The sequence below is a fragment of the Sebastes fasciatus genome, chromosome 22 (assembly GCF_043250625.1).
Source record: "Sebastes fasciatus isolate fSebFas1 chromosome 22, fSebFas1.pri, whole genome shotgun sequence".
NCBI classification, from domain to species: domain Eukaryota; kingdom Metazoa; phylum Chordata; class Actinopteri; order Perciformes; family Sebastidae; genus Sebastes; species Sebastes fasciatus.
Window position 1 is genome coordinate 9,714,955 of NC_133816.1, and position 576,716 is coordinate 10,291,670.

The 576,716-nt window shown below is 41.0% G+C and overlaps 10 protein-coding genes and 1 long non-coding RNA gene across 19 annotated transcripts; 6 read left to right on the forward strand and 5 right to left on the reverse strand.

The window, feature by feature from the left end:
• Nucleotides 1-2,251: 2,251 nt before the first annotated feature.
• Nucleotides 2,252-5,389, forward strand: LOC141760715 (transmembrane protein 272-like). The gene is made up of 4 exons (XM_074623764.1): nucleotides 2,252-2,466; nucleotides 2,578-2,628; nucleotides 2,774-2,980; nucleotides 5,052-5,389. The coding sequence occupies exons 1-4, from the start codon at nucleotides 2,403-2,405 to the stop codon at nucleotides 5,264-5,266; spliced, it is 537 nt and encodes a 178-aa protein (XP_074479865.1). The 5' UTR covers nucleotides 2,252-2,402; the 3' UTR covers nucleotides 5,267-5,389.
• A 4,570-nt stretch (nucleotides 5,390-9,959) lies between these two features.
• Nucleotides 9,960-16,917, forward strand: LOC141760716 (transmembrane protein 272-like). The gene is made up of 5 exons (XM_074623765.1): nucleotides 9,960-10,076; nucleotides 14,018-14,103; nucleotides 14,211-14,261; nucleotides 14,371-14,577; nucleotides 15,991-16,917. Exons 2-5 carry the CDS (start codon nucleotides 14,040-14,042, stop codon nucleotides 16,197-16,199), a joined length of 531 nt encoding a protein of 176 aa, XP_074479866.1. The 5' UTR covers nucleotides 9,960-10,076; nucleotides 14,018-14,039; the 3' UTR covers nucleotides 16,200-16,917.
• Nucleotides 16,086-21,195, forward strand: LOC141760714 (transmembrane protein 272-like). Of its 4 annotated transcripts, XM_074623759.1 has the most exons (6): nucleotides 16,090-16,218; nucleotides 18,957-19,021; nucleotides 19,323-19,400; nucleotides 19,498-19,548; nucleotides 19,635-19,817; nucleotides 20,697-21,195. In XM_074623759.1, exons 1-6 carry the CDS (start codon nucleotides 16,214-16,216, stop codon nucleotides 20,873-20,875), a joined length of 561 nt encoding a protein of 186 aa, XP_074479860.1. In that variant the 5' UTR covers nucleotides 16,090-16,213; the 3' UTR covers nucleotides 20,876-21,195. The 4 variants fall into 4 exon arrangements, with proteins under 4 accessions (XP_074479862.1, XP_074479860.1, XP_074479861.1 ...); XM_074623761.1 differs by lacking the exon at nucleotides 18,957-19,021 and having other exon boundaries at nucleotides 16,086-16,218; XM_074623760.1 differs by lacking the exon at nucleotides 19,498-19,548.
• Nucleotides 21,196-24,796: 3,601 nt separating this feature from the next.
• pcolceb (procollagen C-endopeptidase enhancer b) lies at nucleotides 24,797-34,244 on the reverse strand. The gene is made up of 9 exons (XM_074623908.1): nucleotides 34,095-34,244; nucleotides 32,836-32,944; nucleotides 29,886-30,144; nucleotides 29,346-29,470; nucleotides 27,813-27,949; nucleotides 27,057-27,706; nucleotides 26,857-26,937; nucleotides 26,542-26,712; nucleotides 24,797-25,783 (listed from the first exon to the last, which is right to left on the reverse strand). Exons 1-9 carry the CDS (start codon nucleotides 34,178-34,180, stop codon nucleotides 25,653-25,655), a joined length of 1,749 nt encoding a protein of 582 aa, XP_074480009.1. The 5' UTR covers nucleotides 34,181-34,244; the 3' UTR covers nucleotides 24,797-25,652.
• A 2,589-nt stretch (nucleotides 34,245-36,833) lies between these two features.
• On the reverse strand, nucleotides 36,834-50,913 carry per1b (period circadian clock 1b). Of its 3 annotated transcripts, XM_074622948.1 has the most exons (19): nucleotides 50,774-50,913; nucleotides 45,231-46,112; nucleotides 44,861-45,114; nucleotides 44,631-44,752; nucleotides 44,282-44,483; nucleotides 43,977-44,171; nucleotides 43,786-43,864; nucleotides 43,533-43,639; nucleotides 43,153-43,306; nucleotides 42,746-43,025; nucleotides 42,446-42,554; nucleotides 42,066-42,225; nucleotides 41,875-41,972; nucleotides 41,416-41,565; nucleotides 40,027-40,353; nucleotides 38,919-39,917; nucleotides 38,481-38,694; nucleotides 38,208-38,358; nucleotides 36,834-37,855 (listed from the first exon to the last, which is right to left on the reverse strand). In XM_074622948.1, exons 2-19 carry the CDS (start codon nucleotides 45,632-45,634, stop codon nucleotides 37,601-37,603), a joined length of 4,260 nt encoding a protein of 1,419 aa, XP_074479049.1. In that variant the 5' UTR covers nucleotides 45,635-46,112; nucleotides 50,774-50,913; the 3' UTR covers nucleotides 36,834-37,600. The 3 variants fall into 3 exon arrangements, with proteins under 3 accessions (XP_074479049.1, XP_074479048.1, XP_074479050.1); XM_074622947.1 differs by lacking the exon at nucleotides 50,774-50,913 and having other exon boundaries at nucleotides 41,416-41,562; nucleotides 45,231-45,776; XM_074622949.1 differs by lacking the exons at nucleotides 41,416-41,565; nucleotides 50,774-50,913 and having other exon boundaries at nucleotides 45,231-45,776.
• Nucleotides 50,914-67,431: 16,518 nt separating this feature from the next.
• On the forward strand, nucleotides 67,432-96,829 carry rell1 (RELT like 1). 2 transcript variants are annotated; one of them, XR_012592495.1, is made up of 7 exons: nucleotides 67,432-67,591; nucleotides 76,668-76,886; nucleotides 81,814-81,885; nucleotides 84,907-84,961; nucleotides 89,477-89,733; nucleotides 92,409-92,541; nucleotides 94,962-94,978. XR_012592495.1 is itself a non-coding variant. In XM_074624125.1 (7 exons), exons 1-7 carry the CDS (start codon nucleotides 67,567-67,569, stop codon nucleotides 94,995-94,997), a joined length of 789 nt encoding a protein of 262 aa, XP_074480226.1. In that variant the 5' UTR covers nucleotides 67,432-67,566; the 3' UTR covers nucleotides 94,998-96,829. The 2 variants fall into 2 exon arrangements, 1 of the variants encoding a protein (XP_074480226.1); XM_074624125.1 differs by having other exon boundaries at nucleotides 89,477-89,725; nucleotides 94,962-96,829.
• Nucleotides 96,830-105,105: 8,276 nt separating this feature from the next.
• On the reverse strand, nucleotides 105,106-128,439 carry LOC141760978 (uncharacterized). The gene is made up of 3 exons (XM_074624124.1): nucleotides 128,182-128,439; nucleotides 113,098-113,150; nucleotides 105,106-107,026 (listed from the first exon to the last, which is right to left on the reverse strand). Exons 2-3 carry the CDS (start codon nucleotides 113,127-113,129, stop codon nucleotides 106,258-106,260), a joined length of 801 nt encoding a protein of 266 aa, XP_074480225.1. The 5' UTR covers nucleotides 113,130-113,150; nucleotides 128,182-128,439; the 3' UTR covers nucleotides 105,106-106,257.
• Nucleotides 128,440-134,634: 6,195 nt separating this feature from the next.
• On the reverse strand, nucleotides 134,635-190,840 carry nwd2 (NACHT and WD repeat domain containing 2). Of its 2 annotated transcripts, none has more exons than XM_074624117.1 (8): nucleotides 190,658-190,840; nucleotides 189,444-189,612; nucleotides 176,474-176,562; nucleotides 163,903-164,019; nucleotides 151,152-151,355; nucleotides 149,618-149,768; nucleotides 146,188-146,777; nucleotides 134,635-141,316 (listed from the first exon to the last, which is right to left on the reverse strand). In XM_074624117.1, exons 1-8 carry the CDS (start codon nucleotides 190,724-190,726, stop codon nucleotides 137,417-137,419), a joined length of 5,289 nt encoding a protein of 1,762 aa, XP_074480218.1. In that variant the 5' UTR covers nucleotides 190,727-190,840; the 3' UTR covers nucleotides 134,635-137,416. The 2 variants fall into 2 exon arrangements, with proteins under 2 accessions (XP_074480218.1, XP_074480219.1); XM_074624118.1 differs by having other exon boundaries at nucleotides 190,393-190,840.
• On the forward strand, nucleotides 161,698-291,438 carry LOC141760981 (uncharacterized). The gene is made up of 3 exons (XR_012592496.1): nucleotides 161,698-161,748; nucleotides 278,517-278,618; nucleotides 290,489-291,438. It is a non-coding gene; the product is annotated as an uncharacterized LOC141760981 (long non-coding RNA).
• On the reverse strand, nucleotides 290,371-304,552 carry dthd1 (death domain containing 1). The gene is made up of 10 exons (XM_074624126.1): nucleotides 303,949-304,552; nucleotides 302,262-302,781; nucleotides 300,674-301,004; nucleotides 299,301-299,480; nucleotides 298,504-298,766; nucleotides 297,307-297,462; nucleotides 292,733-293,022; nucleotides 291,415-291,665; nucleotides 291,253-291,310; nucleotides 290,371-290,792 (listed from the first exon to the last, which is right to left on the reverse strand). The coding sequence occupies exons 1-10, from the start codon at nucleotides 304,328-304,330 to the stop codon at nucleotides 290,458-290,460; spliced, it is 2,766 nt and encodes a 921-aa protein (XP_074480227.1). The 5' UTR covers nucleotides 304,331-304,552; the 3' UTR covers nucleotides 290,371-290,457.
• A 2,737-nt stretch (nucleotides 304,553-307,289) lies between these two features.
• On the forward strand, nucleotides 307,290-447,000 carry arap2 (ArfGAP with RhoGAP domain, ankyrin repeat and PH domain 2). 2 transcript variants are annotated; one of them, XM_074624119.1, is made up of 33 exons: nucleotides 307,290-307,696; nucleotides 313,455-314,350; nucleotides 314,862-314,944; nucleotides 318,089-318,165; nucleotides 318,477-318,541; nucleotides 319,650-320,003; nucleotides 323,641-323,710; nucleotides 335,683-335,803; nucleotides 346,902-347,095; nucleotides 357,769-357,875; nucleotides 367,472-367,671; nucleotides 372,530-372,615; nucleotides 373,382-373,564; nucleotides 380,816-380,990; nucleotides 393,786-393,911; nucleotides 404,309-404,453; nucleotides 410,610-410,712; nucleotides 411,293-411,491; nucleotides 419,599-419,662; nucleotides 420,137-420,300; nucleotides 421,980-422,192; nucleotides 422,520-422,625; nucleotides 424,866-425,013; nucleotides 427,903-427,980; nucleotides 432,400-432,474; nucleotides 433,202-433,319; nucleotides 436,186-436,314; nucleotides 437,663-437,799; nucleotides 438,806-438,888; nucleotides 442,398-442,433; nucleotides 442,937-443,000; nucleotides 444,852-444,977; nucleotides 445,944-447,000. In XM_074624119.1, exons 2-33 carry the CDS (start codon nucleotides 313,518-313,520, stop codon nucleotides 446,298-446,300), a joined length of 5,019 nt encoding a protein of 1,672 aa, XP_074480220.1. In that variant the 5' UTR covers nucleotides 307,290-307,696; nucleotides 313,455-313,517; the 3' UTR covers nucleotides 446,301-447,000. The 2 variants fall into 2 exon arrangements, with proteins under 2 accessions (XP_074480220.1, XP_074480221.1); XM_074624120.1 differs by lacking the exon at nucleotides 307,290-307,696 and adding an exon at nucleotides 311,640-311,967.
• The last annotated feature ends 129,716 nt before the right edge of the window (nucleotides 447,001-576,716 follow it).

Sequence of the window (576,716 nt, forward strand, 5' to 3'; positions counted from 1 at the left end):
TAATAGTTTTTTATACTGCAGGTATACTTGTATATACTTGTTATAACACATCAGTTAATTTTACTATCAGCTGACTGTGTGAACGCCGCTCTGGGCATGGGCGCTCCCGAGAGGTGGAGGTTTGGCATGTCACAAGGAGTCTGTCAAAGTCACAGCAGCACACAGCGGGAAGGTAAACTGACTCCACTACAGGTGAGTGTCTGAGAGCTAAACAACTACTTTTCACGCTGTTATCTTTTCTGGTTTGACAATATTTGTTTTCCGTCTGTTTTAATGTTGGATTTAGGATTTGGGAATGCAGTCAAACCTCTTGGCTGTTATTTCCAGAGTGCCTAGAACACATTGCAAAACACACTGGTCTATAATCCTGCGGGCTTAAATTCTTATTCTGATTTCTGCCTAAAACTTTGCCGCGCTACTCGTCCCGCAGCGCTGCCAACACCTGTAAAAAAAAAATACATCAAATCGTGCGGAATAAACGGGAATCGTGTGCCATGACTTTTCTAAGAGATTCGCGCAGTGGTTCCCAAAAAAAAACGCGTGAAAGCAAAGAGTGTGAAGAGTGCTCAAAAACACTCCTCTTTGGGGCCATACAGAGTCGCCATACTTTAATGTAGTATCATGATTAAAAGTTTAAACGGGTCACGGGACTTGGGACTTTATTTGGCCAAATGGGCATTTTGATAACTGGCGCGGTTTTCACGAAATCGCAGTTTACGTTTTGTGAAATTTTCAGACCGTTTCAGATTTTATAATGGGTGTGTATTGCGTGGGTCGTTAAAGGCTAGAGTTCATGACATCACAGCTAGAGAGTGGGAAAGCTTTAAAATCTTTTGAAAATGTTCCGAACAAATTGCTCCCCAGCCCAGAATTTTCACTCTTCATAGATAATTTTTTCATCAAATTGTAGGAAATTTTGTGCCGGTCGAGGTCATGTAGCTATGGAATCAGTCGGACTTAAACATTTGTCTCTAGGGTCCCAAAAGTGAGAGTAAGTCCAACAAGCCGCTCCGTAGAGAGCAATGTTAAATCAGACGGGAAATGTCTGACAGAAAGTTGACAATGGCACTTTTTTAACCTGCTCCCATGATCCCATTTTTGACTCCACACACAAAAAATGACATCAATGCGTTCGGCAGAGTCTCTTCTCCTTGATGATGACATTATTTTGCCGATTGGACTATTTTATGACATGTATGTCTCTGATTAACTCCTATTATAAACTGTCTCACTGAGGGTGCTTAGCAGTGGCCATCACCACGGCAACGTTTGATTGCTGCTAGACAGTCAGGTGATTCACATTAGCCGATCAGAGCAGGCTGACTAACACACTCAGAGACACAAACACACACACACACACACACACACACACACACACACACACACACACACACACACAAACACACATTTTAACTATGTAACTCTTATCAGCGTAGTTGATAAGAGTTAGAGCAAAGCTCCTCCTATAACTGTAGGCATTTAAACATGCTCCATAAGAATGAATGGCTAATCGACGTGAAGAGAGCTCAAAAACACTCAAATACACTCCTCTTTACGGTTTAGATGGGTCACGAGTCTTGGGACTTTATTTGGCCCATCATCCCCCTTCTTATAACCTCACTATGGTCCTCAGACCCCCCCGCCCCTGCACCAGGCACACTGGTCAAAATTTCTTGTGAAATTTTTTAGTTGAAAGGTTATTCTTTCTATACACATGTATTGTATTTGTGTAAACATAAACTTTGTCTTGAATGCACACTGTGTGCCATTCATGTCCAGGGGCGGAGCAAGATGTTGAAAGCAGTCAGGGCTCAGCCCAAACCTACAGTAGGGGTTTCTTTTTTCCCCATGTACGGCAGCTAGCAGGACTGGGACGATACACCTATCTCCCGATTCAATACTATCACGATACTTTGGTGCTGATTCGATATGTATTGCAATTTTTAAGTATTACAAGTCTACGAGAATTGCTATTCAATATTTATAGATAGATTTATTGCGATTTTTGTTAACCTTTTTAACACTAGACCATGGGAAAAAGTTAAATCATACACTTTTGGAATTTGGAATGCAGCGTGAGCATTCAAGAGGCATCAGGGGTCTAATGACAGATGATTTCCAGTTGCATTGTGGGAAATGAAGTGTAATCCAAAAAGGAGTCTTTGACTGTTTACAAATGGGTGAAGTCAACTTAGATTTAATTAATTTAATGCAAAATCTTGTCATCTTATGTTTACATTCATCTTAAAAACTTTGTTTGCACTTTGTTTTCTTCTTGTTTTTTGGCTGATGAAGACGTCAGCTTTCAGCGTGCAGACTTTTAACAACGTGGACAACTTCAGTCTATACTTGTGTCTCAGTTCTTAATCTTCCTCTGTAGGTCAGAGTCCTCATTACTGATAATGTCAAACGGTGGCCTTCTTGGAAGCATCCCCGACCCTCTTAAACCTTCAAAACCGGTACTAGGTGAGATCAACTGAATCATTCATGTCATAGTTTGCTTTTGCTTAGATGAAGAACAGAAAAGAGGCTGTACGTGTCTGTGCTTTCATCTAAATTCATGCTTTCTTCTTGCAGGATGGTCGCTGTTCTTGTTCTGTGCCATGAACATCGCTCATATTGCAATCGGTGAGTGAGCGATTCACATTTTATTCATGTTGTTTGTTTCACTTAAATGTTATGGTATTTTAAATTCAGTATTTTTCTGCACTTTTGGATAGATTAAATAGATTAAATAGGAGATATCTCCTGTTGTCCCCCATGTGTCCAACAGGTGCGATATATCTGGATAAATGTACCCGGCAGCCCAAAATCCCCATCTATCTGATAGTGTTGGGAGTCTTTGGCCTGGTGCAGTCGATACTCTTCTGCCTGTGTATCCTCAAAACGCCCGATGACGACACCTCCAACCCGATCATTCGTCTCTTCACGGCCATGAACTCGTTGATAGCTTGCTTCCTCTTCTGCTGGTTTATTACTGGTGAGTTTAAACGGTGGTGGGCTGATGAATGAACTCACAGGAGGGATACATGACCAAAGATCAGCCTCTTTGACATTATACCATGACCAGGGGAAATACTTGTTTTCGGTTGTTTCTGGTTGCAGATGTCTGTTTAAATTGTGTGTTTGGATGCTTAAAACCACTGTTCTACATTTATATCAATGAGGGTAACAACTCTCAATATAAGAACAACAACCGCCAAAAATTACAGCCTCCAAAATGACTATAAAACTAAAACAGTTTCAACAAAAATTGAAGGTAGGATTCATTACATTTAGACTGCATTAGTTTTAGCTAGGTGTGCCTAATAAACACTGAGATAACCATAGCAGCGACACTCAGATATAGGCAGCCATGTGATGTTATATTAGTCTTCCTTTTTCTCTGATAAATTGCTAAGGTGTACGTGTCATTACTCACGACAAGGTGTCCTAGTGTAAGAAAATAGTGGACTCAATTGAAGAAATATAATTCTTTGCCTCCATTTTTTTATTATTTTTGTTACAGCAGGTGTTATGTCTTACATACCTTCCTCCCACCTGGATGTTCTCCAGACTGCAATTTGCCTCATGAAGTTGTAGTAACATGTGTTGGCCTTTAGATGTCCATCTATGTCTGCTAGAGATCCCCTCCCTTTTTAAATTGACACAGCTGAACACCAGGGTTATTATAGTAAACTAAAAATGAAACTAAAACGAAAATATTTTAGTAAACTGACTAAACTAAATAAGAATTATATCCTTTAAGAAAAACTAAACTCAAACGATATAAAATAAAATAAAATAGAAACTAATTGAAAAACTATTATATCCTTGCAGTGCACACAAAACCCTTAGGTGTACATGAAAAATTATTTTTTTTAAATTGTACAGCCTCAGTGATGCTATGGAAAGGAAACACAGGGCTCAGCCTGTTATCCTTCAGTCCTCTAAACATCACAGCTGAAGTAGCCAGTCCAATTAAGCTCATTATACATATTTTATTTTGATGGATATTTTGGGCTGAATTTCACTTGTATTTCTTCCTAAATAAATAACACTGCCGTGGCACTTTTCATGTCATGTCCCCCCAAAAAAAAAAATATTGAAAAAATGTATTCATATGATACTGCTGAAAACAGTTGTCTTGAAAAAGATCAACGTTGGTTGAAACATCGTCGATAAAATATAATCATTGGGGCGTAGCCAGTGGGCAACCTCCGGGTCTGAAAAGTGAAGCCAATGCTGAAGTGCCTTAAACCTGCATTCTTTCTAACAGCCAGCAGGGGGCGACTCCTCTGGTTGCAAAAAGAAGATTGTATAGAAGTCTATGAGAAAATGAGCCTACTTCTCACTTGATTTATTACCTCAGTAAACATTGTAAACATGAGTTTATGGTCTCAATCACTAGTTTCAAGTCTTCTTCAATAGAGCATGATGTTCATTTAGTAAATTATGGTTCCATTTAGAGTCAAATAGACCATAAAGCAGGGTATGCTTTAGGGCGTGGCTACCTTGTGAATGACAGGTCATTGTCCGGTCTGGGAGTTGTCCTTGTTTTAGTCTTTCATCCTGAACCCTTTCACAGTGTGTTTTCAGTTCATGAAAGTTTCTGCCCTCTCGTATCACTTCTGGTTGCAAAAAAAACAAGATGGCGACGGCCAAAATGCCAAACTCAAGTCTTCAAACCATAGTCCACAAACCAATGGGTGACGTTACAGTGACTACAACCACTTCTTATATACAGTATACAGTAGGCGTAGCGGGCTGACATCCTCTCTTCAAAAACTGTTCAAAACAAGAAATGGCTGCTGATTTCTGAAAGTTGAAAATATACAGTTATACAGACATTTTAACAGTAATAACCAAAACAGGAGTCAAACTGTATGCACTGAAGATGTCACATGAAAACACATACGTTTTTTTTTTTTTTAACAACAGACCAAATTGCACAATATTTTATTAAGTTAGAATACATATATATACTGTATAGGCTATAGGGTAAATCATGTCTGTGAATTGAATTAAATAGTTACACAATGTATTTATTCTCTTGTTTCTTTTTTGTCTAGGTAATGTGTGGATATTCTCTATTTACCAGCCCAACTACAACAAGAACACAACAAACGTGGATCCGTACTGCAACAAGACACTCTACCTGTTTGCCTTATGGACCACCATCTTCTTCTACATCCTGCTGGCTGAGTTCCTGGTCTACTTAATATTACTTGTGTGGCATACTCCGCGGAATCTGGGCAACGATATCGAGAGACCAACGAACCAATGAGGTGATGTGACGCATCTCATGAGGTTGCACACCATGAGCTGTTAACATTAATTGAAGCTAACAGCATAATTTCAGGAGCAGGACCACGCCTCAACGCACCACTTCCCGTATTTCCTATAAATACCCACCCGCCTAATAAATATTCCGCACCATAACAGAGTGCAGCGCTGGCAGCACACAAAAAGTGCTATTTAACTTAACAATGTACGAGCAAAATCATCCGTCCACTCACCTCATCTTGAGTATGGACTTCATCTCACCATCCCATCTCGAGGGAGATTCAATCAGTCCTCACTCATTCAGTGCCATCATGGCACTACGTAACGCCATCAATGTGTCGTCCAAATGCTCCGAGCAGCAAAATACAACACAAATGCACCAACCGCCGGCCAAGCTCTCCATCCAAACTCTAGTCAGATTCAATCGATACTCACCCTTTCACTCAGTGCCATTGCCACACTATGTCACGCCATCAACCAAATGCTCTGAGCAGCAAGATACAACGCAAATTCATCATCAACCTACTATGCTGTCAGTATTAACTCAAGTCTGATTCAATCGGTCCTCGCTAATTTATACAGTGCCATCACGGCACCACGTAAAGCCATCAACGTATTGTTCGAAGCTCCCCAAACCGCACCCGACTAAGTGGACAAACCACAAGCATCATGTGTGTTTTTGTTCAATACAATCGTTAAATCCTACCTTGTTGATGGTGTGGTCCTTGCTAGTGAACGGTTCAGACACTGCAACGCAAGACTAATATGCCTCATCTAAACACCTATCATGTCTCGTACTGGCACTTCTAGTTGCACAGCCTTTGTTTTGATACATGCTTAACTCCAAGATGCTGTAGATTTTAACACTGTAAGTCTTTCCTCAATGCTGAGCCTTTTCTACCTCCTGTTTTTAGGAATTTTCCATCACTTCCTTTCGAAAAGATACATGATATATGAGACACATGTTGAACCGGATTACAGGATAACGTGATAAAATGTCTGTTCTTTATGAGTTCATTTGGCATTGTTGTTACTTTTTGTTTTTACTTTAATGCTCAGGTTTGTTGATAATTTGTTTCAGGAAACACGGTCAAGTTTAACCAATCATACTCCACATCTTTTCCATCATGCACTTTAATAGACAATGATTTTTTAAAAATCATAAACATGTATAAAGTACTTTATGATACCTAATGCAGTGGTGTGTTTCCAGGGGGAACCAACATTATTGACGTTTCCCTTTTTGATCTCCACTATGTAACATTTAATCACAACACTAAACTTTGATGACTACCAACTATTAAGATTACATACAGCATGTTAACCGTGATTCAATCAAAGATTTGTCGTATTTTGTCACCTGAAAAATCAATTAAAAGAGAAAGTAATGTGGAAATGTGTGATATGGGAACTCTAAGAAACAGGAAATGTATTTCTGTTAAGAAAAGCTCAAACCGACCACAAGACGTGCTTTACCTCATGTAGAACACTCAACACTTGTATCGCTGTTCTCACCAAGTAATCAAAAGGGGAAATCATGATGTCGTCTATCAGCTTGAACTATAGGAACCATGATGAAGGAAATGCAACATCTACATAAGAGTGAAAGCTGCTGATGTTAAAACCTGGAAACTTCAGAGCAGGTGATTCCACTCAGTAGGTGATGAGTGCAAAAGGACATCCACCCAAACAGGCCTCATTTTATATTTGTCAGTTACAAAGCAGCAGATTAAAAACAAGAAAATAGTTTCAGGCAACATAGAGCAAATAAATAAATATTGCTATTCCAATTTTCTTTTTCCCAACTTGTATTTAGGACTTTTTTAACACTCAGTCCCTTCCTCATGCTCAGCTGTGATTTACCTCCAACACCCACCTGCTTCTCATTCCCTCAATAGTCACCCAGTAGGTTATATACCTACCTCGTTTCCCTCTGGATAATTTCATCCATACATGATGGATTTCATCTTACTGCATATTATCTACCTGAGCAGCTCTGACCCAACTCATTTTAGTGTGATGCATTCCCTGCAAGCAGCAAAAAAATGTTAAAGATTTCCATTTTAAATATAATACTTTAATGGATAAAGGAGATAGTTAAAGAAAGTGGAAAGTTGAATTATGTTGAGGTACATATCATGGACATATCATGAAACACTTTCTTTTTCAGTGCTTGTGCACATACATTTGGGTATCTGGAGATCCTATCAACCCACAAACCTGTGAAATAAGACAACCCAGTCAGTTTATTATAAGCTGCCTAGATCATTTAAACATGTGATTCAACAAACCATTCAGATTTGGATCCCCTTCCTATGTCACATGCAGGCTCATCTTAAAGAGACAGGCGCTAAAAACAGACAGAGGGTGAAATACAGGTATATTCAGACAGACACTATGAGAAAAATGTGTTTTGTTGAAAAATTAAAGCATGTAAACGTGTTCTAGTAGAAACCCAAAATACAAGTAAGGACCTGAAAATTAGCATGATATGTCCCTTTAAAATTATTCTTATAGAGGACTGCACATTTTAAAGACGTATTTAACGAACGCTTTAACTTTAGCATTCAGCTCAGAGAGATTGTTGCAACACAGCAGGTTTGCATTCCTGCACAATCAATTTTTCTAAATTCAGATGGCTTCATGTCTTCACCTGATTAGACTAAAAGGCTCAAATCAGTAGTCGGACAATGTGCACTATTGAAGTGCACCCTAATAGTGAATGTTTGAGCGTAGATGGAAATGTTTTCGGTTTGAAGTATTCATTGCAAGCAGCCCAAGAATCAATAGATATTGTGTTTGTCTAACCTTAAAATCACACTCACAGTACAAAGAGAAAAATAAGACAATAAAAGAGCATGAACATTAACAAAATATTTTTCGATATTTTCTACCTATTTGATTATATGGAGATTAGTGAGAACATTACAGCAGCTGATACCACTCAGGAAAGTGATCCTGCATAGCCACTACTGCATGTGGCCACACCTCTGTTCCAATGCAAACTACACAAAGTTTAGATAAAAGGCTCTTTCAGCCTTTATCTCTCCTCATTTGACAGTATTTGCTTATCCTGCGCCTGCTATATTTGAGTGCTGCTTCTGAAAGTGGTGTTAAAGCACCATGTTTGGCCTCAGTTGTTGGTATTTCCCAACCTTTCCCAAGCTTGTGACCGCTCCCTTGTGACAACCTCATCACATGGCCTTAGTGTGGACATGAGGTTGAGCAGTTAAATAAAAATAATAATAACAAAAAAGCCCTCTCAGATTGTTTCATTTAAATATGCTTTTTAAATACACTTTTATATTCTTTATATTGTAAGTAATTGTAATTGAATTGTAAGTGTACTAATTCAATACTTCTTCGGACTAAATTGGGCCCGCTTTTTAGTTTATAAAAGTATAATTTTAAGTGTACTTTTTAAGTGTAAAAACAGTAAACTTTGAGTACACAACTTGTTTAAATCTAAGTTGTATTTTGTACTGCAACTATAATATGATATATACTACAAGTAAATAGGTATACTGTTAGTTTAATAGACTTGTAGCCCACTTTTTAGTTTATGAAAGTACACTTTAAAGAACTCTGTTTAATCGTTTTTTATACTGAAAGTACACTTGTATATACGTGTAGCCCACTTTTTAGTTTATGAAAGTACACTTTGTATACTTTAACTTATAGTACTTAGCCAACGATTTATGTATTAAATAAAGAGACTTGCTCCTTTTGCTATTTGACTTGATGTTTTGTGATTTCTCACATGCCAATTCTTGCTGAATTGAAGTAAATTCATATCAAAATATTAGCTCACAAACTCTCACACACTTTAATAGGCTACTCTATCAAAAAGTAAACATAACTACAAGCCAAGTAAACCTTTACTTAGGCCTATAAGGCAAGAATACTTAATTATACTTTTCTTAAGTATATCTCGATCAAAAGATTAAGTACAAGTCTAAGCCAGGTATGCTTTACTATATACTTGACTGTATAAGCTAAATATACTTAAGTATGTCTCTCACAAGTACATATAAAAACTAAGCTTACTCAACCCGTCAGTCTCTAGATCTTCATCCTCCTAAATTCCTCACTAGTAGAGGTCAATTTTCCATAAGATTTAGGGGAACCAAATTATGGAGTAGCTTTTCACATCTATCAAAAAACTGTTCATCTGTTAAATGTTTCAAAAGTCGCTTAAAGGGTCATTTAATTTAATTGCTGTTTTTATGTTTTTAATTTTTTCCGACTCACAATGTTGTGTGGTTACGATTACCCAGAACTCTTTATAGATATTTAATCAATATCCTCCTCACAAACACTAACCATACATTTCCACGCAACACACACACTTGTCTTTTTTTTAATATATTTACTGTATTGTTATTGTTGTTATTATATATCTTTTCCTAATTGTTTGTTATCACTATTATGTAGTCATATTATTTCTTTATATTAATCTTGTCTCTAGGTGGAGGCTTCAGATTTGCCCAGTGTTTTTTTTGTGCCTCTTCCTGCACTGTATATTATTCATTTATTTATTTTGTTAGGTTGTATAGTCTTAAATTGTGCAAAATATATAAACACTAAACAAATAAACAATAAGCTGAAAGTATACTCTCTTATTTTAAGTTTAAAATAAGTATACTAATAGCACATTTGAATAAACTTCTCTTTGGTAAAGGTGATCAGCTGACCGCGTGACCGCCGCTCTGGGAATGCGCGCTCCCGAGAGGTGGAGGTTTGGCATCTCACGAGGAGTCTGTCAGTGTCACAGCAGCACACAGCTGGAAGGTAAACTGACTCCACTACAGGTGAGTGAGAGCTAAACTACTACTTTTCACGCATTAAACCACTACTTCCACACTCTGCGCGGTTCTAGTTGTAGTTTAAAGCCGTGATCAGACACCAGAAATCGGCTTTATGTCGGTGTGTTAGCAGGACGAGGCGAGGCGCACAACATTCATCTTAAAATCCAGCATAAGGCGAGGCCGCTGCTATCTGTTCTGGTTTGACAACATTTGTTTTGCATGTGCCAAAGTCTCATACATGTGTTGCAACTTGCTTTTTGGAACTGAAGTGGAGCTTTTTTTGGGTCTAATTCTTCTCCTAAATGTGCCTCATTTCCGTCTGTTTTAATGTTGCATTTAGTGAGTTGTCTCCTGTTGCTGCTGTTGCTATTATTATAGGCTATTATTGGTCAGACTGGCTTTCTTGGGAATGCAGTCTCTTGGCTGTTAATTGAAAGGCTAGTCTTTCTTCACACATGTATTGTGTGTGTGCAAACTGTGTCTTGAATGCACACTGTGCGCCATTCATGTCCAGGGGCAGAGCAAGATGTTGTAAAGCTGTCAGGGCTCAGCCCAAACCTGGGGGGGAATTTTTTTTCTTCTTCCCATTTCTGGCAGCTAGCAGGGTCGGGACAATACACCTATCTCCTGATTCAATACTATCACGATACTCGGGTGCCGATTCGATATGTATTCTACAAGAAATTGCGATTCAATATTACAATTTATTTAGATTTTTGTTAACTTTTTTTTTTATTTTGTTTTTCCTTTATTTGATTTTACTCAGACATTTACATAAACATACTTAATTAGATACAAATATGAAGTGAACCAACTTTTCCACTTTTTACAATGAAATTATAGAACACACAAATAGAACATGGGGTGCTTTTCATGTGAAATAAGATAAAATAAATCATAATAATAATTAAAAAGAGTTACATTTAGAAAAAAAGAAAAATTAAACAAAAGAAGGGCGTTTTGGGGGAAATATACTCTTTCCACTCCTTCCAAATTTCCCCAAATTTAGTTTCTTGAAGCCTCGTTGAGAAAGTAATTCTTTCCATTACAAATATTTCATAAATTACATCATACCAGTTCTCCAATGATGGTGTATCTGATTAAAGCCATTTCTTAGTAATTGCTTTTCTAGCAGCTACACTCAATATTCCAAATAGGTATTTTGTTTTAATATTTGTAGATGTTGAAAGTAGAACACCAAACAGGAGTTCGTCCCACTTAAAAACTTTTGTTCCTACCAAATATAGTAACTAATTTTGTGTAAAGATTTTTGTTAACTATTTTAACACTAGATCATACACTTCTAGGGACTTCTACTTTAAAATGACTTTAAAATACTTTAAAAATATCAAAATTGATACAGTAAAAATGTTTGATTTTAAGCATGTATGTAGTCAGAGATGTTCTGAAGTCAAATATATCATTCATTGTCAGGCATTATTAATTTTTTTCCAGCAACCCAAAAATCAAAGGATAAAGACATTTCTACGGAGCCCATTCATAGTGCACTTCTTCCAATCATTCCTGACAGTCCACGCATTGCTGATGTACGATGCCCCCCTAGATGATGTACTTTGGCAAAGTTGGAAAGATGTTGACAGATTCAAACTTCCTGGATCAATAACTCAGAACCAAAATATTGTTAAAACACAAACGACGGCTCGTTCTAACCGTAGTGAGGTAGACAACGAGCTACAGCCTAATTTTAATCACAAGGAGCCGTCCTCCGAGCTGGACACATAACAATGGTCTCTATGTGCAGCCGGCTGTGAGACGAGTGGTCGGGGACCGTCTACAAAATGCAACGCCGAAAAGAGATGCTATTAAAATGTTCAATAACGTCACTATTATACAGTGTAGTACTATCAACATTACTTCACACATCAATGATCTCCTCATGGTTGTACTACAACACTTAGTTTGGAAAAATATGCTTTTGCATAATTTTGGTGAATTTTTAATGGGAAAATATTCAATAACTTCACTTTTATAAAGTGTAGCGCCACCAAAATGTCTTAATTAGTTTAATAAGTATAATAGGGAAGAGACCATTGATGTGTGAAGTGATTTTGGTGGTACTACACTGCAAAATACTGAAGTTATTGAATATTTCCAACTTTACCGAAGTACATCAGCAATGCATGGACTGTCAGGAATGATTGGAAGAAGTGCGCTATGAAGTAACTCGTTCCTTTGAAACGAGTTACTAACTTGAGGGAACGACTTAGTAATAATTTATATTTGACTTCAGGACATCTCGGATTACATACATGCTGAAAATCAAACATTTTTACTGCATCAATTTAGATATTTTCCAAAGTAAAAGTCCCTAGAAGTGTATGATTCAACTTTTTCCCATGGTCTAGTATTAAAAAAGTTAACAAAAATCTCAATAAATTGTAATGTTGAATCGCAATTCTTGTAGAGTACATATCGAATCGGCACCCAAGTATCGTGATAGTATTGAATCGGGAGATATAAGTGTATCGTCCCAGCCCCTAATAGCTGCCAGAAATGGGGGAAAAAAAAACTCCCCCCCAGGTTTGGCTGAGCCCTGACTGCTTACAACATCTTGCTTTGCCCCAGGACATGAATGGCGCACAGTGTGCATTCAAAATAAAGTTTATGTTCACACACATACAATGCATGTGTGAAGAAAGATAAGCCTTTCAATTAACAGCCAAGAGGTTTGACTGCATTCCCAAGAAAGCCAGTCTGACCAACAGCCTATAATAGCAACAGCAACAACAGGAAACAACAGCCTGTGCACTAAATACTACATTAAAACAGAAGAAGTGCACCATGAAGTTCCCTCAGGTTACTAACTCGAGGGAACGACTTATACAAATGTTCTCCTAGGGTTCTGGGGGCGGGGGGCTCAGTACATTTCCCTCACAAATTAATGGTATTTTCTTTTTAAATTATAAGGGACATGTAATGTTTCATACTTCTGGTGAATATAATCCAATGAATCTTATTTCCCTAGATGTATTTTGTATATACTGTACAGTTCCCTTTGTTAACACCTTATTTTGTAAACTGGACGTAGTCACACGTGTATCCTTCCGCTAACTTCTCCAAGTCCGTCGCTAACTCCGAGCTCCCCCCGTTAGCTCTGTTCTCTTTAAACATCCATGGTCAGCTCCATCGGGGCTGTTTGAATGCATTTAACATAAATGTCAATATATGAGATACGGAGGGGAAATGACACAACATAGAAGTTTTTTTAAAAACCTGAAAGATTCGGGGCTTTTGAGAAAACATTTGCGGCTGGAGCCCCAGAAACCACCATCCTGCTCCGCCCCTGTTCATGTCACTACATCCAATGTAATCATATTTTCAGTCTGTGCTGGACACTTAGGAGTTGCATGAAAACTAAATTGAATTTAGGCTGGGACTGACCCTTGATTAAATTACTGTAATGAGCAGCCACATGCATGTATGAGGTGTCTGTGCTTTGTTCCCGGTCCTTAAAAACTCACTATGTCTTCAACTTGTGTTTAACACAAATAAGGAGTACCACTCTAACTGTGCAAACATATAACATCTTAGTGACTCAGAGGGGAAGTATTGTGTCACAATCGTATGCATACCGCGTGCAACAGTACGTACTTTGTAAGGGCAAAAAGTATGTGATTTGGAATGCAGCCTAGGTGTGGCGTTTGAAAGCAGCGTGAGCATTCAAAAGGCATCAGGGGTCTAATGACAGATGATTTCCAGTTGCATTATGAGAAATGAAGTGCAATCCAAAAAGGAGTCTTTGACTGTTTACAAATGGGTGAAGTCAACTTAGATTAATTCATTAAAAGCAAAATCTCGTCATCTTATGTTTACATTCCTCTTAAAACCTTTGTTTGCACTTTGTTTTCTTCTTGTCGTCTGGCTGATGAAGACGTCAGCTTTCAGCATGCAGACTTTTAACAGTTCTTAATCTTCCTCCGTAGGTCAGAGTTCTCATTACTGATAATGTCAAACAGTGGCCTTATCCGACACATCCGCAACCCTCCTACACCGCCAACACCGGTTCTAGGTGAGCTCAACTGATTCATTCCTGTCATAGTTTGATTTTGCTTAGATTAAGAACAGAAAAGAGGCTGTGTCGTTGCTTTCATCTAAATTCATGCTTTCTTCTTACAGGATGTTCAAAGATTTTTTTTTGTGTCATGCCCATCGCTCAGATTGCAATCGGTGAGTGAGCGATTAACATTAACATTTTATTCATGTTTGTTTCACTTAAATGTTATAATATTTTAAATTCAGTATTCAGTATTTCAGTATCTCCTGTTGTGCCCAACAGGTGCGGTACATCTGGATGACTGTCCGCGGCAGCACTACATCCCCGTCTATCTGATAGTGGTGGGAATCTTTGGCCTGATGCTGGGGGTGCTCTCCTGCCTGCCCTGCACCAAAACTCCCGAAGACGGCACCTCCAGCCCGATCAGTCGACTCTGCACGGCCTGGAACTCGTTGATAACTTTCTTCCTCTTCTGCTGGTTTATTGCTGGTGAGTTTAAACGGCGGAGGGCTGACGAATGAGCTCACAGGAGGGACACACGACCAAAGATAGTGCAAGTGACATCGAGCCTATTTGATGTTTTACCATGGCAAAGGGAAATACTTGTTTGCGATTGTTTCTGGTTGGCAGGTGCATGTTTCAATTGTCTGTTAGGATGCTTAGATGTACTAATAAACACTGAGGTAACCATAGCAGCAAAACTCAGATATCCAGCCATGTGATGTTATGTTAGTCTCCCTGGTGAAGCTTATCTAACTTTTAAACAATAGACAGGGATTTTCACACAGCCTACTTTTTTCTCTGATAAATGGCTGAGGTGTACGTGTCATTACTCACTACAAGGTGACCTGATGTAAGAAAATAATGGACTCAATTGAGGAAATATAATTCTTTGCCTCCATTTTGTTAATATTTTTATTATAGCAGGCGTTATGTCTTACATACCTTCCTCCCACCTGGATGTTCTCCAGACTGTATTTTGTCTCATGAAGTTGTAGTAACATGTGTTGGCCACTAGATGTCATCTATGTTTGCTAGAGATCTCCTCCCTTTTTAAATTGACGTAGCTGCACACCAGGGTTATTATAGTAAACTAAATCTGAAACTAAAACGAAAATAAGCAATGAAAAATATTTTAGTAAACTGACTAAACTAAATAAGAACTATATCCTTTAAGAAAAACTAAACAAACGATATTGCCTGGGTAAAAAAACAAATAAAACTAAAGTAAAAATGAACGTAAATTCATTTCAGTTTGAGTTTTTTTTAGCTATGATATCACTCCTGAAAAATGGACTAAACTACTACTACTACTACTACTAAACTAAATATATAAAAACTATAACTAACGCTTTCTGAAAAACTGAAACTAAACTAAAACCAGCAAACACACTCTGAAAACCATTTAAAACAAAACTAAAATTAAATTGAAAAGTCAAAACTAAAATAAAATAGAAACTAATTGAAAAACTATTATAACCTTGCAGTGCACACAAACCCCTTAGGTGTACATGAAAAATTATTTTTTTTAAATTGCACAGCCTGTTATCCTTCAGTCCTCTAAACATCACAGCTGAAGTAGCCAGACCAATGAAGCTCATTATACATATTTTATTTTGATGCATATTTTGGGCTGAATTTCATTTGGATTTCTTCTTAAATAACTGACACTGTTGTGGCACTTTTCATGTCATGTCATCTCTCTATCAGCTCTAAAAACACCCCCAAAATATTGAAAAAAGGAAAGAAAAAATTTATTCATCCCTCCGGGTCTGAAAAGTGAAGCCAATGCGGAAGTGTCTTAAACTTGCATTCTTTCTAATAGCCAGCAGGGGGCGACTCCTCTGGTTGCAAAAAGAAGTCGGATTGTTTGTGATTGATTGTGTTTCTTTTTTTGTCTAGGTAATGTGTGGATATACTCTATTTACCAGCCCAACTACAACAAGAACACAACAAATACGGACCCGTACTGCGACAGGACACTCTACCTGTTTGCCTTCTGGACCACCACGTTAGTCTACATCCTGCTGGGTCTGTTCCTGGTCGGCGGCTGCTGCGTCCTCGTCTGCTTCTTCCTGTGTGGCCGAGCCGACGCAGACGACGACATCTAGAGACAAACGAACCAATGAGGTGACAGGACGCATCTCATGAGGCTGCAAACCATGGGCTGTTAATATTAATGGTTCATACACTGCAACGCAAGACTAATATGCCTCATCTAAACACCTATCATGTCTCGTAGTGGTACTTCTAGTTGCACAGCCTTCGTTTTGATACATGCTTAACTCCACGATGCTGTAGGTTTTAACACTAAGTTTTCTCCTCAATGCTGAGCCTTTTCTACCTCCTGTTTGTAGGAATTTTCAGTCACTTTCTGTCCAAAAGATACATGAGATACATGTTGAACCAGGAGTTGGGCTTAAACGTGATACAGAGTACAGGGTAATATGATAAAATGTCTGTTCTTTATGAGTTCATTTGGCATTGTTCTTACTTTATTTTTTTACTTTAATGCTCACGTTTGTTGATAATTTGTTTCAGGAAACACAGTCAAGTTTAACCAATCATATCTTCCCCATCATGCACTTCAATAGACAATGATTTCTTAAACATCTTTAGCATGTATAAAGTACTTTATGATACCTAATGCAGTGGTGTGTTTCCAGGGGGAACCAACATTTTTGATGTTTCCCTTTTTGATCTCCACTATGTAACATTTAATCACAACACTAAACTTTGATGACTACCAACTATTAAGATTACATACAGCATGATAACTGTGATTCAATCAAAGATATCGTATTTTGTCACCTGAAAAATCAATTAAAAGAGAAAGTAATGTGGAAATGTGTGATATAGGAACTCTAAGAAACAGGAAATGTATTTCCCGTAAGAAAAGCTAAAATCGACCACAAGCGGTGCTTTACCTCATGTAGGACAACACTCAAGTTAATAAGATATAGAGAAATAAGAGGAAGTTGTCTCTTCATAAAACTAAAATAGCTCTATTATATAGCATTTCTCACCAACTAATCAAAAGGGGAAATCATGATGTTGTCTATTAGCTGGAACTATAGGAACCACGATGAAGGAAATGCAACATCTACATAAAAGTGAAAGCTGCTGATGTTAAAACCTGGAAACGTCAGAGCAGGTGATTCCACTCAGTAGATGATGAGTGCAAAAGGACATCCACCCAAACATGCCTCATAATATATTTATCAGTTACAAAGCAGCAGATCCAACACAAGAAAATAGTTTCAGGCAACATAGAGCAAATACATAAATATTGCTATTCCAATTTTCTTTTTCCCAACTTGTATTTAGGTCTTTTTAAACACTCAGTCCCTTCCTCATGCTCAGCTGTGATTTACCTCCAACACCCACCTGCCTCTCATTCCCTCATTAGTCACCCAGTATGTTATATATCTACCTCGTTTCCCTCTTTCTTTGCCACATTGTCTGTTGTGGAGCACACACCTTAGCCCCTCTTTGTTTTTACCTGTCTGGTTTTGTTTATTTTGCACTGATTTGAAAAACTGCCCCAGTAAACTCATTCTTATCTCAGACTGCTCTGTTTTGAGTCTTGCAGTTGAGCAAACAGATCTGAATTCACACAGAGATAAGAAGACTATATTTGGATAATGCTTCGGAATGCTTCGGATAACCCCTTTGTGTCACTTTCCAGTCTTAATAAACACATGCTTAACGTTGTGAATGAAACAAAAACACTTGCTTAAGTCCAGGCAACAGAAGAACCTAGTTAGGTTAAAGAAAAAACATAATGGTTGGGTTTAAAATCACTACTTTTGTAAAGTCAAAATGTGACTTGGTGTGAACACGAGACACAAACAAACAGATGACTAAAAGTGAAACTTGATGCACGGGACTCGAACAGCGGTTTCCTGGATGAAAGCCCTGTGTTGTTGACGAAACTCATTTTAGTGTGATGCATTTCCTTGCAAGCAATAAAGATATGTCATCAGTTAAGCTTATTTAAGTCAAATTTCCCTTTTATACATAGTACTTTTATGGATAAAGGAGAGCATTAAAGAAAGTGGGAAGTTGAATTCTGTTGAGCTACCTTCCCCAAAAAGATTTAAAGGGGACATATCATGGAAAACTCCCTTTCTCAGTGCTTGTGCACATACATTTAGGTATCTGGAGTGCTTACCAACCCACAGACTGTGAAATAAGACAACCCAATCAGTTTTTTGTGGGCCAGATCAGAAAACGTATTTCAACAGGCCATTCAGATTTGGCTCCCCTTTCTATGTCACATGCAGGCTCATTAGAACATACCGCCCACAGCTTGAGAACTACGTTTGCAAAGTAGTGATGTGACGTTCGCAAACGATCTGAATCTATGAGCGGCTCTGTGGTACGAACGAAGGAAACCGAGTCGTACTTGCAAGTGCACTTCCGTTTCTCTTCTCGTGCCAGAACAGCCAATCAGAGCGACTTTTCAAACCGACGGGCTCCGCTGCAGATTCAACATGCTGAATCGGCCAAAAAGCCTCCGACACGGGCAGACTAGTGCCGACGGTGCGGGACGCAAGGCACAATATGAGTAATTGTGCTGCTAAAGCATGTAAACATGTTCTAGTAGAAACCCAAAATACAAGTATGAACCTGAAAATGAGCATATTTCCCCTTTTAAGTTGTAAGAAGACCAAAAACAATGGGATTGATTAGTAAAAACAGGATATAGAGTCTATGAAAACTATAAAAAGATAAATGCGGAATCATGGGAGTTTACATAAGACAGAAACTGAAAACAAGCATCAAGAAAAAAACAGGAAGTTGAGACCCAGACACGTCGCATGAACTCTTTATCACGCCTCAAGTGAACTGTCTCTACTCTTCAGATGTCAATACATCCATAGCCGTCAGGGAGGAGATACACCGAGGAGACACTCTCACACACAGAAAGGTAGAACATGACTTATGGTTGTGATTTTTTTACATGTGCAGATTTTTCTTTAAATTTAAATAATATTTATTTTGGTGTATTTGTGTCTTTGATTTTCAGCTGAAAAAAACAGCTTTTTTTTTTTTAGCTTTTTTAGTCATATTAGATCCATGCTAACTATTCTTGCTGATAGAGGAAGAAGGCTACAGTACGTATGTTAGTGGAGCAATTTCACCACTATAGTTTGAATGAAGAGCACTTCTTGTGAAATGTCCTGTCAGATTTGAGCATACAGACAGCTGACATGTCTCTCTTCTCCTAGATTTATCATACACAATGGCAGAGAGTGACGTATATCAACGCATCCGCACCCCTCCTAAACCTCCAGGAGTAATAATAGGTGAGAGATAGTGATGTGGGAAGGTCATGCACACTTTTATTTATATTAAATCAAACTCACCACATATATATAAAACATCCTGTCTGTCTTCCCTCAGTATGTACCCAGGTGATTATGGGTTTAATGCCCCTTGCTCAGCTAGTAGTAGGTAAGTGAAGCTGTTTCAATTGTGGATTGCTGTCAATAAAATGAAGTACATAAAGCAGGTGAAGTGATACACCTCGTGTCCTACAGGAGCAATGTACCAACATGACTGCCCGAGGCAGCCCTACATCCCCATCTATCTGCTGGTGATGGGAATCGTCTCCCTGGTGCTGAATGTGCTCTCCATCCTGCCCTGCTGCGCCAACTTTGGGAATCAGAGCAAGGCCTGGGGCTGCTTAGTGTCTCTCTTCTTCTTCTGCTGGTTCATCGCTGGTAAGCTAAAAAAACTGGAACTGTAGTCGAATGACCCACTGGTTCCCAACCTGGGGGTCCCAATCCCCCACTAGGGGTCACTAAAGCGTCACAAGGGGGTCACAAGGCCTTCTTGATTTTAAGGGGTGTGAGACAACATTTAAAAAAAATATATATGTACAGTTGGTCTATTACAGTAGCAGTTATTGCATTCACCATTTGGGTTAATTGTACAGTTTATCAGTTGTACTTTTATTGTTATACATTGAATATAATGTTAAATATCCATGAAATATGTCACTTAGTGAGGGTTCGTCAGTTTACTCCATGATAGAAAAGGGGTCCCTTAAGATCCCACAGATCATTGCACTAACACAGGCAGTTAAAGCTCCACTAATCAATACTACTCAGTCAAAGGACACTGTGTGACGTGAAAGATGTTGCTTACAGCTTTTTAGCTTCTTTTAGCTTTTCGTTTTATGGCTTTGTCCGCAAAACCAAACTGTATAACTATTTACTATAAATGGCCATTTCCTTGACACAAGTGTCTCTGACTGACATAGCTGTTGTTTAAAGCTGTTGTAATTTGTATTTTTTTTTATCTAAACAATGTAGCAATGGTGTTTTTAGCATCTTTTAGCCCATTATTTTGGTTTTGTGATATGCAACTTTAATTGTTCACTCTCTCAACTTTGATAAACCCACTGCATTCTACCTGCAACCAAACAGCAAGGTTAGCGACTAACTGGTGAACACGGTCGAGCATTTAGCAACTAAAGAGCCAAATATTTCCCTCTGGAGTTGGTGGAGACCAAAGCAGAGCTAGAAGAAGAGTTACCATTGGACAGAAAATGGGTTCACTTCCATGAAAAGTAATTATTCTCTTTGGCTTCTTTTTAGGTAATGTGTGGATTTACTCCATCTATGAACCCAACTACAACAACACAATATCCAGCATGGATACCTACTGCAACAAGACCCTCTACCTGTTTGCCTTCTGGACCACCAACCTCTTCTACATCCTACTCGGTTTCGTCCTTTTCTCTAGCTGCTGCTCTGCTATGTGCTGCAATGAATAAAAGAAAAACACCCCAACACATGTATAGAGTGGTTGGCGGATGTAATTACAATATTAATCTGTGATTTCATGAGTGTTTGATGCACATTTTGACATCAGATTTTTTTTATGTAAAACACTGGAAAGAAATCCTTAAATCACCTCACGCACCAGCCTCACATCTTTTTTTTGTTATGCATCTTTTATCACAGAAATATTATAATTTACATACAAATTTCTATATAATATTGTATGTTTACTTCATGAAATTTTATAACTTTTCACAACAGTAAATGTTTGAGTACTAGTAATAAAATCTTTGTCTTTTGTGTAAAGGTACAAGTTCTCAGAAAATCTGTCAGACAACAAAATACTATGAGTACCGTAGTAGCTCGAGGGGTATTAAGCATGTTATGTCATGTTCCTATGCCTAAATAAAACACAATCTGAAGATTGGGCTAATTTAAGTTACTTTATATACTGCTGGGTAGCTTAACCTTTGATAATATATCATAATTTATTAGTTGATTTATATTTTGTTGTAATTTGAATCTGCTATCAAACAAATGTAGTGGAGTAAAAAGCAAAATATTTGCCTCCAAATTGTAGAGAAATATAGGTATAAAGTAGCATAAAATTAACACTCAAGTAAAATACAAGTATCTCAAAATCGTACTTAAGTACAGTACATGATGTACTGAGTTACATTACATCACTGAAGACCAGAGGTCAGAGATGTAACCTTACTCATAATTACAGATTTAGAGCAAATTATACGCAAGAAGAAATTAGTGATTTGATTATTTTTTTAAAGTTATCGAGTAATTTATTAACCACAAGTTTTAGTTTCGGCTCAGAAATTTTCATTCAATGAATGACAATTTTAATAGTAAATGGTTGCCTTTTTTTGTTAAAAGGCAACCATTTTACCAGAGTAGGGCTAGGTATTAAAAAATGACAATGCCAGTACCTTTAAAGTGATACCGATAGCAATAGAGTACTTTATTCGATGCACATCATGGAGAAGTTTTGATACTACTTGGTTGTTTAAGTCGATACCTTAAAGGTATCGAGAACTGATACCTAGCTCTAATATTCAGAGAGACAGTATGAGAAAAATAATGTGTTTTTAACATGAAAGCATTTAAACATGTTCTAGTAGAACCCCAAAATACAAGTATGAACCTGAAAATGATCATATTTCCCCTTGAAGTTGTGAGAAGACCAACAACAATGGGATTGATTAGTAAAAACATGACATAGAGTCTCTGAAAACTACTAAAAGATAAACTCTGGATCATTTACGGGAGGTGCATGTGTGTGTGTCTCAACTTCCTGGTTCATTGTCCTCCAGATGCTTAATTTAGATTCCTTCTAAATTACTATGGTGAGAATGAGTAAGTCTGTCTTTGTCTTGGATGGGATCAATGCCAACTATTATATAACTGTCTTCAAGTGACGTGTCTCTACCCTTCAAATGTCAATTCATTCATAGCCGTCAGGGAGGAAATACACCGGGGAGACACTCTCACACACAGAAAGGTAGAACATGACCTATCTCACCTGATTAGGTTGTGATTTTTTATATGTGCAGATTTTTCTTTAAACTTAAATAACTAACTTAAATTTCCAAATTACAGTATAATATTGTATGTTTACAGTTGAAATTCATAACTTTTCACAACAATATTTTATCATGTAAAAATGTTTGAATCCTTGTAATAAAATATTTGCTCTTCGTGTAAAGTTACAAGTTCTCAGAAAATCTGTCAGACAACAAAACACAATGAGTACCGTAGTAGCTCGAGGGGTATTATGCATGTTATGTCATGTTACTATGTCTAAATACAACACAATCTGAAGATGGGGCTAATTTCAATTACTTTATATACCAGCTTCACAATATGTCTTCATTTATTAGTTGATTTATATTTTGTATTAATATTTTAAATCTGCTATCAAACAAATGTAGTGGAGCAAAAAGTACAATATTTGTCTCCAAATTGTAGAGAAATATAAGTATAAAGTAGCAAAAAATTTACACTCAAGTAAAGTACAAGTACCTCAAAATCGTACTTAAGTGCAGTACTTGAGTAAATATACTTAGTGACATTATATCACTGAAGACCAGAGGTCAGAGATGTAACCTTACCCAAAAATAGAGCAAAATATATGCGAGAAGAAATTAATGATTTGATTCTTTTAAAAGTTATAGAGTAATTTATTAATTTAATTTATTAATTTACCACAACTTTTAGTTTAGGCTCAGAAAGATTCAATGAATGAACATTTTAATTGTAAGAAGAGAAACAGAGGAAACTGGGTTTTTTTTGTTAAAAGGCAACCATTTTACCTCAAGATAAATGCTACATCACATAGAAAACTATTTTTTTAAGCATATCTATCTATCACCAAAAAACAGAGCAAATTCAGTTCTTTTACTTCTCATTTACTGATGATCAATACCTCACGTACAGACACCTAGGTCCATGCTGAGGTGGAGAAAAATAAGACAAAACGGAGGATGACAGCGTCTCAACAGTTATATAATAGTTGGCATTGATTCCATCCAAGACAAAGACAGACTTACGCATTCTCACCATGGTAATTTAGAAGGAATCTAAATTACGCATCTAGAGGACAATGAACCAGGAAGTTGAGACACACACAAATGCACTTCACGTAAACAATACAGTGTCTGTGACCTACAGACATACAAGTTTATGTCTGAAAGCCTTTTACTTTCCTTTCCAGCCATCAGGGAAATACAGCCAACAGAATGTGATAACATATCTGCTTAATTTATTACTTTCTTTTACTTCAGTTACTAATCAATTTCAAGCATATGGCAGGATGTCTACTACTTTTATCAAATAATATTTTGCTTGAATTTATTTGATTAATTGATGTATTTTTATTTATTTATACTTAATAATAATAATAATAATAATAATAATAATAATAATAATAATAGTAATAAGTATTATTACTATTATTACTATTACTTTATTTTATTTCATTTAAAATATTTTCTATATTTTAAATTTTATTTATGTTTTCTATTTTTTTATTATTATTATTATTATTATTATCATTTTTCTCCTCCCTTGTTTTTTAATTCTTCAATTTACAGTTACTGTTATTATGTACATATTATTTTATTTGTTATGGTTAAGGCTGTTGTTGTCCTTTTACTTTAGGAAACAAAAAGCATGATTGATAAATTGTTATGCTATTGTTCATAAGTTTAAATAGTAAAGTTATTTAGGGAGAACCCACAGAATCAAAGCTCTCTTCATGCACTGCAATAATATTAACAAGCCACTAGGTGTCCTTCTAACGCCACTACATGAAGAAATCCTCACAACACGACACACGTTTAAGCTTTTGTTAACACGATGGTGTCCAACCTTCTTCTAGTGGGTGACTCCTCAAAAAGAGGCCTGGAGAGGGCACATTATTGTTCAAAAGAAAAATGCAAAGGTTGGAAAAAAGAACATGAAAAAATACTTAATTGTCAGCCTGTGAGACCTTTTCTATACACAGGTGTGCCCAATCATGTCCAATCATCTGAATTTACCACAGGTGGACTCTGATCATGATGAGACGCACCTGGGCTAAATTTCAAGTGTCTTCGCAAAGGGTCTGAATACGTATGTTATATTTCAGTTTTAATAAATATTCTAAAATCCTGTTTTCGCTTTGTCATTTTGGGTGTATTGAGTGTAGACTGATGAGGGAAAAAATAATTTAAATGATTTTAGCATGAGGCTGCAATATAACAAAATGTGAGAGCTTCTTAGGTAACGTGTGGATCTACTTAATCTAGCCCGACTACAATAAAACGATAAAGGATGTGGATCCTTACTGCAACAAGACACTTTACCCGATTGCCTGTAAAATCAAATGTCATTTATATGATATTAAAAAAATACCTCAGCACCGCAATCATATGGTTTATTTGAGATCCATCTTTTATCCCAGACATATTAACATACAAAATATTTTTTTGCATTCAAAATTATTACAACAGGTTTGGATATTATAATTTTTTGTATCATAAAGTAAAAAGTGGACCAGACTGAACTATTGCTACTACATTTTGTACAGATATTCACGGTCCCAAGAGGATGAATCCTAATGACTTTTATGATCCTCTTTTATGACTTTTAAAACGTGACAGAGACAAACCGTATTTGGGTTTTATGTCATGATCATTGGAAAGTCGGCATGGCACCCCTTATAAAGGCGATTCAGTTACCAACCAACTCTCTGAAGATGCTAATAATTTCACTGTAACTGCGTGTGGCTGTTAGCGCTGATATTTGTGAATTGGACTGTTTTTGCAATGAGGCTCATTTGAATAGAAATGGACCAATTTTGTGCCAAATGTATACATATTACCTCATTTAAATACGTGCAAATAGCACAGGACCACGGAGCATTTCACCCTTTGTCTTCAATGTGTTCATACCAACTCCAGCCACATGATTTCCACACCCGCCTGATCATCATTCCCTCATTAGTCACCCAGTACAATTATCAGCACCAGAATCACATGGTTTATTGATGTGCATTTTTTATCACAGAAATAATTATCATAATTTACATACAAAATACAAAATATAATACTTAATGATGTATGTTTACTCTTAAAATAACTTTTCATGACAGTATTGCATTGTGTAAAAAATTAGGTTTGGATATTACTCATAATATTTTCACGCTTTATGTAAAGTTACATGTTTTCAGAGAGATAATCAGGGCTGTCCATCTGAGTGTGATGTCAGGCTGTGATGTCAGCACTGTTTGCGCGCGAGACCAACCAGTGCTTTGGCGTGGATGGGCTTATAGAGGAGAGTGAAGCTGGACGGGTTGAGGAGGCCGTTGCCCTGTTCGTCGACTTTTCCCATCAACACGTAGTTCCGGCCTGAACAAGAGAAAAAATGTGGCACAATATGTCAAATACCAGCTCATGCTCACCCATACCATACCAGGAGCTGGGTTGCTTAAATTAACAGACAAATATTGTTTGGAATGTACGGTACTGTACCAATTTAATAGACAAGTGATATTAGACTTTTGTACACTTTATTTAATAGTCATTATTTATGACAATAATTACTTTCAAAAGGAACCAAACAAAGTCACATTGCATCCCATGTTCAATTTGTAATCGGACACTTCACTGTATTATTTTAATTCTGCCTTTAATTACAGGGATATATTGGTTAAATAAAGAATCACATCATCTGCATACAATGCGAGTTTATGCTCTTTTGTAGTCTATTTGCCAAAAGAACAGGAAATAAATTTGATATTTGATATTGCTATTTGATATAGCACCATTTACTTATATTCTTACCTTTGATACACTATAATTTGTAACCAGCCTTTTCTTTTTTTCATTGAATTTGACATTTCTAACATGAACATTTGTTGTGTTGCCATAACACAGTTCACCCGAATTCTATTAGAAATCTGAGTTTATAATGCCAAATATTTTTTTGTTAATTTGCAAGAATCAATGTAATAGTAGGAGCTAGTAAGATAGTGCATGTATGAAGGCAGGTATGGCAACTATCAATATTTCACAGTTGATGCTATGGACGCATTTCAGTCGGTATAACATGTTGCATGCGTGTCAAGGATGCAGAGACAGACAATGGCTGCAAATTTGTACTGTACCTTTGATTATCCCGGGGCATCTCTTGCAGGTGGAGGTCAGTGTGACCGACATCATGGGCCCTGATTTGGTGATGTTCAGTCGTCCTGCCTTATAGGCCTTGATTAGGAACACCTCAACTGTCGCTGAGCCCCCTGGACCAGTGGTCACATCTGTAACCTTACCAGTAATCACTGAAAAAGAAAAATAAGAGGGGTTGCATGCCATTTCTTCTACAAATTATACACCAATGATGGTCAAACTAAAGAATTAAATTTAAATATTTAAGTTATGGTTATGCTGTTGGGAAACATAAGTTTTGCTAGTGGGCAGCTCACCAAAGTCATGAGGGCAGAAGCTGGATTGGAGAGTTCCTGTCCTCTTACAGGCTTGTGTGCACAGTGGGTTCAGTGGTAAAGCTGAAGAAAACACACAACATACAAACACGTGATAAGCCCATTAACTTCTCGATACAGGTGTGTACATATTCATACATGAAAGCAAAGTGTTAGCTTAGAAATCAATTACTTCCACTCACGTGTCTTGCTCACAAAAGGCTTCTTCGGCACTGTCTTGGTAACTCCAGGTTTAGGTGTCACTTTAGGCTTAATCTTGGGTTTGGCTGTTGGTTTAACTCCGCTCTTAGGGGTTGGCTTTACTGGTTTGACACCAGGTTTTAAGGTGGGCTTGGTCTTCAGTGCAGGCTTCCGTGTGGGTTTGACTTTGATGCTTGGTTTGAGCATTGGCTTAATAATCTTCGGTTTGGAAGTAGGTTTAGTTCTAGGTTTAGGTGTGGGCTTTTTCATGGGTGCTTTAGGTGTGAGCTTTTTCACAGGTGCTTTAGGTGTGGGTTTTGCTGGTTTGGGTTTAGCCGTGGGCTTGACGATAGGTTTGCGCGGTGGAGGCTTCAGCGGTATCTTCACTAGTGGTCTTTTGGCTGGTTTTGGGGTGGGTTTAGGCTTTAGGCCAGGTCTAGGTTTGGGGGTTGGTTTTGTGGGTTTGCTTGGCTTCACGACTGTTCTTTGTGGTGTTGAGGTCGTCTGAGGTCGAAAGATGAAATCTCCCCCGGGGGTGGGCGTCCGAGACCCGCGGGGCACGCTGGAGTAGTGGGCCATGAAGCCATCTGAGGTCACACTGAGGTCGGAGATAAACTGGACAAGGAGCTCGTTCCCATTTGTCACTATTGTTCTATGAAGAAAATAGAGAGGAAAAAATATGTAGGAAAGGACAGGAGGAGGATTAGCAAAGGGGAAATGTTGGCAGAGCTCAACTGCTTAATAATAAGTAATCTCACCCCGGTGACTTGTCTCCGCAGAAAATCCCAATCCGCCGGGAGTTATCCCTCTCGCCCCCGTTAAACAATGCCACATAGTCGTAGCGACAGTACGTGTCAGGCTCCAAGTCCAGCTTGATAAACTTCACCTCGATCACCTGGGGATGAGGTGGCAATGAACACACAAAACATGCCAGCGCAAACTATGAAATTTATGGCTGGGAATGTGAACTGTTTATTCCTGACTAGTTTTCCTGAATCCAGCACAGTGCAGACATACAGTACAGTAGGTAGTGGTGGTGGAGGAAAAGGGCCAGACTTGTGAAATACAGAAGGGCATTTACTCTCTCCCTCGCTCTCGCTTCCTTCCTTCTTTCCTTACGTTCAATCTCTTGGCACACATGAACACACCTCCCAGGCACTCAATGAAGTCTTTCACTTGAACTTCGTCACAGGGCCGCTGTCACACACACTCACTCACACACGCACACACACATAGCCTACACTACATCAGGAAACTTGAGGTTGAACATTTCCTTGTGACGGGCCCCTTCACCACTATTTTCACTTCTCCTGCATCAACTAGCCTTATTCAACACACCTAGCTCCTCACTTTTTGTGTACGGAAATCTAAAATATAATAATATTGTGGATATTTTTTCTACCTGTCTAATGAGAATGAAACTGTTTTACAAGGTATTTTGTACCATTTTCCAACGAGCCTGTACAGCATTTGGGTACAAATATGCATGTATACAAATATGGCTACATTAATATTATTAGTATTATACTATGTGTAGAATTAGATTCCAGCGGTGGCTGCGTACAGTAGTAGTGATGTCAACCTACAACCTCGGGTTCGGGCAGGCGGGTGACAAAGCAGCGTTCCGAGTAAGTTATTAATAACTTACAGAAACATTGTGTGCAATCGTCTACCTTCTCTTCCCTTTCTCTCTGTCACTCTCTCTTTCAGTCCTCAGTCCGCACCTACATGTTTTTATGTTTATAAAACTGACAACTTATACTTACTTACTACCACTGACTATTAATTAATTAAAGAAAGATGATTTAATAACAAAAAAAAGACTAATTTATTTAATCTGATGAATCACTTGTTATAGGATTTATTTTTAGGGTGATGATGTCATAAAATATGACAAAACTCACTCAGAGCTTCATTCAAAAACCTCAATAGAAGCTTTGAATGTAAGAAAATGACATTCGGTACAGCCCGACTAGCTAACCTAGCAAAGTAGTGATTTAAGAAGTTCTACTCGGAAAGTGGAGGCAAACATTAGCACAACACTAATGTAGGGGCATCACCGCAGAAAAATTTATATGATTTAAATGTATTCTTTTTGGTGAGTACAATTTTAACTAAGTAAAGTCACACAAGTCAAAACAAACACCAAGGATTCATAGACTGCAAAAAATGAATTGAAATTTCAGTTTGACTTTAACACAGGTTTGCTGATGATTTGACGCTTTATACTGGATAATATACTAATTTAAATTCATTTTAGGTACACACCTAGTAAGAAATACAATACTTACATTGCCTGGTTCTACAGAGATGTGCCAGGAGCAGCTGATGCCTGCTGGGTAATTAGAGTTGGGCCAGTTGGGCGTCTTGACGGAGCCCTGCGGTTTGATCAGACGTCCTCCACAAAACTGGTTCTCTGTGGGAATAAAAACAGAAAAGAACTGCTAATACACCAGACTTTAACCTCTTTCAAATAAGGGAAGGATGTTTTTTTTTTGTCTTGTGATACAGTATTTGAGGCAAAAATTAGCCTAAGCTATATGCTTTTAGCTTGATGATGTAATTTTTTATTTCTTTAGGGGGATCCTGCACCTCTCTATAGCTTTCATAAACCTGACAGATTGTACTGATTTATTTTTTACAGAGAGGATTGTGTTACTCTTTCTGAGCATAAACAAATCACCAAAAATGTAGTTTCACGGACAATAAAAATATATGAGATGACCACGATGCTGCCATCTATCACAAGAAAATCCCTAAAAACAGCTTCATCTTCAGTAGTTCATCCTGGTCTATGTGTTTCTACGGTTTATGGGATTATATGTCTACACCTTCCACATGTGGCTTCCCCGCGCTGAAGGCGGCGAGAAAGCCTCTTCCTCCGGTGGCCTCGTCCGATACCATCTCTAACATCATGGTGTTGGTGGTGGCGATGAGGGCGCCGGGCCGGAACGTCCCGCAGAAACGACCCAGCTTCTGCACCAAGCGGGTGTGACCGTTGTAGACGTCCAGGTAGTCGTACCGACAGGTGGGGTCGGCCTCCATGTCGAAGAGGCGGAAAGACAGCATGACCACGTGGCCCTCTGGGACCTGGAGGGGGGCGACAGGGGACGCTTTGAGGAAAGAATGCTAGAAAAAGGTTTTTTGAGCATGTGATATGTAAAAAGTGATGAGTCAATATTGAAAATTTCAAAGGTTTTCATCTTAATAAACCTTGCAGATTGCACATCAAGTGTTGTTGGACTTTTGTAAAGATGTTTTTCAGACTTACTAAGATCACAAAGCAGCAGAACTTTTAAATACTAGTGAATATCTCATAGTTTCCTAGAATACCACATATGTCAGACTGATTTTTTTGGGGGAAATATGTATAAAATGAAGAACAAAACAAAAAAAAATGCTGCTTCACCACACCCTATTTTCCAACATTAACATTATTTTGTGTGTTAAATAATTAATTTAAAGTCTAATGTTTTTACCAATCAGTCAGATTATACATGTAACCAAATAAAACACTTGTTTATGTGAAAAACATTAAAAGAGCATAGTTTTTGTTGTTGTCCAGCTTGTCATGTTGGTGCAGATCCTCGGCTTAATTAGTGAAAGTGAAAACAGGTGTGCATCATTAGGTACTCCAGCAGTGAGTGAGAGGGCACTACCAAGTTGCAGGAGACAGAGGGTAAAAATTTTCTGCATTAAATTACTTTCTGTTAAAGTTGGTGCACTCATGTGTGTATGTTTTGCCCAAAAAATAAAGTCTGATTATCAGCAGTTAAAAAAAGGAATCTTAAATGAATGTTTTGTGTGTTATTTGGTCATCTTTGAGAGCTTTGTATCAGTCTTGCTGACCCTATGTTCACCTGAGCAGATGGTATGGTCCAGTTCAGGCTGAGAGGGTAGCCTATAAAACGCCAGTCACTGTCAGTTTACTCTTCGTTTGTCAAGCTCATTCTTCCAACTCTATAACTACTTAAAGGGGAAAAGGGGGTTTTACGTCAACTAGAACTGAACAACGATTAGCTTTTTAATCACTGTCCACATTTCTGTCTGTTCAACATTAAGAACAAATGAAAGAAACCCTGAGAATTCAAACTGGATCTGAATCCAGCCCACAAAGGTCTCACAAGCCTTTTATCAGGCCATTGTAAATAAGAATTTGTTCTTAATTGACTTGCCTGGTAAAATAAAGGTTAAATAAAAAAATAAAATCACTGGATGCATGAATGAAAAAAAGACCACTTTAAAGCTATACTGTTATTTCTGAATGACAAAATAGGACCTTCATTCTTTTACAAATGAAGAAATTGATCTCATTAGCAATAAAATGCAACCTTGCTCAGCTCAATCCACTCAGGGGTTTTGTTGCTACAGCCTCACTTGGTCTGATATGACCAGCAGCTAATGGTGGCTAAAGTTAGCAAACATTTGGTGTATGGCAGTTGCTGTTAAAAGGCCTTTACACACTGGGGGTGTTATTTTCATGCAATTAATTCGCACGTAAATAACTGTTTTTGTCATGAATATTTTTTACCCAGAACGCATATAGAGCTGCAAAAAAGTGACTTTTTTCAGAACGAGGTCAATTTTTCTGTGCTTTCGCACTGCGAGTAAAGACATCAACCAAAACGGGTTGAGTTACAACACCTAGTCTCTGTAGTCCAAACCACGACAGCAAACTTTATTACTCCTTGACAAAGGTGCAAAAGACCTAATGATTTAAATAAGGGCTATTATAGTGTTCATACTGGGAAGTTAATTTACCTAAAAAAAAATTATCCGCTGGGTTACAGACGTCTCTTTCCCAATGTAAGTCTATGGGGCAAGTCTTTTTGGGCCCAATGGCATCACACGACAGACACAGAAGTTGTAGTAACACCGTTTGGCCACTACGAAAATTTGCTTCAAAGCCCGGCGCACTCCGTGGGGGCTTGGTTTACACACATGTTTTTTTTGTGAAATTATTTCATGTAGATATATTTTTTCAAACAGTTTTTTTTTATCATGAATTCTTTAACACGGAATGCAAATATTACGCAGCAAGAAAGTGACACTTTTTTATGTAACGAGGCCAAATTTTTTGGAGCTTTCGCTTTTGCACGAATAAAGGCATCAACCAAAAGTTGTGCAGAACGGGTAGAGTTCCAACATGGGGGCTCCGTAGTCCTAAACCTGACGGCAAACTTTATTACTCCTTTCAACCTTCACAAACTATACTTGAGGCACACCGGATCCACTTCTTCCGTTCTTACCTTTCTCCATAAAATCCCTAGACATATAATATTTGCATTTTCACGTTGTTTATTCATCACAGCCCTGGTGTGCAGGGGCCTTAACTTAGTTGCTGCTTGAGTAACTAACACTGTTGAGTTAGTTTGCTGACTCTGTGATTGTTCTCTTCTTGTGCTACTGTTTCACTATATTTCACCTTTATCCTGTAATTATTCCATTTTAGTAAATTGGTGGAAGGTGACCACAAAGTCTATACACTAATAAGGAGGATAAAGGTGTAATTTGTCCGCCTACCAGGTGCAACAAAGCTTGTCAATCAATCACGGTCTGTTCACGCCCACACAGTCCTGAGAGGAGGTCTAATCAGCCAATAATGATCACCTGTGCAGGTTTACCACAGTTGTGCAGGCCTTTTCACTCACTCTGTGAATGACTTGGATTTTCCTTTTGATGCATGATCTGACTCAAACTGGTCAGTCGACGATAGCAGCCACTCTGGGACACGTTGAGTTTGGTTTAATGGTGTGTGTAGTGATTTTAAAAATGACTCACAGTGATGTACCAGGTGCATTTAGTGTTGGGTTTGTAGGGACTGGGGAATCCCTCACTGGCTACGATGCCTGAGTCTGTGACCAGGTGGCCTCCGCAGTGGAAGATGGGCCTAGAAAGAGTATCACACAACCACCATTTAACTTGACATGCTGCACTGGAAGGAAAACGCAGCTTTAACTGAGAGTATTAAAGCACGTACACACATTTTTACACACAGTCTGTCTCTGTTCTCCGAGTCCGGGGAGGTTTCCCGATGAACTCTCCTGTTTTTATTTCTTAAAAAAGTTGGTGAAACCACGCCAGGAAGACTGTCAATATACAGAATATGTGCTGTGAGCTTTCTCCACACCTACTGTACCACAAGAAAGTTTGTCGGTAGACGTAACACGTATTTACTTTTATCAGACATGGCACTTTTCAACAGGCCACACACATATGGGAGTTTGGTGATCAAAGCAGGGCAAAGCCTCAACTTTTAATTTTGCAGCAGTTAATTTAGACGTTTGCTGCTCTTGTCAGCTTGAGTTTTCTCATCAAACTTGACTCTGTGGCTCAACTTTTGTTGTTTTTGTGCTTGTTTCTTGGAAGAAAAAAAGGCCAAAATGGTGAATTTACATTGTGGGGACGGTTTCTGGGATCCCAAACTGATTTATAGTCTCTTTTCTTTTCTGTCATGCTCTTCAGGCATACTGCTGAGGTTCTATAAGGCAACATTTGGCCCAAAAAAAAAAGAAAAACATTGGCGGTGGCGTCCCTCCCTTCTGACCCTCTGGGGCTGAACAGCCCACAGGCATTTGTTTGTCCCTCATGTTCAATTTACACCCTGTATGTGTGTGGAAGTAGCTATATGTACACACACCAAGCTCAATAAGCGTCTCTAAAAATGAAATTCAGCATTTTATTGAGTCAAAACTTTGGATTTAGAGCGTACAAAGTCATCCAGCGTTGACAAAAACATCAGCTACTGTACATTCGCCCAGTTGAATCACTACATCAATTACAGCATGCTGTCATTTTGTGTGTTTACGGTACGCTGACCACATCTTCCTAACACCGCAACCCTCTATTTCTACTGCGCTTTCTGTAATCATAAGAGGAAATAACACACGGTAGTTAATCTAGACAGATGTGGGCTTGAAAAGCGACATGCCACATGTGCACAGGCAGGAAAAACAGATCCACAAGAGGGACATTGATGGAGTTGATACACACATATACCTGAAGACATTTCTTTAAATATCTAAAATCTCTCAGCTTACCTGGTGTAGTTGTTCTGACCCTGAGCCTCGGTCCATCCCAGCGTCAGAATGACAAGAAGGCACACGGTCCACACACTGTCCTCCATCCTAGCTGTCCTCCGAGGTTAGGATAAAGACGGGAGAAGAAGAGGAGGAGGAAGGAGGGAGAATCGTAGCGGAGGCGTGGAGAGATGTGAAAGGGGGAGGGGAGAAAGGAAGAGGAAGGGAAGTGATGATGGGTGAGGAGAAGGTGGAGAAGAAAAGAAAATGTGAATGAATGTCATATTGAGAGGACAGAAGGCTGTTTGATACACTAATTACACTGACTCATGGCCAAAAGCAATGTATGTACAGTTCAGAGTACAGTGTGCTTGTTATGTTCCAGCTCTGTGTTGTTGTTGTTTAACAGGTAGCGTAATGGAATATATGGGAAATGTATGTTTTTCTGCAGGTGTGTGCGCGCTGATGGACAGAGTACCACTGTTGCATACGAGTGTATAATGACCTATTCACTGCACCACCAGCGAGCAGCAAGGCATCTGTGTTTGTTATGCCAGTCTGGTCATTTGGTTGGTTGGTTGGTTGGTCCACCACTTTGGTTCAGACAGAAATATCTCAACAACCACTGGATGGTTTGTCGTAGTGTTCACTTATCCGGTGAAATATCTACATCTGGCAGATGGATTGGCACCATAAACCGTAGGCTTAAATAAGAAGTGGACGTATAGTCACCGTAACGTCACCCATTGGTTTGCGGACTGCCGTTTTGAAGCCTTGGGTTCGGCATTTTGGCCGTCGCCATCTTGGTTTTTTGCAACCAGAAGTGACACGAGAGGGTCGAGCTAAGCACGGCCGAACGTTAGTTTCAATTCAATTTCCATTTATTTTTATATAGCGTCAAATCATAACAGAAGTTATCTCGAGACGCTTTATATATAGAGCAGGTCTTAGACCGTACACCATAACGTCGGGCGACCAAAAAGTTACAATTAACTTTCATGATCTGAAAACAAACTGTGAAAAGGGTTAAAGTTGTAAGACAATAAACACGGACAACTCCCAGACCGGACTATTCCGTGGTAGCGACCTGTCAATCACAAGGTAGCCACGCCCTAAAGCATACCCTGCTTTATGGTCTATTTGACTCTAAATGGGACCATAATTTACTAAATGAACATCATGCTGTATTGAAGACGACTTGAAACTAGTGATTGAGACCATAAACTCATGTTTACAATGTTTACTGAGGTAATAAATCTAAATTTTCCGTTGGCAGCTGTAAAGCGTCGAGGGAGCAACTTGGGGTTAAGTGTCTCGCTCAAGGAACACTTCAACATGTAGAGCGTAGGGATCGGGGATTGGACCGCCAACTTTGCAGTTGAAGGTCTTCCGCATGACAGACGGAGATACTGTCCACTATACTAACAAGGGAAGGACTAGTGAGACGTGAGGGTCATTTTCTTCATAGACTTCTATACAATCAGACTTCTTTTTGCAACCAGAGGAGTCACCTCCTGCTGGATATTAGGAAGAATGAAAGCTACCAGCCTCACAGACCTGCAAACTGTGGACTCTTGTTTTTGCGCAATTTACTCTGCATGTGAAGGGTATTATGTAGATTAAATTCCTTTCCACAGAATTCCCAGTGGTGGAATATAAGTAGATGGTAAAAAAAAAAAAGTTCAGCTTAAATGCAGGAAGGAATGAAAAAATACAGTAGATTCAACCAAAACACAAGTCTTTACTTATAAAAGTTAATATGGAAGACTTGAAATATGCAAAATGTATTTTGTTTTGGCAGGAAAAGACACATCAGTATTGTAAAAAAAGGTTTGTTTTAATACTCGAAATGTGACTTTAAATAACTAGTTTATTAACATCCGCTCTCTCCCAAAATGACCCACGTACATGACACTTATTGTCGTCATTGTTATAATGATAAAGTGCGTTGAAGTCAACTTTGTGTTTGTCTGAACGAGGGCATGCCTTTTGTCTTTTTTAAGCTGCGGTGACCACTCTGGGTGGAAACCACAGCTTGAATAGAAGGAGACTGTGGTTCGGTAGGAAAAGCAGCGGGCCCCGATCCGCTCGCTCTCTGCTTCCAGTTCATTCCGGTCACTTCTGCGTATCCACGCCAACTGCAGCACAAACACCCGCTGACAAAAATAGACTGCAAAGAGATGTAATCATAAAACTATCTGCAGAAGAAGAAAAAAATATCACATTTGAAATCATTTTAAAGTCATTTTATTGTCTTTTTTTGTACAAAGAATTTCACAAAAATATTTAGAAAGTGTTGCAGACACCACTGGACGCCATAAAGTAAAAGGATATCACATGACCAGAACGGTGCCACAGAGAGGAAGAGAGAGAAAGGGACAAAGAGAGAATCTCTCTCCAGACTTTTTAGAGTTGCATCCACCTCCTTTCAAATCCACTTAACCACCGTGAACAAGCACTGGCGACACGAGAGCTCTCCCTCCGAAGGTTTTACAGCTCCTCCGGGTCCTGGCAGTTTGGGTAATACTGTCCGTGAGAGAATCATTTCTCTGAGAGACATTGTTCATTCGTCTCACCAGTGCGCAAACTAATGCCCGGCCGAGGAGAAACCTTTAAGTCCGTGGTCGTCTCCTGGCGATTGTCACGCTGCTCCACCGTTAACTGTTCATTCCTCCAGTGAAGCAGCTAGGTCGCTGTGTCACGAAAAACTCCATCTTCATTCCAAAGTCTGTTTTTCCTTTCATACATTTCAATCCTGGATTTTCACATTTCTATCCCCTTCTCTATTCGCAGTGGATAAAAGTATAAAAATATACACATTGTTTACAAAATAACCCGGTTTCTCGCTGTACATATCGTCTATCGGGTGCTTTTTCCTTTAATCGGGGTGATCCTTTTCACATAAAACAGGTCAAGTCTTTGAGCAGGATCCCAGACGACCTGGGAAAACATTCAACCAGAAGAAGAAAACTCCCTTCTTTCCCTCGTGAGCTTGAACCCGAAAACGTGACGGGAGGACACTGTCGGTGAAGCACATCCATCTTTCGCGTAAAAAAACGCGTCTTTTCTTTTTGAAACACATTCACCTTAGACCTCTGCGATTCCTTTCTGTGATCTTACAACTTGAATAAATAAGCCGTGACCTACGAGAACAGGGAAAAGTGAGGTGCTAATTCCCTCTAAAACGGGAGTGTCCTGCGGTTTCCAAGGCATTCGATATGCCGTCCTGCAACATGCCTGTTGTGCCCCGTGGTTTCCAAGGCATTCGATATGCAGTCTTGCAACATGCCTGTTGTGCCGTCATCAAAGTCAGACTCCATTATGAATGAACTGCCTGAGCTGTTGCACAATGAATGGAAGTTGCCTCGAGCAATATGCACCTTTTTTTAAAGTCCCAGAACATTCCCACTTCAACACCTTGTGTAACGGTGTTTTAATGATAGACAGGAAGTCCTGACAGGTGCACATCTTCTGCACATCAGCGTAGAGAACGCCGTGATAGTGTTCTTTATCTTTGGCCGCCTCGCTTAGTGAGTCATGAGGGACTTTTCTTCGGAGGTCACTTGCTGCTCCTCTGCTGTCATGTCTTGGTTAGTGACTTCTGTTTTGGCTCCTTTCTCCTCTTCTTCTTCGTCATCCATGGCCGTCGCTAGCCGAATTTTCTTGCCCTTTGTGGCGCCCTCGTCCTGAGTTTTCAGCACGCTGCACAGCTCCATCTCGTGGATTTCCACGTCGAACGGAGCTGCGGGAACGGAGGGGGGAGACTTGCAGCCTGTGCAGCCCTGAAAGAAACCAGAGACGGAAACACATGAGTATCTTTCATCTCTTTAATGTATCTTAACAATAATTCATACTCTAAACCGGTGGACCAGGGGGTCCGGGGACTTCCAGGGGTCCCCAGAAAAACAGTGAATAGTTTATTTTCACTATTTATTCCACTATAGAAGTGAGCCCAATGTGAGTATGAGTCATAAGAGTGACTATCCTGATCAACTGTAGTTGACAACTATAGATCAAATGGTTATCCATGACCTAATGTGTATCAATTTAGGGGTCCTTGACACGAAAAAGATTGAGAACCACTGCTTGGAGATATGAGATTCATATCTCCGGGTTGAGTTTCAGTGTACTTACAGAGATATTGATGGCTCTGGGCAGGCGCACTGTGCGGATCCAGGGGTGCACCTGGCTCAGCTCCCTCTTCTGGACCTCGGTGAAGCGAGGCTGGTGTTTCTGCATGCTCCTCAAGGCCTCGCGGTCTTGTCGCAGCACGGTCTCCATGTCTCTGTTGTACGGGAGGAGGAAAAAAAGGGTCACTGAAGGTCCGACTTTGAGTCTGTTAAGTCACAGTAACCTGAGATAAACGGGCTGCTGTGTTGTGTGGTCACATTTCGGAAGGTGTCGTACCTGACGGGGAGCTGATAGGTCATCATGACCTTGTCGTCGGTGTTGGCCATCAGCAGCCAGATGGGGTCCTGCAGGACACACTTTATGAACTGCTCCTCGCCACTGTCTCCTCCGCCGCTACTGCTGCCCCCTGCTGGCTGTTTGCGGGAATGATCGTTCTCTGATGAGTCGATGCTGCCAAAGTACTTGCTGGTGTGGCTGCCCTGGCTGCTGCCTGAATGAACAAGGGAGTGGAAGATGAGAATTGTGAGTACAACAATAGAGGAAAATAGGAATAATTGCGGCATTATGTTTCATTTCCTATCAAGGAAAACTGCCTCTTGATATCTATTATCCTGGATTGACTCTGTCAGTAAGTCACTGTCAGGGTGACCCTCAACTCTTTCAAATTGGGATGCGATTTAAAATGATGGGGATGGTAAAATTAAGACTACTCACTCATGCCGCTGGTGCCAGAAGAGCTGCAGCCGTTGGAGCCGGAGCCTGAACCAGAGGACCTCGTTCCGGAGGACCCTGACCCAGAAGCAGCTGAGCCGGTGCCGGAGCGGGCGTCTTCCTGCAGCAGCATATCCAGCAGGTCGCTGGAGGTGGACATGGCGTCATTGTTGGACTCATTAGCGTTCTCATTCTCCTTGGAGGCATCATCAGAGCTCCTCTGATTGGCTGAGCTCTGTCCCCCGGCCGCACCGCCCTGCACGGACGGCGCGGCTTGCTGCGACGCCGCCAGGGCCGTGGCGACGTCCAACCGGGCGCTCGGTGACTCCTCCAGCTGCAGCAGGTTGAGAGGCGAGGAGCATCGGGACTGGAAGAGGGGGGACTCTGCGCCGTCGGCGGGCATCTGGTTGTAGGACTGCGGGGTGCAGCTGCGAGATAAGGCGCAGGTGGCCGGAATGGGTACGGTGTTGGAAAGGATGGTGGGGACGACCGCTGGGGTGACGGCGGGGTACGGGAAGTTAGGATTGTAGAAGTGTCCGGGGGTGGGCCCTGGCTGAGGGATGGGCGCCACCATCTGTGGCATGGGCGCCCCCATCTGGGGGAACATGTAGTTGGGCAGAACGAGGGCCATCATGGGGGGTACCATCTGGGTGGCGGGGAAACGTGATGGATCGGGTATGGGCAGTGCCATCGGTGGGTAAGCGGGGTAGAGTGGAAGCATACCGGGAGCGAAAGGGGCGGCGGGAATGCTGGCCTGGGAGCCTACAGACGGCCAGGAGGATGAGTTTGTCTGGGGTCCGATGGGCATGTTCAGGGGCATGTTCATGGGCATGTTCATGGGAATGGGTGCGGCGCTGGTTCTGGGGTCGCACCGGCTCCCGCTCAGGGCCAGAGAGCTGTGCTGGTCAGACGACTCCTGGTGCTTGAGCCTCTTACCGCCGCGACCGCGTCTGCGGCTGGTGCTGCTTCCAGCGGCTGGGTAATCCCGAGAACAACGTGCTCCTGGGAAAGAGAAGGAGACGCTGAATTAAGCAAACTGTTTGCGATTCATGTGTGTAATGTATATACAATACATGACAGTGTGTGTGTGTTCGTCTGGTGTTCCCCTTACCTCGTGACAGAGGGTTAGGAGCTGGGTTCTGACAGCGCAGAGCTGAAGACGCCGCCTGATCGAAAACACGCAGCTTGCTGAGGTCCTTGAACTGGTCAAGGAACGCCTGCTCCTCCTGCTGGGTGTGGGCAGACAGCACCTCCTTTGTGAGACCCATGCGGCCTCCTCCCACACTTCCATTTCTCCGGCTCTCCCTCTGTGGCAGAGTGGCCTGAGGGGGAGGAGGCGGCGAAGGGAGAGGAAGAACGGTCATTGCCACGTTAGCGGGAGGAGGTGTTCGACCGCTGGCTGGAAGAGTTGGTGTTGGAGCCTCCTCCATGATGATGTCTGTGATAGAGGGCAGAGCAAGGAGGTTTGTTAGAGCACTGAACTGAGACTGTGTGACTTTTGAAAGAAGAAACGGCACATTCTCCGTCTGACAAATGAAAAGTTAAATACATAAAATGCTTCAATACACTCATGGATTTTGTTGCTTTAGCCGTACTTGGTCCAATATGACCAGTAGCTTAAGGCGGCTAATGCTAGCAAACTTAAGAAAGATATAGATAGTACTGTGTTAGTTTGCTACTGTGTTGTGTTTAACAACAAAAGTTACTCAGTCTCACTTTAAAAAGACAAAAAAAAAGACAGTGGAAACAGTAAGAGGATTTCCAGGATGAACCAAGATGAGGAAAAAAACAAAATGCATAAAATCAGATTACCTGCAATCTGCAGTTTTATCATGCGGCTTACAGGCTTCTGCAAGATAATTCTTAAGACTTTTGAAAGTAATAAAAGCACTTTTTGGTCAGTTTCTTTGCAAAACAAGCAAGCAAGGATGGCAAAAATAAAAATACAGTATAAAAAAAAAAGAGGTCCAAAGAAAAAGAGGGATCTTAAAGGGGACATATCATGAAAAATGTGATTGTATGAATGTGATTTAAAAATTGAATAATACCAATAATGTATAAAAAATGTGGAATATTAAGTTTTATTTTGAAAAGCCAACACTACAGTGCATTTTTGGGTTTAAAGCTTGAATATTACCATTAATTTATGAAAGATGTGGAATATCTGAAGGTTTAAATGGACTATGAATCAGTAGATAGGAGTTGTGAATGCATGAACCTTCTGGGGTTTTTATTTTGAAAAATTAGGTGTTAGACAGAGGATGAATACAGGTATATTCAGAGAGACAGTATGAGAATAAAGCATGTTCTAGTAGAAACCCAAAATAAAAGTATGAACCTTAAAATGAGCATGATATGTCCCCTTTAAATTCAAACCTCAAATTATATTGAAGACCTTGACAGGAAATGCAACGACCTCATACCACGTCATTTCAAAGAAACAACCTGCTGAGTGAGAAACTAAATGGTTCAGAAGAGTGTGAGTGTTGAGGATTCCCACCTGACTCAGGAGGCTTCTTGTCTCCCACATGCACGATGGTGCTGCTGAAGCTACACTGCGACGTGACTGAGGCTACACTCTCTGCCTTTGTGGCCATGGTCAGGGGAGGCAGAGAAGGTGGTTCACTTACGAGGTTAACTGAACCACCTGCTGAAGAAAACAAGTCGAACAAGTTTCTGTCAGTGATTGTCTTACCGTCCAGAAGATGAGCACACATGAACAAGCAATGTAATCTATGCTGTCGAGAGACAAATGAAGGTTTGCTAAATAAAAAAAAAATTCCATATTCAACAACAAGAATAAGATTTTTTCTATCAGTATTTTTGTTGGTAAATACATACTGACCAAAAAATGGGAAACTTAAAATAAGTGCATCAGTAAAGGTAAACGTCTAAGACACACCTAGCTAATTACCTACATACAACATGAAACCAGTTCTGGTTAATTATCAAAAAGTACCTGTTTTGTTGCCGGCCTCCTTGTCGTCATCAGACGTGGAAGTGTAGGAGCCACACTTTCTTTTAACTGTGCTAGGAATGTTACAGCTGTCCAGGTACCTGCATAGAGTTAAGAGTGTTGTTGTTAGATGAATGAAGTAATAAACCACAAAAAAAACATGAGATGGAAAGGCTTTAGGCTTGTCCACACACCTTATGATGCTGTCCAGACAGTTGATCTGCTGGTAGGAGTAGCCAGCAGGGGACTCCTTGGGTACAAGCGGAGCAGGGATCAGAGCTTTGGGTGGTTTTGTCATATCGGCTATCAAACCTCGGATTGGGTCAGCGCTGATTGCTCTGAGGCTCGCTGCGCCTGGATGAAGAAAAGAGAGGAACAGGAAAATCCTGATCAGCCAAAGCCTTTTTGACATTGAGAAAACAACTCCCAACAACAACCTCAACATGCCCCATATTACTCATTTATTCTTTACTCCTGTAACAGGCATTGTTAATTACTGGCCCTTTTCAAGTTCAACAATCATCCACTGCTGTTTAATTTACCATCTATACTATTTAACTGTCTTTTATTTTACCTGCGCTGGTGTTTTTTCTTGGCAGCGGCCGGTTACGGGACTCAATGAAAACCTGCTGTCCACTAGTCTTGACCATGTGGACATCTTTACAGATCTGCTGGAATGTCATCTGGAAAACATGGAAGCGTCGAACTCGTTAAAAAACAATCTTTGTTTTTAAAGGGTTAAGACGACAGCATCTTTTTTTTTTTGAAACATCTGCTTTGTTTATCTACAAATCCTCTCTACAAATATGTTGATGACGCATGTTGAGACTAATCAGAAGTTTAGACATAAACCACACTGGTTGCTCAGACTCACAGGTTTGTGCAGAGCGACCGCGACGGCAGCTTTGTCCATGGCGGGGCCGTTGCTGTCGCTGGACGAGGTGGCCGAGGCGCTGGCGTGGTGCGGTTGGTGTGAATGCCGGGAGCCTCGTGAGCCGCTGGACCCGAGGGAGCTGTAGCCCTGAGAGCTGCCGCTGTGCACCGGCTGAACCAGGAGCCGGTGGATCTTCTCGCTCAGCTGGACGACGTCCGGCGTGGTGGCCCGGGTCTCGCATCCCAGGGGTGTCGTGAACACGTCTTCATTCAGAGGGCTCCTGGAGACGGGGAATAACGTTAGAGCACTGCTTACCACTTTCTTCCTTTTTGTTATGATTCCAAACATTTAATAATTAATGCTTTGGCAGCATTTGTTTTTTTGAGCGAGCAAATTAGTCAACTTACGTTCTGACTTTGTGGCGCCCTACGATGAATGCCACCTTCCGGCTCCAGGGGTTGACAAAGGAAGACCAGCTGGTGTCGATGGTCAGATATTCCCCGTTGCGGGCACACATCCTCAGGGGCGTATAGTCAAACGGCTGCCCTGCAAACTGAAAGACTGAAGAGAAACAAAAGTGCAGACGTTAATGAGAAAGTTGAGACGGAATAGAGACATTTATACAGAAGACATGAACAATTTTTATATTAAAATACTATAATTCCCATAAGAGTTCTGACACGATAAGTGCAAAAGAAATCAACACCGAAAAAAACATTTCCCAGTATATGACATGTGAGCAGCATTACAGTAGGTTCAGACAGAGTTCAGTGCTAAATATACTCACTCTTCTCATGTATAGCCACCATTAAGGGCCGGTCCTCGGGGTGGATGTAGAGGAGGGCGGAGGTTCCCACCAAGTCCTGAGGCAGGTAGCCCAACAACGGCACTGCCCTGCAAACACAATATATGTATTAACACACTGTTGGAAAGAAATAGTATGTTTGCTACTGTACTAGAGCAGCAAACAGATTCACTGGGACATGTTTTTGATTATTAATAGAGGCAGATAATGACCATAAAGATTTGAAATAACTGACCTTTCATCAACTTCCTGGAAGAGGCAGCTGGGAGTGTGACTGGTGGTGAAGATCCTCTTGTCTGCAGGGATACGAGGAGCTGAGAGGACAAAGATACAGCAGATGAATAAGCATGTTCTGAGGACAGACTATTCTCGATTCAATAAGTAGAAAAGGGGGGGACTATTGCTCCAGTGCAAAGTGTGAAATACCTTCATATCCAGAGTGGACCCTCTCTGCGATGAGCAAGCAGCAGGGCTGTGGCTCAGCGTCATCCGAATCTCTGATGGTGAGCTGGTAGGGTGTGAGGCGAAACGGGAAGTAGCGCATCTCGCCTCCCTGCGCCTGGTCGGCGCTGATTCGACAGAACATGGACTTCTCCTGAGTGCAATCGACTTGAGGAGACGCTGAGAGGAGAATAGAGTCAGACATAGAGTTAGATTTTCTGTCAGAAATCACAATCCCATCTCCCTTTTTTTTTCTAACCCTCCCCCTATTTCACTCGGCCTCGGCTCACCAGATCCGATGCAGGAGGCCCAGTTGGGCAGGCGGCAGGGTGCTGTGCCGCTGTAGAAAGTGCTGACGTCCTGCGGGGCCAAAAGTTCAGAAAACATCGTCCCCTGGAGACGCTCCGGCTTACAGCGCAGCAGGGACGAGCCCTGAGGTGAGACGTACACGACCTTCCCCGACAAAAATGACACGCCCATGGTGAAAGTGTCCTGAAGAAGAGAAAACAAAAAACTTGATTTATTCACTAATAGAGGGAGAAGAGGATGATGGCTTGGATTAAGTGTACTGTAGATTGATTCAAATGGTACAGTTCAATTCAAATAAATGATGAAGCAGGAATAACTGTATAAACGTACGGTGTTTTTGAGGGTGTATTCTGAGGTGATGTTGTCAAGCTCCTCAATAGTGAAGGCAGACAAGTCCAGACTGCAGTCGTGACACTCCTCTACGCTCCACTGGTGATAGTACTCCTTGTTGGCTGGAAACAATAAACATAAATCAGTCAGAGTGTGTGTGTGTATAGGTAAAGATACAGTTACATATCGCAGTGAGCATAATGTAAACAGAAACAAAACCATCCCCTTACCTCGGACTTGTTTGACACACTGCAGTGCGTATTTGAGCGCGTTTAGTGTGCTGGTGTGGCCCTTGGCCTTGCGCTCAGTCGGCAGGCGGACCTTCAGCTCCTTGATTGCCTTCATCAGATCTTTCTGGGTCTGGACCCTCGCCGATTGGTTGCTGCTGCAGCCGGAGGTAGAGGGGTGGCCGTGCTCCGAGCTGGTGGACAGCAGGCTGTAGGCCAGCGAGCTGCTTGGGGGTGAGAGACTCTGGGAGTTGGAGCTGGAGAAAAAAGGGACGGTTGAGATTACGGCAAATGGCCTGGTTCACAATAACGTGGATTACATACGATTTGATTTCGTAGGATATATACGAATTACAGCTTCTTCCTCTCTTACCTCTTGTTGCTCTCCGTGTGTCCCAGCATCATGCCGGAGTCCTTGCCGTTTGACGAGTTGTGGGAGCTGCGCACGGACTGGCGCCCGTGTGACCCGTTGTCTCTCTCCATCCCACCTTCGCTCTCCCTCTCCCCGGAGTCGTTCCCGCTGGAGAGTCCGTCCATGTCGTCAGAGTTGGGCTCCCTTCGGTCTCGGGATCCCGACCCCACGCTGGGAGACGAGCTGCCGACGGAGCCGCCTCCATTTACACTGGCCTGCTCCTGAGCGGCGACATTGGCACTGGGCTTACCGCCGCTGGCGTTTAACCCTGACTCTGCGTCCTGGTCATGGTCTTTCTCGTCGGCCCTCGCCGCCCGCCCCCGAGCACTGATGCTGGGCATTGATTTAGGGTTGTCATAACTCATACTAGAGTTGGATGAGGCTGGAACAGCTTTATTAAGATGTCAGCCGAGGTGAAAACAGGAAGAACTCTAATTTAAGTGGGACTACTATGAATACACGCGTGAATCATGGTTATTGGTTGGTAGTTTAAAGAACTGAGGAGAGAGTTCATTGCTTCTCCTGCAAAGTCAAAGGGTATTGGGTTGTGGGCCCTTCGTTGAGGGCTTTTAAAAAGTGCAGATTTTCAAATAAAAAATCGCCAAAAAGCGAAGGATGCCAGCCGTTATCTTGAGGAAAAAGTGACTCAAAGTAATGCAGACAAGAGATGAATTTCTGCTTATGAAACAACCTTGGCACAAGTGCTCCAACAGATGGGCTGAGAGATTGTGAAGGAGAGTGAGAAAAACAGCTCTTGGTGAGGGCGAAGAAAACCCACTTTTCACTCTGTATCTGGTCTTCTCGCCTATTCAGAGATGTGATGCTCCAGGTGCGAAAGGCCACCTGAAAAAATAGAGAGACAGAGAGAGACGAATATTAGCCGCAGGATTACAAAACGTCTGCCATGGTCTTGTAAGTATCTCCCAAGGACTACAGCAATGAAAAGACAAAAAAAAGGAACGCTCATCAGTTTATCGTGTCGCCTCCAAGGAGGCTTCAAATACGGCCTTGTGCCGCAGACTGAATGCTTGTTTTGATAGCGCCCAGCTGTTAGCCTTTTACCCAGATTGTCCAGAATAAACTAAAAATCCATCTTGAGCACGGAATGACAATAATCTGCTCCTACTATTTGCATGCAAGTGCGTATGCGTGCATCTGAATATAGGACAGGTGAACGTGCTAAAAGTAAAAGGGATATTTGTTGGTCGTCATAGCTTAGTCCACTTTTACCCAGAGGGCGGTCAGAACCAACAGGAGGACGCAGTACAAATTAAGGTTTGCTTGTTAACACTAACACTAAGTATATATCAATCCTCAACCTACGAAAGTAAAAGTCTAGTGCTATTTATTCCTTGGGCAAAGGGAGACGCCCCGTAATCCCTTAAGACCCACAGACGCAAACCGAAGAAGTCGGTCGTCAATCCTTTTAATTTTATACACCTGGCTGCCCCAGAACCCCCCTTTATCTGCCTCCCTTAAGCGTGCAGTGATGCTTTTGGTGCACAATTTGCTCCTGCAGTGACAGCTTAAGACTTCAGCTACCAGTCATGACGCACTAACCCAATACGGCTAAGAGTACAGGTTCGCCACCAGCTGGAGATTGCTATTTAGATCTGACAAGAGGATAACAGGTGCGCACAGCTAATGACAAATGTAAGTCATTACGCAGACATAACTAAAGCAAACGTTATGTAACTACTTGGAACGGATAGTAGGGTGAACATTGCAGGTATCTAGTTCAACAAGTTAATATGACGTGTACACTGTTTAAAGATTACAATCCCTCTGAACATATGTGCATAAATCATGACATGGCAAACTCACGCCCAACAGGCAACAGCAGCTGTCAGTGTGCTGACTTGACTATGACTTGTCCCCCAAACTGCATGTGATTATCATAAAGTGGGCATGTCTGTAAAAGGGAGACTCTTGGGTACCCATAGAACCCCTTTTCACTCACATATCTTGAGGTCAGAGGTCAAGGGACCCCATTAAAACCCCAGTTTTTTCTCACTGCATTGGTTAACAGAGAAAAGGAGGTGACTTCTTCAGCGCAATGACTGTAATTACAGTGTAATGTTAATTCTACCTATGCAGTGCCAGGGCATTTGAATAATGCGACCGGCAATCTGCATCTATAATTGCACCTGAAAGTGCGTCACACTTACAGGTGCTGTGTTATTGATTTTATCTCATAAGGACATTATGGTAGCATGGCATTTAAGATAAATAACAGCCAAAGTATATACTGCGTGTGCATATATGTATACAGTATATATATGTATATAAATATATTTAATTTTATTGTTTTTATTTTTACTTATTTATCTATTTTTTGTATATAATGTTTTTCCTGTATCTATACTGGCTTATTTTATATTAATATTAGGTTTGTGAAGTTTCTTTGTACCAAGAATGTTATTATCACCAAAAAAAAGACAAAAAACAACTTGTACAAAAACAAGAGTCACAGTTTCTATGCAACATGAGACTCTTCACTACTGCAATGAATAGACGGAGGCTGCATGAAGGTGTGGTGTCGCTCCGTGCGTGAACATGTGAGGATCTCTCCGCCCACTTTAACAGCTCTATCACACCAACAACACCCAGCTGCATCACGACATGCTTATATTAATATATTGAAAGAATATAGTACCGTTTAACGTCCTTCTGAGCATCCGTAGCATAAACGCACACTGAATAATCCAGTGTTAAACTCCACAGCAGCTCTGCTTTAGGTTGCTTTTACTGTGTATATACACTGCACGTGTACAAAGTCGTGCTTTCCTTGAGCCTTGCTGGCTGCTGATTGGTCGGCTGGGCGGACCAATCAGAGAGCGCACCGTGCAGAGGCTGCTGCTCCTATACACTTGACTGTTTGCCAAAAAGCTGCTCTCAGGTCTGCCTGAGTTTGCTTTTTTTGGGGATAGGCATATAGGAGAGCTGATTCACAATCAGTGAACAAGTACTGTACATTGTGTACATTTCTGAGACACATGGTGTACATTTCTGAGACGAGGAAACACGCGCTTTACAATGAGTTGGGTTGGCCACATGACGTCCTATAATACAAATTACAGCATACATACTGGTACATCACAAAATATTTCTACCTATTGGATTTTCTTTGTTGTACTTCCTTGAGATAAAACATATCATGTATACAACATTATTTAAAATAATAAATACTATAAAAAAATTAATAATTTAAACAATATAATTAATTTAAGCCTCACCTAATGTCATTATACACTGAATAAAATAACTTCCTTGTTGAAGGAGAGGATTGCTGGAAGCCTCAGGAAAAAAACCTCAATACAATCTCTGCAGTGGGTGGAGGTTCTGTTTTATGTCTTTTTGTAGAGATGAATCAATAAAATAATAAAGACTAATCAATTAATTGACTCATTGTCAGCTATTAACTTAAGTGCAACTTATTTTGATAATTGATTAATCGGTTTGAGTCATTTTTTTGCATATTCCAAATTGAATTAATCTGAAATTAAGTGGCAAATCTGGTTGTGGTATGTGAGTGAACATTCAAGCTGCAGAGCTTTCCACATAATCCTAGTTGTTAAAACCTAAATTACAATAACCCAGTTGGAAGATTATAAACACACAATGAAGTGGTTCAGCAACAGTGGAGCAAAGGAGAAGGTCAATGGAAAAAACTGCTCAAACAGTACAAGTTCTAGTTCTTATTCAATTACTTCTACTTTCTGGATTCCTGCATTTTTGCCAACATTTTGCAGATTTTTAATCTCATCATCCACTGAGGTATTATTCATGGATGTCAGACGGCTCATTTACTGATGCAAATATTCATCGTTTTGGCTTCGAAAACACATACAAGACTCAGCTGCAGATCAAGTTTCTGGTGTAAACAACATGATCCACTGAGCCAGCTTTTCTTCCTAACTGACAAGTTAGCTATTTCCTGGAAACCCGTGGTAAATTTGGTGGCCTTGATTTGTTTTATTGTCGTCTGAGAACATGGAGAACACACACTCCCTCTGCTACCAAACTATCTCCCTCTCTTAGCCTTAAGCTTTTTGTTTTTAAACTATTTTAAGATTCAATGGGATATGCTGTGTGACTTTTTGTGGCCTGTGAAAGTACAAACAATGTTCTTGTCGCAGAAAACAGGAGCCACATTGTGTTGATGCTGCTCTGCTTCACTCATTAAGCTGTTGGTGAATCCCTCATACTCATATTTAAGTATCACAGTGATGGAAACCTATAAGCTGTTTACTTGTCAGGTCTCATGAGATGAGTGTGATCATCTACTTTAAATGCGTATTGCACCACCTCTGCCACTGGGTGTCATCTCACCTTCTGTCATCCACATGCATATTAAATGCAGGTGGCAAAATAGTCTAGTTTTATGTGCTTATCCATATCATCTTTATGGTGCCCACCCATAATTTTCTTTATAAGGGGTCAATCATTAGGTGAAAGAAGGTGCTTTCTTTCTTTATTTTTGAATCTTCTGTTTACAACCTTGTCTGCTTTGCTGCACTAAATAGGGTGTGATACTTGCAACAACCTGCAGGATTGAATCCGTGCACATCCTCGTGCATCTCTCAAGCTGAAGTCTCATTTAGAGCTACATGTTTTTTAAGCTGATTTTGCTAGGGTTTGATTAGAGAAATGCTGAGATGTAGCCTGCATGTGTAGGTCATGTGTAGCAGCACAATGCATATGTGGATTCCAACAGTTGTCAATCACAGATCATCATTTGATTGATTTGAAGCATGCAATTTTGCACACATTTGCATTGAACAAGTACTTTAAATGCACATTGGCAGCATCTAGTGGATCAAAAATAAACGTAAGTAATTACAACAACCTTTAAGAAAAAATTGCTGAAATAGCTCAATCAAAGTTGTGTACAAAAAATCTTAAAAATAAATAATAATAAATTAAATAAATAATTCAACATATATATTTGTATATAATGGATGAATGCCAAAAACACTATTAACAGTAATAAGACAATGGTATGTTAATTGAATGGTAACAACAATGTGTACATGCCTCACGTGGTATGTGGCATGCATACATACTGAACAGTGTACAGTATGTTCCCATCAGTGGAGCAATTAGCAGATAGTACACTTTGTGCACAATGTACACATCCATACATACAATGTACATGACACAGGAAACTAAAAAAATGACACTTAAAGTTAAAGAAAAAATAGGTCTTTAACATTAACAGATGGATGAATTCAGATAAGTTCTCATTGTGTTGACTTCTTCTGCCATAAAGGATTAATAAATGTCGTGATGGTGTCGTTTACATTGAAGCAACACTTAAAGGGTTAAACGAGAGCATTAAACGACAGATAATAATGCACAAAGCTGTTTTTGAACAGTATGAATAGCTTAAAGATGTAAATATGTTATGACTTTGTTATAAAGGGATGTTAGCCCAAGTGACAGCCGGCATGTTAGCTACAAATCAACAGCGACTATTTACAACTAAAACACTACAATCTTACCTTCAAGATGCTTCAAAACGATACCAACAACGTTGATAATCCAAGATAGGTGCTTTAAAAGTCGAAAACAAACGCCACAAATCCCGAGTGAAGCGACTGTGACTGTCTGTGTTGCTATGAAATCTGCATTTGCTCTCTACGTTTTTCTCTCGCCCTCCCAAACACAGTTTACACGCATGGACACACGTGTGGCTGCGTGGTCAACAGCCAGTAATGTTGAATCCGCCTCTGTGATTGGTCGAGAGGAGTCCGTAGCCCCGCCCACACTCCGCCCAGAGCGTTTTGATTGGCTGATAGGGGCGCGGCCAGCCTCACGGGGCTCTGTAGTCACGTTGGAGTGAGTATGGTCCTCAGTGCGCTGCCAAACATACATGAGAGGGCGTAGCCGCGCGCCCACACTTGATGTGGCCTATTTGGTTGGTCGTAGTACGGATAATAGCATCGCAATGAGATTTAGTGTTGGGGTGGTATGATGATTTAGTAGCTGTTATAAAGTGGCTGTTACAGTTTCAGTGATCTATACCTAGTCATAATTATGAAAATACTTTTTATAAGATATTCCTTTATTAGTCCTGCAGTGGGGACATTTGCATTGTACAGCAGCAAAGGGGATAGTGCAAAAAACAAGATGCATCAGCTAACACAGTAAATTAAGAGCTAAACAAAGTGTAACAAAATATGAACCATTTAAATAGAAGGAAGTATAAAAATAAGAGCAGTATATAAAGTATTGACAATAAACAGACTATTAATAAAATTGCACAAGTGGAAAATGATATTGCACAAAATGAATTTCACCTGAGTAGTACTGATAGACAGTTGGTGTACAGTAAAGTGAAGTTCTTGTGAGTTTTTTTGGTGTGTAAGTGTAAGTGGTCTACTGGGAGCAGTGCTAGTTGTTGAGTCTGACAGCTGCAAGAAGGAAGGACCTGCGATAGCGCTCCTTCACACAGTGAGGTATCATCATCATCATCATCATCAAAAAATCAACCCAGATGACTAATAAATAGTTACTAGTTGTTGTTAAATTATTAGTTAAAGGTCCTACACTGTAAAAAACGAGATTTGCATGTCTTTTTTTAATTATTATTATTATAATTTTTTAATTATTATTATTTATTTTTTTATTTGCACATATATAAAATTGCACAAAATCCAGTCAATGAAAAAAACAAAACAAGAAATGTGTCCGGAGAGGTCAAGAATCCACAGGCTTATACAAAGGACCTCCCCCCCAACTCCAGGAGAAAAAAAACAATAACAAAAAAGGAAGAAAGATCTAAACTAACATAATTTAAAAAATACAACAAAAGTTAAACAACAACAAGAAGTACACAAAATGTGCAGAAAAACCTAAACAAACAGTGGGAAAAAATCCAATAAAAACAATGAAATACATACAAAAAAACAGTACAGAAGAAAAGACAATATATCTAAACATACATAAGATAATTAGACATCATTAATTAAATGAGGGAGTACTGGCCATGTTTTGTTTTGTAAAAAGGCAGGTGAAGATGATTAACCTGTCTAGTATTATGTGAATGAATTTGAGAATTAGATTTAAAGAAGTTGCTAAACGATGATGGTAAAGAAGAAGGCAAGAACATATATTTATATATAAACACACATATATTCTGATGAATATTTATATCATAAACTGAAAGAATGTTCAGGCCTCCTCAGAGTTTGACAAAGTTGCCAATCTTACAAATCGTTTTTGCAACAAATAAAGCGGGATCAAGTGCGATATAAATACTGGGAAAGTATCCAAACGCTCAATCCATGGACACACAAAGGCCGTATTCAGAAACAGTGCCTTTGAAACAAGCTGTCAGGATTTCTGTAATTGTGTGATGTCACAAATGTACAACATGTGGTGCCTTCAAATGAAGCTCGTGAACTTGTGTTTACAACACGGGAAGTCATGTAAACAATATGCTTGGCGTTTTAGTGGTTAAGTCGTGAGAATACTGCTGCTAAGCAATGGCAATATTAAAGTTACTGTTGGCGTCTAGAAGCCACAGAGGCTAACAATTTATCAAGCTAGCAAGTGGGTAACATAATGCAGGAAATGCAAAGGCATTATGACAGAGGAAAAAGATGATGCCGAAACCTTAGTATGAAACCAGTAGTACATGAATTGCATACTATTTCTGGTGAAATATTACGGTATGCAACGCTGGACACTACGGCAGCATAAATATCCCACAATGCAATGCGGTAGTGATGACAACGTTAATAACGGACGTTAACGGACAGCTCAGTAACATCAATAACGCTTCAGTTTATAAGATTTCACTTTGCTAGGTGTAATATATATTTTAAATCAATTCAGACTTTGATTCTCACAAACTGTCATTTTGGTCACATGAGGTTGGCACGGGTTACCATGGTTACACGTCTCTAACCTGCAAGGAGGCTCTCAGGAAGTGACGACGTAAATTACTGCTCAGTGCGTCCGAAGAGATACATACTACCGTTTATTCACACAAAAGTATGTTGAACAGTAGTACACCTGTTAAGTATGTAGTACATAGTATGTGATTTCAGACGAAGCCAAAGTGAACGACATCATCTGACAGGAGGTAAACATAGACCCAAGCTGTTGCCTAGCGATGCAATTCTGTTGCAATTCCATTGAAATGCGCTAAAACGGAGCGTTTCAGACAGATGGTAAATACAGGCATATTCAAGCAGACAGTACGAGGAAAATAGAGTTGTTTTTTTTACATTAAAGCATGTAAACATGTTTTAGTAGAAAACAAAATACAAGTATGAACCTGAAAATGACCACGGTATGGGACCTTTAAATATGCTGTTGTTGATGCTGATAATTATGATAGGACTAATAATAATAATCATCATCAGTAATAATAATAGTAGTAATTTTATACTGCTATAATTAAAGGTAATTCTTGACCTTGGAAATGATTTGTCAAAAAAAACAACTCAAGGTCCACTTACCAGCTTATTCTGAGTAAAATGAGCAAAGATAAGGTGCATATAGTGCATATCAACAGTAAACTGGACTGGACTGATAACACCGAGGCCATCTACAGGAAGGGACAGAGCAAACTGTTCTTCCTTAGGAGGCTCAGGTCTTTTAATGTGTGTAATAGGCTGCTGCAGATGTTTTACCAGTCTGTAGTAGCCAGTGTACTCTTTTTTGCTGTGGTATGTTGGGGGGAGTAATACGAACACAAGATGCCAACAAACTGAACAGGCTGGTGAAAAAGGCTAGCTCTGTGGTTGGATCTGAGCTGGACGATCTGGAGGTTGAGGAGGAAGCTGGACGCTATCCTGGATAACCCCTCCCACCCCCTCCATGATGAGCTAGTCAAGATGAGGAGCACCTTCAGCGACAGACTCATCCCCCCTTGGCACAACACAAAGCGCCTGGGTCAGTCCTTCCTGCTGGTAGCCATCAGGCTCCACAACCAAGGCTGACCCCCATATGAGAACTATTAGGACTTTAAGAACTTTAAACACTCACTATCTACCTTTTAACATGCATTATATGCAACCATCTCTACACTATACATCCTATTTACCACTTTATTGCTGCACATATGTACATATTACATTTATTTATTGCACATTCCACATTTATTTATTGACGGACTGTACACACTATGTTCACCCATTCACTCTGTATCTTTTATATCTCTATTATTGTTTTTATAATTTTTGTTTACCTTTACCTCTCCTGTGATTCACTCTGTTTGCTGATGTTGCTGCTTTGACTTTCCCTCCGGGGATTAATAAAGGTTCATCTTATCTTATCTTAGTGATGACTTTGAGATGCAGTTGAAAGCACCAGAAAAAGCTAGTAAGAGGTTCTTGAGTTGTGTTGTTTTTTAATGTTGGATCATTATTTATTTTTATATTATTATTATTATTATTTTTATTTTTATTTTTATTTTTATTTTTTATTTTTTATTTATTTATTATAAATTATTATTTGTATTATATTTCCTTCTTCCTCTTATAATTCCCTGAAAGGTATGCCCATCTTATTCTGAGTAAACTGAGCAAAGATAAGGTGGAAAGGACTTTAAGTTACATTTTTTGTCAAACTATTATCGTTATTTATTGCATTAATGTTATACTGATATACTGATATTTTAATGATCAACTAGTGAAGACTGTAAAAATGCATTTGAAAGCTCCAGAAAAAGCTAGTAGGAGGCTTTTAAGTTATATAGTTTTTTAATATTGGATCATTATTATTATTATTATTTATTTTATTTTATTTTATTATAAATTATTATTTTTATGATATTTCCTTCTTCCTCTTATAATTCCCTGAAAGGTATGCCCACAGCAGCAAGAAAGTTAAACTAGATGAACATAGCCAAGAAGAAAAGCATTGTGCCTGTGTCCTGTCTTTACACATGCACAAAACCACAAAGGGGGCTTTTCCCGCTGCGCGTTTGTCTCGTATTTACGGCTGCGGCAAAGCCTCAGCATGCACAGATCAACGTGCTGCTGGACGGCGACGTCATGTGGACTGCTTGCCCTCTCCGAAAAGCACGAGGCTGACGGTGTGGTCGGCGAAGGGCTGTAAACAGTGCAGATGTGGGTCACATGGTAGTGAGTAAATAACTATTACTACAATAATACACTCCAGTTTTTAATCGGAGCACATTAACTGTGTCACAATGCACACAAGCAACCAAAATAAATAAATAAAAATACAAAAATATTAGTATAAACAATGCATAAAGTACATTTTTTACATATTCACTAGATGGCAGTCAACTCTGATGTACAGTCAGTACATACTACTGTGTAAAAATACTGTTTAAAGTTAAAGCACTGCATGCAAAACTCAACTTTAGTAAAAGTACAAAAGTATTAGCATTACAATAATACTTTAAGTACAAAAAGAAAAAAGTACTCATCCGGCAGAATGGCCCATGCATTTCAGAATAACATTATTATATTATTTGATTATAATAAGCATCACAAATGTTGCAGCTGGTAAAGGTGGGGCTGGTTTTTACGTTATATACTTAATTCCTAAAGATGCATCATAATTTAGTAGTTGATTATACTTTGTTATAATAATCTCCGCAAAGTAACCAAAGTTGTCAAAATAAATGTAGTGGTGTGAAAACTACGATATTTGCCTCTAAAATGTAACATAAAACGTAAATACCAAAGTACGTATGTACTTCAAAATTGTACTTAAGTACAGCACTTGAGTAAATGTACTTGGTTACATTCCACCACTGTGTACAGTATATGGATTGAGTTTAAAATGTATCCTAATTACAAATTATGGTGGAGTTAAATATTCTAAATAAGACAATGTATGCACAACTCTCTCTCTCTCTCTATATATATATATATATATACATATATATATATATATATATGTATGTATATATATATATATATATATATGTATATATGTGTATATATATATGTATACATATATACATATATGTATATATGTATATATGTATATATATACATATATATGTATATGTATATATATATATACATATATATGTATATATATATGTATATATGTATGTATATATATATATATATATATATGTGAATATATATATATGTATATATATATGTATATATATATATATATATATGTATATATATATGTATATATATATGTATATATGTGTGTATATATATATATATATATATATATATATATATATATATATATATATATATATGTATATATATATATATATATATGTATATATATCCCATATATATATCCATATATATCCATATATATATATATATATATATCCATATATACCCATATCTATATACTATATAGATATGGATATAGTTATATATGGATATGGATATATATGGATATGGATATATATATCAATACCTGGTCCTTCACAGTGCCACCACTTGGGCCCCACATTTAAAATATTTAAATATTAAAATGTTTTGCCGCTGCCACACTACTGTACACATACCTCTACACACAACAAACAGCAATATCTGTCTGAGAATAACAATTCATGTTGAATATGAGTAATGAATAATGTTGGGGGATTATGCCTTATCGCCTGGGCTATTTTGGGATTTAACATTATTATTATAATAAAAAAAAGAAAAAAATGTAGCATTCGAATGCTGATTTGGAGGTGGATTACCACGGCAATGGTCGAAGCTTAATTTAAAGCATTCGGGTCAGCCCTAAAAATATTCTTGACAATCCCGTGTCTAAATATATCACTTAGTCAGTCATGTTTACCATAAGTTTCTAGGAAACGATCCAGTCAGGAAATACAAGGAATGATTGGTTTAATGAGGCAAAGTGTGGAATGATTTTACAAGTCTCCTTTTGTTTCCTCTACCAGATTTTTTATTTTTTATTTTATAGCATATAATGATTCATACAGCCACTAGGTTTTTGTGCAGTTGCTTAGAGCTGCAGAATTACTCACCAGCAGGACTGGCAAGAGTTCAGTGTTATAATATAATACTAAACCTACACTGATGAATATATGAACATGGAATCAAATACAGAAACTCTGATTCTGCTTGGTCTGCTTTTCTCATGATGTTTGAATCCCACAGACAGATTCACATCGCAGCTGCTTTAGAAATGTGCCTCCCTCTAAGGGGTTGGTTATTAATTTGGATTCACAGCATTTCATTGGTGGAGCTGTTTGGAGCCATCTGGCCAATAGTGTGGTGTTTGGCACCAGCTACTGGCAGCTGCATGTGTCGACTCCTCGTTGCAAACAGACCGGTTTACTGCACTGTCATGTATAACACTTTAAATGTAATCTAGAATATTAGGCAGGCTACAGAGGCGATTTTACATGCTGCAAGCAACATACAATAATAAATGTATGCCATGTTTCTGTAAAAACACCATCCATGTGTTGAAACTTGACTTGGACTTGCAAAAAATGACTTGTGAGCATCTCTGCTTTTTAGTTCATGATAGTATATATACTTTAACTTATAGTATTTAGCCAATGATTTATGTATTACATAGAGAGACTTGCTCCTTTTGCTATTTGACTTGATGATTTGTGATGAGATTAAAAAAAATAAATCATAAAATGTGTTGTTCTCGCTTGCCTGGTGAACTGATAATCCAAAACCTTGATGAGTTGAAGTAAATTCATATCAAAACATCCTTTTACAAACTCTCACACACTTTAATAGGCTACTCTATCAAAAAGACTACAAGCCAAGTATTCTTTTCTGTAGGCTTGTAGGTCAAGAATACTTAATTGAACATTTCTTAAGTATATCTTGATCAAAAGATTAAGTAAGTAGGCCTATAAGGCAAGTATACTTCAACTTGTATGTATACTTGTCAGTATGAGCCAAGTATACTTAGACTTTTCTGTATACTTGTCAGTATGAGCCAAGTATACTTGGACTTTTCTGTATAGTTGTCAGTATAAAACAAGTATACTGAGACTTTTAAGTATACTTGTCAGTATGAGCCAACTGAGACCTTTCTGTATACTTGTCAGTACAAGCCAAATATATTTAGACCTTTCTATATACTTATCAGTATAAGCCAACGATATTTAGACTTTTCTGTATACTTGTCAGTATGAGCCAAGTATACTTAGACTTTTCTGTATACTTGTCAGTATGAGCCAAGTATACTTAGATTTTTCTGTATACTTTTCAGTATGAGCCAAGTATACTTAGATTTTTCTGTATACTTGTCAGTATAAAACAAGTATACTGAGACTTTTAAGTATACTTGTCAGTATGAGCCAACTGAGACCTTTCTGTATACTTGTCAGTATAAGCCAACTATACTTAGACCTTTCTGTATACTTATCAGTATAAGCCAACTATATTTAGACTTTTCCGTATACTTGTCAGTATAAAAAAAGTATATAGTGAGAATTTTCTGTATACTTGTCAGTAAAAGCCAAGTATGCTTAGACTTTTAAGCATCTAAGTATACTTGTATACTTAGACTTTTAAATTTACTTGTCAGTATGAGCCAAGTATACGTAAGTATACTTTTGTTAAATATATCTCTGATAAGTACATAAAAAGTAAACTGAAAGTATACTCTCTTATTTTAAGTTCAAAAGAAGTATTGGTAAGGGTGTGCTTGACATCTGAATGCTTTGAACAAAAGATGACATGCATTTTTGGACATGGCACCACTGTGTTTTTGATATTAATATGCTAGTTATTAATATTCTGCACACTAATACAGATGGACATTTCATGTCAGAAATCAGAATGGGATATAATGAAATTTTTTTTTTGCAGTTGATTTGTTTTTTAGGCAAAGAAAGTCTTGCATGCGAAAACTTTGCACATACTAAAATGTACATACTGCAATGTGGTATGCTCAGCAGATCTAAATGTAAGCGTGGACGTGTCCACTAGAAGGCAGCATTGCATAGGATTGATGACACAGCAGGGGAAACACTGACATGCAGGACTGAACCAATATAGATCAATCACAACTGAAACTGCAATCAATTAAGATAACTTTAAATTACATGAGTAGTTGTTGATAATGATGTCCAGGGGTTCCCACGCTTGATTAATCTGTTTATAAGTACGTCGTTTTTTTTGTGTTTATCATCTGAAAACCTTTCAGAGGCTGTAGCAGGTTCAGTTTTAGGCTAAGTTTTGACCAGGAAAAACTGGCATGGCCATTTTCAAAGGGGTCCCTTGACATCTGACCTCAAGATATATGGATGAAAATGGGTTCTATGGGTACCCACGAGTCTTCAAATGGTTATTAACAAATGGTATCAACCCCAAAAATTGATGCAACAACTTATGAGACATAATAGAGCATGGGAATGACCATCATATACTTCTATCATAATGTTCTAAGCCCTTATACACTTCCACAGTTTATTTTAATTAATCAATTCTTGTTTATTTTTGATTTATGACTAGAACAACTTGTCACATAGTGCTGAGCTGCATCTCAAATTACTCTTCAGGTTCCCAGCTTTAAGAGGGTCAAATGACACCACAATGACACCACAGCAAGGATTAGCCCTACTGTAGTGTCATATCAGATCATCTGCTAATTATAGACAGTGGAAACATGTGCGCATCATTAGCTCCTCTAAGCAGTGAGTGACACACTGTGAAGTTGTGGAAGCAAGTAAATTACTTCCTGTTCAAGCTGGTGCATCATGGGGGTGCATCCAAAGACATATTGTAATTGTAAGCAGTAACAGAGAACTCTTGAATTAAAGGTGCAGTGTTTAGGATCTGGTGAAATTTTTTTACTTTATCTTTACTTGTTTAGCGGGGCTGGAATCAAGATTCACCAGCAGCTCCCTCGATAGATCGACAGGGCTGTACACCTTCTCCAGCTTGAATGACGGGCTGAATCTGAATCTCTTCAGCTGGAGGATCAGCACACTGTTGACAATGAAAGAGGTAGAGAAGGAAGAGATGGAGGGAAGAGGGTCAGATCACAGAAAGAGGACGACAGAAGGAGGTGAAACTTGCATAGCCTGACACCTGACTGTACTATGGCGATGGGTGATATTACTCACTTTGGCAGGGTCAAGAACGCCCCCTGCTGCGCCGACTCCTCGGCACCACACTCGCACCGATACTCCAGCTGGCTCTCCTGCAGCGGGGGAACAGGAGCAAGAAGCGGGTTTTCACTTTCATGGGAGTGTGAGGATGAGCGTTGGTTGGGGGGTTGAACGAGCAGATGTGCCACTTACTTTGAGGTACTCCTGCAGACACTGGCTAACTGAGCCACCGGGCACCAGGTCCAGGGACAGGTTGATGTGGTCCTCCTCCCTCATGGATCGCACACCACATCTGCAGAATAAAAGGATTGATTGAAAGGTTCTCTACCACAGCTGTACCACCAAAATCATAATCAATATGGGGGGAAAATCTTCACCCTAAGTATAAAACTGTCTGTGGCGGGGTATTCGTACCCTTTGCAGGTCCTCATGCTCAACATCTGGAAGGCGATGTGAGCATTGACAGGGCAGGTGTAACTGACGTCCCTGTCCAGCGCTGCCACCTGCAGGTCGACGGACAGAGACCTCAGCTGCTCTAGCACACTGATGAGGAACTCATGGGCGTCCTGCACAGAAACACACAGAAAATAAAGGTGGTTATTTTTACAAAAAAAAGTGTAAAAGTAGTAGCAGTGTGGTACTGTGCTGTGTGTGTTGTAATTAAAAAGCAAACTAACTTTCTGACTGTGGTCCTTAAACTCTGAGTTAAACTCAGCGACGGTCCTTTTAAAGGCAGTCAGGATCCTTCTTTTCTGTGCCTCGTTGTTGTGGATGCGGCCGACCTCCACAAACCGTCTGGAACGAGGAAAAGCAAAGAGATATATATGTTGCTTTTTGTTACTCCATGTTGACTTGCAAAGTTAGTGGAGACACCAAAGAGTGTGTGTGTGTGTGTGGAGGTGCTGTACCTGAGGAGCTTGGACTTGGGGTGAAAACGCCACACCTGCTGCTGCCTGCGGACCTCCTGAACAAAATGTTTCAGGGTCAGGAGGCCTTGCAGAGTGGAGTTCATGTAGCAGGTCTGCGACAGGTTGGGGAACCTTAAACACAACAACACACATGGCTTTAGTTTTTTATACACAGCTAAACCTGAAATAACTTTATATATATATATATATATATATATATTTATTCAAGTCATCCTCAAGGTCAACACAACCAGCGAAGACTCAGTGACCTTGGAGGGAACAGAACTTGAAGAAGTAGAAGCCTTTACATACCTTGGTAGTGTCATCGAAAAGCAGGGCGGGGGGGATGCAGATGTCAGAGCCAGAATCGGCAAGGCGAGGGCTCCATTCATACAACTTAAGAACATCTGGAGCTCCAAAGAAATCAGCCGGCGGACAAAGCTCAGACTCTTCCGACTCTAACATCAAAACCAATACTCCTCTATGGTTCAGAGACGTGGAGGACAACCAAGACCACAATAACAAAACTACAAACATTCATAAACAACTGAACTACCTGAGGCGGATCTTAAACATCCACTGGCCAGATACCATCAGCAACAATGATCTTTGGCAGAGAACAGGGGAAAAACCTGTTGAAGAAGAGATCAGGAGAAGCTTATCCGAGGCAGATGAGCTTGTCTTCGGGGCTGGCTGAGGTGAACGGTTTTGTCAGGTGTGCGTATATTTTCGTCCACAGAGGTTTGGCCAGTGGACTCCCCCCATGACCTGTTGGGGTGGGCTGCCTCTCAAGTTTATCAGTGGGGAGGTTGTCACTGATCACATAATGGGAGACTGTAGTGTCAGAGGTGGGTGAAGCCTCCTGGACAGTTTGACCACCCTCAGGCTCCCTGGTGGTGTCCACACTGGAGATGAAGCCAAAGGAGGTGAACAACATAAAAGGGAACAGCAGTATATAATGTGTTCAATCAACTAAAGCGGTAGCAAACAGTAAATATAATCTCAAACCTCTTTTGTGTGTCAGAAGATGTGAACAGCTTTGTGTTCTCAGCCACGTCTTCTTTAACAGGTTTGTTTTTCTGTTCGGTATATAAACATAAACCCAGTTAAATACAGCTGAGCGACACAAATGACGGTTTTGGTAATTGTTGTGATATTCAGCTCTGATAAACATATACCTTCTCCTCACGGCGGAACAACCGACGCCACCAGGAAGCTTTCTTTTTGGCCTTTTCCTTCGGAGCCTCTGTGGGGTCAGAGGTCGCCGGAGTGTCGTGGACCACAGGGTCATGTTTTGGGTCCTCCTGTACATTGACACTGGTAATAACGAGAAAATACAGACCATTTTTCAAATGTGTACTGCAAAGATGGACAAAATGTATCATTACATTATCCTGGTGGAGATTTTCAGAGAAGACACAATTCAAAAAAGACTTCTATAAGTGAAACAATTAGACAAATATTGAGATATTAATGGCAAAAACAGTATATAATAATAGTAAAAGTGAAACAAACATTTCAGAATAAAATTGATACGAGGCCTTACCTCTTCTGTGGGCCGGAGAACGCTGTGTCTCCAACTTCCACATCATCTTGACATTTTTTCTGTTTAAAATATAAAAAACCATATGCAATTAATATGACAGACACATAATCAGCTACTTCACAGACAAATATCAACAAAACAAGATATGGAGATCGTCAGCAATCCACTCAACAATTTAGACAACAGAAAAATCGGGTGTGTACCTTTTGTCGTCTGCGATGGTGGCAAAACATTGTTTTCTCTCAAATAACAAGTTTTCTTTAATAGGACGCTCTTCTCTATCTGGCTGATATCGACAGTCTGTGCGCAAATGTGAACATCTGCACAAAATAACATCCTTTAGAATGTGGCCCATTATGACATCATATGGATACGTATACGTCATACAAGCGGGAGGAAGTATTGTTACCCTCGTCCTACCGACTTTACTTTGTGTCATATCTCACAGATGCTTTATTCTACCGTTCCAATTTTTCATGACTTTGTAAATCAATTTTTATTCCTAATGACTTCATATCACTGTTTTCTGTTTCTCTGTTAATTAGTGCTTTATAAAAATACCAATGTATTGAATATTTTTGGCATCATTGGACAAAAAAATCCATAATAACCTTTCAGCATATTGCAATTCAAGTGTTCTGAGAGAAAACAAGACATCTGCACCTCCTCTTGGCTCTGTTTTCAGGCTTTAGAAAATCTAGCCCGTGACAGGAGACTTCGGCCAATCACAGGTCATTTCACAGAGAGCGTTCCTATTGGCTGTGCTCCGGCTGGTGGGCGGTGCTTGGTATTTCCTCAACTGATCTTAACATTGCTGTCGGGTCAAATAGGAGCTATAGTGATCGAACCGACAACCTTGTGGTTAAAGGACGACCCACTCTACCGACTGAGCTACAGCCGCTCCACTAAGACTTAAAACAATGAACAACAAAACATCTCTCGGTTTATTTTCCCCCACAGATCTTCTTTTCTGATGGTGTTTGACCAATATATCTCCAAGGTGCTTCTTAGGAACGTGTTGACAAAGGTCTGGACTTTTGTTCTCCATGTTTCTGAACCGAAGAGCAGCACTGATTTAACGTCGTTGTTGAATATCTGGAGTTTGGTGTTGTGCATATTTCCTTTGTGTGAGGGGCACTTGCAGTGGCTGGTTGGGCCTACAACTATTCTTGGTTTCCAGTGTTCAGATGGTGACTCATTGTCTCATTGTGAGAGCTTCATTCTGTCTCTTGGTCTAGCTGTGTAGAGGTCTGTGTATCTGCAGAAGTTACCACAACCTGAACCTCTCTGCATGATTTACTCACTGTTTTACCGGTTGCTCTTGGAGCTTAGTCTGTTAGAGTGGGTCTGTGTGGCCTCACTTCTCAGTTTTGACTGACCATACTGCTGACTGGTTCAGGAAGTGGTTCAGATCTTCACTGGTTGAATCAATGCCACTTTCCAGAAGTGACACAGAACACTAATATTACCCCTCCTGCCATTATTATATTATATTACACTACACTACAATACAATGATTGACCAAAGGATTGGTTTACACACATAAGATGCATTAGTCACAAAACAATTACAGTTTATTATACATGTATGTTATATACTCATAATATACTTACTAGAAAATAGACATTATATTATATATTATATAGATATAAATGGATTACATGGTAATATATATTGTTTTCACTGTTTCCAGTCATTCCCAACAGCCTTTACTGGTGCAAAATACAGTATATCACAGATCACATGGTTAAGATCATATCTGCCTGTTTTACACTCTTTGGCCATCAGGTGGTTTTGTGTGCACATGAAGCCTCCAGAAATGAACCCTTTTTCGAACCAATTTGCTGGAAAGCTTCAAAGCTTCATGAAGCTTCAGCTCGCCATCACTAGTGTTTAGCCTTCTGGGGCTAACTTTAAGATTCCCCCCCAGGTTCACAATTGCGTCCCACTCCCTGTTACCCTGACACTTTGAGTTCCAGGGGCCAGATAGGCCAATAGATGTAGGCCTGAATAAGAAGAGATGTACTAGACAGTGAAATAATCTCATATACCTCTTTTCTGTGGCCACATCTTCATCCTCAGTTGAGACTGGAGTATCAGGGGCGGGTGAAGCCTCCTGAACACCAGCCTCTTCCTCAGACTCCTTGGTGGTGTTGACACTGGTGATAAAGGTTATTTTATGGTCAGAGATGAAGCCAAGGGAGGTGAACAACATTCAATAACACCAATGTGTCAATGTGTTCAATCAACTAAAACAAGAAATAATCTCTTTTCTGTGGTAGAAGATTGCAGCTTTGTGTCTTCAGCCACTTCTTCTTTCACAGGAGTCTGCTGCTTGCTTTTCTGTTCGGTAGAAAAACACAACAGACATACAGTCACTAAAGGTATCAAATAAGGATGCACAGATACTGGATCTGATATGGGGCCGATACTGACTCAAATAGGTGGATCGGATATCGGTGGGGCTGATCAATTAAATTAAATTTTACCTTTATATACTATATACATTATGTACTGTAATCATATTTCCTGTTTTTTGACCAGTTGCTGGTGTACGATTTATTATTTTAATAATAAATAACAAATAAATGTATATCTATGTATTCATTGGTCACATTTTGTTTTTACAAAGTTTGGAAAGCAATGTTTAAGCCTGATGTTGCCGTAGACATAAAAGAATGATCCCAGTTACTTCCACACAGTGAGGCATACAGCTTATTAATCAAACACTGGTATCGGATCGGTACTCGGTATCGGCTGATACCCAAAGCCCAGGTATGGCTATCAGGACCGAAAAAATTGTATCGGTGCAACCCTAGTATGAAATATGTATTGTGGAGTAAAAAGTACAATATTTCCCTCTGAATTCTAGTGGAGAAGAAGTATAAAGTAGCATAAAATGGAATTACTCATGAAAAGTTTTAGTAAATCAAAACTGTAGTTATGTACAGTCAGGGTCTAAAATTAAGTTTTTTTCTCACGTGCCACTGTGGCAGGTCACTGAACATTTCTACTAGCCACACAATTGTTTTGTCTGCATTAGAATTCAATACAGATTTTTTGAGAATTTATAGATACAGTATCACAAAACATAATATTGCAATACTCGATATTTTCGTCCACCCCTAGTAAACACTGAGTCAGTGGTAATAGACAGTAGAAATATGGATCATGTAACCTTAATCACTGACTATTTTTAATTTAGGAATTGCTTTTTAAAAATAATATTTCTTAATATAAGGAATCTGCCATCGTGGCAGGTGGCCTGAAATTTTTTACCTGCCACAGCTAACATTTACCCTGTATTTGGCAGGTGGCAGGTAATAATTTCATTCCCTGTGTACAGTACTGAAACCGCCTTTTTAATCAACATCCAAACGAAGGCGGAAGTAGCAATAAGTGAATCCTCTTGCTCCCGTCCCCTGCGTACTGCACTTTGTTGAAAGGAGTGATGGGAATTACGGCTCTTTTTAGTGAGCCGTACCATTCGGCTCAGCTCACCAAGAAGAGCCGGCTCTTTCGGCTCTTTCGGCTCCCAACGGCTCTTCGTTTTACCACTTCTGCCTTTTATAATTCAGCCACATTTAGCGCTGTTTTGACCTATAAGTAGTATGTGAGCACATATATCACTTAAATTATTCAATATAATTATACTAAACCTTATAATTTCCAGAATACTGTAATTTTACATGCTGCTTCGTTTCCAACTGTCACTCATCTTGTCTGCTATTCGTGCACTGCAACGCAACGTAACGCACCTCAGCGCACCGCACCACAACACACCACACCGCACTGCACCACTGCAACGCACCACACCGCAACGCATCACAATCGCACCGCAATGCACCTGAGCGCAACGCTACACATCGCAACGCAAGGCTACGCAACGCAACACAACGCACCACACCGCAACGCATCACAATCGCACCGCAATGCACCTGAGCGCAACGCTACACATCGCAACGCAAGGCTACACAACGCAACGCACCTGAGCGCAACGCTACACATCGCAAAGCAAGGCAATGCAAGGCTACGCAATGCAAGGCTACGCAACGCAACACAACACAACACAACGCAACACAACACAACGCAACGCACCTGAGTGCAATGCTACACATCGCAACGCAAGGCAACGCAAGGCAACGCAAGGCTACACAACGCAACGCAACGCAACACAACACAACGCAAAGCACCTGAGCGCAACGCTACATATCGCAATGCAAGGCTACGCAATGCAACGCAACGCAACGCAACGCAATGCAATGCAACGCAACTCAACGCAACGCAACGCACCTGAACGCACCTGAACGCAACGCTACACATCGCAACGCAACACACCGCAACGCACTGGAAAGCACCGCACCACACCGCACTCCTCTCTCTCTTTCTCTCCTCCTCTCCCTCCTGCTCTGCACCTGTAGACCGTCAGCGCGCCGTGCACCCCCACCCCTCCCTGCTTGATGGTTTGATCCTTGTCTGTCATCACCTGATTGGTCGCACGGACGTCATTAACACAACATTCAGTGATAGTCAGTGCATGGAGTGCCCTTGGCGCAGAGAAGATCATCCTGACATTCTGCCTTGAATTAATTAAAGAGAGCCGGCTCTTATCGGTCACTAAATAGAGCCGGCTCAAAGAACCGGTTCGTTCGTGACCAACACATCACTAGTTGGAGGGAGTACCGCTTCAAACATCAGGGCGTATCTACTCTTTGAGAATCAGGAAACAACGTTGATGTTTGTAAGAAGAAGTCCCTCCTATAGTTTAGTTTGACCCACACGGTTAGTAGTGACCAAAACATCACCGACAGCCCTCCGGTTAGCTTCTGTCCATCAATGGCCAACTCAACCACCGTTAACCGTAAGTTTACCAGCTGTTTTGATGCAAACCTTGTTGAACTACTAACCTTAGCTAAGCTAGAATAACACCAAAATTTTAGGAGGATACTCCAGCTGACACAATGCATGCAGTGTGTAGAAAGGAAAACAACACTGAGCATTCATAACAGGACTATATACTACAAAAGAAACTAAAGCCTTAAAGGTCCCATATTATGCTCATTTATAGGTTCATACTTGTATTTTGTGTTTCTACTAGAACATGTTTACATGCTGTAGTGTTAAAAAAAACCTTTTACTTTCCTCATACTGTCTGCCTGAATATACCTGTATTCACCCTCTGTCTGAAACGCTCCGTTTTAGTGCATTTCAATGGAATTGCAACGGAATTGCGTAGCTAGGCAACAGTTTGGGTCCATGTTTACATCCTGTCAGCTGATGTTATTCACATACACTGCAACAAATACACCTGGACACATTTCGAATGTTTACATTTAAAACCGTGTAATGGTCTGAATATTGTACATTTGTGACATCACAAATGGACAGAAAACCTGAAACGGCTTGTTTCAAATGCACAATTTCGGTGTATTTCTCCGTATATTGAGCGTTTTGATACTTTCACATTATTTAAATATCACTTAAACCTGCTTTATAATATAAAATACATGAAAATCTCAGTTTTTACAATATGGGACCTTTAAAATGCTACTTTAAAGGTGTTTAATGACTTATAATATCCTCCCCTGACTAAAGCTATGTTGTTGTAGCTCCTGTGAGACATTAGCTACACGTTTTCTTTGGTATCCCTAATTCAGCTGTGTCGTAGTTTTTTGTTTTTGTCCCAACAAAGTTAAAGGCTACATCAAGTGTTGTCAAGGTTACACTGCACTTATATTGCACTTAATTAGTCCTTTTCCAAGATTTTTTAGTCTAATGGATTATCCAATTATCTTAGAGATGTTTCCTGCAGACTTTATGTCATCAGCCACCAGAGCTGACAGTGTACTTTTACTTCCCTAAAAACTGTTATTAAGATTCAAGAGTTTTATTTGCCATTTGCACCTTTAAGTACATTGGAATACTGACCAGTTTACACCGAGTCAGCTTTAAGAAAAGAAAAAAGGTAGAAAAGGCACAAGGTAATTACAGTACAAAATAAGTAGCACATTCGACTCAACACAATAAATAAATAAATTATTAAAATATAAAACGCCCTCAGGGTAGTCAATAAATAAACTAAACTTCCCTATGCATAGGAACGATACCCCCAGAATACAAATATACAGTATATATGCTCCATGACCATGTCAAAAGAACTTGTAGCTCTCATACAAATATTTAAAAAAAGAAATAATTAATATATTTCAGACAATGACACAGTGGAAGGCAGCATATTGCACAACATTACAGTCCATTCAGTTAAACCTAACTGGAAAACCTCATGACTAATTACTAACTTGTAACTAATTTCAGTATCTGCAAGGGTTATGTATGTATACACATAACTGTGAAGTTCTGTGATTTTTTTCAGTGCAGCAGCCAAAACTACAGAATATGACACTGACTGTAATATTTAGAAATATGTTATCTTTACATCTTAATCTGAAGTACATAAATAACTAACTGCCTTGGTGTAATAATATTGGAGTAGCACAAAAAAGTAAACAGCGCACTTTATCTTTGCTTGCCAGGATAAATGTCTCACAAGCGATGATTGATGTTTTATAGTACGCAACCTTTTAGAGCCCTCAGGAAGTGGATATTTTGCAATACTGGAAGGGCCGTTTATGTGTCAGAGAAGAGTATTGTACGTGTCTCTGCATCAAGAGATACTCAAGCCGGCGTTCTCTCTTTTAGTTCCACGTTCCGCTTTGGTTTTTCTCCATAACCTTTCAAATCCTGGATCTGTTTCAATTTTCCATGGAGAGTCCACAGGAGTCTGTGGCTTGCTAAAAAGGCCAATGCTGAATCCCTCAAGCTCATTCAATTAGACCTAGTCATCCAGTACGCTGGTTTGGTATTGATAATACACTCATGCAATGTGTGTGTGTGTGTGTGTGTAAATATACACAGTTCAAGCACATACTGTATGTATTGGATCGTTTCTTCGTGTAACGGTTGCAACAGCCTGAACGCGCTTCCAGACACTCATTTGCAGGCTGAAGGACTTATTGTGGTCTAGGTCAGTGGTTCCCAAACGGGGGGTGGGGACCCCCCAAGATGCCCTATAATAAATGCGATGATGATTAAAGGGATACAGAAGGAAATAAAAAAACAAACATTTCTCTTGCACCAAACTGTATATTTTTTAGAGTCTGATTGCACACGACCGACGGCTTGGTGCGTCAGGGCCTTAAGACTAATGGCGAACATTTGACATCTTCAAAGCCTACTGGTAGCGTCGTCGTTGTGTTTGATATTGCATTTAAGATTCAGTACGCTTATAAATGAAGATGAGTAGTTCAATGCCATCTGGGGGAGTGGGAGTTTGGCTGTAGCTGCATACACTTCCCTTGTCTTTTATCGTTAATTGCAGGTGAGCTTAAACGGATGTTACTCCAAACCACACAGGTTTGAATGAGGTTACATCACTGAGCTGTGCTATTACTCATATCAAGCTACATTTTGAAGGTTGCTGCCATGGTAAGAAGATCCTCTCCTGCTGTGTCTTCTTGGCAATTAAGGTGCTATTCTTGTCTCACATGTGGCGAGGGGCTGACTTATTATTATTAATTTATAGGCAACAAATGCTGATTTTGATTAATCATTCAAGTCATTTTCACAATCCCCTACTTCCAACTTCTCAATTGTGATGTTTTGCTGCTTTTCTTCATCTTGTAATTTCAGGACGTCACCTTGGGGTTTAGGAAATAGTTTTTCCACTCTATTCTGACATTTTATGAACCAAATTTTTAATCGATTTGTTGAGAAAAATAATCAACAAAGAAAGTACTTGCAGCCTTTCAAGTGACAGTCTTGTAATTTAGACATCACGGCCCGACATTATTCCTGGATTGTTTGTTTGAATACCTGCATGAAACTCTGCTCCCAAAAAGGATGCAGTAGTTATCTCATTCCTCAAGGGAAATTTGAATTTACTGCTCACTGATCAGCGAGCAATGAGGAGGCAGTTTAGCAACTTTTCGCACAACAAGTGCACACTTGTGTAATATACTGGGGGTGTATAAATAAATTTATGTGAAAGATATTGTGCGAAATGTCGCTGTTTTGTTGTGCCATTACCAGCAGGCACAAGGGGGAATATGTGGAGTAATGTTCTGTCTTTCACCATGGCATCTCTCACAGGGTCAGAGTCACGTCTGCCAGTTTAGAGAGGTTTCATCTGCACTTATGAATGAGCTCACTTAGTGAGTAAGTGGATAAAGGGCCAAGGGTTGGAATGACAGTGTTGTCTCGTGTCATCTGAAATGAAATGCGGTTAATTTAAGTCAGGGGGTCTTAGATTTGCTTTGCCAGCTGCACATAATTTCCTGAATGTGAGGAAATGGGTAAACCACGGAGCCGTTTCACCCGTTAATATTCAGGGCTGAGCTAAAGTGTTGTGGTGAAATGAAAACCTTTTACTGTCACTTTCTCAACAGTTCAGAAACATATTGTTGATCGATAGCTTTTCATAGGGCTGTTCCCAATGTCATTTTTTTACATTCAAAGTAGAGATGTTCCGATGCCATTATTCCTTACCGATTCCGATACTTGAACTTGCAGTATTGGCCGGTACTGAGTACCGATCCAATACCAGCATGACAAAAAATATAGTTATTATTATTATTATTATTATTATTATTATTTAACAGCTGTTTACTACTAGTTATATGATTACTATCTTTGTTTTATGGCCTGGCTCAGGTTAAACCCATTGTAAACATGAACAGTGTTGTTGTTTGCTATCGTCATGTGACAAACTACCTGCAACCAGTTCTTCTTCGTTGCTCTAAAACAGTAGTCGCAGTGGCAGCCATGATACATCCAGGGCGACAGCACAGTGAAAGCTACTGTTTTGGAGTGGCGAAGAATTTCCGGTTAAACAAGTCGATTTTTTTTCTGGGTTAATAAATTCTGTTATCGGATCGGACTATATAGACTGGCATACTTGCCGATACCCGATCCTGAATTTTGTGCCGCATCTGACGCATTTTTGTTACTGGTATCGGTATCGGAACAACTCTAATACAAAGCTTCTATTGAGGTTTTTTGAATGGATATTTGAATGGATATAGTTGTCATATTTTTTTAACATCATCACCCTAAAAAAAGAAAGATATTTTTGTTATTGTGATTATATAAATTTAATTAATAGCCTGCCTACCTTTGTGTGCTGCAAGCGGGAGCGCAAACAGTTTTTTAAACCGCAATGAAAATGTTGTTTTTGAAAGGCTAAACGCCAACAAACATTGATGAATTGAAGCAGAGTATTTCAGAGAATGAAGGTGCCATAAGACTCTGGTGTTTTGGGTATTGTTATCCCCAAAGTTTAATGTAGATATAGACGTTGTAAAATGGAGAAGGAGAGGTTATTAACTATAGACAAAAAGTGGTCAATAAGGAGACGTCGAACAGTTTCCATTTCCGTTCTCTGTCCTTCCCAAGATTAGTAAATGGAGGAGAATAATGCAGTTAACATCTAGTTGATGATCAGATTACTGACTGGATGTAGCCGAGAGGCCAGTCACTGGTGAGAAAAGGGTAAAAGTCTCGCAGCCATTTCTGATTTCCTAGTATTATTGAATGCAACATTTGCCAAAAAGTGACTCACGAAGTTGGAAATGATCTGAAACCTAAAATGAGGTTAGAAAACACACAAAATGCTTCTTTGTGTCGTGAGGTCTTCTGCTTATCTCAGCAGTGAGGAAAATTGACATCCTCATTTTCTGTTCAGATTGACTTTGCCTTTATTAATAGCAAAAATAGTTCCCCATTAGTGCATCTGATGTTCAAGAGAGAAAAGACACAGAAAGGGGAGAGAGAGGAGAAAGGCGAAGAATTCAATCACAAATCGTTCTCCCTTTTGTGTGTTTTTGCAGCGATTGATTTTACATCATTCGGCGAAAGAAGCTGCTGCGGCAGAGACGTCGATAACCTTTTAGGCAGATACAACTCCTCGCAGGGTAAATCCTCGTAAAACTGCAGGAAATGAAAGTAGCAGAACAGTAATGCTGACTTATTCAGGCTGCGCTCAGCTCCAAAGGATGGTTCAGCTGAAGGATTTGACAGTGTAGACAGGAATGCGTTTTGCTCCTCTAGAGTCAGAAAGGGGAATACCTCTCATCGGGGTGGATGTCAGGGATGTTGGCAGGGAACGTCTTTTGGAGGTGAAGTGGTGTAAGTGTCCAGTTGAATTTGATGTTTTTCCTTGTAGCCAGGGACGGTTTGACCCATATATCTCAAAATCCAGAGAATCACTGGACCTTGCAACCTTGTGTGTAACACTAACATGGTATGTTGTCACAAAATATTTTCTCACACCCAGTCGCTCCTCATATTCTCATCCCAAAGTCAAAATAGTTGCTTTTCTTCTCCAGTTTATTTTATTATATAGGCGTGAATATTAAATTTTTCAAATACCGGTGTCAATATGATACCTGAGTTTGTTCATTTAACAAAACAAACTAGGTCTATCAATATTATATCAATATTGTGATATGAGACTAGATATCATCTTTGATTTTGGATATCGTAATATGGCTAGAGTGTTTTCCTGGTTTTAAAGGCTGTATTACAGTAAAGTGATGTGTTATTCTGAACTGCTGTTCTATTATTTGCCTTTACCCACTTAGTCATTATATCCACATTACTGATGATTATTATCAAAAATCTCACTGTGTAAATATTTGGTGAAAGCACCAATGGTCCTCCCTACAATATTGTCGCAATATCGAGGTGTTTGGTCAAAAATATTGTGATATTTGATTTTGTTCATATTCTCCCAGCCCTAAAACAAGCTTTACTTCTGAAAGACGGCAGTTTTATCTACTTAACACAAGCAGGATTATCGAAGAATATGTGTCCAAAGTATTTTATTACTGCCAAAACTGTTAGATTAATCGATTTGTTGATAGACAGAGGAGATGATTTTGATAATCGATTGATCATTTCAGCAAATTATAAAGCAAAAATGTCAAACATTCTTGGGTCTTGCTTCTCAGATCTGAAGAGTTGCTGCTTTTCTTTGATTTATGTCATAATTTATATTGAATATTTGTATGTTTTTTTTTCTGACATTTAAACGACATTATGAGTAATTGAAATAAATAATAGACAGCTGAGTCTATAAAGAAAAGAATCCTTAGTTGCAGCCTAAAGGTCATTTTTTTTGTGCGATTATTTGGCACGTCAATATATTTTTTGTCATGAATACTTTCACACAGAAAGCGAATATTATGCGACTGAAAAGCAGCAAAAAGGTTGATTTTCTTAGCTTTCGCTCTGCGAATAAAGGCATCAACCAATCACGTTGTGCGGAACGAGTTGCCCCTATATTTATGAAACAACAACTCTGAGGCTCCGTAGTCCGAACCAGGACGGCAAACTTTATAACTCCTTTCAATCTTGACAAAGGCAGCGCAGACCAGATCCAGACCAGATCCATTCCTTCTGTTCTTACATTTCACAATAAAAGCCCTAGACATATGATATTCACAGGCGAGCATTTCGCATTTTCGTTTGTAAAGGCCTTGTATTTCGTCGGTTCTCGTTTCGGTCTATACCCAAAGCATTGAGGTTCTGTACTCAGCCTCATTTATATCCTTACAAAAAGGTGGCACAAAGTATCTAATCAAATGCCCAAAAGTGTCTTATGAATATCAGAATTTACTATATGAATCCACACCTGTGATGTGTCTAAGATATCTCTACTTTTTTGGCCATCCCTCTAAGGACTTTCAGCAGCTGTGGTTGCTAAGAGATTTTGATGACTCAAGTCTTAATCCTCCTCAAGGACTCTATTCAACCCATTTTTCAGTCTCTAGTCTTTTTTTTTCCGGTGTTTCTAATACAATCCTCTAATTGGCCTGTGAGTCATTTGGAGAGGCGTGGGAGCGTGCAAGGACAGCCTGCTAGTGTATAAGCACATGGCCACACAGCAGTCGGTCACAGGATGGTCAACGAGCAGACAATGGTCTTTATCAGTGGGTTCAGTCTGATGCCTCGGGGACAATGGGTGAGCACAATTGCCTACATACATCAGGAGGCACATGGTTAGGTATGCAGACACACGCCTATACGCCCAGAGCTGTCGCACATTTCAATACGGCGTGAACATGTGATTCGATGCTGGTAGGATTTGAGATTGTGTTCAAACTGTGACCTCCCATTTCTGTCTTTGTTGTCTCTCACACAAACACGCACACACACACACTGATGCGAACCGGAAAACAGACAAAAGCCCTCTTGTGTGTTGTGCTGGAATGCTTCAGGTCACGTTGTGCACCAGACGGGAGCCAGGGGAGCTTTCGCCTATAGCTGACCACTGGTCACTGTGTCTGCCGTTTGACCTTTTGACCTGATCAGTTTCAAGACATCAGGTCCATCATGTAAAATGTAGGCCTAATATAGTAGAGTGTTCATTCATGTAAATGCTGAAATGTCAATAAAATTGACTGACACACTAGAAACCCAACACATCCTTTGTTTTGCGACCATCCCCAGATTCAAAGCTATTCTGCAATCACCTACCACAATCTATCTTTAAATTCTGCATCTCTGTATTCTTTTATATCTTTATGATAAAGTGCTTTGTGCCGGGAGACGAAGTGAATGTTTATCAGATGCCATTTTGGATGATGACGTATGCACGGACGGTGGCTCTGAGTGGTCAAACGGCCCTCTTTTGACAGAGGCAAAAAAACGCAGAAGATCTAACCTGTTGTGAAAACCTTTAATGATGGGCGAAAGTTTCGGAGTCGGAGTGTAAACGTAATTGACACAACGTGAGGTCGTTTTTATTTTTAAGTGTGCGACAATTTCTAACGAAAAATACGGACTTAGTCGACTAATCTGACGTTTTGTTCTTAGTCGACTAAGATTTCTGTAGTCGATTAGTCATTTTATGCTTTTTTCATGCTGAATGACTTATTTCTAAGAAACTTATGAGCACGTCTCTGGTAAACACAAGATTGAAAGTCGTACTGTTGTGTGATTCTTTGGGGAGAAACTCTGTTTTACAAATCTGTCGATCAAATCGAAAACTAATCAATTAGTCAACAAAATCGTTAGTTTGTTTACTGAGAATTTCTTCGGTCGAGGACAGCCCTAGTAAATGCAAAGTCTGCAACAGAATACTGGGTTGAAATTCTCAATTTTTTTTACGTTGAGCTTCAACAATTAAATTAAATTGAATTAAAAGAAAATTAATCTGCAAGTATTTTGATAATTGATGAACGATTTCATTCATTTTTTTTTAAGCAAAAGAGCCAAACGTTTGGTGTTATAGCTTCTTAAAAGTGAGGATTTTCTACATTTTCTTTGCACTATATGATTGTAAACTGAATATCTTTGGAAATAATGGTTAGTTGTCTTGTTGAGCTCAGCCCTTTTCCAGTGTTGTGGTACCCTGATGGGTGTAAAGTCCGGTGTGTAGGTGGGTGGGCATATGGGAGTGGGAAGCTCTGGGTTGGACTGGTAAAGTTTATGGTCCTTGTGCTCTTTTTGCTGCAGTCAGCTCCGATAAAAACACTAACATATAACCAACCCGTCTACATGTAGACTGAGTGTTTATAGTTTTTAGTTTTGCCTTTCCACTCTCTACCTCTTTTCCTGTGAAAGCGGGGACAGCTTGCACCAGATCGAGCTGTTAGAGGGCAGAGACGGCAGCAGACTCGATTGATCCAGGAAGGGAACATGAAATCTCTGTCATGTCTCAGCTGATGACATTTAAATCCCCTCAGCTGCTCGACCCCAAATTCACCCCTACGAAGACTCACTGCGGATATCAGGTTGCCATCAAGGGCGCTGTAATGACAAATCCATTGTTTTGCTCTTCTGTGTGTCCTATTGCAACTATATTTAGAATAATTTCTACATAATAAATCATTTAATAATAAATAATAATTTCCCCTTCGTCCCTCTTCGTCCTCCAGGGGATCAGACTACTGCTGGAAAAGGTGACGGTGAAGCAGGAGGGCCGAGCAACTCGGACTACATTGCGTTCGTCCTGGTGCCTGTTTTCTTCCTTCTGGGCCTGTTGGGGGTGGTGATCTGCCACGTGTTGAAGAGGAAGGGCTACCGGTGCACCACTGAGGCCCACGATGGGGAGGAGGAGTGTGAGGAGGAAGAAAAGGATCCCGAGCTGGGCGGAGGTAGGGAGATCTAAATAAAAGAGGGAAGGAGTTGAAATAAGATGTTTGCATGTGCTCATTGTTTAAAGGCATCCATCATCTATACATGGCAGCACATACCCAAGATTATTGCTCAACCAGGTACATATTAATATAAGTAGAGAGAGAAGAGATTAGATAGGCCGGTCGGGAGGGATAGAAAAGAAGCTAGTGTCCTGAATTTTCAAGATACAATATCAGGTCAGATACAGGTCACCATATTGATGCGTATTTATGATCCCTTCCTAAGTGACTGATTTAAATATAACACTTTTCTGAAGAAACTTTAAAGATTTCAGTCCTGGTTCATATGGCGATACCACTGGTTACCGTGGTAACAGCAAGTGCGTTTTAAAAAGAACCAATTATGCTCATTTTCAGGTGCATTACTTGTATTTTGGGTTTCTACTAGAACATGTTTACATGCTTTAATGTTCAAAAAAACAACTTTACTTTTCACACTCCGGCTCTGCTGCAGCACCTCTTTTCACCCTCTGTCTGAAACGCTCCCTCACACCCCCGAAAAGCTGCTCTGATTGGTCAGCTGGCCCACTCTTTTGTCATTGGTCCAACCGACCCAAACTAGCCACTAGGCAGGTATTATGCAAAAGTGTTACTTGGTGACATCAGGCTTCAAGCGAGGCGTTTCAGACTGTTCAGGAGCAGTGTTTTTGTGGTTTCTACTAGGAAATGTTAACATGCTGTAATGTTCAAAAAACACTGCTTGAGTGCCTTTGTTTGAGGGTGTGCCAAACTAGCCTCTATGCAGGTATTATGCAAATATGTTACTTGGTGACATTACCACGTTATGCAATAAAAGGCAGGACTTCAAGCAAGGCCTTTCAGGCAGTTCAGGATCAGTTTCTGTGGGGGAGAGTAACTAAAGGAAAAGAAAAAGCACAAAAGCACAATAGGTCCTCCTTTAAATGTGAAGCAGTAGGATGTTCAGTTCGCATTAGCAGTAACGTAATGTGCTGTAGCTCTAATACAGCTGTGAAAGAGTGAACAGTAAACGGTGAGACTGATATCAACAAGATAAAATGAAGAACAAGCAACGCTTGATTACATGCTGCCTTGTTTCTTTCACCTCATGCGGCAGCTGCCACTAACAATGGAGACTTCTATAGAGAGAGACCGGGGAATTGCAGAATGTAGATACATCGAATGGCTATTGCAGGAAAAAAATGCTAACCATAAATCCATCAAAAATGGAATTTGATTTTATGAAACTTTTCTTTTCCACCTCGTCTCCCTCTTTGCTTCACAACAGCAGCACACGAACTGGAAAAAATTCCAATCAAGTCAAACATTAACTGATATTCAATATCGTGGCAGACTCTCAGACTCGGATGTCACACATCAATGAGCAGATGGAAAACTAAATGCTGAAAGGGCGATTTCTTTTAAGTTGTTTTTTTCCAAATTAGTCATTACTCTGCATGAGGTTTTCCATTTTCCCATCATGTGATGGTGAGATTCAAGGTCAGCGATGATGCAGTAAAATCACTCGATGCTCCCGCCTGTCCTCTAGTACTTACAGACTTGTACTACATTCCTGAATCTAATGAGTTTGCTTTGCGCCAGGTACTGACAGATGTCTTGTGTGATGTGAATGACTCCTTTCTTCAAAATGAGATACTAAAACAAGCTAAAATCCTACGTATAGCAGAGCTTATTTTAGGAAGAGTTATTTATTTAATGCACCGTCATTTAAGAAGGTGGTTTTCAATGTTTACGCTGAAGAACGAATCTTCAGAAAAACCTCTGTGAAAATCACAAACATAGGCTTTAGAAATCTGCTTATTTACAGGAAGTCATCATGTGATTATACTGACAGCTGACTTTACCATTGTCTTGGTTATAAGCCACAGCCTTATCTCAGCCATGCTCCTCTTACTGCGTCTGTCTTTTTTAAGGAGTGGAGGCCAATAGAAACCCAGGGGGAGACGTTTGGCATTCACACCGCTCATGTTCTGACTCAACTAAGGGGTGTGTTAAGTGAAGCGAAACAAAGAAAGTCTCGGCACTTTAATTTCCCCACGGCTCGTAATGATAACTATAGATAGATAATGTTTAATTGCTATGAGCGTTGTGTACGTGATGATGAGTTTTCCGGCCTGTCGGAGTTGAAATTCTGAACTTCAGCGTACTGAAAAGTGAAAAGAAGTTTACTCTCTTGGCTCGGTTTGCATCTGTCGTGTCACTTTTTGCTAGTATGGTATGTGGCAAGGAGGTTAGCGCTCTGCCTTTCCTGATTGTATATGTGCAGACATGAATCCTCTGACGTCGTTGTGTTGCCCTGGGGTAAATCACAGGCATGGGAAATGTTCTGGAAGGAGTGAACTGTTTACACCATGCTGCAAAGAGTCCGCGCTGCCTTTCTCACTTATCTGTTATCATACAACGGACCTCTCAGTTTTCCCCCCTGGCACATCACGTCTCCACTATTTTCCAATGTTGCCCTGATCCCTCCATTGAATTAAATATTACCTCATATGTTAAGTGGTATTGGAAAATGAAAGCTGGTTTGTCTTGTGGTGTTGATGTGAGCTCCCTGCCAGCAAGCACAATAGTCATAGATGCATCAGGGTTTTTCCCCTGCTGTCTCTGTGTGTCTTGCTGCATCGCGCCCAACCCTTTCTCTCTCTCTCTCACAAACGAAAGCGTAGGAACAAAAAAATTGCTTGTGTGTTCTCTCACTCATTCAGTTCATCCAGTCTCAGTATCAGGTTTCCTCTTTCTGCTTTTGTTTCTTTCACTGACTTTACTAGGAAGTTGTGAGCTGCTCCCTTTACATCGCACAGGTTTAAAACACACCAGAAGACGCCCATAAATTGCTTGGAGAGTATTGTGTTTATCAGAATTCGGAGGAAAAGCTCAGGAAGCAGTCAACAGGAAGCTCTAGGAAGTGCCTCGCAGGGGTGTGTGCTGGGTGGAAGGGTTCATACACAGGTTTCTATGTAGTCAATCAGAAGGAAGACCGTTTATGATTGCACCTTTTATAGGGATATGTGCATATGCATGTATTACGGTTGCCCTTTTAAACAGTTTAAATACGTGGTTAACATTGTAAATTAAAACAAAACAAAACAATTCGGGCTGTCAATTGATTTAAGATATTTAATTGTGATTAATCACATTTTTTATCTGTTCAAAATGTACCTTAAAGGGAGATTTGTCAAGTATTTAATACTCTTATCAACATGAGAGTGGGCAAATATGCTTGTTTTATGCAAACATATGTATATATTTATTATTGGAAATCAATTAACAACACAAAACAATGACACATATTGTCCAGAAACCCTCACAGATACTGCGTTTAGGATAAAAAAAATATGCTCAAATCATAACATGGCAAACTCAAGAACACATTTTCATTCACATATCTTGAGGTCAGAGGTCAAGGGACCCCTTTTAGAAATGGCAATGACAGTTTTTTCTCGCGAAAATTCAGCGCAAGTTTGGAGCGTTATTTAGCCTTGTTCGCAACAAGTTAGTATGATCTAGTTGGTACCAATGGATTCCTTAGGGTTTTCTAGTTTCATATGATACGATCTTCACTCTATGATCTTCACTCTAATTTTAAAACTGAGCCCGCAAGTTGCATTAATGCATTCAAAAATGTAGTGGTGTTAAAACAAATTTGTGTTAATGCATTATTATTGCATTAACAATGACAGCCCTAAAAAAATGCAACAAAACTACTTTGTTAGGTTTGGATAAAAAAAAAAATGCTACGAAATTGAAACAAAACACAACAAAAACGCAACAAAACTACTTGGTTACACCATCCCGACCTCCTCCTTACGTGGACTATCATTCTAAACATATTTGTGATACAGCAAAAATGAGTGTTATTTGCCACAAAATATGTTTCCCTCAAAACTTAATTCACAATGCCGTTTCAATGTATGGGAACATGATTTTTAAGAGACAGGTCTGGCATATGATGATCACATGAAGGCAGAGCTGAGCAATGCTAACAAAATAAATGATCACAATATTTGCCACATATTGATACAATACATCAATTGATACAATTTTCTATATGAAAATTGTTGAGTTTATAGCTTGTTGCACTGCCCCCAAATGGCCAAAAATTGCATGAATGCAAGTTTCTTTCGAAGGTCTTTTTTATTGATTTATCAATTTTTATTGATTTATTATTGATCATCAATAATGAATAAAACATTAACTGTACAGGGAAAGGAAACCTCCAACACATCCATCTGTTAAATCATGGATAAATAAAGTTAAATAGCCAACAATACAGAGATAATATCTACAATGCACCTTGAATAGAAACAGAAATAAAGTCCATAAATAAAGGAAATTGAAAATTAATAAATACACTAGAAAAAAGGAAAAAAAATAAGTAAAAAGATACAAAAAAATAATTTAAATAAATAATAATAATATAATAAATAAAAAATATAAATAGCCACTCAGAGATTACTGTCGTGGTTTTCTCATGGGGCGCCATATATTACATCAATATATTGCCAAGCTTGTATCTCTGTTAATAGGCAAACATAATGCTCCATGAGTCCATGTGTGGGTTTCCATTCTAAATAATTAATTGCATTGCTGCTCCAGTTAAACAGTGAAACCTATGGGAGTGCTGTCAAGCTGTAATATTAACAAAGCGCTCTTGAATCGTGATTTTATGGGCGATCATGTTTAGCGCTTACGATGTAAAAGGGAGCCCTGAGGCCACGCCTGAAGTATAACACATTTACAAACAAGCGTTATGGCTGTATAGTTTGCTTTACTGCGCTGCACACCGAAACATACAGTGTGACTTTCCTTTTAACGTGTTTGCTTGAGGATATTATAATTTTGAATGCTTATTACACACTTGATTATTTAAGTGTTTCTAATTGTATTTTTCTGCCTTATCTTCCAGACATGAATGACACCTTCAGTGACAACAACGACACAGTCGGGCAGATTGTCAACTACATCATGAAAAATGAAGGTATGTGTCAAACAAAAGACTAAATCATTGTCTTGCATTACACATTGTGCATGATGTCATCATTACAGCTGCAATCCATTCATGTTTGGTCAAGTTATTATCACACACTATTCCGGAAGGACGAGTGTGTCAGTTTCTCGGCAGTGGCATTAGTGTGTATGTGGGACTCTAGTTAGTCAGGAATGAGGATCTTTCTCGGAAGACAATCTAGCTATACTTCAGAGGAATTTCCAAGGACAATGTGTGTGCGCAGGAGTGTCTTAATAGCTTGTGTTATTCCTGTAAATTGAAATCATTTCCCTGAGCTGGAAGATGAAGTTCTTCTTTCTACCGCGTAATTGCAGTTTCTTTGTTCAGCTGAGTTTTGTAAGCGGCAACAAGATAGATAAGGATCAATGCATTGTGTCGGTTTGATTAGTGCGAACACACACACACGCCTCTCCTGACAGTGTAGGTTACAGTATTTCCCTCGGGGCTAATAAACCTCCCACAGCAGCGGAGTCCTATTGAACTATCTGCAAGTACGCAACTTTGGTTTTAAAGGTAGAAAAGGAAACAGAGGAACTCCTGTTTCATTTGAATTATTTAAAAACGGACACATGTCGAAGTAATATTATTGGCCTGAAAGTGTTTCTAAGTACAGGAACTAAACAGATACAGCTTATCCGTGATCATTGATCCCTAAACAGTGCAGTCTAAACCATCCTTCATATCGTATCCAGATGACTAACATACTGTCTAACCCCACGAAGGCAGCATTGTCCTGTTTTGGTGTCTGGCCATATTTGTCCTGTGTTGATTTTTCTGTCCAACCCTCAAGAGGCTCTAAGCTTTGAGCTGACTCATCACTGCCTTTTTTTTTTTTTTTTTAGGAACAATGTTTGTAGAGCCGGAGTCCGTTAGCTGTGACTCACCCTCACAATGTCACTCCGGAGACGTGGCGTATTTCAGGAGTCCTACTACCAAAATAGTCTGTATTATAAAACAGTAAATGTCTGTTTTATCCTTTCAACATCCAACCTAGAAAAGTGTAGGAAAGCGTCATTACTGGCTATTTTAAAAACCTATTTTCAGTTATTTTTCATGGAAATAATAATCTGGGACACGGTGGGGTGATTTTCCACCAGCTGCAGCAGCAGCAGTTTGTGTATAAATAGACATAATAGAACTGAGAAGTCGCTATGAGGAGCAGTAGTCAGCTTTATGGCTGGGCAAAGACTGCCATCTACAGATAATCTAAAAAATACAGTGCTGGCACAGTCATACTTGTTTTCATTGGATGTCCGTGTAGCATCACTACACTACAGACTTCAAAATAAAATCACCCGGAGCATAAAAATGACCCTTCACTTTTCTGTTTTCTCGTAATTCACTCAATAATTCAATATATTCTGAAAGATAGAAAGGAAGATATATTCTGTGTCTATACTTAAAATTCTGAATACTGGGTCCTTTGACCACTTTGCATTGTGTTTTAAAGGCTTAAGTCGCCCATTACTGCCGAGGAACCGACACCAAAGATTGAAAATGGTTTTGTGGTGAAAAGGTGTTTAAGGGGTATTTTTCCCCTTTTAAATCCCCTGAAAACTTAGTTTCAGATTGTTCTGTACATATTTATGACCAAATAAGCAGAAATAAAAGTCTTGAAAGCTATAGTTTAACACTATGTGACTGTGTGGGTGTGGTTTGATCAGATCTAACGGACAGTGGCCCTGGCAACAAAATCCCAACCCCAACAATCCCACAACTGTCATAAGATTTTGATTCAAATGTTGCTAAGCTCTGATTGGTGCACAGCAACATGTGACATCACATGTTTTCCAACTGAGCCCCACCCACTTCAAAGCAGTGAGTAAAGCAGGACAAAAACACAAAAACTTGTCATGTGAAATAACCAAAACTGTTATAACTTTAGCAGGAAATGAAATGGTGCGTTCATGTAAGACTCGAGTTTAGTAAACTGATTAGGAAAATATGTTTTCAGGGCCTTTTAATGACTCCAAACTGAAACCTAGTGTTACATTTATGCCTCGTTTCCCACATAGCTCCGTGTACGTATGCAAGTCAACTGGAAAAGCAAACATTCTTACTGTATTAATTTAGATATTTTTCAAAGTAAAAGTCCCTAGAAGTGTATAATTTAACTTTTTCCCATGATCTAGTGTTAAAAAAAGTTAACAAAAATCGCAATAAATCATAATATCGAATTGCAATTCTTGCAGAATTGCAATACATATCGAATCGGCACCCAAGTATTGTGATAGTATCGAATCAGGAGATAGGTGAATCGCCCCAGCCCTAGCAGCTACCGAGGGTGCACCCTGCGGTACTGGATGATATGAGGACGATACAGGGTGACGAGGAGGACAGCATTGAGTCAGACATCCATGCACCTTTAGATGAAATCATAACATTAAACCTCCACATTCACCTATACGTGACTCATCTCTGTGTCTCCGTACCGCTCGGTACATCTCCCCCCCTTTTTCTATGCACTAATTCCTTTATCTGTGCACGCACTGCAGCGTGCTCACGGGGAAGTCAGTGAATGCATCGCGGCCAGGCCTTAGGGAAATCTGTCTCTGGGAGCAAATTATGCAAATCTATACCTGAGCTGTTGTCTCTTGTGTGTTGATGCTACTTTGTCTGGGGGGCAGAAGTTGGCGGAATTGTTGTTCGTGTGTGTGTGTAAGAAAAAAACTTTGTCCCTTTGGCCAAATTCCTACAGAAGTTACACTTTACAGAGTCATATTCTTCTGCCGTTTGCTTGCTTCGATAAAGGTTTTTCCGGTCCGTCACATTCTCCTGAGGTTGTGCAGTAATTGTGCCGTTTTAATTGTGTTAAGGAGTTAATCTGTTGTAACCATCTTTCAATAAGCGCTCTGCTTTTGAAGTCACTGGAGCGTTCTCCTCGTTAATTCCCAACACTACTTTTTATCTCCCCCTCCTCTCTCTCTCCCCCTCCCCCCTTTCTCCTATCTGCATAAGTGTAACGTTTTTCCCCTCTCTCTCTCTTTTCAGCAAACACAGACGCTCTGAAAGCCATGGTTTGTGAAAACAGCATCGACTCAGATGGGTGAGTGTCCTCTCGTGCTGTTTCTCCCATCTGCGACCACCAGATGGCACCATAAGCCTCCTTGGAAGCCTGTTGGTTGTCACAGCTGAAGTGGCTGAAGTGACTGAAATGAGAGTAGCCAGGGCAGGAAATGAACACAACAAGGCAATCAGGCCACATTTCTCTTCTGATACTTTTCCAGATTGGCAGGGTTTGATTGAGGGCGAGCAGCTGGGGACTCTTCCCCGAAATGCTACCATGCCCCATATCACTAGACTGTGGGATTATTAAAGCATATTGAGCACAGTTGTTGGCTTGTTTCCTTATTGGATTCTCAGCCAGAACACAGTGACACTTAAAAAAGAGCGCATTGGGCAAAGAAGCTGTAGGTTTCCTTTGTCCTAGAGGCTTTACAAATAGGGCGGCCTGCATTAGTTAGAAACAATTGGTTAATTTATCGTATCGTTCCAGCCTCTCAAATGTAAGGATTTGATGCTTTTCCCGTGTTTTATATCACATTAGAGCTGCAACGATTAATCAGTTAGTTATTAGATTAATCACCAACTATTTTGATGATCGCTTTGAGTCATTTTTTTAAAGAAAAAAAGTCAAAATTCTCTGATTCCAGCTTCTTAAATGTGAATATTTTCTGGCTTCTTTACTCCTCAACGATATCTTTGAGTTGTTGACAAAACAAGACCTACGAGGACGTCATCTTGGGCTTTTGAAAACAACATTTTTCACCATTTTCTGACATTTTATAGACCAAACAACTAAGCGATTAATCGAGAAAATAATCAACAGATTAAAAGACAATGAAAATAATCATTAGTCGCAGCCCTAGATACAACAATACTTATCTAGCAAGCCACAGCTGATTAAAAACGGCTTGTTACAGTTGTCATTTCAGACATTTTCTAACTGTAACTATCCACCTTCATTGGCTAGAAGCTGTTTTTGTCTACATCTTTGTGAAATCAAAGAGGCATCGTTTAAAAACATTACTATGAATTTTGATGGTAAATCAGCCTGTTATCATTGTAAACTGCATATGTGTCGTGCGAGAATGGAAAAGCGTAGCGACAATGACAAAGCTAACAGTCAAAAAGCGAAGTTTCAATCGTTATTTGCAGCCTTAGCCTGCGTCTGATGTCCAGGATCTTATTAATAGTGGAAAAGCAATCAACCCTCGAAAAATTGATTTCATTCACATTTTGACATTCACATCTCAAATCAAAAGGCCGCCCACTTGAAACGACCCTGCATCATAAGGAACGGGAGCTGTACGGTACGAGCTGAGATTAGACGTCTTCACTCTGCTTCGCCGCCGAGATAAGCGGAGTCGTGGCTGATAGACAGATTGGAGGAGGAGAAGCCTGTGACAGTAGAGGAGTGTGAGTAAATCGAGTTAGTGGAGTATGTTTTCCCCCCTCTCTCTCTCTCCTCCTGTCATCTTTCCCGTCCCGCTACATATTGTTCTGGGAGGAAAAGGAGAGAGATAAAGAGAGAGCGGAGATGTTCTCCTTTGTTGTGAAGAAACAGCGTGGACAAATGGCAGGAGCGTATTAGGTATTGAAGCGTTCTGCTCAGTCACATCAGGCGTCCTGGAAGAATCAGCAGAAATCTGCAGTCGCACACATTTTTCCCCCGACGTCACTTTCATGTGTTTCGCCTCTTCATTCTTTCTCCAAATCTCTTTTCCCACATATTGTTTTTCTCTCCGTCACTTTTTTTTGTTTGTTCAAATGGCTTCTCTGTAGTACTCCCCTCTTTCTCTCGCTGTTACTCTTCATATCTTTTCTCCCAGCCAGGTTGGGCTGCCTGCCAGTGGATCACTTAGAGATGGAGGAATAGGGGGGAAGAGGGGTATCGGTGCTGGGGGTAATTTATGGGACACTTAAGGGTGGAAGGGGAGACGGACAGACAGGCAGAAAGAGAGGGAGGAAAAAGGAGAGAGACTACCAGAAGGAGAGTGACTGTAGTGTGGCCAGGCCTCGCTATCTGCCTCTCCAGATTTGGTGCTTAACTACCCTTCGCCTCGGTGCTGCTCTCTCCCCATCAGTACTCCAGCCTCCTCGTCACCGTCCCTCAGTCCCCTTCCCACTAGATGCTCTCTGTTCTTCACATCAGTCCATCTCCCCTTTGCTTTGCCATATCTTTTTTTTTTTTTTTCCTCCTGATGATTCATACCTCTGCTCGTCAGGAATCCTCACACTCGGCCGTACATGATCATAAATGCATATTTTTTGAGATGCACGTACTCACACATTGTTTACACCAACTTTTTTGGCTTGTGAAAACTTAAAGCAAAGCGACGTCGGCTCGTTTTTCCCCATCTCACTGGTTGCATATGTCTACCAGTATTTTACCAGTTCATCAAAAGACTGATTTTTACTTTTCAAAAAGGCCTGAAAATAGGTTTGGCGATTGGACGAATATATCGGCTATTGTCGGTTGTTTTTTTCTTGGCTGATTTATTTTTTTTAATTGTTTTTAACCAAGACAGCTTTGAGTTTTATTTTGTTTCTGTCAAGTTTGAATGAAGTGAGTTTTACGATGCTCCGCCGCTCCAACAGCTGATCTCTCAACTGAAACTACAGCAGTTGTAGTGCCACACACCTGCGCGAAAATATCGCCCAACCCTGCATGGAACGTCTATGATTATTGCAAGGGGGAAAAAATGCAAAGATTAGAGACATATCTCCAAAAAATTAACATCATTTTGTGTTGCACAAATATGTGTGTATGAAAGTTGACTTGCAATCTCTTGTGGGGTCCTGACCCCCAGGTAGGGAACCACCGGTTTACACTAACAAATATGACACCCCTTGTGTCAAGTCTGTGTATTTTTGGTTTGGACAAGGCTGTTATGCTGCAGGAACTTTCCCAGGGGACCAAGAACCTTTTAGAGAAACTCTGTAACTTGACCTTGAGTTTAGACCAAGCAGCAACCTCCGGCGTTGAGAAATGAAGCAAAGTGCCAAAATCTGCAGTTCCTCGAATGGCCGTGAGTGAATCCCCATAGACTCCCATGTTAAAATGTCCAACTTTACAGCAGAAATAAACCTGTTTACAGCCTGGTATAACAGACAGTTTTGGTCTCTATAGCTAATTTCTCCGTTCATGACAACTGTAGGGGGGGAATTTTTACTACGTTCATATTTTATACAGTCTATGGTTTCAACAGGAGGAACCAGGAACCAAATTTAGTGAATCATCAGGTGGCAAAAATAGTTCCTGCTCTCTGGGTAAAACCTTTCAATAGTTCGGGGACTGTCAAGTGGCGTTGTAGGACTGAACGTCGCTAATTGACTCCGCAGCAACTACAACTTGTGTACGACTTTTATCACAAAATAAAAAAGTACTGAATGTATGGGACCAGTATTGATATTAGGATGAGGCGTTTTATTTTTTTTTAACGAAGCCCTCTGTGTCGGCACCCCTGCTGCGAGTGGCCTCATTCAAACGAATCAGGGGGCTGACTTCCACGCAGAGCGCTAAAGCCGGTCTGAACGTGGCCTCCAAAGTGTCATGAAAAGCCTTACTAAAAGAGTGGAGGCTGCTACGGCAGCACATTAACGCCCACGTTTTTGGAACGAGGTGTTCAATAATCACATATGATGTTCAGCTGTCCACATACTTGTGGCCATACACTGTTTCGTAGCATCCCTCTTTACAATAAGAGTCCATTTCTACCTCCTCCTCCTGACACAGATCAAAGATATGTGACTCTTTATGCCGTCGGTCCCCCGACACACATGCACAGTTCTACATACGGTATATATTATACGAGCATGTCAGTGAGTAGGAACACTGTTTATTCTACCTTTTGTGTGTAAACAATGTGAAAGGAGCTGCTCTCCGGGGTCATAAAACATTCACACACACAGTTCCTCTCGTGAAAAACGACGCGAGTGCTCAAACAGACGGCCTCAATTAGTCCCTGTTAGCTCGCTTCTAAGATAAATATACTGTATGAAAGTGGAGAGAAGCAGCGTGCGGCGTATCACCTTCTTTTTTTACAGCTAATTCTCAACTGATCGGATGTCCAAACAATCCCTCTCCTTTATTACTGTTTAAACAGAATCGTCATTCAGAGCGATCGCTCTCAAAGAGCTCGTCGGTATTTGTTTGAAGATACGAGATAACCATGTGTCATTTCTGCAGCGATAAAGGAAGCGCTGCCGCCGAATTCATCTCTGTAAAATGAAAACTGCTTTTGAATGTAGGTCAGCTGTTAGTGTGTGAAAGGTCTCCCTCCTCTCAAAGCTGCACTTGTGACAGCTGATCTGAATAGACGACTACTTTTCGTTCAATTTAATGTTTAGATGTCGAAACGTTCTGCTGACCTATAAGATAGTTCTTGGTTAATTTCCCTCTTTGTTGCATGTTTATTGTTCAGGGGCTGCATTATTTGGCTTGTGCTCTCCAAGTAGGCCATCACTCTCATAACTAACGTGCTGTAATGTGTCATTTATTGATAACAATTGTGCCACCAAACTTGAACACTAATTTTCTGTCTCCTTTCGTCTTCAGGCCTCCGCTCACCCCGACCTCTCCCAACACCCCGACGCCTCCGATGACTCCCATATCGCCGGGCGCGCCCCCGTGGGCGGCCAAGCACACCTGCAGCCACCTGCACACCATCGGCGGCCTCGGCGGCCAGAAGAACATCTGCACCCGCTGCAGCCAGAAGAAGTGGCCGCTGATGAGGAGGCCGTCGGCCCGCAAGACGGAGCAGCGCCGCAGCCAACTCGGAGAGGTCACGGTCCTGGCTGTGGGCAGGTGGGCAGGTGTGTGTGTGTGTTTTGAGTCGAGGAGGCAGAAAACAAAAAGAGTTTTTACGACGATTTTCTTATAGAATCGTACCACATAAGGTGCTTTAATTATCAGATATACATTAAAGCAGTTTGCCCCCAGAGGCATATTAGGTATTAGTTCACACACAACATTAACAATTAAACATTAACCCTAAAAAAATCCACACTTAATTACACCGACTAAGATTGCCGTGCACTTTGACACCAGACCAGTGACCTGGAAAATGCACATGTGCACAGTCAGGGTGAAGCCTGGGAAAATAGATGCTGCTGTTGAGGTTTAGTGCGAAGCTTCAGTGGTTAACCTGTGTTGTCGTGGAGCCGCTGCTCCGTGGCAACAAGCCCTGTTAAAAACACATTAAACAGGAGAGGCCCACACCTCCCAGCCTGTCAGAATCGAGAGATATCAGTGGGTCCCTGTTGACCACATCTGTCCGTCCACCGTTTCAACAAAGTGTAGCCTTTTTCCAAACTCATTATGATGGATTTTCAAACAGATGCTGGCGCTCCCATCATACAAGACTTTCTTCATCAGGAGGCCTTAGGAAAGCTCAGTCCTTGGACACATTATATCTTTTATTGAAAGCTTGATTCCTGAATTTAATTGTATTTTAGGGCTCACAAAGGATCTGATTTTGCTTCTTTTGTACTCAACAATCACTACAAAGTTCTCCAGAAAGTCTTGCATCAAATCTTAAACTGTGAAAGAACAAAAGAACAGCTGTTATTGTGAGTCCAAGTGGTTGACAGTGTGTGGGTCTTTTTTTACACTACTTTTTGTACTAAAAATATTTTCCTTTTTTGATCAGAAACATGCAAGAGTTCTCCTGTTCTCACCAGAGTCTGGGCGTTAGCTAGTGTTGCATTTTGAATATGTTACCTGTATGTATTCCTGTGTGTTGTTCTCTGTAGCTCCCAGTCGTTCAATATGCACCTTTTTCCTTTTTCATGTGGCTGCTTCACAATAAAAGCCACCCTGTGTTTTGTCAGTTGAATGCTTTTAATGTGAAGCAGCAGAAAAAGGATATTCTGTTTGCATTAGCAGTAATTTAATACAGCTCTGATGCGGTGTAAAGAGCAGTGTTGTCGCGATACTGGAATTTATAACTTCGATACGATACCTTGAAAAATATTCGACACCACGGGGAAAAACATTGAGGGCATCAAATTTTCGATTTTTATTAAAAGATAAGTGTGTGTCAATTCGCTGTCGGATAGAAGAGAGAGCAGAAAGCGCAGCTGGTACCTGTGTATCAATACTGTGGAAAATGAGTATTGAAACTGTTTCAAATATTCAGTATTGATATATTTTTGACAACACTAGTAAAGCGAGTGAACAGTACAGTGCCAGTGAGGCTGATATCGATGAGATAAAACTGCTGGATTACATGCACGCATCTTTTTCCTGTGACTCCCTCATGCTCGTGAAGACAATCTAAATCCGTCACGGAAATGTTGTACTCCGCCACTAACAATGAAAGCTGCTATATAGAGAGATAATTACTGAATGTAAATACATTGAATTGCTATTGCTGAAAAAATATAGATCATATGGTATCAAAAAGGGGGTTTGGTTTTATGAAAACTCTTAAGGGTTATAAATTTAAGAAAACATCCTTGTTTGTGAGGTGACCAGAGGCTGGGTGCTACGCTTCCCGCCTTCTGGTTCCTCCCTGAAACCACCGTATGAGAGCAGTGCAGAGCAGCTTGCCAGTGGAGCACACTCACATGCATGAACATGCTCAAAAAGCGCGCGTGACCGGCCCGACTATGTCAACAAAGTAGAGAGAGAGAGAGAAGCTCGGATTACAACACATACACAGAGGGAGAATGACTTCATTCTCTGCTCAGGTAGACATTACTCCTCTATATCTTTACATAGCAAATAGTTGTTTGCTGCTGTATTAATGCTCTGGATATCATACCTTAAAAGATGGACCCTTTTCCATTGCTCTCCAGTATTTGAAAGTGGGTTTAAGACAAAAACTCCACATTAGGAATTACACCCTGGCAGTATGCTACCATTATTAAAACTGTGTCCAAGATGTTTAAAGTAAAGAGAATATTCCTCAGTCCACTAGTTAACCCAGGAAAGCGTTTCAGCCTCATCCCCGCCACGCAGCGAGCGCTCTCCTCATCCTTAATGTCCTGCTGCGAGCTGATTGGGATGCAGAGAGGTTGCTTTTCATTTGCACACCCAGATGAATGGCTGCGTACGCGGAGGGGTCAGCATGACCTGGATACGAATATTCATTTGCTGATTTAATTAAAGCTTTGGAGCGTGTGAGTGTGTGTGTGTGTGTGTGTGTGTGTGTGTGTGCGCACAGGTGCATTTGAGTGGCTGGGTGGATGAGAGCGAGGTGTAAAGTTAAGGTGTGTATTATCAGTGAGAAGAAGCAGAAGCAACAACAACAGCGGAGATGGGCAGCTAAGTTCTACTTTATTTCGACCTAGAATAATAACCCACCGGGATCGTTTTTAAAAACTTTCTTGAAAGGGTTCAACAGTATACGCTGCACATTTCGGCCAGTGGTTTCCCACATGCAGCAAGGAGCAGGAGTTTGTTTTAATGAGCCAACTCTGCAGCTCTCATTTCCCAGACTGCAAAAACAATCAAAACCTTGTTATTTTTTCTCTTCGCCTCGCAGGTTCCGGGTGACAAAGTGTGAAAAACCGACCCGGGAGAGGCGGACGCTGCTAATAACAGACTCCAATGGGAGCGTTCCTTCGTCTCCTACGGAGGCGGAGCCAAAGAGCCGGACGACGTCCGAGTCCCAGCAGGTCTGTATCCTGGAAACTTCTTCATCTGTGTCCTGCTTTGTCTTCGTCTCCCATCGGGCTCCTCCCAGCTCATACACACCCTGTGTATAAATACGTGTTGCTTATGTATTCAACATGTGCATACTTGCTTGTCTATGCTGTTTAATAATGAGCATGTTCACAGATCTTGGTGACATCCTGCCTTTTTATGCATTGTTTTGACAAATTGTTAAATATCACAAAAAATAGAGAATGTTACGGCTTTGATAAATAATAGCACAAAGCATTTAGGCACCTTTTTTGATATGTGTTGTAACTGTATAAGGGTTTCAACTAATGTCTATTTTTATCTATGAATTTGCTGATTATTGTCTTGATTCAAAGAGGACCTGTGATGCTTATTTTCAGGTGCATACTTGTATTTTGGGTTTCTACTAGAACATGTTTGCATGCTCTGTTTGGGCTCTGTTTGAGCTCTGATTGGTCACCCGGCCCTCTGTTGTGATTGGTCAACTGAACCAAACTCTTAGGACTCCGCTACAGCTCCGCTCTAACTAGCTTTGTTTGAGGGCGTGCCAAACTAGCCGTTAGGCAGGTATTATGCAAATGTATTACTTGGTGACATCACCATGTTATGGTTGTTTCAGGCAGTTCAGGAGCAGTGTAACTCCCTTTGGCCTGGACTTTGGGCTTTGTAACTTTGCAGACCTTTTACATGCACAACAAAAACTATATAACACACTAAAGGAAAGGGAAAAAGCACAAAAGCATAACAGGTCCTCTTTAAGCTTTCAATTGTTTGGTCTATAAAATAGTGAAAAATGCCTGATACTATATGCTAAAGCCAAATGTGACTTCTTTAAATGTCTTGTTTTGTCCGACCAACACTCCAAAACTAAACAATATTCAGTTTACTGTCGCCTAAGCAAAAGAGAAGCAGCAAATCCTCACATTTGAGTAGCTGGAGCTAGGAAATGTTTATTTTATTTTCCTGAAAAAATAGCTTATAAAACAGTATATAGTACATTTACACATGTTGAAAGCAGAAGTCAAGTCAACTTTATTGTATAGACTCCTAATATCAAATAAAGAGCCAGTATATAAATTACTACGAAAACACCAAAATCCCCAAAGAATGTATAACATTGAGAAAAAAGAAGATGCCTTGCGAGTCCATGATTTAGAATAACAATCATAAAACAAAACAAAAAAAAAAATAATTAAAAAATATTAACACTGAACAAAAAACAGCAGACATAGCCTACATGTCAATTATTGTATTAGGTAAAGTTAATGTGATTGTAGCTAAATAAAGTGTTTAAACATTCATGATAAAGAGCCACTGAAACATCCAACCGCAGCAATAATCATCCTCCAGCTCTGCTGTTTTCTGTTTACATCACAGGAAACTCTGGTTATGAAATTGCAATGCTCCAGGTGATCATGAACAGCCTCCGCTCGTCTCTCCTCTGTGTTTAATTTATTGTTTAGTATGCAGAGGAGTTGTGTCTTCCTGTTGACGCAGCACAGAAAATGTCCTCGTGGTTGATTTTCTTTTCAGATTCTTTTGTGACCAAAAAATTAGTCATCATTCGGATATATCCTGCAAAGTCAATGCGTATTTAATCCACATAATCGTGAATTAGAAAGTACAAAGAGCGACAAACGGTGCATAGGGTTTACCGGAGTTTCGCCCAGGAAACTAGAAGTCAATGTTGATTTATCTGTCACGTAACTACTGTACTTATGTAACGCCACTTAGGTAGGTATTTTAACCCAAACCACGATCTTTTCCTACACCTAACTAACTAGTTTTGTTGCCTAAACTTAACCAAGTTGTTTCCTGTGACGGTGAAAGTTTATTTTGAAAAGACTGTATGCATCAAACATGCGGAAATTGACACGTGTTGCTTGACATTCGTAGGAAAACGCACGAAAAATGAGAATAACTTTTCGTAGGGTATCATACGAACTGTTGTATGAGGATACGTTTGATAGTTGCATTCGATCATCTGCAAAATGTTCAACATTTTGGTGATTGGATTTGTTGAAAACTGACGATGATATTCGCAGTTGGCTAAAGTTACAAAAGACATAATTTATCATTTTGAAACCTCACATGCACAAAATATATTTGATTACATGTTTATCAGAATCAGAAAATTGGGACGTTACAATTGCTCTTATATAGACATAAATAAATGTAAGACAATAGAAATAAAGCAGTAAATCACATGTAAATTATGCACATAATGCTACAATATTGTACATAATGCTGCAGTATAAACACAACACATCACATATTGACTTTGAGCTTTCTCATATTGACTGTGTGAGAAAGAAAAATGCCTTCAACCCGAGAATTTAAACAAACCTGATGGCAGAATAATCTGGAGATTATTAATGATTCTGTATTAAATCAAGATTATTTCCTTCTGCAGGAGCAGACGGACGACGTGGACAAAGAGAAACGATAGCAATCCACAGGAGAAAAACAACATCTGGACAAAACCCAAACCCAAACAAGGACATTAAAACATCAGCGCTGGAGGGAGCCAAGTCGACCGGGGAGTTGTCCTTCCACATTCCCGCTCCGCGGGGAGCCAAAAGTGCTGCGGATGGCGAGGACGACGGTGGCGAGAGTGACATACAGAGTCACACCAGCCAGTTATTTTACAAGCAGAAAAGGGGGATTGTGTGTCTATTTGTGATGCACACCATTTCCTCTTCATATAGATTTACAATAGTGCCTTACTCAAGGGCGTTTATGCAGGGCGGCTGCTTCATGTCAAGGAAGCCTGAACCATGGACTTGTTACTCAATATGCCGACGATGTGTGTACATATGTCTGTGAATGTGGAGGTGAAGCTTTTGCATGTCATCGGTCATTTAATTGATAAAACTGCACCCCAGAAATAGAAACAGCAAGTCTGAGATTAAATTGTAGGTTGTCATTCCCAAACAGGAAGTAGGAACAGACTGATAATAGCGGTCACAGAACCGGGAAGTAGATTGGAGCATTAGCAGATGTGATAGGAGTTAAGCAACAAAGTGTGCCTTAGTGTTTATCTTCCAGCCTGTTCTCTAATAAAGAAGAGAGGGCAGTATTCTGGGTCGAACATTCAAACATGGCTGCTCACTCTTTGTTTTCTCTTAAAGTGTTATTTTACAGGCCAGTCTGCTCCAACCCTTCAAGGTCACTGGTGATCTGCCAGATTTCCCATGTGTCAGATAGGCATTACTAAATCTTTAAGCCCGCATTCATTGTTTCTTTTAGTTGTTTTTTTAAAAAACATTTTATCAACTCATAATGTTGTTTTGGCGAACGTATTAGCAAAGAGTTGCCTGTTTACACATTCAGCAGACTTTGAGCAACATTAGCAATCATGTCGCTCTTCTTTTAGCTTTGTTTTGGTCTCCACATAGAGTGCTACAGGAATGAGTCCTAAAACACGGAAATGAGTTAGCATGTTAGCACCTCCGGTTCCCTCGTCTGGAAGTCAATGGGTTTTTAGTTAGATGCCTGAAATAAGGTCTGCGGTTAACACAAGCTGAAGAGACTTTAACGTTTTGTTCTACGACATAAAATACATCCGTAAATACCCCACTTGTGAATATTGAAGCCTTTATGTGTCTTAAAAAAGGCGGTTGCTAACAAGTGGTGAAATGAGACTACTAAACGTCATCACGCCGAGTCGTCCGCCTTTACAGCCTCGTTGTGTTTACTCGCGTTCATGTAGTTCGTTTATAGCCTAACGTTAGCTTTTCACTTCTGGTGATTGCATTCACACTTCAAAAATCGTAAAAGTGGTGTTCATTCGTGAAGAATATCTTGCTGAACAAACGTGTATATTAAATGTGTGTTCGCCACACAGCTTATTTTACGCAATCATCCAAAACCCAATGGAAGAAATCCCATCGGCATTTTGTCGAGGGAACCCCAGGGCGATGCTGACTTTTCTGGTAAGACTACAAAAAATACGTCATCTCTGGAGCACTCAAATCATGAACCATGAAAAGATGCATTATGGGAAATGTAGGACTAAAAAGTCCTTTATTGAATTGCGATACTAAAGAGTAGCCCTTTATAGCCATCATGAGCTAATCATCCAAATATATAATTTCCCCAGATTTCTGGGATCAAAACATATCATTGTAGGCATGTTTCCTTCCAACTTGTGAATGTCATTTCATTGTGCCTCATATTTAAAAAAAACATACTTGTTATTCATATTTTGGGACAGTTTTGTTGTGTTTTTATCGTATAATGAAAGAAATAAAGACGACTAACACATATCAAACCACAATATTTAATTGACTTTATTGTTGTCATTTAATCATACACTGTATACCAGTTGAGATATTAAAAGTCCTCTGACCTGCAGGCTTAACTTCTCCCTCATCTCTGTGAACCATCCGTCTTCATATTCTATTCTTTCTCATCCCCTCTCTCATCTCGGCACCCCTCCTCGCTCCTTCTCTCTTCCATTTTCGCGGGCGTAATGAAAAGATGATTTGTCTTATTCATCTCGAGTAGGTAGTCCGACGACCTCGGGGCTCTCTATCATATTATTTCCAGATAATGGAGATGAGATGGGGATGGAGAGGTGTTTTGGAGCATTAGCAAATCCTTGACTCGTTTTTGTCTCCTCTTGACCTTCCGAGTCGGGTTCGCTCACGCAAAGAGACAATAAAAAATCTGCTAATTTCGGTTATTACTTCTGCTCAATTATGAACAGATGCCTAACTGCTCTGACCAGGACGCGCTTAAACAAGTTTTTGAGTGACACGCAGCTGCTGCTGGTGTCATTTGACAGCGCTTGAGGGAGGATCGACTTTCAAAGTGTTGACTGGGAGGAAGCAACATTTACATGCAGTGGAAAAGAAAACCCTGATAGCACACAAGGTGACGTCAACCCAACCATGGCTGTATGGGCTCAAAGCAAACCTGCCTTTTATAAAAACACACACACACACACACACACACACACACACACACAGAGAACAGCTTTGGGGTGTTAAACCTGTCAGACAGATGCGGTTGACAGTGCAGGACATGAATAAGCAGCACAAGAACCTGGTGCAAATATTGACTCCGGTGTGTTTACTTTAGCTCTCTGGGTGAGGGTGTCGCTGGCGTTAAAGAAAGGTTTCTCACACTACATTAAAGCAACTCTAAGAGGAAATTAGGTATGCACATAAAAACGGTATAGATAATAATAAAGCCCTGTTCTGTCTTTTTTTTGCCATGACTTCATAAGCAGTAAATTTATCTCGGGCGCTGAATTATTCAGGCCTCCAGGCGACAGGGTTCCCATGCCGATGCCAGGCTAAGTGCCCCACATCTTATCTTTGTCGCTGGATATCAGCCAAGAGGATGGAGCTCTGGCTCAGGAAGGGGGGTTTTTTTTTTTTTAGGGAAATATTTGGGACCAGAGGGAGGAAGTCTAGTCAATGTTTAACACCTTTTGAACTACATCAGGGCCCGTAAACGCAGTGACCTTCTGAAATGGCTCACTGCCCACCTTTCTTTAACTCAAATAGTGTGATGCCAGTCTGCTTTCACACTTGACTGCCATGACTGGAGAATGGCTTACACAGGAACTTAACCACAGTTAAAGCAGCACTATGTACCGTAAAGACCTTTCTCATACCACTTCCGTATTCATCCGAAATTGTCGCATGTTTACACAGCGATTCCGAAACTTCCGTTCGTCATTAAAGTTTTCGAAACAGGTTAGATTTTCTGTGTTTTATTTCCTGCAAAAGTTAAAATAGGGTTGTCCAGTCAGAGCCACCCTCCGTGTAAACGCCATCATCCAGAATGATGGAATTTAAAGTGGCAGGTGTTTGCAGAACAGTCTGGAGTCGGGGATGGTTGCAAAACAAAGGATTTCTGAAAGATTAGACGGTAGGGATTGTGCTTTCGGCAGCTAAACGGTAGCTTCTTGCTAATGTCATTTATTTGTTATAGCCCCGTTTGGGACTTGCGTTATGCATTGCACCCACGTAATTACTTCAGTTTGTCTTATATTGTGAATTTTTTGCAACAAAGTGAATAATAAAATGCATCGGACTCCGTGTGCAAGGTTTCTTTGCATAACGTTTTTTATTGGATGATGAAAAATACGGACTTGGTGTGCAAAGATCTTAACTTCTGAAAGTACATATTGGACTTTCATCTCGTATTCGTAGCAATAAAACTCGCCTTTGCTCAATTCAATACATTCTCATCCTCACTTGGTCTGATGTGACCAGTAGATTACAGTATGGCGCCTATTTTTATCTAATTATCTTCTCTACTTTAAAGCTATGTTATTTTAGCATTTACCACTGAATCACGGACTGTATAAAATATGGTTGTAGTCTCCGTGACGTCACCCTTAGGTTTCTGAAGAGCTGCTGTGAAGCTCAAAGTGGCTGTGGCTCCGGTCGTCGCCGAGAGTGTATAGAAGCAAAGAGACGAAACTCTGGTGTTTTTTGACAACAGCCACATTTTGGACCGAAAATGCTTATTATATTTATAATATTTGTATTGTTCAACACAGGCCATTTTAGTACAACATGACAATTGAATAGAAAACAATCTTGTTTTACGCTTGTACGGCACTTTGTAAGGTGACGTTTAATGGCGTCCGGTAGTCGCTTTCAGTCCAAAATGGCGGAAGTGTAGCTTTGAGGAACTGCAGTTTTTTTCAGCACTTCTGGCTTCATTTCCCAGCACTGGGGGTTTGCGGTTTGCACTGAATGATATTCAGTTTCAACAAGGTTTAATATTTGACCAGAGTGAAAACATTAGCCAATTTCCCAGGGCGAATTCCAAAACAAGGTGGGCTCTTTCCCAGACATTTTAGAGGGGAAAGATACCATTTCATGTTGACACTGATTAATAGGTTTTCAAGACAGTAAGAATCAGTAGAATAATCCTGTTTGAGGTGGATATTTCCTCTTTAAATACAGTCCTACCCATTCCTCTGAGACAAGGAAGTGTGTGTGTGTGCCACAATTAAGGGTGACATCATTAACTCCAACAAAGCCTTGAGAAAAACAAACATGTTAACCGAGCGCACACACACACCTCGGGGACTCTGCAGCCGGCTGCCTAATGGACCTAATAAAAACAACATGAAGGAATCTGACACACAAGTGCTTTTTATTTGCCTCCATCTACATTCAACGCACAGCAGGCTGTGGCACAAATTAGCTTGTTGCAAAAATACTTTTGTGTCCGTTATCTGGAGGCGCGGCGAGGTGAATTGATTACTGTGAGTCACTGGGATGACAGCAACAGTGAGAGGTAACTTCTATAATGGAAAACAAGATGGAAAGGTGAACTCCATTTCCTGCTTTCGTACGGGGATGTCAAGGTTCATTCACTCTGTTTTTTTTTTTGTCTCTCACACACAAATGATCAACATTGGACCATCTCTGATGGGACTTCTCTGGCACTTTTTGAGATTATTTGTGCTTTCAAATTGTCTGGTAATATATATTTCTATTATAAAGAAATCTCATGAAAATATACACATTGTATATAAAGTTAAAAGGAGAGAAATATAACATAAATAAATAGAAATATATATATTTAACTTTTCTATTTTTTTTATTTCATTCCATTTTTTATGTTTTTTAATAGTTTTTGGACACTCACAACTCAATGCTGATAATACCAAAAACTTAACTAAAATCGTAAATAAGGAGAAAAATATAACAATAAATAAATGGAAATATATATAAATTCACTTTTATATTTTTATATATATTTTTTTATTTAATTTAATTTAATTTAATTTAATTTATTTTATTTTTTATGTTTTTAATAGTTTTATGACACTCACAACTCAATGTTGATAATACCAAAAAAATTAAATCTTAAATAAGTGAGGCACTTTGATCCAACCCAGGTGTTTCATCAACAAGCCAAGGTGTCGGTGTGTTGACGAGAGGGAATGATCAAATAGAGCTCACCTGTGCTTGCCTGTGCAAGTATGCATGGGAAATGTAGTTCACAGTTGTTGTTCCTGAGTCTCAAATACATAGGAAGCTCTACAGATATATCACGCAAACTGAAGATGACTACTTCTGATATGTATTTCTATTCTTTTGATTTCTCCATTGCTTTCTGTATGGTTGTATTCTTAGTTTTTATGCCTTTGGGAGCTTCAATGGTGAACTACATTTCCCATGTGCACTTGCAAGATCAGGCAGCACAGGTGCACTCCATTTGACGTCATTATAAGCCTTGAGAGTCCCCTTTGTCAGACATTTGCCTTGATGAAGGTCTGAGGACAGGAAGCTTGGCTTTTTCACTCAATACCTGAATGACTGAAGGCTTTCTTTCTTTCTCAAGATTTGAGATTCTTGGTCAACTCTTGGTTCTTGCAAGTTGCACAAAAAAGAAAGTATTGAGAGACAGACACTTTTCTTGTTTTGTTCTTTTCATGGGATATGTTGACAGTAGAGAAATACAGACTAATGCCAGCCTTGTGCTTTAAATGCTTCTCCACGATGGGCTTAGACTCTTAAACTCTTTCAATGTGTTTCAGAGAACATTTTGCCAAAACAAGGCTGACTGTCAGCTTATCATTACGGGGATTTACAACTGAAGAGCTCATGAAAATATAATGAACAAACAAAAACAAACAAAAGCCTCTATTTTAAGTTATTTTTACTACAAGGGAATTCTACTTTGAAGAAGTTGCAGGCCAACATGGATTTACAGTTTTTCATTTCTGGCGTTCCTACAGGGATATCATGTGTAATTTATTCACAATTTGAATGCTTTCAAATAAGCTGAAGGATCTTCTGCTCCCACATTGGTTGATACCATTTTTCAAACCCCTATAGGTGCATACAACTCTCTAAAAACACATTATAAAGCAAAAAATGCATTGAAATCCTGCACAAACCCGGCTTATTTTCTGAGAAGTTACGTGTTTGGAGATGATGGATTTCCAAATGACAAGTGATCATGCACATTTATTATTTATAAGAAGTCGCAAAAAAACACCACATATGTTGAGTTTAATCTCTATCCCATCACTTTTTTATTTTTTCAAACTTGATACCTTTCTGAGTGTCAAAATAAATCCCCAGCTGTTACGTATCTATCTTATTTATCTTATCTATCTATAATCTACCTTTTCTGTGGATCCCTGAAAGGATCAAAGTAATCTGGTGACGCACAAGCCGAGCTCGGCTCTGTTGTTTTGTGAATTGATGAAAAGATGAGTCACTGGTTTGATTAGGAACTCAGATCCTGTTGTCATCACGTTCCGTGGATATATGGAAATGTTCTTTTCTCATTTTACGAAACAATCGCACACTCTCTCTCTCACACACACCCTTCGGTGCAGGTGTGACTTCTTTCTTAACACTGACTGCAAAGTATTAATCTGGCGCACCAGATGGTTTGTTATACAAAACCATCTGAGAAGTCGTCATTGGAAACTGTTTTGGAAAAGGGCAGGCACTTAAAAAGAAAAATACTTGGCAGGTGATTGGATGAACCAGCTGTCAATCAAACTCTTGCTGAAGCCAGTCAGGAGAAGAAATAAAAAACATCTTTTCTCTTCTTTCAATGAAGAAATACTCTCCAGTTCTGATATATGCTATTGCAGCGTCTACGCTATCCTCTTCAGGAGCCGATTGATTAGAACAACTTCTCCGTGTCGCCTCATACACACCTGAGCCACGCCCGTATAGCTGCCAGTAGATCCTGACAGGACGCTGATTGGTCCGTGATCTGGTTTGCCGGCCAGAAACGCATCACTTGAAGCCTGACAAGATGGATTTCGGTTTGATATGTTGGTAGTGTAAAGGAGATAACATGCAAACTGCGAAACTCTAGCAAGATGTTTAAGGTTAGGTATTGATTCTCGCCTGATCTGACATCGCAAGAATCCAGCTACTATGCAAGGTAATGCAAATATACAGCAGTCTCACGGCAGTTTGTGAAATAGTCACGAAAAGGAATCTATTTGATTCGTGTACATAGGCACGAATTTCCCTTTTTTTTCTCGTGACGCTCAGCACGACTTTCAACAACATATTTTTAGTACATTTTCCTATGAATGTCCAGCAACATGTGTAGCACCTGCCAATTTTTGTTCCAGTCTTTTCAAAATAAACTTAAGTACAGAAGTTATGTGACAAATAAATCAGCGTTGACTTCGGGTTTCACACGGGACACAAACTGGGCAAAAGTCAGGTGTTTTCGTGCTGACCATTACGAAAAAAAAAATGTCTATGTACACAAATCAATACATTTGATTTTGTAACTATTTCACAAACTGCTGTGCAATTGGTCTGAAACATAGGGTGTGCATTCAGATGCTCATAAAGATACCTCGTAAAAATACACATATTCTGAAAAGTGTTTTTGACCAGAGTGATTTGATTCCTAAAAAAATCTTGACAGATTTGTTCACTTCAGAGTGTTAAGACCGTAAACCCTAGTGTACATAAAATCACTTGTTAAATCAGCCATGTTTTCAATGCGGTTTTGCTCTTTTGAAAGACGTCAGTGCCGAAGAACGAGCTTGTTTGTTCTCCGGCTTGTGATTTGGCTGCTGACTAAACAGCCACACCACTGTCTCCACACGTTATCTCCTCCGAGTCATTTTGGATCAAATGTTCAGCTAAACTGTGAATATAATCACACACACACACACACACACAGGCCTCAGCATGGCCTGGAGGCTGGCAGTCGATCCCATTGTGTGACATCTTGCTGTATGTGACATGAAATTGGCTCGAGTTTCATGTGGTATCGCTGTGAAGTTTGAAACTAAAGGGGATTTAGTGAAAAATAGTGAAAATAAATGAAAAATATGATGTTTTTTGAAGTAAAAACAAGTCACAACACATGTCTTTTATAAATCAATAAATTAGAAAAAGAATCTTCAAAAAGCATTCGACCCCTGCCTGAAAAACAAAGTCCGACTACAGAGAGAAGCGAGTTTCAGGCTTAAAAAAGAGCACACTGTAATTGTGAGACCCGTGGTGAGCAATTACAGTGACGAGCGAAGAGCAAGAGGGATGAAGATAGAAGGGAGTGGGTGAGATGAATAGATAAATGTCCAAAGAAAGGGCTAATTCTGGTATCGTCGGGGCTCTATTCCACCTCCTGCACTGATGGAGACACGGAGACAGACACGCTAACAGCCTCTCCTGCAGCGACGAGTTAGTCAGACAATCAGGAGATTTTTTTTCCAGTCCCGCCTGTTGTGGATGTTTCCGAGGCGCTCAGTGTGAGTCTTCCCGGTTCAAGCGAAAAGCCCTAAGGTGTTCATTAGCCGAGGCACCGGGGCCCTGGACGCTGCCTGCCGAGGCTCTGTTTGCTGCTATTGCGAGAAGCTTAAACACCGAAGTCCCACAGCGATCGCACACGTTTATGAAGAGGGAGGTAGGGAAGCGCTCGTAAACAAGCATTTGATGCCACTCAGAATCACAGAAGCTCTAAGAGGGTCCATTTGCTTTTTGACATTTTAAAGATTTAATACAAGGAAGGCCATCTCAAAACACAAAATAAAGGTGTCATCCAGCGAATTTACAGTGAACTAAAGACGTGTGCGGGATCTCTTCTAGCTTTGAAGCAAGAGCAAATGGCACACGGCTAGTATGGCAATAAGAAAAGGCACAGGAATTTATAACAGGAAAAAGGAAACAAAAGAAAGCATTAAAAACTGTGAAATTTCCCAGCAAATCCAAATTCCAATTGAGCCTCTGCAGATTAATAGATCCGCTTGCAGGGGCGTAGTAAATGTGCTTGAATTTTTCTCCTCAAATTCAACTTTGGTGAGCTGTGACCTGCAATTTTGCACCATTGACCAATAGCAAGCCACCCTGGAAGCTGACCTTTGAGGGGGCGGAGAACCAGAGTCCAAAATTGAGGAAGCTATGATAGCTTTTTAGCCAAGCCCCTAGGAAGAGCTTTGGTTGTTGATGCCAATTTTCGTAGTGGCCAAACGGCGGCACTACAACTTCCGTGTTCGACGCGTGATGCCATTGGGCCCAAAAATACTTTTTCCCATAGACTTACATTGGGAAAGACGTCTGTAACTCAGCGGATAATTTCTTTTGAGGTGAATCAACTTCCCAGTACGAACACCTAAAATAGCCATTATTTAAATCGTTAGGTCCTAAAAGTTGTGAAGACAGCGTGACGGTTGTGACCCCGTGACCGAGCCTTGTGACTGAGCGGACGCTATGGCACCTGCTCTATTGGCCAAATGGATGCGGAAGATCGCAGGAAGATCCGGGTACTTTTCATAGGAATGAACGGAGCCCCGCCTCCAACGGTTCTCTTTATACAACCATAGTGTAGCAATGATTGATATTTACAGTCTGGCTTATCACTAGCTAACTATGTTAACATATAAACTCACTGGAAAATTCACTAATTAGACCCAAAGACAAGTTTAGAGGTTAGATGGATTAAAGTATTTCAACATATTAAAAGTAGCATGTCCTCCTCCAACGTTAACTAGCTAATAGCAGTCACTATTTTTTTTCTGTATACCCGTAAAATCGACCCTGAAACACATCAGAATAAATAATTACACACAGTGCCTCACAGCTCACATTTTTTTTAAAAGTACATTCCTTTATTTTACAATACAAATATAATAAGTAGAAATGATTTGGCAGGCAAACGGTGGGTTAAAAAGGGAGTCGCAGTGAAACAAATTCAGAACTTCATTCAGCAAATGAACACACTCTTAACACTCTTTCCTTTGCACCGTCTAGCCTCGATTAGTTCATTATTATAGGCACATAAGTGAGCGGTGGGTTGAACTAATGTCCTGGGCCAGACTAGAAACAAAAAGCCTGACCTATAAAATACAAAAAAAACAACTAGTAGGGTGAATCGGTTTATTCACCAATGACTTATAGCTGGTCTTAAGCTCAAAGCTGCAGAAACTAAGTTGATATCAGTGAAATGTATAGGCGGCTATTTTCTATTTTATCCTTTGGTAACCTGCTGAAGATTTCAAATGTGCATAGATGTGCCTCTAATGTTGTGCATTGTAAAAAGAAGTCAGCGTGCATGATGATGTAAGAACAGCGTGTAAACTAATTTTTCTAAATTTCAAAGTAGATACAATATTCATTCTGACGAAATCAACGATGACACAATAAGTTATAAATAAGTGCCGCCTCCGCGTCCTCCCTCCTGCTCCAAAACAATGTCCAGTTTCTTTTCACGATAAATCAAAAAATGAGTGAAGATATTATAAATAACAACAGAAGACAAAATAAGAGACAATTATACATGAGTATAAAAAAAAAAATATGCGATGACCTTTCCTCGAGATTCCTGAAGAGATGGCAAGCTATGGCAAGGACTGTATGTTCACATGCTAGCGATTAGCATAGCGCTATGCTCCAAAACGAGGCAAATGAGATAAACGCAACATGTTGTCAAGGGCAGTATGGACGTGGCAACGCAGTGAGTGAGCACATACAGTCTTTTTAGGACTGTGGAGTGTTAAATACACTTGATTCAGTATTCACAGTCTACACATCTTTTCATTAGTGGCATTGGAAAAGTTGCGTCCTTTCGTACGGCAGACGTCGTCTTCCGTCTGCGTGACCAAAATAAAAAAATATCCAAGATTTTGAGTTCAAAAATAAACTTTTTCATTCGTTATTCAGTTATTCAGAATAAAGTTTCATGGAAGTTTTGAACAAGTCACATTCATGAGTTTTTTTTGGTGATGAGCGAGAGGTCCGTCACTCAAAGTCCTCCCCGGCGGTGGCGGCCTCCAAAGCAGCAAGAGCCTCCGCCACCATCGAGTCCGTAACGCTCTGCACCTCGTCCCTCTCGTCCTCCTCCTCCTCGTCCTTCGTCACCGAGATCCCGCTCTCGCCGGCGGAAACGTCCGGCGTCTTCGGCAGTCTGAGCTCGTCCCTGGTGTCGGCCGAGGACAGACTTGTGGTGCTGGTGTGGATCTCCACAGACAGGACGCTACCCTCGTCGCCCGTGTCGCACGGGTACTCCGGCGTCCCTCCCACGCCCTCGTCCGTCTCGTCCGCCGACAGGCTCTCGGTGCCGATCGCGCACTCGGTGATCGAGCTGTCCCACTCGATCCTCGGCGCGCCGCGCCCCTGCTCGCCATAGCCCGTCTGGTTCTCGTACTCCTCCATGCCGGGGTAAACGGGCACCTGGCTCGGCCCTTTCTCCTGCATCACCCATCTCGGCCCCAGAGCTTCCGGCTGGATGATGTACAGACCGCCGTCTTCGGCCGGCGCGCTCCCCTGTCTGTGCGGCTCTTTCGTCACCGGAGGCGCGGCGTGCAGCCTGTGGTTGACGTGGTTGTTGTCCACCTCTAGTTTCAGCGTGCTGTCGTTGGACTTGCTGTAGCCCAGGTTGTTGAAGCCCTGCTTCTGCTTGTCGAGGCCGCCGAGCTGGTCGCCGCTGGGGAGGTGGTGGGGCTGGTAGAGCGAGCTGCCTACGGAGTCCGTCTTCCTCACGTCCACCACGGAGGGGTCGTAGATGTAGCTGCGGGAGAGACGGAGAGGGTGTTACAGAGATAGAGTTACACTTCACTATTTGATTTCCTGGATCAGTCTGACTGGGCTCCAGGAGTCAAGATGTTTGCCGTGATGATCGATGAAAGCACCCTCACATACTGTACACTAACGGCAACAAGGATACTTTGGTGGCGGTGCACCTTTTCCAAATGCCACTGTTCCGTCTAAGGCATGCGCGTACTTGATGTTTACACAGACTGCATCTAGCCTTGGCCGCCGTGATGTTTGCGCCGCTCATGTGAATGTCAGATATATTATGCAGACAGTTGTAAGAAAGAGGGGAGAAAAGAGGTGTACTCAGGCCCTCTGCCTGCACTCTTCTCTCACCAAAAAAATAGACTTCTCCCTCAGATGTCTTGCACATATATGAGGGTGGTATCAATCTTCTGATCTAGCCAACTCTCACAATTAACTGCTTTAAAAGGAGCCCGCTCGGATGTTATTCAGCATAATAATAGTATTTTTTTTCGTACGGAGGAAGCTAATGACACTAGATTGTCCCTTAGGCTCGTAGAATTTGACCTGGATTTTACGTCCCCCTGCTAAATTAGCTGGTTTCCTGCTGCGAGAAGACACTCATCAGCATAAATTACAGCGAAAAAGGTCTCAGAAAATACTTTTGATTATAGAAATCGAAGGGGGGAAAAAAAGGTGACAAAAACAAAGTTGATTATGTGCCGAGTCCAAAACAACAAATGCTAATAAACACAAATAAATTCCACATTTTGTTTTTCGAGAATAATGAGCCACCTAGTTCGGCTCATTAAGATGAGTGACAAAGGGAATGCCAAGGGGGGCATTTTCAGCATTAAAAAGAGATAAATGAAAGGCGGCGCCGATACATTATGTAGCGTTGACGAATCCCTGCTCTCGTCTGCTCACTCTTCTATTGTGTAAATTACAGACCGCCATACACCCTGCCAAAGATCTGTCCTCGTAGGATGGCCGATAAAGGTCTGAGACTAATTAATGCTCATTTAAGCTTGACACCTTAATAGCCCCTTGTAGGCTGTAATGACTGTCTGATACCCGAATTTTGGAGGATTTTCTTTAAAGCACAAGACCTCGACAGGTATTAGGAGTGTTGGCAGGCGGGCTTTATTTTGTGGCCGGTGTAACAGGCTGTCAGACATCGCCCGCTGCGAGAGCCCTCGTGTTTTTCTCACCTATCTTTTCGTCCTTTCATTTGTTTTCCTCTCCGTAACCCCAGCGGAGCTCCCTCCATCTCGCACCTCGCCAGCTGCCTCCGCACAGAACCTCGTCTCCCTTTTCAGCGTCACTATAATGTAGTTGCCGCTCGCTAATCTACTATCCCTCTTGCACTTGACTTCTCCTTGATCCGAGCGCCGTCCCTCGAGCTTTTCCCATCTATCGTCTCACTCAACGCCTCCTCTCCGTCTTCACTCACTCTTTTGTGTTCGCTCTGTTTTTATCTCACCCTTTACTCCACACTGTTCAGTATTCATGTACTCCACAAGAAGAAGTCCTAAGATTTAAAACTTTCAGATATATTGATTGATTCAAAAACTGTTTTTTATATCCACCCACCTACATATTTATAGTCGCAAACACACACACACTCAGATGCTCGCCCTCTGACTTAAGCACCTCTTTCTCTCTCACCCTGCATCCTTCCCTCTGTTTCCCTTCACAGAGGAAAGCTGAGAAAATGAATGTTTTCCATTTCTCTCGCTCCTGGGCAGCGCCGCCGCTGTGCCAAGGTGAAATTTGAGGCTCGCTTTCAGAAAAGCCAGACACACACGCACACAAGTTGTTATACAAAAATAAGACCAATGATTCATAAAGCCGGACAAAAGCGAGAAATTGAAACTATGTTTTCATCAACGCTGGGAGGCCACACTTTCTTTCTCCGAGCTATTACCGAAGAGTAAACTTGTTTCTGCAATTTTCTGTTTTTGTTTATGGTGGAGACAAAATACGACAACATTTTTGAGTACATTGCGTAATAAAAGACACATTTTACACATTTTTATGTTTAAAAAATGTTGTTTCAGAGAATTTGTTTCCTGCACTCTGGTGACTTTTAAAGAATGAAAACAACAAAATAATAAGTACACTACAACGACATTTTTGTTACTTTTAATCTGACTTTTAATTCTCAGGAAAGAAAACTAAATAATTTGCCCCTCTGGCGTGAACTTGTGTGAATCTCTGGTATAAACTGGGCTAATACTCATCAGTTTTCATTCATTTTTTGCTTCTTACTTTTACTTCTTTCTCTTAGTACTCTCCATTTCCCTCTATTTCTCTCACCCACTGAAGGCTCTTTCAGACACAATGCGACACCACTGCACTCTGAAACCCATTATTACCAACGGCTTGTGCCGCGCCACTGTGCTGTGATTCTGTGATGTGCGGCGAGCGCGGCTCAAAACGCGCCACGGTGCCGCGAGCAGCTCTCCTCTGCTGGGAAAAGACATTTAGTGTAGCTCTATTGTCGTCCGGGTGGAAACAGTAGGGCTTATGGCTTATACACGCTGTACAGTCAGCGCCAGGAACAGGTTGAGATAACGAAAAGAGAAAAAAAGTATGATAAATTCTCATAAATCGGGAGAAATACGGGAGAATTGTGACCCCGGGATGAAACCCGGAGAGAGGGCAATGAAAAACGGGAGTCTCCCGAGAAATTCGGTTGTTAATTCAAGTATGATTTATGTGGTTATCAGAACTAAATCAAATCACTCGGAGCACAAAATGTCACAAAGATATAGAGAAAAAGCAGCAGCTCCCTGGTGTTTTGAGTTTCAAGAGAGTATTTTTGCATACAAGTTGATGCAGTTAAATCTGGGGAGTTCTTGCTTTTACCCTCTCCGCCGGGATTCCCTCTCTGTGGTGTTTTGTTTATGTTAAAGAGGTTTTTTTTAGGAAGCACCTCCATCCTGGAAGAAGCCGCTATTTGCATTTGTTTTAACTGCGATGGTGAACCAGATGAGATGCAGTTTACTGCAGGTTAAGTCAAACAGTGATTCAAGTTGTAGAAGATTCCTTCGACCTAATACAGCGATTAGCCGCTACTGCAGTGTGTGTGACCACAATACCAACTCACTTCTTGTGCTCCACAGAATTAAGCGGATTATATTGGTTTAAAATATACTGCAGGGTGCAGTGGTGCCTATGGATTTTATGCCACCAACCAACACCATTAGACTTGTGATGATGCACCTTATAATCTCGAGCACATTGTCCTCTTAACTGAATGGAAACGTCCACCTTGGAGTGGCAATATTCAAAATAAGAATACAAATAATGTTATCTCAGAAAAAAAAATTTTTTTGCGGTACATCACACTTTTGTTAAAATGCTCAATATTTGAGTGGGACCTCTGCATTAGCTCAGTCGGGGGGACAGGCTCTTGGTGTGGCAGTCAACACTTTTGCATTTAGATGTGTTCAAACGACACATTTTGTACGAACTGCGTTATTTGAAGCATACTGAAACCCAAAGTGTCATCATTTTAGTTTTTATGGATTTTCAATTAAATATACCTGGAAAGTTGTTGTGTTTCCTGCTGCAAAAGAATGCTGATCATTGTAATGTACAGTGAATAATAGGAGTGTGACGATATTGATTTAATGATCAACGATCCAATATATCGCTGCAAAGTGAAAATATTGATACATATCATCAAGATGCGCCTTTATTTTGAAATTCCTGCTTTATATTTATTCTTTTTTATTAAAAAGAATAGATTGTTTTTCATTTAAATGTCTGGTAGAGCTCAGTAATAAAATTGTAAAATCATATTTTAGTTGCTTTTTTGTGAGTTGATATAAATGAAACTGATTGTGTTGAATGGGCATTTGATATTGTCTCGAACGCAGGCCCCTGAATCCAATCAAATCGAATCGTGGCAGACTTTGTGATATCAGCAAATATCGTATCGTCGTCCAAAGAATCAATATAATATCGTATTGTGACCCTACACCTCTAGTAATTAAGGCCCTTTTGTGACACAAAGAGCTCATAAAATGCTTCAAAATGCATAAGTAAGGAGAAAAAAAACACAGAAATGTGTGTGTAAATAAGTGTGTCAGCCTACTGAGACCGCACTGTTGACCCAGTAACCTACAGGCCCACCCTGCCAAACCCCAAACACCACTAAGCCCAGAAATGTGACACTCCAGACAATTAGGAAGGTATGTGTGTGTGTGTGTGTGTCACAAGCATTCACGTGTGTGTCTTTGACACGGGAAAGAAAAAAAGAAAAAGTGTTGAGGGAGGGGGGGATTACGACTCTGGTATGCGAATCACAGCTTGCCCTTTCATTAATCTGCAATCAAAATCTCGTTTCCCCCGGCCCCCGTTCCATCTCCTCGCTCACCTCAAAAAGCACAATGATGTCGAGCCCTGACAACGATGCCTTGTAGGCTTTTAATGAATAGACGGCCCTGCAAAGAAATACAGTAACCAAGGGTGATGGCTATTGGCATATTGACTCACAGTTTGTGCAAAGAGCCCACGTGAGGCTGAGAGTGCAGACGTATTATAAATGGACCTCTCACTATCTGCATGAAACAAGACAAGAAATCATTATGTTGGGCAAGGAGACTTTTTGAATTGGCACCTTGGACCCGGAGATAAGGAAATCTACGGTGAGAGGTTGTTACTGAGGAGGTGGACTGGAATTTATCGTCGGCTCCGATCCAGAGCAGCTAACAATGAATTAGTGCTTAGAATATTAGTTGATTGATCAGAACGATTGTTGACTGGCAGTCTGCAGCCATGCTAGTGGCTCTGTGAGCCCAGTTGCACAAACTGACGGTAGTTTTCAAGTCATTTAGCGTGCAATAAGAACGCCGTTCTTGCTTTTGGCGTGCCATTTTGTACGCCATGTAGTCTGTATCGACTGCAATGTAAACGCAACCACGTAAATATGCTTTTCTCAGAGCTAGTGACGTAGAATAATAAATAAAAAGAGAGAGAGAGACTGCTTATGGTGGGTGGTAGGGGAGGTGGATGGGTCCAACAAACACAGGATTTTCAACCCAGACACCGGTGATCAAGACCTGTGTTTGTGTCCCAGGGTGGTGTTGAGTTATTTTGAAGTTAGTGACATGTTTTTTAGTGATTGTGACGTGTTTTCTGTACTTCTTTTAAGTTGTTTCTGTACATATTTTACTTAGTTTACGTAATTATTTTAAGTTAACCTAACCCCAACCATAATGTTTTTCCTAAACCTAATTAATTTGCTTTGTTGCCAAAACCTAAGTGAGTGGTTTTGGGCCTAAACCATAAACTGCGGCCCTTACCGTAGTTCTGTTGCGTGCCGTACAAATGACACGCAGAATGTCCTTGTAATGTCTTGTTATTTATAAACCTTCCCATGATATTGGGTTGCTCAAGACGCTATTAGTCTTTAATTTGCCTTTAGTCAAAATGTAAGGCTTTTTTTTTTTATCTCATACACGGGTTTCCTGCAGTGTTTTAAAGTGGAGGAGGACCACATCGCCTGAAATAAAGATCATCTCCAATAACATCATAAAAAAAATGAATACCTTTCTACAAAATAACCTTCAAGAAAAGGAGCAGAGGAGCTGTTTCACACAGCAAATGGCATATTTAATGAGTGGCTGCTGTTCAGGGTGTCATCTATTGACTAAACTGTTCCCTGTTAAAAGTGTTTTTTGGGGGTGTTTTTCCTTATCGGAATCGAGGGTCTAAGGATTTGTTCTCATTTTCTGACAACATACAGACTAACAATCTTCCTTTTTTGTTTTGTTATCAGTTAATTGTTTAAAGGGTCAGTTCAAAAGGACATATTACTTGTTATTTCTTCAGTAAAAAAGAAATCGATCCAATCCTCGCAAATTAAATTGCATACACCTGCACGTCTTGGGATGAACAAAAACACTTAAAATGGCCAAAACTGACCAGATACCACTAGAGGAATGTAAAAAAAAGCCGTCATTTGAGTGAACCAACTCTTTAAACCACTGAAAACAAGTGATTGTGTCCTGACAGTATTCCCTAGAAGGACCCGGAAACAAACAAACAAACAAGTAGAGGTTAATGGCTCACCTTTTTATCATCCTGCAGCATTGGCACCCCATTTGGCCAGCTGTGTCGTGGAGCTGTGAAGGGGACATTAACAAAGACATTAAACTTTAATCACACAGGCGACACTCTTCGACCAAAACAGCACAGACGAAAATCTGAAGCGACTTTAAAACTTCTTTAAAAACACGCACGTATTGTTCTTTCACCGGGTGTCATTTTCCCATCAATGTCCGAGCTCGCTCATCAAGCAAAGGTCACAGTTAGCTCCACAGCCACGGGTACAACAACACACACACAGACACACACACACACACTTTGACAGAGTCTATTGATCGGACAGTTCACCACCTCTGACATGTGAGTGGTTTTTAAAGGAGCGCTCTCTCTCAAAGATCTCTCCTCATCAGTCAAGTTTTTGCTTTGCCCTTGGTCCCGACGGTGTTTGGACACGAGGATGAAAACTCTGTCTGCCTGAAGCGCCGATAAAGATGTTATTGCCATCCATCACTGTTGTGTGTGTGTCGTAGAGTGTGTGTATCTACGTGCAGGATGGGAGTGACCTTTTCTCTCCTGGTGGTGTGTTTCTCTAGGCTTTGGCATTTCATTGCCTGGGTAAATAATTAATCACCGAGTCTTGAATGGGTTTGTCTGCGAGCGAAGGGGAAAGAGAGAGCGACAAAGATAGAGGACACAGTATCTCTTTGTGGAATAAAAGGAGGGATGTGTGCCCACGAGACAAAACAGCTTCTATTCTTAACCTTAACTCTCTGACCCTGCAGGCCTCTCCTTTACCTTTGGGTCGAATCTTTGAACAGAGAGCGCAATAAGTTTGGGTGCAGCTTCATCTCATTACAAATGATGCTTAGAATAAAAGCAAATAAGGAACTTGATTTCATTAAGTGGATAAGTCTAAGTCAAGTCTTCTTGACCACAAACCCCATGAAAATAACAAGACGAACTGTGTGTCGTCAGTCTCTTAAAACTTTCTGAAACCGGGGGCGTGACGAATAAATGAAACAAAGATGCGAAATACTCGCCTGCGAATATTATATATAATATATTTCTAGGGCTTTAATTGTGAAAGTTAAGAATGGAAGGAGTCGATCTTCTTCCTGGAAATATCTTTCTGTTTTTGCCACACACTAAATAAAGTTTTAATAGAACCGCAGATAATTAATCATAAAAGGAAATTCTTTTCTAATTTTTCTGATGTTATTCTTGCACATTCATCAGATTATGTGATAATATTTTTTCTAAGAATTAACAACCTCCTAAAAGTATACTATCTGTGACATGATCATTTGATCCTCAGATTTTTCTTCAGCATTATATATATCCTTGTGTTATTTCTGCATTCAGGGAAAAAAATATCTATTGCTGGCGGCAAATTTGGCAAATGTTTTCCCTAGTTTGAAGAACAGGGGCATTATTCTTTGATATTTATTAGTAACTTTAGGGCCACTGTTGAATATCGATCTAAATCTGGCCTACAGCTCTGATTCGGTATGAGGTATGAGGTGAAGATATATCAGGCTTTGGCAACGCAGTCAATACTTGTTAGTACTAAGATAAATTCATTGTTGATTTTGGTCTTTTGGTAGGATTTGTTAACAATAAGAAAAAATTAGAGCTGTCGATCGATTCAAATATTTAATCGCAAATTAATCGCAATTTTTTTTTAGCAGTTCAAAATGCACCTTAAAGGGAGATTTGCAAAGCATTTAATACTCTTATCAACATGGGAGTGGGGAAAATACACTTTCTTTATGTAAATGTATTCAAATGAAATCAATTAACAACATAAAATAATGGGTACCCATAGAATCCGTTTTCAGGTCAAGGGACCCCTTTGAAAATGGCGATGCACGTTTTTCATCGCCAAAATGTAGCATAAGTTTGGAGCGTTATATAACCTAGTAACAAGCTAGTATGACACAGTTGGTACCAATGGATTCCTTAAGTTTTCTAGTTTCACATGATATCAGTATCTTCACTCTAGAGTTTAAAACTGAGCCCGCTACAACCTAGAAATAGCAAGTTGCGTTAATATGTCAAAGAAATTAGTGGCGTTAAAACAAATCTGCGTTATTATCGCGTTAACTTTGACAGCCCTAAGAAAAATATGATATACCTCCAGATGAAAACAATGTGCCACAGCTCCTGTAATCATTAGTTTTCTTCTGCATTTGTATCCATTAATCCTACAAATGTTCAAGATGCAGTATAAGGCCAGGCAACTATGATGTAACAGGCTTTAGTTACGCAGTGGGACTTCATACATCTTCATGCAATCTCCTGGAGGGAACGAGCTGAGAGGTCCAGGTGGGCTCTGCTCGGGGAACTGATAAGAAAAATGCATGTGGGACCAACAAATACCCCTTGATGTATAGTCTTCCTCATACTAAAGATGGCCTGTTGGGTTATATAATATCACCTTACAAGGCTATCAATCCAATACTGGAAACAGGAGGAACATCATGATCATGTCACATTTTTTTTACATGGCTGTATTATTTGTGCAAAAGCATCAAAGCATGACTTTGCAATCCCAAGGCGTCCAATTATCCCCCCTACAGGTCTGCTGCTGTGCACCGCGATATAAAAAGAGCCTGAGGTGGGTGTGTGCAGTCGCCGAGGATGCAGACAAAGTCAGCTCGGACACAGAACAACCCTCTCGTCTTGAGTGTCCTCTATTCTCCTTCACAGAAACTATCTCTTGTGATTTGAGGTGAACTAGACTGTAACGATCCCCAGCTCTCCATTTTTCACCGAGACCTCCAACACATTCACAGCTACTTCTGAAAAAAGCCAAGAGGGTGTACCACGACAAGTGCAATTCAGAGCGTGCGGTGGGTTCGACAGGCTGTGCTTTAAATAGAGGACCCTGTTTTTACACACTGTTGCACCGGCGAGCAACCGCCCCGGCTGAAGTGTCCCTTATCTTCCAGGAGGGGGCCGAGAGAGGAGGTAATTTCCCAGCGGGCATCGGGAACTATCGCATTAATGGAGCACCAGTATTAGTCCCGGAAGAAGTCACTATCAGCTGACTTTTACAATTACTAGTCACATTCAAGCAGGTCAAGCAGCCTCAACTCTCATCTTCTGATCGCTCATTCTGATTTCTTCCTCCACCGCCACCAGCGTCTTCCTCCTCCTCCTCCTGTTTTCTTGTTGAGCGGTGGCATTTCTTGCCTTGTGCATTATGTATATTCCATATATCCGTCATATTCTGCTCTCTATACCCTCGGGGGTGTTTTAATGTGCTTGCAGGCTGCTTGGATTTGTCTAGGGAGCATCCTTCTACTCTGCCAAATACAACAGCATTATCTATTTGTTGAAATGAATGGCCCTAAACTCTGTGACATAACTATCTCCGACTGCATTGTTGAATTAATTATGAGTATAAATAAGTTTGCTTCCTTCCCGGCACTGTGTTTTCACTACAGATAAAAAGCTCTGTGACAGTACATGGATTATTGTGTGTTGTGACAGGGAGGTAAGCAATTAAGCAACTTCAAGTGACTCACTCCACATTTTCTTAATCAAATTATATAGACACGTTTAAATCAAAATAAATTTAATTAGAATTTCATTACTGAACTATTGTCTACATTATGCACGGATAAAACCAGATTATCCTAACTGCCGACACATGGTGCATGGTGGTTGCTGTCTAAGTTTGTTTTCTTTTTTGACTGTAGCTGTAGAGGCTACGACAGCGTATTAGGGCCATTGTAGGTAAGATTGTAGGGGGTAATATTCTGAGAAAAAACATGGAAAATGAAAGATTAAAGTAGTAAAAATATTACAAATTTGCGAGATTATAAAGTCATAATTCCGAGAAAATAACATGGATATTTTCTGAGATTAAAGTGGCAAATTTACGAGGAAAAAAAAAAGAATTGTGGGATTATAAAGTCATACATTCACGAGAAAAAACTTGGATGTTCTCCGAGATTAAAGTGGTTGATTTACAAGAAAATAAATCAAAACTTTGCGAAATTATTAAATCTTAAATTTACGAGAAGAAAACACCGATATTCTCTGACATTAAAGTCATACATTTACGAGAATAAAATTTGGGATATTCTCTGAGAATAAAGTGGCAAATTTACAAGAAAAAAAAACTGTGAGATTATATAAAGTCATAAATGTGTGAGAAAAAAACCTCAGATATAAAACCACTTCAAAGAAATAACATTGAATAAACCAACAACAGTCAAAGAAAAACTGGCACAAGATGATCCTAGATTTCCAAGCATATTTACCCCTGAAGTCAATCTCATGTCTTTCCCTGAGGTTGCGTGTAATAAAACTGAACACAACAATGGATCAGTTAATTTTGTGGCAGCAATGTGATGAATAGACTAATTATACATGTAAAACATCCTCTTTCTTCCTCTTATGTAAGTCTGTCAACTCCCTGGAGTTCAAAGTTTATGTAACTTTTTATTCACTGCTGCATTTTTACTCGGCTTTTGGCTGCTGTACTGTTTTATCATTACGTAATTCAATGTTTTTGTTTCTTTCTTTCCACCGGAAATGTGTTCAGGCTGACTTCTACCATCTAGTGAGGACACGCCATCAGACAGGCTGACTGATGGTTGGCTGACCCGGTCGGAAAAAGCTGGTTTGCATCGGCGTGGAGTTGGGTTGCAAATTTGCAAGGCAAAAGCTTGTCTCTGCGTTGCCCGTGTGCTGACAATGTGATTGCAGTGTTATCTGCCTTGGGCTAACCATTCTGCTGCTGGTCAGCAGAAACAAGCTCACAGTCAGAGGGGAACTAGTCCCGCAGGGCACAGATGACATCTTAGCTAACAACTTCCAAGCAACGAGGGGCCCATGAGTAACTAGTTACATCACTATCCTGATAGAACTAAGTGGCATTAGCATTAAAAAGTCAAAGACAACTCCCAAGGAGTCTGCTTAAAGAGAAATGACAAGACAAACATGACTAACAAGGCGGGCTGATCCGGTTCCAGTGTGTCTACATGCAGCTGTCATCTTTGCCACACTGTGTGTGCAGAGCAAATAGCTATAGATACACAGAGAGAAGTGGAAAAACCAGTGAGGTGTGTTTTAGGATTAATCTGTGGTATTAAAGGAACAGGGTGTAGCATTTTCGGGGGATTTGTTGTCAGAAATGGAATATATTATTCATAACTATGTTTTCATTAGTGTATAATCACCTGAAAACAAGAATTGTTGTGTTTTCGTTAGCTTAGCCCTTCATATCTTCACAGAGTCCACCATGTTTCTACAGTAGCCCAGAACGGACAAACCAAACACTGGCTCTCGAAAGAGCCCTTCGTGTTTTTACGTTACCAGAAGGCCACCATAGTTCTCCGACACGCTTGTGAAACTGCGATAACGTGAGCCGCAGAGTGCAAAAACCATGGTACCGCCAGTTGCGTCTGACTTCCGCTGCTCCTAAAGTAGTGTTATTATGGTAACAGGACGGCCTCTGAGCGAGGCAAACGGCGTTACCACGGTTTTACACTCAGCGACTCACGTTACTGCAGTCTTGGAAAGGAAGGAGTGAGCGGAGGGGTACTCAGTTGGTTGCAATCTGCAACCACACCACTAGATGCCACCAAATCCTACACAATGTACCTTTAAAGATGCTATTAATAATATTGATAACATTCAGCCACTACATGGCTCATTCTCCCTCACCCGTTCCATTGCATTTACTTCACAACAAGTCGTTGCCAGCCATCAATCTCAGTCATTTATCTGTTTTTTCCACACTAACTGACAACCCAGAGATACCAGGTGATACCAACGTTGTTTTACTATTGGCTCACAAGCCTTGTTAGAATTAGAAACCCAACGTCAGATATCATCCACAGAGATAAACAAAACATTAATTTTGGACCCGCCAACATTTTTTAAATGATAAATTCACAATCATATAAAATATTTGTCTGCATAAAAATGTTATCAATAACACCTTTAAGACCCAACCCGACTGGATGCAACTGCTTCTGCCAAATTTGAGACTTGAACCTGACTCGAGATCCAAAGCTATGGTCTTGCTTCATTTCAGTAAAGAGCTGCAGCTAAAAAATGATTTTCATTATCAATTAATATGCTGATTATTTTCTTGATTAACCAATTCATTGTTTAGTCTAGTATTAACTAGATGAAATAGAGAAAGATACCCATAACAATTTCACAAAGCCCAAGATGACGTCTTTAAGTTGCTTTGCAGTCCTAATCTAAACATATTCAGCATAGTAAGACAAAGAAAAACAAGTAAATCCTCACAATTTAGGGTGTGGAACAAGAGAGTCTTTGACATTTCTGTTTGAAAAATTACATAATTAATAACAGTAATACATTTTATTTCTATAGTGCTTTAAAAGGTACTCAAAGCACTTTAAAAAAGACGAGTAAGAGAAACAGTAAAAGCAATAACAGTGGGGGGGCTAATGGATAAACCGATTAAAAGTGAATTTAAATAGGTGGGTTTTGATGTTTGAGGTGTCGGGGTATAGTAATGAGGCTTTACAGTAACCAACAGTATCTGACTCACATTCATTCCACAACATCCAAATGACCAATCATGTTGTTCCCCTGGAGACTTTCCAAAGTCATGATGAGATCAAGGATTCAATCTGTGCATCAAATGACTATAATCCATTCATATATTGGCCATTGTTGGCCGGCAATAACAGTCGCTCTATCTGCTCCCTGTGCCATTCAATATATTAGATATTGCTCCTGTTTTTTATGATAGGGAAGATCGGAGGACGATTACTGAAGGGGAGAGATATTTCAGCGCTGGCAGCTTGGCCGAGCTCCCGTCTTTTTTTTTTTCCAGAGATTTCTCCGGAGGAAATTGAAACGTTTCATCTTGGGGAAACAGGTGCAATAAAAGTGAGATTGCTGTAGTGTCCCCTAAAAGTGGACTGGATTGAAATCCGGGGAATACCCGAGGAACTGGCAGTCGGAGACAGTTTTGAACAATTGCTGCGGGTGGTAAATTTCATCAGGAAAGATAAGGCTTGAAATAATTCTTCCTCTGGAAAGTGTCCAGTTGAAATTACCTGTTAAGAGTTATTGTGTAGTGGAGGAGTAGTTATTTTCATAATAACACTAATAAGGGTTTCATATATTGTACAACAACTGACAATGTGACTCCTGGGCTGGGGTTCGATAGCATTTTAGCTCCCCACTTTAGTTTTTGTACAGATTAAACAAACAAGATATAAGGTGTTAGTTTGTGAGCTTCAGGAGAGCTTGTAGGAAGATGTTTTTACCTTTGGACAGAGCTAGGCTGAGCTAAATCCAGGCTGTAGCTTCATATTTAGCTGACAGATATGAACCAGGTATCAATCTTCCCATCGAACTCTTTGCAAATAAGCGTATTGATGTCAATCACATTCCTGCCAATGGTTTCACACCATCTACAGGTGGTGGTAATATGCCAAGAGACGCTGCAATGTGCCAACAAACATGGATGTAAACAAAAGGATATGATTTAGTAAAAAAACACTTAGGGGTCGGGAATCACCAGAGGCCCCACGATACGATATTATCACGATACTTAAGTCTTATGATATGATTGCGAACATGACATTCCTTAGGTTTTCTAGTTTCATATGATACCAGTAACTTCGCTCTAGCTTTAACCCTGAGCCCTACAACCCCTGAAAGTCTGAATAGCGGCCGTCGGATTAGTAAGTGGTTAATAGTTTATATAATATAAGATTGATACTTGACGACCCTGTATAGATACAATATTGCCTGGCAATACCGCAATACTATGCTTTATCGATTTTCTTCCCCCCACCCCTAGAAACACTGAACTTTTGTTTGCTTACAAGAAAAGACACTGCACCTTTAAACGTGGAAAAAATACAAATAAATAGGCGTTTAGTGATTTGATCTCCGGCCTCTCATACCAACCTCAAAACACAAAAACACACTATCGCTTCCTTGAGATATAGTCTTCCTTCAGTGTCGCATATCTGATACCAGTTGTTTTTGTCGTGCCCTTGGAAGACTGAAATCTATCCACAACCTTTTCTGTATAACTGTGGGTTTCAGTTGCTGGTCTAAACACTGCAAATACCAACACTATCAAACTACACACAGGTAGACGAGGTTCAGAGACAAAAACAGAGAGCTTGATAAACATTAGAGGCTTGCTAATAGATCAATTTTCTCTTATCTGCTGACAGTAATTGAATGCATGTTCGGAGAGCTGCTGCCTGAGGTGTAGATATGAATATTTCTCTGGAAGGTCTCTGGTGAACTTTTCAACAAAGGAGACGAGTCTTTCACGGACTAGACCACAGCTCGGTCACCTGATAGATCTGTTCTGCTTATGTAAGCTGTGTGTTACATTATAAAGTCATAATTTATAGCTCGACACTCGGTCAGAGTGTGCGTGTTGGTTGTTTGGTGTGTGCGAAGGGACAGTGAGAAGGGAGATCGTGTTCATGTGGGAGGGGTGTGGTGATGGAAAAGCAGGCTAACTGGTCCGATATCCATCTGACTGTCTGTTGTTTATTTGTTCTTTATCTTTTGCTATATCTACGGTGTGTTTCGTCACATCTGCCAGGACAATGTAGAAAGAAATATGGCAGGAATTTACAACAGATGTGAATGTCAAAGAAGAACTGGGAGGAATTTTTTGTTTTTTGCAGAAGATGAATCGATTAGTCATTCAAAAGAAATTAATGTGCAACTATTTGGATATTAAATATAATCACTTTAAGTTGTTTATTAGGCAAAAGTGCCAAATAGTCACTGGTTCCAGCTTCTCACTGTAAACTGAATATTTTTGTGTTTTGGATTGTAAACAAGCCATTTAAAGACATCGTTTTGTACTCTGGGAAATTGTAACAGGCCTTTTTTGAAATTTTATAGACAAAATGATTAGTCTATTAACGGGGAAAATAATCTGCAGATTAGTCAGTAGTGAAAATAATTATTAGTTGCAGCTCCAGACTGATCAACCACTGTGTTTTTTTAGTTTTGTTTGTCTACACGGCAAGGAAATGTGTCACAGTTTGTCTAAACTACACTGCATTTTTCAGTCGTCCGTCTCATGCTTGTCTGACAGAATGTATGCGCTCCTATTTCAATCAATACAGCCGTCTATACACTCAGACTGAGTTACGGCTTGTGCTTTACTCATGCTTTACACATGTAGCCGTGGCCCAAAGCAATTTCCTTATGTGTGTTGGCCTCCAGCGCTGTCAAAATACGGGTGACTTACAACAAGTAGTGCACCTGAACGCATCCTGTGTAGATATAGACACAAGACTAAAGCTGCTGTTCTAGCTAAACTGCTGCTTTTGCTACGCAGCATGTGCATACATTGTGTGTCACAACCCTAACTCCTTCTCAGCCAATCCGCAGCATGACGGGTCTCAGGATGAAATACATGAGGCCAGGCAGGACTCTCCTGTTTGGCAGTTTCAGGATGTGTGTGAAAAACAAGCAAACACTGTCATTTTATCACCTGATCCAATAAGCTGCTCAGAAAGACATGCAGAGGAGGAAGATATTTCTCGCAGCTGCTGATTGTAACATATTATAACAAGACTTAAAGTCATTTTTATGCAAAACTGGCAAAAAAAGTCACTGGTTCAAGCTTTTTAATGGGAATATTTGGTAGTTTTCTGTGACAAATAACTGAATGCTTTTGGGTTTTGGACTGTTGGTCGGAGAAAACGAGCAGTTTGATAATGTAACCATACTCTGGTGCATTGTGATGGTCAATTTTCTCACAATTTTTTCAACATTTTATTGATCAAACAATTAATTAAAGGTCCAGCGTGTAGGATCTGGCGGTATCTAGCGGTGAGGTGAGGAGATTGCAACCAACTGAAGCCTCTCCCGTGTGCCAAGCGTGTTGGAGAGCTACGGTTGCCGACGCAATAACGCGAATGTGCCTCTCTAGAGCCATTTGGAGCAGAGCCGGTGCGTAGAGTATTTGGGTGTGTACGTGGGAAGTGAGTGCTGAAGCAAGAGAGAGAAAGCGGCGACGGGAGCGAGCAATATTATCGACTCCGGCCCAAGCAGGAAAAGTTAACATTGATTGGTTTGTCCGTTCTGGGCTACTGTAGAAACATAGCGGTGCAACATGGCAGACTCCGTTGAAGAAGACGCGCTCCGTATGTAGTTATAAACGACTCATTCTAAGGTAACAAAGGTTATTTTCAGGTGATTATACACTAAAGAAAACATACCTATTAATATCATATTAAATTTCTGCCGATAGATCCCCCTAAATGTTACACACTGCTCCTTAAAGAGAATAATCAGCATATTAATGGATATTGAAAACAATCTTTTGTTGCATCCCTAATGACATACATTGAAAAGCAAATGGTACGGAGGAAAAAATAACATTTTGGAATAGTGATTCCAACCAATTAGTGATCAGGATCAGCCAATTCTAATGACAGTAAATCAGTAATCAATACCAGCTCTAAAACCCGTGATTATGGCATAAGTATTGCTAACAATCTGTATGAAATGCTGAATTACCTTTCAGTTTATCAATATCTAAAATGCACTTCCTTGGTTGGTTAAACAGATCTTTATTTACTGAGATGCATCAATTAATTCTTAATGTCATCTGAATTACAAATAATAATTCTTCATTTAATCTCAACATGCAGCCTTGTTCTTTCCTCCAGGTGCTAAATTAAACCTGATCAGCCACCAATTCCACTTTATCGAGCCGAAACTGGTTTTTATCTCACATATGTGCTCATGAACGTAAAGTAAAAATGGAAAACAAAGCATTCATTGACAGTATTTCCTTGTAGTCACCAGCGTGACCCGCTGCTGAATTTCTCTGCTGAAAGAGAAGTGCAGCATTCGATAAGGCGGTCAATTTAGGCCTCTTATCTGCTCCGAGGCTTTTAAAATCCAGCTGAAATGTCAATACACGATTTTAAAGTCTGTGTAATGACAAGAAAACGGCGCTGTCTCAACCGCTGCTTTATCCAGGCTTTTAATAACCTGCATGTACAGTAGATGAGATAACCTTCCACACCTGATAACGCTTCCCATAAAAGTGCTCGAGCTATTCATCAGAGTGACGTGTAACTTTTCTCAATCGCGGCTCGCACAAGGAAACGCCGTCAAGTATCTGTTATTAAACAGAAGGAAAGGAAATCAATTCAGAATAAGACTTTTTTGATTTGAGTGTTGGACACGTGCGCTTGACGAGCTGACCTTGAGCTGTCTGATTTGAATAAGCCGGGTGTGATTAGGCAAGTGTATCCAATGGGGAGTTGTCATGGCGACCAATTTATATAAAGTTAGCCATCCTTTTAGGATCGATCTACAGTTACTTCAAGTTTCTTCTTACACACGCAGTTGCTGTTTTTGGAGGTCAATCAAGTGACACGATATTGATCAGCCGGTCCAAAAATAATCTGAAAAATACCTCCTCTGATTTCAGATGATATCATGAAGCTACGTGTGTGATCGTGTGTGTAATATGATGGTTTCCAGACGGCCTTGGGCAGCAGTCTGATGAAAACAAGTCCTGTCTTCTCTCTATTACCCAGCAGCCCACACTTATCAATAGCACTCCCCTCCTCTCTCTCTCACACTGCAAACAGACCTGCTGCTGTTTTCCCCCCCGTGAATCCTCCTGACACAGGAGCTCTAAATTGTACTTTAAGCGAGTAAACAAGCCTGCGAAGAGCCGCAGAAGAGTGCACTTTTAAATGATATGGAGTCAGCAATTTAGTGGGAAATATAAAACGGAGGCTAAAACAACATCTTCAGGCTGATTCTTTAACATCCAAACAACCATTATGTAAACAAAAATCTGTTTTTTGGGGTTTTTTTTAAGGATGATTTACATATCTTATCCAGGTTTGTTACTTGTAATAATGACAGGTATTTACAAGCATAGACTGTAGATAAGAAATTGACAAAGTCACTGTGAGTCACAAATTGGTTTTTGGACTGTTGTTTTGAAGCCTCGAGTTTAGCATTTTGGCCGTCGCCATCTTGGTTCTTTTTTGCAACCAGATGTGACACAAGAGGGTGAAGCTAAGTACAACCGAATGCTGACATTTTTAAGCAACCAAAATATTACAATTAACTTTCATGAAAACACACTGCAAAAAGGGTTAAAGTCGTAAAAACGAAAATGTGGACAACACCATGGTAAAGACCTGTCAATCACAACGTAGCCACGCCCTAAAACATCCCCTGCTTTATGGTCTATTTGACTCTAAATGGGACCATAATTTACTAAATGAACATCATGCTGTATTGAAGACTTGAAATTAGCGATTGAGACCATAAACTCATGTTTACAATGTTTACTGAGGTAATAAATCAAGTGAGAAATAGGATAATTTTCTCATAGACTTCTATACAACCAGACTTCTTTTTTCAACCAGAGGAGTCGCCCCCTGCTGGCTGTTAGAAATAATGCAAGTTTAAGGCTCTTCAGCATCGGCTTCACTTTTCAGACCCGGAGTTGCCCACTGTTTACATGTCAAAAAAGTTAGATAGAATATAATAAATCATATAGTTTCCTTTCTATTACACAACAACACATCCTTCACTTTAAAAAAATAACACTATCTGTACAACAACAGCAGCACTGAGCTCTATACTCATGTTTACATCCTGTTTCAGGTCGAGTCATCCTGCAGGAGCAGCCCTGGTGCAAAGCAAACTAGCCATTCGGCAAATATTATTTGCATACACTTTTAATGGCTTGTTTTGTGTAATAGGCGGTCACATGGGTGGAGTCCGCGAATAAAGGCGAATTAAATGGGTTTAGCAAACCGCAGCTTAGCATGTTGTGTAAATCAATTGTCAGGATGTTGTAAATACAAACTGCCCGGAGCTAAAAAACACGTGAGACAAACATCATCATGAGTTTGAAGAGACTCTCGATGTATGATAGCTGCTCGTATGCAGCTGTTAACATTATGTTCAAGAGTGTTGTAAATGACAGACAGGGTATGTTTGGGCTCAGGCATAAGGTTTGTATGCCATTTTAAGTGACCCAGAGTTCAGCGTGGCTACATGTTAGATGTGCAAACAAAGCCCAAGGCCGTGCACATGAGCTCTGGCTAACTAGTTCAAGACCACTCCTCCACCTCCACCTCCACCTCTCCACTCCATCCCAACAAAGAACAAATGTCCCCAATAACAGCCCTCCATTCACTCATTAACTTCAGTGTGTTCAGGGTGGGATGGAAAGTTTCAGCTTCAGTATGTCACATTTACATTACTGTGTGCAACATACTGAAAGATAACGAGGGGCAGTCTTTAGTTTTGTTTTTACACAGGTATACATAGTATATTTGGCAACTATTCTGGTGATTGGTTATTCGTTTAAGCAAAAGCGGCTAAACATTTGCAAGTACCAGCTTTATACATGTGAGGATGTTTCTTTTTTTTAGTTTTATATTATTGTAATTTGAGTATCTTTGGGTTTCTCGAGTGTAAGTCGTACAAACGTTGGCTATGGGAAATTATAACAGGCATTTTTCACACTTTACAGACAAAACAATGAACTAACTGATCTATGAAGGAAGATTTTGATAAAGAAATTGATCAGAATTCATATTTTCTGATTGATTGATTTGTTTATTTGAGTGTCCTGCACCATTTTGTGCCCGTATGGGCTTACAAGACACTGGACAACAACAACAACCAAGATGGCCACATGACCAGCCATAACATACGGTTCAAAGAAAGAAAATGAGAAAATTACTGATTAATAACGTACACATGACGGGTATTTTACAGGCCCATTCTGTGACTCATTATTTTTTAAATTTCACTATTTAAAGGGCAATACATTTTAAAAAAAAAATAAATACCAGAATTTAATTTAAGGTAGTGAGGAAAATGTTTTAAAATAAAATTTACATAAAGTATTGGAACACTTAAATGAATGCATAAAATGTGAAAAATCCAAGTAATTAAAAACTTTACGATACCTTCTTTAGGTTTTTGATCACAATGTACTTGACAATTAAGAGGGGCGCATTGGGGGGAATCAATAATTTCTAAAAGCTGTTTATGGCCATGCCTACCTACATAAATGTATCTTTTAATTTGTTTGTGTTAATAGCCTAACTATACCCTCTTGTGCAACAGATGTACAGTCACATCTCCATTGCCAGAACAAAACCTACCATACATTAAGGCAGTTTTTTAGCTAGGCTACTCGAATATTGGCTTACAACGATCTTATCATACTTTTTGTATCTTTATTTACCGTGGCATCACTTAAACACACATACAGTGTCCTACCTTAATTTGTATTTTACAGGCCGATTCTGTGACTCATTATTTTTAAATTTCATTATTTATAGGATAACTAAAACATTTCAGGAGTTTTTATTTAAATTACTTTTTTTTTTTCTTCTTTTTCTGTAGCTGCTTGCCAATTTTGTATTGATTAGTACATTGACATTTGTGATTATATTCTTTTACTTTATTGGTGATCTATCCATTTGTAACCCCACCCTAGATAATTATGCTTAAATACCAATAAAAAATTGATCACAAAAAAAATGAAATAATTAAAAAACTTTGAGACACCTTCTTTATGCATTTGATCAAAATGTCTTTTAAAAAGGGAACTCAATATTTTCTAAATCCTGTTTGCAGCGATGCCTGCCTACACAACCTACATGTATCTATTATTAATTAGTTTGTGTTAATAGCATATGTCATTATGAGCAACAGGTGTTCAACAGGTGTACAGTCACATCTCCATTGCCAGTACTACCTTACATTAAAGGAGGTTTTGAAGCTAAACTCAAAAAATATTAAACTTTTGTTTCTTTATTTACTGTGACACTATTTCAACACACATAAAACACCCTTATAACTACCTTAACTTGTATAATATGGTACATTTATTGTAGTATTTCTTTGTTTTTCAATGCAGTCGCACCATATGGCATATGACATCACTCCTCACCTGTTCACCTGTTCACCTGTTGCTGTGCAACAACCGTCCAAGCTGTGCTAGTAAAGCTTTAATGACACATCAACAACACTTTTCACACTCTTTAAAGTTCATTTAGAGCATTAATTATCATAATAAGCGAGCCAGAAAGATAAAAGCTGTTTTCAACCTACCTGTTGCGCTTAAGCGAAGGTGTGGCACTCTGCCCTAAGGTGTCATAAATGCACGGATATAACTTCAGATGTCATTTAAGTTGTCCCTCTTCGGGTCCTTCACTGAGTAGAAATTATAAAAGTAGAGTCTCCATTGAACATGTTGATAAGACTTCCTTCTTTTGGTGTGAGTTGTTGTGGAGAAGCGTTTCCCCCCCTCGGTGACTCCACAGTCCCATGTCTCCTGTTTGAACAGTCTGATGGTTAGTTAGAGCTGGGAGACTAGTGGACCACTAACAAACTACACGCACACACAGGGAACTACAACTGCTTCCTGTCAGGACTTTCAAAATAAAAACTCATGAACCCTGACAAAATATTGATTATATGTATCCATTATAGGTTACTAAACTGAGCTTACTTAGTTGCAGTGGTGTGCGGTACATTTACTCAAGTACTGTACTTAAGTACTATTTTGAGGTACTTGTACTTTTCCATTTTATACAACTTTATACTTTTACTCCGCTATATTTCAGATGCAAATATTGTACTTTTTACTCCACTACATTTATATTAAAACTTAAATTACTAGTTACTTTGCAGATTTAGATTGTTAATAAAAAATTTAATCAGCTAATAAATGATTTTGTATTGTTATAGATAACTGTGAGATCAGTATTCAGATGAAATGAGCCCCATATTTACCAGCTGAAACATTAAAGGGACTGTTTGTAACTTCTTACACGTATAAATCAATCCGGGTTGGTGTCGCATGTGGCTACGCTGTTCAGACAAGACTCCAACACAAACTACACGGAAGCACCAAAACCGCAAAGTTATATCTGGTGAAGCTGCAGAAGAGTTAGTTTAGCTCTGAGAATATCTAGTGAAAACTGGACGTCTGTGCAGAAATAACTGCTGCAGCTCCTCCAGACCAACAGAGGTTTCCCGTGTCTTGTGAAGTGATGGGGCTCCGCAGCGAGAAACGTCATCGTCTCCGACCAAAACTCCGGTGTCTCCGTCGGTCGGGAGGATGAGGCCAACCATGTCATACTAGTTTAAATAATGTTAGAAACTTACGCAAAGTTTTGTCCAGGAAAAACTGACATGGCCATTTTCAAAGGGGTCCCTTGACCTCTGACCTCAAGATATGTGAATGAAAATGGGTTCTATGGGTATCCACGAGTCTCCCCTTTACAGACATGCCCACTTTATGATAATCACATGCAGTTTGGGGCAAGTCATAGTCAAGTCAGCACACTGACACACTGACAGCTGTTGTTGCCTGTTGGGCTTGAGATTGCCATGTTATGATTTGAGCATATTGTTTTATGCTAAATGCAGTACCTGTGAGGGTTTCTGGACAATATTTGTCATTGTTTTGTTTTAATTGATTTCCAATAATAAATATATACATACATTTGCATAAAACTGCATATTTGCCCGCTACCCTGCTGATAAGAGTATTAAATACTTGACAAATCTCCCTTTAAGGTACATTTTCAACAGATAAAAAATGTGCATTAATCGTGATTAATCATGGACAATCATGCGATCACTCACGATTTAATACTTTTGGTACTTTAAGCATTATACTTTTACTTAAATAACATTTTGAATGCAAGACACTTACTAGTAACAGAGTATTTTTACACAGTGGTATAATTGCTAGTCTCTGAGTAGGTTACTTAGTTATTATCATATAGTAAAATTTACAAATTGCTTTACAAAGGGCAAAAGAGGTTAAAAAAGTTAAAACAGGGGTCCCAAGATAAAACAAAAAGGACAAACAACTGTTCACAAATCCCATCCACACTAACACAACCATAACCTGAGAAGAGGAGCTGCTTCATTTTAAGAGATCACAAACAAAAAAGCAGCAAGCCTCAATTGATTTTAAGTTATATTAGTAAATGCCTGCCTAATAATAATTACCATCTGGGGGTCATAATTTACCCACATTAATATTTACAGAACACCATCAAGATGAGGTTTTAATATAATTGACTTCCTGTTTTGATGTGCTAAACTGTGTCTAGCTTGACTCAGCTTAACCTGACCAGCCTCCTCACAGTTGATCATATGACTTCGATGCGATTAGAGTGGAATCACCCCTTAACACTTGGTACTTACTTAACAAAACTTGGCTTCAACCCAGAACAGGAAAAAAAAAAGAAAAGTCTCTGAGTGTGAGTCTGATCCAACATTTACACTGAAAACATGTACAAAAGAGTTATTATTATTAATATTAAAAAGTGGAGGAAATAATGTAATGTAATGTAACCTGTTTTCAGGGACTATCCATCATAAGTGCTCTTGAACAATGTATTTTTTTGTTGCATCTTTACTGTCTTGTATGATTTGATAGACAAATTACTTCCCTGAGGATGATGCAAAACTGAAAAACCGGTTTGAGTGTTTACAGATGCAGAGACATTAAAGTTTTATTTGGTGCTGCCTCATGAAGATGTTACAAATGATAACATAGAGTATGGGTTAAAGGGGACTACAGGGAGGTAGTTTTTTGGCCTTATCTTACTCTGGGATGTGCTTTATAGTGAAAATGACATAAATGAATTGTTAAAAAAACAAGTGGAAACTGTTCTGAACAACTTCTCTGACTGCAATAAATGCTTTTCCATGACTGCAGAATGAATGTGTGACTATGAAGGTATGAAGCACTTTTGGAAACAGGCTCTTGGAAAAAGAAAATACTCTGAATATCTCTGAATGTTTTTCCTGCCGTGGCTGCGGTTGACAGGAATGGCGGCTAACATCCTGGCAAAGACACAAAACATGACAACAATGTGACACGTCAAATGCAAAATAGAGCCCTTCTATCTACACATTTTCAAAGACACGGCCAGCGGCACTGCATGTTCTCACTGCACTGCTTCCTCCTTTTTTTACATTTTTCTTTTTACAACAATGCTTTTTTGAAAGAGTGAAACACAGAGGAAAGAGAGTGTCCGAAAGTTATCATAAAAACATACAAATAAATAGTTTAACATTTAAGGAAAATACACTTATTTGCTTTGTTGCAAAGAGTGAGATAAACAGATACCACTCTCATATCTGTGTGTTGAATTTGAACAGCCAGGAGACATTGAGTGTTTTTACAAAGAGTGAAACAGCGCCCCCCTAACTGCTATGTGTGGTGAAAACATGGTACTGCACTCCTGTTGTGGAGTAATGTAATGTCCGTGGTGAGATTGTTTTAGGGATTAACCAATCAGATGAGGCTATGATGCCACCTGCCAACCCTCCACCAATCAAATTGCAGCAACGTCGTATTGATATCACCTTTAGCAGGTAGCAAACATTAGCAAGTGCAGTTATTGAGAGTGGAGTTGTTTGTAAGAAACTATTTTACTAAACTACAGCAGTCTAACGTTAGTTTAGCTGGTAGCTCTAAACTTCATTTTGCTTGCCGTGTCTCCTTCTTGACAAGGATTTGCTTCTTTTCCTGACTAAAAAGGATAAAAGCGTACCTGAGGCACACATGTGGATTTGACAGACTTGTCAACCTAGCCAAAATATCCACTGACTGTTGTTGTGGAAGACCTAAAGGCCAGTGGGAACTTATACGACATGGTTATTGACCACTTCGCCACCACGAAAAGGCAGGAGAATGGCCTTCCTCTTCGAATATGGTGAGTGAAATACACATCGCCTTCTTTCTCTGTGGCTTTACCGTTGGGACTGAACTGCTCATGTAACTATGTGTGCAATTATGCCTGGATTTAGCTGCATGTTAGTCAGTCCACTTAAAGCTGCACTAGGCAGTATATGTTTGACATCATTGGGCAAAAAATCCATAATAACCTTTCAGCATATTGTAATTCAAGCTCTCTGACAGAAACTAGACTTCTGCACCTCCTCATGTGATTTTTTTTTAGATGACCTGTCTCATGCACTACTGACAGGATATAGTGACCGTTTTATAAAATAACTTTTTTTAATCATATTTGCTCCATTTCTACTCGCTGCTGCTTTAAGTTCTGTTAAAGTTTAAGTTTAAGTTCTGTTCTGTTAGAAATTCAGCACCACGGACAGCACCCATTTATAAATTAATAAGAAAATGCAAAAATTAATGAGATGTTTAGGACCATGTGTGTGAATAGGGGGGGACAAGTCTTGTTGTCCCCCCACTTTCAGGTGTTATAGTAATAAAGTGGCAATGTCTAAGGTAGGTAGAACGTTGGCAATAATGTCTATATGGCGTCTAACATGTTGGACCTTTATCCAATCATAATCAACCATTTTCTAGCCTAGTTCAAATGAAATCAAAGTGTTCCGACATCTAGCCCGCTACAGTTTCATAATGTATCGAAAATATTGTTCCACTTCTCAACGTATGAACTCTAAGAAGGTTTTCGTCTATGTTGGCTTAAAAGTCGAGGCTCAAAGTTGGCCTCCATCTGACACTTGCTGACTGAAATCTCCAAAAGTTTTCAAGAATATACTTTGAAACTTGCTAAAAATAGGGTAAAAAAAACTTTGTTGTTTTGACTTTTTTCTGTAACTAAAATAACAAGAAGTAATTTGAATGTTTATTTTGGGTGCGCATGACCTCAGACTAAATCTTAATGTCACCTTTGACATTTTAATGATTCTTCATACTAAAAAAGCGATTACTGTGATTCGTTGTCAGACATTGTTGAATATCCTCATTGTTGGGCTTCGGCAGTGACGTGTCAGTTGGCAGAAAAACAAATGGACTTTGATATGTACTGAGTCATTCCTGGACTGGTGCCTTTAAATTAGTCTCATTGTTTAAAATCAAAAGAGAAAGAAAAGCCCTTCACTGTAATGATTAATTCCAATAAAACCTTAAGTTTAGTCAGTAAATTGGATTTTTGTGCAGGAGCTTTTTAACTGCCATTGTCTGTACCCCTCACCATGTTTAATTTCCTCCTCTGTCCTGAGCGTTCACATTAAAAAAAATCCCAACCGCAGCAGCACAGAGTGGACGCTATAATCTCTTCTAAACTATCACAGGCAAACAGCTCTTCTAACATCTCCCGTTTCCTCACCTGAAATCAAAATAGAGCAAGGAAGCTTTCACATATCGCCGTCTCTCCTCCCAGCATGCTTCGGAGGGAATTAGGTCAGGGCTTTCCAAACTGGTCGTCTAGCATTGACGCAAATGGGGGAAATGTGGGGGGAAAAAACAAGATAAAAGGGATGAAAATGATTGTGTCTCAGTGATTGGATTTGTTATAACTCACGCCTCACAGACAAGGAATGGTACTTTATAAAATGTAAGTTTTGACATTGAGCTGTCCAAAATTGGTGTGAATTCCCCATGCAAACATGCCATATTTGGTGAAAGACTTCTAGTTACTCAAACAAACAGAGGATTTGGAGTATTTTTTGAGCTTATACGGCGCAGGGTTTTGCTCCTACTTAAATTTCAGCTGCCAGTAAGGTAAAAGTGTTTAGTTGTGGCTGGTTTATCTGGCCTGCCAGAGAGTAGAAGGGGGATGGGGAGACATATGGGTGACTCATAGGTTTCTTATAGAGTCAATGCAGTTGACAATGAAGAGGCTATTTTAGGTTTGAGCAAATACGAAGCAATGTCATACTGTACGTACTGTAGAACACACACACACACATAGAAAAACACACACATTATGACCTGTGGAGACCTCCTGTTCAACAAACAAGAGGTGCAATTATATGCCTGTGTGGCGCTGCAGGTGGAATGTGCTAGCGATAGTCAAGCCCTTGTTGTCATAAGGACTGGAAGCAGCCCCAATAGCCAACAGACATGAGCTCACCATCATTACAATGAGAGGCGTGACCAAGCCCGTCACCGCTATGAACCTGATGTTGCTGTGGAGACAGGACACACACACACATACACACTCGCGCACACAAACACACATAGATTGGCTTAGAGTGACACCACTGGGAAATTAAAACGGTAGCCCAAAGCAACAGGCTTTTATTGGCCAATCACAGCTTGATCCTGGATGTGTTTGCCTTTGCAAGTTTGTGTGTGTGTGTGTGTGTTTGGCGCAGGGCACCGTACAGGTGCAACCACACATGCATCTGCTAATTATAATGACAATGTCAGCCAGTGTTGGAGAAATATTCACCACGCTTGTCTGGCATGTGGCATCAAGCGGAGAAGCGCAATTAGTGGCCTATCAAATCATTTTACAGCTCTAGTTGTGTGTGTGTGTGTGTGAGGCTTTCAGCGCTGTCAGTGTTTTCTGATTCTGGAAAACAAAACACAAAAAAACATGAATTACCTGTTTCACAGCGTGCTCTGCTTAACTTAACTTACAGCGACTGGTACGTCAAGACTGGGCTGATTGTAGCCAATTAGAAGACAGTTTGTTCACATCAGTCATCGTCTTCTCTGAACTCAAAGGCAGTAAATAAAAGGCTTTATGCAGAAACACGAACGCAGCATCCTGTAGCAACCTCTTATTACAGTGAAAAGCCAGAGGCAGTGCAGTGGAGGCAAAAAGTGAACCATTTTATTACATTAAAATGTTCCATACAAACGATGCATACACACTAGTTTCATATTGCTTCAGACATAAGTTTCTTTTCTGTTTGAATTCCAGTTAAACAACTCTGTAACAAAATGTAAGTACAACATTTATGAAAATATAAATCTCTAAACAGGTAAGTCAGTCCTGACAATACAAAGAATACAATAGAAACATTCATTATACCAGTATGTCAACTATGAGTTGCAAACATGTAAGTTATTAAAAGTCATTCAAGTTACTTAACATACAATAATACCGTTTACTGGCTTCCATATGGACACATTCAAATATACTCTTAAACTGGCATTCCAATATATTTTTAAACTTTTTAGCAAAGATAGCACATTGTCTCTATCATAAACGCAATCACAGTAGAACACTGAAACAATTTGGTAACGATATAATTACAGTACAAGCCTCAAAAAACAAATGAGACAGTCAACAAAATGAAACTATATCGGGACTTTGGCAATTACATAATATCTTTTTTTTCCAATTTAGAAACTCTTGGGAAATAAAGTATTTTAAAGCTTGATGCTGCTACCCAGTTTGTAATTATCCAAGGGCCATTATCTTAACAGTTCAAAACTAGTAAACATATAATGAGAGGAATAGCCCTTAAAAAGTATATGTCAAAGTGTAAGTGTGTATTCAATCATGCCTGGCAGACAATTGGTCTCATCGGAGCTCAAAATTGCGTTTTGGGTTATTACAGACATGCTTAAAAAAAGCGATCATGGCACCTGCAAGAAGGTACAACCTTATAGATGAACTCTTTGTCAGCAGATTGTCAGAAAACCAGATCTAAATAGCTTTTATTTCAGCCTGTCACAATGTTACCAGAGTCACATTTCTATGGGCTTGAGGGTCAAAAAGATTAAGAGCTACATCACCCTTGTAAACACTGTGAAGATGTAAGAAACAATTTGTATTGTAGAAACTATTTCAGAATGTCTAAATACAATTTGTGCACAAATAATATCAACAGTGAGATAACTCAAAGACTGGTTGTGTGATCTGGGTACAGATTCGAAGCAGAAAGTACAAGTAAAAGTAAAAAAAAGTGATTGAAAGTGTAAATTTTGGTCATGATTTTGGCTGTAAAAGTTTTATACTTGTAACTTAAATGTGAGTTCATCTAACAGTTTTCTGCTTTGAACCTGTACTCAGATGTTCACAATAGGCAGTTTTTTTTCAGTGTAATCTCCCAGTTGACACAATATCATTTAGCTTTTTTTAAAATTATATTATTATTTATATATTCATTTATTTTATTTTGACAGTCAAATGTTTTCTGCAACTACATTTCTTTTCCTACACATTCATAATCTTGAATTTCCATGCAAAGTTTTTTTTTCACAGGTTTACAAAAGCTGAAGCACAACCAAAGGTTTTTTAAATTATTTCTAAACATCATTTCACAAGCTCACAATCTTATTGACCCTTATTTGATCCCATATATTTCCAAGTTTCCTGTCTCAGGTGTTAAGATGACGGCATCTTAATTTTGTATTGATACCAGTCATACATATGGAGACTGTAACATTTCAAGTTAGCTGTAGCCTGCAAGTACCTGCATGGCCTTGTGTATTTTTGTAGGCAAATCCAATAACTATTTTAAGACAACTCTAGATCACTTTAAACAATTTACACAATGTTTCCTATGAATAAATCTAATAGTTTCTCACAAACCACTCATAAAGTGCTTCCACTGTCTAAACCTATAAATATATTCACATGGCCAAGTTGTTTCAGTGAAACATTGGGCTAATATCACTCTGTCCTTTTCTACTGGAACATTTGAAGAAAGTCCACTAAACCTAAAGCAAGTACACTGTTTAAGGCGTGAATGTGTATGGTGCTATGCTACACTGTATGCTCAATAGTGGTGTTTCCCTTAACACAAACAGCACACAAACTGATGGAACTGCAGGTAAATTCACACCAAATTTACGTAAACTGTTCCAAGAAATTTCTACAGCTATCATTACAAAGAGCAATGCCATCGATCTCTCGTGTTGTTGACTGGATCTCAATACACTGATTGTTTAGATTTAACATCAATGCAAGTATTATGTAACTGTGTGTATACTGTGTTTACAAATTCCCTGCATTTTCATAAATCTTGTAATCTGCACATAAAGAACATTTTAAATTCCAGGCACTCACTTTGATTGCATTAAGCACAACATAACATTTTTAAGGAGTTGCACAAATTGCAGCAGCCAAAAAGGGATATGTACATATGTTCATAGTTCTTCCTTTTTTTTGTACAGTATTGACTGATGTTGATACAAACATAAATCTATTCTTAAACATTATGGCTTAATGTGCACAATGTAAATAAAGATAGTGTACAATGAAAGTGGCTAAGATCACTGGAATGGCTTTGAAAATGTTTGACCAAGACATTTGAATAATAACTTTGTTCTTCAAATGCAAAAGGACACATAATGGCGAACTAATACTCACAGAATTTACATTTTTCTTCTTTTCAAAAAACATAGCATTTTTCTAACAGTCTTCGTGTGTAAATCAAAAAGAAACTGTATCATAAGTTGGAAGTAAGTAATACATAATTTGAGTGCAGCGTTAAAACGGTCGGCCCATTAACTACCCAGAGGGCTGACATCTGCAGCTGAATCACGTGGCTGTAAACAAGAATCAACTGCAACCCCAGAGATTCTAAACTTCCTCACCTATCTCCACCTGCCTGTCCTAACTCCCCCCGCTTCTCTGATCTCCACCTATGACTGCAGCAGTTCACTCTTTTTTGTAGGCGTGGTCGACTCACCCTCACCAGAGTCCGACACGTTGATAGGGCTGTCCCTGGAGAAGACCTCGGTTGACTCCCTCCAAGTGCAGTCGGCAACGGTCTTAAAGGAATGGTTGCCACATTTGGGCCGCACCTTCTGCGAGGCATTGTTGACAATCTGTCGGCTGTTGGAGGTGGCTATCTTTATCTTGAGTGCAGCATCCACACGATCCACTACTGTGTATGTGCCGATGCTGCCGTCCTCGAAGCCAATGATGATGTTTAGTGCTCGCTGGGAGAGAGACAGGAAGGTGGGTGTCTTGTATAGGGAGCATGTGCCGATGCTCTTGCCATCAGCAAGGCGCATCACGATCAGATTGGACACAACACCAGCTTCATCGTCTTCATCACAGTTCTGGAAACAGACATACACTAGATAACGTCCATCTCTTGATAATTTCTGACGCCAAATTATACCAGCAGCATGGACAAGCCTCAGCTTCCCGCTGTGAAGATCCAGGACATTAATATTCTCATCACCTTTGGAGACAATTCCTAGTTTCCCATTAGGCGAGATCTGGAAGTCCTCTAGATTTTTGAGGAAGTTGGTTGGCAGCTGGACTCGCCTGCAAACTGACTCATCTGCCACACTCCAGATGATGACGGTCTCTGTGGATGTGATGAACACCACGCAGTCAGGGCAGTCAGGAATGAGCTTGAAGTTGACGATGCTGATGCCATCATCACAGACAAACTTCTTGGATACGCTGCCCGACCACAGGCTGACAGCGAGGAGCTTGTTTTTGGAGGTTCCCACAAGGAAAGTGTTTGCTGTGGTGATCAGTGCATTCTGGAGGGTGACTAAAATGTTACACACTTTGTGCCCAGTCCCGAGCCTCCACACTCTGGAGGCGTTCTGCTCACAAAGGGACACCACAAACTGGTCGTTGTGGGTGATTAGCAGCTGTGATATTCTCTGTCCATTGATGCGGAAGATGTTTTCTCCAGTGTTGGTTTGCCAAATGTACTGACTGGATTTGTCATCTGAAGTCACCATGAGATCCCCTGAGGAAGTTAGTACACAGTTCTCCACTATGCTCTCGTGCTTGAAGACTGTCTCAATAAAGCCGGTGCTGAAGTTCCACTTGTGGACAGCTTCTGAACCGTCCATAGTAAACACATAATCCTCTCTGCCGGACAGCTGCAAGGTCTGGATCTTCTTGCCTGTTTTGTCGATATTGGACATGGCGGTGATGATATCAATGTCCCAGACAGACAGCACCCCACTGCTGGCAACAGAAAGGAGCAGGTTGTGGTGGGCTGATTTGATGAGTTTGACGATAGCACCTGAGATCTCAATCAGGCTAGCCATGCACTGTCCACTGTCCCTCCTCCAGACAAAGATGGAGGAGGTGTTCTCCATGGAGGCCACAATGCTTTGTCCATTCTTGGAGAGAACAGCAGCCACGAAGCGTTCAGTGCGTTTGGCTTTGAACTTCTCTACCATTTTCCATACTTTTGTGTCCAGAACCTCGATACTTCTGGCCTTGCAAATGAGAATGGAGCGCTGGTCTTCAGATAACTCAATGCCCACCACTTCACTGTCATCCCCTCTGCAATCGTAATCCTCCATCAGACGTGGGTTGGTGATCTCTTTGGTGTTCCATACTGACAAACTCCCTTCATTGTCAACCATCACCATTTGGTGAAGGGTGTCCAGAACTAGAATGGACTTTACGAATCCCCCAGAAAACTCAGAGGTGACAGTGGCCAACTTGTCCCCATTTCCCAGATGAAAGATGGTTGCAGTGTTGAGGTACTGGCCACAGAAGGCATACATTCCATCTGGAGAGCACTGGACACAAGTCACCTCGTACCAGCAATGGAACTGGTAGAGAGGCCAACCGTAGAGTAGGTCAATAACGTTGACGTCTTTACTAGCCTCAAGCCAAGCCAAAGCATGATGTGTGGACAAAGTAAAACCATTGATGAAGGCCACCCCACCAGTGACACCACCATGCTTGGATCCCTTGATTTCAACCTCAGATAAAAGGCAGGATTTGTGATTATCATAGATGAGCAACGTGTTTTTGGTTGTGGCCACGACCAGATACTTTTCATCAGTGGTTAGCCTGATTCCAAGCACAACGGATCTGGCTGTGTCGATCTGTCTTTGAAGTTGTCTGCTCTCTACATCCCAGGTGCTGACAGACCCATCTTCGAGGGCTACAAGGACTATGTTTGGGGCGAGAGTGGGCAAGATCTCCACAATCTGCATGTAGCTAGAGCACAGAGGAAGCCTCTCTGGACTGTATGTGACATCCATAGAGGAGTGGAGAGGCACAATGGAGCAGTACTTCGGGCCATCTTTGTCACACTCCAGGAGGAGGTGTCTGAGCTTGGGGAGGGAGGTGACAACAGGCAGAAGCCTTTGCTGCAGTTCTGCAGACAGAGACGCTGGGTTCTTTATTACTTTAACCTTGATGCTACGGAGAGTGGTGGCCAGGAACTTCAGTTCTTTTTCTTGGGTGTAGCTGTAAGCTAGGTCAATGTCTGTTAAAGCCTTTTCAAACTGGCCAATCTTGATCATTGTGTACAACCAGCTGAAGTTCATGATGACACCGAACATGAGGTCATCAGTGCGCCCACTCCTGGTAAGGTGGTACACCAGCTCTGTCATCTTCCTATGGTTGACAAAGAAAATGTCAGGCTCCAAAAGATTGCACTGGAACACCCAAGGCTGCTCTGGAGTCTGTCTGTCATAGGAGTACTTGTCAGAGGATGTTTTTTCATGGGACTGCTGAAGGTGGGGGTTTTTGTGGTGAGCTATATTCAGGGAAGTGAAATGGTTGTTATCGTAAGTGAAGATCTTCTTCCTGCCTCCTGCCCATGCCCCCAGGAAGTACTCAGCTAGGAGGCTGTGCATTTGATGGACGTCCTCCTCGTTGCTAAGATACAGCTTCTGGGCAATGAGATGCAGGTGTCTGTTGGCCCAAACCATCAAGGTGACATTACGTACCTGACGTTCCACCAGATAACCAGCCAGCTCCTCTTTGAGCCTTGCAACCAAATCATAGGAGATCCTCAAGGGGTTTTTGAGGTAAGTTGCCACAATGACATCGCCAAGAACTATATTATCAAGGGACAGAATATCTTCCAGCTCTACCTCAGTTAGCCCAGCCTTGGCCATGGTGATATACCCTAATGCTCGGAAGACAAATCGTTGGCCCAACTTGTTCTCCACTGAGTAGAAGAGCTGTTCTATGCTTTCATGCACTGTGGAGCACAGAGACCTGTCGTCCACATCTTTGTGAGACCTCCAATGAACTACTTCTCTGTAGATGAGGTTGACATACATTGGCAATGTACACTTGGCAAGCGCTTCATTGACATAGATCTGTTGGCCCGATGTGACCTTTCTCTTCACCTCCAGCAACTGCTGTTTTAACGTTTGGCTGCAGACCTTGCGGTCCCTCTGGATTAATTCCACATAATACCCCTCATCATGGATGAGCTGTCGAAGCTTCTGCAGGATGCCATGTTTGTTGGGCAACGTTGAGACTACAATGCGGACTGTCCGAGGCAGATGTATGGGGAGCCACCACAGCTTGCGAACTTCGTCGGAATCTGAAAGCTGCTCAAGGGCATCCAGGACGATGACCAAGGGCCGGTGGAATGTAGATTCCCCTAGAAGGTTGATCAGGAGCTCCCTCATCTCCTGGATCTTGTTAGGCAAAAAGTGAATCAGGCAGCGGTAGTTTATTGCAATCTGTTCACAAATGCTCTGGAGGAGGGTGCGTAGGTCTGTGGAGAGCAGGCTGGAGCCAATAAAACGGACAATAACCACTGGGTCGGTTTCAGGGCCCATCTCTTTCTGCAGCCATGTGTAGGCCTGAAAAACAGCATTGAGAGATGACTGTTAGAATATATAGAGTACATTTTTTCAATATATAATTGTTTTTATACATATTCCATATTTGAAAAGCACATGCGTTAGTTACATAAGGCTAAAACACAGGCATAGGCAAAAACAAATTAGTAAAATAAAAATCTTAAAATGGAAAACTTTAAGACATATTGTGAGTGAAATGTACTCTTGACTAACACAGTCAAACAACTAGAATAATCAAAGCTCTACAGTGAAGCCAGAGGGATTTAATTAATTGTTATTCCAACAGTATGAGGGCTCATTAGCACAGCAAGGAGAGTTTTCATACACTTTTACCTTATGACACCATATCTGTGCTACACCAAATTTCTATTTTTTATTAGACATAGATAAATGTGTAAATCTCAGTAATGTTAATTTTTACTGCCCTCAAGCATTCATACAGTAATTAATACATAGATTTAATTCATAAATGAATCATATTTTATCATCATTAGAAACATTCCATGAATGAGCTCTACTCCAACTTCTGAGGCTTCATTGATATTATAATTCCATTCATGAATTCATTAAATGGCCCAGCTGAGATTTCGGCAGACATTAAAATGTTATTTGACGCTTTTAGGGCAACAGTGATGATGCCTACTCCACATTTGGCTGTGTACATGTGTCGGAGACTGGGAGAGAAAGAGAGAGCGGAATCTGTCGGCAGATTATTTACAATTTTAAATAACAAATGCAACAATGTAATAATAAGTCACACATATGTTACACATGTTACATTGAATACAGCTACGATGTACCTGCAGAACAGGAAGGTAAGTTCATAGAGCTAGTTGCATTTTCTCTCAACATAGCTTTCGTGAATCTGTATGCCTAATATGCACAAGCCTAACACCCACTATTACAATCAGACATAAATGAAAGTCTACAGAACTTTAATTAACCTGATTCTTACGTGCAGTAAATGCCAACCATTATCATGGGCCTGAAATTCAGCAGAGTCCCTGAAGACTAATTTCTGCATTGGCAATATCAATATTAACTGTCAAAGCAGCAATTGCACTGTTAGGAACCAATTACAGAACATACCGCTGCATATTATGCTTTAATAGTCTATTTAACAACTAGTGTAATTTATCATCTGATATGTATAATTCTGTGTACGATTTAGCTGATAATATGAAAACCTGTTTTGCAACCTTACACACCTGTTATCATCACAAAACTCTTCTGACGCCTGAGGCTATGAGTTACCGAGAAGAATAAAGAATACAAAATATCTTCGCCACTTTGTTACATAAAGCAATTTTGAATTAAATTATCATTAAAGTGTGTGTACACGCAAAACAATCTGTCTTTTTAGTAGGGCTGACCGAAATGCTTCGAATCTTCGACTGTTGTCATGGTAATAGACCGTCAAATCAGCATTCGAATGCTTCGTTGTTTTTTTTTTTAATAGTTTGTAATAATAATGTATAAATCCCAAAATAGCCCATGAATAAGGAATAATCCCACAACATTATTCATTATTCGTATTCAAATTAATTATTATTAGTTATTCTCAGACGGATATCGCTGTTTGTTATGTGTAGAGGTGCGTGTGTGTACATTAGTGCGGCAGCGACACTGTCCCGAAGCTTCGAATAGCTTTGAATATTTTTCACTGAAGCCCAAAAATGGTATTCGGGACAGTTGTGAATGCATACTTTTTTTTACACATGCTTTTGTGTGTATTTGTAAATTTGAATCCAAGTTTTACAGCACATTGCAACCGTGCAACACAAAGCTTTGCCCCGAGTCCCACAAAATGTTTGATGACATTCTGACCTGGATTCCTCTCGTCTCGGTGGACTGGTTTGAATTATATATCAAAGACAAGATATAAATTCAGTGTGTTAACCTGTGAGCCACTATTATCTACTTTACTAACCACACTGAGGTTTGTGGTTAGTCAAGTAGATTAAAGTAATTTACAGGTCATTACTATGTGCACAAATTATAGTTATCTACATTTGCACACTCTATATTCATATTACCACTGGCTTTTCTTTGTCAGAGTTACTAGAAACAGAAACAGGACATAATATATCTTGAACTATTACATGACAAAAGATTATTAAGAATGCCTCTGTCCAATTTTAGCTTTTGGGTTTACACTTATCTGCATCACAGAAGCTGTGGTTGGTCTGTTTTGTGTTATAGTCCACTCAGAGGAGTTCAGGACCTCTGTTTTCCAGACCATCAGGTGGTATGAGCTCAAAAGTAACACCATCAGGGTTCAGATGAATTAAACCGAACAGGTTAGGTGTGTATTACACCCTGTGGACTCGAGCACAGAGTTGTGACACAGTTGTCCACTTCATCCTTTGAATTGTTTGGACAGCGCTGTACCTCTTTTAGTCAAATAGCATCCCTCTCTCCTTCAAAACACTAAGGCCACGTAGGATTTCAAACTATTTATGTTTTAGTTTTAACTTGCTGTAAGTACAAAATGGCTGGAGATTAATACACAGGACAATATGGTGCAGAAAATGACAATTATTACGCTAAAGCTTTGTGAGCAATATCCAACATCTGGGTTAAATAGAGCTACTGGTTCTGGGAGCAAGTATTTTATGATCTAGTGCTTTTTCAGCCTTCAACTAAATGATAATGTCTGCAGTTTCACATGTAAAACTGGACTAAATGTGAACTAGACTGCCCACTCACATACTGTATGTGTATTATTGCAATAAGGCTGTGTGATAAAACAGTAGGCTAATCTGTGTGGGCAGTAATAGTTTAAAAGTGCTGTATATTATTTGATAAGTCATATTATTGAATCATTTTCAGTCATTCATTCATTTGAATCATTTGATTAAATCGTTTCATTTACTTGAGCCAAAACAGTCTTTCTAATTCTGAGAACTAGTAGTCAATGGGTTAAATTGATATCTGGATCTTTGTGAATTTCTTAAAAGAAAGTTTCTGATGATTTAAGAAAGCAAATTTTTCCTTTTCAGTTTACAAAAACTTGAGGACACAGTGTGGCTGCCAGCATGTTACAAGGAAGTTTTTGAAAGATCCACCTGGTATTGAAAACAGGAAAGAACAAAGACATTCATGGCACAAAAATCAGGACAGGCTATAAGAAAACGGGTAAACTCCCCTGATGGAAACTGTAGACACACGGTCCTTAATCCTTATCCATATTGTTTTACACACCTCCTTTATCTCCTCTAATCTCTGCTTTATGAGAGTGTGTGTACATCTTTAACGCTGAAGTGTTAGACTTCAATCATTGTTTTATTGCGGTTATTGTACCTTGCAACATTTAAAGGTCCCATATTGTAAAAAGCGAGATTCTTTTAAATTGTAAAGCAAGTTTAAGTGATATATAAAGACTGTGAAAGTATCGAAACGCTCAATCTATGGAGGAATACACACAGCCCGTATTCAGAAACTGCCTTTGAAACAAGCCGTCACGATTTCTGTCCATTTGTGATGTCACAAATCAACGATATAAAGACCATTTCACAGTTTTAAACACACACATTCTGTCCCAGTTTATTTCTGGTTGCAGTGTATAGCTTTGTCTGTAATTGCATACTATGCACTACATACTCAATAGGTGTACTATCGTTCAATACACTTTTGTGTGAATAAACAATTGTATGTTTCTTTTTGGACGCACTGAGCAGTAATTTACGTCATCACTTCCTGAGAGCCGTGTAACCATGGTAACCCGTGCCAACTTCCTGTGACCAAAACAACGATTTGTGAGAATCAAAATCTGAATTAATTTAAAAACTATATTATGCCTAGCAAAGTGACATCTTATACTTACAGTTAAATTTAAGCATTATTGACGTTACAGAGCTGTCCGCCATTGTCTGTAATGAATGTTGTCGTCACTACCGCATTGCATTGTGGGATATTTATGCTGCTGTGGTGTCCAGTGTTGCATACTGTTAATATTTCACCGGAAATAGTATGCATTTTGCGTACTGTTGGTTCCATACTAAGGTTTCGGACATACTAAAAAACTCACTTACTGTTCTAGCGTACTAAATAGTATTGAATGTCGGAACGAAAATGCGCTAAAACAGCGTTTCAGACAGAGGGTAAATACAGGCATCTTCAGGCAGACAGTATGACGAAAATATGTTTTTTTTTAACATTGAAGCATGTAAACATGTTTTAGTAGAAACACAAAATACAAGTATGAACCTTGAAATGAGCATAATATGGGACCTTTAAAGAAATTGGATGATACGAATGGCACTCGCAATAAATTAGTGTATCAATGTGACGTTTATTACAAAGGTTGAACAGGAAGGGTAGATCTGTGGGTTTGTGCTGTGTGGTCTTGGCTGTGGTGTGATCCTAATGTAGCCGGGCAGCCAGATGGCACACACAAAGCCAGAGAGGGAACAGAGAATACGGTGCACAAACACACACTACGAGCACGCCATTTGAGAAACAAATGAACGCAGAAATCTCTACAGATGTTCACACACAAAACTAATAAAAAAAAAAGCAAACCTGTGAAGTCACATGCAGATGTACAGCACACACACACACACACACACACACACACACACACACACAAACACGCGCGTGGCTTCACAGGGAATTAGAGGCATGTGCATGGTAATGGACTGTCTTTTGGCAGACGCACAGATGGTCAAGCAAGCGTTTGATGAGAAGAGATGAACAGTTGCACGCCCCCTCATACTGTGCGGTACAAAGATGGACACATGCTCAGATCAGACAGACAGATGAGCGCAAGCGTGAACACAGTGCGAGAGCTGGCCAAAGAGAGAGAGAGAGGGGTGGGGATAACACAAAAAAAGGAGGAAGATAACTCCATCATTTTTAAATATTCTCACCTGTTTGGCCACCTCAGATAGCAGCAGCGTCTTCCCAGTGCAAGGCCCCCCGTACACCACCAGAGGGCTCTGCCTGCTCCCCTTGGACGGCATAAGGTACTCTTGTACGTAATCCAACGACTCGGTCTTGAACTCGTAGAGCTCCGCGTAGCTTTTACAGAGCGACGAGTGCTGCAGGATCTCGTCGTACAGCGGGTCGCTCTCCGTGCCAAAGTTCTGCTGGACCGTGGCTTGGATGATATCAACCATGTCCTCGTAGAACTGTTTACACAGACCCTCCACGTAGTGGCTCTCCACTTCCTGGGAGTAGCCCAGCTTCATGTCGCAGTGGGTGACCGAGGAATAGACGCGGAGGTTTGAGGCGGCGACGACCGTGGGGATGAACTCGTCCCGCACCTTCAGGAGGCGTTCGTAGGCTTCTTGGTTGCGCATGACGCGGTCGCCGCTCACCACGATGTCCATGTATCGGGTCATGTCTGGGATTTTGGCGAAGCGGTCGAAGTTGGCGATCTTGCGGATGTAGCAGACACATTTCCTGAGAAAGGCAGGAGTTTGTTTCCCAAGGGCGAAGTCTAATTCATCCTCCAAGGCTGAAATAAGAGAAAAAATACAACTTAGAAGTCTTCCTCAACTTCTCTATATGTACTAACGACCACCTCTGGATTATAATGTACAACTTGCAAAGATAAACGTCTAACAGATGTAGGATTTAGATTTCTTTCACGAGCAGATTTTAGAAGCTTTTAGCCTCCGATTAGACAGATTTCTCTCGAGTCTTATTTAAGAAGAAATAAAGATAAAATCGCAAAAGCCAGCACTACTGAACTGTATCACTGACGGAAATTTCTGCCAGCATCTCCTGTGTAGTTTAACTCACATGGTAGCCTGCTAATTAGGTGGGAGAGAGAAAAGTGTGAAAGGAAAGTTCCAGGAGACACAACTTCCTCTGTACGGTACAATTAAAGCCCAGTGTGCTCAATTAGACTGCGGTTTCCTGACACAAAAGAGTTGCTTCCTTTTTATGCGAAATTAGAAAACTTGCAATTACTTAATTAGCTTTGTATCATTCTTTATTTCCTCCACAACAAAAAGGCTACATGCCGCGCCTGCTCTATAAGAACAGGGCCTCTAAAACAAGGACTTGTCATTGGATCCTGATGGCATATTGCTTAGATCATCTCCTGCAGTGACAGTCGGAGAAAAGAACAAGAGATGTCTTGAAATATTAATTCAGTGCTGTCCAAACAATTTGGTAATAACTGTGTGATTCCCAAATGGAGTCTGTTACAGATGGAGCACGTTACATCAACCTTACTGGGTGAAAATAAACAGTGGGAGGAATTGTTGAAAATGTCAGAGTTGTATCTTTAGTTTTTATACCAGCAGAGGTATGAAAGTCTGAGAATAACTGTTTTTTTTTTATTTATTTGAGTCTCTGTTTTGATGTTTGATCTTAATAGGAGTGCTCAGATTGGCCCTTTTGATGGAAAATAATGAGTATATTTTCAAGAACCATGTTGAATTTTAAATTGTGGCTTTGTGATTAAAGAGGACCTATTATGCTTTTATGCTTTTTCCCTTTCCTTTAGTGTATTATATAGTTTTTTTGTGCATGCAAAATGTCTGCAAAGTTATATAGCCCATAATCCGCGCCAAAAGGAGTAACTCTCCCCCACAGAAACACTGCTCCTGAACTGACTCAAACGCCTTGATTGAAGTCCCACCTTTTCTTCCGTAACGTGGTGATGTCACCGAGTAACACATTTGCATAATATCTGACTAGCGGCTAGTTCGGCGCACCCTCAAACAAAGCTAGTTAGAGCGGAGCTGGAGTGGAGTTCGAAGAGTTTGGTTCTGTTGAACAATCACAACAGAGGGCCAGCTGACCAATTAGAGCAGACTGGGCTTTTCGGAGACTGAACGTTTCAGACAGAGGGTGAAAAGAGGTGCAGCAGCACAGCCGGTATATGAAAAATAAAGCGTTTTCTGAACATTAAAAGGATGTAAACATGTTCTAGTAGAAACCCAAAATACATATGCACCTGAAAATGAGCATAATATTGCCTCTTTAACACGACATACAGTAGAGTTCCTCAATAATTAGACTGATTATCACTGAAAATATTGGAAAATAACAAACAAAACATGAATAAATGGTTGAAAAGTGGTCATGAAAAGTCACTTTTCAGAAAAAAAAAATCTTTTCTGTTTTTACCTTTCATTGCAAAACACTGTTTGGATTCATTACAGAGAGGTGAACATACAATGTGATCGATCAATCAATGTCATCGGCCGAGCTGAGTCTGACAGATCCTGATTACATCTCATCTCCTGTTACCACTTTAGTGACAAGATGACGGCCTACACAGCAGCCTCACTCATTAAATATATGGCCTTTGCCATGTGATTTTTTTCCCCCCTGAAGGGTAATTTTTTCTTGTACATTATGTTAGAAGAGGCTTTTTTTTATTTCAGGTTAAATGGTTGTGCCTCATGCCTGGCATGTAAATATTTTTTTTTGGCCCAGATATAATGTTACACAATATTACAATTATCAGACATATTATTTGTGTAAAGTTTGTTTGGTTTTCTAGGAGAAATAAGCTGACTGTATATCAGCATCGCTTATTTTATGCACTATAGCAATCAGTGGGCAGTCTTCGGGTCTGAAAAGTGAGTGAAAAGTGCCTTAAACTTGCATTCTTTCTAATAGCCAGCAGGGGGCGACTCCTCTGGTTGCAAAAAGAAGTCTGATTGTATAGAAGTCTATGAGAAAATGACCCTACTTCTCACCTGATTTATTATTTTCCAGATTAATTGATTAAGTGTTTGGTCTATAAAATGTCAGAAACGTGTGAAAATTATTTAAAAAATGTCAATGATAATTTCAGAAAAGGCCAAGGTGACATTTAAATTGCTTGTTAAATTGAACAACGACCCATATAACACAAACATATTTAGTTAACTATAATAGAAGACTAAAATCCAGCAAATATTTACATTTGGGAAGCTAAAACCACTGACATTTTTGCATTTCTGACTAAAAAATTACTTAAACATTAACTGATTATAAAAATGTTTCAAAGTTTACGATTATTTTCTGTTGTTCGACTAATTGATTAATCAACTAATCGTATTGCTCAGAAATAATAGATACAATGCAGTATATGTGAACATGAACATTGTTACATGACAAAAACGTTGTCGTTTTTCATAGAATCATATTTGCATTTAGAGATTGACATTTGTGTCATCAACTTAAAGGTCACATTTTTTTTAATGTAAAAATAAATTAATAATTTTATAAACCAAATAAAAGCCCGGAGAGATAGAAGTGACCTTCCCGTCAGACAGTAAGGCTTGTTCCAAACTTGAAAAGAAGTGATCAAAAGATGTGACATGAAAAGAAGGAAGTCGACCTGAAACTAACCAGAGCAAAGGAATTTCTTGGCCTGAGCGATCTTCATGGTCCCCTTCTCCTGAAGCTGCAGCACCGCCGTTCGGAAGATCCTCTTGATCTCCTCCGACACATTCCTCCAGGCCTTGTCATTCTTGGTCTTGGCTGCGCTGCTTGACTCCATCTAGGCAAAAGACCGGAAGCAGGGAGACGACAGTCTGACATTAGACATGCACTGAGGGAATGTAGTCATTCATGTTTTCTTAAGTACTGTGCAGAAACATACTGTAACAAAGGGAATATTGTTCTGTGTTTCATGTGAGAAACATTCATTTAGAAAGAGTGCTTTATGTGAGCTGGATTGCTTGAGAAAATCTTGAGTGATTCTGCTATCTAGTATCTAGAGATTCTCCAAGTATGAAACTTTCTTATCTTAATGTTTTTAGCATCCTAAAGTGTGTTCAAGTGCTACACTGGCCAACAAGGTACAGCTTTTATTAGGGGGGGGGGGGGGGGGGGAATTGATACAGCGTGGCAATATTTTATTGATACACTGACGTCAAGTATTGATTTTAGATTATTAACCTCTTAACAATCCAGCCGCTATTCCGTCTTTCAGATGTTGTAGTGAACTCAGTCTTAAATCTAGAGTGAACACATCACATCATATGAAACTAGAAAAACCTGAGGAATCCATTGGTACCAACCACATCATGTTAACTTGTTGGGGAGAACGCTAAATAATGCTCCAAAACTATACTAAATTTTGGGCGAGGAAAAACTGTCATTGCCATATTTAAAGGGGTCTCCTGACCTCTGACATCAAGATATGCGAATGAAAACTCTTGAGATGAACAGAGTGAAAACTGTATTATTATGCAGGCCACTTATTAGATAAAACAGATGTTGACAAACTGCATAATTTGCAGTTGAAAAAAGTTAATAAATCGCAATATATCTTATCGCAATACTCAGCATATTGCAAAATGTTTAAAATCGCAATAAGATTGTGCATTAAATATCGTGATAATATCGTATTGTGATAATATCATATCGTGGGGCCTCTGGTGATTCCCACCTCTAATTTTTATGACTTAAGTGAAACTCAAACCAACATTCTCGTGCAGTTTTTTAACTAAACCCATCCAGATATTTTATAACCTCTATAAAGATAACAAGGTGAAACTCAGAAGCTAAAACTGTTTTTTATGAAATTAACTATGCTGACAGAATTGTTGTTAAATGACTTTTATGGGGTCATTTGCATGTAAACTAACTTTTAAAAAAAAGTTTTTTTTGGCAAACAGTAAAGCACAGGACTTCAAAGGGGCTCAGGAGCTGCCTGAGACCAAACCTACTTTGCTCACAAGCTCAAAACAAAGCTACTTTTCTTCTCTGTATGTGCATATAAAATATGTTCCTCGAGGATAATTTAATTCATGAACCGCGGATCTCAAGGACAAAAATCCATTATCAGCACTGTTAAAACCTCCATGTGGGTAAAATAACACATAAAAAAAAAATCCCTTTCCTGCCCCTGTAGTCGTAGCACTTTGGCTGTACTCACAGAGTTCTGGTAGTTCTTAAGCATTTGGGCTTTGGGTTTGAGGTAGTATGCGGGTGGCACAGAGTTTTCATCCCTGCAGTACCACTCTTCCAAGATGTGTGTGTCCAGCCCCGCCTCCACAGCTGCATCCAAGATCATCTCAAACTCCGCTGATTCCACCTCCCCCGGCACTCGGATGCTGCCGTACTTTTCTCCCACCAGACCCTGAAGGGAGGAAGGAAGGAAAGATAGATAGAGGGCAGGGGAGGTGAGAAAGAGAGAGACAGGAAATGCATATAATCATGATCCTTCAGACTGTTTTCGGGCTCTATTTTTTGGATCAGTGGCGCAGGGTGAGTACTAGAGTCAATGATGCACACAGTGCGACTTATTTAAGGCAGTTTCAGAGCCACAGGCGCTACTGTGGTGCAGTTGGGACATCCACCGGGCCATGAGGGATGTAAGCTGCCGCCACGATCCCCCGCTATGGTGCATACTTACAGCTCTATCTTGGGTTGAAATTGCTGTACACCACAGCCCCATATGTACAGTGTGCAGTTTAAAGAAGAAAATGTTGCACCCCTCTTCCCACGTAGAAACATTTATGTTTTCAATAAGTGTTGAAAACAACAATCGTGTGCGAGAAAAAGACTGTGGCTGTTCGATGAAAATGCCATCTGCCCGCCATACGTCACGCGCTATCACTTAAATATCACAACATAAAGATATGTAAAAGACAGAAAATAGAAATTAAAGCTGAGGGAAGATGAGTAATGCTACTGTATGTTGACACTAAGAGCGACAAAGCAGACGGCTAAGAGTCATTTTCAATGGAATCCGGTGACAAGAAGCTTCAAACTGAGTTTAAGGCACTTCACCACTGGCTTCAGTTTTCAGACCCAGAGGCTAACCACTGCGCACGGCACTTGTCGTTGCGTGCAGTGGCCGTGATGCACTACAAACCAAAGTTGAGCTGGCCTCAACCTTTTTCAGTGTTCCGATGATCCGGTGAAGTGACAATGGATCATATGTTTTTGTTTCACCATTTCCGCTCCCCTTCTCTCCCCCCACAATTCCTGTTCTATTCAATCTAAAAAAATGGAAGAAAAACACATTTTAGCCAATTCGCAGTAGTACATAACTACATTATGGCTTGGCGATATGAAGATATATATTGTCATAACAATATAAAAATATCTGTCGAATGTGTTTCTCTATATTGTTTCTATTGCAATGTCGAAAAACCAGTGGCCGAACTGCGTTACTGCAATATATTCAGTACGTAATTTGGACGATACTTTACATTCTGTGGTTATTTCATATAGAGTATTTATTTATCAAAATAACCAGATCTGAAGAATAAGAAAAATATTTAATTTACTGTTTTAGTTCTGTAACAAAAGAGAATGAAGTAGGACTCACTTTGTGCCCTGCTACTCTTTAGAGTGGCGATTCCTCAGAAACACTGAACAAACCCTTAATACTTAGGGCTCCGTATTGTTCAATACTAGTGTCGATATGTTCCTGAGCTACAGCACGGATACCAAAATGATAACTTTAAAATTGAATTATGATATAAATGAGGAAATATGTGATCAATTAATATGTAAACTAGATTACAAATCCGACCAAACATTCAATGCTAGCTTTCAGCACTTAACTGGTGTGCTATGGGGACATTTTAGTCGGTACCTCTAAAGCTCTGGGGTTCAATACCAATCCCGGCTCGTAATTCATTGTTTTCAGTAAGAAAAAGCAGATTTGTTTGAATGACACACTGGTTATGTAAAACACAGCGCCTTGGCCAAATTTCCTAATGTTCTGTAATCAGTGGTATTAAGGGAAATGAGCAGATTTGCTTTATATATAGAACAGATGGGAATGTTTTAAATGAAAGGAAATGAACGCGTTCATTAAAGGGAGGAATGTAGATTTGTGAGCATCTAAGACTGTGAAATTTGATTTATTATCGTCAGTCATCGTCAGTCTTGTACACCGAAGCCAATCGCTCTCCTCGATCTTTTTAGTCAGAAACTAGAACACTCAACACAGTGGCTGCATAATTAGGCATCATCAAATTAAATAGTGGCCTTTTCATCCCACTATTATCTCCCACTCCACATGGCATATCTACTGTAAGCTCCAATGAGTCTCCATTCTCCCCTTCGGCATCTACGCGCACGCCGCTGAGTGACAGCCGATTCAATACCGTCGGAAATGATCAGGGCCGTTTCCTGGCGCGATCCCTGATGTGCATTCGAGGACAATGAGAGCCAAAAAAAAAGAAAGAAGAATCAGTGGAAACCCCTCCGCTCCATGACCAGCTGATCTTTACTCCATGTGTCGTAATTCTCAAGCAGCCGAGGCCTCGGGGCGAAGACGCAGAGCGAGTGAGGGACAAGCCAAATGACTGTGAGCTCCGATGAGCAGGAAAACTACGTCGGTGCGCTCACGGCAATGACGCTTCAAAGCCATTCCATGTTGGACTCCTCGTTCCCTTGGCAGTCGCAGTGGGAACAGATGCAGCGAACAAGCGGAATCAGATGATGGCATGTGGCAGGGTCCGTAGGACGGCCTCCTCTCAACAAAAAAACCCCACAAATGCCCCGTGGTGCATTCATTTACATTTGTACAGTTTTGTGGCCGTGTTGCACAAAACATTTAATGGCAAAGGTTAATTTTGCAGCTTCTTTTTTGGATTTGGAAGATAGTTTCCATGTACAGTATCAGTTGTTTTGGAGGAGGTGTCATTTTCAAGGTTGGATATTGGATCCAAACCCATCATTCCCATTATATAAACATTTAGCTGACCCACTTATCCAGTGAAACAATACACTAAGTGTATGTATCCTGCACCAATGGTGACAAATAATGGTAAAAAAAGATAAAACAATTCCCTGAATATTAAAGAATTTGCAATAAAACAAGAGGGTAAAAAGGAAAATGGTGCTACATGGTAATAAATAAACCCCCCTGTGACAGAAATATTCAAGTACATCCACTAAAGCAAGAAGCCTCATAAGAAGATAGTGCTAATTTAAGTACAGAACATGAGCCAAGCATATCTGTAAGACGGACACATTCCAAATGGAGGAAGAAAGGAAAGGGATTCCCTCTAGTGTGTAGCTCTCTGTGCTCTCTTCCTTTCAAAACAAAGAGCTTAATAGATAATTAGGGCACAGGCTGCTCACTATCTTCAGTTGGGATTGACAGGAAAGGTCGTGAGCTACATTCAAGACCAAATTGTTTCAGGTGACGTGCACGTTTTTAGCTCAGAAAAAAAGACATGATTAACTGCATCCGTTTGCTCTCCAAAACACTGAAAGATCATTTTCAGCTCTTATACTTAAGACAGTATTAAACAGTATACAGTATTAACAGTATACTTCACTTTAAATGCTACAGGAGAGGAGGACTGGGTTAGGACGAGGGATAGCGATGTGTTTGGCAAAAATAACGCAACATCGGCTGGTGTTAGTGTAAACTTCCCCAAATCAAATAAAGAGCACACTAACGTTAGCCTACAGTCTGATACTGTAGCATCAGGACTGACTACCACAATGAGCTTTACTTAATGTAACCTGTAACCCCACAAATTAATTCAGTGTGAAACCATAGACTGTAGCCTATATAAAGATGGACGACATGACAGCTCCCCAAAAGTGAAGCCAAAACATCTCGGTTGCCCCCTGGTGGCTGGCTGCAGTATAGCTCATAAATCCCGGGTCAATCTCAAAAGTCAAAGTACACGTCAAATACATTTTTCCCAAAGATGGGTTCTGTGATTTTAGGCACTTATTATCACGCTGATGTATGTTCAAGTGTTCATATTTCTGATAAGTTTAGTTTTAATTTGTCATAGTTATTTGATGCTATCAAAAGAGGGTAAAACGTCATTATTGACAGCTGCGATTCTCTCTCGCTAACAAGCTGCGGCCGTGCTTGGCTCGCGATTGGTTTTCAGTGGGACCTCGATAATGCGGTTCCACCCACGCTAGTTAGCCAAACATGCCACCAACCTACTTCCGGTTGCTGTTTCGGGGAGAGATTTAGCAGTAAATTATTTGCTTTTGAGGCTTATATTTAATGTGCTGTATAGCGCTATGAGTTGATGGTGAGTTAAATCTACCAATATTATAAAATAATACAGGAAACACTTGACTGGTTAGACGCATCTTAGATTTTCTAAGGACCCATGACTGAACAGATTCTCGAACCACCGGGCTGCCCCGCAGGTCACCTCATCAGCCCTCTTTAGATTGGCCTTCTATGACTCACGGTGCTGCAGTGATGTGTCAGTAGAGGATGGAAGCTGAACCACAGTAATGCTGAGAGAGAGAGACATATAGTGTGAGAGAGTGAGAGGATGAGAGAGAAAACACTCTCCAAGTTTGCTGACAAAGTCTCTGTCAGGTTGCCTCGCGGTGATATAGCAGAATGAATGGAGTGGCTGAGTGTGTGTGTGTGTGTGGAGATGGAGATTAGGATAAAACCAACTGGTGTTTCCTATCAAAATGACAAAATAAGGTGTTCAAATGCGAACACACATTCACATCACTCCACCCTTCCGTGTAATCCACTGTCACTTCTGTCATCCAGGCCAATTTACCCAAGCCAAACTGTAAAAGATGTCCAAATATTTGCCGGGTGGTTTTTAACATCCCTGTCTTAGCCAGGGAGCAGGCCTGGAATGAGGCCATCTAAAGTGGATTACAGCGTGGCAGCTGACAAGCTAGAACCTTCACTCCTCTCTGTGTGTGTGCGTGTGTGTGTGTTTGTATTCATACGTGTCTCGTTTTTGCAGGGGGACCGAGGGGTTGCAGTAGTTCTTATTACACTTTAGCAGCCGCAGGTGTAAGAAACACAGGAGGCTAAAGTGACAATAGCAAAACAGATAGCGGCCAAATGCAATTCCAGTTTTAGCCGCACTCCCCTCCCTCCCTCCTCTTTTGGTTTTTCATCCCTGGAAGGGGTTTTATACTCCGGCTAAGTGCACTTTATCTGATGAGCCAGTTAGGAGAGGCGGCTAAGATATTGTACACAGCTACAGTATGAATCAACAAATCAAACACTCACGCGGTCAATCAATCAACGAAACACACAGTCGACTGTTCGGATATTTGCTGCGTAAGCTTTGGCACCGCGGAGGGAGAAACGGCTCTAAAAAAGAAACAGATGATCTGATCAAAGAAATAATAAAATTTCAGTGACGTGTCACTCACAGAGCAGTGAGCCAATTTCATACTGATATTATACAGTATGCTCTAATTGTCCAAGTATAATGTTTTTGCAGTTAGTATTAGGGATGTCACAATCGATGCCAAAATTCTGAAAATGTGAAGTTTTTCTACAGTATCGCAGGTGCCGTTACGGCTCGAGAGTAATGTCGTCCCAGAAACGATAGAAAATGTGTTAAGGACGCAGTAAGCTCACTATCAATGCATCCAGGGGACCCAATAACGCTGATAACGCTACATTGCAAACATCTAATCTGTGTTGAAATCGGCAGGACGAGAGCTAGTCAACATTAGCTGTTAGCTCCGTGCAGGACTGTGCTGCTAATGTTAACTAGCTCTCGTCCTGGCATTGATTTACATTATGATACGGTCAGGCTCTATTCAGTAAAAATGAGTATTAGAAGAAGGTTGTCATAATGTGTTCAAATGTAATCTTGTAAAATGTAGTTTTTGGTCGAGAATAAATACAGTTGTTTGAAGGAGATGTTTTCACAGCAATGTAAAATAGATAATACAAAACAACCAGTATGCAAATGGTAATAAAGAAGTGTATGTTGAAATACATGGGATTTATTGTTTTACTTTTTTTTTTTACCATGCTATCGAATTGGTATCAAAAATCGTGGACTTTCACTGGTATTGTTATCAACTACTATATTTCTGGTATCGTAACATCCCTAGTTAGTATACAAGAAATCAATGCAGTTAAAAGTTTTGTACCAACATGAAACAAAGACATATGTGCTCTGCCAATGTATCTTTTCTTATTGTTTCTTATTGTCAGCAAATTACATGAAAAGAGTATTATAATTTAGTTGTCACAGTCGTTGTCCTTTGTAGCATATTAGACCTATGTTGTCGTCCAAAAACTATTAAAAAATCAATGAGCCACACCGTTACACTAGTCAATCCAACATACACCGTCTCACAAGCAAATGTGTGTTAATCCACTGCTGAAACTAGTCCCTATCTACTCCTGTTTGAGTAATGTTTTCTAAAAACTACAGCGCCCAGCTGTTTCAGGAAATTAATGGACCCTTTTATATAAATGAAACTCTGTGCTCTTAAAGATTTACATCTTCAGCGGGAACAAATGGGATTGGGGCTGAAAGGGCTGTTGGGAAGTCAGACAAGTATTAGGTACGAAGAGATGTGCTGACACAATGTTGGTCCTTTTCATGGGATTTATTGACGAAGAATAACGTCCTTTAAATGAGCACCATATTTTTTCTCGCAAATCAATCAGAGCAGACTGGGCTTTGTCGGCAGGGCGGCTTTTTAAAGAGACAGGTGCTAAAACGGAGCTTTTCAGACAGAGGGTGAATACAGGTATATTCAGACAGACAGTATGAGAATGATAATGTGTTTTTTTTTAACAATAAAGCATGTAAACATGTTCTAGTAGAAACCCCAAATACAAGTATGAACCTATAAATGAGCATGATATGTCTTCTTTAAACATCAGCTATGTATATCAACTTCCACTGAAGATGTCTTGGCTATCACGTTAGCAGTTACATCATGTTGGCTGAATAGAGGAGAAGCAGAGAGAAAATAAAAGCTCCTCAGCTATCATCTTACATGCAGTAAACCTTCTACACGGCCACGCAAACAGAAAAAAAAGCAGAGGAACTGGATGAGCGGCTGCGTGCTGTTTGCCGATACGCATCCTTGAGGCATTTATCAAGTTTTAGTGTTTTTTACATGAGGGAATCTGAGACGGTTGGAGAGCGGAAAGGAAAGAAGAAGGGAAAAAAAAAACAGTCATGGCTCATTGTCATGCTTAATCTCCGGGTCAATGACACCATCACCATGCCAACCCCTGCGATCGCCATGGAAACCGGCTTTATTGCATCGACAGGTTAGAGAAAAGCCCCCCTCTCACCCAGGTGTGGTGTGGTGTGTGTGTGTTTCTCTCGCTCTGTGTGTGTGTTTAACAACGCTGCACTGCCACCTGTCTTGTGTTCAGCCGTGCCCTTTGAAAAACACTCGCTGCAATTGATTCCTGCTCATAAAGGAAGACTGACATGTCCAATAAAAAGCCGCTTACGTAACAGCTGACTCTCTGTCTTGTGAACTAAGCCAACTCTACATCTTGCCCACTAAATTAAAAGATTTTTTGTTGTTTTTCTAGAGCTGTAATTTCACTTTTAAATCTGAAATGGTGAGATTTAAATCCCTAATTCCCAGGTTGAGATGAGGAGTCTGCCTTTACGTAAGAAGTTCTAATACAGTGCTGACTGGTTCGTAGAGGTGAATGAGTTGAGATGTGCGTGCCAAACGGAGTATCAAGAGGTTTCTAGTTGTTGCACAGATCCTCTGTGGCAGCCAGAAACACACCTACACTACGCGTGTCAATCTCTGTTTCCTGTGTAGCGTTTCTAGGGAACCTGTTATTCCGACTTCAAGCTCCCGTCCTCCCCTTTTCCTCCTCTCCTCTCTTTATCTGTTTCTTTTTCTGCAATAGAAAACACACACATCCCACCTCCTTTACATCAATAATCAATGCAGCTTTTTCCTCTTTCTTATCTTTTCTTCTGTTCATCCCTTTTTTTCCTCCACTCTCATCCGTGCGTTGGGCTCTGTGACAGTCGCTGTGGGCTGCAGCCCCCCAGATCAGCTTCTCTGTGAAGTCTCCTCTTACTGCCATGTGGCTGTGCGTACAATATTAGAATGCGTGTTAGGGCTGTGCAATTAATTGAATTTCAATTTCAATTTAGACTTCCCTTAATCGTGATTATGATTTCCGAGCAGCCCGAGTGTGTGTGTGTTAGCTGGGGAATGACACTTGGGGCATTTGAGGTGGGCACCTGATGATAATGGTAGGTGTGTGTAGAAACTGTGAGCAGCTGCATCGGAGTAGAAAGCGAGCAAAATGAGAAAGCACAGAACACACAAACTCACACGCACGGTTTGAAAACCTACTGTATTATTGCAGAAACACCCTCCTAAATTCTGCTGACGTGTTCCCCGTCCTCGCGTATATATATATCTAGGTCTACCACCCTGTAAAAATAAACAACGGGACTCCGGAGATGTCCCAGACAACCCAGAACTGTCATAAACGGGGATCCAAGTCCCTGATCAAAGAACCCCGCGGCTGCCGCCTCGGAGCTCCCCGGTCCTGGAAACGGGGCAGCGACGGCGAGCCGGGCCGCGGGGACCGCAGCATCTGGCTCTCACAAGTCTGAATGGGACTGGAGCTATTGTGGGCTCATCTGCATAAAAACCCTTCATTCACTAGCGAGCAGAATACGCCATTAAAGATTTAAGCAGCCAGATGGGGAGGACATGCACTATAGAATGCATGTGTGTGTGCATCGGAGTACACTTCTCAATCTCATGACTTGTGAAAATGCCTCGGGTCAAGATGCTCTGTTTGTATGTGCATGTGTGGGTGTCGGTGTTTGAAGAAAAAACAAAGAGCTGTGCACCTGAGTTTACGTGCGCCCGCTTTTCCCTCGGCGCGTTGTGTGGTATCGCTCGGAGGTCAGACGGGGTTAAGACGGTGAAATTGCAGCAGGGGCAGAGGGTGGCGAAGGCCGACGGGGATGAATGAAATCAGCGCCTGCCGCGTGCAACACGGCAGCGAACACCACAAAAGCACAAAGTGCGTCGCTTCTTTTCAAACTCACATCTAGTAATTTCAGCTCCAGTTTAGTCTGATTGAGCTCACGTTGTACAGCCAAAATATCGCATTACACAACGTCTCTACGGGCTTTAGAGGCCGTGACATAAAATTTCACTTCAACACATTAGGACAAAAAAGTGCTCAAGAAAAATCTTCTAGGCTGCCAACATTATCAGCAAGCAACTTTTCTTAGTGCACGGGGTCAATGCCAAAGTACTCAGGCAATATCTGTAAGAAATACTCCTAAATGATTGTTGCAATATCAAGGCAGACTGGGAAAGTGTGGACATACAGTAGATTAGATAGAGGCTCAACTCCAATCTGTCCCTTACACCCTCTCTCTACCCACTTCCACTATCCACTATTTGCATGGAGGGTCCGCCATATTGAGTGCTATCCCATACCAATTAGCGGGGAGTGGAAGTGGGATATATAACCGTCCAGCAATTCTACATCAATTCCGACTTAACCAGCTGCGACTACCGGTACAAACATTTACTCATAAACTGCTCAAACTAAGACAGACATTTAATTTATTCTACTTTATTGTCATACAGACGTTATCAACTTGAAGTAAATCGATTGTATTTAGGATTAAATATACCCTTGTCTAGTCTAGAAAACGGTAGACATGTTTATTTGATTAAGTGTTGTATATTTATACAAACAACATATGTAATTCACAATTGGTGGCGATCCGGATCATGATTTTTTTTTAATAACTCCGCTCAGCCTGTGCAATAACACCACAGGCTTTAAGACATGCGCAGTGTAACTGATGATGCGTTCATGACGCGTCACCCAGCTCTCTCATACATGAAACCTGCCTTGGCGGAGGTCTGCGCTCCCCGAGTGCACTTCTAGTTTATTATATATTCAACTGCGCAATACTGACTTAACAGTAACCTACAATAATTTAGTGCAATAATTCAGCTGTGTAATAATCTGGTTTACTCTGGCATTAACACTGCATTCATTTATACAGTACATTTAAACAAATATTCACATTTATTTATATTACTACACACTTATTGATAGATTCTATTTTTCAGCATTATTATTTGCACTTTTGTTATTCATATTTTTTAATTTTTTTTTTTATAATTTCTTTATGTTTATATATATTTCTATTCTAGAACGGGAGCAAAACATAACTCAATTCCCCCCCGTGGATCAATAAAGTATTTCTGATTCTAATATTTATTTACAGTTTCCTTGCCAGAGTTTGTCCCAAAGCTTGCCGCTGTATTTATACCCTCCACCTTAAAGAAGAGTGTTTCATTCAGCTGTGAGTGTGACTATAAACCAAATTCACTCCATCACGGAGTGGGAGGGTGTAGGCACCAGAGAGAAGATGTTTTCTGCTACACTCACCTGACATATACTCTAGCTGCTGAGACACATATCAAACGCACCCTTTAGGTAGAGGGCGGTCTATTCAAGCTGTCAGTGCCATGCCCACCTTTTTCAAACTGCTACCACACTGATCACTCTGCTGCAAACATTTGCTGCTGCTGCTAATATAGCATTAAAAAACGCTTGCCTGTTAACACTTTGATTACGTGGCTTTTAAAGGAAATACCTGTGTGTTTTCACAGCACTGGTACCACGCTGCTACCGGCGGTCCCTGACTCTCCTGGTCGGCTGTTTGTTACATCTGCTCCGGGCACCATTTCAAGCCAGATGTGCTATTTTCCTCATCTGTGATGTCACTGCTTGGAGCTGCAACTGGCTGCCGTACATCACCAAGGTAAGCTCCTACATGTCCTGCTGCGTGTGCTTAACATATTGTGACCTGGTGTTTTGGCTCTGTTCAGGTGTGTGTTTGGTGATATCAGTAGTTGGCTGCTGTATTGCTTTTCTTGCAGTGTGGGTGATGTGATAGCTTTGCTGGCTACTAATTCCTGCTTCAATCTATATCGTGTGGAATTTTATTTATTGAGAATGATTTTCTTTTGGTGAATGGCTGTTATTTGGCAACGTGCGTTATGATGTTTCCTTGCTGTTGATTAATATAGTGGAGAAATAGTTTAACTCAAGGTTCATTTACTTGCTTTTTCTGGAGCTTTCTCATGCTCTTCATCAGCAGATGGAGTTTTCTTAGTTGTCAAGGAGATGGCATAAATTCTAATATTGCAATAATGCACTTTTGCAGCGCCCTAAATCACACACTATGCACTACATTCCCAATATGTGTACTATCGTTCAACATACTTTTGCGTGAATAATAAACAGCAGTATGTATCTTTTTTTTTATGCCGTCGTTGTGTCCAGCGTTTGCATACTGTAATATTTCGCCTGAAATAGTATGCAGTTCGCGTACTTTTCGTTTCATACTAAGGTTTCGGACATAATAAAAAATAAAATAACAAACAACAAAATAAAAAACATACTGTTTTTGTCTACTAAATAGCAGCAGTAGTTAGTTTTTGATGCAACTATAATAGTGGTTAATGTGGTAAAATTGAGGGATGAGTTTATTCTCATCAGTCCTCTGCTGTACTGAGTTTGATCTGTGCTTGTGAGGAGTTGGGAGCCAAATATCATATATAACTATACACACCCCTTGTTTCATGTGTATTCCAAAACTTTATTTTCAAAACTAAAAACTGTGCAGCAGCCAAACAAATCCACTTTTTTTTGTGAGATACTGTAATTCCTCTAGTTTGTGAAGCAGTTGAATACTGGCCTGATATAAGGAGCACCACTCCACTGGATAATAAGCCAGAATGAATCATTAAGCCGCGCATGTTTTGCAGTGAAAAGTGTGTTTATAGAAAGGGAACAACAACTTGTGAATGAGCTTGGAAGGAGAAGAAAACAGCAAACTCCGTCTGGGGGAAAGAGATTACGCTCCCCGCAGACCAGGGCTCCCGTCCTACCCATAATGCATTACGTCTCCCTGTGATCTTTTCACCTCAATTTCAACCTCTGGAAACGGATCTGTTCCATTTGAATAATTCACCATCAATTTCTCCTCCCGTCGTCTTCCTCTCTTCACTCCTCTTTCCTTCCTCGCGCCTGACTCTTCTTTTTTTTTTTCTTTTTTTTTATGTGACCTAAAATTATCTAAAAGAGATCATGGAGATGTCAGCCATAATTACGCGCCACGCCACTCTCTGTCTCTCTCTCTCTCTCCTTGCAAAGGTCTTCACATTACTCACTCATACAAGTGTAATTTTAGCTTTAGCGTGGATTTTCAGTGTTTCCAATATGATGGCCCAAGATGAGATACTTTCTTCTCGTTTGCACTTAACATGATGTCGTTTGTGAAGTTGTTTCACATTTGTTGCTGTTTTTTTTTTAAAGTGAAAATATCCCCCTAGTAGGCCCCACATCTATAGTGCTTATAGCGACCAATAATGCCTATTTAATGGCCGGATAACGGTGGAATGGGGTGAAATATCACCAACCAAACAGGTAGCATGAATGAAAATCTATTATTTACTGAAGTGATGAAGTTATTGCCATTTTCAGCACCCTAACAAACCTAATCAACTATTATCAAAGCACTGCACGTGCAAGATTCTACATCATATACTTCTTCATCTACTGTCAACAGAATAGACACAGACTTCAAAAGTTGCTGTGTTATTTTTCAAATGCGACCATGCAGCGACAAGTCTGTGAGAAAATCAGATTTCACTCTTATAAGGTACAGTTTCACGCAGCTATTAGATCCTCAAAAGCAAACAGCCTGGGAACAATCCAGCTTTAATGCCATATCAGAGCCATGTAATGAGATAGAGAGGGGATGGTGGGAAATACTGAAGCAGACAACTGATTTAACAGATTTTCTGGACACACAGAAGCGTGAACTTAGATAACGTCCACACAGACCATATCAAATCCATGACACTTTCTAAACTGTAACCTGTGTGCGGTGTGTGTGTGTGACACTTACGACAAAACACGGCCCTGCTGAGGTCTTTAGACATTCCTCCAGGAGCTTCATCCTGAGTCGTTGCAGCTCCGGACTGTCCCACTCCTCTGGGTCGGCGCCCCAGTACAGGTCCACCACCTGGAAACACACCAACATTTAGCCAAGAGTCACTGTACGTTCTAATGAGAGCAAAAAAATTTATTAAGTGTGGTGGAATCTTTCTCCTACACCTCTTAATAGATAAGGTTTTCTTGCTTTCCTTTTCTACTATGGACAAGAAATAGCCAAAGTGAAGCCAATGCGGAAGTGCCTTAAACTTGCATTCTTTCTAACAGCCAGCAGGGGGCGACTCCTCTGGTTAGAAAAAAAGATGTAATGACCGTACTTCTCACTTGTTTTATTACCTCAGTAAACATTGTAAACATCAGTTTATGGTCTCAATCTCTAGTTTCAAGTCTTCTTCAATACAGCATGATGTTCATTTAGTAAATGATGATCCCATTTAGAGTCAAATAGACCATAAAGCAGCGGATGCTTTAGGGCAGTGGTTCTCAACCTTCTTTGTGTGAAAGATCCCTAAATTGATACACATAGGTCACGGACCCCCATTTGATAAGATTTCGCTTCAGGAACCTCCATCTGAAAAGATTTTGGTTGTTAGATATGATTAAGACCAGAATTATAGTTGTCAGCTACAGCTGAGGAAGTGAAACCTGATCAGAATAGTCACTTTTATGACTTTTACTGACATTGGGCTCACTTTTATTAGTGAATTAAATAGTGAAAATAAACCATTCCCATTTTTCTGGGGACCCATGGGAACTAGTCCACTGCTTTAGGGCGTGGCTACCTTGTGATTGACAGGACGCTACCACAGCGTTGTCCAGTCAGGGAGTTGTCCGTGTTTTCGTCTTAAAACTTTAACCCTTTCACAGTGTGTTTTCAGTTCATGAAAGTTAATTGTAACATTTTGGTTGCCTAAAAAATGTCTTATCCAGCGTTCGGTTGTACTTCGCTCCACCCCTCTCGTGTCACTACGGCCAAAATGCTCGAACTCGAGGCTTCAAAAACAGCAGTCCACAAACCAGTGGGCGACGTCACGGTGACTACATCCACTTCTTATACACAGTCTATGCCCAACCGCCTTCCTCAACTCACAAAAGAGCAAGTAAATGATAGATTTTCCTTTTAGAAAAACAAGGTTATGCACTTGCTGTTTCACTGAGAGATGTTGCTGTTTTGCAGGAGAGCACTTCAAGATACATTTTGAGCTCTTGCAAAACAGCTCTTACTGTAATCGCAACGCTTGCAAAAACACATTGTTTAATTACAACTGCAAATGCAGGGTGGTCAGATTACATGCACACACTGAAATTGAACAAACTTAGTTGAGAAAAAAAACAAAAACAGTTGAGCAGAGAAGCGTATTGTATTTAAGGGAATTTAAAGGAAAAGAACCTGATGCCAAGTTTTGGGTTTTACTAACACAACAAAGTATAATTAATCAAAAGCTCAAATGGGGATCAGCAGGCTTATAGTACACTCTAAAATCAGTTGAACTAAAGCCATTACTGTTTTGGAGCCTGATGTTGGCTTACAATAAGATACACTATTCCTGATAGCCTCGGGTTTAAAATAAATGAATGTGCATGGTCACGTAATTTCCTCTTCTTCTCTCTTATAGCTATCGATTCCGCTAGTCCGTCTCCCTGATGACAGTGTTTGAGGAGTAAAAAGTAGCAGTGGGGATGAGGTGCAGTTATTCAGCTTCCCTCTTCCTTCATGCTCTGCTGCTCACCAGACTAGTGGGCTCAAATGAGTTTAGCCTGGCACAGTGACTGACACATCCGCAGTGTGGCAGAGAACAGCGTCGACTGGCAGCCCCCATATAACCGGATGGCGCTGAAATTGAGAGTGTGGGACTTGACGGTTGGGGAGATATTGGCCTCTCCCGCTATCGGTGGGAGCAGCAGGAGTGCCGGAGCTATGCCTCGGCTCATCTGCTTGATTGTTGTTGTGCACCTGTGAGCAGCTGTTTTACTGCTACGACAAACTGGCTGCATATTTCCCTCCACAGCCTCAGGCTACCACTAACACACATCTTCATTATCAATTATTCCAGTAGCTACCAAACGTTTTGCCTTTTAATACCTTAAAACAAAGCTATGTGTTGTCAGGCTGTTCTCATACACCGTTTATAGCTATAAATAATTCACAGTAATTCATATACTGTACATCCTATGAAGTAAATTTGTATTCAATCCATGTAATCGTAAATAAGGAAGTATAAAAGAGCGACAAATGCAGCGTAGGGAGGAGGTCGGGGTGGACGGATGGGTCAAAAAACACCGACCTTTTCGCCCAGGAGATCGGTGTTTGTACCCCATGCGAAACCAGAAGTCAATGTTGATTTATTTGTCATGTAATTTCCGTACTTAAGTTACGCCACTTCCGTAGTTTTTTAGCCCAAACCACGATCTTTTCCTAAACCTAACCAAGTTGTTTTCTGTGAAGACGGAAGTTTATTTTGAAAAAGACTGTATGCATGTAACGAACGAACACGTGATGCTGGACATTCGTAGGAAAACGCACGATAGATATCATACGAAGCGTTGCATGAGGATACACTGGTGTAGTTGCGAGTCCGCAGGTTGCGTACTGTACGTTTATCAACCGAAGGGTTATTATTACTCCCATTATGGAAAAACAAGCAAACACTAGAAAGCGAAAAAATACATATTTCTTTGATTTCCTATCCTGTAAACCATATCGCAACCATCCACGAACCAATCAGGGTCGTGTGAGGAACTACTGGCAGCTAAGGGGCGTGGCTTAGGCGTGTGTGAGGCAACACGGAAGAGCGACTGTTTGTTCTAAACAAAAGTGGCGTCTCCTTAAGAGGTTAGCGTAGATACTGGCATCAGTTATATCAGAACTGGAGAGTATTTCTTCATTGAAAGAAGAGAAAAGATGTTTTCGCTCTTCTCCCGACTGGCTTCGGCATGACTTTGATTGACAGATGGTTCACCCAATCACCTGCCAAGTATTTTTAAAGTGCCTTCCCTTTTCCAAAAAGTTTCCAGGGACGCCTTCTCAGATGGTTTATGTTTAAACAAACAATTGTTTTAGCTCTAAATGATGTAAAACGGAGAGGATCTTTGGCATTTCTTGCATTATAAATGACTAAAATGATTAATTGATTATCAAAGATGTATTTTCTGTAGATCTAAACTAGTTGTTTGGGCAGTACTACTGTACCAACAGAGAGATAAATGACACCAAGAGCGGTTGCGGGATAGAAACTGTACAACTGGGCTGATTGGGTGATAGTTATAAGCCTCTCTCCATCATTCTGAACCACCAAAAGGCTTTTACTTTGGAGACGAAAACTCTCCCACTCACACGATAAGCATCCCCTCACTGTTGTGGAAAACTCATTGCTTTAGCACATCAGTCATTGTGTATCAGTGTCACTAATCTACTTCCAACGCACAATGTGTGGGAGACTGCAATCGGCCCTGTGTTGACAAGGAGCGCAGGGAGGGGGGGGGGGAAGATGAGCGAAGTGAGATGAGCACCCCCAGATTACGATACTGGGTTTTCTACTGGGTTCCAGCAGGTGACTGGGAGGATGCACGGTAATTAAAAGACATCCATTCACCGCGTGCATGTGTGTGGGGAGGATACACTGATTAAATTTGCCCCCGCTGCGCTTCGCCGGAGTATGGAGGGATGGATGACGGGGAGAAAAGGGGAGAAACATACGAGGAGTGTTTATCCGAAATAGGCAAGGACACGTAAATGAGGTAAAGGGGAAAGTATTTGGACGAGGGATTATTTTTAACGAAGAAGATGAGGACTCCTGTGGGATTGTTTCCTTGCGTCTTTTCACCCTCCTCTCTTTTTCTCTCACGCCAACTTCTCCTTTGTCTTTGCTTCTCCTCTCTCTGATTACTCCCCCCCCCCCCTCCACACACACACACACTCTTTCTCTCTTTCTTCCACTAGTAGTGGGGGCGCCGTTGCTTACGTAAGAGCCGGAGCAGCTTTCTAATGCCCTTGGAAGGCTTTTGCCCATGGCGGGTCAAGTGCAGGAGAAGCCTTTTTTTATTTATTGAATGTTAGACTATTAGACTTTGGGATTATGCCCAAGATGCCCAGGAAGAAAGGGCATGAAATCAGGCGGGGGGAAAAAGGCGGAAAACCCCCCACCAACACCACCAGAGACTCTCAGGCAAAAACAACAACAGTAAAAATAGATACGGTGCCAACATAAATATATCTTAAGCTCTCTACTGCGGGCAATTTTTATCAAGAACATGTAGTAAATCTCTAAGAATGTTTGATGAATACGGCTTTCTCGGCGCTCAAGGAAAGTGCAGGTTTAAGCAGCAAATCCGTGGCCAAATAGGAAAATTCTGCAGTGATATGAAATACATTTAAAACCCGGCAAAGGCAAATCACAGGAAGGGAGGTTAAGCAGGGATTTAGACCTTAATGTTAGATCTCTTAATGCTATGTCTTACTTAACTTATTTCAATAGTCGGCCTGCTTTGATAAGAGGTCAAATTCCACTTTGCGAATCTAAAAAAAAGAGTTGATTCAGGTTGTCAATAACGAGCGCTGGAGAGAGGAAATTTCACATGCATGCCTTTCGAGAGAACCTGTCGAGCTCTGACACACGGGGGTAATTGCGGCGCGGTGTTTTCAGACGTTGCAGCTCAACCGTGGCACGTTAAGGTTAAGAGCCGGTCAAAGACATGAGGTAATGAGATCACGTGACTTGAGGTGGCTATAATGAGGCACCCAGCAGTGGAGGGAGCAGATCTCTTATTCATAGAGCTACTCAGGGAGATAACATTTTTCATAGTGGAAGATGCTTGAAAGTAATTCTACTGCTGATCGTGCCCTTAAAGGGATAGTTCAGGTGATTTGAAGTGGGGTTGTTTGAGGTTCTTATCCATAGTCAGTGTATTACCTACAGTAGATGACAGTCGGCACGCCTCCAGTTTGGAGAAACAGACAGGAGTACCGACACTGAAGCAAAGCAATGTACTGCTGTGGACGTGGCCGGCAGCAAAATGTATTTTAGCCGCCTAAAAAAATAAATAAATATCAGTTTAAACGTACGCTGTATTTAGAATATTTTCACCGGTTTACCTTGCCGTCAGACAGACCTTTCCGATGGGGAACTGAAGCCGTTGTATCCATCTATGCTCTCGCCAAAGACACCAGACTCCATTGGAAAAAACAGTAATTTTACCTCGCAGAACACGGTGGTCCACCGCTGCCTTGATCAGTTAGTTTGTTCGTGCTGCTGTGTGACTTTGGTGAAATCGAACTTACCAAAGTCACATAATAACACAAACAAACTAACCGATCGAGGCAGAAGTAGACCAGCAACTCCCGTGATCTGCAAGGTAAAATTACTGTTTTTTCAATTGAGTCTGGTGGTTGGTGGTTGCTTTAGCGAAAGCATAGATGAAGGCTTCAGTTCCCATCAGAAACATAGACTGTATAGCTGTCTCATGGCAAGGTAAAGCTGTGAAAATATTCTTAATATAGTATACACTTAAACTGATATTGATTTTTTTAGGTGGGCCTTTCTTTTAGCTGGCTAAAATATGTTCCGTGCGGTAACTCCTGTCTGCTTTTCCAAACTGGGGGCGAACCGACCGTCATCTACTGTAGGTAATACTCCGACTATGCATAAGAACCTCATACAACCTCACTTCAAAACAACTGAACTATCCCTTTAAATGAAAGCAAATTTTGTGATTTTTTTTTTTAGGGGATCACAGCTTTAGAACCAGCATTCTTAATGTGACTTGACATCTCCACACCAGATGGAGGTGCTTGAGAGTTAAATGGGAGCAGACATAACTTGGAAGCTCCACAAACTAATAAGAAAAACCAGCAAGAAAAAAACGAATTACAATGCAGTGTTGACCAATTCAGCAGCCGGTGCATACCGCAGACTGCAAATTGCCAACACTTCTAAAACTTCTTTGAGAATGCACTATGTACAGAAAGTTCAAGAAAAGACTTCAAATTCAATTGTTCCCATTTTCTCTGCAGCCAATGTCGACCGATCAATCTCTATGCTTTGATTGTGCTGTCAGGATACCTGCCAGACTTGATTAAAATGTTCTCTTAAAATTCATGGGAGCCATACGAGTAGAGTCAAAGAGTCAACACTACTTCTACATATTCTCATCTCTCAGCTGCCCTGTAGTTCAGCCAATGTGGAAGTTTCCGCTGTTATGCTAAAATGAAATGTATGCATTTTCAAATCAATGAAGAAACTGAATATCCTGGGGCGTACAGGCCTTTTTTTGCATTAAAACCGAGCACAAACCCGACAGCATATACTGTAATGGCGTAAACACACTGCTGGCACGCAGGGAACCAGTCGCTCTGAGGCCGTTCATTTCTTTAATCACATTGCCTGCAGTATATCATTTGGTGTATAGCATCGCTCTTTTTCACCCACACTTCTACCCCTTGAGCGGTCTTTGCTCACTTCAGCCTTCTTTTACCCGCCGGCCAGACTGACTAGGAGACACTTTGTTGCAATATTAAGTCACCGGTTGAAAAAGTGTAGGTGTTACTAAATCCCACCTGAAATGAATGTGAAATATACAGCATTGTACGATTACACTTAAAGTCCCGGTGAAACGGAATATTTGAGCGATGTGCAGTTACAAGAGGGATTTAAAGGTGCAGTGTGTAGGATCTGGTGGTATCTAGCGGTGAGGTGAGGAGATTGCAAGCCTGTCCCGTGTGCCAAGCGTGTTGGAGAGCTACGGTGGCCAACGCGAAAAACGCAAATGGCCCTCTCTAGAGCCATTTGGAGCAGAGCCAGTGCGTAGAGAGTGTGTGTGTGTACGTGGGAAGTGAGTGGTGAAGCGAGAGAGAGAGTGGCGTTATCGACTCCGGCCCAAGCAGGTAAAGTTAACAGCGTTTGTTTTTTCTCCGTTCTGGGCTATACTGTAGAAACATGGCGGCGCAACATGGCAGACTCGGTGAAGAGGACACGCTCCTTATGTTGACCTCAAGATATCCCACGAGTCTCCCCTTTACAGACATGCCCACTTTATGATAATCACGTGCAGTTTGGGGCAAGTTATGGTCAAGTCAGCACACTGACACACTGACAGCTGTTGTTGCCTGTTGGGCTGCAGTTTGCCATGTTATGATTTGAGTATATTTTTTTTATGCTAAATGCAGTACCTGTGAGGGTTTCTGGACAATATTTGTCATTGTTTTGTGTTGTTAATTGATTTCCAATAATAAATATATACATACATTTGCATAAAGCAAGCATATTTGCCCATGCCCATGTTGATAAGAGTATTAAATACTTGACAAATCTCCCTTTAAGTTAATTAATTTTCAATTTTCAATTAAATATTTTAATCGATTTACAGCCCTAATTTTGGTATATAAATACAAAGAATTTTTTTTTTAATATATTGTTAAATAGGTGCACAATATGACTGTGGCACTGATCTAAAGGGGTTAAAAAAGGGCATTTTTCCATTTCATTTCAACTTTAAAGATCTTTTTTTAAATTATTTTAAATTTTTTGAATATCTCTAAATATATTAACAATATTATTAAGTCTGTTTCTACAAGAAACAAGTCTCTATGTTTTATAGTTATGGATAAAAACACTGAAAGAAACATCACGTCATGATGTTGTGTTTTTTCCCCAGGCCTATCTGTCCATCAAATGTCACAGATGTTTTCTGAGGTATCCTGCTGAAAACACATAAACTGACGGGGGTGAAAATATAATCATCACAGTGACAGTAATACGAATGAGTATTTCTCCCAATTTGCAAAACACAGTGTAACGGAAACCTTAGAGGCATTTCATATTTGTTTTTTGATTATCTAAGCTGATTGTCAGCATCACTCCTGTGGAGGCAGTTGGCATGTTGATATGTTTCTGAATAGACTGAATAGAGGGAAAAAAAAAACACCCGTGTCAGAGCAGGGACAGCGAATGGAGACGATGGCCGACTGCCAAGGAGGGAAAGAAACAGACTGGGACAAGAATGAGAGACACAAATTGAGCAAAATGGCAGCCAGGTAAACAGATGGAAGAGTGATGAATACGTCACGCTGTGAACGGTTCTCCCTTTAAAGTTATTCATCTTAGAAATATATCAGTCTGAAAACACAACAAAAATAAATAGTTAGTTGAAATATCTCCTAAAAAAGCTATTCACAGGAAAATACATTTTCACCGAAATTATTAGCTATTATATTTTTAAGTGGGTGACATATTCTAAGAGCACTGCGTCTTTTTTGACAAATTGACAGACGTATTCCCGCCTTTTAAAAAGTGCAAGCATAATGGACTACATGAAAAGGCTTTTTTAAAAAATCTTCGTGAAATGTCATCTCCCCATCTTGTGTTTTGAGTCGCAAAAGACGTCGGAGTGACAGCCGCTGAACAGAATCTCACAGCTGTGGCCAAGGAAACTTTTATTATAATTGCACTGTCTGAGTGTGTGTGTGTGTGTGTGTGTGTGTGTGTGTGTGACGGTCAGTGAGTTTGGCAACCATAGAGAGGTCCGACCACATTATTAACAGAGCTGCTTCCAGTAACCCCCGAGATTCAGTTTAAATCCTGCATGTGGGAGGAGGTGATTGTATTGTAACAAGATGATTTATGAGTCTAAGAAATTCAAGATGGGTTAAGATAATAGGAAGTGGAAGTAAAGCAGCCGCCTCAACTGTGGTGCGGTGGTAGCATCTAGCCACTTTTGTACTGCTTTTTGCAAGAAATATATCCAGGAGACCTTTTACAACCTGCTACAAGTTAAAATATATAATTATCGAAATGCAATTGAAATAAAGTTTATATGTAATCTAGACAAAATTCTGCTTTTTAATTAAATTTCTTCCACTTTTAATATATGCTAAAGATGTATTTTCAGCTGCACATCACCAAAACCAGCTAAATGAGCTCTGCCGTTATCAGGTGCTCCAACAATAAACTTGCTCCATCTAAAACCAAACTCTCTTCATAGTAATGTGTCCTGGCTGAAAAAAAAAGGATAAATGGATGACTTTATTAACCCCTAAAGGGGACACTAGTTTGGTCGCCAATGCACAGTAACAAACAACTAGTGGGGCAACCTCCGGGTCTGAAAAGTGAAGCCAATGCTTTAAACGTGTATTCTTTCTAATAGCCAGCAGGGGGCGACTCCTCTGGTTGCAAAAAAGAAGTCTGATTGTATAGAAGTCTATGAGGAAATGAGCCTACTTCTCACTTGATTTATTACCTCAGTAAACATTGTAAACTTGAGTTTATGGTCTCAATCACTAGTTTCAAGTCTTCTTCAATACAGCATGATGTTCATTTAGTAAATTATGGTCCCATTTAGAGTCAAATAGACCATAAAGCAGGGTATGCTTTAGGGCGTGGCTACTTTGTGATTGACAGGTCGCTACCACGGCGTTATCCGGTATGGGAGTTGTCAGTCTTAGAACTTTAACTGTCTCACAGTGTGTTTTCAGTTCATAAAAGTTAATTGTAACACTTCGGTTGCCTATAAATGTCTTATTCAGCGTTCGGTTGTACTTAGTTCGACCCTCTCATGTCACTTCTGATTGCAAAAAACCAAGACGGTGACAGCCAAAAATCAAGATGGCGATGGCCAAAATGCCAAACTCGAGGCTTCAAAACGGCAGCCCACAAACCAATGGGTGACGCCATGGTGACTACGTCCACTTCTTATAAAAAATCTATGCTCAGATCCATTAATTATAAAAAAAAAGTGAAATATATACCCAAACCTGATAATAAATAAATCAATTAATATTCAAAGAAAGAGACCAGACCCAATCCAATTTAGGCCCAATGCAAAATATGGTCCAAAAAAAGAGAGGGAACACTGGCAGCAGCACGGTGCGCCACCAATTAACAAGCAGCCATGGTCGAAAGAGCAGTAATTCATATCATTTCACCTCGCAAAGCACAGTTCACACTCTCTGCCTCGCGTCACAAACACACTTTACTCCTGAGATGATTCTAATGCAGCATGCGTCTCACTATCGTCTCCGTTCAGGTGTTGGACCCAAGATAAGTGTCGATACAACAGGAGCCTACCTGATTCAATTAATTAGGACCCCTTGACTGGGTCCAATTTGAAACTAGTGTTCTGAGACTGAATAAAGAGGTGCTGACCAACCGAGCTTGAAACCTTGTCCGACCCCTGATCTTTACGTGTGTCTGTTTTGTGTAATTTACACGACGAAGTGAGCAGATGAGTGATGAAAGAGAAAGGAAACATGGGGATAGAAATGGTAAAAAAGGGATCACGGAGCCTGATCCCCCTCGCCATTGCTGTGCGCTGACTGAATGAGGACGCAGCCCTCGACCCCTGGGCCGGATTTCCGCGCCCTCCATCCCTCTCTCCGTCTCCCGCGATCCCCCTCGCCGTCCTCTTAAGCGAGCGTTCTGGATGGAAACTGAGTCAAGCGATGAGGGACCCGGTGAAAGAATTGGGTTTCATCAGCTTGGCATATGTGTGTCAGTGTGTGCCAGCGGATGTGTGTGTGTGTGTGAGAAGACGGAGTGTGTGTGTGTGAAAGGGGAAGCGGGGATCACGCATAAATTACAAATCCAAGCAAAAAAAATAATTAACCAGAAAAATAATCTACTCGGGCTACGACGACATGCCGTACGTAAGAAAAAAACGCTTTCAAGCTCCAGTAAACTGTCGTTTTAGCCAAGGTGCCAATTCTCACATTGCGTGGGTGGGTGCGGGATGAGGAGTGGGGGGGTTCGGATAGAGGAGGAAGAGGAGGAGGGGAGACTAAGTGAGTCATAGTATAAACTCCCAGGCCTTCTGCATAATCATTTCAGCTCACGCTTCGTCACAGAGAGCTGAATCACCAGACAGACACGTGGCCACGGATACCGGAGCCAAAACGTCTCTGCCCCGGCTCGTCCTGCATCATCTCGCACTTCTCTGTCACACGCAGACATTTGAGGGAATCGGCGAGATCTTTCTGTTTAGTTACCGCACCTTTCACCCTTTGACTTTATACAACTAATGCTTGTAATAATAGTATTTTAATTCTTGCAACTGGCAGTAGGTGCTTGTCATTAAACACTGTGGTTCACAAGTCTGTGGAGAATCTGCTTATATGGTGCTTTGGAGCTATATATTGAATGGTTAATTATTCCTCCCATTCATTGGTGAGTCTCCTCACGAAACCATTTCAACAGGATTTTGTGAAACAACAGCAACAACGCAACAAAAACGATTTAAACAATGACTTAGATTTGGTATCAATAATCTATTTTTATTAGCTTCTGTTTGTGCATCCGACTCAAGTGGGAAACATTCAACTTGTGCACAGCAAGCGAGAGAACATTTCCTTTATTTAACCTTTTAGACATGAAACAACCCTCATCACACGTCCTTCACAACTCATTCCAAGTCCTCCAATCAGGCCACTATTATAAGAACCCTCGGCCTACACACAAATGTATTCAAAAACTGATTCAATCCGACTGCCATTAGGTACTCAAACACATGTACATATTTTGCACATTGCTATTTCCTGTTGCAGCCATACGGGCTGAATGCAATGATTGGACGGGCTTATTACAGTCCTGCAGCGGCCACATATTCAGAATTTTTTTCATTATTTTGTCAGAGCATTTGATTTATTGATTGCTTTTGGAAATGTAATGAGAATTTCAACAAATAGAACCAATTTTTTTTGAAGAAGAAGAAGCATACAAACCATAGCTTTAAGTCTTCTGAAAATGAGTGTGGTTCTACTTTCTTCAAAGTTTAGTTTGTTTTCTTACTCGAATAATATGACGATAATTTAAAAAGTCGATAATCCAAGACCCTGTAAAGGTCTGGTCAAGCCCTGTGCATACATTAGAGGTATTCTAACTGTAAACACTATTGTATTTAGTCTTGTTATAACACCTTTTAGACGGTATGTGCTCGGAGCTGTTTATGATCCAAACATTCTTCGCGTGAAAGCGGAATTAGCTGCGGACACCCTGCTGACTGCAGCTTTGCGAAACAATTCAGGGGGTCACAAGTCTCCTCAAATCCTTTCCAGGAACAATCTACGGCAGAAAATCTCCCCCTGACTCGAGGGCTCTCCTGGATTTGTTAAACAAACAAACCCTCTGATAGCAATCTCTCTCCGCGTGCAGTGTTGCTGATATGCAATGCAAATGATCCCGATCGGTGGACACCGCGGGGAGAAACGCTTGCAATTCTCCGACAACAACAAAGGGAAGGCCCTCGCATCACGCTGCCTTATCCGCAGCTAGATTTGTGCCAGCCTTCACTCATTTGAAGCCTTATCTTTGCTGGCCTTCTGTCCGCTTAAAGGGACAGAGACCTCTGCGTGACGCCCTGGGGGCCCCTCCAGGCAATGTGTAAGCCGCGGTGTAGATTTGGAGGCACTTAAGAGTCAGTACTGGCAAACTACTGTTCTGGAAGTTATAGGCTCCTTGAGCTGGAGGGAGGTAGGAAAGGAAAGGAAAGAAAAAAAAAATCAGAGGAGAAATCGAGGTAGAAAGAAGGGGGAATGTTACCTGGAATTCAATCCCATAGTTCTCCCTGCAGAAGTCTCGTAGTTTGGGGTAGACGTGCTCTTTCAGTGCGTTCCTCTCCGCCTCTGTGTCTAGGGAGACAAAAAAAGAGGGCATCTTGAAGCGTTAAAAAAAAAAAAAAAAGCTAACTTTAAGCACTCATGTATACAGGAGCAGAAGATATGTGAAAATGATAGTAAAAGCCTTATTGACATGGCCAGTTCAGTTCAAATAGAGAAAATTAAAGACATTTGGGAAATATGCTTATTCATCTTCTTTCTGAGCGTTAGATAAGAAGATCGATTGGAGTGAGGTGGAGGGACTGTTAGACCCAGCGCTGCCGCTCGCCACCAGCCCGCTGTTCAGCTCATTTTTGTAACCAGCGTAGCATTAAAGCCAGGGGGGCAACCTTGCAAAAAGAAGTCTGATTGTATAGAAGTCTATGAGAAAATGACTCTACTTCTCACTTGATTTATTACCTCAGTAAACATTGTAAACATGAGTTTATGGTCTCAATCACTAGTTTCAAGTCTTCTTCAATACAGCATGATGTTCATTTAGTAAATTATGGTCCTATTTAGAGTCAAATAGACCATAAAGCAGGGGATGCTTTAGGACATGGCTACCTTGTGGTTGACAGGTCGCTACCGCTGCGTTCTCCGGTCTGGGAGTTGTCCGTGTTTTTGTCTTACAATTAACTTTCAAACACACTGTGAAAGGGTTAAAGTTGTAACATTTTGGTCGCCTAAAAATATTTCATTCAGCTTTCGGTTGTACTTAGCGCCACCCTTTTGTGTCACTTCTGGTTGCAAAAAAACAAGATGGCGACGGCCAAAAATGCTGAACTTGTGGCTTCAAAACGGCAGTCCACAAACCAAGGGGTGACGTCACGGTGATTACGTCCACTTCTTATATACAGTCGATGATTAAAGCATGGCGAAATGAGCAAGCTAGCTAGCTTTAATGCTACACTGGTTACAGAAAATGAGCCGAACAAAATTGTCACTCGTCTAGCGATAGCAATGTGCTTTTCTATGCTGTGACAAGAGTGTAAAGATGAAGCATTACGTTGTTAAATTTGACTCATTTACTCCGTCATGCTTTGTAACGGGACTTACTACTCCACTGCTTGTTTTAGTCGTTACTGCAAAACCTCACCTCAGTACGTCTGCGACTTTCAATGACAATAGCCGCCTCTCTGACCGTCCCGTTACGTTGATTTGAATGGGAATGTCCTATTCTATTCCTATGGGCTCTCTCTTAAATTAAAAATACACCCATTAATACTGATATTCTCATGTAGCTTCTCTGAAAGTTAGCGAATAATTGTACTTCTAAAAATGTTGAACTATTCCTTTAAAAAGCAGACCAGATTTGACCTTTGTGTGTCTGTGTCAGGGTCGAAAGCACAACAAATATCACAGTTCAACCCGGGGTTGTATCTTAACTGGACAGCTGGGACAACAGGTGAATAATCAGTCATTTGTAAAAGAAATTCTGCTCGATCAACTAATGGATTAATCAACTAATCACCTCTAATGTAATCCCTGCCAGGCCCATATCAATGTATCTAGATCATTTTTAAATGAGCAACCCCTTTTTACACCCATAAAGAAACGTGGTTACCTAGAAGAGCTGCAGTCAGCAGCAGCGCTGACACACACTGTTGAAGAATGTGGGATTATGCAGCATTACAAAGGCAGTGATCATATTGGACAGTCGGAGTGTCACGGAGTGAGTGCCCACGGCTTGTTGTTGTGTCCCACTTTCTTCCCTCCTGTCCTCTCTTTCCTACTGTCTTCCAAATGGTTACTGTAATGTATTCGGACAGGCCCAGTCTCTTTCTCCCTCTCTTTTTCTGAAGGGTGTGGACGGATAGTTAAAAACAGAACATGCCCGACAGAGAGGCCTCGTGTGACCAAGACTCGCACATGCGCGAAACAAAGAACACACACACACACACACACACGGCGGACGCGCGGACGGACGGACGGCGCACAAACATCCCCTCAGCCGCTAACCGTGTCATACGCAGCGTGAGCAGAAGAGCCCGCAAATTTAGTCTGACGAATCTTTCTCTCATCTATCTTTAGTAAGGCTTTGGGCCGTGACCGTACAAATATCCGCCCACAGCTACCCGAGCGAAATGTCAAATCGAAAACTGAACGGCTGTAATAGTATGCAAATGAAATAAATGGCAGTTGCTGCATCGGTGGAGCTCCCATCTAATTCCATCAGAGATGCACTACTGTAAATGTATAGTGTCTCACGGTGACATCATAACGGCAGAAATAGCAGCGTTTATGGAGATGTGTTGGGGAAAAGCTAACGCAATCTAAATCTGCATGTTGCCGTAACTCCGTCTCGATGTGACCTGACAGACTAAACTGTGTTGTTGTTTGTATTGTGCTGATAACTGCAAGACGCCTCTCTCTCTCTCTCTCTTTTTTTTGTGGGATGATGATGAGTTATGGCAGCCTGACGTATGTGTGTGTCTAGTGTGTGCACACCCACATGCAAAGGAACAAAGACTGGATGGTACATTCGCCCTCTCTCTCTCTCTCTCTCTCTCTCTCTCTCTCTCGCTGTGTGTGTCCCTCCCTCCAATTTTCCAATCTGTTTATTTCAATAGTGCCGACCAATCTATCTTTCCCTTTCAGATGTGTCCTGTCAGCTCTTTTCTTTCTTCTTCCCTCACTTCCCTTTCTTTTCTCTCTTCCTCCCTCGTCCTTTAGGGAACTCATGGGCGGTCAGTCGAACACAGAAACACATTCAAATGTTCCCTGGTTCTTTCTTTCACACTCGATGCAAGGGCTGCTGCTCACAATACGTTTTATTTTCCATCGATTGTTCAGTGTTGAATAGGTGGAAATAGTGAAAAGTGCCTTTTAGAATTTTCCACTGTCCAAGTTGACATCTTCATACTGTTTTTTTTTTGGTCCAACAAACAGTTCAAACTCAAATATATTCTATTTACGGTGACATGAATCCTCAAATACTCACATTCTTGAATGATTTAAACATCATCAAACCATCTCAGCAGAACTCAAAGTATCTATGGTAGAGGTGGGCGATATATTGAATGTACTCGATGTATTGCAGCTTACGTGGGATGTAGTGAATGACTATATCGCAAACATTGAGTACAATATTAATTGTCAAGTCATTTTTTTAATCCAACAGCCGTCAGAAATAGTGACCTCATGTTGCTGGCTCCTCTGCGGTCACAGATTTCGGTGTAACGCCTCGGTATGAGCATTGATGTGCGTATGGGGCGTGTTTTTGTATCTGGAGGTAAGCAGAGAACTGGGAAAAAGAGTCTGGAGAGAAAGAAGTGAAGCGCCGAAGCGAGTCAAAGACGTCAAGACGGTCAAACCAGCCCCCACGTTGTTTTGCGGTACGTGTATATACTAGGCATTACGGTAAGAGCATGTAAGAACCGGCTTCAAAATAAAAGCGACCAAGAACTGGCTTCAAAATAAAAAGTGATCTTCCGGTGAATGTGATGAATTTATGTGGCAATTTCACAAAAATTCAATAGGTCAGTCAGTCAATAATAAATAATGAAATCAAACAAAATGAATTAATATCAAATAATAAGTCAAATTAATGCTAATTAAAACTATCGCCTGCAAACTGTATTTCGGTGAAAAGTTGAATTTCTATTGTGTGAATAATTAGTCAAGCTTAATAAGAATACATCTCCAAATAATAATCTGACTTCAATATGACAATACACCACCTCAGTGTTCGGATTAATTTGCTAGAATGATCACGCTGGTATGATCATACGCATCAATATCGAATATATATATATCGCAATATAGCCTGAAAATACTAAGATATATATTGTACGACGCGATACAGCCTAAAATATCTAGATATATATCATATAGCCTATTGATATAGCCTAAAAATATCTAAATATATATCGTATATTGCGATATAGCCTAAAAATACTGAGATATTATTAATAAGCTATACCACCCAGCCCTAATCTATGGATAACGAGCTAAAAAGTTAAACCAAAATCCCTCCAACACTATGAAGTTAGTTCTCGTGACATAGCTTCAGCTGGCCCTTCATTCCTCCAGATAGCGGTCACTCTACAGCTGCCCTCTCCAAGTCTCATCAACAAGCCTCTGACAAAGCAATCACTCTGCTCTCATCAAGATACACCAACAGACACTCCAGAGGCACTTGGTATGCACAACTGCTTAGAGATCCCTGATTAGAAGAGAGGGAGAAGTCCACAAGACGAGTGTCTTAGCAAATAGAACAAAGCTGCGACACGGTGGTCATCCATATTGACATGGATCCTACAGAGTGTGTGTGTATGTGAGGTGCTTAAAGGGTCGGTATTGAATTAGAATTAGAATTTGAGTGAACTGACCGGTCTAAACAAGACACGTGCGTCACATTTAGAGACCAAAGCTCTTGTAATTTCCAATCTAACACAAGTATATAAAGTAATATCATGGATGATGGATGATGCACAGTAGCTATACAGCAGTTAAGTGGTTTAAGCCTAGCACAGTGGTCCCTAACCTAGGGGTTCGGGACGTCTCTAAGGGGTCACAAGCTAAATCTGAGGGGTCTGGAGATGATTTTGCTACTTTTTCTTTTTGCTTTTGTCGTAAAAAGCTGGACGTTATTACATGTTCTGGCCTGTAAAAATGATTCAAATATAGCAATTTGAGAAGTTGTGAAAGAAAAATCACTCTTTGGTGGAACTGTTTATATACAATCTGTGACAAGGGGTCATTTAACAAGCAAAATAAGCCATTTCCTGGTTCCAGCTTCTCAAATGTGAATATCTTTGGGTTTTGAACTGTTAGTCGGACAAAAAAAATACACTTGGAGGCATCACCTTGGGCCCTGTTTTCTGGCATTTTATAGACTGAACAATTATTTGACTCAACCAATAAAAAAAAAAAATCAACAGATCAAGCGATACTGAAAATAATCTTTTGTTGCAGCCCTAGTTCAAATTCAGCCCCTGACCCGCAGCATTTTATTCTCTGTCACTTGTCTTGACATCTCAACACTGCATATTTCACAATAAAGCATCTTAAAACTTAAGTCTACAGTACATCAGAATAGACCACACAAGTAGGGCTGTGTATTGGCAAGAATCTGACGATATGTTATGTATCACGATGCAGGGGTTACGATTCAATGTATATTATTCGTACACCCCTACCCACAAGACCAACAAATGTAAGCAAAACATTATCTTTCTCAGTCTACGCGGGGCTGTTGCTTAAAAAAAACTTCAAGTTCACTGTGTTCAGTGTACCACACAAACTCTCTAATGTGCAGATCTGAACCTGATGATGCAGACGCACAGTCAGTGAGCAAATCGATACCGAATGACCTGGAAGATGCTGAAGGCAAATTGTGTCTGTGTAAAGCAGCCATCCATAAAGGCCAGATGTTCCTGCATTTCCCTGAGCACAGCGAGACCCTACAGGTTATCTGAATACCACTGAATCAGGAAGGAAATCCACTGGAGGTTATTGCTCCACCATCCACACTATATGTTAAGCATCGAGGGAAAAACAACTATTTACAGTAAAACATTTATGTAACAGTGGTAGGGACTTCCCTGTTTGTCTGCCAGTAACCTCAACTGTGTATGATTAAATAACCACAACAGTGGTTGCACGAAGAACTAGTGTTAGTCTACCCAACATAAAAATGTGCTAGAACAAGTTCATTGGGTAACATCTGTGCTGGCAGCTGTTGCCTTAAAAGCCACTAGTGGGGCTTTTAGGGTCTCTGTCATATAATCACAGTTATGCTGGGAACACACTACACATTTTACAGCCCCAATTATAGCCAGTCATGATGACTGATGCTCGAGATCGCGGAGACTCGGTAACCATGGCCACCGCATGTTGTCTTGTAGATTTAAGATTCCAATCTCTTGCCTCCTGACAGAAGCTCAGACCAGTCAGAGGGTCCAATCAGACATGATTATATCCAGTGGCGGACTCGGGCTCTCTGAAGGGCAGGGGCGAAAAGATAAAAAGGGCACCGGCTGCATGCGATGGGGCACCAGTGTGCAGAAAGTTTTCCCTTGAGGGCATTTCATCACGTTGACTCCACTGGAAGGGCAACCTAGAGGGCACTTAATCACGTTTTATCTTCCATTGGGGGCACCCAAGAGGGCACTTAGTCCCATTTTCTCTACTCGAAGGGCATCCAAGGTGGCGCTTTCGCTGCGATTTGTTCAAACATGGGGGCACCAAGGGGGACAGTTTGATTATATATATATTTATATCAAGCGTGTTCGATTTTATGCTGAATCTGTTGGACAATGATGCCAAGGTGTGATGCGACACTTTTCAAAATATAAAACAGTGAACTCATCTGCTGCATCTTTAGTTTCCCGTCAGCTCTTCGGTTTGGGACATAAGCATAGATTTGGTTATGGACGGTAGGATGGACATGTCCCTACCAAAGCCAGGGCACTAGTTAGTTGTCCCGGATGTAATGTATACTACATTAGCAAGAATTTCTATGAGAGTATGAGACTAACTGCACATGCTCAAGTGCCCCACAATGCATTGCGAGATTTTGAGCCAGGCTGAAAGCTGTTAATATGTCACTATATTTAGTTTTAATATGTTTTCAGGTGAGAAAGTAACCATTTACATTCCCAATATGTGGTCAGTTTGTCCAAATAACGCCTGTTTGGAAATGTACCGTGACATTTTTGGAGATGTGACGGCCGCCAGTCATGATACGTCTCGCTTGAGCATACTTCAGTGTGAACGATCTGCTGGTAATATCATACTTAATTTAGTAGGCTTTAGTAAGCTTCATAAGATGATTTAAAAAGTAGCATAAAGTAGAGTGAAACTCTGTATCATATTTAAATTTTGAATACTAATTGAAGTCTCAAACTTACAGTAATAATATAAAATGTGAAATATTACTTTACCTAAATAAATCAACATAATACCAGCCCTGTTTCTATACACACCCCATGGTTAGACAGTTACTTGAGTTATTACGGGGCAACACAAACGCAAAGTAGGCGGCGAGCTTGTGAAGGTTTTTGCTTTCTTGTACCATAAGGAGCTCATTTGTTATAGTTGTGTAATCAAATGCAAAACTATCAGTTTTTGTAGAGAGAGATTTGGTCTTCCACTGTTTATCATATCTATTTTTATACCGCCTCACTAGGAACCCTCATAGCCAGATCATCACATTTTTATTTTCTAATCCTCAGTATTACTTTTTAATCTTGGAAAACTGTCCTTTTTAGGATCTTTGCATGCAATACTGTATATCTGTCAGCGTCCTTGATATGGTGGGATCTAGAGAACATGAAGAGAATTAGTGCTGTATTCTGAGGAGAATGACGGTGTATGTGAGGGCAACTGCTGAATTTGTCAGAACGACGTCCTGGGGGGTGCGGAATTGCTCCACAGCAACACTGGAAAAACTGAGAGAGAGAGAGGTCACTAAAAAGCTGCTGCCAAACCAGTCAGAGTGAGCTTTCTACTTCCCCTTCAGGAGACGAGCGGAGGCCAAAGACGACACAAGAGGATGAGGAATAAGCTAGCACGCGTCATAAACTTCACGCGCCGCAGAACGGATGCCGGGCTCGCCCAAAAAATCTGGCACTCGCCAGCCCCACTGAAAAGCAATTTATTAAACAAAAGCCACCCTTGACACAGCATTTCCACCTGTCATCCCTCCTCCTCTGTCCGCCTTGCCAACCCTCCCACTCTCCTCCTTTCTTCTCTTTCAACCAGACTCAAAAAAGTGGATGATTAGAGAGGGAGAGAGAGATATTCTTAAAGTAAAAGACACCGTTGAATGACAGAAAAACTGAGCTAAAACAACCTACAACATAAATGTAGTCAATCGGAACAGTGGGAATAATCGCGGGGCGAATTGTAACGTAATTAGTGGTCTCCGTGGTGACACGCTATAGCCTTGATGATGGCGCATTGGGAGGGGTGGATGATTTTATGCGTGGCATCCCTAAGGCCTCGCGCTTTTATCAACGTTAAACAGCTTAAGTGATAGCTCGCATACAAATAGCTGCCTACAAGCGATGCCAGAGCCCCTGAGGTGGCTACAGCAAGGTAATGGAGCTGTCTTGATATGCTTATATGGATCTCCACACAAACACACACGGAGGAGACGGGCTGCATAATGCACTGAGCGGTACGCAAAAATAAATCATGTTAGGCTTTTTCTCTGGGTTTGTTGCTGCCGTCTGGCTACTGGCAACAACAGATAGCAGCGGGGTTTTTAATTGATCGAGTGTGGCCACACACACGGATTCATCCACCTGAGCCAAGAACTTGAGTGATTCATTAACATCGTGGAAGGAGGATGTAAATCCACTCAAATTAGTTGTTTAGCTTTACACTCTGGAATACTTAAATACTGCATTGTGTCGTGAACCTTCTATTGTAGCATCTGCATGCTCTGCTCATTTCTCAAACCACTCTTCTATCAACCACGATTTCTAAATTATTGTTAAAACTGAGCATAATGCCCCTTTAACAGACAGCGCAAACACACACAAACAGAGGTCCCTGAGGGCGAATACAGCCGTGGGAGTGCACCGCAGTTGTCTATGGCTTTTGATTAAGGGCATTAGGGTTAGTATATTCAGCACAGCCAACTTGGCACTGTAGATCACAGCAGAGAGGTCCTCCAGTCACACAGACACAATACAAAAAGCGTTGTGATGGTGAGATTATCGCCGCCGATAGCATTGTTCATCTTTCTAGTGTGTGGTATTATGTGTGACATATATTTTTTTGAAGTGTTATAATGGGATGTTTTGTCAAAGCGAGGGAGATATCCTGCCCAGCTTTCAGCAACTATTTCACACTCATACTGCTTCATTCATTGCTTTTATGTCTAGTTTGGGGAGAAGTGCGAGGAAACATGCCCTTTATGTTTCTCCTCAACAAGAGTTAGAGTTACTGATTCTATTTCAAGGCCACAGCTTTCCAGTCACGAGCCTAAATAGACTGATACTCCACTATATGTACAGTAGGATGTTATCGATGTTATCGATATAGATATGATATAGTTATAGATATAGTTATAGATTGAAGTTGGAGTTGAGAGACGACGTTTACGACCAGATTATTTCACAAGTAACCACTTTAGAAAGCTAATTTTAAACCAATAAAAAGCTAAATCACCAGACGATAGCCGGTGGGTCCCTCGATTGCATTTCAGCCAATGAGTTCCACCTTTTTTTGCTCTCCACACGGACTGTTTACCTGCATTCAACCAAAGCCTGCTCGAACGTGATTGGTCAATACTACTCGGACTGCAAACGGAAACTAGGGATGCACCGATCTGACTTGTCCAGATAGCGATACCTGGGCTTTGGGTATACCGAGTACCGATCCGATACCAGTGTTTAATCAATAAGCTGTATGCCTCACTGTGTGGAAGTGACTGGGATCATTCTTTTATGTGTAAGGAAACATCAGGCTGGACTTACATTTTGCTTTACTAACTTTGTAAAACAAAATGTAACAAATAAATACATAGATATAAATGTATTTAATTGTTCCTCATTAGTAAAATAATAAATTGTACACCAGCAACTTAGTAAAAGAAATCTTCAAAATGAACAGGAATTACAAGTCAGGTGTAAACCTTTTTAATGCAGCAACAAATTGGTCAAAACTTAAACAGGAATTAAAATTCCAGTATATAATATATATAGTATATAAACATAAAATTAATTGAATAGATCGGCCCCATTGTCACCGATATCCGATCCAGCTGTTTGAGTCAGTATCGGCCCGATATCCAATCCAGTATCGGTGCATCCCTAACGGAAACCAGAACGCTTCCGATGCAATCTTTTTATAGAGATTAATTCAACAATAACCGTAATGGTGGCATAGAACTGGGCCGCAGAAAGAGTGTCGTGTCCTAACAGCAAGCGAGCATGTAAGTGCTTCTGTAACGTCACGTCAACGTACCTATCAGCTGTGTGTTCGAGATCAGACTGGAGACGTAACCACTTAAAAGATGGGTGAGTAGCACTTGCTATCTTCTGACGTTTGTACTTTTTAAAAGAGAAAACACACATTTTATATTGTGATATTTACTGCAAATAACTTTGGCCAACAGCAAGTAAGAAACCTTCAGCTCCCTGGTGGTCTCTCTGTAGGTTTTTGTGGTGAAATGAGGAGGTATCGTATAGATATTTCCTCATTTTAACTTCACGAATCAGCCTTTTCTCGTCCATTGCGGCGCTTTCAAAGCGAGTGACGGGAATAAATAGAAACAGGGCGTCTGACAAAAGTTCAGCTCAAAGCGGCGCATTGGCCAGTTATGTTGCGCTCACACTACGAGCAACAAAGCAACAGGCTACAAGTCGACATAACTACATCAGCGAGCACTTGAGCAACACTTCAACGGTGACTCGGCGGCAATGTAGCTGGCCACGCTTGGCTGTTTTGCCGCTTGTTGTGCGAACATAGCATTAGGACGCGATGTCACGGACATAATGTGCAAAAATAGATATTTGAATCATTTGAACCTCTGTCGTGTTTTAAGAAGAAATATGCAAATGTGATTTTTGCAGCCCAGCCCACACACACACACACACAGACAAAGCCACACGGGCATATGCAAAGAGCAGAGGAACTTAATCGCTTGTCGACTGGCGCAGAGAAATAGCTCAACAAAGCCCCCGTGATCTGTAATCGGATTGTCCGATGCTGCTTCGAGTGATCGGTGATCGGCCCCAAAAACATCATGATCGCAGCACCCTTAGTATGGTAACTATAGTGAAATATAATCAAAATGTTTGAGGGAAAAGCCAAAAGGGTGATGTTGAAGCAGAGAGGGGCTCTCTTATTGTTACTGGGTGCCATCAAAATGTGAACTGTATCCATTTGTATCCACGTTATTGATTGCTTTTGTCTGATCTGACCAACATTATACATGTACAGTAAGGTGAATGCTATTACATAAGTGCATGGACAGCCCCCTCTAGTGAACATGGAGGAACAGGCTCTGCAGCAGGACTGAGGGCAGACCTGGGTCACAGCAATTATGAGTAATTCCTCATGTGCATGTTGGCACAGACGGTACGGATTTGCCGCACCACAACAAGTCTGCAAAGTGTAGGGAGAGTTTCTGTTCGGTTCACAGCTACAACTTGAGTACCGTAATGGAGTGAACTCATCTGAAACAAATGCAAAGAATACCTTCCTGCAGGGGGAATCAAGACCTGAGTGTGTGCCTCTATGGCTTCATTACCAGGATATGGCACTGGATACCAGCACCCTCGCTTCACTGGGAACAGCAGCTCATAATTAGCTCGTTTCGCAGCTCGGGGATGGAGATGTGTGTCTTCCCGTTTGTGCCGACGGGTGTGAAAAGAACTACTCGGAATAGCCCCCACTCGTCGCTTTTTTCCCATCCACGTGCAGATCGGAAGCGTTAATTCCGTGCTGTGACGGGACGGTCTGAACGACTTGAGTCAGCTACAGGTGGCTACACTTTTCACCGTCTACCGCGGGCCATAACAGGGCAATAATCTGAGGTCAACTCATTCTTTTTTGCTCAGTGGGGGAAAGCAAATGACAGTGATGTATCGCCAAAAGCAACCTCCCTTTTTTAATTCTGGCATGCCCTCCTCCTTTCTCTCTCTCTCTCTCTCTCTCTCTCTCTCTCTCTCTACTTATCTCTCTCATAGCCTACCCTACTTCCCTTGCCTTGTTTACTCCAGTTTTACTGAGCCTATTTTTACCCCCTTGCCCAGAGGGCATATTCAAATACAGAGCTGCAACTGGGTGTCTCCCTCACGACCCGACCATCTCGCACTCTGCTCACACACACACATCGTGCGCTCTATATGTCGAGAGCAATCTGTTCTTTCATTGTGTTATTTTTGGAATAAATCACGCGGCAATTTGTTTTTAGTCAACTTGTCATACAGTATGGCTTAATGTAAACTAATTTAAGATATTTTTCCAGTTCTATTTGGTGAAGAGGATGTTTTTATATGTCGCAGCTCAATGCTGACAAGATATCACTTACTTTCCTCATTTTCATACGCATAAAGTATGTCTTTCTTTCTTAATAATGTTGTTCTAGCTTATTATTGTCATTTTATCTTATCTTATATGTTGTTTTTAGTGCTGAGCTGACCCTGTTCTCTCATCCTATATACATTACATTGTATTGTTGCACCCGTGTCAACCTGCACATGACAAATAAAACTGAAACTTGATGCCCTATAGCGAATATACTGCACCTTAATGGTAAACGGACTTGCATTTTTATAGCGCTTTTCTAGTCTTTTGAGCACTCAAAGCGCTTTACACTACATGTCAGCATTCACCCATTCACACACACATTCATACACTGATGGCAGAGGCTGCTAAGGTGCCAACTTTGCCCATCAGGATCTAATCTAAATACTCATTCACACACCGGGAGCAATTTGGGCTTAAGTGTCTTGCTCAAGGACACATCAACATGTGACCCGGAGCAGCCGGGGATCGAACTACCGACCTTCCGATTGGTGGACAACCTGCTCTACCCCTCTGAGCCACAGCCGCCCCTGACTTTTCCTTCAAAATGGGCCTAAATCAATACTGGATCACAAGATCACATGCTTGTAAAAGTGGCTGTATTTCATATTGCATTAACATAGCATAGTGCATTAACCTTCTACTTTACTGTGCTTTGAGTTTTTTTTACAGCCCTAATAGGTGATATAGCCTTACCATGTTAGTTTCCACTGCAGAAAGTAAAGGAAAAAGTAAAAACATCCTAAAAAAGCCTGGATCTGGATGCAAAATATGTGTAATTTCCATATTTGTAAAAATGAGTCTCAACATGAAAGCTTGTGTAATGTGAGGGTCTGCAGGCTGGAAGAGAGTGTGTATTGTGTGGGAGATGGATGGATGGATGGATGGAGGGGTGGGAGGGTGTGTGTCACGCTGCCTCTTACCGTCTGGGTTGGCACAGATGAAGACCCGGACGCTGCGGCCGGTGGGGACGTGGTGCGGCAGGGCGGTGATGTTGCCGCTGATGGCCGCCTTGCGCAGCGCCGACTCCCGCGGGCAGGGCTGCCTGCTCCCCACTCCCGACGGCCACATGGGGGGCGACTTCCAGCGTGGCTGCTCACACACACACCGTACACGCAGAAGGAGCACGTTATAGCACGGCCAGGGGGCGCGCACATGGACACATGGTGCATGCTTTTACGCACAGATTCCACTGATCCATCCACACACACATGGGGCGTTAATTATGGCATAATGGCTTTTTAATTTGCTGCTAACTTTGGACACATTTGCTTCATTTCTTGGGGACAAAACACACTTCAATATTTGGTCCAAAATGTTTTTTAAATATAAGACTTTTTAAGATTTTTTGGGACATTTGACTCCACTATGCCATACTCATAACGCCCATACCACACAAATACACATGAGGCGTTAATTATGGCACAATGGCTTTTTAATTTGCTGCTAACGTTGGACACATTTGCTTTATTTCTGGGGACAAAAACTAATTTCAATATTTGGTAAAACATTTTTTAATATAAGACTCAGTTTTTAAAGATTTTTTTAGCACATTTTACTCCACTATGCCACACTCACATAACACCCATGCCACACACACATAAACACACATACACACACCAGTTAAGTTAGGATGGATCTGCCAAAATCTCGTCCAAAAACACAAGAATGAAATTGTTGCATTCATGTGATTATAAGGATATAATAATAATAATAATAACAATAGGATATTACGCACAGCCTACTATACCGTCATGCGTAATTGTGTATACATTGTCCTTGGATTGCATTCATGAATTTTCATGCCACAGACAAGACAGTAACGAGACGATACACAACTCAAAGGAAGGCAAGCATCAGTCGTGTTCCCACCCCAGAGAAGATGCTTGTTTAAAGGCGAATAACCGCTTAACAATGAGGTTATTCCTGCCAGGGAGAAGATGTCAAAGTCGCTTGGTTTTCCTGGAGTTGGTCTATCCTGGAAAAACCTCGAGAAAGACAACAAAAAAGCGTGGGAAAAGTTGGGTAGTCCACTACAAAAAAGCACTACATTAAATCCTCTGGAGAGGACTTAGTGATGCTGGATGGAGACAGGCGCAACCACAACAGGACACTTCTTTCTTTCTTGGTTGCTCACATTCAAGCGCTTCATTTCGTGGCTTCCGAGAATATCCAAGGACGGTAAAAGGAAGGTAAAAACGCCCATTAGTGTGTCAATGTGGCCGAGAGACGACGACGCCGCCGGGAGACTGTGAAACGGACGCCGTGTGTCGGTGTCGGAGCTCTCCTCTTGGCATCCTGCTGTCTCTCTGCGAGCCGACCGAGCTCTGAGAGATGGAGAGCACAGTGAAGCGTCTAGCAACAATACAAGCGAGGCGTTTTTCAAAATAAAATAGTGCCAGCATACAGGTTGCTACAGCTTCACCCTAAAAGCTTTATAGTGAAAACGACAACGTTTTTTTTCCTTATTTTGAACACAAAGCTATGATGTTTTCATTTAAAGTGTGTTTTTACAGCGTATACTACTCACCTAAGCTTGTCCTAGGAATTTGCCCCTTTTATGTTGAAGGCTAAATATAAAGTTCCGGTTTCGCTCTTATCTCTGTCAGTTTGACTTGACAGAGAAGCTCTGGATTCTCTTTATGTCTTTCTCCCTGTCTCTCTCTCTCCTCTCCTGGTGGACAGACTGGTGCTCACCCAGTAGTCCCTATTAATGTTACTGGACCGCAGTGTCAGCAGTGTGGTGTCGTAGCCAAATGACGTTCCATTTTTTGAGTTTAGCCTACTTATCCATATAAAAGTTAAATTTTTTCACTCCCCTGTGTTGTTTTTTTTCTACTAAAAACTAATGTTAGCCTATAGCCTTTTTCCTTTTATGATAGGGGAGATCGGGGGCAATTGTAACACCTCAAATTGCACCAGTCAGAAACGAGACGTAACGATGACACAAATCGCATACTTTGCACTACGTACTCAATGGGTGCACTATCGTTCAACATACTTTTGTGTGAATAAACGGTAGTATGTATGTTTTCGGACCAAGCCCCCAGGAAGAGCGTCGGTCGACGATCCGGACATTCGTAGTGGCCAAACGGCGGTACTGCAACTTTCGTGTCAGTCACGTGATGCCATTGGGCCCAAAAATACTTTTTCCCACAGACACATGTCTGTAACTCAGCGGATAATCAAATAATCAGTTTGAGTAATTTTTTATCAAAATAGATGGCAATTAATTTAATAGATGACAACTTATCGATAAAGCGTTGCAGCTCTAATTACCTACTTAAACTTTTATCCAAATATTTCAAGAGGTTTTTGAGTAATGACATCAAAACCAAAAATTGTTACAATTGCCCCCGGTCTCCCCTACTGTGACCTGCTAAAATGAGGAAAAACAGAAATGCAGAGTTAGCTTAATGGTTTTATTCCTGCTTGGCAATTTCCCATCTGGCAATGCATAGCTCCATAGCTAATTTCTGATCCATGAGAGTTTATGAGAAGAGAAATTGCGTTACTTTTACATAAGTAACATGTAATGCGTTACTTTTTGGAGTAACGGTTACCTGAGTGACCTTTCCCGTGGATGGGGGAGAAGCAGCAGCAGTCCGGAGGAGGAGGAGGAGGTGGGGGGAGGAGTTTGAATTAATTGCTTTATCGATAAATGTACCTCTGCTCTGCAGCCTCTGGTTATTCGCGCTGGAAGTTTAAGTGCATTGGATTTGTACTAAACGGAATTGATTACTGTGCTGTTCTTGTGAGGGGGGGAAACGCTGAACCATATATTTCCCCTCACCTCTCAGTCTCAGTGTTGAGCGGGCAGCAGCAAGCATTTCTCTGAATCTGATGAAGAGTGAGTCTGTTGCCTGAACCCTAAGTACAGCCTCTGCACTAATGCTTTTAAGTTATGATCGTAGCCTATAAAAGAAGAAAAAAGAAGGTCCTTGGCTAATATTTTATGCAAGATTATGAGCATCTTACTGATGAAAATAAGCTTTTTGCATCCCTCTCAGATTTGCATATATTTTTTACAGCCACATCTCTCATCTTTCCACATATCCAGATCTTAGATAATGAATACATAGGAAAGAATAAATAAATAATGGAATATAGTATGATCGTAAAAAAGTAATTTATCTCATCGTCCCAAATCAATAAACACCATAAATGACCACTGATTATTGCAAGAAGCTACAAATCTTGCTGCTATTTCACTTTTCATTCAACACATTTAGGCAGCTCCTGCACCCAATGCACAAAAACATTCAAATATAACATTATTCCTGGCATATTTTAAAGTCTAGAGGACACATTACCATGACTGCAAATGCCAAATTTAACAAACTATTTACGTAAGATGAAAATTATTATGAAGTGCGAGATGACTTACTGTTGTGCTGCAGGTCTGGAGGTGGATTCTAGGACTCTGCAGGGCTCACACCGACCCATTTTAAGGCAGCCTGCAGGGTCACCGGCTCACACCAGAGCAAAATTCAAGACTCCGGAAAAGCTCAAGTGGAGCGCCGGAGACCGGAGCCTCGCCTCCCAACAGTGTTGTGACCTTTCTTTACTTGATTGTTCCGCTCCCTCTCATAATCCCCAGGCAGTTAATCATGAGTGCACCTGCACTGGATTAATGCACCGCCGTCTTACGAAAGGATGCACTTTACACAGCTTGTTGGCGTGATGTGATGTGGCAGGCGAAATGTGTGTTTTTGGATGTGCATGGCACTTATGCAAGAATTTCTGGCCCCTGTGAAAACAAGCTCAGGGGGCCTTAAAACAGTAAAAATGTATAATTTCTGGCATGTTCCAGGGTCCCTGTGCAGCCCCTTAAATCATTTAACATCCCCTTCTCAGTTTTAGTGTGAGTAAACACCTTTGGGCGAGTGTTTGAGCATGTGCGTGTGCATCCAAGCAGGTTTACAGTAATTGCAAGATGTCGGGTTTATTGGCATGTGTATATGGGCTCATGTTTTCGTCCCCCCAAAAAACCCTGGACCACTCCAAGCGAATGTGAGTCACCGTGGTGACAAGATGCGATGTGTCACCTGGGAGACATGCTCAGACGCAAAGGACAGACACTAGCTGTTCACTTGGCAAACGTCCACATGCACCACATACACACCGGCTTCACAAACGGCTGGTGATGGATGGTGGGTTTCTGCAAAACAGCTGGAAAGGAAAAGAGGGAGTGGGAGACAGTTGGGAATGTCTATTTCTGTGTGCTACCCATTGGCACCACTACATTAACTCCTTAATTGGAATGTCCGCTCTCAACTGGATTTTTCTAGTTAGGTGACTCAGAGAGCATCAAGGGCACATTGCCATGAGTTTGAAGTCATTGGTAGGAAATGTTAACATGGGAAAATTCCCAATAACATGATTCATGCTTTCAGTAAACAGCTGAGGCTGATGGGAATGTCACTAGTTTTGCAGGTATTTGGTCATAAACCAAACTATTGAACAAATTTGACCTGATGGTGGCGCTAGAGCAAAAGTCAGGGGATCGCCGACATCATTAGATTTCATCCTCTGGGGACCATGAATATCTGTTAAAAAAATCATCTCAATCCATCCAATAGTTGTTGAGATATTTCAGTCCAAAGCAGGCGACAACCTACGGTTCTGAAAAGTGAAGCCAATGTGGAAGTGCCTTATACTTCCGCAAAGTCTATGAGAAACTGACCCTACTTCTCACTTCATTTATTACCTCATTAAATATTGTAAACATGAGTTTATGGTCTCAATCGCTAGTTTCAAGTCTTCTTCAATACAGCATGATGTTCATGTCGTAAATTATGGTCCCATTTAGAGTCAAATAGACCGTAAAGTAAAGTAAGGTGTGGCTACTGTATGATTGACAGGTCGCTACCACGGCGTTGTCCGGTCTGGGAGTCCATGTTTTTGTCTTACAACTTTAACCCTTTCACAGTGTGTTTTCAGTTCATGCAAAGTTAATTGTAACATTTTGGTTTGCCTAAAATTGTCTTATTCAGCGTTCGGTTGTACTTAGCTCCACCCTCTCGTATCACTTCTGGTTGCAAAAAAAACAAGATGGCGAAGAAGCCGAACTCGAGGTTTCAAAAAGGCAGTCCACAAACCAATGGGCAACGTCACAGTGACTACGTCCACTTCTTATATACAGTCTATAGTCCAAAGTGGTGGATTGACTGACCGACAACAGCCAACATAATAACACGTTAAAGCAAATTCGTTCTAACGCCACTAATTTCTTTACCGCATTAATGCAATCGATCTTCCGGAGGTTATACCGGACTCAGTTTTAAAGCATATGAAACCTGAAAAACCTAACGAATCCACTGGTACCCACCGTGTCATATTAGCTTGTCACAAAGGAGGTTAAATAACGCTCCAAACTTATGCTAAATTTTGGTGAGGAAAATCTGTCATAGCCATTTTCAAAGGGGTCCCTTGACCTCTGACCTCAAGATATGTGAATGAAAATGGGTTCTATGGGTACCCACGAGTCTCCCCTTTACAGACATGCCCACTTTATGATAATCACATGCAGTTTGGGACAAGTCATAGTCAAGTCAGCACACTGACACACTGACAGCTGTTGTTGCCTGTTGGGCTGCAGTTTGTCATGTTATGATTTGAGATTATATTTTTCATGCTAAATGCAGTACCTGTGAGGGTTTCTGGACAATATTTGTCATTGTTTTGTGTTAATTTATTTCCAATAATAAATGTATGAATACATTTGTATAAAGCAATCATATACTGTATTTGCCCCCTACTATGTTGATAAGAGTATTAAATACTTGACAAATCTCCCTTTAAGGTACGTTTTGAACAGATACAAATTAATTTGTGATTGATCGCAATTGCATATTTTAATTGACAGCCCTACTAAAAACATCAGCGGGGTATACACAGTATATGTTATGCTCAAGCCATATTGGGTTTGCAGAATTTAATTTGAATGACTAAGTTCCAATTAATATCTTTAATTAACTGATTACAAAATAATTTTCCTCCTGGAGTGATCTTTCCTTATCCAATTATTTTCCAATATGCTTATTATTGCCTGTGTGTATTCTTAGGCTACAAAGTTCCATTACATAAGGAAGAAGAAAGGGAGGTAAATTAAATCTGGTACATCATTATATATGCTCACATGTGCTTTGAAATGTGCTGATTGCAGATCATTTGAATGCCATTTATTTATAGAAACTCTTATAGATATATACAGTGGAGGAAATAAGTATTTGATCCCTTGCCAATTTTGTAAGTTTGCCCACTTACAAAGAAAAGAACGGTCTATAATTTTAATGGTAGGTATATTTTAACAGTGAGAGACGGAATATAAAAAAAAAAATCCAGAAAATCAATTCATATAAAAGTTATAAATTGATTTGTATTTTATTGTGGGAAATAAGTATTTGATCCCCTAGCAACCAGCAAGAATTCTGGCCCCCACAGACTGGTATAATTAGTCCTCTCGCTTTAAGAAAGTACTCTGAATCTGAACTCGTGACCTGTATAAAAGACAACTGTCTCAACCCATTACCTGTATAAAAGACACCTGTCCACAATCAGATTCCAACCTCTCCACCATGGGCAAGACCAAAGGGCTGTCTAATGATGTCAGGGACAAGATTGTAGACCTGCACAAGACTGGAATGGGCTACAAGACCATTGGCAAGCAGCTTTGTGAGAAGGAGACAACTGTTGGTGCCATTATTCGGAAATGGAAGAAACACAAAATGACCATCAATCGCCCTCGGTCTGGGGCTCCACGCAAGATCTCGTCTCGTGGGGTATCGATGATCATGAGAAAGGTGAGGGATCAGCCCAGAAATACACGGGATGAGCTTCTTAATGATCGCAAGACAGCTGGGACCACAATCACCGAGAAAACCATTGGTAACACACTACGCCGTAATGGTTTAAAATCCTGCAGCGCCCGCAAGGTCCCCCTGCTCAAGAAGGAACATGTACAGGTCCGTCTGTTTGCCAATGAACACCTGAATGATTCAGAGAAGGCTTGGGAGAAGGTGATGTGGTCAGATGACACCAAAATCAAGCTCTTTGGCATCAACTCGACTCGCTGTGTTTGGAGGAAGAGAAATGCTGACTATAACCCCAAGAACACCATCCCCACCGTCAAGCATGGAGGTGGAAACATTATGTTTTGGGGATGTTTCTCTGCTAAGAGGACAGGACGACTTCACCACATCGAAGGGAGGATGGACGGGGCCATGTACCGTGAAATGTTGGGCGACAACCTCCTTCCCTCAGCTAGGACACTGAAAATGGGACGTGGATGGGTCTTCCAGCACGACAATGACCCAAAACATACGGCCAAGGCAACAAAGGAGTGGCTCAAGAAGAAGCACATTAAGGTCATGGAGTGGCCTAGCCAGTCTCCGGACCTTAATTCCATAGAAAATCTGTGGAGGGAGCTGAAGCTTCGAGTTGCCAAGCGACAGCCTCGAAACCTTAAGGATTTGGAGATGATCTGCAAAGAGGAGTGGACCAAAATCTCTCCTGAGATGTGCGCAAACCTGGTGACCATCTACAAGAAACGTCTGACCTCCGTGCTTGCCAACAACGTTTCTCCACCAAGTACTGAGTCATGTTTTGCTAGGGGATCAAATACTTATTTCCCACAATCAAATGCAATTCAATTTATAACTTTTATATGATGTGATTTTCTGGATTTTATTTTTATATTCTGTCTTTCACTGTTAAAATAAACCTACCATTAAAATTATAGACCGTTCTTTTCTTTGTAAGTGGGCAAACTTACAAAATTGGCAAGGGATCAAATACTTATTTCCTCCACTGTAACTGTGATCCTTTGATCTTGCTTCGGCACGTTCCAGCGACATCGCTCTAGTGTGACCATGCACTCTGACCCCACTTCATTTCCATCCTCTAGTGTTCATTTCCACAGAGCATTGAGTGAATTTGTATCAGCTATAACATCACTGATTGCCTGTTCAACCACTGATCCCTTCCTACTATCGCTACCTTCATCCTCATCTTATCTACCTTTGAAAGAAAGACACGTTTCAATAACTTCATTCACACGTTCAGGTTTATCAGTGGCGTACGAATAATTAGGTAATTTTCTGATTTCCTGACTTCCATTTCAAGCTTGTAGAAGGAACAGATGCTGCTTACCAATCTATTTATGCAAAGTAGATTAACTTTGGCACCTTGCAAATCACCGGGTTTATTCATGAGTGAAAAAGTCTACACAATCGATTAACAAGAGTAGCTCTCGCCGCTTTCATTGTGATGTGTAAAAATGACTCGGCCACTTTGAGCGTTAGGTATTTTTCTATGAACGCATCCGTCCTCCTCCACATTTCCTCCAGACAATGTTTACGCTCACACATCCGATAGCTCTACTCTCATAAGAAAACCCAGGAGATGCCCTGGCTATATAACTGAATAAAAAGCCAGCAGTGCAGGCTTAGGAGGACTCAGACATAATCCTGCTATTAGCCAAGACAGGATTCCAATCAGAGCTCTATAACAACAGTTTCCTTCTCTCTTCAACTCTTTCGCCAGCAAAACACGAGATTAAGAGGTGACAGACAACCTCCTAACCCCCATATGGGATCAGCGCAAACACAAACCTGGTTTAAAAAACAGGTGTCAGTGACAACATGAAGTCACTCGAAAGTCAAATGCCAAGTAAACACATATTTGTCTCGATACTTGTGGAGAAAGATATTGACATCATCGTTCCGGTGCAATACATTATATTGGTATAATGGTCATCTGAAAGTATGGACAGTATCACTTACTTAGCATATGCATGTACATACTTTCACAATTAATTTCTATTCAGAATAACACATAAGTTTGCATCCATCTGTTTAAAAAAACTGTGGAAATGCCAGAAATTTGAAAATCTAATATATTGCAAAAAAGTTTGTATTGAGTTTGTCTGATGTGGACTGGCAAATGGAGTTTAGAGTAGAGTTTACAACCAAGCTAACGGCAGCGCTTTGAACTAAATGCTATTGACAGCATGCTAACATGCTAATGATAGCTAGATGTCTCGCAGCTATGTTTACCATATTCACCGTCTTAAATTAGCATTGTTAATTAGCACTAAACACAAAGTAGCATGCAGCTGAGGCTGATGGAATTGTCATTATTTGTGCAGGTATTTGGTTGCAAACATAGTCTGTATATAAGAAGTGGACGTAGTCACCGTGACGTCACCCATTGGTTTGTGGACTGCCGTTTTGAAGCCTCGATATCGGCATTTGGTCGTCGCCATCTTGGTTTTTTGGAACCAGAAATGACACAAGAGGGTGGAGCTAAGTAGGGCCTACAAGAATACGCTAAATTAGACATTTTTAGGCGATCAAAATGTCACCCAATGGTTTGTTGACTGCCGCTTTAAAGTCTCAAGTTGGGAATTTTGGCCGTTGCCATCTTTTTTTTTGCAAACAGAAGTGATACGAGAGGGTAGAGCTAAGTCCAACCGAACACTGTTGCATTTTTAGGTGACAAAAATGTTACATTGAATTTTCATGAACTGAAAACACACTGTAAAAGGGTTACAGTTGTAAGACAAAAACACGGACAACTCCTAGACCGGACAACGCCGCGGTAGAGACCTGTCAATCACAAGGTAGCCACTCCCTAAAGCATACCCTGCTTTATGGTCTATTTGACTCTAAATGGGACATAATTTACTAAATGAACATCATGCTGTATTGAAGAAGATTTGAAACTAGCGATTGAAACCATAAGTAAATACCACAGTAAATACATTAAATATTGGACCTTTAAGGCAATTCCGCATTGGCTTCACTATAAATACCCGGAGGTTGCCAACTGGTTGTAAACCAAACTATTGGATAAATTAAAAATTTGACCCAATAATGTCGCTAAAGTTACAGATGCTTCATTTTTTTTTTACATTAATCACAACTCCTGATTGTTTTTAACAGCGGAACATTTAGTCTCAGTGTATGCTGTTGATGCAATCTTGACAAAGACACTAAATCCCAGCTGCTCACTCATCTGAAGTAACTCTGACAAGATTACCAGCCAAATATCTGAAGCCAAAATATGGAATATTCAAGAATTCAAGCCAGATTCAAACAGACTTTTACACAACATGTACAAATCTCCTCCTACTCTTCTTGCTAACTTCCCTCAGAGTGTGAATCCTCCACCACAACAAGCAGCAGCCAAGACACTGCAGCTATATTTGGTCACTCGGAGTGCAAGATGCATTTCAGCTATCCGTGCATTACCTTTTGTGCCAAACCATATAGGTGACGTCCGCAGCTATTCATGGCCACGTCACCCGTGGCTCTTTTCACCACTCCCCAATTAGCGGTTTTGTTTGTGCTCCCACTGTGACCTTTAGCGCGTAAGTGATTTGAATCTATGTTTTTTCCAAGTGGGTGAAAGTGTAATGACTGTGATATACAGACTTAACCACACGTACGCACACGGGCACGAAACACAAACATGCATGTGCTTGTTGTGTACACACGCATTTACGCAAGCATACAGGCATGCCAGTGTGCACACATCCACTCACACACTTTAAATACACACAAATGGGAAGTGTGGACGTGTGTGTGCGGATGGACAAACAGGAGCACCCACAGTGAGGAAAGTATTATTTTTAGCCTTTGTTGGACTATTTAAATGGAAAGCAACACTTGCCGCTTGTTGGTTCAACATGCAGTCGAAGTCGACTTCCTGTAGCATGTTTTGCTGTTAACGCTCAGCTCATAAGTGAGATGATTTGAATGTTCATTTCCGCTCAATCTGCTGGTATTGTAGTCATCATCGAGTACTGACTAATTTTATACCTCGTTCTGGATAAGATCGCTGCTTAAGTGTGCTAAATTATAGCCCATCAAAGCCAGTACACATGATAGCACATGTGCATTTACTTGAATTTAAAAGTGTGATTTTTTTTTATACATATATATCGCTTTGCATGCATACTGCATAAATCATATTACAACCCCTAAGTTGAATAGGTTTTTTTGACATGTCACAAGAGAAACATGTATATTGTAATTAATAAAATTAATAATGGCTGAATTCAGTACACCTATGTTTACCGTGTAATTACATGTCCAAATGGCTGCTGTGAAAAGGACCTATTGTGCATGCTCAGTGTCACACAGTCATGACTCTTGGGGACACTTTAAAGGAACAGTGTGTAATATTTATGGGGATCTATTGGCAGAATATAATGTTAATAAGTATGTTTTCTTTAGTGTGTAATCACCTGAAAATAAGAATCATTGTGTTTTTGTTACCTTAGAATGAACGTTTATATCTACATACGGAGCGGGTCCTCTTCACGGAGCCGGCCGCCATGTTTCTACAGTAGCCCAGAACGGACAAACCAAACACTGGCTGTAGATAGGGCCATTCACTTTTTCATGTCGGCCACCGTAGTTCTCCTACACACTTGGCACACGGCCAAATCCTACGCATTGCACCTTTAATTAGAACAGAGCCATGGTTAATGTTATTAGCTTCTTTTTTTTCATGCAATGAATTCGCATATCAATTTAGTTCTTTTAACTGTTGTTTTTGTCATAATTACTGTCACACAGAAGATGAATATTACATGGTGAAAAAGCACGTAATTTTTTTTTTTGGGAACAAAGTCGATTTTCTGAGCTTTCGCATTGTGAATAAGATCATCAACCAATCACGTCTATATTTATTAAACAACACCACTGAGGCTCCGTAGTCCGAACCAAGATGGCAAACTTTATTACTCCTTTCAACCTTGACAAAGGTAGCGCAGACCAGATCTACTCCTTCTGTTCTTACCTTTCACAATAAAAGCCCTAAACATATAATATTTGCAGGCGAGTATTTCCCATTTTGGTGTTGTTTATTCATCACGCCCCCAGTGTGTAAAGGCCTTTATACCTGTGCCTTTCCTGATTTTCCTGATTGATTCCAATTCAGTATTCCAAAAATACTGAATTTATTCTCATAACCTGACTACTTCATTTTCATACCATTATGTTTTCTTGCAACTTTTCTCAAAATTTGTAGCCCCAAAACTCTATCCTACACTAGTACACTCTCTACCATTACAACTCAATGCTGTCGGTTTCTAGTTAAAAGGATTTTAAAGCATTTTAAGCTGTTGGTGCTCGCATTTCAAGGAAATAGATTTTTATGCCTCCACGCCGGAGACAGCCGTGGCCGGAGGCATTGCGTTTTTGGCTTCTGGGTCTGTACGTCCGTCCATCCGTCCAGTCCATTCTTGTGAATGCGATATCTCAGGAAAGCCTGGAGGGAATTTCTTCAAATTTGGCACAAATGTCCACTTGGACTCAACAATGAACTGATTAGATTTTGGTGGTCAAAGGTCACTGTGACCTCACATCCATCCCATTCTCATGATATCTCACTAATGCCGGGAGCAAATTTCTTCAAATTTGGCACAAACGTCCACTTGAACTCAAGGATGAACTGATTAGATTATGGCTCACAAAATGCGTTTTTTGGCCATAACTGAAGGACCCATACACTAAATAAGACAATTTCACAAAAATATCTAACAGGAGAAAATGACAAAGTGATGACATTTTGGGACAGACATGGATGTAAACTGCTACTTGACTGGCATACAACCATGACGCAGTGATTCTGGTTTAAAGAAAGATTGAAAAATGCCAGTAATCGATGATACACAAGAAGATGAAATGAATGAATGTTGCCAAGATGGCCTTGGTGCTGAAAACTAAATGCGAAACCAGTACTTGGCATTCTTGCTGCTGTATATTTCTACATTGAGAGTTTGTGTACTGTGGTGAAAAAAACTGTTCCACCCGCTTGCGTGGAGCTTTAACTGCATGGGATCCATGACAACAGTACTAATTGGTCCTGGTTCTCTGTAGTTCTTCTTCTAGTTTGTACGCCAATGAGCGGATTGAAGCCTGTTTGTGTGTGTGAGAGTGTGACAGAGACAGAGAGAAGGAAAGGCTAGCTCTGACTCTATTTCCTCATTAGATCAAACTTCACCGAGATGTTATCCAGAGTGGACAGGCTGCCCATCTTCCCTCTGCTTCATACGCCCGGGATGAGTCTGAAAAAGCTTAGGTGTGTGTGTGTGGTTGTCTGCTCTTGTTCAAACCCAGTGAGGAAGTGGCAAACTGACTTAAACACAACTTAAGAGTATGTGAGGCAACCGCCAGGAAATGTAGCATAAATAATGTAAAATGTAGTCGCTGTTTCTCTCGCCGCAATTTAAACTGTCAGGCTGCCAAGTGTAGGGATGGCAGTAATGGCCAGATATCTGCTAGCGCATAAAAACAAAGCTCTCTGCTCAGCCTTTTATTAACCTTTTTTTTCTATAGCTGGCAGCAGAAAAATCCTGTACTGCTTATTTTTTTGTCCTGTCTATTAACCCCTAGTAGAAACATTTCATGTCTCCTGTCATGTCATCCTCTTCAGCAGCCGTCAACAGCAACTTACGACACAGTTTTGTCGTAAGTTGCATTATTTATGTGCTAAATAGCAGCAGAAATATGGCAGTTTTAACATGTCATATTCAATGAGGGCTCAGATGTGCATACATTCGCTTTAGGGAATGTATGCACCCAATAGCAATGTACTGCAAACTGGCCTTAATAATGAGACACTTGAAAGGATGTGGCCATAAAAAAAAAGGACGAGTAATTAGGAGAAGCACACGGGGGTTAAATTATACACTGAGAAAAGGGACAGATGGAGAGCGACAATTCAAACGGCGAAAGACAAATCATCCATAATATAGAAGGATCCATATCTTTACAAGTTTTTCTGCTATGTTCAGTGAACACACCCTGTCACACGCCTCATGGTTTCGAAGATTAATCTTGTGGAAGCGGATCCTCTGATGTTCCCGCCATCCTGCTGACAAAAACAAGAGAGAAAACAGCTTGTCGGACTTGAGAGGTGGAAGGAACAGTAGGGACTATGGGGATAACGTTAACTCTGCAGCACTTGGTTTGGGCTTAAATTCAGCTTACTGGAGACCTCACAGAGCAGAACTATGACAGCGGTGGCATGGCTGTAACCTATTGTCACATTAATCTAAAGATGATAGGTAGCCTGCTAATTCTCCATTCTTGTCTTGTGGGATTAATATGATGTCAGGACAGGAAATATGACCCTCCATCTGGTGATAATTAATCATGTCAGCTGCTGGAAGTATGACTTTAGAAAGAAAAGTGTGGTCTCCCGTTTGACCTTTTCACTGTGACATAAAATATCAACAAACAATATTCGTATCAGGAATGCCATAATGTAATATTTCAATACCAGGGGCTTCAAAGGTCTTTTCATTTCATCTTTTATCATTGGTTGACATGAGTTCCCAGATTCACGCAAATATCAAACGTGTGAAATTTAATTTGCGATAAAGAGCTATCGGTGGTTACGCAAATAGCCTCACTGTAGCTGTCTTTACCCACAGGTTAACACATTCATGTAGAACTGCAAACAAGCACCTGTGTAGGAGTCCTGTCTGGTTATACTGTTCAATCAGTAAAAGTTAATCTGCACCTTCCAGCCAATCAGAATAGAGAATGTTAAGTGACCATAGTACAAAATGAAATATGCGAGAATCAAACACAATCTGCATGTATAAAAAAAAAAATCGAATCAAAAATATGTAATGAGAAGGGATGTCCCGATACCAGAAATGTTGTAGTTGATACCAAAAACTACATTTTACAACATTACATTTGAACACATCGTGATAACGTTATAATTTATCTACGCTCAATACTCATGATTAATGAATAGAGCCTGAACACATCAAAATGTAAATTAATGGCACCTCCTGTGTTAAAATCAGCAGGACGAGAGCTAGTTAAAGCCTAATGTTAACTAGCTTTAGTAGTCGATACCAAAACTGCATTTTACAACATTACATTTGAACACATCACGATAACGTTATCATTTATTTTCGCTCAATACTCATGATTACTGAATAGAGCCTGAACACACCAAAATGTATGGCACCTCCCGTCTTAAAATTGGCAGGGCGAAAGCTAGTTAACGTTAGCTGTTAGTAGCCGGTAAGCAGCCCAGACCTGCACGGAGCTAACGGCTAACGTTAACTAGCTCTCGTCCTGCCAATTTCAATACGGAGTTGTTGTTCACAATGAAATCAGGGGGAAAAAAAGTGTGTGTCTCCTGGACGTCTTCCTGTGGGACGCAACAACTACTACTTGCCTCTGGACGCATCGATAGTGAGTGAACTGCGTCCCAAACACATTTTTTATCGTCCTTTATCGTTACTTTCGAGCCCTGACGGTACTGTAGAAAAACGAGTACCGTCACATTTTCAGAATTTTGACATCGACTTGGTACCGAAGTTTCGGTTCTCGTGACATCCCTAGTAACGATTGAAGGTCCTACAGTCACACAACTGCTAAATGCCTAACTATTTGCGCTAGTTAGCAGTGAAAAACAGCAGTCTGCAGCTGGAAACGAGATTGATGAGTGCAGTGAGAGTGTATCAAATTAGTTAAGTTTTAGTTTTTGGTGTAAAACCAAAACAATGAGCTGAAAGCCGCTAAAATGTTCCATAAAGCTGAGGGCAACTGCAGAGGTGGTGATAATTCTCTGCTGGTTTGTCGCCACGAGGAACCCCCTTTCACGTTACATTTAAGCCATTGTTGATGTAGAACTATTTCTGAGTGCAGCTTTAAAATGGGTCGCATCACCATCCTGCTCCTTACGAACACTCGTTCCTCTGTGTAACGCTGCGCTCGTGTGATTAAGTGTGTTGTGATTGATTCACGCCGATTCATGTTAATTGCATGTAGCATGCTATAATGCCATTAAACCGATTCTCTGTGATTTACAGTTGAATCCTCCATCATTGCCTGAGCTCAAAAGAACTAAATCTGTACTGAATCTTCTTTACTTAGTGTTGATGAAAGGCAGTAAGGTGTTTTTAAACTGTGATGTACAGCGTATCAAAGACATCTGGGGACGTATTTCTGCAGCAACGGGTCTCGTATCTCCGCCATATGTTTGTCATGCTAGCGTGACGGATGTGGCAACGGAAGCCTTCAACAATCATTGCAAATTTTCCTGTGTATGTGCTTTAAAACTGTGTGTACAGGTGGGTGTAGCATCTCACCAATAAACAGACGGAAGAACAGGAGAGGGGTTGAAAAAAAAGGGCATCATGCTTCATGTTTGTTTTGGTTTCTTTCTAGTCCCGCTGTTTAGTTAAAACCCAAAAGCAGTATTTATAGTTGTAGTATTTTCCTTTTTGGATCTCAACTTGGGAGTTGAGGCTAAATAAAATATGGCAGTTTTGTCAAAACATGAGATAAATCAACTTTAAAAAAAACAAACATGTTAGGTACAATGGAGGGTAGCTTTGAATTAATGTTTTATATGTTTTCTTAATTAAAAATCTCCCTTATTCTAATCTCCACAATTGTATTTATTACTTTTCCAGATAGTGGTGAAAGAGATCAACTTGGTTTATTATGAGAGGCGTTATGAATTCAACTCACGGCCAATCACATGGGGGAGATAGATGTGCTCATGTGTGTGGTTATCTCTGTGTGTGTGTGTGTGTGTGTGTGTGTGTGTGTGTGTGTGTGTGTGTGTTCATAATTTCCCTCTCCTCGTCCGTAAACATCTCTTCTCCACAATCCGCTGGTTGAAGAGCCTGGACGGATGAAGCGTCTGAATTATACGCAACCTGCAGGAATACAAATGAGTGTCAGAGGTCATAATAACAGGAATCACATTGTATATCATTTCCCGCTCCAGACATGCAAAGACCTTTGTAATAATTGCTGGCAAATTCTGAATAGGAATATATGGAGTTTTTTATTATGTATGATTCCCAGCTGTACCGGAACGAGAAGGCTCTTCTCTAAAATTCTTTCACATCTTTGGACAGGTGTCTGTTAAAGTTCGACCTTTTTTACTGACCACAATTCCCATCCCATGCATGTGTGAGACTCCCAACAGCAGCCACGGCCGACACTGAATGCTAATACATGTTATTTCCTCACACTCAATACTCCGATAATATGTAGATAGAGTATTTTTGAAGGTTATACACCATGTGCAATTTATTTTTGGTCACCAAAACACATTGCTTGTATCCACAAACTGAAAATATTTCCTACCTCAAAAAACTGTTGCAAAGTTAAAGGTGCCCATTGAGGACTTCTTGTAAACAAACAAAGTTCTGTTTGCATTCAGTTTTTCTCACCAAACAGGACTTCTAACCAGGAGACCGGTGTTTCGTTTTATAAAGTAGGTTAGTGACGTTTGTGACGTGTTTTCTGTACTTATATTACGTTGTTTCCGTACGTATTTTACTTAGTTTACGTACTTATTTTAAGCCCAACCATGACGTTTTTCCTTAACCTAACCAAGTGGTTTTGTTACCTAAACTTAACTGCGGACGTTACCGTAGTTTTGTTGCGTGGCGTACAAATGACATGCGAAAAATCCTGAAATGTGTCAGCATTACACGGACAACGGTGTGTCATGAATAAACCTAACTAAGTGGTTTTATTGCCTAAACCTAACTGCGGACATTACCGTAGTTTTGTTGCGTGGCGTACAAAGGACATGCGAAAAATGCTGAAATGTGTCCTCATGACACACCGTTGTCCGTGTAATGCTGTGTATACGCCTTCCATTGAGACCTGGTTGGGTCATCAGTGATATGGTTGAGTCCACAAGGTCCATAATAGTTTGCATATTTCAATCAAATAATAGTAATCCTTTTCCCTTTTTGCACAAAAAAGTACTATTCCAGCACGACCAGGCTCCATACCTACGCCTATATGGCCCTGGGCTGCAGTGTGTGAGTACCTGAAGCTTCAAACTGTGTAGTTTTCTGCTCGCCCCAGGTAGAGAAAGCCTTCAGTATGCATGTCAATCACTCTCTTCATTCACTGAGAGGGAGCAATAAACACAGGGAATGATGACTGGAGGGGGATAGAGAGAGATTAAAAATGAGTACGAAGGCGAATGTGCTTTGATGGAGCCGCACTTCAAAGATCTCCTTCGCCTCTAGGGTGCGTGTCCCTCCACTGTACCTCATCTCGTACTCAAAAACTGACAGGGAAGTGTTCGCCCCTCTATTTTTTCCTTTTCGCGTCTGCCTGTTCTGCCTTTTTCCCCCCCGCAAAGCTTCGACAAATTTTCCCTTCTTCTCAGCGTGTGCAACATCTGACAGTTTCAGCGGGAATGGCAGAAATGCATGTGAAGTATGTCGGAGAGGATTGGGCTCTGATCCCCGGTCCCCCCCCCCCCGCTGATCCCGACTGGTTCTGCTCATCGGATTTAGTTCCCTCTGTACTATTCTGTAATTCACACAACGATCTCTCCGGTTCAACACAAAAAACATAGGAAGGGGTTTTAACTGCACATTTAGTTATGACAGTCTTGTTATGTAATATACAGTACATGCAAGCAACTTATGAATGCATATTTGTGTTCCAATTTGGGCGCATTGGGAACAAATTGCTCAGGTGTTTCCCCAACGTTGCGTGAGTGAACTCACAAATCTCTTGATTAATAATCCATCTGCAGAATAATGCATGCTATCCTGTGATCGCAAAATGATCAAAAGCATTCTTTTTTTTTTGATGAGAGGGATGAAGTGACAACTTTCCTTTCCTGGAAAGCTAAAAATTCCCATCAGACGAGGAGGCGCGAGGGGCTTTTGATCGGTTACGCTCGCTGCTAAATAATGGAGGCGTGCATTCACAGAGCTCATAAAACCGATATTTCCGCGCGCTTAAATTTTTCACGTCTCTCTTGTGTCTTTTTCTTTTTCTCCCGTGGTGTCATCTCAATGACGGGTAATCAATCAGACAGAGAGAAAGAAAGCTGCTCCACGAATGCACATCAACATGAAATATTACTTTGAAGCCTGGTGGCCTCTTTAAAACGATCTATATGTCATAAAGAGCACTTCCTGTAACCAGATACGGGCTTTGATTTCCACAGAGGTTGCATGCTCATTACTTATCATTAAGGCAACGCAGGCAATCCCGTCTTAATAACCAGCCTCACAGTTGACATCTCTGTTTAAAAGCCTCTAATTAAAGTCCATATATCAGACTCCACAGGTGGGTTTGAGTCACTGCTGTCAAAGAGCACCGTCGAGACACCGAGAGGAAGCCGGCTTTCACATCCACACGTCTATTATAACGGGAATCCTCGACTGTTGGCTCACCTGTCTCTCGTATATAGCCGGGGAAGTGTAACTCCGCTGCTGATGCTGCAACGATGGAGATGTAAACTGGCTGTCAGTGCAGAGAGGGCTAATTGTACGGGAGAAGCAGATGGTGCACGAAAGCTTTGACAAAAAGGAGACAACCGATAAGCTTGGGAATTTTTTTTTTTTTTCTGTTTGAGTTGCAATTTTAAAGTGAGAGGAAGTTGAGTGAGGTAGCTTCAGTCGGAGGAGGATCTCTTTGGTGGAGGGCCAGGTTGGGAGCTTTTGAAAGGGGCTGTTTGGCTCAGTGATGGGCTCCTCTTGTGGGGGTGATTTTTAAAACGTCTGATGGATCTGAAAGTTTTTTGGAAAGTGATTTGAACATTTTGAGAGCGAAAAATGATGTAGAATGACGGATAGAAAAGAGAGAAACTGGGCAGAGGAATCATCCGTGGGAGGCATGCACTACGACGAGCACAAAGTTCTTGTCTTTGTGCTCCTATTCATTCAAGCGAGGACCACTGAGGCGGAATGCTAAGCTAATGAGCTCCCGCAGGATAGCGCCGGTTTTTGGCACGCTGACAGATTACTCTCTAACCAACTCTCTTATTACCAGCCGGCTTAGTGCGGCCCAGTCTAGCCCAAGCTTAGTTTAGTTTAGCTTTGCCAAATCCCCCAGCAGATCATAGGCCTTCAGAACTGTTAGCCCACCCCTGTTTTCTGAATTATATATAAACACCCCGTCCCCTCTTTTCATATTAGCTCAGAATGTTAAATATTGCATCATTTTCTCTGCCTCATTTCAATGAGCCTAATGTGCTTATATGGCCACATTTGTGTGTTTAAATCTGCCTCCGGTTGCCATTTGCAGAAGGGAAAAAAAAAAAAAAAAGCACAGGTACACATCTTTCTAATCTAATTTTGCTTCTCTGCTCTGTTGTCTGCCAAAGTATTAATCACGCTCCGCACACCTGCCCGTGTGTGACACACATACACAGTCAAACACACACACACACTCACACTAGGAGCTGTACTTTACAAAGACAGCCTATTTATAATTAACTGTACTTTGCTTCCAAAAAACTGGTGACAACCAGATGGGGGGATATTAATCAGAGAGCCTTTGCAGTCGTGGGTAAAAAGAGAAATCAAAGATAAGAATGATTTTGAGTTCATTTTGTGAGTTTTAGTTTAAAATGTGAATAGAGATGGTATAGATATATAACCTTCATACATAGAAATTAGGATTTTTACCCCTTTTATAGGGAGTTTCAGCTCATTGTTTAGCTGTTCTAGCCCACAACTTTCCTGTAATTTAGACCACTCTTACCGTCTCATTTTTTGGACTTGCAGGGAGCTGTTTGGAGAGAAAACGCTCTTAAAACCCACTGTACACTAGACCACCAAACAGACAACACAGTTGGCGACTAGCTGGTGAACATATTGGGAGTATTTTGCAGCTGAAGAACCATCAAGTGCATTCAGAGCCTCTAAAATTCACCCGCTGTTCTGTCTGAACACACATACTGTGTTGAAGATGTTTCGACTTGAGGAAAAAAATGTGCCCTTTACTGGGGGGCTGTGTGAATCTACTTCATAAATGTACAGAGACGAGAGGAAAAAGGCAAGAGACTGGAGGGAAATGACAAAAAGAAGAGGAGTGTCTGGTGAATTTGAAATTGGGCAAAAATTCCATAATAACCTTTCAGCATTTTGTAATTCAAGTGTTCTGAGAGATAACTAAACTTCTGCACCTCCTCGTTGCTCTGTTTTCAGGCTTTAGAAAATCTAGCCCTTGACGGGACTTTGACCAATCACAGGTCATTTTATCGAGAGAGCGTTCCTATTGGCTGTGCTCCGGTCATGTGACTGGAATTTGGCGTTCCTTCAACAGATTTTACAATGGTGGCCGCGCCACAAACTCTCATTTTACAGCTAAACCGTGCACTACAAGATGATTCTGAAAACATTTGAGGGGAGAAATAAGCATTAACGTAACATAATATTGATTCATATTTGATCAGCGCTGCCTAGTTTGACCGTGTGGTCGGAGTTCGCGAGTGATTGACAGCCGGCTCTCATAGACGGCAGCTGGACAGCAGACCTCAGATCAGCTCTTACTGCTTGTTTTCCTCCGGTCTGTGAAATCTTGCAGATGCCGTTAGGAGGACACAGAGGCACATGATTTTATAAAAATAACTTTTTTTCATCATATTTGCTCCAATCTTGCCTACTTCAGCTTTAACACAATAAAGTGTCCTCTAGGGTGCCGTTCCAGTAGAGACAACACGATGAACCCTACATGCTAGAAAACGTTCTGCACACTGGTGCCCCTTTTATTGATTTTTTGCCCCTGCCCCTCAGACAGCCTGAGTCCGCCACTGCCCACCAACCTCAGATAAGTCACGTTGCCGACTAGCTGTGTTGCCTCAGTAAGTAATCTTAGATCAGGCGATACTTTTTCTTCATCATTTGGCATTAAGAAAAAAGGTCATTTAATCTGCAGGGAAATGATTGAGAAATGGAGACGGTGTGCTCGCCTGTGCTTGTGGGAAATGTTGCTGCTCTGTTCAGACAGCAGAGAGGAGCATCTGGAGACACAAGGATGAGTTATGGAGGAGAACGGAGTTGAATCTCAGGGCTGCTCTCAAACACAGCAAATGAAGATAGATTCCGTGGGGACATGGCCGCGTGTGTGTGTGTGTCCAGCAAACATGGCGATGAAAGTGAAATCTCCTTATGAACCTGTCAACATGATGGAGTGTGTTTGTATGTGCGTACAAACACGCAGAGCATATATTTGAACAAGTTTACCCTTATTGTAGAGTGAAATTGTGGATTTTCTCAACTTTCATTTGGGTTTTGCATCGACTGTATGTGTGTGTGTGTGTGTGTGTGTGTGTTCACCACATTTGTGTAAACCTCAAGCAACAAGGCTTTGACGATTGAGCCACGTTTGCTTCTGCATGTGTAGCATGACAGGTTGAGGAGTCAGCTGCTGTTTTGCCTTTGAGCGTCATTTGAATTAAATTGATAAGAAGGCCATTAGCCGCCGCTTCAGCCCGTTGCCATGACAACGTGTCTTCCGTGGAGAAAGGCATGGCGCCTCAGGTATCTCTCTTAAGAGAAAACCATTGCTGTGTCTTTGCTGTGTGTGTTTTTATTGTGTGTCAGGATTATTTTTTTTGAAATCATAATTAATTACACAATAAAGCTCTCATCAAATGTCACCTTCCATCACATGTAATTAATAGAACTCCCCAGCTCCATGTGTGCGTTTACACAACAATCTGCAACAGCATGTGTGCAGTGTTTTCCAACATCTGTACCCGCCACTCAAAAAGCATCTCCTGGGCATAGGTAACATCTGTACATGCCACTAGTCATCTGATTGGCTGAATAAACATCTGTCTGTTGTAATGCGCCGTGTGATTGGCAGTTGGCTGGTGTGGAGGGGAGGTCGCGGCTTGCATTTTTTAAAGCTCGCGTTGCTTTTAAATGGCTGCAGTAGAAAAGCTTAAAGGTCAGCTTGTGACTAGAATGTTGCTCATTCTGCAAACGGAGAATATGTATGAAAACCTGCATGCGTGGGAGGAAGTGAATAACCAACATATCCTCCATGTGCCCTTGAGCAATGCAAAGGCAGCTGCTTTTTACATAGGCTGCTTATGAGTGTTGGTAACTGTATGGAAATTGCGAGGTGAGCTGTATTCAGCTTAACCTTGGAGATTAATGGTTAGCAAAAAAGCATTTTTTTCACTGTGAAAGGCCAAACTAGGTATATGTGCATATATGAAGACGTCGAAGCAACCCAAAGCAACGTTAAGGTCACAGTTATCCCACAATCCAGCTTTTATTAGCAGGCTTTTCAGGACCGCTACCGTAAAGGGTCTTTTACCTCCATCAGTAGTCAACCCTCCCCCCCCCCCCCCCTTGAGGAGGAATCCTCGCTTCATCAGAGAAGCGAGGATTCCTCAGTGAGGATTCCTCAGGGAGGAATTTAACGGAAAAATGGAGTCAGATTGTAGAGGTGCTAAATGACCGTGTACGTGTTTGGAATTTACCGTTGGCTGAACCCCTCTCCCAAACAAGAGATTGTCTCATCATAGCTTAGCAACCCGTAACTAGGCATAGCAGGCCAGTCAAGCTTTGGACTTTTCCACGTTAAGCTGCCTTCACATGATAAGAAATTTAATCCCCACTCACCGCAAGGTAGGGCACAGCGCAGGTAAAATATACCATCAAAAAGTGTGCAAGGTACGCCATTCACTGTTTCTAGGCAACTATTTTAAAATCAATACGATACTGATACTTTTTGTTATAATTTTACTAGGGCTGACCCGACCGTTGCCATGGTAATCAACCTCCAAATCAGTTTTCAAATGCTTCATTTTTTTTTTTTTATATATAAAAGTCTGTAATAATAATGTATAAATCCAAAAATAGCCCATGACATTAGGAATAATCCCTCAACATAATAATTATTAGTTATTTTCAGACGGATATCTCTGTTTGTTATGTTTTGTCCCGTTCCATTGCATTCACTTCACAACAAGTCGTTGCCAGGTACTTATACTGTCAATCTCAGCCATTTATTCGTTTTTTTCCAAACTAACTAACGACCCAGAGATACCACATGATACTATAACGTTGTTTTGCTATTGGCTCACAAGCCTTGTTAGAAGTGGGACCCAAAAGTTAGAAATCTTCCGCAAACATTATTTTGGACCCGCCAACATTTTCATAGTGATTAATTCACAATCATATTATTTATTTTCAGGAAAAGCCAAACATTTATTCAGCACCTTTCCAAATACTCTGTGGATGTATTATTAATACTTTTTTTTAAATATTCGCCTGCATAGAAATGTTATCAGTAAGGCCTTTAAAATATTCGGACTAACTAGCTCGACCCAGCAATACAAGAACAATGCTGCTTCTTTATTTTCATGTTAGGATGCAGATTTATTGCCTGTGACATGCAGCTCTAGTCTTTTAGCATAATATTATCATCAGCATCAACAGGGTTCCTGTTTTAAAATGAGTCAGCTGGAACCATCAGCCAGCGTATTAATAAGTATTAGTTTATCAAGCCCCTCGGAAGCCACAGCTGGTGCCTGCACCCTGGCGCAGATTAACACACAGGAAAGCCCCAAGGCCCAGATTGCCTGGATTTAAAATTTGGTGAATGGATTTGTGCAAATTGAAGTGTCCAGTATCTGATGATGCTCCATGGGAAATGCCCCCAGTCACGACTGTAACCCAAATCCATTTTTAAATTAAATTTATCTAAAAAAGTCTGCAGCCAAGAAATATTGCGTCCAAGGAAAAAATATAAATACATTATGGGAAGAGTCTTGCTTTTTTTTTTTTTATAAAATGAAAAATAAGATTCAGCCCGCCTCTCCAACCCCAATCATTTCACTACGGTCCCTAAAGGGTCAATTTAAGAGAAAAGCAATTATTTCTAATATCTTTAATTCACTGTTATAGTTTCTATCCACAGTTTAAATACTTTCATCAACATGTGTGCACACACAGGCGTCCAACACACACTCGCTCATTCTCTGCGTCATGCTCCGGCAACTTCTGGAGTGCCCTCAAATTAATCAGTGTTTTAATGGAAGCTGGTTAAATATTCAAATTCAATAGTGAGTTGCTTAACGCATCTTCAGCCGGCCTCTCTGTTCTCTGGGCCGAAAGCACACAATGAACACACTGGCTGCCACATCCCACTAATATAACATCTTAGCATGCATTTTAGTGTAGGAGGGTTCAGCCAATGGATTCATTAAACAAAGACATATATTGATATTTGCCTTTAGCATTTGCCTAATTAGATGATTTAAGAGGAAGTACACAATGCTTCTATATATGAACATCAAATGAGCGGCTGAGCCTTATTTCCCTCAGCTATATTGTGCACACTATAAACAAACTGCAGTGGGTCATGACTATATGTTGTGCGGCGCAGTATATACTAATTCATTTTGTCACGTTTGCCTCATTATAGTTGCAGTGTTCCTGAAAACATTTTAACTACACATCAGTACACATTTGTCATGTTAAATTTCTTTATTATAGTAGTTTTTTTTCTAAATAAGCAACACATACAGTATTTCCATTGTTTTTATAGCAAAGCAAAAGACCTCTTTAAGCTGCTAATAACATATTCAATGTCACAATGACAACAACCGATGCATAACTCGATTCACTATTTAGGGATGGAGATCTAATATAACACAATTTACAATGACATATGCTAAAAAAATGAAAATGTGGATTCAAACAACTCTTTTGTGCATGATGGTTGTGATTTGATATGCTCATGTATTCATTATTTGTTCATATTTTGATACTAACTAATTTTCATTTGTGATTTGTGACTAACTAACTCAGATATTTTAGACTAATAACCTTTTCTAAGGAACAAGAATGGAAACCATCAGCTGAGAGGGAACTCTATACGTGATAGCAGCAGTATATGCCAAAATTTCTAATACAGCCGCATGATTATGAGGAAAATCCGCAATGTGCGATATCATTGTTCAATATTGCGATGACGATATGACTTGCGATAAAACAACAAATATTCAAAGTGTGCATATTAGCTATACTGTATGTCAGCCTGGTTGTCTTTAAACTCAGAACCGGATTATAATTGAATATTTTTAATATAATTCGGTTAACTGTTGTTTCTAGAGCAGCAACAGTTATGTTTACAACAGCAAAATTACTGCGGACAGAGCAAATTAAAATATCGCTTTTCTACATGTTTACATCATATTCATTAACACTGAATGTAAACGTAACTGTTTCCAAGACGACTCCAAAGGGTACTTTTTAAAGGTCCCATATTATGCTAATTTTCAGGTTCATACTTGTATTTTGTGTTTCTAATAGAACATGTTTACATGCTGTAATGTTAAAAAAAAAACTTTATTTTCCTCATACTGTCAGCCTGAATATGCCTGTATTTACCCTCTGTCTGAAACGCCCCGTTTTAGTGCATTTTGACGGAATTGCAATAGAATTGCATTGCTAGGCAACAGCTTGGGTCCATGTGTACTTCCTGTCAGCTAATGACATTCACATACACTGCAACCAGGAAATAAATTGGGACACATTTAGAATGTTTACCTTTAAAATTGTGTCAAGGGTCTGAATATTGTATATTCGTGACATCACGAATGGGCAGAAATCCTGACAGCTTGTTTCAAATGCGGAGTTTCTGAATACGGGCTGTGTGTATTTCCCTGTGGATTGAGTGTTTCGATACTTTCACAGTATTTATATAGGACTTAAGCCTGCTTTATAATAAAAAAACATGAAAATCTCACTTTTTTATAATATGGGACCTTTAAGCTAAGTTCTGACATCTGTAAGTCATCAAATCCTCTGCACATTTTCTTACCGTATACAAGCATCAAGTAAAACAGCAATTCAATATTTTAGTCGCTTCTCAGCAAATCAATTTAAAAAGAAGCGTTATTTTTCACCATTTGACACACCTGCTATGGAGAGAATAGCGCAAATGGAACACATATCCTGGATGAGAATAGTATTTCCTGCACAAATGAGTAGGTTTCATACCTTTTGAGCAACGCGTGACCCACCAATCACTTTCTCAGCTGACCCTGCTGCTGCTGAAATCTCGTGAAATGGCAGGGGTGGCGTCGGTGCCACTAGTGATGGCAGCCCATCATTCCCAGCACCTAGTCTTTTGACGGGTTTGTGAGGGGAGCGCCTGTCAAATAAACCATGACCGCTGCAACCTGTCACGAGCCCCCCTCGCATTTCCCGTTAAACGTTGCGCCGCGTTGAGAACGCTGTCACTCTTAGAGACACACACGCAGAAAAACACACACACACACACACAGTGGAAGTGAAAGTACAGCCTCAGCTAACAGCAGTCTGTCTGTTCTGATTGATGGCACGATCACAAAATAGGGCCGGTTACAGAGTGTGGCTGCATTGTGTGTACTCTGTGGCTGTTAGCATCATGATGTATGAGCAATAATAATATCTATTTTCAAAACTGAGCACCACATGAATTCTATTTAAAGATGCATTTACGCTCATACCGTAAACACGGCATAGTAAATAAGCTGAAATTAGAAACGGATCCTTCTCATGTTACCACATTTATGCGTCGTAATTATTCATGTGGGTCTAAGAAATCAACTCTGCAAAAAGTGTCTCCTCCTTGAGACTCACGGCGTCTGATGCTAAATGAAGATCTGTGGGCTTCTTAAAATAGCTTTGCGATAAATCAGACGGTGTGGTATATGTGTGTAAGTGTGTGTGCAGTGAGGTTTCCGGTATCTGATGAAAGCCATTATCCAAAGCTCACGACCTGTGAAGTATAGATCTGCGGGGTGCATCTGTGCATGTGGCATAGTTTGTTATAATTTGGGGGTAATTTACTGTATTTTCAAATGCTGTATTTTTAAAATGTATTTACAGATTTAGCTCTTATACAATTAAAGGTATGGGTAAACATATTACTCATTATTACGCTACCTGCCACTGGTAAAATTATCTTTAATTCAAGCACTTATAGTTGGACAATGCAGTCCAAATTCATACACATTAATACAAATAAAACATTCAGTCTAAGAATCCTGATTTGTTTTTGGTGGTCTGAAGGTAAAATGTTAAGCTGGCCTTCTAATGAGGAGATTTTTACAAATTGCGTGGCAGTTAAGGCAATGTGTACTGTATCCCTTTATAAGAAATCAATTCTGTTATATAAACTTAATCTTTTTAACATCTTTCTTTTCAAATTTGTGGATCTGCTAGTGGTTCTGTGAGGCTGTATTTAGGCCATTGATTTGTGGACTACGGTTTTGAAGCCTTGAGTTCGGCATTTATGTCCGTCGCCATCTTCGTTTTTTGCAACCAGAAGAAACATGAAAGGGTGGAGCTATAAGTACAACAGAACGCTGAATTAGACATTTTTAGGCGACCAAAATGTTAACTTTCATGAACTGAAAACACACTGTGAAAGGGTTAAAGTTGTAAGGCGAAAACACGGACAACTCCCAGATCGGACAACGCCGTGGTAACGACCCGTCAATCACAAGGTAGCCACGCCCTAATAGCAGCATAGCAATACCTGCTTTATGGTCTATTTTACTCTATTTGGGACCGTAATTTACTAAATGAACATCATGCTGAGTCTTGAACAGACTTGAAACGAGAGACTTGGACCATAAACTCATGTTTACCGAGGTAATAAATCAATCTATACAATTGGACTTTGGATGTTATGCTAACATTTGCTAATTAGTATCATACACAAAGTACAGCTGAGACTGATGGGAATGTCATTAGTTGTGCAGATCATAAACCTAAACAATTGAGTAAACTGAAAATTTGACCTGATGATGGAGCAGAATGAATAGTCGTAGGTCATAACTCAAAGTCATTAGAATTCGTCCTCTGGGCACCACAAATGTCTCCTTTCATTGGAATCCATCCAATGTGGTCAAAATATTTGACTAATAAACACAAATGTCAACCTCATGGTGGCACTAGAGGAAAAGTTATGGGATCACCAAAGTCAGTAGGCCTTTTCCTTTGGAGACAATGAATGTCTGTACAAGATTTCATGTCAATCCATCGAAAAGTTGTTCAGTCTGGACCAAAGTGGTAGAAAGTGGTTATTGCTATCACCACACAAGACATATCACACCATAATGCAGAAGCAACAACGTGCACCAGCCTCTCAAAACAGACATTTGGGAATAGTCTCAATTACTACCTTTCAAGTTTAGACAGTTCGGCCTTTAATATGGCACCCCCCAATTTGTCCTCTTCTTGCATTGCTACAACAAGACCAAACATTCAGTTCAATGGTAATCAAATAACAAGATGGTGTAAAAAAAGCTGTTTCAGTTCAAACTAAGAGAAATTGCAGCCAACCCTGCAATCAGCTGTCCAAAAAGCATCCAAGTCCTGCTGGGACCAAGTAGAGTGCTTTGAGTGCAGACTTCAGGGCTCCAGGATTTAGGGATAATCAGTGGCAACATATTTTGTGTGGACAGGCACACACATATGATTTCTCTATGTCTCTTTGCAACCCGGTCTCATGGGAAGTTGTTTAAATAGCACGATATTACACTGACATTCTCCCTGTCATTTTAGGCAACAAAACTACGGTGATGTCCGCAGTTAGATTTAGGGAACAAAACCATTCACTTAGATTTAGGCAACAAGACCACTTAGTGAGGTTTAGGCAACAAGACCACTTAGATATGTTGAGGCAACAAGACCACTTAGTGAGGTTTAGGCAACAAGACCATTTAGTTATGTTGAGGCAACAAGACCATTTAGTTATGTTGAGGCAACAAGACCACTTAGTGAGGTTTAGGCAACAAGACCACTTAGTGAGGTTTAGGCAACAAGACCACTTAGTGAGGTTTAGGCAACAAAACCACTTAGTTATGTTTCGGCAACAGAACCACTTGAGTCTGTTTAGGCAACAAGACCACTTAGTGAGGTTTAGGCAACAAGACCACTTAGTGAGGTTTAGGCAACAAAACCACTTAGTTATGTTTAGGCAACAGAACCACTTGAGTCTGTTTAGGCAACAAACCCACTCAGTTAGGTTTAATCAACAAAACCACTTAATGAGGTTTAGGCAACAAAACCCCTTAGTAAGGTTCAGGCAACAAAACCACTTAGTTATGTTTAGGCAACAGAACCACTTAATTCTGTTTAGGCAACAAAACCACTCACTTAGGTTTAGGCAACAAAACCACTTAGTTAGATTTAGGCAAAAAAACACTTAGTTTAGGTTTAGGAAAAATGTCATGGTTGGGCTTAAAGTAAGTACGTAAGCTAAGTGAAATACGTATGGAAATAACGTAACATAAGTACGTAAAACACGTGACAAACATCACTAAAAAACTAACGTAACTTACAAAACAAAACACTGGTCTCCTGGTTTAAAGATGTGTGTTAGTTGGACCCATCCACCTCCCCTCCCGCCCACCACAAGCAGTCTTTCTCACTTTTTATTCTACATCACTAGCTCTGAGCATAGCATATTTATTTAATGCCTTGCGCATTATCGTGTCATTCATATGTATTTTTCTTGCAAACGGGCTGCTCTTTGGTCATGTTTGACGCAGAGTGGCCTCCTCTTCCCAGAGGAGTCTTTGTCTGAATGACCCGGCAATTACAGTATTTCTTCCATCACCTTTCGGAGAGGTGTTCCCACACAGTATGCCCTTGTCATCTCTAGGGGAAAGCCAGTTTCAGGGTGACCATGATTGAATAGCAATGTGTGTGAAAGGTTATAAAAAGGCATGAGTACTCAGACTGTGTGTCTGTAGAGGATCTACTTTATGTGGTACTTTGCTATTGTTGAAGACTAGGCATGGTCTTTCTAATAGCTGCTATGTTTCTTCCCATTCATTCCTATAATACCTCTGCTCCACCTGGGACAGAGTGAGCTTACCCTCAGAGGAGGCATGACAAATGATCAGGAGTGTAATATCCATTTGTTGTGCAAAAATAAATGAGGCATCATTAGAACATGGTTTTTTTATTGACCTCGGGGGTCATTAAAGACACATTTCCTTCCTCACTGTTGCTCCGCCAGGGGGATTGTTCACTCCTACCCTATTGCCACAACTACTTATTTCCTAATGATAACCTATTCCAAATGGCACCAAGCTGCCCTGATATTATTATCACACCTAGCAGCTGTCGGAGCTATTGATGTTTCCGTGGAATGGATCGCACTCATCCATTGTGTGTATGGGGATGATGGAAAGAGATTGAGCGGTGTGTGTCTTCTTTTCTTATCATGTGTGAACTTTTATTGTCAATGTAGTTGTATCGTTGTATATTTGTGAACAAAGTGTGTGTGAATGAATGGATTCCTGCTCTCGGTAAAGCGTCAGCTATCAAAAAATATGATTTTATAGTTCCTAATTATATAATAAAAATGATAATACAAGGCCAGCATCGCTCAAAGGGAAACAAACCTCTCCAGTTAATGGCTATTACATGATACAAACCAAGCTGAAAATTAATGGGAGGCAATCATGTTTGGCAATGGGCCTAACAACATCCGTGACAATAAAAAGCCTAATAATCCACGGCCTCTCAGTGATCATTACATAATTACATGATATTACATGCTACGATATGGATTTCCTTGTCGATTTCATTCTCAATTTGTCCAGCCAAATGGAAAACAGCAAAGCAGGAAATTGCAAGACACGTACGGGACGCATTTTTTTCCCTCCAGCCAGCTATACTCTCAGTCTCATATAAAATTTAAACCGGAGCTGCGTTAGGACTTTTGCTCTCGCATGTATTGTCAGCGGGTTTCCCAGCTGCTGGTCTTTTGAAAGCTTTGACGCTGTCAGCTGCGGTCTCGCTGGGAAATCAACCAGCAGCACCCAGTTGAAGGTGGACACATTTGTCCTTTCAGTATTTGGAGCAGTATTATGTTTCTCTCCTTCCATTCCAACCCTCCAGTATAGGATAGAGTAAACTAAGCCTTTGTTTTATTTCATCTGCTTATTTGTCAGGGACAATGCATTGATCAAAATGTCAATCAAAAATAAATAAAAATGAAATTAGCTGTGTAATATGTACTAATATTAGCTTACACATGTATTTTGTTAACGTTAAAAGCTTGGGGAAAATATTTTCTGCTCAGCCATACAGCATAGCATTTATTTCACTGTCACCGATTTTATATATTTCTGTTAAACGGGCCTAAAGTACTGCCTCAAGTTATTAAAAAAAAATAATACATTGCATCTTCTCTTTTCTCGGCAAGAAATAAATGAAACCTACTTTCCAACGTGCTAAATTATTCCTTAAAAAGTGTGAATGATTGACATGGATCTTGACAGGCTTATTCCATTTTTTAGGACATTTTTATGGCAATCTATACTATACTATTCTATGGCATTTTTATGACATACTGTGTTATTATTATTATTATTATTATTATTATTATTATTATTATTATTATTGTCACACTTATACACAGACAGAACTATTGTGCTTACATGGGAGATAGATAACTAAATAAATGAATAAAAAAAAGAATAAATATAAAAATAAAATAAAAAAACAGGCTCAAGCATGATTATTAATCATGCTAAGATATGCAAATAATCATAACAGTGCTGTTAAAGCATGTGAAAGTTATGTTGTTGTTTTTTTGTTACTGTTTTATACAATTTCTTTCCACCATTACAAGAGATTTTTGCAAAATATTGATTTCATACTGTATGTATGGTGCTATTAAAACATGGGATGAGGATAGAGACTCAAGGCCACACCAGGACTGAAAGTGTATGTGCTCACAATGTTTGTGTGTGTGTGTGTGTGTGTGTGTGGCACCCGACTCAATTTAAGTCGAGGGACCTCCCCAGGTAATCAACAATCTATGAACATCTCTCTCTGTCCCTCCCTATACACCAAATCCAATACCGAGGTGGTCCCCAGTTTCCCAAAATAGACCTTTTGACCATCACAGACACGCACGCACGCACGCACACACACACACACACACACACACACACACACACACACACACACACACACATGCAGGCACAAATGCATATAAACACTCACAAATGCACACAAAAAGTAATTTGTGTGCATGCCCCCCCCTATGCATACTCACTCACTCACACACATATCTCTACACACCGACATGCTCGCACTTAGTCAGCAGCGGGCGAGTGTCCAGCTGCGAGGTGCCCTGCAAATTGCCGGTGATTACAGCGGTTTCACAAAATTCTGCGGAGGAGAGGGGAGAATGGAAGAAAAGAGGGGGAGACAGAAAGGGGAAGGCAATCAATAAATTCTGAGGAGAGCGTTGAAGAAAACCGACTTTCAGATCCATTCCTCTTCATCCGTCTGTGGTTTGTGTTTTGATTAGGCAGGGCTGTGCTGCGCATGGCTGGAATCAAAGAATGATGGATGAGATTTTTTGAGATGCCTTTTCATGTTTTTCGGCCTGAGAATATTCCACAAAGGGAGGATGAAGGGGAATCCGATCGATAACCATTTAAGAGCCCATTTCCTGACAAATGAATGGGACCTGAGCAGAAAGATTGTTGAGGCGGTGTTGTGTGCATTATGTATGCGTCATTGACAATCCAAGACAAAAATTGCAGCAGGTTGATTCGTAAGCTTTATTGCATTTTACAGACAGTTGTGTTTCCTCATACAACGGTTTGTATGGTAACTTACAAGGTTATTCCTCATTTTTACTCCGAATTTCCAACACATAACGCAGTTGTCAATTTTCGCTCTTTACATGCTTTTAAACTTCCATCTTCACAGGAAACAACTTAGTTAGGTTTAGGCAAGAAAAACTACGTCATTAGGTTTAGGTAAAGATCAAAATGTCTCTGGTTTCACATAATAGACTGTATATAAGAAGTGGACGTAGTCACCGTGATGTCACCCATTGGTTTGTGGACTGCCGTTTTGAAGCCTTGAGTTCGGCATTTTGGCCATCGCCATCTTGGTTTCTTGCAACCAGAAGTGACACCCGAGGGGGAGCTAAGTATAACCGAAATCTGAATAAGACATTTTTAGGCGACTAAAAAGATTACAATTAACTTTCATGAACTGAAAACACTGTGAAAGGGTTAAAGTTGACAGATAAAAACATGGACAACTCCCAGACTGGACAACGCCGTGGTAGCGGCCTGTCAATCACAAGGTAGCCACGCCCTAAAGCAAACCCTGCTTTATGGTCTATTTGACTCTAAATGGGACCATAATTTACTAAATGAACATCATGCTGTATTGTAGAAGACTTGAAACTAGCGATTGAGACCATAAACTCATGTTTACAATGTTTACTGAGGTAATAAATCAAGTGAGAAGTAGGCTCATTTTCTCATAGACTTCTATACAATCAGACTTATTTTTGCAACCAGAGGAGTCGCCCCCTGCTGGCTATTAGAAAGAATGCAAGCTTAAGGAACTTCAGCATTGGCTTCACTTTTCAGACCCCGGACAAAAAGTGTAGAAGCAAAGAGACGAAACTCCGGTGTTTTTTGACAACAGCCACTGCTGCCATTTTGGACTAAAAACGCTTATTGTATTTATAATATTTTATTGTTCAACACAGGCCATTTTGGTAGAATATGACAATAGAATAGAAATAATTTTGTGTTACTTTTGTAAGGCACTTTTTTGCAAAACGTTTTACTGGCATCCGGTAGTCGCTTTCAGTCCAAAATGGCGGAATGCTCTTTGCCCAGGAGTTGCCCACTGGTTTCACACAGGGTACGAATAACGGTCTCCTGGGAGACAGTCTGGTGTTTATTGACACACCCATCCAACCTGACCTCCTCCCTATGCAGCGCTTGTCTCTCTTTATACTTCCTGGCACACGATTACGTGGATTACATTCAAATGGATTTTGTGGGACACAATGTGACACAACAGTGCCTTACTTTTAGGTATAGCTTATGAAAGGTGTATGAGGACAGCCCGTTGTGTTATGCAGGTCATTCTGATCACCTTCCCATAGTACACAACAAGTAGAGTGAGTGGCATCAATCTTCAAGTGAATTATCCCTTCAAAGCTTTCACAGAAAGAAGTACCAGGCTGTGATTTTCCCACCCCCAAGCTCTCTGTGGGAAAACTGAAGCTGAAGACGATGTGAAATATTGAAATGCAGACGTTTTTAATCAAAGTCAAATCACATTTTCATTGCAATTTACACCTTTGCCAAGACGTGTGGAGCACAGCCGACGCCTGAAGGAATCTCCTTCTCTCCTTCTCTTCCCCCACACTTCTTCCTCCCTCTCTCTATCTCTTGATCTCACACTAACGCTCCACACTTTTTCAGACAGTTACTAATAAAAGTCTTGTAAAAAAGGCACAAACGGAGGGAAGAGGGAAGTCCTACAGCACCTCCGCACGGTGCCACAACGTGAAGGGGATTGGGGCAAATCACAGCTGGGCTTGTACTGTATGCCATTTATACAAAGGCAGGAGAAAGGACAGCAAAATAAAAAAAAAATCAAAGGCCATCAATTCCCATTTTTCGCTGGGTCTTTATTTTTTCTGCACTCTGCACATTTTTTCTTTCTCTGTCTCTTTGTCCTTGTCGCTCTGATTCTTTATCTGTCATTTTTAATCTCTCGCTCTCTACTTTTTTCCTCCTTTCCCTCTGTTGTGTCACATGATTTAACTCGTTTCTCGTGGTCGTTTGCTGTCCGCCGCCTCCCTCCCTATCTTTGCTTTCTTTCTCTGTTTTCCCCTCTTTGCGCCAGAAGCACAGATAGACTCATATGGTGGTGGTTAAAAGCTCCGACTCTGTCAGACTTGTGTGATTTCTTTTTCCTGTGTGTGTGTGTGTGTAGGTGTGTGTGTGTGTGTGTGTTCCCTAGAGCCCAGAGCCTGAGGCAGGGTGGGGCTGCGTTGTCTGTAACTGGGTATTGATCTGACGCACGCACACACATAAAACGCACACACCGTGAGCTGTGCGTTTGCTGAAGGGAGGCCGGCTGACCCGAGAACAGATCAGACACTGATTCAGCCTCCTTCTGAGATGAACACGCCTTTGATTTTCTGTGCTGTGTGTGTGTGTGTGGAGGTGTGCGTCTACTGTGATGTGTGTGTGTGTGGGGGGGGGGGGTTACCAGGACAAAGATAATGATGGCTGTTGGCTCTGCTTCCCAGATGTGTGTGTGTGTGAATGCACAGCGTGGACAAATATCAATCCACTGACCTTTCATGCTTTGAAAATGGTAGCCTTTAGCAGTATTGGACAGATCACTCGCCAATCCGGCTACTGACCGTATGGTCGATAAACCGCCCCAATTTGATGTTGATGATAATATAGTCAGTGTTAATTACAGGTATTTGAGAAAAGGGCGGAAACTCAATAACAGTTTGTCCATTCAAAGTGACAACAGGGACATAGTTTCTCTGAAGGCATTTTTATATACAAACTAATTATCGACCAAATGAAACCCCCATGTCCTTCAAACTAAATGACATGGATTTTAAAAAATGATCCATATATGAACATGTCATGGTCAGCAGCTTATTTACACATCCAGCCATTACGGAGCAACATTATCGTCCATTTGGAGTTGGCGTTTCTGGCCACCTGGTAAATATATGTGAATGAAAGTCAAATATTCCAACCCGGTCTCACGGGAAGTCGTATAAATAGCATAACATTACAAGGATATTTCACATGTCACGAGGATGCCTTTTAGGCTTTTTTTGCATGCCATTTGTACGTCCCCCCAGCAACTTTACTGTTTTGGTTCACTCTCGCCCAGTAGGCGAAAAAGAGTCAGAAAAAGAGTCGCAATTACAAATCCATCTGCTACTTCAGCACCACGGACAGCGCCATGGATTTATCAATACTGTACACAGCGCAGTGAGAGTCGATTCTGGGACGCTTCTGAAACGTAATGCGGTGCGTCCGGTGGAATCACGAGCATAGTCTAGTCGCCTACTGCTCTCAACGCTCTCATAACATCGTTTTCAGCTGTGGCATGCAGCTGGTTTCAGTAAAAAAAAGCACTAAAAACACACTGTATACTACCTGCTCGGCACCAAGCGGCAAACAGACACCGTTAGCATCTAGCTGGTGAACATAGTAAAGCATTTACAAGCTAAAGAGCCAGATATTTCCCTCAGGAGTTGAGCTAAAAGAAATATAATATATAATATTCAGCTAGTTCGCACAAAAAGGTGTACAAATTACACGATAATCCCCAAGGCATTTAGCGCGCAATAAGAACGCCTTTCTTACTTTTGGTCATTTGTACGCCATGTAGTCTGTACTGGCTGCAATGGAAACGCAACCTGCGTCAGTATGCTACGCTCAGAGCTAGTAGAATTAAAAAGCGAGAAGGACTGCTTATGGTGAGTGGATGGGTCCAACAAACACAGGACTTTTTACCCAGAGACTGGTGTTTTGTTTCGTAAGTTACGTTAGTGTTTTGTGACGTGTTTCCCGTACTTATGTGACTTTGTTTCTGTGCATATTTTACTTTGTTTACGTACTGTTTTTAACTGTGACGTTTTTCCTAAACCTATCTAAGTGGTTTTGTTGCCTAAACCTAACTGCGGACGTTACCGTAGTTTTGTTGCGTGGCGTACCAACGACATGCGAAAAGTGGCATACAAATGACACATCAAAAGCCTGACATGCGTCCTTGTGACACGTTGAATGTCCTTGTATTCTTGTCATTTACACGCCTTCCCGTGAGATCGGGTTGAATTAAATATCGTGGACATGGTGAAAAGAAACCGCTACATTCACAACTTCAAGCTTGTTGCTCCTTCGCTCCTGACAGACGAGTCATAATTCACATATCCCCCTAGAGGCTCTAGTCATGCACAAGAAATCAAAAGTGCAATAAAAACACTGGTCAAAATCAAAACTTTTTGATTGCTGTGTATTGAGATGGCCTTTTTTTCATAATGGCTGGTATCCCTCGCTGCGGTTCGGGCTGCAATTACGCAACCTGACACATAACAGGATCTTATGGAGACCAGTGAGGATAATTATTACTTGTTTTGTTTCCTTGCGAGCAACAATATAATTATCTCTTGATCTCAACATAACAAGCTTTCACACAGCGATATTTCCGTGAGAAAATATATGTCTATAGAAAGCCTTTACAAAATATTTATTCTGTGATTTATCATCGTGACACGAGTTTGCTCATGATTGCAAAAATAATATCATTGAGACTTCAAGAAAACAAGCCAAATTATGACAATTTTCCCTCCTCAAAGATCTCTTCTAGGATCAGTTTTAACAGCTAATTATGTTGATTTCGCCATTTGCTAAATGTGACTTCTTTCCTTCCTTTCTTCCCTTCCTTCGGCCTGTCTTGACCTTGGACCGCACTCCACACCGCACACTTTCCACTCCGCTTGCAAAGCCATCATAAACAATCCTCAACTGCTAATTATGCGCTGACAACAGTGTTCCATAAATCAGCGGCCGGCTAATGAATTCCCACAGATTCCGTGTGTGTGCGTGTGTGTGTGAAAAGAGGGAGTGAGAGTGGTAGAAATAGAGAAAGCACTCTCAGGTTTTTTACTTAAGACTCCTTCTGTATTTTCATTTTATTGTGCTCACCCCCACATGGAGAATAGCAGGGAATGAATGAGCGATCATTAGAGTCTGGAAATAAGAATATGAACACGGAGCATACAGGGAGATATAGTCCATGAAATAGAGATCATTACACAATGAATGAACTTTATTTGGATTGCTACACTTTGAAGGAAGTGTTCAATATTTAATGTCTAACGGCGTCATTTAAACACAAGAACGAACATCTCGATGGACATTTACATGCACTGAACCAACAGTAGGCTACTCCTGAATTAACACTAGCAGTACAAAATATTAGAAAACTGGTATGAAGTTCAACATTACACGCTTGATCGTTTCATAATTTCCTTTGTTACGACCCCAATTTGGTCTCGGGGAGAGGGGAGTATAATAAAGCCAAATGAGGAGTCAAGTAGTGCAGTTTAACCTGTTATTGCCAGATATAGAAGCATGCAGGAGTCATCATGAGAGCCCTGGACAAAATAACAAACAAACTGGTCCTAAAATGGAATAGAAAAGCTGACTAAACTGCCCCAATACAAAAAGAAACAATCCTAAAACTAAATCAACACAGGAAAAACAGGAGAAAAGGTATGTAACAAAAAATGGCATCTCTCCCCCTACGAGGCTTCCTGGCAAGAAACTTAAAGGTTAAGATTTAAAAACAAAACAAACACAAGGTAAATCTAACAACAATATTGCTACCTCAATATGACAAGGTTCTCAAAGAGCTGTGGATTAAATCCTTACAGAACAGCTCACCAGTACACAAACACGACAGGCGGCATAAATAAAAAAAAACAGACCTAGAAGAGCAGCTCCTTGGCCTTAGGCTGCGGTCGAAAAGTCCAAAAAATTGTGTCTTTTCTTAACCATTTTTTCCTTGACCTTGATGGAAAATGTCATAAGGTCAAGGAAAGATAAGGAGAATCCATAAGGACGTAGGAAACGAACACCCGCGGTGCTCAGAGAATCCAACTGCACTCACACTAGGCTGGCGGATGTTATTGATGTGGGTCTGCCATCGCTTTAAATGTCGCTGCTGCAAGGAATTGTGGGAAGGCATTGTCTCCTTTCCTTTCTCAAAGGATGGCACCTATATGCTAAAGCATATGTTTTGACTAGCTCTTATATCATGGCTGCCACTTAGATACTGCCTGGTCATTTCACTCAGTTAGGAACCTTCTTAAGCAAAAAAGACTGTTTGACCTCCGCCGTTATATCCCCAGATGGCCTGATTGGCTGCAGGTACCCACATTCATTGACCACTGGCATAAGAGAAGAGGAGAGATTGTCTTTGGCTTTGTGAGGCTGTCCATTTTTCCTAAACCTAACTACGTAGTTTTGTTGCCTAAACCTAACTACGTAGTTTTGTTGTCTAAACCTAACCAAGTCCATTTTCCCTAAACCTAACTAAGTAGTTTTGTTGTGTAAACCTAACCGAGTCAATTTTTCCTAAACCTAACTAAGTAGTTTTGTTGCCTAGACCTAACCAAGTAGTTTTGTTGCCCAAAACTAAGTAGTTTTGTTGCCTAAACCTAACCCAGTTGTTTTCTGTGAAGACGAAAGTTTATTTTGAAAAGGCTGTATGCATGTAACGAGCGGTGATTGACACGTGTTGCTGGACATTTATAGAAAACATTTCGTAACATATCATACGAGCCGTTGTATTAGGATACGTTGAATCTGTACCATGATCACCATCTTAGCGTAGCGTTTTAACATGCTTACATTTACCAATTAGCACTACGACTGAGGCTAATGGGAGTGTCATTAGTTTTATAGGTGTTTAGTCATAAACCAAAGAATTGGACAAATCGAAAATTTGACCGATATTGCCATCCCTAACGCATGGCTAAAAAGATGTATCAAATATTTTGTACATTTAGCACCAATAAAAGTCCAGTTTATTAAACTTCTAACCTCCTGATATCCTCTGCTGAATGTTTTACATTAAATCCTATATGGTGACGTTCCACCTCAGATATTCATCATGCTTTCTGGTGCACAAACATTTTGGGTTGATGCATATTGCAGCGCGCAAAGGGGGGTAAATGGGTATTGTGTGTCTATGCTAATGGTAGAGAGACCACAAAAATAGAGCTGTTAAAGTGCAAAGGCTGTCTCATACGATGATTTATTCAGATTAGATACGAGTACATACACAGGAGCCATGTGCGGAGCTCGCAAGACGGAGCTAACATGCGACTGGTCTCAATTTATGCTGCCTTTACGGAGCTATGAGATATACTGTACTTATTTGTTTTCCTCAGACGGCGTGCAGGAGCTCCAGGACAGTATTCATCACAGGAGAGATGAGTCAAACGGTGCATTGCTGCATTGCCTCGCAAAGGGCAGTCGTTATTTTCAATTCTCTGGATTGTCAATTGCTTCCAGGACATCCCTGTCTTCTAAGCTACAATCCGGTGACATTTCTGCAAATGCCATTGATTGGATATAGTTGGTAGACCACCAATATTTTTGAAAATTTACATCTTAAAAGCAGAAAAAAATCCTTAATAAATGCAAACATCGCTGCCTGAGTGCTGCAGCTCATCTGCTCTCATTGTCTTCTCTCTGCTTGCGTCTTTGTCTGACTGGATTTGACTCCTAAGCTGTCTCCCTTTTTGCGCTATTACTCTATCTTTCTCTTCTTAATTCACCATCCTTTTTTGCTCTCCGACCAACAACCTTGCCTTTTTCTCTCTCTCTCTCTCTCTCTCTCTTCCTCCCTCTCCAGCTCTTGACATGAGTGAAGAGGCCCGCTGAGATAAAACACAATGTCAGAGCATGCCTCAGCTCTCTCTCCGCTGAGTGGGAAAATTGACTGGGATTGTCTGTGGCAGTCCCCATTCGCAGCAGTCTGTGGCCCGTGATGCTTAAAGTGCTGTGCTAATTAGTTTTCTCTCTGTCCCTGCCTTCATCCCAACACACTCTCTCACTCTCTCCCCAACACACACCACAATAGTCTCTCTCTTTCTTTTGTGCTGTCTTTGCCATAGCCTATCTATTATGTAACAGTGTGTGGAAAGTGCGGATGCACCTTCTCGGGGGTTTTCTGTGTGTGTGGCTTTGCATGTCACACGAGCGATGTCTCTTTCTATATTTGCCTAAGCAGCACATGAAGGCAGCAGCGGCGGGGGCAGAGGCTAGCACAGCAGAATGACACAACGAGATAGCATATGACAGGGCGCAGTGCTTGTTGGAAGGGGGGCTTACAGCGAAAGCAAGTGTGAACCTGCTGTTGGTTCCTATTTGGTGACCCAAATAGTGGCTGAGTTGCACGGTAATGATATTAGAATGAGTATCATTGAGAAGACGATTATGCTTCTTATTACACGACTTTGATGAATACTCAATTCCGGTCTGTTATTTCTTTATAGCAGATCGTTGCTATGTATAACAAACTTTTGCTTTGGGCACAGTCCTGATGTCGGACTCTGGCGAAACGTTTTTGTCTCAAATTATTGATTTCTAAGTAGCCGTGTAATAAGCAGAATAATGTACAGCTAGCGGGTCATTGTTGTGAAATAAACCCCTTCAGGGCGATGCTTCACTTGGGGTTTATTTCACAACAATGACTGGCTTGCTGTACATTATCATTACTCAACATATTCACACATGCCATCAATGATATTAAGTTTAAACATATTTTAAATGTAAAACATTTTTATATATTTCCATCTTTAAAGTTGAATTCATTTTGGTCATTTGGGACAGGCTGTTCTCATACATACCGTTGGTAAGTTATACCTACGAAAAAAATAATGCGGTGTATTTCGTATACATACCACGAAATCAATCGCATGTAATCCACGTAATTGTGAACCAGGAGGTATAAAAAGTGACAAAACGCATCGTAGGGAGGAGGTCGGGTTGGATGGCTGGGTCAAAAAACACCGGATTTTGTCCAAGAGACCGTGTTCCATGTGAGACCATGTGAAACCAGAAGTCAATGTTGATTTGTCACATAACTTCCGTATTTAAAGGACTGGTGTGTAACAATTAGGGGGATCTATTGGCAGAAATAGAATATAATAACACTGAGTATGTTTTATTTAGTGTAAAATCACCTGAAAATAAGAATCATTGTGTTTTTGTTACTTGCTCCCGTCGCCACCACTCTCTCTCTCTCTTGCTTCACCACTCACTTCCCTCGTACACACAAACTCTAAGCACTGTCTCTGCTCCAAATGACCTACGCTACTCTTATAACAACTGGCTCTAGAGTAGGGATGTGCATTCCAAGCAAAAATACTATTCGATAATCACTGGGAACTAGTCGATGATTTTTTGAAAATTGCCGCACACTGTAGTTATTTTAATCCAAACCACGATCTTTTCCTAAACCGAACTAAGTGGTTTTGTTGCCTAAACCTAACTAAGTTGTCAACTGTGAAGACAGAAGTTTATTTTGAAAAGACCGTATGCATGTAACGAGCGGAAAATGACACGTGTTGCAGGACATTTGAAGGTAAATGCACGAAAAATGAGGAATAACTTTTCGTAAGATATAATACAAACCGTTGTATGAGGATACGTTGTTTGGGGACAGTGCAAGCTGTAAACACAACACTGACATATCAATATTGTTTTATTTAGAGTTGTTTTTCTGGCCACCTTTTTTTCTGAAAAAAGCTGCCTGATGCATCTGGGGAAAAAACTGATGAGCGATGAGAGCGAACCAAAACATATTAAAGAAAATTATTATAATTTAGGTTTAGGGACAAACACCACATCTCATCCAATTTCCTGCCACCCCAATCGGTTCTTCCCAAACCGCCAAAGCCTCTGCCTCCTCGCTTCCTTCTTCTCATTACAAGAACTACATGGGGTGCGATCAAGATGTTGACCCCATCCCCGGGTTCCTCACCATGCCACTTTCCCATCTACAAGCATCAATCCCCAATTGACCCATATTGTTCATTATCTCAATCTCAACCTCATTTTATTTCTATAACCCTATAGTCATTCTAATAAACCAATTTGCATGCATACTCGCAAAGGTTCCCAACTGTATTCGGTTGCCCTGTCAGTACATAAGCATAGATAGTTTGGTCAAATTATCCATTGGTTAGTAAACTGAGCAGGACAGGTTAAGTCTTCAGTGACAGAAGGCATCGTTATAGTGAAATTCACAATTTAAATTCAAAGCGAACAAACACTGCAATGCAATCCTTAAACGGTAAGAATCTGAGTTCGATACCAGCTCACTGTTAAGTAAATAGCACTCTTACTGTGCTTGTATTGTGGCCCATTAGTTATTAGCAGCATTGTTAGCAATTACATGACACAACATGAACCCTCACAGTGAGAGTTTCAGTCTGAGCTGGCTGTCACTGACAGTGTGCCCTGTGAACCTTGTTAGCAGAGATGCTATTGGCTACAGTAGCTGTTGGAGAATTCAGAGCTGTTAATGAATATGTATGGCATCTGTTACAGATTTTATGAAGGAGGTTTTGCCATTTCGCTGGACTGCAGTGACCAAAAGGAATCAATGAAAGGCTGGCTGTTGAGCAGGTCTGGTTTTACTCTGAAAAGTGAATAATAATGTTGACAAAAAAAAATGGATTGGAATGGATTCATTTACTTTTAAAGTAAAAGTTAAGTATTTTGGGAAACATGCATATTTACTATCTTGCCAAGTGCTAGATGAGAAGATTGACAACATTCTCACATCTGTCTATTAAATATGAAGCCATAGCCTGGAGACAATTAGCTTAGCTTAGCGTAAAGACTGGAAACGTGGAAACAGTTAGCCTGGCTCTGTATGAAGGTAAAAGAAATCACTAAATATCATGTTATATCTTGTTTGTTTATTCCGTAACCAAACAAAGTCAAGCTATCTGTTTCCCCCTGTTTTTCGAAATGCTAAGCTAACCAGCTTCATATTAACGGACAGGTGAGAGTGGTATCAATCCCCTCGTATATTTCAAAAAAGCAAATTCCCAAAATGTCTAGTCCTGTAAACCACATGAAGGACTGATTTTAATATGTCAAGAAAGACAATTAGCTAAACTTTAAAGGTGCAACGTGTAGAATTTGGCAGCATCTAGCAATAAGGTTGCAGATTGCAACCAACTGACACCAACTGAACAGGATCCTCCAGATATAAATGGCTCATTCTAAGCTAACAAAAACACAACGATTCTTAGTTTCAGGTGATTATACACTAAAGAAAACATACTTATAAATTGCCAATAGATCCCCCTAAATATTACACACTGGCCCTTTAAATTTAATGAAGCTAAGAATGTAAGATCCCCACAGCATTCCCGGCACATTGTATTTAAAGCGTAGGGAGCAGCTCACCTAAATGAAATGAATTAATAATGAAATCGATAACATTACTCGTCATCATATCTTCCTCACCAGCGCAACAACTCAACACAGATTTCCTGCATCCTGCTGACTCCACATGTACCACTTTTCCCGGCTTTGACGTGAGACATCAAGCAGCTCTCTGGCAAAGTGTTGGCATTGATAAGGTGCTTAGATCCTCTAAGGGAAACAGTGACAAAGTGGATTTTATCAGTGTGGAAGTGTTGTTTTCACTGTGTGGCTTCAACTCACCGATCACTGGAGCTGATCGGATCACTAGAGGGAAAGCAGAGATAAAGAGAGGACTATATAAACACTCGAGAACACAAGTAACTAATGAATGTTACATCAAAACAACATAACGGGCAATATATATGCGTGAGTAATTAACAGGACAAAAATAGCAATATTATAACAGCCTTGTTTTAGTAGATTCAGTATCTATCACACTTAGTGGTCTAACACATTAAAATGCAAGTGTAGTGTTTGGGATCAATATAAGAATAATGCCTGTAAGCTCATTACGAGGCTATAATGTACTTAAAGTTCAATACCCCATGAACTCAACTGTTACACACTGCTGCTCCTCGCAGAATGGAAATATTAAAATAACTCTTGAGATAACCTGCCGACACGGTTTTGAATGCTTGAAAAAATAATTTGACTCACTGTGGCATTTAGCATGTACCCTGCCTTTGCCCAATGTCGGCTGGGATCGGCTCCAGCCCCCCCGCGACCCCTAACGGGATAAGCGGTTGCAGATGGATGGATGGATGGATGGTGGCATTTAGCAAAAACATAAATCAAATGTCACCTTGGTTGCACTGTAAATAGATTTTCAATTTGTGTCTGTTTGCTCAAGCTAAAAAAAACAGACTCAGTCATTAAATATGGGGAATTCAGACGGATTTGTGTCGTTCATGTAAAATCAAATGCAACTCAGACAGTATCCAGTTTAAAGGAGCACTGACTACACGCTTGCTGTCCTTCACTTGAGCTGAAACACTTTCACATTTTCAGTGTGCAACTTTGTCCTCATAAGCTTAGGGAAATTTTGGTAAATTCTTAGGAAGCTCAATAGACATAGATTTTATTTGCTGCTGATTTGCTTTACTCAGGAAAGGAAACCAGGAAGTGTAACAACCCTGTTTACAAAAAATGACAAAGCTTTAAAGGACCAGTGTGTAACATTTAGGGGGATCTATTGGCAGAAATGGAATATGATATTAATAAGTGTGTTTTCTTTAGTGTATTATCACCTGAAAATAAGAATTGTTGTGTTTTCGTTTCTTTAGAGTGAGCCTTTATATCTGCATAGGGAGCGGGTCTTCTTTGTGGAGCTGGTGGCCGTGTTTCCAGAATGGACAAACCAACCTAGATAGGGACGTTTTCACGTTTTCACGTTTTTGCGTCGGCCACTGTAGTTGTTCTACATGCTTGGCACATGGGAGAAGTTTAAGTTGGTTGCAATCTGCAACTTCACCGCTAGATGCCGCCAGATCTTACACACTACACCTTTAAGACTTTCTGTTGTGACCAGTGCTAATATGACTTACAGTATATGCTTTATTCTGTGCTTGACAATTGTAGCATATTTTACTGTAAAAACATGTCTTGTGGGAATACATTCAGAAGGCACAAACAATTATCAAATTGTTGTATTAATCGTGACTTTAGCTTTACTGAAGTGACATCGCCCATTTCAAATGTCATCAGCCTAATAAATGGCTGTTATCCGCGGTTATCAGTACAATTCGACCCATCCATCCATCCACCCGTCCGCCTCCCTATGCAGACTTTGTCGCTCTTTATACTTTGTCGCCTGACTTCTTCCTTTGCTTTCATCATAATTACTACCAGCACTAGTCGGCGTCATATTCTTGTCTTCCTATCGGTGATCAACCATGTGAGTGGATGATACCGACCTTCTGAAACCACTAGTAGGTGTAGCAGACCCTTCTAACCCATATCTATGAGGCTGATAACTGCTGATAATGACCATTCAATCAGCTGATAACATTTGACACGTATGTTTCAAACTGAGTTGTTACATAAGCTCTCCTGACAGCAACACCAGTTTGATAGGGGATAAAAGAATTCAATTCAATAATTCAATAATTGGCAAACACAGCCAGCAATGAGGTAACAGAACGGGCACTGCTGCAATTACCCACTGTTAACCCACTACACATGCTGCTCTGTCCTCTGAAAGCATTCCCCTGCTGTAATCACACCCAAACCTCCAAAGAGCAAGCTGACACATTTTTCCTAACACTCCCCCCCTCTCTGTCTTTTGCTGCACACACACTTGCCGCTGCGTCAAAGCACTCTGCGTGAACAGGCAGATTGCTGCGAGAGCTAATGAATTGTGCTGTCAGGGAAGTAACAGATTTATTTACATCTAGAAATGGATATCTCTTGCAGCCAATCCCGGGGAGCTGAGCAGGTGGGGGCTTTACGCTATAGGGCTGCTAATGGATCAGGCAGAAAAAAAATTAGACGAAACAAAACTAAACATGGACAAATATCCAGGAAACCGCATGGGGCCCGGACAGCGCGCTGGTACGCCGCAAAACACCGGAAATTGGAGAGAAAAATTAAATAACCTGAGGGTGGGGAGAAGTAAGTTGAAGGGTATTAGTTGACAAATCCACTTTAAGAGGTCTTGCACTGTAGAAACACACACACTCATGCACACGGAGAAACCGCCTCGGAGGCAGAACACATATCTGGTTTATCTGGCCTAATGGTGTTGATGGAGGAAACGCACACTACCTGTCTACTGTACCTACTGTATCTACGAGGTAACAGGCTGAGGTAACCCAATTTGACTGTTATCAGGCCATAAAATAGGCATTATCAGTCTACCATAAGCACCATAGATGTGGGTCAGTAGGGGCCTACTACAACTACTACGATGTAAAAGTGAAAGCGAAACTTAAAAGCAACACGTTCTAACACGTAAAACTGAATGAAACGTCACGTTTTGAACAAAAAAAGGCTGTTTAGGTTTAGGCAACAAAACTACAGCTTCTTTAGGTTTAGGCAACAAAATTGCAAACTATTTAGGTTTAAGCAATAAAACTACAACTTCTTTGGGTTTAGGCCACAAAACTACAACTTCTTTAGGTTTAGACAATAAAACTACAACTTCTTTAGGATTAGGCCACAAAACTACAACTTCTTAGGGTTTAGGCCACAAAACTACAACTTCTGTAGGTTTAGACAATAAAACTACAACTTCTTTAGGTTTAGGCAAAAATACACTTGGTTAAGTTTAGGGAAAAACATCATGTTAATATCCTGTGTTTTGTGTCTCATCCATCTTCCCCGACCTCCACCCCTTATGGAATGTCATGCTGTCTATACTACAGAGTCCGACTTCTGCTTCTGCTCCTGTCATAATTACTACAGTCGCTGTCATGTTCTTTTATACCTTCTTTCGGTGATCTACCATGTGAATAGATGATAAAACCTACTATTGGGTGTAGTAGGCTCCTACTGATCCACATCTATGGAGCTTATAGCGACTGATAACGCCTATTTACTGTTTCAGAGAGGGGGGAAATGATGAAAGTCGATATTCATTTAAAATACAGAATAATTACGCGACTCAGAAGGGAACGGGGGAGAGACAGGCGGTTGTGAATTGGTGTATGTTTGTGTGTAGCTAGCTGGTATCTATGCTCAGACCTGTCACAAGGGTTCGTGTCACGCAAACAAATGGTCGCAAACACACCCCCCTCGCAACACGACACACGAGCCAGCCAGCAGAGACAAACCGAGGAAGAAAGCCCAGATACTATCAGAGAGAACAGGTAAAAATGAAACACCAGTCGGAGGCGAGATAATCTGTTTTTCATCTCTCTCTCTGGAAATCTCAATCCATCTTTTGATCCGTTCCTTACATCCCCGCCTCTCTCTGCCTTTGTCTTGTGGAGTTCAAGTGTTTCCGTGATGTGTGTGTGGAAAATGAAAGAGCTAAAGCTGTGTGTGAGGCTGCAGTGTATTTTAGGTTATTTGTTATGTTGCAGTAGGTTATTTGAAGAAAAATGGAGCCCTACTGCACAAGCACAGTACTGGAACAGACAGTATGTACACGTTATTTAATCTGAGGAAGGTGCAGCTCACTGCTAATCAGGGTGCAATGTAGCATGGTGTAAAATTAAACCCTTACAACACAGCGAGAACAGTGTTGGAGAGGGCAGGAAAGGACGAGCCTCCGGTGGTGTTCGCGTCTGTGTGTGTGTGTTCTTGGATGTTATCAGTCATGTCGGCTGCTGGCCACAGATGAGGTCATTAGGCCCTTTAGCAAGGCAGATTTTTTCCCCCTCCTGTCCGCTTCTGTTAATAAATCTCCTCAGATGCTTGCATGTTGTGGTCAGTTGTGTGTGTGTATGCGACTTTGTGTAATGCGTCTGTGTATGTGTGTCTGGGGAATCCCTCTTTGTGCGTGTAGATGTGTGTACCGCATCGTGTTCGTGAGGCGAGGACTTTGTCTGCTTGCATTTCGGTGAAGCGGCCTGGGGATTCAGCGCAGCCAATTCTGTCTCACCATGGTGATTTGTGTCTGTGTGTGTGTATGTGTGTGTGCATTTGTGTAAACCAGCATGGAGTCTTGCATTGTTTGCAAATGGCATAAAACACTCAGTAGGCATCTACGGAGCGAACAAATTAGCATAGGTTATTTATTGCTAGCTGCGGCGTTTGCATTCATAATTCGGTGTATTTGCAAAGAGGGATTTGTTTGAAAACCAGACTGAGTGAGTGAGCGTTCTGCGTGTAGCTGTTCTGTGTCTTGTACTGTGTGCTAATATATTCATAACATAACTGCTGGGAACAAGAAATATCCATACACTGAATCTGAACATCTAAATATCATCATCTACATATTTATAGTCTTGTGGAAGCAAACTCCAAATGGAAAACATGCTGAATGTTTAATCAAACTGGAAACAACGGACTGAAAACAGCCTAGCACCCGCCGCCAAGCACCTCTAAAGCTCACTAATTAACATTTTGTTTAGTCATTTGTTTCATTCGTACAGAATCTATGAGTGTTTTTTACTTCTTAGAGTCTCTGCTGGTTGACTGGCAACATCAGTGTGGCCCTTGCCGCTATGTAAACGGCAGTACATCAGCATGACCAAATAGAGCGAAGCCAATAACAAGCAATTTCTCGCCTCATGATCGTTTGTGTTCATTCTAAGGCTGTCAAAGTTAACGCAACAATAACGCGTTAACATAAATTCATTTTAATGCCACTAAATACTAAATCTTTCAGACTCAGTTTTAAATCTAGAGTGAAGATAATGGCATCACATGAACCAAGAAAACCTAAGGAAACCATTACTACCGACCATGTCATACTAGCTCCAAATGCTAAATTTTGTAGAGGAAAAACTACCTTGGCCATTTTCAAAGGGGTCCCTTGACCTCTGACCTCAAGATATGTGAATGAAAATGGGACCTGCTTCCTACATAGGGAGCGGGTCCTCTCTCCACAGAGTCCGCCATGTTACACCACCATGTTTCAACAGTAGCCCAGATCAGACAAACCAAACTCTGTTAACTTTTCCTGCTTGGGCCGAAGTCGATAACGTTACTCGCTCCCGTCATCCTCTCTCTCTCATGCTTCACCACTCACTTCCCTTCGTACGCGCACTGGCTCTGCTTCAGATGGCTCTAGAGAGGGCCATTCGCGTTTTCGCGTCGGCCACCGTAGCTCTCCAACACACTTGGCACACGGGATAGACTTCAGTTGGTTGTAATCTCCTCACCTCACCACCAGATCCTACACACTGTTCCTTTAAAGCGGAGGTATTATGGAAACTAATGGAAACTTGAGTTGAACTTCTTTATATGATGAAACTGCACCAATGCATTCTGGATTTCATTGTGCAGAGATGGGTGGCTAAATCTGTAAAATAAGGTGACAGAGTGTGGATTTCAATATAAAACATGATACAGATTGTTGTCCAATTGTCTCTATATTTCTTACTTGTATTAAACGTGTGCTCCTGTGCGATTGTATTTCGCAGGACTAACTTGCAGCGGGTTGAAAGACTTGCAGAGTTTGGGAGAATTAAATATGAATAACCTCCTCAATAAGGACTAAGTGCTGTATCTACCAAAGCTGTCAGGCCAAATGAATGAACTCCAATGACTAGGCAGCAAAATGCTGAGGAAAGGGAGGGAGGGAGGGAAAGAAAGAAAGAAAGGGGGGAGATGGGAGGGACTGCTGATTAGAGGAAGAAGAATGAAATGAGAGAGTGTATAGAAAGCACACAATTCAGCCTAAAAATGCAGCGATGTTCTTTCACCCCTTGTTAATACGTCACCTCGTCTCTATTTTCTCCACTCTCACGTTTCTGGCTTTCATCTTTCACGCCGTCTCCACCCCCCCCCCCCGTCCCTCGGCTCATTGCTTCCATCAGCGCGTCGCTTTGCTCTCATTTGCTCTCTACAACTTGTTTAGAAGAGTGGCGGTGTGTGTTTCTGTGTGTGTGCATGTGTGTTTCCATTAGTCTTGGAGAGTGGTTGTATGATGCAGTGTTCCAACGCGCTTTTGGACCAAAAATGCTCCATTTCTTTGAAACTGCAGCAAGAATAGCCAGACATCAAAGAGTCAATAATAACTGTGGGTGTGAGAGAGAGAGAGAGAGAGAGAGAGAGAGGGAAACTGGAGAGTGGGAAATAGATTAGCACATTCAAGTTGACAGGAAAAGAAGGAAGAAAAGGAGGGTTTTTCTGTTGTTCGTGTGTTTGTGTGCAAACTGCAACTGTAGATAGAGCTGCACTGCCAGAAAATATCTCAGGTAAAAAAAAAGTAATTTTATAAATTTGTCTTGGGATATTTGTATAAAACGAGAGCTCAATTCACATTAAAGAGCGTCTGATATCTTATTGCGGCTAGTTTCAAGATTCACTTATTCATAAATTGACTCTTTAATTTAAAAAAATGTCCTGAAGCCGCATCTGAAAGAGAAGACGTTTAGAAAAAGAGAAGACATTTATCTCGCCCCCGTAGGAGAACATTTCACATATTAGAGCAGGAAAATGTTTTAAAAACTGAAAAGGAATAAAAACTTCTGTAGATTACCATTTTATTGTGGTAAGAAGCTCAGTCATCCGTGAGGAACTCGGAGTAGAGTCCTTGCTCCTTTGCGTCGAAAGGAGCCAGTTGAGGTGGTTCGGGCATCTAGCACGGATGCCTCCTGGGCGCCTCCCTTGGGAGGTGTTCCAGGCACGACCAGCTGGGAGGAGACCACGGGGAAGACCCAGGACTAGGTGGAGAGATTATATCTCTACTCTGGCCTGGGAACGCCTCGGGATCCCCCAGTCAGAGCTGGTTAATGTGGCCCGGGAAAGGGAAGTTTGGGGTCCCCTGCTGGAGCTGTTGCCCCCGCGACCCGATCCCGGATAAGCGGTTGAAGATGGATGGATGGATGAAAAGGAATAAAAACTTCTGTAGATTACCATTTTATTGTGGCGAGGCTTAGACAGTCAGTTCCCTGACGGAGGCACACAGGGGAAAAACGCTAACTCCAAATGAGACTGTAATCCTTTGACGCGCAAAGCGAGAGCGAGGAAATACATTAATGCTCTGAGAGAGAAATTGGCGACCAACTCGGGGTCTGGTTGCATGGTGGCTCATTAACTGTGTGCACTTTGTGTGCATGGGGTTGACACTTGTCTTGGATCACACATTTTAATTGGATTTAAAAAATCAAATGTATGAAACAGTGCGCGCTCATGTTTAAAACAAAACAATGCATTTTAAATGCATGCAGCAGATTCTGGTGTGCCGGCTGCCCACGTATACTAATAAAGCGTCGGAAATGCTGCGTGTCATGTCTCTCTCTGTCTGTCTAATGAGGTGTATAGGCCAATTTGTGTGTGTGTGAGGCTGAATCTGAGATCTGAGAGTTGTTGAGACAAGGAGAATGGGACTGGTCATTCTGGAAATCCCACTTCCAGCGTGCCGCTCTCCTGCTTGGACTCGCTTTACATGCGAAATGCTGCTCAGGCTCGCTCACAGGTTGGCATTAATCTACGTTGGGGTTGTCAGTTGTTTACCTAGCAGATGCTGACAGCGGTGCGAGTTCAGCACCAAGGCCAGCGCGAATAGAGAGAGAGAGAGAGAGAGAGGAGAACAGACGTGCAGTAAAGTCCATTTTATTATGTGTTTTTGTGCTTCCATTATGCATTAGACGCAATATGTAACAGCTCACGAGAGATCCTAAAACACAATGAATGATAGTGACAGAGCGGGAGCAGAGGGAGTTGACTTGCCAGTGACAATAAACGCTGAGTCCTATGATTCTCTGGCAATGTTTTGCACACAAAACCGGTTCACTATGTCCATTTTTTTTTAGCTTTTATTCAAATTTTTAAGGAGATTTACAAACATTATAATTAGGGCTGTCAATCGATTACAATATTTAATCGCGATTAATTGAATGCTTGTAATTAATCGCACATTGCGTATCTGGTCAAAATGTTCCTTAAAGGGAGATTTTATAAGTATTTAATACTCTTATCAACATGGGACCCGGCAAATATGCTTGTTTTATGCATATGTATGTATATATTTATTATTGGTAATCAATTAACAACACAAAACAATGACAGATATTGTCCAGAAACCCTCACAGGTACTGCATTTAGCATAAAACAATATGCTCAAATCATAACATGGCAAACTGCAGCCCAACAGGCAACAACAGCTGTCAGTGTGCTGACTTGACTATGACTTGCCCCAAAACTGCGTGTGATTATCATAAAGTGGGCATGTCTGTAAAGGGGAGACTCGTGGGTACCCATAGAACACATTTTCATTCACATATCTTGAGGTCAGAGGTCAAGGGACGCCTTTGAAAATGGCCATGTCAGTTTTTCCTCGCCAAAATTTTGCTTATGTTTGGAGCGATATTTAGCCTCCTTCATGGCAAGCTAGTATGACATGGTTGGTACCAATGGATTCCTTAGGTTTTTATAGTTTCATATGATACCAGTATTTTCACTCTAGCTTTAATTTGAGCCCGCTACAACCTAAAAATCGCAAGATGCAGCAATGTGTAAAGAAATTAGTGCCGTTAAAATGAGATTGCGTTAACTCGTTATTATCGCGTATTGAGAGTGGCCTGCCTGAGTGGAAGTCCTGTGCTTGTTTGACCCATCCATCCAGCCCGACCTCCTCTCTACGCAAACTTTGTCACTCTTTCTAACATCCTCTTTTGCTTCTGTCAAAATGACTACGGCCACTAGAGGTCCCCGCCTAACCACAAAAGTAAATATGGCCTGTAATATTCTGCTTGCACAGACGACCTATACGCCCAATTTTTCGGAGAGCACGGCTTTACAATTGTATCTAATCTTTGAATTATTTACATACTTGCGTACAACATAGAGTCCAGTTAGCGTCCAAGTGTCACAACGTCACCAAGCTTCCACCAATTTCCCCCGATCACTACTCATTTCACAAGGATTTAACGGCATTATAATCTGTACTAGTTGAATAAACCTGGAAAACAAAACCAGAGTGCCTTTAATCGATCACTTGTCCTCTAACACACAAGCTTATCTTAAATTGTAAAACACACTCTGTGCTCTTGACGAGTTTTTTGTCTCAAAGACACAATGCCACTAGTATTGAGTAGGAGGTCAGCGGTTTGATAATCACCTCTAATGACCCACATGCTGCTACTCATCAGCAATTGTCTTAGCAGCCTACAAAAAGGAGTAGAAGGACAGTCAAAGGTGAGCATCTGTGAAGCTGAGGCCGCTCCAGCTCGCACACTGTTTTTGTTTCTCCCCTGAGGAGGCATAAAGACCGCCAAGATGACTGCACTGCTGGCACATCTCCCCTAACTCCCAGCCATCGAGTTTTGGCCCCCGTCATCTCCCTCGCTTTGGTGCACTAGCGCTCCGAGGCACCGAAACCATTTCTCATGTTTCTTTAACTTATGCACTTTTGTTTGCATACAGTCAATAACACCCCACCAGCAGGGATTATAGTATACCCTGCTGGGGTTTTGCCTATGCCACAATGAGATAAAGTATTGATTGTGATCTTCAGTTTTGAATGGAGAAAACACAGATTAATGGCCTCTCCTGCAGTTCGTCTACGGACCAAAACAAAAGCCGCCTAAAGTTAATGCGATTGAAGATACAAAACCTGCACTTCACACAAGATGGATGAACTCTTGCAAACACTTCAGAAACTTCTGACGAGCTCTACGGGATCTTGATGTGGCGTTACAGCTCATGCTCTGTAAGCAGTTTTTTTCCTGGAACCTTGTCTATCCATCACACGGTTGTTGATAAAGGTTTAATTATGCTTCTTGCGATAAGAAGAAGCAGGTTTGATTAAATCAAATAATGACTCATGGGGCCAAGTAGGGATCTTCTACTTTGTCCTAATTCATACTGCAAAGTCACAGTGCCGATATACACATAACATAACACATTCTCATCCCAATTCATCACATACTGACACATTATCAGACCCCTTTACGTCACTTTTCGGTCGCAGTAAATATGTGCTTAACCTTGTAAATTTAAACAAAAACGCTTGATTAGGTTTAGGCAATTAACCCACTTAGTTAGGTTTAGGAAAAGAACATCACGGTTGGGCTTTAAATGACTACATTTGTAACGGAAAATGAAACTTGACATTGTGAACACGGGACACGTATGAACAGCTGATTGTAAAGTGAAAGTGAAACTTAACGCGCAGGACAGGAACAGCAGTCTCTTGGATGAAAGCTTTGTGTTTGTTGCCCTGTGTGTGTTTTTTCGCTCTTTAAACTACGTCAACGCCAACCACTTTTTTTTTACACCCTGGGAAAGGGAACAGGGTGGTATATACTACAATAATTGTTATGTTAATATTTTTTGGTCTCTCTTTGTCTCTATAGAGGTTTAACTTTCAAACAGTGCATGCTGCAAATATACTGATCATGTTTCTTTAGAAAAACTTATTTACGCGAAGTCAATGGGAAAAGATTCCTGTATGATGTTTTACACAGTGCCAATAAAGCTGATTCTGATAGACTGTAAATAAAACATATCAAAATATGCAAAATACCACACATAATTATAAAGAAAACAATAACCTAAAAACAAGTTACGTATTTCCTTCTGCTGGTAAAAAGCTCATGAACAGGATTGGTACAGGACTGTCAATGAATGACTGAAAGTCGATTGCCACTTTTTTGTCTATTATTTCCTGCCATGCACCTGAAAAATGGCCTTCCACAGACACCAAACTGCAAGGCACACAAACCATGCATCAGATTAGATTTACAATACACACCTAACAAGATAAATGGACACAATGATGCATGCTGCACAATGGAGAGCAACACTCCAATTTCTTCCATACAGCAACATCCTGAATCACAAACAGTCACACATATTCAAACTTCACTGTGGTTCATATAACAACTTACAAACTTCGACCACAATGTAAAGTGCAGACTCCAAGTTTCTGGACAGTGACAAATTTTCTATTGATTTGCCTTTGTACTCAAGAACAATTGGATTTAAAATGAAACAATGACTGAGGTTAAAGTGCTGAATTTCATCTTTAAGGGTGTTTGAGGTCGTTTAGATGGACTTTGTTCATGTCCAGTATAGGAATTGACCCTAAACCCCTATTCATAATAGCCTACAATATTATAACATTAGAGGTGACAAGTTTTAGTGAGTTTTAGCTTTAGCCATTGGCTGCGTATTTAGTTTGTTTACTTCTGTGACAAATTCAAAGACCTATTGTTTCAAAATTTACAAAGAATTTCAAGTGGTAAATCTGCCACTGTTATAAATGTAAATTGCACATGTGCCTGTAAGAACAGAAGGCTCGACAGGTGTAGCGACAAAGCTAAGGAGGGCAGGGCTTAGCGAACAGTCCATTGCAGTTGTGTCGGCAGCCGTAATCCTGTACGCACCGTGCGTACATTTGTTAATGATGTTGTTCTTTTGTTGTTGTTTTTTTACTTTCTATTTTGAAAATAAAATTGTGACAATAGCTTTCGCGCCTAATGCCGACTGTCATTGCGCATTTCTTTGGGCTATAGCCTATTCAATAGCGCCTTAATGCATGTTTTTGAAAGGCTAAACGCCTACAAATATTGTTTGAATCAGAATATTTTGTTTGATAAAAACATTGTGAATTTTGGAAATGATTACATCTATCTTTTTTTTCTCAATAAATTATGGCTTTTGGACTTAACAACGCCCTGGAGTTATTGGAAATGTTTGGATCACACGAGTCGGACACAATCCTTCACAGCCATCACTGGAATATAATTCTAGAAATAGTACAATACTTATAACATTAGTGTAGCTTGATCTTTATCTGCAATTGTGCACAAATGTCAGGTTCAAACAGAATGAATAGACATTATCAATTATTATTTATTTTTTTTAAAGTTGCGCAGCATTCAAATGTTGATTTAGAAATTGTTATGAATGAAGCTTCGAACTAATCGGTACAACCCTACTTCATATTGTGTTAACTGATTAGGAGGGCACTCCACTTTTTGTCGCTGTCCATTGATGGGGATGTTGAATTAATGTAGTCATGACATATTGTGATCACATAGCTATGTCCTGACTTATTGTTGACGTATTGCCTTATATTGAGGATTTTCATATTGTGTTTACTGATTAGGAGGGCCTCCAAAATGTCTGTCCTAAAGTAATATTAAGGCACTTCTGGCTATATTGTGTATAGTGCCTATTATTTAGCTGACTGTTTTTGATGTCTGGTCTTTGAGATGCATGCGGTAGGCTAATTAGAGTTTTATGTTGGTGTTGTATCGGTAATGTTTTTGGACATTGTAGTATAACAATCTAAAAAATCAGCATTTTAACCTCAGTCGTTGTAAAATCCAATGTGCTGGAGATCTTAAAGGCAGCACCAGCTCAGTCAGCTTCTTGAAAATTAGCCAGTATGGTCTCTCCCTACTGACTGCCGTCAAAGCAATGCTTAAAAGTGGAAACCAAGCCACACATCACCCCTTTCATTTCTTCACTCTCTGAGGTAAAGGTTATGCCCAGTGAGAAGCATTAGCGGTTAACGCGCTTGCATAAATCAAACCTCTTCAACTGCTCGCAGATTTATTTGAAATTGTGGCGAGTCCATACTGTATGAGGCTGGCACAGACAAAAACATGTCATACTCAATCCTGTTTCGTTGATGGACTTTTCTGGACTGTTGGAGAGGCTCTTGTCAAGATTATTTCCAATCATGGCGGAGCATTTATTATCGGCGACCTCTTATCTCTCCCTCACTGTCAGATAATGACAGTGCTAGAGAAACAACGGGTGACCTTCATCCAAACCCTCCACTGGGGAGGGTCTGACAAGCGTTCGTGGCATTTCTGATAGACGTTGGCTGTAATGTTGAGGGAATCAGTGTTTATTGCAAACGTAGCGATTCCCTTTCTGCTTTATTGCTTCTTTTCACTCCTTTTCTTTCCCCCCCTCTTTTCATCTCCTGATTTTCTTTAGACAATTCTCAGAATCAGGCTTTAGATTAACTGCTTCCATTCATTAACAAATCCAATATTTTAAGCTGAGTGGATTCCCATTATTTTTCTCCCGAAGACTGAACTCTGCCGTGCATTCATTTAATTCCCCCATGTATGAAATAATATCCTGCCTAGCACGGCCAAGCCATTACGGCTAGTTTTGCTGTGGCGTGATAAGTGGATGTATAAGGATTAAATGATTTCAGCAGCCTTCCTCCCACTCTCTCATTAAGGGTTTCCCCTCCCCCTCTCCAACACAATCACACCCAAAGACCTTTTGACTACAACATTTGATTGGGATTGTCTATGGATTTATAAATCAAAAGTGAAAAAGAAAAGGGCAGTGTTTTTCGACAAACAGCAAAGCCATTCAGTTGGCCAATAAAACCAGCTTTTGATCTCAGCTTAGCCTTCCACTATGACCATTGCTCATAATAACTCTCCATTTCCATTGGAGTGGCTCACATGCAAAACCTTACCTGCTGTATTCCTGCATGCAGGCTAGAGTCCCGCATCAGATACGCAATAAAGATGATTTGTGGGTGGTATTTCATCTTTTCCAGGTACAGTTTTGGGTGAAACAAAGAAAATTTGGGTTGGATTGTGGGTGATAGTAAATAGGCCTATAGGCTATTAAAAATAAAATAAAAATAATGATAATTTAATGTTTTAATTTTTCTATCCTCTGATTGATTTGTGTGTCGGCTCTGTCTTCTGCGTCACCTGGAATACGGGAGCAGCTTCATCATTAACTGTGGCGATGTGCAGCTCAATATTATGAAAACATTTTGCTTTTAATTGACGGTCAACACAGACAGATAGGAAATATGGGGGGGGAGAAGGAGAGGTAAGACGTGCAACAAAGGTCCCTGGCCCGAGTCGAATAATGGACGTTATAATGGCTACTGATCTGCCCCCAATACTGGATTTTTAAGGCTGACACTGATATAGATTTTGTTTAATTGTTTTTTTAGGCAAAAAGGACTCTCCAGTATTTGGGATTTAAAACATCTGATATAGATAATGTTCTTTTTTGTTTTAGAAAAGAGTTTTGATCCTTTGGTGGTGACCAAGACACGTAGCAATCGGGACATTTATAGCTGGAAAATAAACTTGTCAGAGCTTTCCGACGGACAAACTATGTAATGGTATCATTTTTTCTAAACTACCTCAAACATATCTTTGGTATTTCTGTATAGTGCAATTTCTTGTCACCTATTGCCAATAACACCCAGGTTGACTAAGAGTAAAATATCCCTTTAATTCTCAAGAAAAACCTACAAGCTTTCAATTTAGTAATGAGCAAACTGGCTTGGTGAGTCAGTGTCTGCTAATGATGGGATACGGTCGCCAACTGAAACTCTACACGTCCCCAAGTCCCTCTTCTTGCTTTCGGATTTGTTATTAACCTTTAGCACAATTAAAACGTTCAATCTTACGAGGCTGGAGGCAAAGCAGAGCGAAGCAAAACCCAGAAGACTGAGATCCGTCTCTCAGAGATGCTGATTCACTCCTCCAGGACTCAAAGCGTAGAAGTAGACGCTTTGTAACTCCCATTGATTTTTAAAGGGTCGTTTATTCCACTGACTGAGAATGATTTACATTATCTCCTCAATTAGCAAATGAGGGTGAAATCTGCTGCATTTTCCTCGTCACCCATCCTTTCCAGACATCTCTTCCCCTGAGTTAGCGTTTATGCAGTGTGTGTTTTGTTTTTTTCCCTCCGGTTTTATTTGTTTATAATCACTTTCGATTAGATTTTTGCCTATTAGTTTGGGTTTGGATTCAGAGGATCAGCAGAGTGGATTTTCCCTCAATGAGACGCTCATACATCAGTGTCAGACCGGCAGCCATTTTTATCTCTGGCCTCTGAATGGAAAGATAAATAATGAGCTGTCTGTTGAGGCCTATCGTGACCGAGTGGGAGAAATGCACCCATCAATAGGTCTTCTCCCAGCAGGCGATGAACTCCCTGTGGAGAGTTTTTGAAAAATGCTCTCCCAAATACAACTGCATCTCTTCTCTTAAACGTCTCCTTTTTCAGTTGTCAATTCTCCAATGTCAAATCACTGACTAATAACTGCAGCAATTTAACAAATGCACCAGCTTTTACACTGTGACCTTGTAAAGCACTTCAGTTTTGTGTGCACATTTTTGAGGCTTATCTAACACATACATAGAAAATATCAATCTTTTGTAACTTTCATTAGGTTCCAACTGCAGCGAATACAGACCTACTGTAGTGTTGGTTCAATCAGGTCACGTAAAGCGGAATGAAGTCTACCCAACAAACCTGATATACAAACCTATAATTCAATATTACAGTATTGAAATGCCCAACATGTTCTAATCCCAACTTGTTGCATACCGCCCCTTGGCGTCAGCATCAAAACCACTATAGTTATCCTTAGTGTCACTTTAGGATTAGGCACCAAAACCACTTTAGTTAGGTTTAGGAACAAACAACATTGTTGGACTTAAAACTACCACAATTGTACTGTGAAAAAGACAATGAACGTCGTGAACACGGGACACAAACGAACAGCTTATTGCAACGTGAAAGCCTTGTGCTCGGTATTTAATGCCCTGGGAATGAGAACGGGCTGAAATGCCTCTTTTTGATTGTTATATGACGAGTTAGTTTTATAGTAGAAATTTGTAATTATTTAAGGTTTTGGTTTGTAGTTTTTTTGGAGGTCACAACTTCTTAAAGCGGCTATAATCAATATTTTTGTGTCAACAATGGATCAAATTACTGTGTAAAACGAAAGGGATCGATCGCAGTGATGGACCCATAATGGATAATTGTGACATATTTTAGCGTCTTTTAGCTAGCTGTATTGGTCTTAAGGCCACTACTTTAATGTTTTGGTTCATTCTCACCGCGGTCGATGTTCTTAACCACAGCAGGCAACTGTTTTCGGTGGAAAAAGCTTTCATTGTACGCTACCTGTCCAGCACCAAACGGCAGACAGACGAACTTAGCAACTAGCTGGTGAACATAGAGAGACAGATATTTTCCCACAGGAGTTGGTGGAGACCAAAAACAGAGCTAAAACGGAGGGTGAATATTAGACTTACATTCAACAGGTAGCCAGAAACACGACAAAGAATGCGAATGTTGCTCCGTATCTGCAGGAAGTTTAAATAAGTAACATATTAACTTACATGTAAAAGGTGTTAAATTTCTCGGTATTGTGTTAACAGCTCATTCTCCGCTGCCCCCAAGTGGCCGCAAAAAATCGCTACGGTTTAAGGATCATTCAAAGTATTTTAGTTGCTGAGTTGGGGTACAACCCTCGAAATGCCGGTCTGAGATTGACATTCAATTCTCCAGTGTTTGTTGTTTTGTCCTGCTCCGTCTGTTCCACAGAATATAAATACAGTTTCCTATTATACTGATATTAACTGTCACTGTTTGGTCCTCAACCCGCAACAGTCACACCCTCGTCACACCTAATTCGGTGTAAGGGTGAGAGCTGTTTACCCGAATACCAGGCAGCTCCATTTTTTTTTTTTTTGCTTGTGTTGCAGTGGCCCTCTCACGTGTAACGGCATATCACTGTCAAAAGAGATGCGAGTTGACGGCTGGAGAGAATATGCGAGAGAGAGGGAGAGAGAAAGCAGGTGTGAGGATGCTGTGGGAGGACGGGGGGGACATCAACATGCGGTTGTTGACACCGAGGAGACAGTATATTTCGCTTTTTTTGGCTTTCGCAGATTCTGTTCTCCAAACCAATTTATGTTTCGCAGAACTCAAATTAAACCTTTTTTTGCTAACTGCTAAGCTTAGCAGTTAGCTGATTTCTAAAAACAGTGGGAAAAAATAGCTTCTGGAGAACGGAGCAAGAGCGATGCAATAGTCGCAGGGGATGTTTGTGTGAAATATTCATAGCTTTCAGTGGCTTCCCATGGCTGTCCTCGCTGTGCCTGACTGGTTGAGGAATGTCTAGAATTATGCCATGCTAGGGTAAGGTTAGACATCTCTGACTTGTCAGGATAACTGGACCTGTTTCACTAATGAGCAGCTGGGCCCAGCCGGCTACATTGTCTCCACCAACCGGCTGACTGGATGTCTTCACTCGCCTGCAGCCCGGGCTCTTATTATGCTCAGGTATTTATAAGAATAGCCCGACAATCAGAGGGAAGAGACGTCTAGCTCGGGCTCTAGAGAACATTGGACACCTTATTAGTGCTGTAAAAGTCGACCAGGCAGAATTCAACAAGAAATCGAAGGTGGCAAAGTTGGATAAGAATAAGAAAGCATGTGACTGTCTGTCAACCTCCTCTTAGATTTTTTTATGTGCGCGACCAGAAATGGCTTCATTATGTGAGCTGCCAGCAGAGCATTGACTTTTTAAGCATTCTCATAGATATCTATTGGCTTTTGTGTTCGAAAGAGGGGCTGATTGATTATGCTAATGTTATGAGTCATAGCAGGATCCGTGCCTCTTTTGGTCTGTGTTGTGACTGTCTATCCTTTGGGATGAATTTACCTGCATGCTTCCAGCCCGTCTGACCTGTCACTATCGATCTGTCTGTTGTATCTCTAGCTGAGGGACATTTATTGCAGTGCATGATTTCACATATATCTGAATGTTTATTCACAGAGGATGGAGCAATAATAGCATGTAAATATTGAAAGTCCTGTGTTTGACATAGCAAAACAAAACATAAATCCTTCTGCAGTGCATTACAAGTGTACTGTAATCTACAAAAATACGGTTTTCACATAGCAGCTTTCTGAATGCCCATGGCATTTTACACTGCATGAATTAGCCTGGCGGACTTTTTCTGAAGATGCCTTCACATGATAAGTGATACATTTTCTATAATATGTCATCAAAAAGTGCGCAAGCAACGCCATTTGTTGTTTCTATGCAACAACAACACTTACATGAGGTATCTCATTGGTGGCGCTTTGAAAGGTCAGCGGCAACGATGTCAAAGTTGAAAAAATTAGCATTTTGTGCGCAGCACTCCGTGGCGATATTGAGCGGCGCGAAGCTTCCATGTCGTCGGGCGGCACCGTTCTCCCCATAGGAAAACAATGGCACAGCCAGCGCAGAGTGATTTTATTGCTGATTATGTGTGGGAAGGTTTACTCATAGCTCTACTATTCTTAATTTGTCAATAGTCGCTGCATCTCCGGTTGAATTTCAGCCTTCTTTTCAACCTAACATTGTTGAAACAGAGCAGCTGATATTGGTAGCAAGAGCAACGTGTTAGCAGACTAAGCTTAGTTTAGCACAAGGACTGGAAAAGGGGAAACAGCTTGACAACAAAATCGAGTCCAAAAAAAAAATTCGCAGAAAAGAAAAAGTAATTAAATTTCAAAATAAAATAGATTTAATTGGTAGTGGCATTTTCCTGTCCTGTTGGTATAAAACAATATAGTTTATTGATTTATTGTATAAAAACTGTACGCTATTAAGATCTGTATATACTGAATACAATTAGTATTCATTGTGGAATTGGGACTTTGCTTTTGTCTTGTTAAAAGATATCTTTTTTAGTTTGTCTTGGATGTATTTAAGGGTGCAGTGTGTAGAATCTGGTGATATCTTGCAGTGAGGTTGCAGATTGCAACCAACTGAAGCTTCTCCCGCGAATTGTCCTATGTAGAGCCAGTTGTTATAAGAGTATTGTAGTCTGGAGCAGGGCTGGTGCTTAGAGTGTATGTGTACATCAGAGGTGAGTGGTGAAGCAAGAGAGAGAGAGCGGTAGCGTCAGGAGCATGTAACGTTATCGACTCCGGCCCAAGCAGGAAAAGTTAACCGCGTTTTGTTTGTCTGTTCTGGGCTACTGTAGAAACATGGAGGTGCAACATGGTGGACTCCGTGAAAAGGACCCGCTCTCTATGTAGATATACATTCTAAGCTAACGAAAAAAACAACGATTCTTATTATCAGGTGATTATACACTAAAGAAAACATACTGTACTTATTAATATTATACTCCATTTCTGCCAATAGATCCTCCTAAATGTCACACACTGGTCCTTTAAGTCACCATTCAGACGCCATTCAAAAAAAAAACACACATGCACACAAACAGGTAGGTGCATATATTTGTCCGCCCCACTGATCAAATGTCATATTAAATCACTCCATTTCCTCATTCACAACATCTCTTACTAAAAGGCAGGAAAAGGGTATCCAATATAGGCTCTATATACCTACACAAATATACTATGAACTGTGCTTATCTTTGACCTGTTAAAATCTATTATTGCTTGGTACTTTTTCCTCATTCGTCCACCATATACTACCAATGTCATCACCCATGTCTGTATGTAGCGAGTAGATATGTGCAAGTGAGTCATGGGTGCTGTCATGCGCCGTTCCTTTTTGTCCCACCCCCCTCCACATGTCTGGCAGGGATGACTAAGACCATCCAACTCTGTAGATGTCACCGAGCGTATGACGCACACACACACACACACGCACACACACACACACACACACACACACACACACACACACACACACACACACACATATACACGCTTCAGAGCTACGAGGAAAGCCCCATGACATCAAGGCAGGGTACGCTCTCGGCTCCGACAGTATAGAATATAAATAATACCTTTATATTTCTATTTTTAGATGTCATCCTGAATTTACTGAGCGTAATTGCTATATTAGAAAAAGGGGAAATTGGAATATGGGAAAAAGGTCTGCGCATTAAATTCTAAGATGAGCAATGATTAAAAATGCATTTAATTTGATCTAACCATCAGGCTACTTCCTGATCACATAATATTAATAGGGTGATCATAAATCCATAATAGGATCGTGGTTGAGTGTGTGTGCATGTCAGAGAGAGAAATAGCATTATGTTTATAGCAGGAAAATCCTAATTGTGTTTCAACAAGACTGATTCCATCTCCGTGACATAACATTTAAATGGAACATTTAACTCGCCCTCTTCACGCTCTCTCGTTTGAGCACTTGTGCACACGCGGTCGCACTCAGACATGCACGACGCAAGCAAACCCCAAGAGCAGCAGCTGGAAACCTGTTAATTGCGAGCGCTAAAATTCAAACGCTATTGTTATCTTGGTTGGCAAGGGGCATAAATATTAATATATCATAAAGAGCCATAAAAAGCTGGCCTGTAGCCTCATCTGGATCCATATATATGCAGTTGTTAGTGTCTGTCTGGGAGAAAGAAGCAACCATCATTTATTGAAGTGGGGAAGACAGGAAATGACTTGCTCGCGAAAAAAGAAAGAGTTGTGGAAAGAAGGAGGATGCTGGGAAATGGAAGCTAACGGCGTCGTCCAGGGGGGCAAAAAAAAAAAATCTAAATGTTTGATTCAGAGTGGAAAGACATCTGCTCTCCAGGAGAAGTTTGGACCCAATCGATCACACACTCCCTCTGACAGTAAAACCCTCACACACACTCTTGACCCGTCCTTGGTACTCGGCTGTCCAGGGCGCACCAGACGGTAGACATGCCGTCGCGCTGCACTGCTGTGCTTGCTGTTCCTCTCTCCGGCCCGGCTCCGGCGTCTGCCCGCGACTGCTGAGAGCAGAGCGGAGATGGCAGGTGTTGACAGAGTTCCACCTGAAGGGATTTTATCACTCGCGGACGCTGCCGCTCCCCAGCTGCTCGCCGTGCTGCTTAATCAACGCAGACGTCACAAAGTAAAGATAAAAAAAAGAGCTGGGGAAGGTAAAAACGATAGTTTTGTGTGCGTGCGTGTGCATGAAAAAGGGGGTTTTATTCGATGAAAGACGTCGCTGCCTCCTTCCCAAAATAAACACAAATGTTATTAGCCATCAGTAGGCTCATTAGTCGTAACGGGAGATTGTAAACAACATGTCAGGTGAATTCACAAACCAGTACATCACATTAAAACCACAAGACACACGAGGCATGAGATGAAGAGTTGTGTTAACTCTGGGAAAAACAAGTGAATTAGTGAACAACCTCACTCATCGCTGCCCGACAGTGGTAGCGTTTGCAGCAAGACTAATTGGCCTAGCAGCAGCAGCAGTCACTTGCTAAGTTAATTGGCGGCGGGGTGAGTGGGAGGGCTGGTGTATTTCAGACAGGAGCTCCGCTTCTTTGACATGCGAATAGGCTGGTGGGAAATGGAGACAAATTATTGCAGCATTATTGATTGACTGACCAAATGAGATGGAGAGGCCGACGGAGAGAGAAAGGGGAGAGTGGGAGGGAGACGCAGGTAAAAGAGGAGGAAAGAAAAGGAAAGGGAGAATGATTTTAGCTTGCTTTGTCAAGGTCTATTTAGTCAGGACAAATTACCCTAAAGCAAAATACAGTAAATGTGTACACTTTCCCCGTCTTCAAAATGTCACATTTGCTGAATCGATGTTCACATCTTCCACAGTTGACCCTTCGTAAGTCCCGCCCCTTTTTCGCTCTGTGTTCTAATAGCAATTGAGCAAGCATGGACATCCATTCTCACTCCCAACAGTGATCAGTGCCCCTCAGCATTGGAAAGCGATGCACGGAGGCACCCTTTAGCAACAGAATGTGTCAAACCAGGCTTTCAATTAACTCCAATGTAAACCCACTATTAATAGGCTGAGAGTCCGCTAAGGGCAGGTTGGAGGAGTGGTGGATGGGTCAAACAAACACAAGACATTCAACCAGGAGACTGATGTTCGTGTCCCGTGTGAAACTAAAAGTAACGTTGACTTATTTTGTCACGTCAGTCTTTAGTCATGTGACTCGTTAGTATCGTCAGTCCCGTGAGCCAACCACGGTCGTTTCCTAACCTAAGTGGTTGTGTTGCCTAAACCTAACTTCCTGTGAAAAGAGTCCCTTTAGAAAACCTAATTTTACTGCAGCAGGGTCTGCCAGTCTACCTGGACCCTTAAGTGTACCACACATTCATGCACGCGGACATGTATGCACTTATACACAAACCATATAGGCATTTTCATCAGGATGGGGGACAATTATTTCAGCACCATGGACAGCGCCTCAGCAGATGAAAAATTGTGTTTTGTCTCCCAAAATCCACCAAAACATAGTTTATTTGAAAACTATGTAATACCACTTGTAAACTAGTAAAGGATTGCATTGATGTAATGAAACATATTTATTGATTCTCAGATGAAAGATTATTGATCTCTTTAGTAAGAGTGCTCACCCTGTCAGGGTTCATTTTGCATCCAACTTCAGCTCATTGTTATCTTTTTACGAGCTGTAACTTTACTGTTTTGGTTCAGTTTCACTACTTTCATCAGTATCGTTTCCTGCTGTATTCAGCAAAAGACCTACAAAAACCCACTATGCGCTACCTGCAAAACCCCAAACAACAAAGTGAGCAACTAGCTAGTGAAGAAAGTGGACTATTTAGCAGCTAAAAAGTGGTTTATGCCTTTATTCACGGTGCAAAAGCTCTGAAAAATCAACCTCGTTCCAAAAAAAATAAATTTGCTTTTTTGCCACATAATATTTGTGTTCTGTGTGAAAGTATTCATGACAAAACAGTACAAAAAAATACATTAACATGCAAATTAAGCGCACAAAAAAAACACTAAAGGCCTTAACTGCTGCATGTGTAATTAAGCTAGCATGTTCGCTATATTAGCTTTTGTTAATTGGTTTAATGGTTGGTTTGCTCAAAAGTGACAGCACCTTTAACCTTTAGTTGATTTTAACTTGGATTTGTGTAACCATGGACGTGTAACCATGTAATACAGCTACTCTCTATGCAGATGTGTATATATAGCATGACGATGCAGCGTTTTATACTTTAAAGCAGTCTTTAATGTGTACAGCGCATTAGTCTAATTGATTTCTTTGGCAGTGTTGTTCCTCACAGCGAGACTTCTTTATCTTATTCTCCTGCTTCTCTTTCTCTTCGCCGCGGTGATTTATTTGTCCCTGGGTTAGAGGCGTCACTGCCTTCAGAGTCGCGTACACTCCCAATCAGTCACAGCGAGGTCCAAGGCTCTCAGCTGTCTGCCAAGCTTTCTCTTAAGAAAGGCCTTGCGAGGGCGTAGTAGTGTGTATGTGTAAATGAGAGGAGGAGATAAAATTTTATTACAAAGGTATAGCCAACATGAGAGTGTGTATGTGTGTGTGTGTGGCCATGCTTGTTTGAGCACTAATACCCAGAGTAGGAGCGTCGTCGATATGACTTGCTTTATTATTGAAGCCGTTTTTCTCTCCTTCCCTGCGCGGGCAGCTTGTTACGACTAATGTGTTTATCTCATAGCGCCGCTGCCAGAGAACCTACATCACGCAACCCCAAATGCACGCTGGGACACTATCCCAAGTAGCCTGCATGACAGCTAATTCCAAACACTGGCATAACACACACAAACACCTCACACATGCATATTTTACATAACAGTGAAAATGCATCAACACGGCGTTTATCTCTTAATTAAGCCTCGGTGTTTGTGCGCGCACGTGTGTGCGTTTTAGCCTGCTTCCCCTGCCAGCCACTCAAAAGGAATGAGCAATGAAAGAGGTGGCGAGGGATTTTGTAATTGACAAGCTGTCTAATTCACTCTGTCATTCATGTATATGCACACTGCCGTCATCGCACCGACGCATAATGTGAATATTCAAAACCTAATTGCCCTATACAGAATAGTGCTGGAATTCTGTTATAATATCTTTAGAAAGCCTAATGAGTGTGGCCCCGGCATTTGCTGGGCTCCAGCCTCTTTGTTCCCCTTTTTCTATGCTCAGAATAGCATTCAGAAATAATGACACGCATACACACACATGTGAGCGCACATGAACCGGAGACAAATAATCTGGGTGCAGGCGGAAAAGCACGGGGGCCGTTCTGTCGAGAGGTGTTTTGAAGCGCAAGAGACGGAAAAAAATGGGGCTAATTTGAATTGCCAGATGTGATTGGGCTCTATTGTGGGGTCTGGGTTGGCTATTGGGTGGCAGTCAAAGGGAAAAGCAGGAGGAAGGATAAGAGTGAGGGAGCGAGGCGGAGAGGAAAAGGGAGAAAAGCCTTGATGTGCAGAGCTTATTAGGGCAGGGCTGCTGAATTGGACTTGATCACTGGGGATTCTTCGGCAAAGCCAATATATCAGCAGACGCGCTCGCTGAAAGACCGCAATGTGACTTTCCTCTATATACAGTACACAAACACATTTACAAACATATTCTCACAAGGATATATATATATATATACAGTTCCCACACACATTTAATACAGATAATCACACACACATCCTCTCAGTATCCCCGAGTTAATAGTCTCACTGCCTTGAGTTCAAGTGGAAACCTTGCCCAGCAGAGCTCCGTACTCCATCTCTGCGTACTGAGCTGAGACGGAGTATATGCACAGCTTTCATTTGTCACAATATGTCACACCAATTGGCATCCAAATGAATTTTGACAATCTGCTTTGTTTTGGATGAACCCATGACCTTCCAAGCTCTTTTTAAGCTATTTCTATTGACAGTAAACTATGTAAAGATGCATTGCTTTGTTCAAAGAATTTCATGGTGTATTTGTAGTCAGTGAAAGCACAGGTAGTACTTGAGTGATCGTTTTTATATCTATGTTATGGGTGTAAGAGAATGTTGAAAAAAAAAATCAAATATCGCCATATTATGTTTTGTGATACCGTATTGATTCTCCAAAACACTTTTAATTAATAGCTTATAGTTTAGTCAATACTTTATTTCATTTTCAATTTCAGTGTATGTGCCCTCTCAAAGTAGTGCTATGATGTTGGATTTTACAGGGAAAAGATTTTATGCATATGGTGTTGTGTTCTTTAAACTATGACAATTATCCTTAAATTTGATTAAAACAAATCGCAATATATCGCCTTACTTACAATATTGCAATATATCGCAATATGTTGAATCGTAACCCCTGTATCGTGATGCTTATCGTATCGCCAGATTCTTGACAAAACACAGCCCTAATCTATGTAAATTATAACACTCCTTACTAAGGCTAAGGAGCCAGGCACAATTCCTCTGGTGCATCACAAAGTTTGCACCTCTGCATTCATTTATTAATTTATATTTTCATTCAAATATTCTGCTTCAATCCATATTTGTTGGCATTTAGCCTTTAAAAAAGCAGAAAATTGCTTGTTTCTCCAATTTTCCGAATCCACCTTTTAAATAGCAATGCGCCAGGTGCAGGCACACTTGGTTTTTAAAGGGAATGGGAGATGACACTCTGATTAGTTTGGTTTGTTACACCCAAAACATATCTATGATTAATTAAGAGACTAAATACAACCCCTTTGCCCCTTGTGCCTTACTTTGCGCCCAGATTTTGCATAGTTTAACTAGCAAAAGTGGCGTTGGATACGCCCTAAATGCACTTGCGTCATGCACTTTACATCATGCGCTATAGTTTGTTTAAATAGGGCCCAAAGAGTCTTCAGCAATACCATTTTAGTATGGTATGGTATGGTAGCATGGTAACATTTGCTACCGTTAGAGAGACAAAAGAAAACAGGGAAACTCACAAAGCCTTGTAACATAGCGAACATAAACAACAGTTTTCACTGTGACGTTTTAACAACCATTTGCGTCATCACCTTGGTGACTGTACTGTAATGAATCAGCAGTTAGCTGAGGGTGGAGGGTCAAACATGGATCCAAACAGTCTGCCGCCCAAATGAGGGAGCTCTGAAGACAGAGTGCTGTTGATGAGCAGGACATAGGGAGAAAATCTCTAACTCTTTCTCATTCTCTCTCACCCTCTCCCTCTCCCTTTTATGTTTTCAACAAAGCATCCTTTAATCACTTCGACTTTGAACACAAGCCCCTAATGGCTCCCTTGGGTTCGTTACGGCAGCCATCTTGACAAATTCCTCCTGTCCGGAATGGAAAGTGATACAGTTTTAATAGGAATCCTGTTGCTCAGATATATCGCATGAGCGGTGATGGAAGAATGATGAAAAGCTGCATCGTGGGAAAGAATCAAGAGGATGAGAGAGGCGAGAGTCTGATAGACAGAACATGACAGCCAATGTGTAAGCATGGCCAGTTATTTCAGCACACTTTTGATATTAACGTTGACTGGAGCTAAAGGATCTGCCAGATTGCCATAATTAATTGTATTAATGGCCACAGTTCTTTAAATCTGATTGAAGCTGCTTTAGCTTATTTCATTATTTAGTACTAAGAATTAAGGCTGCACGGTGGTGCAGTGGTTAGCACTGGCGCCTCACAGCTAGAGGGTTGCAGGTTCGAATCCAGCTTGGGACCCTTCTGTGTGGAGTTTGCATGTTCTCCCCGTGTTAGCGTGGGTTTTCTCCGGGTACTCCGGTTTCCTCCCACAGTCCAAAGACATGCAGGTTAGGTTAATTGTGGACTCTAAATTGCCCGTAGGTGTGAGTGTGAGCGTGAATGGTTGTCTGTCTCTATGTGTCAGCCCTGCGATGGACTGGCGACCTGTCCAGGGTGTACCCTGCCTTCGCCCAATGTCGGCTGGGATCGGCTCCAGCCCCCCCCGCGACCCCTAACGGGATAAGCGGTTGCAGATGGATGGATGGTACTAAGAATTACAAATGAGTTTTTCTTGTGGTGGGGACACAAACTGTGTCTGGTACTGAAGACTGCTTCTTTTAACCATGATAATAGCCTTACCCTAACCTCAGCCAAGTAGTTTTTTTAACCACTACCAAAATATTTTCCAAACCTTGACCAAGTAGTCTTAAATGCCTAATTTAACCTTAAACCTGCACTTGTTTTTTGGCCACTAGGGGACAGTGGGAAAAACTTTTAAACACAACAGCAGCATATTATCAGCTTTTAAGTTGCTTTTAATAGCAAACAGAGCAACATTAGCCATTCATTTGATGTGTGCGTCTCTGGCCACCCGGTGGATGTAATTCCAATATTTATTATTTTCTTGCTCTGTTTTTGGTCTCCACCAACTCCTGAGGGAAACGTTTGGCTCTTTAGCTGCTAAATGCTACACTATGTTCACCAACTAGTCGCTAACTTTGTGTTTTAGCTGGTTTGCAGCTGGGCAGGCAGTGTACACAGGGCCGACTTACGGCATAGGCCATACAGGTGGAGGGAGAAATACACTTTTCACCCCTGTACCTCTCTTTTTCACACTTCAAATCCGAATTTCGCCTAGGTCACCAAAAAGGCTAGAGTCAGCCCTGAGTGTACAGTGGCTTTTTAGTGTTGTCACTGAAAACAGCTGCCTGATGCAGCTGAAAACGAGGTGTAGCCTATGAGAACGGTGAGAGTGTACCAGAACAATTAGCCTTCAAACCAGAACAATTAGCTGAGAGAAGCCAAGGAAGCTTCTGCAGAGCTGGGCAGGACATCAGATAAGACTGCGAGTGACCCTTTTCACACACAAATAGTCATGTGATCCATTGTATGGAAAAAATAATTATGCAATCAAGCTGCTTTAAACGTAGAAGGGGCAGATCTGAAAACACTCACATCTTTAGTCCTCAGAATGTGTCTTCACATGGGTCCAACAAATACAGGACTTTCTTCCAGGAAACCACTGTTCATGTCCCAGAGTGACATATTTTAAGCCAAACCATGATCTTTGTCTACTAAACTTAACTAAGTAGTGTTGTTGCGTTTTTGGTTTCAATTCACAACGCTAATCACATGTGTAAAACTGTTTAAAACTGCGACCGTAATCTGCGACAAAACACGTTGCCTTCCAAACGTAATAAGTTTAGTTGTATGGGAATGTGATTTTGTGGGAGATAAGGTTGACATGTTGCATCATATTGCCAACTTTATGAATATTCATTGATGAATTGTAGGAATGGTGAAAATACCAAATGAATGTCTATTTTCATTTTTGTAATCTACATCTCAGCATTGGTTTCAAAGAGAAGATCTACCTTTAAACAGAATTTACATTGTGCTGTTCCAGTGACTTTGGACAGCTCAATCAATATGTACACACGCAGACAACTTGAGCTAGAAATCAGGATGTCAGGATTCAAATTGGTGAGCCCATCGACATGAAATTAGTGACTAATCCAGTTTTTGTTTCAGACATTCCGTCACCATTTAGCTGGCCCTCCTGCTGTGAACTAAAAAAACACAGATTTCATTTCAACCATTTCGTAGGAGGTGTCACTTGTACAATGTAAATATATGCACACATCTGTTTCAACACACCCTCGCTATGCCAGCGATTTCAGTCCCCCTGATACAGCTGCCACACTACAGGGTGCTGCCTCTGACATGTGCCAATCTGACTTGTTTACACATGTTAATTGCTTAAAGGCACTTCCTCCAGGCGCAGTGCACCCCATCATGGCAACAGAAGACTATGATTAGATGGTCCTTGTTTGTGCCGCTGGAGAAAACATGAGTTCAGACGGAGAACAAGGCACTGCAGAGCTCGCTAATTATGCCTGTTTGTGAATTCAAGCTATGGACGTTTGCCCATTAACCACAGGCTTGCATGTGAGAGACATGGGATGAATGCCCATACATGTCTGTCATGGCAAACAAAGGCTGAAAACATTGGCTCTGATGAGTAATAATTGGTAAAACTTCATTTTACAGGTCTGCAAATGTCATGGTAATGCTGATAATTAGCAAGTAACCTATTTGAAAAGTAATTAATGTAAATTTCGATACATTTTGAGGTGATTATTGGGTTAATTTGGCAGAAATTCCCCAAAAATTTCAATTACGGTTACTTGCTAATTATAACCTAATTACCATGAAATTTGCGAAACCTGTAAAATGAAGTGTTACCTAATAATTATATTGTTTTTTTCTACTTCATCATCATATTTTTTTATAATTATTTAAAGGAATTACCAAAAGTGAGAATCTGAACTGAGCAGAACATTTTGGGGAGAATCCATCACATGGCGCTTGCATGGCTTGTTAGCGTCCCCGTTTGCCAGAATCCTCTGGGGAAATACTTCCACTGTGAGCCTCGAGGCCAAACTGTCATCACAAATATAGTCTGAGAAGGCCCCTGGGTTTAGTTAAACTCACATCTTTTTCCCCAAATGATGCTCAGGCAGTATGAAATGCCATTCGCATCCCAGTGGAGGAAAGGTAATGCGTCATATGCAAAACATTTCAAATAATCAATAATTGGCTTAACTGTAGTGGCGTTTTGCTTTTCTACGCTGATGACATCAACCTATACTGCAGTGCATCATCATCTTGGGTGAATTGTAATCATGTATAAAGGAGACAAAAGGAGTGAATTGACCATTTGTGAACCAGGATAATCATGTGTGGATGCTAATGAAGGTTATTTTTGTCTGGCGGTAATATTTCACTGCACTGACTGTTATTGAATGTCTGACCAGCTCAGTTTCAATTCAGCTCAGTCGGAAATAAATTGCCGCCCAGTACAGTTGTGTTGAGATGTTTTCCAGGCAACTTAATGTTCTCCAATCACGCAACACGCAGCACATTGTTGTGACTAATAACGCAATGCATCATTGACGGTTTGTTAATCTGCTCGTATGAGAAACCACTAAACAAGCAATTGTTCAATTGGAGGGATTTAAGTCAGAGATTTAGCTCTGGGAAGTTGCTTTCCAACTGGGCTTTTTAAATCCACAGTGATAATTAGCATCCTGAGCTATTTATGCTAGAGGCTAAATGCTAAATTAGCCCGAGAATGTGAAACAATATTTGAATGCTTATTATTATTTCTGTAACACCAATAATACTCTGCTAGATTCCTGTAGATAGATATATTAAGAAGTGGTTGAATCACGAGCAAAAACCTTCCTGACAGACAATCCTGCCTGGCAACCACTTGCTGTGAAGTAAATGCAATGGGAAGGCAGAATGCGACATCTCGTGGCTGAATGTTATCAATATTATCAATAGCATCTTTAATTGAGCTTGGATGTCAAGCGAAACATGACAGAAATAGTAGAAAATGGCATACATTTTAAATTGGACAATTAGGACAATGTAAAGCAAACCCACATTTACAGCATTAAAGCAACCCTTATTTCACGTCTGCAGACTCTATATGGGCAGAAATAAAAAAAAATGTGTGCCTCGTCATCATAAAAATAAAGTATGTAGCGCCTTAGGGTGTCATTAAAAAAAAATCCGAAATGACGTGCTAATCTGAGGGGCGCTGTGTGTCGGGCGCGTCCACATTGAGATGCAAAGCTGCGATGGAAAGCGCCTATTCGCCTCTCCGGATGACGCCAGAGCTTTCCTGTTTGACACAGGATTAATAACAACAATACAGAGATTTATTTGCTTGCGTAAAGCTTGAGGTCTCTCTTGCTTCCTCTCTCTCTCTTGCTCTCTTTAGTGGCTTTAATATTTGACTAATTCCTGCACAGTGCCACAGTAGAAGCAGAAGATAGGAGCGCTATGAGAGTGAGTGCATGTTGTAACCTTTTTTTTGAAGTCATTCTTCGCCTTAAGGTCTTTGATGTTGTGTGTAAAATGGTTTGAATTGCATAGAAAAACCTGTCAGACATATGAAATAAACGTCTCCCCAACCCTGAGAGCGAATAAAATCTCAATGAGATGCATCCTTGTGGACTAATAAAGCAGCACTCGGTGAGGCGGCGCTGGCTTTCTTGGAGCTTTAAGAGCCGACCAACCATCTCTTCTGTTTTGCCTGCGCACGACTTAATCGAATTTGTCGAAGAAAAACAACAGATGAAAGCTCGTCTGAGGCATTTCCTCTCCGTGTGTGTGCGTATAGCTCTGCTTCTCTTTTCTGCGCGAGTGTGCATCCGTATCAATCCATCCAATCTCCGAGCCGACCGGCTCTCTTGTGAAGTGCTGTGGTAGCTCAATTAGTAAAGCAGCCAGCAAATTACGGAGCTTTTTTTTTTTCCCCTTTCCTTCTTCGCTTCCATTTGTTTTGTTTCCTCTAATACACACTTTCAGCATAGAAGCAAAAAGTGGAGTTAAATGAAAGAAAATCACACGTGCATGCACAGAAACACTCACATTCATATCCGCAGATATGAACAGGCACAGAGCACAGGGAGTACCACGTCACCTTTTGGCCTCAGCCATCCACACCGCTGTACTCTGTGTCTGCTCGCACTCCATGACCTGTGAAGGTGAAAGCCAGAGGAGCCAATTAAAGCACATAAAAACCATCCAGGGCCCACATATCCAGCCCTGAATGGTACCGAAAAACACGATCTTCTTTAAAAGGATATTTTGTCTATATTGTGGCCATGATTTTTGTTCAATTTGTCTTTCATAATAACAGTTCGGGGGGGTTTTGATTGGCTACAGTCCAGCAAGCTCGACAACCAGTGGTGGCTAATTGCGTCTGTGGAGACAATTTTCAGGTGTAATTAGTCTTGAGTGCTTGCTGGGGGAGCTCAGGTGGAACTGTTGACACCTATTGTGTAATACCGCTCTGTTGTCCAAAGCCATCAACAGGTGTTAAAAATGGACGTGTGTCTTGGTCTTTTTGCAATTACCTTTCAAGAGTGTTGAAGGTGATCCAGAGACTTCTACTTCTTTTTGCAACAGCTGGCGCACCACAGAAGTTCAACTCAGTGAGGTCAAAAACACTAAAGACGTTGACTACGGGATATGTGATACAACAACATATGCATGCTAATGTGACTTGGTTTACGTATTTATTTTAAGCCCACCCATGACGTTTTTTCCTAAACCTAACTAAGTGTTTTTAACTGCGGATGTTACTGTAGTTTTGTTCCCTGGCGTGAAAAGGCTGAAATTCATCCTCGTGACACGCGGATTGTCCTCGTAATGTCGTGCTATTTATACACCTTTCCGTGAGATCGGGTTGTGTGAACATATAATTCCCTACACAATATAAGTTATAGGTGTGATTTGCTGAGTTAAACCAAAAACAAAATAGAGTTTCTTGAAAACCTAAAGCCCAACATTTTGGGAATTTTATTCACTTTGTTGACGAAAGTTAGATGAGAAGATCAATATCGTATCGATCTTCTCAGCTAACTCTTGCCGTGTTTCCCAAAATGTTGAATTTTTGCTTTAAGAGACTTGGTATGGCAAATTGGTTTTCCTGTAAACTTGAGCACTTTGGCAATCAACTAGCAGTAGTTGTAGTCAGAAAAATCACATTTAAGAGAGGAAGATTTGAAATTATAGCTTCCACAGCATACCATTTGCACTTGAATTACTACTATTTTCAACTGTCAGGTGTTGAAAAGAAAAAAAAAGTCTATTCAGCTTTAAAAGTTATTCTATTTTGACCTGTTTTGACACAACAGTTGAAGAATACACAAACATTACATATTCATTTTGGCCAATATGTAAATAATTCCCTTTTGTCCTTGTTTATTTTTTTGTTTGTCTGTTTAATGAATGCATGAATTCTAACTATTCAAACTGTAACTTTATGCAACAGTGGAGACATCTGACAGCCTTTTTTATTCCAAGTCCCAAAGAATAATTAAGACAAATTAAAACAAATCAAAAAGTCAAATCAAGTCAACAACATCATCTGCATAAAATAGTAGTTGCCTATATGTGCAAAAATGGAACGCCATGCTTGAGTGACACAAAAGTCAAGTATTTCCTGTTTGCGTTTTACAACGATGATCGTGGCCTTGCACTTTTCTTTTTTATTATGTCACCTCATCATTTAGCACTATGTGTCAGAACATATCTTTGAAGTTGAGTTGGAGTTTACTCACCTTGTTTGAAGATGTAAAGTTCATTGTTTAACGTCTTTGACTTTAGGAACTAAATCATTATTTTGCACACTAAGGGACAGGAAGAAATGTTTTAAACATTTTTACAATAGCTTTCTTGCTCCAACATCTTGTTCATCAAATTATATTGTCTTATTTTTAGATTCTTTAAATGAACACGATTATCAAAGTAACTTTAAGTTTTGCATAGCTACCTGTTTATCTTGTATCCAGGCAATTTTTGCAACTTTTGCTCCTATAGCTTGTTACGAACACTGTTTATTTATTGTTATTGTTTATTATGAGTATCCTGTGAGAAGCCTATTTTTTACTTAGTTGACTCGTTATTTTCAATTTTTTAAATGATTACTTTGAGTTTTCAGTCGCAGTTCAATTCAGGTTTAGGCAACAAAACTACTTGGTTAGGTTTAGGTAGCTGTAAATAGCCACATTGGCTATTCCGACCCGGGTGCAAATAGTCTTGTTGGCTACTAACACCTCGGTGCTAATAGCATCTGCCTTATTTATTTGTTAATTATATGATTAGGATATAAAATGGGAAAGGCAAAAAAAGAGGTAGCAGGAGAGGAAACAGTGAGTGTGATAGTGATCCTGGGCCTATTTTCTTTCACTTCTCGCTCTGGGTCATCTCTCACATGTGCACAGTTTAATCAGAATCAGAATCAGAATCAGAATGGTGTTTATTGCCAGGTGTAAGAGGTATACACTAGGAATTTTCTTTGGCATTTTTGGTGCGAGACAAACTGTATAATAACAAAAGAATAGATAAAAACAAAAGAATAGATAAAAACGTTAGAATAAAATAATAAAAATGTACAATTTACAAATTACAATAAGCTATAAACATGATATAAAGATAGTGCAAATATTGAGAGAGGGGGGAGAGTCAGTGTCGGCAGGGGTGTGGGGGGGCAGTAGTGTGTGTGTGAGGGAGAGACAGTCACAGGGGGGCGGATGGGCTGTTGGAGAGCCCCACTGCCATGGGGAAGAAACTGTTTTTGTGACGTGAGGTTTTGGTCCTGATGGACCTTAACCTCCTGCCAGATGGCAGAGTCTGAAAAAGATGGTGTCCAGGATGGGAGGGGTCGGCCACAATCTTCCCTACCCTCCTTAAGGTCCTGGAGGTGTACAGCTCCTGGAGGGAGGGAAGGTTGCAGCCGATCGCCTTCTCTGCAGCACGGATGACCCGCTGCAGCCTGGCCTTGTCCCTGGCGGTGGCAGCGGCGAACCAGACGGTGATGGAGGAGGTGAGGATGGACTCGATGATGGCCGAGTAAAAGTGCACCATCATGGTCTGTGGCAGGTTGAATTTCTTCAACTGCCTCAGGAAGTACATCCTCTGCTGGGCCTTACTGGTGAGGGAGCTGATGTTTAGCTCCCACTTGAGGTCCTGGGCGATGGTCGTGCCCAGGAAACGGAACGACTCCACCGTGTTGACTGGGGAGCCGCGCAGGATGAGGGGGGGGAGCGGGGCTGAGTTCCTCCTGAAGTCCACTGCCATCTCCACTGTCTTCAGGGCGTTCAGCTCCATGTGGTTCTGGCTGCACCAGGATGCCAGATGGTCAACCTCCCATCTGTAGGCAGACTCGTCACCCTCGGAGATGAGGCCGATGAGGGTGGTGTCGTCTGCAAACTTAAGGAGCTTGACAGATTGGTGTCTGGAGGTGCAGCCGTTGGTGTACAGGGAGAAGAGCAGTGGGGAGAGAACGCAGCCTTGGGGGGCACCGGTGCTGATGGTCTGGGTGTCGGAGACTTTCTTCCCCAGCCTTACGTGCTGACTCCTGTCAGTTAGAAAGTCTGTGATCCACCTGCAGGTGGAGTCAGGCACGCTCAGCAGGGAAAGCTTGTCCTGTAACAGAGCTGGGCTGATGGTGTTGAATGCGGAACTGAAGTCCACAAACAGGATCCTGGCATAGGAGCCAGGGGAGTCCAGGTGCTGGAGAATGTAATGAAGGGCTAAATTTACTGCGTCGTCTACAGATCTGTTAGGTCTGTAGGCGAACTGCAGTGGGTCCAGCAGGGGGTTGGTGATTGACTTTAGGTGTTGGAGCACAAGTCGTTCAAAGGTCTTCATTATCACAGAGGTCAGAGCGACGGGTCTGTAGTCCTGAAGACCTGTGATCCTTGGCTTCTTGGGGACCGGGATGATGGTGGAGGCTTTGAAGCAGGACGGCACCCTGCAGTTTTCTAGGGAGGTGTTGAAAATCCCTGTAAACACTGGAGACAACTGGTCTGCACAGTGTTTCAGGGTTGCAGGTGAGACAGAGTCTGGGCCGGCTGCTTTGCGGGGGTTTTGTCCTTTGAAGAGCCTGTTGACTTCCTCCTCTTGGATGGACAGAGGTGTGAAGGGGGGGAGGGGTGTGCACAGGCTGGGTGCTTGTGGAGAAAGCTGGGGGGTGCTTGTGTTGATTGCTGATGGCTGATGGCGGGGGGGAGAGGAGATGTAGTCAGGACCGTCACTACGTCTGTCAAATCTGCAGTAAAACTCATTCAGCTCATTTGCCAGTCGGAGGTCATTCGTGGAGTGGGACGGTTTGGGCTTATAGTTTGTGATCTGCCTCAGCCCTTTCCAGACTGAGGCAGAGTCACTGGCTGAGAACATGAGCCTACATAGGCAGCTGTGAGCTGTGTGTTTGCTGGGTTTGAAGCCGAGATGTGGGGCGCATGATTGCTCGATGTGATTTTTCAACTGATTTTGTCCGGCTCATAGCACTCCCCGCATTCGCTCTGGCAGTCTGATAAAACAAACAGCGACCCCTCGATCACCCCGCCGCTCTCGACCCCGGCAATCAGCACGAGCTCAAACGAGCAGCAGTCGCAAATGAGAGAAACCGCCTGGCATCCTCGTGAGGTATCGGGTCAATCAAGCCCGCTGTAGGCGAGGCGTGCCGGGGCCCCCGAAGCTAAACGCTGTAGTACGGAGCTCAATAAGCGCCTGTTGGCCTCGGGAGCGGCTCACTAAATGAAAGAGGATATTGGGGAGATTGTTTAGTATTATCATCGTTCATCATCGTTCCTCGGTCGGCCGTAACAATATGGTGCTTGGTTATTGCGCTCCCCCTGAGGAAGACTAGCAGCTGCCACTGATAAAGATATATGAGCTGATGGTGGAGATTGGAGGGCTACAAAAAATTGTGGTTGGTAATGGAAGTGAATTGGACAAAGATGGATTTGTGACAGAACAGGAAGGGAATTACCGTGGGAGAAGACATGTGGAAAAAAAGAGTGCGAGGATAAAAATGAATGAAAGGATTTTGTGAATTTGTGTGTTGCTATCCCACATCTCTGCACAGTGGAGTTCCAATCAATTAGTCGTGGCTGTTCTTTGCTGGCGAAGCAGCACTAAAAATGGGAGCTGCAGGTAAACAAATTGGTGAGGGGAGGAAAAAAAAATCGGGCTGGTTCTGCCTGGACACCCTGGAGGCAGCAACAGCAGCAGAAGAGTATAGAGGATGAGGATTAAACTGAACTCCATCTTAGCCAGCACCACCCACTCTCTCTAGTGAGCTGATGCAGCCACAAAGCTCTGCAGCCACGGCCTCATTCCTCTAAAGATGCAACCTTGTGGCAGCGGCCATCACACCGTACAAAGCTTTTAGTCTCATCGAGGCCAGTATGCGACACAGTCTCTTTTTTTTGTAGATTTTTGTGCTCTGTTCTACAGTGAAAAAACAGATGTGCGAGAGGATGGGATGTGATGAAGGTCATGAGCCAGATTCAGACTCATTGTGATTCAAGTACACGATGTAAATGAGATGCACCCCAGTTAACAAAATAATAATCAAATGGTTATTTCTATAAGAATCCAGATTTTCCCACAACAGCTGGTCCTCGTTGGCATTGCAACTGATTAAAATTGTCCACTTAAATTTGGAGCGCATGCATCATGTTAACGACAGAAGCTTAGACTAGACTAAACTTGCTGCCTATTCTTTTTTTTTTTTTTGGAGAGAGGGTACTTTTTTATTGCCATATTGCCATATGGCAACATTGTACAACAACAGAAATTGTATATTCAAATTTCGAATGAAATGCAACGTGAAATTCATCCACGCAAGATTCATTCTATATCTGTCCGCCCTTCTGTCCGTCCGTCTAGAGAATTATCCACAAGTCTGTGGTTCCCCTCAGCTTTAAGGAGCGTTTCAGCGTCTTTCAGCTCCTTGTTTTGGTTTTAAGGCCCACAACTTTTACTGCTTTGGTTCAGTCTCAACACTCAAATTCACATTGTTTGCAGCTGGCAACTGATGTTTTCAATGAAAAAAGCTCTGATGAACCCTCTGAATGCTACCTTCCCAGCACCCAAACAAAGTTAGCAACTAGCTGGTGAACATAGTGGAGCATTTAGCTGCTAAAGAGCCACATATTTCCCTCGGGAGTTGGTGGAGACCAAAATAAAGCTAAAACAGGGAGTGAATACTGGACTAACATTCATCAGGTAGCAGGCTGTTCTCATACACCATTCATTGCTATACCTACGAAAAGCAAATATCATGAAATTCGTATATATCCCACGAAATCAGTTTGTATGTATTTTGTTGCTGAATTGTGAGCCAGGAAGTATAAAGAGCGTAAAAAAAACCAACCAAACTTTTGCCCAGGAGACTGGTGTTTTTGTCCCGTTTGAAACCAGAAGTCACCGATTTGTCACGTAACTTCCGTAAGTTACGACAAGTTCCTGTGTTGTTTTTTTTAACCCAAACCGCAATCTTTTCCTAAACCTAACTAAGTCGTTTTTGTCACATAACTTCAGTACGTAAGTTGCACCACTTCCGGTGTGGCGTAACTTAACCACTTTTTCCTAACTAAGTAGTTTAGTTGCCTAAACTGGAGCAGAAAATTGACGCTGGACTTTAGTAGGAAAACACACACAAAATGAGGAATAACTTTTTGTAAGATATCATATGGACCGTTGGATGAGAATAGGTTGCAGGTGGACACAAACATGACTGTGGATTAATGCTAATGTGTTGCTGGATGTGTCTCCTAAATAGGCAACTGTTTACTAACTGCCAATGTTACAGCCTGTTGTGCTGCCCCCTAGTGGTCAAAAATGCTATCAATGCAGGTTTAAAGTCACTGTGAAACAGAAATTTGGAGCGTCATATATTTCGTAAATGTGATGTATTTGCAGACATTTTTGACCCATGATATTGCTCTGCTATTTACAACTACCCACAAACGAATGGCCAAGAGCTGTATTACATGATGGATGGTTTAGCTAGTTGCCCCAAATCACATTTTATTGGATAAATGTATTTGGAGGACACCAAGTTCAAGATGAGTCATCAACAATATTTTTTATGTTTTACAGGCATAGAAGAAATTAATTTTGATATATAAATGTACATATATTTGGCGTATAGCCAAAAGAAGAAATAACAGAACACTGAACTGACATCTACAGTATCTCACTCTTAGAAAGACAATACTGTAAATAATGGTGAACTATTCCTTTTAAGAATTATAATATGAACTTCAACAACGTTTATATGGAAAAGATTATCGAGCAAAAATCGCAAGAAATGAGTCACACGGGACCTTTTTGTTATGCTGTTAAAGGCTAAAGCTGGAGGAAAATGACATCATGATTGCAGAGGCAGAAAAAGCACAGTTGGTGACATCACCGTGTCCCTGAGTGATGTCACTGGAGCGAGGGCACACGGTCATCCTTTGCTGCGCTTTAAATAGTCTTCCTTATCTCTCTCTCTCTCTCCCCCCTCCTTCCTTCCTTACTCACCACCTCCTGTCATTCCCTCCTCCGCCTCATTTGTCCCTTTTGCCTTCTATATCCTCCACGTTTTTTCTCAAGCTCACTGGACAATACAGCAGCAGCTTATCTCCCTCTCTCTCTCTCTTTCTCCCCACTCTTTCTCTCTTCCTTCCTTTTCCTCCCAAGTCTTTTAGCAGAGGGATGGAGGGGGGGGAGTTGTAAAGCGGGGGGTTCAGCGCGGCCACATCCCAGGCTCTTTGCTAGATTAATTTGCGGGGGCTCTGGCCTGCGCTGCACTGCTTACTGTACGCAGTGAAAGTCACTCAGGGATTAACAGCAGGCAGGAAGGCAACGGCCCCCACCCACTTGCTGCCTCTGCAGAAAAAAGCCCCCCCCCTCCTCTTCCTCCCTCCCTCCCTCCCAAAACCTTACCTCCATCTCTCTTTCCTCTCTCACTCATAACCACTTTCTCTATCTCTCATACCTCCTTCTCTATCCCAGCCCTCTTTCCTTCTTTCTTTCTTTCTTTCTTTCCATCCCATCAACCCCCTCTCTCTTCCCTCTCTAGTTAATTACTGTAATGGGCTGGCCGTCCTTGGGGGGTAGTTGGAGGGCAGGGGGTGGGACCGGAGGAGATGCTGTATGGTTCAGCTCCGTCATGCTTCTCGCCTCCGGCACCGACACACACACACACACACACACGCACACACAAATGCACACTCTCAAATGCGCGATCATATGTACTGTATGTGTAGACTCTGACACTGGTTTCATTCATACAGTTACACATACTGGACATGGAAAAAACACATCACAGACGAGACAAATTGGTTCATAAAATATGAATTTTAAACACAATCCTTCATTTTTTTTTTGGCTCCACATTAAAGTTGGAATAAATAATTTTTTTTGGGGGGCTGCTTACACAACATTGACACATCATCACCTTTTGAGGCTGTCAATCGATTAAAATATCTATTAAGCGCCTGATTGTCCATCGCCATTAATTGCAAATGAATCGCATATTTTTCATCTGTTTGAAATGTACCTTAAATGGAGATTTGTCTAATATTTAATAGTCTTATCAACATGGGAATGGATAAATATGCTTGCTGTATGCAAACATATGTATATATTTATTATTGGAAATATGTCAGTGTGCTGACTTGACTATGATTTGCCCCAAACTGCCTGTGATTATCATAAAGTGGGCATGTCTGTAAAGGGGAGACTTGTGGGTACCCATAGAACCCATTTTCATTCATATATCTTGAGGTCAGAGGTCAAGGGACCCCTTTGAAAATGTCCGTGCCAGTTTTTCCTCGCCGAATTTAGCGTAAGTTTGGAGTGTTATTTAACCTCCTTAGCGACAAGCTAGTGTGACATGTAGTTGGTGCCGATGGATTCCTTAAATTAAAACTGAGCCCGCTAAAACCTTAAAAATCACAAGTTGCGTTAATGAGTTAAAGAAATTAGTGGCGTTAAAACAAATTAGCGTTAATGCGTTATTATCGCGTTGACAGCCCTACTTTTAAGATAAGGTGAACTTGTTAGCAAACAGTTGCACAGTTTATGTCCCTACCAATTATTAAGGGAAATATCTGGTTCTTTAGCTGCTAAACAATGAAAAACAGTAACTCTGTATTATATGCATGCTTAGTTTCCTGTGAATCCCTTGTGTGTGTGTGTGAAGGCAATTTGAACCCAGTGCAGGAATGGCGGACTCCACCACTAACAATGTAAAACTGCAAAGGTAATAGGATACATTGGATTTCTATCGCTGAAGATGCTGCACATAAATAGTATCAAAAACTGGATTTGATGTCATGAAAGTCTAAATGCGAGATTGGGAGTATTTCTATTGCCTCCACACGGCTCATCTAACAGCGCTAACTGAGAAAACAGAGGCTACACTGCTGACAGAGTTAACAGTGTTAACCTGGGGGGGGAACCGGAAGGTGGGTTGCTACGCTTCCGTGACGACGCCGTCAATGGAGACGGTGTTATCAGCTGTAACCGCCATATGAGCTAGCCAGTGGGGCAAGCTCACATGCACGAAAGCACAGAGAATCTCCGATTACAACAGACACAGAGGGAGACTTCACTCTCTGCTCAGGTAGACGTTACTCCTCTATATCTTTACACAGCAAATAGTTGTTTGCTGCTATATTAATGCTCTGGATATCGTATAGAGCACCTTTAAGGATTATAAATTGAAGTTTATAGGCCTACAGCATCAGTTTCGAAGGAAATATTTCATATAACCGTTGCAGCCTAAGAGCAAAAAATACAAAGTGGGAGCCGAAAGAAAGGTAGAAAAAGTGTATGGAATAGAGTGGGGAAAGAGTGGATGGTTAGAGAGAGTAATGGATGGCAGGATGGAGAGTGATGTGTTGAGATAGATGCAGCAATATACCCAAAGTGTCCATGCGCGGGGAATGTGGGGTTTTGTGTGGGAACTTATTGGCCCAGTTTAAGGATCAGTCAGCTGAAACACTTTGGCTGAAGCTGACAGCTGTTTGAGAAATGCCAAATGGTGCTGGCAGAACTCAGGCACACACACACATACGCACACACACACAGAAACACACTCTTTTCTTTCTATCCGTGTCTCATATACGCACGCACAAACTCTCAAATAGCCAAGATCACACTCAAATATGCACAAATGTGTGATTACAAATGCGATATTTGCAAGTACTGTTCAGTGCACATGAGCAAAGATACCCCCCCTGACTACATATATTGACACACACTCATATGCAAATGCACACACACACACAGGATAGTAACCCCTGCCAATTGCAGATGAGGGAGCATATGTCTGTGCTTATAGGAGACACTAAACAGACATGACTTTTCTCAATCAAGCCAGTTAAATTTGATCATCCGTCTGGCTGAATTCAGGAAGAGATCCCTTTAACTCTTTCACTGGACTATTTATGGCTTCACATCAGTGAGACACACATACAGTATTTCTCATTTAATTACCATCAATTCTGTCTGGGGGTTTGCTGTATTTTGTTTGTACTCTGCTTAGGAGGGAAATGATATTAGACTGTTTTTTTGGAGCGGTTCCATTTACAACCGAGAGAGACTTGGACAGTAAGAGGGTTTTTAATTGAGAGATTGTGGGGTTACTGAGTACACTACCGGAGCCATAATGGGGACATTTCTGAAGGGTGCCGGGTTCATTTTCCTGGAAAATCTCTGCAATTTTAAGTGTTCGGAACTATTAGTGACTCAAGGCTGTGAAGCTCAAGAATTACTCTGTTCTTCTAGTGATGTGATTCCACGGTTTGTAGCTTCATGGAAGTGTCCTGTATTGCTCCGGTGGGGGAAGTGAAGCACTTAAAGAGGATATTGAATGTTAATTTTGGTGTAGAGCGGAAAGGTACGGTGGCCGAGAAGCGTCGAACGAATGCAAAAATTGTTATACAGTAGAAACGCCAAGATGTTTTTGCAAGATTACCAGTCAAATAAATCTCTATGATAAATCTGAAAATGTTCCTCTAAATTTGGGATCTTGGGCACATGATCCCGATTTGGAAATGAAAGAAATCCAGCCCTAATCTGTACTGAGTATGTAAACACATGCAAGGACACACAGACAAAACTCACAGGGGCTCAAGATTATGATAATGTGGTCGCTTTGACCTTGAAATAACACAACATGCTTCATTTCCTGTCATATTTACTCTATGATCGTCAGGCTAGATAGGTGTGTGTGTGCATGTGTCTGTCTGTCCGCGGGTACTCGCACATCATTTCCACAAATTGAAAGGCCTGTGCGACCACTTTGATGCTCTTAAGAGAATAGATATGACAGCTTTGGGATTTGGCAAGGACAGGGAATGGGGGACACGCACAAAAAAAAAAAAACTGTATGAAAAAGAGTTGGATAATCAGACAGGAGGAGGAAGAGACCTTACAGCACTTCCAAATTGCTCTGGTGCCACTGCTCATTAAGATGATTATGATGTGAATATTTACTGTTACTACTACTACTATGCTCGCTGTGCGGTAGCCCGCAGCTGTTAACATCTCAACTGTGGCATTTAGTCAAACACACACACACACACACATTGATACACTAACGCTCACGCACCATGCGCGAGCACACACAAAGTAACAGAGTACATAAATGACTTTACCCTTATGAGCACGAGGCCAGTTACCATCACCATAACCATAACCGTTAGGCATAATTTTCTGTATCAATCTTCTCATCTAATGGTACGTTTCCACAGGATCCGTCCTTTCCAATCTTCCCATTCATCGTCTCAAGCAGCAGTGCAATGCATTCTGGTAGCGTAGCGTTGCATTTCAAGTGACAAACCATGACGTTGGATGCTCCTCATTTGCATAAAGTTGAGGTCGAGGCTACTTTATGCAAATCAGGGGCAGCCTGTGCGACTCGCCGCCAGAAAAACTTTTAAAGTAACCATTGTCGATCTAAAATGAAGACAGACTGAGCAACTGCATGGCTTATTTTTCACCTAACATGTTTTCAGAAACACATTTTTGGTGAAATATTTTTGTGATATACAAGAAAAAAGTTTCCAAGTGAGCCGCCATGTTGGTTTCGGTATGAAAACTGGGAACAGCAGAACCACAAGTGAAATTGTTCGTCCGATCAAGTGCAGCCGAAAACGCCCATGTGGTCATGTACAAAAATGTCAAACTTTTCCCTTCATTTTGTATGTGTGAACTGTACATTTTCATTTTGCTTCATCATATTTTGATGCTATTACTGCTAATTCTTCTTTGTGTATACGACACTTATGTTGTCTTTCTGTATCCTCCTCATTTGCTCTTCCTCAGTTTTCTCCTTTTTTGGAAACTTTTCCTCTTTGTTTTAACATTATACTGAGAAAAGTCAGAAACTTTCAAATCTTACGCTTGAAGCGTACACTTGTTCTCTATAAAATGCAACCCTGGCAGACATAACTGGTTCTCGTGCAGACAAAATAGTAGATCCATGTGTCTATCAGCCAAACTCACTGTGAATACTCGCAGGCTGGTTTCATCTCTCTTTGCAACCGCTGTGCTGAGCGACGGCCAACGGGTAAAGATCAGAGGCCAGGGAGAGGTCAGCCAGCCAGCCAGACAGACTGTTGCTTTTCAACGGAGAGACTAACAAGATGCTCATGTAATGTAAATGGCTATATGAAACCAGTGCCCTGGGCAGAGTGAACCCGGGATGAACCCAGGATGGTGCTGAAATATTATTGGCTGCATAACACTCTACTTCGATACAGAGCAGGACTCAACCCGTCGATCTTTGTGAAACTCAAAGTAGATAGCAAAGTTTTAGGGGGAAAATAATGATAACATTTTTTTTTTTTATTTAACTTTTGGTCTTTGTGACGCGGCTAACAATGGCTTGCTCCTGTCTGCAAGTCTGTTGGTTGGCAAAGCGTTGTAGCACAAATAACTATTGGGATTTCTTATAGACCTGGAGGGCATTGTCAATTTCATCACAAACCCCTTTCTTCCCGTTGACACTAACACTGTATCTGTCTCGTTGCAGGAGGCATTTTCCAAACCAAATGGAGAGGACATGGAAATAGTGAACTGCAAAGAGACACAGAACTCAAGCCAAGGGGCAAAGGACAGCAACTTTTGGGGACTTGTAAGTCGGAGAACATTTCCTTTCCCCTCCTGTCCTCCTGTGCATTGAATGTCAAACTCGTATGACAGGCAGCCTATTGACTGTGTGAGATTACACTGACTTTTGGTGGAGGTTTTCTATAGTTTGGAGTGAAATACTGTGTATAGTTATTTCCCTTTTGTTGTCATGCGTCTTTCTGTCTTCACGGCTGAATTTGAGACGAGGCGAGGGTCCTTCAGTTCATACTGTGCCTCGACAAAGCAGTCTTAAAGCTACAGTAGGCAGTATATTTTTGGCATCGTTGGGCAACAATTCCATAATAACCTTTCAGCATATTGTAATTCAAGTGTTCTGAGAGATAACTAGACCTCTGCACCTCCTCATGGCTCTGTTTTCAGGCTTTAGAAAATCTAGCCCGTGACGGGAGACTTTGACCAATCACAGGTCATTTCATTGAGAGAGCGTTCCTATTGGCTGTTCTCCAGTCATGTGACCAGAACTTGGCGTTCCTTCACCAGATTTCACAATGGCGGCGGCGTCATATTTGATCAGCACTGCCTAGTTTGACCATTTGGTCGGAGTTCGCGAGTGATTGACAGCCGGCTCTCATAGACGGCAGCTGGACAGCGGACCTCAGATCAGCTCTTACTGCTTGTTTTCCTCCGGTCTGTGAAATCTTTCAGATGCCGTTAGGAGCACCGGAGGACACAGAGGCACATGATTTTTTTCAGGTTACCTGTTTCATGTACAACTTTCATGATATAGCGACCGTTTTATAAAAATACTGGCGTACTTCAGCTATAATTGTGTTCAAATGTACTGCTTGTAAAAAAATCAACATGTCCTCATACAACTGTTCGTATAATATTTACCTAAACATTGCTTGTGTATTCAAATATTGCGGTCCCATTTTGCAGTTCAATGAGAATATAGCTCTTCATGGTCAAACCCACGTTGATGTTTGGATATATTGCATTGTGACCAGGAAGCCACATTATTGCCTCCAGTCGTTTGAGTAAAAATATATATATATATAAAAAAAAATAAAAAAAACAGTGAATCATTGTCTGCTGAGAGAAGTGTGGCATGTTTGTCTCACATTGTGATTGCGTTCTCATCTTTTGTTATTTTCTCGTTTCTCTCCTGTCACAGTAGGTTGTGCATCATAGTGCGTAGTGCCGCCAGGGTCAGCTCCACAATAACAGTAAACATACTGTCTGCTTACACAATACACTTAAATGATTTGAGATGTGAGTGTGCATGTCTATACTGTATGCTGACCAAAGCAATAACTGCAGCATATTAATATGTATAAAAATCTAAAATGAACGGGAAAGATTTGAGGTTAAGACCAAAATTAATTTGTAACAACATGATCCCGACTGAAAGAAGCTCATTAGAAATCCAATCTTTTTGGACCTTTATGTTGGAGGAAATTAGACCTTCTCATCTGTATTGCGGCATAGAAAGAGGATGGGTGGAATTAGTAAGAGATGGCAGCCAGTTGTTAAACATTAGAGGGACTTGTGAGACCTCCATGCTGAAAAAAAACAACATCTTTCATCTACTCTCACTCTGAGGCTTTCAGATCTTATTTTTGTGTGACGGTTTCCTCCATTTCATTTAATTTCTGTTTTTTTTAAGAATGTATTTTAATCAAGTATCTAGCGGTCATTTGCAATATTTTTTTAACAAAATTCCAGAAGAATCCTCCTAAAAAGTCAAACACCAAATATGAGACTAAACACATATGTTAGTCTTTGTGAGCGCCTCTCAGCAATCGAATGTTATCATCCGATTGAATGGGTGTTATCAGTGGTTACCATTCTAATGCTTCAGACGGGCCATTCTGCACCTACCACGTTGTGAAAGTGAAGATTAACATTGTGAATTGAAACGAAACAACTTTAGGTTCAGGCTACATACGTAACTACTTGGTTAGGTTTAGGAAAAGATTGTGGTTTGGGTTAAAATAATTGGCGTATGTTTGTTATTTTACTGACATAGGATAAGTGGCGTTAATGTACGTAAGTTACATCACAAAAGTATGGTCAAATAATTCAGTGCTGACTTTTGGTTTCAGACAGGTCTCCTGGGTGAACGTTCTGTGTTTGTTTGTCCCATCCATCACCCCCGACCGCCCCCCTAAACAAGCTTTGCTGCTCTTTACACTATGCCTCCTGAAATCCTCCTTTGCTCCCATCATAATTACTTTGGCCACTGGAGGTCGGCGTCGTCTTCTTGTATTCTTATCAGTGATCAGCCATGTGAACAGATGACAACAGCTACCAGTAGGTGTAGCAGGCCCTTTCTAAACCATATCTATGAGGCTGATAACCACTGATAACGGCTGATTCAATGGGCTGATAACATTCAAACTGATTTATAGTTATTTATTTATTCATAAATAATTAAAGAATGGATCCAATGAAGATGTGAAAGGGGTCAATCATAGTGACAAAGTAGAATTATCACCTGACTCTGCAGTTCCTCTCAGCCCTTCAGAGTGTTTAAGCATCTTTTAGCTTGTTGTTTCAGTTTTAAGGCCTGAAATTTAAATGATTTGGTTTACTCTCACAGCCATCATCAATGGGATGATAATGTTGCTCTTCGTCTGCTAGGTGTGTAAATAAATATGCAAATTCGCAATATCAACTTATATGTCAGTGTTGTGTTAACAGCTTCCAAGCAAAAAAAAAAAAAGCAGCAATTTAGCTCTTGGAGTATAAGAAAAAACTGTCTGTGGTGTCCTAAAGACTACTAGAATTTCCATTTATATCAATATTTTTAAATTGTTAAATAACTCCTGACTTATCTTTGGGATTTAGTGCGTTACATTTTCACCTCTGGGATATTCTTAGGTCGGTCTGTGCATAACAACTCAAGTTTCAATGTTCCCACGGCAACATGATGATACAGAGTAATTGCAGAATTATTTATTTATGACACAGGATAAATTGTTGTAAACCCTAGCAGTGGCAAAACATTGACATTTCATAATGGATGGTGCAGGTGAGTCATATGAAGCAGGTGAGGTCCTCATTACCAGTGGTGGTAGGAAGGGCGCATACTGAAAAATGAACACATTTCTTGAGTTATTATGGGCCCATTTTTACTGAGATGGACCTAATCTTCTGCTTAAAAAAAATCCTAGAATCATCCCTGAGCCTGTGGCCTTCGAAGTCCCGGAATCCATGAGCCTAAATAATTTAAACATATACAGCATAGACATAGTGTAGATCCTGTGAAAGACATTTCATGGCCAACAGAACGAGCTGTGTGTTTTAAAACATTCATGCCACACACATGTGGATGGCAGAGGAATACTGTCAAAGAGAAAGGAAGGTTTTGGAACTTAGCAGTGTCTTAGCAATCTTTGACTTTAGTAAGATAATAACGTCAGACAATGAGTTGCAAATCAATTCTTCAAGTCTATTTATATGCTACGCAGGTACAGGTTGCGCCAGCTCGAGTGTCCATCCTTGGCTTTTAGCGATGTAAACGGATATGAAGCCTTTTGGAGCAGGCAACTCAAGAAATGTATGAAATTCTGTAAATTATTCAATAAATGTCAGAATAGGCAGTCTGTGGGACAATGCAAGAGAGTACCTCAAGCTTTCAGTAAAAACGACAATAGTTTTTCTTGCTTGATGAATGATAAAGAATTTATAAACTGTGTTACAAATAGGGCTGTGTATCTGCAACAATCTGGCGATACGATAAGTATCATGATACAGGGGTTACGATTCAATATATTGCGATATATTGCGATACAGTAAGCAAGGCGATATATTGCGATTTTTTTTAATATAATTTTAGGAAAACTGTCATAGTATAAAGAACACGCCACCACATACATAGAATCTGAGTAAAAAACAGTTTTTATGCAATCAGAAACAGTGGGATCTGCTTTTGCATTCAAAGTCCCTGTAACATCCAACATCATGGCACTACTTTGAGAGGGCACATACACTGAGAGGGCACATCTCTTTGCAAATGAAATAAAGTATTGACTGAGTTGATCTTTGCAAGTAACCTGTTAATTAAAATTAAAAAGTGTTTTTTGAGAATCAATACAATATCCCAAAACCGATCGTAATATTCAATTTTTTCTTTATTTTCTTACACCCCCCTAGTTACAAACTGACCTAAGATAATAGTAGTTGGCTTGCAGGCATTCTGTAGTTGAAGTGGAAGTGTCATGTGTGTTTGTTATGGTTGCACAGTGCTCTTCGTGTGAAACATAACTGTCATGGGAGGCCGAGCGATGCACTCTTTGTGACCTTCCGACCCTGAAAGGATCCTCTCTGCCAAACCAGAAGTGTTTGTGTGTGACGGAGAAATCGAGCCACGACTCTCCATGCTTTGCGATCACGCTTGCATACACATACACACACACACTCACACAAACAGATGTCAGGGCGGTTTCACACACCAGTGGACACACTGTTGCTACACCTTATCTCCCCCCCCACCCTCTCCCATCACATCACACCTTCTCGTCCGCTCTGCTCCTTTTTCTCATCTCTTCTCTCCTGTTTATTCGGTCGTCCATCACTCCTCTCGCACCTCTTCAACCCTGCTGCAGCTCCCTCCGTTTTCTCTCTCCATCATCCCAACCTCTTTTCACCTCTTTTCTCCTGCTCCATTTCACAACATCTCACACAATCTTGAAGGATTTCCAGAGTAAACAAAACCAATTTAATTCCATCAGAAAAAGGGTCGGCGAGGACACGTATGTTGCCGGAATAGCATTCGTGCGATTATGTCTTTGTGAGCGTGTGCGCGCACATGGATGGACACTTTAAAAACATGGACCAATGCAAAAAGGACGCTACACATCGGCTGCACACTGCTGCAGGATTTTGAACCACAGCTCAAAATGTGTTTTAAGTTTATATGAATGAAGCTGCCAGCGTTGCCAGCACCTTATCAAAAACAAAGTCGACAGCAGCCCAGCTAGAATTTGGCTCAAACGTTTCGGCACAGTGGCCAATCAGAGACCCTAAATTCCCTTGGAAAAACACCAGCTTATCTTCAAAACTGCATTCAACAAGCTTGGAATTGAACAAAATCCCCAACAATGTCCTTTATATCTTGGTCCCAAGTTCTAATGCATAGCCCCATTTAGTCTCGTTTGTGATATGCAGCAAAAACAAGCACAATACGCATATTATCGCCTTTTTAAGTTGACATGGCAAACTTGTCAGCAAACTACACATCCAGAGGACACAGAGGAAGTGAGGAACATTAGCATTGTCCTGTTTCTGGGGACCTGATAAATGTCTAATAACACTTTTAGCTCTGTTTTGGTTTCCACCAACTCCTGAGAGAAATATCTGGTTCTTTTTCTGCTAAATGCTCCTCTATGTTCACCAACTAGTTGTTAACTTTGTCTGCTATTTTGGTGCTGGGCAGCTGTAGTGTACAGCTGGTTTTTAGTGTTTTTTCACTGAAAATACCTTCCTGCTGCTGCCCAAAGTTGCGTCCGTATAACCAAAACAATGAGATGAAAGACACTATAAAGCTCTGTATCAGAGGGGAACTGCAGAGTCAGGTGATAATTCACTGTGGCTCAATATGAGCGACCCCTTTTCACAAAGCAGTCATGAGTGCGATTCAGGGTCTGCTTTTCACGAAGAGAATTGGGGGCCTTTCAGGCCACGGATGCCCAGCTGCCCTGTCTGCCACTGAGATGAAGGACAAATGAAGAGTTTGTCACGGACCACTGAGTAGAACACCTGAGAGGTCTCTCTCTCTCTGTCAATTTCCCCTTCCCATCCCACACTCACACACACAGAGGGCTGGAGTCAGGCCCAGTTGTGAGTCAGAGAATCACCCCAGAGACTTGATCCATCCTTGTTTTTGTATGAATGGGCAGCCACACCGGAGCTGTCTCTATTTTTCACTCATCACTGGGTTCAGGGCCGCACAGTGACCCGGATCACCCAGAGGACCTTAGGGTGCTTTAACACAAGTATTTTCCTGAGTACATTTTGTATGTCCATTCTAACAGAATTGTTGACACAACATGTGAGAAGATCAATACCACTCTCAAAAAACCTGCAAAGGGAGGCGTCCAGGAGTCATCCTGATCAGCTTTCGACACGAAGGAGCAGCAGTTCTACTCCGAGCTCCCTCCGGATGTCTGAGCTCATCAACCTATCTCTAAAGCTGAGCCCAGCCACCCTACGAAGCAAGCTCATTCCGGCCACATGTATCCGTGAACTCATTCTTTCGGTTCCCAAAGCTCATGACCATAGGTGAGGATCGGAACTTGGATGGACTGGTAAATCAATAGCTTTGCCTTCCGGTTCAGCTTCCTCTTCACCACAACAGTCCAATAGAACCCCTGCATCACTGCTGATGCCGCACCAAACCATGCCTGTCCATCTCGTGCTCTATTTTACCCACTCACTCGTGAACAGGACTCCAAGATACTTCAGCTCCCTTGTTTGGGGGCAGTGACTCACTCCCAACCCAGAGGATGCAATCAACCGTCTTCTGGCACCCTGACTGCTTCACACTCGGCTGCAAACCGCCCCAGTGCGTGCTGAAGGTCATTGTCTGTTGGAGCCAACAGTGCCACATCGTCTGCAAAGCACAGACGTCCAATTCTGAGGTCCCTAAACCAGACAGTCTTCAGGCCTTCTTCTTCAGTCTCCTTCACTGCTGGTGTCCACCAGCTAGTTCTTAGGTTGCCACCACAAAGGGCACTGATGACCTTACAACCACAACTCCTAGCAGCCGCTTCCACACTCGGATTCCATGTCCCGAGCCTCCCCGGGATGCACGAAAAATTCTTCCGAAGGTGGGGAAGACCTCGCAGACATGGGCCTCAGCCAGACGTTCCCAGTTCACCCTCACTACACGTCTGGGTATACCAGGTCTATCCGGCAGCGTCCCCTGCTATCTGATCCAATTCACCACCAGGTGGGGATCACTTGAAAGCTCTGCTCCTCTCTTCACCCGAGTGTCTAAGACATGCGGCCGAAGATCTGATGACTCGACCACAAAGTCGATCATCGATCCTTGGCCGAGGGTGTTCTGGTGGTACCCAGTACACTTATGAACCGCCCTATGCTCAAACATGGTGTTTGTTATGGCCAATCCATGACTAGCACAGAAGTCCAACAACAAAGCATCACTCGGGTTCAGATCAGATAACTCTTGCAAACTCTTGTTTTTCCCCAAGACGTTGAACTATTCCTTTGAGATTTCAGTCACTTTTGAAGAACAGAAGGTAATGTGATGACTTAAGATCATATGAAGCCCTTTTCATATTCCTAAATTTGGCTGTGTTGCTCAGAGACTGCAACCAATAAACATCATGATCTGCTCTTTTTTCATCATCTTAACATTTAATCTTTACGAAGATTCGGCTGTGCTTAGATCTAAATTACTGCGAGGCGGTATGGTGTGTATGATTGCCTAAATGAGTAAACAAGAGCCTAGGTAATTAAAGCAGCCTCGAATCAAAAATAATCAGCCATACAGCTAACAGACAGACTCGCATAAATAAATTGGTCTTCCACTTTCCCCCACTTTTTTTATGCTAACAGCCAATTTAACAACATATCTCAGGTTTTTAATGTGAGAGAAAAGAAAGTCTGTATTTCCAACCCAGATGTGAATTCTACGGCCTGATAACTCTCAGGATGAGCTGTGACAGTGCATATGTTCATCCATGGCTGTTTCGGCATCTCAATCACATCAGACTGTTTTACCATGACAGCTGGAAGTGTGAGAGCGGTTTCCTGATCGAGGCAGCGGAGGAGGATTCCTGCAACAAAAAAAAAAGTCAAGAGCGCTCTGAACGAAGAAGAGGATGATGAAATGAATGATGAAACAGACGAGGGTTTTAATCAGAATCTCTTTATGCTCGCACTCCATAGGAATTCTTCACCTCATCAGCCCTCTATATCCTCCCCGTCTGGACCACGGGCGACCTCCCAGAGTGCCTTGCTGCGTGGCCTTTTCAATAATGTAGAAGGGGAGACAAAATGAGAGGGGAGACGATTTCCTAGCACTGTGGGAGCCCCCTCTGTGACATTTACCTCGAGCATCGCCCCTCAATGTGTGTGTGCGTGTATTTGATGGCCCTGCGCCAGACTAATGATACCCCCCTCTGGCGCACACACTCGAGGCACAAAACTCACCTGCTAGCGATGCCACACATGTCCTTTTTAGAATCACACCGATGGGAGAGAGAAGGAAGAAAAGTGGGTCGATACTAGCAAAGAAGGAATGTAAAGCGGTTTGAAAGAGAAATACGAGCGCCATCAAAAGTGTGTGGAGCTGAGGAACAATAGAAGGGCAGGAAATGAAAGGAAGAGAAAAGGTTAATAGAGGAGATTTTGTCAGCGAGTGACAGAGAAGGAGGCAGGAGCGATCATCCTGTTTAATCCATCAGCTCCACCTGTTACCATTTCATACTTCATTAACCGCACCCCCTCCCCCCCTCGTTCGCGGCACAGGGTGGTCTCCACAGGGAGTCTTCTACCCCCCACCTGGTCACATGGCATCTATCATTACCCCCCCTTGCTTCAGCTCAGAGCCTGCAGAATGTCACACAGCTGGAGCGTGAGGCTCTGAAGACAGATGAAAAAGAAAACCCTGGCGAATGTCATTAAAAAAGACAGAGCACTCTTCTTCCGCTGCCCACAATTTAGTTATAGAGGGGATTCACAGTAACGCTACAAACCAACATCAACAGAGGATGGGATTTTTTTACATGGAACATGATAGTTGAGAAAACAATCTCAATTCAAGGTCCATTTAGTGTCTGCGTCTTACAATCTTCTTCATCAGACGGAGTTCTCACAGTTAAAATAATCAAATTTGAAATACATGTTCTGTTTTCTTCCCAGAGTATTTCAAAGGTTCAAAGTTTGTTCTTGACCTTGGGAACAATTTCACCACAAGGCTCATTTAAGTAGCTCTTCTGGACGTTTTGACCATATTTGATTCATTCATTCAAAGCCTTTCGCTCCTTTGTGGAGCATAGGCCGTTGACCACAGTCCGCCAGAGTCTTTTGTCCTGGGCTTTCCTCTCCAGTTGTTTCCATGTCAGCCCGCTCTGTGTGATGTCCGTGTCAAGGTCCCTGCGCCAGGTGTTCTTGGGCCGGCCTCTCCTTCTTTTGCCTTGTGGGTTCCATCTAAGGGCCTGCCTGGTGATGCTGGTACCGGGTTTCCGGAGTGTATGGCCAATCCATCCCCATCTCCTTCTCCTGATCTCTTCTTCAACAGGTTTTTGACCTGTTCTTTGCCAAAGATCATTGTTACTGATGGTATCCGGCCAGTGGATGTTTAAGATGCGCCTCAGGCAGTTGTTTATGAATGTTTGTACTTTTGTTGTTGTGGTCTTTGTTGTCCTCCACGTCTCTGAACCATAGAGGAGTATTGGTTTAATGTTGGAGTTGAAGAGTCTGAGCTTTGTCCGCCGGCTGATTTCTTTGGAGCTCCAGATGTTCTTTAGTTGTATGAATGAAGCCCTTGCCTTGCCGATTCTGGCTCTGACATCTGCATCCGTTCCGCCCTGTTTATTGATGACACTACCGAGGTATGTAAAGGCTTCTACTTCTTCCAGTGCTGTTCCCTCCAAGGTCACTGAGTCTTCACTGGTTGTGTTGACCTTGAGGACTTTACTTTTTCCTTTATGGATGTTGAGGCCTATTTGTGATGATGTGTCTGCCAGTATTGTTGTCTTTTCTTGCATCTGTTGTCGGCTGTGAGACAGCAAAGCCAGGTCATCAGCAAAGTCAAAAGCAGGCCTCTGGTCTGCAACTCATGATTTTCTTGGCTGAAATGACAACTGTCGCTGGCAGACTTTATTGACTACTGATTACTTATTACTAACTAGCTTACTACTGTATGTAGTAACTAGCTTACTTAGACCTACTACTACTTACTAACCAGTTATTACTAACTAGCTTACTACTGTAGGTAGTAACTGGCTTAGGCCTACTACTACTTACTACTACTAACTGACGTCCCTTATTGGTTTGTGGACTGCCATTTTGAAGCCTTGAGTTTGGCATTTTGGCTGTCGCCATCTTGTTTTTTTGCAACCAGAAGTGACACGAGAGGGTGGAGCTATAAGTACAACCGAACGCTGAATAAGACATTTTTAGGCGACCAAAATGTTACAATTAACTTTCATGAACTGAAAACATACTGTGAAAGGGTTAAAGTTGTAAGACCAAAATGTAGACAACACCCAGACCGGACAACGCCGTGGTATAGCGACCTGTCATTCACAAGGTAGCCACGCCCTAAAGCATCCCCTGCTTTATGGTCTATTTGACTCTAAATGGGACCATAATTTACTAAATGAACATCATGCAGTATTGAAGAATACTTTAAACTAGCGATTGAGACCACAAACTCATGTTTACAATGTTTACTGAGGTAATAAATCAAGTGAGAAGTAGGCTCCTTTTCTCATAGACTTCTATACAATCAGACTTCTTTTGCAACCAGAGGAGTCGCCCCCTGCTGGAATGCAGGTTTAAGGCACTGCCGCATTGGCTTCACTTTTAAGACCTAGAGGTTGTCCACTGCTAACCACTTGCTACTAACTAGTAGTCTTAACTAGCTAACTTGATACTACTCTACTACTTAATACTCATTAGTACTAATTTCCAATTCCATGACAACAGGGAAAACTCCATGTGATGTAAAGACCATGTGATATATTTGGAAACTCCGAATGGACCTTGCAGTCAGATGTTTATTCAACTAAATTTTAGTTGAACAGGAACATTTTTAGAGTTTTCACACATAAAAATCAACAGAGGATTTGTATGCACATCTGCATTTTTTTATTTTAAAGGCATACCTATAAAAATATTCAAAGGAGACACAAATCATATATACTGTATATATACCTGTTATTCCAACTCATACCAAAACCATAAATGTACTTTACTATGCTGAGGAACCAGCCTTTCTTATCCAATCGGTTATCATCAGCAGACACTGTCAGGTCTTAAAGATGACTCGGTGTCAGGGAGCAAAAAAGAGGTCACAGCTCAGTGTCAGCGTTTGTTTACGCACAGAGAAGAGATGGCTGACTGGTTGTGTAAATCACCTACCTGTCTGTGGAGACAAAGTACAAAATAAAGTCAGGATGTGGACGCACTGCCAGAGATTAATGCTCGAGTTTAAATGTAAAAATAACCTGAGAAAACTCATACGTTTTGTGTGACAACACATACAGGGACAGTGTTCAGATATCAGCCGCAGTTTAGGTATCTTCACTACATAAAAGAAAACTCTTAACTACCTTTATTTTTAATTCTAAATCAAGCTCTGTGTGCAGGTAATTCTCCCCGCTTGTATCTAGAGATTTATTGCATTATAACACATAATATGAGGTAAGGTGTTAATTGCAAAATGACTAAATATGCATACTAATACTTGACCTTGATTGTCTGAATGTCTCACTCTTACGTCATGATCTGCAGCTATTTTTTCTTCAAATGTGTCACGAGAGATGCTTAGAAATATTACCCACACTGCTGCTTCCCAGCCTGGGGGGTTTGGGACCCCCTCAAGGGGTCAAAAGGAAAATGTAAGGGGTCAGGAGACAATGAACGAGACAGGAAAGCAGAAAAAAATAATTTTCTATACAAAATTTGAATGTTTTTTTCAGATATTTCTGTTTTTTTTTCTTTTTCTTGTTTTTTTACTGGATAACAGCCTCTAAATATTACTCGGTTGACTTAGTTATGCCTCATCGACATAATTGACTCTGGAAAGAGAGCATGGTATCTCACAATCCAATGCTGACCTCTTGTGGATCAAACAAAACACTGCCGTTTGGCAGGCCCACATGCTCTGACTGAAAAAGCAACCATTAAAAAGCTGTGTGATTTCTACTTTTTAAGCTCAGTGAGCCCTGCCTGGTGGTCGCGGCCTGTCGCAGCAGCAGCTCCCTGGCCAGGTCCGGCCTGCCGCTCTTGGCTAAGCAGTGAGCCAGCTGAGAGGCCTTTGGTTGGTGCGTGGCAGCGGGCAGCCCCCTCCTCCACATGGCCAGGACATGGAAGGCCTGGGTGGACAGGCTGTCCCCAGCCCGGAGCTTCACCAGCTGAGCGGCGCTTCGACGGAGACGCAGTGCGAGCACCAGAAGGGCCACTTCCTCCTCTGAGAGCTCCCCGGACAGCCAGAGAAGAAGAGAGTCTGACAGGGAATCTGGTGGGTGGGAGAGAGATGAAAGATGGAGGCACTGGTGCATTTATATTTTCAACACTTACTATTTGTTTGGGAACATTTGAAAAAGATCTGGGAAGTGGGCGATAGTTGAGATAATTTTCACAATTATCAATAAAGATATTCTGTGATACTGATGTATATATAAAATGTCAAATGTAGGGAAATTCATATGTAAAATATTCAACGTGTAATTCAGTAAATTGTTCAACCAAAACAACAGATTTCGGTACTTTAGGTACTTTTTACGTTGTTAAATTACTACTTTTACTTAAGGACTATTAGCCACATGTACTTCCAGTAGCAATAGCTGTCAGGTAAATGTAGAGAACTAAAAAAAAGTACAACATTTCCTTCTGAAATGTAGTGGAGTTGAAGTATAAAGGAGTGGGAAATGGTAATACTCAAGTAAAGTACAAGTACCTCAAAACATGTCACCAACCTGTCTCCGTGCATAACTTCACTCTAGCCACGATGGGCCGATTAATGGTTCTCACTTTCTGAAATGAAACAGGATAAAATGTTAGGATTATGCTTTTATTGTGAAAGTCAACGTCATAATCCCAAGAATAGCACAGAATTCCCCGTGGATGTTTTTATGCACCTTGGGTAAAGTCAGCGACAGCTTACAGACGGGGTCTCCCAGGAGCTTTGCGTCCGTCGGGACTGCTCCGTCGCCTCGCCACTCCGGCTGACCTCTGGTGACCTTATAAAACACGGCCGTGCCCTTGTAGTGGGGGGAGCTGTAGTTCCCAAAAGGGTCCACTTCAGTTAGACGCACCAAGAGGTGATTCTTTTGCTGAGTGTGGAAAGTGATTCGCTCTTGCGGGACGTCGTGTCGGTCGTTTTGAGTTCCTGTTGTAAAACATGGACGAACAAAATGTTCTCACTTCAACCAAGTGAAGCAAAATCAGTCAGTGTGTCAATCTTCAAGTGAAAAGGAAGACGTCAGAACAAACATACCTGAGATGCTGGCTGTGCAAACACATGTAATTAATTCACTTTATTTTATGGTCTGTGGCATCCAGGTATGTGGTGACAAGCAGCAGGAAGACAAACCTGTTTAGACCTACAAGGTAGGTATGTCATCTTCTGACTTGCCCAACAACATCATCAACTCTTTTATTACTTATGTTGTTGCCGTAGCTACCTTTAGGGTAACTTTTGTGTTTTCCTGAACTTAAAAATCCTGTGAAACGTTTTTGAGTTAAAACAAGTTTGTTTTACTGTACATGGATAAAAGGAACCTGCTAATAGATTGACTCTTTGGTGAAACTGTCTTTTAGCCTCCATATGAAGGCCAGGGTGCAGGTTCATGTATGACAACTTTGCATACAATATATTCTATATTTAATCCAATTTTTTTAATATGCAAATGTAAAGTGTTTGCACTTTGGAACCTAGGCTTTTCAGGAAGTTGTGTCAGGCATTTGTAGCCAAGGTAAATAGTTCCTTATAACAGGAACTGCTTTGAATGTTATCAGCTGATTGAATGGGCGTTATCAGCGGTTATCAGCCTCATAGATATGGGTTAGAAGGGGCCTGCTACACCTACTAGTAGGTTCAGAAGGTTGTTATCTATTCACATGATTGATCAGTGATACGAAAACAAGAACACGACCTCTAGTGGCCACAATAATTATGATGGGAGCAAAGGAAGAAGTCAGGTGACGTAGTATAAAGAGCAACAAAGCTCGTTTGGGTGGCGGTCAGGGACGATGGATGGAAACCCTCGTGAAACCCGAAGTCAACATTGACTTATTTTAGCATACTTTTGTTACGTAACTGCCGTACTATTTTTTTTAACCCAAACAACGATCTTTTCCTAAACCTAACCATCTTTGCATCTGGAGAGCCTCCAGTTTTTTTTTTTTTATCAGAATGCAACTTTATAGCTACTGGCTTTCGACTTCACACCGTACCTGTGGAGGTGATGTTGCCACTGAAACGAAGGAGAAGCTGGTCTCCCTCACACATGGAGATCTCCGACGAGGTCTCCGGGAGGCCGCTGTAGCCCCGGGCTCGCAGTCTGGACAGCTCCCAGCTGAGGTCTCTGCTGGGCAGAGCGGCCACCAGGACGGCGTGAGGCTCGTCTCGTCTACGCTGGAGGACGACGGTGACCGCGTGGCGGCAGGCCGACTCCTCCAGCTCCTCTGCCAGGGAGGCGAGATGGCAGGGCTGCAGCGGAGACAGGAGACGAACCACCAGCAGTCTGAGAGGTACAGACAGCCGGAGACAGGAGGGAAAGTTAAGAAGTCGAGCTCAGCGGAGAGATTAGATTGTTGCTGAGTCGAGGGAAGAGATGAGTCTGTTATCGTGGGCCTGAATACAGACTTAATATACTTAAGACGGAATAAAGAATTCATTTTACCTACTGCACATATATTATTCCCTGGGGAAGCTGTTTTAGATAAGAAAGAATTATAGCACAGGAGAGAAATAATGAGATATTAAAGGAAGCGTTCACAATTTACAACTAGGTCTAAGAACTAAAAATAGAAAGGCAATCAGATACCTTTATTTTCTTATTATCCACGACTTCTTTAGAGATTACTTAACGTTTTTACTATGTACTGACGTAGAAATGCTAAAGCCTGGAATTCAAAGCATTTATCTTTAGCCCCTTTATCCATACTGCCGTTCTTAAACCCCTTATGTAAAGAAAAGCTCACTCTAAGTCTGGTTAGTTGTAGTGTTATCATGCTGTGTGGTTCCCATGTAGACAAAGAAAGGCAAAAAAACCCGGAGAGGTGAAACAGTAGCTGCATAACTGGTGAGTACTTCTAGATGATGTCTTCTTATTTGACTCTAGATTAAACACTACTGAGTGAAGAAAACGCTGTGATGATTGTGTTAAATGTTTCTCCCAAATCAGTGTACAAACTGTTATTATAGTTAAAAGGATTAGCTATTATTAGCAAACTACGACTGTCAAGAAAACACTATTAAAACACTGTTGCTAATTGAACCAACTTAACTAAAGGAATCTTTCTTGCTTTTAAAACTGCTACACTCATATGGTGTGTGTGTGAAGTACTGCTTTTGTATTACTGGATGTGTCCTGTCCTGTTTGTTGAGTGCTTTTCTGTTATTGTAGGCTTCCGTAATAAGTCTTCTTTCAGACTAGTGGAAAGGAAACATTCAAAATACACGTTTAGGTGTTTATTTCACTACACTGACTATTTGCGATTGTAGATTTCTCCTAAATTCACCAAAAGTTAGAATTAAATAATACCTCATTTGTATATTTAGATAAATAGATACAAAATTAAGATGAAATAATGTTTACAAGCCTTTTTATTTTCTTTGAGGTAAATAAGGACATTTTCTTAATGGCATTTTTGGTTGTTTTTACTAAACACCACAAAAAAGAAATACCAATACTAGTTCCACTGAAAATAGAAGTAAAAACCAAGTGGTCAAATATATGATGTAGAAATATCACAAACTATTCTAAAGTGGTATTATTTTTTTGTGCTGAGCAAATGTGCACATTTGTTATTCTAGCATTGTTCCTGTGGGGCCTCTTGTGTCAAACCCCTTCATGTTCAAGTTTCCACCACAGCTACTTGTCCACAAGTAAGGATCCACTTCAAACAATGAACTGTTTTGTTCAAATATGCAAATCCACACTCCCTAATGTTCTGTTTCTCTCTCTCTGTGTGTGGCCAGGGGCAATGTTTTCTACCTCCTCTATGTGGCTGGAGGACTCCTGATGACGGTCACTGCCAGTGGTCGGTGTGTGGATGTGGCTGTGAGGACGGCCCAGAACCCCGCTAACCTGCTGCGCCTGTCAAACGCTCTCATCGGGCTCGTGGGCCTCCGAAGACACGTTGTATGTGAACTGTAACTGTTCTTTGCAACTGTAATCTTAATAGGAAAACATCGAAATATTTAGGTGACTGTTCTCTTTTGCTAAAACACTGGAATACCCCTGTTTTATAGGAATGGTGTGTAACATTTCAGGGGATTTATTAGCAGAAATGGAATCACCTGAAATTGAGAATCATTGTGTTTTTGTTAGCTTAAAATTATCCGTTTATTTATACATAGGAAGCGGAGTCCGCCATGTTTCTACAGTAGCCCTGAACAGACAAACCAAACACTGACTCTAGAGAGAAACTTTTGCGTGTTTACATTACCTGAAGGCCACCGTAGTTCTCGGACATGCTTGTGAAACTGCGGTAATGTGAGCCGCAGAGTGCTAAACTGTGGTACCACCAGCAGCCGTCTGACTTACGTTGCTCCTGAAGAAGTGTTATTATAGTAAGGATGGTCTCTGAGCGAGGCGCGTTACCACGGTTTTGCTCTCGGCGGCTTACGTTATTGCATTCTTGGAAAGGGAGGAGTGAACGGAGGGGTACTCGGTTGGTTGCAATCTGCAACCACACCACTAGATGATGCCAAATCCTTCACACTGCACCTTTAAATTGCGCCTAAGACTGAAATCCTCCAAAACGTTTTTTGGAAAACATTATAGTTTCGAGTACATTCATTGTAATTATTTACTAATGTTGTTCTCTGTATCTTGCAGGCTGACTCTGTAGCAAAAGGAAAACTAAAAAGGCTGTTTTTCACTGACAGGTGTTGAAGAGAGTTAAAGTTACTCATCACTAATATTATAAACAAATAATATTAAATTGTCTTTTTGGCAAATTTAGTTTTCTTCATCAAATATTGTTTACTGGCCTCTGTGTGTGTGCTCCAGTTTCAACAGCCTCCTTGATATGACAAGAACAACACTGCAAGGAACTCATCATTTCATGGTTTTAGGCTGGTTTCCTGAGAAGCAAACAAACCCGGACCCTGCTAACTGCATCTCAGCAAGAAGGTACACAGTCGAATGGAAACGTTTTTTGCTTTCACTTGAATTATTATGTGATGCCTGAGCAAGGTTATAATAATCTTGAATTTTCACTTAGTTTTTCATTTTATTTTAATTTGGACTTTTCGATTTCTTTTTAGTGTTAGTTGGTAAATGTTTGCGAATTTTAGTTTTGTTTCAGTTTTTTTAAGAATGGTTTAGTCTTTATATATTTAGTTTTAGTTAGTTTTAGTTAGGGCCAGGTATAATGTCTCAGAAGTAGCTACATATACATACAAAATACATGGTTGGAGAACTGTGTAGGAATGGCCATAATGTTTAATCTTAGCGCCACTTCGGTGTCTGATTGCAACACAGCGCCGTCTCCCGGAAGGTCAAGGCAGTTCAATTTCAGATGTTCAGATGTTACGAAAGTTGACGGAAATTCATGCCGTCTCCTTTTTTCGGTTAAAAATAGTAAAACTGATATTAATTTTAATTTTAATTATTTTTTTACCCAGGCAATATAGTTTCAGTTCAGTTTTTATTTAGTTTCAGTTTGCCAAAAGTATTTTTCACTCCTTATTTTCGTTGTAGTTTTAGTTTTAGTTTTAGTTTACTATAATAACCCTGTGCCTGAGAGAGTTTCCTGTTCTGTGGTCAGATGCAGGATTTATTACATCCTCATTTGTGGTGTGAGCAGCCGGCCCGTTCTGACCCTGCGTATGGGAAACAACAGCAACAAGCTGAAAGCGTACAATCCTTCAAATCAGCTACAGTGGTTGATAAATTTTATCAGCGAGGCACGGGCACGAGGAGATATGGTAAGAGTCTGGCATCACAACACAAATAATGTATTTGAAGGATCCTGTTAAATCTCTTTTCATACAAATATTGTATGTTTTTCAGATTTATCTTTTACTGGGCGGACAAACCGGACGAATCTGTACTGGATCATCTGACACAAATGATGCTACAAATGACCCTACGAGTCTGACCCTGGGCTTGTCTGCACTGTCCGTAGTCCTCCTATGGACGTTTCTGCCTCATATTGCAGTTTTTGCTGTGATCTATTTAGGTTGGAAGGCATTAAAACTTATCCACTGAGTGCTGCAGTCACAGAGAAAAACCTTCCAGGCTTTCATATATGAGTTATTGTAACTCTTTTTTGCAGCTTCCAACTGGCTCCAGAGCACTGCAGCAAGGCTTCTAACAAGATCACAAAACCATATTAGCTTTTCTCTTGCCTCCCTGCAGTGGCCCACTTGTTAGCTTTAGAATCATATCTACTATCCTAATATTTATCCACAAAGCACGATGTGGTCTTTACCATAAATATGTGCTATGTATCTGAGCTCCTGTTGCCATAAAACTGTAGTAAAAACCTGACGTACACACCCGACAATCCACTCCATCTGTTCGTATTTACTAGAAACAAATTGAACACACTTTTCACAATCTCTTATTTTGATTCTGTGTGTTTCAGTGGGCTAGTACTGTACACTGTATATGCATCTTTCTTGAAATATGTATTTCTGCTTAGCTCCATTGCCCAGCTGTCCTGTAAATCCCTTTGGATCAATTGTGTTAAGTTTAAAGGACTCTTAACAGTTGAACCTCTCATTCTCAATACTATATATTCGCAGAAGCTAATTCAATTTACATGAATTTAAAAGATATTTTTTTGCAAACCTGTCAAAGTTCCCCATCAGCTCAAAGGACACCAGTCCGTTTTGCTGGTTCCTGACTGTGACTTTGTCCAGGACGCTCCACTGTTTGTCTCTTGAACCCAGAACAACCAGCAGCTCGTTGGTCATCTCCTTACACTTCACAGAGGCACCCAGGACTCTGACAGAAACATTAAAAACAAAATTCTTTCACACAAATGACCCGCTAGCTGTACATTATCCCGCTTATTACACGGCTACTTACTTAAGAAATCAATAATTTGACACAAAAAACGGTCCACCACAGTCCAACATCAGAACTGCGCCCATAGCAACTGTCTGTTATACATAGCAACGGACTGCTATAAAGAAATAACAGACCCTAGAATGCTGTCATTGACCAATCAGAATCGAGTATTCAACAAAGCCGTGTAATAAACAGGTTTAATGTTTATCATTTTCCCAAGTTTAGGGTGTTAGCATGCTATCATTTAACTAATTAAAGCTAGGGTTGGTAATCTTCAAAAAACATTTTTGTTATATTTGTTGATTTGTTCTCATTCCATCCCGACAGCAATCAATCAATCAAATGCTCTGACAAAAAAAGAAGAAAAAATATCCGGTATCTGTGGCTCTCGCAGGACTGCAATAAACCCGTCCATTCACATCATTTGGCCTCAGTAGCCATGTTTGTTAATTATGTTCATTATGATATGTTTACGTTCATAATGCTAATTTTGGGGGAGTGGCTTTGGAGGGAGGCCTGAAGGGACGGACTGTCAATTTTGCCGACTTGACGTCTTTCTCGCTAGATTTAGGGACTTTTGGAGCTAGTGCTGCTAGCTACTTTCTCTAGTTTCTCAAGATTACCAACCCTAGCTTTAACACTAAAAACTAGTACAGCATCAATTGGTTTTTGCAGGTATGTAGTCATAAACCAAAGTATTACAATTCATCCTGGGGGGAACATGAATGTCTGTATAATTCTATGGCAATCTATCCAAATGGTTGTTGAGATATTTCACTCAAAACCACAAAAGTCAACCTCATAGTGGTGCTATAAAGTCAAAGTCAGGGGATCACCAAAGTCATGAGGATACGTGGTCCTGGAACAATGAATGTCTGTACAAAATTGTATGGCAATCAATTCAATCAGTGATATTTCAGCCAGGTCGCACAAAAAGGCGTAAAAATGATTATGTACTTCAATTCATTAACTCACCTCCTTGTGTGGGAGGCAGGTTGATCCCATAGCGGAGAAGCACTAACAGGCCGAGTTCGGTGGTCTTCCTCCTCCCCTTGTCCCCTTGTGTGCCTCTTCTTTTCAGGGTTCGGAGGACAGGGAAGTGTGAGATTGAGTGGTCTTCTCAGGGGTTGAGAGGACGGGTGGGTGAGGTAGAGTAGTGGACTTGTAGACACCACCGAGTGATAGGCATCGCTTCTGGACTTGACGGCAGCCAGCAGAACGGCGTCTACCGGCTGGATCTGAGGCAGATGAGGAAACAGCTGTTCTGCATTATTTAAACATGAGTTTGGACAGGGATACTGTGTGATATGAAAATTGTTTTTTTCTCTCCACATTTTTGCTTCGCCGACAGCATGCTGTTTTATCAAAGAGAGCCGTGTAGAGGGGGAGCTGCTGGTTTTTGACGTGAGATCAAGCAACAAACTGCTGTGGTGGAGTTAGTTCACAGATGATTGGACTCAGAAATCAATTCAAATATCGGCCGCAGCTGTTCCTTTTTTCGACCTCACAGAAAACATCTGTGAAAACTCAAGTCTGTGAATTATAAGCAGTGTTTGTCCTTCTCTGGCTTGCTTGTTATGTCCCGCTTTCCCTTACCGTGTCTCTGTTTTTATTTCATTTTTGGAACAATTTCAAAATTCTTGATCTCAAATTTACAAGCCGACAATGCATAACAAATCAGTGGATTAAACATATGATTGGTGTTATAATTCGCTTGTGTGGAAAGTAAAGTGGGAGGCAGATGGATAGTGATCAAATCATTCTCTCCGTACCATGGTTTGTGCCATTACTGGAGCAGTGAAGGATCCTGGGAGGTAGTTCAGACAGAGTCGGGGGTCCATGGGTAGCTTGAGTGACAAACCCTTTGCGGGAACTGTGTAATTTTCTCTTTTTAGACAGGAAACCACTGCAAACAAGCCCAGGGAGTACACCTTCACCTCTGCAAATGAGCCCTAATGAAGACATAAATGAAGTCATCTATTTTGGTATGTGAATCATGTATAAACAGAAAGCAATATTCTCCCTGATGTCCAATCTGACTTTAGGTGAGGACACAGTACAATTAGAGCGGTGTCAGTTGTTATTGCTCTCCAGCGGTGGAAGAAGTATCCATCTTTTATTTAACTAAAAGTCCAAATACCACAGTCTAAAAATACTCCATTACAAGTAAAAGTCCTGAATTCAGAATTGTTCTTAACAGAAGTATTATCAGCAAAATGTACATAAAGTATCAAATGTAAAAGTACTCATTATGCAGAAGGGCTCATTTTGAAGTTTTCTTAAAGAATATTATATTCTGATTTTATCACTAACACATACATTTCAATGTTATAGTTATTCAATTTGGAGTCAGTTTAGATGTACCACTAGGTAGGTTAGTTGAACATTACTGCATCATATCACAAACGCATATCATATGTTTTTTTATGTAAAAAGTAAGTAGTTGTCAAATAAATGTAGTGGAGTAAAAAGTGCAATATTTCCCTCTGAGATGTAGTGGAGTAGAAGTATAAAGTAGTAGTAAATGAAAATACTTAAGTACAGTACAAGTACCTACAAATTGTACTTAAGTACAGTACTTGTAAATGTACTTGGTTACATTCCACCACTGTTGCGTTCATCGATTTGCGATTTGCGATTTGCCTTTGAGTCTGGTTATCTTTAGAGAGATGAAAGCAGTAAAGGTGCACTAAGTTGGTTCAGAAATGATATTTCAGACAGAATGTGAAGTAGTTATGTTGATCATTGTAAATTAAAAGTTTTAAAGATCACAAAAGGTGAACCACACGGCTCTATATTAGCACCAGTTCTGCTTTCCATTTGTATAAACAATATAGGAATGCACATCCAGCCAGCGAAGATACGTTTGTATGCAGACGATACAATAATCTCTACAGTTGTTCCCTGATTAAATCAAGCTGTTAGTGACCTCTAAAGTGCCTTTTGCAAACTGCAGTTATCATTGTGTCAATTAAAATTAACCCTGAATGCACACAAACAAACTAAAAATCTAATATCTACAGAAATCATGCCCATTCTGTCATGAAAATAAATAAATACAAACAATAAAATTTTTTAGTTGATGGCATCCCTGACAGTAAAATAAATGTCTTTAAAATATACTTTAAGTAATAGATAACTTTACCCTCTGCCCTCCATACGTGCCCTCTGTGGTTACAGGAGTGACGTAGCTTGCCCTCTTCTCCCCATCGACTATCTTCACGGTGACTTCCCTATAGTTGCCGCGGTAACGTGCACAGAAAGGCACGACCACAGTCACGGGGAAGTGGATGTAGGCTCCGTCCTGAACTTTGACCCTGATCACTCTGCTGACCAGCTCCTCCGAGCCGGTTACCATCAGGCAGCTCAGGGTGTCGGCCACCTCACATCTCAGGACTTCAGCCACACCCATAGGTGCTCTTATAAAGCATGTGTGTGGTATGTCTGAATGGCTGTCCTCCTGTTGACCAGTGAGCCTAGAAATCATAGACATATTTACACAGATACAAAGCTCACAATGTACAGATGACATTCTGGAGTACAAATTGAAAAATGATGCGCTTTAAATTGCTTATTTTACTCCCTGCATCATTGATATGACGATGCTTATCTTTGTAGTAGTTTATCATCTTTAAACTACATTTCTGGCAAAAAGTGCAACCATCTTAAATATTTCTGAAAAGCTGGAGCATGCACATTTCCATATCAGCTTCTCCCAGACTCTGCCTCTCCCTCTGATCTGAATTATCCTCATTTGTTTGGCTTTTGGACAAATCTGGGCATTGACCTGCCAGTGAACTGTATGAAGTAGGCAGCTATGAGGAGACCAGGTGGTCCAAATGTGTGCACCTTGTGATGTACCACTGCAGAGAGTTTGCTTCTGTATCAGTGAGCAGGCGAAATGAGGGGAAGGAATGAAATCATGTCCAGACTCACAAGCTGGCCCCCATGCGGGATAAAAAGCGATGCTGGACATAACAAGTGGGATGTTACAATGATGGTCTATCTCATGCTGTGCAGCCAAACATTGTTCAAACAGACATAACTTAATTTTAAAGTTGTTAGCCGATTAGGCAGTTGTTAGGCCCTTAAATAGGCGTTATCGATTGCTATAAGCACCATAGATGTGGGTCAATAGGGGCCTACTACACCCAATGGTAGGTTTTATCATATATTCACATGGTAGATCACAGAAAGAAGGTAAGAACATGACAGCGACCTCTAGCGACCGTAGTAATTATGACAGGAGCAGAAGCGGAAGTCAGTCGCTGTAGTATAGACAGCATGAAGCTTGATAAAAAATTTTTTAGTTTTGATGCTTAAACCTAAAGAAGCCTTTTTAAAGAAGCGTTTCATGCAGTTTTACAACGTGTTGCTTTTAAGTTTCACTTTTACAACATAGTAGGTGTAGAAGACGTGTTTATAGCGACTGATAACGGCTATTTAATGGCCTGATAACAGTCAAAATTGGGCGCAATTGTAGTGAATTTCCCAATATGTCTGGCTGAATATTGAGGAAATGTGTAGAAAATGACGCACAAAACATCTAGAATAATTATGATGGAATGATGTAACCATAAAAAACCTGAACTCTTGGATTTGAATATGTCATGAAGTGTTAACATCATATACCTTAAATTAAGTGAAGAGCTGGAACAAGCTGATACAGAATATATGATACTGTCTCTTGAGCTGTTAATGGGGACAAAAAGGCAATGATTTCGTCAACTTACCCTACAATGATCCATTCGTTGTTTGTCTCCTCTTTGCCCTTGTCATTTACCCTATTTGTGTCTTTTTCTGTCTCCTGGATATCTGTGTGACTTTCTGGAGAAACACAGTCCTCAGTATCACTCCCTTGACCTTTGACTGCTAATTCTTTCCCTGTCTCTTCCACATCGTTGCAGTCAGAACTGCTGGATTTGGAGTCTGATGTTTGTTCAGTGTCAGGCGATGGCATTATATGACTTTGATCATCTCGATCTTCAAATTCCTGTTTATTCCCAGAGTCAGATTCAAGGGGATCATGGGAGTTCAGGTGATTGTGTTCATCTTCTGCTGCTTGTGGATCTCTGGTCTCCTGGAGTGCTGCATCCACAGTCGAGGCCTCCTCTGCACATAACTTGAGGATTTCTTCGTCCAGCCTGGTTCTGATTGTGTTCAGTTTGTCCACAATGTTCTCTATGTCCTCCCCAACACTCAGAAACGTGTCACTGAAGGAGTCTGAACAAGGTGTGACTTTACATTCTGTATCTGAAGCAAAACAGACATATAGAAAATAGGCAATTGTGTTGTATATCACAGCAATAAAACAAAACTTTTATTTGACACATTTTTTGAGAGCTAATTTAGATTTTTAAACCTCTCTCTAAAACCTATGAACTATATTTCATTGTGTTTCATATTGTATATGTATTTAATGTTTACAGGGCATTTGCTTTACAAATTTTAAATATATGCTTAAAAATAATTTTGCTTGACGATGTTTCAAAATTCCACTCAAACCTGAACTTCTTAAAGTCCCTCAGCCAACAATTAATCCCCATTCCATACTTATGTTTCAACTTCCACTGACACTTGAACTACTTTCAGCATTTCAACTTCCACTGTCACTTGAACTACTTTCAGCATTTCAACTTCCACTGACACTTGAACTACTTTCAGCATTTCAAGTTCCATTGACACCTAAACTACTTTCAGCATTTCAACTTCCACTGACACTTGAACTACTTTCAGTAGTTCAACTTCCACTGTCACTTGAACTACTTTCAGCATTTCAACTTCCACTGACACTTGAGCTACTTTCGACATTTCAACTTCCACTGACACTTGAACTCCTTTCAGCAATTCAAGTTCCACTGAAATTCTGAACTACTTTCAACATTTCAACTTCCACTGACACTTGAACTACTTTCAGCATTTCAACTTCCACCGACACTTGAACTACTTTCCGCATTTCAACTTCCACTGACACCTGAACTACTTTCAGCATTTCAACTTCCACCGACACTAGAGCTGCTTTCAGCATTTCAACTTCCATTGACACTTTCTTGATTACAATGAACTGACATGTTTGCCTTAGAAATCGGTTTTAAATGGCATAAAATCATTCAAGGTCCCTCTCTTTGACTGATGCCTCAAGTCCTTTTGATAAAGTAATTTATTCACTGACTCTTCAACTGCTCTCAGCATGCAAACTTAAACTGACTTCAGCAGTTTCACTCCTCTTTAGCAGTCCTTCAATGTCGACCAACACTTAAACTGCTTACATTTAAACTTCCATTGACACTTGAACTGTTTTCAGTGTCAGAACTTCAACTGACACTTCTCATGCTTACATTTAATCTTTAACTGACTTCCACTTCTTTGTCTTCTCAAAAAAGGCTGAAAAAGACTCATCAGTCAAATGAGCTCACATACCTGCTGTGGACAGATGTTGCAGACCACTGCCTCCTAGTGGAGACATGTATTCTCTGAGAACTCCTCTCCATGCTGCCACTCTGTCTGAATGACAAACACTCAGCTCCCTCAGAACTCCCAGAACTCTCTGCTTGCACTCTCTCTCCTCCCGCTCTTCATCAGCACCTCTCTCTTCATCTTCCTCCTCATCTTCTGAATCATCTTCTCCTCCTATGAGTGTCCTCCCACCCACCGTTCCATCACGATGATCTCTGCGGCGTCTGACAGCTCCGAGCCCCCGAATAGTTTCAGTCAACACGTTGAGGAGACTGTGTTCACTCCTCCTGCCATGAAGAGACTCAGCGTCATCCATCGGTTTATTCACATGCAGATTTGCATCCATGTTGTGCTGAAAAATACAACAGATGAGGGTCAGAACTATCTAATCCGGCCTGTTTTATGCCCGTTATTCAGTCCGTGTTGCACATGCCAAAAGCAATTCACTCCTTTTAACAAAATATTCACTAAAAATGCACTGCATTCCCTCGTGTACCTCCTTTTTATATTTGAAGCCGAAGCCCCCTAGCTCGCCATGTCCTTGGCATTGAGTGTTTCTGTGTACAGCTTTCCTAGTTTACAGGAGCCAATGCTGTATTTATATGGCTGCCAGCAGTAAAACAAGTTGCCAAGGCAACCCCTGGAGGCGTGGCAGGGAGGGACAAAAGAGGAGCCACACAGCTAAAGAGTCACAGGAAGACAGAGTGCTGTCCTCCAGACATCCCATCCCTCTCTTCTATTCTTCTCTCACTCATTTTACTGCTTGTATACGTCCAGACGGTAAAAGACGTCAGCTCTTCAAAGTCGCCCGCTACTGATTCAATACTCAATACTGATGCGTATTTCATATTTCTTTCATTTTAAATAGCAGAAATGTCACTTGTTTTGAAAGCATATGTATGTTGAGGAGGATGCTGTAGACCTACACGGTGGCTCTAGAGAACAAAAACACCGTGTGAAGCGTCATTTTGTGGGTTTCCTGTGGTTTCCTTTCTGGTTTTTACGAGAAGCCATGGTGAAAGAAGTGTTCACATCCTTTACTAAAGCCATACCATAGACTAAAAATACCACATGTTAAAGACAATATGTCACTTAAGTAAAAGTGCTAAGTATTATCAGCAAAGTGTACTTAAAGTGTCAAAAGCAAGTGTACACATTATGCAGAAATATTCCTTTCAGAGTGCTAATTGAAAAATTAAATTTTCCCAAGGGGATTAATTAAAAGTGATTCTTGTTCAATTCTTAATAATATATTGGGTACATATTGTAAATGCTTTGATTTACATTATACACTTATTGGTTGGTTGATAGTAACACATTGCATCGTAATTTATAAATTCATCTAGTGTTTTGCATGTAAAATATTAAAGGTCCAGTGTGTAGCTTTTTGGGGGATCTGTTAGCAGAAATGGAATATATTATTATGTTTTAATTAGTGTATAATCACCAGAAACTAAGAATCATTGTGTTTTTGTTAGCTTAGAATGAGCCCTTAATCTTTAATCCACATAGGGAGCGAGTCCTCTTCACAGAGTCCGCCATGTATCTACAGTAGTCCAGAGCGTGGCGAACGGCGTTACCATGATTTTGCACTCAGCGGCTCACGTTACTGCAGTCTTGCAACCACTAGATGCTGCCAAATCTTGCACACTGTAGAAAAAGTAATTAGTAATTGTGAGTGCCAAATAAATGTACTGGAGTCGAAATATAAAATAGTATAAAATTAAAATACTCAAGTGAAGTACAAGAATCTCAAAGCTGTACTTAGTACAGTGTTTGAGCAAATGTGCTCAGGTCAACAGGACATGGGTTTAGAAAAGGGATGGACTGACTTGCTGTCTAAATTACATTACATTAAGATTTGAATTATAGTTGAATCTGGATTATCTTAACAGGCAAATAGCACGATGTAAAAAGCTGAATAACAAAGCAAGTATATCTTTCAGAAAACATGCAAATCTACAATTAACCATCTATAAACCACTTCGGTAGAAAATCCTTATTCATGTGAAGTAAAATGTGTGACCCCATCGTACACATCTCTAGAAAAATTGCTCTGTTCTATTCAAGTGTCCCAGTAAGACATGCCAGTGTGACTGTGTGTCAAATACCAGGACCCTGACCCTGAACTCAGCAATCATTGATTTTATTATTTACCCCTGTGCTTTTTCCCACTGTGTCTATGTCTTCAGTGAGAAAGGCCTGCTGTATTTTGCCCTGACATTAGAATCCCAGTCGCCTAGAAGCTACAATGCTGCAGCACTCTGTCACCATCATGTGGCCGATGCTGAGTACTGCACATTTTATTACTTATTTTATCACTTTAGATTTTATTGGAAGTAATAGTGTCCATCTGAGTGGCTAAGAAGTACATAACATGTTGAATATATTGAAAATAACATTTTAATTTTTTTAATTTTTTTTAAAAATAGTTTTGTATTAATGATAGTGGGGTTGAACTGTTTGTCTGGAAGCTTTCACAGTAACTAAATGGTGTTTTATTCAAGCTGTTTTTATGCGACGGCCGTGGCTGGAGGCATTTTGTTTTCGGGTTGTCCATCCATGAATGAGATATCTCAAGAAAACCTGGAGGGAATTTCTTCACATTTGGCACAAACGTCCACTTAGACTCAGCTGAACTTGGACTGATTTGATTATGGTGGTCAGAGGTCGAAGGTCAAGGTTATTGTGACCTTACATCCGTCCCATTCTTGTGAAAGCGTTATGACACATAAACCTGAACTTGAAGTTCAAGTGTATTTGTCAATTAAATTGCTAGTAGTAGTAGTAAAAGTAGTAGGAATAGTATATCATATTTCATTAAATTTGATTTTTTAAAGCCTAAAAACAGAGCCATTAGGAGGTGCAGAAGTCTAATTTTCTCTCAGAACACTTGAATTACAATATGCTGAAAGGTTATTATGTCATTTTTGCCAAATGATGCCAAAAAATATTCTGCCTACTGCAGGTTTAATATATGTTTATATGCCAACAAACTGTCAGTTCACTTTCTGTTTTTCATAATCTTACTTTGTTTTTGTTCATCATTCAAATGCTAGGTCTTGAAATTCATATTGTTATACAGCAATGTCAGTATACATTCAATGTCATACTGCATTCTGCCGCCCCCATCGAAAATAATAATAAATAATGATAGATGATAATAATGAAACTAAATGTGCTCTTTTTTTTTTTCTTTTCCTCAGGACTTGCTTCATTAAGTGTTCCAGGCATCCTGCTGCATTCCTGTCAGTGTTGAATGCGTAGCCTGGGGCCTTTTTGTCAGGAGCAAGCTGGAACATGCAAAGTGTTCCCAGCAAAACACCACAAGTGCCTCCACTTTGCTGTTCTGTGGTGCTTATCACACGTTTTATATCGTAGGAACAGGCTTACTTAGGAGAGACTTGCAAGTTGCAACAAGGTGCAGCTTTAATACTATTACATTCTGTAGTTTAGGAGTTTTTACGGGCAACACATGAAGGTGGGGTGACTTGTCCTTGTGCTGGTATCGAACTCTTGGCCCTGTGCTGGAAGGGGCGTGGAGTTACTGAACACACACAGAGGAACGGAAACAGTGTGTAAACGCACGCTGTGAGGGAGAGACCAACAACAGAGACTCTGAGCGGCAGAATGTGACAGAAACTGGACGCAAAGAGTGCAGCAAAGGTGTGCGGATGATGCCCTGAGGTGTCCTTCTGTTCTTAACCTGCAGGTAAGCTTCGCAAACCAAATTAGCATTTTTGAAAACGAGTCAGAGAAGAAGCTAATTGTGTCACTTTAAAGGTCATTTTAGGCGCATACAAACAAGTGTAACAAAAAGGTGAAGTAAAACTGCTTCACTCACACTTTAATTGATAAGTTATACATTATATTTATTGTGGTGAAATACCGTTTTTTCTCCCCACAAGTGTAAATAAATGAACTGAAGCTCTGCTACCCAAACAACGCAATGCAACTTGTGGAAAAGTGTTTTTACTGCAGTTTTAAATTACTTTCTTTATTAATAAATGCTTGTGTGACTACTATCTTCAAAACACCACTTAGTGTTGAGGTAGATAAATATGTCAGCACAGGTATTTTCATTCCTCAAATCAGGAAGAGGAGACAAATTGGACTTTGTTCAAAGTTAGCTGGCTGAGGTGTGTGTGTTGCAGGCTATGACTCATAGTGATGTGTTGGTCGCGAACGAGCTGGCTCAAAGAGCCGGCTCTTTAAAGGGACTGTTTGTAACTTTTTACACGTATAACTCTACCGGGTCGGTTTCCCATGTGCGGTCGCATATACGCGCTGGCGTGTGGCTACGCTGTTCAGACTCCCTGTGGACACGTACCATCAGACTCCAACACAAACTACACAGAAGCACCAAAACCGCAAAGTTATATCACTGTTAAACAGTGTTGGCCACGGTCGGAGGACGCGGGGGAGACTGTAGCTTTGGTCTCCAGGGCTGGAGTCTCTGCTCTACTCTGCTCCTCTGCTCCTCTACCTGCTTGCCTTCACTCACACACCGCGCTCTGCAGAAGAGTTAGTTTAGCTCTGAGAATATCTAGTGAATGTACAGTGGACGTTTGTGCAGAAATAACTGCTGCAGCTTCTCCAGACCAACAGAGGTTTTCTGTGTCTTGTGAAGTGACGTGGCTCCGCAGCGAGAAACTTTATCGTCTCCGACCGGGTGCCGGTGTCTCCCCTGTTCCCTCCGGCCGCGGTCGGGAGGCTGAAGCAGGAAAAGCCAACACTAGGATCAGCATTGATTCATGGAGAGACCTCCGTCTGGTCAGCTAACATTACTGCCAAGCAGCTGAAATATAGAGTGATATTGTGGTTTTAGCTGACGTGTGTCGCCTCACTGTGTTGAGCGATGCTCGTGCGTGTCTATGTAGAGCGAGCAAGCGCGAGCCCGACGCTGACTTTCGTTGACTTAACGGCCACAGGTGTCGCTGTTAAGAAGCATTTCTGATTCTTACAAACAGTCCCTTTTAAGTGAATGATAAGAGCCGGCCGAGAGCCGTTTTTGAATGATAGGACGATCTTCTCCACGCCACGGGCACTCCATGCCTCCATGACTGTGACTGAATGTTGTGTTAATAACGTCCGTGCAACCAATCAGGTGATGACAGAGAAGGATCATACCATCAATCAGGGAGGGGTGTGGGTGCGCGGCGCGCTGACAGTCTAAAGGTACAGAGGAGGAGAGAAAGAGAGAGGAGTGCGGTGCGCGAATAGCAGACAAAATGAGTGACAGTTGGAAACGAAGCAGCATGTAAAATTATGGTATTCAGGAAATTATAAGGTTTAGTATAATTATATTGAATAATTGAAGTGATATATGTGCACACATACTAATCAAAGGTCAAAACAGCGCTAAATTTGGCTGAATTATAAAAGGCAGAAGTGGTAAAACGAAGAACCGTTTGGGAGCCGAAAGAGCAGGCTCTTCTTGGTGAGCTGAGCCAAATGATCTGACTCACTAAAAAGAGCTGGAATTCCCATCACTAATGACTCACCCCCTTGTGCTGTAACCATACCTGTGGTTTGCCTAGTGGGTGTAACTCGGCCTACACACCTCTCCTGTGCTGGCAGCCCATGCTTTCAGAATCAGTTTTGTTTTGTATATGAGACAGAAAAGCTTGGAAAAATGTACCCATGCATCGCAGTTTTTTTGGCACAATTTTGAAATCATTTTTTTTTAATACCAGAATCGATATATTTGCTTCATTTGGGACCTCTATGCGGAGGTAGAAGGAAGTTACAGCTTTTTTACTGTTGTAGTCTGAGTAACGTGACATCATATCCGTGACATCATATCCGTATCGGTCAACCAAAACAAACTGGCCGAAACGACAAAGTCTAAAACGGCGGAGGGTCGGCTGTGGATACAACCTGCACCCAAAATCCAAAGTGGTAAACATTACACATACATTAAAGTATGGAAACACTTTGTGGTTTTCACACATGGAAAAGCTAGACATCACGGCTAAAGCTGCATGCTAACTATGTCATGGACAGAAAACGTTATCCTATTAGGGGTGTATCCTAATATTGATAAACATGAGCATCGCTGTATTATGTTGTGCAATACTGTATTGATTTTTAATATGCCTCTTAAAAATCTGTCAACCTGCCGTTGGGCCCTGGCTGCTATTCAATATTTCCAAGGTTGTATTGCAGGTAAAAAATCTTAAAGCTAGAGTGAAGCTACAGGTATCATATAGAACTAGAAAACATAACAAATCCGTTGGCAACCATGTCATACTGGCTTGTTGCGAAGGAGGCACTCCAAAGTTGCGCAACATTTTGGCAAGGAGAAACTGGCATGGCGATCTTCACAATGGGTCCCCTTGACCTCTGACCTCAAGATATGTGAATGAAAATGGGTTCTATGGGTACCCGCGAGTCTCCCCTTTACAGACATACCCACTTTATGATAATCACATGCAGTTTGGGGAAGTTTGCTGGAAAAAATGTAATAAATAATGCCTCAAAATGACTAATATATTTGACTTCAGGACATCTCTGACTACATACATGCCGAAAAACAAACATTTTAATTTTATTAAATATTTTCTCAAAGTAAAAGTCCCTAGAAGTGTATGATTTAACTTGTTCCCCATGGTCTAGTGTTAACAAAAATCACAATAAATCGTAACATTGAATCGCAATACTTAAAAAATCGCAATACATATTGAATCGGCACCCTTTGTATTGTGATAGTATAGAGATAGGTGTATCATCCCAGCCCTATAAGACAATATCTAGTTCTAAAAATTAATTGCTGTGCTATATTTTATGTCAGTGATTTGTCTACATGCTTTATGTGTTGTGTGTGTGTTGCCTCCAGTTGTACCTTTATGCCTGCACACACACACACAGACTGCTCAATATGTTCCCATGCCCATGTGGGATTTGCAAGCTGTTTATCTTGTGAAGTTCTCTTTTTGCTCTTCGTATTGATCTAAACACTCTGCGGGCTTTCGACGCCGGGGCAGTAGCTGTTGGATCAAAACTCCTATATCCAGCCCTTAATAATGTTTGCTGAATGTGTGTGTGCCGCCCTCCTTCTATGGCGGGAAGCTTGTGTGCAGCTGTGGTGCGTGGGTGTATAAGCGCTAAAAGGCAAGAGATGAGGAACAGGCCAGGTCAAATGTGCTTTGCAAGCTTTGGCGTGTGCCTGCGCTGGCTGTTGGCCAATACAGGTCCCTGCATGTTAACAGTGCAATACACAGCTGGTTCAGGTCTGATAGAGTGTGTGGTGAGGACTTAATATAGAGTTGTGTGGAGCTGGGGCCGTGTGCTCGGTGCTAAAAAATGCAAAGCAGTGTAGCAGCCAATGTGTGATGTGCTCACAAGATGAAAAAGGGTCTGCTTTAAAAGACATCTGAGCATACAAGAACATCCTGAGAAAAATAATTTTTGCCTTTGAGCGTGCATACTTTCTTTTTTTACACAACTATCATATCAGATTGTTGTGCAAAAATATATGAAAGGGGAAGAGATGCTATAATCTTATCAGGTTCATACAGTATATAAGATATCTAGTTTCTGTTCATGTTTTTATTCTGTGAACTAATAGCTCATTTAAATGTATGTATATGCAATATGCAGGTTGTGTTTACTTGAAAGCAGAAGTAACAAGTCAATTCCCCTCTGCACCGTAGGCTTGCAAACTCAAAAGAGAAGTGGACATGGCAAGATGTTGATGCATCTTCCTGTGAGTTTTGAAGTGTGAATCTGTAAGCGATAAGAGAGAGACACACAATTCATCACGACTTTGACGAGATGGTGTGAAAGCGCGAGGAAACGGACATTTAACAATAGCTTGCTGTTTCTTAGGGTTGTTATATGTTGCCAGCTGTGATGTAAAGCTTGGATCTTTAAACTCTGCTGTGGGGATAAAAAAAAAGAAGGAGACAAAGATGTCAGTCGGCCTCTCTGCAGAAATCCACTTTGTGTTGTTGTTTGATTCAAACATGAGACCTTAAAGAGGTAAGTCTCTAACCAAAACCTGACCTTAGAGCCACGCTATAGCGATGGCACGCTATTTCCTCATAGGTATTGCGGTTTCCTGCTGTTTCATGTTACAAATTTAGATTTTTGGTTTTGTTGGCTGGGGCACGTTTGCTCACTTAAATGCACATGCACATGCATTTTGGATCTTTTCACAGTAAGCTTGAAGGAGTAGACATTTTTGGGAAATAGGCTTGTTCGCTGTGTTGCTGAGATTACATGACAATATCAATGTTTATCTCATGTCTGCAAGGTAAATATGAAGCTACAGCCAGGAGACCGTTAGCTCAGCTCAGCTTAAAGGCTTGAAGCAGGGGTAAAAAAAAAGAAGAAAAATCCACATACCAGCACCTTTTAAAGCTCTGCCATTAAAATTTGTTTTTGAATTTGTACAAAAACGACACATTTGTGGTTTTACAGGGACTGAGCAATAGATGTCTTTTCAACATCACCTCTATGCTCTAGCTTTGATATAGACCACATTATTTATTGGGTACATACAGCCTGGTTTTAGACCATATTTTAAAGACATCATTACATATTTTAAAAATGCATAAAAACAGTAAATATTTAACAAACACTGCACACCCTCACGTTAACAGTAGAAACTTTATTTTTTTAGTCTAGACTAGACGTCTACTTAACTTTCACTTTCATCCTTGAATAACCTCGATCTAAACCAAACATCTACAGACAAATAGACGTATAATATACATCGATTAAACATATTTTCAACGTCAATTGCCTCAAACTATTACCTCGCCTGTTGTGGTGACCTCCTGGAGTTTAAAACCACAACGTGTATTTACACTTTTGAGGCTGCAACTAACGATTGCTTTCATTGTCGATTTAATCTGTCGATTATTTTCTCGATTAATCCGTTAGTTGTTTGGTCTATAAAATGTTTGCTACAGTGTTTCCAAAAGCCCAAAAATGACGTCCTCAAATGTCTTGTTTTGTCCACACCTCAAAGATATTCAGTTTACTGTCATAGAGGAGTAAAGAAACCAGAAAATATTCACATTTAAGAAGCTGGAATCAGAGAATTTTGACTTTTGACAACTAATGGATTAATCGGTGCAGCTCTAGTGGTATCGATCTTCTCATCTAACTCTTGGTAAGAAAGCGAATAAGTGTATTTCCTAAAATGTTTCCTTTGATGAGGTCCAGTAATGTCATCAAAGTGGTAAGAAGGTAGAATTCAACCCTTGAATACATTTTCAGCTCCAGAACTTCCCTCTAAGACGTAATCAATATCCACTTTGGCGCGTAGAAAAATGCACATCATTAGAGCCTAACAGTTATTTTAAAGTATTACTGTTAGAGTCGATGGACGTTTCATAGGTTAAGACTTTTGTCTGGAGTCAGGCAAAGATTAAAATTCTGTTTGACGGCACTTCCTTAAGTTTACAGTATGTTTCTTCTCCCTTCACATATTTTTTTTATCTTTTTTTTTGTGTCCACAGTTTAAAGCCGGACTACTACATCTTCTGAAGGTCCCGATGTGGCAGAGGTGAGACCGGAGCATCATGTTGGCGCCTCCAGAGCCCAGCCAGGAGATTGTGGAGTGGCTGTGCAGCCTCCGCCTGTCCCAATACACCTCATATTTCCGGCAAAGAGGCTATCAAACTATTCTGGACTGCAAGGACCTCACCGATGAGCACCTCCTGGAGCTTAACGTGTTTCCGACGGGCCACCGTAGGCGCATCCTCCGGAGTTTGGAAGCTCTGGGGGTGAAGCAGCCGAGCGGCGGAGAGGAAGATGACGAGGGAGAGGGAGAGAACGGGAGGCGGCGGAGGAAGCCCGTGCCACACCCGAGACATATCTTCCTGAAGGATAAAAAGCGGGGGGCTTCGTGTCAACATCAACAAAAGGAGAGGAGGGAGTATGAGTCGGAGGGGAGTCAGACTTTGCCTCCAGGAGCCGGACTTGGAGCAGAAGTTAAGGACGTCCCAGACAGCAGATACTTTCGCCTGCCTCAACCGGCCCCGCGCAATCCCCAGAACATCCAAACATCCCTACCTAGACATACCCACATCCCAGCCTCCACGTCCTTCTCCTCCAGCAGCAGCAGCAGCAGCGAGTCCCTCTCCATATCAGAAATACCCTCAGACTGGGAGATTTCCCCAGAGGATCCCTCGCCGTCTAGCGCCGACTCCTTCCCCTGTGTGGCTGAAGACCCCCGGCCAACGCTCACTGAAGACAATTTTGGTTTTCAAGGTGACATGGTGGAAAACTCCATCTATGAGGCACAGCCCGCCTTTAAGGTTCCTGTAGGTCCACGGCTCACTCGCTCCTACCGGCTGAGGCACCGGCCCGTCCCTGAGATCCCCAATCGGACCCTACCGCCACTTCAGGACAGGTAAACCATTGTGCTTATTCACTTTGTCGTAGAGAGTTGGATGAGAGGCGCTTAAGCTACTAGCGAACATGAGAGCGGTATCAATCTTCTCACTTAGCAAGAAAGCAGAGACGTTTGCTTTCCAAAACGGTTGAACTATTCCTTTGAGCATAAAGTTTGACTTAATGGAAGTTTATGAGCAGTTGAGAACTAATCAAACAAGTGAGAGGAGCACCTGGAGGAATGAAATATGCACGCCGCCACGGCATGAATGAAACAAGACTTTCCCTCTTTTGCATTCAGATTTAAACTGACGGAGCACCCGAGGCCTCTCATTTCATATTCAATTGTGCATTCCACGTACATTAATACCCCTCATGCTTTACATTGTTCAACTTTTGAACTGTGAAACTAACTTTCAGTTCCACTTCTCTATTTCGAAGGCCTCTTTCTGTTTTAAATGACGTTAACCTATTTTTCCCACGTGTTGCATTTGGTGGTTCTAATTCACTGATTTTCCCTTCCTCCTCAGGAGCGCACCACCGGCGCAAACAACCAGCCCCGAACGCCCGACCGGCTCCGATGGTCCCATCGGTGCAAACGGCGTACAGAAAGGTACGCCGTCTTTTTTCAGATGCATCCGCTTCATCATCTCTGCCATGAATATTTCATTCGGCAGCGGAGTGTTGTTTGCCCGGATGAAAGAAGGGAGAGGAGATGAGGGTGGGTGGGGGTGGGGTTGCATCGTGGGAAACGGCGTCGCCCCCATCTCGCGGGGAATATGCTCTCTCACATCTTGTCCCTCAGCGAGACCCTGGTGTGTATTCCTGTCGCCCAAGTTTTTTAGAAGTTGTTTAACTTTGCTAACAACACACAGGCTTGTAGTACAACCAGTACAAATCCGTTCTGAATTCCTCCCGTTGCCTCGCTGTATTTACTGGGCGTAGTCGACCCTCATGTCTCATCTTACGAGACGCTACGTGAGCTGCCGTCTGTGCTGAGGTAGATGCGTTCTCCCAGGTTTATGTGACGCTTCGCCGTCACAACAGTCTGCGTGAATGTGTGTGAAACACCTGTGAACAGTCTTTTTGGGACCATATCTGACCACATTGTGGCATCATATCAACAGTTTTCTGTCCGTTTTCTACACGTAATCTCCCCTCACGCACTTTTTTTTTTCTTCCCCTTCCTTCCTTGTTCCGTGCGCCGCAGCAGTCTCTTGGTATGCCTTGTTTTTTTTCCAACTTTTTCTCTGTACGGAACAAGTCGGGGAGTGAGACTTGAGAGAGCGGCAAGACAGTGAAGTGGGTTGGGAGGAAGGAAGAGAGGAGATGGATGCAAAACAGGCTGAGAGACGGAGGAAGAGAGGGAGCCAAGACGGTCCCAGAGCAGGGAAACGGGGAGCTCCACAAGCAAGCTAAATCTCCCTTCACAGCGAGGCCTAGCAAGGCGTTATTTGACATATCATTTTACTGAAGAGTTTATTCAGAGATGAGATCCAAAACTTGGAAGAGAAAAAAAAAAAGAGCAGCGTAGTCACTGTTGGGAGGCTGACAGAATTTTAATTAACACCGCGACACCTCCTCTTAAAAATAAGTTTCTTTCACGCGACAAATCTCATTGAGAAAACACTTGTCTGTCTAGTGCTTCTTCAGCAGCTCTGCGGCAACACGGCACATGAGGCAATGATTAGAAAAATAGTAGTAATTGTAAGCTATTTTGTTAAGGCTTTTGATTGTACAACGGCTAACACGCACTGCTCGGTTTAGTGCACTTCCCTTTTTTAGCACTGTAAGTGTTTAGTTGTTTCTGTGACATTGCTGTGACACCTTAGAGCACACACATTACACTGGCAGCAGGACTTCACTTTTAGTGCTAAGTCACACCTCAAAGAACAAACAAAAGACAGGATGTACTAGAGCTGAAAAGATAAGTGAATTGACAGAAAATGAATGACATGTTTTTATTATAGTTATTATCGTGGTACATGTTTATGCCCAGCCTGCATACACAGCAGACCTACAAAGCTTTTTTTTTTCCTGTGAAAAAAACGGTTTGTTTCATAAATTCATAAATTGCTCACAAAACTTGTGCTATATATGATCAGAATGATCATCTGTGTTTATCCTCTTGACTTTACCCGTTGGCTTGTTTTCCTCACTTCCGTTTCTCTTCTCGTGCGCTGATTCATTTAAGCTGAACAGCCAATCAGGGTGAATTTTCGCGCCGCCGCCCAACATGCTGAATCGTCCGAAAAAACTCAGACACCGACAGACTAGAGCCGATGTTGCGGAACACACCGCAAAAACTAGGCCAACAGACGCTCAGCGACGGCCCCAAAGTTTCCGACGGCCAACCGTCGTCTTGGTGTGTCAGAGCCTTAACAGCAACAACAGCAACATGCAATACAACAACCCATGTTATTGTGATTATCATCCCCATTGTCATCATGTAGAGGAATTAAATAGTAATAATTAAAAATGAAAAATTATTCTCAACTATTCAGTAGTAAATTCAGGGAACCAGTGACTGAAATAAGAAACAGTTTGGTGACTAATTTAAATTCAGATGGTGGCAGTCATGCATCCTCCGTGCTCAGTGTTGGAAATGACACAGAGGAGTGATAATAACAAACTGACCCCCACAACTCCCCGACTTAAAAGAAGGGGAGGCTTCATTCATAACAAAAATCAATCTCCTCACTAACTCCCCGAACCGATGGCGGCTCCGAGGTCTCTTCCCAGATGGCGGCTTGAGAGACAGTCTGGTCAGGAGCAGATAAAGAAAGCGGCGCGGTTCGACTGAGAGAAACAAAAAGCGGAAGCCGGAGACAGAACCGGCGAGGGGGAGAATAGAGGGAATCAGACAGGAATAGAGTACAGTAGCGTCCGGCGGTGGCCTGAAGGTCGGCTGATAGATGATGACTGATGGTTGCTATATGCCCGGCAAGCCTGTCCGCAGAGAGGGCAGTCTGAGTCGGAGTGGATTCTATCATCAAGTAAACTGACCCCCTTTCATAGAGCTTACCAAGCCCGGTACATGCCCTCTGTGCCCTTCTGTAATGGCCTGCTCTGTTTGGAAGCGTCTGTAAAGCTTTAAAAAGCAGCACATCTGTGCGAACTTATTTGACTGTCCATCCCTTTTTTATGTCCGCGTTCGTCTCGAGGCATCTTTATGTGTCTGAGCGCGTTTCGATCTCGGCGCATATACGCTCCTCCGCCAGTGTCTATGTGTGTGTCTAGCCCCGTGGCGGCGTCTTTTGGCCCTCACGATCCTCAGGAGAGGGCGGCGTAATTTTTCACAGTGACAGGCAGCGGCCCACGCAGGGTGGCCCCGGGTCTCCAGACTAATAGTGTCTGGCCACAGTCTCTCTCTTCTTCTTCTCCTCCGCCTTCGCCGACCGCCGACCACGGTCCCCACAGGAGCCAGGACAGAGAAATGGCCTTGGCAGGAGCTCAGTCTGTTTTGAGACAGACTGAGGAGGATCATACTCCCAGTTGGGGCGAGGGAAAAGGCCGCGGCAGAGAGATAGGCACGCTAAAACCAAATTTAATTGGTTTACTGCTTACATGGATCAAGTGTTGGCACATTTATTCAGATCAATGAGTTGGTTTAATCAAAGGGCACTATAACATCTGAGTGATTTAAATTTAACCGGAACAATCCCGTTAAGCTCCTTACTTTCATGCACCATGTTTAGGCCTTCACACTGCAAGTTTCAATGCCACCACAAAACCACTATTGTGTTTGTCTTTTTAGCTCCACTTCAAAGAACCTTGACGCCCATCGCTCCCTATGGAGAAATGTTCCTGTACAACAACCCTGAAAGCGTTCCGGTAAGACACTCGCGTTACACTCACCACTAGGTGAGTAGCACCTTTGCAAAGAGGAACAGACATTTCTCACATCTTCAACACTTATCAACCGCAGTACGCACACCGAACTTCCCTCTCGGTGTTAGTGTTGTCACCATGGGCACATAGCAGAGTGGAAATGTGCTTGTTTCAGTTTGCCCCCTGAGGTTAATGGAAATGTCACCTAGCCACTAAAGTTAACATAGCTTAGCGCGCCCACACGATAACAGTGTCTGACTGAAAGATGGACACTTTCTTTTTCATCTGATGTTAATCTCTTCTGTGCTCTGCAGGACCAAGGCGCTAAAGAAGGGTTGCAGAAGGGTTTTAAGGACAAGATAAAACAGAGGAAACAGAGGTATGGTATGCTGATGCAATACTTGCTTTTCCAAGCTCTAGAAATAAGCTGCGAGGGCAAGTGTGCAGCATCAATGTAACGTTACGTCCACTAAAAGTGTTGTTTTTTTTACCACCGGCAGGGTTCAGATTGTTATTACAAGTGTCTGACAACATTATAGAAAGGACCCTACAGAAAAATACAAGTTTCTTCTTAGCTTTCGCTTGATCCGGTCTATTTGACATTATGTCCAAGTCCCGCTCAAGGAGAAGCCTCGTTGTAAAATCTGTATACTCTGGCTCAAATGAATACTGGCGACCATCGAACTCAAAGACCTCGTCTACATTGTGGAAATCATCTTTTAGATAACACTAAGCTATACGCTTTCTGTACTCCAATATAACAAACTCAGCCTGGCTGGCACTCGTGTTTCCACCACGGATTTATTCCACTATTCCACCGCTATCTTCCAGCAACACGTCACCTCACCAGATTTCAGAACGAGTCTTCTGAGCGAGACTCTTTTACATAATGTCGGACACTTTTAATAACAATCGGAGTCTATCATGGCAAAAACAAGCACCTTTAGTGGACGTAAATGACGGTGCCAGCTTGCCCCAATAGCACCATATTGCAGCCCGTGAGCAGCTGCTGTCGACAGCGCTCTCCCTCAATACTGAACCAATTTCAGAAATTGTTGTCCCTATTAGTCAGTTAGACACAAAAAACTGGGTCGAGGTTGAAAAATGCAGAAGTTACCCTTTAAGTATCACTTTATAGCTTGTTTGTTGGTTGTGGTTTTACCGGATGTTGTTACTATTTCTTGGCTGGGTGCAGTGAGTTCCTGTTCAGCAATAGTTACAACACTTAACTCCTCATAAAAACAAAACTTTTTCCTTCATACTTTTTTGATTATGTACAGATAAGACAAACAACATACAACTTGTTGGCTAGCTGTTTCTCCTGCTACCAGGCTTTATGCCTTAAGCTAAGCTAATCACCTTCTGGCTCTAACTACATACTAAACGGACAGACATGACAGTGATAATATCTTCTCAGCAAGTAAACAATTAGGAGTATTTTCTCCAAAATGTCAAACTGTTCCTTTAATGCATCTCTGCTTCTACAGAAAAAACCCACCTAAACGGAAACAATCCAAGGAAAAAGAGTCTCCCCCTGCTCCAGCCATCCTAGACCCCTACAAAGACGAATACTCGACAGTGGACGATTGTGCCGGCATTTTACGGCGAGTCAGTTTTGAACAAAATCTTCCAGTGTCCCCTGAGGGTCTTGCTGTGGGACCAGCTGCCTCTGGCCCTCAGGATGGAGCTTTAATGATGGTGGAGTGTGACCTCTACTCGGAGCCTGCAGACGCTCTGACCAGAAATGCACTGGCGGATATTTCTCCATACGCATGCTTCTACGGAGCCCCTAAACACCAGGTGCTCAAAGTGGGTTGGCTGGACAAGCTGTCGCCTCAAGGGTGAGTTACAGTGCTGCCGGAGATAATTGTTCTTAATCTGATGTAATGATACTGCATGAAATCCTCATGAATGCCAGTTTACTGCAGCTCCTCATTGCATAGGGTATGTTCTGGTTATTTAGTCCATTTTCAGATTAGTTCACTCAGTTTTACAACCTTTCACACGCCAACTCAAACTGTACCTCATGCCACTTCCTGTCAAGTGGCAAGGAAAGTCACCGCAGTCAGTCAACCACTGCTTCCTGTTTCTTTGCAGACCCTTTTCATTTTGCACTTTTTTTCTGCTTCCCCTTGTTTCTATTTTTATATAAATTTTAGTCATACCATGTACAAATAAGGCAATATGGTTCCTTCCGTTTTTCTTTTCTCGAACACACACTCCTCTCCACCTCCCGCCCATCTTCTCCCGCCCTAACCTTGGAGGTCCCAAAGGTACAAGTTCAACACAAAAACACGTTGGTTCCGTATGAGAAAAAGAAGCAAAGTAAAAGATGGAGAAGGTTTTTGTAAATAATTTATGTTAAAGAGGACATATTGTGCTCATTTCCAGGTGCATACTTGCATTTTGGGTTTCTACTAAAACATGTTTACATGCTTTAATGTTAACAAAAACACTTTATTTTTCTCATACCGGCTGTGCTGCAGCTCCTCTTTTCACCCTCTGTCTGAAACGCTCTGTTTGAGCTCAAAAAGCCCAGTCTGCTCTGATTGGTCAGCTGGCCCACTCTCTTGTGATTGGTCAACCGAACCAAGCTCTTCAGGGTCCGATCCAGCTCCGCTCTAACTAGCTTTGAGGGTGTGCCAAACTAGCCGTTATAAAAATGTGTTACTTGGTGACATCACCAAGTTACAGAAGAAAAGGTGGGACTTCAAACAAGGCGTTTTAGGCAGTTCAGGAGCAGTGTTTCTGTGGGGGTGAGTAACTCCCTTTGGCGTGGACTTTCAGCTTTGTAATTTTGCAGAATTTTACATGCCCAAAAAATATATACCACACTAAAGGAAAGATAAAAGCACTAAAGCATAATAGGTCCTCTTTAAGGGTCCACCAAAACCTTTTTCTGCGCCGAGCTATGCAGTTGAGAGTTGAAAAATGTTCAACCTTGGGTAAGACGCTCCGCTCGTCACTGTCACTTTCACCCAGCCGTCCAAATCACAGTGGAGGAGGGGCGGGACAAATAGCCTACCACAAAGACGTGATCAAATGTGATTTGTATTATTACAATTATGTTGTGGTCTTATTTTTTTACTGTGGACTTTATGTTGTCCTCATGTCTGGAGCACTGGACCAAACAAATTTCCCCGTGTGGGATAGTAAAGTTGATTTTAACCTGAATCTGAACCGAATGATCGCCGAGATGTTTCCTCCTCCTACAAAATCTCATGAACCCACGTAGACCGGCAGGTCCAGAGCATGTACTGTACTTCGTACCAACATGTTTGCTTCCAGGAATATTCCGTATCATAGCAACCAGACGCAACCAAAGCTCAACTGAAAAAAAACGCTGCGACTGCAAAGTGCTCCCAAGTGCTGAGCGTTTTCAGGAGAGCGCCTGCTGTTTTCAGCTGGGAAAAACAAATGCTTTGGTGGACACAGGAACCTAAGTCTTCACCACCATCTGTCTGTTGTTTTCAAGAATGGATGTATACATACAAATTAAATAATACTGTAATAATAATAGGAAATAAGGAGAGAGAGGAGATAGCAAAAGAAACAAACAAACAAAAAAAATCCCACAAAAAATGGAAAGGAAAGAAAAAATAATAATGATAATAATAATGAAACGACAGAAATGTTGACAGCCAACATGATGCACACTGTGTGTCAATATGCATTGGATTGAATCATAGTCTCGTATGATGTATTTCCCACTCTAAGCGTGAGCCTTATCACAGGTAGCCGTCCATTTATCGAATAGGGGTTGCCACATTTTCAGGAAGATGTTATCTGTTAGTAAATTTATAGCGAAGTCTCTCCATGCGAAGCACATTCCCCAGATCCCTGAGCCACAGCTGGAATAGAGGGCTAGCCTCTGACTTCCACTGCTGTAGGATAAGACATTTGGCCAACAGTGTACAGACGGAAATGGCTTACCCCTCATATTTAGGATTAGCTACCACCGATCCAAAGATGGCAAAGTACAGTATAGGATCCGGTGTGGTAGTTTTATTAACCCCCTGAGACCCGCGATCCTGACTCACTTTACTGTCTTTCAGAGGCTGTAGTAGGCTAGAGTGAAGATCCAGATATCATATAAAACACAGGTGTCAACTCTGACCTCAAGATATGTGAATGTAAATGGGTTCTACTGGTACCCACGAGTCTCCCCTTTACAGACATGCCCACTTTATGATAATCACATGCAGTTTTGGGGCAAAAACCATGCAGTTATTTGAATGTAGTATAAATGTGTTATTTTCGCCTGTTCTAAAATGATGTGTTTGAATAGTCCTGCATACTGGGGTCCCTAAACAGTCTTGGAGTTGCATAAATTGGGTCTCACTGTAAAGCTGAGACTCTTGTGGATCCAATTAGCCCAATTGTATTCATGTGTGATGATGTTAGTCCCCATAGTAGCCATTTCATTGTAGTGAGACCACTTTTAAAACTTAAAAATGACCTGTGGTGACCTCTAGGATAATCACAGCCTCATGAAAATGTACAGCCATTAACTAGAGACCTAGGGAATTCAGAGGATTGATGGCTTTTCTTGGTAGATTGACAATAAGGGAGTTTCTGAACAGTTTTCAGAACAGAAATCCTCAACATCCAATCGCTGAAAAATGCAATTCTTGCAGAAATCTCCAACTGTCAAACGTTTTTGATAGCAGGACTAGAAACTGATGGGTAAGTGTTCCTGACTCTTGTTTACACTCATCACATAATGGGGAGGTTTTGGGTTATATAGTAAGAAGCCTGGACTTTGAATAATGGAGTCTGTGAACTACTTTGAATTGGACTGTCTGGCATTTACAGAACTATGGTGAACACTTGATACCGCTACATGAGAAAGTATCATACAAGAAAGAGAGTGACCCCTTAGTGACGGAAAATGCTGTCCAGTGTATTATGTTTGTGTTTTCTATCTTTGATGACCATTTTAAAACAGATAAACGTTGTTAGATTCAGAACCCTGAAGCAGATCCATCCATAATACAATACAGAAAAAGGAAGATGGGAGATAACCTTGCAGTGTTGCGATGCACAATATGTCGGCTCTCACTTAGTTTGGCTTTTTCTGGCAGCACTAAATTTTTTTTTTTTTTCCTCCTCTCTCGGTGCTTCACCGTTTGCTCAAAAACCGGAGCTATCAATCATTTACTTCCTTTTTTATATTCTCCCTCACCACCTGATTTGCATAGGTTTGGCAAACTGCCCTTGGGCTGTTGAATATTCAAATTGAAAGTGCCCATTTGTTTTGATTATGCTAATTGACAGCTGTTGATACAACTCTTGACATTAATGAATCAATGGCACTCTTGATGAAATATGAGTACCTGTTCGGGAACAGATTTAGTTACTGGCTCACCGTCTTGACAGTTTTAGGTTTGTTTTTTGCTCGTTTCCCTTTCCAAACTGGTTCGGTTTGGCTGAACGAGCCAGATGGATTGAATTTGCACCTCACCCTTCTCGTTGCAGAAATTGTGTTTTCCAGCGGAGGTGGATGAGATTCGACGGAGAGAGTCTGGCCTACTACAACAATGATAAGGTAAGTGCGAGAAAAGCACATGCACACGTTCACACATTGCTTCCCTTCCTCCTGCTTCATGCCGACACACACATCAGTGATTCCTCCCGTTACAGAAATCCAAACGATGAGCCAAGTTCTCAGTGTCCCCTGCTCTTCCTCCTCCTTCTCATTGTCAGCATCATCATCATTAGCTTGGCAGGGTAAAGAATGGGGGCAAGGACGGAGCGACATTACGCCATGCATGACAGGCCAGCACTCTCTGTACCCGCCTGGCCATACAGTAAAGTACATTGATGTTGGCACCTGACCAGTTCCCAGAGAAAGAGAGAAGGGGAGGGAGAAGACTTCTCTCTTTTTGCCTCCCTCAGCAGTTCTCTCTCCCTGTACCTCTCTTCATTCTCCTTCTGTCTGACAGTTGAGTTTGAAATTTCGCTTAGCATTGCCTGCCTCATCATCAGAGAGAGAGAGGGAGGGAGGGACGGAGGGGGAGAAAGTGTTGGGGTGGTGGAGTTGAAAAAGCAGAAAGTGTAGAGGAGGCAGACTAAGATGCAGTAAATATGGCAGTTTCACATCCACCTGTTTAGTCTGGAAACTTTTTGTATTGTGACAACTTCTACAAACTGGTTTTGATTGCAACAGAGTTTTACAGAGTTTTCTTTTTGAAATCTTAGTTTTTTAATTTTCAAATACTCGTAATTTTGTATGTTCCAACCATGGACTGTATATAAGAAGTGGACGTAGTCACTGGGACGTCACCCACTAGTTTGTGGACTACGGTTTTGAAGCCTCGAGTTGACATTTTGGCCGTCGCCTTTTTGTTTTTTTGCAACCAGAAGTGACACAGAGCTAAGTACAACCGAACGCTGAATAAGACATTTTTAGGCAACCGCAATGTTACAATTAACTTTCACGAACTGAAAACACATCTCCCAGACCAGAAAACACCGTGGTAGCGACCTGTCAATCACAAGGTAGCCACGCCCTGAAGCATACCCTGCTTTATGGTCTATTTGACTCTAAATGGGACCATACTTTACCAAATGAACATCATGCTGTATTGAAGAAGATTTCAAACTCGCAATTGAGACCATAAACTCATGTTTACAATGTTTACTGAGGTAATAAATCAAGTGAGAAGTAGGCTCATTTTCTCATAGACTTCTATATAATCAGGCTTCTTTTTGCAACCAGAGGAGTCGCCCCCTGCTGGCTGTTAGAAATAATGCAAGTTTTAGGCACTTCAGCATTGGCTTCACTTTTCACACCTGGAGGTTGCACACTGTTTACATTACTGGCATTGTGTCATAATTACGTATGCATTTTTACAGCCTCCATTAGCTTTATTCATTAATTAATTTAATGTATGTTATCCAATACATTAAATATTGAGTCTGCATTCATGTTTTCCAACATGGTATTATTGTTGTGCGGTAGGACTGGGTAACGTTTAAAATATTTTGAATTTGGTGCCGCTGTAGTGATTCCGTAGTACAATCCTATCACCAGACAGTTGATATTGGATGATTCTGCATCCAATCGCTACCGACGATGTCTTTTGACGTCCAATGCCAGAATGTTTTAAATAATCTCCTCTTCATTATTACTGTGTGACAACTACAGTACTACAGTGTTCTAACCCTTACTTTTCATTTAGCAAAATATGCCAACGAATCAATAAAAAACATAGACCTACCTAAATAAAATATAGTCTCAAATTGGAAAAAAAATTCTGATTAAGATCAGGAAATATCTGATGAACAAGAATCTGACCAAGTTTTGCCAAGTTTTGATCATTGACTCTTTTTAATACTTAATGCCATGGATATGATTTAGTCAGTACTCAAAACGTATTGAACTTTGATAGCCAGCCCTAGAGGTAATGAAATCAATCTGTCCTTGAACTACAGTATCACTCAACAACGATGTTACAACTGACAAAAATGAATAGTAGATCTGGTCGTACACTAGATGTGATCAGTTACACAGCTAAAGTACATTTCAGAACTCGGCTCACTGGTTCTATAATGAATAGAAATGAATAGTGTTCTTTGGCTTCCTGGAAAGGAAGAATAAATCCATTTAAAGCTTATTACACATTATTTGTATTCGAGGAGCTAAAACCTTCATAAAAAAAAAAATCTTTTAATACATGAATTATGTGTCCTCCAGTGAGCCTCAAGCGGCCATAACCTATCTGACATAATGTGCTTTACCTTCATGTTCTTGCTAATGACCGTTGGATGTATCTCACACTAAGAACAAACACATTTCTGTGTGTGTTTGTGTTGTGTGTGTGTGTGTGTGTGAGCGTGACCTCGGCGCCCCTTCCCAGGGCCAGCTCGTTTTCGCTGCAGCAGCGTTGCACAACATCACAATCAATGATGTGGGACCTGTCTGATGCCTGCTCGTTAATCACTTACTAATTATAGCCCTCCGTGCGCTCTCTCTTTTCCCCCCTCGTTTTCTCTTTCCATTGCATTTGTTGCTTTATTTATCAGGACACGCTCCGTCGCCGGCAGAGTGGGAATCGGCAGGGAGGCCAGCGAGTCAGCACTTTACACTCTCCATGTCACTGTCGGGCTTAGGCACGACAGTTTTCTGGAAAGATGAAAGTTTGCCTTTGTGTGTCTGTGTGTGTGTGTGTGTGTGTGAGAGAGGGGGAACCGAGATTGTTGTTTGGACTTTTTTTAAAGTCATCCTGCCAATGTGACTCTCCCCTCTGAGAAAGCAGAGGGCTTCATCATGTTCTGGGTGAGCGGAGAGGTCGAGTACAATCTCTCTGTCAGCCCTGCTTTGTGCGGCCAGCTGAGGCCTCGTACCACCCTGCGTGCCACCCAGTGCCACCTCCACAGAGCGAGCGCGGGGGTAGGAGAAGATTGCATGCGCCGACAGAAAGCCTCTCGGCACCACCTCATGTCAGAAATTTAAATATGAGTTTGGTGGCTTGCCTTTCCCTCACAGTGCAGAGACATGCATGTATGTGTGTGCTGTTACACCGAGCGCAGACTGCAACAATCGCTGTACTCCTCGCATTACGAGTCATTTTTCATCCCGTATTGTTGTCATGTTGACGTAGGGGGTGCAAAACCTACACAGTTGATCTCGGTCTATTGATTATAGGATTTGGAGAGCTCCAAATGGATTGGATACTATTCATCTTCTGTCTCCCAGGTATTCCAACTAGAAGCATATTTGCCAATTATTTTCAGTGGAAAGTAGCTATACAGTCCGCTCCAACTGTTGTTAAACGTCGCTAGATAGTGTCTGAATGCGCATATTTATGATGTCATCACATATTGAATTAACATATATTAAATATTGAAGGTGCTAAATGTGAGATTGAGAGCATTTCTAAGTGTTGACAGAGATAACTGTTAACATGAGGGGAACCAAAGGGCGGGTGCTGCGCTGTAACCGCCACAAACATGCACTGAAAGCACGCGCTTTTGGCCGGGCTATGTCAACAAAGCACGGAGAAGCTCAGATTCCAACACACACAGAGGGAGAGCGACTTCATTCTCTGCTCAGGTAGCCATTACTCCTCTATATCTTCACATAGTAAATAGTTGTTAAATGCTCTGGATAACATAAAGAGCACCTTTTAAAAATACTGAAATTAAGTGGAACTAAACTTGATTGCCTCTAACTCTGTTCTCCAGCCACGTTCACTATTTTAATTTAGCATTACTAACATTTACCTTTATGGTTGAGGATTATAAAAATGTCAGTTTTTCAGATATTTGCTTATAAAAAAAAGAAGAAACAACATAAACAGTTGAAATCATTCAAAATAAAACACAACCTGCTCCAAACAATACACACAGGAGTTTTGCTGCTACGACCCCACTCCGTCTGGTATGACCAGTAGCTCATGGTACCTACTGTTAGCCAACTTTACATACAGTAGCTGCAGAGAATCTGTTTGGACTCGAGGCCTTTTGTTTCCTTTCTAAAAAATTGCAGACCATCGCGACTCAGTTCACAATAAGCCTTATCTATAAATCGTGAGAAGAGTGAATTTGTGTGTGAATGAATGCCATTTCTCCATCACCTTATAGTATCTTGGAACCGGTAAATCTGCAAGTTCGAAGAGATATATGTTTAATAAATCACAACCAAATAAATGCATTTAGGCGGAGTTAACGGGCTTTCATTTTTTTCCTCTCATCAGTAAAATAAACAGATTGTACGCTAGCCTTTCATATTAGATTCAATTCATGATTAGATTCAATATTATAAGTAGGCTACAATTATCAGAACAATATAACATTCAGGCTCTCATGTGGCACAAAGGTGTACTGCAGATATAAATGTTAAAGGTCACATATTATGCAAAATGCACTTTTCCATGTCTTTTAAACATCAATATCTGTCCCCAGTGTGTCTACAGGCCACCATAGTATCATAAAAGACCATCCTCTCTCTTTTTCTCCTCCTCCGTTTGTCCGGAAATGGGTGCAGAAATAAAAATTCGCTTTTTTCCTAGTCTTCTGACGTCATTAGGCAGAAATGCAAGCCATATATGGCTTTCCTGTTTCCAGTGAAACAGAACAGCACCCCCCTCACCCCATACCCCGGCTTGGTAACCCCGCCCACGGAGTAGCCGGCTCAGCAAGCTGCGTCCGCCATTGTTATTTCGACTGTTTACTAGTAAACATGCTGAAAGGAAAACCCGCTTGTTCTGTTGTTGGCTGCAATACTCCACACAAAAGCTTGCACCATGTACCCACTTCGGATCCTCTGAAGACCCAGTGGATGGACTTTATTTTCGCTGGTGCTGTGCCCAGGTTTATAAACTTTATTCTAGCTGCTATCTCTCCACTCGTCTCTCAGAGAGAGAAAGAGAGAGAGAGAGAGCTTCTCCGGGAGGGATGGGGAGGGTGACGCTGTGTTGTTGAGGAAGTTTGATTGACAGAAAACGCTGACCAATCAGAGCAGAGTGGGAGGAGACAGGCTGTGAATCAGTGGTTTTCAGACAGAGGCTGAATTAGGCTCTGAGGCAGGCAGACTCAGGCTGCAGTATGAGAAGAATAAAGGGTTTTTTGAACATTGCAGCATGTAAACATGTTCTAGTGCAACATTAAAATACATCTATGAACCTGGAAATGAGCATAATATGTGACCTTTAAATAAAAGACTATGGAAGAAATTTTGAAAATGTATTTGGCGACCCTAATAAAATCTCCAGCGACCCACCTGTGGGTCCCGACCCAGTCTTTGGAAATGACTGGTTTAATACACACAAATCGTGGCAAAATGTGTACAGTCCGCACAAGAGATTGGACTATGAGATGAAATCAAGCTCAGTTTATCATGTTGTCTGATCTTTACTACCAGTACATAAATGCCTCCACACTGAAACATTCCCATGCTTGTTCTCTTTCTCAAACTTTAAACACCCTCCAAAAACTCTTTTGTAGTTTAAAATCCTCTAGAATCTGTCAGCCCCAGACAGAACTAATCGCACTTAATCACAGTCGCAGCTTGAAGGTCTCTGGCCGCGGTGATGTCATCATCGGGGGTAGCGGAGGTGGCGTGGGAGAGTAGCGAGATCCTCGGTCTCACTTCTCCCTCTCTGCAGCCTTGTATCCGATCCGTCTCATCAATCACCCCTTTCGCCTGATTTCGTCAACACCGGGATTGACTCTGGAGAACGCTCTGGGCCTGAGATGTAGTCTTCGGGGTCCTGGTGCGGTGTCATGTGTGTCTCTCTCTGTGTGTGTGTGTGTTTGTGAAAACAGTCCAAAGCCTGGCTTCAGGGCAGTGAGGGGAGGAAGTGAGGAGGATGGCTGGGAGGGATGAAGGGATGAGAGGATGGGGGAGGAGCGTGGAGGCTGAATAGGAGGCCAAAGGGGAGATGAGGTTTTAGGATCGGGGATCAGTCTTTGAGTGTATCAGTCTGCCTGATTGTCTGTCTGTCTGTCTGTCTGTCTGACTCTGCAAAGCTCTCCCTTTCCAAGCCTGAAAGCTCCTCTGCTTACTCCCTACTGTGTCTTCTCAAGACGCCGGTGCTGACGCTCACTGTGACACCCCAAGTGTTTTTTCTTTTTTTCATTTTCTCCTGTGCCCAAAGTATGTTACATATTCTGTAGCAATCTATATTGTATCTACTTTTTTTTTTTTTTGCATGGTTTCATACATTTCCAGCTGTTTATTTTCATATTTTCATATTTTGACATCCAGGAATTCTTAAGAGAGTCATTTAAAAATAGATCTAGTTTGAATTTACATCACTGCTACTGCTCAGGTAGATTTACCACTTTGAATTTAAGGTGATCCCTTTTAAAGTAGTAAAAAAAAACATGTTTACAATTTTTCCTTAAAGGTGCAGTGTGTAGAATCTGGAGGTATCTAGCAGTGAGGTTGCAGATTGCAACCAACTGAGTCTTCTCCCGTGTGCAAAACTACGGTGGCCAGTGTTTGGTTTGTCCGTTCTGGGCTACTGTAGAAACACGGCGGCCGACACCGTGAAGAGGACCCGCTCCGTATGTAGATATATACTGTTCATTCTGAGCTAACGAAAACACAAAGATTCTTATTTTCTGGTGATTATACACTAAAGAAAACATAGTTATTAATATTATATTCCATTCCTGCCCATACATCCCCCCTAAATGCTACACACTGGTCCTTTTAAAGCTGCACTCATCAATATTTTACATAAAGGATTAAGTGACTACGTGTAAAGTGAAAGGGTTCGCTTGTAGTGGCAAACCCACCGAGAATTATCAATCGACTCTGCAGTTTCCCCTTGGCTGACAGATTTAGCGACTAGCCAACATAGCGGAGCATTTAGCTGCTAAAGAGCCGGATGTTTTCCTCAGGAGTTGGTGAGGCGCTAAAACTGAGCTCAAATCAGAGTGAATATTGGACTCGCATTTATCAGGTGAGCACAGACATGACTTCAAATGAAATGCGAATGTTGTATAAATAAGGAACCGCTGGCTGACACGTTCACCATATCAACATTATTATAAGGCGATATGTAAATGTCGCGGTTACAGCACTTCCCCCTAGTAGCCAAGAAATCAAATAGTGCAGGTTTAATGTGGTATTTTGGAGGGTTATTTGATAATCTTTATCAATTCTCGAGTGGTAAAAAATTGTTAAATTCAGCACCAAATCTGTGTAATAAATGGTATCAACCCAAAACTTGCTGCAACAACTTATGAGTGTTGGGAATGACCATTCTATCATAGTGTTCTAAGCCCTTATATACTTTCACAATATATATTGATTAATTGATTCATGTTTATTTCTGATTTATGGCTAGAACAACTTGAATCCTCAGGTTCCCAGCTTTCAGATGATCTACACCACTTCTATGTGACATATACTGTTGACCTGCTATCTCCCCTTAAAGACCCCCTGTACGCCCTTAAAAAAGACAGAATCGGGTCTATGTGGGCCTCTTCTAACCTTAAACTTTATACCAAAACTCTTGGTTTTTGACCTCAGAATATCATTTAACAATAAAATATAAATAAGACAGTACCAGACTGGCCTTGCATTGACAAACACCCTTGATATTTAATTATTAGAGCTAAATTATTTGGTCTAATATGTTGAAAAACCCTATTGACCCAGGTTGGAAATGACAAAGTTATGTCTCATTTTATAATAATAATATAATAATAATAAACTTGAATTGTCTTAACAAAGTTACAAAGTGATTTCCAGACATTAACAGCAGATTAAAAAAAACAGAAACAACAACAATAGATCAAAATACAAACAACGGAGGGATCATAAAAACAAAAAATACCAAAATGTGAGATTTTAATGGTCAGCATTCAGAGACCTGAAGGTCTTTCAGCTGACTAACTTTATAAATACTTGATTTGGACTAACATGACTGCCTGGAAGCATCATCTTTAAAATCCTTAAGTAACCCCACTTGGTGAAACACTTGAGCAAGGAGATTATTTTCTCAAAGGTGCAGTTCTCTGCTCCAACCAGTTGGTGTCCTCATGCCTCCATTGTAAATGCACTGCTCCGGAGACGCCAGAAACCTTAACTCCATGCTGGTGGTAAAAACTCTTTCCACCCTCTTTACCCTCCTCCCTTGCTTTCTCCACACGCTGCCTCCATTATTGTAGGTTTTAGCTCAATTGCAATGCCTTAATTGTTTCCTGAAGTTCACCAGGTTGTTTTTTGAAAAAGAAAGGAGACATAGTTAGATAGGCAGTTCGGCAAAAAAAAAGTGACGCCGCCCCTGCTAAATGATCCACGTTGACGGATGTTGGGTAGGGTTGAGAATGAGAGTTATAGTGATATGGGAAGAGTGAGAGGACGTGGGAGTGAGGGAGTTGAGAGTGGGAGGGAGGTCAGAGTGAGGGGGGGAAATGAGAGTGGAGGAGATCTTTGGCAGAGGGAGGCCAGTCAGGTGTGTCTGTTATTGGAGAAAGAGAGATGGTTAGGCCTCATTGCTTCCTTGGCAGTCCGTCCTCTGAGATTAGTCTATAAACATTAGGTGTGTGTGTGTGTGTGGGCGGCTGCAATGTCTGAATCCACCGTCTTAACGCTGACCGCTTGTTTTCATCATCTCTCTCCGCTGACTCCGCCGTCGGGAGTATTTACAGATGCACAAACTCGCAATTAAACAAACTCTCTCCTCCGTGACCCCAAAAGTAGAATTAAAACAATTAATTACCGTTAACCCATACTGGGGTATAATTATCAGCTACCAAGCTAAAGCACACACTTACTTTCTCCTTCCATGTTCCTCACCTTCCTTTAACTTCTATCTAAATTTAGACAGAGAGAGAGAGAGGAAGAGGGGAGATATTGGTGTGAAACTCCTGGGGAGAGAGAACGCACGAGGCTGGCTGTCGGTAATTAGGTTGAGCCACTTTCTTGCCATTGTTAACATCCTGTTTTAATATGAGAAGGACCCCTCCCTGACCCTCTTAGGCATCTTCATTTCGACATGATGTCTCTCTTCACCTCTAGCTTGCGTCTCTTTCGCTTTCTGATTATGGAATTCCACTGTTGCCTCTTCTGTTTTTATCCTTTCTCTATTGTATCTCTTCACTCTCCTTGGCCTTTCACACAAACCTAATTTCTCTTTTTTTTCAAATTTCACGCTCTCCCTCCATCCATCCATCTCTCAATCCGCCCCCGCTCTCTAACTAACTGACTGCGCCGGCTGCTATATTTTTGGCTGTACGGTCTCTAGAAATAGGCTTTTGTGGCTGGCAAGGTCACCGGCTTAATTAAGAATGGCGAGAGGGAGTCAGAAGTTCACTTCCTTCATCTTTTTTTCCTCCGCTTATACTCCACGTCTTCGCAGGATACGACGGCGGCAGCGCAGCACAGCAAACGCACAGCGTTGTGCACGGCAATCAGCACACAAGCCATTACATTGTGCACAGAGAAAATATTCAGGTCAAGCCAGTTGAAGAGCGACAGAGAGAGAGAGAAAAAAAGTGACGTCTGCTTTTTTGTTTTTTTCCTACTTTGCAATGATAATGACATTATCGACATGAATAATGCAATGTCTGCAACGACCCCCTTTTCTTTTTCCTTTTTTATAAGCCAGTGATTTTCACGCCACTAAAGCAGAAGCGTAATGTACTGTCCCCGCGGTTCACTCTGTTGCAAGAACATTACTGTCTGACATGTTCTGAGCTTTTTCCAACTACTTTAAGGGCATTTCTCTGTTACACTCGCCACGTTGCCGTTTGAATACTGATTCGACGGCGCTGCCGTTCTGTCCTCGCTTCTTTAAAAGGGATGATATTGGGCGCCTGGGTTAGCTCAGTTGGTAGAGCGGTATATGTATTAAGGCTTGGTCCTGACCGCGGCGGCCCGGGTTCGAATCCGGCCTGTGGCCCTTTCTGCATCCACTCTCTCTCTCCCCCCTTTCAAGACTCTATCCACTGTCCTGTCATAAAAAAAAAATGGAAAAATGCCCCCCAAAAAAATAACTTTAAAAAAAAAAAAGGGATGATATTGACGTTCGATTTCTTTTTTTTTCTCCTTTTCATATTGACAATGACCCAGTACTTTTAATTGCCGTTGTCAAGGGAGGCTGTAAAGAGGGTCACGAAGCCTCCAGTGCATCATCCTCCTTATTTAGATGCCTCCACTAGAGCTGCTGGGGGAAAACATGGGGGTAATGAAACAATACACACACACACACAGCCCAATCCCCGCTTTTCCCCAACAAGCACTTCCTGTGCTTCGCCCAAATCCCCACTACACTACAGCGCGCCTGTCTCTTTTTAAATATTTGTGAAGTTTGTTTTCAGCTTGTAGACTTGTTTTATGATGTCTCCTAACACCCAAATGACGGCGCCCTCTGTGTGTTATTCTTGTGTTTGGGGCTTCTTTAATGCAAGGTAATTCACTTTTTTGGCCTCACATATTTGAAATCTATAATTTGAGTTATTTGTGTTGACGTCAAAGATCACATCGATGCAAATTAGACCTGGGACGATACACCCTATCTCCCGATTCAATACTATCATGATACTGGGGTGTCGATTCGATATGCATTGCGATTTTTAGGTATTGCTATTCTACAAGAATTGCGATCACGATTTATTTAGTTTACTTTTTTAACACTAGACCATGGGAAAAAGTTAAATCATACACTTGTAGGGACTTTTATTTTGAAAAAATATCTGAATTAATGCATTTAGAATGTTTGATTTTCAGCGTGTATGTAGACAAAGATGTCCTGAAGTCAAATATATCAGTCATTATCAGGCATTATACATTTCTTTTACAGAAACCCAAAAATCAAAGAATGAAGACATTTCCTTCACAATTTAGTAGTATTTTCTTTTTAATTTATAAGGGACATGTAATGTTTTATACTTCTAATGAATATAATCCAATCAATCTTATTTCCATATATGTATTTTGTATATACAGTTCCCTTTGTTAACACCTTATTTTGAAAACCGAATGTAGTCACACGTGTATACTTCTGCTAACTTCTCCAAGTTCGTCGCTAGCTCTCATGGTCAGCTACGGTCTCTTTATACATCCATGGTCAGCTCCATCGTAGCCGTTTGAATGCATTTAACATAAATGTCAGTATATGGGTGCTCTACAGTTGTATCGTCGGCCGATTTGACCACGGAGATGAGAGTGACGGCCGGCTTGACCGCACGTTGGCGCTATACAATAACGTTTCCTGGACATGACAGAGTTAGCATGCAGCTTTAGCCATGATGTCTAGCTCTGCTTTTCCTGGCAATGTGTGAAACCCCAAAGTGTTTCCATACTTTACTGTATGTGTAGTGTTTACCACATTGGATTTAAAATGTGAGGGTGCAGGTCGTATCCACGGAACGCCTCTGCCGCTTTCTACTTTTTCGTTTCGGCTCACTGCGGTTTGTTTTGGTTGACGGATACGGAACGGATGTGACGTCACGTTACTCTGACTACAACAATAAAAAGCAGTAACTTCCTTCTACCTCTGCATAGACTCAAATGAAGCAAATATGTTGATTCTGGCATTTAAATATTTATTTAGAAATCGTAAAAAAAAATTGCGATACATAGGTGGATTGATGTTTTTTTTTCCCCACCCCTAATGCAAATGTGCCATGGCACATACTATGAGGTACCTGTTTGCATTCCTGCAGCAGCTTTTTTGATTGAAATGCTTCTTGTCCAAAGAACTCTGTGCCATTTATCAAAGTTATTGCTTGAAAGGGAACAGGGAAGCTAGTTCTGCAAATGAATTTGACGCTGTTATTGATGGGTAATGGCTCTAGTTTGATGAGGATGTCTGTCGGTGGCGTTTCAAATTGAACGCCGACCGTAATACAACTCCGAATTACACATCTATTGATGCAAACAATGCACCCGAATGCTGTAATTGTGGGTCTACAGATGCAGATAATAGGAATAAGCAACCATTCAATAACATTATTAGTATGCATGAAGCTGCGCGTGTGTCTGCTGCTTTGTGTTTATATTTATACCTATTATCAGCGCTCTTATCTGTCTGTTTATGTGTCTCTCTGTTTTAGGAGATGTACTCGAAAGGTATGATCCTGGCCAGCGCTCTCAGACAGGTGCGAGGACTGGGTGACAACAAGTTCGAGGTGGTCACCACCCTTCGGACCTTCGTATTCCGGGCCGAGAGAGAAGGTACAACAAGTGCAGTCCTCTATCAGCTCCTCTTTCTGTTTTGGTCAGTCTGCCTCTGTCGCTCTAACAGTCTGATTCCCTGTCTAGCTTTGTTTTCCTCTCTCTTTCTTTCCCTCCCCCCTCCCTTTTTATGTTTGCTTCTCTCGTCTCTAATTCTCGCCTCAATCTCTCTAAATGTGGTAATCTTCTGCGTCACCTCTTTCTCTCTTTTTGTCTCTCTTTCTCCGCATGTAGTTGTTTCTCTTCCATTTCTCCCTCACAGGGCATTTTTCAGAGTGATTAGAGGTTTTATTGGTACCCATATGTCAAGAAATAGTTCCACATTTTTGGGAAATTTGCCTTCTTTCAGAGCGTGGTATGAGAAGATCAGTGCAGAGTTGGGGTGTTTAGCTTAGCTTAGCATGAAAATTGGAGGTAAGCTGAAACAGCTTGCCTGGCTCTGACCGAATAGAAAAAAATACATCTTCCACAATCTGGAAAGATCACTAATTACATGTTGTATTTTTAAAGTTTGTGGTTTTAGGGGGAGTTACATGCAAAAAATATTAGCTATCGAACAACAGGGACCGAAGTGCACCGAAGACTTTTGGTACCGTTGTGCCTGTTCAGACACCAAAACCAAACCTGTGCTCACTGACTATCTGGGAGACCCGCGCTATGTGTTGCATCTGTTCATGTACTCATTGAGAAAAACAGCACACATTGTGTATATAAGACAGTAGGGATGCACCGATACCACTTTTTTTCAGACCGAGTACAAGTACTTACATTTACCGATACTGACTACCGATACGAGTACTTCTCAGTGCCAAAAGACCCTCGTTAACAGCCAGCTGGAGGGTGTGAGCGACACACGACAGGCTGGGGAGTCCCGCATACAAGGTGGTGCGCCGCGACCATGCTCTAGGTTGGCTTGGAAAGGCTCGGGGAGAAGGTGGCTCGCGGCCGCAGCTTTACAGCGCTCCCTGCCCGGACCTCGCCGCACCGTGACGGGGCTCCCTGCTCCCGGTGCTACTGTCGACCGGGGCGGACTGTCCTCAGTGGGCCCAAACCGCGTTGTGCCGAGGCCCATGTAAAAAGGCGCCAGGGGTCTGTGGTGATGTCGGCAACCCACCCGACCCGTCTTGAAACGCAGACCAAGGAGTTGGTAAGCTGTGAAGTGGTATCGGTGCCGTTGTATCGAAACCGTTTTGCGAGTACGAGTAAAAGTACATGAGCACAGTATCGGACCCGATACCCGATACTGGTATCGGTGCATCCCTATAAGACAGCTTAAGTTAGTTAGCCTGTTTGTTTTTTACTTTGGAGAGAGCAGGCTAGTTAGTTCCCCCTGCTTCCAGTCTTTATGCTAAGCTAGGCTAAACCGGTCCGGACTCCACCTCCTTACTTAACACACATTTAAACTCATTTAATTTCACTCTCAGAAAGAAAGCAAATAAGCATATTTCTCAAAATGTCAAACTATTTCTTTAAAGTATTTTTTTCCGAATAGTTTCTTGTAAATGCTGTATGAATATTATGTAAATGGGTGTATACATTGGTGCCTAGGGAGATCTCGGTGGCAGTAATGACCCTGTCTGATCCTATGTTATTAAAGGGACAGCCTGCATAAAAAATTAACAAATTCTCAAATCTCCCGGGAACCGTCCTTTAATAGTCTCTTACTCTCTTCATCCCTCTGTCAGACGAGACGGAGTTAAGAGTCGTCTCTGCTTATCGTCTTTTCAGCTGGAAGCTTTGTCTGCGTCGGCCGTAATGAGAGGGGAAAGAGACCCTTTCCGCTCCTTACCTCCTGCTTGACGGCGGTCTCATTAGGCTGCTCGGGTCAAACTGCTCTTTCACTAATCGAGGGTTCGTCTCTGGGGGTCAGATGTTGGCCGCCCTTTGAGTCATGTGGATGAGTGGGATCGAAGAAAGTTGAGTTCTGCACGGTTATAAACCTTTGACGTTGATGTTATTTGAGAACATGGTGGAACTGAAACATCTTTGACATCATTGAGACCTCAACGCAAGTTATTGACATATTGACGTCTGTTGAGCGAAAAATAGAATCATCAATATTTGACATACTCGTCATCGGTATTGAGCATCTGCTTATTGCTCTTGATAAGTTCAACTGGTCGTTGCTCAGTTAGAAATAATTGTGATGCTGAAGCTGTTTGAGTAGATTCTAATGCATCAGGCCTGTTTTAGGACAAAATGACTCATCAGTCAGGGGAAAAATGTCTGGACTAGGGATGTCACAGTCCCAGAAATTTAGTAGTCAACGCCAATACCAGTGGAATTCCACGATGCTCGATACCATTTCTATACCTGTTGGGGAGTTAAACTGGTCATAATTCCCTCTCTATAATTGTTTTAAATCTCCTTCAAACAACTGCATTTACCCAAATTTAAATGCAAGTCCATTTACCATTTATCTTTTCATACAATTTTGTATCGCCTCTGGCTTATATATATTAAACAAAAGCCAATACCATGCCCTTTAAATGTTTTTTCATCTATTTTCACCACACTATAGCACCAGCGATTCTTCCTCCGTCACCCTGTCGATTCTGTGCACCATCATATCGATATCTGCCAGCCTTTTTTGTCCGTTTATGAGTCGCGGGGTCCTCGGCGGCGTCATTTATCACGCTGTCAGCCAGCTGATCGTCATACGTCACACTCAGCCGTCCTGACAAGCGCCGGGAGGAGGAGAGAGGGCTGTCTGATTTGAAGGTGGCCTCTGACTGCCCGGGATCAGCGGGAAGCCTCTCGCAGAGGTGGCTGCTGCCGTCAGAAGAAAGGGTTGGGAGGAGAGACGGAGAGAGAGAGAGATAGAGATAGAGAGAGAAAGAGAGGAGGAGGATAAAACTTGGCCTCATCACCTCATGCATCTTTAAACAGGCCCACTCGCCTTGTGGCGGAGAGTCATCAATCTTTGGGGAAACACATGAGAAAGAGGGAGACATGAGGAGACAGAGGGAGAGAGAAGGAGTATGTTAGTGAAGTGGAGGTATGGAGCTGCTGGGCTGATGCAGTATAGGAGGAGAGAAAATGGTGGAGCTGATGGTCAGAGGGAGTGCGCGAGAGCGTGAAGGCATCCAGGAGGGACATTAGAAGAAGGGGATGGGGGGGTGAAACAAGGGGAAGGAGGCGATTAAATGAGGGAATAACAGGAACGGATGGAGCGAGAGAGGCAGACACGCAATCTCGGTGCGAAGAAGCAACAGAGAGGTAAAGGCAGAGACGGCAGGGAGGGGATGAAAAGGGCAGAGTGAAGATGGAGAGAGGGAAAAAGGAGGAGGGAGAAGTGAGTGAATAATTGAAGGCCACCGGAGAGAGTGTGCACACAGCTGTCGGCTGATTCTCCACTTGGTCCGCAGGTGGCCTCTTCCCTCAGGTACTGTCAGCTTGAGATATAGGAGAGATGGAAGGAGGAAGGAAGGGAGGCAGGCAGGGGGAGAGAAGGAGAGAAGAAAAGAGGTGGTGGGGGGGAGAGGAGGGAGTGATGCAGTGGCAGCAATGTGGGGGAGAAGAAAGCGAGGAGGAAAGGAGAGTTTGGCAGGAAGAGACACGGCGGAGAGTGATGGAAAACGGTCGGGACAAGAAGGGAGTGCTGGAGAGCGGGATGCAGACAAATGCGCTACAAGAAAGAAGATGGGATTTATGGTGTAAAGAAACGTTGATGATTTGTATTCTGATGCTTTAGCAATTGCCTTTCCACAAAAGCCTGCTCCTGAACACATGTTAGTTTTGTTTGAGATGACAGGATAGAAGGTAAGGGAGAGATGTAGAGAATGAGTAGGGATGATAACAACAGGCCACAGAGAGGATGATGGCAGAAATATAAAGTCAGGAGGACACAGAGTGGGAGGAAAGTTGTGTTAACCGTAGTACGTATTTCACTTCATATATCATTTCACATTTTACTACCCAGTGGCAGATTTTAAACATTTAACAACATAACCAGCTTCTTAGCTGGTGTTGAGCATACATTACCAGGCGATGAGACGTTGGAGCCGAGGTCCATACAGAATATATAACGATAACGATCGTCGACCGATCGATTGGAGCACCCGTGACCTGATCAAAATGCGGCAATAAACTTCAGCAAAGCCAATATAAAATAAAATAAAATAAAAATCAAGACATTTACAACACAAAACATTAAAATTTAATGGATGCATCGCTTCGAAATGCTGCGCCAAAGCTCACTGACTCAGTGAAGTGACGGAGTAAAAGGAAAGCGTGTAATTTTTTGGCGTTTTCTTTTCTTAAAGAGGACCTATTATGCATATTTTCAGGTTCATACTTGTATTTTGGAAAAGCCCAGTCTGCTATGATTGGTCAGCTGCCCCACTCTGTTGTGATTGGTCAACCGAACTCTTCGGACTCCGCTCCAGCTCCGCTCTAACTAGCTTTATTTTAGAGTGTGCCAACCTAGCCACCAGGCAGGTATTATGAAAATGTGTTACTTGGTGACATCACCACGTTACGGAAGAAAAAGGCTGGACTTCAAGAAAGGCGTTTGAGGCAGTTCAGCAGCAGTGTTTCTGTGGGGGAGAGTAACTTTGGGCTTTGTAACTTTGCATAAACTTTTACATGCACAAAAAACTATATACCGTAACTCACTAAAGGAAAAGGGAAAATCATAATAGGTCCTCTTTAAAAATGAATTGGTTGGTAACTGATTAATGGGTGTTGGGCTATCGAAAGAAAATTCAAAACTTCATCCCTAATCTTGACTAATAATGCTGGATTTTGGAGGCCTCAAAAACACATAGCATGCACATTTCTGATAAGGTTCCCATAAATTTGATTAATTATGAACTAATATGACAGTGAATTTAAATTCCCCTCAAAGATAAAGCATTTTAAGGATTTGTGTACTGCAATTTCCTGTCACTTATTAACTGACGTACGTGCAGATACCAGTATATCTGTGGTAAGCTCAAATTGGCTGATAATATCGTCCATGTGGATGTATTGGCAAGGCTCAAGTATGATTCATCCAGTTCTATAAAATATAGTAATATTATGACATTGAATGGTCATGTAAATGTTGAATTCTGTGTTGTGCATGTACAGTATGTTGGAGGGGGTGGGGGAGGATTGAATTGACGGAAAACAAAGCAAATCTCAATCCCTCTGCTTTGGCTTTTTTCTTTTTTTCTTTTTCATTCCTGTTGATGGAGACTGCGTGGGAGGCTTCTAAGATCTTTGTTGAGCGCTAAGTGGACCTGGCTCTCATCTCATCCACTCTCAATGAGGATTACCTGCCTCTCTCCTCGCCTCTCTCTCCATGTAAAGTGGAATAGTCTTTCAAATCCACGGCTATACATACACATCCCCTTAACAAGCGATGAAGCTAGATGTGGCTGGTTGGGTTGCTAGTGCACTCTTTTTTTAATATGCATGCAGACAGAGGTGAGGACATGTTTGCACGCTGAGTGAAAATAATTTTGGCAAGCGCGCTCGGAGGTTCATGTGCGAGACCGTGTGCACAAACAAACAAGAAACATACACTCCAGTCATATGCGAGACACATTCGGTGCGCACAAGTGCAAGATGCTCACGTGCTAAAACGCAGGCGTGCCACCCGTCTCCTCGCTTTCTCTCGAGTTTCTCTCAATCCTCCCACTTCCTTCCCTCGCTCCAGCCCTCCCTCCAACCTCAGATTGACAGCCTGCGCGAAGAAGAGGAGAGCGGAGAGAGAGAGAGAGAGAGAGAGAGAGAGAGAGAGAGAGAGAGAGGAAGGCCTTGAATAAATGAACAGGCAAATAAGTGAGCGCAGGACAGGTAATGGAACTCAGAAAGCAAGGGTGGGAACGGAACACTAAAGCCCAGTGATGTAAAGAGCGGTCAATAATTGAGTAGGCCATTCATTATTGATGCTGGCTCTTTGTAAATTCATAAGAATCTGGGGGTGGGGGGGTAGCCAGACCAGAGGTGAGTTCGGGACCAGGAGGCGGATACAGTATTTGGGAGCTCAGGAGGGGTAGTGTGTGTAGGAGTCGGATACTCGGAGAGGAGAAAACTTTTTTTCCTTTCAGATGTTAGCCGGATATGTGTGTGTGCGGAGGGAACACGTGTGTAGAGGTCACACAGTCAAGAAGCTAATTAAGGTCAATTTAGGACAATGTGAGGTTGAGAGTGGTCACAACATGATTGACAAGTCCTTGAGACAGCCCCCCCCCTTTCCTCTGTCACTCAGCGGGAGGAGAGCGCTTTAAGGACACACTAGTAGGTCACCCTGAGGGTAATGCAAGCTCACAGTCAGCTCTGTCGCACTAGAAGGGAAGAACAAAAAGCAGAGCTTCTCTTAAAATAATGTGGGCGACACACATGCACGATGATAAAAATGATTTTAATATTTTATATATAGAGAGGCAAAGTCCTGGCCCTTCCAGTGGACCACCATGGGGACCTTATTTCGGGAAAGAATATAACCTCAAGTCAACGGCGGGAGACAAATATTTTTTTTTAACCCGTTTGTATCGCACCATGAATCACACATATGATGTTTGTCAATTTAAAACACAATTTTGCAAGTCAAGAAAGTCGCGGTTTGTCGTAGTATCATTTAGTTTTGTGTGAAACCACTCATGAGCCAGGGGGTTGGTCATGCCACTTTGGAGGGACCAAGTCTCATAGTGATTTTTTTAAAGGTGTATGTCCCTAGTGTTGGGAAATGCATGATAGCATTGCAGCAATGGTAGCTTTCTATGTGCTATCACTCCGCTTTTCATCCCTCCATCATTACATTTTTACCATCTTTTTTCGCCATTTTACACATAGATCCAGTATAAAAGAGGGAAACCACCACACAATATCATCATCAAGTTATATATCGTTGTAAAGCTTAGACTATAATTTATCCATCGGTCACATTATCATGAAAATTTGAATTTGATCTTTGACCTCTAATGCTGCAATTGGGCAAATTCTGAATGCCACTCCAAATGCCCTTATAACTAACTTCATATTGATCTTATGTGCCTATGGAGAGTTCCAACATAAAGAGCACAAAAAGAGCTTTGAAATTATATATTACATGACTAACAACAATAACAGCATTTCTTATGAGAATAAACGTAACTTTGTGCAGTTTGTATCTGATAGAATTTCAGATAATGTGCATTGAATTCTGTTATTGGGGCAGATGTAAATGGCTTTCTAAGCAGCAGAAACAAAAAATAATACAAAAACTCTAAAGATTTTCCTAAGAAATTAATTCTCTATCCATCCTATTTTATGTTTCTTACCTCATTGTCAACATAAAGTGAACTACATCTCTCGTCTTGCACAGTAAAAAAGGATACAAGGAATGGAGCATTGCTGGAAGCAGCGGAAGGATGAAGTATTTAGTTATTTAGGCAGTCCAAGACAGACACAGGTGATCAGTCATCATTGAAGGAAAAGTGTGCAAAATATGACTTGTATAGGCTATAAGCTAAATATGTCTACATTTATCTTCATCTAGGTAATGAGATGTCCAATGATCTCTTTTTCACCGGTCCAGTATTATGGAGTTTTTGCGTTGGATCACTGTTAACTCCGAGGTGCTCTGAGCGAGACACTGAGTCTACCAGCTCCAGGCCTTTCTTTGTTCAATAGATGAGCTGTGGGAAGAAAGTGAAAAGACACATTTTTTCCAATGTGGCGATCAATAAAGACAATAAAAACAATTATTCTCTCTATTCTTAAATTGGCATGCGTCAACAGTATAATTTGTTAACCTCCTACAAACATTTCCCCATGCTTCCTTAGCCTACATAGCTACAGTAATAGTACAATTGATTTTTGGGGACATGATTTGTGTGTCGGCGTTTTTTTTCATCTTTTGGCAAAGAATTGGCCCATAATAAGTAAAGTAATGGATGATCAAATGAAACAGAAGCGATTACACTAAGTAAGGGTTTCTCTTCTTCACGACGGAGCATTTACAAGAAAAAAAATTGGATTTTCTCTGAGACTAAAAGTGGCAAGTTTACGAGAAAAAAACTCACAAATTTGTGAGATTATGAAGTCGTAAATTTACAAGAAAAAAACTCAGCTTCATCCCACCACATATTCCACCGTTGAAAACTGAGTGCCAAATATATTATATTGTAGTGGACTATCCATCCATCCATCCATTCTCATCCGTTTATCCTTATATGTATCTTTCAGGACCTTCCTTATTATAATACCACTACTTAAGGAGCAATGAAATTTGGCGGCTGGCGTTACCACGGTTTTGCACTCCACTATTTTTTTCGTAAATGTACGACTTTATAATCTCGCAATTTTGTGTTTGTTTTTTTTTCTCGAAAATTTACGACTTTAATCTTGGAAATTCTGAGTTTTTTCTCGGAATATTACCCCCCGGCTCCTTAATTTTTATTTTTTCCTACATTGGCCCTAGTATGCCGTCGTACTTCTGTTCCTGAACATTTTTAATAAAATACAAGAGAACCATTTGGAAATACAGACATCAAGTTTCTGTTTGGATAACCCTCATGAAATCCTCCATCCTGTTTGCTCAAATTTACGGGCATCCAAAAATACATTTCCTGAAAAAGGGGGGATGTGATGCCCCTGTGTGACCACACAAGAGCTCACTGTTGTTCTGAGAGCATCGCTTTGTCACTTCCCATTTCAGAAAAGTGTCTGTCATTCTGTCAGTATTGTTTTTTGGTTTTTGGATGATGAGTCGAGAGCCGTTTACTTTTTAAAAACTTCAGAAAAAAGTTGTTGCCTTTTTTCAGATTTGCAGGTCCATCCATCCCAACTGCAATTTCCATATCAGATTTTTTTGATTTCCTTTTCTTCTTATTTTTCAGTTACCACAGCGGTTGCTACTTGCTTTGGACCTGTGATGTGCGAGCATGTGTGCTCGTGTGTTTACAATCCTTTGGTATCTCTTGTGTCTCCACTTTGCCGGCTTTGATAGCACAATGTCTCGGGCGGTAAGGGAATGGGGCTTTACAGCGCCGGCTTCATGTCTTCTTTTATGTCCGTTTGAAAAGTTGCAGAGGAAAGATATCTGAGAGGCCTTTTGAGTGTACATCGTTTGAATGTAAACCCTGGATGGAACAAGACGCATCGCGCCAACACTTGAGCCATTTAGCTGCGAGGTAATCCGGGGGGTGATTTACAATAAGTTAGAGATTCAGAGTTGTGTTCAAGGACAAATCGTTTTTGAAGACACCGAACATGTGAAGCGGCAGCTATAGAGCCTTCCCCACGAACAGCTTCTCCAATCATATCTTAGCAACTGTAACTAGGCACCTGCAGGCCTGTCGAGCTTTGGTTCCTGCATATGCATAGGGCTGGAGTAGCAACACTGTATATAAACAGTTTGGATGGTGGTGTCTGTTTTTCAGCCTTTCCAAAACCAAAAAGCAAAAGTGTTAGAAATGGATTAAACAGTGTGTTATTCTGCTCTGATATAAGCTGCTAATGCTAGAATGTCCGTCTAACTAGCTTGCTACCTGCAGTAGTTGTTACTTTCAAGGCCAAGAGTTGGCTTATCATTAAACGACCAAAAGTAGTTTGTGGGGTTGCAGGTTATTTAAAAAAAGCCAGATTCACAATAAGGCTTTGGCAATATTAGTTGATTTAATCGACAGATCTGTAAAACTGAGTTTCTTCACAAAGAATCACACAATGGCACCTCTTTAAATCTTGTGTTTACCAGAGATGTGCTCAGAAGTGTCTTGGAAATAAGTCATTCAGCATGAAAAAAATAGAGAAATCTTAGTCAACTAAGACCACAACGACCGATTAGTCGACTAATCGACTAAGAGGGGGGGCAGCCCTAAATCAGAACTAGCCCATCTTGGGTAATGTTAGCAGCTCTGTCCTGCACTTTATTGGATTTTGAGGTTTACACTCCAGCAACTGCAGCCAGTTCACTACCCTTGACACAAAGGTTAGTTTTCCTGGCCGCGGCCGAACTGCCGAAATTGGCACCAACGTCCAATTGGACTCGAGGATGTTTCCGGGTCGTCCGTCCGTCCGTTCATCTCATGGATGCGCCTTGAAGGAATTTCTTCAAATTTGGCACACTTGGTCTCAAGGATGAACAGATATTGGTGGTCAAAGGTCACTGCGACCTCACGTCTATCCCATTTTTGTGAAGGCGGTATCTCAGGAAGGCCTGGACGGATTTCATCAAATTTGGCACAAATATCCACTTTTAGTGGTCAAAGGTCACTCACAAAACCTGATTTTTTTTCCATTACTCAAGAAGTCATATGATAATTATGACAATTTCACACTAATAGGATAAAATGATGAAGTGACGACATTTTAGACAGACATAGATGTAAACTGCAAATTGACTGGTTAGCGAAGGCATCCAAACGCAAGGCGGTAATTCTAGTTCCTTATCATACTTGTATTACTACAAGACTTCTCATGTCCTTTACATGGATCATCAACTGGTGACTCATTTCATTGCCTGCGACATTCAGCTTTAGCCTCAACCTATCAATATGATATCATGTAGGAAGCCTTCAAATGCATATTTAGGACCCCGTGAGAGTGTTTTCATTGGAAGTCAGTTGGAAATATTAAAAAGTCAGATCGCTCTTTGCTCCGTTGTTTTTTCCAATTTGTTGAGACAAATTCACCGAACTGTGGCAGCGTCTCATTAGAAGCTATATTTTTTTAATTCTATATTTTAATTAGGTGGTGTGTTTGACTCAAATTACCTCGGCCACATCTTGCTCGAGGCTCGCAAATCTCAGAGTAGCAGCTATCTATATCTCCAGTGCTCGACTTTGCACTTTCCAGCTTTAAGGATATTCTTCTTTTCCACAGGCTAAGTTAATTTTCACCAATCGTAGCTCATCCTGTGTTTCAATTACTTTTTCTTTTAGACTGGGATTCTCCGTATCAGTATGCAATGGAGGTTTTAGCAGCCAACAAGAGAGTGTAGTTCACTGAAGGGATGTAAAAATGATGAATTAACACTATCATTCAAAGACTTTAAGGTGCCCTGATCTCTCGTTGTCTAGTTCTCTTTCTGATTTCTTCCTCTGTCTTTCACACACTCACACTTGTATCCACATGCAACCCCTCTTTTTTCTCTGTTTCCGTCTCTCACTCATGCACGTGTCCACAGGGGAGCGCCAGGAGTGGATGGAAACTCTTCAGACGGCCACGCGCCCCCCCGCCTGCGGCTCCCAGAAGCGCTCCGACAATCTCCCCCGCCCCTCCTCCACAAACAAGCGAGGCCTGCTGGAGCTCCGCGGTTACAAAGGCAGAGTGCTGGTGTCCCTGGCGGGGAGTAAAGTCAGGCTCTGCAAAACAGAACAGGTACTTTCCAACACCGCCGGGACTTCTTCTCCACAGGATGACAGCTTCCTGTTTGAAAAAGGAAGATAATAATCACAGCCTATTTTGAAGCAAATGAGGCAGAGATGGAGATGTTCATGAAAGACATGGAGATGCTCATGAATGTGTAATGCCAAAAGTAATTATATATGTGTGAAAAATGCTTCAGGGTTTGGGGGTCCAGAGAACAATTGTGCTCTATTTTTGGTGGGAACTCGTACAACTAGTACAACTATGACCAGCAGTCTTGAAAAGATGTGGGGAAAGAATGAATATATAGTTAGAGGGAACAAAACCGTATTCGCAGTTGGAATTGGGACTTCAGTAACAAACAAATCAGCTCCATTCGAGTCGAGGCTTCTCTCCAAAGCGGGTAATAATATAATACCCATGATCTTTAGGCCCTTATTTTTTGGGTTGATATTGTGCTTTAGTGGTGGATATTCAAAATCAAATTTAGTAGTGTAGTCCAGGCTAGTGAGGCAGCAGTCTGCCCCAGCCCCTTTTTGCTTTTCGTGCCAAATTGCCCTTTGTTCAGCCAGTTTTTTTTGTGCTCATTAGATCATAACTGCTCTGGTGTGGCCTATAGAGCAAACTTAAACCCTAACACTAACTTATGTGCCCTTCAGAGAGTTTGTGCACACCATGGGTGCCGGAACAGGGGGGGGGGCATCGGTCCAAGGTTTCAATCATCCCCGTCCACCCCGTGCATGTCAAGATTGGAGGGTGTCAGATGTGTTTTTTTACTCTACAGATACAATTTGAATCTGTGCAGTGGCTGTCTGCACGGCTCCGTCTCAGACGTGTGTCACGTGACCGCAACCTGAACTGAATCGTTTATTTACATTTTAAGTCTGTTGATGCCCGATAAAAAAGCACTGAATCATGTATTTATCCACATTTTGCAATCGGCGGAGCAGAGTGTAATGTGGATCTTTATCAAATCATAATCAACCATTGTATAGCCTAATTCAAATGAAATCAAAGTGATCTGATATCCAGCGCGCTACAGTTTCATAATGAACCGGAAATATTTATACGCTTCTCAAATAATTGGCTGGACCTCGCCGGGCGCATCGTGCGGTGCGCCGCGACCGAGGTCTGCTTGGAAAGGCCCGACCGTGAGTTTTACAGCAGCCTTTGCCCCGGACCTCACCGCTGCCCGGGGCCGTTGAGTTTTCGCTGCGTAGTGCACCCTCTCTCCCTGTGGGGGTGGACGGGATTCCCGGCATGACTGATAACCAAGGCGGACTCTCCTCAGTGCAAGGGGTCTGTGGCGATGTGTGCACGTCACTGCTGGTTAACGCCACGCAAATCTCTGTTCTTCTGGCTACACCTTTAGGCCAGATTCTACTGGATGGTCAAAACTGCAGAGGTCAAAATATTGTGACTTTTAGTTCTTAGTATGAGTCAATCTCCAAAACCCCTGGATCCTATTCATGACTAAAATAAGTGGAGTTCCACTTTGACATCCTGCTTAAGTATTAGCATGCTTACTTATTGGGTTTTCTATTATTTCAGAGATTATTTTGGAGGCCTTTGTTGACACATGAGTAAAGGGCCCAAAAAGTGAGCGTAGTCCGTTAAGTAGCATACTTAAGCCGCGTTTCCACCAAGAACTTCCTGGTAATTTTATTCCCTGGAACTACTTTTCAAGGAACTAAAAGGTTCCTTCAGCCCTTTGCTGTCTGCATTTCTATAGCAGTCTACAGACCTGTGAAGATTCGGCAAATTAACCCGCTGACGTATGAAAAAGCAAAATGACATGGGACGAGGGCTGCTGGTGGTCGCACCAGCCTGCAGTTCAGTGTGTCCGCCTGTTTCATCTAAAAACCACGATAAAAAAAAAGAAACCTCAGGTTTTGTCTCACTGCGACGGTATTTACTGCCGCATAGTATTCACTGACGCACGTTGGATGTAATCAATGAAATGCAGAAGAGGAGAATGAAACTAAGAGCTTCTGTCTCCACAGTAAATCACCTGTTGAGTGTTTGATGGTTATTTATTTGTGCTTTAGAACGTAACCGCCATGAAACAATCAGAAAACTTGTCGCGCTGTCTCTCTCTTTTTCTCTGTCTTTTTTAAAATGAGTCGGGAGGCCAACAGCAGAGCCTAACTTTAGTTTTAATGTTATCAAACAAAGAGAAATGTCCTTCCCTCGTCCTAAAATGGTCCTAAATCAATACACTTTCTTGTTAAATGAATGAAGCGGAACACGTTGAGAGCTGAGTTGAAGCCGTTTAAGCAGCGGTGCTGTGTGTGTGTGTGTTTGCCCAATCAGCGGCGGTCATCCCTTTAAACTCCTCCCTGAAAGTTCTTGTACTTTCAGAAACTATAACCCCCCAACCAGGGCCTTTTTTGGGGGGTCAAAAGTCACTGTAAAATGACCCCAGAACTTTAATTTAGACCCTGGTCATTGCTGTTGAAATGTAAAGAGCTCCCCAAAAGGTTCCTAGTCCCTGGGGAAAGTTCCTGCGTTTGAAACGGAGCTTTAGTTAGTATTTTTTTGTACTTAGAATATATTCCGACAGCCTAATACACTATTTTTTGATAACTTATATCTCCTCTTAACTGCAGAATAAAGAAGAGATGAGTTTTCACTTACTCATAGTTTCTCCGGAGTCTTTCTTATTTGATGCGAGTCCAATTAAGCCCTGATAGTCCCCCGCTCACGTACAGAGACTCTGTTCTCTGCCGGCTCCTGTCCCGGCAGCAAGATATCCAATCTGAGATTGAAAGATATCCGTACGCAGTGATACTATTTCTTAAAAGTACCTCACACACGTATTCGTGTGCGTATTTGATAATGCTACACACGTTTCCAACTCATCTCCATTCCTCCTTGGCTCTCATTTCATTTCACTCTATCTTTTTAGTTTTGTTGTTTGCCTTTCATTATTTTCCTCATTAGCGTGAACAAACATCTTTGTTAGAATTCTCTTTTGGGTATCGCTCCATGTCAGCACATTTCCACTTCCTTGATCTGAGACAGCAGGAGGAACGGGAGTGAACGAGCGAATCAGAGAGAGAGGACAAATTAATTGTATTATTTCAGCTTACGAGCTAAATCCCCGGCATAAATGCATGCAGCAGCATTAGCGGCAGTGCGTTTTTTATTTATTTTTTTGCAGAGAGAAAGGAAGGGAGGCGGCAAAATAAAAGAGAATAAGAGCCAGGAACAAAGAGATAGAAGTAGAAAGATGAAGTGAAAAAGGGCGGAGGTGCAGAGGTCGCATGAGTGAGAAACGAGCGTCGGTGGTTTGGAAGAAAAAGGAGAGAGTGATGGAGAGCGGGAGCGCGGGGAGGGAGGTAGACCGTTGCCCCGTTCAAGTTCAGTGGAGTGGAGTATTTAATCTAACATGATGAACGAGCTATTGGAAACATCATCCTCCCAGCTCCTCCTTCACCACCCCTACCCCATTTCTCATGGGCCGTAAGCCCTGTGATGAAGCTGTGTTTAAGGTCATTTAAACACCAAGGTAAAGAAAGTCACACGGTGTGTCACACACACACGTTTACTCTGAGAATGATCTCCCTGCCATGGGCCGCATATAGGCAGATCCGCTACAACCAGAGCTACTTGTTTCATGTCTTATCATGTCATACATCACAAGTGTTTTCTGGTGTGTGCAGCTGAAGGATTGACTGGTCGTTGGACGATCATATTTCTCGCTGTCAGCTTCCCACTGGCTCGGTTGAACCCAGCTTCTCGTCGAAACACAAAACGCTTGCCAGATATCTTCCTCTCTCTCTCTCCCTTAAGTTCCTACTTAGCAAAAGTTACACATACAGTAGAGCCTTCTCTGGTGGGAAAGGTATTCCGCATATACAATAACACAGAGGCTGAGGATTTAATTAAGCTCCACTTTAATTAAATCTCTTTCTCATTTGCTCCTCTCAAGATCTTCTTTGTAACAATTAACATCATCCCAAGACTGCGGGGCCGTTTTGTAGAATTTGCGACACGAGAGTGAGTCTCATTTCACCAAGGCCTTCCTCTTGTAATGAGCTCTGTTTCTTTTCGCATACCTGATACAACTAAAAGATAATCGGCATATTTGAAATACTCTTTGAAAATACTATACTACTGTATGTGGTGTTGTGTTTCTGTTCACTTATGAATGGAAGTGCTATATTCACTCTTCCTTTTGCTTTAGTTTGGCCTCCAAACTCTCTTCAGCTGCTAAATACTCCACTATTCATTAGCTAGTTGCAAACTTGAGACGAGACTCGGTTATACTTTCCGCGAGGACAAGTGCTGACGTGGAATCGTGACGAGGAAACGTTTAGATCTTTTCTACTCTGTACGGGATTCTCCTCATGACAAACTAACATTCTCAAAGCCTCTCAAAGTTGTCCATTTTGGTTGGTTTTTCTCTGCCCATCTGCGAAAACCTGCTGCATGGAGCCCCAGTGGAGTGCCGTGTCTGATGGTGTGACGTCCCTTTGGCCACGCGGACACGCACGACCCTCACAACCCTCACGGATGTCGCAAGCCTAAATCACGCTTAACGGTGACGATGCACCAAATCCGGTCATCAAACGTGAAAAGACGGGACGGAACCCAAAACGGTCCCGTTTTCTCTGGCCGATGGGCGGTGCTTGGTGTCGGTTTGACTGTTTTCAACATGGCGGCCGGGCAACAAACTCATTTTACAGCTAAACAGTATGCCAAAATATGTTTCTGAAAACATTTGAGGCGAGAAACAGGCATTACAGTAACAGAATATTGATTTACATTTGGTCAGAGCTGCCTAGTTTGACTGTTTAATCAGAGATTTTGTGAGCCTTTTGCGATGGACGGAATTAATTTGCGAAAAGTTGAGGTTGAGTCATGATTATGTAAATTCAGATACGCCTGATCCATCATGCAACGCGCAGCCAGATATCATCTGAATAGGATCCGTCGACTTCACGTACGTCAATGGATTTGGTTTATCTCCACCATTAGAGTCTGCAGCTCTGTGAGGCTTTGGCACAACGGTGCTTTGAGCTAAATGCTGTCAACATCATGCTAACAGCATGTACCAATTATCACTTAGTACAGCTGAGGTTGATGGGAATGTCATTAGATTTGCAACTGTTTGGATTTAAACCAAAGAATTGGAGAACTTTACTTGCTGGTGAAGCTGGAAGAAACATCAGGGAATCACTAAAGACCGTAGGATTGATCCTCTGGTTCATCAAGGTCTGTTCAAAATTTCAATGCAAGTCATCCAAAAGTTGTTACGATAGACTGACTGACTCTCCCGCCCCTAGAACCACCTTGCTAGCATGGCCACAATGTTTTATCCGAACAAGCGTGTGATTCATACCATAAAATCCAGCCAAGTTAGTGCTAAATTGACTCATTTCAGTTTCGAAAGTCAACCTCAAGACCTTTTTTATTTTGCCAAATCTACCGGTGTCAACTCAGCTACACGCCCATTGAAGCAGCAGTCAAACTTCTTCATTACTGTGTTCAACATTCACAACAAAGCTTTTTGAAATACTATGCGACCAATAGCCTAACAGACCAACTCGGTAGCAACTCTCCTCTCCTCACTTCAATGCATCACTTCCAGAAATATTGTATATATATATTGTTCAGGTATACTATAAGTGCATTCATCACTTGCCTCTTCCTGTTTCTCTCTTTTTTTCTCCATATATTCAACCAAATTATTTGTCCTCTTCCACTCTTTTTTTTTTTTTTTGCTTTATCATTGTCCATAGCTCTTCCCTTTCCTTGACTCCTGTCTCACTGTCTGATGTTTGAAATAATAACATCTTTTGTCTCCATTGAGTATATGCTCTTTTAAATTCACCTAACCCTCCGCGAGACGGTCTTGGCCTGCATGCTTTTAGAGCATCTGAAGCGGTTGAGTGGACATGGAATTGGAGATAGAAGTCGAGGCCGCCTCTACTTGTCTGGCTTCTTTTAGAAGCAGCTCGGCAATGTGGAGTGGCTGATTCGCACAATGAGAGGTTGAAAAACTGTGAAAGAAATTATAATTGGATGCATGACCGGAATATTCCGAGTGAGCCTTTGCTCAGCACTTACCAAGGTTAAGGTTATTCATTTTAGGTGTGAGAGAAATGCTCTTTCTCTCTTACCTAGCGGGAATTTTTGGTGTGTTTTCATGATTTGACTTGATTTGCGTTCTCTTTGAGTCGATGAATTCTTTCGTTCTTTGAAATGCTTTACGGTATGTGTTATGATGCGCGGACAAAAAGTGTACAAAACCACGCATGCGTGCCAACAATCGCCTTAGGGCCTTTCCCCCCTCTTCCCCCCATAAGCGCCATTATTTGCCACCTACCTCTTGGCTGTTGTAATTGGGTGAGTTATTTTTACCTCTAATGCCTTCCCTTCCTCTCCCCATCCTTCCTTCCCTCCATCCTTGGTGAATTAATTGGAGAGGGCAGGAGGCCGCGGCACATATTGGGTAGGTAACGAGTGGCGAGGGCTGGACGGCCGCTAACACCCAGTGCTCTAATTGGCTGCCTGAGAGGGATGAGGGTCATTAGGTATAGGTGACTGCTTTGCCCTCTCGGCAACAGCCGCGCACGCTCATGCACATGCATACGCGGCGTTCCTCCTCCATACATCCTTCCAGTGTGAAACAGAACAATTATACAGTAATTACATGGGAACCTTTTATTCCGTCTGTGTTTAAATCACAGCCGTGCGATGCATTGACATCATCGGCGGAACTGAATGGTCGGCGAGAATGCGCTTTTGAAACTCCGTCAACTCTCATTATCGCGTCATGCGTCCTCAAACCTCGGAACATACTGAATTTAAAAGAGCAATGACTGTACGTGGTTATAATTGATAGGATAGAGGAGGCTGCTGCTTCCGAAAGCCCTCACATCAAAACTTTTTAGCTCAATTAGGACCTGGCCATAAAGTGAATTCACTTGTCTCGCTCACGCTCTCTTGTTCCTTTTCTTCATCTTTCTCTCTGTCTATCTCTTACAGTATGTCACCCTCTCTTCTGAGCTCACAGTGCCTTAATTACTCATAATGCTTCATAGCCTGTCGCTCTGTTTCCATTCCACTCGCTCTGCCTCAATATCATTGTGCCGAAGTGTTAGGAAAGGAGAATAATTGCTTGAGTTTTTCCACCACAGTCCTCTAAATGTGTTTGAAGTGGTAGTAATTGGGGCTAATGATGGCCAAATTGAGATTTTGACAACATTAGCCCCAATTGAATTAACCCACACAATACTGAAAGATCAGGTTGGGATTCCTGCAGCACGGAGATATTCAATTGACTTCCTCCTTGTGTTGCAATCTGCAAAATTTGGCTACACTGGGAAGTTTGTCTGCACCAGTGGGCAACCACCTGTTCTGAAAAGTGAAGCCAATGTGAAAGTGCCTTGAACTTGCATTCTTTCTAACAGCCAGCAGGGGGCGACTCCTCTGGTTGCAAAAAGAAGTCTGATTGTATAGAAGTCTATGAGAAAATGAGCCTACTTCTCACTTGATTTATTACCTCAGTAAACATTGTAAACATGAGTTTATGGTCTCAATCACTAGTTTAAAGTCTTCTTCAATACAGCATGATGTTCATTTAGTAAATTATGGTCCCATTTAGAGTCAAATAGACCATAAAGCAGGGGATGCTTTAGGGCGGGGCTACCTTGCGATTGACAGGTTGTTACCATAGCGTTGTCCGGTCTGGGTGTTGTCGTTTGTTTTCGTCTTAGAACTTTAACCCTTTCACAGTGTGTTTTCAGTTCATGAATGTTAAATTTAACCTTTTTGGTCGCCTGAAATGCTCTTATTCAACGTCCAGTTGTACTTAGCTCCACCCTCTCGTGTCACTTTTGGTTGCAAAACACCAAGATGGTGACGGCCAAAAGCTAAGATGGCAACGTCCATAAACCAAGACAATGACAACCAAAAGCCATGATGGTGTAGGCCAAAATCCAAGATGGCAACGGCCAAGATGGCGACACATCCAAAAGCCAAGATGGTGACGGCCATAAATCAAGATGATGAAAACCAAAAACCATAATTGTGAAGGCCTAAATCCAAGATGGCAACGGCCAAGATGGCGACACATCCAAAAGTCAAGATGGTGACGGCCATAAACCAAGATGATGACAACCAAAAGATTTTGGTGACGGCCAAAATCCAAAATGGCAACTACCAAAAACCAAGATGATCACAGCAAAAAAAACAAGATGGCGACAGCCAAATGCCAAACTCAAGGCTTTAAAACAGCAGTCCACAAACCAATGGGTGACGTCACGGTTTATGGTTTCTGCTTAGTTGAAGAATTCTGCAAGAGACATGCCGTTCTCCCCTCACATGCATAAACACACACACACACCTACATCTTCCCTCTGCGAGGCCATGTATTCCCAAAAAGCGCCTAATCAACAAAGATGGTGTCATTCATTTTCCTCTCTTTGTTTGGTGTAATTAGTGTAAATTGTTTTGTTGGTGAAGAACAGTTAGCGCAGCACAACACACATGCTTTTATAGCTGGCACGGCGCGGCGGCATTTAGCGCTCCTCGCTAAGGCGGTATTTTTGTAATTCGCTGTTGAGGAGTTTTGACGCAGCTCCCTGTTTTTGTTCTGGCTGTTTCCACACGCACACTCGCTCTCTCTCTCTCTCTGTCAACTGCTCAGCTGACCCCTCTCGCTCGTCTCACCCACTCTCACTGAGGATTACCAAGACCTTCTTTCACTTTCTCCCTCCTTCCTATTCCTTTGTGTTCTCGCTGTCTTTCTCTCCCTCGTCTTTTGACTCACGTTTTTGGCTCCCGTCTGTGTATTTTCTCTGTATTGTAATGTTGGACGCCTGTGTGTGTTTTTTTTCCTCTATTTTTGATGTTGTGCCTTTTACATGTGTGGGTGTAGGTGCACTTCTTCTGTCTTCCTGTCTGTTTTTCCGTCTCACCTCAGAGCTCTAGGCTATAGAAAAAAATGCTCTAAACTGCTGTGAGTGTTGAGGGTGAAGCGGAGAAGGGCGGGGTGCGGTGTGATGCTGGAGTTACAGTGGAGCTTATAAAAGCTGTGCCTCTGCATCTAACCCCTATTTCTGAAATGGGCCTCAGAAAACATTGAGGCTGAAAGCTTGGGTTACTTTGGATTCCCCAGAGGCACCCATTGCCTTTCTCAGAGCTTTGCTGTTTCACACAGGTACACTAGCTTCTCTTTCTGTCTCTCTTTAACACACACTCACACACACACACAAACACGTCACACTCAGACTTGGCTCGTGCGTCATTGGCGCGAAGGCGAAAAAGCCGATGACTGCTGGGTTGGCTGTTATTGGCCTGTCGCAAACTATTTTCTCTCGCACGTATATCTCTATAACCAATGACATTTCCTAAAAAAAAAAAAAAAAACACAGCAGTAAAGCAGGAAATGGGGCACTCTGACTGAGGATGTCTCTGCTGTGAGTGTAGGTCTTCTTTCGTGTTTGCTTGTTTTTATTAGACCAAATGACATTCAAGCCCCATGTGAGAAACAAGTTGAGACTTTAATGAGGCGACCTGTTGATCCCACCTTTTATTAGGCAGGGTAATTTGGCCAAAAACAGCCACTGGGTGACGTCAAGTGAAGGACTTTGCTGGGGCCCTTTAGGGACACTTGCTCTTATTGGAGAGTTTTGAATAGTTTCTTGATTTATTTTGAACATTTTCATACATACTTTTCTAACTCTTAAAAATGGGAAAAGTGACTAAAGACAAAGAAAAATGCTTTCTTAGCTGCCCATCCATCCTTCCTCGAGCTCCTCCTGGGGGTTCTCAAGGTGTTCCCAGGCCAGTTCGAATACATAATCCCAGTTCTGGGTCTGCCCCGGGGTCTCCTTCCAGTTGCCAGGAATACCTCCACAGGGATGGGTAAACTAACCTTAACTGGCACCTTTTTTACAGGGCAGAATAGCTTGACATTTTCTTTGGAAAAACGCTTATTCTGAGATTTAGAAGAGAACATGGATATCACTTTTATGTCTGTATGGGACATATTGTAGCTGGAGCCAGCAGCTGGTTAGCTTAGCTTAGTATAAAGACTGGAAACAGGGGTAAACAGCTACTTTGGCTAGGTCCAAAGGTAATAAAATTCACCAACGAGAACCTATAAAGCTCAGAAACTAACAGGTCTGAACAAAAACCACAGTGTAAAAACACCAATTTGCTGCCAAGCAACAGTCCCACACGCAACCAACCTGTTTACCGTAGAGACCGTAGACTGCATATAAAGATGGATGACATGATAGCTCCCCAAAAGTGAAGCCAAAACATCTCGATCGCCCGCCCCCCGGTGGCTGGCTGCAGTATAGGTCATAAACTCACTACTGCGCAGACTGGCTGTAAATGACGTCAAAATCTCAATATTGCAACTCCTGCAACCGGGATATTTTGGCTTCACTTTTGTGCAGTGGGAGGAAGTGAAGACGCGACATCCATCTTTATATACAGTCTATGATACAGACACAAGAGCGGTATTGATCTTCTCTTCTAAATCTCTGCAAAAAAACAAGCAGTATAAGCGTATTTTCCACGATACTGTTTCTTTAAGTGCTTTTGTAATGAGAAAAAAAGCCCATTGATGTTGATTATTTGAAGTAGCTGTACTGCAACAACCCCACAATTGATTAATATTAATCAACTACGGATCTCCATCTCTCTTGTTTGTGTTTTTCCAGGACTATAAATCGGGCCTGGCTATTGCTGAAGTGGAACTGACTGCTGCCAACATTAGAGACTTGGACCGTAGAGGCTTTGAAGTCAACACACCCTTCAAGAACTTCTGGTACGTCCCAACTTCTCCCACAATTATTCATGCTAAAATGTGTGTGTGTGTGATCTATGATTTTTTTTTTTTTATGTGTGTGAGAGAAAGAAATGTGCACCCTTTCTGTTTGATCTTACCTGAACACATATAGCTTTTTCATCATCTAAAAGATGAATGTTAAGTGAAAGAAATGTCTCCTCGAGTGCAGACCCCTCAGAATGATGCGTTCAACAGGTTGACAGTGACGTACTCCTCCACATGTGTTTAAAATCTGACTGGAGGAAGCAGCAGGGTGCCAACGCTTCATTCATATTCCTTCCCTTCAACAAATCTCCCGGCATTATCCTCTCATTTCAACCATATAGTTTAGGAAAATGCCCTTCACATACACTAAGCCTCTTGCTACACTGCATTTTAATCTTAATAATCATATCTCATAAAGCATCCATATTCACAAGCTAAAAGGCGAGGGCAAGCATTTTGGTTAATCTGCTCTTATACATGTAAAGTATTAAGAGTCTCATAATGCGATAACAGTTCAGGGTACTGAGAATATTCACATAGTCCTATCTGAATGGCCTTTTTTTCAAATTGTTTTGAGAACCGCGGCTTTTGTCTTCTTACCTGGAGAGTTGGAGGATTAAATCAAAACCAGAAAGTTTCTCAAGGCTTTGACATAACTCGACTTTTAAACTTATCTGCCTTCTATTTTTTCCTGCTTTTCGGTAAAATGTGCAAATATAAAACTGTTTTGTAGTTTAAAGTTAAAGTCAGCTGCAGTCAACAGAAGAAGGAAAGTTCTTAGTATTTTGAACCAAAATGACCTTGATTGTGCAGAAAAATCAATCAAGGTCGCTGGTTAGTGCCTGGGCTGAAGCGAGAAAGCAAACACAGGTCTCTGTGTGGCTGTTTTGGTCCACACCAGAGAATGATTGCTGCATTCAGATCTGCATTTACAAATCATACCAAGGAGAAAAAACAAACCAGAGTCCAATTCAACACAACTAAATAACGCAGCTTTGAAAACGCCTTAAAAATTCTCATAATCTGCTATTTGTCTTATCTGGTGTCACATAAACCTCACAGATAATACACATAAGACTGCTGTTAAGTGTAGCAATGATGCAGGGTAACAGTCACCAAAACTGTGCAATCAGCGAGTTACCTGGCAGTCCATGTGACTTCATGTTTACAGCTCTTGGTTTGTTTGTGAAGTCGGTGTGAACATGACACGTACAAGAACTAAAAGGCAACTTTGTAACTACAGGTGTGAAAGTGACCTTAAAGGTGCAATGTGTTAAACCTGGCCACATTCTCTAAACAAATAGGGGGTCAGCAGCATTTCATCTCTACTGCCGGGTCCATTTTAACGCCACTAATTAGCGCATTGACGCACCTTGTGATTTTTAGGTTGTAGCGGGCTCAGTTTATACACTAGAGTGAAGATACTGGCATCACATGAAACTAGACAACCTAAGGAATCCATTGCAATGCTCCAAACTTGCGCAAAATTTTGTCAAGGAAAATGGGTTCTATGGGTACCCACTAGTCTCCCCTTTACAGACATGTCCACTTTATGATAATCACATGCAGTCTGGGGCAAGTCATAGTCAAGTCAGCAAACTGACACACTGACAGCTGTTGTTTCCTGTTGGGCTGCAGTTTGCCATGAGCATATTTTTAAGCTAAATGCAGTACCTGTGAGGGTTTCTGGACAATATTTGTCATTGTTTTGTGTTGTTGATTGATTTCCAATTAAACAGATATACATACATTTGCATAAAGCAAGCATACTTGCCCACTGCCATGTTGATAAGAGTAATAAATACTTGACAAATCTGCCTTTAAGGTACATTTTGAACAGATAAAAAATGTGCGATAAATGCACAATTAATCACGATTAACTATGGACAATCATGCGATTAATCTCGTTTAAATATTTGAATCGATTGACAGCCCTAATATATGTCTATGTATAATGTCTACTAACTACTAAGTAACTAATAACAGGGCAAGAATACACATTATTCGACCAAAATTGCTGAAACTTTGAGAGCCGGCCATACATTTTATAATCTTCACGTGTGGCGTCGGCTTATTGTTGGCGTTACCGTTCCACTAACCGGGGGCTGTATGGTGCGTTTTGATAGTTTCATCCACTGGACTAAATCCAGAACAGCAGAAACAAGAAAATGCCCAACATCCCCGTCCAGTCCTCCCCGCCACCAGGAGACCACCCCGACAGATAGGGTGCAGATCCGGGAGATGGACCCCCAGTTATAGAGGCCGTAACTCTAATCCAGCCAGCGCAAACCCCAGCGACTGGACGCTACAGTGACTCACTATCGCCTCTTGAGGTTGAGATATCTCCTGCAACGCAGTACATAGAAGTCTTTGACATAACGTCAACCTCTTCACACTCTGTTGAGTTAATTTCTTTAATGTTTTAAACTAAAATTCTCCCCATATCTTACACATTGCACCTTTACTGTCACAAACAAACACCCTATATACTCTGTATAATATGTTACCCTTTGAGATGTAAGTTGTGAAAGTAATGAGCAGGCGTGTCACAAAGTTAAGACTCCGCTCTAATGAGACAAAGAGATTCTTCTCATAAGTTTGTATCGACTGCATTTTAGCAGAACTCTTGTCCTGTCAAATCTCTCTCACAGACCGTCTTGTGGGCCACCGCCGCCGCACGCATCACAGACTTATTGGCCATCGCAGTAAACAAGCTACATGAGAACAGGGTCCTGTACAAAAATCACTAATTATCGATTAGGATTTCTTTTATGAAATCTCCCCAGGGAGCTTAACGCAGGTATCTCTGCCTCTGTAGGACCACAAAGCCCTTTCAGGTGACTCCAACTCCCCGAGGGCCCGCGATCAATGAGCGCACTGCTTGTTTGTGCCATAATGGCCCATTTAGAATACAACCGTCACAGCTGCCTGGACAAAGCACGGCTTGTTTTGTTTGTGTACGCTTGTTCACTATTTTCTCTTTCTTTTTTTACCCCTTCCTTTTTTTGCCTCGCGTAAAGATTTCCCCTCCCTCCCCCCTTCATTTCTCTACCTGTCTGTTGTATGTCCGATCGATCTGTTTGTGTCAGCTCCCTTAATGGTCCCATCGTTTGGCAGCTTCGTTAATACGCTGGACGTAATTGCCATTTTGTGTGGAACAAAAAAAAGAGGGGGAATTAAAATGAGCTCAGGTCTCCTGAATTGTTTTGATGAGGTGATTGCTGAAAGGGTTTTATTGTGCGCGTGTGTGTGTGTGTGTGTGTGTGTGTGTGTGTGGATCAAATCGATTGGTAGCCCTGGGAGCGTTTCTCCTACCTGCTCAAGGTGGGGATTAGTGAGAAACTCATCTAATCACTTTAAGCTGTGGAGACTCACTTTGGCTTTTCCATTGTTTTGCCGCCGTTAAATGGACAGAGCGTTCAGCCCGCTGTGGTAGACGCAATACTTTTTTTTTTGAGTCAAGAGAATGACAATGAGGCAGAGAGGAGTGCACAGGCAAAGACGCTGAACTTTGAAGAAAGGGAAAACTTTGTGCTCTTGATCAGAAAGTACCTCTACTAAAGTAAAGCTGCAGATAAATGCCTAGCTCAAGGGCATATTGGAGAAAATTCATGTTTGTCTGGTTTGTTTTGTGTTTGTCTGGTGTGTATTGAAAACCGCGGACAGTTTCGCAAATTCTTTTTTTATTTTTAGACAGAAAATGTTTCCTTATGAAAACGCTCAACAGCTGGGCCTTTGGAGTGTGCGGGGCATTGTTTTCTTGAAGGACATGTTGCTGTTGAGTTTTTCAAATCTAATTTTCCGAAGCTTTGAGCAGCACAAACACTGCTTTCCTTCAACTCCGTTGTATGAAGGCAGCAGAAGAACACCCCCAAAGTTTACTGTATATCTGTACTGCATTGGTAGACATCACAAGGACAAGCGTTTGTTGTTTGGCCCTTTTAAAGAATAGGTTTGTATTTTTCAAGTCCATCTTAAAACACCACTCATACGCCCATATAAACGCTGAAAGAATTACTAGTCGCTCCTGTTCGCTCAAGAGTCTTGAGTTATACAAATCAAGTGGTTAGCGTCAATATTAAAATGGTCTTTTTAGTACCAAATTCCATCTTGGACTCTGGCCTCTAATAAAGGCTACAACCACGTGTATATTCCCGTATCTTATGTTCCTCCAATCTCAGTGTGAAAGCCTTGGTTAACTCGCAGCTTTTCCCATTTCTCTCCATATGTGACAGCGCGTTTCTTTCCGTCCAAAATTGGTAGCGGCCTTGGCGATGACTCGATGCCGGTCTGGTCTATGGGCCAATGTCCGACACCACTGGATCCTACGTAACCCATAATGCAACCAGTTTGTAATGCAGGTTGTTTGTTATAAACCGTTAGTCTCCAAGCCCAAGACAAGATACCCCCTGATGACAGCATCAGGGTAATTTCTCAGACTTTAGTTTCTTTCAGAGCCACAAAAGACATCATAGAACTGTTTTCATAGGCAAGTATGTGTTAAAATGGTGGAGCCATAGTCACTAAATGCACTTCTCTATTCTTCTTTTACCTCCTTATGTTCCTGAGCATCGCTCTCGGTAGGTTGAATCTAACTTTAAGTCCCATGTTTGATTGATTTCTCTTTTTTTGAGTATCTGCCATCAGTGTTTTCATCTGAACTAACATCTTGTATATTTTTGGTCATAATGATTGATTTAACTTTTTTTTTTTAACATTGGATAGGAGTCAAACTTTATTTAGAGGTGTCAGTGACTGGCATAATTAACTGTATAGGATTCTTTTCTGTGATCTGTCTGTCATTATAGAGGCTGTATTGACGATCCACATATCCAAGAACTTCCTTCTCTCAGTAGCAAATGCAATTGAGAATGACAAGCTGTCGTGTCATCAAGAAAAAATCGATGCTCCTCAACTTGTAACGATTAACTGCTCTTAATATTTAAGTATTATTTTGAGCAAACTCGTCTATTTAATAATACAAACCACTTTATATTTGACTCTCTTACCGTTATGTACATTATGCATGCAAAAAGGAGCCGTGTGCCCATTCATCATTCATGACGGAGAATTAGATTTCCTCACACCTACATGTAGTATGTAGAGTAGCAGAGCATAAATGCCTCAAACAGCAAAAAGGATAAAAGGGCCCCAGTGGAAGTCAACTTTGAAACTTAACATTTAATGCGCACTGTAACAGAGAATTATAAAAAGAATGTCAAGCTACCGCACACCAAAATTGGATTTCCAAATGTAATTGTCATTTTACATTTTATAAAAATATACATTTTTCATGAGTGGGGACTGATGCTAGGTCCTTGGGTGAATGGGGAACCCTGCAGCTCACTGTAAAGAGAAGTATTTCCAACTCCAGACCATGAAGGTCATTTTACTGTAGATATGCTTTTTTAACATTTTGGGAAATGGGTTTATTTGCTTTCTTGCCCAGAGTTAGACGAGAAGAACGATACCACTCTCATGTCTTTCGGTTAAATATGAAAAAGAGGGAAACAGCTAGCCTGGCTCTGTCCAAAAGTAAAGAAATCCACTTACTAACACCTCTATATCTCACTAATTAACATGTTTGTTTGTTTATTCTTTACAAAACTACCAAGTGTAAAAACCCAAAGTTGTGATTTAACGGGAGGTTATGTGTCGGACTATTTTTTTGGCTGGAACCAGGAGTTTCTGCTGGTTGCCTGGCAACCTCACAACGACGATGACAAGGCTCCAGGGAGTCACTGCACCTTGCCAAGAAATGATTGGCATCTCCTGGCTTATATTTTACGGACAGACATGTGTGATATCGATTTTCTCATCTAACTCTCGGCAAGAAAGCAAATAAGCGCATTTCCCCAAAAAGTCAAACTCTTCCTTTAAACAATCAATAAATAGAGACTTTGGCATTGCTCTTGGACTTGCTATATATTCTTCATATCTGGTGGAGCACTCTTGTTCATTGCACTCTTGGCTTACTTTCAGCTTTGATAACTTTCCAGACAATGACACGGGAGCAGCGCGGAATAACACGAGAGCTCTGATTGTAGTGTGTGACGGGGGAAGGAGATGATGGATGCCTGAAGCCTGCGGTTTTGAGGATGATTGACATATTTCAACAATACACGAGATTGCTCGAAAGTTGTAATTTTAGGGGAAAAGGGAGTGCTTGCAAACAGCTTAGTTATAGCTGTAGTCTGAGAAAAAAGGCACCAATTTCATTATTGTTGTACAACTGTAATTATACTTCTACTCCGCCTCTCAAATTTCCTTTCATAATTCTATATTTTCCTCTTCACCACCTGTTGTGAAATAAAGCTGTAGTTCATTTTGCGGCCTCATCTGAGACCAGCCTTCACTTCATATCTCACCCTCTGCGGCTTGGGAAACCTCCACATACTCTGGCGCTGCCTCCTGCCTCCTGCCTCACTTTTGCTCCTTTGTGGATTTGGAGGCCATGTTGTAGTTCAGCACAAGATGTGAGCAGTCATCTCTTTAGACGGGCCCAGGGCAGAGACCGGTGGGCACAGAACGGCTGAACCCAATCAACCTATCGATCTCTGCTGGGTTACTTGGGTGAGGCGGGACCCGGTGCACATCCTCTGCTTCGGGCAAAAGCTCACCCCCTCCTTCTTCCCCCCTCATCCTCTGTCTTACTTTACACCGGTCGCCAGGTTGCCATGGAGACCAGTGGTCCCATTTCTCCTTTCTAAGTGCTTCTTTCAGTCAAGCTAGGACTCTCTCTCTCTCTCTCTTTCCTCTCAATTTTATATCTGTCGATCTTAGCTGTATGTCTTCTTCTCTTTCCCTCGCCCTCGCTTAAGCTCACACATGCGCACAGATTGCTTGTTACACACACGTATCTAATTCTGAGTTGCTCTGTACATTCAGCAACTTCTTCAAAAACACGCACACCATCCTCTACCGTCGGAAACCTGTGCTTTCTGTCCATGCGAGGCATCTTAATAAGTGCTTGTTTGACAGTAATCATTCCTCCGTGTGTGTCTGTTGCATAGATGGATTGAGAGACAGGTGTCCTGAAATAATCCCAATTTAGGATGCTTTGACAGTTCAGGCAATTTACTGTGTTATGTGTGTGTGTGTGGTATGCATATTTATTTCATATCAAATATAAAATATGGCTGGTTTGACCTGCCTGGTTGCATCAGTTTAATTAGTGGCTGAGATGTAGCCAATTTGACATGATTTAAACTTCCAAAACACACTATATGGCCAAAAAGTATGCGGAAACTGGACTGCCTCCACTCTTCTGGGAAGGGTTTTTTGAAAACTTGGCTGTGGGGATTTGCTTCATGAGCATCAGTGCTGTCCTGGGTTGGCCTGCAGTCGGCGTTCCAGTTCACCCCAAAGATGTTGGATGGGCTTAAAGAGGACCAATTTCAGGTGCATACTTGTATTTTGGGTTTCTACTAGATCATGTTTACAAGCTCTAATGTTCAAACAGCGCTTTATTTTCATATACCGGCTGTGCTGCTGCACCTTTTTTCAACCTCTGTCTGAAACACTCTGTTTGAGCATCTTCCCCCGCCCCTCCTGAAAAGCCCAGTCTGCTCTGATTGGTCACCTGGCCCACTCTGTTGTGATTGGCCAAACGAACCAAACACTTCAGACTCCGCTCCAGCTCCGCTCTAACTAGCTTTGTTTGAGGGCGTGCCAAACTAGCCACTAGACAGGTATTATGCAAATGTGTTACTTGGTGACATCACCACGTTACGGAAGAAAAGGCAGGACTTCAAGCAAAGCGTTTCAGGCAGTTCAGGAGCAGTGTTTCTGTGGGATGGACTTGGGCTTTTTAACTTTACAGACAGCACAAAAAACAATATAACACACTAAAGGAAAGGGAAAAACACAAGCATGATAAGTGTCTAAAATATCATTCAGTGCGTTTACATGTGCTTAATTAATTGAGTTACAGTCGGATTTCTGCAAAAACATCCGTAATCAGGGTAGGGGATTCGAGAAACCTTGTTTCCCCAGCTAGATTTCTCCTGGAGAAAGTGTTTTTTCTCAGTTATGTACAGTATACGCGTCACTAGGTTTCTCATTGTTTTTTTACATGAACACAACAAGTGCATGACAAAGACTGAACACAGGGAAAGTATTGCTGTCACAGCAGAGCAGCTGGAAGAAAGAAAAGATAATTACGATGCATTCTCGTTTTTTAAAATTATTCCATCCAATTTCGACTAAAACTAAACTCACACAAAGTAGCCTCTATAATTGTAGGGTTTCACCATTTCATGCCGTGAGAATCCAGACGGAGCTTTCCTCTCACTGCAAATAAAGTAACAGTGCAATGTCTCACCGCTACAGTGAAAGAAAAACTCCCTTTTTTCAGTGCTCGTTTACATACATTTTGGGTGTCTGGAGTGCCTACCGACCCACAAACTGTGAAATAAGACGACCCAGTCAGTTTTTTGTGGACTGCCTAGATCAGAAAACATGTTAGTTCAACAAGCCATTCAGATTTGGCTCCCCTTCCTATGTCACATGAGATAATCATTAGAATATATCGGCCACAGCTTGAGAACTACCTTTGCAAAAGGTGCACCATATTTTTCTCGCGAGCCAATCAGAGCAGGCTAGGTTTTTTCGGGCGGAAGTCTTAAAGAGACAGGCGCTAAAACGGAGCGTTTCAGACGGAGGTTGAATACAGGTATATTCAGACAGACAGTATGAGAGAAATAATGTGTTTTTTGAACATTAAAGCATGTAAACATGTTCTAGTAGAAACCCAAAATACAAGTATGAACCCGAAACTGAGCATGATATGTCCCCTTTAAAATAAGTAATTCTTCCAAAGTAAGGTTAGAGTAGGGGAGAAATCTGGTTCTTGACCCGCTGCAATTATATGTGGATCCACAGTAACCAGGTTACAACAGTGATGGTAAACGTGTTCTCTGATTTCCTGTGTAACCTTGTGTTCTGGCCATAAGATTTCTTTTAAAATGTTTCCCTTAATTGGACATAAAACACCCACATAGTTTTGGCCATGTTGCGCAATTGCTGACATGAAAGTGAAGTACAGAGTCAGTCTAAGTCTGTCACTGCACCCATGTCAACAGAAGTAGAAGCATCACCTAAATCACCAAGTGAATCTCTTAGTGATTTACTTTTTTTTTTTATTTTCTCACTTTCAAATTGGCTCTTGCTGCAAGTCCTGATGGAACAAGAGTGTTAAACATGATTTTTTAAATGCATATTGAAGCTGTAAATGTGTTTTTATAGTCTTTCCCCATCACCATTTCTCAACTTTCCTGAGTCTAATAGAGGAATAATATCCTGAAGAAATATCCCGCATTAGCACTTTCTATATTTTAGCGGCGCAAGGTGAGACAGATTGATTTACCTGCCCCGTCGCCCCCTTCTTCCTACTCCCCCTATCAATTTCACCAAATCTATTGCAATCACACATAGGCATACACACTCAGCAAGCCCCCAAAACTACTCCAAATACTGCACACCCCCGTAATCCTGCCAAGCGATACTATGCTGTTTAATTGCTCTCTCAAATCAAATCAATAACTGTGAGGCCTGTGTTGGGGTGGGGGGCAAAAAATCAATTGTTGCAGCTTCACGGCCGAGTCAGAACGGGAGAAGGAGGAGTGGATTGAAGCGGTCCAGGAATCGATCGCCGAGACACTCTCCGACTATGAAGTGGCAGAGAAGATCTGGTTCAACGAGGCCAACAGGAGCTGCGCCGACTGTCGCGCCCCGCAGCCGGAGTGGGCGTCGGTCAATCTGGGCGTGGTCGTCTGTAAGAAGTGCGCAGGTAAGGGGCACTGCTTTACTCTTGGCTTCCTTTTGCTCTCTGAAACAACATGTTGTATTTACAGTGTACCCACACGTAAACACCCGCCAACACACAGCAGTGTGGAAGCAAGCAGCATGTCAAAACATCTTTTATACGATAGTTCTTAAAGACTCCCAGAGTTGTCGCAAGACAAGTCTGGGAAAAAAGAAGAAAAACTTTTTTTTATTGGTCCATAATTTCCTAATCATTTCTTTTCTTTTTAGTTTTCTGGAAATAGCCATGATTTGGTACTAATTATAGGAAAAATAGAGACAAAGGCTGTTAATTGTATTTATTGTATTTTTATTTTCCAATGGAATTTAAAGTAAATTTTGTTATTATTTACTACTTGAACATTTTACTCTTGAAGGTAACACATACACTTTCTGAAATCCTTGTTATTAGTGACACTGGTGGCTGTTAAATGAACTGCTGTCAGCATCCTGTTGCTCGTGCACATGCTCACACACGTGCTCACACGGCCAGATGTGCGAGCAATCGTCCTGGGCAACGGCCAAAACAGTGACGTGACATTACATCACAATCATATATCATAGAATAACGTTACGACCTGTAATGTCCAATCTCCATAATACTTACCAGCTTGCGATTTTGCAAATAACTTCATCAGCTAATGTTACAAAGCAAAACTGTCCTGGGTCCTTTACATAGAAATCAGTCCACATTATTTTTTCAACTTTTCTCAAATCTTTGCATCTTATTTGGAGTTCTTCCTCTTTTAAAATTAAATGACATGAACCTGTGACTAGAGATCACGAGTATAGGCACTGCCTGGCTATAAAGTGTCACAAGCCAAAATTAATATTATTTACTCTGTCTTTCTATTTCTGAAGTCAAAAAATGTATAGAGAGACACAAAAAGAGACACCATGCTGCATTTGAAAAGTAAAAAAAAGCCTATTTAGAAGTCAATTCTTAATTTGTTCGAGTGGCCTGGTGTTTGTTTGTGTCTGTGTGAGTGTGTGCTTCGATCCAGAGGCTCCTTTTTGGAATAAGTTCTCAGGTGGTAAGCCACTTATGGGAGTTGGCGTCTGGCCTCTGGACTCTCTAATCTATTTGGCAATGCTGGGTGGCTCAGATGAAATGACAACAAAGATTAAGCCACGGGCGAGAACTTGAGGGATCCCAAACTGCCTCTTGACCCGCTAAACATGATTAGAGAGAAGCAGCAGCCATGCCTGATGCAGAGGGATACCAGGCTGGTGTGTAGTATTTCCACGCTCCTATACACCATCTAGATCTTCTCTAGGCCAGAGATTTCTCCCAGAGTCATAAGTTTTAATGCGATTCTCCACCTCACCTCTGCAAAGCCCGTGTAATTGGTACGCATCAGATATCCAACATCCCTTTTCAAACTCCCTTAAATGATTTCATTTGCAGGGGTGTTTAATATTACATTTTGTCGACACGCTGGGCGATATCTGCAACGAGGAAGCTGTCCTCACACTGTGCTCTCCTTATATTAGGCGGTGGTCCATTTGGAATACCAATGACTGCTCATGCTTTTAATTAGCGCTCCCATGTCATGGACAATAAAGAGAAATGCTGAACAAGAGAAAGAGGGAAGAAGTAATGAGAAGGCTAATGGTGGAAATGATTCCAGATTGGCTTTCCTCTTTTTATGCCAAGATGGAATGAATTTTAATAGTCTGCAGCTTTGCTCAGTGATGTGGAGCGGCTTCATGTACTGTAATATTTTTTTGTATAATGTTTTGTTTGCGTAGACTTGAAGGACTGTCCATTGTTTTATAAAAAAAAATAATCGTGTTTAATTTGATTATTAAAAAAAAAAAAAACTAGGTGAATCTGATACAAAACACAATCATACAAAAACCTGGGTGACATTTAAAAAAAAACTAAAAAAATAACTATTTATAGCGCAGGCAATCTTCACTATAACAATGTGTGTTTTTCAAATTGCTTTAAGAGGCAAACAAATTACTAATCAGCTGCTCATTTGCATTTTGTCCCATTTTCTATACCCTTTCTATTAGAAAGTAAGAACGCACATAGAGAGTCTTCATTACCGGAAGCATATTCTGAGTTGTCCTTGTCACAAGAGGACCTTGTTTTGCTGAAACTACAGTGTCTCCTTGCTAGTCTCACATAGCCAGACCTGTCTCCACAGCCTTGTGTCAACTATTAAATTAATCGCCACTATTTTGATAATCGATTAATTGGTTTGAGTCATTTTTTAAGAAAAAAAAAAAATCTAAATTCTCCGATTCCAGCTTCTTGAATGTGAATATTTTCTGGTTTATTTAATCCTCTATGACAGTAAACTGAATAACTTTTTAGTTGTGGACAAAACAAGACATTTGAGGACGTCATCTTGGACTTCTAGAAACACCGATCGACATTTTTCTTATTTTTCAGACATTTTATAGACCAAACAACTAATCAAATAATCGCGAAAATAATCGGCAGATTAATCGACAATGAAAATAATTGTTAGTTGCAGCCCTAGGGCAGGTAGCGAAAGGGGGAGATAATGACCGATAGCAGGCTTATTCCCACAGTCTACATCCGGTGAGTCAGACCTACCTTGCAGCAGGAACCAATCCTGCGAATAATCAGTTAATTTAAAATAAATCTGAGTAAAATAGTCTCTGTTATTTGGTAAAAACTAAAATCTGATGAGCTTTAAATTTGCTTTCGTTGATTTTTTGGGCCACTTGGGCACAGCACATCTAGATTTCAACACAACATTGACATATTATCACCTCATGAAGTTGATATGGGTAACGTGTTAACAAATAGTTGCCTAGTCACACATCCAGCAGACATGTAGCAACATTACCATTAAATTTGAGTAGCATTTCTGGCTACACAGTCAGTTTAAATCTAATATCGACTCTCCTTTTAGCTCTGTTTTTGGTCTCCACCTAAGGGAAATATCTGTTAAGCTGCTAAATGCTCCACAATTTTCCCCAGCTAGTTGCTAACTTGCTTGCTGTTTGGTACTGGGCAGATAGCAGGCCTATACAGTGGGTTCATTAGAGATTTCTTTACTGAAAACAGCTGCCTGCTGAGACTGATAAGAACTAAAACATTAAAACTGCGGGACATAAAACCAAAACAATGAGCAGAAAGACACTAAAACGCTCTGCAGAGCAAAGGCGGAACTGCAGAGTAGGATGATGATTCTCTGTTGGTTTGTCACATCAAGTGACCCCTTTCACATTACACATTTGAACCTTTGTAAAAAAAAAAATATTGAGTTGTGCAGCTTTAATGATTGTCTCATTCCCCCTCCTGTTTGTGTTGGTGATGTCCAAGACATAAGCCCTTGTCCCCGCCCATATCAAAGCCACATTCCTCAGTATCTTTACTACCCAATAACTGCAGCTTTGCCTCTTTCTACATTGTTCTTTTTGTTCCCTCTCTTTGCATTTTCTCCCACAATGCAACCCGACCAAACCAGCGGAAATTACATCCTCCAAAGACTGGGAGGCCCCTCTCCACATATAATTGCAACAAACTCCTCTAAACTAGGATGCAACTGGTAGACTCGTCTGCTGGCAACAGTTGCCATAGTAACGCACAAATGCATTTCTCATTGATTTGCTTTGTTTCCCTCTGACTCGTCATTGAGTGAGGGGGGAAAATGCCACACAAGTACAGGAGGTCGGAAAAGTGCTCCGTGAACTGTCGCTGGGAAAGTTTTTAATTGGGGGTGAGTGTGTTGGGCAGTTTTTTTTTTTTTGTGAAAGCTGCTGTGATGGGATTGCCCTTTTTGCATGTTGTTTAGGTTCCATCAGAAAGATGAAGGCATTTACAACAGGCTATTTATATGTGAAGATCTCACCGTGTACCCGGTGGTGCATGCACACTTTTTTTCAGCTTCATTACCCTTACATAAGTGAAAATGGTCCTGTGGTGCTGTAAAGCTCAGCGGACGGAGCGCGGCTGTAGAAATGCAGCAGGCGTCCCAGAGTGAAATATTTTCCCTCCTTCACAGGCAAAAGTGACAGAATCTTGCTCTTTGGCCTTTATTTGTCAAGCTGGACCCATGTGGTCTCAAAGACAGTGATCATTCCTCTCTTTTCAATGCGACTTTTGAGATTGGACTTTGGACTAAATATAATAATACAAATAATTCAATGATTTCTGGCATCTGCGCTGTCTAGATCTGTGTCAAGACGGCCTTTTCACAGCTCACGGCCCCACATTTCCATTCACAGCTGCTCTACTTGAGCATAGAATAATGAGATCATGCCAAAATCTAAATCTAGAATTATACGCCTTTACACACAGGACAATAATTCACATTCACACATACAGCGTGTTTTCTGCCTAATGTATTATGCATGTATGCGCTGTCTTTGGCCATAAGCAACCCTAGAAGCCTCTCGTTCACCCAAATAAACAGGCCGACCCACAAACACAATGAATTACTCATGATTCATTAGCAATTAATGGCCCTCGTTCTGTGCTTTCATTTCCAATTAGGAGAGCTGAGGGGACTAAATATGTCTGTTGTGAGTGAGAGAACGAGCTTCCAGTCATGCTCTGTTTCTCCGTCTTGTAGCTGCCTGTTTATTGTTTATTCCATCACCATCACCATCACCATCACTGGCATCGGCTTGTGTTTGTGCACCGTGGTGTTTTCTGTGCATATATGTACATGTTAATTTTTGTTTTTTTGATGAGAACTTTTCAGGAATTAAAAGCGTTGCCTGACAGCCATGCATTTTTGAATATATCTAATTGAGAAAAGGATTCATACACCCAAGGGCTGTATGAATTTCTGAGCGTATGTGTTCTTGTGCATCTGTGAACTCGTGCTGATGACTGCGTCTTCCTGTGTTACCAGGGCAGCACCGCTCCCTCGGCCCGAGTATTTCCAAAGTGCGGAGCTTGATGTTGGACAGCAGCATCTGGAGCAATGAGCTAGTGGAGGTACTTTACTGTTTTCCTTATGAGTGAGAAGAAAATAAGTTATCCCTTGATATGAAAGTTTTTGCACAATGTAATCGTAGATTGTATAACAAGTGGACGTAGCCACCGTGACGTCATCCATTGGTTTGTAGACTACAGTTTTGAAGCTTCGATTTCAACATTTTGGCCGTAGCCATCTTGGTTTCTTGCAACCAGAAGTGGCATGAGAGGGTGGAGCTAGGCACAACCGAACGCTGAATGAGACACTTTTAGGTGCCCAAAATGTTACAATTAACTTTCATGAACTGAAAAACACACTATGAAAGGGTTAAAGTTATAAAACAAAAACACAGACAACTCCCAGCCCTCAGTGGTAGCGACGTGTCAATCACAAGGTAGCCACGCCCTAAAGCATCCCCTGCTTTATGGTCTATTTGACTCTAAATGGGACCATAATTTACTAAATAAACATCATGCTGTATTGAAGAAGACTTGAAACTAGCGACTAAACTTAAGACCATAATCTCATGTTTACAATGTTTACTGAGGTATTAAATCAAGTGAGAAGTCGGGTCATTTTCTCATAGACTCATAGAATTCTTTGCTTAGCTTCAAGGGTTTATAAGCTAAAGTAAAACACCAGTGAAGACCTTAAAAACAAATCAACAAGTGTTGTTGCCAAGACGAACTTTACGCTGATTTAGGGCTTGGCAGATGTTTATTTCAATCCACTAACATATGATTCTCGCCTGTATTTGTCCGCTCTCCATGTTCCTTAACCCCTCAGCTCTTCCTGGAGGTGGGGAACCAGAATGCCAACAGTTTCTGGGCTGCTAATCTTCCCTTGGAGGAAGAACTCTACAGCGGGTCTTCGGCTGAGCAGCGCGCCACGTTCATCCGCAGGAAGTACAGGGAGAGGAAGTACCGGAGGGTGCTGGAGGGCTTTCAGGACCTGGAGCAGCTCAACCAGGTACAACATTTCATAAAGACACTCAAAATGGATGTTATAGAAAATAGTATTCTGCTAACATGGTGACGTATACTATTTTTTTTTTTTATTCCTCCATTAACACTTACTAGGTGTTCCTGTCTTATTCTACTGGCCGTTGAGCATTGTTTTTCCACCAGTAGTTCACTATGGGAGGAGGAAAAACTTTGCCTTTTGATTTTACTCCCACTTTAAGCACGTTTCCAGCCATATGCCAAACTTGTTTGCTTCTTACCTACAACAGTACAATGTATGCGCCTGTGCATGTCTTATCTGCTTTTCTCTGTAAACAAGTAGAGCAGATGTGGTGCGAGTTACAGTAGAGCTACAACTTCCCGACTCCCTCACTGCCTCGACAAGTTATCCTCAACATTAAAGCCGGGGTTAGAGTTTCATTGACTGTGTCTTTAAGTGTCGCCTCGTACACACGGAGAAGTTCTTTTTCTTTTTTGAGTGCTGCAAGTCTCTACCTGGAAGTTGTACTGCATTTTCATAACAAGAATACATTGGATCCATCCGATGCACGCATAAAATTCAATGTGTATGCCGCTCCTGACTGGAAATGTGAGAATATCTGCAGTTATAGCAGTCATTGGAAAAGTAGATTAGATTGTGTTTTGTAGGTTTATATCCAATATATTCATTGTTCTTAGCTGTGTTAGCTTGCATAAAATTGGCTAGCAACAAAAAGCCAGCATATCTTTAGATGTACTAGCTGTCTTTTGCTGTAACATTGATCCTTCACCATACTTCTAGCTTTAAGCTAGCTCTGCTATCATATAATATAAATATGCACATGCATGTTGGCAACAAAAGTGGCGTTTTGCCCCAGCTATCCAGACGAATTTGCAAGCTTTAAACATTGAATTATTAACTGTTACCAGCATCAATATGTCGTTGTTGCGTGTTTGGTTGTGAGAATCGACATTCCAACAGCGGATTCAAGTTCTACAAAATTCCAACAGGATTATGACCGTTTCAGAGCAAAAGGTTTTTTCGGTTTAACGAGTGACCGCGTTGACTGGTGACATTCAGCCGATTGCCGCGTGGTTGCTCATAGTAACTTACGTAAACGGTCGGCGTAGACAATAAACACAGATGAGTACGTATCTTAAATTGATTGAAGGCTTTTACGAGAACACCTACATGTTTACACCTGCCGTCACTACGAGCAACTGCGATGCATTCGGCTGCGAGTCACCAGTTAGGAAATTGTCACTTGCTAAACCAAAACATTGGCGGCGTCTATGCCTGCAAGGTGTTGTTGACTACCACTGGACTGAAGACACAATCAAAAATGCTCAAGTTTGTAGCAACTTAATAACCTCAAAAACTTTGAGTCTATATGTCATGGTATTTTGCGTTCTGTACGCGACCACAGATAACGTAGTTATAAGCATCTGGTGTAACGTTATGTTTGTAATTTCTCGCTGGTGCAACATCACACGCTAGGTTTCTCCACCAAATCCGTGTATAGGCTATATCTGGCCACTGAATATTGGGCCACTTGCTAATTAATGTCTTCTACCCACTCGCTAATGGCACACGGATCTGGAAAGTAAATTTGTTTTAGGTTGCATTTGCGATCTTTGATGGTTAATGCCCTTGCATAGCTTGACAAGCCATTGCATTCCGCCGTACTTCCGTTAGCAAAATGCGTGCGCACACTTACGTCATTTGTTTGCAAACTCTAAAAGGGTCTAAAGTGTGAACCAGTAAAACATCAAGAAATATCTCCATTATGAGACCTTTGATGTTCTTTTCTATCTCTAGTTACTTAAGTATTTTTCTGCTCAGATTGGAGCAAAGGGCAGTAGAAAGTTCACCAACCTACAACACCTCCATCTGTACTTGTAAGAAACATGGTATATGGCATACTCCATTAGCTAAATCCAACGGACCTGAAAAAGTCCATATTGTCCTGACCTTTTGACCATCAGTAAAACTGCACTAGAAGTCTTAGAATGCCAAAGGGGAAGTCTGATCGATCTCAAGTGAAAGCAGGTTGACGCTAAGGCATTCTCTTCCAGTTTGCGGTTTGGGGGTTTATTGCGTCTGTTTTCTGGCTTCACCTAAAAGAAAAAGGCCTTAAAAGCACAAAACAGCTTCCAAAACAGCCAAGTTTCCACCTGCGTCAGCATTTACGCAGATCAGCCCCCTCGTATTGTTTTCTCGAGTAGAACGAGAGGGATGGAGATGTAGAGAGAAAAGGAGGGAATGTATAAAGCGGAGGGGGGGAAAGTAAGGAAGAGCTATACTAGCTAGCTAAGTGGAAAAGTGGATTAGGATCCACAACAGAAACGCTTGGGTTGGTTTTATTGCGGCTTTGCTGGCCTTTGTGTGTGTGTATGTGGGAGTGTGTGGCGTGTACACGCGTGTGAACATGTGTGCTGCACCACTAAGGATGTGTGAATTTGCTGTTATAGTGGGAGTTTTTTTTTTACAGGAGATGAAGTGTGACAGACACAGAGAGTGTGGCTGCCTAAAAGGGTTTGGCCAGTGGAGACGAGTGTGTGTGCATGAGAGTGAGAACGAAAGAGAGAGGAAAAAGGTGCAAGTGGGTGGTTGTGTTTGCTTTTCCTCTGTCTAGTCTGCCTTTTATAAATGGGCTCAACAGATTTGGTAGGGATCAATGTGTCATAGAGCCATTACACACACCATGACTCATGCCAAAATAATAAACCCTCTTGGATGCCTTGTTTCCGCACAGTTTTGTTTCATGTCCGGACATTGGTTGCATGCTAGCTTTGTATCATATAGAGCACATGAATAGTGGTTCATATGTCTTTTAACAAAAAATTTCACAAAACCACTTAATATACCGTCAAACTTTTCACTTGGAAAAGAATGTTTAAATAGAGCTGTATTACATTCATCAATCTGTGATTATTTAGCGAATTCCACAGGGAGTTAGTATAAAATGCTGTAGTGTATATGTATAATAAATGTATGAATAGTGCTGTATTACATTCATCAGTTATTAATTCACATTTTCTTCAGGAAGTTAGCTTAAAAAGCTAACTTCCTGTAGCATAAGATGCTAACTTCCTGTGGCATACGTGCATACGGTCTGTCCTTAATCTGCCGCAAAATGAAAATTTCCCGTGGAATTAGCGAATTAATAAAAAGGTATAAATCAAAAGCAACCTATAACAAAATATATAAAAAAAAATATTTTTAATATGGAAAATAATGTATAAATAGTGTATATGTATAATAAATGTATAAATAGAGCTGGGAAGGAGGAGTTTCACAGATACATCGGAGATCACGGAGGTTTCCATAGGAATGACCGAAATTCCGGTTGACTCGCATACGTACACAGAGCAACAGCCTATGGAAAAATACCAAAAAAAGCATTTTTAACATTGAAAAAAAATTATAAATAGTGTACATGTAGCCTATAATAAATGTATAAATGGGGCTGTATTACATTCATCAGTTATTAACTCGCAACTTCCACAGGAAGCTAACTGACTAACTAAAATATCTAACTAAAATGCTAACTTCCTGTAGCATTAAATGCTAACTTCCTGTGGCAGATAGTGCATACGGTCTGTCCATAATCTACCACAAAAAATCTCATTTGTCCACATACTCGAGGCAAAAATAAACACAAAAAAACCCCCGGAAGTAGTAGTTTTGCAAACACATCGTAGATCACGGAGATTCCCATAGGAATGAATGAACTTCCGGTTGACTCTCATACGTACACAGAGCCATGTGGAAACGAGGCGTAAAAACGGTTCCCTTTATATTAACAAAAAGTAATAAATTACAAGCAACCCATAAAAAAAAAAAAAATACAAACAACAAAAAGTATTTTTAACATAAACAAGGACACTGAGTCTAATCTCATTGGACACGTTGTTCCAGTTCCGTGTCACACTTACTTACAATTACACAAGTATGAATATGAAAAAAATAAAAAGCTATATAAAACCTATTCCTTTGGGAGTCGTCTCTGGAACAAAGACAATAACACTAGCAATTTCCTCACTGACATTCATGCAATTTTGAAATCATGCGATGGCATTTTAACAAGTTTTATGGGCCCAGGGGTCATGAAACTCACTCGACACATACAGTAAATTACCGTTTAAAGTGTCGATTCAAGTAATGAAATGAAAATAAAAAAAGGGAGTGAAGTGATTTATACCTGACTGCGTGAATATGTCTCTTACATAATCTCAGCTGTTGAGATGTTTTCCGCTCTTTATCCGGTTTCTTCATTTCGTGCCCTCTCTTTATCCCACTCTCTCTGTTTTCTTAGTCCCATGTTCCCCATTAGAAGCTCATATCCCAGTGACCTCCACGGAGTCTCCGCAGGCCACATGACCTAGAGAGGGGGGTGTCAAAGGACCTCCTTATATCATTACACACACACACACACACGCAGACACACATAAACCCTCTAGTGGCTGCAGTAATTGCTATGACACGGAAGGTCATTTCCAGAGATGAAACAGAATAAGGCCAGGTTGCATGGGACTATTTTGCCATAATCTGACCCCGTCTTGTGTGTGAGCGTGTGCGTTAAGTGTGGAGACAAAGGCAAAGACAGTGAGTGAATAATCATATCTTTATATTCTTTTTTTTATGTTGACATTTTTTTGCAGAAAACTGTGCACATAGAAATAAAAGTGAGTGGAACACACACATCTTTGTCTCAGCGCAGGTCCTTTGACGGGTGCTTTGTTTGTGTGTGTGCTCTGCCTGTGTGTGTATGTATGCGCAGCCTCACTTTCAGACGGATCTCGCTTGTTTGTGTGCAGATCGATGCGGCTTACCGACTCGCTCCCGAGTCCCGATGAAAGGAGAGGTTGCTCGTTGAAATCCCACCATTTGCCACTCGACTCCTCCGTTGATCCACTTTGTCGCGGGTCATCGTGCACAATGTCGCGTCAATTGAGTGGACTGATAGGAAGAGACAGACAGACAGAGAGAGAAAGTACTTTCCTTTTCAAGACGGTATTCTTCTGACTCTTTAATCTTGCTTCTCTTAGCTGGCTCACAGGTGAATAGTTTTAACAAAAGCGTGTCTGCATGGCTAGACGCTACGAATATAAATATGATCATCTGCTCCTATTAAAGTGAGGAATTCAACATCATATATTTATAGAGGCAAAAGTTTGTTTAACAGGCACTGTCAATGGGTGAACACTGAAGCCGGTGCAGAGGTGCCTTAAGCAGCATTTCGTCTAACTACCTTTTTCCTTGACCCTCCCGTGACCCTTGAGACATTTCCCCTGTACCCCCCCCTCCTTCGACCCCCAGCCTCCCATGATCCTCGTGTCCCGTGCAAAGGGCAGACCTCCAAGGAGTATTAATGGTGAATTTGGAAGCGATGTGACGGAAAGTCCTGCGATGGACTGGCGACCTGTCCAGGGTGTACCCTGCCTTCGCCCAATGTCGGCTGGGATCGGCTCCAGCCCCCCCGCGACCCCTAACGGGATAAGCGGTTGCAGATGCAGAGATGCAGAGATGCAGAGATGCAGAGTGACGGAAAGTGCATGGCACATATCCAAAAAAAACACACACACATACATAGAAAACTCCCATATTATAATGCAGTAATAATTTGTACCTGACTTCTCTAGAGAGTCGCTACCACACGCCGATCTCTTGCGTTCGGCATTACGATTTGCTGACGATGCGCTTCTTTTTAGGCATGATGATATGATCGTAACAAGGAAAGGCTAATTTTGAATTATTTTTTTTAAACCGATAACTAACCCTCTTTAACCGATTATTAATCGTTAACGGACAAGATTGATATGAGCACAACGGACAACTGAGTCCCCCAGTTCACTCGAGAGTGAGCAGCCACGGTGCTTGCAAGTGTATTGTCCGAGGACACGTGCGGCCACTTTCCCAGTAACTCTCCACCGTATCATTTAGTTTAGCTGCGAGGCGGTCAGCTGTGTGTCTGCCTGGCGTAACGTTACTCTGTCTACCCGGTGTAAAGATCGCGAGTGTCCGACAGACCATATGTGTGTTTGCGCTACATTAGCAGCTGTTGTGTTGCTGGTGGCTTCATGCCCGCCGATGTCACACACACACACACACACGTTCTGTCAGCGCGGCGTAACATTAGCGAGTGTCCGACAGACCGTGTTTGTGTGTGGCGGTGGTGAGTGTGGGGTTGTCTCTGGCGTTATAGCTGTGAACGTAGGTGTATCAGTGTGTGTACAGTATTTGTCACAATCAGCTCCTATACATAATATATAATTGTGTATTTCACAATACATGCCATTCTTATCACATTTCTTTTGAATCTCAAGTGTTTTCTCAACTATCAAATGGGAAACTGATCATTCATTGTTAAAGTGTGTGCAGTACAGGCCTATTCATACCCCTCATTGCTTTAAATTGTCATACTGGTTATATCCGATATTATGTTTTCTATTGCATTGTCTTGTTTGGTATTGTACATATCTTGGATATTTGATGTTTTCAAACAGAGTGTTCACTCCATGCACTTCCCTTTGCCTCAGTATGCGCCGCTATTATTATTTGCTCAGTTCATTGTGTTTCATGCTTTTATTCCCACATTTCTTCGAATTTGAAAACTGTTAGTTTCATTATATTTAATATGGCCCATTTGTCCTGTTCTTATTTGCTATATTCTTTTCTTTTTTTTTTCAAAGAGATTAGAGATTTAATGATTCCCACAGGGAGTATTAAAGTTTGATCTTATTTTAACTTCTCTTTTGAGATCAGCGGGCGGAACTCAATTCTAAACTTTATATGGTTTTGTGACGCCGCTTTATAGACTCTTTGTCCTCTATCAACCTGGCATGCACACACAGACACGCAGGGCGACAGCAAGCTGCTCCTCCCACACAAGGAAGTAAGACCATGCTCGCATTTCCAGGGATTTTTTACTGGTTCATTGTCCGGGATGTGAAATGTTTAAAGGTATTAATCCAGCTATAGAAAGCTACTTAGAAATGCAATGAGCCGCGACTGCACTTATTCAGTCTTATCGCACTAATAAACGTTAAGTGACGGGTGGACTTGCATGGATGAGATTTGTGACCACTAAAAACAAGCCTTAGGGATCTGAGTTACAAATATGTCGAAATTAAAAATACAGTATTATTCTACACATGTATTATTGAAGAATTGTATAAATGGCGGTGACCTCATGGGACCCATAGACAGAGAGAAAGGCACAGTACAGAGGAAATGTTTGTGTGCTTCTTTCATCCTGTTTTTATGTGTGTGCAGGCGCTGTGTGCAGCTGTGGTGTTGCCTGATGTGCTGCAGACCATGGAGCTGGTGTTCAGTGGGGCAGATGTTATGTGCGCCACCGGGGATCCAACCTCCTCCACCCCGTATCTATTGGCCCAACGTGCTGGACAGAAGCTACAGATGGAGTTCCTGCACCAGAACAAACTCTCTGGTAAGCAACTATAGGTCCCCCCGTACACCCCATACTCAGTGCCCCCTCTGGGAATCACCAGAGGCCCCACGATACAATATTATTATCCCAATACTTAAGTCACGAGACGATCTTATTGCATTTTTAAACATTTTGCAATATGCTGAGCATTGCGATAAGATATATTGCGATATATTACATTTTTTCAAATGCAAATTATGCTTGTGTTTGTCAACATCATTTTATCTAATAAGATACAGTTTTGTCTCAGAGTTTTCGTTCACATATCTTGAGGTCAGAGGTCAAATGAAAATGGCCATGCAAGTTTTTCCCCACAAAAATTTTGCGTAACTTTGGAGCATTATTTAGCGTTCTTCCCAACAAGCTAACATGGTTGGTATCAAGCAATTCTTTAGGTTTTCTAGTTTCATATGATACCAGTTTTGATTTTTTTCCACCCCTAAAACGGTGGCAGATTTACCACTTGAAATTTGATAGACAGAGTGCGTCTCTGATTTCTTTTCATTTCTAGCTGATAACCGCCAGTTTTGTTGGCTGAAATGACAACTATTGCTACCAAGTTTTATCAACTGTTGCTAGCTAGCTAATGAATGATAACTCCGTGCGTTGGCTTTAAACTCTCTCTTCTGACTTTTTCACGTTTCCAGCTGACTCATATCAACATAAGAATTCTGCAGAACAATCTTAAATACGCACTTGAAGGCTACATAAATGATATAAAACACTGGTTCCCCACCGTGAGGCCTTCTTGATACAGTTGGCCTATACAGTATCTCAGCATTTCATTTATTTCTGTGAAGACAACTAAATGAAATCGTTATTTTTAAAGTTTGGATTATTATTTGAGATATAAACAGAAAAAAGGTGGTGAAGACCTGAACACAAACTATATTCACAGAGCCTCCCCTCTCTGCTAAACAGCCTCGTCCTGCATTAGAAAAGTACGCAGTTAAAACAACCAAAGAGAACAATGGCCAAACGTCAGGGAGAAGTAAACACTGAATTTGTCAAAAGAGAAGCTTATTAAGTATGTAGGATTATTATAAATTCTAAAAATACATAATACAGTTAGATAATTGTATTTAAAGTTCTCATCTCTGATGCAATATTTAAATAATCTGCTCAAAATTCCTCCAAATCGCTGCAGTTATAGTATTCACGGTTGGGTTAATTGTACAGTTTGTTCTGGAAAAACTTTGGGGAACCACTGATATAAAAGATTGAGGCTAAAGCTGCATGTCCCAGGCTAAAAGTGAGCATCCTCACCCATCTCAGTTAATGACTTTGGCCTAGTTTATCCTTTAACATTTAGTGTAAATCTCCTCAAACCAAATAAAGAGTTCCAGCTAGAATACAGGAAACTTTTCCCAGGCCAGTGTTCAACCCAGGTGAGATGCTCGACCACACAAAGTAGCTATGAAGCAGAATAACTCATACATTCTCCTGGACAGACCTGAAAAAGGAGCTGACGCACTCACATAAATCAGCGAAAGGCCCTTTAAACTAGGTGTGCGAAATGGACTTTTACAACCGTCGGCGCCACATATATTCAGCCCATTGTCTTTATACTTTAACAAGCCAATCATGTTTAGAACTCATACTCACCGCCGTGCCGCCACATTTATAAAAGCACAGTGGGAGGTTTTTTTTTTCTCTCCACTGCCATGAATAGGAAATGAAGGCAGAAAAACCCACAAATTTGAGGCCAGCAAGTTTTAAGTAAAAAAAAAAAACTCTGTCTCTCTCTCCCTCTGTTTCTTTTGCGTCTCTCTCTGCTACTTTCCCCCAACTCTCCTTTGTATTACCCACCTCATGTTCCCGCCATCGGAGGCACGGCACAGATGTGCTGTGTCGTGCGGCTTCCTGATGACGGGTGTGTTTTGTTTGTGCGGTTGCACACGGGGCCGATGATGAGAATGTATTAGATTAAAGGAGCGAGGGAGGCCGTTGGCTGTGGTCGGGGGTGGGAGGGGGAGACTTTCTCAGGGACTGTATTTTACATAATGTATGCGCTGCATCTGTGCACAATCGCCGCCACAGAGCCTGTTAGGGACTCCTAATTGCTAGCATGGGTCACCTGGTCGCCTTGGTGATGGCCATTACTTGGAGGTGTGCTAGGAGACGCACATTCAGAGAGACGGATGGACAAACACACACACATTCAAGCCTGTAGTATTGTCCATCTAAAATGTGTAGCATACAGGCAGTCTCTCATTATGTGTCCGGAAGTTGTAGGGCTTCATCATTAACAAACAGACAACACATATGGAGCTAACAGGCTCTTCCTATAGAGGTGGATGTCCAACTAAACAAACTAACTACTGCAAGCAAGAAGGACCTAGGTCAGCGAGGTTACCAAGAACCCAAATGCCACTGACAGATTTACAGTGTTCTTTGGCTGCCATGGAGATCTTGCCTCAGGGTCAACAGTCAGTGCAGCTGTTTGCAAGTCGGGTCTATATTGCAGAGTGACCACAAGAAAGCTATACTCATAAAAGTGACACATGATGTTCACCCAGGGTCAGATGCACCATTAAAACTGGTGTCTTGTTTACATTAAATGGAACCACTTTTTATGTGGATGTCCAATCAGTGTTGATGGGAGGTCAATTGAAGCAATACATTTCTCTCAGTGTGTGCTATATCGACAAGGCAACAACATCTGGTTTCTGAAAAGTGAAGCCAATAAGGAAGTGCCTTAAACTTGCATTATTTCTAACAGCCAGCAGGGGGCGACTCCTCTGGTTGCAAAAAGAAGTCTGATTGTATAGAAGTCTATGAGAAAATGACCCTCACGTCTCACTTGATTTATTACCTCAGTAAACATTGTAAACATGAGTTTATGGTCTCAATCGATAGTTTCAAGTCTTCTTCATTGCAGCATGATGTTCATTTAGTAAATGATGGTCCCATTTAGAGTCAAATAGACCATAAAGCAGGGTATGCTTTAGGGCGTGGCTACCTTGTGATTGACAGGTTGCTACCACGACGTTGTCCGGTCTGGGTGTTGTCTGCGTTTTTAAAACTCTTACCCTTTTCACAGTGTGTTTTAAGTTCATGGAAGTTAATTGTAACATTTTGCACCTAAAAATGTCTTATTCAGGGTTCCACCCTCTCGTATCACTTCTGGTTCCAAAAAACCCAGATGGCGACGGCCAAAATGCCGAACTCAAGGCTTCAAATCAGCAGTTAACAAACCAAGAGGTGACGTCACGGTGACTACGTCCACTTCTTATATACAGTCTATGATATTGACCAAGAAATCGTGGTCATTATGTAGACATAATGTAGCTGAGTTGCGCCTTTATTAATGCAAAAAACATTTAAATATAAACATGAAGGCTCCATAGTCTGAAGGTGACAAAAATAGGTTATTTGATTCAATTAAGTTTGGTATCAAATACCAATCATTATCATTGTTTTAAGGTTGGCAACACTCTGTAAACCCCTGAAGAAGCTACTACTTTTGTATCACTATCCACAGCCGTGAAGTATTTTGTACAGTATATTATGGAGTATTGACTGATCCCAACAGTGTGTGTAATTTACAGCACGATCGAACACTAACACTACTGTACAAGTGACAGCATGTGCACTGCCATCCTTTCTAGCAGTGTTAACAAGCCGGTCGTCAAATAATATAAAAACTCATATATCTGTAAATACAAATTGTGAAACTACAGTGAAGAAATAGACTTTTATGGTGTGCTGAAAAGATTAAGGCTCCACACAAAACACTGTCAAAATTCCCCATTTGACATTTTGCTGCTGCCGGACACATTGTCACATCACACAAAGCTGTGGAAAGTGGCGTCTCCATTGTTTTTCGTGCATGCAGCCCCCAGAGTTTGCAGAGAAAAAAAAAAAAAAAAGACTTGTGGAATTTTTGATTAAACAAAAATTGAACTTTTTCTGGTTTGTTATGTCTGGCAGAAGCCGGGAACAATTCAATACCCGTATGACACCATCCCTGCTGTATAGCGTGGTGTTGACAGAGGGAAGATAGAGGGAAGAATAAAAGGAAGCCACACAGCAGCCAATATTGAGGACACAACAGAGTGCAGAGTTGTTTTAGAGTTTAGAGACCTCAGCCTTGGGTTACAGTAGAAGTTCCACACATGCAAGGTGACATAAGGACACTACTTCATCTGTTTGCTGCAGTAGTCATGGCATTATGTGCATACCTGTGGTGGCTATGTGCTTAGTTTTTCCTCCCTTTATTTTCATCTTATAAAGCACGCATCCACAACAACCACCACATGCTGCTGTAAACCAGAAACTATATTGAACGAAATGACGGCAAACACGGTTTCTTCACCAAATTCACTCTCCCCCCCGGTGGGAGACTGGGATAAGCCGGCAATAAACAATCGCCAGACACCCTGAACAATTCTCACTCTTAACAACTAAAGTCTGAATTGGAGTATCTCTCCTTTAGTGTGAAGAAATCATCGCAGCTGCGTCTCCTCACGGTGTGAATCGAGCTTCCAGTTTGTAGAAATACAAATAGGGAAACCCTCCATTTCCCCTGGATATATAGCGTATCAAAACAAAGCTGTCAGCCTGCGTCTCCGCCGTCCCTTCCCTCCACAGCGGCTCATTTGTAGCTCCAGCGTGAGGACATGCTCTGACGGCAGAGCGCCGCCATCTTCATTAGCTCCTCTCCCCTCTGCATTACATGTGAGCGTATGCATGCGGGGCCTCGGCGGACCTCGTCGTCCCGCCCACACCTGCTCGCCCCAAAGCACCCTGGGATACTGCAGGAGCATGCACATTTGCATAACCCCATCCCAGATTCCATTAAAATAAAGCTAAAGGCGGCTCTCCGAGGCAGCGCCTCTTCGCATTTTAGCAACCCCTGAGGGCAGCTTCAATGATGGATCCATCCCTTATAGTCAAAGGCTTCCACTTAGGTGGTTTCTTGTATATCTTTAGGTTGTTTTATCATTATTCATGTCCAGTGTGTTCCCATATGTTACACTCTAGAGGCTACAAATATGAATATAGTATAAGGTTTGATTTAAAACTAGGGCTGTCAAAGTAAACACGGTAATAACACGTTAACGCAAATTTGTTTTAACATTTTAATCTTCCGAAGGTTGTACCGGGCTCAGTTTTAAAGCTAAAGTGAAACTAGAAGACCTAAGGAATCCATTGGTACCAACCATGTCATACAAGCTTGTTGGGAAGGAGGCTAAATAACGCTCCAAACTTGTGCTAAATTTTGTCGAGGAAAAACTGGCGTGGCCATTTTCAAAGGGGTCCCTTGACCTCTGACCTCAAGATATGTGAATGAAAATGGGTTCTATGGGTACCCACGAGTCTCCCCTTTACAGACATGCCCACTTTATGATAATCACATGCAGTTTGAGGCAAGTCATAGTCAAGTCAGCACACTGACACACTGACAGCTGTTGTTGCCTGTTGGGCTGCAGTTTGCCATGAGCATATTTTTTATGCTAAATGCAGTACCTGTGAGGGTTTCTGGACAATATTTGTTTGTGTTTTGTGTTGTTAATTGATTTCCAATAATAAATACATACATACATTTGCATAAAGCAGCATATTTGCCCACCCCCATGTTGATAAGAGTATTAAATACTTGACAAATTTCCCTTTAAGGTACATTTTGAACAGATAAAAAATGTCTAATTAATTTGCGATTTTTTTTATTAACTATGGACAATCATGCGATTAATTGTGATTAAATATTTTAATTGATTGACAGTCCTAGTATATAGCATAAGGTGTCATTTAAAACATTTAGGCACTGTTTAATTAACATTTTAATACTGGACACACACTGCCAACGTCAAATATTTTTCCGGATAATCTATTTTGGCACAACTCATGTCTCTTCAGTGTGTGTCTTGTCACTTTCCGGTTTGAACATAGTGATGGATATGACACTAGACACCAAAAACCATGGATGCTGCACTTTGATCTGCGTCGATGCCACTTTTTGAATGCTAATTTACAGTCCTAGTGGTCAAGGAAACAAATCCGCTAAGTGGACAGTTGTGGGTTTGAAATTCCCCCAATAATCAGTGTCTCTGCGTAGCCTCTGCACTAAATTGGAAGTCATTCTTGACTAAAGCATCAGCCAATGGACTAAAACAGCAAATGTAAATTCTCTCATCACCAAAATGAGCATTATAAATCCCAAACTGTGTCCATTCCCCACATCTTGCTGGCTGATATAACTGGTACAGAGTACACTGATGATGTCGCTGATGATGTCGATGAAGTTGGTAATTGGTTCTTAAATGCTGCAGGTGGGTAACATTAACAACTGAGCTCCATCTGCCACTTGGCCTCGCTACCAACGCACAGGCACGCTGGATCCGTTTATACCAACTACACAGCTACCAAGTCCTTTTTTACATGAATTGTCACACATTGAGAATCTTCAGAAAATGTCAGTTGATGAAAAAAACTTATTGAATGAGTGGTTTCCATCAGTGCTTCTCTGAAGAAATTAATTTGCCGTCCATTGAAATAAGAGTAGTGGCTCTGTAGTTATTATTTAGATAGTAATGTTTTGGGTTTATGTGTTTACGTGGTAAATGTTCACAAGGAGATACTCTTATCGGTTGTATCATGTATCTGAACTCTAATATATTGAAATATGTTATTGGAAATCTGGTACATGGATGTAAAGCTTTATGTTTGATGTACCTTTGGCTTTAAATCATAGACTGTATATAACTAACTAAGAAGTGGACGTAGTTTTTTTGAGACCATAAACTTCTTTTTGCAACCAGAGGAGTCGCCCCCTGCTGGCTAATACAAAGAATGTAAGGCACTTCTGCATTGGCCTCTCGTTTCAGACCCGGAGGTTGCCCACTGCTTTAAATACATGTTAATGGAAGATGCATTTTTAAAGTTTGACCTTCAATTACAGCTTGTAATATCATGTAGGATGGGCCACATGACACGAACATAGAAATTAACTCATTAACAAAGATGCTCAACCATCTATACACCGACTGTCAAAGAGTGACGAGTCACTAGTCGCAATTGCCACTTGGGGTAGTGCATTAGCAACAGTAGCATATTAGCAACGGACACAAGCAACATTAGCATTCTTTTGAAGGAGGTATCTGGCTGCTAAATGTAAATGTACATTTTCACCAGCTAGCTGCTAACTGATTGGTCAGCTGGCCCACTCTGTTGTGATTGGCCAACTGAAGAAAACTCTTCAGACTCCACTCCAGCTCCGGTCTAACTAGCTTTGTTTGAGGGCGTGCCAAGCTAGCCGCTAGGCAGGTGTTATGCAAATGTATTAATTGGTGACATCACCACATTACGGAAGAAAAGGCGGGACTTCAAGCGAGGCGTTTCAGGCAGTTCAGGAGCAGTGTTTCTCTGGCGGAGAGTAACTCCCTTTGATGTGGACTTTGGGTTTTGCAGACCTTTTACATGCACAATAAACCATATAACACTCTAAAGGAAAGAGAAAAACACAAAAACATAATAGGTCCTCTTTAAACAAACCACCCATTATTCAAATAAAAATATGAAAGAGTGCAGCTTTAAAGCAACTGTCTACAATTCCCTACTTTGGCACCTCCCAGAGGAAAGCAGTGCCATACTTGCCATACTACAGACAAAAACTTATGCCATTAGAACTACTTGTCAGATGCTAAACTCTAAAAAAAAATCTACAAATCGTAGCTTTGAGGTTGCGATTTGATTTCTTCACCAAAAAACTTGTTTGTCTTGCAGCGAGACAGTGAACCCCTGCCGGCTATTCCCCCTGTAAATCTCTGGATAAAAGCATCAGCTAATGCCTAAACTGTAAACAGAGCAATGTAAACATGTAAATTGTGCTTTATGGCGGCTCTCCACTCCACCCGGGAGGCCATTGTACTGTAAAACCAAGCTAAACAGCAATGCCTCTTGCTGTTGACATCATTCGGCTCCTTCTTAAATGACACACCACGGATTTGGAAGGCAAAGAAGTTTTATTGTTGCCACCCCTAGCATCCCTGACGCCTCGGATCTGTGAATCTCGCGGCACATTAAAAATTTATCCAGCAGGCTTTCTGTGTGGATAATAAAAAGATGAACACCAACACCCACATATATATACACAAACACTAAATCAGAGGCCCTGTTTCATCTCGGGTCTCCATTCCCACCCTGTTGTTCGCAACATAGCGAGGCTCTGCCGGTTTTCTCCAGTGCTTGTTGATGTTGTTTATGTTTTTAACCAATACACAAACTGTACACCGGGCTGTTAGAAGGTCAGGAAGTCACAAGCAGCAGCTGAGTGTGCTTTTTTTAAGTCTTTATAATGAAGACGTTTTCCCTGTTGGAGTGTATGTGGATGGTTTTAATTTTGAAGGCAAGTGCTTTTGGCTAATAACATGTTTGTGTGGCCTTTGGCTGAACAGCTAAAGATATAAATTACTTTTATTCCGATAATCATGTGAATGTTTTCACACTTCTTTTTTCTTTAGCTGACTTGTACGTGTTATCTATGCTTGCCTTGCGTATGTTCGCCATTTGTGTTATCATTTCCTATGTCTCTCTGTGTGTGTGTGTGTGTGTGTGTGTGTGTGAGCGAGTGGCGCTGATTACCCCACTGTCCACTGCTTGTCGGGGACCACTTTGTGACCGTTGCCGTGGGCGACCAGATGGCTAATTGAGCACTCTGTCATGTCACATCCCTTCACTGGGGACTGAGCCAATCAGCACAGGCCAGACTTCTCAACCGCCGCCCCCACAGACATCACAGTCCAATCTTAACAGAGTCCAGCTTTAGGGGCCCAGAGGGACTGTTTAGAAGGCTCACAGAGAGAGCCTTGTTCCAACTGATACAGCATCAAGCCACTAGTTTATTTACATTCTCTCAACCTGAGTGGTTGGAAAATTGCGTGTACGTCTGTGCGTGTGTGTGTGTGTGTGTGTTAGACCCACTTCCCTGCAGTTTGCTGATTAAATTCTGTCAGATTCCATGTATTTATGGCGCTGCTATTGGCAGACACATTGTCCGTGTTAGATTCCAAGCTAGATTACAGATGTTGCTGCCTAATGTCACCCAGGCTTTATGTCACCCTGCCCCCCGATTGGCTCTGCATCCTTGGCATCACGTCAAATATATATTGTGCTTGTTAGAAATGGTTACAGTGCATAAAATGCCTGTATCAGACTAGATGTGGTGGTGTTGATTTGATTGCCAGCTAGACTGATCATGGATTATGGTGCATTTTGTTGGGTGGTTTTCAATCCTTTTTTAAACCTTACATAACCATGTTGGGGGGGATAAAATATTTTTTGATATCAAAATATTTTTTTTTTAAAATGTAAAAATATTTTGAATGACTCTTAACTTTAAATAAGTCTGATTGTATAGAAGTCTATGAGAAAATGAGCCTACTTCTCACTTGATTTATTACCTCCGTAAACATTGTAAACATGAGTTTATGGTCTTAATCACTAGTTTCAAGTCTTCTTCAATACAGCATGATGTTCATTTAGTAGATGATGGTCCCATTTAGAGTCAAATAGACCATAAAGCAGGGGATGCTTGAGGCCCTAATGTAGATATTTAATGTAGATTATTATTTGTTTATATTCTCATTATATTCTTCTTCTTATTATTATTATTATTATTCTGTGTTATATCATTAAAAAAACATGTGAATAGAATAGATATTTATGAGTTTTGCAACGGTTAGAAATTTGACATTCAGACTTTAATTAGGTATCACAAACAAAAGAAAATTAGAGTTTCAAAGACTTTGTTTCCTTCATTCTGGTGACTTTAAAAGAGTGAAAATAACAAAATAATAACTTCACTGCAACTGTATTTTATGTTAAACTTTTAATTTTCACCTTTAATTACCAGGAAAGAAAACTGAATAATTCTCTCCTCTGGTGTAAACTTGAATGTTGCAAAAGTGTCAGACTGTCGGATCTGTGGAGGGAGGGAGTTCCAGAGCCTGGGAGCAGTGCAGCTGAATGTCCTAGCACCCATGGTTGCTGAGGCGTGAGCTGGGGATGGTCAGAAGACCAGCTGAGGATGCAAAAACAAACATTTTGACTAATACTTAAAATGTAAAGAGATAAATTAATAATAATTAAGAGTTTGTGAAAAATACAGATGGACTTATACTATATGTAATTTTATATCACAAAATCATAATTTTCTGTAAAATAAGTTGAGAATTAATAATACAGTATACAGTATATCCTCACAAAATGTCTGTTTTTGGCTAATCCAGTGAATTAAATATCTGACAAATCAGGGTACATGATATAATGAATGCAAAAATAAATCATTTAAACATACAATATGACCATAAAGCAGTTCGGGTCAGTGATTAATAACATGGCCCACAATGGCCTCACACAGAGATATTAAAGGGAAAGATAACACGGCATATACTAAAAGACAAATTTGTCATCTCACAGTATATATTGTCATATTGTCCACCCCTACTCCGTTGTATTAAATTTATAGAGCCATACTTAAGATTTGAACCTTTGCTGGGCTTTACTTTCAGGTCATCATCATTTAGTAATTATAATTAGGCTTTAAAAACATTTAATTAGGTTCTTATATGTGATATGACATCCATTTGATTTTCAGAGTAATACATTAATGTATTCATTATATTTTACTGTAATTCAAAGACTATTAATGTGCATGTGGCCACAGTTAATTAGTCTGACAGACAGAACCCACACATGTTGAGAGTAAGCTGTCTTGTTGAATGAACTGATTGTTTTTCTCTTCTGAATGATACGCTGGCCCTGAGATGAGGTGGTGTCACTAAAGGGTGGAAATGTCGCTTCAATTAAAAGTAGTTTCAATTAAAGTTCTTTTTACCTTGCTTGATGAGAGAGCTGGAGGTAGCGAAGATAAAATCTGTAAGATATTGCCAAGGCTCTGGCAGAAAATTGAACCCCAGAATTGAAGCTAATTGAATTTGAGAACGATAAGGTTGAACGTGGGGAGCTCTTAAAGCTAGCAAGAAAGGATGAGAAGAGGGAGTTTAGAAGAAAAGGAGAAAAAAATGAGGGAGGAAGGCTTCTAATTTAAATGGCCAAAGATGAAGAGAGGGACGGAACATGAAACTAATTTCGAACAGATACAGTACACGGAGGTTTGTAACTTGAAAAACTCTCAGAACATCTTATCTTTTGCCTTTGAATGAGCACGTGACAAAGTCATGACTAAATAAACAGTAGTTTGTATAATCATGTTTTATGCTCTTTGTGGGAAAAATAGATAATACTGTGCGGCTTCATCGATGCCCACAGGGAAATGCTCTCCACATGGAGGTCAGAGCTCAGGTTCAAGAGCAACAATCATGAAGCTGGTCGGGATCCAGCGTGTTGCTTGAGGGCACTTCAACAGTGTGTGCCATCGTTGAGCCACGAATCCATGTTTTCTGGTTGAAGGATCTTTTTAGGGGATTTTACGTGAATAAGAGTGGGATATAAAGATAGAATTGCATCTGGGATTAGCGCTATCTTGATCGGGAAACATTCCAAATCCAAACTTGTTTTTGGCGACAATAATATGGGATAACAACGATGGTTGTCACGTGACGGGAGCTGGACATCTTGACAGATAATATCTAGATAATATCTGTTGTTGATGCAGAAACACAGGCATGGTGCACTGTGGGATTGCATACATGATTTAACGAATTTACTACCGTACAATAGCTGATGATTAGATATTCTCAGTGGGATCTTATCATGATGATATGAAGACAACATTTAGTTTCCCAAATTAATGATTTTTATATTTATATTATAAACAAACAAATTTTTTTTTATTTTTTGAGATTTTTATCTATGAATGCACAGGAGTGTAATACAGTTTTTTGCATTTATAATAATTGCAATTATTAATATTGTGATATTATGTTATAATAAACAACATAGCCCCTCTGTTTTGTTATATTAAAGCTATATAATTAATGTAGTTATAGTCCTATATGATGGGCTACCTCCGGGTCTGAAAAGTGAAGCCATTGTAGAAGTGCCTTAAATTTGCATTCTCTCTAATAGCCAGTAGGGGGCGACTCCTCTGGTTGCAAAAAGAAGTCTGATTGTATAGAAGTCTATGAGAAAATTATCCTACTTCTCACTTGATTTATTACCTCAGTGAACATTGTAAACATGAGTTTATGGTCTCAATCATTTAGAGTAAAATAGACGATAAAGCAGGGCAACGCTTTAGGGCGTGGCTAACTTGTGATTGACAGGTCGCTACCACGGCATTGTCCAGTCTGGGAGTTGTCCGTGTTTTCGTTTTGCAACTTTAACCCTTTCACAGTGTGTTTTTAGTTCATGAAAGTTAATTGTAACCTTTTTGGTCTCCTGAGAATGTCTTGTTCAGTGGCCAGTTGTATTTAGCTCCACCCTCTCGTGTCACTTGTGGTTGCAAAAAGCCAAGAGTGCGGCGGCCAAATACCAAAATGGGCAAAATGCCGAGCTTGAGGTTTCAAACGGCAGTCCACAAATGGTCCTATATTATAGCCTATTGTAGCTGTTTTGTAAATATTTTTCACGAGTAATAATAACAGCCTTGTTTTCAGTGGATAATCAAATGAGTTTTTAAATTGTTAATAATAATTAAAAATATGAGAATTTACTTAACCCCTTAGTTTATCTGGAATTGTGAAAACATGCACAGTTTTCATTGGACGCTATTCTCCGATTCACTGGGGGTCAAGTACAGCAAGCATCAGAATGATGCACTTCCACCGTTACAGTAATTGGGGAAAACCAATTCCTTTGCTCATCTATTGTCTCCCCCCCTCATTGTAGATTTCCCCAGACTCGAGCAGTGGTCGGAGAGCACCTCCCTGTCTGACGTTTCCCTCTTCATGGATGGCTTCCTCTACATCTCCGCAGGCCCCGCCAAGACGACGCTGGACCGTCGCGGAAGAGATGGTGAGAAACCCCCGGCAAGGCCAATCAATCCATCAATCCATTTGTAAGCAATTTACAGTGCGTGTTTGTCAGAGGTCCACTCCAGTTAAGCGCTGAGCGATCAATCAGTGTCAGTCTGTCAGTTGTCAAACTGCCAATCGTTTAATCCGTACACCAAACAGTCCAGTCAAAACGATCAATGAATCTGTCTTTCAAATGCGTTCCGCATCGGTCCTCTGGGAATAACTGTCAAACAGAAAGATGTTCTTAGACGACCCAGCGGGTGAATGCTCTGCGGAAGTACGGGGTAAACTAGGGCCAGGTTAAAGAAATTAACATAAAAATTAATAAACCGATCCAGTGCAAGTCCTCTCTGAATCCACCTGAGAGATGCTGCCTCCAAAAACTTCTTCTTATTTTCTCTTCCAAGGCAGTTTAAAACTTTTAATCAGGCTCCATTGCACACTCCAAACTCCTCCGCTGCTGCTGCACCTCCTGCTCTGCAATGGTCCCACATCTCCAAACAGCTGGAGCGTTTCTCGGGCCCATGGGTAATTAGGAGAAGGAGCCGGCTTTGGATGCCGCCCCTGGGGAAGGGAGGTTATTGGGAAGGGGCGGAATGGAGGAGAAAATGGGGGAAAGAATGTTTCCGGGTGGGGGTGACAGCTTGCGGCTACCTGCCACTTGAATGAGCTGAATCTCCTACGCCTATACGGGCAAGACATCCATCTCCATTTCCATCAACCTACACACGCTCCGCTCTCATTGGTGGTTGTACATGCTGGCTAATGAACAGGGCTGAGGTCTGGGAAATTGCCCCTTAGAGGAGATGGGGGGAAAATTCTCACCAGTGTCTATTGGAATTCTCATTATTTGTAGGGATGGAATTCATTTCCATTTCATTTGTTGAAGGATAATTCCAATGTATTGCGATTTGGGTCTTAATTTCATAGTTGAAATTCATCATTTCTGTTGGTTATGATACTAATGTACTCGTCAAAGTAATTGCTAAGATCTGGGAACATAGCGACCACGCTACAACGAAGTCTGATTGGTCAGATGATCAGACAGGATTCAAATAAAGCCTGTTTTAAAATAAGATTTCCAGATTATCTAAACCACTACATGGAGCTCAACCTGAAGGTGAGTGACATATTTTACTGTTCACCTTTGTTGTGTGTCTTCCATAAAATTGGCTTACCTTTCTTCAAAACCTTTAAACCGGTTTGGGTTTCTTGCCCATCTGACTTGTTTTTAGCAATGTTAAAAAAAGGAAACTGAATTGTCCTTTAAACCTGAATTTTCTTTATTTTCTTGGCCACTTGGGGGCAGCAGAAACAATCCGTAAAAGCAAGATTTACACATTATCACCTTATAAAGTTAACTTTCAAAGACACTTTTGCAGTTAATCTTATATTACAAAGATTGCTGAACCATTTTATCAAAATGGACAGGATGGCAATTATTTTGAAAAGGACACTGAGACAGTCTGTCCTTCAACTCAATTGTTTTATAATATACATTTTCTACATTTTACAGGTAGATGTGTACAGTATATGGGCTATATGCCATTCTGCAATTTAAATCTGCAATGATATTTTTGGCCACTCGGGGCAGCAGGAACAAGCTTTAAGTCGTGTCAGTCCAATATTCACTGTCATTGTACCTCTGGTTTGGTGTCCACCTTTTGGAGAAATGTCCGGCTCTTTAGCTACTGAATGCTCCATGTTCACCAGCTAAATACTAACTTCCTGTTTGGTGCTGAACAGGTAGCGGACAATAGGTTCATCAGAGCTTTTTTGCTGAAAACAGCCGTCTAGAAATAATGTTCATGAGAGCGGTGAGAGTGAACCAAAAATAGTGAACTTGTGGGCCTTAAAACCAAAACAATAAGCAAAAAAAAGATAAAAATGCTCTGTAGAGGTGAAGGGAACTGTAGAGTTAGGTGATAATTATCTGTGGATCCATCAGTTACATTACGAATAGTAATTTATCCATAGTTGATATTAAGATATTGCAACCCGGAATCACACCAAAGCATGTAAAGACCTGCTGTCCGCCAGAGGATGGCGTGTTTTGCCCATTTTTACATGTGTATGAAGGTGAAGTACCAGCAGGGGCAACAAAACCACTTAATTAAGTTTAGGAAAAAACGCCATGGTTGGGCTTAAAATAAGTACGTAATCTAAGTAAAATACGTACGGACACAACGTAAGTATTAAGTATGTAAAACTCGTCACAAACGTTACTTACAAAATAAAACGCCGGTCTCAAATACAAACAGGGTCCTGTGTTTGTTGGACCCTTCCACCTCCCCACCTGCCCGCCCACCATAAGCAGTCTTTTTCACTTTTTATTCCACATCACTAGCTCTGAGCATGGCATATTTACGCGGATGTGTTTTCATTGCAGTCAGTACAAACTATATGGCGTAAAAAATGACACGCCAAAAGCAAGAACGGCATGCCTTGCGCATAATCGTGTCATTCACACACCGTTTTGTGCGACCGGGCTGGATATTGATTAGAGCAGCTTTACGTTAGCATTAGTCTTTCCTGTGTGATTCCTAATGTTAAAGTACAAAGTTATTTGCTGTTTTTATTGCCCATTGGTACGACGGTGTGTGGTTTGTTGTTCCACCAACAGCAGAGTGAGCTCCCACTTGAAATGGACTTAACACTACAGGTGTCCATTTTGTCGAGGCCCATTTTAGTCGCTGTTGTGCATTTTGTACCACTTTACAAACGCCGCGCCATCCCAAAGTCGTCTCCCTTCAGATAAGTGCTCGTAATATTTCGGCCGATAAACACCCCGTTATGTCATCTATTATGAAGAGCCGTACGAGTTTGGCTTTTGTGCTTTTAATGGCGCTTTAACTGCAGCTGCAGCTGTTGAAAAATTCAGAGGGGTTGGGTTTAAAAGTCGACGCGCTCCAACTTCTTCAATCACGAGGAAGCGCTGTCAGGACTTTGCGAGCACGGAGGGATGAGGTATTTTTGAATGTACTCCAGGATGCCTTTCGTTCCCTGGCTAATGGTTAGATGGTCTATAGATACACCCGAGTTCTTAATAATTCATAGGTTGTAGTCAGGGCTTAATAAAAGCACTCTACCACAGCATCTTAAACTTTTTTGTCTGGAGACAAACCCAATAGTCTTTCATGCTTCCACTGATGGGAGCTAAATTGAGAGTACGATATAAATTAATTTGGCAACCAATTTTGGTAATGGCCTTGACAGAGGTGGCACGGGGGATCATTGTGCCAGTCCACCATAATGAAATAAAACACTGTGCTACTTAGCGTTTGGCAAAACACAGTGTTCAGCCCAGACGCTGCTGGGAATATAGATTAGGATTCGAAAAAACAATATTCCTTGTTGTTTTATTTGTGCGGAAATCAAGGTTGAACTGGTTTATTCTCCAGCTTGGCACCACTTTATTAGCCGTTCAGCTGCTCCGTATCAGGTTTGCGCAGTTGATTTTGGCGTAAATGAAGTCTCCCCACCTCCTAAACGGGTTGAGAAGTGACTCACGCTACTCTCACATTAAAGAGTGTGTACATGCTTTCGTGTGCATCTGCGTTTGTGTTTGCGCGCTCGCGAGAGTCTTGGGAGTGCGAAGAGAGACAGTAGGCAGTTACTGTCTGAAATGGTGAGTGGCAGCAGGGAAATGGCACCCCTAATTTCTGATTAGTTTTGTCTTTTCCTCATCAGCTGCGCTCCGTTTTTTTCGCCCGCAACAGTAACTCACAACTGCCAGAGAGTGAGAAGGAGGAGGGGAGGAGGTTGTGTGGAGAGAAGAACAAGAGAGAAGTAGAATTATGTTAACAGTTTTATTGAGCACACAAATCTGAGCCCATATGAACATTCAATTACTTGCATCTACAAAAGCTGGAGTTTTTGATGATAAACCAAATATTCCTTCATGGTTTATGCTAAAAAATTAGTTGATTTTAAATGCATGTCTCACATTCTGTTTTATATTTTTACGACAAGCACACAAAGCATGTTTAAACAATTAATCTAATATGCTTTTTGGAGTGCTCATATCACTGTGCCTCTGCTCGCCTAAATGAGTGACTAGTGCTGTTGCTTTAGGCCAGAAATACATGGCAGATAGTGTTTTTTTTTCCTCTTTATCTTATGCCATATCTGTCCATTCCTCCCCGTAATGAAGTGGGCTGTAATTCTGGCACAGACGGATCGTTCAGATCCCCTCAGTTTCTCGATTTCCATTTCCAGCCCCCCTGACAAGCTGTCCAGCAGATGTCTTCATCACAGATATTTTAGTCCGATGGCGAGATAGGCAGAAGATTGGTAGGAAAAGGGGAGGATAGAGAGGTGGGAGAGCGAGGGGAGGGAGGGTGATTCAGTGGAAAAGGGGCACGCAAGCCTGCTTTTTTTTTTTCCGATGCATACTGAAATGGGTGTCTGTGCGATGTCGATAAAAAAAGTTTAGTGGGGGGACATTGCGGCAGAATAAAGCTGGAGACACAATCGAAACTTTTTGAGTAAATATGTTATTCTGTAACTTGGGCCGTTCAGTCAGTGAACAATAAGACTGTTTAATTGCCGCATTGATGACTTGATTAGTCTAATCAACCTGCGTACTTGGAGCATTTAGCGAATTTTACAAATTGCTGAAGCGAGAGAGGAGGTAAAGCAGAAAAAAAGGAGAGATTCCACATTTCCCTTCTGGAAAACGCTATGCAGGGAGTACTCACTCTTGGCGTACAAGCTAATTGGCCCAATTTAACTGGTGGAGGCACATACCACGGTTGGCTTCCGCTAGCATTGTCTCTGGCGGCTGGTTGCGGACTCCCGCGGAGAACGGCTGGGCCGCGGGGGCCATTGCTGTGTGTGTGTGGGGGGAAACAGCTGGCAATGGACGCAGCTGCCTGATTGTAAATCAAGCACTATTGTTCCCCCCATTGCACGGGTGCTTGTGTAGGAGCTAGTGGTAACCCACCCGCTAAGGAAATGCTGAACCACAAACAAAGAAGGAAGAAGGATGCGTGCGATTCGGTTCTTTTTTTTTCACAAGTTTCCTGGTTGGAATATCTCGAAGGGATCCAAAGGCATTCACCCCATTCCCAACACAGCTGAATAATAGTTACATTCAGTTGAGTAAAACTCCCTGCAGCTATTCCACATCTACACTGCAGTCATTTTGGTACTGAAATGACAGCCACACCACGGGTAAGTGTTCTATCTTGGGTCGTATCGGTACAACTTCCTGCCTGGTTTGAGATATTCTTTTACTTTCAGACCAATTCCTGTCATCATAGGCTCTTCTGTATTCGGCTCGGTTCACCAAATCCCTCATATTCATTCACAAATCAAACCCAAAAGAGATAGCTGTATCTGAAATTACATTTGTCAAACATTTGTAGTCTCTCTACACCTTTTGGCCCCTCTTTAATCCCTCTCCTTTCCCAACCTTCTGTGTCCTCAGCCTTATGTGGGCATCTGTTCTTGTGGGTGGTGTGCTGGCCATTATTAGGATAACTCCTCAGAAACTGGTTGGTCGAGTAGCGAGCCCATTCATACATCCGCACTGACTGGACCCAGGGTCCCGTAGCAATTTGCTTCCTGGATTCACAGTGGGATTTTTTGTGTCTTTGTCCTTGGAGTTGAGAGGAAATTAAAAATGCCTCTTCTCCCCTTTACTCCAGTGTAGATGAAAGATTTTGTCCGACATAATTCAAGGAGACGGGATCCGGATGCCACGTGTGCTAACATGAAAATGAAATCTATTAATATTTCTGATGTTTTAGGACAATCGAGTCAAAGCAATGTCTCCTGCGACCCCTTGTCCCTGGATGTCTACTGCTTGTGACTATAGTTCTATCAAAGAGGGATTTTCAAAAATCCTTGTTTTATTTCAATCACTTTAGAGTTAAAAAAAAGAGGTCGTTGTCCAGTACTTTACAAGAAAAAAGAGAAATGGAAAAAGCAACATCATTTTGTTGAAAAGAAATGTTTTTTGTGCTTTCCTATCATGTTAAAGGAACAATGTGTAACATTTAAGGGGATCTATTGGCAAAAATGAAATATAATATATTAATAATTCTTTTTTTTTTATGTATAATCACCCGAAAATAAGAATCGTTGTGCTTTTGATACCTTGGAATGAGCCGTTTATATCTACATACTGAGCGGATCCTCTTCTTGGAGACGGCCGCCATGTTTCTACAGTAGCCCAGAACAGACAAACCAAACACTGGCTCTAGATAGAGCCATTCACATTTTCGCGTTTTCGCATCGGCCACCGAAGTTCTACTACACACTTGACACACGGGAACCACTAGGTGGCGTCAGATCTGACACACTGCACCTTTAATCATCTTGGTTTGCCTCAGATTTTTACCTTACAAACCCAGTTTTAGGAACTACTGGTAGGGGGCAGTGGTTTCCAACCTGTATGGCTCGCATCCCTGCGAGGCTGTAATTCCTCTTGGTAAAGAAAAATAAATTGCTAGGTAAATAAACCAAAATATTGGACAAATTGAAAGTTGCTAGATTAAAGGTCAAGCAATCACAAAAGGTCACAAAGATCCTCAACGTATGCTCGGAATTGCATGGTAATACATCCAACAGTTCTACCACAAATGTGAACCTGCTGGTGGCGCCAGTGGAAAAGTCAGGGGATCATGAAAGTCATTAGGATTCATCCTCTTGGGGACATGAATGGCTGTACCAAAATTTGTGCCAATCCATTTTGTAGATGTTCGGATAAGTAAAAAGTTGACCTGCTTGTAGCGCTAGATGAAATGTCAAGGGATCATTAGAGGGATAGTTCAGGTGTTTTGAAGTGGGGTTGTATGAGGTATTTATCCATAGTTAGTGTATTACCTACAGTAGATGACGGTCGGCACGCCCCGGAGTTACCACACGGGAACAAAGCAATGTACTGCTGTTGACAGGGCCGGCAGCAAAACATATTTTTGTCACCTTAAAGTCCGTTTAAGTGTACGCCATATTTAAAATATTGTCACTGCTTTATCTTGCCATCAGATGTCTCTTTTCGATGGGAAACTGAACTGAAAGTAAAACCTATGCTCTCTTTAAAGCCGGCAAATTCTGGCTGACTTTCAGTTTCAGTTCCCCGTTGGAAAATATTCTAAATATAGCGTACACTTGAACTGATATTGGTTGGCCTGTCTTTTAGGTGCCTGAAATATGTTTTCTGCCGGCCCCGTCCACAGCCGTACATTGCTTTGCTCCGGTGCCGGTACTGCTATCTGCTTCCCTAAACTTGGGGCGTGCTGAACGTCATCTACTGTAGATAGTACAGTAATTTTCACGCAATCTATCTGATAGTTGTTAAGTAAGATTAAACATTAAAGGAGCATACACTGTATATAAAACACACATAATTTAACATGGGAGAAATATGTTTTTTCTCCTTTCATATCCCAATAATGATCTTGTGACCCTTCAGATTTATCGTGTGACCCAAGGTGGGGAGCCAATATAATACCTGTTAGTATTTGCCAATCCATACATAACCTCTGCAACCACAGGAACCATTACAGAGCAAAAATGTCTAGAAAATCAATGGCATTTACAGTTTTCTACCAGCTTATGATTGCAATTGACTTCAGTTAGGAAATCAAGTGAGCCTCTTTAGAAGATGATTGTGCGAGGGTTCTTAGATGGTACAAATGAAACTACTCGGTTATTAAGGGAGGCAAAATTACAGGAAAATATTGCACAAAATCACAACTCAACTATCCCCCGGTGGGAAATGATGGACATGACATTTCCTGCAAAACTCAGTCAATCCAGGGACACATTTGGAACGGAAGTGAAGTCCATTACAATCTTTTCCGTCACCAAGACAACAGTGCGTCCTGTCAGATAGATTGGATTGGTAATGATTTTAAATACCAGAGTCTCTCACACACACACACACACACACACACACATGCAAAACCGCTACATGCACAGTTCGTTTCAGATAAAGATGATGATTCTTCAGCTGCTGGAATTATTATTTCTTTCCAAGCGAAGTGGGGTCAGAAGTAGAGTATTTTTTAAATGCCACCGCGAGCAGCGAGATATTAGTCATTTTGCTGTTTTAAAGCTGTTTGTGTCCAGATTGTTTTTTCTTTTTTTTTTTTTAGACAGAAAAGACAAAATCAGAAAGAGCCATACAGAGAGGCAGCGCAAGGGTGAATAGAGCGAAACTGACATCCTCCTTTCCTATGCTTATCACATCCTTTTTCTTTTAACAGCCAGTTGTAGACACTTCCTTTTTGACTATATCTGTTCCTTCAGAAACATCACACACAGTTGGCAGAGGAACGCGCAATTAGCATATTCATGAGATGAATACAGTGGAAACTTTGGAGTCGCAAGCGACAGGGGGTGCGATGGGGAGGTGGGGGGGGGGGCTGTTTGTGTGTGTGTGTGTGTGTGTGTGTGTTTGTTGCGGAACACAAAAGCAGATGGCACGGTGACTTTGTAAAATCCAAAATTAGGTATGTTTTCATGAACTTCATGCTCATTGGCTATGTAAATCGCACAGTCAGACAGTCATGAAAGACAATGTGTTTTGCAGCTTTTCCACCGAGATCATGTTTGTTGATTGAAATCTGCTCGCTGCTTGGAGTCTCTCAACTCTTTTAATTCTGCGCGTCGCCCTCACATACAGTAAGCTAGACTTCTTTGTCCTCTAATGGATGGAAAAATGAAGGACTGTCTCCTCACGTGAGTCATCTGATTGGCGTCACAAATTTAAAACAGAGAAGACAAAAGACTTCAACTTCAACAGTGCCAAAACTTCTTTTGTTGATTTGGAAATGAAGGCCACAGTCTGCCAGTTGGACTTTTTACTAATTACAGTATGGATGTTCTTTTTTTTCTTGGATGTTGATGTTCGCTCAAAACTCTGGCCTTCAGGTGATCTTTTTACGTCTGGCTGGTTCGGCTTTGGATAAAAACAATTTGGCTTTTAGGTGCTCGTAAAAGAAAAGTAGAGGCCTATGACACCGTCACATCTCCACGCATCCATTCATGTGTGAAAGCGGAATGTTTTATCTCCGAACTTTTAAACGATTTCTCAGTAGTGCTGCCTTAGCATGTAGAGAGTCATTAGCTGTGTTAAATGGGGTTGGAGTGGTGCTAATTGTTCACAAACCAATCACTAACATTGCAGGCTCTAATTAATTTCTGTTTTCTGACTCCGCAAACAATAGCCAATTTGTTAAATTTTATCAGTATGCAAATGCGTGGCTCTACAGTAGTAATCCAATAGAGGCCAGACATATTGGAGGATTCTGGGTTGCAGAGGGAAAAGAGCTATAAATTGTCTGAAGTTAGCATCAGATCAGTGACCTGATATTGCATATTTTTAAAGGAGATTGATAATCTCCCTACATGTACTGAAACTTAAAGGGGGACTATGTCAAAATACATAAATCTATCTCTTAAAAGTTAAATTAATGAGCGAAACAATGCTCTTTTGCTCAATTCAGTACATTTAGCGGTTTTGCTGCTACAGCCCTACTTGGTCTGGTATGACTGGTAGCCTTTGTTGGATGATGTTAGCTAACTGTTTGCTAGCTTTAGGTAGATACTTAAGTGTAACTGCCATACTTAGCCAATTTGCTGTCTATATGAATCTTCCCTATTTGTCTTACTGTATATTACTCTACATTTTTGTATGTCATAGAACATTTCAATGGCTTTATTACAACAACCAAACAAACAATAAGAAGTAAACAGACTCTGCTTCAACAGGAAACATGTTTGTTGCTTCCTGGTTGTAGTCCCTTTCCATTTGCTCTCATTTAGGAAGCCTAATAATGATGTCTACAAAGTGACTTACCCAAGTCTTTAAGTTAAGTTAGGTAGACTTGCTTTGATATTAAGAAGTTAAGATTTTAAAGGTGTGTAGGATCTTGCGGCATCTAGTGGTGAGGTTGCAGATTTGCAACCAACATGGCCTCCGGCTACGTGAAGAGGACCCGCTCCGTAGGTAGATATAAACGGCTCATTCTAAGTAAACAGAGACAAAATGATTCTTATTTTCAGGTTATTATACACTAATAAAAACAGTCATTAATATTATATTCCATTTCTGGGAAGTGAGATCCAGAAACACAACTGCAATTACAGCTTATCGACATAGGTGTCGCCAAAGAGAAGAAACAGAGATATTCGAGATTGAGGCTAAAGAATAAATTTAAGTCTAAGTTTAGGTTCAATTTAATGGTGAAAATAATGTCATCTCATGGACATACAGTATGTTTAAGTTAAGCAGAAAGTAGCATGACAATATGTTATGTTATATAGTATGCTGCTACAAAAAGTGTTATTTGTAGGATTAGTTGTAGTAGTTGAAGCGCAAAATACAATTTATATGGTCTATCTGTATTGTTTTGTGCTTACATGATTTTGTGTATGTTTCAGACATGGCACGTCGTTGGTGCACATTGGAGGGCGGCTTTCTCAGCTACTACGAGAGCGAGCGAAGCCCGTCGGCCATCGGTAGGGTGGACGTCTCTGAGGTGGTCAGCCTGGCTATCAGCAACACAGAGACAATGACTGGAGCTGGGTATGAACACACACACTAACACGCTGTGTACATATCGTTGCTGTCTAGTGAAAACCTTATAACTCCAAAATCTGCTGTAAACTTTTGAGGCAAGATCCGAAATGCTTCCTTTGATTTTGAGTAGTCGTATTTTCTTTACCTAAACTTTAAAGGATTAAATGGTTTAAAATATGGATTTTCACAATTGAAGTTAAACCTTGAAAATCACCTAAATTGGACTTAATAAGGTTGTTAATAAGAGTGTTAATTTCCAAGAGGACCTATTGTGCTTTTGTGCTTTTCCCCTTTCCTTTATTGTGTTATGTAGTTTTATGTGCTTGTAAAAGTTCTGCAAAGTTACAAAGCCCAAAGTTCACGCCAAAGGGAGTTGCTCTCCCCCACAGAAACACTGATCCTGAACTGCCTGAAACGCTTTGCTCGAAGTCCCGCCTTTTTCTTCTGTAACGTGGTAATGTCACAAAGTAACATATTTGCATAATACCTGCCTAGCGGCTAGTTTGACACGCCCTCAAACATAGCTAATTAGTGTTGAAAATTAAAGCATGTTTATGTTCTAGTAGAAACCCAAAATATCAGTATGCATCTAAAATAAGCACAATAGGTCCTCTTTAACATATAACATTTAATATTGATGTGAATCTAGTGCATTAAAGGATAAGTTATTCATAATTCATATAGCAGTTCAGGCGGGCTTTCATTTACACTCAAAATTTGCTCTCACACAGACAAACACATATGCAGTCATTTGAAATGCCATTAAATCATAATTTATATGATTGTTCAACCTTCTTCTAGGACACCCTTGCAACACATACCCCTTTTTAAATGATTTATTTCCTTTTATTCGGCTGTATTGCAATTTACTGCGTATGTAACATGTAAACACAGCCTTCTGCGCAGTTTCTCCCCACTTGTCATATGTCTCATTTGCATAATCTTAACTTGAGCATTATTCAATTTAACCGAACCTATCACGGCTTTATGGGCGCCATATTTCCTGTTTACTTTGGCGGAGATGCAGGCGAACGTCGCAAGCTTTTAACTGCCCTCCCCGCCGTTCACTTTACCGCGCCGCCTCCCCGCTCTCTCAGATTATTATGATTCAGTTAAAAAGTTCCTCGACAAAACAACAAACTTTTTCTTTATGTCTTCTGGAAGTGTGACAGGCGCACTAAGAAGAAACAGATGTCTCGATCCTTTTCCCGCTCACCCTCCTCTCCCATCTCCCATTGGGTCGCACCGTGTGTGTGTTCGTGTGTGTGTGTGTGTGTGTGTGTGTGCTTCCCGGGTCTGATAATGGCTTATGATTAAAGCATAAGCCAGGTCCTTAATGACAGCAGCAGATGTTATGAAGAGGAAACAATGCTTTTATTTGTTAATTTTATTTATACAGCCATTAGAAAACACATCTGGCCTGCCACAACTGTGACCTTTCTAATGAGCTGGACACAAACACACAGTCATGACAGGTTACAATGAGAATATATAGTGTTGCACGGAACGCCACAAAGCAACAGTGACACGCCACCATTTTCAGCTTAGCGCATATATCCCAGTTACAGGTCACAGCGTCGCCCCCAGAAAGGCTATTATTTCTCTGTCGCCAACACTCATAATGGCTGTGCGTTTCACTAGATTAAACTCTGCCTCCCTCCCTCTCACTTTCTGTAACTTCCAGCGTTCCCAGCATGCCTGCGCGCCGAGTCGAGCGAGCGGGGACGCCTCACCTCTTGACTGTCTTGCCGCTCATGAATATTAACGTATGCAGATGACACACTCCTACCAGCAGCCTATCGCCGCGCTACAGGAGGCCGTAGGTGTCGCTTCCATTAAGCGCAGCATTTGGGTAATTTCACCGTGGCAGAGGACACCGTGAATTACAGCGCGGCCCCGACACACACACGCGTCTGCTAAAGTCGTATGAATATTACAAACCCACTCCTAAGGAATTAATGCAAAGGGAGCATGTTGGCTGGTGATAAGTTGAGGTTTTTTTCTAGGGACTTTTTTTTTTTTTTTGACTCATCCGTCCTGTTTCGACAAGAACATTTCTGAGTCAATCCTGACCTTCAAATTCCAACTGGAAACCTTGGAAACAACCCTTTTTTTCTCTTTTTCTATTTCACCATTTCACTCTCTTTTTTTCTCACCGTCTTCTCTCACACACCAACAAAAATAGCAGTTTTTTAAAAAGACTGTTAGAAGGGCTTAGGTGCTAACTTTGCAAGCGAGACGGGTTAGATATATGAGGGCTGGGGAATTAAGACTTTCTCAGAGCACAGGAAAGCCTTAAGGAGGAAATAAAAGGCTACGGAAACGCATATATATACCTCTACGCTTGTTTAAACCACCGGTGAATCTTGTGCAGTAGATTCCTCCACGAGGAAAAGTGCGTGTAAGCTCTGTCAAACTTTACTCAACAACAGAAAGTACTTTTTTTCAATACGGCACACTCAAATTTTGCACATGAGCTCGTCTACTGTAATTTGCCTTCACCTTAGTCAATATCAAATCAAGGGAGGTTGTATTTTGGATACGAGATCAATACTGTTCTTATCCACAATAATTGAACTGAAAGTCTGACTGCAAGTAAAACTTCTATAGAATAAGGCCGAAAATCTGTTTCCACAGCTGAACAGTAAGTTACGTTTCATTTAAATTGTATTGGCTATTTTATTAGTCTTGTTTTCAGCCTTATATTTTATAAATGGTCAATAATAAGGTGTTAGCGAAAAATCGTTTTAACTACACTAATTTCTTTAACACATGAATGCAACTTGCGATTTTTAGGTTCCAGTGGGCTCAGTTTTGAATAAAGTGAAGATACTGGTATCATATGAAACTAGATAACCTAAGGAATATATTGATACCAACCATGTCATACTAGCTAGTCGCAAAGGAGGCTAAATAACGCTCCAAACTTATACTACATTTTGGCGAGGAAAAACTGGCATGGCCATTTTCAAAGGGGTCCCTTGACCTCTGACCTCAAGATATGTGAATGAAAATGGGTTTTATGGGTACCCACGAGTCTCCCCTTTACAGACATGCCCACTTTATGATAATCACATGCAGTTTTGGGTCAAGTCATAGTCAAGTCAGCACACTGACAGCTGTTGTTGCCTGTTGGGCTGCAGTTTGCCATGTTATGATTTGAGTATATTTTTATGCTAAATGCAGTACCTGTGAGGGTTTCTGGACCAATACTTGTCATTGTTTTGTGTTGTTTATTGATCTCCAATAATACATATATACATACATTTGCATAAAGCAAGCATATTTGCCCACTCCCATGTTGATAAGAGTATTAAATACTTGATGAATCTCCCTTTAAGGTACATTTTAATTAATGATTAATCACGATAGATATTTTAATGGATTGAAAGCCCTAGTCTTTTTTTCAATATTTGTCACTGTCATGGGAATTCATTAAGTGCACACATAGGATGGGAAAACCAGTATGCTTTCTCATGACAGAGTTACACTGTGAGTACAAATGCTCGGAACCAAAAAAAGATCATCACGAATACACCTCAAATATGCCAGCGTGGTTCGACATTACAGTATTAGGTAAGGGAGGAATCTGATCAATGTGTGTATTATGCAAACTTGACAGTAACCACGTTATTGTAGTGCACTATTTCCTGCGTAAAGTTGGATAAAATAAACAAGAAATAACAAGTCCTTAAAAGATTTATAGCATCTCATACAAAAGATGTAATGTTCAGAGAGAGAAACCATTTATAATTGCAGACGGATGCAGTACAAGAATGTGTCCTGTGCGATGACGGCCGTGTGTTATCCCAAGTTCTTCTGTCGCTCAGCACGCTATTGTTTCAACACCTTTCACTTTCTCTCTGTCTTTGTCTCTCTCTCTTCCCTCTCCCCAGCCACTCCCTCCCTCTGGGACCCTCATAATGCAGCGCTCATCTCTTACCCCTCCGTCTTCTCCTTCTGTCTTTACGATACCATTTGCCCGGCACGTCGACGCACCCCTCCGCCACTCCATCCCCTCGCTCTCCCTCTGGGATATCCTCTAACAAGCGCCTGCACACCTGCCGGCGAAGAGAAGGAAGGGGTGGGGGAGAGGGTGGAGGTAGAAGAAGAGGGTGGGGGTGAAAACGTGAGGGCACACAAACACCCGCGTCTCGCTTGTTCCCCTGACACATGTACGAAGAGTTAGACTCGGCGCTGCCGTGACCCCCGTGACACGCCACCTTAAACACCCATCGCTGTATAGCATTTAGAGCCTCCCTCGCTGTAGCGTACCAGTGGAAACGAGGCCACCGCTTGGCAGTGTGTTCAAACCATTAAGATAGTGATACTCTGACCTCTGTACCTTCACGCTGAGAGAGAGAGAGAGAGAGAGAGAGAGAGAAGGTGGAGGCAGAGACGACAGGAGGAGAAAGACCAACAAAGATTAATAGCTGCCTTTTTGCTTCCGACAGCAACGGTTTTGCCTGCGAGTGTGTCTGGATGAATGAGTGTGGGAGTGCATTCATGCTCCTTTTTTTTTTATTTTGAAGGATTATATAGTCGGTGTGTGTATATAACCTAATGCGCACATACATTTTTTTTTGTTCATAACCCAGGGGAGTGTGAATGCTCGTCACTGACTGACTGACTGTCACACAAAAGCACATTCATGACAGTTTCAAGGCAAACTGTGAATGTGATCTGAACTATGTTACATTAGAAGCCTGCTCTCAGCACTGCATCTCAATAAAAAAATGTCAATGTCTCTTCACATAAATAGACTAGAAATATATAGAAATATGATTCAATAAGTGCTATACAATGTTAATATAAACAGAAATATAGAGAATAATATTATTAATCATCCTCTGTGTAAAATAAATAAATATATATTTTAATTTTAAACAGAAAATTATATATGTGTGTATAGAGTATGTGTGTGTATATATAATAATCGTAAATGTATAGCACATTTTTTATCCGTTCAAAATGTACCTTAAAGGGAGATTCGTCAAGTATTTAATACCCTATCAACATGAGAGTGGGAAAATATGCTTGCTTTATGCAAATGTATGTATATATTTATTATCGGAGGTAAATTAACAACACAAAACAATGACAAATATTGTCCAGAAAGCCTCACAGGTACTGCATTTAGCATAAAACAATATGCTCAAATCATAACATGGTAAACTGCAGCCAAACAGACAACAACAGCTGTCAGTGTGTCAGTGTGCTGACTTGACTATGACTTGCCCCAAACTGCATGTGATTATCATAAAGTGGGCATGTCTGTAAAGGGGAGACTCGTGGGTACCCATAGAACCCATTTTCATTCACATATCTTGAGGTCAGAGGTCAAGGGACCCCTTTGAAATGGCCAGTTTTTTCCTCCCCAAGTTTGTAGCATAATTTAACCTAAATATAAAATTAACTGTCAAAGAAATCACAAACGTAAGTATAGGGGACATCAGATTACGGCATACCATTTCAATTAATACATTTTAACATTTGTAATGATTTCAAAATAATAATTTAAGTTCCATGTTCTGTCATCTATTATTCCATTGCTTTTCCTGATGTTTTTTTTATTTTTGCCGTGGTATCTTTTCAGTATCGGAATCGAGATATTTAGGCAGGGTATCGGATCGAAGACAGAATTTTGGTGATAACATTACTTCAGGCATCCTTTCCTTTCAACTCAACATAAATTAAGACAAGTCAAATACTCAACCAGTCACACTCATCTGTTTAAAAAGTGCGTAGTTTGTTGTCCAAAATGAGCCACTGCTCAAGTTGAGAGTTTGAAACCGTCATCATCTGATGGCTGATTGGCTGAAATGACCGATTGAAGAGTCTAGAAGCAGTACAGTCAGGAAATTGTTAAAATTATTTGTGTCAACTGATGGTTGTTGGTGTGTCCTGTGTCTCATCTACAGCCTTTTTTAAAACAGTATAATTTACTGGTGAGCATGTAAACAGGACGAACCTGCATATTTCCAAACTTTTTTATTTCGTGGAAACTCGTGTGTCCCATAGACAGTCGTCATGTCTGTTTTTAATTGTATGTGTGCAAATGTACACAGATTTGGGCGCTTGCTTCCTGCTTCGTATGTATGTGTGTTTGTGAGGACACTTTCCATTCCAGATACCTAATAGTGAGCCGTGTGTCTCTGGCAGGGCTGTGTTTACCGTGGAGCTGTACCTGCAGACAGAGCGAGCACTGATTGTCGGAGCTGAAACACAGGAAACGCAGCATGACTGGATCCAGGCGCTAACAAAGGTGACACACTTTGCATACAGCACACACACAAACACACTTATTTCCACTGCCTCCTTTTAAGTTTGTTTTTCACTTAAAGTTACAAAGAAGACACTGTGTGAATGTGCAGCAGAAGTACAGCACATCCGTACTTTTTGTTTTGTTTCACTCTGCCACTTTGCGACACGCGCACATTGTCCTCGGTGAGCCCAACGCGCTGCCTGCGCTTCTTTCAATATGACAAGTGGTCGTACTATCTCTCCCTGCCAGGATCTTGTAATAACACCCTATATAAATATGCCCCCTATTGCCTTTTTTGATCTCTTCAATCCCAGGAAACCTAGTCATAGATAGAGGACCGCATAGCTGCATTTGTCCATATGTCTCTCCATCTGGATCATAGGCCTTCCACGCCTCCGTATTTCAATTTGAATCAACGGCCAGACAGAGCCGAGCGGTAGGAATGGAAATGTACTTGAGCTATGGTTGTTTATCCTCAAGAAGTTCTGTTGCACTTTGTTTTGAGGTGACAAAAAAAAAAAGTTTCATGCTGTTAAAAGTTCTTAATTCGCCTGTCCTCTCTTCTTCGTGCGACTCGCAGTGCTTCGTCCCGTCTAAAGTCGAGAGCCTGGCGCAGAGGGACGGCGAGCTGATCGGCAGACTGCACTACAAAGAAGGCCACGACATGTACCACTGGAGGGTGGGCTGGTTCACGCTGGAAGGCTCTGCCCTGCGCTTCAGCTCAGGGGAAGACGAGGAAGAGGAGGAAGTCCTTCAGCTCAAACAGCTACAGGAGCTCAGTAAGCATGCTGCTTTTTTTGCATTATTATTTTTCCACTTCTCGCTATGACTCGCGGTCCTCGTTAAACCAGATAACGTGTGTGCACAGTTGAGTTCCGTTCCTTGTAAAAATTGGATGGTGTGACACAGCTTGTTATAATAGCTACAAAAGTCTCTCTATTCACCTCAGAGGTCAGCACAGTCAAGATGGTTTGCAAAGGGTCGGCGGTGCAAATTCAGGTGTTGGAAGTTCACCAAAGTTAAATTGTATTTTCTTTCACAAGGTTCCTGCGGATCTTAAAAAAGACTCAAAAGGCATTGAATTCTAAAAATAAGGCTTTATTGGTATTAAAGTGTCTTAGATCAATCTTTAAAGTGTCTTTAAATCCTAACACATGGGAATAATAATGATGATAATAATGGGAATTAGCTTGTGTGTCTTAGTTTCCTTATAGCTTCAACTAAGTCGGATTGGTCACAGGTTAGAGACCAGACAAATATCAGTTCCCTTGCTCAGATTTGAAGGTTATTGTAAAAATAAAACATTGTCGTATGATCCTGAATCACTTAACCAAACTAAAAAAGTTCTCATTCAACCTGCGACTAGAGGTTACCAGCAACCCTGAACTTTATCCAGCGATATCTCGGTCAATTGTTCTGCTATTGAAAAGATAAACTCACCGGTGGAAAGCTGAAGATTTTGCCGTTCTAAAGGAATGTATGGTCATTCTATCATGAAGGACAGGGCAGGCAAGTGACCATGCTCCTTTCATTTGGTTTTCTCAGGTTAAAAACTTTTCAAAAGCACTCTTAAGAAATAAACTCCTGACATCTGATCTAATCAGCTTGAACATACAGTACCTTGGAAATCATCAAGACTCATAGAATCAGTTTTCTGTAACATTTTTGGGATATTTTGAACCTATTTGATGGCCATTTTGACCTCAAGATATGTGAATGAAAATGGGTTCTATGGGTACCCACAAGTCTCCTCTTTACAGAGATGCCCACTTTATGATAATCACATTCAGTTTGGGGCAAGTCATAGTCAAGTCAGCACACTGACACACTGACAGCTGTTGTTGCCTGTTGGGCTGCAGTTTGCCCTGTTATGATTTGAGCATATTTTTTATGTTAAATGCACTTTTGAGGGTTTCTGGACAATATATGTCTTTGTTTTATGTTGTTAATTGATTTCCAATAATAAATATATTCACACATTTGCATAACGCAGCATATTTGCCCACTCCCATGTTGATAAGAGTAAATACTTTTTGAACAGATTTTGAACGGATAAAAAATGTACGATTAATCGTGATTAACTATTTGAATTGATTGACAAACCCATTTCTTAACTCATAATTTGTTAATGCATTTATCTCAGCTCTGTCTCAAATTGCCACAGTTTACATGAGCAAACAATCCCTGGTTAAATAGGAGCTTTTGATAAGCAATAAATTCGTTTTTAAAATCTTACAGACAAAAATGCTTGAATATGGTTGGTAGTGTCAGCTGCTGAGATTTGTCTTTTTAAAATCCACTCACCATTTTGATATACTGTGTGATTTCCAAACTACTTGCATTTACAATTACTTAATGATGCCAGAGGATGCATGCAAGCAACCGGTGTCAGAAGACATTTCGTCTTCTCGCACCATTACACATTTCTGTTGGATCTCTGCTCTAATTGGCTAGCGTAATCTTCCATTCTAAAAAATCATCCAGGAGACTAGAGGAGAGTGAGAAGATGCCACAGACATGTACATGAGAAGACGATCTGTTTATATTAGCTCAGTAAGCATTGATATAATGCGACCTCAAGCATCAGCCAAAGCAGGATTGAGATTTCCCTGTGCTGTTCTTCACATTGCTTTCAGCATGAATCAAATCTGGAACATCCACAGTATGATGGTAGCATTCTTTCCGCTGTCCACTAACATTCATTCTGCTAATATCATCACATTACTGGCAAAAAACAGTTATTTAAAGGTACAGTGTGTAGGATTTGGTGGCATCTAGTGGTGTGGTTGCAGATTGCAACCAACTGAGTACCCCTCTGCTCACTCCTCCCTTTCCAAGACCGTGGTAACGCCGTTCGCCTCGCTCAGAGAGCATCCTTACCATAATAGCAATACTTTAGGAGCAACGGAAGTCCGACGGCGTATCACGGTTTTGCACTCTGCAGCTCACGTTACCGCAGTTTCATATGCGTGTCGGAGAACTACGGTGGCCTTCAGGTAACATAAAAACGCGAAAGGCTCTCTCTAGAGCCAGTGTTTGGTTTGTCTGTTCTGGGCTACTGTATAAACATGATGGAGCAACATGGCGGACTCTGTGAAGAGGACCCAAAGAATGTATAATTTGCCAAGAAGTAAAAAATCAATTGTCCGTTCCATTGCAACATCACCACCCTGCAGAAAAGCTACGCTTACGCCATTTTGGACTGAAAGCGACTACCGGACGCCAGTAAAACGTCCTCCTAAAAAGTGGCGTACAAAAGTAAAACCAAATTATTTCTATTCTGTTGTCATATTCTACTGAAATGGCCTGTTGAAAAGTGAAATATTCTAAATATAATAAGCATTTTCTGTCCAAAATGACATCTGTGTCTCATTGCTTCTATACTCTTTGAAGGACCCGCTCCCTATGTAGATATGAAGGGCTCATACTAAGCTCACGGAAAACACAACGATTCTTAGTTTCAGGTGATTATATACACAAATTTAAACATAGAATATTACATTCCATTTCTGCTAATAGATCTCCCGAAATGTTACACACTGTTCCTTTAAAGGACAGTCAGTGCAGGGAAGCTGCTGGTCACGCTGGGAAGGCTCAAAAGTTCACACATACTTTGGCAGATTGATCGATTGTGCCAGTGTGATGTGCGAACAGAGGGAGGGGAGAATCAATGGATCTTTTTAATCCATTTACAGCTCGACGTGGATCAAATCGCGCAAAGTGCCGCCCCATCTTCTCACCTTGGGCGGGATAAAGAACTGCAGCGGTGCTCATTTTCATTCCCGGCTTTTCTCAAACCATATTTGTCACAGCCGAGGAGCCGTTAGCGCCAGAAGGGACTGTGTTTTGTCGGGCGGGGGGATGGTATGTTCTGGAGCAGTGAAAGGATCCCTTTAGGAATCACAGTCTGTGACATGGGATTAACTGTTATTTTCTCTGCAGTGACACCACCACATGAAAGGTGCCCCTGTGTAGCAGTGAGGGGATTTAATAAATACACTTTTCAATTAAAATCACGACATGTTTCCAACGTTGCAGCTCTTCAAAACTGCATCAGGAGTCCTTTGCAAGTTGTGATGCAGTCTGTTCCTGGTTTTGTGACTTCAGGCTGGCAGAGTTATGATCATTTTCTAAATCTTTTTCTCAAAATCGACTAAATGGTTTTCAATCTGGAGGTAAAGTGAAAGCTCTACTCTTTGGCTTTTATTCATTTTATCCTTAATTGCTTTTGTTTATTTATCAGTTTTTCTCAACCCTTTGTCTAGGAACATTTTGACTGTCTTTAGCTTATCGTTCCGATTTTGTTTCATTGATCTTTGTTAATTATTCAGTATTAATTTGTCTTGGTCTATGAAGCGCTTTCTTAAAAACAAACAAAAAGAATCCTATCCCAGCAGAACAAGAGTGCACCACCTCTCAAAATGACTTCTTGGGGGCACATCTGTGTGCTCGAGAGGATTGATCTTTTTGCGATGCCTCGTGTCAAGATGTCTGCCGCACAAATAACTACAACCAAAGTAAAAATGAGGGGGGGGGAAATGACAGATACTGTTGGATAATCATTAATCTGTCACAGTGCACAAATCAGCCTTCCCACCCAGAACCTTCTGAAAATGAACGGTTTTCAAACAAGATAAGCACATTAACTTTGAACTCATTCAGTGCAATCATCTCAGTGGATTTCTCTTAAGGCAGTGGCTAAATAGAGGAAAAAAAACAAAACTGTTAATCCAATGCTCTGCTCAATCATCTAAAAATAAAGATAGGCATCAGCACAAGACTGCGGTCCAGCATATTTAATAGCTACGTTTCAGTGTGTCCACACTGACGTTCATTTAAAGGTATAATTACACTCTTTTGAGACGATTTTAGAGATTTATAGCAATCACGGCTAACACGTTCAGAGCTGTTGGTGATGATTCATGTTCATTTGGAAGATGACTTAATGCTGAGTAACAGCTAATACCCAATCCTGATCAGACTAATATTTTTCTATCTATTGTAGTACACATTAACGATAACCATAACCCTTTGAACTCTGCAATAGAAATGCCTACATTGGTATTTTTGCTTATTGTGATGTCATTTCTTCAAATCTGTACAACCAAAGCTACTAGGTTATGTCAGTCAATAAACTATTATTGACAAAAGTATTGAAATTGAGTCATAAGTTTAAAAAATAAAAAAATCTGACATGTTTTTTCATAAAATGTTCCTAAATAAACACACAAAACATTGATTCAAAAGAAACATGAATGAAATATTTCATTCTTTTCATTATTTGTATAGTTATTTGAACTATACACATTTGTTTTTGTTTTTGAGATACAGTATACAAATTTTTATGAGCAAATCGAGTGCAAAGGCATTTTGATACGTTCCATAAGTAACGTAACATAATGACATCATCACAAACGTACAATGTGATGACACGAAAGACAGAATCTTTAGCTTTCTGCTGCAAAAGAAAGAATTTTCTAGCTATTATGGTTTTAATTTTACATTGTTTTACACCGGATCATGCAAACACATATGAGTGTGTTAAACTTCTTTTAAGAAGCCTCAGTTATCTAGCCTTTACCCTCGCCAAAAACTGTTTATTTTGAACATAAATTGATAGATTAAAGCTTCCCTGTGGAACTTCTGACGTCTAATAACACTAAGTAGCTGTTTTTCTAGAAGTGGGTCCCCATTTAGTTTTTTCTTGTGCACCTGAAGCAGAAATTGACACGTGTTGCTGGACAGCCTTAGGAAAATGCATCCATACCATATGAGCTTTGCTATCACACAAAAAAAAAAATCATAGGATCCCTCAACTGCTTCCCGGACAGTTTTGTTCTTTGGAGACTTGGTTCGATCCAGAAGAACCGCTGCTGGCAATCAAACCCAGGTCTCTACAAAAATGGGCAACAGGGCTCGTAGTATTATGAGTTATCATATAATACCTGTCAAAATAAACAACCCTTAATACTCCCACTGGGAATACACACCAGCCCTCTAAATCACCTCGATTTTTAGAGGGAAAATGGCCAGTACAAATTATAGAGAGAACAAGGCCGCAGACTTAGGTCCTTATCACACAAACATATTAAGTAATAAAAAAAAATCCCCACTGAGCTGTACGATGGATAAAAGAGGATTGCTGTGTGTTTGTTCAAACAGCGATGACAAGTGTTTTGCATTTACCTGATAACACTGCTAATAAGCCTCTCTCAAGTAAATATAAATCTCTGAAGTTCTGCTTTCTTCTCTTGTTGTTTGGATCAGAATGAAATACTGTGCCCTTGAAAATCTGCCAAAGAAAGCAAAAAGCTAATTATTTGTTCAGAGAGACTTTTGGGGATTAATTGTTTCTGCTTTTTCATTCAACATGCAAAGGACTTGTTAGCCAAAATAACACTGTTTTATGTAATTTTTTTTACCAATCCTCTTGTATTAAATCTAATTAATTTTCCCTGGCAGTGCCAATAATCAATCAGTGTGTTTACTAGAGAAGCAGATGCAGATTTGTGTTATTTGGTGGAGGAAATAAAAAAAAAAAATAGTTAATGTGATGATTGGGAAATTATCCACAACAAATGCTGTCCATGGATACATTTTTATGCGATTGCTACTTCCAATAATTCAAATTTGAGTGAGGTCAACCCAAGTTCACGGGTTCTGGGGTTTCCTAGAAATGGGGCGATTCTAGGATTAAAAGAATAGTTCAACATTTTCAGAACTTTGCTTATTTGCTTTGTTGCTGAGAGTTAGATGAGAAGGTCGGTACCACCCTCATGTCTGTATTGTTAGTATTTAGTAGGGCTGTCAATCAATAATAATCGAAAATATGTAATCACGATTAATCGCATGATTGTCCATGATTAATTGCAAATGAATCACACATTTTTCATCTGTTCAAAATGTACATTAAAGGGAGATATGCCAAGTATTTAATACCTTTATCAACATGGGAGTGGGCAAATATGCTTGCTTTATGCAAATGTATGTATATATTTATTATTGGAAATCAATTAACAACACAAAATAATGACAAATATTGTCCAAAAACCCTCACAGGTACTGCATTTAGCATAGAAAAATATGGTGTGTAACGGCCTTAACTTTTGGCAAGAAAGTCAATAAGCGTATTTCCAAAAATGTTAACCTCTTTCTGTAAATCCTCAATAAATAACCCTGAAACAAGAGCATGAGACATTTGTTTCCACTGTGACAAAGTTTTGCATTATTTAGTAATTACTTATTGTGAATATAGCTAGCTAGCTACCAATCTCCAAAAGTCAACTGTTTATTTGGGTGAAGTCCAGATTGTTCTCTTTTTGCTGGTTCCTTTCATATGTATCCATTATTTGAGCACAACCAGTGGGAACTTCAGTGAGATTAAAGTGCCAGATGTTGTTGGTTGGAGATTTGTGACTCAACTTGCAGAGCCTTTTTTTTTTTAACTTTTTTCTGTTGTTTGATTGTTGCCATGATCCAAGCAGCTGCTTGGACCCACAGAAGATATTATGGCAGAGCTTTCAAGCCCCTCAGCTCAGTTCAGTTCTGTATCCCTTGCACTATTACTTAAGAAATGTATATTGTACAGATAAAGAATGGCAGGAACTTTTCTTTTCTTGCGGTTTGTTAAAGGTACTATTGATGACATTGATACCATTCAGCCACTAGATGTCACACCTTATTAGAAGTGGGAACCAAATGTCAGATATCTTCCACAGAGATAAACGAAACATTGTTTTTGGACCCGCCAACATTTTTTAAATGATTAATTCACAATCATAATAATTTTTTTTTTTAAGGTCCCATATTATGCAAATTTTCAGGTTCATTTTGTGTTTCTACTAGAACATGTTTACATGCTTTAATGTTAAAAAAAAACTTTATTTTCCTCATACTGTCAACCTGAATATACCTGTATTTACCCTCTGTCTGAAACGCTCCGTTTTAGCGCATTTTGACGGAATTGCAACAGAATTGCATTAACATTGCTAGTCAACAGCTTGGGTCCATGTATACTTCCTGTCAGCTGATGTCATTCACATTACACTGCAACCAGGAATAAACTGGGACACATTTAGAATGTTTTACGTTTAAAATTGTGTCAAGGATCTAAATATTGTATATTCGTGACATCAGGAATGGGCAGAAATCCTAACGGCTTGTTTCAAATGCAGAGTTTCTGAATACGGGCTGTGTGAATTTCCCTGTGGATTGAGTGTTTCGATACCTTCACAGTATTTATATAGGATTTAAGCCTGCTTTATTATAAAAAAAACAGGAAAATCTCACTTTTTTATAATATGGGACCTTTAAGGAAAAGACATACTTTTATTCCGCACTTTTGTAAAAGCTCTGTGCATTTCGACCAACTATATGTGAAGCTTAATGACCATTGACCAGTATTTATGCCCCACTTCCCTCTCTTGTTTAAACCACCTTTAAGTAAGTCAGTGACACACAAACTACACTCATGTTTCCCATTACAACAAGAAAATGGATTGCAATTGGATGCATTTGCCCCCTCCACCACTTACTGTACTGTTCCCTCACTTTTCTTTTCCGCTATATGTCTGCACATTTGAAAAAGCCCATAGTCAGATATGTCGAGACATATTGTGCAGCATATGATTTGCGGTGATTGACTTAAAAAGTAAATGAATGCTTAAAGAGAACGGAGACCGTTCAGTGACAGGTAAATTAATGCAATTTGAAGTTTTACGGCGAACGCTTCTAACCGCTCATGCTTTTAACCGAGATTGAACAACTGCAAATGTCAGACTTAAACACATTGCTTTGCATTAGCGCAGCGTTGCTCTTTGAATGTGCACAGTTTCTTAAGCTGCCTTTTCTACAACTTGTTGCCCTTTCCCCCTCCCTCCCCCACAGCTGTCTCAACACATACGGAGGGCGAGGACAAGATCCAAGTCCTGCTGATGGTGGAGGGAGGAAGGTATGTCAAGTCTTTGAAAAAAAAAAAAGGTGTGCTAATTGGCAACTCGCAATTTGTGATCCGACAACATGATGCATTATGCAACGCCGTACGCTTTGATCTCGCCTTTGTCTTGTTAGTCCGAATGCACTTTACCTACTGTAACCATCCGCGGTAATCAAAGTCTCGCTAGACTGCCTGCTTCAGTTACAGAGACGGTAACACGAGCCAACACTTTTTTTAGTCTCCCCTTTTAGAGTAATCCAACGAGACTTTGTGCTTACTCCGTTAATTGCGCTTCGTTTGTGTGTTTTTGATGAAACGCTCGTGGGAAACCGGTGGTTGTTCTGCAGAAGCGCTTTTGAAAATTCCTTTTGGTTGTTTTGTTTAATGACTTAGTGGGGATTTCCCAAATATATGAACAACTTTATGAACCACCATACTGTTTCTTGGGAATTATATCATGGTGTACTTCTCTCTCTCTCTCTTTAATAGAACAGTTTACATCCACGGCTTCAACAAGATGGACTTTGCTCTGTGGCACTCTGCCATCACGCTGGCTGCCGGCACAGATGGCAAGGCGCTCAGCGACCAACAGCTGACTAAAAATGGCGTCCCCATTGTTGTCGACAGTTGCATCGCTTTTGTCACCCAATATGGTGAGTTACATTATACTTACGGGGGGGAGAGGAAAGTTTTAAAAACATATTTCTGCATGACTATTATTATGATTTCCCCCCTTGAGGAGCGTGATGCTGTGTGGTGATGAGAATTTCATGCTTTCTAATGTTGTCTCGCATAATGATGACTCTCTTTTCACCATATTTTTAGAAAATGTAGTCCAACTTTTCAGAGCACTGCACAACACAAAAATCTACTTTACATAGCGCCTGTTGCTTTATCAGTGCATGGTAAATGCAAAAGGGTACTACTACTTATACAGTTGCATCATAAGTGGTATGCAATGTAATGAGGGATTGGCAATAAAAGTCAACGCTGACCGAAAACTGAAGTGGTACAAAAGGTTAATATACCATGTAGCGACAATTTCATTCCACTTGCAATTTACATTCAAATGTGCTTATGTAACATTATTAAATCTCACAGCTTAGCATCCGTAAGGTTGGTTATTACCTTATAAAGGAATTTAGTTATATAGAAATCTATGTGCTGCTGTTTGCTGTTGCAGACACTACACATTAGACTGAGAAAAATCCCAAAACATGCAAAAAGTAATTAGCCTAACAATTTCTAAAGCCCAGTCTGCTCTGATTGGTCAGCTGGCCCACTCTGTTGTGATTGGTCAACCAAACCAAACTCTTCAGACTCCACTGCAGCTCCGCTCTAACTAGCTTTGTTTGAGAGTGTGCCGAACTAGCCGCTAGGCAGGTATTATGCAAATGTGTTACTTGGTGACATCACGACGTCGCGGAAGAAAAGGCGTGACTTAGGGGTTTGTGACGGTGAAGTAAATTTTCCCACCGGTTAATAAACTTGTGACAACACCGGTGTTACCGATTACAACGGACATTTTACAAGAAAAGATAACGGTCAATATGTGTAGCGCGCTTATTTTGATCTTTACCGTCGGGTGGATGTGCGTCTGGTCTCTCCGATCCAGCTTTCGCTGCGGGCCGCAGGGGTCTAAAGTTAGCTGGCGCCGCTGCGCCACACACACCGGCTGTGACCGCTTCGTCCTCCTTGCATCGATTACCTCATTAACGTTACAGTTCCCTTATAGCATTGGGTTGAAATCTGAAATATTGCCATATAGGCGCGTTTGCTTTTCGCTTCGACACCAAATCCTCAGCCATCTCTTGGTCTTTCAACTCTCTCTCGTCCTGTGTGTGTGTGTGTGTGTGTGTGTGTGTGTGTGTGTGTGTGTGTGTGAAATATGACACCTGCTTCTCTGAGCTGAGACTACGTATGGAGGAGATGCATTCACTTTCAGTTTGTAGCGTCCGTCGTCCGACTATCTATTGATAACATGCCGCTGAAACACCAAAATTAACTAAATGGGTTTTATTTCTGTAAAAAAAAAGAGCAAAACAACGTTTTTTAATGTAATCGGCGTGTGCCCAACCCCCCTGTAACACCGGTAACACCAACTACTGCGACAAGCCTAGCCGGACTTCAATCTAGGCGTTTCAGGCAGTTCAGGAGCAGTGTTTCTGTTGGGGAGAGTAACTCCCTTTGGCGTGGACTTTGGGCTTTGTAACTTTGCAGACCTTTCACATGCACAAAAAACAATATAACGCACTAAAGGAAAGGAAAAAAGAACAAAAGCATAGTAGATCATCTTTAATCGTCCATCTTTTCACCCATTTTTTTTAACCAGGTTTGTGTCAGGAGGGGCTCTACCAGAGGCCGGGTGACCCCGGTCGAGTGGCCCTGCTCCTGGAGGAGTTCACCCGTGACGCCCGTAATGTGAAGCTGAGGGAGAAGGAGCACCAGCTGGAGGACGTGACGGACACCCTGAAGAGCTTCTTATCCCAAGCAGAGGATGCACTGCTGACCAAGGAGCTTTATCCATACTGGGTGTCAGCTCTGGGTATGTGAGGCGTCTGGTGGGTGTGGGAATAGTGACATAAGAAGCAAAAAAACATGTCAGTGTTAAACAACATGTTGGGAATGGTTATATTCTAGAAATATACGCTCAGTGTGTTGTGCTTTATAGCATTACAATATTCAAGGCCTTTGGACAGTAGAGACATGACTTCATCATCACAGATGAAAAAAAAAAAAAACAATTTCCACATTTGCTTCAATAACTGAAGTACTTGTCTTTTCTGTGTCCATGGTCGCGTCTCAGTAGTAAATAATAGTTTGTTATATGTGGCATCTTATCGCAGTGGTTCTCATCCGTGTGGTTTTGTAGATGAGAAGGACGAGAGGCAGAGAGTGAAGAAGTACTCCACGTTCATAGAGAGTTTGCCAAAGATAAACAGGTCAACCCTCGATGCTGTGCTCCAACATCTGTACAGGTATACACACACACACACGCTTCAAACTGCAGACACAATTAAAGCTTTGTACTCGTGAGGCTATTTCAAGGTCGAGGTCGCTGTGAGGATAAAGTTTATTATCCTGGAGGAGAAATGCATGTGGTCAACTTCAAAACAACAATTCAACAATGTAGTTCAGAGTAAAACATTGTACTTTTTACTCCACTATATGTATATGACAGCTAAAAATCTGCTTAAATCAGTGTCTGGTGGAAAGATTAAGACGTCTGAAAGACGGCTCCGACTAAAGAGATATTCCCATTTCACAAAAAAAAAAGAAATGAGAGAAACAGATTTGTGTATCAGAACCTTTTTCTTCTCCTCTCCCCCATTAATCATCTCACAAGCCTTCAGATTTATCTTGTGATAGGAAAAAAGTAATTAAAAGTTCTCCACCTCATCCAGATACAATAGTAAAATTACCAGCATTATAAACAGCATTAACAATCTGATATGTCAGTCACAGAGGGACATTTCACTGCAGAACCAGTACTTTTACTTTGATACTTTAAAGTTCTCATGAAATCAAAACAGATGTTTTGTTTGATCATGTATTGCGTTGGTAGTCACCTATAGTCCAATATCTGGTCCAACAATGACACAAAATGTAGTTTAGTAGGTACTCTTAGTGGTATTTTAGAGTTTCTTTCTTCCTGGAAAACGATATAAAAAGTTGATGACTCATCCTGCACTCTGGGGCATATACTATCCAATTAAACGCTTTTAATATAGACACAAGTCTACCATTGGGACGCATCAGCTCCATTGCGGAGGTTGAGCCTCCGTCTCTCCTTCACCATCAGCACTGCCGGCTTCGGATCTCGGATCTCACTCCAAAAGCGACTTATTCGTGGTCGTCTTATGCGATGGGATCCATGTCCGATTCATCGGTAAAATCCGCTGGCGTAGGCGATGGTGGCGGGAGAAGTCCTCGACGATAGAGAGCAGGCTGTTCTCCATGTTGGGCTAGTAGCTACTGTCAATCTGAAATTTGGTGGGTGGCGTAAATGCCAATCAATATACGTGACAAGTCCCTCCCTGGGTTACTGTTTTTACAGGAAACATGTTAATATGTGGAATCAAATAGCACTCTGTTAGCCGTTTCATGCCAACTTTAAGTACATTTTTAATGCAGGATTTCTACTCGTATTCGAGTATGTTTATTTTGTTGCACTAGTACTTTAACTTGAGTAAAGGATCTGAGTACTTATTTCACCGCTGGTGCATCCACTGTATGATCTAAATTAGGTCCCTAACCACAACATGACTAATCTTAAACCTCCGTTTGCTTGTTGGATGAATGTGATACAGTACACATCGCAGCCGCCGGACACTGTTGTAGAAACTTGACGGCACTTAATTGGACATGAAGATGAAGCATAACGACTTTTGCATAAATTCTGCATTACATCTCATTAGGCTGGCAACATAATTGTTTCGATAGCTCTTGTCTTCAACACGTTCTTGATTGTACTCGTGGCTGATAGAAGAGGTGCAGCTCTACATGGATGCCACGCTGCGTCACAGACGTAACAAGTGCAGAGACTCAAAGGTCCCTGCACTCTGAGTAGCCCGAAGGTTGCTATTTGTCACCTGCTGATTAGCCTGTTGTCCCTTCTGCTCTGCTAATGACCCCACTCTCGCCTCTGTTGTGTGTGTTTTTCTTCTGACCAATCAAGTCGTATACTTTCTAGTCAGATCTCGGATTCAGTCAGTAAAACCCTTCAAAATAAAAAAGATTGTTTTTTTGTCACTGAAGCCTCTTTGGGTTGAAACTGATGAATCAATCCAGTGTTGTTTGTACCATTTGTTGAAGCTAAATCTAGCATCACAGCTTGGATCCTGTCCTGCTGCTTGCCCCACGCCACAAACCCCTGTTTTCCACCTTCTAGTTGCATTTCAATACAAACACTCTGCCGACCGTCTTGATGTCTCATTCACTGATACTCACATTACACATCGCTCCCTCAGAAACCTGCGGTGGAGGGTCGTGATTTAGCAGCATTATGTTAATGATGCAGATTGTTTGGAGAAGACTTAATTGGCCCTTTGCTGGATTTGGACCGAGGCCTAACATTTCACTAAATTCTCTGTGTGTGTGTTTGTGTCTGAGTGTGCGGGGCATAAGAGACTGAGGGAGTTATTGAGCAACAGATAGGAGCTGTTTGTGTTCAGGTACATTTAGGTTATTCTAACCCTGTTTTTTTCTTGCGATTCAGAATTCACCAGTGTTCCCACCTCAACCAAATGCCGAGCGAAAAACTGGCCTCCGTCTTCTCCTCCCGCTTGTTCCAGACTCGGGGACAAACCCCACAGGAAAGCAGCGTCGTCCATGACCTCATCAGCAACTACATTACACTCTTCAGTGTGAGTCAAAAAGGTTTTATTTATTTATTAAATGCCATTTGATAGTGTTGAGAAACTGATGATGTGGGTCTTCCATCTCTTAAGTTAGATAGCATCTGATTTGTTTGCATAAACTCTCCAAATATAAGTACTAAAAAGACATTATCATACAGTTCAAAACATGGTATCACTTTAAATCCTACTTAGCAATCTAGTTGGTTAATATGATGTTATTCTGCTCAGCTGTTACAATTAATAGTCAGTTTTTGCCGACTGCGATCTGCACACGACGACGGCACGCATCTCCAGTAAACACAGAGATTATATAAAAAAAAAAAAACAGGTCACCTAGAACAAAAAATACCATCAGAATCATCTTTCGCTCGAGGCGAAATGAGGCCAGTCTTATGACTCTGAGTTTGTTCTATATGTGTGGAGCCGAGAAATATAACTTAATGATAAAAAAAGAGAGAAAGAAATATCAGATTTGTTTTCCCTTTGACTGAGCAGTCTGACTTTCTTTGGTTGTTTTTGTTGCTGTTATATTATAAACTGATGTTAGCTGTGATTAATGATGCTTTAAGTACATCTAAACGCTTCATGTGATGCACTTTGAATGTTGTATAAATTAACAGCATGTAAAACTAGAGGTTCTCCATGCTCTTACTGTACCAAGTGATGATAATCTCGAGATGATGCCATCATTAAAAAAACTGGTGTAAACAAACTCTAGATGCCAATGCTCCGGCGACTGGCCTGGGAGATTTTATAATGGTCTACTAAATGGGAAAAATGTGTCCTCTAACAATCCTTTTAAATAAGAATTATTCTAAACAACTCTAAGTAAGTTATATTTCAGCAAAGTTATATCAGGTGTGTAAGACCAAAAGCTCTGTTAAAGGTGCACTGCAGCAAGTTTAGTATTAATTGAAAAAGTTGGAGGACTTGCGAGAGACAGATTTGAGGAAGAAGCTAAGATTTGACAGAATGGATCAAGCTCCAAAAGCGTGGAATCCTACATTTCCCATAATGCAACTCACTAACGTCTTTCGTTAGATCCTCCCGGCCTGGGAAACGCCCACTTCTTTCCCTGATGACTTCATAAGAGGTCCGAGTTTAGAAAGCTCCCTCCGGATCCACAGAAGATATTAAACAACTGTTTTCACAAGCTGAATAAAACTTTTCATGACTTGTAAACTGATATATATATGTAAAATTAGCGGAGTGCCCCTTTTTAAATGATATATTTTAGAATTTTTAATAAATTTTACTGGTGAAGGTTTACTGACCAAAACATTATTACTAGATAAAGTGAATACAAGTGACAGACGGTGTGCAGGATTTCTGGTTCTATCTGTATAATACATATTAGGGCTGTACCGAATGTCATTTTTTTAATATTCAAAGCTTCTAATGTATGTCATCATATTTTATGATGTCATCACCCTAAACAAATAGGACCGTCCCTTTGTGTGTGGCAAGCCGGAGAGCTAACGTTTTTTGACCGCAGTGAGAATGTTGTTTTTGAAAGGCTAAACACCGACAAATATGGATTGAAGCAGAATATTTTGTTTGATTAAAAACATGTTGTGAATTTTGTAGATGATTACATCTATCTTTTTTTTTATACATTTTGACTTTTGGACTGAGGACTGAGAAAGAGAGAGAGAAAGAGATTGAGAAATAAAGAGAGCGACAGAGAGACAGAGAGAAAGAGAGAGAGAGAGAAAAGGTGAAAGCCGTAGTCTACTATTGCATGCAATATTTCTGTAAGTTATTAATAATAATTCAAATTCCAACGTTATGAATGAAGATTTGACATTTCAAACTATTCTGTGCAGGTCTAATACATATTGACATGAAAAAAAATCTGTTGCATACATGTATACATACATGCACAGAGCCATCCGAAATTTCAAATATACATGTTATAAACTGTATAGTTTTTCTTTAAACTAGAAGATAAACTGAGACATAACAACTGTAGGAAAGGTTCAGTGCATGCAGTGTAATGTAGATAGAGGACGACTCTCTAATCAATGACAGGTGACATTTAAAGCACTCGTATGTCACCATATTGCATATCTAAACCAAGCTGCACGCATGACTTTATTTACTCTCCCTTACTTCAACCATCTGGGAGCAGAACTGTTGCTGCCAAATCTCCACAATTGGCTTGACTTTGCTGATGTGCGGATGGGCGGGGGTGTGGGATCAATGTTATCCTTGGAGAGCTGCCTGGCTTACGGGATACGCAGCACAGAGCGACTGCTAATTCCCAACAGAACGCCTGGATCCCTCTTGTTCTGACGTTAAAGGAGGAGCATTCACTCCAAATCGGTTCGGGACGCCGCCGTTCGCATGACAAATAGCCATTAAGCTCAACCAATCATGAGCCCAATAGCGGTGAATACACACTGCCGTGACATAAAACGAGTGAGACATCTCGCTAATTAAAGCGCCAGTTCTGTGCTGGATGTCGTCGACGGGGCCCATTATCAGGCCTAAACACACACACGATGAGTTTGAGTTTGAGTTTTTTTTCCCTCCCTCCAATCTCCTCTGCCATTCGTAGAGCTCCAACAAAGCAAATTGTTCTCTGAAAATGATAATGGTGTTAAAAAAAAAAAAAAAGTTGGAATAAAAAATATAATTTCCCACACAGAGCTTTGTGAAATAAAAGAGTATTCTCTTGGTGCTCGCTGCCAACTTCCTTCTTCAAAATTAGTTTTAGAAGTGTTTGCTGAACGACCCAATTTTACAGTTTGCGTATGATGCCTCTTTACTGGTTTAATCTGCTCTTCCATGTATTGTATTTAAAGGGAATTAATCTTACCTTTTCGAAAATGGTTTTCTGATTCTATCAAGCAATTTAATGTTTGAATTGGTGTGTTTGTGTGTGTCCAACAGGTCAATGAGGACCGGGTGCAACAGATGGAGAGAGAGAATAGTTTCATCACACGCTGGAACGAGAAGAAGGACGCCACAGTGAGTCGAAAACCCAAATGGAAATCACCAATGGGTGTTCTGTTTGTGTGTGTGTGTGTGTGTGTGTGTGTGTATTGATTTGCCTGCATGCTTCTGGGTCTCTCAAATAGGGGATACATTTGAACACGTTTCTTGCAGAAATGAAGGGGGGGATAAGGGGGAAGGGGGAAGGCGGAGGAGGCAGGAGCAGGCGGGTGAGGAAAAAGGGCTTTGTTCCTGTTAACCTTTACGGCAGGTACTTTATGCCTGGATGCCTCAGCCGAGAAAAACATTTGGTTCAGATAACTGGGAGGAGAAAAAAAATTAATCACATGCCGCTGCCGTTGTTGAAATCTGAAATAAGTTGTTTATGCCCGCTCCTTTCTGCTCACCCCCCCTTCTCTCCACCTTGTCCGTAGGCTTTCAGAACATGTCTGCTGCTGTGGGTCAGGAGGGTTACTCAGTGGAAAGCCAGTGCTATTATAAAGTTGTCAGAGGTGAAAATTGGGACAACATTTTAGTTATGGACACGAATTTGAGGGTTTTTAGGGTTTTAAATCTAAGAAAACGATGGTAGAAAAATAGAAAAGTAGCTAGTTTTTTCATTAAGAACAATCATTTTGTGTAATTACAAGTCAGCATGGGGGAAATTTCTCTGTTGAGATAATGGTTAAGCTTATTTTAGGGATGATTTAACATTTTAGCGAAGCGAAACATTGAAGTTATTAAAATGTTACATTAATCATCTCATTTTACAATGGACTTACTTGCTTTTGTCTTATTTTCATAGTTTGGATAATAATTCATATCACTGGCTTCATGTAGAGGCCACTGGCTTCACAATGATATCTCTAGAGCTGCTTTCTAGTAACTCTCAACCTGAAGAATTAGAAGTAAAAAATGTAATTTCCCACGCACAGATTTATAAAGGCTGCACTTGCAGCAGTTATATATGCATGCAGTTTTATTTATAGTGGCATGTGGCTCAGGTTTATATAAGCTATCATGTGGAAAAAAAGGTACTTCAGTGGGTTTTTATTCAATATTCAGACTATTGGATCGGGGTAAAGTGTAGCTTTTTTGGCCTGGGTTGTTGAGAAATAGTGCAAACATACATTTTCTTTTCAACATTCAGGATATTTTAAAGGACCTCTTATGCTTTTGTGCTTTTTTTCCTTTCCTTTAGTGTGTTATGTAATTTTTTGTGCATGTCAAAGGTCTGCAAAGTTGCGAAGCCCAAAGTCCACGCCAAAGGGAGTTACTCTCCCCCAAAAGAAACACTGCTCCTGAACTGCCTTTTCCTTCCGTAACGTGGTGATGTCACCAAGTAACAGATTTGCATAATACCTGTCTAGTGGCTAGTTTTGCACGCCCTCAAACAAAGCTAGTTAGAAGGGAGATGGAGCGGAGTTTGAAGAGTTTGGTTCAGTTGAGCAATCACAACAGAGTTGGCCAGCTGACCAATCAGAGCAGACTGGTGTGGGGGAATGGGAGTGGCTTAAACAGAGCGTTTCAGACTGATGGTGAAAAGAGGAGCTGCAGCACAGCCGGTATGAGAAAAATAAAGCGTTGTTTGAACATTAAAGCATTTAAACATGTTCTAGTCAAAACCCAAAATACAAGTATGCACCTAAAAATAAGCAGAATAGGTCCCCTTTAAATAACTAGATGGTCGTAAAAAACATTTCTCAAACCATCAACATTCATCCCGAAGAATCTCATGGAGATGAAGTACTTGCCAAAAGTACAGTCAGCTAATTCTCAAAGTTGAGCCACTTTGTCCATTACTGTGCAAAACTAAGCAAACTGTAATAATAACTTTATTTATATAGCACCTTTTAAAACAAGGTTACAGACTACTTTACTAAAAAGCATGATAAAAGTAATTAACATCCAGAAATTGAGATTTAAACAAGATAAAAATCATATAAATAAGTGTATGGATTGCCGATTCCATAACAAGACAAAGAGTCTACATCTATTCTAGCTGCGCACGGAGGCTGTACTGAGGCACAGCGGTACTTTTAGCTAAATTACCAACTTTGGAGGAAAGTACAGTTCGGATTAAAGGATGTGGCTAAGCAGGAAGCTTGTCTCTGAGGGCTCAGGCCCTGCAGGTGAAGGTTCAGGCCTGCGCCCTGCAAGCGGACAGTATGGCTAGACCGGGGGAGTAAATAAATCAGTGATATAATGAGGTGCAAGGCAATGTCATGCCTTGTAAGTTAGGAGTGGCACTTTAAAATCAATACTTGCATTTACAGCCAGGGCGAGTGCAGTGAGAGTATGACTTTGGTAAAGATTAGAAATGCCTTCATTTCGAATAGAACATTACTGTTTTTTTCTCACTGCTGAGAAATCTCCCCATCAGCTGTAAAACCATTTAACACTCGTCCTTGTTGCACTTTGCTTGCTTCTCCAGCAAGTCAGTCAACGCCTTTATTACCCGTCTGTCTTTTTTTGCGCTCGACAAATGCTATGTTTGTGTGCCTTGTCCTCCTCCCAGTTCTTAACAATGAAGGAGATGGAGGGAAAGTGTACTTAACAAAGCAAAATGGCGCCACATCTGTGTGTGACATTTTCACAATGACGGCTTTCGCCCCATTGGTTCGAATGACTGTAATTTCTGTGTCATTTTGGGGGCCACCAAAGCCAGAATCGTCTTATCAAGCGATAGTTCTCAAGCCAATAATGGGCTTCAGTTCACCTGCGCATTAAAATGACAAAGGAAAAGTAACTGTAATTTCCAGATAGCCAAGGGAAAAGAAACCTTTTCGGGGCTCACTTAGTTGTTCATTTTCTAGAGATGGATTACCACTCCCCTTGGCCAGAAATCCGGATTTGGTGCCTTAAGTATGACCCTGTCTCTCTTTCTCTTTTTAAAGCTAGATTTTCACTCTCGACTTCTCTGGTTTTTCACACCAAAAAAGTCTGTTTTTTAATTGGATGCAGAGAGGATTACAGCTCCAACACGTGGAGAAAGGTGCCATGATTTGTACTGACAAGAGCAATATTACTGGGAGTTTGACCTCCTTAATGTCAGGCAGAAAGGCCACTCCAAAGTCTTCCTTTTAATTTCACATAGGTCCTTTAGTTAAAGGAAATATATTTTCTCATTCATCTTCTATTGATCTGAGTAAAGAAATTCAAACAGCACCACAGGAGGATCTATAAGAATCTGTATAGCTAGGTTGTTTGCTTTAACAAATTCACAGAGCTTTTAGAAAGGTGTTGAACAAAAGCTTGGCTTTTCCTTAAAAAAATATGATTGTGAATTAATGTGTGTTAAAAATTTCTACGGGTCCAAACTGATGGTTTTGTTTATCTCTTTGGAAGATATCAGACGTTCGGTACCCACTTGTAACGAGGCTTGTGAGCGAACAGTGTAAAGTGGGTGCTTGTTTGCATTCTAACCGAACGTTATCTGTGGTTGCGCACTGTTAGCCCTGTAAGCAGAGCTGAAATTAAAGGCACTCGCGTGTACGCATGACGTAGTATCTGTTGGATTTTCCCGGAAAAAGACGGGCCAGGTTCTTCACATTAAAAGAAGTCTATAGGCTGAGAGAGGAAACCCAGAAAGTCGCGGAAGGTCTTGTTTTTTAGGTTACATTACAACCTGTTCACACATTGGCAACACGTTTATACGTGTGAAAAGTTACATCCACTCCCTTTAATGGACAGACATGACAGTGTTTTTTTATTTTCTCTTCTAATTCTCTGTATTGGTGGTTTAACTTTAATGGTTGACTGCCACACGGCTTAGAAACGTGTATTAAACCTTTAAACATTTTGTTTAGTATACATCAATGTAGCCTTCAGAAATTAATGTACAAACAGTAAATGACTAAAATAAAAAAAAAGCTTGAGATTCGATTTACAGAAAAGCAACAATTTGTAAAGGAGGTAAAGGTAACATTGGCTTTCTCTGTCTGCAGTGTGGCATGCCTTGTAGAAATACAAAGATTGAGAAAAGGCTGTTAACAGTGAACCCATATATCCCTCTTGGCATCTCCGCTTTAAGTTTTTTTCCATTCCCATAATAATCCCTGAACATTCTTCTAGGTGCATCTTCAAAACAGTTTTTAAACTCACAGAACACTTAAAGTTAACACCTGGGGAGATCATGTCAGTTTTAGTGTAGGTGAAACATGCACCCTACGCTTCCCACCTTCACAAGTTTCTCTCACGCATGTTCTCTTTATTTAGCCGGGTTTTGCATTCCATTAAAGCTTCTGGGATTCGGTTCGCCTCCAGCTCAGAAAACGACCTTTGGTTTCTTTCCGCAAATCCACTAACCGTTTCTCTCACTTTTCTCCATTTAGATTCATGCCACACTGGAGTACAAATTTAGAAGAAAAGCCAATTAATCCGGCTGCATTGTTTTTGTAATTCAACTGATCTCTCTGTCTCACTCTATTTTTCTCTCTCTCTCTCTTTCCCCAGTTCTCTCCGGCTGGGGACTTGATCTTCGAAGTGTACCTGGAAAAGAGAGAGCCGGAGAACTGCTGTTTAATCAAGGTGTGTGTGTGTTTTAATGTGTGCATGTGTACTTTCGGCTGGACATGTGAGTCTGCGTGTATATGCCTTGCGTTTCCCCTTCGGAGGTAAGGCGAAACAAGAGAGAAAGGGAGGGGAGATGGAAGGCAGGTGAATGAGGGATGAGGGTGGTTGGAATGAGAGGTGGAGAGGTTGATAGAATAGGGCTGAGACATTCGTGGTTTAACCTGATGGGATTACCGCCCCTGAAATAAATCAAAAGCGAACTAATCAAAGAAACGTCTGATTTAATTGTGTGAGTAATTGCATTTTACAAGACACGCAGTCCGCTGTAGGTTACCGACTCCTCTCACAGGTCGGCAGCAGGAATAGGTATGGGGTTAAAGAGGAAGCGCTCAGCAGCACAGTTTGACTTTAATACTCTCACTTTCTCTCTGCGGAGTTAAGTAGCACATTTTGCTTTGTTCAGACCCGTTCAGGTACACCTGACAAAGAAGCGAGTATATTTAATCAGCACACCGCGTACATGGCTGCGAGTCAGATATCTGCGCAGTTAGTGTTGCATGTTAAATATTGAGTACCTCTTCAAAGGGAGAGATGGTTTGAAGGCGGTGATATCGATCCAGGGGAGCTTATGATCTGAGCTTTTATATGCAGGATGTGTTTACTTTGTTTGATTGTTTCTCTTTTACTCGTTTTGCTCGTTGGCCCAGGTATGCATTTAATCCGTTTGTTGTGTTTGCGGTAGGTCTCTCCCAGCATGGGATCCACGGAGCTTGCAGAGACAGCGCTGAGTATGAGGAGCGTCACCTTTGGCGCCGATGACTTCTGGACCACCTTTGAAGTCATTGAGAATGGAGAGTTAGGTACGCAGGATCTCCTAGATACCTCGTGGTACTTATTCAAATCACAAAGCATCCTGAGAACACTGCAGTTCAGACAATAACATTCCAGAGTCCTCCTGATTTTCTTTTTCTTGATGTTATTTTTAAAGGATTATATGATACAAATACAAACATTTCAGGAGAGACACATGATTGGGTCACAAATGGATTTTAAAATACTTCACTAACCAGAAAAGTTTTGAAACACTATGGAGGCATGAATTTCCTGCTTAATTCCATTGCTGATGCCTCCACGCCGGCGGAGGCATTACGTTTTTGAGTTCTCCATCCATCTGTCTGTACGTCCCATTCTCGTAAACACAATATCTCAGAAACGACTTGAGGGAATTTCTTCAAATTTGGCACAAACGTCCACTTGGTCTCACTAATAAGGTGGTCAAAAGTCACTCGGACTTGACAAGCTGCCTCGCTGAAACGCTGCGTGTCTCACGCGTGTCGTCCACACCGGCAACGTTTCTGCTGCGTTTTTGCTGCTGATGTCAGCCCTTTCTTTCTAAACTGAGTTTGTCTTTCATAATGGCTATTTCATTTTATTATAAATGTCATTTATATATATTTTAAACAGAACAAAGTTTAAGAAGCGTGTGCTAACTTGTAAATAATAGTAATAATCCACAATTAGAACCCCGTACTTTATTCATTCATGGAGACCCGCAAGTCACTGCATGTTCTACAACGCTGTCCTGTAAATATTTCAGAATAAAAGCCTTATGTTAACAAATGAAGGAATTCTGTCCACAGAAAAAGGAGGGCTTTTATTTTAAAATGAAAGCAGGAAGTGTTGATTAAAAAATAAATCTTTACTTTTTCATGTCTTTGACATATTCTACGGATACAGACATTGAAACTGTAGTAAAGTAGCTGGTATGATGTCACCGTGCGCGACTCCCGGTTAAATAAGTTGGTACGGTGAGGGTTAATTCCAACAATATTTGCTTGTTGCAACTAAACCATCATGTAATGATGGTTTAGTCTTGCTTTAATAGAGTAATAGTCATGCTTTAAGCCTCAGACCCTGCACATGTGCCTCCTCAATCAACATAAACCAAGGGAACTCCTCTGCACTGTGATGCGGTAATCAACATTGAAGTTTCTTTTTAAAAAGGCAACATGTGTTTCTTTAAACCGTACACAGAAAAGCCTCTTCACTAATTACCACTTCTTCGAAATCCATTTGAAGAAATGGAATTTTATTTTAATCAACCAGAACGACATCTTCAGTGACAAATACATTCTTCCTTTTTGTTCGACAGAAGGGTCAAGAAGTCATTTCCTCTTTAATTGAAGTGCCGGACTCACAAAGGCCATGACAAATGGGCTTATGTTTCTATACGCTGATCTTTTGTCCTAATATCAGTGTTCACGCACGTCAGTTAATTCATATTGTGGTATTTCTTATCATTAGATGGCACCGTGACAAGTACTTGTTGCATGATTAGAACTGAATGAAGCTGTTTTTCTGTTGAGCATTTTACTTTGAAGTCAAAACTTTATTTCATAAGTTAAATCAAAAGCATTTTAACTCTAAACTTTCTACTGTCATCTACAATAATGTCCATTATATCACCATTTAAATGGCTATTCAAATCCAGGGCATACACAAAGATCACACTTACTCTTATCCAAAGACCTCGTGATTAGAGGATTATGTTATCTCTCTAATGAACCAGTGTCGGAGAACACGGAAGCACACTGAGAAATTAGCCAAGCGTCGTCGGTTTGATGATATGCACATTAATTAATCATCCTCACCATCATATGTCATAAATTACCTTCATCTTCCTCGCATGATCAGCCCAGGGAGCTGACCCACCTCATCTTTGCATTAACATGCGCTGATGGCACCCCGCGCCTCGCACACTCACCGCATTTGATCACAGCGCGGCGAGCAAGGGGAAGTCAAAGTTGAGCTTTGTCGCAAAGTTGCTTAGCTGGCGGTGTCCGTGCACTTTTCATCAGTTCACTGGGAGTTTACGCCGGCGCTCTTATGTTTGTTTTTCTCCCCACAAAGTTACAGAGGACACGCCGTCCTCTTCTAAAAAAAATGAAGGTGTGTTGAATACTGAATATATTTGCTGACGGTTCAGCATATTTTCCATGGCAAGACAATATGTCTGTGGAAAGAGTAAACAGTCAAGCTATTTTGAAGGCGGTAGCGTGACAGGTTTTGCTCATAAAACCATAAAGGAGGGAGGGAAAGTGCGTTAATTAGCCATTTTGGTGGATAGCTACAGATAAACACTGTTATCGAGGACAATAGGCAGAAAAGGGGAGCTAATATTTGTTGGGAAATGAGGAACTAATTCCATGGCCTGGGTCTGCAGAGATTCCAGAGAGAAGATAAGCCCACTGTTATGAATAAGTTATGCCGTTGTGGCTCTTTTTACCTCCTTCGGTTATGAAAAACGGGGGAGTGTAGAGACGGAGGCATCAGAGCAGGGGTGGTGGTACACAAATTATCTCCTTTTTTTTTCGGGGGGCTGATAGCATGTACCCTGTTCACCAATTAGGAGGAGATAATAGGTCTATTTTGCACATGAGTGTGTTTTTATAATCAGGTCCTGATATGCTGGAGATAATTTAAACTGCTCTGTGATAAAAATGGGGATGAACAACAACATCATTTTTGTTATTTAGTTAACTAGAATTTGCCATGGTTTTTTTTTATGATATGAGAGCTGTTTCATGCATTTATAATTCATGTAAGAAGACACAGAATGGCTTTGGTTTTTAATGGTTGACTTATTTGACCATTACTATTTCAACAGATTGTATCTGCTAATCATTCCCCCTCCCTCTGACCCCGTGGTTCTTTTATTCTCAACAGAGCGGCCGTTGCACCACAGCGAGAGGATTCTTGAACAGGTGCTGGAGTGGAGTTCACTGGACTGCCCCAGGTCTGCTTTTCTTGTTATAAAGAAATTAACAGGGGCCAACAGAGTGGCTGATGGGAAAGGTACAGTATGCAATCGATGGCACAAAACCATTAAAAATGTACCCTTTAATGCTACATTTTTAATACAGTATGTGTTTTATACATACGGTATGTTGCTTTGTACTGGTTATTGTTCGTTGTAGGACTGAAACTGTTTTTTTTTCTTCTTTTTTTTGTCTTCTTTTGCTTCACTTTTTTTTTAAAGATTTGGTTGATTTGGTGACGCCCTGTTTACTGGTGGTAACAGCAAATGTAGTTTAATATGACATATTTCACAATACTAGGGGAAGCAAAACAAACTCTTATTGTTTTAATAAATAATAAATCATATTTTTCCGTCATTCTGGGAGCAACTGTGGTCTGAGTTTATGCTGCTCACGCACGGCATGAGTCTGCAAACAGCGGAAAAGTAGATGGTTAACGTTACTTCGTTGAGGAGCTCTTCAACTAACAGCTTGATCCTTCTTGTTCCATAACTCCCTGCAATATTTCAAACTGATCCCGCTATCAAAAAATTTCGAAAATGACCGTTGAAGTGAGTCAAGCTCGCTGGAATACACATTGCATTTCCTGTGACTACTTCATAATAAAAAAAAAAATTAACTCGTGTTTGGCCATTTAAATACTTTTAATTTGAAACTGTAGCAGTAGGAAATGTTTGGTTTTCATTAGCAGTAACTTAATAGAGCATTTTTTCCCGGGAATGTCGCCGCAGACACCCAGTTCGTAATACTGCATATATACAAATATTGCAATACTTTCATCAGTGGGTCTTAATCAACTTTATGTTGCCTCCTTCAGTGATAAATAGTGACTTAAAGCAGCAGTGGGTAGAAATGAAGCAAATATGATTAAAAAAAGTTATTTTGAGACAGGTAATCTGAAACAAATCATGTGAATATGCATAATAAGTCAATATATTATAATTTTAGAGGTGTATTGTTTTTCTTCGTAATTTTATAATATGTATGAAGAAAATGTTGATATAATCAACGGCCTCATCTTTTTCTTCTGTCATGCCTTTGCATTTACTGCATCAAGTTACCTATATACCAGCTTGCTAAATTATTAGCCTCTGTGGCTTCTAGACGCCGACGGTAACGTTAATATTGCCGTTGCTTAGCAGCGGTGTTCTCACGACTTAACCCCTTGAACGCCAACCACATCGTGTACACAACTTCCCCACGTTGTGAACACGAGCTCACCAGTTTCATTTGAAGGCACCATAATAAATGATTAAACCTGACATTTATCAAAGCATTTATTGATACTGACTAATCGTTTCTGCACCAGTTGACAGACAGCGTGTGTCCACTTTGGGCTGACACAGAAAATACCCCTCTTTAATTGACTTCATTGTGTTTTACAGTCGACCACAGACAGTTTATTAAAGGAGACTATCTGAAGTTCAACGACGGATCCTCCAAACTGCTGTCGGGGCACAAATTCCAGGACAAATACGTTGTACTACGTGCTGCGACGCTGCTGCTCTACAGAGATATCAAAGTAAGTACACTTTTATTTCCCGTTTAATCCACTGCCACATCTACTGTAAACACTTAACCATGCCAACTTTTGCATGCCAACGCAAAGTATCGGGCGAACGAAGAGTGCTTTGTATCGCGGGGGTATTTAAAAAGGTTATAAAACAGCTTTAGAAAAACAAAATGTGTTAGAATGGCACCTTTTTATCTACAATTAAATAGACCGAACTCCGCCCAAACTCGCTTCATCTCCCTGGCGACGTGTCCGTCTCAGGGATCCAAATCTTTGAATAAAGTAGGAAAACAAAACCTACTGATGGCAGCTGACTCCCCACTCTCTTTGGGAAGAAAAAAAAAGGACGAATACAGCTCGTGCTTCAGAGAGGACCAGCAGGGCCGAGTTCCCTGGAGGTCTTTTCTTCTCAGCACATTTCTGCAGTTGAAACATGGGATTCGTAAAGGAGTGTGAAGAAGTGTTAATAATTGATGGAGGTGCAGTAATTCTGGCAGCAGGGGGGGAGGAGAAATGGTGAGGGGGGTGGGGGTGTTGTGTGTGTGTGTGTGTGTGTGTGTGTGTGTGTGTGTGTGTGTGTGTGTTGGGGTGTGTGCTTTCACTGAAAGCTTTTCTAAATATCAAGTTGCACAAGATTGTGGCTAATTACCGTGTAAAGGCTAAAGAAAATTAGAAGTGTTTCTGAAATTTTAATTGATATTCTTTGGCCTTGCAATTATTGCCAGGTCTGTATTTAGCGTAAATGATGTTGGATGAAGCAGAGAACCGGGACGGTGGGTTGTGATGTGTAGGTGTCAGAGGCAAGCTATAACTTTGATTTTGTTCGCTTTGTTCTCTCTCTCTCCCCTCTTTGTTCTTTGTTGCTTAGAAGAAGAGGTTCGCTGGTAATGTTTCAAGTTGATTGTGATGCTGCACAGATAGTTCGTTGGCATTTCATTTTATTTTTTTGGTTTATTAAGTTGCATTTAATGTGTTTTTTTTTCCTCATTCATTTATTCATCCAATTCTTTGGCAGGGCACTAAAGCAGAGAAAGTGATCCAACTCAACTCAGTGAAATGTTACCTCGGCCTGAAGAAAAAACTCAAACCTCCAACCAGGTAAACCACACTCACAAGCATACTGTAATACTGTAATTCAGATTTAAATGCATCGCTTACCATTAAGACCTCCAGTTTGGAGAAGCAAAGCAATGTACTGCTGTGGACGGGGCCGGCAGCAAAACGTATTTTAGCCACCTAAAAGAAAGGCCCAACTAAAAAGATCTATATCAGTTTAAGTGTACGCTATATTTAGAATATTTTCGCCGGTTTACCTTGCCACTAGACAGCATTACAGTCTATGTTTCAGACGGGGAACTGAAGCCTTTGTATCCATCTATGATCTCGCCAAAGCAACCACTCCATTGGAAAAAAACAGTGACGGATGAGGGACGAAAGTTTCGGAGTCGTAAACGTGATTGACACAACGCAAATTTATTTTTAAACATTCAACAAAAAAGAAAGACTTGGTGTGCAAAGGCCTTAAATACTAAAGACTAAAAAGGTCTCCTTAATGATAAAGTAAGTAATTAAATAAGTATTTTGACAGAAGAAACCGAAACCCGATTAGCTTTTTTTTGTCAAGCTACTCCATCCATTGAGGAAGACCATGCTATGTAAACTGAAAGCTTTAGAAAAACCTAGTAAGTGGACAATCCTTTTTCTTATTTCAAACTGCTGATTCCAAGGTCAGCATTGAGCTTTCACATTCAAATGTATTACACTCACATTATGTGAAGATGATGTCAAAGTAAACTACATGTTTGTGTTGTGCGACAAGATTACCGCTGCAAATGCGTAAAAACAATGAAAGGTAATAAGTACATGATTGTCAGCTTCATACAAAAACACAGGATTGCATCTAGTATAATACAATACATAGGAAAATATAAATTCAGTCTAATAGCTTTTATTTGGAGCTCTTGTGAAGTGCATTTTATGAGCATTTATTCATTTGCGGCAATATTCCTTGTTTCCATCAGTGAAATGGTTTTCATTGTCATATAGATATGACTGAAATGTGGATGATGGCTAGTCTCTCTCCCTCTGAGAGCAGCCAATAAAACAACAGCGCTGCAAATTTTACACCTGCTTCTCCCAGATGTTAAATCACAGACACAACTGCCTCCGCCACAGCGGTCAATCGACAATTACGAGCCAGTTTTAATGGCCATTTTTTTATTCATTTCCATTTCCCTCCTTGCATATCTTTTTTTTGGTGCAGTACACTGTTTTTCTGTAAAAACTTGCATAATGAATGTGGTCAAACGTGACTCATTAGAGCCCAAAACTGCTCCACCTTCCTGTTATTAAGATGAACAAGTGATTATTTAGCATCGCCGCTGTGTTTGTTTGCGTGTAAACTGTTTGTCCACGAAAGATATATTGCCCTTCCTCTTCCCCCTTTAAAGTCTAGCGTCACCAGGAAGATAACCCTGACCCCATCGTATTTTTCACTGTAACGAAATTGATTAAATGTAATTGCATTTTAACAAATACAAATTATTCCGCACATAGAAAAACATCGCCGCCACTGTTTTATTTTAATGATCTTCCATTATTATAATTGATGACACATGCCAAAACCCCTCAGCGGTTTGGTCGAACAAAGAGGAAAAGTTTTGAGAAGCCAAAAAAAACCTATATTTCACATTACCCAATTCTAATTCCTCATAATTTTCCCCCATGTCGGAATTTGGAGTCTGGGGAAGTGTGAAAAATGAGTCCAGCAAAGCGATTGTCTGCATTACGCCGTCCTTCAGGGGGAGAGAAAGTGGATAAGAGAGGAGGAGTGGGAGATGAAGAGAGTGAGAGAGGGGGGGGGGAAAGAGGGACAGAAGGAGAGGGCGATACAGCGCGGTATCATAGATATACTGTCGAGTGGGCTGTGGGAGAAGTGATACGGTGAATAAAGAAATAAAGACAGAGTGCTGAGGAGAATGGAGAGAGTCACAGTGAGAGGGTTAGGAGAGGCAGCGCTCCAGTACCTCATTAGGCAGAGGTCTATCTGTGAGCGGCCTACTGCGGGGTTGGATCGGCTGCCTTAACTCACAGGAATGGTGCTCCAGGCTGCGGGCTCTCTATCTCTGCCCCCTCTCTCGCTTTGTTCTTCCCCCACTTCTCTGCTCCTGTTCAAGCCACAGCTGTGAAGGGTTTCAGGGAAGGTGTATTCTCCAGGAAGGTGCTCTTTTCACCTTATACTGCCTCTGTGCAGGTATAATTCACACTGTAACGCACACATATGTACATGTATGTACGCATAAATGTTGTGGGAAGAATCATTTAATGCACATATGGCAACAACGTTCAGTGCATCATTTAAGGCTCATAGTGAGTAGTGTGAGCTCTGTGTATTGTACACTTTTGCATAAATATTAGGGGTGGGAAAAAAATTCTATTCACCTATGTATCGCATATTTTTACAATTTTTAATTTTTTTTAATGCCAGAATCGATATATTTGCTTCATTTGAGTCTATAGGGAGGTAAAAAGAAGTTAGCGCTTTTATTGTTGTAGTCTGAGTAACGTGACGTCATATCCGTTCCGTATCCGTCAACCAAAACAAACCGCAGCCGGCTGCCGTGAGCCGAAAGGACAAAGCAGAAAACAGCGGAGGGTCATTGTGGATACGACCTGCACCCTCACACTTTAAATCCAAAGTGGTAAACGCTACACATACAGTAACGTTTGGAAACACTTTGTGTTTTACACATTGCCAGGAAAAGCAGAGCTATAGCCATCATGGCTAAAGCTGCATGCTAACTCTGTCATGGACAGGAAACGTTATCGTATTGCGGTAACGTGCGGTCAAGCCAGCCGTCACTCGTGTTAAATCGTCCGACGCTACGACTGTAGAGCACCCATATACTGACATTTATGTTAAATACATTCAAACGGCCCCGATGGAGCTGACCATGGATGTATAAAGTGACCGGAGCTGACGGGAGAGCTAGAGATGGACTTGGCAAAGTTAGCGGAAGTACTTCGTACTTAGTACTTCACTAATTTGTGAGGGAAATGTTTTAATAAATTATTTCTGACAATGACTGATATATTTGATTTCAGGACATCTCTGACTACATACATTCTGAAAATCAAACAATTTTAATTTAGATATTTTCCAAATTAAAAGTCCCCAGAAGTGTATTATTCAACTTTTTCCCATGGTCTAGTGTTAAAAAAGTTAACAAAAAATGCAATAAATCGTAATATCGAACGGCGATACTTGTAGAATCGCGATACCTATCGTGGTACATCGTGATAGTATCGCATCGAGAGATAGGTGAATCCTCCCTACCCTAATAAACATGTGGGCTGAAACTTAATTAAATCTACTGTTGCATTTTAATGAAAATGTTTTCATCCGCTTCTATCTCTAACAATACTTTCTCAACAACTTTTTTTTTTTCTTTTCTGGAGTTGAATACTTTAAAACTCCACTTTCCTTTCACAAAAACATGTTTATAACCTTTTGTCTTCCGAATAACGTCGGTGTACAGGACATTGCAAGTTTAAAAAAAAAAGAAGCAAAATCTCCGAGTCTGAACTGTGTCCTTCTCGTTTAACAGCTGGGGCTTCACAGTCTACACTGATAAACAACAATGGTGAGTGCTGCTGCAGACGTTCTCTGATTCAATAATTGATGAGTTTGACTTTTACCCTTTTCTACTTAGAAATATCTATAAAACAGAAGGAATGGAGTGTGCGGAGAGTTAAGAAGTTGGATTTAAAGCACGTCGCTTCCAAATAGATTAGACTGTGGGTCCATCAGTGCTGTTAAACTATATTAACAATGATGACTCATAAGTATGAAGCTGAAAATGAGCATGATATTAGACCTTTAAACCATCATCCTAGATTGTTACTTACACCACAAATCACCAACCCACTGCACTTAGACGGTGTAGATCCATGTCATCATAAGTAGTGACAGCACAGCCCACCTTTTTCATCATGTCTATTTACTGTGATCAATGAACTGTCCCCTCTCCGTGGAACTGTGTCCAGTTTCTGTGACTCACCAGATCCAGTCACCTGGTTCAAATTAGTGTGAAAATAACAAGGTTGGCAAATCAGTGACTCATGCGACCGAGCTTTCCCTCCTCAGGCATTTCTGCTGCGAGACGAGGGAGGCGCAGGTCAGCTGGGTGACGGACATCATCAGGATGAAGGTAAGATGACGTGCAAACACGGAGAAACAAGAGCGAGGGATGCACTCATGCGAACGCTTGATGAAGCAGATTTAATGAGCAGATCATGCTGGTGACTTTGGGAGAAGTTTTCTATCTTTTCTCTTAACCCTCTTACTGCAAAAAAAAACCCAAAATATCAGCGAATGTGGACGCGCACATTGCGGACACATCTGAAAAATACACTCGATTACGACCCAAAATAAATCATCCTTTTGCAATCCGTATCTCAGAACAAGGAGATATGATAAATCATATTTCCCCCCCAAATCATCCGTTTCCATTGTGCGGGTTAGGCAGATGAAAACACATAAACAGGGGAAAGAACTGTAAAGTTTTCGAGGTCACTCAGCAATAACATAAATCATTTTATGTGGAAAAGCTGTGAGAATAAGGTCAAGGCGAGTGTAACAATCACATTGTGGTACTTAGCCCCCAGATACAGCTAAGTGTTGTCGCTGTCAGGCGCTGACACAGCACATATGGCATAAATAATGCAAGGCAAAGCAAACACAGGCAGAGCAGCTACGGCTGTGTCATATTTCCGTATTATTGTTCACTCTCGGTGAAATAACCATCTTGTTTTCCTCATTAGGCTAAATATGTCTGTCTATTCCGCTCGTATCCGAGTAAATGACTATAACTCGAACATTCGCACTCATCCCTAAACTGAAAGATCTAACCGTATCTCCGCTCCGTATTGTATGCTCAGCACATTTAATCGCTATTCGCCCCTCTGCTCGGCTTCCTTTATGGGAACCTGTCTGCGGCGCGGCGTTGTTTATCACAGGTGCTTACTGTAAAAGCCTTTTAGTGCCTTAGTTTGGGTTAGCGAGTAAAAAGGGCAACACTGTCAGGGAGAGATTGATCTAAAAGGCGAAGCCAATTTTTTGTCTGTTGTTTCTAAGTGTTTCAAGGTGTTTATTTCAGTGAGCTCAGTGACTTTTCCCTGCTCTTTGCAGAAGCTCTTAGCTCGGCAACAACTAAATCCATAGCAGACTGGAGCCGGCTAAAAATATTAGGATTCTCCTCCCAAATCCGCTAAATATCAGGATTGTCAGCTTCCAACACGGGGGCTTGTGGGAAGGACACAGGACTTGTCGGAAGGGCAGAGAGAGAGAGAGAAAGTGTAGATGAGAAAGTAGACAGAGAGCACTTCAGTGTTCTTGATTTCCTTTCTCTTACCTGTTAGCGAGCATTGTGCTCCCGACAGTTTCCATAGCAACTGGCGATGGAGGACCTGGTTTTGAAGCGAGGTGGAATGGCTGGTGGTGGTGGTGGTGGAGTGTTGGAGGGGTTGCGGTGAGGGTGTAAAAGGTCCAAGGACAGGTCCTAGCAGTGATGAAATACAGATTTGTTAAAGAGAGACAGCTCTATAGGTCCAGGGGTCACATTGATGTAAAAGGAGAAGTTGTTAAAGATCAGAACAGAGTCGGACTGCAGCGATGGCACGGAGGGATCGTGACCCTCTGACTTTCCTTCGTTTTTAAAGATCCTTTTGTTAGTCTAGACTAAAAGCAGCAATCTAGACCTATACGTCATGTAAACTGACACTAACTCTGCCATTTCTTCTTTCTGTATCGGAGTTATTTCTTAGTCACGATGAAAGAAATGTCTGTATAAGTGTATAGATGTGTGTTTATGTGTGTCACCCCTTTGCTTTGATAAATGTAGAAGAAGCCAAGTTCAAACATCCCAAAAACCTAAAGGGAAAATAAATTAATCAACATGAACATGATCTTTGTTGTCCACATTTAATCAGCGCCAAAAAATATATTTATAAAAATGTATAACCGTACTAGTAATATCTGCTGTTGGCTTGTGTGTCTTCAGTACGGTTCTGACCTCTGCTCAAAGACCAGTAACTCAAAAGAAGCTGCAGATCACAAATCCTCCAGAGGGAGAGCGGTGACTGAAGGCCGGAAGATTCCAACGCACAACCACAATACCAGCAAACAGGTGAGAAAATCAATAGATATACAGTACACAGGGCCAGCTCTAGCCGTTTTGGCGCCTTATGGTTTAAGCCTGCCATGAATATACAGTATATATGTATATGTATATAAATATATATATATATATATATATATATATATATATATATGACAAAGTTAATGCAATAATAACGTGTTTTAATATATTTTAACACCACACATTAATGCAATCGATATTCCGGAGGTTAAATAATGCTCCAGAATGCTCCAAACTTACGCTAGATTTTGACGAGAAAAAACTGGCATGGCCATTTTCAAAGGGGTCCCTTGACCTCTGACCTCAAGATATGTGAATGAAAATGGGTTCTATGGGTACCCACGAGTCTCCCCTTTACAGACATGCCCACTTTATATTAATCACATGCAGTTTGGGGCAAGTTATAGTCAAGTCAGCACACTGACACACTGAGAGCTGTTGTTTCCTGTTGGGCTTGAGTAGTGAACATATTTATTTATGCTAAATACAGTATCTGTGAGGGCTTCTGGACAATATTTGTCATTGTTTTGTGTTAATTGATTTTCCAATGATAAATATGTACGTACATTTGCATAAAGCAAGCATATTTGCCCTCTCCCATGTTGATGAGTATTAAATACTTGACAAATCTCCCTTTAAGGTACATTTCGAACAGATTAATATATATATACACACATTTGCTGACCGTTTTTCTGCCACATTCAAGTTACATCGGGAGAAGCAGAGGAATATGTTTTCAATGCTTCAGCTCAAAGGTTTTGTTAGAACATTTCACACATTCAAATGACTCGTTGCCACCACCGTGATGTTGATGTGAACATTGTATGTCAATTTTCCGTACAAAGGAACTCTCCTGACAGCACAGATGTGGTAAGGTTGCCACTGTAGTTCCACTGTGGTTGACTTGAATTCTATCTATTGCGATTCATCTTTATCTGCCATATTTCCCCACAGCTGACAGACGAGAGGTTTTCTCTTGTTGACGGCAACCCGAGGCCCACCAAGTACGCCACTGTCCCCCACAAGACAAACACCACAGCCAACTGCCCGAAGCACAACGACACGCTCAGGGCCCCAGAAGTCCCGTACAGAAGAAGCTCCGTGGATACCGGCCAAACTCAACGCCTCCCTTCCTTGTCCCCGTCCAGACACTGCCAGCACTTGGCCCTGCCTGTTCCTCCTCAGAGTGTCTCTAAGACCCTTGGCAGGAGACCTGTTCTGGGCGGGGAGGCCATGATGCCGCCTAATCTGCTGAATGAACTTAGCTCGGTGCTGAGCAAGAATAGCCGCAGCGCCAAGGGCAAAGACTGACAGGAAGTCAGGAGAAAGAGAGGGTAGCTAGAACGGTCAGTTTGACAAACATTACAGGGCTGAGTATAGAAAGAAAGATGCGGAGAGAGAGCCGCAGCCTGAAGACCGCTTTTGAACTTGTATATATAAAGGGAAGCCGGTGCACAAGGGGATGTGGAAAAACAGGTGCAGAAAGACAGTGGAGGTCATGCAGACCTCAGCTGGACATGGCGCTGACCCAAGCACTACAAAGCGGGATTTATACGCCGCTCCTCTCAAATATGTTCGGCTGTCAAACCACAGAAGCTTTCAGAAATACTCCAAAGTGTTTGCTGCATGAATGGGAATTTTGACTACTATCTGAAAAGTATTGTGGTTATTTGAATCCTTATAAAGTTTATCTTTAGGTTAACATTATTTTTTTAATAGCACTTTTACAGCAAAAGCTATGTTATGTAATTGCACATATTAAAAAGCATTCCCTATATTTTGTATTAATAGTGGCGGGGTCCGCCATCACCTTATAGAATTACAATTAGGTTTAGGGCCTGCTGGCCACTTACGATGGCTAATAGACATGATTAGCTGGTAGTGGTGGGCAATCTCACAAATAATTATTATTTATTTGTAATTATTTTTGAATATGTTTTTACACAGTTACGCACCCTTTTTCCACTGTAACCATAAGCTGCATAGCTAATAAAAGTTTTTATAACCACCTCTAAACTTTGGATTACCACTTTTAGCTAACATTTTTGCACTGGCTGCCACCCAATGTCATTTTAAGGTACAGTATACATATAGGCTAGAAATAAATATTGCAAAACGCTTAAACATGCTGTATCACTCGACATTTTAGTGCACGTTTTACCTTAATGTTCAGTGTTTACATACTTTAACAAAATGTGTCACGCTAAAAGCTACATTTAGCTAATACCCCTTCCACTTTAGCTTGTTTCTACACGTTTATTTGTAAAATTAACACCTCAAATATATGTAAAATATTGCTGCCATGGAAGAGCATGAGTGATTAATGATTTGTGGACGACTCACAAACGTTCCAGGAGACTTTAGATTTCTGGTTCATGTTCAGTTTCAATTGAAAATAAACACTATTAAAGGAACAGTGTGTAGCATTTCGGGGGATCTATTAGTAGAAATGGAATGTTATATTCATAATTATGTTTTCATTAGTGGATAATCACGGATACATTAAGCCCTTCATATCTACATAGGGTCCTCTTCAGTCTGCCATCTTGCTTCGCCATACTTCTACAGTAGCCCAGAGCGGACAAACCAAACACTGGCTCTAGAGCAGTGGTCTCAAACTCAATTTACCTGGGGGCCGCTGGAGGCAGAGTCTGGGTGAGGCTGGGCCGCATCAGGTATTCCACAAAAAAAGCTTTGTTAAAAAAAAAACAATCTTCTCAAACGTCATTATTAACAGTTCTTTAACTTGAATGGGTTCTTCTGAACATGAACGGTTCTTCTGAACACGAACTGTCCTGAACATGAATGGAATATTGAAGAACATGAACGGTTCTTCTGAACATGGCCTCTATTGCGTCTCCCACTTTTCCTGAAATTGTCTGTGCTCGTCACCAACCTTTCTCTTCACTGCAGGCTTTGAAAAAGACATGATTGGGGCTGTGTGACAAGATATATATTCATTCCACTTGGTGTCACTCCGCAATAAAGTTGTGCCTGCTGTGTTTGTGTTGCTCTGCAATTACGCCACCAAACCGCTAGTTGGCGGCGGCGTCTCTATGAGTTTCCTTCTTCTTCTTCTTCTTCTTGTACTACAAACAGAAACTGAGCGGAGTTGGAGCTAATAACTGTTGAACCACAGAACTTTTACTGACATTACTGGAACGCCGAAAAGAGAAAATATATCTGAGTGGATTTGTGTGAACAAACATTGAAAAGATGGAGGCAGAGAGAAGTAGAACTTTCTGTGGTTGTCCGGGGTCCTGGCCGCTCAGCATCGCTGAGAGACTGGACCAATCACAGCTGTTGCGGTCTGCGTCGCCGCGACGTGTAGTTACATTTCTGGAGAGGTGCACGTCAGGCTACGGCGTCGATTCAACGCAGAAGTATAAATCAAGCTTTAATCAAGCTTATGCGATGTTACACGGGCGCCGCCATAGTTGTTGTGAAATGTTTCTCTGCTTGCATCAAGCCCGGCCGATTGCCCGTCCCCGGGAGCCATATACCCCACTGTGATGGGTAGGTTCGTTCAGCTCGGGCTCGCGCAACAAAGGGACCTTCCACGGCAAACTGCCATTCACATAAAACTCGCGGGCCGAGGGCGCCTGGTTAGCTCAGTTGGTAAAGCGGGCGCCCATGTAACAAGACTTGGTCCTGACCGCGGCGGCCCGGGTTCGAATCCGGCCTGTGGCCCTTTCCGCATCCACTCTCTCTCTCCCCCCTTTCCAAGACTCTATCCACTGTCCTGTCAATAAAAATGCCCCCAAAAAAAAAACTTTATAAAAAAAAAAAAAAAAAAAATTTGCGGGCGCACTAACATTAAACTTTCATATCAAGGTGGGGGCCACAAAATATCGTCTTGCGGGCCGCAATTGGCCCGCGGGCCGCGAGTTTGAGACCCCTGCTCTAGAGAGAGAGCCTTTAGCGTTCCATTGCTCCTAAAGTAGTTTTATTATGGTAAGGATGGCCTCTGAGCGAGGCGAACAGCGTTAGCACGGTTTTGCACTCGGCAGTTCACGTTACCGCAGTCTTGGAAATGGGGGGAGTGAGCCGAGGAATCCTCAGTTGGTTGCAATCTGCAACCACACCGCTAGATGCCGCCGAATCCTACACACTGTACCTTTAAAACGGATTACCAAAGGTGATACCAGATTCACATAAAGAGATGATATTTGCAGCACAAATGTTTACCATACATATATTTTTAGCCTCCTTTACCCAGTTTGTAGTTTAGCACATTCAAAGTTTAACTAGATATATTAGATGAGAGACTCACAAATGTCTTGCTCAATCAGAAGCAGGCCTCGAGAGATTAATTAACTAGAACATAATTTTAGCTTTTTTGCTGAATTTTAGGTGTAAAATTAACAGTCCTGAACAGATTGTGATCTGAAATATTTCAATTTCCGTTTGATGGTCTCTGTTAACACTTAGTGGACACACATTCTTTTATATATTGTATTTATTGTTGACTTTCACTTTTGAAAATATGTTGATAAATTAAGGAGAAATACTGTTTCTTTCTTTGCCAAAAAGCATTTGCTAAAAATTACCTTTCCTGTGTTTCCACAGAAATGCAGATGGTGCAAACAATGGAAGATGGTAGAGGTGTCAGCGTGCGAGTGTGTAACACAAAGTGCGATTCACACAGGAAATTGTTTTTAGAGAAATTGCCACTTTTATACAGTTTTACAGCAATGAAACTACAAATACACCCGCATCCATCAGATAATTACAGTTCGGTAAAAATAAAATACCGCAGGAAGTAAAGCCATTAAAATAATATGAGAATGAAAGCATCAGAGTTAAATGATAATTACCGTCATTGCTTTCAGGTTTATTATACATCATGATTGGATTTTTTTTTCCTCTCTTCAATTGCAAAGAGCTCTTTATCTGTGTTTTATTTCTATTTTAATATTGCGGCAGCTCTCTGCAGGTTTATATATTACGGTCCTTTGGGCCTTTTTCTCACCAGGTAAATCTGCTCAGTATCTATAGGGATTTTATATTACTGTGGATTTCCTTCTGTACACTCTGTTGTGTTCCATGAACATATCCGCAAGATTTAGGAGTCCTGGAATCACGACGAGCAACTTAAGCCCCGTTGTGGATGCAAAAAAAAACACTCCATCTTCCATCTTTGACGTATTTATATATAATTATATCATTATTTTATTCATAGATTTCATTAAATTCTGCATTTTTCTCGAGTGAAATGTAAGAATAAACTCACCGTTTCAAGTCGCACCCTGTTGTTGAATAATGTATGGCCGTTCGGAAAATGCACACATAGGCAATTGTCACACGGGTTCCTCCATGAAAAATTCATATTAACATTTTATTTTCATTACGCCTCATACGCCAGCTGCTTGTCCTTTGTTTCATGTCTTTATATTCTAATCATAAAGCTGCCACATTTGTGCATTTGGTGGTCATGTGCAAATATGTGTTTTCATCCCTCGGCCATATTAGTTATATGATCATTGGACGAGTGGAATGAATACGTTCCCTACTTAATTGGCCTGTTGAGAGTCTATTTCATTCCATGTAGCCTTGCGTCCGCTGGCACACTCTACAATATAACCTCTTGGTTCTGATGTATAAGAATAGATAAGTGCCTTTGACTCATTTGTTCACCACTAAATCCTATTTCCTTTCAAAAATCACATTATAACTCACTTGAGAGCCATGAAAATAATAATTCTCTCACTTTCACGTCTGCTGTATTTACTTGCACTGACGCCAGACCACATCTAGGTCCTCTGCACCTTTCCTTGGACTGTCATCTCTATGTATATCTACCTCTGTTGTCCTCTGTGTGTGTGTGTGTGTGTATAACCCAGCGTTTTTTCGCCATCCCTCTGAGGCCTACAGTGTACGAAGGTCACCATATGGTGTAAGAGAGGTCAGTGAAAAGCTCTGCAAAGTCATCATATGCGACGACATTCAGCACATCACTCTGTCGAGGTAACAGCTTGCGTCGCTGCAGTGGTGGAAAATAACAAAGTACATTTACACAAGCATTGCACAGAAGTATGATTTGCGAGGTACTTGTACTTTTACCCTTACTATTATTTTCATTTTATGTTCGTATTCTTCTACTTCACTACACATCACAGGGAAATATTGTACTGTTTCCTAGGTAGAGTTACTAGTTAATTTTCCGATTAACATTATAAAAAACATATAATAAGCTTATAACATACAATCCATTGCAATTATTTTTTTTTTTTTTAAAACACTTCCTTTACTTCTGTCTCTTGGGTCATGTCTGGAAGATAACCCACAATTTGAGAAACTCTCAAGAGATTGGTTAAAGTCTGACATTGGCCTCGAAAGGTTAAGGTTATAGGATAGAGTGTCGGGCAGTGAGTCTCGTGAGAGTTTTTGCGTGTTTTTGTGGTCGTGTCTTGAGTTGGGGAAACTCTCGCGAGATGGTTAAGGTTAGGTATTGATCTCGAGTAGTTAGAGGGCCCAATTCCAATGTCCACACTCACAGACTTTGAGGCGCGTTCCCGCAAAGTCTGTGAGTGTTTAGGACTGTCCCGCCGTCAAATCATCACGTCCTTGAGGGCTGTCTCGCGCAGACATTTTGAGCCTTTTATGAAGACTTTACGTAAATCGTTAAGTTTTTAATCTAATAGTAAGATTTGGGCGAAAATATGAGTGTTTGGGAATAATTTTTTTTTATAAATCACAATGAACACATTTTGCAAACCATGCTATTGTGTTTTAGGAATATCTATGTATTTTTCACATTATCCAGGCATTCATTTTTTCTTTTCATTTATTTCTGTACAATATGGAAATTAAGTAAAACTTGCTTGAGTTGTGAAATCCGTGTGCAGTGAACATCAAATCTGCATTCATTTTTTGACAAAAGTTACATAATATTGCTTAGGGTTGGAGAAAGAGACTGCTATTATGATTTATTATGATATATGATATTAAGCATTCTGTTTTTGATTACTGTGCAAGATAAACTTGTCTTTTTGATTTTTTTTCACAATTGCATTGTCTCCTTGGCAATAGCTTTATACGTGAGTCACTCTGTATGCAGGTAGACCCCTTTAGTTTCCGTGTAGGGAAGGGTCGGGGAGTTTGAGTCAGTTGAATTAAAATCATATTGTATGTCATCTTTCTATGACTGATGCCTTTATTGTAAAATTAAAATGGCAAGTCATAAAAAAGTTACATTATAATTACGAGGTAATAATCCCTGCAGACGTTTCGAAACAATCTGCATTTAAACTGCAGTACCAAATTATAAGGCAGCTATAATTTAACTTCGACCAAATTCCGAGTTAACTGCGGTGGAATAAATATCTCAAACTCAAAGGAAGCTAATTGATGAATTCGTGCCTGGAGCAGTACAAAAGTCCAATCCAGAAATCTAAATCTGCAGCATGTATTTGAAAATGGTCAACAAATACTCTCCATAGCCTAAATACTGCATCATTTGTAGTTAAATGTGCTCTATATGATATCCAGAGCATTAATATAGCAGCAAACAACGATTTGCTATGTAAAGATATAGAGGAATAATGTCTACCTGAGCAGAGAATAAAGTCAGTCTCCCTCTGTCTGTGTAATTAGAGCTTCTCTGTGCTTTGTTGAGATAGCCGGGCCGACCTCACATGATTTTAGTTCATGTTTGAGCATTTGTGTTGTGATATTTATTCACCATCAATTTTCGCAAAACTGCCAATATTCAAAATCTATACATTGGATTTCTTGCCTCATAAATTCGCAGAAGTGAATTTAGTGATGAAATAGCATATGTCGATTTGTATTGCGGGTTACAGTAGGCAAGGTAGACTGGTCCGATGCATACAGGAGATTTTTTCATCCGTACATCTGTCTATTTTTGGCATACTGTAGATTTTGCTTTTTTTGCATACTGCATGCTACATGCTACATTTTTGCTAAGTCAGTAGGCACTGCTAGTGTAGTATGCAGTTTCAAATACAGCCACTGTTAGCTCTCTCAGCACTGTTGCCGTTGTTTGCACTGTTGGCGCTGTTATGGTGCCTTCAAATGGGGTCGTGTTTACTGTGTTCACGAGAAGAGTCCATATGCACGACCCTCTCTTGTGGCACTCACAACCTTGCAAGTGGAAAGTTTTGAAAGCTCCGAGTTCACGACTTGTGACGTGTTTGTTGACGTTGCCGGAAATGGCGGAGGCCTTGGAAGTTAATTTTTTGACGCATGATTTTAGTCGTACATTGTTTTTTCTTCACAATTTTGTAATATGTCTGAGGAAAAAGTGGATATCCCCAACGGTTTCATTATGTCATTATGCCTTTGCATTTCCTGCATTACGTTACCTACTTGCTAGCTTGCTAAATTGTTAACCTCTGTGTCCTCTCGACGGCGGCAGTAACGTTTATATTGCCGTTGCTTAGCAGCGGTGTTCTCACAAATTAACCACTTAAACGGCGAGAGAATTGTGTATACAGGCTCAAGAGTTTCATTTTTGAAGGCACCAATAGTACCACTCAGCTGTCACCATGTTGAGAGCCTTGCAGAGGCAATAGAAATGCTCCCAATCACTTATTTTGAAAACAGGTAGGATCCTTTAAGCACATTTCTATGGTAACAGGCCTACTGATGTATACATTTACTTTTAAAGGAGCACTTTTGTCGTTGTGGCATTGCTACTTCTCAGGAAGTGAAAAAATCTGAAGGTTTCTTCCACCACTGGTTAGCTGTGTACTCTGAGTCATACAGCACATGGATGCAGGGGTGTACAGTATAGCAGAGCACTTGAGCTGTGTGCAGTGTTCACACAGACAGTGATGACAGCACGAGAGAGAGAGAGAGAGAGAGAGAGAGAGAGAGAGAGAGCGAGTAGGGGAGGGGGATTAGAGAGAAAAGGAGCGAGCTGATATGCTCGAGAAAGAGAGAGAAAATGACAAGTTATTTCAAAAGAACAGACATGAGCCCTCTGATTCTACGTGAGATGCTTCTCAATTAAACCCGGAGCCTGTGGTTTTTTAAAAAAACAAGGCGTGTTGGACTTAATCCGATGCAGTTTGGAAATGTGGAGGTTATTGATCAGCCCTCGGCCTTGTGGAGGTGTCCACTGAGGCTGCGATCTGATCTCCCAACATCTTTGGTGTTCGGCTCGCTTTGCCTCTGTCTGTGAATAATATAAACATCAAGGGCAGAAATGAAAAGAGAGCGGATGAATGACAGGTCTCAACATGGCTCTAATGCCACATTTTAGACATCTGTATTCTTGTCTGCCGAGAAAGCCTGTCCTCATGCCGCCTTTCTGAAACGTTGCGCAATTAAAAATATATATCCTTTGCTGCCATATGCTTAGTGGTTTTTCAGAAGTAGAGAGAAAAGATACCATATTGACTTAAAGCGCGCCAGATGTCCGGAAGGATTGTACACAAAAATGAAGCAATCTTCTTTGCTTTATCCCGGACCGCTGTAAATCAGAGAGACGGTACTGTTAACTCTGACATACTGCAGCTGTATAACATGCACGTCGAGCCGTGGCCCCGGTGATTTACATTTCCAGAAAGGGTAAGCCTTATATTAATGGAGCCGTCCATTTGAGCAGCTATAAATAGCTCACTGCATGAAGTTGTCCCACTGCCGGCTGCCTTTTTTACGCTGATCCACACATTCTGCCCTCTAATCTCAATTCTATTAATGTCTCGGGTGATATTTACGACACGTGGACCCTTTTAGCCTGACACGGCTGTAAAGTATATGTTCAAACCAGCCAAGCTTTATCTAATTAAAAGCCTCTGCAATTGCAATTCGACTGGGATTGAGTCTTTAAAACCTCAATCAGTTTTTCCCCCCCTGGTTGAGGGAGGGAGCGAGTCACCACAGGGCTAATAAAGAAGGGAATGTTAAACATTCCAATTAAACATTGAGGAAGAAAAAGGCTGTAGATCATTTTCATATTTTTTCCATTATTGGAATTATAGGAATGCTGCCAGACGGAGGGGGTCACCGAAGTGATAACGCTGTGTTTGTTTAGGTGGTAGCCTTGCTGTCATGTAACTGAAGCATGTTCCTATTCCAGAATAATTTTCCAAATGACTGCACAGTCGGCATAGCTTTGACTTATTCAGTTACCCTGAGCTAAATACACATCAGCAGGTAATGGTTGGTGGTAGGGCTGCCACCTCTTAGTTGATTGTTGCCACCGATTGCCACCGATTAGTTGTTTTTTGTGTTTTTTTCATGCTGAACGACTTATTTCCAAAAAACTTATGAGCACATGTCATTTTTTAAAGTGGTGCTTTTGTGTGATTCTTTGCAGAGAAACTTTACAGATCTGTCGATTAAATCAACTAATCTATTAGTCAACAAAATTGTGTGGTAGTGTGTGCGAGTGTCGACTAAGAATTTCTTTTGGTCGAGGACGGTCCTAGTTGGTAGTAATTTAATGTTTGTCGGACATTGTCAATCTCACAGTGGATAGTTTTATAAAAAAAATAAATTGTCTTATTTTATCCCAAGCATTCCTCTTTGTTGTCGTCTACATTACCCACAATGCAACTTGCAACAGTTTGGTAAGAGATTCAGGTGTGTTATCCTAGTAGCGTTTAATGCAGTCTTGAACAGTTAGCCTCAAGCAGAGATGAGAAGCGGGGCTCCTAAAAATTAGGTTCCCATACAACAAAACTGCATTGTGAATTACGTTTGGTCGTTTGGACGTTTGCCTCAAGTGACATCACTTGAGGCAATGTATCGGACTTCATGCAGCTCCCTCTGGAGCCAAAAAAGGCTTCTTTATGCAACTTTTTTCCACATAAGCAGAAATACTCCCCAAGAACTGAAAAAAAAAGACTTTGATGTGTAAAATTGGCTCCACTTCCCCTTTTAAAGGCCTTTCCACATTGGGGGCGGGACAAATAAATGACACAAAAATGCTAAATACTCACCTGCAAATATACATGTCCAGGGCTTTTATTGTGAAAGGTAACAGAAGGAGTTGATGTGGTCTGCGCTGCCCTTGTCAAGGTTGAAAGGAGTAATAAAGTTTGCCGTCTTGTTTCGGACTATGAAGACTTCAAATTTTGAACATAAAGACTGTTACAAACTGTCGGATTGAGTTGTGGGCCGTTATTTTGATATGCAGGGATTGCCCAATGATATGCACTATCAAGTTGCATCATGGGGAATGTAGGATCCAGTCTTTTTTTGGAGCTTGAATCAGTATAGTGACTAAAAGCTAGAATATCTTGGCCTCTGCTGCATTGCTTTTGACCATTTAAAATATATATATCTCCCCCCAAACTTGGGCGTCCAATAATGAATCTCTGGAGTACACCTTTAAGATGAAAAATAAATCCTGAGGTTTAATCTCTGCACACAGAAATGCTGTCTCTCCACTGTGAACAGTGTTGCACTGCAGTGGAGGAGAGACTGATTCTAATATTGATACAACCACAGCTGGTGGATTCAAACAACCAGGGGGTTGGAGAGCTGTATATATGAGGGTCTCAGGGACTTGGTGAGGGTTCAGCACCTTTTAGAAAGAGAACGGGTTTGAGACGGCCACAGAGAGAGGGAAGGAGCTGTGAGCTGATCAGGGTGGACCTGCGAACCCTGCGGTCATTTCCATTTAGTAATCCACTCCAGAGGTGGAATGAGAAGCGAGGCCGAGCCGACCTCTGCATACCGCTGTCCAACTGGGCTCCCTTATTTCACTAGCGAGGGAGCGAGTACAGCGTAAGCAGAAGAAGAACAAGGTGGAAGGAAATGCGTGAGAAAAATGCGACTAATGGAAATGGTAAGATTGCATACCTGAGCATTTAACATAGCAAGAAAGAGAGTGCATTAGCGAGAGAGGGATAATGCTCGACGATCTCCTGACCCCGGTATCCAGAGTCCTCGTATTGGCTTTCTGTTCATGTGTTGGACCTTGACCACCCTATTAAAGCAGGCGGGCCAGCTCCCTGGAGTGACCAGCAGCACACCACATAAGACAGTCAGCAATTTGTTGTGCACCATCATGCCCCCCAGCTCTCCAAACCACAACCATCCCAAGGACACACATATAGATTGGACGCCATTGATTTGAATTGGGGAGACGACGAGCATAATTTGTTGCCTCATTCTGAGTCCATTATTTATTTATCCCCATCTAATCTGCAATGCCAGTCCATCCACAGTAACCTTCATCTCGAGATTGTTTGGTCTAAATTAAGTCATCAACACAGGGTGGGCACAGACGGCAGTGGCAAACGGGCAGGGATTTAAACATTTGCTTGTTAAAGATGCATAGAGTTTTCTATAGAGCGGCGGAGAGTAGTCGTCCTCTGAAGTTTAGGTGTCCTTGGCTGGTGTTTGGTGTGCTTAATATCTGACATACTGTCTGTATACACACTCCAAGCCACCAATCAAAGAGTTCAGATATCTCATCATTATTGCATCAAACTAAATTGATGGTATTAGCGAGTCAATATGAACACCTCCCCTGATTATTTGGTTTATTTAGAGAGCTGTCAAAAAGCTGTTTTTGGCTCCAGATGAAAATCATTGCAACTGCAAAAGCATCAGTAACATACAGTTGATATAAAGACTAGGGATGTACCGATACCGGATTGGATATCAGGCCGATACTGCCTCAAACAGCTGAATCAGATATCAGTGACAATGGGGCCGATGTATTTAATTCAATTCTATGTTTATATTCTATATATATTATATAGTGGAATTTTAATTCCTGTTTCGACCAATTTGTTGCTGCATTGAAAATGTCAACGATTGAATTGTAATGCTTGTTAATTTTGTAGATTTTTTACTAAATTGCTGATTTATACGATTTATTATTTTAATAATGAATAACAAATCTTACATTTTGTTAAATTGTGTTTAAAAAAGTTAAGAAAGCATTGTTTAAATCAAACCAGATGTTGTCTTAAACACAAAAGAATGATCCCAGTCACTTCCACACAGCAAGACATACAGCTCATTAACTAAACACTGGTATCGGATCGGTACTCGGTATCGGCCGATACCCAAAGCCCAGGTATTGCTATTGGCATTGGGACTGAAAAAGTCTGATCAGTGCATCCCTAATAAATACTGCATGCAATCAAGTTTTTTTCTGTAATCTTCCCAATATGTTTTTTTTTTCATATAGAATAATTCAATCTTTGATGTGCCAATTTGTTTCTTGGTTACTGACTTTAAGGTAGGATTGGTACTGCTGTTCAAGTACCTTTTTTGTTCTATTTGTTGAAATTCTCAGATGAAATGACTGAACAGCCTGCATGTCTGTCTACCTGCCTGCCAGCGGAGTCTTCCACAAGCTGCTTGCTTGACAGCTGTGAGTACTAACAATAGCCGTGTTCATTGTTTAAGTTAATTATAAGTTCATAATACTAATTTTGGGGAAGTGGCCTTGGAGGGAGGTCGGAAGCAACGGACTGTCGGTGGCTTTCACGTTTTACGTCGGCCACCGTAGTTTTCCGACACGCTTGGCACACGGGAAAAATTTCAGTTGGTTGCAATCTGCAACCTGACCGCTAGATGCCACCAGATCATACGCACTGCACCTTTAAAATAACAGCAACAACAAAACGAGTCCTTAAATATAAGGCATCATAAGAAATGCACTTCTGCTTAATTGAATATAACCAGGTGTTTTGCTGCTACATCTTTACTTGTTCTGGTATGACTAATAGCTTATGTTAGCTAATGTTCGCAAACTATAAATAGATGTTGCTGTGTAACTCATATTATTAAGAATAGTTCCCTGACTTTGACTTGTGCTATGGTGTTTGCATTTATCTATTTTAGCATTTCCCTATGGCTACAAGGGCCGCTATAGAGTGCTCCAGGGATGATGTATTTTTGTAGGCCAACCAGGAAGCAAGCGTCGCCCTTGTTCCCTCGACATAAAGCCAATGGGATTTTTCCATTGGATTTTGGATTATTGCAGCAAATAAGCTATGTTGCAAACACACGTTTATGATACTTACAAGTTTTGTTCAGCAAGATAATCTTCATAAATGAAAACACCTGTTGTGAGTTTTGAAGTCAAATGCAATCATCAGAAGTAAAAAGCTAATGTTAGGCTATAATGTCAGGCTTCAAAATTCATGAGTGGGGGTATTTTTATTTAATGTATTTTATGTCGTAGAGCAAAACGTAAAAATCTCTTAAGCTCGTGTTAACCGCAGACCTTATTTCAGGCATCTTACTAAAAACCCATTAAAAAAAAACATTGACTTCCAGACGAAAAGTTACATAATCTCGCTTAAAGTTGGTGCAGTATAACATCTGTACATCTTACATCGCAGCTTTAAACCCAAACAAAAACACATTTTTTGTTGTGCTTAATTTCTCCTGGCTGCTATCAATTTGATGTTGTCTCAGCTTTCATTTTTTTTTTTTAATTCCCTTTTTTTTTTAATTCTGGCTCAAATGATTGAATTTGCATTTCTTTCAATACGGAAAAAGCTCGTTCTTTCTTCTTCTTCTTCTTTATACACCTCTTTTCATTCCTAACTGCATTCGGCTTTGTTTAACCCTTTGAACTACACCGCTTCTTTGTTCACGCTGTAGATACCCTCAAAGCTTTTTTTTTCTTTCTTTCACAATAATGTGTCCACAAGTCTGAACGCGCAATTAGCCAGAGGAAGAAACTATCACAGAATTCCATCTCATAATTGATATTAAGCCCTTCTATATGCAAATGATTGAAAAAGATCCAATCTCGCCCATTTTTTATTTGATAAGGCTGCGGACTATCATAACACATATCACATAACACACACATGCACACACACATCTCTCTGCATCTTCCCGGAGCTAGGCTGGTCTTTTTCTTCCTGATGGCGAGATAATGACCCTCATTGGTGTGTGAGATTTCTGATTAGCAGAAGAACAACAATGACTGCTAATTACCACCTGAAAGACTAAGCCGAGCTGATAGAAGCTTCTTTCAGCCCCGTGGGCTGCAAAAATAATGTGTGTGCACGCACCTGTGTGTGTGTGTGGCTTTGTTTATGTGCATGTGGTTGATTTCCCACTAGAGGATATAAAAAGAGATCGAGATAGACCAAGGGTGAGGGGCAAGTGCTCTAGCGAGACATAGTTAGAGAGGGAAAGAGACAGAAGGGACGGATGAAAAGAAAGGCAGTGATGATAGAGTTGTTCCAGCTCATAGACATTTTTTTCCAACCCACCACAGACTCATTTAGCAGAAAGACACCTCCCTTGACTCGTCTGACCAGCGGACATCTATGTTACACATCTTGGTCTGGCTAAAAGAAGGCACACCTGCCTTCACAGCGGCGCCATTTGTTAGAAAAAACACAACAAATCACACACACAAGTGATATTTTCACTGTTGCTATGAGATTTGCTAAAAGGGGAATGAGTCTCTCAAACAAAAAGGTAGTTACAGTTAATGTTTTTTTCCCTCACTTTTGAGTACACAAAAATCTTAAAATCACTGTCTTTTCCTCTGCAGCGTTGCAAGAATGGGAACGCCCGCTGAGCCCTCTGAATTCATGTTGAGGCTAAACTAAATCTTCCCATGCGCTTACAAGATTTGACGTGCCTCTGTTGCCCTGCCGTTTTTGTGGCCTCCAGCGGAATTTGTCCCAATGAATATTTGATTCACCTTGATTACCTATTGGTTTGGTTCAATATGGCATGCATAATGAAGCCCGATGCAGCCGCATCAAAAATGCAGCCCGACAGCTCGCCAAAGGAGTTGACGCGCACACCCGTATAGATGGACCTTCTATTCAGAATCGACTCCCTCCGTCTTCGCTCGCACTGCTTTACCTTCAGCCCGATCTCAACTCTTTTGATCGATCTTCCGTTTTCCGAAGCGAGTTATGAGCTGTCAGAGATGCCTTAGAGGGAATTGGATTAGACAGCGTAGGAAATGGTTAAAGACAGAGCCGTCATCCAACGTTTGTCCATGATATCAGAGCTCCAATCCAAACGGATCTCGTCTTGCTGTTGTGAATGTTTTGGTGCAAGAAGACACAGCATCCTATTACAACTGAAATTAAAGCTGCGAGCAGCGATGAACGGGCCCTCGCACCTTCCCGTGCGTCCGGGGTACTGGAGGGACGCCGATCGACACGGCCAGGCACAATGAAACCGAAACTCTGATTAGCGCAATGACGCCTGCCACAAGACGAAAAACGGTTCATTAGTTATGAAAGGGGGCGTGGCTAACATCTTGGGGCAGGGCTAGTGTCTATTTTTTCAGGTCGTTCAGTGAAAACTCACCATTTGAATAACTTTTCATCCTTAAGGTCTTAAGATGGTCCTTCAGGTTGATCTGATTAAATCTGTCAGAGTTCGTTAAAGTACATGGCCTCTAAAACGCCAAAAATCGCATATTAAATTAAAAATGGCTGACTTCCTGTTGAGTTTTGGGCATACCTTCAGGAGGCTTTTTTGTGTGTGTCCCCATGTTACATCTGTCTGCCAAATTTCATATATGTAGGTGAAACTGGAGCGAGGGGCTCAATTTTTCCAATTTTCTAGGGGTCGCTAGCGAGCCATTTTGCAACTGCCAAGCCCGAGACCCTTAAAATATAAAATGTTCCCCGCATCTGATGAGTGTGCCAAGTTTAACAACTGTCTGAACATGTTAAGGTCGTCAAAAAGGTGATTCATTTGATAGAAAAAGAAGAAACACTACAGTTTCAATAGGGCCTTCAATGGCCCGACATTGTCAGCGCTCGGGCCCTAATTAACTCATAGAACCCTCCGGGTCTTAAAAGTGAAGCCAATGCTGTTGTGCCTTAAACTTGCATTCTTTCTAATAGCCAGCAGGGTGTGACTATGAAGCGGCTTTTTTCGCGTGTCATTTAACGCCACGCTGTTACCGTGAAATGGTCGGTTATGTTTCGGCAACAAAACCACTTAATTCGATTTAGGAAAAACATCGTGGTTGGGCTTAAAATCACTACATGAATTATGTAAAATACGTACGCAAACAACGTAACATAAATACGTAAAACATGTCACAAACGTCACTAACGTAATTTCAAACTAACCCAACGACTCTTTGGGACACAAACACCGGTCTCCTGGTTGAAAGTCCTTTGTTTGTTGGACCCACCCACCTCCCGTTCTACGCACCATAAGCAGTTTTCTCATTTTTTATTCTACGTCACTAGCTCTGAGCATAGAATATTCACATGTATGCATTTGCATTGCAACACATGACTGGCCAAAGGAAACAAAGGTGTTGTTATTGCACGTGAAGTGACTCGTGTGTCATCCGTAAGCCATTTGGTGAGACTGACTAAACACACAGTGGCAAGCTGTCTGGCGTTACTCATCTGGCGTTCCTCACCGTGGTTCATTGAAACTAAATCCTCCTGTCGTCTGATTTTTTTTTTACCCTTTTGTTTCTTCAAAACTCGCCTTTTCTTTTGAAGCATGAAACTTTGCCAATGTTTTCCTTATAGCTCCCAACTCCAATCGAACGCTTCCTTCCAGCCGTCCTTGGGTTAATCCATTTTCTCTCTCTCTCTCTCTCTCTCTCTCTCTCTCTATAACGAGCCTCTTTTCTGCTTAATTAACATTAGTCGGGGCTTGTTTGTGCAGGCATGCTATTCAGGTCATGAATAAACTAGGGACTGGAACTGGTTTCTTTTTTGCATTCCGAGAACTGTTTAGTTCCTCCATATTCATCCTAGCTTATCGGGCGCATTGTCTGCATGTGTGTGCACATTTGTGTGTGTGTGTGGTTTCCTAATGAATAGAGGAATGCTAATGGTGGTAAAACAGTGATTTCTCCAGCTGATTGGGTGTAATGGATGGTACTCAGAGCTCCTTCATAATTGATGAGGATGTCTCGTGGATGTCCCAACGCTGTTGTGCATTGATGGCGGTGTTGCGTGCCTGCGTTTGTGTCTGCGGCAGCGGCGGCACTGCTTTGGGTGGGGCCTGAGACTCTGGAGAAGTCTGTTCTTGTTATTTCTGCAGTAGCTCCTGTCAATTCTTATTAGCAGAAGCACGCTCCGCCGTCTCCATAATGTATGACTGCGGATCGCGGGGAGGAATGGTGTCGGATTCTCTTATCAAATTGAAAGAAAACAAAGGCATAATCTAATTGTTTGCAAAAGGAGAATGGGATGATTAAATCTCATTGTTTTTCATCTCAGAAAAGAGGGAACGGGGAGCCATCGCCGTGCAGGAATCTATAGAAAAATGTTAGTCTCCCTCCGTCTACTATGTGGGGTAAACAAAAACACATACAGTTCACACAGCAGCACATCATGAAACAGTGCATAAAGACACACAGCCAACGACGTTTGGCGGTGGCATTCTGCCTGTAGAGTATGTATTCTTTATCTTAATGAGAGATGGTGTTTACAGGTCTCTGCTGCAAATATATTTGATTAATATTTCTAGTCAACACAGCTAGAGACAAAAAGAAATGGATGTGAGGAGCAGAGGGGAAAAATGAAAAACAAGCTTTTTGCTACTTGTTTTTATTGAAATAGGTAAAGACTTGACCGCAGGGTTACAGTCTGCAGCGGAACTTTATGCCCACCTGTTTATCCTCTGTGCAGCCTGTACGTCTCCGTGTGCTCGTCTGAATGTATGTGTAAAACAACAATTGTGACATCGCCGCTGCAGTGCACCTGCGAGGTCCTGGAGAGCTAACGCGCAAACCTGCAGATTACCTCGGGGCCCCGCGGGGTCTCCCATCACTCCTACACAAACTCCCGCAGTTAAACACATCTTACTCGCTCGCTCTCTCTTTCTTCCCTCCTGCTTTTTTTTTTTTCCCGTCCTGTTGTTATGCTTTCATTTTGCATCATCGGACTCCCCCGGCACCTTCGCCGCTATCACATTTTTCACTTGTCCTCCTCTCTTCTCACTCCATCTCGTCTGTGCTTCCCCCCCTCTCTCTCGCTGTTTCCCAGGCATCGTGCCAACCTGATGCTTCACTCCGACTCTTGCTACCACGGCTTTCACAAGGTTTGACAGAAGGAATGCAGGCAGGCAGGTAAAAAAAGACAGATTTAAAAGGACGGATATTGGTTGAAAACATGGAAAAATAGCCAAAGAGGTTGACTAAAACAGACCCAATATGTGTTTCAAGTCAAACTGAAATTAAAATTGAATTTGTTAGTGTTACTAGTGCAATATCTGCTTTGGCAGGCACTAAAAAAAGTATAAAATATCAATTCAATTTGACACACAAGCATTTATTATTGTTTTATATTTAGGGCTGTCAAAGTTAACGTGATAAAAACGCGTTAACGCAAATTCGTTTTAACGCCACTAATTTCTTTAACGCATTAAAGCAACTTGCGATATTGATATTTCGAAGGTTGTATCGGACTCGCTGAGACCTTAGAGTGGTGGTATCATATGAAACTAGAAAACCTAAATTGGTACCAACCATGTCATACTAGTTTGTCGCAAAGGAGGTTAAATAACTCAAATTTTTTTGCGAGGAAAAACTGGCATGGCCATTTTCAAAGGGATCCCTTGACCTCTGACCTCCAGATATGTGAATGTAAATGGGTTCTATGGGTACCCACGAGTCTCCCCTTTACAGACATGCCCACTTTATGATAATCACATGCAGTTTGGGGCAAGTCATAGTCAAGTCAGCACACTGACACACTGACAGCTGTTGTTGCCTGTTGGGCTGCAGTTTGCCATGATGTGATTGGAGCATAGTTTTTATGCTAAATGCAGTACCTGTGAGGGTTTATGGACAATATTTGTAATTGTTTTGTGTTGTTAATTGATATTTTTAATAAATATAAACATACATTTGCATAAAGCAATCATATTTGCCCACTCCCATGTTGATAAGAGTATTAAATACTTGACAAATCTCCCTTTAAGGTACATTTTGAACAGATATGTGATTAATTTATATCGCAATTAAATATTTTAATTGATTGAAAGCCCTATTTATGTTGCATTGTAGGGCTGCAACTAAAGATTATTTTCATTGTCGATTAGTTGTCGAGTAGTTTGGTCTATAAAATGTCAGAAAATGGTTAAAGCTGTTGATCAGTGTTTCCCAAAGCCTGAAATGACGTCCGCAAATGTCTTGTTTTGTCCACAACTCAAAGATAGTCAGTCTACTGTCATAGAGGAGTAAAAAAAACAGAAAATAATCACATTTAAGAAGCTGGAATCAGAGAAATATTGACATTTCTTCCTTAAAAAAAATACTCAAACCCATTAATTAATAATCAAAATAGTTGGCGGATTAATTAAGTAGTTTACAACTAATCGATTAATTGTTACAGCTGTATGGCATTGTATTATTATGATTATGGTGAAGTATGAATCATCTGCATAAGAGAACACAGAGTTAACTTCCAGGTCTGCAGAAGGCGGTAACTTATATGGGAAAGAAAAAGAGTCTTGGAGCAAATATCAATGGAATAAAAGAACAAAGGCATGTCTTGAAGAGCACAAGGGAGCCCCTTGTTTCTTTTCATTCCGAGTTATGGTCTGTAATTACACCATTACAATTGTCGAATAAAAATTATGCCTAGCAAGCAGCTCACATTGTTTAGACAATCCGTGGGTCAAAGGTAGCTTTTTATTTATTAATTGTTGGCTTTTTAGCACAAGGAATTTGGCAAAAGCTGCACAGCCGAGATAGACTCGCAATTACAAAGCCGCTGTGTATAAGTGGTGGGAATAAAGCGAAGAGGTAAAAGCTTGGATAAGAACAAGGAAAGTGGGGAAAAACAGATTAAACAAACAAATGAGCAAACTTTCACTAAAAGAGTGTGAGATTTTGTTTCATTCTAACTTCTGGATATGGGGTAAGAAAATCAATTTGGAAAAAACTTGTGGGGAAATTCAATAGTGTCTTTATTGCACCCAGCGCATACATTGGCAGCAATTATTATCAGCATGCAAGCCGGACATCGAATAACACAATTCCGTTATTGATGACCGAGATGAAACGCACCCATGTCAATATTATTCAGTTTCATCCATGCACTGTTTGCAGCGAGCTGCAGTGAGAAAAAGTAATGAAATATCAACAGGATAGTGTTGCAGAGGCTATTGGCGTGACAAAAACTTGATCTTATAAAAGGAGAAAATGAAATAAGATCAGAGTTTGCCCATTTCCTTCTTCACAGGGAATCTACTGTACTGTAAAAAGATCCTGTAAGTGCAATTGGTGTCAGTTTCATAAGATGAAATTTAAGTACATCCATGAGGATTTACTGGTAAGTGGCGAAAGGGAAGGTAGGAGCGAGGAAAAAGTCTGAAAAAGTGACAAGATCAAAAAAGTTTGAGCAATTGACGTGGAATTGGAGTTGGAATGGCAAATAAAGCAACATTTTACTTTTTCTGACAACACTACCGTTCTGGGTCCTGACTTCCAGACGGATATCAAATTTGTTCCCGAATGGTGAAATGCTTTCATGATCCACTACCTCTCGTCAAATTGAATCTGGTCTGCTCCTTCCTTCCATCCTCTGCTGATAATAAGAGAGGGTTGGGGGAAATTCTCAGGTTTTAAATTATAGATATAGGAATGTACACATTTACATCTGGGACGCACGTTGGAAATCGCAGACGAAACACATGTTTCATGAAACACTTGATCATATCTGTGGAGAATAACTTCTCCCAAGGCTTCCATATAATCAGTCGGAAAGGAGTGCAGATTCACACCTCCTTTTAGTATTCAGCCTCACATAGATTCTGCTACATTGTAATGAGTATCGTGGGGACTCATTTATAAAAAGCATTCTGACACAAATGTATGCTTAGAACCATTGAATCCAAGTTGTGATCTATGAAAACTGTATCTGAATGCTTGCTTTTCTCTGATAAAATACCAAAAAAAACAAAAATTACAGTTTTGATCCAAGATCAAAATTCTGCATTTGTATATTTATTTACTACTTTCTTTAAAATAATGATATTTAATTAAATAATGTTGTTCTTTTTAACTGAATCCCCTGGATCACCGCTGTAGATAGCATCTTTATGTCTTAGACCAAAGCGTTTTGGAAACAAAATTCTCTCCTTACTTAATTATTCTATTTACTAGGGGTGCAAATCACCAGTTTCATCATGATACGATGTCATATTGATTGTTAGGACAACGATACAATATTTGACGATATCACAAAGTCTACCACAATATGATTTTGATTCGATTCAGGGGCCAGCGATCAATATGAAACAATTTCACATACCTATTTCACACAATTAAGTACATTTATATCACCTCACAAAAAGCAACTCAAATATTTATTAGAGGGCTCCTCCAGAAATTTAAATGAAAAACAATCTATTCGTTTTTAATAAAAACAGACCTCCTGTTGTTGGAGGTCTGGTTGCAGGTCAATGCTGGTGAGCGGCTTGTCAATAAAATGAGAATAGCTGGTTCACCTTGAGTGAGCCTGAGCTGAAGTTGTTGCTAACTCCGGGGCTAACCCTCTTCACTTTAACCAGCAGGTAGCAAGCAAGACACAGGAACTAGGCTTGGGTCTTGAGGAGTTGTAGCATTTATTCACCGACAAATAAACTATAAGATAAATGAACTAACAGCTATAACGTTACTGCTACTCACTGTCACACTCTCTCTCTTCTCTCTCGGGCGATCACACACTCGCTAAAGTTATGCCGCTAGCACTGCTCGCTAATGCCGCTCGCTCATGTCCATGCAGCCGTCCTTGCGGAATGCATATCCGAAGCGGCGCTAGCACTGTTATAGGGCTGCACGATAATGGCCAAAATGATAATTGCAATTATTTTGATCAATATTGAGATGGTTTGATTAAGAAAAATCTTAGCATTAGTAGTTCTAATTATAAGCTGCTTAGAGCTAGTGTTAGGAAGTTAAACAGGTCATAATTCCCTCTCTATTATCTATTGTATATTGCTGTGAAAACATCTCCTTCAAACAACTGGATTTATTCTATTTCTCACCAAAAACTAAATTTTATAAGATTACATTTAAACGCATCATGATAAAGTTATAATTTGCCCAATGTTAATGTTTACTGAGTAGAGCTTGAACACACCATAATGTGCTCCATGTTGTCGGCGGACGAGCTGGTCATTGTGATTACTGGGAGCAGCATCATGAGAACGAAATTACAATATAATAAATGTCTGATTAAGTTAGTTGTTTCAAATGTTTTAAGGTTGTTCCTCCACGGCTTATTTTGGAGTTACAGTTGTCACAAATTGAGAAAACGGACGGCTGCAATCGGCTGCTCACTGACATATGAAGCATCTCTAGCTGTTAGTTTAGGAAGCGCTCGATTAATGCAGCAGAGTTTTCTATGAGCGGAGAATTTTAACGGCAATATCGCAGTCGATCATGTTCACTTAATTGTGGGAAGCCAAAATCGTGATTGCGATTAATATTTGATTAATTGTGCAGCCTTACACTGTTTGGAAGTTTAGGAATGAGGATGGAAATGGTTAAACAGACGTCCCATGGGAATTTCAAAATAAAAGCACATCTTAAAGATGACGATATGCATCCATCGTTTTAACTTTGCATTGATGATATTGGTTGATCATTCAATCGATATATTGATCCAAATCGATGGATTGTTACAACCCTACCATTTATTGTAATTCCCAATGCATTTCTAAAGGTGACAGGTCAAATTTTGGTCAAAAGGGTATCGGAAAAAATAACCTAATTTGCGAACAATTAACAAGCATTTTTTTGTACTGTAAGGCCATGCATCAGAGTCCAAAGCAGGCCAAGACGAACTTTATTTGCTGTATTTGTACATACTGTGTGGCCAAGTCTGAGTGTGACACCGTTGGATTCAGTGAGAGTCCTGGCCTGCTTCCTCGTCTGTACACACTGTGGCTGTATCTTGTTTGCTGTACAGTACTGCTGTGGGTGATCATGTGGAACCCAGACTGGAGCGCTGGCCATGTTGTGTGTGCTGTCATCTCAGATGTGCACAGAACATTGAGGAGTCACAGATCACTACCCCTCAGGGAGATGGAGTTTGTGTGTGTGAGAGAGAGAGAGAGAGAGAGAGAGAGCAGGGAGAGAGAAAGTGTGTGTGTGTGTGTGTGTGTGTGTGTGTGTGTGTGTGTGTGTGTGTGTGTGTGTGTGTGTGTGTGTGTGTGTGTGTGTGTGTGTGTGTGTGTGTGTGTGTGTGTGTGTGTGTGTGTGTGTGTGTGTGTGTGTGTGAGAGAGAGAGAGAAAGGGCTGGTTGTTATTTTACTACTCACGTACTTCTCACCTACCTCCTTCAGTCTTGCTGTCAACAGCCTCGCTTGGCACCATTACCTGACCGACTCAAGCCACCGGTGCTTCACCTGACCAAATAAAGTCACATGAGCACATTACCTGACCGTCTAAAAACCAATTATACGGAAGCTGCCAATATTTACATGTCAACACATACAGTTGATTTTGCTATATATACCCCTTATGCCTCGGGGCTTATGGCTCCTAATATTCCAGCTAAGTCACCTGATACATTGTTGAAATTGTACAGTACATTTCTGCCAAACTTGTATTGTGGTTCTACGTTTTTTATTCCCACATTACAAGTTAAACATAATTCCGGCAAAATTAAGGTTAGCAACCTACAACCACTTAGCTAGAGCATGTCAACATTTTTAAGTTACTGAAGAACTTTAAAGCTGCACTTATCAACATTTTGTTTATGTCAGCCTGGTCTCACTCCCAGGCGTTCGTGTCCCGTGTGAAACCAAAAGTTGAGTGATTTTTACTGACGATATGTCAAGTGACATTATGTTTAAGTGACGCTATGTCACTGAGTTACATGTTGTTACATTCGTAACTTAAATTACGTTAGAAGTGTACTTATTTTAAGCCAAACCATGTTCTTTCTAACCCTAACCAAGTAGTTTTGATGCCTAAACCTAAGCGCCACCGTCAGCTGTCAGTGTGCTGACTTGACTATGACTTACCCCAAAACTGCATGTAATTATCATAAAGTGGGCATGTCTGTAAAGAGAAGACTCGTGGGTACCCATAGAACCCATTTTCATTCACATATCTTGAGGTCAGAGATCAAGGGACCCCTTTGAAAATGGCCATGACAGTTTTTCCCTCGCCAAAATGTAGCGCAAAAAATTTAGAGCGTTATTTAACCTCTTTCGCGACAAGTAACTATGACATGGTTGGTACCAATGGATTCCTTAGGTTATCTTCACTCTAGCTTTAAAATTGAGCCCACTACGACCTCCGATTGCGTCAAAAATGAATTTGCGTTCACGCATTATTATTGCGCTAACTTTGACAGCCCTATACGACATATATATTATTCTAAACCAAGAGCATACATGATTTACAGTTACCCGTAGACATTACTGATGTCGCTTTCTGTCAGTTAATGATGTCGAAGGGCTGCAGCTACACTGAGTGATTTTTTCTTTTTTGGGCATTCGTCTTTAATTTCCATTTGGGTCTCTGTCAGTCTCCATGACATGACATGTCACCGCGCTTCACAATCTGTCAGGCGAGTTAAAGTCTGCTGTGCAACGTGTTAAGACTAATGGTTACGTTTTTCTTTGCCGTGACAATCTATATTTACAGCTCCGACCGTGCCGGTGGATTTGTGTATCTCGCTCTGGGTCAGTGTGTTTTCCGTTCACCGGGGCGGGCGAAGCAAAGTCTGCACAGTTAAATGCTCCATTCAGTGATGACTTATCAAGCTAATTAATTACCTTACTTTACCTGAAAGTTGATCAGCCGGAGAATAAAAAAAAAAAAATGTTTTGCATGCTTGTTGAGCTTCATCATTAGCAAACACAGTGCATAGCACATTAGATACAATATCTGAACCGGCGGCATGAAAAGGATTTTCCGTCCGTCTCCCCCCGACTGTCCATCAGCATGTCTCGAACACAAACAGAGACGCGCGTGTCGACAATAAAGACCAGGCGGCGATGGGGTTTTTACATCACTGCGAACACGAGATATGACTAATCACGATTATACGCGAGGCAGTCTATTCCAGGCCGAGCGAGCCTATCGCTGCATAATCAGGGGGAAAAAAGGAGAGAGCGGGAGAAACTCCTGTCACCAGATATTCGGGTGGAACCTAATATTTGCATAACTGTGTGTCAGATAAGGGGGTTGTGGGGGGGGGAACCATTATAGCGTGGCACAGCCATAACCAGGGGGCATACAGACAGCAAGGCATTATGGGGGCTGATTGGGGATGGTGTGTGGGGCGATTCCATTACAGATGGGGGAGAAGGATTGAGAAGTTGCGGCGGGAAAAAAAGTGTGTCAGACTTTTCATGCAGAAACATTGAAAGTACTGTATCTGGCTTTATATACAGTGAATAATGAGCAGTTTTACGACATCAGTTCTGCCTCGCGTTTTGGAAAACGCCCAAAGAAGACACAGTGGGGGTATGCATACAGTTGATAGTATTGTATTGAATACTTTGCGAGGCCTTATAATCGTAATCCCCTTAACTCGTTTGCTGTTATGTTTCGTCGAGTGTTTTATGCTGAAAAGCTGATCTTCACTTTCAAATCCCTGAACTGCTTTAATTTTTTTGAAAGTTCTGCCGCAACTAACTTTTTTCGGGGTCTCTGTCACAGCAAATGAGTGTCGCGGAGAATTATCAACACAGGCAGCTTTCGGCGTGTCACCTCCTCTCTCTTCTCAGTATGCAGGCACATGACTCTGTCTAGACAATAGTAAGACAGGCAGCTGCCTCGGAGCGCACACAAACACACACATGCAGCCTCTCGAAAAAAGCATTCTGTCCCTTTCATCTTGAGTAGTTGGGAAGGACCAAAACTAATAGATGAATGCGCCCCGGCTTATCAATCAAGCCGAGGGAAACAGGAAATCAATGAGCGCGGGGTAAACATTTAGAGGAATCTGACACGTGCGTATAATTTAAGCTGTGTGGATTTCCGTTTTCATGGCCGCGGCGATTGTCCGGGGAGATGGCTACATGTTGACCCAAATTTCCTTTGACAAGCGTTCACAGCTGCCACTTACACACTCACCCTGTCGCCCTCAACCTGATAACCAGCAGGTTGCATTCTTAATATCCTTCTTTTTTCTCCCTCTGTCTCTCCTTATATCCCTCTCTCGCTATACACCCTGACACTTTTCCCTCCTCCCTCCTTCAGTTCCTCTCTATTTTTTTTAACACAACTTCTAATTCGGGGCACCAAACATGGCATTTGAGACACAAAAGGCGGAGAGCAAACAATCATTAATGAGACAAAACTTTTTCGCCGTTTTCTCGACAACAAAGCGAGCGCATAAAAAAGGGCAGAGGGAAACATCTGGAAAGCCCCTTCAAGTGGGACAGGAGATGAAAACTCTTCTGCCTTCCGGGCATATTAACAAATGCTTTAAAACATCGGCATTTGTTATTGAGGAGGGGACTCTTTCAGGGGGGCTGCGCCGTGGAAGGTTTCAGCAGCAAAACAATCAAAGAGAATTTGCGAGCAGAGCTTTGGAACAATCTGGGCCTATATTTAGAGAAGGGGATGAATCCACGGGCGCTGGCAGTAATCAGATAATTAGGAAAGCAAATTAAAATAGACAGATACAGTCTGCTTGCTGGAGGCCATGTTTAAATTCCGCCTCCCCCCCCCCCCCCGCCTCCATTTCTTAGTCTTTTTTACTCTGTTAACTCTCGTTCTCGTGTCCCTCCGCACCTCGAGCTACATCAGCGCAATCAATACCAAGGTGTGTTCTCGCAGCACATCTTCACTTCGACAGATTAATGTATCTGTGTCTGTGTGTGTGTGTTTTTTTTTTTTTTTTGTGGGGCGAGCCAAAAATGATGAGGTGCTTCCATTATACTATACACGTCTTCGCCCAAGCTATCATGGCCCGTGGCGTTATTGGCGCCGTAGTCCGTCAAAGTCACGGGGTCAAAACTCGCAGCTCGTAGCCTCGGGCTGGACGCAAAGATTTGCAGTTTGGCATACTTTCCCTTTCGGCTCCAAACGCAGTGGAGCAGACCTAGAGCTCTTCATCATGAGATGTCCATCATCACTGTACCGCTGTTAATGGCAAGCTTTTCTGTTATTGTCCAGCATAGTTCATGAAATTGTTGTGTTTGTTCCTTTGCAACAGAACACCTCCGTTGAATCCCACATCTCCTTTTTCTTTTTACTGCACTTTTTTTTTTTTTTTTTTTATCGTTTCAATTAAGAAAATAGACTGATATTTTCAGTATCCGTCTATTCCTATTCACCAATCGCTAATGATGCTTCCTCTTGGTCTGTTGCAATCCGCACACCAATTACTCCATCTTTGTTCTTTAGTTCAGCACCCCTGCACTTTGTGTTCACACATCCAACTTATTTTTTTCGACTATGCCTGGAAACAACATTTTTAGTCTTCGGGGGTCATAAAACTAGCAGATAAATCAGACTTTTTGTGGCAAACTCGATCTCTTAGATAAAGACGGGAAATAAGCATCTAAAAAAAGCTACAAAACACTGTTATTGCAGAGAAACACAACAAGCGATGCTGGGTTTTCATTAAAACAACTTTAAAGCTCCTGAAGTTCCTCCATGGAATTGAATATTAATGACTAAATAGGGACCAGTCAAACTTAAAGTTATAAAAAAAATCCTTAAACCGGAGGGAAACTGATTTAAGTGATGCCAAAAAAAGTGAAGCCAATGCGGAAGTGCATTCTTTCTAATAGCCAGCAGGGGGCGACTTCTCTGGTTGCAAAAATATGTCCGATTGTATAGAAGTCTATGAGAAAATTATCACACTTCTCATTTGATTTATTACCTCAGTAAACATTGTAAACATGAGTTTATGGTCTCAATCGCTAGTTTCAAGTCTTCTTCAATACAGCATGATGTTCATTTAGTAAATTATGGTCCCATTTAGAGTCAAATAGACCATAAAGCAGGGTATGCTTTAGGGCGTGGCGCTTTCATCTTACAACTTTAACCCTTTCAGAGTGTCTTTTCAGTTCATGAAAGTTATCTGTAAAATTTTGGTCACCTAAAAATGTCTTATTCAGCATTCGGTTGTACTTAGCTCCATCCTCTCGTGTCACTTCTGGTTGCAAAAAAAACAAGATGGGGACGGCCAAAAACCAAGATTAATTTTTAATTTATCAGGAATTTATAACTCTCAAAAACTCTGCTAATTTGCTTGGTCCGTGTATCATCCGATTATTCAGTTATTTCGTTGAAGCTGGCAAACAAAAATGGAGTTTTGTGGGCTTTAAAAAAGGAAAACGACTGCATATTTTGTTGCTTTCGTTTTCTTATCCATTCTAATAAACAAGGAATCCAACACCAAATAACGTCTTAATTCTGTTTTCCTGCATCAAACCGTCCTCACTGATATGTTTTTAAACACCAGAGACAGTGATCCCTGTGATGCACTATGAGAGGAGACATTAACGCTCTTGTTCCCTAATTGACTCTTTGATTTGACATGCTGTACAGTGTGCATAGTCGTAATAAACGATAAGTGTGTGTATTTGTGTGTAAACCAGGGCTGCCCAAAGTGGGGCCTGCGGGATGCCAGATGTTAGCAAATTATTTTTTTAATTAAAAGACCTGACTGACTTTACTGTTTTTTTTGGGAGGCTGTAGCAAGTTTTAGAGCTGGAGTGAAGATACCGGTATCATATGAAACTAGAAAAACCTAAAGAATACACTGGTACCAACCATGTCACGTCGGCTTGTCGGGAAGGAGGCTAAATAACGCTCCAAAGTTAGGATAAATTTCTGACCTCTGACCTCAAGATATGTGAATGAAAATGGGTTCTATGGGTACCCACGAGTCTCCCATTTACAGACATGTGTATGTGTTATATGTATAATTTCCGCCTATTCTAAAAATGGTGTATTTAAATATTTGAGTCCATTCAGCAGCTGGGTTTTAAGGGGTTAACTATGTAAAATCTAGAAGATAATCACTTAGGGGAACTTGGGATCCTACTACCATTTTGCATCTTAACAATACAATAAAATAGGTGTTTTAATTTGACCTGTAGCTCACTATTAAGTTCCAGTTTTGGACGCCTGGCGGACCCTCCAAAGGGAAAGCAGCTCAGCGCTGAGGATTGGCACGGACGCTCTGTAAATAGCAAGATAAATAAAGGTTAAAACGTGTCAGTAGGGCCCCGCTTCACTCCGCCACGCCTTTTACTTCACATACTTTGGACACACAGTGCGTGCATCATAAAAATGTGCTCTATTTACCGTTCCTATGTTGACATTTGAGAGTTGACCTTTGAAATCAAACGGTCGCGTAGGCAGGGACCAGGGATGGCATTAATAAGGGAATTTGGCGCACAGTGTCGATTTAAAAGTCCATTAACTTTGCAGAGCTCTCTGCATACCAACTCCGCTCTGTGTTTTTCCCCAGCCTACCGCAGCTAATTGCCATTCTGGGTAGGGACGGCTATAAAAGTTCCCGTTTAGCCATGCACAGAGGTTCCTAGGTGCACCTTGTGGTGTATGAGACAATATAACCCGTTCTCCAAATAAATAAGATAAAGGGGGTGAAACGGGTCCACAGGGGCATCCGATCCTGCATGCTGAGCGGAATAGTCAGTAACAGATGTTATCAAGAAGTAAATTCCTGATCCCCTCTGTGCAATTTCCATGTTTTGTCTCGAAATCTCAACAAATCATCAACAGAGGGGGGTGAAGGGGTGACAGAGAGAAATAAATCCACAAACAAAAATAATGATGGAGGCGATAAAGTACATTTTCTGCTGTTTTTTGAAAGTTTGGACAATTTACTTGCAACTTTTTTGCTTCGAGAATAATAGATAACAGTGGGAGGGATTTCTGTTTCTGCAGGAGTTTGGTGTTTCTTCTTATACAATGAAGATGCTACCCTAAATTAGTTGACTTTTAGATTTTGAAGTCAATCTGTCTACACTTAAATCTATTTTTTGACTTTACTACTCACTAGAAATTCTTTCTTTCTTTCTTCATAATACAGTGCATTAAGCTGTTAACTAAAACACATCTCATAGTATGTAGTAAATCTTCAAAAATAAAGATTTTCATCACTGCGTTCCAGACATAAGTCTTGAGTGAATTGTAAATAAAGTACCTATAATCAGTGCATAATTAAATCAGATGCTTTTGTGAATACGCAGGATCGTAAAGGTACGATCTGTTTTCTATTTCCTTCATTTACTTTGGAGGAGTTCAGTTCCGACGTGTTAAACTCATTAGCCTTGGTAACTCCACTTTAGCAGAGGTGGGTAGAATAGTCAAAAGGTGTACTCATGGTAAACATGTTGTTGCTTTATATAAAAAGAAAAACTCAAGAGAAAGTAGGTGTTGTCATGAAATTAATTACTTGGCAAAGAGTAGTAAAGTATGAATAGATGAGTAAATGCATGAGCGAAAGGAAAAAGGATAAAGAGTGAACATATAACTGTATTTATAATCAATTTGTGAGGAAATTTCACATCACAAAGTTGGGCTGTCAAATGGATTAAAATATTTAATTGTGATTAATGCAAATTAATCACATATTTTTTTATCCATTCAAAATGTACCTTAAAGGGAGATTTGTCAAGTATTTAATACTCTAATCAACACGGGAGTGGGCAAATATGATTGCTTTATGCAAATGTATGTATATATGTATTATTGGAAATCAATGAACAACACAAAACAATGACAATATTGTCCAGAAACCCTCACAGGTACTGCATTTAGCATAAAAAAATATGCTCAAACCATAACATGGCAAACTGCAGCCCAACAGGCAACAACAGCTGTCAGTGTGTCAGTGTGCTGACCTGACTATGACTTGCCCCAAACTGCATGTGATTATCATAAAGTGGGCATGTCTGTAAAGAGGAGACTTGTGGGTACCCATAGAACACATTTTCATTCACATATATTGAGGTCAGAGGTCAAGGGGCCCCTTTGAAAATGGCCATGCCAGTTTTTCCCTCAAAATTTAGCCTAGCTTTGGAGCGTTAATTAACCTCCATGCCGACATTCTAGTATGACATGATTGGTACCAATGGATTCCTTTAAAGCTAGCTTTAAAATTGAGCCTGTTACAACCTGAAAACCACGATGCGTTAAAGAAATTAGTGGCGTTAAAACAAATTTGCGTTAAGGCGTTATTATGGCGTTGACTTTGACAGCCCTAGTACAAGGACAAAATTGCTAGTATTCATCTCTCAATTGTGATCACAACAGTAAAAAGTATGCAGCATTAAAAACTAATCCAACAATTACTATTTACTCAAAAAGGTTTTGTGCGGTAGTTGGCATTTTCACATAAATATATTGCTAATTTATTGTTGTTTATTACCTTTTTGGAGTCCATTATGCTCCGAACTAAATGTAGTTAATACTGTAAATCCGATACTGGCAATAATAACATAGTCCACCATTTTTGCTCTATTAATTTGAGATGTGCCTTTTAGATGAAGTAACCACACATGAAAAGATCTGAATTACGCTTTGCTGTATTATAGAAAAAGTGTAGATAGAAGAGGTTCTGATACATGTTTCATATTCCTGATGTGAAAAAGTGAAGTGAAAATGAGCAGAGGCAAAACATATTTTTTTAATCAAAAAAACATACTATTATGATTAACCGTAGTTTTCCTAAAAAATACACACTGATTGAGACATATTGTTTGAGTTAAAAAATGCATTATGTACATAAAGCATATTGAGAGGCGCTGTCCATGGTGCTGAAGAGACTGATGTACTGCATGTACTGTATGTACAGGGCGGGCTGCTGTCCGTGGTGCTGAAAAGACTCATGTACTACATGTACTGTATGTACAGGGCGGGCTGCTGTCCGTGGTGCTGAAAAGGCCACATTAGCTCCACATATGCTACTGTAGGACTGAAGATGTTCCTTTATTGTGCGTCTGGATGTGCATGCGAATTTGCTATTTCCTCAAGTGCTTGCTGTTTACGTTTGTGTCTTTGTGCGCGCCTCTGTGTGTTTATGCTCATCTAAGACTCTTTCAGATCCTCCTGCCTTTGTGTTTGCCCCGAGGGCTCCCCTTCATTTCGCCTTCACTGAGGGGAAGCCATGTGTAAAGACGTCGCTCACCCCATTCCCACAACAAGGCGCACAACACAAAGAGCAAACACTGGCTTCCACTCCCATGCACTCAGCTCTATTACATGTCAAACCAATGCGGCAGTCATGAAAGCCTGCAAACACTCTCGAATGAAGATATATATTGTTTCGAGGAAATTCACTGTTGTCAGCTATCAGCCCTTGCAGCTCTGATTTTTGTTCTCGAGTGTCCTGAGGGGAGCTAAAATATAATTCTACTGTGAAAAACTCGCATAAACACCTGTATAATTAAAAAAAAGTTATGATTTCTTAGAATAAAGCCATTTTCCTGGAAGTCGACATTGTAACTGACAGCAGTAAATTGCTCACACCAGGTAATTCTTTTTCCTCCATGGAGCTTTTGGGTATCTTTTCCATCAGTAGCAGATGTTTGTGAATCCACATAGATGTTTGAATACCCTGCTCACATTATTTGCCACAGAAAAAAAACAAGGAAATTGAGTCAACCACTTCCAAACATGATAGCAATACCCCGTGTGTGTTTTGGAACTGATAGGATTTGCAAGGGATAATGGAGACCTACAGGGGACTTTTGTGACGGAGGGGATGTGGGACATAAAGCAAAGAGCACACAAAAGGAGGACTGAGCTGATCAACACGGGCCCACCATGACGACTGAGGATGTCTCATAGTTCGCAGCGTCTGTGACTGCGAGCCAAGTCTGTGGCGGCAAAATGGCTCTATGTTGGTCTTTCTTTTCCCCCCTCGAATGGAGTTTGGTTTTTACCACGTTAAAGCCACTTCCTCCATTTCTCTCGATGTAAAAACACCGCGAATGACAAGAGCGAGATGTAATTAGGCTGTTGCGGGGAGTTTTTTGATAGTGGTGTGTCTTCCTTCCGAGCCCATCTGCTTGCTATGAGCGTAAGTTTCTTTCAGATGAATGAGCCTTTTCGAAACCAAAGTGAGTAGTGAATAAACATCTCTGACTTTTTCTAAAAAGATACAGCGAGCATTCTTAGAAGTGTTGGACCGGCTTTCGTAGAAAAAAGATTTCAAATGGAATAATGTGGTGCTGCACCTGATGGGATGTGTCTATTTAGTTAGCTGTGGAAGCCATGTATGCCCTATTAGGAGTGATTCCCAAAGCAGGGATATTTGGACCACGGGGTATTTCTGCAGTTGCCTAGGGTACATGGAAAAATTGTGGGGAAACCTCAAAAGAAAAATCTAAATTATGATTTAAATAGGACCTCATGCTCTATTTCAGGTGCATACTTGTGTTTTTGGGTTCTACTAGAACATGTTTACATGCTTTAATGTGTCCAAAAATGCTTTATGTTTGCTATACTGGCTGTGCTACAGCAACTCTTTTCACCCTCCCAAAAAAGCCCAGTCTGCTCTGATTGGTCAGCTGGCCGACTCTGTTGCGATTCATCAACCAAATTAAACTCTTTGGACTCCGCACCAGCTGCGCTCTAACTATCTTTGTGTTGAGGGCGTGCCAAACTAGCTGCAAAGCAAGTATTATGCAAAATGTGTTACTTGGTGACATCACCACGTTACGGAAGAAAAGGCGGGACTTCAAGCGAGGTGTTTCAGGCAGTTCAGGAGCAGTGTCTCTGTTTGGAAGAGTAACTCCCTCTGGCGTGGACTTTGGGCTTTGTAACTTTGCATTTTTTTTAAATTTTGCACAAAAAACCTCCCGATCTAACACACTAAAGGAAAGGGGGGAAAAACACAAAAGCATAATAGGTCACCTTTAATTAAACAAAATCAACAAAATATTCACGTTTGTGGGAAGCAGAGTAGTGCAAACAGCTATAGCTAAAAGTAATGGTTAAACAGTTGAAATAATTGGGTAAAAGTTGGGTAAAAGTAGCCTTATAGATAAACATTGGAAATAATAAGCTAATAGTAAACTGTTAAAAAAGTTAGCTAAAAGCAATTGATAAACGTTGGAATAATTAACTGAAAGTAAGCAGTTGAAATACTAATAAAAAAATGAATGGATAACCACTTTAAATAGATGTCTTGTTATAGATAATCTCATCTGACAGAGATTGTGGCAGTATAGGCTTAGTCAGATAAAATAGTGTGAGAACCACTGCCTGAGTATATATTTTTCCCTGACTCTGCCTAACACCATATTCAGTTATCAAATATTGAAAATGCTCATTTAGTCCATTTGTGCAGTTGACTTACTGCACCGGGCTATGTACTTTTTATTGGCTTCCATCACATTCTTTAATTTGGACATCATGCTGTCTGGAGTATTGGATTCAAAGAGTGAAGAAGAGGGGGGGAGAAGATTGATGTGTGTGTGGGGGGGTTCAGACAGAAATGGTAAGAGGTTGAGGAATAAATTGCAGCTACAGGGAGAGAGAGAGAGAGACAGAGAGACAGAGAGAGAGAGAGGGAGAGAGGGAAAAGTAAGGGAGGGGTTAGAGAAAGAGAAACCTGCCGATAACGGATAGAAACACGGTGAGGCCTCTGCTGCCATCGAGAGCCAATTTAAACCCCACACATCCATTAATCCCATTGCTGTGATAACCGAACCATAGCCCCCTCCCTTCCTTCTTTCTCCCCCCCCCCTCCCTCTTGTGTCTCCCCACTTCTTTCCCTATTGACGGATGGGATGCAACACGCAGTGAGCCAAGAGGGCCCCCGATAACAAGGCTTTCATATCAAGTTGCTCCATTATTGAGATGCAGAGAGGTATCAAGATCGCTGGCTTTCTTGTCGGAGTTTGTCACTGTCTCAGATTCATGGCACGATGCTGAGAGAGGAGGGCAACGCGAGGAATGAGAGGGTGGGATAAGACGGAGAAGAGGGAGGGGAATAGAGGATACTTAAGAGAAAACAAAGCAACTCAAGTGGTGCTGAGACAACAGTTTGGGGGCTCAAGAGATGATCCTGGAGCGGTGAGAGGAAGAAAAAAAATGTTGAGGGCTTTTAGAAAGTCTTGTTTGAGGCATACAGTGTTTTATGTGCTCCTTCAGAGAGGTGGTGGTGGGTGGGTGGGTGGCAAGATCGGGTAAGGGATAAATATCTTATTCAGTCATAAAAATGAAAAATCTGTGGCTTGAATTATTTATTCATGGATTTCAGGGAGGAACAGTAAGAGACACACACAGAGTACAGAGAGGAGAGTGAGAGGACTGAAGGGAAGGGTAGAAATCTCTTGACAATAACACGAGAAACCGACTCCATTTGTCATCTGTGGCGATGGAAATGATTGTACTCGCCGTAACGCCGCTGACCTTTGGTTTACACGTCCCCTAAGTCGGTGTCAGAACATTTATCAACGTGAAACCAGGAGTTCTGGGGCTAAAAACGGAGACGTACTCGTCTCTCTGGAGATGCTAGCATTTAGATTAAACGAACCCCGTTGAAAGGTGCCACTATTTATCCCGAGTTACCGGCGGGTGGTCGCCATGGAAATCCAGTCTTCCTTTTGTAACCTTTTCTGCCACCTTGCTTGAAAAAGTGAAGATCATCCAGAAATACATTGTGGAGGTAAATGGTGGCTTTGGTCCTTGAGAAAGGCACAGTTAAAGCAAAAGCAACCAGACTCCATTGAAAAAACATAGTAATTTTGACCTCGCAGAACATGGGAGTTGCTGGTCCACCACTTCCTCGACCGGTTAGTTTCTTTGTAATATTTGTGTGACTTTGGTTAGTTTGGATTCACCAAAGTCACACAATAGCACAAACAAACTAACCCAATCGGGGCAGTGGTAGACCAGCAACTCCTGTGTTCTGCAAGGTAAAATTACTGTTTTTTTCAATGGAGTCTGGTGGCTTTGGCGAGAGCATAGATCAGGGGTCAGCAACTTTTACTATCAAAAGAGCCAATTTAGGCAAAAAAAAATCTGTTTGAAGCCGCAAAACATTTGAGCATTGTGATGAAGGTAACACAGTTTATAGTCTAAGTATATAGTATATAAGTCTAATGCAGTGAGGGCCAAAGTGCAAATGTACTACGGAGTATTAGGGCCACATTGAGGGAAAAAACATCTGAGATTTCCAGAATAAAGTCAAAATATTACGAGAAAAAAGTCGGAATATTACGAGAATAAAGTCATAACTTTACGAGAAAAGAAGAAAATAACACGTAAAATTACTACTTTATAATATTATGACTTTTTTCTTGTAATATTATGACTTTATTCTCAAAATCTCAAAATCTCAATTTTCCTCAATGTGGCCTAAATACTCCGTCGTACCATAAACCTACAACAATGATAAATAAAAATTCAAATATAAACAAAAAAACAGTTATTCATTCCAACTAATATTTTTAAAAATCCACAGGGAGCCACTGGAGAGGAGGCTAAAGAGCCGCATGTGGCTCCGGAGCCGCAGGTTGCAGACCCCTGGCATAGATGGATACAAACAGCCTCAGTTTCCCATTGGAAAAGGGCTGTCTGGTGGACCTCGTCTCTCTGGAGGTGCTCGCATTTAGAGTAAACAAAACGCGTGGAAAGGTGCCATTATTTATCCCGATTATTACCGTTTTGGTCGCCATGGAAATCCCGTCTTCCTTTTGTAACCTTTCTGCCACCTCGCTTGCTTTGATGATTGTGAAGCATCACTGGGAAAAGTGTAGATCATCCAGAAATGCATTGTGGAGGTAATGGCGGCTTTGTTCCTTGAGAAGGCACATTTAAAGGGGATTAGTCGTGTGCAGACAGGATCCCCCTCCTCCAGCCCTTTGATGCCTAATGATGGGCGGGCGTTTGGATTGATCTGGCACTGTGTGGGCCAGATGAAAGGGGAGTTTTAGACAGGGATCTGCTGCTTTCCTCTAGAGGTCTCTCCTCTCCCCTTCCACCCATCCATCCACGTTTCTGCCGCGGATCTACCTCTCACTCTTGATGTATAAATGGTGCGCTGGTATTTATCCGCTCCCAGGCTCCTGCCTTCATTGCTTTACCACATCCATCATCAGCATGGCCGGTCACTCACAAAAAGCGACCTCTCTTGAGCTACTCTATACTCATTAACAGTGCTATTAACTTTAATATCATCACTATTTGTTGTCTCTTGTTTATCGCCCGTTTTGCCTCCATAACCCTCACCTTACTCTTCTCTTCATCTAATTTTTCCCTTCTTCTTCATATGCTTCCCTCATTTAAATATCCTGGGAATTTCCCCGTTCAATTAACCGTTCAGGTCATGTTCAAGCTCCCGCTCCACCCTGCTTACTCTCTCCTCCGTTTCTCTTGATCATCCTCTCTCTGTGGGGAATTATATGCTTCTAATCCATCAATTAAGGATATCAGTGCATCGCTTCTCTGCCCCATTAGGGGCTGTGTCATCATATGACTAAGTATATAACCCCTCCACTTGCCTGAGCTCGAACTAATATCACATCCAATCTGCTCCTCTTGCTCCCTGTCTTCGGCTTCACACCCCGGCTTGCCACGTGAGGATGTCTTCGGGGATGCATGTCAAAGTTCGTGCCTGGTCTATTTGAGAACTTTCTTGAAACCCCTAATTTGTAGGTCTGGATGTGTTGAGGTATCTATTTTTTTTTTTTATAAGACAGAGTGAGAGAAGAGAAGTCAGAACTAGTTTTGCCACAATATTTTTCATTCAAAGTGGTTTGAAGGATGAGATCCTTTACAAGGTACATCCAACTTCTCCTTTTTAAAGGGATTTAAATGGGGTTGTATGAGGTAGGACAGGACACAGAATGCATGTTTTCACCCGTGAGACCAGAGTTCGCATCCCATGTGAAACCAACATTGTGTAGCTGTGTTTGTAGCTATTTTTAACCCAAAACAAAATGTTTTTCCTTAAACTTTTGTTGCCTAAACCTAAATAAGTTGTAGTTTTATTGCCTAAACCTAACTGTTTTGTTGCCTAAACCTAAAGAAGTTGTAGTTTTATTGCCTAAACCTAACTGTTTTGTTGCCTAAACTTAAATAAGTTGTAGTTTTATTGCCTAAACCTAACTGTTTTGTTGCCTAAACTTAAATAAGTTGTAGTTTTATTGCCTAAACCTAACTGTTTTGTTGCCTAAACCTAAAGAAGTTATAGTTGTATTGCCTGGACCTAACTGTTTTGTTGCCTAAACCTAAAGAAGCCTTTTTTGTTTGTGCTCAAAACGTGACGTTTCACTGTTTTACAACATGTTAGAACGTGTTGCTTTTAAGTTTCACTTTCACTTTTACAACGTAGTAGGTGTAGTAGGCCCCTACTGACCCACATTTATGGTGCTTATAGCGATGATAACAGTTGGATCAGGTGGCTTGGGTTTGCCATGTTATAATTTGAGCATATTTTTTATGCTAAATGCAGTACCTGTGAGAGTTTCTGGACAATATTTGCCATTTGTTTTGTGTTGTTAATGGATTTCCAATAATAAATATATACATACATTTGCATCAAGCAAGCATTTTTGCCCACTCCCATGTTGATAAGAGTATTAAATACTTGACAAATCTCCCTTTAAGGTACATTTTGAACAGATAAAAAATGCGCGATTAATTTGCGATTAATCACAATTAACTATGGACAATCATACGATTAAATACCCCAACTATTGAGGCACTTTGTTCTTCTTGCTATAAATCAAGATAAACGTTGAAAGCGTTAAGGTTTTTATCCTTTTAAGATGTTAAATGCTGTCCATACGTTGAACACATAAGCTGGTGCAATTACCAATGCAGCTATCTGTTCTTCATCCTTTATGATTGAAAATAATGAGGTCTTGTTTACCATCAGTTACAGGCAAAAACGCTTTGATTCCTACAAAAATGTTGCCCTTCTCCGAGTTTACACGCCGCAGCCAAAGGTGAAATACTGTAGATGGATTTGTAAAAACAGTAGCGGATCATAAGGAAGCAACAGTCTCAGGGCTGAGGAAGAAAGACGGAGAGACATGGGATTCACGTGTTATCGAACAAAGAACTATTTGTTGTGTTGCGGCTGTAAAACATTAATGTGCTCCCGAGTTAGAATAGAGGAGTATTTGTTGAGACACTTTTGATTGAATTTCGTTGCAAATACACTACTGGCGCGTCACTGCACGCCCACTCAGATCATACAAACAAATCACCCATCCGGCTGTCTGCTGTCATAAAAAAAAAAATCTTAAACACATAAACTTACCCAGGGGAACGAAGCACAAAGCGTTCCACTCACTCCCTGAGAAGGGGCCATCAATATTTCACGGTCTTAGCCCAGCCTTTAGGTGAGCGTGCCAGCCTGGCAGACTGTGTGCTAATTGAAAAGGAAAGGGCTACACTGATTGTGCGAGGCCATCCTTTTGAAGTCGGCCTCCTCCTTTTTAAATGTTTAAGTAGTGCCTGTCTGAGTCCTTCCGCCTCCAAAGTCGCCGCCGCCTCTCAACGAGAGCAGAAACACCTTTGCTAGAGAGGCCTCGGCTGTGTCGGCATCAGCGGAATGAAACGATGTAATTCGTGGCTTTTTTATTCAGAAAGGCAAAAGCCAGACTGTTGTAATGAAATAAATAATTCATAATTCATATTGTTGGAGCATACCATCTACGGGGAGAGATTAAGTCAATGACACGTGGGCAATGGGCGATTGCGAGATGGGGGAAGGGGGCGGTGTTGCAGCCGGGCGGAGCGGCACGGCACCTCTGGGTAAAATCCACAGAATTAGCACACGGAATGAGAGAATAGCAATCAAAGAAGAAAAAAAAAGAAAATGCACAAAGGAACTGGGTATGCAGCATAGAGCAAATCATATATCACATGTCAGAGATAGGGGAGTTATTGCTTCCCATATATGAACTGTACATTTGTACAGCTTGTGGGTAGCTCAGAGGGGATCATTTGATTTGAAATTATATCATTCAGTTCATGGTTCCATTTTACATTTCATTATTCAGTATTCAATGTGTGTCTACATAAAAAGAGAGGATGTGGCAATGATAGAAATGCTTCCCATTGGGTTGCGAGACCATGACATTTTTGTGATTGTTGCTATTTTGTGAAATATTAGATACTTAATCAGGTCTCTAAATTCAAATTCAAATATTATTAGCGTGACTATAATGTAGCAGAGTTATGCCAAAGCATGTTGTTGTTGTCGCCTCTAGCCTCAGACATTCTCACTTCCTCCAGGCCTCTGCATTCACGAGTAACTTTTTCTGTCTTTGCCATCCTCCACCTGTCCACCAGATGGTAAGCCTGTTTTTTTGACAATCTATTCAAGTTAAGTGTCATCTGTTTTGCCTGTGTGTGATTAATCCCGTTACAATGTGCTCAAACTTTTAAGAGTTGAGCAAGGTTTACAATGTAGTGCTACTCTAAAGAAAGCCAATTTCCGCCTTATTCATGAGTCTGTGTTATTTCCAGTGTACAGAATGGTACCGATTTCAGCTGAAGTTCATCTGCATGTCCTCGTGAAATAGGTGGTCGCGAGAACTAATTGATCCTACGCTGAGTCCCGCCCTCAAATGCAGACTGGCCAATCATAGCGTAGCATCGGCCAACGTTCGACAACTGTCCGGCTCTGCTCCACAGACTCTCATGCAATCGTTTCAGATTTTCTTCATTTTCTATGGAAGTGTTTATTGGACTTTATTAGTTGTAATCCACAGAAGACATTCCACAAATGTGTACCATGATTTCCAAATATTTCACAATCAACAAACATGTATTTGTGTTGTGTCGGACAAAATTCTGTTAACAAACAGGAGGAAAGTTACAAATGTCATGTGGCCCATATATCCACAGGAAGCGATCTGCAAATCCACAAATATCATTCCACGTGTAGAAATAGATGCACAAATGCGTATATATCACTTTACATGTAAACCTTAAAACACGTATTTACAGAGTAAGTTATGCGTATTTGCAAATTGCCCTGTATTTTTGTGGATGTGACTATACACAACACAAATACAAAAATAAATGTTTGTGAAATGATAGTGAAATATTTGGAAATCATGGTACACATTTGTGGAATGTCTTCTGTGGATTACAACTAATAAAGTCCAATAAAAACTTCCATAATTTTATGGCTGGTTTTGGGGATTTCGAGCTAGTCATGGTTAACCGTTGTACCTGGGACATGTGTAATAGTGATACTCGTTACCCGGAGGGGTTGAAAGGAGATATACGTTTCTAAAAAAAAATTACGTTTCTACGTCAAAACCTGTGGAGCTACGTCCATATTTTATACAGTCTATGCTCCTAACCCAGCTAATAAGTTACGATATCTTCCTCCAAGGTAGGTTAGCGCTGTCGAAACGGTATCAGTTTGAGTTTACAGAGTTCACCAAAGTTGAACTTGACTTGAAAGATTTGCACAGATTTACTTCAATCTAAAGTTATTTCACTTGTCATAGCAGTCCCATTGAAATTAGTTGATTTTCTCACAAACTTTCACCATTTTGAACGCTTGTGTGACCTGTCCTTAACTGGTGTTCAAATAAATAACAATCCAATGAAGTTGGAAAAGTGGAACTGACATATTAAACCTGTTATGAGGGCTCACAAATGCTTTATTTTAAGGTGTCACAAGCCCAAATGTTTAACTGCTGTAGAAGGTTCAGGCTGACATATGGAAGTGCATTGAATGTTTTGGTGGATTTTTCAGACTCACTGCATGATCGTGATGAATTCTAGGCTATCAGTTGTTTTATGTTCCACACGCCACCTCAAAGGTAGTAGCAAATCTGTAAGTCAGGAAGGACTGAATGGTTACCGCCACTCCAGCTGTAAGCAACTCCATCTCCTCTGCATAGCAGAGCTGTATAAAGATCTGCTGACAATGTGCCAGCTACCCCTCCGAGACCAACTGTAGAACTGGGGACTCTCTATCTTCTTTCTCTTTCCCCTCTCTCTCTTTCTCTCAATCTCCTTCTCACCGCCACTCACCAGCTGCTTTATTTATGCTTTACATTGTCCTCCACTTTTTCCCCCCTTCTCCGCCCTCCATCCTATTATTTCATTCGTACTTTCGGTTTTCATTTCGCTCCCCACTCTTCCCTTGCCTTGCAGAGAGATGTGTGTTGATAACGGCATGGGGAAAGGGAGCTTTTGTTGCAGAGGGGAGTTGAGGAGTTGTGCCGAGGAACATTTAGTGCTGATAAAGAAGAAGCAAGCTGAGTGAAGTGAAGTATCTGGGAAGAGGAGAAACAGGCAGGTGAGAGGGGAGGTGTGTGCTTTTTTTCCCTCCCCCCCCATCTTCCCTCAGCATAGGTAGCAGGCTGAGTTGCCAGAACCGTAGAGAGTGTAGTCTTTAGAGGCTCTTTTTGAAGTTGAGCCCGAGGATTACCACGGTTGCTTCCTCAGCAGTGACAAACCTGTGTCTGATTCCTGAGACAGGGGGGAGAGGCAGGGAACGGAGGAGGTTGGGTGCTGAGAGAGAAGAGGAGCGGAGTAAAGTTAAAGCCCTTGGGAAATGGCAAACACATGCAGCTGAAAGCAACCGGTGTGCGATGACAAAAGCGGGAGAAAAAGATACAGAGGTTTGGAAGGTGTGCGCGTGCATGTGTGGATCGTGCTGACGAATGCTCATGAGGTTCCTCCAAAAGCGAAGATTCATGAGTCACTCATTAGTCACAAGCTCGTTCATTATTTAACACCATTTCCCCGGTGACTCCAGGTGAGCAAGTTCCCATCCAGGGCTCCTTTATACACGTCATGACCTTTCACCATCAGTTACATGGCAAAGATTAAGAAATGGTGCCAACCGTAGGTTCTTGAATCTTTTAGACTGCTGAGATCTTCATTGTCTGTTTGATCACGGGCCTTCAGCATGCATGTTCGTTCAAATCTCTGATCCAATCTTGAAAAAATATGCAGGCAGCGCTGCCAACAAACATGGTAAGTCCCAGGTCAAGGAACGCAATGCTGCTGTGTGGGCTTTTTGAAATGATTGCTTGAGATAGCAGGAAAAGGTGGAGTTTGGAGACCTTTCAACTTGCTGGGAAAAAACTGTACAGATTGTATTTCTGCACCCCATTTACACCTGTTATTAACATCTGTATCTGTATAAGGATATGTAATGTGTGCAATCAGAATGTGATCGGAACAGCCAGAACACATCTGGAGATGATCTGGGTCGCATTGTTATCCGATCCAGGTTATCCACATAGACCTATTACATGTTAATGCCCCAGGCTGTTCTCATACACCATTCGTAACCATACCTATGAAAAAGTATTGCAATGTAATTTGTATATATCCCACAAAATAATTTTTGTATTTAATCCACGTAATCGTGAAACAGAAAGTATAAAGAGCCACAAAATGCAGCATAGGGAGGATATCGGGGTGGATCAGTGGCTCAAGAACATCAGATTTTCGCTGTTCGTATACTGTGTGAAACCTGGAGTCAACGTTGAATTATTTGTCAAGTAACTTCCGTACTTGGCGCCTCTTCTGCTGTAGTTATATAACCCAAACCATGACCTTTTTCTAAACCTAACTAAGTAATTTTATTTCCAAAACTTACCTAAGTAGTTTTCTTGCCAAAACCTAACCAAGTAGTTTTGTTGCCTAAACCTAACTAAGTAATTCTGTTGCCAAAACGTAACTAAGTAATTTTGTTGCCAAAACCTAACCAAGTATTTCAAGCGTAGTTATTTTGTCCCAAACCATGATCTCTTCCTAAACCTAACCAAGTTGATCTTTTCCTAAACCTAACTAAGTAGTTTTGTTGCTTAAACCTATCAACGTATTTCAAGTGTAGTTATTTTAACCCAAACCACAATCTTTTCCTAAACCTAATTATATAGTACCTAACCTAAGTTGTTTCCCGTGAAGACGGAAGTTTATTTTGAAAAGACTGTATGCATATAATAATAAGTGGAAATTGACTGTGTTGCTGGACATTCGTAGGAAAGCACACGCAAAAATGAGGAATAACTTTTCGTATCAATGGTACGAACTGTTGTATGAGGATGCGTTGTAATGCCAGGTGTAAAAATTGGGTTTTAGTCAAGCTCTGTGTGAGGCAGGGGTGGACGAAAGTCAGTGAGCAACTTCACTTCTTTAACATCCATCAGCATTGGTGCACTGGCGCAGGTGGAGATGTGAGGGCTGAGGGGAGATAGAGATAAACAGAGAATGTGTCTGTCTGACAGAAAGACCGAGACGGAGGGTTGGAGGAGGAAAAGGGGGTTCCTGAGATGGATTGAAATCGTCCAACGCGCCGCCGCTCGCCCCGGCGTCCACGGGCATGACACAAAACAAAGCGTAATGGGCTGGAGGAGGCCATGTGTGACAGGGGTATAGAGAAGCCACGGGGGAAAAGGGGCAATGGAGGGAAGACGGTGGATGGAGAGAATAGCTATAACTCAGAAGGGCATCTGGAAAAAAAGAGTCTTTTAATATCGTACTCCGCCTGATAACATCAGTTGACGTTATTAGTAGACGTCTGTTAATATCTGTTCCGCCACCTTAATTTACATTCCTCACCGCGTCGGCAACATGGCAGCAGAGCTAATGAATTCAACTGTGAATGAAAGAGTGAGAGGCAGCGGGGAAAGAGAGAGAGAGAGAGAGAGAGAGAGCGAGAGAGTCATCCTGTGAGGAGAGCACATTGCATACTGAAGCAACTCCTCCAGCCGCTGACTTGGAAATGAGTCACAGTACTCTGCTCGACTAATAAAATCTACAGCAAGTGTTATACTGTTTCTCCTTGTTTAACACCAAGCCAGAATGTGTTGGGTCATAACAATGAGGTGGTAAAGATGTTTTAAAGATACTTCCCTTGTGGAGCTCCCAGGGTTTGTTTCATTTACACACCAGCAGAGGGGGGTAATGATACATTAAAGAGGCAGAGGAGGCTTGCTGTACACAGCTGCAGCTTTACAGCTCCAGATAGACCTCATAGAAAAAAGCATCTTTGGAATTAAGCGAAAAAATAAACACGCGCCCTTTGTGCTCTTCAATCTTTTGCACTTGTGACTTTTAAGGTTGCGTTAAGCGGTGTTTATTAAGACTTGTTTGTTTTGCTTGTGTTAGCAGCTCCTTTGACTTTGAGCACCAACAAGAGGGTTTATTAGTCATTAAGCCAGCGAGATATCAAGGGAAGGAGGAGCGTTTTTTTCCCCCCAATTTAAAGCTTTTCAGAGGCGAGGTGGAGTCGGGATAATCCAGTAAAAACACGCCTCGTACAGGGGCCACCGCTGAGCCCTCATGCTGACTTTCTCCGCAGTGTGTGCAGCATGTTTGTGTGGAAAAGGTGTGTGTGTGTGTGTGTCGAGGGCTTCTTAGTGTATTTGCAGAGTGACTGGAGTGCAGACGACATACGAGACGGCTTCAAGCAAAAGCAGCCCTGACATGCGGGATTATGTGCAGCTCAAAGCTCCATAAACAAATCAACATTGAAGTGGGGGACTACTTTCACTACAATTTTTACTCAGGAGATATGTCAGTTCTCAATATACAGAATTAGTTCTATTTTCAAAAAGTGTACCCAGCACAGTTCCTCTGTATTCTGTCTGTATGCGACTATGTGCTGCCGGATTCTTTTGTGATAAAACAGGCTGTTATAGAGAGCTGCAGAGAAAAAGGTGGTCTGTGCCCAAACGAGGGGTTGCCAAACTTTTTCATGTCAAGGACTAATTTATGTTATTCAGCTTTTCTTTTTATTGAAAAAGCACTGTTCAGACCGCATTTCATCATGATGAAAAAAAGGGTTGTTTCCATAACAACCAGGGGCCACTCTGCACAAAGTACTTATGTCCAACATTCAGACACTTTTACCAGAGACTCTCACAACACTGCCAAGTTGTCTTCTGACTCTTAATCATCACAGCAACAACCACCTCCGTCATTATATCCTCTCTTTTCATTTTTGATTTGGTGGTGGTGTTGTAGGCTGCCTATTAGGGCTGAACGATTTTGAAAAAAATACCTATAATTGTGATTATTTTGACTAATATTGCAATTGTGATATGATTTGCAATATTGGAGGGAATGGTAATTTTTACATCATTGTTCTCATTTTCACTGAAAAACACATTAAAATGATTATGGTGTGTTTTTTTTGCAGGGATCTGCACCAAACAAAGATGTTTTCTTAAAGGTGCTATTGATAACATTGATACCATTCAGCCACTAGATGCCGCATTTTCCCTCCCGCGTTCCATTGCATGTACTTTACAACAAGTCGTTGCCAGGCATTTACCATTAATCTCCGACATTTATACGTTTCTCCACAGGATACGTGATACCAACGTCATTTTACTATTGCACAGAGATAAACAAAACATTCATTTTGGGCCCCCCAATTAAAAAAAAAAAAAAAGATTGATTCACAAAGACCGGAGGATTGACGGCGTTATCAGCAGTAACCACCGTATGAGAGCATTGCATAGTAGCGGCCGTGAGCTAGCTAGCGGGGCACGCTCACATGCAAGAACATGCACTAAAAGCACGCACACGGAGGGAGAGGGACTTCATTCTCTGCTCAGGTAGACATTACTCCTCTATATCCTAGAAAATAGTTGCTACAGTATATTGATGCTCTGGATATTGTATATAGAATCTTTAAGAAAAATATATCACCAGGCTTGTTGTTGTCTTTGCGATGGTTCAGCTAAAAAAAAAGGTAACAAATTCAATATCCTTCAAGTCTATTTGTGTCATTGTTTTGGCCTAACGATCCTGGCAGGAAAGTTCTTCCATTTCATAAAAAAAAAGGGTTTCCTCGGCAAGGACCATCTTTATTCAAAATTGAAGGGGTTCCAATCTGAGAATAGTATTCACGTAATATGCTGTCACCATGAATAACATAAAACTGATGAGCCTCTTTTGTAAACTTCCAACATCCTTGGACCGCAGCTAAGAAACCACTCAGCCTGCCCAGAATGCTTCTTGTAGTACAAATAGCAACAACAAAAAAAACAACAACAATCATACAGTTTATTCATGATGACAGTGATACACAGGACATGAAAGGGACAATCACTCAGAACACACTCGTGAGGAAACATGTGCTCCATGTGGACAAAACCGCCCATTTTCTGGTGAGAGTGCATCCACTATAGTCATGGCGCTGTGTGGAATGTGTGCATAAGTGGCACTATTCATACAAGAGGCAGCCAGTCATAATATCTTTAGTTTAACTATTATTCCCCTCGGAAAATATACCGCACACTGCATGTAGATTTACTGTTTCTTTTGTACACAAAACATGCCCATTTAATCCGTTATTTCTGCACGTGCAATTGTTGCCATGCGAATGTTTTCATTAAGCATGTGGAGACAGCAAACAGCGGTTAACATGCAACGGCAAACCAGTCGATTAATTAAGCGGCGTGAAGGATAGGCACGTTGTTATTTTAGAAAATGACTATTATTCGTGCAATCACCGTTAATTGTTCCACTTCCCTATTGTACTTCTGCCAAGCTGAGCTCATAAGTCAGTAAAGAAAAAAAAAAAAAAATCCTTAACTCGAATGTGAAAATACTGAAATTCATTGCTATTTTTAAACTAGTGGGACACACAATGCTGACAACCCTCCCCCTGCACACACACACACATACACACATACCTTCCTGCTGAAAAAACACCTTCTCTGCATCCTTAAATCCTCCCTTCTGTGAAATAAATCAGGCCTGTGATGTATGTTGCAGAGGTGAAAACCTACATAGTTGATGGTTGTGTGATTAGCCTAACAGGTGCATGTTACATGATGAAGATAATAGCGGTGAGTTAATTAGCATTAGCATATAGTACAGCTTGATCATGTAGGAGTGTTGTTTTCATTCCTCCTGTATGGGGGGAGCTGGTGTGTAGCCGTAGGATATGAGGTAATTAACTTATCTAACAGAGACATGTTCATGAGGCTCCTCTTCCACGGAAAATTGGCTTAGACATTCTTTTTTACGCCCCATATAGGCAACTGGAGCAGTTTGAAATAATACCTCTGTAAATGGGGACAATATAAGTGTGTATGACTAAAATAGATGTTCATTAACTAGTAGTATTTCTGCTTGGATTTATGCAATGGGTGGGAAAAAAAAGGGTTGGCAATTGTCTTAAAATACAACATTATAAAATATGCGGCACATTTGTTAATAAATTAAACACTTTTTTTCTTTTTTTTTAAATAGTCTAGTGGAAGCAAACAAGCCTTAAAATACCAGAAAAAGTAATTTAAGTTAATATGCTTGCTGTGCAACAGTGGCTACAGTTCTGCATCAAATTCACATCAGTGCACTCCACAACTACTGTGGGAGGTTGTAAACAGTGAACCCGGTCCGTCGGGGGCGGAGGGGTGGGGGGGTGGGGGTGTACCGGAGTATGATGAATGTATTGGCACAGCCGACTCTGTGTTGCTCTTGTTCTCTCCATTCATTCGGAACATCAAGCGCTCGCCGGTGTTCCCTATGACTTTGCTCCAGCGGATGTAGGTGTACGCCGGCGGCGAGTTTCAGCCACCTAAGGAATTCCCAACAGAAGGGCCAGGCCGGGGCAACTCGGATTCCCTTTGGGTTTGCCTTCTCGCTGGCTTTGATGCCTCTTAATAAAAAGTAGCACATCAAGATTTATTAAGCACCCAGGCCCAGAAATATATTCCAGTTATTTTGGCCCGCTGTCCCGAGACGTCCCCACAAAAACTCACAGCGATGGGATTTTGTTTTCTCTGGGCGTCCTTGAGCAAAACAGTGAAACTGCATGTGTTTTCTCATTGTATGTCAGGTAAAGACCCAGTGGTGGAAACTCATACACTGTATATAAAGATGGACGACATGACAGCTCCCCAAAAAGTGAAGCCAAAACATCTCGATCGCCCCCTGGTGGCTGGCTGCAGTATAGGTCATAAGTCCCGCCCCCTTAGTGTTAGTGGATGGGACATGGGCCAAACTAAAAAGTCACGTCAAATACATTTTTCTCCCAAAGATTGCTTTCTGTAAGTTTAGGTAGTTCTTATCACGCTGACGTATGTTCAAGTGTTCATTTTTCTGATACGTTTGGTTTTAAAAGAAGATGTCATGATTGACAGCTGTGATTGACAACTGCTCTGAGTGAAGCAGTTGCGGAGCCAGAGGCTCGGGAAATGTAAGAGAGAGGTGATGTAACTCTAACTTTCCATAACTGTCACAAGTCTGTGTAATGGAACATCTTCCTATACCCAAAACAGCTGCTGTGGTGCAAATGTAGCAGCTAGGCGGCTCACTCTAGCAAGCTGACGCCATGCTTGGTTTGCGATTGGCTCAGGCGAGTGTGTGGGCGGGACCTGGGATCACACCCCCTGATCACTCTTGTGCAGTCTCTGTACTGTACTGCACTCAGGTATTGAGTATTTCCATCTTATGCTTCTTACCCAAATGCAAGCCTGGCTCTGTCCAAACGTAACGAAGTCCACCTACCAGCACCTCTAAAGCTCATTAATTAGCATGTTATGCATCGTCTGTTTAATCCATACAAAAATCAAAGTAAAAGAATGCTGATCTGCTGTTTTAAGGGCTTTCCTTTCCAATGCTCCTACCCTGTCTGTGGCACTCTACAAATATACTGTATAGTTATATATTTTTTTAAAGCTGGGTAATTTCCTCAAGCAGCTGGGCACTGTAGTTTTTAGCAAACATTACTCAAACAGGAGTAAATACTTTTTTTAGGGGACTATTTTCAGTGGTGGATTAATACAGAATTGGTACCCTAGCAAGTATTTATGGCACTAAAACTGCCCTTGTGAGATTGACTCAAAATAAACTATGTCTATACTATATATAGTTGGATCAATACCTTGTTTTTTTTTGGCATTTTCATGGAATTTGTTGACATTAAAGCTTATATACTGGACTATTTCCCTGTTTCCATCCTTTGTGCTAAGCTAAACGAACCACCTGCTGGCTGTATGTTTCATGGACAAATATGAGAGTTGCGTCGATCTCCTCATCTAACATGTAACAGAGTACATGTGCACCGAGGTATTGATATTTGTGCTTAAGGGAATATACTTCTTCCGCCACTGTAAACACCTCAGATACAAATAGGTTTTCAGAGGGGCTCAGAAGCGCCCAGTGAGCGATTTGTCACGTTAAACAGTTAACGCAGTTACACAACTGGTGATTTCAAAGAGTGAATGATCACAAAGAGCTCAGGTAAAACTGCAGCGCTGAGGGCATCCAGCTGCCTTTTGTGAGATGTTTTGTTGTCCCAATTCTCTCATTTGTGTCTCTTTCCAGTGATGGAGTCATAGGCCTGAAGCGCCCCGAGGCTAAAGAAAGCCTGGCGTAAGATTGAGGAGACTCATTCCCTTAATTGTAATTAACTGTCACTGTTTTTTTTTCTTCCTCACTCTCTTTAGTAAATATTAAGAACTTGAAAAGCTTCCGCACCTCCCGCCAGGTGGAGCTGATGTGGACCTGAGGGAACCTGGGACTTTCTCGTGATATTTCCAAACACATAAAAGGTAAGATGGGGTCGAGGGCCACAGCTGTGCGGCAGAGGACATGCTTACCTGTACCCAGCTGTCATCCATAATCAGTCTCCGCTGTGTTGTTATAATGGACCTGGTATACCGGTGCGCTTACAGTGTTTGGCAGCTTGTCTCATGTTACAGACAGACAGCGTAGGAGGCGGACGGACACCCATGCTGCTTTGCAATCTGAGCAGGATTTCCATCTGACCGCGCACGTTAACCCTGGATTACTCGACATCTTCTCGGTCATGTTCAGATTTTCAAGACACACGGCACCGCCGAGCCACTGTTGCGTTTCTTTTGAAGAGAAGCGAGGCAGAATAATCCATATCGCTGCAGTAAAGTGAGGACAAACAAGGGGACAGAATTGGTTTGCGGGAGCTTCGTTCAGGATAAGAATTATTGTAAATTTGTCATTTCCAAATATATAAATGTCACATAGTGTGTTTATTTATTTACTATGCAATGGGGAAAAAGCAATGCCTCGCACAACTAGGCCTGTGGTGTGTATGCACACAGAGACAGGGAGTGTGTTACTTTGAAATACGGCAATGCCATCAGGCTGTTTGATCTTATTTGTCTGCCTAAAGCTACAGCAATTACACTTAGGTGTACTTTTTCTTCTCTAGTTTACATAACAAAACATATATTTGCCAATTCACAATTCATTCGGAATAACCAGGCGGCAACATCTGGGTCTGCAAAGTGAAGCCAGTGCAGAAGTGCCTCAAACTTGCATTCTTTCTAACAGCGAGCAGGGGGAGACTCCTCTGGTTGCAAAAAGAAGTCTGATTCTATATAAGTCTGTGAGAAAATGAGCCTAATTCTCACTTGATTTATTACCTCAGTAAACATTGTAAACATGAGTTTATGGTCTCAATCGCTAGTTTCAAGTCTTCTTCAATACAGCATGATGTTCATTTAGTAAATTATGGTCCCATTTAGAGTCATATAGACCATAAAGCAGGGGATGCTTTAGGGCGTGGCTACGTTGTGATTGACATGTCGCCACCATGGCGTTGTCCAGTGTGAGTGTTGTCCGTGTTTTCGTCTTAGAACTTTAACCTTTCACAGTGTGTTTTCAGCTCATGAAAGTTAATTGAAACATTTCGGTTGCCTAAAAATGTCTTATTCAGCATTCAGTTGTACTTAGCTCCACCCTCTTGTGCCACTTCTGGTTGAAAAAATATAAGATACGATGGGCAAAAACCAAGATTGCTACGGCCTAAATGAGGCTTCAAAACGGCAGTTCACAAACCAATGGGTGACGTCACGGTGACTACGTCCACTTCTTATTTGCAGTCTATGGGAACAACCTAATACTAAAGTTCACAAAATGCCAAAAACAGAGCTGCATCCCACTCTAAAATAATCTGAAATATCTATTTTTTACTCTGATAAAAAGGCTTTTCATTTATTAGCAAACATTTTTTGTTAAAATGGGGCATATTCTGCCTCCCCTTGCACACGTTTTAAACTACAATTACATCAAGACTGCAACTGCAACAAACATGCTATCTATACAAGGCTTCACTTGTGTCATGGATGCGTTTTTATACTGCGTAATCACATTGCTAATTTTCTAATTAACAGGGAGACGCTCAGTTCATTAAATCTGTTACTTGTTGGGGATATTTTGTTTTCTTTTTCCCTGGCCAATCAGTAGCATAAGGTTTGTCCCACCGACACCATTTTAAGTCAATACGAAAGCTGTTAACATAGCGGTGAGCATTTTTTCACGACTATCAAAGAAATATACTAATTTAAGGGTTGCTATCTGTAAATTGACTTACAGCAACCTATAAGCCCACCATTTTTGTAGCCATTTTTCTGTTTCTATTTTTCAAGGATGTAGCCAGGTAGCTAGCCAGCTGTGTTGGAAGATCCCTATTCAGAAACTGCTGAACAAATCAGATGTTTGTTGTGACTCAGAGGTCTTGAACCAGGCTACACCAAGGTCCCTTTCCACATAGCACCAAATCTTTGAATCGATAACAGCCACCTTGCTCAAGGCCTTTCCATTTTTAAAACCATCACATGTAGAGTTGGAGAAACTTTGGTGGTCGTGCCAAAGAAGATGCTGTGGCAGACCACATCTGTTTTAACACTACCCACAGCCGTCATGGGTCAAAGCAATGGGCCGTGAGATGAATAAGCAAAATACAGACTGATTCCACGAACAAAAACTTAAGCCATCAGAATAATTTGAAATATGTTACAATCACATTGAAATTCTATACATATAGTGGTTCAGATTTGTTTCCAAGTGTCATATACTTACCATCCAGTAGGGATGCCAGCAAGAGTGGAAGCTATTTGGTGGATGCCCAGGCTCTCACAGCATTCAGGCCTGAGCTGTCAGCAAAAAGGATTAGTTATCCATCCAAGATTTTGCCTGCTGCCCCTATATTTCTTTCTGCTGTCTGGATCCCAAAACCATTAATATGGAGTCTTCTTGCCATTTTGCCCATCCCTGTGGCTTCTCCTGGGGGCTTACATCATCAGCTGTGGCTGCCAAATTAGATACCACCTGAAGTGGAACACGGCATCCATTTTCTGGCTGTTTTTCTTGGGCGATATGTAAAAACATCGTTAAAACTTGGTCGCCGCCCAACACTTTGTTGCTCTGTATACTGAAGATTTTGCAGAAGCAAAGACGTATTATCTGTCTAAACAGTTTTTCTTTGCATCCCCCAGAGGTAGTCTTTAAGTTCCAACATGAAGGAGCTATAGTTCTTATCACTCTGCTCATTTGGGTGCGGGGTTCATCTTTCATAAGCTGTTAACTTGCTCCTGGCCATCCTTCACACACAAACCCCTCCAAACTAACACCGGTATATAGTATTTACTGAAGTTTTACAAAAGTTATTGCGGCAGTGCTAAAGATATTGCCAGGTAAAAAGGATACCTGGAAATCTAACGTAAGAAAAATTATATAACAAAGCACGCAATAGTAATTGGCAATTGGCAATTGGCAATGTTGGATGACATTGGGGTGACTGGACTGTGCTGCATCCAATTTTAACAACTTTATGTCTAGCTTTCCTTATTTTTGCTTAAGATATTGCCAGGTAAAAAGGGATAGCTGCAAATCTAACGTAAGAAATATTATATAACAAAGCACGCAATGGCAATTGGAAATTGGCAATTGGCAATGGCGAATGACATTGGAGTGACTGGACTGTGCTGCATCCAATTTTAACAACTTTATGTCTAGCTTTCCTTATTTTTGCTGGCTCACTGTCATTCTTTATGTCATAGATAGGGACTGGTCCATCCTCTAGCCTCAGACTCTCCACACTTGGTCATTGCGTCCACTTGCGCTACAGTAGCGAGGCTTTTGGGTTAAAGAAGGCAGGCTTTGTTGATGCTGGAGGTAATCCTGTCAAAATCACCCAGGCTATTCACACCGGAGGCAGTCAGGCTGTCCCCGATCATGGCCGGGGTGTCAGCAGCCAGTCCGCTGAGCAGCCGGGCGAGGCTGGCCAGTTGTATGTTTACCCCCTTTTTTTAATCCCTCCTGCAAGGCTCGCTCGAGCATTGAGGCCAACTTTATTAACTTGGCGAAACAGCTCCTCCAAGTCATCACTCCATCCTTTTCTTTTCGGCTCCTTTGGCCTCTTTTACCAACCAGGATCACGTAAAGGTCAGGCGTGGAATTCTACACACCTGCTTCGGCTGATCGTTCTTCAAAGCACCGGCTGGTAATCTGGTCTCTCGAGGCGATCTCATGCCAATCTGACCTGCTTGAATGGGTCAACATGCGCCAGACGACCCCCTTTCCCGACTACCGCCACTCTGCCGGGAATTCGCTGGCGTGGCTTGACTTTGATTCATGACTGTGCACTTGAGCTCCTATTATCACACGTCGAATGAACCACCTGGTAGGCAAGCTTACTGTATATTTTATTTGAAGCTGTAAAAAAAAAGAGTTAGGATGATGTAAATTGGGCTTAAAAGGATAGGGAGGCCTGCCACTTCTTTTTTCGACTCTAATATGAAGGAGATCCTAGTTGCACATATGGTCTCTTGGACCTCCAATAAGGCGAGGTCCTGCTTATCTCAGCAGGAAATTAAAAGAGAACTCAAGTGTGAAACAGGAAAGGCATGATTTTCAATTTAAAAAGTGAAGAAAAGAAAGTATCATGAAAAGTATTAGTAACTTTTTCAAAACTCAACACTTGCAATACTTTCAAATTAATTGTGCTTTTCTTGTGTTGCCCCAAGCAACTGGCAATTATTACTTGATGCAGTTGTTAATTGGGGTTTGTCTGAAAGGAGAATATGAAATGCCAGGGAAATCAGAGTATTACAGCAAGCGTCTTCATTTATTGACTTTATGTCAAGGAAATTCTAACTAGGCAAATCTGCGGCGTGTCTTTACACATGAATAGAATTTCCTCCTTTTAGGGGTCACAAAAGAAGTGATCACGCTATCCCCGTTACAAATAAACATGTCAACTAATTTTCAGCTTAAATGAAAGAGAGACACTCCATTAAGTCTATTATAAATTCTGATTAAATTTCTTTGTAACATTAAATTAATGAAGCACACATCCAAAGATAATTGAAAGCTATGCAGATCTGACTAATATACATGTAAGTAATTAAATTGATGGAGGGAATTAATTAACTATCATTACTAATAATATATTCATGCTTTGGTTTGTGTTAGAATATAAAATATGCATCTCTATTTCAGCATGTGTGGAATGTACGGATATAAAAAAAATATTACCAGAGTAAGCTATTTAGATTTTTCTCAACACCTGCTTATTAATTTCAATTAATTTGAAGTACAATCCTAAAAGCACCCCTCCACTCACTGTATATATATTCTGATAACTCTCATATAGTTTTCTCTTCAAGCATAACATCACTGCAGTGGATATATTTCTTCCACTGTCTAACCTTTTTTCCACAAGCTGGGCAGAGCTTTAAAGTTTGGTGCAGACCTGTTTAATTTGAATTAACTTCTAAAGGAAGAAGTGGTGCAACCATCAAGCATCTCCACACACACACACACACACACACCAGCTGTAGTGGAATTGGAAATGTGTTTTAATGATCTGTGGACTAAATAACAGCAGGAGGTGGAGCAGTAGGACTGAAGTTGAAGCACTAAATGTGTTGGGTTAATCAGTAAAAGTAATGCTGGTTTGAGGTGGATATTTTTGTCCTACTTGGACGTACTGAACAGTAGATTACAGTGTGTACTTTGAATTAATAAGTCATGGTGAAAATGGTAATTACAGACATTAGTTGAATGACTAATGATGCCAGAGGCTCTATTGACGGCGAGGCCCGACTCTAACTTGAAAGTCTATTTAGACACATTTCTGTGTAGCGGCTGAGAACAGGAGCAATCACATCACAGTGGTTGTCTTGACACTTCATTGAGAGAATTTCATGGAAATGCTATTGTATCAGAGGTTGCAATTAAAGTCTAATTTTAGGAAAAGAGTGCACGTTAAAGGCTGACGGCTTTGATTAAAGCACTGTCATGGCAGCCTGAAAAAGACGTCCCACGGTTTCATTTGTGATTTGATTGTGATTTAAAGCTGCGCCTATCCGTATTTTCATAAAAACATTTGCTCAAATTACTATGTGAAAGGTAATCATATGAAAGTAATTATTAACCAACCCGGTATCACGCCAAAGCATGTAATAGACCTGCTTGTCCACCAGAGGATAGCGTGTCAGTGCCCCATTTTGCCTTGCCGAGGCGCGAATATTACACGTGTATTAAGGTGCAGCACCAGCAGGGGGCAACAAAACCACTCACTTAGGTTTAGGTAACAAAACCACTTAGTTAGGTTTAGGAAAAGCGTCATGGTTGACCTTAAAATAACTAAGTACAATACATACGGAAACAACGTAACATCAATAGGGAAATACGACGCAAACATCACAAAAAAAAAACACGCCACAAACGTTACTAATGTAACTTACAAAACAAAACACGGGTCTCCTGGTTAAAAGTCCTGTGTGTAGGACCCATCCACCTTCAATCACACTCGCCATTAGAGGTCTTTCTCCCCTTTTATTCAACGTCATTACATCGCAGTCAGTACAGACTGCATGGCGTACAAATGACATCTCAAGGCAAGAACAGCGTTCTTATTACATGCTTTTGCCTTGCGCATTTTTGTGCAACCGCGCCATATTATCAGGCTCCGCAATTCACCACTAAGCTACAGGTTTTGGTTTTTTTTGTTTTTTTTTTGCATCTTTGAGTTTGTTATTATTACATGTGACAGTTGAGTCTCACCATTCTCATCAACCTCGTTTCCATTTTTCAATGTAAAAGCTCTAAAAAATAAATAAAACATTGTACGCTAACCGCCCCGGCACCGAACGGCATACAGATAAAGTTAGCGACTAGTATAGTGTAGCATCTAGCATCTAAAGACCAACAAATATATGTCTTTTGAGTTACTGAAGACCAAAACAGAGCTCCACATTGATGCTAAGTTGTCTGCTGTATGTGTAAATAGACGAAGATTTGTCAAACGTGTGTACGATGTTTAACAAGTTGTGAAGTTTTGCCTTTAGGTGGCCCAAAAGCTGATCTGTGCAGCTTTAAATTAAAATGTGATTCTTTTCTTTTCCAATATTAATTTTATATGAATTGTTCATTCTAGGGATGCAACTTTTTCAGTCCTGATACCGATACCTGGTCTTTGGGTATCACCCAATACCGAGTACCGATCTGATACCAGTGTGTAATTAATAAGCTGTATGCGTCACTGCATGGATGAATTGAATTTAATAGAACAGCCCCATTGTCACTGATACCCGATCCAGATATCTGAGTCAGTATCGGCCTGATATCCAATATCGGTATCGGTGAATCCCTAGTTTACACTAAACTAGACAAACTTGATTTCTTGTTCAGCTCTGTCCCTTTGCAGCTAGAGGAATCTGGGTTCACCCCTCCCAGTTGTTGCTACTGGTATCAGCACAAACAACTTACCGAGATGGAGAGTGTACTGTACTCTCATCGCGTTTCTGGATGTTTTCACATTTCAGGTTCATCTTATATTCCAAGGACATGCATGCCTGCCATGTCCATGTGCAAGTATGTTTTCTCCCCACTGTAGTGACCCTGAACCCTGGCAAAGTCTGGAAATATATGGATGAGGGCATAATATGATTTAATGAACATGGAATGATGATCTTGGACTTGTCACTGGTGGCAACGTTTAGAGGTTTGAGTTGTGCCGTTTATCCCAGAAATATATTTACATATAGTTCTGTAGAGGTATTGGTTTGCCATATCGAACCCTGATATGGTGGTATTTACTGATGCCATGTATTTGAATTTACCATCGCTTCGTGTCATAAACAATTTGGCGTACTTTGATCTAGTATAATCAGGCATATTGTGTTCCAAACTTCAAATCAAATTGTTTATCTATTCTAATTCATTCAAGCTGGCTTCTTTTCAGAAGTCCAGCATCCACTGCCAGGTTTTGGCTGGAAACAATCACTCTTCCAACATCAGCATTGGGATTTCTACCCCAGACTGCAACACATTGTTAATGCAGTTTCTACAACTGGTGTTTTGTCACCACAACCACCGCTCAAATTAGTGACCATGCGCCCACACCATCTGTTCTGGGCTCTGTTCTTTAACCAGTTTGGTATTCTCAAACCTTCCAGGAGGCCCGGGATTGATGCCCGATAGAAAACCCCATTCTTATAATAAGCACTCAGCTTTTCTGTAATGATACTGTATGACATTATGATACATTGTGACCATTACTTTTTTCATTCACTGTCTGAGTAATGAAGCTAATTAATTGTTTTCAAGGAAAATTGAGTCTGGAATTGAATTTCAGCGGCGGGCGTCACAGACGACACTTGTTTACTCCTTCACTTCTGCCACTATGGGCGACTGCAACGGTGCCTTTTAGCGTGATAAGCTCAGTTATTGTGGATGAAAGGTGCACGCCACCTTTCATCTTACCACACACAACTTTTACCTCCCCCCCTCCTTTTTCTCCTCACGTCAATGCCTAATGGCTTTGCAATTGACTTTTAAGAGCTGCCATGTTTTGGCCTTTACCCCCCCAAACTCTCTTTTTTTTCTTTCCACAACGTTGTATTCCCCTTTTACTCTTTCTGTCACAGCACTTTGCTCAGAGAAAACACAATTAAATTTGTTTGACTTGATGGGTAAATAGTGGAATGGGCAACTCGATTCTAAAAAAGCGCACCGCGCTCGCATACTGAAGCAATGATACGATGTGAACTTAGGTTGTTTGTGGTTGCAGTGCTCTTTGTGATGACCATTAGCCGTTCTGACCTGTGCATTTAAGAGGTGTCAACCATGGTTTGCTATTGTACATCTTTTGCGCTCCATGGTTCGGTGCTGATGGTCTTTAAAAGCCCTCGCTGGGGAGCTCTCGATAATCATCTACTTACAGATCAACCATGGCTCTTTGTCATTCACTTCACCTGCTTTGTCTCCTGGTCAAGCATGACATTAGGGCTTTATTTCCGAGTGTGTACTGTTTTCTGACCGGTAACGTTGTGCTCCACCATCAGATACAGGTGCGTTGTACCAGTTCATGCAGAGAACTGAAGTAGACAGCTTGTTGAGCGGAGACTGCTTTCAGGCAGAAGTGCTGGGCGGCACAGTTTGGGTCCCATTTTCCCATAGGGGAGTTTCTGGAACTGGTGGTTGAATGTGTACGTGGGGTCATCTGTGATCTTTTGCTGCTCACTTCCTGGTTCCGATGTCACGCAGCTTCGTTTTTTTTCACATTGCCTAAAATGCCTACCTGTTGCTTTATTCCACTTCGCCGTATTTGTCGCTATGTGGTCAGCCTACCTTGCAAATCTGCAAAAAAAGCTCTATTCATTGGTAGAAAAAACCCTAAAGTTAATGATTTGTTACTACATGGCTAATTAACCAGCAGCTGGCACTTATGTAGAATACACCATGCTTGTTAAGCTCATAGCCTGAATGCAAAATGCTCTATAATGCTGCTTTCAGGTAGTATATATGCCATAGACATATATTGATAGACGCCGCATCGACTCTTGGATCGTACGTCAACATGGGCGCCATATTGGAGCAGTCAAGACTGGCCTGCAAACACATACGAGTGAACGGGGGAGCTGCCGTTTTTCTGGTTAAAAAGCACTATAACATATACATTTCTCAACCAATTTCAATGAGTCGTTAAGTTAACGTTACAATTTCTTTTTACTTGTATATGGTTACAGCCCAGCCTTGCCCTGTCCAATATGGCGCCCACGTTGCCTGAAGCGTCCAATGCGGCATTTATGTATACTGTATATGTCTGTGATATATGCCTTATTTGACCTGACCTTCTACATCCTTGTTGTCATCATGATCCTAGGATATATGAGCTATATAACCATCCGGCATTGTTCATACAACCTTTCTTTAGACTTCCTCTTAAGCACATGATAGAGAATGATCCCACGTATATTATTATTGCCACGGAGAAGAGCTCCGTCAAAGACTGTCGGCGTCTAGGAGCACGAGACAGTTCAAATTACCCTGGTCAACACGGTGATGATTACGCTGTCTTCTCGCTTTTGTGCCACGCCAATTATACTTCCTGAAGTGCAAGAATAGTCAGGTCTCAGCCAATCAGCACACTGGTTGCTCCCCTTAGATAGTGAACTCCTGAGAGGATTCTTTGAAAAAGATGACTTTAAAATTGCACATTTTTTCTCAGCCTGTGAATAGGAATTAAGGTTATCAGGGCATCAAAGTGCACAATGTGCTATGTGAATGCTCGCTAGTCCTTTTTAGATTGCAGACATAGACACGGGGGGAGTTTCTCCTTCAGCAACTTTGACACTTTTATGTTACATTGTCGCAAGTGAAATACAGTCAAATCATAGAGAAGTAATACAATTATAATGTTAACGATTGGAGGAGAATAAGCATTTTATCTGAACAAGATTTCAGTTGTGATTTTAATTAGATATGCGAGCATTATCTTCAACTTACCGTTTTTTTTACATTGATAGAATCTGATAAAATAATGCATTTGCTTGTTGTTCAGGTCCTATCTAGAGTCAATGTTTGTTTTGTCCGTTCTGGGCGACTGTAGAATCACGGCGGCCGGCTCTGTGAAGAGGACCCGCTTATATGTAGATAGAAACGGCTCATTCTAAGCTAACAAAAACACAACGATTCTTATTTTTAGGCGATTATATGCTAAAGAAAACCTACTTATTGATATTCTAATCCATTTCTGCCAAAAGATCCCCCCTAAATACTACACACTGCTCCTTTAAGTGAGTTACAATTAAAATAATGACTCCTTCAAATCATGATTGTCGATACCAAAATGTTTCATTCAGCTCTAATGCAGGCCTACTTATTACATAAATACCATGGTGCATTGTGTAAAATTGAATGAAAGCCCATCTCTTCAAATTTGATGATTTTATTGGGAGATTGTTGAACATAACAAAACAGGCTGCATATCTGGCAGGATAATGCAGAGTTAATCAATTTCGTAGTCATCTCTCTCGAAGCCTCTCGACTCTTTGAATTGATGTTTACATGGATTCATTCAGAATCCTCACCTTTTACTTTCTTTCTCAGTCGCATGCCTGCTCCAGCTGCCCTCTCCGCTGTTACTCTGATAGAACTACGGAGCGTCGGCGCTGTAGGGAGAGCTCCGTCTGAGGGAGTTGAGGGTGAACGCTGAAATAAATGCAGGTGGGTGAGAGAGAGGTGAGATGCTAATGAAATAGCTCGCAGCCTAGCCTCGCACACTCTGCACTCTTTACTCCAATGAGCTACTGTTCTCCCCAATAAATAACGCATCACTGAAACTGTGCCAAACTGACATGCTTCAACCCTGCAGTACCCACCCTGCGGTGTCTGCAGTGAAGAATGAAAGAAAGCACTTCAAGGATTGCCAAACTACATTTTTGTTTTCTTTTAGTTTAAGAAAAAAGGGATTTTTTTAAGGCATTCCGCAACATAACATTGAACTTCGAAAAAGGCCTCTGTGCAGTCTGTGGAAATCCCATTTCCCTCCCCGGTATCCTCACTTTTTTGCCCAGCTTCCTTTTCCTGTCTCTCGTAGTCTGTCATTTTTCCCCCCATGGGCTGAAAATACTAATTCTTTCAAAGGAGTCATGGGATTCTGCTTGGCTCAGTAACTTTTTCTCCCCAGATCCCGCGTTGGATATATTCCATGATGCCTTTTTTTTGTCTGTGATGGAGTGTAAATTACATCCCGTATAAAACAAACCCAGTCCATAGATAGATCACAGCAAGTGTTTATTTGTTAAGCGGACACACACAGGTGTCTCTGCCGCCTCTGTGTTCCTTTTTGCTCTTCTTTCTCCACCGCTAATGGGGGTGCATGCCCAGCCATCTGTGAAGGACAAGGGAACCTTTTGGCCGAGACAAATCGCTTTGGAGCAGGGCTGTATAGCCTCCCACCGCCTCCCCATCCCCATGCTCTACACACACACACACACACACATGCACACACGCCGTCCCTCTCCCTCCAGGGTAACAAGGGAAGCGTCTGCGTTGGGTCCATAGTGTTCCATCAGGAGTCAGCCAACTGAGCCACCGGTCTAATCCCTACCAGCAGCCCACATGGCCGCACTGCCAAGTTCCAATTAGACCCATAAAAAAAAGTCCTCCATTTTTTATTTTATTTTTTTTTCTGAACGAGGACCTTTATGAGGGGTGCGCCCAGCCCTCCGTGACCCACCGACCACCCGATATATAACAACGCGGCTATAAAAGCGAGACAAGATGGGGAAACAGGACAGAATTATAGACACCCCCGAGGGGTGACACTTGCGAGGAACAAACAAAGCCCTCTCCTCCCGGTGGGAAACAAAGCAGTAACTGTCTGCTCGGCGAGCTGCAGCGGCTCAAAGACACAACGTTCAACCTCGGAGGCTCTGAAACCCATAAACCCGTCGCTGGGAGTCGGCGGGGACCGGCAGGATTAGCAAAACACGGGGTACTGACGTACGCAGAGCTCCTATTTTCAAAAATTACAGGGGCTGGTGCATCGCATGAGATAGGTCAATTATTTGTTGGTAATCCTTCACTGCACAGAATGTATCATTTCAAGCAAACTGATGGTTTTATAGTGGGTCAGAGAAGCCAATAAATATTTCTGTGTGAACCATTATAGTTAACATTTCTCGAGCCGGGGTGGTGACAATTTAAAAGTTTTAAATTTCACAGTTCGGTGTTTCGACAATTGGCGGTTTTACTCAATCCAATCTGCAGAAGCTGTCATGTGGCGGGAAGGACCACTGATCAGAAATTGTGACTATAGAGCTTTTTCCCTAAGTAAGAGGCTGACAAAAAGCCATAACAATGGATTTATAACTCCTATCTCCTATAAACAGGACCAATATACTGTAAATGGAGACAGGCTCTTAATAGTGAGAGTTCTGCTGACAACAATGTCATCGCTCGTGCCCCGTGTGTATATACGTGCGAGTTGCCTGCGTCCGAGCCTTAACAATGTCCTGAGCGACCTTGCTAAATAAAGACCAGTGGATTGAGCCATCCGCTCTCACTGTCCATTGCTGGAGCATCGAGGCTTGAAGTATACATTTGCGCGCCGCATTACACCCTCTAATAGGCAGTCAGTCAAAATAACACGCTGCCTGAAATGTCAGCGTTTACCTTTTGTAATGACCGAGCTTCCACTGAAATTAATAGATCCTCAAGCTCGTCTCTGTAGTCTTCAAACTGTCAGAGGCAGAGACCCCTGAAACCACCAACGCACACAGGAACACACATCGCTGTATTCCTGCTCAAATACACGATAAGCTTCCCAACATCCCAGCACTGGAAGTCAATGAAATGTATGACTGCAACACAAACTTACAGTTTTGATTTGATGGACTTGTGTAAATCATGGTTGAAGATGCTGGTGGTTAAGATGGTTAATATATTGAACCAAAATTATACTTGAACTTGTTAAGAAATATACTTAAAAGAACAGTGTGTAGCAATGGGGGGAATCTATTAGCAGAAATGGAATATAATATTAATAAGTATGTTTTCTTTAGTGCATAATCCTCTTCAAAGAGCCGGCCCCCGTGGTTCTACAGTAGCCCAGAATGGACAAACCAAACACTGGCTCTAGATAGGGCCATTTACGTTTTGGCTTCGGCCACCGTAGTTCTCCTACACGCTTCGCACACGGGAGAAGTTTCAGTTGGCTGTAATCTGCAACCTCACCGCTAGATGGCGCTCGATCCTACACACTGTACCTTTAAATACTACATACGTATACTTGATGTTAAAATCAAAACAATATTTCGACTAGGATTAGACTACACAATATCAGCCCGATAATCTTTTTTGTTTGACCCCTCAAGTGCAAGTATCTCAAAATCGCAATTAGGTACAGTACTTGAGTAAATGTACTTGCACGGCAGTTGGATTCTCGCGATATCACAAGATCACACGATTATTGTGGGATCACATATCACACGGATATCCATCTTGTCAGGCTTCAAGTAACGTGTTTGTGTCCGAACCAATCAGCGTCCTGTGAGGAGCTACTAGCGACTACGGTGCGTGGCTTAGGTGTGTATGACGCGACGCGGATTGGCGACTCCTCGTTCTAAACAACAACGGCGGCTCCTGAAGAGGTTAGCGTGGATGCTGCAATAGCATCAGCTATATCAGAACTGGAGAGTATTTCTTTATTAAAAGAAGTCACTGAATGCGATGTGTTCGCTCTTCTTCTGACTGGCTTCGGCAAGAGTTTGATTGACAGATGGTTCATCCAATCACCTGCCAAGTATTTTCTGAAAGTGCCTGCCCTTTTTCCAAACAGTTCCCAATGACGGCTGTCATGGCGTACGACTTATTTGTTTTATACTGTGTAGTGTGTCATAGTGAAAAATGCAGCATCTAGGTTTGCCTCACGAGACGGAAAGCTATGATTTGTCGTGGTTATGGCAGCTTTAACCTTTTTGAGTGAACTTCTTAACACACTGTATGTTGAAAGCTGAAGTGCAACTCTTTCTAAAACTTTCAATAGGTAACGGCCCCCAGTTGGCCATGTTCAGTGATCATAATGCATAAACAGAGGCTGCTATTAGTGTGCCACCGGAGTGCATTCATGTGTATTCACGGGTCAATGGGAAAACGCAGCATTTGCCCTCACCTCCTCTACTGTTGCTCCCATATACACAATAAAATGAAATGTTAATGGATGCTAATGAAATGGCTAATTGTGGATTCGGTGCAACCATGCGAAGCTCACTCTCTAGGCCTCGCTGTTCATCGTTTATCACACAACCACCTCTTGAGAGTTCGAGGGGGGGGGAAAACAGAGGAAAAGTAATAATGATAATAAACATTAAAACACAATGAAACAACAGTTATTATGCATGCGGACCTGGCGCCGTGTTAACCTTCGTCACGTCACGCCAGCTCAGAGGTGACATTTCTTTGTGCATGTCCCACAGATTGTGCTGGAACTTTTTTTCGGATAGCGAGATGGAAAAGGGAGCTCGCAGTAGGCTGGCCGGCGGCGATTTTTCACCTCGGAAACAGTCTTGCTTGTCAGTCCCGACAGAGACAGCCGCTGAGGCCTGCTAAAGCTGAGTAAAGCTCGTGGCTGTCTTTATCTCTCGGCCTGTGAGCCCAGAGTGGTTTCAGGCAGTGATTAGTGAGGCGGATCCCACGTGGGTCACCCTTTTGCTGGAGGAGATCAATGCTGGAGATTTGAGGCATCTGGGCACCTTTGTAGTAGGAGCATGTGAGTGACAAGAGAGGAGAGGAGAGGTGGACGGAATGGAAACTGGAGAGAAAAGGCAGACAGGCAGATGGAGAAGAGGTCTGGGTAGTAGCAGGAGGAGATGAAGGCTGTATGATTAGTTTGCTCTGGGAAAAAGAAGTGTTTGGTATTTTAGGTGGAGAAAAAAACAGCCTGCTGGAGTTTCATAAGACCGGTGTTATGCAACTGTAGGGTATTTCAGAGCGCCTGAATATGAATATGAGCTAAAAATGACACATTTGTCCATTGAAAATGCTGCATAGAGAGGCACTTTGATTATGAGGAACGGTATTGTGGCTCTGTAGATGACTCAACGTCTGTTACTTTGGTCTAGACTGAAATATCTCAATAACTATTGGATGGTTTGCCATGGAATTTATTACAGAAGTTCATGGTGCCCAGAGAAATAAGCCCTCTGTTTAATCATCTCCTGACTTTTCCTCTAGCGCCACCATGAGGTTTACAAATTGAGTGAAATGCCTTGACAACTATTACATTGATTGCCATAGCATTTTCAAAAACATTCATGTACCCACTGAACTTCTATAATAATATATAATTTTTGCATTTATTTAGCATTTTTATCCTTTAACTTGAGTAAGTTGCATCCAAGATATATTCAAACACATAACCCCCTGTAAAACATCATTTTTAAACCTTTTTGTTTGGATAAAACATATGAGATATAACATGTTAAAGGTACAGTGTGTAGGATTTCGCGGGATCTAGCGGTGTGGTTGCAGATTGCAACCGATTGAGTACCCCTCTGCTCACTCCTCCCGTTCCAAGACTGCGGTATCGTGAGCTACTGAAGGCAACGCCGTTAGCCTTGCTCAGCCATCCTTACCATAATAACACTACTTTAGGAGCAACTGAAGTCAGACGGCGGCTGGCGGTACCACGGTTTTGCACTCTGCTTCTCACGTTAACCTCATTTTCACAAGCGTGTCGGAGAACTGCGGTGGCCTTCGGGTAACGTAAAAATGCGAACGGCTCTCTCTAGAGCCAGTGTTTGGTTTGTCCGTTCTAAGCTACTGTAGAAACATGGCGGAGCAACATGACGAACTCCGTGAAGAGGACCCGCTCCCTATGTAGATATGAAGGGCTCATTCTAAGCTAACAAAAACTCAACTATTCTTAGCTTCAGGTGATTATACACTAATGAAAACGTCGTTATGAATATTATATTTAATTTCTGCTAATAATTTATATTCCCCTAAATCCTACATACTGACCCTTTAATTAGTGCGCTTTGGATGTGCTGGTATGCAGATTCAAACAAATGCCTTCCTTTTTGCATTCTGGCTGCTGGGCTTTCTCAGTGATCATTTGATAATGTTAGTTAAGTGCGTTCATAGTCCATACGCTATAAGCTCACTGGTTCCTCCTGAGTTCTTACAATGTCAAACCCCCCATGTTAACTCAATGGCACAATGCTCGAAAGAGAGCAGAGGTGACAAAGTGTAATTACTTTTGAGCAGCAGGGATCTTTGTTTACTTTGACGGCCGATTGCAAAATACATATTCGACTAGACTCTTATCATCCAGGACAACTGATTCCACAATCTGCGTAAATGGCTGCAAAAGCTAATGGTCCACAGGAGATAGCCCGTGACTTGTAAATGAGAAAAAAAAAATGTCCTTATTGTAAGAACCAAAAGAAACAAGATGCTATCTGAGAAAGTGTAAAGGTGCTTCCAAGAACTTTGCGGAAGGTAGCGATGAGCCCTCATCTCATCACACTTTCCTTTCATTTGGCTTTCAGAGTGAGCCACGGCAGACATTTTCTCTCTTTTGGCTTATGTTAATTACCATTCTGAGCGCGCTGAATAACCTTTTTATGAGGATGTAGATCGTTTTTGAGGATGGAAATTGAATTTAAGCAGGCCGTCCACCTTAAAAATTCTCTGCATGCGTAGTTATTGAGGGGAGAGAGGGAAAAACAAAATTGATTTGGCTGTCAGTCAGATACACTTTCACCACTTTCCATTCACCCGTGTGGTCTTAAAGGTCCCTTTGTGTGTGCAAAGTGACTTGACCTCCAATTGTTTAGTGAGATTTTCCATTCACGACAGGAAATGACTAAAACCCAGTCTCCAAAATAAAGGACACTTAACCTACTTAACAGGTTTGTTGGAACATGTAGTAGGAATATGCTTCAAGGAGTAATTTACGACATTGAAATCAGCCTTCATTTCCATATTCTCATGGCTCTCGCCTCGACTTTATAGTGCTAATTATGCCCATTACAGTGTCATTGATCCCCCCCACCACCCGTCTTCGCCGGAGAAATAGAAAAAAGCCCTGCCATTTGCTTAGTAATGAAGAAAGTTGTTCCATTTCAGTGGACTAACCTCCCATCTGCCTTTTATGCTGCTAAATGAAAGATTTGCCTTTAAGACAATGCGTCTTAAGTCTGAGTGAGAGAGAGAGAGGGGATAGTGGGAGAAGGGGAATCATAAGGGGGCACTTATGTATATGTTTGATAAAGATAAGTGACGTCCCATCTACTGGTCGTTAATGAGATCTTTTGCAACAGGAAGATGTATGTGGCTCTGGCGTGGCGGGCGCTGGTGGGAAATGACTGCTGAAGGGGGCTGCGGAGGGAGGCACTTCATCAAGTATAATTGCTGCCTTGTACACACTGGGTCCCCAAAGGCTATGGCTTCTCTGCAGACACCCTTCCTCCTTTAACTTGCTCTTCTTCCTCACTCAGTCTCTTCCTATCTTTTCCCCCTACTGACCCTTTTGCCCCCTTCCTCCCTCCGACTACATTATTTCCTGTTAAACAATGCTAATAGAACGATGTCTTGCCAGTTCCGAGTGTGAACGCGGGGTTTGATTAATCAGGCGAAAACACAATGACTTCCTTTAGGTCCCATGTGTTCCCTTTTCTTTTTTGTCTATGCTGTGCATTTATTTCCGGGAAACAAAAGTTACTAAATCAAACAGGAATAGCAGCTCTTTTATCTTGCTTAAGCTCTAATATTTTTGCTTTACAGTTCATTTTTAACAAGGAAATCTCTGAAGTGGGACGCCGCGCTCGGAACAAAAAATGCTCTATTTTTAACACACATGAGCAAACGAATGAATGTGTTTTTATGGCTAATGCATATGTATATTTACAGCTGATATAAATGTTTCAATGCAGCATAATTTCAAAAAGTAAAACCCTCAGCAGTCGTGCTAATCAGCGATATTGTGTCGAAATCCCCCCTTTTGGTAGCAGTTGCTGTGTGTTCACCAATTAGTAAATAAAGGGGGTTTTGCATATTCAGACAATTATGGCATAATGATGTGTATGAATGCAGAAACATTTCTCAGAAATGGCACAAGATATAGCATATGTGTGCGAGTCTGTCATAGGATATCTGATTGATGAGTCCGTCTCCTATCAGCTTGAGGAGACAGCACAGTGGGTTCGCTGATGCAAAGAAGCAAATATTAGAAATATCCAGCCAATAACATATAGTTGGAAACGTCCACTTCGCTTGCAGCCTCAACAACAGAATAATTAATTGGCGTGGTCCAAAGCAGCACCAGAAATGTTGGCACCGTACCCTCTCGGCCATTCAAGGGATACTGGGAACACTGGCACGTAATCTAAAGCGTTTACAGTAGGGGCCTGTTCATGTTGGCAAAAAGAAGTGGAACTAAGTGCAACCATCAGCCAGTCCACGCAGATTGCATGGCACATCAGTGTAGCGCGGCCTCTTCCAGGAATGGAAAAGGGCTCGTTCCTTGCCAACGCTGTGGAGCAGCCATGTTCATAGCAGGTTAGCCCCTCCGTTGGGTCCGTCAGGTGGTGCTTGGGAGAATGAGAGGGCTGGAAATAAAGGAGTGCATGACTGGATCAGCAGATGGGGGATATTCTGTACTTGGTGCCATACAGCTGCGACTGCAGATAACATATGCCAGGGAAAGGGGGCAGACAGAGGCTCTGTAAACCATGATAATCCAAACAATGTTTTCTAAAGGAGGGCCAATACTAAGCCTAATGGTACTTCAGTTGAATATTATCAAAGGTATTGGACACATTACAATGCAAATGTGTTTATTTTGTCGCGTTTACATGCGACAATAATGCCACTGCTGCCAAGAACATTTCTATGATTGCATCAATTCCTCATAATAATCCTGCTGTGAGTGCTATCCAGAGATAGGACAGAATTAGTTTTTTTTTTTTTTTTTTTTTTTTTTTTTCTAAAACGATAATTTGTTTATTCACCAAATCAAATCTAACCTTGCCCGTCAAAAAAAATACAGCCATAACTTGGCTGCATCACATCATCTCGCAATTAAAACAGCATTTTAAGATTAAAAATGAAACAGCAATTTTGCCAGGCAAGATGGAGAGGAAACGAATGACGCACGCTGGTGTCTCAAAGCAGCTGTGGATGACAAGAAAAAAATATATTTTTGCTCAGAAAATTAGCATATATTGTTGTTGTTTGTTTTGACTTATTTTGAATAACAATTGTACACAAAAGAAGAAGAATAAATTGTATGTATTGTTCTGCCTTGATAGCAGCCCATACAGGGGGCGTGAATTTAGTTGTTGGTGGTTCTGACTGACAATATCATTACTGGTAATTTGATTTGAATATCTGTGTGGGCAGGCACTAAAAATAGTTCATAATATCACTTCAGTTCCAACAGTCACTTTGTGATTTAAATCACAATGTAAGCTCAGTTTTGATAGTCTGGGCATTGGCCTTCACTGCTAACACGAGTTAGCCCCCTACCCTTAGGCCCATAATCTGTTAAGCCCTATCCTTCGGAAAAAATGGCTAAAATAACATACACAAAATGAATCAGGAATAGCTCCTGAGCCATAAGGCTCATATGCATATATCTAGTCTCTTCTGAAAGGCAAGAAGCCAAGTAATATGAATCCATTGTAAGTAAACTAAACTCTATTACCATTCCAGAGAAAATGGAGATGCAATAATGGAAAAAAATATCGGACGAGCACTTTTAGCATTTAATGTGCAGAAGCTGCCGATGACTCAGCAGGTGTTCAATAACATGAGCAAAAAGTAACATGCGGTGGGTAACAGTTCTAAAGATAGCAACTAAGCTTACTACTAGAGTTGTCAGTGTCCATAGTTAATCATGATTTATCGCAAATGAATCACACATGTTTTATCTGTTCAAAAATACCTTAAAGGGAGATTTGTCAAGTATTTAATACTTTTATCAACTTGGGAGTGGACAAATATGCTTGCTTTATGCAAATGTATGTATATATTTATTATTGGAAATCAGTTAACACAAAACAATGACAAATATTGTCCAGAAACCCTCACAGGTACTGCATTTAGCATAACAAATATACTCAAATTATTACATGGCAAACTCAAGGCCAACAGGCAACAACAGCTGTCAGTGTGCTGACTTGACTATGAATTGCCCCAAACTGCATGTGATTATCATAAAGTGGGTATGTCTGTAAAGAGGAGACTCGTGGGAACCCATAGAACCCATTTCCATTCACATATCTTGAGATCAGAGGTCAAAGGACCCCTTTGAAAATGGCCATGCCAGTTTTTCCTCGCCAAAATTAAGCGCAAGTTTGGAGCGCTATTTAGCCTCCTTCATGACAAGCTAGTATGACATGGTTGGTACCAATATATTCCTTAGGTTTTTTAGTTGCATATGATGCCAGTACCCTCACTTCTCTTATCTTCTTTAGCTTTCAAACTGAGCCCACCACAACCTAAAAATGGCAAGTGGCCTTAATGCGTTAAAGAAATTAGTTGCGTTAAAATTAATTTGTGTTAACGCGTTATTATCACATTAACTTTGACAGCCCTACTTAGGCCTACTACCTTTCACTTTCTGAGTGGACATTCCTTAGCCTAGCTTGTTGGCCTCCGCTTTCCAAGTGGAATACAAACTCAACTGCACAATGAGTCATCTCAAATGTTTAATGTTATTTAGGAAAGGATCTTAAATTGCTCATGGTACATAAAGAAATACTATGAGCAATTGAAAAATGGGAAACAAAAATGTATATTCAAAGACTACAAAGGGTTATGACATGCTACAGAACCACTGCCATGGCAAACTCCCTCCTTAGACTGTTTCCACCAATATGTTCAAACACAATTTCATCCTCTTTTTTCACAATAGTTTATATTTCCTCACACAAAAAGGAAAATTACCATTTCAGTTCAACTTTAAATTCAGTACAGTCCACTTTACTGGAATTGTCACCAGAATTGTGATACAACAGAGCCTTTATTCTGACTGTGATGACACAGTAGCACTTAGATGCTTCTGAATGTTCAGCAATTTCACATTTGGCCTTAACTCTTTGTAACATTTGGTGTTGCCATGTGGGATTTACATAGAACGATTCCCTTTGTGCAAATTACAGCTCTGTTTCGATCCTGCACATCACTTACTTTGCATATATAGTTTATACATGTAGTTTGATGTAACCACATTGTCACATCAACCCCCAAGAAAAACTTTAATCATGCACACTTCACACATCTCTTTTGCCATATCCACTTTAATGGCTTGTCATTTTGCCATAGACATAAATGCTGTTAGGCGACTGAAATGAGAAGCGGAGCGAAGGGCCAAATCGTGTCCGCGGAATGTCCAAACAACCGGAGCAAGAACTGTTGGCCAGCTCTCCAACAATGGGTCCGCCTATCTCCTGCAATGGGTACCTCGCTCCCGCAGCAGCTGCCAAAGCCACTTCAAATGGCCCCCACTTCAGACAGGATCCTTTAGAATAGGTTCGAGCACCATCATGAGACTGAGGCTTAGCCATGAGAGGGACTAGCTTGCATAATTCTCGCGAATATGCAAAGCCTTTGAACTCCGCTGTATGCTGAAAATCATGCAGTGTTGCAGTTTACTGTGTGGCTACGGATGATGGAAAATTATTGATTTATGAATGGGAGAGAAGCCTTTTGAAAGAAATTGATGGGTTGATGCCTTAGCGTGTCATCTCGGTGCTTATGCTTTCTTCTCACTAGCAGCTAAGGCCATCTGGTGTGTAATATTGAAGAAGAACAACTCGCCGCGGCATACGGATGTTGCTCGAGCCTTGAGTGTACAGTAATGTAGCAGATGCAAGTGGTAGGGAATGTACTAAAAAAGCCGCTCGCAAAGTCGATGGAGCGATGCCACTTCTCTCTGAAGCTGCTGATTTCCTTCTTGAACTTTCCTTCAGAACTGGACCCTTGAAAAAAGGAAAGAACACGGCACTCAACAATAGGATGTTGTGTGTGTGGGCGTGAAGGAGTAGGAGGATAATACACAGGCAGCAAGGCATGAGTGGGCCTTTGTGCAATCGCCAAAGAGAAGTGGGCATCTTTTCAACATACAGTGTCAGCATACCATAGATTTTCCAATATATGTATGATACAAAGCAAGTATCCCTTTTGTGGAATTGGCAGAGGTAGAGATCATTCGGGCATTAAATCCTCACAGTAAATTCAAGTTTCTTGAATAGGCGAGGGAGGAGATTCCCAGAGGCAAACTCTTTTATGGGACCAAGTCCAAATGAATTGACATATAATTATTATTTTTTCTGCTACAGCATACACATCTGCTCCATAAATCACATATCCTGTGTTCGTTTTTGAGGAAAAAAAATACATCATGACGGATCTTTGCATTTATCCGTTGTTATCCGTCCACTTTTAATAATGAATTGTATTCTGGATTGATAACAAATTTATATTTTGATAAGGATAATTATATCAGTAATTAATTTATATGTCTGTATGACACAGATTAAAGGTAATAATTATAGTTAGAATAATTATAAATAATAATAATTAGAGTTAGACAAATTTAGGAACATTTAATTAGAGTATATGTATGGCTCAATAAGGAAGCTGGTTAATAATTAATAATTGACTTTTGGAGAAGGGGTGGGATTAAATAAGTTTATACTTCTTCTCACTCCTTTTCGAATATGTAAATCAAGGCATCAAGTGTTTGATAATTTATTTTTCTTATGCTTTTCATTGTATGTAAATACTACTTGTTTCTCACTGTCCACTTGTTGGTATGATCATTATTTTTCTTTCATTTTTTTAAAATTTTTTTCATATTCTACATATTTGAAATACATTTTGAAATGAAATGAATTAAATGAATAATAAAACAAAAACAACATACAAAAAAAAGAAACACTGACACTATTTTCGACTGTAAACAGAGATGACTAAATGTGATTTCAGTTGGACTTTAACTAGTCGTTTATGTGTGAAATGAGGTGCAGATGCAAGGACTAAAATAATCTTCCAAATAAGAAAAGGATGCAAATTCAATGCAGAATAATTTAATACAAAGCTTGGACTATTTACATAGACACTTTAGTAATGCGGATCCTGTCAAAATCTTAATTTACATACATTTATGTTTAGAGTTAATCATCTGTGCAAAGTGTATTGCAGCCGTTTGCCTCGTACAGGAAGAGGCTATAGTCTGATTAACAACCTATGAACCTGCACATTGTGGGAACTCGTTTATAGGAATTAATTTACTCTGCATATTGGAAGGCTCCTAATTATCAATTGTACGTCATGTATTACAGTAACCTGCCCGACCTCCAATTATAATAGCGCCAATCAGAGTGGGGTTAATTCCAAGCGACGATCAAATTTTGCTCCACTCCCATGGGTGACTGAGTCACTTTGTAGCAAGCAAATGTATTTTCCAGCCAGCCCACATCAACATATTACCTTGTTTTACTGTCTCCGTTAATAGAACACATTCATCACAACCACTTTGCATATTGCTATGCTTCTAAATGCAGTGTTAATGGCACATTGTAGAGCACAGCTTTGTTTCCCATTGAGATTAATACAAATGGACTATGACTGACACGTTATTCTGTTACGCGTTGAATGTTTTCGTTCACCAATGTGACTCTCGATCAGAACGTTATCCCCTCCTGCAAGTGTGTCCTTGACTCCTTGTCTGATTAAATTGAATAATTTCAATGTATTGAGACATTTAAAAAAATTAACATTTAAAAAAAGAAAATGCTCCACACTTCTCAGTAGCAAAGGTCATCAGCGAAATTGTGAACATCGAATGGTATTTTCTGAATAAAAAAGGGTTCAGGAAAAGTGTGTATTAAGTTCAGCCTGAGGAAAAGAGCATTGACATTATAGTTTGTATGTGTGCACCCTACAAGAGCACACTTAAAATGAAGGCCACAGGTTGTCTCCTGAGGACATTTTTCTGCTGAACAGCCAATAGCAACTGTCTTTGAAGGCAAAGTACAATGGAGAGGGAAACAAAAGCTTTGCTCCGCCGTAACCCAGGAGTAAGTCGGTAGGCCTAAACAATGACAGCATGTCCTTGAGTTATAAATATATAATATCCCTCAGGTGGCACTGGCAGACAGCAGCTTCTGATTGGCTTTGGTTATAAATCATTCATTACAGTTCACATCAATAATTAATATTCCAACCAAGCCTGAATCCTTTATGTAAATACTGTCACACGTTGGAAGGTTACCATTGTAAACTCGCAGAGACAGCAGTTTTTGAACTTTTTGATTGCCGGCTTAGGATGCCGTGTTTGTCTCTGTATTCTTTTTAACTAAGTCGCTAAATAAAGTGTGAAGCAATGACACACAAGGGTGCGGTGAATAACCTATAGACTTTGTAAACATAATCAGATGTTGTGGATGAGTTTACTGATTGGTTATTGATTGAGTACTTATCAGGGATTTTTCTCCACGCTACATTTGACAAGTTTTTAATGGAATACATATAATGGAATTCAACATCTCACATTAAAAAGAGATACAATAATATAACATAATAGAGTTGGAGCTAAGTTTCATTTCAGTTTTAGCAAATGTTAAAAAAAGTTTTAAAAGTCTTTTGTTTTGTACTCGTCATTGTAAACAAGTACACATTTTAAAGGAATAGTTTGGCATTTTGGGCACTATGCTTATTCTTGCAGAGTTGAGAGAAGATTGATACTACTCTCATATTTGTCCGTTCAATATGAGGCTGGACCAATCAGCCAGTTAGCTTAGCTTAGCATAAATATATATATATTTTTATTCCTTCACTGCTCCCAGCCAAGAAATAGTCCAGAACATAACCCTGTAATACAATAAATTGTTGTTTTTATACTTTGATTTATGTACAGATTAAACAAATAAGATATGTGTTGATTAGTGAACTTTGAGGTGCTGGTAAAAGTAATAGTAATTTTGCTACCTTTGGACAGAGCCAGGTCATATTGCTAAACTAAGCCAACCAGCTGATGGCTCCAGTTTCATGTTAACCGGACATCTAAATCTAGGCGAGTAAGTGTAATTCCAAAAAATGACAAATTTTTCCTTTAAAGGTGCTGTTGATAACATTGATAACATTCAGCCACTATATATGACATTCTCCCTCCTCCATTCCATTCACTTCGCAACAAGTGGTTGCCAGGCACTTACCGTCAAAAAAATTTTTTGCCACACTAATTGGCAACTTCATCACTGTCGACCCAGAGATACCATGTGCTACCAACGTTGTTATACTATTGGCTCACAAGCTGTGTTAGAAGTGGGAACCAAACATCAGATATCTTCAACAGAGATAAACAAAACATTAATTTTGTACCTGCCAACATTTTTTTTAAATGATTAATTCACAATCAAAATATATACGTTTTTAGGAAAGCCATACTTTTTATATGGCACCTTTCTGAAAGATCTGTGGATGGATGTATTATTTAAAAAAATATTATTATTAAAAATATTATCAATAACACCTTCAAAGATAGCATGCTGTAGATCTAAATATTTAGGAGAGAATTAATTTAAGATTAATCTCAAGATGGCCTAAACCACAGGACAATCGTATCTTGAAGGGTTCTAGAATTAAGCATAAAGTCCAACATTGATAAAAAGGTCAGAGGTCACTTAACTTTTGTTTAGCTTTCACCCAGTACCTGTGCCACACACAGCAGCACTGATGATACAATCAATCACAGCTCATTAATGACAAGAAATGAGCTGATGAAACAGAACCATATGGCTCTGGCTCCCAACTCCCAGTCTCCCCATCTGGAACCTGCCGAAAAAAAAAGCTACCGTGCCTGTCTTTTCCCTAAATAGTTATGACTATATGACTTTTTCTAAACTTTTAAATAGCGGGTACTTGTTTAAAAAAGTTTGTTTACTGATTTAGTCATTGATCCTTGTTAGTTACAACGATAAAGCTCATAATTAGTGTGTTCAACAATGAAAATATTGGATTTGTTTGTGCGATTAACTGCAGTGAAGCAGCTTTTTTTAAACTTGTTAAAAAGGCATATGGTTTCACCTAGAGATACCGGTTAAAAGAGAATTAAATAGCAACTATTTCGATAATCGATTTATCGGCAAAAGTAATTTTTCAAGGGAAAATGCTAACAATTTCATTGTTTAATGTGAGAAGGTGCTGCTTTTTTTCTTCTTACATTATAGGAAATTGAAAACTTTAGGGTTGTGGACTACTGATGAGACAAAACAAGACAACTGATTGTCATTCTGTGCTGTAGGATGTTGCGACTGGTGTTTTTTCACTGTTTCCTGGTGTTTTATAGAGCAAACCTGATTGTTCGAGTAAGTCAAGTAACTGGCAGATTCATGGATAATAAAAAATAATCGTTAGTTGCAGCCATAGTTTATTCAAAAGATTTGGAAGAGTTGGATGATATCTTTTCACCTCCTCAACGTGCATGGCTAAGTCTGCCTGTTGTTGAGCGGCCAAGTGGTAGAAACTAGAAAAAAAAAAATCCATACTTTGTTGTTGCCTGCGGCTGCAAAACGTGAATGATGATTTTTACAGGTTGAAAACTTGTATTTACAATAAATTTGACATTGAAAGTACACAGCATTATAGCAGCTCTAAGCTTATGGATCGGTGTTGATTGACGTTCTGAATGGAGCGCACACGTTTTGTTACTTGCTTCAAAAGCCCCTGTATGAATGTGCACTCTCTTCGATCTCCTCGCCGCTTTGATGCCTTGATCCCACTGAACTTTGCTATAACAACATTTAAGCTGTAGATGGTTTTTAGGAGAGAGAGAGAGCTGTGATATTATTGATTCATATTAGGTGTCTGCTGCTGTTTGTGTAGCCGAGCCGCTTTTATCTCCCATTTCGTCGACACTTATGCCTCTGTAGCAGCCACTACAACTTTCCTGATGGACACGAGTTGGCACTCTGGTATCCTATAAAACGCTTCAGCGGGCGATAATATGGGGCAAGAGCAAAGCACAGGACTGCAGACGGGTACTTTTGTCATGTTAATGTGACCGCATATGACGCTTCGCAAATAGGATTTACTGTACAGGGCCCCCTATGAAATGGAATTGCAGTCTCATAAAATGTACTTTTAAAGAAATTGTGTGAGGGAACTCTGGGCAGTAAATTAAACTCCTCTGGCAGGATTAGATGGAGATGGAGGGGGGTGGAGGGCAGCTGGGAGAGCTCCCGCTCGCAGAGGTCATGGATCCGCTGTGATTCCACACCTCTCCATTCCAGCTTTTATGCTATTTCATTTTATTTTTCCTCCGAAACAATTGTCCGAAGAGGAGCTGTGACATATAACATGACTGGCTGTAGGGCAAAATGCCCATAAACTGGATTAATATGTGTGTGTGTATCATGCATGTGTCTGGTCAGAAAACTTCCCTCCTTTTTGCACAGGGTTTGGCTTTGTGGAAAAGAGTGTGAAGTTGATTTGCAGCTAAAGTTACCTCTCACTCGTGTAACATTTTGAAAGTTGAAGACCAATTTTAGGAGGATTCTCCACAGTGCAGCCTCACAGAGCTCCTCTCATTAGGCCACATGCACGGCGGCGGCTCGGCTATACAGTCATGCAGAAGTCATCTAGGACCTTAACATCGCTCTGGTCACTGACATTTGGAGTGTACTCCAAGAGTCTCCACACTATGCCTTTTAAAACCCCTCTCCTCTATCAACTCCTAAATCCCTGAATCCCCAGCTCTCGTGTAGGTGTGTGTGTGGAAAGCTCTCAGTAGATATCCAGCTGTGGCTGCTGATAGGAGCTCGGATGAACCCTTAACAAGCTTGTGTGTAAAGATGCAGGAGGGGAGAAAAAAAAAAAAGCGAGAAATCACTTCCTCCTGCTTTTCAAAAAAAGCTCCTCATCTCTTAGACATTTCTTCCAACCCCTGGCGTCAGTTGAAAGTTGACAACACAACCACTCAACCTTCAAGTGTCGAAATCTGAGCAACAGACTACTCCAAATATTTCCAACCAGACTGAAGTGAGTGCGCTCTTTTCTTCCTCCGACACGTGAAACCATGACATTTTTTGAAAAGAACCATGGATTCGTTTTAAGAGCCATTAACATACAATATGGTTAAGATCGATGACTACTTAAAAAACGTTCAGATATAAAAGATGAGTGGGAGCTTGATTGCTAATTAAGACCTGTAATAAGTGTATGTGTTGAGTTGTTGAAGATGTAAAGGACATTCAATCACAAGGGCAGCTACAGTACATTAAGAGGCTGTTATTATACATGTAAATGCTTTAGCTTCTCATAAACCACATGTCTTCGAAGAAGTTGGAAGATTAAGATTAATCTTAGGTTGACTCTCCGACTTTACTTTTCAGACTTCTCATAGTTGATATCATAAACTAATTAAAAAAACATTCAAGGAAGACTGATGATCTTCTGAACACGAAGGATAGCGCTACCCATAATCAGCCTATTATCAGCCTGCTATCAGGCCATTAAATACAGTAGGTGTTTTTGGTGATTATAAGCCCCATAGATGTGGGTCAGTAGGGGCCTACTACATCCACTAGTAGGTTTTATCATCGATTAACATTGTATAAAAGAAGGCAACAGCGTCCACTAGCGACCATAGTAATCAGACATGTGCTGTAGTATAGACATCGTGAAACTACATATTGGGTTGATGTCGGGTTGCCATCTAGCTATCTAGCTAGCTTGCTAATTCCACCATACTTCAACGCCACACTGCTTACAGAAAACAAGCCGAACAAAGTTGTGTTCTACTTCTATATTCTGTTTCTATGGTTTTACCCTAAACTTAAGTGTTTTTGTTGCCTCAACCTTAAGAAGTTATATGGTTTTATTTTGCCTATACCTAAAGAAATCATTTTGTTTGTATTAAAAACGCAACGCTTAATTCAGTTTTACATGTAAGAACGTGTTGTTTTTAAGTTTCACTTTCACTTTTACAACATAGTAGGCCCCTACTGACCCACATGGATTGTGCTTAGTGAGCAATAATGCCTATTTGATGGCCTGAAATCGGGTGCAACTTTATTTGTTCTAACTATAACTTATTTTAACTTAGTTAAGAAGCACAGATTAGCATACTTAATAGAACGAAAAGGGGAAACAACCTCACACAAAAAGAGCCGGCCGATCAGGACAAAGCTAGTGTGCGTTAGATATTAAAGGCTCCAACAACTGACATGGACATTTCTGCCAAAGTAAGAACAGCTTTAATGATTTTTGATGAGATTTGGGTATTTTTTATGTCAGGTTTTCGGACTGGAACGCGGCGATGTCACGTATTTCCATGCAGCAATCAGAGTTTAGCAGCCTTTGAATCAAAATGTGGTGAAAGTTGTGAGGCTCCACTGTCAGTACAAATCTAATCAAACCATAACCACACAGTTTTTAGTGTTAAACTCTTAATAAATAATAACTACGGATGCTTTCTTTTTCATTTTGGAGAAAACATTCCTCTAATTTGGCCATTCAGAATAGAAAAAAAGTACTTTTCATGGCTTTCCTTTAATTACCGAATGGCTACAAACAGATGTTCTAACATCTGATTATAGCCTCCAATGGACTTTATACTACTATTATTAATTATACTCAACCCTGCAATGCAATTTGCATACATTGTTTTCTTTCTCGGTTCAGGCTGTATAAGTGGTTGTCATATCCTAACCCCTAATCCAATTTCAGGCAACAACTGAAACAGCAAATACGACAAGTGAAACAATTAGCTGCGGTCAAGAATGGCCTTGTTTGCTCCTCCTTGATGAGGCAGCTTCTCTTCTGGTCATTTTTCCTCATTCTTCCTGCATGGATGAAGCCAGACTACAGTTCATTTGTACACATATACAGTCCAAGATTTGTGGGGGGTGATTTGTAAAAATCGAGCCAGTGATGGAGTTGGATGAAGCATTCTTGGGAGGATAAGGTTATTGTAAACAAAGACAGAACCAAAAAAACACTGTACATCACCTGGGCTGTCCAATTCATGTTACCGTGAGAGATGTTTTCCCCTAGTCAACAAAAAGGTTTGTGCTGCAGTACTTGTAGGCAGGTCAGCCTTTGAGAAAGTATCGATTAGTAAGAAAGTAAAATTTTCAAAACCTTCATACTGGAAAGCTGTTTTCTGTACTGTCAGACATTTTGGAATAGCAGTTACTGATTTTCTTATAAGGTGTTGGTGGACAGCAGATTTGAGCTTGTGCGTAAATCCTACATCTTGATGCAAAGTTAAAATCTGAAGCGTTGTCACAGATGATATTTACAAAAACAGGCTGACTCCGCATGTTGCCTTTTTTAGAGTCGGCATCTCAGCATGACCACTTTCAAAGTCTTTTCTTTTGTTTCACACTACTACACTACTCACTGTCATCTTTGTTTCTCTACCTCAACTGTTTCCCCTTAAAATTGTAGACATTTCTTGCTCCCCTTTACAGTCTCCGTGCTTTTGCTCTCACTTCACTAACCCCCCCTCCTCCCTTCCTCCTTCCTGCTATTTCACGCATCATTTCTCTGTTTAATTGCTGCTGGCTGAAACCTTCTCCATATTCCCCTGCAGCTCAGCATTCCTCCAGTCCAATGCTATTGCAGCCTTGCACTATTCAATTACCCCTCGGTAGACTAAACTAGGCGGGGCGGGCCAGGACTGTTTGGGCTCTCAATCACTGAAACGCCACTCTGGACGGTGGCCAAACACTGGCGCCTGGAATGATAAAAAAAAAAAAGAAAAAGCGCCGCGGCATTGTTGATCTGAACTTGAGGTGACTGAGAGGGGAAGACTGTGCAACATGACATCTGTTTGTGTTTTTTGTTCTGAGATCAAATTGACACACCCAAATCTTAGTCAATGTGAGAATTTAAAGAGGACCTATTGTGCTTATTTTCAGGTGAATGCTTGTATTTTGGGATTCTACTAACACATGTTGCTTTAATGTTCAAAAAACGCTTTACTGTTCTCATACCGGCTGTGCTGCAGCACCTGTTTTCACCCTCTGTCTGAAACGCTGGTTGAATTCGAAAAGTCAAAAAATGAATGTCTTTTCCTAACCACTTTTCCTTGACCTCAATGGAAAACGTCATGAGGTCAAGGAAAGATGTAAAAAAAGAAATATATGATAAATATTGAGTTAGTTGTTGGAGTTATGGAGAAGGTGTAAGACCATATACTGTAAGTGTAGGCTGTACTTCTTCCAACTTCTTTACGGACATGTAATATGTATTTATGTTGATTATTTTTTAATTGATTGTTTACTGTTCATTTAAATTGTTATTCTTGTTTTGTTTTTTACTGAGGTATTTGTTACATGTTCGAAATAAATAATTAATTAATTAAAGTGAAACGAAACTGGTGTCACTGTCCACTCATATTAAACATGAATCCCAATTAGTGTATCAGCGTATGAAAATAATATGCAAGATAAGTATATCGTTTGTTATTATGAATGGCCGAATGCTGTGTCGCTTTAAATGCTGCGGCCACGAGGAATTGTGGGATGTTATTCTCGCTTTTCCTTTGGTAAAGGATGGTCCAGTGTATCCTATGCTAAAGGTGATAATAAAGGAAGCATTGAAGCTCCTTTCCTTAGCAACTGGTGAATTCGGACAGCTCTTATCATGGCTTCTACTGTGGTACTTCTGGGTCATTTCACTCCGTTAGGAACCTTCCTAAGCGAAAAGGACTATTCGGACACAACCGCTCTGTTTGATCTCCTGCCCCGCCCCCCCAAAAAGCCCAGTCTGCTCTGCTTGGTCAGCTCACCCACTCTGTTGTGATTGGTCAACCCAACCAAACTCTTCAGACTCTGCTCCAGCTCCACTCTAACTAGCTTTGTGTGAGGCTGTGCCAAACTAGCTGCTAGGCAGGTATTATGCAAATGTATTACTTGGTGACATCACCATGTTACGGAAGAGAAGGCAGGACTTCCAGCAAGGCGTTTCAGGCAGTTCAGGAGCAGTGTTTCTGTCGGGGAGGGTAACTCCCTTTGGTGTGATCTTTGGGCTTTGTAACTTTGCAGACCTTTACATGCACAAAACGCTATATAACACACTAAAGGAAAGTGAAAAAGCATAATAGAACCTCTTTAAATTTTGTGTGTAGGATCTGGCGGTATCTAGTGGTGAGGTGGCCGACGCAAAAACGCGAATGGCCCTCTCTAGAGCCATTTGGAGCAGAGCCAGAGCGTAGTGTGTGTATGTGGGAAGTGAGTGATGAAGCAAGAGAGAGAGAGAGCAGCGGCATCGGCAGTGAGTAACGTTATCGACTCCGGCCCAAGGGGTAAAGGTTAAAGATAGAGATATACAAAGTTAAATATAAACGTCTCATTGTAAGGTTATGAAAACACAACAATTCTTATTATCAAGTGATTATACACTAACGAAAACATACTTTTTAATATTATATTCCATTTCTGCCAATAGGTCCCCCTAATTGTTACACACTGGTCCTTTTAAAGCACTGAAACACACATTCATAAGCACACTTGATGTTTGCTTTAATTAGAGAATGTCTCACTTTTTAAACATGTTTTTATGGATTAAACTGGGTTTTCAGTGGAGCCTTTAAGGGACTTAATGATTTGTATTCCCTGAGCAAGGTGCCTATTGTATCATTTAGAGATGTTTGAGAGCTACATCAGAGCATTTTTTTCCTCTTATTAGTCTATTAGGCTGCGCTGTCACTAATGCTGGGTGATGGGTTCGTTTCCATAGAGACATCACTCGGGTCAGTGATATAAAAAAAAGCGAGTGAATATTAATGAACCCGCCGAGTAAACAAAGTCAGTGTTCAAAATACCGATGCGTGAGGAGATCCAAACATTTGTCTTGATCATACAAATGTGGGGGGAACTTTGTCAAAATTAGACGTGAGTGAGCGGTTTTAATGCGAGCTAAAAGTGGGGACATCACATTATTTAGATGTCATCTTTTGTGTCAGATGAAGGGACAAAAAATGAGGAGTTTGTGCATGGGAAATTTTTAGCTTCCTTACAGAAGCCCTAAATACCCAGCATCCATCACACTTCCTTAATCAGGCCAGTATTGTTTTTGCTTTAACCAAGAGACAGTTTCAAATACCTCCACGCTCAGAGAATGTGCTCGTATTTGCAATTGTAAGCATGCATATGAATAGAAAACCCGACGTTTCTAGGCCACACACACACAATGTGTTAACCAGCAAAGCAAAAACACACACAAACACAGCGCTTATCTGTTTCTCTCTGAGGCCTCACACATCGTAAATGGCTCTATCTGCGTCACGTACACACACGCGCGCGCAATCCACCGAGGTATCCAGAGTAATTATCAGGCTGTTAATGATTGCCGTGCATCAGCAGTGCTCCAACCATTCATTACAAGAGCTTCTTCAGGCCCCTACTGGGCCCGCGAGACTGCTTATCACGCACCACACCACTTGATGGGCTTAATGCAACCTATTAACCAACAAAAGTCTGGATGTGAAGTTTCGCCAAACCCCCCTTCCATCTGTAATAGACTTTGATTTATGTTTTTGTATTGGCCCAAAGTCAAGCACTGGATTGGGATGAGATGGATTGTTCAATTTTTATCTTCTTAAGAGAGGATGTTGTGCTGAAAAACTGTAATTACTCTTGTAAGAGCTACAGTAGTGCGAGAGAGGCGCGGTCACACAGCTAATCCGCAACTGAATTCTAAACAGCAGCAGGGTCCGTGTAGCATGTATGACAAAGTAAACGTGATATTATAATGTCGGCCACGCCGCCACGTCTTGACAGGCGGTAGCCTTTGGAGTCGACCCCTTCCTATCCTTCAATCTATCCCATCCACTTATACATTCGCCCTCCTGTCCTGACACTGACCCCTGTCACTGCACCCCGCGTAGAGGTTTTCATCATGAGATAGAGAGGGTCGATAATGTCCGTCCACATCACAGCGGAGAGATGTCACCTCGGCCGTTGTGAGGAGCTTTCCCCTTGTGTCTGTGCCATGTGAGTGTGCACGCATGGAAGGGCGGGGGGTGCCGTGATGGTGGTGTCTTTGAAGACAAGTATAGAAAAGAGAGAAGGTTGTTTTTGTTGTAATATACTGTATACTTTTGGAGAAACTGTCATTACCATTTTCAGAGGGGACCCTTGACCTCTGACCTCAAGATATGTGAATGAAAATGGGTTCTATGGGTACCCACGAGTCTCTCGTTTACAGACATGCCCACTTTATGATAATCACATGCAGTTTGTGGGCAAGTCATAGTCAAGTCAACACACTGACACAATGACAGCTGTTGTTGCCTGTTGGGCTTGCATTTGCCATTTTATGATTTGAGCATATTTTTTTATGCTAAATGCAGTACCTGTGAGGGTTTCTGGACAATATTTGTCATAGTTATGTGTTGTTAATTGATTTCCAATAATACATGTATACATACATTTGCATAGAGCAGCATATTTGCCCACTCCCATGCTGATAAGAGTATTAAATACTTTACAAATCTCCCTTTAAGGTACATTTTGAAGAGATACAAAAATTCCAATTAATTGCAATTATAGATATATATCCTATACATATCGTTGTAACATGTTTGAGGACTCATTGCAAAAAAAAAGAAGTTATATATGTATATATTGTCCAAAATGACATCAGTGCACTGACACAGTAAAACTAAACGAGGAATTGAATTATTATATATATATATAACTATAAATAAAAAATGTCTTGCCGTCAAAAGTCAGGAGTTTAGAAAAGAAGAGAGACAAACGAGCGTCACTGGGGGCAAGGGTCATATTTTCTTCACATACTTTGACCTCAGCAGTTAGCAGTTCCATGAGGCCTGACTGACACCGCTCCACCCTCTGCTCAGCTGTGATGTGCATTCTGCCAGTGTGGAGTGTATTGTAGTGATAGGGACAGCCTACATTTCCCATCATGCCTGTCTAGTGCCTGCTGGACATAGCAGTTTGTTAAGTTTGCTGTTTTACGTTCCAAAATGCAAATGTTACTTTTTTTTTAAGTGTTTGTAATGTGTTAGTGTCTGTAATGTAATGTGTCTGTTCACAACATGGTGGTTTATGTTGTTAATTGTCATATGTCTGTATTTTAATGTAGAGATCTGGTATTTGCCCCGTGTTGAAGCGTTGACTTTGCAGACAGTAGCTTGTCTCACACAACATCTTACTTAAAGGGGACATATCATGCTCATTTTCAGGTTCATACTTGTATTTTGGGTTTCTACTAGAACATGTTTACATACTTTAATGTTTAAAAAAAAAACTTTATTTTCCTCATGCTGTCTGCTTGAATATAACTGTACTTACCCTCTGTCTGAAACGCTCTGTTTTAGTACATTTCAATGGAATTGCAACAGAATTGCGTTGCTAGGCAACAGCTTGGGTCCATGTTTACATCCTGTCAGCTGATGTTGTTCACATACACTGCAACAGGAAATAAACTGGAACACATTTAGAATGTTTACGTTCAAAACTTTTAAATGGTCTAAATATTGTAGATTTGTGACATCACAAATGGACAGCAATCCTGACGGCTTGTTTCAAACGCACAGTTTCTGAATACGGGGCTGTGTGTATTTCTCTGTGGATTAAGTGTTTCAATACTTTCACAGTATTTATATAGAACTTAAACCTGCTTTGTAATATAAAATCCTTTTTTTTACAATATGGGACCTTTAATATAATACAATCAAGGTCTACTTAGAGCTGCAGGATTATAAACACGGCATTATCGAATGTGTATTATTTACAAAATATCATATACTTTATGTACTGTTTTGTGCATTTATACACTGTTATGTTTAACATGTATTGAAAAAAAAACAGTAGATTCAATTTGCTGCCACAAATCAATAATGAGAGTGTAAGTCAATGTTTTCCATTCAGTTTGAAGGTAAGCCTCCAGCAGTGCTATTTAATTAGCTTAATTACCTCCTCAAGGTGAAGTTTTCAAACAGGATGTTTGGGGGCGGGACATACAGACATGCTTGTATTTGATAGGAGCAGCAGGTGGGCGGGGCATTGCTTAAAATGGTTTGTGAGGGCTTTTATTGGCTGGAGTGCATAACCTCATCCACCTGTGCAGCCTATCATCAATGAGGATTCACAGGTTTTTTTCCTCCCAGGAAATGAAGGTCCACCTGGAGTCTTTCCAATGTACCAAACAATTCATGACAAAGTGCAGTTCACAACTCACATGACAATTTACTCCTGAATAATTTTGTTATCCTGAAAATGAACACATAGTTTTTATCACTTAATTTTAAAAGAAAAAATGTTTGAGACTGTTCAATCATCTCGAGGAGGACTGCTTCAGCTTTCCCTGGTATCCGTGCTTACTGCTTTCAACCAGCAACGTGATTTGGACTGAGATTAACATCATGACCAGTGGAGAGAATCATCTTCAAAAACACAGTTGGAACTGTGGAGGAGGACTTTTCAGCTCTGGCCATCAATCTTCTGATAAAAGAGAAAGCCAATCAGGAGGACTTCTACGACGCACCTTCAAGTGGAAAGAGCAGGTTGATGGACTTCATTTCAAGTAGAACAACAAGTGGTAAGTGCTTTTTTTATTTGTGTAAAGTAATGTCGTGTTGCTTGTGTTTTATTGGCCGCCGTGACATTGCTGGGCCCTGTGCTTACCAGTCTGCAGCCTCTTTTAAAATCCCCTGCTTTTTGTTTGCATTTTGTCTGAGTCATGCTGGCTGCCATGCCATGTCTGGCCCTTAATTGTCTCAGCTGCAGTGCCTTAGCCTTGTTGTGATGTCTTAAACTTGTGTCGGTGCAGCTGTATTTAAGTGGCTGCTAAGCCAAACTGCTGTCTAGCTAATTAAGACTTCCATCTACAAATGTGTCTGTTTGGGCCAAGATTGGGGCATTGGCTTTTTTTTTTCAGGTAGACCTACACAAACACACATACACACACACACACCGTTTTTATTTTGTTTGCTATAAGTACACCAATGGTTGTTGTGACCTCTTAAAAAATTGTGTTGACGTGCATTGTGCACTGTATTTAAGTGGATGATCATGCCAAAGTGACATTGGCTTTGTTTCAGATGGAAAAATCTATTTTATTTCCCAGTTTGTGTTACATTATGTTGATTCATGGCTAATGTGCCGTGGGTCTGTGCTTGTTGTGACCTCTTCAGGTTCCTTAAGACTGACCATAAAGCAACATTTATTTTTTGTAAATTTGAATATTTTTTAGCAGTTTGTAGATGTTTTTCTTTTGCCACAAATAGCCAATGCATTTACTGCACAGGCTTAGCCCTAATATTATCTAGCTAACCTGACAAACTGTGTGTGTGTGTGTGTGAGGTGTTTGTATGACAGCCCTGACTCAGACTAAAAACTTACCTTCCTTCCTTTTCTTATTTCCCTAACATTTTCAGCTCACATGGATGTTTCTGGAACAAACCGTTTTAGTTGTGCAGCCACGGGGTCTTTTCATGTCCAATGAATGTCCAATAGAAATTTCTGTATTGTCTTCTTTTCCAGGTAGACGACCTACAAAAAGTGCCATTTTAATTTTCTTTATTTGTGATTCTGTGTTGGGTTTTGGCTGCCGTGCCATGACTGGGCCAATGCTTATTCCAGTGTAGCTCAAGCATGTAGCATAGGTCCTTATAATGAGACCAGAAAACCTTGGCTGTAGGATACGTTTGTGATGTTTTGTTATGTTGGCTGCCAACAATAGGCCTTAATTATTGTGACTTTGTCTATGGAGTTTATTGGAAGTTGTCCTTGGAAAGGAAAGCCTGTTCTTTATCAATTCTGTCTGTCTGGCTAGCGAGCAAACTAGTTATCGACCTGTCTGTTTAGCTAGCTTATGATGTATCTGTTTGGATATAGATTGGTGTATTGGCTTCTTTTTGTAAGTCCCTTTTTAAAATTGTCTTTATGTTTGTAATACTGTGTTGTTAGGTTTTCTATCAATAATGCCTGATAGCAAGCAAGCTAGTTATCCACCTGTCTGTTTAGCAAGCCTATGCTGTCTGTCTGAAATATAGATTGGTGCATTGGCTTCTTTTACAAATGGTGAGTACCATTTTATTTAATTTGTTTGTGCTGCTGTGTTGTACTTTGGCTGCCGGGCCATGACTGGGCCAATGCTTATTCCAGTATAGATCCAGTATGTAGCATAGATCCTTACAATGAGACTAGACAACCTTGGCTATAGGCTACTTGTGTGATGTTTTGTTATGTTGGCTGCTACCACCAGGCCTAAATGATTTTGACTTTCTCTGTGGAGTTTATTGGAGGTTGTCCTTGGAAAGGAAAGCCAATTACAATATCAAATATTTTGTTTTGGAATTTTAGTCAGGTTGCACATCAGTATTTGCATCTGTTTTCAACTGTGTCTTGGAAGGTTTCCCACCTGTACGGTTTATTTCAGTTCAAAATAGTTTCAGACAGTGGCATTGTCCTACTTTATCTACTCGATATAATGCAGTTTTTGGCAATGAGTTGGACAGTATGCTAATTCTCTCCCATGTGTGACTCGCCTTGAATTAATATGACAAAGCCATAGAAGGATAAAGCATTTTTTTTCTTCTTTTTTATGCATGCTCACGTGCATTTGATGTATCACGCTCACTGTTAAGTGCGTTATTTCCTGGTCTCCATCAGTCACCGGGCTTGGCATCGCATGAGTTGTATTGATGGTTTAGAAAAATGTTTTTTATCATCAAGGGTTTAATTTGAGTAAAATCTGGCTTTCAGAACAGCCAGTGCCTCCCCAGCAATTGACCTCTTCACACATCACCCACTATGTGGTCTGTCCTACATTTTCTACTAAGTCAAACGCTGCCCAATTTTAAGTAATTCTCTGCAAATTGAGTGTGTATTGTGTGAGGAGACATCCTCGCTGTTCGGCTACACGTTCCAAGAACAATTTGTTTTTTCATCAAAATATAAAATGGACTTCTCATGAATCGTAAAACACTGCTGAAGCTTTTAAAACAAAACACATTATCCACCACATTGATGCTATTTAAAAGAACACGGGACACTTGTTGTCATCGTCTTGCACCTTTCAGACCTTTGTGTAGTCATAAGGACCAGTCAGACAGAATAAGGGTGAGGCTTAGCTGCCAGTCTTTGAGCGATTGATGTTTGAACAATGACTGACCTTGCCCACCGTGTCTCAGGTGCAGACAGGAGTAAAAGAGTGAAGAGGTACATTTAAAAAGCAAAAAAAAAAGCAGCCACAACCATGATTTATGTTCGGGCAACATGTTAGCCTTGTCTTTGAGCCAGGTCATTTTGTTGTGTTCAACCCGTTGCCATGTAGTGAATCTTTGGCTATAGGCCTGGAGAAATGCTGTTTGTCACTGCTGTTTTCTGAGGTACTTCATCTGAGCTTTTGTTTGATCTGCTGACATGTCGCCTCACCAAAGCCTATCAATAAACAGCTTATAGTTGTCCCTGGGTATTGTGCTATAGTATTATGCTGTCTGTGTGGCTCTTGGGGTGTCAAGAGTGGCTTAAGTCGGTGCAGTTTGTTCAGTATGTTTGTTTTAGTCGGTGTCGCCCATGAAAAGTTAGGTATTCAGTAGTTTGCAGTAAGTGACTATCATGTACTGTTAGTTAGCAATTAATTGATACTGTAGTTACTTAATTTCTTTTTTTTAAACATTTTAATGAATAATTGATGGAGTCATACATGCATATGTATCATTCCCGTTAAATTGCAGTGCTCACATCCTGATCAACCAACGACGATGACCGAAAACATCAACATGTCTTAAAAATAACAAAGTATAGTATGCCATAAAAAATATCATAAGAGTTCTACTATACATATGTCGAGAAAATGTCCTGCAAAATGTCATAGTATGGTAAAAAGTTAGAATATAGTATGTCATAAAGAAATGTTGTAAAAAAAGAAAAGTAATGGTGTAGTATGTCCAAGAGTCATATTATAGTATGTTGGAAAATAAAGTAATAGAATGTTTGGAAAAAAGTCAAAGTAGAAATAAGTATATTTCATTTTTCAAATTTAATTTGAACTGTAAAGACATTTCTATTATTGTTTATGACCTTGGCTGATATTTCATAATTTGCCACTATTCACACAACACAAACCCATATTTAAAACAAGCATAGTGCTGAATGCTCAATTCAGGTGTCTTCTTGTGTTCCTCATAAATACCCCAAAGCTGCTGTGAGAAACTTGTTTATTAGTTATTATTGGAATAAGAATGAAAAAGGAAAGAAAATAACGAACCTATTTCAGCTGGGCCACGGCTGCGAAGTCGACGGTCTGAATGCTAATTGACTTATTTACATCCGCTGATAATGAGCATGTTGGTAAGACCGGGGATACGTGGTGATTATTATTGCCTTTGGTGCCTTTTGGGAACTGCTGAGGTTGACGCCGAATAAATGACGCACTTTCCCCCAAAAATACTTCTTCCTGTTACCTTGACACCATCTTCCAATGACAACTTTATTCTTTCCCCAGTAATAATTGAATAAGAGTGTTTACCAACAGAGAGTTTTGTAGCCTAAGGCTCTACAGCAACAGGAACAATTTCAGTGCTGGCGAAGCGCGAGGTGCCCGGGTGGTGGAGACGTGTTGGCAATAAACACCAACACACACGAGGTGTCAGTCTCACAATTATAACATCAATTCCTGGTGGAATCGTGTCACGAACCCGGGGAGGAAGTTTTGTAGCCGTAGCTTATTCAGCACTGCGAGGTGCAACACACTCAGCAACAACATAGCCCCCCCATGTCCTGGCAAGCTAATACATTTTTATTACTTGTGTCAGGCCGTTTTAAGGTACCACACTATGCAAATGATGAATTCATCCCCGGGTATGTTTTCTTGCTGACAGTTTGGAGAAAAGCTGAGTGTCGTCATATTGATTTTTTTTGGCTTCCGGCCTAGGTTGGATACCACATATGTATCTAGGACTTTTGGAGTAGTTCTTAAATGAATAGTTTCACCGCCAGACAGTGGGAAGTAAAACTTTATTAAGATGAAACCGATGAAGGCAAGAGAACAAAACAAATCTGGTTGCACCAAAATCTCGACTTGTTGCTATATGCTGTGAAGATGTGTAGTTGAGGGTGGTGGTGGGGTGGGGAAATACCTCCTTAATGGTGGCGAGTCTGAAAGAAATGGCTCGAGCGGTTCTCCTATTACTTATGTTTCTCTCCACTCTCAGCCTCACCTAATGGGATATGCCTCAAACTGAACAATAGTTCCATTAAACGCCAAGTCAGAAACAAGAAGTTGAACACCGAGCCTTTTTTGAACTGGCAAGCCCGAGCCCGAAAGATGGAATTTCAGCTGCTCGAGATTAAAAGCCCCACAGCAGCAGATGGAAGCGGTAAAGAACGAGACGAGAAAGAGAGAAAGAGTGAGAGAGAAAAAATAGTAGACGAAAGGGAAAAAACGAGGAAGCACAGGAGCAAGACCGAGGTGGCAGGCAGTCAAAGTGGCAGTTACACTGTAAATAAGATCTCCCCGCAGGGTGCTTAACTCTGGACTGCCTTTGTCTGGCCTTTAATAGCTTACAGGGCTGAGAGAGACAGATTAGAGCAAAACTGCAGGGACACAGAAATACAGGCTTTGTCTACAGCTGGGATTTATCTCCCACCCTGGGTCTGAACTTTGTTTTCCTGGGGGCCTCCGCTGCGTTGACTTGTAAAAACCTGAGTTGTGTCTCAATTCCTGTTGGCTTCCGAGTTTTTGAATCATCATCATCACCTCCAAAAGAGAAACCGTTCGAATGCTCCGTCTCCTCTATTTCACAAAACAACTCTGGTATTACTCGCCCCGCGATCAACTTTTTCAGAATTGATGGACGTGGGTATAGTTTTTGTGAACTTTTTTTTTTGCAACTTTTTTATTGGGATGCATTTTCCTTGTCGAGGCAGAGCAGCACAGGAACGAACCCAGGCTCATTAATCAAAGTGCAGCCTAAAGGGAAAACATACTGGGCTACATTAATTTTCACAGCAGAGTGGCTGAGGGAAATGATTAATATATTACCACGAGGAAACAGGTTAAGAAGCCCCTGATTACTGTCATATAACAGATCAATGAGAAGTTATGCATTATTTACCTATTTTTTATCATCGCAAAAAAAAAAACGAGCTAGAAAAACGGGAATAATACAAAGTATTCAATATACCATTATTCTCCATTCTCCCTCAGCACATCTGAGGAAAATTAATAAATAATGTTTTTTTCCAGAATTTACAAGCGTCTAGCATAGGGCTGAGAAAAAGAGGAGAGTGGGGGGGTGTAATTTACATAATACACCTCGCATTTAAAATCAGGTGTCGTTAATAATGAGCACTTGTGTTTGAAGGAGCTCTTCATTAGTGTGAATGAGCATGTGATTGCCCGGGCTTTGATGTGACTTCACACGGCAGAGAGCCGGATTCGGGGTGGCTAATGAAGTTTCTGAGAAAAAAACGACCGCCGAGTTCAGTGAACGCCGGGCGCTTCTTTTGACATTAAAAGTTAACAAGAGACCCTAAAGTCCCTTTGATGTGACACACCCAAGTTTAAGGAAGCCGTTTGATACACGGTTTGAGGGGAAACCGGAAACATGAGGCGATTACGAAAGCTGCAACACGCGGCGCGTCATCTTCTGCAAGCAAATATAACCCACACAGACTCTAAATGGCACTACTTAAATACTTCAAGGGCCGGCCGAGACCTTCACGGTACATTAAAATTTCCAGTGCGTCCCCGTTGATGAGCGGAGTCAGTCAATCCACAGGAGGCTTTTTAGTAATAGAACCTCATGTCACTGTAACTGAGATTTTTAGAAATGTCATCCATCACTCTCTATGTTTTGATAATTCACCCCCCCTATTTTTAGTTGTCCATAAAACATGATCAGTTTCTCAGAGTGGTCTTAGCAGCAGCAACAACACGGGCACCTGCGTGTGCTTTTTTTTTGATGGCGGTATGCTAATTAGCTGCTGCATGAGCGGATGCTCCTTCCGAAAGAGAGGAGAGCCTAATTAATTTTCAGATTCGAGCTTTGATGTGTCTAATTGCTCTAAGCTTCCCAACTTCATTAGTCAGCGAGCTCCCTCGGTGGACGGTGGAGCCGGGTCCCTGCGGTTACCGAGGAGAGATTTACCTGTGTATTTTTAGGCCCTGTTATTATTAGATGCACTGTTGCCGCCGCTGCCGCCGCTGCTGCATCTTAGTCGAGTCTAAAACCAATAAGAACTTAGAACATAGAAGCTCACAGACTCATAGGGTTTGTTTTTTTCAAATCTTCTTGAATGGCTCAGTGGGAGTTTGAAAGACAACAATGAGGTCTCCAGGTGAAGAATGTGTAAAGGTCGGGGTGACCTTACTTTCCACCCCTCTTTCCATTTTTTCCCTAAGAGAATTCAGATGTCATACCCATATCTGAGTGTGCTGTGTTGCGGTGCCATTTCTCCCAGTTTTTTAAGCAGATTATGATCCATTTTCGTTTCTGAATAGTCAACTAAATAAGCTATACAAAAAAATGATTAGACTTTATTGTGTCATTTATTTTAGATGATGGAGAGGTGAATGACCTCTTTGCATTCTCTTTGCAATGTGTAACATTTCTGTTTCAGTCAGGCAACACACTGTTAAAATGTCTAATTATGTATTTTTTTAGTATTAATGAAGATTACAAGTTGTTAGAAATCATGCTAGTCCTTTGCCTCAACACATAGTTAGTGAGTTTTGACAATTAAGAAACTTCAGTTGTGATTTCAGGCTGTTCCCACACACCGTTCGTAGCAATGCACTGCAATTAGCATATACTGTATCCCACAGAGTGCTGTCAATTGATTTAAATATTTAATCACGATTAATCCCATGATTGTCCATGAATAATCGCAAATTAATTGCACATTTTTTTATCAGTTCAAAATGTACCTTAAAGGGAGATTTGTCAAGTATTTAATACTCTTATCAACATGGGAGTGGGAGAATATGATTGCTTTATGCAAAAGTATGTATATATGTGTTATTGGAAATCAATTAACAGCATGAAACAATGGCAGATATTGATCAGAAACCCTCACAGGTACTGCATTTAGCATAACAAATATGCTCAAATCATAACATGGCAAACTGCAGCCCAACAGGCAACAACAGCTGTCAGTGTGTCAGTGTGCTGACTTGACTATGACTTGCCCCAAACTGCATGTGATTATCATAAAGTGGGCATGTCTGTAAAGTATGGTTGATACCAATGGATTTCTTAGGGTTTTCTAGTTTCATATGATGCCAGTAACTTCATTTTCGGTAGCTTTAGAACTACTAAAGCTAATTTTGTCACATAACTTCCGCTCTTAAGTTAAGCCACACCTAAAACGTAAGTAGTTGTGAAAACGGAAGTTTATTTTGAAAATACTGTATCCATTTAACAAGCGAAAATTGACACGTGTTGCTGGACATTGGTAGGAAAACGCACGAAGAATAACCTAATGTTAACTTTTCGTAATATATCATACGAACCGTTGTATGAGTATACATTGGTGATATAAAACAAAGTGACCAAATTCTGTCAATTCATGTTCTTTAGTTGTAGAAGGCATGAAAAACATTGCATAAATAGCATAATTAATTATATTAAATCTATTAATTTTTGTATCATTAACACAGGGTAATGGGATAGGTTTGTCGGTTTGAAATCAAGAGTATTTAGATAATCTACTCATCATATTCAGAATCATGAGTTCAGTTGCCTAACTTGTGATGAGTTGACTAAAACGTCCAACTGATTCTTGTTGTTTACGAAACATTATCTCATTAGCATATTATGTTCCGGCATCCATTGTGCTCGTTACACCTTTCACTCACTAATCTGAAGACAGCGACATGATGGAGGCTTGTTACAAGTCTTTTTATACATGTGTCACACGCTAATTCAGCACAAGCCATGATGATGATAAGTAGACACTTCCAACACACCCCTCACTGATTCTACATCAGTCACGCCAAGATGTAGATGTGATGGGCAACACTAGTCCTAATCTGAATGTGGCTGCTGTCAATACAACAAAAGCTGTATCAGAAAGTGACACATTTAAACATAATTAAAAAATAGAGCCCAACATTAAGTGGATGTAACTTGAGTCTGTTGCCTTGGATTTTTGAGTTTTATTTTGTCAGTGTAACCACAAACTCTATAGTTGTTCATATTCAGAGTGGCATTTTGCAAGTACAGAATGCTAATCAGCCGTTTCAAGCTGCTAACTAGCCAATCTCATGTAATTTCCATCTTCTAAAAACACTTATTTCTAATCATTGTTTTCTACATTCTGCATGTACTCAACATATACACAAGAACAACACTGTACCACACATCCTCCTACAACAGTTCATAAGATATCATACGAGTAGTTCGTTTGTCCAGCAACACATGTCAATTTCTGCTCGTTACATACATACAGTTCAAAATAAACTTCTGTCTTTTAAATAAACAACTTGAATAAGTTTAGGAAAAGATCGTGGTTTGGGTTAAAATAACTACGTAAGTGGCGTTACTTAATTACAGAAGTTACGTGACAAAGAACTGAACATTTGGGTTAAAATAACTGCGGAATTGGCGTTACTTAAGTAAGTTATGTGACAAATAATTCAACGTTGACTTCTGCTTTCACAGGGGATATGAACAACTGTGTCTTTTGACCCACCCATCCATCACGACCTCCCTATTTGGTGTTTGTCGCTCTTTATACTTCCCGGTTCACCATGATGTGGATCAAATATGAAACAATTTCACGGGATATATAAGAATTCCAGTGCATTACTTTTCATAACTACGAACAGTGTATGAGAACAGCCTGAACTGTGACAGTCGAGGAAAAAAAGTTAGTCACGCAGGCATCTGCCAATATAACTAATGCCTAAACGGACATCATTTATGCAATAGGGAGGCAGGGGGGGATAAAGAAAGTATTGTAGGAAGGAACAACAGGCAGACAGGCCATCACCATCTTTGCAAAGAATGTGTCCATTATACTGTATCTAATGAGTTGATCACCCAGTCGCAGCAATCTGAACCTAGTTGACATTCAGAGGATGTACATGCCAACGGGCACACTGGAATACCGCTCTCGTCATCGCTGCTGCCAGATGGAGTGATCCAATTGATACCTCATTACTTGATGCGATATTGATTGAAGGGGAAAGCCTTTGTTGGGGTGTGTTTCCGCCTCGTGTTTTTCAGAATTTCCATTTTTTTTTCCGACTGAGATTAATCATTAGGGGGGACATGTTGCTGAAATGCTCTGATTGGTTATAAGTAAACGTCACTCACTGTCATAGCACATCCTAATAATAGCTCTCTCTCTTTCTGTCACCGTAATTTGGGGATGTAATGACGATGGCGATGGCGATGGCGATACCTCTCGGCGCGCTTAAGAAATTTGGGCAGACCTATCGCAATGTAACAGACAAAATAAGGGTCAACCATAAACAATCTCATTAAAGTTGCCCTTGTTTGCTCAGCCAAACGAGAATATCTATTTCCTGCATAATACCCTAAAGAGAAATAAGTTGAAGAGTGCTGGCTTGTGAGTTTTTTTTGGGGGGGCTTGCCTCGGATAGCGAGATTGGCCTCATTAGTGAGCTTCTCGGTGATGTGCGCCAGGGCCCCGGAGTCCTGGGCTGAAGCTGGGGGGACTTGCTGACTTGTAAAAAAAAAAGAAACACCTTTCCTCTCAGCTTTTTTAATTTTTCCCCTCTCGGAAGCCCGTTTAGCACCTTTTTTTTGAAAACTCCAAGAGAGCGATTGACCTCATCAGTTTACCTGTTTGACCGCGCAGGGTCATTTTCTTGCAAAGGGATAAATAATTGGCTTCTGGCTCTCCTGGCTTCATGGTTGTATTATCATCATTTTATAAATAAATGTGTTTCACAGGGATACGGCGCAGGGGACTATTGTTGTTTTTGTAGATATTCAGCAAATATTGCCTCGGCAAGAACGCATTCTGCTTATTTACATGGGATAATAAAGAGCCGTATTATTCACAGTACTGTCCTAGAGGCAGAATTGGGTGGCTAGAACACACACACACAAATAACCTAAACTCTTCTACGAGAGTTCATCATTGTGAGCCTACACGTCTTTTGTTTTAGCCCGGATAAAGACACTACTAAAAGCTATTCTTACCCATGGGCCATCTCTTATACGATTACAAACTAAGTTGCCTCCAAAGGGCCACCAGTAATGTTTTTTGAAGTCACTAAATACAGTAAGGCTGCGGTCAAATAGTCTGTTTAGCTTAGGAAGGTTCCTAACTAAGTAAAATGACCCGTAAGTATCAAGTGGGAGCCATGATAAGAACTGGTGGAATCCTCTAAATGCTACCTTTGTTGTCTCTTTTAACATAGGGTACACTGGACCATCCTCCGTCACATCTTTCCTTGACATTTTCCCTTCGAGGTCAAGGAAAAGTGGTTGAGAAATGACATAGGACATACTTTTTTTGGGCCTTTCACTAAGAGTCCCTCAGTGAAAAGGAGATCACTTTCCATTTGCCTCAGCCTGCGGGTGCATTAAATGCCTTTTGGTACTGACGATCCATAATTCAGTCTCATTTTGACACGTTCAATTCAGGGACTCCATTTCGATTTCTGCTGACCAAACCTGGAGAGGGAAAGTCTTCATCAGCAAGCTCGTTGGACAATGTTTTAATGCACCCAATCAACTTATATCTGTGGAAAAAAGATCCATAGGCCTCAAGGGGAAGTAATCATCACTCATAAAAACCCACAGAATAATGTACTATAGGATATCACTCATGCTTTTATTTAATGCAACAACCCAATGTCTCTCGGTTGAGAAAGAAAATTGAGATTATAGACATTACACTGGTGATTTTTTTATTAACTGCTATATTCATACACTGTTTGCTAATGGTGACCTCCATGAGAAGTTATTATATTTGTCTAATTTATAACTGTGGATCTTAATACCTCTTCAATTTTTAACAGTTCCAGAGGAAAGAACATGACAGAGTCCAAGAACTAAAGTTAAGTAAAGTTTTTAGCCTTTTCCAAAATCGAAAACACAAAAGCAAAAGTGTATATTGGTGAAATTACTATGCGCTCTAACATACGCTGCAATAGTAGGCGTGTTGAGCTAATTAGCTAACTACATACAGTAGTAATCAAGCATCACTTCCAAGAACCATATCGGAGACATATCATTAATTACTTACATTAGTCTCTGAGGTTACAAATTGCAGTGAAGAAACCCCAGTTCACGGCTACATAATATTTAAAAATATGTCCAAATACATATGTTCATCTAAACGGGTTACTTCTCTGGTTGCAAAATGAAGTAATGACTGTTCTTCTCACTTGATTTATCACCTCAGTAAATTTTTGTAAACATAAGTTTATGGCCTCAATCGCTAGTTTCAAGTCTTCTTCAATACAGCATGATGTTCATTTTGTAAATTACGGTCGATACGATAAAGCAGGGTATGCTTTAGGTTGCCACCACGGTGTTGTCCGGTCATTTTTGTGTCATAACTTTAAACCTTTCACAGTGTGTTTTCAGTTCATGAAAGTTAGTTGTAACATTTTGGTCATCTAAAAAATGTCTTGTTCAGTTATTGGTTGTACTTAACCCCACCCTCTTGTGTCACTTCTGGTTGCAAGAAACCAAGATGGCGACGGCCAAAAGGCCGAACTCGAGGCTTCAAAACCGTAGTACACAAACCCACGGGCGACGTCACGGTAACTACGTCCACTTCTTATACACACGTTCATGTTTGAGACAGCGAAACAGTTTCCTCCAGTGGAAACAAGGCTGGATTATCTGTTAAGTTATCTGCCTCACACACTGTGTCATTTGATCAAGAATCAATGATATCAGTCAAATGTATGCACATTCCCCGCAGTCAAGCTTTTTCACTTCACTGCACCGTCTGTCTGCTTAGTTGCATATTTACATTCCAAAAACACTGGCGCTCATTAATTAAAGAGGAGACCAAAGTTCCCTGCCAGGGTTATGTTGGGGCCGATCCGCCCCACTAAACCATTTCCATTTGCCCTTGGCTTTCTAGGTGAAGCAGAATGAGGGAGAATCTCCATATCGCGTTTGTTCTTGTCAACCTATGGGCAAACGTTCAACCAGCACGGTCCTATATTTGCATTATAATGAGCTGTGCCCAAGCATAACAGTTTATATTTTTCAGCGAGAGTAAAAATGCACCACAGAGATGAGTGTAAAAAGCTTGTGTGTGTCTATATAAATGGTCTGTTGCGGCATTTGATATTTCATTCCTGTGTGGATTTATTGTCGTGTGTGTGTGTCTGCTCAGTTTTGTCTCCTTACCTTTGTTCGTGATGCTAGTGGTCTGTGTGTGTGTGTGTGTGTGTGTGTGCCCTGGGGAAAGATGTTACAGACAGTGGCAGTGACATGCTCAGTGCTTAACTACATGGGAGTTGCACAAATTGAGCATGACAAGCTGCAGACAGAAGATGGTTGGCACAAAGCAGCCACGCAAGAGTTCACATCGCTGAAAAAAATGAAGCCTCTTACAAAAACTTGACTTTAAAAGATTGAATAAATGTTAAAACTCCAACAGCTAAGGAGATGCATAATGCAATTTATCCAAGGAGGAGAATAAATTACCTCTCCAAACAAAAAAAGGATGCTGGACTTCATTCTCCTGAATAACTGTCGGGTTCAATGATACATTAGGGAAATGTGGTTACTTATGATATAGAGGCAGAGACTTTAGTTGGTAGCTTGTACTCAAGCCAATAAAACCACTTTAGACTTGACTTTAAAAAGAAACCTATTATTCCATACTTGTATTTCGGGTTTCTACTAGCACATGATTACATGCTTTAAACCTGCAGTAGGTAGAATGTTTTTGGCATCGTTGGGCAAACATTCTTTATATTCCTGTATAAAGACTTCTGCACCTCCTCATGGCTCCATTTTTAGGCTTTAGAAAATCTAGCCCGTGACGGGAGACTTTGGCCAATTACAGGTCATTTCATAGAGAGAGCGTTCCTATTGGCTGTGCTCCGGCTGGTGGGCGTTGCTTGGTATTTCCTCAACTGATCTCAACATGACTGCTGGGTCACAAACTTTCTCATCTTATAGCTAAACAGTACACTACAAGATGTTTCTGAAAACATTCTACGCGAGAAATAGGCATTGCAGTAACAGAATATTGATTCATATTTGATCAGCGCTGCCTAGTTTGATCGGAGTTTGCGAGTGATTGACAGCTGCTCAGAGACGGCAGACTCCAGCTCAGCTCTTACTGGTTGTTTTCATGTTTGACATCGGGGAAAGGACATGATTTTTTTTCCAGATTACCAGAACTGTCAGGATATAGTGACCGTTTTATGAAAAAATAAATATATATTTTAATCATATTTGACTCTAAATTGCCCGTAGGTGTGAATGTGAGTGTGAATGGTTGTCTGTCTCTATGTGTCAGCCCTGTGATGGACTGGCGACCTGTCCAGGGTGTACCCCGCCTTCGCCCAATGTCGGCTGGGATCGGCTCCAGCCCCCCCGCGACCCCTAACGGGATAAGCGGTTGCAGATGAGGATTGCAGATGAGGATCATATTTGCCCCATATTTCTACCCACTGCTGCATTAATGTTTGAAAAAATGCTTTGCAATTACTTTGTGACATCACCAGGTTACAGAAGAAAAGGCGGGACTTCAAGCAAGGCGTTTCAGGCAGTTCACAGATATAGTGACCGTTTTATGAAGAAAAAAAAATATTAATCATATTTGCTCCATTTCCACCCACCTCAGCTTTAATGTTTGAAAAAAATTATTTGCAATTACTTTGTGACATCACCAGGTTACGGAAGAAAAGGCGGGATTCAAGCAAGGCGTTTTGGGCAGTTCAGGAGCAGCGTTTCTGTGGGGGAGAGGAACTCCCTTTGGCGTGCACTTTGGGCTTTGTAACTTTGCAGACCTTTTACATGCATGAAAAAAACTAAATTAAACTCAACTAAAGGAAAAGGAAAAAGCACAAAAGCATGATAGGTCCTCTTTAAAGACATACTGTATTTAATATATTGTACACTTGAATTTCCATCAGGTGATTGGAATAATCTAAGGCCTTAAAAAATACTATGAGATGTAATCAACATCTCTGACAGTCAATACATTTCAGACTCATTGCAGTCCTGTCGTTCTGGATGACAATACTTTGTACCCACAGCACAGATTAGATATGTTTATAGATTTGTAAAAAACAAAAAAAAGAATAAATACAAAATAAAAAGTTGCTTGCTAGAAATGAAACCTAATCATTCATACTGACAGCGACTTGAGTCGCTGCCTCATTGCCAGTGTTACTATGGCTACATTGTCACTGGCACTGATGTGAGAAGCCTGGTGATTAGCATTCTGTGGCTTTTTACTAGTTGGAAATGTCTACAGTCACATTCTAACAACTAATCACACTAAAGCCACCCCAATATAACACCGTTAAAAATCTGCAAGCGTTCGTGCCACGCTTTTGTTTTGTCACAACCAAACAAAAGGGGTATTCACAACAAATAATAACATTGCACCCTGAGCAAAGAAATCCATGAATTCGTAATTGTGGGAGCACAGTTTGTTTTTGTGTCTGATGCCTGATGTGATGTTCGACTCATTAAGCATTCTAAGCAACGTGCCGGGGTCTCGTGTATATGTGCACCTCGCGGTGTTATCTAATAACTGGCAGACAAATGGAACACCGGCTTGTATTTTACAAACGTTAGGCAAAGGTTGTAATTAACATGCAGCATTCACTATTCACTGTGAGTCGCTCTAACAATTGTTGCAGCACCAAAGCTTTCCCTATACTTTTTTTTTTTTTTTTTTTTTTTTGGACAAATCCATTTTCAAAGTGCACATATCCGTTAGGGTTCTTTGACTTGAGAAATTTAAGACAATAATTGGCAAGCTTTAGCCGTGCTCTGCATGGCATTATATGCATTCAAAGCACAGGGGAGTGTAGTACAACATTGCCGACACAGTATTACGGTGGCCTCTGACCTGAGTGGTGTTGTCATGATAAAGTGATCAGCTGAACATGTAATCGAGCAGTCAACTGGACAGAACTGACTTGTTTTTAAAATGGCAACCTTTTCAGTGGTTTTGTAACTACTGTAAAGGCCAGACCCACCAAGCCGACATCAAAGAACCAGCGCCGACTATTGCGTCGCCTCACGCCACCTTCGTCTTGGCCAAGAAGCTGCATTTGCAACCCTCTGCAAAGACTACAGCCAATGGCCAGTTAGCTTGCACGTTCTGCGCCTGCGGGAGAAGAAAATAACTCAAAAGGGAAACCGGAAGACCGAGGACTGTGGATTATACAAGCCGTTGTTATACGTACACGAAACAAAGCGGCGTTTGTCGACCATTTTCACAACACTCTCACTCACCACTTAGCTTCATTCAAGATAGCCATGTGGTTCTGAAAAAATCGGTGCATTGATGAGATGAGATGAAGATGAAAAAGTTAAAGTAGAAGTTTCACTCCTTTACTTCCGTTCTGACTTTAATGTGGCATATTGCAAACTCGCTGTCTCTCATCCCCTTCTCTTTGCTGTCCTATCAGAGCTGTAATGAAGTCCACTGTTGTGTTAATGCAAATGGAACAATGCAAATGGATGTTTGCAAATTAGTTTGAAGTGTTGCCAGGGAGGTGACGTGCTGAGATGTATAGCTTCAGACTACAAGCACTCAACAACAATGTGAGCAAAACCTCAAACCTCTAACACACATTAGAGGTTTGCCGTTCCTGTCATTGGAAAATATCACACTCGTTCTGGCATCACAGGCTTTGATTAAAGTTGCTTAAAGGGGACATATCATGCTCATTTCCAGGTTTGCACTTGAATTTTTGGGTTCTAACTAGAACAGGTTTGCATGCTTTAATGTTCAGAAAACACATTTTTCCTCACACTGTCAGTCTGAATAGACCTGTATTCACCCTCTGTCTGAAACGCTCCGTTTTAGCGCCTGTCTCTTTAAGACCTCCTCCCAAAATCCTCCTGCATGTGACACAGGAAGCGGAACCAAATCTGAATGGCTTGTTGAATCAATCTCAATTACACACTTTGCACTTACTGTAGTTGTTGTAGTCGTACTGTTAACGTGTCTTGGGTTGATCAGATAGTGATCGGATATCATAAAAGCTAAGTGTAGATGTGTCCAAGAACCTACGGATTGGATTTGCTTCATTTGAGTCTATACAAAGGTAGAAGGAAGTTACCGCTTTTATTGTTGTAGTCTGAGTAACGTGACGTCATATCCGTTCCGTATCCGTCACCAAAAACAAATTGCAGTTGGCCGAAACTTCAGGACATCTCTCACTACATACGTGCTGAAAATCGAACAGTTTTACTGTATCAGTTTAGATATTTTCCAATATAAAAGTCCCTAGAAGTGTATGATACAACTTTTTCCCATGGTCTAGTGTTAAAAAAAATCTCAATAAATCGTAATATTGAATCACAATACTTGTAGAACTACTTACAAATTCCAACACATATCAAATTGGCACCCAAGTATCGTGATAATATTGAATCGGGAGATAGGTATATCGTCCAAGCCCTAATAAATAGGTTTCATCCATAAGTTTGTGGGTAGTTGTTGGCAATCTATAGGTAAACTATTATTGTTCTGCTGTAGTTGGATTGTTAAAGCAAAATAAAGTTCTTATTCTTCTGGCATTTCTGGCAATTACCAAGCATATGTCAAGCATTTATCAGCAATACATGATGATGCACAAATTAAACTCAATAAACTGCTCACTGTTTCTCTTTTCAAACAGTTGTTCCAACACATCCGGTGTTTTCAATAAGTTCCCCTGTAAGGAGAAAATACAAAACCAGTGAAAGAACTGTTGAAGCATCTAAACATTTACTGGCACATTTGTGACCTTATGAGCAACCTGTTCGGAGAGGATCCACTAATGTCCTTCAGTGATGAATGAACATGCATTACACTCTTCAATTGAGGTGCAAATTGAAATGAGCTGTTAGTGTTTGGTGTTGACCCCAGACTATGTCGGTCAATGGACAATACTTTAATTGCTTGTGTTACTCTAACTGTCATATGATTCAGGTGTCCAAGCTATTCAGTGTCAAACACGCTTTTACTGTTTAATAATTGAACTTGAAGTAAACTTTGGGCAAAAGTAGCAGGCCGACATCGTCTGGCGCCTCGAGGCGCGTAAGCCTTTTGTTTATGTTTATGTTGTTTTCCCACCTAATTATTATTTTCGCCTGATAAAGAAATGCAAGTTATCCAGCCGCCTTCACTTTGGCAGCGTGGCTCAAAGCTAATTTTTTTCCTTTAAGAAGTGTGCATGGCGGCGGGTGTGATTAGCGTTAGATATGAAGATGGAAAGAAAAGAAGGAGAAAGATAAATCTTTTAAAAAAAGAGGAATGTTTTGAGCTGAAAATGGAGACTGCTGCACAGAAAATAGATATCTGTGGCGCATCAGCGTCAAGACATTACACTGCCGCGTGTGAACCTGCAGCTCATCCGGGCGATTTTCAATTCCCATTGACACTCAAAAAGATAATGAGCTTATAGATGTTTTTAAGATGTATTTTTGCTCATGTCTGTGGCAGGGATTATAGTTTTGGAGTTAATAATGCTTGTCTCTTGCTTTCACCAACAGAGACTGGTGGAAAAAAAACAAGGTTGACAGTCTAAAAAAGCTTGCAGATGCCACGTTATTTCTGCACAATGTTCCTCAACTTATGCCGTGATTAACTCCCTTATACATCCAATAGCTGAGAAATTCATTGTGATTTTATCATCTTTCCACGAAGATAAAACAACGGTCTTTATAATCTCACCCTCATTATTCCAAAATGTATAATTACGCAGAGTGGAAGTAGCTAAATTTAGTAGCCCAGGTTGCCAGTGAGAAATGACACGTCTCACTCTACAACACCTACATACCAATCTTCATCAATATGTAATGCATGGTAACAATTATCTCTATAATTTGTCTGGGCAATTGACCAAAAGTGTTAATTAAACATACTAAGAATCTGGTTCAATATAGAGTACACTCAATACTGGGTTAGTTTTACCCAGCACCCATGGGTAGAAAATCATTCCAACCAATCAAACCCAAGACAATGGTTTGTTTTGACCTAGAGTTACTTACCCAACCTTAAATATGGTTATTCTGACCCAATGTTTGACACAGATGGCCACCTCCTGTTCTGAAAAGTGAAGCCAATGCTGAAGTGCCTTAAACTTCGATCTTTCTAATAGCCAGCAGGGGGCGACTCCTCTGGTTGCAAAAATGAGTTTGACTGTATAGAAGTCTATGAGAAAATTAACCTACTTCTCACTTGATTTATTACCTCAGTAAACATTGTAAACATGAGTTTATGGTCTCAATCGCTAGTTTCAAGTCTTCAATACAGCACACGTCAGCATGATGTCATGATGATTCATTTAGTAAATGATACTCCCATTTAGAGTCAAATAGACCATAAAGCAGGGTATGCTTTAGGGCATGGCTACCTTGTGATTGACTGGTTGCCACCACGGCTTTGTCCGGTCTGGGAGTTGTCTGTGTTTTCGTCTTTAACCATTTCACAGTGTGTTTTCAATTCATGAAATTTAATTATAACATTTGAGACAGTTGTCCTCAGCTTCACCCTCTCAGTCTTTTCTGGTTGCTTGGAACCAAGATGGCTACGGCCAAAATGCCAAACTCGAGGCTTCAAAACGGCAGCCCGCAAACCAATGAATTACGTCACGGTGACTACGTCCACTTCTTAAATACAGTCTAAGGCTAAACATAACAAGCTCTAAACTTAAAGGTCTACCGTGTAGGATTTGGCGGCATCTAGCAGTGAGGCTGCAGATTGCAACCAACTGAAACTTGTCCCGTGTGCCAAGCATGTGGGAGAACTACGGTGGCCGACGCGAAAATGTGAATGGCCCTATCTAGAGCCAGTGTTTGGCTTGTCCGTTATGGACTACTGGATAAACATGGCGGCCAGCTCCGCGAAGAGGACCCGTTCCATATGTAGATATAAATGGCTCATTCTTAGGTAACAAAAACATGACAATTCTTATTTTCAGGTGATTATACACTGAAGAAAACCTACTTTTTTTTTTTTATATTCTATTTCTGCCAATAGATCCCCTAAATGCTAAACACTCTACCTTTTAAAAAGTGTTGTTAGTTGTACAAAATAATGAGCATATTACTTTAAAAACTGGAAAGATCAATGTTGAGACAAAACTTATTGATTTCTTTTCACATTAAAAACCTATGTAGAAATGCGAGGAAAAAGTTTTTTAGTGTCACAAATTCTGGAAGGAGTGTTTGGGTTCCATGCATTGCAGTGTAACATCTTGCTGTACTGATGGAATGTGTGCTGTAGAAATGGACATTAAACTGAATTTATTAAGACAGCAGAGAAACAGGGAGAACGCTTTTGAGTTTGCACTAACTGGGGAACAGGGGGAAATTACAAATAGTGTGTGTCTAATATAAACCTGATCTTCTGATCTTTCATTTTTTACAGATTTTTATTTTTTGAGTAACATACTTTATTTTTTGCTCAACTGAAAGATTAATTAGATCTTCTTGCAGGCAGAAAGAGATGGTGGAAATAGGGTGGAGGTGAACCAAAGTCCGTTTATTCTTTACCCTTTCATAGTTAATGGTGCTCGACAAACATATGGAGCGGGCTTTAAAGAAGGAGCTAAAGACGATTCATCTTTTAAAATCAATGGCGCCATTGTGTGAGAAATGGAATTGGACATAATGGACGTGACCTCGGTGTCCTTAAAGATTGTCCTGATTAATCCTTTTTGATGTAAGTCCTTTTTCTCTTCCTTTCAAAACATAATGAATGAGATTATGTTCAGTCAAAAGTGAATACATGTGAAAAATATCGACATTGGAGATACGAGTGCAGTGATATTCAGGATTATTCAACAGTTAACCTGTAGTAACCAGGAAACCAGGAAAAAAGTCCTAAGAATCTCTAAATAAAGCGACGTGGTTAGAGGAACTCGCTCCACCTTTACAGGCTTTTTTTTTAATTTTTAGAATATCTCTAGCTGTAGCATTGAAAATGCTCCCATGTGAAAAATGACTCAACTTCACCAGAGGGCATCATGTTGGCCCGCTGGCTCCATCTCTGGCGTCTCACCCACCACTCTGCCGATTAGCCGAGTATGACGATCACTAGCATGTCATGGCCAGCGGGGCTGTGCGGAGTGAATGGTGCCAGGGCATCCATTCGCTCTGGCACACACAATGACCGGGGCCAGAGTTTGCCGTGGGCTCACTTTTTGATGATGCAAGGAACTTGGAGAGAGAGGGGTAGTGTTGCCACTGAAAAGCTCTCTCTCAAGCTGGGGATATGAAATTGAGGTGTTGTGTCATATTCGGTCATGATTGCTGTAGGTTGGAGGAAATGGGCGATTTTCAGGGATAACCTGCAAAATGCAAAAATTTCACTGATGTCCCTTGAACAAAACCTGTTTTTTTATTTGCCTCTCAATGTTGGAAAGCCATGCACAGCACTCATATTCACATCTGTACGTACTGTAACACTGGCTGCTGTTCATATTCAGTATATCATCACACAGACCGACATCAGCTAAGTTTTCTTTCAGGCATTTACGCCTCGTTTCCCCATAGCTCTGTCTACCTATGTAAGTCGAGTCCATTCATTCCTATGGGAACCTCTGTGATCTCCGATGTGTTTTCGAAACTCCTCCTTACCATGATGAATGTAAAACAGATCTATTTATTAGGGCTGTCAATCGATTAAAATATTTAATCCCGATTAATCACACATTTTTTTATCTGTCCAAGATGTAGCTTAAAGGGAGATTTGTCAAGTATTTAATACTCTTATCAACATGGGAGTGTGCAAAAACCCTTGCTTTATTCAAATGTTTGTATATATTTATTATGGGAAATCAATTAAAACACAAAACAATGACAAATATTGTCCAGAAACCCTCACATGCACTGCATTTGGCATGAAAAAAATTATGCTCAAATCATAACATGGTGAACTCGAGCCCAACAGGCAACCAAAACAGCATGTAATTATCATAAAGTGGGCGTGTCTGTAAACGGGGGAGTCGTGGGTACCCATAGAACCCATTTTCATTCACATATCTTGAGGTCAGAGTTCAAGGGACCCCTTTTAAAATGGCCATGCCAGTGTTTCCTCGCCAAAATTTGGCGTAACTTTGTAGCGTTATCTTCCTTCGCCGCAAGCTAGTATGACATGGTTGGTACCAATTGATTCCTTAGATTTTCTAGTTTCATATAATGCCAGTATTTTCTTCTGAAAGATTGATTGCGTTAAAGAAATTGGTGGCGTTAAAACAATTTTGCGTCAACGTGTTATCACATTGACAGCTCTACTATTTACATGTTTTTGTTGTCTACTATTTAGCAATTTTGTGAGCTATTTGTTGAAAGACCTATGAACCACTATATATGTTACACAGCTAGCATGCTGGCAATGTTTCAAGACCGGATAGTGAAAAAACACAGTTAACTTCTCTCCCATCTGCTGTGGTGTTTCTATCCATCTGTGAATAGATGCATCTCCTTGCGTTGAACACTAAGAGGCGCAATATGTGTACGAAACAGATTTACGGGCACAAAACTGTTAACGAGGCGTTACAACACAGCTTATATGCATACTTTCACACAATTAAATTCAGTATGTGCGTATGCATACAGACACACACGCAGTCCGAACACCATATGCTTGGAAAAGTCTAAAAAAAAAAATTCTCTCAAGGACAACTACTTGTTGATTTGTAGTACCTGGAGTCTACACATTCAACCCCGAGCCGATTATTCCCATAGCATAAACCACTCCATATCTGCACTCGTGTAATCCGAGTGAATTTATTGACTTTACCCCTGGATGGTGCTGAATATTCAGGGCATGTCAGAAAAAACAAAGTGGCACGTACATGCACATTAATACAAATCAGAATCTTCCCCCTCAGAAACAGTTCCATGAAATGCAAATGATGCAGGTGACCTTGCCCGGTGGGGAAATGAGAGGGAAAAAGCTGCACACATCGTTGTCAACAGAAGTGATAGAAGCAGAAAAATATTCCCTCGAGGCAACTGGAACATCTCTATTCCTCCTCCCCCTTCCCCTGCAGCGCTGGCAGTAAAAAGTTTCCAAATAATACAGAGCATGAAAGATTGTGAGCTTTTGGATATTGACATATTGTAATGCAACTGTGCTTCTCCCAGTCAAGCAGGTATTATCTGCATAGTTCTGAAGCAGTGTGCCTTTTTTTTTTTTTTTTAAAAAGTGTGTAGTCGATGTGAGTGCGTTGTCCACCGTGTGAATAATGGATGAGGGTGTGTGAGGTGGGGAGTGGGTGTATTCAATGCTTGTGCTTCATGAGGCTGTGAAACACAAGGATAACGGCTGCCACACACACACACAGGCGTGCACACGAAACTAGAATTTTTCGAATATTAGAAATCAGAGGTTTTTAATTATTGTGACTGTGATGTTAAAGCAAGCAGCTGGTCCACAGACGACGAATGCCGTGGTGACTTATGGACACAAAAGACGCTAAATTGAGTAGTCCTGCCAGCACCACTTTACATTCTAGCACTGCCAATAGTTCGGAAGCATGTTCACAAGCAGGGTCCAACATAATTTGTTTGGCTTACCAGCTAAGGTGGCTGGTACAGTAAATGAAAAAATGTACTAGCCAGGTAGATTTTTTTACCAGCCCCCAAAAAATAAATAAATATAATTTTACTCTACTTATAGTTGCAGTTGGTAGAATATTTTTGGCATCATCATAACCTTTCAGCATATTGTAATCCAAGTGTTCTGAGAGATAACTAGACTTCTACTCCTCCCCATGGCTGTTTTCAGGCTTTTAGAAAATCTAGTACGTGACGGGAGACTTTGACCAATCACATGTCAGTGCAGAAAGAGAGCGTTCCTATTGGCTGTTCATTCAATGGAGGCAGCTGTCAATCACTCGCGAACTCCGATCAAACAGTCAAACTAGGCAGCGCTGATCAAATATGAATCAATATTATGTTGCTGTAATGCCTATTTCTTGCATAAATAACATTTAATGTGAGAAAAAAAAAACATTTGACAACTACACATTGTTGATTTCACAAGGCATGCCAACTCCGGTCTCTCGGGTGAAAACCCTGCATTTTGTGTGCCATCCATCGTCCCCGACCTGCACCCCTCATGGGGTTTCACACTGTCTATAATACAGCGCCAGACTTCCGCTTCTGCTCCTGTCATAATTACTAGTTGGTAGAGGTCGCTGTCATCTTCTTTTACCGTCTTTCGGTGATCTACCATGTGAATAGATAAAACATACTAGTGGGCGTAGTAGGCCCCTATTGACCCACATCTATGGGACTTATAGCGACTGATAAGGCCTATTCAATACCCTGGCAACAGTCTAATTGTCTGGTTTGTTTGACCCATCCATCCAACCTGACCTCCACCCTGTACGCAAACTCCTGCAGACTTTGCTTGGAAACGTATTTGTGATGCGAAAAAAACCAAATGTGATACGTTTACAAAAATATGTTTCCCCTGAATCTTAATTGACAATGCAGTTTTATTGTATAGATGAATGTAATTGTTTTAGTAGACCAGGCCGCACTGAGTCACACATTGTAATCCTCCTAGTTTCAACAGTAACACTGTGCTTCCACAGCCCATTTGAATTAACTGCCATTTTTTCTCTGAAAAGAAAATGTGTGAAATAAGGTGAGAAATGAAAACATTTCCATGCTACCCTGAATTGGAGGTATAGGGGGTCACTTCTCAAAAGGACATATTTCAGAAAAGAGACTGAAAAGATGTGACATCATGGAGAATAAAGTTAATGGAGGGAGATGATTTTAGGCAGAGAGACAAAGTAGTTTGCGAAGCGATGCACACTAAGGTTACAGAATCCAGAAGTCCAAAGCCCTAAATCAAAGCTCACTTCAAATCCCTAGTAGGTGTCCTTACTTTCCACATCCCTATCGTTGCTTTGCTCAATAGTAGCTCATATCATCGACTAAGACTTCCAATTCCAGCAACAAAAATGAAAAAACAGATAATGCTTTCGCACTCTGATTCTGCGGTGGGTACAACGTGTCCTCCAGATATGTAAGGGACCTGACACTTGATGGGAGTGAACTTGAGTGTCAATTTCACACCCATTCTTCATCTGTCACTCGATAGAATCCACATCTGTGTCGTCGTCCCCCCTACACCTCCCCCCGCTGCTTGCCACACGTCACTCCCATACATGTCAACGCAGGGGAAATTACAGGAAATTAAAATTCCGCCCTCAACATATAGGTACCGATATATATGCGAGCCTCACCGGAAGGTGAATAAATAAAGCGGCGATGCGAAGGACTCAGGAGTAAGAGCACGGCTCAAACCTTGAGTAATCACTCCGGGGAGGAGTGAGACAAACATGAAAATAAAGGGGAAAAATAATTACATAACTTCATACAAAACATGATACGGAAGAGAGAGGCATCTCAGAGGAGCTGCGTTATACATAAATTACAAAAAAATCATGCCAGTACTTGGAATCTGGTACTGCGTGTTCAGCTTCATGCATGTGTGTATTTCATGAACTAGGGATCGCAATGCGTGTTGGTCTAGACCAGGGGTCAGCAACCTTTACTATCAAAAGAGCCATTTTAGGCAAAAAAAAAAAAAAGTGTCTGGAGCTGCAAAACATTTGAGAATAAAGAGAATAAAGTCATAACTTTCCGCAAAAAAAAGTTGTAATATTATGAGAATAAAGTCATAACTTTACACAAAAAAAAGTTGTAATATTATGAGAATAAAGTCATAACTTTACGAGAAAAAAAGAAAATAACACTCTAATATTCTGACTTTATTCTCATAATACTCCGACTTCTTTCCTTATAAACCTGACTTTATTCTCGTAATATTATGACTTTATTCTTGAAATCTCAGATTTATTTTTTCTCCTCAATGTGGCCCTAATACTCCGTCGTACCAAAGACCTACAACAATGATAAATAAAAATGAAAATGTAAACAAAAAACAGTTATTCATTTCCATTTTTAGCCACTGGAGAGGAGCTAAAGAGCCGCATGTGGCTCCGAAGCTGCAGGTTGCAGACCCCTGGTCTGGACTGAAATATCCTAACAACTTTTTTTTTTTATAATTGTAAGGATTATGGTCCATCCAATAATTGTATTTCCTGCTGGGTAATGAGCATAATTGCCTCGCGGTGGCAATAAAAGTGTAGTCTTGTTTAATGTACTTTAGGCTCCATGAAAAACATGCATTGGGATGAATCATGTTCACTCTCGCAACCGCCTGACTTCCTGAAAATTACAGGTTTTGAGCTCTAGCGTCACACAAATGACTGGTATTATGGTGATGGAAGGGAATAAACAGGGACGTCGGTGTAGGAAGGGGGCGGAGGGGGACGGATGGCGAGGAAGATGCGGAGGGGCAGTATCACATCGGAGACTTGACCTCCTTCTCTGCCCACTGTCAGGAAGCTTGCATTGAGAAGACATTGACAAGGAAGCAGCCAGTCATTCAGTCAGTCCAGTTTATACCCCATGTGCTGTCCACCCCCACTACATTTAGGAACACGACGGGCCAAGCAAATTTCCACCCTAGCAACATGACGCCACCGCGTTCTGGCTTGGGGAAAGGTTAGCGTTTCCCCACGGAGGTCAGCCTACACCTCCCGTATCCACCTCCTCATCCTCCTCGGCCTTTTTAAATCTTCTGCCCGTGCCACAGCTGGCACACAAAGCTGACAATGAGCTTTTCATCGCTGCCATTCACCTACACACAAGCACACTGTAATTGTTCCTCGTCCGCGATTCCCGCTTTGATTGTGCATCCCTCCGGCAAACCGCCAAGCAAAAACCTAACGAAGACACCCCCCTGTTATCACCGCAGATGAATGGGTGTACACTCGGTAAATATTTCAGCGAGATGGAACGGGAACAAGGAAAAGGGGGAGGATTTTCCCGGTGCCAATTGAAATCAAAAACAGCCCAGCCTCTCCTGTCAGTGGTCCAGCTTTTCCGTGTCGAAGCGTACAGATGTTTCACCATCTGTAGAGGGTCTTGTAGAGTCCAGGACTGCATGGGTTAGGTTAAAGGTAGCTGATACCTGCCTTTTACCTCGGGGACTTGAGGGAAGAAAAAATCACTAACTCAGTCACACCTAAGAATTACTGTTTAGTCCTTTTCACGGGACTTCCTTTTGAGAGTATAGTAACAAACTAACCATAGCTACAGTATGGTAGGTTTGAGAAAACACTAATAAATTCAGATTAACTGTCAAATGTATAGATGGCTGTGTGTGCGAGCGCAGCCAGAAGGCACCGCAGCAGAGAGATGATGAGCTGACAGACGGTTACAGTACAGGGAAGTATACAGCCGCGTCCTTGAAACACGTGTCACTGTGAAACGCAATAATTGTCTACTACTGAAAGCGCATCTCCAGAGAGAATTGACAACAATGATTTATTTGCATGTCTCAAAAGAGTCCTTTACCCTACACGGCTCTCATGTCGTGTGTCTCATCTGTCATGCATCGAGATGAACACGAGACCGCGACACCTCCCGATCTGTCTTCGGCACGTCTCTCGCGTCATAATGCCACCGAAATGATTAACTGCCATTTTTAATGAACCTGTGATTGTGAGATGGACGGCAAGACGGCAAAATTGTGCGAGTGAATCTGTTGCGCATCTACTGTGGGATCCCCCAAAATACGTGATGGAAGCCATGGAGCACACAGGCAAAATATTTTTTTGCACCCACTGTTGCAGTTGATAAATCTCCAAGTGCCAATTTTTTAACTCAAATGGACATGAATTGTTACATGCATCACATTTAGTGTGGATCTATGTATTGCCAGATGCCGTGTAGGGAGGAGGTCAAGATGGATGGATCGGTCATAAAACACCGGACTTTCGCCCAGGAGACCAATGTTCGTACGCCCGTGTGAAACCAGAAGTAAACTAGATTTATTTGTCCCGTAACTTCCATACTTAAGTGACACAACAGAGTTATTTTAACCCAAACCCCGATCTTTTCCTAAACCTAACTAAGTAGTTTTGTTGCCTAAACCTCACCAAGTTGTTTCCTGTGAAGACGGATGTCATTTTGAAAAGACTGTGTGCATCGAACGAGCAGAAATGGACACGTGTTGATGGACATTCATAGGAAAATGCAATAAAAGTGAGATGAATCATTGTATGAGGATATGTTACAATACAACACTGACATTTTATTACCTTTTTAACTTAAAAAAAGTAAAGAGTTTCTTTTTGAAAAAACATCCAGTAGATATGGCATCATTTTGGAGTCGTGTTTATGTCCTTCAACATTCACTCTACTTTTTGCTCTACTTTTAGTCTCCAGCCAAAAATGCCAGAGAGTTAAATGAAAACAATGAGCTGAAGGATACCTCAAAGGACTGCAGAGTCGGGTAATGATTCTCTGTGGGTCCTCCACTATGAGTGACACCTTTCACAGGCAAGTAGTCTTATGATCCATTGTTAATGTAGACATCTAGATTATAGCTACCTTTTTAAAGAAATACCTCACCAAACTGAAGCAATGAAAATTGTGGAGAGGTTTCACAGGTGCACTGACTGCTGCTATCTAGTGCCAAGGGAGGACTTTTATGGCCGACCCTCTTTGAAATCAAATGGGTTTAAAATAATGAGGTATAACAATTAAGAATGTGGCAGTAGAAATGCCATGTCTTGTGTCTCTCAATCTTATGTACAGTATACCTAAATCCAAGCTAAGAGGAGACAAAAGTTAGAGAAATCAAGTCATATTGACATTTAATTTAAAAATTTCCCAGGTCATGTTTTTTTAAGTTTTCTTTTTACTTTTACAGCCAAGATTGTTTTCCTATTTGGCAGACTATGCTTTAGCTTCATGCAATGTAAGCAGACAAGTGTGTGTACTTTGTTACGTTTAAGCGTTCCACCTCCAAGTAGTAATTAAATAGTCAAAAAACAACCTTATATTGAAATACCCACTGCGACTTTCTACCGTTTATTATTTTCAATTAGTGGAAAACATATTTCTGTCTCTTTAATAACCTCTGACCCATTAAGTGGAGTCATTTTGGGCTTTTTTTTCTTAAAACAAAATTGGGAAATGTTCCACAGTCTCATGAGTCATAAAAGTAAAGATAAATAAATCAAAGTATAGCTACTCTCTGATACAGACGGAAGGCATCAACAATTCACTTTACTGCCCATTATATTCAGGGTGAGACATCATTATGGGATAACACATCTTACTCTGCTTTGTGAATAAGATTTTTGTGAATCAGCATACTTTTAAAGGATAGAAATAAGGTGACAGACTTTTGGTTGTGCACATTTTAGCCCATCAACTATTAACTGCCAATACCACTGCCTATTTCCTCAACTATTGATTGATTCCTTCCCAGCAGCCTTTGCGTGTTCATACATTTCATGACACTTGAAGTTTACAGAGACTTGCAACTTGCCCGGAGATCAGTAATCCGTCACAGTGAATAACTTGTTGCCTCCAGTTTTTGGTCAGATTTACGTTCTAGCCGTCGGTGCAATGCTTTTTCCGGCAGCCAACCACAAATAAATGCATCGCCTTTCACATTTTGGAACATGACACCTTCAGTAGTCTTCAGTAATAAACATATCATCATTGAATTTACACATTTCTGACAACGTCAACAAAAACTCAACATTATTAATTCTGTAAGGGTAGAATTTATGGCAGAGCTGTATAGATTGAATTCACAGGTTTACCTGATAAAGTGGCCACTAAGTGTAGATGAAACTACCCAGCAAAATGCAGTATGAAATATTTAAAATGTAGCTCTATTTTGACAACATTGAAATGCTGCTTATGCACTCATGAATCAGTATTAATATTCCAATAATATATATGATAAATATAACACTGATCAGTGCCATTTTGCATAGGGGGTACTTTTACTTGATGCATTTGCATTTTGCTGCTTATAGGATCATTTTGTACGTAAGTCAAATTTAAATTCTTGATTGCACGATTTTTACTTCCAATTGACTATTTTTACATTGTGCTATTGCTACTTTTTTTTTAGTAAAATATCTCAATACTTCAACCGCTGCTCAATTTTCTTTATTTTTCAGATTTTTTACAGTGCTCAGATGATTCATTGGCAACATTTTTTTAAACTGACTAATCAATGAATACAAATCTTCAAGGAAAAATTCCCAAATTTGCTAGCTCCAGATTCTCAAAGTTGAAGGTTTGCCGTTTTTCTTCTATGACATGTCTATTGACTGCCTTTTGGTTTTTGGACTATTTTTATAGATGAAACAAACTATTTGAAAACTTTTCATAATTTCATATTACATTTCATAAAACAAACAATTTAATTTAGGGGGAAAAAAAGGGAGATTAATAGATGAAGAAAATGGTTCCATTCCTTGTAATAATGTTAATGATACATGGTTTGTTATAAATGCAAAACTACCAACAAATCCTAGTTCTAACAAAATCACAATGATTGTTGATGATACTATTTGATGGATACAATCATTCATTTAAAATGACCATTTCTCTCCCCCAAAAAAGACTTCCAGGTAATTTTGTGTCACACACTGAAGTCTTGAGGGTGCGCTTGCCCCAATGGTTTGGATGGACTGGAATCAGTGCTCCCTATAAAGGGAATAACAAGTGCTTATCCTAGAGGGGTAATTGCATGCAGCGGAGGACATCCTTTGATTGAGCCACGGTCCGCTTATCTCCCACCCAAGGTTCCTGTACAAAAAAGAAACAAAAAGAGAGAGAAATAGAAAAAAAAAACTTCAAACATGGTTGTAATGAAGCAATAACAAGCAGCTGTGAGATGTTTTTTTTTCGTTTTTTTTAACGCATGTCACCATGGTAACTGCATTTGGGAGCCTAATGCGAAAGACACCGCATTAAATTGCATTAACGAGATAGGACCGAAGCAGACTCTTGTAAGACGTTGAACACATTGTGATCGGAGACGGTGACAACGGTACACTGTGTGCTTTTCAGGAGGGTGAACAATATGAGATGTTGATGACATGCACGTTACTGTAGTTGATAGACTGAGAATTCAGCACTGCACGTCGCTGCATGCAAATGTACACAAGGTACTGTTTGCTTAAAATGGGTGTATAAAATATACAGAGAGTAATTGTTTGTATTTCAGTATCTACCTCTGACATAAGTTTTTTTTTGGGATGGAAAATACTTTAAAATTCACTGAATGTTTTTTTAATTATTAAAATTATTGTTTTTTAATATATGTTTTGATTTGATTATTAATCATTTATTTATTTTCTTTTTTTATTATGTATTCATTTATTTATTTTTTAAGTGTTCTGGTGTCTTTTGACATCATGTTTGTTTATATGGAAAAGAATCATGGCAATATTATGTTTTGCCATCTTGGAAAATGATGCATCAGAATTAGGGCCGTCAATGTCAACGCCATAATAACGCGTTAAAACAAATTTATTTTAATGCCACTAATTTCATTAAAGCATGAACGCAGCTTGCGATTTTTTTTTAGGTTGTAGCAGGCTTTTTTGTTTTGTTTTAAAGCTAGAGTGAATATACTGGTATCATATGAAACTTCAAAATCTAAGGAATCCATTGGTACCAACCATGTCATTATAGCTTGTCGCAAAGGAGGCTAAATAACGCTCCAAACGTACGCTAAATTTCAGTCAAGTCAGCACACTGACACACTGACAGCTGTTGTTGCCTGTTGGGCTTGAGTTCACCATGTTATGATTTGAGCATATTTTTTATGCTAAATGCAGTACCTGTGAGGGTTTCTGGACAACATTTGTCATTGTGTTACGTTAATTGATTTCCAATAATAAATATATACATAAGTTTACATAAAGAAAGCATATTTGTCCACTCCCATGTTGATAAGGGTATGAAATACTTGACAAATATCCCTTTTAAGGTACATTTTAAACAGATAAGAGGTGCGATTAATTTGCAATTAAAGAAAATACTGCATCCAAATTATTTGTCAAAATAAATGTAGTTTTTATTTTGAAAATTAAATCAAATTTCCTGGGAAGCATTATATCAGTAATTCTTTAATGTTTATTTATTTCTCTTTTTACGACAGTCCGCGTATGTTTGCGTGTATGAATCTGTGCTTGCAATCTCTGTGAATTTAATGTGTGATTTACTGAAGCAACAGCCAGTTAATCAGTGTCCCACTGCTTTCGAGACGCATTCTGCAAGTGAATGAGAGATTAAACATCTGAAAGAAAACGAAAATGCATTGATGCCGACATAGAAAAAGTAATTAATACAGTGATGAAAAAGCCTCAATTGGTTACGAAATATACCTTGCGCAAAATACCCATCCATTAGCCTCATATTTAGACTTCAAGATTTATATGTGCAGAGCTTATCTCCAAGGTTATGAAGTCTCAAATAAACACATAAACAAACGGGTACAATAAATGTCAGAACAGTAAGATTGCAAATTGTAGGCCATAGGTCACTCACAGAACCAATAACAGAGAGGTCAAAAAAGCTGAATTTTAAATTAAAATGCCTCTCTGGTCACAGGTGATAATGTTTATCTTCAAATAGGTCTGTACTGAAAGACCCGATTCTAATGGAAGGAATTACTGTAGATTATATAAACTGAGCATAAAAAAGCTCACCGCCTTTTATCCTCAACTCTGCGTGTCGCTACCTGATTTGTATTCTGCGATCACATTGCCGCTCATTCAAATAAGCTCAAACACTTTCTTTTTTTTTTGTGAACACTTTCTCATTCGCCCCACCGTCTCTCCATAGAACAAAGTTACACATTGCATATTCTTTGCCCTTGGGTTTCGAGACTAAAAACAGGAATAACATAAGAGATGCTTAATGTCAAATTTCACACAACAGCAAGCTGCTCTCCAAGCAGTGCCATAAATCATGTATAACTACACCCCTCCCCCAACCCCCCCAAACTTTTCCTCATGCCTCTTTTGGCCGTTTTCTTTTTTTTCCCCATCTTCCCCAGCTCACACAAATGTAGCCACCCTCCACCCTAACCCCATTAGTTTAATATATTCTGTCAAATCTGCCTCCGGACGTTTAACTTGTATGTTGTGTATGTGAGTTTACATACATTTAGTGGTGGAAGAAGTAAAAGTACTTGTGTGACAATGTTAAAAATGATACTCTTGCTTTTTAAGATCCTACTTAAATGAAATAACAAAAGTATTATAAAATGTACTTAATGAGTACTTTTACTTTTGCTACTTTATCAGTAAAATGCCCCTCTGACCGACATATAATATATTACATGATTAGATTAATAGTAGCTGGTTGAGGTGGAGTTAGCTTTAAGTACTTCATCTAGTTGGGTAGTTTATTTGAGTGGTTTCCAACCTTGGGTTCGGGCCCCCATCAAGGGTCGTGAGTTGGGTAGAAAATTTGAAAAAATAAAGTTCTGCTAAGTTATTTGTATACATATATTATATGTATATATACTTTTACCTACTTGAGCCCTGGAAAACTATTTAAATAAAAGAAAAAAAGTAAGCTGTTAAATGACTAACCATAGCTGTCAAATAAATGAAGTGGAAGTTTACAGTAGCATAAAATTGAAATTCTTGGTGCAGTGTGTAGGATTTGGCGGCATCTAGCGGTGACGTTGCAGATTGTAACCAACTGAAACTTCTCCCGTTTGCCAAGCATGTAGGAGAACTACGATGGCCTACAGGGAAAACGTGAATGGCCCTATTTTGAGCCACCCTAAGGACTTAATTGGTACCAACAATGTCATACTAGCTTTTTGCGAAGGTTGCTAAATAACGCTCCAAACTTTCACTAAATGTTAAAAACCGCCAAGGCCATTTTCAAAGGACCTTTGACCTCTGACCTCAAGATATGTGAATGAAAATGGGTTCTATGGGTACCCACGAGTCTCCCCTTTACAGACATGTCCACTTTATGATAATCACATGCAGTTTGGGGCAAGTCATAGTCAAGTCAGCACACTGACACACTGACAGCTGTTGTTGCCTGTTGGGCTGAAGTTTGCCATGTTATGATTTCAGCATATTTGTTATGCTAAATGCAGTACCTGTGAGGGTTTCTGGACAATATGTGTCATTGTTTTGTGTTAATTGATTTCAAATAATAAATATATATTTGCATAAAGCATGCATATTTGCCCAGTCCCATGTTGAGAAGTCATAAATACTTGACAAATCTCCCTTTAAGTTACATTCTAAACAGATAAGAGGTGTGATTAATTTGCGATTACTCATGATTAACTTTGGTTAATCGTGCGATTAATTGTGATTAAATAATCGACTGACAGCCGTAGTTCTCACTTTAAGTATAGCAGTTGAGTAAATGCATTTAGTTAACTTCCCGTGTATGCATAGAGGTAAAATCTGTCATGGGTAGTGCAGGTTAAAAAAGATCCAGGTGGGTTACTTTTTCTTGTCAGTGTAAGTAAAGTCACAATGCAAACTGTCAGGGGCGAAATATGTGAGCATCTCTTTGCCCATAACATACAATATTTGACAAACTTCTCACAACATGGGCACAGAAATGTGCTGAAATAGTTCGCCTGTGGTCCGCTGTTGGAATATGACGTTCTTTCTTTTCTCCTCTCTGCCCTGGTAAACTGAAGTTCCCTTGGGACCGTGCTGTTGTATTTTTGAAAAACGTTAAAAAAAAGTAACCTAAATTCACCCAAAGACTTTTTTTTCTGTCTCTCTGTTTCTTATGAATTTCTAGACTCCTTTGTTTCTTTGCAAATGCTCAGATGTACTTTATATAGAAATACCAAGCCATGCATCATGTCAAGTGAGATTTACTGTACATTTCTGCATTCGCTGACTTCCAGGGACCTTTTGTGTTTGTGTCTCTTTCTCCCAGCTTTGCTTCCCCTCCCTCTCTGTCTCTTTGCTTCTTTGTGAGGAGAATAATGCGGCGAGATAATACTTCTAATTCACTCCTCGATTGCAAAACAACTTTAATGTGCACCACTGTTAATAGCTTGTGACTGAATAACCTGCCATTTAGTCAAACTTTTCAGCGAGGGGGCTGCAAATTATGCACAGCCATTCTGGAGGGCGAGGCAGAGGAGGATGATGTGTAATAGAGGGGACAGGAAGCTATTGGCAGCGGAGGGTGTCGGGCACGGGGTGCATTGCCCTCACGACACGAGACAGAGCAAAGAAAAAATACAAAGCACCTAAAGTGCATCAATTTTTCAACGTCTTGACAGAACGACACGTTATTTTTCAGGTTGGGGCCCCAAAAAGCTGAGCACTTAGATCATCATTAGAGTGCAATTTTACAGAAGTCTATCCTTAATAGCTGCTGTGCATTTTCCATTCCTGTACATTGTACATTGCTCTGGCTGGTGTTGTGAAATACTTTACCAGAACGCCTGATGAAGTAAATGTGTACACCTGAAAAACATACACATAGGAAATATGTTTATTTATGTGATCACAGTAACATATGTTTGGTTGTTCCTCATAGACTTTGGTAGTCGTAGCTGGCTTTAGCTGTTGTTGTTTTTGTTTTGTGCGTCTATGGACAATTTGGTGACTAGTAAATCGTTGAGTTCAAGGAAATCTATTTGTGTGCTACCTTTGGTGTTAAGTGCTTTTGTTGCGTACCTTTTTAGGGATGTCACGATACCAGGAATTTAGTAGTCGATACCAATCCCAGTGCAATTCCAGGATTCTCTATACCAATTTGATACCACGGTAAAGTAAACCAAAAAAATCCCATGTACCTCAGCATGCACTGCTTTATTACCGTTAGTATACTGTTTTTTGTTACGAAGTTAAACAAGTGATAATTCCAATCTATTACTTATTTTATATTGCAGTGAAAACATCTCCTTCAAACTGGATTTATTCAAGTTTCTCACCAAAAAAACTACATTTGAACACATAACATTATAGTTTACCCTCGGCCAATAATATATTTCTACTGAATAGAGCCTGAATGCATCATAAATGTTGCACTGGTTAGATGTTATCGTATTGTTGTTGAAGGTTTTTATCACTGTCAGTTGGGGTCTTATGAGACCAAGAGTGGACCCTTTGAATTGTTTGGTTTCATTGGTAAAGTTGGCATGGCAGCATGTGTAGACAACTTGTTGGTTCATCTTCCAGTGGCGCTGCTTGACGTATTGCTAAGGATCAGCTGTTGAATCAGTTCTACTTTGGAATTGATTTTCGAAGAACGTTTTGTGTACCTGGCTGGCATTCTTTGAATCAGGAAGTTCTTAAACTCCTCCTGTCCAATCAGTCACACCGGATCATCCAGTTGTTGACTCTAAATTGCCCGTAGGTGTGAATGGTTGTCCGTCTCTATGTGTCAGCCCTGTGATAGTCTGGCGACCCATCCAGGATGTACCCCGCCTTCACCCAATGTCAGCTGGGATTGGCTCCAGCCCCCTGCGACCCTGAATAAGATGAGTGGTTACAGATGATAGATGGATGGATTTTTTACTGTGAATTTATTTGTGATTCAACACTTGCGAGTTGCTATGTGGAATTTTATTGACCACCATTGATGCGTGCAAAGATGACCGCAAGGCCGTGTAAATAATGTGCAAGGGGTCACGATTTCAAAGTGTTCCAAATAAACATTTTAATGAGGAAAGGCATTCAACATGTTTTTAACGCCTTAAGGGTGTATACAATGCATTTCGGTGATAAACAAAATCTGTTTGATTACAATGAAAACTCCACAGGGTACCTTTTTATTTAAGCTGAACAGCAAGGGGGCAGAATGAGTCTCATGCTCTGAATGCCAGTATATGGAGACAACTGTCTGTGCTTGTAGACGCTGATGTTACTATCCAAGATCACAAAATATATCCAAGGGTAGGTTTTTTCCCTTTTAAGAGCAGACTTCTTTCAGTTTTCAACTCTGAGGCATTTCAACAGTCACTCTGTGTGTCTCCGTTTCAAACGCATTACGTCTAGTCGGACATACAGTATTGTGATAATCTCTGGAAATTCTCAGTGTGACTTGTGATGGCTCACCATAGGAGCAAAGCCACATCAAAACCAAACATTGCTATGATGATAAAGGCAGCGTGTCTCACTGGGGAAAACAAACCATTAGCTCTTTGAGAAATTCATCAAAAGCCTCCCTTTTTTAACAACTCGCAGCAATGTCATTGTAAAGTTGAGGTAATCTGACATTGCAATTGCTTTTGTGATTTAACTATTAAATGGTTTTTAGTCCTCTGGTGGAATATTAGAAAGTACAATGATTGGACTAATCTTAGGGAGGTAACTGAGGGAGTCCACGGCTCTGTTGTTTCAATGATTAAAGAGTTTTTAGCTGATTACTCCGTCCGGGGCGAGAGGAGAGAAAGATTTGTGTTTGAGGGCGTGCATCGCCGTCTGTGTTTCCCCCCGGCGTGTTATATGTGGTCGGAATAAACGGGATGAAAGGCGTCGTGGTTTATCTCTGGACCTTTTACACACTCTTTTCCACTTTGTAGTTGAGAAGGGCCTTTGTTGCCTGGACACATGATGCTCAAGTGTTCTTAGCCAGGGCCTTAGATGAAGGGATGAATGGAAAGAGCGTGATGGACATTGGGGCTACAGGATTGAAGTGGGTTGCAGGCAGAAATGGATTTGTAAGGGAGGAAGGGGAGGGGGCATAAAGGGCATAGGGTGAGCTTCAAAAACCCTGTCTTTGACGATCAGATGTGACCACACTGTTAAAATGAAAATGATGAGATGTTTCCCCCCCACCCCCACCCCCACCCTCCGTCATGTTGACTGCGAACTGTGTGGACATTACATTTTATGAGGTTTACAGTCTGGAAAAAAAAATGTTCTCTTAAGATGATTTATTTATTCATGTTTTATTTATGAATTTCATCCTAGGCTGGTGGGGGAACACATTACCATTCAACTATTTGTGAAAAAGGAAACATAATTAAGCTGTTTTTCACATTCAATGTTTCATGGCCAAGTGTGATTGCAGTTTTTACTCTGCCAGCAGCAGGGCATAAGGATGGCAGTGCTGGTCGCTCAATTCATCTGTCCAACCTGTTGGTACCAGAGCACGTTATCTCTTCCAAGACTACTGGCCGGATTGCCATGCGATTTTGCTGTGGGTTTTCATGGTACCCAGAAGATGACTAGTAATGTTTTTTAATAGGCTGATTTTTCCTATAGCGCCACCAACAGATCAAAGTTTTAATTTTCCCTGTGAAATATCTCAACTTGTACTTCATGGTAAATAGTCTTGCATTTGTATAGCGCCTTTCAAGTCTTCAGGCCACTCAAAGCGCTTTACACTACATGTCAGCATTCACTCACACATTCATACACTGATGGGAGAGGCTTCCCTAGGCACCTGCCCTTCAGGATCTAATCTAAATACTCATTCACACACTGAAGGAACAGCCGTCGGGAGCAATTTGGGGTTAAGTATCTTGCTCAAGGACACTTCAACATATGGACCGAAGGAGCCGGAGAACGAACCACCGACCTTACAACTGATGGGCGACCCCCTCTACCTTGGACCCACAGCCATTGGCATTTTTGTTCAGGTATTCATCAGATTTTCCTCAATTGCTACAATGAGCTTGATATCTGTGGTTTTGAGTGAAATATCTCAACTATTGAATAGATTCCCTTCAAATTTGACACACACATTCATGTTTCCCTTTTGGATGAATTGTACTCACTTTGGTCATCTATCAATGTTCATCTGGCGTTTTTATGACAAAATACTTGCAAAAACCGACACTCCCATCAGCTTTAACTGTACTTTGTAATATAGGAAGGACAATAGAGGGTGCGGGAAGGTGGGTCTTTGACGGAAAAAGGAAAGCTACGTGTTGGCAGCGATCGCGGACAACCCTCCATCTCTGAGGTTTGAGGACCAGTGTGTAAGATTTAGGGGGATCTATTGGCAGAAATGGAATATAATATCCATAAACCTATGATTTCTTTAGTGTTTAATAACCTGAAAATAAGAATTGCACCACCATGCTTCTACAGTAACCCAGAACAGACAAACTCATAGAACATATATTCTTTGTATATATATTTATTGTCTATGCATGTCATTTTATGTGATTCAAACTTAATTATTGCATATATTGGTACATATAATCATAAAATATACTGTAGGGCGATAATGGCAATAACAATGATCGTCCCAAACAATTAGGAAAACCACTCATTTGTACCAATTATCATGTTTCAAAGTACTTATATGGACCCTACAAACAAACTAGTACCAAATAGATTTTGCCACCTTGGGTGGTACCAAATGTTGGCCTGGCCCATTGTCTATTAGTACAGCCTGATGCTAGAGCCGCTAGCATGGCTGTCACTCTTGTTGTCATGATTTTTTTTCCATCTCTGTGTTGAATCTAAAATGCGTCTCAGATGGCTTGGCGTCATGAGTATCAATTCGGCTTGGCAGTTGTCTCCATTTAGTGTTAGCAAACGGACAGCCCTACCACAGAATACATTCAGAGACTGTGAATTTTTACAGCCAATGCTTTTTGATTGACGGTTAAATAATAAAGGAAGGCACTTGGCACTGGATGTTGCCGTTGGATGGAAATTGTATTGTGCAGAATCGTCGAATATAAAGACCGGGTTGCCTTTTTGGAAACTCAATGAACTTTTCTGAAGTGCCATCCTTCAGTCTTAAATGAGACTTTAGCACACAATGAACTGGTAGATTATCATGTATTATATTGGACAGATTAATGCACCTAAGGGGAATAGACCTTTTGATTGACCCCATAGGCTTCATCACCTTTTTCAAAGCCTCTGTGATAACTATGTGTAATTTACCCCTAAAGTTTAAAGTTGTCTGTATATTGGACATTTTCTGCAACACTTTTGTGTAGTGGAATATTCTAAACATTTTCTCAGGTATCCTTTATTTCTCAAGATAACCTGCTGCGAAAATATGCCACAATGACTTTGTGTTCTTAACTTTGTTGATGTAAATATTCATCTCACCGTGATTGAACTGTATAATCATTATCATTTGACCTATAGTTAAGAGAGTGTAGACATTGCATTTAATGTAATCTCAATTACTTGTCCTTGTCTACTAGGCGCATCACTCTATGGTAATGAAGCACCGTATTAGAGTTTGACAATCCATCACTCCTACTCAGTGGCTGAAAATCAAGTGGTCTGGTTATATTAAGCTCTCTGTTGTATAATCTAACGAAGACACACGGAGGATGGAGTACCAAGGGATACAAAAACTCAGACAAAAAACATCAAAGACAATGCAGTGACTTCTCGAGGTTTTTTGAATAATCAGAAATCAATCTAAAGTCAAAAGGTGAAGACATTCAAAGATTTTCCTTGCCTTTTATAGATGTGAATGGCTTCTTCAGACACACATTTGATGTAGACTTCTAACTTTTTTTTTTTTAATGAATTATATAATCCGTCTGTTTTATAACTTCACCGTGACAGTATATTGTCAGCATATTCTAAACTTTGGCAAAGAAGACAGGCTATCTCAATATACAGAGGATTTTTTTCCAGAATATATTGAGTGTTGAAAAGCCCCGCGCTCAGATGGACCTGTCAGCTGTGAAGAGATACCACAATGACATTTTCATTTTTGGTGTGTTATTTCACCTCGTGAGACACTTGACTTATGGCGGTGAAGTTTTCGCTATGACACTTCAGCTGGCGGAGGATTGGCTCATTAGCTTTGGTTGCATTTGTGACATTTCTGCTTCATAAATTCAGACAAATGTATTTATAGAGTGCTTTAACAAATTGGTTCATCACAAAGTGCTTTTTGGAACAACAAAGGCCACAGATTACTGATAAACGGGAAAGGCACATTTTAGCTTCATTGCAAGACCATTACAAATAACCCTAATGCAAAGAAGGCAGAGATAAATTATTATTTTTTTACATAAAAGGAGCACACAGCATTGTTTTTATTGAACCTACAGCATTGAATGCACAGTATTTAGTATAGTAGGAACCCAAGCTTCTTTTCTGCATTCAATAATCATCTTATTAATTTGAAAAAACTTATTCTGCAGTTGAAAGAAATATGTAGAACTGCTTCCAAACGTCATACAGTTGAATCTGTAAAATAGACTCTCCTCAACAAGACAACACCATCTGTCCCTTGCTCAAATCCTCAAATTACCTACCGTAATGTTTATATTTTCCTGACAAGTGACCTCTTGCAATCGTGTAATAATGTGTTTTCTCCTCCAAAAAACACAAAAAAGACCTCTTTGCTCTCTTTTAGCCAGCGATCGTTTTTTTGTTATGGTCATGTGGTTCTTTTGAAGAGCCCGGACAAATGGTTGCCAATAAACGGTCAACAGTGCTAACAAGCAGCTACTCATTGTTTAGCCGGCGCTAACTGCCAGTTCCACCGGTCAAAGTGTCAAACTCCACCAGTAGAAGGTCATATCAAAATATGTATCCTCATTATTTTTTTTTAAAATGAGACAAAAAAAACAACACATGCATATCTGAGGCTCAAAATCAACAACCAGCCATGTCTCACTGTTTCAAATCAGTAAACCAGAACCCAGAAAGATTTGAACCAGAAATGAAGCCTCGGACAGACCTAACGAACAGCGCCGTCTCTTAAGATGTCAACCTCGGTGCCGTTACTCACACTTGGCTCGAACTCGTTCAACTCTTGTTAGGTTTCTTTGTTGAATTTCCAAACCATTTGCCATGGAAGCAAGCTCCACTAGTTTATCAACACATTATCATGTCTATTTCACTAATGATCACACAATGAACATCGCTAGCACAACAGATGGATTTGGCGAGACATTCACACTGCTGGTGCCAGTGGACTTCCCTTTTCAGGGTTTTTCCATGAGCTCGGGTTGGTCCGCTACAGCCTCACAGCAGGAGATAGTCGCATTCAGTTTAGTTTATTTTCACTCTGTTCCTGTCTGTATTTTCCAACCCTGTCTCCTAGAAAATAACGTTCCCATACAACAAACTGCATTCTCAATAACATCCCAAGGGAAACATATTTTCTCCCACATAATGGTCACGGTTTTAAACCGTTTTAAACACGTGGTTAAAGTTGTAAATGAAGCGGGTCCGCTCTCCACGGAGTCCGCTATGTTGCACCACCATGTTTCTACAGTAGCCCAGAACGGACAAACCAAACACTGTTATCTTTTCCTGCTTGGGCCGTAGTCGATAAAGCTACTTGTTCCCATTGCCGCCACTCTCTCTCTTGCTTCACCACTCAATTACCACGTACACACACACACTCAACGCACTGGTTCTGCTCCAAATGACCCATGCTACTCTGACAACAACTGGCTCTAGAGAGGGCCATTCGCGTTTTCGTGTCAGCCACCGCTTGGCACATTGGAGAGGCTTCAGTTGGTTGCAATCTCAGTAGTGGACATTCTCACTTGTTACACTAGTTCTTATAAAACATAACTTTCAATAACGTTATTATTCCACATAACTTCCATTAACGGTCCCTCGATATACTGTCACCTGCTCTGCGCGTCGCTCGTTGTACCACGTTACTTGCAGCAGCCTTCCGTGGACTATTATTACAAACATTTATGATTCATCAAAGACGCAATCGACGGCAAAATAAGTTTCCCTTCAAAACGTAATTCTGAATGTAGTTTAATTGTATCGACACGTAATGTATATGAGACAGGGCTGGTATTTTCACATATCAGCCTTATTGGAGCTGCGTTAAGTCACTGCTGATGCTAACCAAACATTTCTTGCCATTGATGTTCACAAAAATGGGGGGAAAAAGGGAAAACCCTATTTGATTAGCCATAATTGTATCTCTCTGTAAGTCGCCTATTTCTGGTTCCATTTATAGAGTTGTCGGGGTGTATTTATGTTTGGATTTCTGATGAAATATCTGCTGGACATCTTATAATAGGAGCGTTTGGATGTTTTCTTTTAGTTGCAGACATTGCTTTAACTTGTAGCAAAAATAATTACATGTGGTGACTAGTGTGCTTTCCTACCACAATGGACCTTCAAAGAGCTGCTTTTTGACCATAACATGTTTTGTGCTTTACAGCTTCAAAGATTTTGTAAGCTTTAAAGTTTAGCTTTCATTCTACATTTAAGACATGGAAGAAGACAATCTGTCATGTTTGAATGTGGATATTGTAGGGACATGTGGCGATGGCAGGACATCATTCTGCTCTGCTCTGATTTTAGTTCGGACAAATTTAATTTCACTCATCTTGTATTTGAATTTGAAGCCCTGTCTTAAACCGATCAAACAGTATTGAAATGAATGAAATAAACCATTTTGTCCTTAAATATTTGCTGTTTGAAGAAGACAAAGTGTTTCTTGTATAAAATGCAACTTTTGAATCACTTCAATTAATTGCTTTTTTGATATTTCCAGTAGATGGAAGGCTAGTACTCAGTGGTTGTGTATGATGAAATCCCATTGGCGTCTTTAGCTTCAAGTTTTGTCCATCACATGAAGCAAAAAAAGTGTGTGATTAAATTTCTCATTAGCAAAGTTGCCCTCGAAACTTTCAAACAATTTAGTCTGGAGGCCATCTTGCTCAAACATCTTTTGCATGAGAGACGACCAAAATGGGGAAAACACTGCCACAACAGAATGTTCCCCCTATCTCCGTCTCGTTACGACTGCTCCTATCAATCCATTCATTTGGAGATAATTAAAAAGTTGCCAAAATAACAGTGTTCAAATCTGTGGGCCAGAGCCATTAAAACATTTTCTCCCTCTTTCTCCGCTGGTGCAGCTGCCAAGCGAGGTGACACTCCAAAATGGCCAGCTGTTATCAGCGCACTCCACACCAGTTGGTCTAAATGCTTTAGAGAATTTGTTTAATAAGATTTTTTTTTTTTCCCCTAAACCCGCCATTTCCTTCCCCTATGCCCGTGCCAAATTTGCCGGCATGTGGGGATAAGGGGGGACCAGGAAAACCCAGGAATTTAAGCGCTGTTGCTATGAAAACGCTGAAAATCCCTCCGTCTAATGAGTTGTCAATGCTGGCAGGATGAGAGCAGTGTAAAGAGTTGTGTTCTTTGTGTTTAAAATGGATCGCTGTCTGTATGTATCAACCAAAGCGTGTGTGGACGAGAACATAATGAAGCAAAAGCAGCGCCAAACAAGATCCAAAGACACGTTCGCTTTGAACTAAAAGCCGTTTAAAGTAAAGAAACGAATGTTAAAGAGCAATAATTGTTCTGACGAGGAAACCCTTTAAGTCAGATTGAATCAGAATAAAGTAAAAAAAATGTTGAAGCAAATTAAGAAAAAGTCCTCTTCTTCAGTGTTGTAAGCTCATCACACATTC

Coding starts and splice junctions, on each gene's coding strand:
- LOC141760978 (XM_074624124.1), bottom strand. CDS start 113,129: ATGGGGTGCCAATGCTGCAGGATGATAAAAAG. Junction 107,027..113,097: donor TGCTGCAGGATGATAAAAAG/GTGAGCCATTAA, acceptor TCTCTCCCGCAG/CTACATCTACGACCCCTCCG.
- dthd1 (XM_074624126.1), bottom strand. CDS start 304,330: ATGGATGCAAATCTGCATGTGAATAAACCGATGGATGACGCTGAGTCT. Junction 301,005..302,261: donor AACGAATGGATCATTGTAGG/GTAAGTTGACGA, acceptor TATGATTTCTAG/GCTCACTGGTCAACAGGAGG. Junction 293,023..297,306: donor CTGATGGGGAACTTTGACAG/GTTTGCAAAAAA, acceptor TGTACCTCTCAG/ACTGCTGGTGGTTCGTCTCC.
- per1b (XM_074622948.1), bottom strand. CDS start 45,634: ATGAGTTATGACAACCCTAAATCAATGCCCAGCATCAGTGCTCGGGGG. Junction 44,484..44,630: donor AATACACCCTCAAAAACACC/GTACGTTTATAC, acceptor TCTCTTCTTCAG/GACACTTTCACCATGGGCGT. Junction 44,172..44,281: donor GGCCTCCTGCATCGGATCTG/GTGAGCCGAGGC, acceptor TTCTCCTCTCAG/CGTCTCCTCAAGTCGATTGC.
- nwd2 (XM_074624117.1), bottom strand. CDS start 190,726: ATGGGCGTTTTTACCTTCCTTTTACCGTCCTTGGATATTCTCGGAAGC. Junction 176,563..189,443: donor CATCTGTGCCAACCCAGACG/GTAAGAGGCAGC, acceptor TTGTCTCCCTAG/ACACAGAGGCGGAGAGGAAC. Junction 151,356..163,902: donor CAGCAGGGCCGTGTTTTGTC/GTAAGTGTCACA, acceptor TCCTCCCTTCAG/GGTCTGGTGGGAGAAAAGTA.
- rell1 (XM_074624125.1), top strand. CDS start 67,567: ATGGCCAACTCAACCACCGTTAACC. Junction 67,592..76,667: donor CAACTCAACCACCGTTAACC/GTAAGTTTACCA, acceptor TTCGTCCTCCAG/GGGATCAGACTACTGCTGGA. Junction 92,542..94,961: donor CGACGTCCGAGTCCCAGCAG/GTCTGTATCCTG, acceptor TTCCTTCTGCAG/GAGCAGACGGACGACGTGGA.
- arap2 (XM_074624119.1), top strand. CDS start 313,518: ATGTTGGCGCCTCCAGAGCCCAGCCAGGAGATTGTGGAGTGGCTGTGC. Junction 323,711..335,682: donor CCTACTACAACAATGATAAG/GTAAGTGCGAGA, acceptor TCTCTGTTTTAG/GAGATGTACTCGAAAGGTAT. Junction 437,800..438,805: donor TGCTCTACAGAGATATCAAA/GTAAGTACACTT, acceptor ATTCTTTGGCAG/GGCACTAAAGCAGAGAAAGT.
- LOC141760714 (XM_074623759.1), top strand. Junction 19,022..19,322: donor ACACTCTCACACACAGAAAG/GTAGAACATGAC, acceptor CTCTTCTCCTAG/ATTTATCATACACAATGGCA. Junction 19,818..20,696: donor CTTCTGCTGGTTCATCGCTG/GTAAGCTAAAAA, acceptor GCTTCTTTTTAG/GTAATGTGTGGATTTACTCC.
- LOC141760715 (XM_074623764.1), top strand. CDS start 2,403: ATGTCAAACGGTGGCCTTCTTGGAAGCATCCCCGACCCTCTTAAACCT. Junction 2,467..2,577: donor ACCTTCAAAACCGGTACTAG/GTGAGATCAACT, acceptor TTCTTCTTGCAG/GATGGTCGCTGTTCTTGTTC. Junction 2,981..5,051: donor CTTCTGCTGGTTTATTACTG/GTGAGTTTAAAC, acceptor TTTTTTGTCTAG/GTAATGTGTGGATATTCTCT.
- pcolceb (XM_074623908.1), bottom strand. CDS start 34,180: ATGGAGGACAGTGTGTGGACCGTGTGCCTTCTTGTCATTCTGACGCTG. Junction 32,945..34,094: donor GGTCAGAACAACTACACCAG/GTAAGCTGAGAG, acceptor TACTCTTTCTAG/GCCCATCTTCCACTGCGGAG. Junction 25,784..26,541: donor ATGCCCCGGGATAATCAAAG/GTACAGTACAAA, acceptor TCTCTTGTTCAG/GCCGGAACTACGTGTTGATG.
- LOC141760716 (XM_074623765.1), top strand. CDS start 14,040: ATGTCAAACAGTGGCCTTATCCGACACATCCGCAACCCTCCTACACCG. Junction 14,262..14,370: donor CATCGCTCAGATTGCAATCG/GTGAGTGAGCGA, acceptor TGTGCCCAACAG/GTGCGGTACATCTGGATGAC. Junction 14,578..15,990: donor CTTCTGCTGGTTTATTGCTG/GTGAGTTTAAAC, acceptor TTTTTTGTCTAG/GTAATGTGTGGATATACTCT.